Source organism: Dermochelys coriacea, chromosome 2 (assembly GCF_009764565.3).
Source record: "Dermochelys coriacea isolate rDerCor1 chromosome 2, rDerCor1.pri.v4, whole genome shotgun sequence".
In the NCBI taxonomy this organism is placed as follows: Eukaryota; Metazoa; Chordata; order Testudines; family Dermochelyidae; genus Dermochelys; species Dermochelys coriacea.
Window position 1 is genome coordinate 176,917,377 of NC_050069.1, and position 576,716 is coordinate 177,494,092.

Genomic DNA, 576,716 nt, shown 5'->3' on the forward strand with positions numbered 1-576,716 from the left:
TGAGCCTATTAAGTTCATTAATTCACTTAAATCCATTATGACAGGTTTCAGAGTAGCAACCATGTTAGTCTGTATTCGCAAAAAGAAAAGAAGTACTTGTGGCACCTTAGAGACTAACAAATTTATTTGAGCATAAGCTTTTCGTGAGCTACAGTAACATTCCACCGAATGCATCCGATGAAGTGAGCTGTAGCTCACGAAGCTTATGCTCAAATAAATTTGTTAATAAATTGTTAGTCTCTAAGGTGCCACAAGTACTTCTTTCTTTTAATTAAAACATAATCATGTTACATACAAAATGTTCTCTTCCCTTCCCCTAATACCTTTCTTAGGCCCAGATCCTTACGCACAAGCTACTTCACACATGAGCATAGTCCCACTGAGTAGAACAAAACTATTTGCTAGAGCTAGTCGGGAATTTTTAAACAAACAAAGTTGTGTGTTATGTTGTGTTTTGGTTTGTTTGTAAAAAAAATGACAATTTGTCAAAACCAAAATGTAGGTCCATGGTGGAATTTCTGGTCAGACAGAGACCCCCACCTCAAAATAGCCAAGTGGTTAGGGCACTTAGCTGGGATGTGGGAGACTCAAATTGAAGTCCCAAATCAGGCAGAATATGTATTTCATCCTGGTTCTCCCACATCCCAGTTGAGTGTCCTAACCCACCAGTGTGTTAGCTGTTTTGGGGTGCGTGAGAAGGTGTCTTTCTCCCTCTCTCTGTCATTTACAAATTTCTTTGAAAGGTCTCAGTTTCATTCTGCATTGGAACAAAAACAAATCTTGAAACCTTGCATTTTTTTGTGAAATGGAAATGCTATTTCCTGGTCAACCCAACTACTCACATGCTGCATGATCCTGTGCCAGTTGACATCAGTGGAACATCCATTAACTTTGGTGGTGCAAGATTAAGCCCCTGGATCCTCATCCTACGAAGCATGTGTTTAACTTTACGTACCATGAGTGATCCCACTGAAGTCAACGGCACTACTTACAGTGCAAAAATTAAGCATGTGCTTAAGTCTTTGCAGGATTGGAGTCCTAGTAAATAAGGTTTGTCAGGTGCTTAAGTCTTTCCAGGATTGCCCAGATCAGTAATAACTATACACAACAAAGACAAAACTCCTCACTAAGTAGAAATGAGATGCCTAGTTTCATTTATTTATTGTAATTCTGTGAATATCCCAGCTACACTGACAAGACATGCAGCTAACAATAACTATCATCTGTCTTTCTGCTCAGAAATAACTAGTAGTCATGGGGCTTATGCTCTGTACAGTGAGAGTGAATGCTTCTTGGCTTTGTCCCCTTTTTCTGTGGCATAGGTCTCCAAACCTGCCATATGGAATTTGCATGAAGGGGCTAATATGAGCTCATGGGGAGCTTGATGTAAAGTTGCTGTTCCCTTGTCTGCAAATTCTGGGCTTTTTACCAGCCCTTTTTGTGTTCCTTTGAACTCTCTGGGATGTGTAAATAAACAGAGCACAGATCCCTTAATTTGGACAATTAACTAGTTTATATTAGAAGAACATTTTGTGGTTTAAAATTGGACAGCTTAAGTGAAGTTATTGTGGACAGTATAAGTGAAGTGCTCAGCTTCATTCGTTTTCTTAACTTTCTGATTGATAGCTGGGGGGAGTGACAAAGAAAGAAATCTGAGGACATTTTCAAAAAAGGGAAACATATTCCGTGATCCGTTGGGAAACCATGTAGATTTTGTCTGCTTGTTTTATTAGAGAGGCAATTACAAGGATGTCTCATGTTAGGAGAAAAAAACAACAATAGCAACAACAATAAACAGGCACATCAATTTATAGCTTTGGTTTCTGCATTAGAAATATCAGGTCCTCGCTTCCCTCTGTTTGAGCAGTGACATTTCATGAAACTTTAATCTGAGTTGCAGATCACCTCTCCTCCTCCCAAATGAATTAGCATTCTCCCTGCCCAACTGGGGGCATGGCGAGCTGGAGCTCAAGTTACAGCCTCCTTACTCCTGCTAGCCAGGTCCTCCAATGATCTTGCTAAGGTTTTCCAGTGAAGAGGGCAAAGAGAGAGGTCCTGAATGTAAAAATCAAGCGGGGTGGGGAGGAAAACATAGGAGATTGTCTATGTCATAAAGAAGAAGCAAAGGGAGATGTGTATTTAATATGGGTTTAGAGGCATGATTTTTGGCCCTCAAATCCTGTGACACCTCTTGTATAGAAACAGTCAAATATCAAAAAGCCACAGCTCAACATATGAACAAATGCCCACAAGGGACCAGACCAAAATCACTGATATGATTTGATTTCTGAGCAGATCCGGTTTTGACCCAAGAGGCCAGCGAGGATTACCCCACTTCACCAGGAGTTCTCAGCAACATTTTAATGCATAGAATGCTATTTAATTACAGATAATGCTATTGTCATAGTATACTTGGGAGAACTTTAGCTTTAGAGATCGGATAAATTTAATCATATAAATGCAATAGCAAAAGTGCATTAAAACTGTACTAAAAAGTGCTGTGAAATTGCCAATGAAATGTACTCACATCCAGTGCCAAGGTTAAATCCTGTCTCTGCTCTCCTCCAAAAACAAACAAACTTGCAAAGAAACCCAACTGTTCAAAACCCTATAAATGCATCTGAGCAATATATTGGACATCTACCAAATATAATCAAAAAGAAAAGAAGTACTTATGGCATCTTAGAGACTAACAAATTTATTTGAGCATAAATAAATAAATAAATTTGTTAGTCTCTAAGGTGCCACAAGTACTCCTTTTCCTTTTGCGAATACAGACTAACACGGCTGCTACTCTGAAACCAGTCAAATATAATCAATACATTTAAAAAACATTAGGTCAGAGGCCCATGAACAGTCTGAAGGCCACAAACTTTCCATGTATTTCATGTTTTAATTAAAAATGTAAAACAATGGAAAACAAATTTGTTTGCTGAAAAAACAACAATTAGTTGTCTCCTGGTGGAATTTCTGAACGCCATATTTCATCCAAGATGGAACATTCACAATTGTCAACTAAAAATAGAAATTCTGATGGTGGATCTTTTAATGCAATTGTACTAACTACCACTGTCTGGACAAAATTCTCCTCTCAGATCCTCATAGCGAATCTCAACTCTGACAGTGTGCTCTTCCTGCATGGGAAGATTTTCAACTGATGTCATTGAGAATTTGGCATATGTAGGGTAAAAATCTATTATAAAGAGTGCCAGAAAAAGGGCTATGACTTGTTTTGAGGACATAAGTGGAACTTAATGGCACATTGGCCTTATGCTAGTTCTCTGCACAGGGGTAAGTTTAACTTGTAGAGAGAGCTGAATATTGGAGATGAGATCTGCAGTGGAGTCTAACAGTACAATTCTGCCATAATACTATGTTGTACTTACTATATACAGTACCTTTTTTCCCTTCCCTCCTTATGAGAGGACTGCAACATCTGAACCTAAAAATGAAAGGAACAGATCCTCAGCTGATATAAATCAGAATCGGTCCATTGGAGATAATATAGCTATGGTGATTTACACCAGCTGAGACTCTGTTCTTAAATCTCTAGAGTATGTCTTCATTGCATATGGGAGGTGTGATTCCCAGCTCAGGTAGATGTACACTCACTCATTCTGACCATGCTAGCGCACTAAAAATAGCAATGTGGCTATGGCACCAGAAGCGGTGGCTTGGGCTAGCAGCCCAAGTACAATCCCATCCAAAGTCCTGCCTACATACTCAGGCATCCTAGCTGCCACCCAAGGTGCTGCAGCCACACTGGTATTTTTAGCACACCAGCTTGACCAGAGCTAACATGAATGTCTGCCCAAGGTGGGAATTCCACCTCTCAGCTGTAGTACAGACCTACCCTAAGAGGGATTAGTGAGTCTGCAAGACTACCGTCATTCTTGCAGAGAGAGATTCACTCTTTAATATACTTCCCCCCTAGTATGCACCATCCCCAGCAATTGCTGCAATAGTTAATCGAGTGAAAAAAGGCCCGAAAGCAAGGAAATTAGATCTGAACTGGGAGTCCAGCCAAATTCCCTTGAAAGGTGTGAGCAGCCCAGTATTGCCAATTTTCCTCACTAACTTTTCATTTCTTTTCAAATCTTATCCTTCCTTCTTTGCCTATATCTCTTTAATTTCTTCTTGTGCAGCTCTATAGCTGTTCTGTAAATAACTGCCCTGTATCAGGGCTCACACTTGTGAAGACTTGTACAAGTGAGTAAATTTACTCAGGCAAGTAGTTCTAGTGACTTCTCTTGCCCTACTCATCTATGTAAAGTTATTCACTTCTGCAAAGACTAGAACCTGCAACTGATTCTGCTCAAGGACACCCTTGTGCCCACGAAGTCAATCTAGCCCTAACTAAATCTGAGCAGGATCAGGCCTTAATTCTGGAATTATAAACTGGCTATGAAGGAGGGCGGGGGGTTAACATTTGTCAGGAAAAAATTGTCCTTTTATGGGTCAAAAATTTCCAAATTCTACATTTTTCAACCAGCTCTAGTGGTTATATTATTTATTCTATAAAGTGTTTTGTAATATATCTCTGTGAAAAATGATTAAATAGACATTATTTAATGTAGATTAAAATAACATTTATTATTAATTAAAAATAGATGTTAATCAGTGTAAGTTATTTTATTTCAATGGAGTTCTGCAGTAGCTGTAGTAAAGACTGTGTGTGTCAGTGTTCCCTGGATAAATCCTGTTTTTCAGGCATTTAGGACATGGCTGTAAAAATGTGCTCCAGGCTCAATCTTGTCATACAAGGATTAAGGGCCAATTTCTGCCTTTGGGTGTGCATATGCTTTTCCATTGACTGCACAAGTGCCACACACCTTCAGATGCATGGGATATTTTTCCAGTTACCCCAAAAATAGTTTAGCCAGTGTTGTGCATGTATGTATGTTGTATGTATATCTAACATAATGTTTTATTGCATATTATTATTATACATACTATAAATTGCTGAATTAATTTACAATACTTTCCTAGTTTAAAACCTTTGTTTTGCATTCGTGAAACTCAAAAATATATTCAAACCACTAAGTAATTGAGCACAAACATTTAATTTTTTTTTGTTACACACCAGCTAAGTCTTAAAATATAGTGGCACTAAACATATACTAGGCTGTATATTCAGGTGACGCCAACATATGTATTATTCTTTCATAAGAAACAGAAAACATAAAAAGAAAAGGAGTACTTGTGGCACCTTAGAGACTAACAAATTTATTAGAGCATAAGCTTTCGTGAGCTACAGCTCACTTCATCAGATGCATTTGGTGGAAAGCTTATGCTCTAATAAATTTGTTAGTCTCTAAGGTGCCACAAGTACTCCTTTTCTTTTTGTGAATACAGACTAACACGGCTGCTACTCTGAAACCTGTGAGAAAACATAAAGTGTACATATCAACATACTTAATTTGCAATGTCCTCTAGATAACAACAGTGCAACACTTTAAACATAAAACAAAACTTGAGGGCTAAATTGGGCTGTTTTGCAGTGGTTTTTTTAGCAGGTTTTCGTTATTTCTGGAGGCTACCATTTCGTGCTCTAGAATCTTTGCTTCCATTTAATAATAATAATAATTAATAATTCTAAAATAAGACGTAGAAGCCCTTATGGTTGTGAAGATAATTTAGTAAGTGTAAACCAATCAAAAGATATCTGCCTAAAAAGTTTTTCTGTCATAGTGATGTCGGTCAGGGGTGTGATTATTTCCCCCCCGCATCCTTAACCGATGTTATTCCAGCAAAAGCCCTACTGTAGTTGCAGTTATAACAGCAAAAAAGCCCTTTTGCCAGCATAATTTACTCAGTTCAGGGAATAGGTTTAAGCTATAGTGGCAAAAGAACTCTTTTGCAGGCATTAGCTGTGTCTCCATTAGGGGGATTTGCAGGTTTTCCTCTAATGGTATATCTTACCAGCAAACCCTTTCAAGTGTAGACAAGGCCTCAGTCTGCAGACAGCTTAAAACAATAGCTTTGAGAGAAGAGGTTGTTAATTTTGACCCATCTGATAACAATTTAAATATCATTATTGTTAACTATTTAACTGCTGATCAAAGCACCTAGAAAAAGAGAGAATCAGTCATATTATGAAGATTACTGTGAATGGAATTTCATTTTGGTGTTTTGGTTTTGACATCTCCAATGGGTAAAATTTAGTTTTGTGGGTGGAGTTAGGGAGAATCACAATTTTTCCCCCCTAAACCCAAAATAACCGCAACCTTTAACCTATATGTTATATTTTAAATAGCAAACAAAGGAAGGAAATGTGCTTTTTGTTTGAAATATCATATGGATATATATAAGAAAACATTACTAAAATAAATTTGACATTTCTTGGAAGAAGAAGTAGAAGAATGTAGGAACAGTCCCGATATTCAGGGCTTTATCTTAGATAGGCACCTATTACTTCCCATCCCCTACCCCGATTTTTCACACTTGCTTTCTGGTCACCCTATGCATGAGGTATAAATCACAAGATAGATTTGATAGATTAAATAGGCAGACAAAGAGGATGGTGGATAAGAGCTAATCTTCTAGAATAGAATGATAATCCTCATCATTAGGGGCACCATCATTCTCCCATTGAAGTCAACTGCAGGATCTCCATTGATTTCAAAGGAGTTGACTCAGGCCCCAGGGTTCCTTCCTAGGAACACTTAGGGAGATAAACATATTTGAAAATGGTTTTAAGGGACACTCTCAAGTAATTCAGGCCCCCAAATGTAGATTGTGGTTTTTCAAAATCCAATGAGGCCAAAATGTTTTCATAACATTAAAAATAAGTAAGAAAATAATTACATTTTAAAAAATGTAAACAGTCTTCAGTGGTGCTGGGAACTGAAACATAGCAAACAAAGGAATTTCAGAAAGTGAAACTGAACCTAGTAAGTCAAGTTGAACCTTACCAGTTAAGTGAAATGCAAAGAATTAAAAATAAATAGATAACATAAATTGTGGCAAATGATTTAGATTTGTGAAATTCTTATAATTTTAATTATCTAAGATATTCCACCATATGTGGACCTCCCCTTCTCATATTCACAGTAAAAATCATGAGTCAGCCCCCTTCTCCCCCATGATGAGACTAGTTTAAAAATTTTGAGATTAAAAAAGAAAAATTTTTGAATTCTTTTTATATGTCTACTGGTTTTTGAGCTTTTAGAACATGCTAGGTCACATTTTCAAGCTTTGATCTACAGCTATGAATGTTGGAAATTTACTTTTATTTAAATGAAAGCTGAGATTCTCACCTAATCAGAATTTCAGGAGCTGGGTCTTTAAGAAAAGCACCAAATACCATGCAACTCGCACTAAAACAGTGTGTAATACGTTATGGTCTACCCCAAAAGCTCAAAAATTACAAGTAAGAAAATCATGATGGAGACCAAAAAACAATTTTTTTTTAGTCTTCCGATTTTTGAGCTTCCCTTGCCAACTGCTAACATGCATGTAACGATTACTGTGATGTGGAATTGCTAGGGATTAGGTGGCTGATGGGGAGGAGTGTGCAGGGAACCCCTGGATGGTTAAGAGGTGCTTGGGTAGCAGGTTGGGGACTTCTGAAAGTTAGAGGGTCCCTCAGGCCAGGGTATTCCTGGTTTAGATATTTGCAGTGTTTGGAGTGGGATGTGGGTGGGAAGGAGAGTCTGGTGCAGTTGGATGTGTGGGGAAAAGGGAGCCTGAAGTTACAGTTGGGCCTCTTATCTTCAGCTGTTGCTGCTGCACTGCTTGCTTCTCTTGGCTGCTGTTTCCTGCCTTGATACAACAGGGGGAGCAGCAAGAAGGAAGGCATCTGTGATGCAGGAATGAATGTTTGAGTGTCATATGAAACACGATACTTGGCAACCCTGATTTCTAATGGAGTCATACTACCAAGGAGAGGTTGACATAGTGGATGGTAGAGAGGTGGAGGTTGGGGTTGATCCAGTGGCATATTCTGCAAGGGGCAACACCTGCTCCCAAAGGAATCATATAGGTGAATCTCCCAGTGTGAGTTTTATCAATGGGCCAATGCAACCCCACAGTAATGATTTCTTGTTAACATAATATTTTTACTTTGTCACTGTATGAAAGTATGAATTCTCTAAAACAGACATGACTAATCTTCAGGAAGGAACCTCCTTAAACAAATCTGCCCATTTTTATTTTGTTTAGCTGAAGGGCCTTGGAAGTTCTAAGCTTCTGTTATGTGTTTCATTGTCAAGGTATTGAAACATTTACAATACATTTCAAATGTCACCCCTTCTCCTTCATATATTTTTTTTCTTTTTTTGCTCACTCTGACCCATTCAGACTGGCAAAGGCAGAAAGCCTGGTTGTTGTTTCTTTATTTCTCCTCTTGCTTCAAGATTTTGAAGGCTCAAAGATGTATCAGAAGTCTCTTTTCCCATAAGCAGAAGTGAAAACACTCTGATTCCTTTTAAGTTTTTAAATTTCTTATCTGTCTTAATTTTGGGGGTATGAGGGAGCACTGGTGGAGATGCAAGATATGCTTTGAAAATACCCAGTGTGGGTGAGAATAGTAAAAGATGAAATATTATTTTGTGGCATGAAAAAATGTTCAAATGTACAGGACAGAGGAGTCCCACTAGTTCAAAGTCAACTATTGCTCACAAGAGGAGCTTTGATTTAAAGGGACACTCTCAGTGCTTAATTTGTGCCAGGGCTGATCCCCAATACTTCTAGGCTTGGCAGTTCAGAGCCTCAGCACCTCTGGACTTGCTCCATCAGTTATGAATGTAAAAAAAAATGGTTGAACCCTGGCACCTCTTTCAGTACAAATTAAGCACTGGACACCATCAGTTTAAAATCACACTTCTGTCTGAATATTTTTACTGCCTATTGTTACCACTAACATCTCAGATTACTAGACCTGAAGAGATTAGATAAACAGCATTTTTGTCATTAGTTTCTCTCTTTATTTGATAGTACTTTGTGTATAATCAGTCAGTTTCCCCTTTGGCTTCTGAGGATATTTCATGAAGCAAAAGGGGAGAGAAAAACATTTTTAAAGGAAAATGTGATTATAAGAACATGAAAAAATGGTACAGGAAGCTGAAAGATCAGTGTAGTACCTGAAAGGACTTTTAATTATTTTTAATTTACTGGAGGTTAAGTTGACTGTGGTCATTTTTAAACTATAAAAAAAAATCCAAATCATATAAGAAAGTAGAAAAGAGTGAATAAAATAGGCTTCTAACCACTTTTCCTACCCTTGTCATATTTCACATTATTACCATTGTACTGTCGTGGCAACTAACTTTCTCCCAAATCCCAACAAACAACTCATGACTAATAGCAACATGAATAAGATCAGACTCCTATATCCTTACTCCACCGATAGTCCTATGCAGGTCAGTGGAACTGCTTGTGAAATAAGAGGCTACTCACTGTGAGCAAGGGTATTATGGATCTCTAATTGCTGTGAAAAATTAATAGTTAACAATCCACAGATACACCATCTCCACCAAGTCAGTATGTTCATGAAAACAATACAAACTGTAGGGAAATACAGACAATACTGCCATCCCCAAGTGTTCAAAAATAATGAATCATGGATTCAAATCCAAATCATGGATTTTAAAAAAAAATGTTGGATTATTTTTGTTTTCTGGTTTTTTTAATCTTTAGGGTACATGTGCTTCACTTTTTCAAGCTTTTCTCTGTAGTCATGAAGATGTTAATGAACTTAATATTAAAAAAAGTTGAGATTCTCATGCAATCTCTTGATTCAGGCACCTGGGGCTTTAAGAAAAATACGAAATTTCACAAAACTTGCAATAGTGAGGGCCATAGCATTAAAGCCTGATCTTGCTCTCATTTAAATTCCCAATTCAGGAAGGTACATATGCCTAACTTTAACTTCAGTGGGAGTACATGCATCCTTAAAGTTTGGTATGTGCTTAAGCATCTTGCTGAATCGTGTTTTAAGTCAAGAGTCTGGCACCACTGGTAATTATATCATGGTGAAAGGTGCATATCAAAGGTTCGATATTGGGCTACACCATTGGGTATACGTCATGATTGACACAATTAGGTATATATTGGAATGTACTTTAATGCATATACCCACTCTTTTCTGAAGGGGCCATACCTTTGATCTGATTGGAGAATGATGTGCTGTGGATGGGTGTGACTGTGTTCATTTATATTTGCTCTTCTCAGGCTATTTTAATGCCAGAGAGACCCATGGATGGAACCAAAATAACACAAGAGCTGGTCTTGGCATGATATTTTGATTCTTGAATGGTTGAAACATGAGAAGGGACAATCTTGAATTCTTTTGGCATCATAACTGATACCCTCAGCTGAGTTCCAAGTACCTGTGGAACCTAAAAACAAAGCCTCAGGGTGAGTTGTTAATGCCTGTAGAACCCCATTTGGAACAATGGAGGCTAGAGATTAAAACAACCAGAATCTTGTTTTATACAAATATGCAGGTGACAGAATGCAGAAGTAATTCTTCATGTTAAAGGTTTACCATTGTATCATAGAATCATAGAATATCAGGGTTGGAAGGAACCTCAGGAGATCATCTAGTCCAGCCCCCTGCTCAAAGCAGGACCAATCCCTAACTAAATTGTAGTCCTAAATTGTAGGCAGGGGGAGAAAAGTTAAAGAAAAGAGGGACAAAAAATTCAAAGGCAGGTTTTTAAAGGGAGAAGAGGCACAATACTGGAGAAGGAAGGCAATATAATATTTCCATTTCTTCTGATCTTTGGTGTTTTTTCTTACAGCTCCGGGTCCTGGAGTCATGTGATTTCATGAGACACTGAGCTTTAATTGAAAAAGTTTCCAGCCCATGTGGGTGCAGAACTGAGCCTGAGAATGTGAACCCCGAGGGGGCAAAAACCAGAAGGTAAATAAATAGAACACCTCAAATATCTTGTTTTTTTTCTAAAACCTCTTATGCTTTTATGCGGCTTGACCCATGATTTTTGAGTGCTGGGGCTACTGAGAAGGTTTGAAGACAGTGGGAGAGAAACAGAGGGCAAAATGAACCAGAGTGCGAGGGCAGGATAAAAAAGGAGGAGCAGGAAAGGAGAACAAGTGGGACTTTCTGTCCCGGATTGAGAGCTGGGCAGAGATTGAGGATGGGAAGGGAAGCAGAGAGCAGGACAGAAGGAAGAGAGGAAGATGAAAAAGAGAGAGAAACTGATGCCAGAGGGAAGGAAGGGGGAGGTGGCTGGGTGAAGGCAACATATTCACCCCCCCCCACACCCCTCTCCGCTGTGGGCCTGGCCTCCTGGTGTCGGAGCTGAAGCGGGGGGAAGAGAGGAGATGGAGAAGTGTGGGGAAGAGGGGACATAAGATTGAGAGCCTGTGTTTCTGCTGGTCCCAGCTCCTCATTCTCCCTCACTCCCAGGCACTGAACAGCCCCCAGGGGCACACCCCCGCCCACACGCCTTCTCTCCTTCTGATTTCCCGCCTCCTCGCCGAAATATTCCTACATTCCCCAGTGTACAGGAGGAGGGGAGCGGGTGGCCCTCCCGTTTGTAGCACTTCGACCGGGCAAATCTAAAGAAGGGGGTCAGGCAACAGTAAGGGAGGGGGCGGCGGGAATCTTTCCCCACCCCAGAAAGTTGCGCGCCCCTCTCTACCCACGCTGCGGGGGGTTTGAACCAGAAATGTGCCCTGCCCTGCAGCTCTTTCCCCCTCCTCTGGTCTAAGAGTGGAGTATTGAAAGAGAGAAAGCGGGAGGAGGGGGTTGGTGGTGGAGAGGAGTCCTGCAACATCTGTAAAACTTGGACTAGGAGGAGGAGGAAAGAGAGAGAGGAAGGCAAAAGGGGCAACTTTTCCAACACGTGAGTATCGGAGCAGAGTGTCTTTATTTCCCTCCTTGGGTGGACTTGCAAAAAAAAAAAAAAAAAGGGGGGGGGCTACAATGCAATTTCTACGGGTTGGTTAGAGGGGAGGGCGAGGGGGGGGGGGGCTTTCCGATGCAAGTTTTTTGATATCGTCTGGTAGATTCCCCCCCCCCCCCTTTGTTGAACCAAATCAGAAATGTCAGTCAGTGCGGGTGAGTCAGAAGGGATCAGATTACGAGATCACTGCAACTGATGTCGGATCCGCGCGCACACAGACAGAGAGGGCTTCTCCCCTCTCTCTCTTTGCGGGAGGAGGGCAGGAATAAAACAACCACCAATACACACCCCGCCCGGCCTCTTCTCTCTCGATCCATCCCCCCCGCCCCCAAACAGAAGCAAAATGCCCGCTTTCATCCTTTGGGGTCGGTCCTGTTAAGCTTTGCAAGAGGGGAGAGAGCGAGACTGCCCATTGCATGCACTGTGCGTGTGAGACACAGCAGCCCAACCTTTCCTATGGGAAGTGTGGGGGGCTTGACAGAAGCAGCAGCAGCAGCAGCAGCAGGTACGTGGACTGAGTTTTGCAAGAAGTTCTTCTTTGTTTCATGGGCTCTGCAAAATGTTTGCAAGACGCCAGAGGTTTTGGGGCACTTTGTTTTCAGTTCCGATCTCCCTCTCTCTTTTTTTTAACTTGGAAGAGTGGGGAGCGGGAGGCTATCCGAGAGCTCATAAAAAAAATGGCTGTCAAACTGTCCTTAACTTAAAGCCCCCCCCCCCAAAGTATACAGTCATATGTAAGTATTCTCTCTCGCTGCCTGCCCTACTGCACTCCGAAAGGATTTTGAGGCTTAATGTCCCACAGTTGAACTGCAGATTTGCATGCAGCAGCTGCTTTTCCCCGCAAAGAAACTGCTTGTTATTTTCATGCCAGTTTCTTCGGCTGAAACTTTGTTGCTGTAGCAAACACCCTGTCCTGTCTGGAGAGGTGGAAGGACTCGGATGTGTGTGTTAGTTTTGGGGAGAGAAGAGGAGAGGGAGGTTCGTTTTCTAGGACTCAGTTTTCATTAATCTGTAGGAGTTTCAGGGGAACGCTTGGGAGTGGGATGGGGGAAGGCGTCTCGTTCATAACAGGAAAAGTGAAAGTTGTGCCTTCTCTTTATGATTTTGTTGTTGTGACTGCTGCCTTTGGAACTTGGGAAGCTGCATACACGAAACTGCTGGGATCTGTACACCCTCTACAACTCCCCCCTTCCTCCTTTCTTCCCCCCCCCCCGTAATGTATGGAGAAAAATATTGCAGCGGGGAGGGATTGAGTATGAATCACCCCCGACAGTTACTTTCTTGGCTTTTTTGGGGGGGTAGGGGAATGGAGAAGAAGGAGAGAAGAAGGAGAACGCATATATGATTTGCTGCAAACCAATCCCCCTACTAGGACCTCTGCATGTTCTTACATCAAATAACTTTAAAGCATTATAGGAAAGTGGATATGCAGTTGTGTTAATTAGCCTGTAAACTTAGGTTCTTTGCACAGTTGCTCTTCTTCCAACCCAGATGATATAAATAAACACATACACACACACACAACTAAATGTGCAGCTTTCAAGTCCTGGTACCACGTGAAAAGAAAAGGTAAAAGGAAATCCCCTCCATACCGCCCCTCCATTTTTTTAACCCTCTGGTGTATAGTTTTGAGCTGGTCCTTTGGGTACAGTGTTTGTGGCCTTCTGCCAGTTCATATGTAGTTATATTTATGTAAAACATTTTCTCTCAGCTCTTTGCCAGCTGTTCCACATTTTCCAGCTGCCACTTCTGTTTGACATGATGGACTGTAGGGATCTCAAAGTAAAAGAGCCTTTTTAGTCAAAGGTATGGATGGTTGTTCATTTGGTATATAATGTTTAAAGTCTAATTCACCAGAGGAGTGTTAGCTGGCAACGCATACCACTTTATTTTCAAGGGTTAATAAAGCATATTTTTATTTTGAAGTTTCATCATGCTTATTTAACTTCCTTTATGTGGGATCACAGAAGAACTCCAATATAAAAATGGTTCAAAGCCTTTGAAATATGTGGCTAATTAAATTAACAAACCTTTTTAAAAGGGCGCCAGAGTCTCTCACTGTGTGTCTCTACATGCCTGATATATGTATCTATGTGGCAACCATTTAATTCTATTTAATGCTTAGAAATCACTAAATTTCTTTGTGTTATACAACTCTTTATGGTTTCGTATTTTGGGAGATTATGAACTGAAATCCACAAGAATGGGCCTTAAGCATTTCGAATATTTGTGCAATTGCATTGTAATTTGGAAAGGTACCTCACTGATTGATTCCTATAATTATTTCATTTAGGTCCTTTATTAAAAATTAATAATGATCTGACAGTTTCTTAATTACATATGTCAAGATTATTTTGAAGGGAGAAAAATGCTATGTTTTCAAAGAAGAGTAACATTAAAATGTAAAAATAGTTCTGAATATACCACAGGATTTCAGTTGAGGGATTATATTAAAAGTAATGGTGAATTAATTTAACAATATAAACTGTATGAAGTATCCTCAGAATGGGTTTATGAAATGAAATTGGGGTTTAACAAGCTAGTACATAATGCATTTAGTTGGATAGTTGACACTCAAATTTAAAGCAAACATTAAATAACATTATCTGTGAGACAAGGTTACTTTTAGGTGGAAGATCATTTCTTTTACACTAAAGATCGTGTGGTTGAGAAATCTAATGTGTGGGGAAAAGGCACTGTTTTAGTGTATATAGTTCTTTAAAAAAAAAAAAGCAGTAAAGGAAGTAAAACTGTGCATTTCTTGCACATGGCTTTCAGTATGGCATTCTGTTTTCCAAAGCATTTTCCTGTCCAAGTAGCACAAAACAAAGAATTACCTGTATTTTCCTTAATGAGCTGACTCCTGTTTTGTGCTTAAAATGTATTCATTAGCCAACACAACATTTAGCAGTGCATGTAAAGTTCATATCTGAAGGTATATTTTGAAATGAAAATGAGGTATTTTGTAGCTGTGTTATAAACATTCCATGCTTAATTTCTTAATTATTTTTATTTTGGATTAGCTGGGACATAAACTAAAATATTAAGACTCCTCCATAAAATATTTTAGTAGAATTTATTTCCTTTTGTGAGTTACTTAATAAAAATGCTTTTCAGTTATCCATTGTATGCTAACTTTGGAAAGTTTGAATTACACTTTCGCTCTTATTTTTGGTAAAACTATTTCCCCCTGCACCCAGCAGCTGGTTTGATCCTGACTCTTTGAATACAAGTAAGAAGTGAAATCTGTTTGGTTACAAAGTGTTCGTGAAAAGTTAGTCATCTTTGCCTAGTAAATAAGGTATCTGATGCTTATTAAAGCAAGATCCATTGGGGGGTGGAGGAGGGAATTATGAAAGGAAGTAGTTTAATGATCAAGGTTGCATACACTTAACTATATGGAAACTGTAATGTACTAAGAAAAAGAAGACTTGAAGGAAAAGTGAATCAATGAGTCATGAAATCCTTAGGAAAACCTTAGTAATGGAATGTTAATGCTTTTAGACTATAGTAGATTATCTTAAAAGTCAGACTTTTCTTCTTTATGCAATTGTTGTAAATCCCTAGCTAAAGAATACTTTGAAGAAGGCTTTAGTTTTGCTAGCACTCATATTGTTTTGGAAGAGTCAAGAAATTTTCTGCCAACTTGCAACTAGGTAATTAAAATGCTAAAATGGCTATAGAGGAAGCTTTTTATTCAACAAAAGGTTCAGCTCTAATAATGACTTTAAGTTGCCTTTCAACTACAGGTTTTATAGACACCCTTCCCCCTCCCACTGCCTTAGATTTTGTCATTTTTATATGTGCATTGATTTGTTATAATTTTAAAATCAAATCAAATGAGACAAAATAAACAAAAATAGGGCATGGCTGCTGAAAACTTTTCAAGTACTTTCAGTGTGTTTTTCATCTTTACTTTTATTTGATAGATCTGTGAAATAGAGTTGTAGACTGGCACAGACTTTAAATTAAATTTCACACTTTGATGATTTTTTTTTAACTTTGATATATTGACAGCAAAAGGAGCTGGAAAGCTTTTATATAACTTGAGCAGTAACGCCAAGCAGCAGTCAAACGTCTCTATGCATTTGTGTTTAACTGCAGAAGAAAAACATGTCCATGGGCAGTAGAGGTTCTTATCAACTCCCTAATCCCAGATCCCAGCAAACCTTGAGGGCATGCCTCAGATCTTGCTGCAATCATTGTAGACTCTCACAGTTTGCAGATTAAATATGCTATGTGTTCCTGGCTCCAACAACAGTTTTATGAGCTCACTAAGCTTCCTGTTTAAAGATCCTTTTCTGAAGTTTTTAGGAGCTGCTAAAGGCAATGCTGTCTGGAGTAAGTGGTACTTGTTAAAATAGAGACACTTTAGATATTTCATTCTGTCTGTAAAAATAGCCAAAATTGTTGTTTTCAGATTGAAAGTCAAGTTACACTGAAAAAAAGCCCCTTTAAAGAGTGATACTGTTGTTTTTAATGTGTTTATGATTACCCAAGGCTGCAAAGAGTACATGGAGCTTGATTTGTTTTATGATGGTTTTGAGTAGTGTCTTTAAAATTAGACTTTCAGTTGTAATTCCAAGTGTATCTTTTACTACATCATTTTTGAACATCTTGTTATTGATTGATTGATAGGCTGCTATAATGCGTCTTTAAGGGGTGTTTCTTCACCTCATTCCAAATTTTAACAAAAAATAAGTATTTTCTGCAGAGGGTGAATTGCAGACATTTATATAGTTTGATATTGGAGACTACTGGGCCTCAGGAAAGTACTTTAATTCTGTGTCCTAACTTCTCCTCTAGCTGGTAAATAGTTAACGCCTATATTTCATTCATTATAATCATGTTTTTGTATTTGGTGTAATAGTCTTAATTAAAAAGGAAAATACTTATATCATTGTCCAACAACGTGTCATGTTATTCCCAAGAGAACTTGAGCCAATTTTGTGTTTAAAGGTTATTCAGTGAATGAAATTGTGAAAACCAATTTGTCAAGGTACTGCACAGTTTTTGTTGGTTTTCAACCCCCAAATTCATTGTCTGCGTGGCCCAGTCATTAGTCATCAGTGTATTAGTGCTGCCTTCAGGCAATGCTGCCCAGCACTTCTTCACACCATTATAGCTCTAAAAGTGTACTCTGCCGATTTGTAGAATTACAGCTCTGATTTCCGCTTGGCTAGGTTTGAGGTAAGTCCCCTCCCTACTTTCTAGCTCACTCTAATCCATGCTTTCTTTTAAGGCTGCTTTCTGCAGACATTTAGGGGAAAACTTTCTTAAAGACTGTGTTGGCATCATACTGTGGTTTTGTTGTGGCATGCAGTGTATAAATTGTACCTGCACTAAACTGAAAGTACATTAAATTGGTTTTGATTGAAGAGCTGGTGTTTCTCTATTTAAAAAAAAGCTAAAACCTAATCAATTGATTTTACTGTTGCCTAATAGTTGGTTTATACTTGAAAAAGAAACTAATTAATTGGGATAGAGTACACCTTGTTATTCTTGACTACACACTTCCTGAGTGTCAGCACAGATTATGTTCACATTATCAGATTTTGGTATTTTGGTATCATGAATATGGTATTTGAAATTTCCACTATAGTTGTAGTTATTTAGTTTTAGTTAACATAGATTGGTCCCCTTCCCCCCACCCCCAAGCCTGTTATCTTTACTGAGTCCAAAATACTTGTATCTTTTTTAGATTGAGTACCTGTTATTTGGATTAGGACCGAAGGATCAAATTGTGATGAATTAGAACAAAGTATATTTGGATGTTTTTGGTCTAGAACCATGTTTTTTATCTCATTTGTCCTCTTATGTACAAATCTGGTAATGTCAGGAAAATCAACTGGGGGTAAAAATATCTCATCCAGCTGCCTAAAGAATGAAGCCTTCATTAAATAAGATGTATGAATACCTGAAACTGAAGAGTCAGAAACACAGATTAAGCCAATGTCACTTCAGTACAACTGCTGTTCTGAACTGTGTATATTAAAATGAAATTCTAGCACTAAAGATCTTAACTAATAGGACATGTGGCTTGGTGTGGTGTGGCTTGGCACTTTGAACCATGAATCTCTATGGATGGTTTTTCTTGGAAAATAAGACAGCAGTAGAATTCTGTGATTATATTGTGTGTACAGCCTAAGTGGACTGGAAAGTAATTTATATTGTAGCAATGTAGAGTTGTCCTGTTGCAATTTTGTGAGGTTGCAGAAACTGCAAGGAATTCTGATACTGTTTTACTGCTACAATGAGACAGGTGTAAAACCTAAAATAAAGTTTAAAAGCTGAAGATAAAGTTTTATAAACTACATTTTACACTTTAAAGTCTTCTTGGATGCCTGTATCTTTCCTAGCTTTTTACTGGTAAGGTTAAAACATCTGTGTTGGGTAAGAATGTGAAATCCTGCTTTCTGGATCAAGTCATCCTTAACATTAATGTATGTTGAGTAGATAAACCGAACTGGAAATTGGTGATTAGAATATTGGACTTCCCAAATCATTTTGCTTGAGTTCTTTAATTTTGTTTAAAAATGCTAATGGTAAAATGTGGCATACAGGCTTTTTTCTTCTGTGATTCGTATATTCTTAAGTTGGAAACAGAAGATGCATCCTAAGCAATACTTGCATTATGTATGTGTCATCTGGGCTGATGTGTGTTAAATATATTCTTCATTGAGCTTATTTGCTGTATATATTGACATTGATATATAGATCTAGTTTGGATTCTAAGGAAACTTCATTTATTGGAATTGATGATCTAAAACAATAAGTCTGAAGAAAACAATCATGCTACTGAAAGTCACATGTAGTGCCAGTGCACTACACTACTCTAATAAGAATATCTCTGCGTTTTTCTGTGGTAGTTGTAGTTGCAGTGACCTTTTGTTTGATGAACTAAATATACCATGACACAAAGCACATCCATTACAGGTGTTTGTAATTTGTTTTACCATCCTGTTCTGGAGAAAGGGTAAGAGAAGAGGAGAAAACCACACCATATCCTCACCACAAGTGTTTTCAGTGCTAATAACAGTATCAGCAGAGGAAGTCATAGGGCTTGTTATCAACACAGCTAGAGTTGCTGATTGTCTTCCTCTGTGGCAGATTCTCATCCTTTTAAATCTACATTATGAGTGACCAAGATCAGATTACATAGAACCCCTATTTTACAGAAGGAAATTATATTGCTTCTATTTGTTTCTTATGATTTTAGATTTATTAGTTTGGTCCATAAAGGGTCTAGGCAAAAACTAACCATAGATTTAGAAGAGAAATTTAAAATGTAGCCAATTATTTTAATGAAATCAATTGTATAAACACCAAAATCTGAGATTTTTTTCTGTGCTAATTCTTTTAAGACTAAATCTACTTTGCCTTAGATTGTTTTTCTGTAGAAGAGTTTTAAACATAAGGACATAGGATTATAAAACATTAGGCAATAGCACAGATTATTCTGAACCTTCAGGCGAAATCACAGTTTTAAATGAACAAGTCTATACTGTTAATAGCTTGTGTGTCACCCTGTTAAAAAAAAAATCACTTACAAAAGTTGAGACTTGAAAAAAATTTATTTCTGTGTTTATAAATAACATTTATGGATTCATATTCCATATAAAGATAAATAGTGCTTCTGTTCGTCTATCCTGGATTTTATATAAGTAGGCCAGAAGTTAGAATAGGGCAAAAAGAGGAATCCAAAGCCTCTATAATTCAAATAGTGTTCTATTAGACATGGAGTTCATGGAGCTGCTTTTCCTTTTATAAGTTTAGTTGCATAACTTTAAGACAGCTGGATATTGAATGGGTTATGCATATATATACCCCAAAAGATGCATACTTCCCCACATTATTTAAAATTGCTATAATGTGATGGAAGGCCTGATTATGCAGTCCTTACTCATGTGAGTTGTCCTCTTTTAGCTTAGTGAGAGCTCCTTATGTGAGTAAGGGCCAGAAGATAGGGCTGTTAGTCCGACAATGGACAGTTAGAACCACATCCTGCAGTCCTTACTCAGGCAAAGCTCCTGCTCAGTAGAGTTCTGCCTGGGTAAGAAAACAAGAATCAGATCTTAAATCAATACATTTTTTTCCTGTGGAAAGCTATTTTATTTTGACAGAAAATTAAACTGTAGTAATAGGATAAATATTTAATTGGTATTTTACCTAACAGCTTCCTAAATGCCAGTAACAGAAGTACTAATAATGTACTAGTAATAATATATAAGTGAAATGGAAGAGAGAAAAACTAAGTCAGGTGTTTCTTCAGAATAAAGTGTTGCTGTTAACTTGTTTGGTTCTATAAAATCTGTATGTTTCAAAATATTTTAACAAACTTGCAGTAATTTTTTACATCTCTCTCTCTAATACTGATAGGTAAACAATTATAGCTATCTAGCTCCTGGGTGGTGTAAATATAAATAATTCCTCTAGAGGAAAGCATCAGTTACACTTGTTCAATAGTTCAGTGTGCTCCAGAATAATTTCTCACTTAGGGTCCTAATCATGGGGCTGATAATAGTGCTGCTTTGCCTAGCTGATTGCCTTTGTTGTTTGTGATCCTGTATTATTGTTGCCACTAGCTATTTAGCCTATCAGGAACAGATCAGATCATCATTAATCAGGCTTTAGGTTGAGTTGTTTTTAAATCTTCAGTTGTACATGGAGAAAGGGGGGTGGGGATCAAAGGGAAGTAATACGTAGGAACATACAGCAGGCACATGAATTTTGAAAGGTTGTATTATTACAGTCATCGTTGTGTAGCGCTTTTTTTTCTTTCAAATTCAAACAGCAAAACTTTCCTATTTGATTTTAGCATTAGTTTTATTTTTTTTTTTAAATTCAGCACTGGTTTATAAGGACTATGTAATTCTTAAGATAGGCAGTTTTAGAACATGCATGAAAATTAAGAAGAAAATGAAGAGTTGTGAAGAGTAAGATTTATCCAGTTACATATCACCAGCATTATATTGTATTTAATTAATCTGAGCCCAAATTTTGCCCCATCTTACACTAGAATCAGCCTTATACTAACCAGTGAGGTTGCATAGGATATAAATCAGATCAGAATTTGACCCCCAGGCCATTCATGGAAGTTGTAGCCAAACTAATGCGGCCTTAAAAAGATATAAAATGATCTAACTTTTTTGGAAATTCATAGTATCTGAAATAATTATTGCACCTATATGGAAGGTGAAGTATACCAAAAGCTTAATCTTACAATTGGAGTGTGTTTGATAAAATACATGAATCATTTATATTTTGGGGGAGGAATTATCAAGAGTAACTGTGTGAGTGTGACTTTGCATTCATGTTTGATGTGAAGCAATGCTAAAATTTAAGAGAGCTTTGAAAGTTAAACATACCTGAATCAAGCTTGTATAAATCAATGTAAAATAGCTCTCACATAACAGAATAAAATTCTCATGGAAATTTTGTATTTGAATGTAGCTGAACAAGACAGAATTTTCTTATTCTTGAATATTCCCAAGGAATAGTGTGACCAGTTCTGATAAAATTGATGAAGAGTCCTTTATGCTTGAAAGAGACTGTGTAATTTCCTGATTGTTCTCCATGGCTCCCCTTGTGTTTTTCACTTTCACACAGTTTCGCTGTTTGAGCTTTATTGTATCCCCAAAGACTGCTTCCAGTAGGGTGGATCAAAGTGGTACATATGAACACCCCAAATATGCAGAGTAATTTCTGAAAAACTAAAGATGTTGTGTTTGCTTGCACACTGATTGGGGCACTGTGGACACTGATAGCAATCAGTTTGAACTTCCCGACTGCTGATGTAATGATGATGAATGCTGTGACACTGCTATTTCAGACTGCTCTTCTCAGTGGACGCAAACCACTTGTTAATGAATTGAATACAACTACAGCAGCATCAAATAAAATCGGGAAAGGAATTAAAAAAGAGACAAACCAAATAAGAAAACAAAAGGAGGCAGCAAGTGGTTATAGTATAGAAGAAACATAAAACTAATACGCAAATCAATAAGCAATTTAGGGACTAGATGCTGCAATCCCTTACTTAGGCAAGTAGTCCCACTGAAGTCAGTGAGACTTCTTGTATGAGTAAAGGATACTTGAAGGAGAAAAAGCACAGCAGATCTGTCCCTTTATACCAGAAATTCAGAGAGGAGAAAGAGCAAAGAGGTTAAGATTTAAAAGAAAATGAAACTAAATATGCATATGAAGGGCCAAATTCTCCTCTCTTGCAGTGTTTCAACCCCGTTAATTTCAGTGAGGTTGCACTGGTGTAAGTGGGGAGATTCCCCCCACCCCGTATGCATATGATTGTTTTTACTACTATGGGTGAATACACACACATTGGTAATTATATTAGTTGAACTTACTTATTAGTTAATTTTATTGTAAGAAATAGGTATTATTACCATTTTGTTGACAGTCAGATTAAAAGTGATGGTATTCTTCCTTTAATTAGTTTATTATTGGCAACTGCCTGTTATAATCTCTTCAATTTAATATGAAATTGATGAAAGTTCCTATTTATGATTTAAAAAGTAGAAACACACCTGCAGACAGGTTGCTGGTATGAGAGGGATTAGGTTTAAAATGGGATTCTGGAATTAATTGTGCAATGGGTTCAGGCCTGCAGGAAAAATACAAAAGATTCAAGCATGATTGAATGGGAAAAAGCCATGAATGTTTGCTTTCAGGAAGGAATGTTTATCCCTCTGTTTACCTATGAAAGTTCAGGCTTTAGCCATATAACATTATAGCATTTTCTCTTTGTTGCAGTCATCATTCATATGCACATGCTGATAGAGGACAGCCATCAAAAAACAGCATTCCAATTTCTGAAAGCAGAGTTCAATTTTGTAAAATATATATGTGATGTCTCAAGGTTGGGAGCAGGGAAGTCACTGAGCCAAATGCATGGGGCGTTATAGATACTATAAATAAATAAATAGACCACATAATATTTTGAAAGTGCAAAGTGCTTTGCCTGGATGTTTTTCCAAACCTTTTTGTTAGTGATCAACTGCCAATGGAAATAAAACTTTTATTTTGTCCTGGACCTTTGATATATATTTTAATAGATTGTGATTTACATGTTTCATTACAGTTTCTGAGAATGGGAAAAATCACATCTGAGCTTGAGGATAGTGATTCTAAAAGTGTTGGGGAGCCTGTAGCTCCTACTGAAGTCAAGATTAGGCCCATAATATAACCTGTGGTCAGAAGAGTGAGTCTGTAAAAATGATATCTTGAGGTTCAATATTTATTATCCATTGAAGGCTTCCATGTCCGCAAACATGTCCAAACATGAATTTTCTAATGGTTAGCTTTGCACACTCAGTCTGCTATATGAGAATCGGACTATTGTTTCTGCCAAGTACATCACCCCATTGATAAAGAATTAGAACATAGTTTAAAACTGAGGGTCTGATGCTGCAATCTCTATGCTAATAGAATTCTTGTTAACTTCAGTGGAACGTGTGTGTGTGTGTGTGTGTGTGTGTGTGTGTGTGTCAGGAGCAGAGTAGAAGGGGAAATAGGGTGACAAGATGGGGAGGCCTAGAAAGTCAGGATATTGGTGGTTCAAGAGGCAGAGTTGGTTTCTCCGTAGCGAGATTGCCTCTGCATTGCAGATAGTAATAAAAATAGGCTTCAGTGTGTAAACTAAGGCTATGTCTACATGACGGACACAGCTGTACCGTCTCCTGCGTAGCCGGTCTATGTTGGCAGGAGCGAGCTCTCCCTCTGGCATAATTAAACCACCCGCAATGAGCGGCGGTAGCTATGTTGGAGGGAGAGTGTCTTCTGGTGACATAGCCCTGTCCCCACCAGCGCTTTTGTTGGTAAAACTTATGTCGATCAGGGTTGTTGTTGTTTTTTTTCACACCCCAACCGACAAAAGTTTTGCTGACAAAAGTGATAGTGTAGACAAAGTAGATAAGTAGATATGGTGGAGAGCATGTGTAACCCACACACGTCCTGGGTGTGGTGTTCTGACCCATCTAGTGGCACTGAGACCACTTAGAGCGAGAGAGAGCTAAGACTGTAGAGCAGATTCATTTTTAACAGCCTGTTAGCTTTTAGCTCATACTGTAGAGGCTCATGCCCTAAGCTCCAAAGGTCCCAGTTCGATCCCGCCAACGACCGGGGTCTGTCCGTGTTACACATGCATAACAAGCTGATATTTATATTAGCAAGTTGCAAGTTTTTTACAAATTTCTGACCATAAGTGCACTTTAAAATAGTAAGTTGCTAACTAGGGCCTCTGTAGCACCAATTATGGCATGGTATCGAGGGGAGCAAAATTGCAGAGAAAACTGTGGCAGAAAAAGTGGGATTCTAGACTTCTCTCCATATTTAAAAAAACCCAACTCACCAGTCTAATGGGCTGTGAAAAAAGTAACCAAAAGAAGGAGCAGGAGCCACTTTGAGCCACAAACTCTGCAGGAAAATATGTGGCAAGCTAATGCTGCATATAGCAAATTAATTGCGGCTCCCTCTCTCTCTTGCCCCTTTCCCCCACCTCCTTCTTGGGGTAGCTGTACAATTAGCACTCAGAAGCTAATGTTAATGCAGCTACTGTCCCAGCCATGCTGTGATAGCTAGAGAGGAGGAGACTGGAAACTAGTGAAGAAGAATAATCCCACCTCATAGCTGGCTGGGGATCTCCATTGTTGAGGGGGATGAAACCACTGCAGATATTTGGCCTCTGTGTTGTTTTCTGGCTCTGTCTGTGGCTGGTTCACTCGCCTTGTTGGTTCTGTGACAGTGGGGCAGAATGTGTGGCCTCCACAACTTTGACAGTGGTGAAGAGTTCTTGAATTAATTTGTTCCCTTTCACATGCATTAGCCACATGAGTGGCAGTGTGTGGCCCTAAGATGTCAGAAAGCAAGGGTCAGATTCTGTAGTCCCTACTTTGTCCTCACACAGGCAAACCCATTGAAGCTAGTGGAAATGTTGCTTGAGTAGAAGATTTGTCCCTTAAAAGTCCAAATAAAGAGACAACCAAATTTATAGCGTTCTAAATCCCTTGGAAAAACTGTGTGGAAGATTAGCCTTCATAGAGACCACTGCCTAATTTAACACACTGGTGGACAAAGCACTAAAAATATATGTAGTAGGATTGTTCCTTGTACTGGTTGGGGGCTGGACTAGATAAGATGATAGGTATGGTAATTAACTAAAGCCATGGACTGCCCTCCCACAGAGAAACACACAGGAGAAAAGGGAGGGAAAGTGTGTTGAGAGATTCTGAAAGTTTAAAATTTATGAAGTTCCTACCAGATTCTCCCGCAAAAAGTGGAAGGTTTCAGGGAGTAGCCTCTAAATCCTATGGATTCCTTTAGCCACTGTGCAGTTTGCTGCTGGATAGTCTTTTCCTCCAGGATAGCAAGACTCCTGCAGGAATTATGCTCTCATTGGCCCTCCCCTAAATGACACACAAACTGCCTTGGAAAGGAATGTGGTGTCAGTTAATACCGAGGACTTGTACGCTGCTGGAGTTGGAACGGAACTTACCAAGTTATGTGTTACTCCTTGGCTCATTCAGTCCCGTATTCAGACACACCTTCTGAAATTCTGCTCAGGGTGAGACAGGAAATCATTCTATGAATTACAGTAATATTTAGCCCTTTTATAGCCATAGGCACTAACTTTCCCCGGCACCGGTGGGTGCTCGTGCCCCCCCTCCCTGGCCTCATCCCGACTTCACCCTTTCTCTGCCCACTCCCTGCCCCTATTGGACTCCTTCCCCAAATCCCCTCCCCGGCCTCGCCTCTTCGCCCAGCGTGCCACGTTCCCCCTCTTCCCCCCTCCCTCCCAGCGCTTGCTGCGTGAAATAGTTGTTTCATGGCGCAAGCACTCTGGGAGCTGGGGGAAAAAGTGGGTTCATGACACACTCAGGGAAGGAGGTGGAGGCAGAGGTGAACTGGGGCAGGGAGCTGCTGGTGGGTCTAGAGCACCCAGCAATTTTTCCCAGTGGGTGCTCCAGCCCCAGAGCACCCACGGAGTCAGTGCCTATGTATATAGCACTTTCAGCCACCTATTTCAAAAGACTTTTCAAAAGTGGGTCAGTATCATTGTCCCCACTTTTACAGATGGAGAGCTGAGGTATAGAGAGGTGAAGTGGCTTGCCCAGGATCAGTGGCAGAGATGGGAACGGAATGCAGGCCTTCTGACTACCAGGCCAATTCCTTGTCCTCTGGGCCACTATACTTCCCTTAGTAGTGATTCACATCGTACCTTGGCCTTTCGTTGTTCCCCACTGTATAATGATGAGTTTTTGGATTATTTTATTGCACTGTTAAACTAAAGTGCCCCATTAAATGCAGGGAAAAGGTTAACTAAAGAGCTGCATTTATATGGTTCAACAATTTTGCTTTGTGCATATTTGTTAAATTTTTTACCAGGTCAGTCAAAATTGCAGAAATCAGTTAACCTGGGGTGTAGCAAAAAAGTGTCATTAAATATCTTTATAGTTACATTGTGATTTATTATAGAATTTGGTGTTTACTTATAACGTTGTTGACTTCATCTAAAAGTTGAGCTAGTCTAGTCCTAGAATAATGCAATTTATTTTCTTTTAATATCTATTTGGTGACATCTTGGTGGGTGTTAGACTAGATGACCCTTGTGGCCCCTTCTAACTCTGTTTCTATGATAATAGTAACACTGCTCACAAAAGGAAGCATCTAAAACTCCTTTTTTTAAAGTGAAGTTTGCTGATTTATATATATATTTTTTTAATGTGGAACCTAGTTTTAGTTCTTACAGCACTGCTAAACAGCGCTGTACTTCTTTGGGTCTCAGCACCGTATGTGCTGAATATTGATTACTTTACTTTAATAGACTGCCATGTGTCAAGCTAAGCTACAGCCAAGAGCTTGGAAATACCTATGTTCCTTGCAGACCAGGATCACTGTTGTCACGGTACCTTGAAGTGGAATGCGCATAGAATTGTACCCTCTTGGAAACCCCTGAGTTTCTTAGATTTATGTCACAAACATAAAAACTCTAGGAATACGGTGAAGTGATCCAATGGATATAAAATGACGGAATGATGAGTCAGTGCAGATGACAGTAAAAGTAACCAGTGAAAGGCAGAATAACTAAACATACTTTTTGCATGGCTTTCCATTTTCAGGGTTGTCATGCAAAGAAAGTGTTCCCGTTATCTGTCACTAGCAATCACATTTGCTTTTCTCTGGTTTTCAGAGCGTTTTTCCAATACACTTTTGTTTGAGTTACGTTTTTAAACAAACAAAATGAGAGATGTTTACATTAATAAGGCAAGATAGACTAGGAGAGGTAATTCGTTGCTGTCTATTAGGAGTAGTGAGAATGCTGAAGATTAAAATTTGGCTTCTACAGTAACATGATGGTTTATCTCAGTTCTGCTACATGGTTCCAAGCTGTTCAGGACAAAGGGAAAAAAATCCCACCTCCCCCCCCCCCCCCTACAAGTCCATTAAAATTCTTACAGGGTTTTAAAAAACGTGGACCTTCCTGTCAAAGCAGCAGACTAGACCATGATGCTGATTCTGTTTAAAAGCAAATGTGCTTGTCTCTGGTGTTAGCATTTCCTTAAATTCCTTAGGAACTCATGCATGCAAACCTGATTTGATGAGCTTCATGAAATGGCCTGTGGATTGCTAATGCTGCTCTGCTACAGGCTCTTCTTCAGGTGAGAAGTGTGGCAGGTTTCTGACTAAGCTTTTTATGGCATTTGAAGTTTATGACTCTATATTGTTTTATTCAGGTATTAGTGCGAGGAGAGCTGAAGTAATGAGAAGTCATCATGGAGGCCCAGTCCCATAGCTCTGCCACAACCGAGAAGAAAAAAGTTGAGAATTCCATAGTGAAATGCTCCACTAGAACAGATGTCAGTGAGAAAGCTGTTGCCTCCAGCACAACTTCCAATGGTGAGTAACAGCAGGGATTTACTAGCAGCAAAACCTACAGTAATTTTATGTTCACTGCATTCTTTGTGAATTGAGCATTTGCACCTGGATCTGTGTTTGTTCTAAGGAACGACTAAAGAAAGCAAACAGGAGAAAAAAGTGAATAGGATATAATAAACCCTGTTTTGGCTTCAGATATAGACTTTTTCTTCCAAATTTTCTAATTTGAGATGTAAATCTGCTAAGTTATTTATTATAGGAAGTTCCTGTTTTGGCATTTTGGAAATCCTCTTGATTAGCCTGGCAAACATTGCAAATGCTTTGCATTTTACCATGGAAATCTCTTCCACTAGTTAGATAATTAATTATTACAAAAGTAGCCTTGTCAAAATTAATGGCAGGGTTTTTTCTCTCTTGTTTTTCAAATAAACTTGTCTATTGTAAATTTTTTCCCCTGTCCCTGAAGTTCTTTAATGGCTGGTGACAAAATCTCAAGTGAACTTCCAATGAATTCATTTCAAAGTTGTGACTATAAAGGTTGCAGATTTACAAAAACTGAAGGGGTTTACTCAATTCTCCCCAGGGATCACCTCATTTTGCAACTTTGCATACTCTCTGCCATTCCACGCCCCCATATCTTTGTTTAATTTACAAGAGCTAAAATCATTGGTCCTTACTAAAGCAAAACTCCCATTGAAGTCCAGGGAAATTTTGTTCAAAGAAGGACAACAGAATTTGGCCCCATGGTTTCTGATTGCTGCAGATTAAGCTCTGCATTTAGCAAAGAAATTCAGGCAATCAATCTGGTAACTGTTACAGAAGAAAAAAATGGCTGGAATTGCCGTGCATCCCTGGGAGAACTCAGAGTGCCCCCTCCTCCACCTTGCATCGAGGCCACCATCTTTCAGTCAAAGGCAGGGTTCACTGTTCATTGAGTTGAACAAAAACGCAAACACCCAAAGAGAATAGGTGGAGACTTGAAGTGAAAAATGCACAAGTTCTGCAGCTGTACTGAGGGGCAGATCAGGAGAATAGTTAAACATTTGGGGGAACATATCCCATCATCCTTCCCAGTGGTTCTGTCACTAGATTTAAAGCATGCCCAGCCCCAGCTAAGGCAGGGATCAAGTGAACATAAAATCTCCCTGTTAACTACTAGAACAACCCTGCCAATTTTTAAAGTATGTTAGATCAGATCCTCAGCTTGTGTAAATCTGCACAGCTCCAGTGGTGTCATTAGACTTACGCTGATTTACACCCATTGAGGATCTGGTCCAATGTATTCTTTTCAATGACAGGATTTTACACATTGATCTAGTTTTTTTACACATATTCATGCTTAAATACCCTGATGCAAATCCCGTGTAGTGTGCACTCAACCACTATGTAGGCACACGTGGGCTACGATTGACAGTGTTGTCTGATGTTTGGATCAGAGGACCAGGAGTCAGGACTTCTGTTTTTTTGTTGTTTTTTTTTTAATCCCCAGTTCTGCCGCAGATTTGCTGAGGTCCTTGGTCAAGACACTTAATCTTTCTCTGTTTAGTTTCCATACCTGGTTAATGGGAATATCAGTAGTTAACTATCTTTAAAAGGGGGCTGTGAGGCTTAATTAATTAAAGCACTTTGTGAGATCCTCAGAGGAGACATATAAGGATAAGGAATTATTATTAACCGTGTTTTTTGTGAATGTTTTCTGCAGTGAGACATTAATGCAGTATACCCTTGGTACCCTTTTGCAAAACTCTCTGATTTTTTTTTCTTTCTGAAAAATGCAGATTCGGGTCAACAGAAACATTTTGTGTATTTGTGTTAATTTTGGCTACTTGTTATGGTTGAACCAAAAAAAGAAGAAAATTCAGAAATGTCAAAACAAATTTTTTTTTTCAGTCTAAAGGGGAGTTAGGTGGCTTTCACAGAACTGAGGAGGAGAAGATTGAGAGCGTGGTACCTCCCCTTATAACCAGTTGTCCAGTGGCTAGGGCACTCACTTTGGGGGTGGGAGACCTTGGATAGAATCCCCCACTCTGGAGCAGGGACTTGAAGCCAGGCCTTCCCCCTTCCAGGTGAGCATCCTAAGCATCATGCTACAGGCTTTTAGGTGTAAGGGGTCGGGAAAGGTCCATTACTGCTTCCTCCTCACAAAATTTTTTGTTTGACCCAAACCAAAATTTTTCTGACTTTTTCAATTTGTAGAAAATTCTGAAAAAATTCAGTTTTGATTCAACCTGAACCAAAATTTTATTTAGACTTTCTTCGGAACTGCCAGCAAACTGAAAAATCAGTTATTCGCACAGCTGTAGGGTACACCCTACATCTAGTCAAGTCAATGACAAGGCTCCTGTGACTTCAGGGGTTAAGGATTGAGCCGTTAGGTATGCTTTTTAATTGAGTCAGTCGTAACTAAATTCAGGACTGGAATGTCTGACCTACCCTAATATACAGCCAGCCCTAGAATTCTTCCACAAGAGCAGGGTTGGGCCTTGGATGGATATAAACTTTACTCTTCAAGCTTATTAAGATATTTCTCTTAAAGTAGTCTATATGATTCATGTATAACATACTGAAATAAGTAATGTTACCAAAACTTAGGAATTTAGAGATACTGAAGGTTATAATTCTGGTATGCTAAAGTTTTGTCTCTCTGCAAATGTGACTGCCATGCTAATGAATTTTGGTAACAGGACACAAATTTTATTAATGCAGCATGAAAGCTCTCTGTTGCATCTTTTGTTCTGTAATACTAGAATTGTGAAGTGTTAAATGAACTTCACCAACTGATATAACACACCATTTGCTGCACAAACATTCAGTTTCTGTTTATGAATTGCAGCTTTTTACAAAAAGGTCAAACAACATAGAATGGTTGTGATTTACAGTTGTCTGCTTTTTAAAAACAAGGTAAAGCTGCTTAAAAATATACTGAGTAATCATTGGTGTATTTACCAAACAAGACCCTGCATGTGGCCATTACAGATCAACATCTGCCAGTCATACTATCACCTCATAAATGTATCTAAAAACTGTGTTTTCCTTTCTGGGCAACACATTAATTAGCAAAGTTTGCTGAGTAACATATACTTGAGTGACAGCTGTCCAGGAGTTGCTATGTGAACTGGCATTTTAAGTGGCTCCACTGTCGTTTAAAAGATTTACAATTGAGTCATAAATAGGTTGAAAGCTCTTAGGGTTTTATGCAGAACTTACAATTGTGCAGGAGAAACAAGGAAGACTCTATTTTTAGTATTTCTTTTCAGTTCCTGAAAGAAAATAACTGTCCAATGCACCGGATAGCAGTACCTATGTTTAAATAAATATTATGTATGGAATCATTTAAAAAAAAAAGCACGCTTTATTGTCTGATACACAAACTCTGTTTTATTTAAGAGTCTCTTTGGTGCATGCGTGTTATTGAGAACTATTTGATGATAGATTTGGGGCCCGATCCTGTGGGTGATGATTCTAGGTGCGTATTATTTCACATAGTCTCAGACCCATTGACAGGCTTGGCTCATAGTTTGCACTTTGGCCATTTAAGCTGAACTAACATGATTACTGTACTTAAAACAACAACAGCAAATCCTGTTGCAGTCGCTTAACCACAATCTGTACTATAGTGCTAAACTGCCAGCACTGTGTTAGTTCAGGGGCTGCTATCAGTTCCATTATAGAACCCTAATTTCAAGGATTTATAACTCTGCCATTAAAATGTGCTCCAGGCTGAAACTTGCATGGAAGGTCTCAGTACTGGAGTAAATTAAAAAGTTTTTTAGGCATCTGTTCAAAAATAAAAATCATGTTTTTGTAATAATTTTAAAACATGTTTGCTACTATTAGGTGTCTTATGAGATTGCTGTATTTGTTTTGTTTTGAATGAATTTTTGAAGGCCTTTGGTCTCTTCTTTGGGTTTTGATTTTGTGTATATCAACTAAAACCACACACATCTTACTATGGTACACTTCTTTACAAATCTGTCCTTTTCCCCTTTCTTCGTATGAATGCTATATTTACTGCTAGGATAGTGTCCAGAATAAAACAAAACAAAACTCTTAAAAGAAATTTGCTAATGGAGATACAGTACTTTGTGAATGAATGAGAATCTATGACTCTAATGTCAAGGTATGAAAAAACTTACATTTATTTGTAATTTAATACCCTTAGAATGAATCCACTCTACGAATACAAAGTATTAATAATAAACATAACAAATGAATATCATTTTCACATAGTTGCCATGTTACTAACGTTTATGCTGGAATAATTGTGCCTATGCCTCAGACATAAACCCTGATACCATATTGATGTCATGAAGCTTCACTAACATGCTTCCACATCCCCCATCCACAAAATCGGGCCAGGGGCTGGGGGGCAATAGGTGCTGACATAAGGCAGAGCCCCTAATATAGGGACTGTCACTATAAAATCAGGACACCAGGTCACCTAATGTACCCCTACCACCGCCATTTGCTAACACAATAATACCTTTGTGACATTGGATGCACACAGGTGAGGGAGCTGTTCCCTGCAATGTTCATTTATCTGTGTATTAATTTAGACCCTGATCGTGCAAAGTGCTCCATGCACACAGTAGTCTCATTGAAGTCAAGTAGGGAGCAGCTGTTATGAGAGGGGTCCAAAGGTAATAAACTGGTTTGAGCACAGATCACTAGCATTTTCTGTGGCCTTTCTAGGGAGTTTGCTTGTTAGGACAGCTCACACTATTGTCCTGCTAGACCTTTCTTTCTCCTCTGTTGGTCAAGTGATGCCTACTATGGTAATAAATAATCACCCGATTTTAAAAAAAAATACATTTTCCCTCCTTGATGTGAAAGCTTTAAACATTAGGTGTTTCTAGAGCGTTTGAGATAGTACCCAAGCATCTGCCTTACTGAAGTGTAATAAATGCACACAGTTAGGTTCTGCTCCTTCAACTTGTTGCACTTGGATGAAACCCTGCACATATGTGAAGCCTCATTGACTGCAGTGGCTATCTGCATGGAGGAAGGGGGCTGAGTCAATGGTGTCTGATGCTTATGAAAAGTTTCAGTGTAGCTCAGAGCTGCAATTAAGCAAGTGCTGCAGCATGAGTTTAACTGAAATCATCTAAGTAGCTCCAGTGGGACTATTTGCATCCTTAAAGTTAAGCATCTGCTTTATCACTTTAATAGATTGGGCCCTTAGATATTAAGTCTGCTTTACAGATAAATGGAACTTAATGTTAAGAAAACAAAAGGAGTACTTGTGGCACCTTAGAGACTAACAAATTTATTTGAGCATAAGCTTTTGTGAGCTTATGCTCAAATAAATTTGTTAGTCTCTAAGGTGCCACAAGTACTCCTTTTCTTTTTGCGAATACAGACTAACACGGCTGCTACTCTGAAACCTGTCGTTAAGAAAACACTTCCTTTAAAAAAAAATGTTGACAACCAATCCCCCTCCCCTCACACTCATACTATTTGGAGTTTGAATTTTTTCATTGAATCTGTTGTCTGAATATGTTGGTGGGGTTTTTTATTTTTAGTTTATTTTTGGTGAACAAAATCTAGTGAATTCCCATTACCTGCGAACAATAATATAAAAAAGTAAACCTACATTTGACATTATTGCTTGCAATATATTTGAAAATGTTTGCATTCAGCCAGTATTTATTTGCGAATGATGTTTTTATGGGCTTTGTTGGTGATTGTAAATAAAATGTTTGTGTTCTGTCCACTTGTGGCAATAAATGATTTTTTTTATTTTATTTTTTTTAGTTTGCATTACAAACAATGCAGTTATTGTATAAAAGCTCCTTCAATTTCTGACAGGCAAGTACTTATTTTCAGTTTTGTCTACTTTTTGACCTATGAGCTCTTTTCAGTGTAATCTGATATATCTTATTAACCTATTACTCGGCTTAAAAAAAAAAGAAAAAAGAAAAAGCTAATTATAAACATATGTAGGTTGTAGACTTGAGTACCTTTATCAGAATCAGATAGTTATTGAGAACATACTTTAAAGTGATAACAGAAATTATTATATTAATGATGATGTAACTTGAAACCAAGCATGAGAGGAAGTTCACATGCCCACTTTGATTCTTGGAGCCAGCTTCAACTAGCTTCGATTTTTAAAAATTGTCCTTTAAGGATTGAATGAGAAAAGTATTCAGGAATCGGCAGCTCAATAAGAATCACATTTCCTGTTTTAACATTTGGGTAGTTACTGGCCCTGCTGCTCGCTTTCAAGCTCACCATAAAATAGGTGTTAATCATGATACCTATTCTTTGGCCCCTTAGTTGAAGTTATATGTCCAGAGTCCTGTTGAGAGGTTAGAGTTCAGAGGAGGTTGTTAGCTATCAAGAAATGTTTCCTGTACTACTTTAGTGCCCTGTGAATTGAGTCCCTCATTGATTAGATTTATATGAGACCCAGTTCTGCAAGGTGATGATGAGGACTTCTCCTCCCTCACTGAAATCAATGGGAGCTCAGGGGCACCCTTCACTTTGCAGTATCAGGCCCAGAAGGAAACAACATTCTATGGAATCAGCTATTGTAGGTGACAAAAATGTTCTTAAAACCTAAATGTGTGGGTGTGCATCATTTTTAGTGAGATGGCAAATATTCCAAGTTACCTCTAGTCATGATAATAATCAGGCACAGTAGCATACAAAATAAATGTAACATTCTGATCCTGAGAGGTGCTGAGCATCCATAATAACCACAGGCCCCAAGTGAATGAATTTAAAAGAGGTGGCTTTACTTTAGGATACCTCTCACTGACTCTTGAAAGGTGCAGGGCCAAATTGTTTTCTGAAACCAATGAGCGTTGTTGTATCCATGTAACTGAGAGCTTAAGTTGGTCCTCAGTATGTTGTAATGTGAGGTAGGCAGTCAGTTAAACATGGGGTCTATCCGAGTAATGGAAGCACGGTCCTTTCGGTATGTTTACTAATGGGATTTCAGTTATATTGTTATGGTCTATCATAATTTGAAACAAACTACTCACATCCAGTACTATATTTCAGTGTTGTGTTTCTTAGTTCTGGGAGCCAGCTTTTTTTCATGCTCTAAACTAAACAATCCAGCACAGACCATGGTCTGCAGAGATGATACAGTACTATAGCATTAATTCTGCAGGGTTTCCCTCCTCTCCTTTCTTCTCTTCCTTCCCTGCACATAACCCTATGTATGTTAATAGTATGAGGGATATTAAATGTCAATCTTGCTGTATTCCTCTGCAAGTTCCTGGGAGAGATGATTGAACAGCTTATACTTGCAATCACTGTAATCAGTAAGTAATGACCTAACATCCCAGTAGATGACATGAGCTGGAATCAGTAGAAAACACTAGTTAACATTGGTATCTTGCCACCCAAATAAGGTGGAAGGTTAGATTTAATGAGCCACACACTTGGAATTAGATGTGGAAGATTTACTAAAGCAGCCTACTTGCAGTGGCCAAAAAGGAAACCTGGAGTGTGAAACAAACAATGGTTTGAAGCAAGGTGCTTACAACATGGCAGCAGTAAATATACCATGTATCTTATGCACTACCAGAGTTCAGCAGCATAAATCAAGTCTTAAAAATTTAGGATTTACAACCTACAGTTTTCAAAAAACCAGAGTCTGATTTCTAACAGCACAGCGAAATGGATGCCAGCAACTGAAACTCCAATGATATCATTAATGTTCCGGGAAAGGGCTTTCTCGCATTAAGCCATGGTCCCTGGGGAAGATATCCCAAAAGAAAGAGGATTTCTTAATGACCTTGCACCACTGAGCCAGTGTGTGCCACCAGGATAGGAAGCTTTACAGCAGCACTGCTATAGTAAGTAATGTTGCAACTCTCATTGTCACTGGAAGTAGATGTCAGTACAAGCATCAATACTGAAGAGTGCACGTCAAAGACATAGAGGGAGGAAAGGAAAGGCATTAAGTGTTCTCCCCTCTCATGGGAGCGTCCACAGGTGGTTGGAACTTGACTGAACTTGGGAACCTACAAGTTATGAGTCCCCGTGGAACAAATTTTACACTGACTTAAAAAGCCTCTGACAACCCCACTAACAAGGCACAGAATTTGGCCCTGCAATTCTTAAAGCTAAAGCAGTTGAAATGTACTTGTTAAGTAGTTTAGCAGATCATGGAATGGTGTGCATTTTAATTGGTCTAGATATTTTCTATTTCATATTTCTGTGTCCAGTTAAATAGAGACAAGAGTCAGTCATTTGTTTGAATAGGTTCCTGCTCTGTATGTTATGTTTTTATTTTTCCAACTTTTTTAAAAAAAAGGAAGATATAAAAAGGCAGCTTTCACTATCATAGGAATTGTTATTAAATGCATATGCTAGTAAGTAAAGTGTGTTTAGGGTCTGTTAAGTGACTATATATAAGAAAGTTCCTTCTTAACCAAAAAATCTTATCTCTGTATTTATTCCAAATAATATCTGATTACTTCTTCAACAAAAATAAGATTTTGCTACTTTGCATTGCAGAGTCAACACACCTATGAGAGAGTGAGCTAGATTTTATTGTCTTATTATGTCTTGTTACCCTTTACAAAATATTCACCTTGAGGTGTACAGAAGTGATTCCAACTTGACTTTTAGATTGCAGGTTATGTCTGTAGCACTGGTGGTTAGAAAATATCAGTTTACTTATAAACTGAGCACATTTGATCTGTACCTGTTGAAAGACAGTAAATATAAAGCACAACAATTTATTCTATTCAATCACTTCAAAGTAGAACTATGCTGAAAAAAAAAGGAGTTGTTTAAATTATTTTAAAAACTGTCTTGTAATGCTTCTGGGCCAAATTTTCAGAAGAATTTTTAAAACTTTGTCCCTGTGGTTCTTTGGATTCTCAAAACCCTGGGGTCTGTGCATGCATATCCTTTGCACATACTAACCACATAGATATCTGCCAAATTTGCATGTGCACACATGCCAGTTTTTACACACAGAGAAAGTCATTTCCAACCTGCGCGCCCAGAAATTTGTGCCTAAAAAACACCAGGCCCACATTTAGACACTGGGTTGAGATCACTTTGAAAATTTACCTGGATATACTGGATATAAATGTTTTTTGTATTTTCTGTAAGATAGTGGATTCATATCAGAAGATCTAATGTAATTATAAACTGGTAAAACTTAGATATTCTAAAATGTTTCTCTTTCTCTCTCTTTGCAGCACAAGGGTGCATACATAATAACAAGAGGTTTTGTACAAAGTTCTTTCTGGGCCTGACTGGCTCATGCTGGTTTTCATTCCCCCTCCTTCCTCCCTCCCATTCTCCCTTTTTTTTTAGTTGTAGAAAATTGAGTTCCATCCCAATTATTAAATCTTCGGAGACTATTCCCACATGGTTCTGTAAATGGTAGCTTTAGCCTAAGTTCTTTCATCTCTTTTCCTGCTCTCCTGGCTTGACAGTTGAAAAGGTCTGACTGTGCCACACAATAGTTTGATTGGTTTCTCTAGGGGAGGCTTTTCCCTGCCTCATCATTCGCCAGGCAGGTGGACCAGAAAGTCTCTTGATTCTTTTGTTGCCTCTCAAAGTCCGAAGTCTTTGACTGAATAAATCCGCCGTCATGGGATAATTTGCTAAGAGGAGACTGAAAGATGTGAGAGAAAAGCTTCACTACTTGGGTGCTGAATTAATGAAATAACTGGGCCTTAGACTTTGCAATTGAAAAATCACCAGGAATGCAGTGGGTGGAGACAAACTTCAGAATGCAAGTCTGTTATTTCCCCATAATAAAGTAGGAGAGCTTTAAGTGATATTACTAAGTAAGTTGGCTTGTCTGGAGGCCTCTGGTAATTTGCATTTGTAACCACATTTGCAGAGGAAGCCTGGGCAAAATAAAAGTGTTTTTGGTGCAGTGTCTAGTTAGTCATTAGATTATTACGAGGGGATGGAAAGAATTCCATATGACAGAACTAGGGTTGAGTTAACACAGGACGAAAAGTAATTTACAGATAGGCTGTCCTTAGCCATCTTTGTAGACCCTGATAAGGTTTCATTTCAGAATGGATAGGCGACATTTCCACTTACGGGCCCATTCTGCGACACCTGTGATAACAGCTTCTGGATCCTAATTGAAATTGGTTTCAAAATGGATTTTCACTTTTCTCTGTCTGTGGAAAATATTGAATGGACTCAGAGCTGCCACAGAGAATCCCAGACCTTGGAAAATGGAGCAGGAAGCCAGGATCATCTTTCATAACAGTGTCGATGATATGACAGTTTTGTTATCTGTCTTATTAATGAAATCATTGATCACCTGATGAGGGAGATAATAAACTACATTCTGCTGCCATTCAGGAAGCACAATTAGAGTCTTTAAAAATATGGAAGAAAAAATGATGAAACTAAAATGTTTAAGGCCTCTTTAAAACTTTTTTGTTTAAGATTTTTAGACAGCAATCTCTTAGACTATAAAATACAAAATGCATCTTGATTGCCTTTAAAATAAAAGAAACCTATACTGTATTTAAAGATTTAACTGTTGTGTTTTTTTAAAAAATAAGTGCACTGACTAAATTAATAACATTAAGTTGTCATAGAAGAGTAAAATTGCAATGGAAACCCAAATGAACTCAGAAACAGTGAAACTCAGTTTTTGGTGAAGTAGAATTGCAGCCCTCAATAGTATCAGTACACTGAAATGTGCAAATTCTAGTTCCTCTTATAGTGAATTTCCACTTATGATGGAGCTTTTCATGAAAATAATTTTTTCAAATGGATTTCACTGTGAATCTTAAAGTGTAAAGCTACTTAGATGTTTTGAAAAAAAAGTTTAGTTTTTTATATGAACAGAATTGTAGCAATCAAAAAGCAAACAAATATAATAAATACATAATCTTTCCTAGAAGAAAAAAAGAAAGATGGGCACACAGACTTACAAAAAGTAAAACCTGATAGAAATTGGGTTTTTTTATTTATATATTCATTTTAGAAATTATTTGGGAAAGAATAGAATCTGTTGTTTGTATGGTTGTTCTGTATTCCTTTAGGAAGGGATAGTTTTTCTGGGGAGGGATGCTGGTGACTTCTCATATTTCACTGTGAATTGTATCCTAGGTGTTTCTTCATTCTCTCTGCTAGCGTGGGTCAATCAATCCCCCTTTCTAAGCTTGAAAGAGGAGCTCTGATCAAAGGCTTTAATGATGTCACTGATCTCTGATGATTGATTAGGAACAGAAGTTCTGGAGCATTTTGCATGTCCGTCTTTTCCTTATCACTTCAAATCCATTAGTGCCTACCATTAGGGTAGCTCTAAACCAGCAAATATATGTATATATATAAAAGAATGGTACAGCTGGCTGGGTTTTTTAACCTCCTGCATTATAAATGTCATTCTCTTTTATTTACTAGGTGAAATTATGTTTGGATTTCAACTTTATTGTAACCTGAGTGGATTTGAGAATATTGCAAAGTGAAACTCCCTGGGCCTAATATTCCTCTCACTTAACCTACTCTCACAGATTTAAATCAGTGTAACTCTACCTTGGTATAACTGAGAGTAAAATCATGTCCGATATTCTTATTTCTTTATAATGCCATCATTCCACTTTAAGACCCACCCACTTTCCTTGACAATTACTGAATGACATTTTAAAGTCATACATAAAGATTAAAAAAAAATTTAGATACATTTTCATGCAAGCTCAATTCTAGAAAGAATGCGTCTTGTTAAGCCAATTTCTTAAAAGGGGGAAAAAAAGCAAGGGTTGCAGGATCGGGTCTTAAGGTCCTGATTCTGAATTCATGGAAGTGTAAATCAAGAGTAGTACCACTGAAATGTGGTATGAAATTCCCGGAATTGGGCCCTAAATATATCACTCTGACAGAGTGTTGCCATTTGAATAATGGAATTAAAAAACAAAACAGAAAATCTATGAACGCTTTCAATGAATTACTTTGGTAAAATCAAGCTTTCATATGAGTGATAATTTAAGTGTTAATGTTATTTTAGTGCATTTCTTCCCCCTTGCCATTTAATAGAGTGGTTCATCTCTCCCTCTCTTTTTCTCTCTCTTCCTTTTTTTTTTTTTTTTTAAACTGTTGTGCATTTCACACCAGGAGGTGACAAGTTTTGTGATTGCAGCAGAGGCAATTGAAAGAAAATAAAAAGAGTTCTTATTTTTTCTGGTGCTGGCCCATGAACATACCATAAAAATTGAATTAGACACACCTAGAGTTGGGATTGATTGCATCTTGAATGGGAAATTAGAACATCTGAAAAAATTCCTTTTTGGATGGACAGAAGCATAAAAAGGAAAAGTTGGATGGAAACCAGAAAAGAACTGTAAATCACTATTAAAGTTACTTTGTAGGGGTTACCATTAGTTGTCAAAGAAAATTGCCTCCGGCTTGTTTATAGCTAATTCCCCTCTATAGAAAACTTCAATTTGTGGACTGGCCTCTGAACGGGATTGATAACTCTGTTTATAGACCCGGATGAGTATCTAAAGATAACAGATAATGCAAATGAGCCTTTTTTTTTTGATAAGTCCGTGAGGCAATTATGGATACAACTTGGTTGATGGATTCAGAGTGCCTTTTCACAGATTATAGATTTTCTTTGCGTTATCGTTTTTCTTTGCAGTGTTAGAAAAACAAAATCAAAGTCACTCATATAGAATAGAACTAAAAAGATGGCACAGCTGATATAACTAGCTTTCCTACCGCTTGTAAACATAGTGGATCAGATTAAAAAAAATACACAGGCAGCCCTCAACTTCCTCTGAAAGAAATATGATTTGATAAAATGTGGGCTCAATATTCAATTTACAGTTTCATCCAAAATGGGTAAAACTAGATGTCTCATGGGAATTCAAGCCCACTCTAAATTGAATTTAGATAAAATGTTCTTTGTAAACTGTTTCTCCTTTTATTTCAAATGCTGACTTATGTTATAGAAAAGAAAAGCTAAATTCTTATCCTGTGAGCTGCTTTGAGCCTCCTGTGTGATGCTGAGAGTGCTGAACATCTTTCTGGATTAGGCCCTTAATCATAGATCATGTCCATAGCTGACTGTGGGTTTTGAGATGGGGCATGGATGTAGCTTGGCAAAATCAGAAAGAAATTGTTCTGTGTGGCATGTTTCTCTCTCAACTCTGTGTACTTTCTACTGATGAACGTCTTGGAAGTTTCTGCTTCTCAGAGCACAACTAGTTCCTGTTCTGTGAGGCCCATTGGACGAGGTCTCAGAACACAGGTACAGCCTGAAGACCAGTGTCAGCCTGGCCACTGAACAAACATTCTGCCAGTGCAATTAGAGCTGCAGTAGCAGAGAGTCCATGCAGATGTCCTGAGATCTGTGGGATTGGACCCAAAGTCGGTAGGTCCTCAGGCTACGCATAACACCCTGTTCCCTCTGTAATCGGCATTACCTCCTTTCTCCTTTTCTTCTCCTTCCACAAGGACAAAATTAGACTCTGAGTTTGTGACTTAGCATTTATTCTCCTTGTGGAGAGGGAATAATTGGCCTTAATTCTTTATCAGATCTTGGGAAAAAAATGAGAGGCTCATTGATAGCTGGACTGAGTACACTAGCTAGAATTAGAAATGCATGACTCCAAGGGTGTTCAAGGACAGCACCGTGGTGAGAATTCCAGTATGGGGAATTCCAGTGACTGCTGGCAGGAGAGAGAATTTCCCTGTCTACCAGTCCTCCTGGTTGTGGGGTAGGGAACAGGAGTACTCTCATCTAGTTAATCTCCACTTTCCAGTCCCTTTCCAACCATATATTTTTGTTTGCTTTTGTCTGCTTTGTATGTGTTGTTTGTTCTTTCTCCACTTCAGACTTGTCTTTCTTTGCTCCTCATTGTCTTTCTGGGGTGTGTCTCCTTGCCATTCTGTGAAACCTCCCTTTCTTTGCCCTTATTCTACTCACTCACTTCTCACACTTTCAATCCTAGGATCATGCTGATTTACTGCTTGCTATAGACTGTAGTTACAATGGGTTTTAGAGTAGCAGCCATGTTAGTCTGTATTCGCAAAAAGAAAAGGAGTACTTGTGGCACCTTAGAGACTAACAAATTTATTTGAACATAAGCTTTCGTGAGCTACAGATCACTTCATTGGATGCATGTAGTTACAATGTGAACCTGACATTACTCTTGTAAGTTTCACTTTGCTGGACAAGCCAAACAGCAAGGGGGAAATGACAAAAATAGGTTTCTGGGTCTTACTCAACACACATTCTTTCCCGTTCCCTTGTGAATGGGAGACTACACTTTTAAAGACTTGTTTATTATAATTCCAAACAGGGAACACAATTCAGAGAACATATAATGCATATTGTTCCAATACACAACATACGGAATTTATATAGTGAGATTGAAAAACAATGATATAAAAGACAGTAGGATGCCACAATTGAAACAATTCACTTGAATTCATAAATTAAAATCATATTTTAATTTTTAAAATAGATCTGTGTTTCATGTTTGAATGCATATCTTGGTCTCCAAAGGCCTTATCTGGAGCCCACTGAAACCAATGAGAAGGATTGCCATTGATCTCAATATGCATTGAATCATGCCCTTAAATTCTAAATCTTGTTATGTAATCTTCGATCGCCTTACTCTAGTATTTTTCTCTTTTAGCTAGTTAGTGGTCAGAGGTGAAGAGCATCCCCAGCTCCCATTGACTTCTGTGGGAGTTGTGGGTAACAATTACCTTTGTTACTGGATTATAATTTTTATCCCTGTTGTATGGCTCAATCCTGCACACACAGTCCTTGCAGCTCTCTTGTTGAAGCCCATTTAATATGATGAGCTAACAAATATTAACGGTGTAAATTAATTACCATTAAATTATTATACTTCAAAATTATTCATTGTTGTTTGAACTACTCTGCACTCCAGAGAGTTAAAGGGTAGAGCTAGGAGGTCTGATTCTACCCCAGTGAAGTCAGTGGCAAAGCATCCATTCACTTCAATGTGAGCAGGACAAGATCCAAGAGATGTAATTGGGTGGCCAAGGGACACTCTGTTTTTTTGTTTTTTTTTTTAAATAAAGTTTAAATGCTTGTCACAAAGTGCTGATTTTGGACAAGCAGTTTCTAGTCTGTTGCCTTTTAACATTTTTGTACTCGCAAAATATTTAACAGAAAACAATATAATTTTGTTCATTTCAGAAGTTGGACACTTCTCAGTTAATTCAAAATGATTTTTTAAAAAAATCTGTGTCTGAGTTGTTTTTATGTGCTGAGTTACTTCTTATGGAGAGCTAGAGCAATTGGACACTTTTCTTTCAAATACCATGAAATGCATGGGGTCAGGAGTATATCTATCAAAAAACCCTCCCAAAATAATTGTGTATGGAACTGGAATCCTTCAGGATTGTTCCAAGTCCATATCATGTTCTCCAGGGCTACATTAGCAGATGAGGAATGGAAAATAAAGATGCAGTATCCAGCACCCTCCCTGGTAAATCCATACTTAAGGAAAATGAATTGTTCCATTGTACACCTGAATACGATTTCAGTTAAGTGATGATCATCAGGCATTATGGCTCACTAAATTGTGAGAGATGTGTTTGGCCAAACTTACCCTTTTAGATCTTCACCAATTGACCTTTCAAGAACGTAGATTTTGCGGGGGGATATGGCAGACCCTTGAGTCATTTAGAGCTTGAGCCTGTGAAGTGCTGTGCACCCTCATCTACAATTACTTTAATGGGGGTTGAAAGTGCTCAACATCTTGGAGGACTGAACCTCTTCAAGCGTACAACTTATATCTCTTAAAGGTGAGCAACGTTAAAAATTGGGTTTGTTCCTTCTTGATTCTTTATGACGTAAAAAGAATGCCTGAAATATTTTTAAGGATTTTTCTCTGCTTGTTTTTTACCTTAACAATATAAGGAATGTCCACTCTGGTTTGCTGGAGGACTTTCAGATTACGTATATTGTCAGCTGCCTTGCTTTAAGTGAAGTAAGGGGTGTTGAATCCTTAACAAAGGTTTCCTTTCTTCAAAACGTTAAATAGTCCTTGAAGTTAAATAGGTGATAGCAAAAAGAAAGACCCAAAAAATTTAAAGGCTCTGAGTGAAAATCTCTTCCCCTCTGAAGGTATGTCTGCACTGCAAATTAAGATGTAATCATAGTGCGGGTAGGTGTACCCATGATAGCTTTATCCTAGCTATCGTGGGTAATAGTAACAGTGAAAACATGGTGGCATAGACCCTGGCACAGTCTAGCAACCAAATTACATAACCACGGTCCTTGATTGGCTTGTAGTGGGGCAGCTAGCCTGTGCTGAAGTCCTTGTTGGCAGGTGCTCACTACTGTTGTTATCTGCTCTAGCTAGATTAAAGCTAGCCTTAATTTTCAGAGTTGGTCAATTTCCTCTCTCTTGACTCTTGTGATGTCATCTTTTCACTCCAAGCTAGATAGAACCTGAATTTACTAAAAAATAGGGTTAGAATGTGGTCCCGAGATATATTAATTTTTTCTTCAAAAATGTCCGAACTCTCTAAATTTACTTCTAAAACAAAACAGGCTAGGGAGAGTGGGTGATGGTGGAGATTTATAAACAGTCAGTAATCATGTGACTAGTGTCACATGCTCTAGATTATCAGCGTATCTACATATACATATAACTAGAGCAAGTAGGAAGAGAAGGAAAGAGTAAAGAGTTCAGGAGTTAGAGTTTGTAACAGACACTGTTTAACTCAATAAGAAGTGCACATTTTCTGTTGTATAAAGATATTCTCATAGGGCTCCAATTCATCAAAAAAGTAGCATTCATTCTGCATATGCCTACCCATGACCTTAACAAAAAAAAAGTGGGGTAGCACTTTAAATGTTAATGTCACAGGAAAGTATCCTGGAAATAAAATTTAGCAAGAGCTAACAGGTGTGTACTGGTTCCCACCATTCCCCGCTTTGCATTTCTTTGTTTACTAAAATGCTCCACCTTCTTTGTTCAGTACCTATTATTGTATCATCTGCCCTGAAATGGGAATGGCAGGCATAAGATAAATTCATTGGGAGGCATCCAGTTTCACAGCTGTTTATGTAATCTCGTTTATTTCTCTGGAGCAATACTCTGTGTTTAATATTTTCTAATTTCTTATACTGTGTGAAGTATCCTTGTCCCTGCTGTAGCACCAGGATCCTAGGAATAGAAGAGAGGTGGTGATGCTTCTTTGTTTCTTTCTTTCTAGAAGACCATCATTACAGAGCTTTGCCAGATCAGACCCTCTCTACACTGTTATAGACCTAAAATAACATAAAATATGCAGTAGTCATGATAAGCAGTTATGGTTGGATTATAAATTATTTTGAAATTACCACATTTTTGGGGTTGGCGAAATGATAATTAAAGCGCATCTTGTGGAGCCAGTATAAATAGGGGGTCTGTCAGTGTCTGTTTTATTAGACCCCTTTTTTGGTTTGGTTTACAGGGCTATGTGATGCAGTGTATTTATGTGGTAGTATTTTATTTCTGCAGACCTGTGTTCAACTATTGGCCAAGTCACAGTTTAAAATGAGTTTTGAGGTCTCATCTTTGTCTCTGTTGGACATTTGCAGATGTCAGAAAGCCATCTAGGAATTTCATTTCTTTGCTTAGAAGGCGCCCAGGATTGGAGAAACAGGAGATTTTGCAGTTCAGAATGGGGTATATTAACAGAGCAGTCTCTGGAAGCTTAATCACTGCAGATCATATTTTCAAAGGACTGTATTTTTTGTGAGTTCATCCAGTTAGGGATACAAAAACATGCATTTCAAATACATGTGCAAATACCTGGCATCTGCAAATGAATGCACAAATGATGTGCTTGTAGATATTTAGCAATGAATTTTATATCAGTTTTGTGTCAGTGTTATTCCATCCAAATTAAAATAGACTGTTGTAGTTCATATAGTAGTGGATTAGACTCATTCTCTATTGATTTAAATCAAGAATTGCTATCAGTTCAACATTGAAACCTTGCCACTGTGTAATAAATCTGGCTATAATGACTATTTGTGCTTCATAATACAGTATTTAGTAAAACTTGGAATGCTATATTAATTTCAGTTGGACTTTGTATAGTAAGGATAATGTGTAGTAACACTGTATACATTTCAGAGTAAGACTAATATGGTTGGTAAATCTTGGGGGGTGTTTGAGTGCAAGGGTTGTGGAAGGCCTACATCATGAACATTCTCTTGTATGGGGGAATGAGGATGCTGAATTGACATTTAGGGAACTCTACACCTCTTAAGGATGACCAAGTTGAGTCCATGTCAGATCTGATTGGGAAGTGAGGTGGATATTGGCAGAGGTCATTGAGTTTGTGATTATTTCACCAGCTGGTGACTAAAACAGCCCTGCCCCTTGCCCACCAAAGCAGGGTAGATTCCGTTTTCTTCCATGTAAGCCCCTTTTATTTCTTTACACAAAGTCTGTGTAATTGGGTGGAGTGAATTTCATCCTATAGTGTATTCTAAACTGTTCTTAATCTAGCTTTATATATTTTTATAAATCTAAGAAATCAACATTTAAAGAATGACTGCTTGATGGTAATGTGCATGATCTGGTTTTAAATTCCCCAAATCAACAAAATTTAGATTTTACTTTGACTACCTCCTTGTTATAGCTAGGTGGTGTAGATCATATATGGTGTAATTCGGGAATCATATATGTATATGCATAAGTGGTTGCAGGATTGGATGCATGTTATATTTTAAATCACCAGTTGAAGAATGGAGTTCTAGATTCATAGAATTTACAGATGGACTAGATCTGTTAGGTCATCTTGTGCACTTCTTTGCGTCAGTGCAGGTTTAAAATTGCTCTGTTCTGGTACAATATTTTAAATAAAGTAGGATGAAGTGGCACCTTTAATTCTAAATTTACATGCCTTTGTGATCAAAAGCCTCCTTTTTATATAGTTTTTGCACATTTCCTGGGAATTGCTATTAAGTCAATATTTACTCCAATATTTAGGAGTAAATATCAGAGGCACATGTAAGTAAATGTGAGAGGCATATATTTAGGAGCTAACACTTCTCATCAACAATGGACATTTTTAAAACATAATCAAGCATGCTACAATACAAATTCTCTTAGAGCTCTTAGAAGTATTTAGGAAAGTGACTTTGTGGTAAGTAGCTGGAACCACATTAGGCACTTTTAACCAATTTTATAATAGCTTTCAAACTGTTTACATTGTTAGACAATGCGTTTCTCGTACTTCACAAACATTGTGCTAAACATTTCTTGTTTAGTTTTCACCATAACGAAGGACTCCTTTGTTAATTGGCATCATTGAAATTTTGGTAAAATGTTAAATTATTTTGGGGAAAGCTGCGGTAAATGAGACCTTCTTCAGCCAGTTATTCTCATTTATAAATTGATTTCATTTGATAAGTACAGAGCTCAATCTATACAGAATAAAAGAAGTGAGCTACATTGTGCCTTTGATCCATGTATACCACTCCCAGACATGTCATTAGGAAGTGTGTGAAAAAATTAAGGTAGTCATATAATTCTTTTTGAATGCTTAACAATGCTTTATACACCTTCTGTGTATTAAGCCTCTATTGTCTTTGTTAGGGCCTGGCCCCAATCATACAGCACGTATGCAGGCAAAATTTCCACTGATTACAGGATCAGGCAGTCTGGAAGCAGAGGACTTGTTACAGCAAAGCAGCAGCTTAACAACTACTGGGGACACCTACTGAGGTTCAGTGCCTTTGCACAACTGCCCTTTTGGTCTCCTATCATGTGGCAATCTTCTCTGACCCAGCGGTTAAGCAGCATTTAACTTCCAATCGGATTTCCCAAAGGGAAGGTTCCGGAGCTGCTGGGGAGCAGGCTGTGGTGTATGATTGCTCCACAGCTGCATCTCCTGCCTTTGGTTTTGCCCATTAAACCAGGTGGAGCCCAAGCCCTTTGGGAGGGGCTTCCGTGGGGTTTGAGGCCTGATCCACGATACAATGAAGTCAGTGGGAATCTTTTCCAAGGGGCTTTAGATCAGCCCCCTTAGAAAACAGGAGCATCATCCCATGCATGTTGGCTTCTTCAGATTTGCCTCCTCTCCATGCTTGGAAGTAGAGGGGAAAATATGGCCCTTAATGACTGTTTGAAAATAAATAATTAGGAATAACTCAGCATGTAGGCTAACGTGTTTTGATTATGGTGTGTTTTGCATGTACTAAATATTTCTACTCTCCTGTGACCTGCCATCTTTGCTGAGTCTCTCTCACTACGTCCTTGTGTAAACACTGGGAATTAGAACAAGCAAATAGGCCTCCAGTTTGAATACTCTTGCATTCCACAGAAATGGACTACCATGTGAGTTCCTTTTGTGTCTTCGTAGTGATGAAGTCCCGGCTTAGAAAGTGTTGATTTTTATCTTTAGTGCTTCCCTTTATTGCTCGGATTATGCATAGGGTGAGAATTATTAGCCTATAGATGATGTATAGTGAAGTCATTTAGGTAATTCAAAAAACATGGTTTATGCAAACACTTAACACTGACATATAGCAAAACCAATGATTTTTGTTTGCATCATTGGATCCAGAAAAGATCAATCAACCCTTGTCATGGTAATGTGCCGTAATCATGCTCTTTTGTGTAACAGTGAGTACACTTTTTCTTCTCTATAGATCATGTACCAATAAGACAACAGACAAAACTAATAAATGCGCACGCTCTCACAGGTGATGTTTACTTAAGGAAAAAAAAAGTATAACACGCTAGTTTTTTTAAGGACTTGGTTAGAACAGTAAAGAACACCTCAAAGACTAGTTGTTAGCATTTATATCAAAGAGGGGTTTTAAAAGATTAAAAAAAAAATCTGGTTTTACTCTTCAGAAAAAGTGTTGTCTTCATCCAGTTTATAAATCTGAAGCTGAAGTGAAACTACACTGTTAAACTCTGATGTGACACAGGCAATGCATAACCTCTACAAATCAAACCTTTAACCTACTGCTTTTAAAAGTGAATGCCTAGAGGATGCTTTTGTGTAGCAATTTTTTTTATATTCTATTTAAATGTAGATTTTTTTTTTTTTAGGCCTTTAGTATAGTGGTGCATCGTTTGCAATGAAATGCTAATCAGGACTCTTTTGTAGCACCTTTATTCCTAGATAAAATATTTAGTACTGTTGTATATTGAACCCTGCATTTTTGACTCTTTTTCTATAAGAGCAGTGAGGATTTTTTTAGTTACTATTTGAAGAGCTGAAAGTGTGTTTTCCATCACAGATAACCTAACTTTGTTGCATTGCCAGCATTTTGCTAACAGAAAAGTGCAGTACATTGAATTTAGAAAACTGAATGCAATTAATTATTAGTTTTTTTCTTTTCTTTTAAGGTGAAAAGACCTTCAATTTTAACTATCTGAACTCAGTAAGTTTTTTCACTGAGCCAGATCATGACAACCTTGCAAGTCAGGATTTATATATTCATTGATTTGCTAATTCTGGCCACTGTGGACAGCTTCATAGTTGAGAATTAAATAGGTTCTTTTGGTTTTCTGTTCGGTGAATTCAAGTCCAAATCCTACAGCCTTAATTATGAGGGCTTATAAGGGCAGTGTGCATTCTATATGCAGTCATTGGCCGACCATTACATCCTTGGGCAAATGAGGCTCTTTAGCTCAGGTCGGTAGCTCATCTAGGAGAAGCACAACTCTGAATACAACTCCTGCACCCTTGTCAGCTGCCACGTTTGTGGCATCTGTTGCACCAGCGCAGAATAGCTGCATGGGCGAGAGAGTGGGAAGGCCTCTACACAAAACTTTTTAATTAAATCCATTCATAGTGCAGGCTCTTCAGTTAACTCATTTAAGCAATCAACTCACTGGAGTCTTGTGGCAATGGGGAAGTGGTGATGGAGACAGGTAGAGGACGCTGCTGGCAGTCCTTTGTCACAAGGCAGCACACAGGCAGCCATAGGGTGTTGGCTATTCTTAACAGATTGGGGAAGATATGGAGCTTGTATCCTCCTGTGGTGACAGGACAGGTGCTGCTCTCCCTGGTCGGGGAAAAGGGACTGAAAAGGAACCCTAAACATAGCCTGCCCTTTCTGTACCTATCAGGTTACTGCTCCTACCTGGTCAGCCAAGTCAGTGGTCGAAATAAAACGTAGATTCATGACTGACTTTGGGGTCATGGAATGTCAGAACCCTTCTTGACAATTACCAAAGAACAGCCCTTACAAAACACTGAAGAGGTAAAACATAAACATTGCTGCCCTCAGAGAAACCAAACTCAATAATGAGTCCCACCTTGAGAAGATGGGAGCAGGCTACACCTACTAGGTTGGCAAGACCAAGGATGAGCTGAGACAGATAGGGTTCGCCATACGGTCTGACATTGCCAGACTTACAGTGCTCTGTATAAACTTGTCCACCATTATCAGTGCTTGTGTGCCAACAGTGACACATACAGACAAGATCAAGGAGGTGTTTTAGGAAGATCTCAGCAAGGTCATCAGAAGTATGCCACTCCAGGACAAACTCATTGTTCTTGGAGACTTTAATGCTTGTGTGGGATCCGACTCTGACACATGGAGCAGGGTGCTAGTCCATCAGGGTATTGTAAGGTTAAACTCCAATGGCCAAATACTTCTCTCCAAGTGTGCCAAGTTCAATCTCACTATTATCAACACAGGCTTCCAACAGGCCAACAAATATAAGACCACATGGATGCATCCCAGGTCAAAACAGTGGCACATGCTGGACTATGTAATTGTACAGTCTAAAGACATTAAAGATGTGACATCAGCTCTTTGAGAGGTGCCAAATGCTGGTAAGACCATTGGCTTGTGAAAAGTATCATGTCACTAAACTTCTCAGAAAAGTGCCTCAGAAGATGCCTCAAACCCCCAAAGAAGATCAATGTGGCTGCCATCAAAGATCCTAGCAAACAATAGTCTACAGTGTCTGTTCCAACTTTAGCTGCAGTCCCAGAGAACTCCACAGACACTGAGGCAACTTGGCAGAATATCAGAGATGTCACATATAATATGGCATTTGAGGTACTTTGCTCTGTAAGATGGAAACACCAAAACAGGTTTAATGAGAAAGACCCTGAGATAGACTGGCTAGTGGAAACTATGCAAATCACACACAATTCCTACAACTAGGACAAGAAATCAGCAATAAACAAGGCCCAATACCATCAGCCCAAACATACTCTGCAAACCCAATTAAGACCAATGAAGAACCCCTGGTGGGAACAGAAGGCTGCAGAATGCAGGAAGTGGCTGACAAGCATGACGTGAAGGCCTTCTGTGGAAAGTCTCCATGCTGTGTGCGGCCAAAATTGAGTGGTACAGTCCTGTCCTCACAGCAGATGGTAACTGGCTGCTCACAGACAAAGGCAATATTCTCTCTCACTGTGCAGAGCACTTTGATTGTCTCCTGAGCTATCAGCATGCTATGTCCAAAGAAGCCATTGACTCACTCCCAGAGCATCGTGGAGGAGCTGACTATGGTGCCTTTTTAAGACGAGGTTACTAAGACTATCAAGCAGCTTTCCATGTGCAGGTCCACCTGAAGCATTTCCACCTGAAGTGTACAAATTGGAGATACCCACCTGGTTAGGAAACTCACCAATCTTTTCAAGACTATATGGGAACAGGATACTGTGCCCCAGGAGTATAAGAATGCTTTCATGATCCAGCTATACAAAAGGAAGGGAAGCATAACTAGCTGTGACAACCATTGTGGAATATCACTGCTGTCTTTAGTGGGGAAGATCCTTGCACGGGTTGTCCTCAACAAGTTCATCTCTCATCTAGTGGAGTCAGTGTATCTAGAATCAGAGTGTGGCTTTTGCGCTTGCTGTGGCACCATTGTCATTATTTTTCCAGCCTGACAAATACAAGAGAAGGCTCATGAACAGAACAAAAACCTATACATGAGGTTTTTTGATCAAGGCCTTTGACATGGTGGCCTATGGACCTGTGAGGGCCTATAGACACTTTCATAAAGTTGGTTGCCCAAAGGAGACTGCACTTATCCAGTTATTTCAGTGACATGATGGCCAAGGTGATGGAGTGTGGTGACTCATCAGGAGCCAGCGGAACTAAACAAAGATGTGTAATGGCTCCAGTCCTCTTTGCCATTGTCTTTTCAGCCATACTCTCGTGTGCATTCCGGGACTTTGACAGAGGCATCTACATCTGGTTCAGATTGGATGGGGATCTATTCAATCTACAGTGACTCGGAGTTTGTATCAAGGTAATTGAACAGCTATTAAGAGAGCTCCTGTTTGCTGACAACTGTGCTCTCATTTCACACACACTCAAGGACATTGAGCTTATTGTGGACCACTTTGCCTATGCTTCAGTTTCCACAATCAGCTGAAAAAGACAGAGGTCAGGTACCAGCCAACACCAGACTACCAACATCATCAGTACCAGGATCCCATCATCACAATTGACAACATGCTCCTCAGCTCAGTCAGGAAATTCTACTATTTGGATAACATATTTTCCAGCAATGTCCTGTTGGATGATGAGATCACTCAGTACTTGGCAAAGGCCAGCTTGGCATTCGGCACGTTCACCCACAGGCTCTGGAGGGAGTGTGGAGTCTGCTTTAGGAGACCAGCTATGGATGGTGAGAGCTGAAAAATAATTAACAGAACTGACACACAAAGGTATGTTCAGAGCCAATTTACAGGAGAAGAGTAAAGGTCATACTGTATGCAACGAGGCAGCTATTGGCACTAGCAGCATTGTTGACCTTGTTTTAGCGTCCAGTAATATGGTGACGGGTGCCCTAGAAATGCTTAGGTTGTAATATATAGATACGATTTCCTCCTAGTAACTTTGTGAACAGGATCTTTGCAGTCACTAGTCATCACCTAGAGCAAAATCAGTCACAAACCATGTTGGCAAGTATTGAACCAGCCGGGAAGAGGGGGAACTTTTCCCAGTATTATAACTTTAAAGACTTGATTCCTTCCTCATATCACTTCTACATCAATGTAGCTCAACTGGGTTATTCCTCCTGATCAGTTTAAGTGAGAAAAGAATCAAACTCTAATTGTTTGGATAATAAGCATTTGCCCAATTCTCCTTATGGCATTGCCTTCTGATAACTTTTATGAGGGTTATCTAAGCTTGAAGTGGAATCCTCAGAATCATCAAATGTTCTCTATTGGCTCCCCCAGTCCTTCATTTGCTGAGCATGATTTTAAAGAGCAATATTTGAGCAATTAAAGGAACTCTTACGCTAGCTAGTTGCTTTTAAAAATACTTGTTGAATACTGTGCTCTTTTTATAAACATTTAGTTTAAACGAGGCAGAATAATTTAGTAGTTAAGATACAGGAGTGGGGATCAGTATGCTTAGGTTCTACTCCTGGCTCTGACTAGCTTGTTGTGTGTCCCTACACAAGTTAGGTTTCAGAGTAGCAGCCGTGTTAGTCTGTATTCGCAAAAAGAAAAGGAGTACTTGTGGCACCTTAGAGACTAACAAATTTATTTGAGCATAAGCTTTCATGAGCTACAGCTCACTTCATCGGATGCCTACACAAGTTACTTAGTCTTTCTGAGCCTCAATTTCCCCATCAGTAAAATGAGAATAATAATATGTACCTGCCTTTTTTAAAGTACTTAGCACCCTTATTCTTGTGAAGAGTGTCATGGGACTTTTAATGACCTCAAGTAATCAGAGCCTTGGTATTATGACATATCCAAAAAATGGCATCTCCAACTGTGCCCTCTGTCTCGAGCAGGGATATCCGCTATGCTGACTCACAGAGAAGAGTGCCACCTACTGATTCACTGGTTCCACTTCCTACAGCATCTGAATTTCCTTTGGAGGGCTTCCCATCTAAGCACTTACTTTTCTGAATTTATCCAGGAAAATCAGCGATTTTCATGGATTTTCTGCTTTTCTTCTTCTTTTTTCTTTTTCTCTTTGCAGCTTCCAAGTCTCACAAAGAAATTTCCATTCACAGATTCCTTAGCTGTGTCTCAGGTTGCAGGGAAGGGTAAGGAAGTCTGCAGCTCTGGTGACAGAGGAAGCGGAGCAATGAGACAACTGAACAAACAGATTCCACCTGCTTCCTGCAAGAGGGAGAGTTGTGTTAGGACTTAGACCCTCACCTGCATGTGACATTAGTGGAAACCGCCTCAGTAATCATCAGTCTTGCAGGGTATGTCTCCTTGCCAGGCCAGTTTCAACTCCTGCTGCTTTCCCCGTCTTTGGTCTTCCCCTCTGGCATTTGTTGTCTCTATGGTAACAGACAGCAAGTGTTGGAGATTGAGTTCTGGGCAGAGGAGGCAGCATAGCATGGCAAAGCCTTGCTCAAGACTGACCTAATATTGAGTAGGGGTTCTCTTCCTCCTATCACGAAAGGGGAAACAGCAAGAGCAGGAGAGGAAGCCCTGGGAGGAGCAAAATAGAAGGGGCCTGATTCTGTTTTGTATCTCAGGCAGGGCACATCTCAGACCATGCAGCCAAGGAGGTGAGGGCCTACCAGATTCTGGGCTGCTCTGGGGAGGATAGTGTGGCTCCTGATGTGAATTAGAGCAGCTCTAACTTATGGCAACCTTACCCGCCCAGCTCTTTATGGGCTGCTCCAAAGCCCAGGATTTCAGAGGATGGAGTGTACTCCAGTCACCCAGGCCAGCATAAAGCCCTGTGCTAGGGGCTCTGAAGGGGGTGGTCAGTGTAGGGGGCTGCATATGCCAGCCCTTAATGGAGGAATTCCCCAAGAGGGCTATTTCACCTGCATCCCCTTTAAAACATTTGTACACTGCTGGAGCAAGGGTCTGAATCTGTCACAAAGCATGGTGAGGCTGTAGGGAGGAGGTGCATGGAGATTGGAAGATGGTAGGCAGGAGTAGGGCAGCTGGTGGACTAAGGAGTGGAAAAAGGGAAGCTGGGAGGGCAGGATAGGGGAAGCTGGGGCTACACAAAGAAGGGAAGGGGAAAGTTTTGAGTCAGGCGTTGAAGGGAGGAGACAGGGCAGAAAGTGAAAACTGGTGAAGGAAGGACAGGTTAAGGGACATATGAGGTACCCATATGGACAGAGAGCAGATGGGTGGGGAGTAGAGAGAGACTTTTGAGTCAGAAAAGTACATGAGGGAGAGGAAAAAAGTGTGTGGCAGGCGTAGAGGGTGTGTGTGTGAGAAAGAGAAGAACAGCAATAGTAAATCGCAGGCGAAAAACATAATAGAAGAGAGATGACAACGCCGAGGTTAAATAAAATAGAAAAAATAAAAAGCTCCAAAATGTTTTAAATATGCTAAAAAAACAAAACAAAACAAAACCTTGAGAAAAACCAGACATAAGCCTGAAGAGGAATAAGAAAAAACAAAAACAAAAAAACTCAGGAGAGGATGGAAATTTAATAAAAGAAAAATTGTTGTTTTACATATGAAATATAATAATGACTCCTACTTTGTGGTATTACTGTTCCACCAATTCCTGTGATTTTGTTTCCATGTGATTAATGAAGTAATTTAATCCTCTGGAAAAGAGAGATGCTATTTATACACGCTTTGAAACGGTGATGTCACATATTTTGGTAAGGATGTTGAGAATTATAAAAATACCCAGTACTTGTCTTGTGGCTTGTAAGAGGTGATGAAATCACAGCTGCAGCTGAAGTGCAGGCGTGTACTTATGTAGGAGCCTGCTGCACAAAAAGTGGCCTGTCTCTTTTTTTTTTTTCCCCCATTTTTAGAAAAACTCCACAAACTCTTTTTTACTGTTTAATACATTGGAGTAAGCATCTTCATTTAGGCCTATGCTGACGTCTCCAGAGGCAGGGTACTTCAGTGACTCTCAGAGTACCTAGAGTTCATGGGAAGTGAAGTTCTCAGTATCATAGTCCAGAAATGATGATTGGCAGGATATGTAGTGCTAAACGTGGAAGTGCAGCAGTTATACAGACAGTTGAAATCAACAGGCCTTAGCTTTTTTGCGAGTGAAGGCCTCAATGACATCAACTAGCAAAACCCTGTCAGAGGATTACTGGAGCTGCAGCTAATTTAGTTTTATGTCATGTTGTGGGGAGGGGAAATAAAGAGGAAAGAGAGGAAAAGATCCCATGAGATGCTGAATTTTGAACCCCCTATACAAGCAGGGTGAAAAATTGATTGAATGTTAAAAAAAATGTGGTGGCCTTCCCTCTCCTTTCCTAATGAGTTATATTTTGTTCTGTTTCCCTGTTTTATGTTAGGTCACATGATTTGTCCCTTCCTTATTCCTCCTGCATTTCCCAGTGCCTGAACTGGTTCTTCTCAAGACAACCTTCTTGTCTGATAAAGTTGAGATGCGTTGCATGTGGCAGGATTGCCTTTCTCCATTTTTCTTCTGCCTTCCCTCCTCTTCAGCTTTCTTTCATTTTCTCCTCTATTTTCTCATGTTATCCTTTTCTCTCCCGCCCCACTTGTTTGTTTTCTTTATTGTCTCTGTTCTCCTTTTCTTAACTCTGTTCCTTTCCAAATCCTTTGTTCTCTGTCGCCTTTATTTTTCATTCCTTTCTCTTTCCACCTCACTGTTCTCATCCTTTCCTCTCTCCCTCTCTCTCTCTCTCCCTATTTTCCTCTCCTTTCCCCTAGCACACTCTCTGTCTCTCATTTTTCCATTTCCTCTCCCTTTGTGTTACCAGTTCTGGTTTGCCCCACTGAACACCTGAACCTGCGGTCTTTATGAAGCCAAGGAGAGTTTTGCCTTCTTAGGACTATGGAATCTGGCTCTCAGATCAGATCAACTTGCCCTGATTTACCCTCCTCTTCCTGATTTCTCCCTTTCCCCCCGCCCACGCCCAGTTCTCCTGACTTTTTTGGTTTCTCTCTTGTTCCTATTTCCTTTTCCATGTGGACATCTGTGATTCTCCATTTCCCTGTGTCCTCACAGTATGGGAACTCTTCTCATACTGCTGCCATAACTCTGTACCATTCCTAAAGTGCCTTTATATGATTGACACTCCATCTCCTGCTACACCTAAAAATGGAACACTAATTAGAGCTGTGTAGGGAGTACTTCCAGACCATAGTGAGGAGAACCAAAACATGGCTTCACACTACTCCAGTTTCATCATCCTAATGGTAATGCTTAATGAATCTGTGTAGGATCAGCTAGACTTAATAATTCACTTATTCCACCTCACAGTGGAGGCCATGGAATGATATTTTAGCTTCCAAGGAGAATCTGGAATGTCCAGTTGACAGAGTGAGTGCTATCAGCATGCAGGATGGGGAGAATGAAATGGTTACATTGGGTGGTGATGGGAAGGAATAGAAGAAAGAATGGAGGAGTACAGTTTGGATCATCCTTTCCTTCAGTCACAGTCCCCAAATACTTTGCGCAGTTGGAGAAGTGAGGGGGGAGGGATAGCTTAGTGGTTTGAGCATTGGCCTGCTAAACCCCGGGTTGTGAGTTCAATCCTTGAGGGGGCCATTTAGGGATCTTGGGCAAAAATTAGGGATTGGTCCTGCTTTGAGCACAGGGTTGGGATAGATCAGTGGTTCTCAAAGCCAGTCCGCCACTTGTTCAGGGAAAGCCCCTGGCGGGCCAGACCAGTTTAAAAAAAAAATCTTGCCATTTAACAAGCACCATACTTGTTGATGCATGTCCTCAGGATATGCCAGCATACACAAGCGCGCACACACACTAAATTTGTTAATCGGAAAGGATAACAGGTTACAGATAGTGGTGCTGCAGTTTGTTGCAGAGCCAGTGTGGTGGTGATTACAAGCTGCTGTCTAAGCTTCAGATTCAGTTTATAAAAATAATGTGATATTAGGGGTTTGATTGTTGCTAGGTTTACTATAAGCAGACTTTATATTATTTTTTTTTTAAATATGTTTGCTGGCAGATTCTGTACTTAGATTAAACTGATTCCATTTTCTGTGGATTTTTACTTTTAAATGAGAAAGTTGTTATTAAATTTAGTGGAGTTGACAGTTTATGGCTTGCACAGTGTACTGCTTGTTGGAGACCAAATTCGCTATTGATAATCATAGATTTGATCTAATCAAATTATATCATTTTTATTTGTATTATCATAGTGTCTATGAGCCCCAGTAGTCTATTACATGGTGCTGAGGTAGGATATATATGTTTATATATATATCGTTTTACTGGGATATGTTTGAAATGGCTAAGACACAAGTGAGTTGTGCAGACCATCACAAATGAGTGCTGATAAACCTTTATATCACACCTTTACCATGTACCATATATTCTGTAAATACCACATATTTTACAAAATAAAAACAGAAGACCATGCTATTTTAGAAATATGATGGAGAATTTTAAAAAAAAACATCACTAAGAGATATCCTTGTGTTGAACTGCATTTTTATTCATATCACCTGTACTCCATCCACCAATACATTTCCACTGAGCCTTGTTTAAACAGCCACTAATTTTTTAATCAGCTTTACACAAATATTATTCATTCTTTCCCAAAAATATTGAATTCTCCCTTCTTCAAAAATTAAACTATTTGGAGCCCCAGGAAGAGCAACACTGGAGTTTTCACTAGTTTTAGGATCTGATATCTTGTAACCTGTAGAGCCAGAAATTGGGTCTTGACTTTGTCCAGCATTTGCTCATAGCCCTAGAATATAGGCTCCCGGATCTTATCATTATATTTAGAAGAACTGTATTAGATCATTTTAAAGGTGTTTGAAATTTGATTTTTTTTATTGTAATTATCCATTGTCAGATGTTCAAAAGCAATCTAGCCTGCTGCTGTTATTTCACATTCCAGTTAGAAAGTTTAAAACAGAATGCCAATATCAGCTGGTATATCATTCTGGAAAAAGACTCCACTTAAAAAAAAAAAAAGATGTAAAGTGTGGGCTGTATAATGGGTAAAGTCATCCAAAGAATGAAAATATTCTAGTGTGTGTTTCCCTCTGTCTTATTTGAAGGCAACATCAAGCTTCATAATTTATTAGCTGATTGTAGCAAAAGGAAACGTCAGTGCCGTGAAACCTTATAGGATGCAATAATATTTTACTCAGTTGGGCTCTGATCCTGCACCATTAGAGTCAGTGGGAATTTTGCAGTTAATTTCAGTGAGTATGGGATCAAAACCCATGACCCTGATTCAGCAAGGTACTTTAAACATATGACTTCAGTGGGACTACTCATGTGCTTAAAGTTTGATTCATGCTTTCGTAACTTTCTGCATCGAGGCCTGTGTGTTGTCTGTTGCATTTCAGATGCTAGAAATGCTGCTGAGAGAGAATCTCCTGCCTCAGTGAGAGTTTTAGGTCTCTTCTACTCTACAGCTGTAAGTGAGCCAAGAGACTGGTTACATCATGGCTATCCTGATTATAACACTCTGAATAGTTGTATTACAGGTGGGCACTTAGTCATTCCATAACTGGATAAAACCTGGGATAAACAATTTTGGAAAAAAATAGTATACTAGAAAAAAAAAGCTCTAGTATTGCTGAACCTCTCTTTGGCATTCGATACTGTTGATTGCTAAATACCTTACCTCTAATAGGCTGAAAGGGTTAACAAAAATGTCCCCTTAGAACAAATCCAGTTATGGAACAACAAATCCAGTTGTGATCCAGCTCCGCTCCAGCTCCAGGCAAAAACCTGCAGCTCCACTGCTCCAGAGCTGCTCCGCACTCCAGCTCTGGGCTCCACTCCAAAACCCTGTTTAGAAGAACTGGTTGGATAAACACCTCTCAGGTATGTCTACAGTACGAAATTATTTCGAAATTATTCTATTTGAAATTTCAGAAGCTATTTTATATATTCGGTCTTCTGTGTCCCCAATAAAGTGCTTGAATTTGGCGGAGTTCATCCACAGTACCAAGACTAGCATCGAATGTCAGAGGGGTGGACTGTGGGTAGCTATCCCACAGTTCCCGCAATCCCCGCTACCCACTGGAATTCTGGGTTAAGCTCCCAGTGCATGATGGGGCAAAAACATTCTTGCGGGTGTTTCTGGGTGTGTGTCGTCAGTCACTCTTCCCACTGTGAAAGCTACAGCAGACAATCATTGCACTCCTTTTTGGTGTGCAGACACCATACTGCTTTCAGCAGATGGTGCACCGCTGCTCTCCTGCTACTATGAATCCACCTCTTGTTTCCTCTCATCTTACTATGTAATATCTACTATCTACTCTCTCTCTTCCTCATTGAACGCTTCCGCTGCCAACTCTGCTTGGCCATCATGAACCGAGCAGCACAGCTTTTGCCGCCAACTCTGCTCTCCCACTATTGCCATGTTTCCGAGCTTCTCCATGTTGTCTGTCCTGGGCTCCCACCTCCGTGAAAGCTACAGAAGACAACCATTTTCCGCCTTTTGTTTTTGCTACCGTGAACCGAACAGCACAGCTTCCGATGCCATTCTGCTGTCCTACGTTTCGCTTCCTTTTTCCAGGATTACCCATGCAGGCGCCATAGCCATGGAGCCCGATCAGATCTCCGCTGCAGTTTTGACCATTGTAAATACCTTGCACAGTATCCATCAGTATGTGCAGTACCTGCAAAACCAGGCGAGGAAGTGACGACAGCGTGATTACTATACTGATGAGGACATGGACACAGATGTTCCTAGAAACACAGCATGTTGCGACTGGGAGATCATGTTGGTGTTGTGCCAGGTTCATGCCGTGGAACGCCGATTCTGGGCCTGGGAAACAAGCACAGACTGGTGGGACCACATAGTGTTGCAGGTATGGGATGATTCCCAGTGGCTGAGAAACTTCCGTATGCGTAGGGCCACTTTCATGGAACTTTTGTGACTTGCTGTCCCGTGCCCTGAAGCGCAAAGACACCAAAATAAGAGCAGCCCTCACAGTTGAGAAACGAGTGGCCATAGCCTGTGGAAGTTTGCAACGCCTGGCAGCTACCGGTCAGTCGGGAATCAGTTTGGAGTGGGGAAATTTACTGTGGGGGCTACTGTGCTGCAAGTAGCCAACGCAATCAGCTGCTGTCAAGGGTAGTGACTTTGGGAAATTTGACCAGCTGCTGTCAAGGGTAGTGACTTTGGGAAATTTGCAGACCATTGTGGATGGCTTTAATGCGCTGGGGTTCCCTAACTGCGGCAGGGCGATAGACGGAACGTATATCCCTATCATGGGCCCGGAACAGTACATAAACCGCAAGGGGTACTTTTCCATGGTGCTGCAAGCACTGCTGGATCAAAAGGGACATTTCTTCGACATCAACGTGGGATGGCCGGGAAAGGTGCATGACGCTCACATCTTCAGGAACTCTGGTCTGTTTGAACAGCTGCAGGAAGGAACTTACTTCCCAGACCAGAAAATTACTGTTGGGGATGTTGAAATGCCTATAGTTATCCTCAGGGACCCAGCCTACCCCTTAATGCCATGGCTCATGAAGCCATACACAGGCACCCTGGACAGTAGTAAGGAGCAGTTCAACTATAGGCTAAGCAAGTGCAGAATGGTGGTAGAATGTGCGTTTGAAAGCACACTGGCGCAGTTTACTGACTCAGATCTCAGCACATCCAATATTCCAATTGTAATTGCTGCTTGTTGTGTGCTACACAATATCTGTGAGAGTAAGGGGGAAACATTTATGGCAGGGTGGGAGGTTGTGGCAACTTGCTTGGCAGCCAGTTTTGCACAGCCAGACAGCGGGATGATTAGAATGTGCAGCAGGGCGCGCTGCACATCAGAGAAGCTTTGAAAGCCAGTTTCATGACTGGCCAGGGTACGGTGTGACAGTTGTGTTTGTTTCTCTTAAAGTTATCCGCCCCCTATATATATGAAAGGAAATAAAGTCACAATTGTTTAAAAACTGTTCTTTATTATTTGTTGCACAAAACATTGAGAGAAATCAGAAGCTAGACGGGACAGGGGGAATATTGGGTTGGGGGTGGAGGAGGAGGGAAGGGCAAGTCCAGAAACCAAATAAAAATTTATGATATGCCATTTTTCTGCTGCTTGTGCAATCCTCTGGGGTTGACTGTGTGGGTCCCCATAGCCTCCCCCCGCCCCGTGTTCTTGGGTGTCTGGGTGAGGAGGCTATGGAGCTTGGGGAGGAGGGAGGGTGGTTATTCAGGGGCTGCAGCAGCAGTCTGTGGCGGTCTTGCTGCCTTTCCCGCATTAGATCCACCATACAGTGGAGCATGTCAATTTGCTCCCCCATGAGCTTGACCATAGCATCCTGCCTGCTCTCATCGCGCACGTCCCTCCTCTCTTCATATTCATGTAATGCTTTACGTGATGCTTTCTAACTGCCGGGCCCCCTTTCCCATAACAGGCAATGCCTGGTGGGTTTGCCATATAAAAGGAGAGCCTGTGGGCTCTCTGGGATGATCGCTTCACACAACACCCTCTCCCTCTCCCACACACACACACACATCAGTGGGGCTCCGATGAGGCTCTGAGCTGGGATGAGCCCTTTAAACTAAACGCGAACAGCCCAGTGTGACTGGGTTCCCCCCCCCCGCGTGGCTCCGATCAAGCTCTCACTCACCAGAAGTGCCTTCTCCAGGGTCATGGACTGGGAGCATGCTTTGGGAGTGGGGGGAGGCTATTGGCTCCAGCGTTAAGAATAGTTCCTGGCTGGGGGGAAACAGATTCCCCACTTGCAGCCTGTGCACTGTCCTCCTCCTCCTCGTCCTCCAAAAACTCATCCTCCTCGCTCCGTGCTACTCCCCCCTTTCAGGTGTCCATGGACAGTGGTGGGGTAGTGGTGGTGTCACCCCCCATAATTGCATGTAGCTCACAGTTGAAGCGGCATGTATGGGGCTGTGACCCAGAGCGCCCGTTTGCCTCCCTGGCTTTTTGGTACGCTTGTCTGAACTCCTTGATTTTTGTACGACACTGCTCTGTGTCCCTGGAATAGCCTCTTTCCGTCATGGCCCTGGTGGACTCTGCATGGTCGCCTGTGTTGGTAGACTCTGCTGATGGTCACCTGTGCTGATGGCGACCAAGCAGGAAATTCCAAAGTTCCAGGGGCTTTTACTGCCTAACTGGCTAGTGCATCGGCGTTCAGAGTGTTGTCCAGAGCGGTCACAGGGGAGCATTCTGGGATAGCTCCCGGAGGCCAATATCGTCGAATTGCGTCCACAGTATCTGTAACCTGGAACTGCGATCTCAATATTAGCGCTACTCCACTTGCCGAGGTGGAGTACAGAAATCGGATTAAAGAGCCCTTTAAATCGAAAAAACTGGTTTGGTCGTGTGGACGGAATCAGTTTTTTATTTCGAAGTAACTCGGCTAATTCTGAAATAACCATGCACTGTAGACCAGGCCTCAGGGATAGTCTAGGTTTACTTGCTCCTTCCTCAGTACATGGGACTGGACAGGACTTCTCGAGGTCCCATCTGGCCCTACATTTCTATATTTCAGTATTTTATTCAGCTGCTCATCACCAGCGCATTGGAGCACCTTCCTAATACATTTAGTAATAAGAGAGAAATCCACACATTTCATAAACATAGATAATAACAATTAAGATAGATAGATGATTAACTAAAGAGGACAAATCCCTATAATAGTTTTCGATATGATATATGACTGCAAGAATAAGCCATGTATGATTTTCATGTCATCATATTGATGTGTTAGTTCTAGGAACAGTAGAGTGAATTTATATAGATAAAAAGCTAAGTCTTACCATGGCATACAAACCAAAATATCTCACCGTTTGCCTTTGTTTCTGAATAGACTTTGGGGTGAATTCTGTTCATAGTTACACTGAGTACCCCTTAGTGTAAGTTGGGTTGTATCAGTGTAGCGAAGAGCACAGCTTGGCCCTTAATGTGCAAAGGGGAGTAAATTATGTTTATAAACAGTATTAATAATCTCTCATTCAAAATTCACTATTTGGTTACTTGTATTTAGGAAACCTCTGAAGCCAGGTAAAGATCTCAGAATCATTTTCATTAATTTGGGATGGTAGATTAATATTTTGATTATTTTTTGTCTTACAAAGTGCCTGTAATACTGGTGAATACCAATGTTCTTGAACACTGATGAAGAAGTTTGTGCAGCTGCTAGTGACTTCCATATCGCTAAGTCCAGAGGGGATGTACAACTTGTATGCCCACCATGAATCTCTGAAGGTGTGTAGATAGAAAGATAGATCCCATTTCCTAGATGGCAGCTGGTTGAGTGGTCACACAAATTTGGAGGGTAGATATATGAATATTCAGTCATCATTTCATGACTCTCCACTAGAACTACTTCAATGGAGGTCTCTGGACCACAGATGATCTGAGAGTTGGCTGGTCACATAATACTGACTCCTCCTTGTTTCCAGCTGCATTAAAAGACAGCAAAAATACATTAAATACTTTTCCATGTAAGTAATTGTTGTGGTTGCTATACAGGTATTATACTCTTTTGAATAGAAGAAATGGTGGGTTTTTATTATTCATTGGTATTACTGTAGCACCTAAGGTTATGAACCAATCTTGATTAAGCTGTGGCCTAGCCTATGAAAAGTGTGAGGAACCTGCTCTTTATCCTTTGAAGTAAATTAATTTTTGAGGACATGAACTCTTCTATTTCATATACATGCATGAACACTGATATTTCTTATACACAAGATCCTTAGCTTGTGTAAATCAGTGTAGCTTCATTGGCTTGGTTCTGGCCTATAAAATGAATGATGGCCTATAAAATGAATGATGGTGAGACTACAAAACTTGCTCAAAACTTTTTGAAGATCTAGCCCAAAATCTTATCTTCATTCTCTCCAGCCAAGGAGGTTAGGAAGTTCTGGAAGCTAAGAAACAACAGCATAGATGTTAAATAAAAAGCTATAACTTTGTCAGATGGAAGATAAGTATTTTGGGTGTTTTTAAACATTTAAATTATTCTTTCAAATAGTGCTCTTGCTGCTGCTGCTGCTGCTGCTTCTTAGGATATGCACAACCTGCCTCAAGTGGCACATGACCAGGATTCATCACTGAATTTTGGTCTGCTGGTTGGATCATTAGCTTCCTCAGCTTGGGCCGGGTACTGATGGGGAATATGATGTGAACACAGACCCATGCCCCCCCAAGGGTGCTGGAACAATTTTTATAGTGAGGGTGCTGAGAGCCATTGAACCAAAATGTAAACCCTGTATATAATAGAAACCACTTCAAACCAGGGGTGCAGCAGCACCCAGTTCCAGCACCTATATGCCCGCCAGTGATCTTGCTGAATTGTGTTGTTTTACCTTGGCACATATGAGTAGCTGTCCTAACCCACTTCTGTTCTTGCAAAAGAAAAGATTTAATGGTAACGCTTTTGGCAGCTGCTTAACAATGCAAGCCTTTAACAGTTTATATGGAAAAGGTATAAAACAAAACATTTGGGTTTTGGATAGAAGAACTCTGAATTGATAAAAATGGAGATAAGTTGAAGAACAGTTTTGTAGTCTGCTTTGAACTAATATTGACCCAATACATCAAATTAGTGAGAATCAGGGAATCAAATGTACAGGGTCTCATAGAGAGAACACTGGTATTAAATATTGCATTTGGATCAAAGTTATTTTGCTAGATAGTTTAATGAGGGGTGTGCAAATAGACTAATATGAGATTATTTTTCTGTCACAGGAAAGAGGAAAATTTATCATTCCATGGATGCTACTAAGAAAAGGAGTACTTGTGGCACCTTAGAGACTAACAAATTTATTTGAGCATAAGCTTTCGTGAGCTACAGCTCACTTCGAGTGAGCTGTAGCTCACGAAAGCTTATGCTCAAATAAATTTGTTAGTCTCTAAGGTGCCACAAGTACTCTTTTTCTTTTTGCGAATACAGACTAACACGGCTGCTACTCTGAAACCTGTCATGGATGCTACTGTATTTGAAGGCAGCATCTAGTGGTTTGAGCAGAGTTCTGGCAGATAGGAATGCCCAAGTTCTAATTCTGGTTCTGCCAATGATAACTTAACCTCTGTGTCTGTTTCAACAACTGTAAAATGTGGAGCTCTGAAGACTAGTTAATGTTGGTGCAGCCCTTTAAAGCTATGAAATGCTCCTCTCGCCATGTGAGACTAGCAGTTGCAGTTTCCTAAATTACTTGACCTGATTCAAATGAAAAGATGCTTTGAGCATGGTGTTCTTGGTGAGAGGTCTTCAGCTCTGTGATTTTGCTGTGATTCATGAACCAGGGACAGGTTTAAGGGATATCATCACATGACCTATCAAAGTTAGAAACAAATGCTTCATTCCACTGGAAAGTTAGCTGTCGAAGCTTGTAAGATAGCTACATTTAAATCACATCACCGTCTTGCTCTCCCCCGTGTGTAATTCCAGTGTGTGTGTGTGTGTGTGTGTGTTTGTGTGTGTTGGGGAGCATAGGGGAAGTAGGGTGATGATCAGAAAGATGGGATTGAAGAGACCAATATCATGCAAACTGCCAGGGCTAGAAATGCTTTGGGTTGGTACAAACACTTTCTGTATCAGTAAACTTTTCCAGATCCTTGGTGCAGTGATCAGCAGAAAGAAATTTTGGTTCCTGATTAAAACTCCTTCTTCCAATCCATTTCTCTCCTTTGGACTGGGTCATACCATTGGTGATGAAGCCACCCCAGTTTTGGTTGCTGTTTCTTGCTTGTTGGCACCTTTGTGAATGATAAGAGAGCTTTTTTTCTTGCTGCCGACTCTGATCCACAAGAATTTCAATTTTTTCCAGTTACCAGTCAGACTTGAAAGAAGCAGCACCTCAAAATGATGGCCACATGGATATTATGACGCCAAACTTGCTCTTCTTTTACACTTGAATTTTGTCTTTTAGATTTTTGAGAAATGCTCATCTCTACTAATGAGGGATAGCTGTCATGGACTTTAAAAGAGTCCTCTTTCAATCTCTCTCCCTGCTCCTCCCTCCAGATAAGTTATAACTTTCAACTGAGTTTATAGCCAGTTAGTGATGTGGTTTGTATGATGGGAGCCAACAAAGTATTTTCTTTGCCAGCAGCTTAGGCAGGCACAGAATTGTCTTCCTGTAACTAAATGAAAAGGAGTACTTGTGGCACCTCAGAGACTAACAAAATGTTAGTCTCTGAGGTGCCACAAGTACTCCTTTTCTTTTTGCGAATACAGACTAACACGGCTGCTACTCTGAAACCTGTAACTAAATGGTAACTCATTGTGTAGGTGGGATTACTCTCAGACATGGGTGAGGTTTTTCATAGGAGTGGGTGGGTGACGTTCTGTGGCCTGCACTGTGCAGGAGGTCGGACTAGATGATCAGAATGGTCCCTTCTGACCTTAGTATCTATGAATCTATGAATCCTGTAACCATCTCTGTGCGACAGGTTTGGCTGGTCCTCCTTCCACTCAGCTCTGTGTCTAGTAAGACATTCCAGAGAGCATTGCCCCATGTCTTCATGGCATGCTGTCCCCTGCTGAAACATATGGGATAGCTATCCAGATTTTCACAGAATGAACTTGTACAAACACAGACAGCCTGGGTACAAAGAGTTTACACATGATTGTGTTGGGAGGAAACAGCTCAACTATTTCTGCTGTTACCAGATCAGATAAGCATGTCTAGACCTAATTTTAAATAAATGTACTTATCATGTGGATCTTAAAATTCACGCTTCTGAATTTCAAGAAGGATAAAAAATGTCTATGATAATAATTCTTGTGGCATGTAGTTATGTGCAAGATTGGTGAGTCAGTGGCCTAGATTCTATGGCTCTCATGGGAGGGAAATAGCACAATTTGGTGCATACGGTATCAAAAGATGTGCAACAGATATGAAAACAAGGGCACTATTGTGTTGCCTCTGTGTGCAGTGGTATTTGGGCGGCCTGTCTGAGGAGGAAGGAGATGTGCCCAGAAGATGGAAGTCTGTGCTTCATGCTCCTACGACCAGTACATGGACAGATAAAGAGCAAGGGAACACTAATGAGACAACTTAACGTCTGCCATTATTTATGTGCTCCACTTTTACTGGGTGGGGAAATTGGAGGCTGAAGAGAGGGCTGTTGTGATTGGTGTACTAACAGAGACAGAGATGCCAGAATGGGTGGCTTTAATGGGGCAGCGCAGTGTTGGTGCCAAGCTGTGATAACAAAAATCTATGCTGAAAGTAGATAAATCACCACTACCCAAAAGCACGTATACCCTCTTCTTGCCACACTTTAGGCAGAGTCTGTTGTATCAAACTATCTGTCAGAGCCATTTGGGATATGTGAGACCTCTGTGTTCTAAACGTATTAGCATGCTATTTGTTGTGTTTTTACGTCACTAAGTAGCTGTCTTCCTACTTATTTGTCACTACCTCCCCTGTGAAGTTGCTGTGGTTTAAACTCTATTGAACATTTAACTTTTGTGTGCATGATTTTGGAGCCTGTTCCTAAAACATTTCGATATTAATTCCTTCATGGATTGTCTTCTCCATCACCATGCTTTCTTTTTCTATTATTCATTTTTGGCTTTCAACTATGACAATGTCTGTAACTTGGCAGCCATGTGATAAACTGAGTTCTCCTTTCCACTTTTTGTGCTAGGCATCATGTTAGTTCCTGCTCTGGATACCCAGCAATCATTTTTTCTATCCAAAGGCTTTACTGTCTTGATACATGAGTGGTGCTGCATAAACTGTCTTCTGAGCCTATATATCCATGGCATGCTCAACAAGTCATATAATCACTCATTTGGGGATGGGGATGACGGGGGGAGGGCACATACAAATTTTTTAAGTCAGTTTCTGTACATTTTTCAGTGCACATTTTTCATTTATTTTAGCCTTTTTCTGTGATCAAAGAGATATTTGAGGCTTGTGACGTTAATATTCATATTGAATTTTTCAAAGCAGTTTCAAGACCTTTGTAATCAGATCTGCTGTTGTATTTGAAGCCAGAAAAATTTGAGACCAATAAAATCATTCAGAGCCATATGTGTAGGGTGGTGGATGGGGGAGGCGGAGGTTGTGTTCATTTTGGAAGTAAAAAGTATGAAGTGGGTGGGTGAGATTCTGTGGCCTGCACTGTGCAGGAGGTCAGACTAGATGATCAGAATGGTCCCTTCTGACCTTAGTATCTATGAATCTATAAGAACCATGGAATTTCATTTATTTCCCAAAGTTGCAACTAATTTTTCTTTCACAAGTGCAGTCCTGGGCTGTGGAATAGAGTAATTTTGTTATCAAAATAGTATGTTGTTTCAAATCTGGCCCCATATTTTATGTTCTGAATATTGATAGGGACAGGGAGGCAAGTAAGAGCAGTGGGGAGAGAAGAAGGTGAGGAGGAAAGGGAAAGCAGATGCTCTGCTGGCATTAAATAAATATTGTAAAAGCACCCACACATGCAAGGTACTGAACCCTTGAAATGTTAGTTGTAAATAAAACTGAAAATTGAGTCCACTCAGGTCAGACTGTAGAGCAAATCATCACAATTGCATGTAAAGATATTTTACATTTTGACAGCTTTTAATAACCACTCAATTTATTCAAGTGCTTGGAGAAATAACTCTTCATTTAAACTATGTAAGCGCGAGCCCTGATAAAGAATGTGGAAGTTTTGTAGCAGGTGAGTCCTAAGTGCATCCTTGCTATGTTTACTAATATAAAGAAAGCTAACTCTGTTTTAAAGAAAAAATAGATTGAAGCCATATGTACAGTGCACAGGAGGGAGCATCTAAAATCAGATTTAAGTAAAGAGTGGCTCTGTCATCTGAGTAGAACTGAAGGGAGTAGTCATTCTGTTATCATCTCCCTCTCTCCAGCTTTGATTTATGTTTGATTTCCCTCTCCAGATTCCTTGCCTGACGTGAGTTTTGAAGATCTGCTATAGTCACTTACCAGACATAGTAAATAACAGTCTTCACCAGGTTTAAGATGAAAGATATTGATAACACAGATTAAAAAACAAACCAAACATTTGAGAACAAATGCCTGAGCACTTTCAGTGAATTACCAGAGGAACCCTAATCCTTATTCACACACTATACTCACTCACTCATTCACATAATATTTGCTCTAATTCTAACATAGTTGCTGCTCCCAACAGTGTGCTGTTCTGAAGTTGTCTTGAAATCAAATGGCACATGTGAAAGAATCTAGAGTTTTTTCTCCAGGTCACTATTTCTCTCTATGTTTCTCTGACATGCAGAATCTCAAGAAATATTAAACATGGAAGGGAAGGGTGGGTATTTTGTATGTGACCGTAAAGTGTTACTTATTAAAATCTTATTATTATCATTAAAACTAAACATCACTACAAAGGATGCTAAGAGTCACCATGGTGTAAGGTGTAGGATGCTGGATTGGGACTCAAAAGGCCTGACTTCTGTTTCTGTTTCTGGCTCTGCTACTGCCCTGTTTTGTGAACCTGGGTGTCACATTACTTCTCTGCTTCTTGTTTCCACTCTCACCCTTCATCTGTCTTGTCTATTTAGACTGTAAGCTCTTTGAGGCAGGATCTGTCTCTTACTATGCCTATATATAACATTTGGCACAATGAGCCCCCAATCTTAGTTGAGCGTCCCAGGACAACAGCAGTGCAGGTATTTCTCAGATGTACTCCACAGTTTGATTTCAGTCTCCCAACAAGACAGTTCTGTGGTGTGAAATTCTGTCATCAAAAATAATGCAGCTACTTGGGTTCACTTACAGATGCTACAGCCCAAATTTTTAAAATGCCTTGGCTTTTAGGTGCCTGATTTAAGGACACACCTTGCCTAGTTTTCAGAGGTTCTGAACACCTCAGTGCCCATTAACTTAAACTGGAATTGAGGGTGTTTAATACCTCTGCCTATCAGGCATTTAGATGTCTAAAGTTGGGCATTCAAATCAGAGGAGACTTTTGAAGACGGGTCTAAACAGATATTCTATAACACATATCATAGTCTTATAGGTTACAGCATTGTAAATGTTGTCATGAGATTTTGTTACACTTCAAAAAAATTTCATGGCTATATTGACTTAGCCTTGGTATCTAGACCTTTGACATCATAGCTACTATGAGATATGGTATCCTTTCTCTCATTACAATCATGCTGATTCCTATCATTTTGAATGAAATAAGCAGTCAGTATCATAGCTCTCCCTCATGGGGTCGATACTGCAGTTTGTGTACAGTACCATGTGAGAAAGTACTTTTAATGTTTGAAATCACTTCCTTTGGTTCCTTCTTAATTATCATGGATTTTGTTTGAACTGCCTTTCGTCACAGTTTCTTTCACAACTTTAGCCTTCAGTAATAGTTGCATGGAGTCCTTCTATAGGTAGTGGTCAAATTATCCAATGATATCTGCTTAATGTAATAAAACTGATAAAAATAAATGGTGCAAGTTTTTACTTTAGTTCCTGAGGATCAGGTCAAAATAACCAGTGATAGAAGTAACTGGAAGGCCCTGTATGGCTACTTTTCCCCCACTTAGATGGCAAAGCAGTATTTGCTGGAAATAATTTTTAGAAAACACCCTTCATCCCAAAGTTTCCTAAAACTCTTCACAAACTACAGTTTTAATCTTGTGAGCTGCAGAGCCCCCTTCAGTTCCTGCTGACTTTACTTATTGCATCCAATTAAACTGGAGGGGAAGTTTAGAAAGAATGTAATTACCCATGTTGGTGTTTTGTAAGGACACTGCGATTAACACCTGTACACTTGAAAAAATGCCAGGGGATCTCAGGTCTAATTCTGATCTTATTTATATATGAACATGATCTCTCTATTTCTCTCTCTGTCTGTGTACTGCTGTCGGTGAGGGTGGTAGCACTGCCTCTTTTTAAGGTTGTTCAGCACTTCCCATTGTAAGACACTGTGTTCGATTGCTTATTCCTTTGCCAAACTTATCTGTTTGGGCTGAAGTTTTCCATGTCTGGTGTCTGTTTGAGTTTGAATTTATGTGGAAAATTTAAGCCAAAATGGGTCAGCTATTTCCAAGAACTGGGCTAGGGAACATACGTCGTTTTGCTCATGTTAAAAAAAATTCTGGGACTTAAAATTTGCTATCCCTGTGAAAATCTGCCCAAATTTGGCATAGTTATAAACCTCTGAAAAGTGATAGTTTGCATGTGCACAGTGACAGCTTTCAGAGTAGCAGCTGTGTTAGTCTGTATTCGCAAAAAGAAAAGGAGTACGTGTGGCACCTTAGAGACTAATAAATTTATTTGAACATAAGCTTTCATGAGCTACAGCTCACTTCATCAGATGCATTCGGTGGAAAATACTTCCACCGAATGCATCCAATGAAGTGAGCTGTAGCTCACAAAAGCTTATGCTCAAATACATTTGGTAGTCTCTAAGGTGCCACAAGTACTCCTTTTCTTCATGTGCACAGTAGAGTTCCTGCATTGAGAGCAGGGAGCTTGTCTCTCCTGTCGTCTCAGTGACTCCCATGCTGAGCCCAGACAGCTTGGAGGAGGAAGCTGCCTAATTCGAATGCAGAGGGGAGAAGAGCCGGATGTGTGAGGGAGATTAAATTGGGACAAGGACCTGGGGGGAAGGGAAACGGGGTGGGGGCTGGGGTGGGGGAAGACTGGAACTGGCTGGGCAAAGAGACTGTGACTGGGAGCTGAGGATGGGGACTAGAGTCTGCGGGAGAAGCTAGGATCAGTTGGATGAGGAGACTGGGACTGAGAACCAGCAGAGTGTGGGGAAGAGAGACCAATGTGATGAGGTGCAGGAACGTGGGAAGAGAATTGGGACTGGCTGGGCAAAAAGACTGGGACAAGGATTGGAGGATACACACTGAAATTGGAAGAGGAGGCTGAGGAGGAATATTGGGAGTGGGAGCTGGTGGGGAAGGGAAACGTGGATGGGGACAGAGGGTGTGACTGGAGGCTAGGGTGGAGAAGAGAGGCAGATTGGATGAGGAATCAAGGGTGGCAACCAGGAATGGCTGAGCAGAGATAGGACTGGTAGGTAGGAGGAGACTCAGTAGGATGGGGAGTCTGGAGAATGAGATTAAGACTTGGTGGGCAAGGAGACTGGTGTTGGTATGAGAAGCCTGACAAGTGGTGACTGGGGACTAGCTAGGTCAGAACAGAACTGGGACAAGGAGCGGGGAAGAGGCAGGACTGTAACAAGGACAGATTGGAGAAGATAGGGCAGAAAAGGGGGGTCACACTTGAGGGAAACAGGCAGAAGAATCTGTCTCCACTAGAGCATACTCCCCTCCTGGAATGGAACGCAAGATTCTTGAGTCTCATCATCCCTCAGCTGTTACCAAACAGCTCCGAAACCCACTGGAAAAGTGTGTCTCATCTCCTTCTAGTGCTGCTCCACACAGAGAATGACAGCGTGCTACAGCTATCTGTTATTCTATTCGCTCAAATGACAGAGAACTGTGAGGATGGGTCTAATTAAGAATTAAGGCTGCTTGTGTAATTTGACCCCTTTATGGATGTGTGTTATGATACAGTCTTCAGTTACATGATCACACACTGGTTTTTCTACAGAACCCATGCCTCATTCAGGGGACCTGTTCTGGGGATGCATCAGGGTTGTTGTGAAGTGAAAGGAGACATGTCTGTAGGACCTCTGCTTCATTTGTTGCAGAAGTTGGCAGGTGTGCAGCGAATGAGGCATGGGATTGCAGGAAGAGAAAGAAGGGTCTCATGGTTTACGCAGTTGAATTCTGGCCAAGAGAAGTGGATTCTGTCTCTGCCTTTGCCACAGTGCTCCTATGTGACTCTGGGCAAGTCACTTAAACCAGACTTTCAAAGGTGGTCACCAGTTGCATGTTTCCCTTTTTCTGGGTGTCCGATTTGAGACCGGGAGTCTGACTTGCAGAAGTGCTGAGCGCTCACAGCTGCAGCTGAAGTACATGGGAGCTGTGTTTTGAACATAAAAAGTACTATATAATGCTAAATACAGGTCCTAGACACCTCAAATTGGGCATCCAAAATGTGTGGATACTTTTGACCTTAATCTCAATGCTTCAGATCCCGATCTGCACAATGCAGATACTACCTTCTTTTCATGTCACTCTCATTTTCTGAATATAATAAATGTTTGTGAAGCAATCAGATGCTATAGTGATGAGAACCATAGAAAAGCCCATGAGGAAATTAATAATTCTTTCTTTATAGCTGTGTTTGAATAGTGTGCAGTAAATAAGGCCTCAGGCCATATATTGAACAATGAGAAAAAATAAAATATTGAATAGCTGCTCATTAATTGAGCACTATCCATCTTCTGCATTGAATGAGGCAGGACTGCTGTGGCCAAAATCATATGTGATCATGTGGTTAAAGAGTATATCATAAAGCATATGTGGAAAGGGGCTGAATTAAGGTTGTAGAGGCAACCTTAACTCTGACATTTCCTAACTTTTCTGTACTTGACTTTGTAACCTTAATGATGTTCTTTGAACATAATTTCTTTGTGTGTAATAAATATATATATATAATATATCATGTTCGTACATACACAAACACAAACTATATATACACTCAAATAATTTTCAGAAAGAAACTTTTGCAAAAAATGTTTTAATAAATTAAGGATCCAATCCTGTAAATACTTAAACACATGGGTAAATGTACATGTGCAAGTAGTCTCATTGACTTCCATGAACAAAGTTTCCTATGTGTATGTGTTTTAAGGATTGAACCACAAGTAACTAGGTAGTAGTGCATGTTGTTTTTCTCCCACTCCAAAATAAGTAATATACTCCCATTTAGTCCTGCTTACTGACAATCGATCTACATATCTGTTATCTAATCATTTAAAATCCAGTTCCCATTCCTTTAAAATTTTCGACTCCCTCTCAATAATGAGATAACTGCTTGACATAGAAATTTTATTGGTTAAAAAGTGTGATTTGTTCCCAACTTCCTGCGGGCCCACTCTTGCAGTTGTTACTTGTATGTAACTTTAAGTTAATGGTGATTTCGTCTTAAGGACTGTAGGATGAGGCTCTTTGCCAGTAAACTTAGCTAAGTGGTGTAACAAAGGTCTGATAATTAATTGATAACTGCCTGCCCTGTTCAAAAATTCTGTGAATTTTTTTATATTTCTTTTTCCTAGAGGAAATTTGTATTTTTTTTAAATTGGAGCCATATTTAACTTGTTTTCAATTTGTGACTGACTGTATGGCCATCCTTGTAAAACACCTGACCAAGTAAAACCTCTAACATCTTTAAAAATCTTCCAAGTCCTCCATTCTGTAAATGTGATGGTACCTGGCACTCACATTTTAGTTCACGTATATGATGTGTTGTTATTTAATCAATTTATTATTTAGCCTTTAGACACTACGGTGAGAGATGCTACAAAAAAACATTAGCTGGAACCGTTAGCTGTTGTTTAGTATACTCCTGTATCTCCAACCAGTAAGGCCTTTTATTGTTCAAGTATTGGTATGGTATGCAGCAGGGAGCAGAGATCTGTTGCACTCCCGTGCACATGGGTGCAAGTCTGCACTAGAGATTTGCGCCAGTTCTAGCTAGCTACCTGTGTAAACCCCCACCCTAGTGGAAACAAGCAAAGCAGCCGAGAATAAGAATAGGCTCCTCCAGTGAAAATTTCAGCTTGGCCTCTTTTACACTAGGGGTTTGTAATGGTGGTTGGAATTGAAGCATTTCCACAATGTGGACAAGATCTAGTCTTCTGTACTGAGTGGAAAGTATGATACCTCTAGCACAGTCCTCTCCCTTACTCTCAAGGGCACTGAGCGAAAAGGGGATGGGATGTGAGTGGAGAATGGGTATCTCTGTGGAGACGTATTGTCTTGAGTGTGATCTTGATCTTGAATAAGGCACCAAGCTGTATGCTCTGTTGTTTAATTCTATCTAACATCAGCACCAATGTTGTGTTTTGCAATGGAAATCTTATTAATTCAGCATCAGGTTCCTTTGCATCCCCTATCTTGCTCTTCACTTTTACGCTGTGTTTGTGCACACAACACTCTGTGCCTGAATTGTGCAGGATGAAGCCTATGGTTTTGCCTTGACTAAGATTTAAAGGTGTATTGTTAGCTAACACGTGAGCTAACATATTCTAAAAGTCCAGTGCAGACTTTGTAGACAGTGGACACTTCAACCTTTTGCTAATCTGGTGGATTAAAGTCTATGGGGGAGCCTCGGCTTTAATTCAGCCATTTTAGGGTGTTAAAGTCTACAGTAGACTTTTAGAAGGGGCTAGCTAACACATTCCAAGAACACATCTTTAAATCCAAATCTAGACAAATTCTGAATGAGAACCTTCATAGCTGAGTGAGTGATACAAGAACTGTCAGGGAGAGCAGCAGATTGGGAAGTCTGAGAATGTTGACACAAATCTCTAGTGGTCTTCAAGAAAAGAGCGTATATAATATTGATTCTCCTGGTTTAGGGTTGTTCTCTGCAGACTGTGACTATAGTGGATGGTTTCTGATGGATTTATAAATTTTGTTGGGGTGAGAGTGTCGATGTTTGTGTCACCAGGAATCTGTAGATAAAAGATAGTATAATTAGTAGCATTTACCTGCATTATTTCTCCACATACTGGTATGTTCTCCTCCACCTTGCGTTTTAGGCTTCAACAAACTTAATCTCAAAGAAAATTGAGTCAAAAATTCTGAGTTTCAGCTGATTTTGTGGCAAAATGGCAAAACCTTGTTTTGATACACAACCATAAATTATCTCAGGTTCACTTGAAAGTAGGCCCAGTTGGCTCATAAGTTTCACTAACTTCATCAAGGTTCTCCATGATCATGAGCTAAGTTCTGAATGTGAAACGAAGCCTGAAAGTTTCGTGGGGTTTCAGGTTTCATATTGAAAGTTCACACAATTCTAGTTTTTATTGACCCAATATTTCTGTAGTTCTGGTGTGTAATTCACTAATGTATCAATGGAAGTCTTCTAAAGGGATGAGGCTGAGTAAAGATCTAGCACAGTAGTAATAACAGTCATTTAATTTATAACTTATAAAGCACTCACCGCATCTGTTGGCAAAGTATTTGGAGTGCTATACAGTAATTTCCAAATAAATTGAAAAAAATTCAATATAATAAAAAATATTGTCCCATATTTAGTGATAGCTAAAACAGAGAAGGGGATCCTCTCTGGAGAGAAGAATTGTTCTCGCTTTGGAGGTAACAGGCTTATAAATTATTTTTAAAAATACAAAGATTATAGATATTTAGAAGCATGGAAAGAGGAGCTGAAGTGGCTGCCCAAGGGGGAATGAATTTCAACGTAAACGTCAATCTGCCACTTGAGAGTCAACCAGTTGTAGAAAATGTAGGGTCAAGTTGATGTTATGTTTTCACAAACTAGTGAGCAAATACATCACCATGTTCAGTTCAGCTACTTCTAAAACTTGCATATACACCACTGATTGGTGCCAATATGACTGCCAGTCCGAGTCTTTGGTAATTATCAAAAAGCAGTGCATGTACTTTGACGTTAACACTCTTTAATGCCCACATTACAGTTTTGTCTCCATGATTTTTGAAGATAAAGCCCAAAAGAGAAATATCTAGTTCAGTACAGTGAGTGGCGCTAACTTTACTACAATAGAAAGGGTCTTTTAGTCTTAGCTATGGAGTTACAAGAGACAACTCCATTATCCGTTCTATTTCTAATAACATATGCACTCTATGGAGTGTTGAAAAACCTTTCTGTCATGGAAGTACAAAATTTTCTGTTGGGAGTTTCCTCCATTGCAGGTGGTGATTTTTGAAAGATCACCCTTTATACATCTATGGTGGTTAGTTACATTTGATGTGACTAATACTATCAAATTTCACTTTCTCTGGAGATTGCCTGTCTTATTTCAGTATATGATGCTATGTGGCTGTGATGGCGCACCAGCCCTGCACTGGGCCCTAAAGGGTTAATAAGCCCTTGGGAGGCCGTGTAGGAGACAGCCAATCAGAGAGGGGCTGCGAGGAGCAGCCAGTCAGAGAGGGGCTGGCACATTTAAGAAGGGCTGCAAAGCAGTGCAGCTTCAGTCACTCCCTGAAGCTTGAGGAGAGAGGAAGACTGGCTGCCTTGCAGGCTGAGGGCAGCAAGCACCCTGGATAGAGCAGTGCTGCAGGCAGAGATCTGGGAATTTAAAGGCAGCTCCTGGTGGACTGTAGGGATCTGCCGGTTGAGGCCCTCAGGCAAGGGCAAAGAGCATGCTTGGGCCGTGGGGAAGTGGCTCAGGGAGCTCTACAGATGAGTTGGAGGGGACGGCGCAAGTGGCGGCCATCTACAGGGTCCCTGGGCCGGGACCTGGAGTAGTGGGTGGGCCCGGGTTTCCCCCCCACCCCCCCCCAGTCGCCACTGGGAAAGTTGCGGAACTCTGGACTGCAGTTGTCACTGAGGGAAGTGGCTGGACAGATATTGCAGAGCCCCCGAAACGCATAGCATCGCATGGCTGGAAAGCTGTGTCACTGAAGAGGATTCAGAGGTCCTGGGAGTGACGTGGGTCCCAAAGCAGACGTGACAGTGGCAAGGCACCTCCAGAAGAGCTAATCTCCATGACAGCCAGCAGGAGGTGCTGGAGTGGTGAGTTGGACCCCATCACAGTGGCACAATTGACAAAATTGTCAAGAAGCACAGTAAAAGCAACACAAGCTACATCTTAGGTTATGGTTTATCTTTTGCTATTCTTCACCACTTACAACACTTTTAGTAAAACTTGCCCAAACAATGAGATTAGGATAAAAGAATTCTTCTTATCTGAAAGGGCTGGCAGCTTGATGTGAAATATATCTGTATTATAGTACCAAAGGACTAAAGCTTTCCAGCGAAGAGAAAAAAGATGAATTTCCATTAGTGTCAGCCAGGTGTACCTTTTTTTTAAATCACCTTCAACTTCTACCAATGGCTAGATTTTCAAAGGGGCTTCTATTCACTTTCAGTATTTGTGCTTCCAAAACAGAATGTATGTAGTCTGACTGCATCTAGCTATTTGATTTGATCCTGCAAACATCATCTGCATGCACCATTTTTTGGTTTTATGGGAGAAAATAATTGTATTCCCCAAACTGTAGACACAAAATTTGAGACAATTTTTGAACACTTAACCTCATATATTTAATAAACTGGGAGTGACATTGGTACTTTGAGCTTACTACTGCCATGTAATGTTGATGTGATGATCAAAAATTATCATTATGAGAGATTTTAAAAATAGACATGAGAAGAAAGTGCTGCTGTTAAGAAAACAAGCTACAAACTGTTTTTAGGTTATTTATTTATTTTGCAGTTTTCCTGCAAGTGTATTAGGAAACTTCAGAGTCAGATTTTAAAGTAATATAGGTATGAGGAAAAAGAGGAGACATGAGAGCAGAGGTCCAGATCCTCAAACTATTTAGGCATGTAACTCCGCTTAATTTGAATGGGAAACGCAGTGGATCTAATTGACCTCGATTTCAGTAAGGCATTTGATACGGGTCCACATGGGGAATTATTAGCTAAATTGGAAAAGATGGGGATCAATATGAAAATTGAAAGGTGGATAAGGAACTGGTTAAAGGGGAGACTACAGCAGGTCACACTGAAAGGTGAATTGTCAGGCTGGAAGGAAGTTACTAGTGGAATTCCTCAGGGATCGATTTTGGGACCAATTTTATTTAATCTTTTTATTACTGACATAGGCACAAAAAGTGGGATTGTGCTAATAAAGTCTGCGGATGACACAAAGCTAGGAGGTATTGCCAATACAGAGAAGTACCGGTATATGATACAGGAAGATCTAGATGACCCTGTAAGCTGGACTAATAGTAATAGGATGAAATTTAATAGTGAAAAATGCAAAGTCATGCATAACAAGAATTTTTGTTTATAAACTGGGGACGCATCACTTGGAAGTAACAGAGGAGGAGAAGGACATCAGAGTATTGGTTGATCACAGGATGAGTATGAGCCGGCAATGTGATATGGCTGTGCAAAAAGCTAATGCGGTCTTGGGATGCATCAGGTGAGGTATTTCTAGTAGAGATAAGAAGGTGTTAGTACCATTATACAAGGCACTAGTGAGACCTCATCTGGATTACTGTGTGCAGTTCTGGTCTCCCATTTTAAGAAGGATGAATTCAAACTGTAACAGGTACAAAAAAGGGCTACTAGGGTGATCCTGTCTTATGAAAACCTGTCTTATGAAAGGAGACTCAAAGAGCTTGGCTTGTTTAGCCTAAGAAGGCTGAGGGGAGATATGATTGCTTTCTATAAATATATCAGAGGGATAAATACCAGGGAGGAAGAGGAATTATTTAAGCTCAGTACCAATGTGGACACAAGAACAAATGGATATAAACTGGTCATCAGGATGTTTAGACTTGAAATTAGACAAAGGTTTCTAACCATCAGAGGACTGAAGTTCTGGAATAGTATTCCAAGGGGAGCAGTGGGGGCCAAAGACATATCTGGCTTCAAGACTAAGCTTGATAAATTTATGGAGGGGATGATATGATGGGATAGCCTAACTTTGGCAATTAATTTATCTTGGACTATTAGCGGTAGATATGCCCAATGGCCTGTGATGGGATGTTAGATGGAGTGGGATCTGAGTTACTACAGAGAATTCTTTCCTGGGTGTCTGGCGGGTGAGTCTTGCCCACATGCTCAGGGTTTAGGTGATCGCCATATTTGGGGTCGGGAAGGAATTTTCCTCCAGGGCAGGTTGGCAGAGGCCCTGGAGCTTTTTCGCCTTCCTCTGCAGCGTGGGGCACGGGTCACTTGTTGGAAGATTCTCTGCACCTTGAAGTCTTTAAACCATGATTTGAGGACTTCAATAGCTCAGACATAAGTTAAGGGTTTGTTACAGGAGTGGGTGGGTGAGATTCTGTGGCCTGCGTTGTGCAGGAGGTCAGACTAGATGAGCATAATGGTCCCTTCTGACCTTAAAGTCTATGATTTCTGTGAGTCTATGATTCTATGAATTAGGCAGCTAAATGCCTTTGAGAATTTGGGCTTAATTTTGTGTGAGATTTCTCCATTACATAGTACATAGGCAAGATATTTATGACAACTCACCACGTGGCTTTGTGCAGTGTAATTTGTTGAGGGCAAGAGCTGCATGAAGGTTAGGTTGATTATTTTCTTTTTCTTTCCTATTGAGATTGATTTTTGTTACTTATGATTCAGTAATTAAATTCGTATATGATCCACTTCTGCTGTCTTTGACTGTCCTCAGCTGCCATTAAAGACAATGGGAGGTCAGGGTATTCATGATTGTAGAGAATTGGGACCTTGATGTGCAGGGGTTAGGTGGTATGCAGAATGGCTTTGGAGTAGGCTTACGTGCTCACCCAAATATGGTTTGGTTGTAAATCTGGAGAGAGATTTTTGTTTTTAAAATTTGATGCACTTCTCTGTTCCTATATGTTTATTTCTCACAGTAATACCAAGTTCTTACTAATACAAATGTTTTTATCTTGAGAGTGCTTTACAATAGTAATTCACTCAATCACAGATCAGTATACTACTAATTGTACAGTTGGGGAAACTGAGGCACTGAGAAATTTAAACTCTGTCTACTCAGCCCCACAAATCAGACTGCGTGGAAAGGAATTGCAGTGTGCACTGGTGTGCTGTGATGTAACTTCCCTGTGTGGATGCTGTGGGTGCAAACTAAACAGGTACCCAGGTTGCATTTCCTTTTTAAACAGGACTAAGTTAATACAAACGAGGTACCTTTTAGTTCATGCTACAGTGTGCACACACAGGAGTTTCTGCACAGCACGCTAGTGCACGCTCAGTTCAGACCTCAACAGTCCAAACTGCATGTAAACAAGCTCTAACTCAGTGGGTTTCAGCCTTTCCATATTACTGTACCCTTTCAGGAGTCTAATTTGTCTTGTGTAACCCCAAGTTCTACCTCACTTAAAAACTACTTGTTTACAAAATCAGACATAAAAATACAAAAGTATCAGAGCACACTATTATTGAAACATTGTTTACTTTCGAATTTTTACCATATAATTATAAAATTAATTGATTGGAATATAAATACTGTACTTACATTTCAGTGTATAGATATAGAGCGGTATAAACAAGTCATTGTATGAAATTTTAGTTTGTACTGATTTCGCTAGTGCTTTTTATGTAGCCTGTTGTAAAACTCGGCAAAGATCTAGATGAGTTGATATACCCTGGAAGACCTCTGCATACCAGGGTATATGTATCCCTGGTTGAGAACCACTGCTCTAAGCGACTTGCTGAAGGGAACAGAGGAATTCGGAGACGAGATTGGTGGTTAGTCTTTTTCTATGTAAAACTCCATTATGAGTCTACCAAAATAAGTTTTTCCTGTGTAAGAACTGTAGCCTCAAACTCATTATGATAGATTCCTGTGAAATGCTTGTACAGATGGTGTTTTAGTTCTAAAAATTTTCTATTTCAGTAGGAGGCCCCTTTTTTCATGAACTTTGTTTCTTTTTGCTTCAGTTCCTCTGAGTCAGTGCGGCACTACTGCACTTCATTACTGCACATACCTTATAATTAATAGAAATTTAAAAAATGCTTGTTAGTTTTAATATTGTCTGGATGGAAAAGTCTGTGACACACTTAGGAATGGTCACAATTCCTTGTAGTGCTTTTTAAGAAGCAAATCCTAGTTTTGTTTTGTTTTAAAAACAGGCTACTTAAATTTACTATAATTTGATAACCCTCTTTTGTTTTTGAGAACTTTCTTGGTTAGTATGAAACCTCTTTTATTGGCTACAGCCTCACATTCTTTCTCAATACGCAGGAGTGGATTATACTGCTTAGCAGCATTCAGTGAAATTTTTGTGTATGCTTGTTTCTAAATAATCCAAGTGAAGTTGCTTTCAAGTGTTCTCCCCCACACCTTCCATAAAGCATACGCTTATTTAACTGTTCTTTTTTGTGAAGCTGATTTGTTTAGTTTTACACAAAATAATTAGGGTATTACTAGCAAATCAAAACGCTGAAAAAAAAGAAAAATGTGAAATGTTCTTTTGTTCAAGTGTACATTTCTGGAACCACTGAAACATGATTAATAACTTTAAAATTCTGATTTGAACCTACCACAGCAAATAAATTCAGCGTGAAAGCCGAAAGTTTAATAAAATGTTTCTGAAACTTGCTCTGTGAAGTTACAAGTTTCATTCCTGATTATCTGTCTGTTCATCCATCCTCAGACATACATCACATAATGATAATTTAAAATATATGAAATCCCTAAAGATGGTTAGCAATTTGGGATTAATTTAATAGAATTAAAGTGTTAAAAAGACAGGCTTAAGGCATTAACAATATTCTGAAGTGTTGAAAAATATTGTAGCGCATTAAGACTAGAGGGGTGAAAGTAAGGATGGAAAGGGCAGAATTGTCTGAAAAAACTAATTCTCAAAGCGCTTTTGCTCATCCCTACACTCCAACTAAAAGTAAGCCTTCTTTTGAGCCCTGAAAATATTTGGTTAAGAACCAGCTCTATCTCCATGCTATTTTATAGTCCTTCTACTGCACAGTGGTGGGGAGAAGAAAACCGCCTTGCTCTCAACTCAGAAAATGCCAGAGTACCATGGATGTGTAGAGGGATGGGGTTGGGAAAAAGGACGCAGGGCTTCAGGCTGAACAGCCCCCTCTCCCAAAATAAAACAGGGAAGGGGTACTGAGCTAGCCCTTGAAGATCCAGAAGAACTAGTGGCCTTTTATCTGCCCCTCCAAGGCCTTAGTGGTGAATACAGGCTGTTCAGGCTTCTCCTCTGGTGAAAGCATGAGCCCTTCCAACAGCATCAGGCAGAGGGGAGAGAATGAGGATCACAGGGCTTGTTTATGAAGAGGGGTATTAGGCAAAGGGAGATGGCACATTTCTGGGGGTGGGGAGCTCTGAAGCTCTACAAACATTGGTTAACCATCTTAATTATTCAGTTTTTATCTGACCCAAACCTGCTCTGCAAAGCTTTGGTTATTCCTTCCCTGGGTGAGGGGATTGGTGGACTAGGATTTAAGCAGGCTAAAAATGAGAGCCAGGATAAGTGTATAAATTATAGCTGTATGTATAACTATCCTTCGAGGTCCCTAAACTTGTACCTTTGGGGAGTCCAACTACGATAGAAGAATCTTGTTCTTTGCATTTCTTCCAAAATCTCCATTTCTCTTTCATTTTTGCCCATCCCTATGCACCACTCCCTTGGAACCACCCTGGCATATACTTAAATCTGATGATAGAGTTTAGGAGAAACCTGTAGGCGAGCGAACAGAAGGGTATGTATTGCAGGAGATGATTTTTCAGAGTTTTCAGGAAATTGCTGCTTCTTCGAGTGCTTGCTCATGTCAATTCCATCTTAGGTGTGTGCGTGCCCACATACACAGTCATCAGAGATTTTTTGCCTTAGCGATATCCTTAGGGTTGGCTGTGGCACCCTCTTGAGTGCTGCACTCATGCACTGGTATATTAGGCGCTGCCAGCTCTACACTCTCTCAGTTCCTTCTTGCCACCCCTGACAGTTGTTTTGAGCACCTCGTCTTGCATTGCAAGAGTGTTAGCGGTTCTTTACAACCCATTGTTCATCTTCTTTGTATATAATTGTCCATCTTATTTGTATATAATTGGTAGGTACTTAGTCAACAAATTCAAGGAGGCCCTTCTGAAGGACTGAGCCCAGGAGTTCGCTGCTTTAGTGGAAGAAGACACAGCGATGGCAAGAGGGGCCCTCCAGATGCCCTGGGACGCTATGGACTCAGCAACCAGGTGATCACCTCTGCGGTGGTCATGAGGCGCAGCTCCTGGTTACAGTCCTCCGGGGTATCTGAGAAGATGAAGGACCTCCCATTTGAGGGGGCAAGGCTCTTCTCTGAGCTCATGGATGCAAGGCTCCATGGCCTTAAAGACTCCCGTGCCTCGCTCCATTCCTTGGGCCTTCATACCCCTCAGCAGGCCAGGAAGCCATTCCGTTCTCCGCCTCCTCCGCATCCCCCGTCTAGGTCCTGGGGAGTTCCCTGGCTGAGCACCTACAGGAAAAAAGGATAGAGACAAGGTGTCTAAGCGGTGACACCTGTCATCTTACCGTTCGTCTGCTCAGCCTGGGCCTTTCAGGAACCAAGGAGGCCAGAAGCAGGCATTATGATGGTGCGCTCGAGGACGGCACCCCAGTTACATCCCGGGATCCACCCTCCTACTCCTTTTCCTCAACTGCCTGTGCCCCTTCTGGTCAGCCTCGTCACGGCTGACCTCAGACCATTGGGTGATTGGACCTGGGGTGGGGAGCCCACTTGGGTGGTCTCAGCACGCAAAGTCATTGGTCGAGTCACGATCGCTCCCTACACATCAATGTCAGGAAGCTCAGGGCATTTTGCTTGGCCTGCCAAGCCTTCCTACCTCACATAAGAAACAGGGTGGTTCAGGTCCTGATGGACAATACAGTAGCTATGGTCTATATCAACAAGCAGAGCCAGATCTCTACCCTTTGCCAAGAAGCCCTTAGGCTCTGGGACCTCTGTGTACAACATGATATCCATGCTGCACACCTCCCCGGGGCCAGGGATACAACATATCGTAGCCGCACACCTCCCTGGGGCCAGGAACGCTTTGTCAGATCGCCTCAGCTGGACCTTCTCGTCTCGCCATGTGTGGTCGCTTCATCTGGAGATGGCCTGCCTCATCTTTCAGGTGTGAGGGACTCCCCGGGTGGACCTGTTCACATCCTGGCAGAACAGGAAATGCTACGTTTTCTGCTCGATTTGGGGGATGGACAGAGGCTCGCTGTCGGATGCTATTCTGCTCCCATGGTCGGGGGCTCTGATGTATGCCTTCTGTCCAGTGCCGTTAATTCACAGAATCCTCATGAAGATCAAGCAGGACAGGGCGAAGGTGATCCTTATAGCACCGGCTTGGCCGCACCAGCATTGGTTCAGCATGCTGCTGGACCTCTCTGTGGTTGCTCCATTACAGCTACTGCTCCGGCTGGAGCTGTTGTCCCAAAACCAAGGCAGGCTTCTGCATCCAAACCTGGCAGCGCTGTACCTGACGGCTTGGCTGCTGCATGGTTAAAAGTGGAAGAACAGGAGTGCTCGGCTGGTGTCCAATAGGTTCTGCTGGGCAGCAGAAAGCCCTCCACCAGAGAAACCTACCTGGCCAAATGAAAGCGGTTCACTTGTTGAACCTCAGATAAAGGCATTCAGCCCAAGTGGGCCTCATTGCAGTTAATCCTGGACTACTTTCTGCATCTCAAGCTTCAAGGCCTGTCCCTTTCATCTATTAAGGTCCACTTGGTTGCTATCTTGGCCTTCCATCTGCCCCTCGAGGGTAGGTTGGTAGGAGGGTCTCACAGTTTCATACAGGCTAAGATATTTACTTACCTGTCTTTTTTTTTCAAAGCCGCATAAATCGGAGGAGCATAGGTTGCATTCCCTAGACATCAGGAGGGTGCAAGCCTTTTACATTGAAAGGACCAAGCCATTTCGCAAGTCAACACAATTGTTTGTCATGGTGGCCGACAGGATGAAAGGTCGTCCAGTGTCTGCTCAAAGAATTTCTTCTTGGATCACTGCCTCCATTCGTTGCTGCTACGATCAGGCAAAGATGCCCCCTCCAGCGATCATAACCACCAGGGCACAAGCCTCTTCAGCAGCTTTCCTAGCCCAAGTACTTATCTGGGACATCTGTAGTGCGGCCACCTGGTCATTTGTCCACATGTTCACATCCCATTATGCACTTACCTGCAGGCCCAGGATGATGCTGGCTTCGCTAGAGCAGTGCTGCAAGCCGCAAGACTATGAACTCCAAGCCCACTTCTGTTTGTGAGTCACCTAGAATGGAATGAACATGAGCAAGCACTTGAAGAAGAAAAAAAAGGTTACCTACTTTTTAGTAACTGTTCTTCAAGATGTGTTCCTCATGTCCATTCCATTACCCATCTTCCTGCCCCTCTGTCAGAGTTGCTGGCAAGAAGGAACTGAGAGGGCTGGCGGCGCCTAATATATCGATGCATGAGCGCGGCACTCAAGGGGGTGCCATAGCCGACCCTACGGATACCGCTAAAGCAAAAATCTCTGACGACTGTGCACGTGGGCACGCACACACCTAGAATGGAATGGACATGAGCCACACATCTCAAAGAACAACAGTTATGAAATGGCAGGTAACCGTTTTTTCAGGTGGGAGGGGTTTTTATCGGGGTGTTTGTGTGTGTGTGTGAGAGAGAGACTTGAAGGGTATGGAGTGGGCAGGGTGGGTGGCCTCTGAACCCTTGTACTTGCTGTACCTGTTTGGCGGATAAACAGATGACTTCATGGTCCAGGACTATCAACTTAGCTCCTTCTAAATTCAAGGGGGAGAAAAATAAAAATACAGGACTGTTTGGTTGCCAGCTTCCACTTATTAATAACGGTCATTTTTAGAAGAGCTTAGTTTGCTCTGTGGCATAATGGCCAGCAATGTTTTATTTAAAAATCAAGTGTTTTGGCTTACAGGGCTTTTAACTGCTCTCCCCTATCCCAAACCTGATATGTTTTAAAATTTGTTTTGTAGTATTATAGTTTTTTTAAATGGTCAATAGACATTTTATGTGATATGTAGAAATACACATTTGTGTGTGTAAGTTTACATTTTATATATACCTCATGCAACCTCATTTGAAGCCATTACGTTTGGGCAGGGTGTACGCCAGAGTATAGTTTGTGTCTATATAATATAATTAATTAATATACACAACCACACAAACATATACAACATACAATTTCTGCTCTGACTTAGAACTTGCCCATTGACTTCCATTGAGATGGTGTCGGGTACAACTCAGAGCACAATTTGGCCCATAATATTTTTTTAAAAAGCAACCCGACTAGTATGTTTGTGCTGAAATATAGCATGCACATTGATTTTTTTGTTTAAAGATCATTTTTAAAGCCCTGAAGTATGGAGATATAATGGAGGCTCTGAAAGAATCTTAACCACAATGGCACTAGTGGATGCAACAGTACGTTCACACTGAAATGGGCACAGCCTACCATACTGAAAAGGTTTACATGGTTCTGTGTTATTATTAAACTGCTTAATGCATGACTACTTGTTATGCTTAACCACTTGAGTCTGTTTGAGAAAGAGGAAGGAAATCTTAATTCTGTTTGCATATAAGAAGAGCAGTTATATTAACTTTTTAGGATATTGAGGGCCAGATCATCGGTTGTGACTGACCTGCTCAAAATGCAATGGTGTGCAAATGTAAAATTCACCTTTGCATTCTCTTGGCCCTGGTGCAGCTTCTGTGCGAGGCTGATTTAATTTACTCTGGCTAATAACAGCCACAGGAGGCTGAGACCACAGCTGAGGATTGGTGTAGTGTAGGTGTATTCTAGCTACATACCCATTTTCCTGCTGTACCAGTAGTAGCAGGGAGTCACTCTTCTGGCTCTGTGCTTCTGGAGGATCACCCTTGGGCCTTTTAAACCAGCTTTGAGGACAGATAACCAACATGGTGTGGTACAAACTGACAGCACCATAGGTTGTGTCTCCCTATGTCAAAAAGTGAAATTAAACTGTTAGCACATTTATGCCTATCTGCGGGTATCAGATGATTGAGAAATACATTTAAAAAAACCCCTCTCCTGGGAGGTTATTGTAGCTTCTTTGATGTGACTAATTAGCTCACTCAAAGTAAACAGTGACTAACAGTCTAATAACTGGCTAACAGAAGGAACTTCATAACATTTTCAAATTCTTAATCAGAGGAGCCTTTCAGTGCTTTGCAAGAAGTTGAGAATGATTCTCCTTCCTGAGAAATAGTTGCCAGTGGTCAGATCATAAAGTACGTAGTCACTTTTCTCCAAGGTATATTTACGAATCTTGGCCTTTGAAGAGTTTAAATATTGGGGGAGAGCAGTAGGCCTGGAAATGTGTTTAAACTGCTAAGTTTGATCCTAGCTCTGTTCAACAGACTCAAAGCAAACATTTTAGTTTGCTGAGGCTGACTTACAGTAACTTGCTGTCTTTGCAGAGTTTCATAGAGAAGGAGATATTTCTTATAAATAGCGGTAAAAAAACCCAAGCTTTTATTTGTGACTGTGTTAATCCTTCTCATTTCTTAAGTAGTGGTACTAAAAACAATTTAAATGATTATAAAAATATAAATTAAAACTAAATCACACAAATTGAAAGGGAGATATTGTACAACTCAGGTTTCAGAGTAGCAGCCGTGTTAGTCTGTATTCGCAAAAAGAAAAGGAGTACTTGTGGCACCTTAGAGACCAAGGTGCCACAAGTACTCCTTTTTATTGTACAACTCAGTATCTGCAAATTTGGCAGTTAACTATGACTGTAGATGTCTACCCCTGCTGTATTTAGTTTTTTCTTTTTTTGCTGGAGCTATGTAGTGATTCTACAACTGCTATGAGATTCTTTCTCATCAAGCTAAGCAGTCACTATAACGTTTCCATATGTCAACAAGCATCTCAGAGATGGTTTGTATTCTATATACCATTCTTACCCAGCCACCTGAACATTTCTGATGCTGGACGTGAGGCTAAATCCCTCTTGCCTTACTTGCATGAGTAGTTCCACAGAACCCCTGGGATTACTTGTGCAAGGAAAGGAAGGAGGGTTTGGGCCTTCTAGTAGAAGGTAAATTTAAAAGCTCACCACCTGCTGATACCTGGGCTTCTGTGTTTCTCTTGCAGCAGTCAGTGACGTCACAAACACCTCAAATGGAGTGCAGGGGCTCTACTCGCTGAATGGCGTTAAGTGTCAGAGCAATAACCCACTGTCTGTAATGGGAGAAACACTTAGCTCGAAGTCAGCAAGGAAGAAAAATGATTTTCAGCTATTTGGATTTCAGTTGTATTTATTTGCTCTTTTAAAGATTTAGAACCCAATCCAGCTCTTTCAGAAGCAGGCACCTGCTTCTTTGGAGCCCCTGGATCTGCAAAGTGTTGAGGGCCCTCAACTCCCATTGACTTCAGCGGGTGCTGAGGATGCTAAGCATCTCTCAGGATCAGGCTTTTGCTGTGGCTGGGTAGATTACTCACTTGGGCAGCAGCAGTCAGATTGACTCGTAGGATTGTACAGGAATTCTGTACACTGCAAGCAGCTTCAGTGACCTGGTCCAAAGCCTGTAGAAGTCAATGGAAAGGCTCAAGGCCCCAGTGTTTAACTTCAGTAATATGCAGGTGTAGTTTCTTTTTCTGCCCCATGAATTCTCTGCACTGGATTAGTGCAAGGCAGCCTGGCCCTGCTCTCTGCCCACACTTTTTCCCTTTTGTGTGTGAGAACACAATCAGCAGGGGAGCCTGTACTCAACAAGATGGTTTCCACAGCTGCGGACTGATTTGCGGTGCCTCTGCGCACCTGCATGGGTGCAGATAGTCTCTTTGCATCCCTTTTCTGTGGCATACGGGGGAATATACTGGTTATGATTTGACAGCTTAAACTGGTCTTTTGTAGTTAATCAGGTTTATATAAGCACTTTTCATTTTAGCAATATGGGCCCAATGCTGCAGTCCTACAGAGAGAAACTCCCAATTAAAGCCAATGGGGTTTTGCTTGCAGCTGACCGAAAGCTGGGCTCTAAATTTCCTTCTACATTTAATTTTTCTCCGGGGTAGAAAAAATCTAGCTAGTTACTGACTTCAGCTAAAGAAAGTTCTTCTGTTGTTCAGACAATTTAGAAGAGTTCTGAACTTCCACATGCTACTCTCGGGGCACCCAATGATGTAGCTCAAGAAGAATTTGGGCCTGATCCTGCTGATGTTAGTGTGACTTTGGACTCTACCTGGACCTGATTCTGCACCACTGATGTCAGTAGGGGCTTTGACATTGATTTCAAAGAGTGCAGGATCAAGCCCTATACTCCATAAAATATAGGGATTGCATTGTTACAGAGTGTTCTGGGCTTGTGCTCAGTTTTGAAACAAAAGATTGAATGCAAATTTGAGCTGTACTGTGTGCACTATTATAATATTAAGATTACCTTCATGGTCATTATGATAGTGCTTTACTATCTTGTAAAATTTTCATATCACAAAGAAAGGCCCAGTTCTGCAAACTCTTGCTACCTGGCATTATGCTTATGGGACTATTTACAGTAGTAAGCGCTACTACACCTGACAGTGTTGACAGGCTCAAGTCCATAATTAGTACCTCTCACAGTAACTCTTCTCCAGTTAGTTCAATTTCTTTTATTTCTGCAGAAATTTAAAAAAGACAACAGAAAGGAACAGGATGATAAAAAGAAAAGCAGGGAAAGAACTGGTATCCGTATTCTAAAGGTCTCAATTAATGTTTGGAAATGCCACAGATATGATAGTGAAAAATAACTAAATCGAAAATCCATTTACAAACAGGAACATAACTGTCCATTTTAAGTTGTTAGTTTAAGTAAGGTATACTATTTGTAAGGCACAAAATGTTTGTAAAATGTATGTTCAAGCATGTGATTAAAGTAAGATAGTTCTTATCTATCAGTTTTTGTAGCCTGTGATACGGTTTGATAGTATTTTTTATAACTCATTAAGAATTTTGTAATACATATCTGAGTCATTCTCTCTAAATCACCTCATATGTGTGCAATTGTTCAGAATGTAAAAAAATAACACTTTTGGGACCAAGGTGTTGGATTTTAAACTTTCCTACAAATAGGAAGAAAATTTTTAGTTAATACACGTACTGTGGAATTTATAAAATAAATCAGCCATAATTCTACAGGTGTATTTTTCCAGCAAAATATATTTACCTGTTTTGTTTTTTGCTTGCTTTTTGCTTGAAGGTGGTCAAAAAGTGGTGATCAATGTATGTATGCAAGAAACTTAGGACACCCTTATCCTAATGAGGTTGGCAATGGCTCTATTACATCATTCCAAATAGCAAAATACTGGGTCTCAAAACACAGACCTTTTTAATACGAGGGAAATGGCTTCTTTATTAGATATATATTCCATTAAGATCTGATTATTCAATCTTTTTACACTCCCTCCCCCCCCACCATTTGGTTCACAGCAACCAAAAATGCTACTTTTCTGGGAAAAACTGATATTCTGACTACAGTTTTGTAATTTAATGATGGAGAGTTTCCTTAGTAAACCAATTTAGAGTACTAGAATGCCTTATCTTATATCCAGACCTTGAACATAAAAGGCATTTTATACCAGCAATTGTTCATTTAATGAGCAATTGCAGAGTGCAGGACGGTTAAGGGATTGAGCTATATGCACCATTATTGCAAGAAGTATTCCGAAATACCAGAAATAGGACGTAAGCTCTGATCAGGGAGACTGTGAGCACAATTACCTTCTTTTCAAATCCTTCTGTGACACTGCGGGAGGAAAAAGGACTTTGAAACTTGAAAGGAAAGAGCTTGCTTTCAACCTCAAAAGCTAGGAGGAAAGGGCTCTGAAATTTGCTCAGTATTCCCAATCACCATTAGCCTGTTTCTTCCTTTAGCCTCAAGGCATTCTCCGCTTTTGAAAAGATGTAAGAAATTCAGTCACAATAGAGAGCCTAGTTTTGAACATGTTTCACTCGGTCCATTGAGGTCTGGTCTTCAGCCTTTGTGTAGGGTGAATTGAGCTGAGCAGCTAGCTGGTTGGGGAGAGGGTGAAATGAGCAGTCTCTGTGCAGTCACAACTTATGGCAAAGAAAAGATTACCCTTTCCTTTATTTTACAATATGCAGTTCCGGTACAATCCTGCTAGTGGCAATATGCGGAGCAGGCTTGTGCTTAAGTCAATACGGAGCACTTGGTTATAGCAACTCTTGTAAGTTTGTCTTGTAATTGAAGCTGCTGTTGACCTTGCTTGGAGACCATTTGTTAAAACCGTTTATTTAGCATAAACTGAAATAATAAACCCTCCTTCTCTTAGGCCGATTGTGATAGGGTGACATTAGTTTGATTTAATGATAGCCGCCTGACCCCTCAGCTAGAGAGAGCTGCTTTGAATAGAGAGAGTTCACTAGGAAGCACACAGGAAGAATACTAATGAGCTTGTTAAATTTAGCATGGCACCAACCACTTTTAATCCTCTAATGGGAGAAGCACTGCCTCTGAGAGAGAGGGAGGGAGATAAAAGAGGGAGGGAGGGGAGAGAGAGAGAGAATGTCCACATACCCGTAGCTCGAGAATTTCGATCAAGAGAAGAGCTTGGAGAGAGTAAGCCAGGGTCTTTGGACTGAGTTGTAAGTATGTTGTCTGTTCTCTTACCAGATGACGTGTGTCCTCCTAATCAGTGAAAGACAATAATGATAGTTGCAAGTTGAGTATAGAAATATGATATGAAGGCTAACCTATGCAGCCTTTGCTACAAGATGACTGTTATTTAATGTGGGTATCTCAGAATTTGTTGAGGGGAGCTTCAGCATCTAAGCAATGGTTTGAAACTGATTTTATCACTGACTTAAAACGCTTGAACTAAAAAGTTTCCATTTGTGTCTGCAGAATGTTAATGAAAACAAACAAACAAAAGTTTAATGGAGACAAGAAGTTCAGTGGACTGACATGTTCATGTTTGTTTCCCTTATTTTTTTTCATTTTTATTAGGCACAAAAATAAATAATTAAAATGCATTTGCTTAGGCATGTAGATCGATTAAAAGCTTTTTTGAAAAGATTTGTTAATGAAACAAAGTATTCTTTGATGCTATATTTAAAAAAATGATTATGGCTAAATACCAAGAATAATATATTTCCCATTAGATGTGAGAATCTTGGATTAAGTTGATAGCTCTAGACCTGGGTACTTGTTACACGTGTTTGTGGCTACTAGCTAGTATCATTCAGTGGGGAAACGTGGAGAAGGAGAAAGCTACTACAAATTTATCATTTGGGCCTGATTCTCTTTTCTGTAACACCTCAGTAGTCAAGAGAAACTGTGCTAAAAACTGAGGGGTACAAAACAGGTGTGAGAGGAGAATCAGGCCCTTTGACTTTAAAACATTATCTCTCTGAAACTTTTTAGTAAATCGGATGTTTCTTTTGGCCCTAAAGCAGGCCGTTTTTAAACATAGGATAGCAGTAACCGTTGTCTTGTGTTTGGCTGTAAGAATCTATTGGCAGATGCTACTAGAGAAGTGAGTTGTTTGCTTACATTTTTGCTATGGACTCCCACTTGTTGCCATGGTGGACGGTATGTTTCTGTCAATAATTTGGCCTGGCGCAGCTTGTCTGCACTTACTCTTAAACTTTATTGAACAATTCAGCTGAAACAGAATGAGATTAGACAGCTTTCGCCTTTTTGCTTGCTGAAGTGGTTTTACTGCAGTTATAAGAGCAGGCAGAATTATTGCAAGAAAAGTTTCCCTTCAGTGTATGAGAATTCTTTCAAATAACTTGGCTATTTGTGATTCTGGAGTGCGTGTACTGTCAGTTTTCATCTGCTCCGTATCAAAAGCACCTCTGTGGTGCAGAGCATGAAGTAAACTCTAACAAAATGTTTATCCATTGGATTTCCTTATTATTGCAAAAATGCCATGGTGTTTACTTAAAAAATATTTCTGGGGGACTATTTAGAGGGGAAGCAGTGTTCAAAAATGATTGACTGGCTAAACAGTAAGCATTATTTTTATAAAAAGAAAAGGAGTACTTGTGGCACCTTAGAGACTAACACATTTATTAGAGCATAAGCTTTCGTGAGCTACAGCTCACTTCATCGGATGCATTTGGTGGAAAAAAACTGTTTTTTTCCACCAAATGCATCCGATGAAGTGAGCTGTAGCTCACGAAAGCTTATGCTCTAATAAATTTGTTAGTCTCTAAGGTGCCACAAGTACTCCTTTTCTTTTTGCGAATACAGACTAACACGGCTGCTACTCTGAAACCTGTCATTATTTTTATGATGAGGAAAAATAATTTGTTGGTTTTGGAAAATATTTTTTCTCTTTTTTCTCCTTTTTAAGAGCTATTTATTAAAATGAAACACATTTTGCTTTAATTTTCAAAGTTACTAAAAGTAGGTTTGAATTCCGTCAGCAATTTAAAAAAAATCATCTCATTTCATACCAGTAATTGGTGCCTTGATTCTTGACACATGCAGATTTTAAGAGGGACAGAATAAACTGAATTATTCAACAGACATGGACTTCTTGTTCTATTCTGGGATGGCAATTTAACAAATGTTAACTTTACACGAAGAGTAAAGAATGAAATCCTTATCTGATTTTCAAATTGATTATGTTGCTATACAAATCACTTCATCATAGTATAGTAGCATAGGTTAGCCCTGCTCTAGTTAAGGGTCTGTCAGCATTTCAAATAGAATATAATCCCCTGTTTTTAAGAGTTTGCATCTCATCTGCAAAAGTTCACTCTAAGGTGAAATTTAATATAAAAGGCTTGAGCCAGAGAGAAAGTGGTGGAAAAATTACTTGGACTTTTTTTAAAGTTTTATACAAGCAGTTTTATAAAACCTAATATAAGTTGTAAACTAAAACAGCTTCAGTGTAAAAATATGAAAACTTTAAACTCCATCAATCCAGAGGATAGAGTAGTGCTTATGCATATTAACACAAAGGAAAAAAAATCAGGCAAAGATTGTTAGGTTTACAATATTTTTGTCCCTGTTTATATTAACTACTTCACCCTGGGCCCAATCCTGCAAGTCTTCAGCGCACAGATGGGAGACCATGGAGGATCTGGGCTCAATGACTAGCTCCTCTTCAGAAGCTGGTTGATACGATAATTGCAAATATAAAAATAATCCATACATTTACACAAACTACATTGATGTTTTTCTTTGCTACTTTTGGGAAAAAATGCGCCCAAAACGCTACATTTAAAATAAAGTTATAGACTGATAAAAGCATTTAGATAGTGGCCAGAACTCAGCCTGATGCAATTAGATATTGCTGTATGCACAGGCCCCCTTTCTGAACTCACTTATAGCAGTTGAAAATAGGGGTAACTTGACTGAAGTCAGTAGAGTCAGACTGGTGCAGAATTTGTGAGAGATTGGAATTAGGTTTATGCCCTTTCTTATCCCTGTACTGAGTAGGCACAAGAGGGGGTTAAAGATGAAGTTTTAGCAGAACTTAAATGTTCTGGCCTTTGACAGTTAAAGCGGATTCTTCTTATCATTCTGAACTGTTCTTTTTTGGTGCGTCAATTATAAAATAGCGCCGCATAGTTTTTTTCCTTCCTAATTTGTTTTCGGTTAGTGTTCTTGTTGTTATCTGTTTTTGCACCAGAATTTTGATGAGCTCTTGAACAGTTTCTGCAGTTGTTTGTGAACATATTCTTATATTTATGTAGACAATATTATCAGTGCGTACTTATAAAGTGGGCCTTCTGGAAACAGGAACTGGAGACCAAATGTTCTGACTTTGTAGATATAGAGTCAGACTCCAGCCAGTGATGATAGAATTGTTAACCAGCTCTCTTCCCGCCCTTATATAAGCAATGATGTACTGTCAAACGGGTACTTTACGATGATATGTGTATAGATGATGGAACTTTGAAGTCATATGTCTCATGTGAAAGGTACCTGAAAGTGTGTAGCTAACAGTTGAACACCTGCACTTCTTGCATCTCTTTAAATGTATGTGTGTGTGTGTGTGTGTGTGTGTATAAAATACAAATAGGGTAGGGCTTTGTTTGGGAGCCATTGGTGGAGTAGCCAGGGATGGGTCCTTTGCACCCCCTTACATTAAGTTAAAGGCTGTCACAGGGTGGCTTGGAGACGTACTGGCCAAAAGGCCACGGAATGAGTGATGTCATGGATCCCGTGGCCATACCAACACACCCAGGTAGTGCAGAGTGGACTGCAACACCCATTTCAACCCATCCCCTGGAGACGCGAGCGCAAGGCATGTGCTTCAGGCCTAGGCACTGGCCCGAAGTTGGGGATTGGCATTCATCTTCCTAATTCCTTTGTATGTCAGCCACAGAAAATCAAGTTATTTGGGTTTCATGCCGGGCAGCTGAATTTCACCCATATTGGTCACATACAGATATGTGTAAACTGTAATTTTTATAAAAAGAAAAGCAGTACTTGTGGCACCAGTCTCTAAGGTGCCACAAGTACTGCTTTTCTTTTTGCGAATACAGACTAACACTCTGAAACCTGTAATTTTTATGTATTTGTGAGTGAAAGCTGTTTAACTCAATGCTGTAAAGTGTTAACCTTGAAGTCAGTACATCTCGACACATGTGGGTGACATTTTTATAGCAGGTGACTTCACTGCTCCTATCTTGTGCTTGCTTAGTAACTGGAACAGGATAAATGCATTATACTGTCGCCTAACTTAATTTTAATGAATAGGGCCTTTTCTATTACTCCAGGCTCTTGTCTTTTAACAGTGCATCTTTTTGTGGGTGGAGCGGCACAGAGGCAAATACAAAGCAGCAGTGGGTGGCTAGACTTGATTTAGTCTCAGCTAGCAGGGTTCATCTTCTACTGTTTGTGACAAATTGTCTTTTTCCTCCCAGTCAAGCGGCCAAAAATTTCAGCCTACTTGTCCCAGAGGCAAGAAAACAGCAAGTTTGTGTCCATTCGTGTAGGATTAATAGCCCTGCTGGTAAATGCATCAGTGAATGGGTGATGATGATCTACTGCTCAACTGCCACTTGGTCTGAGTGGGCTAGTTTTTTCAGCTTGTATCCCAGAACATCTTTCATAACCACACGTGTATGTACTGTCACAAACTTACATTGCAGCTTGGAAAGTGGTGAAAAGTGGAGGGAAAAGTACTTCTATTTTATTTGCTATAAGTGGTCTAAAAGTGTTCTCTCTCTCTCTTTCTCTTGTTGCCATTTTTTTTCCCCAGAGGATGAAAGTCCTGGACAAACCTATCACAGAGAGAGAAGAAACGCAATCACAATGCAGCCACAAGGTGGGCAAGGCCTCAGTAAAATCAGTGAAGAGCCTTCAACATCTAGTGAGGAAAGGGCCTCATTAATAAAGAAGGAGATCCATGGATCTATATCGCACCTTTCTGAACCTTCTGTACCTTATCGTGGGACGGTTTTTGCAATGGACCCCAGGAATGGTTACATGGATCCTCATTATCGTGAGTATTTAATGCAAGTTCATTTCAGAAAGCAAGATTGGAAGGATACTGAAGCTGTCATATTTAATTGCATTTTGCACTGGCACTTTTCATCTCTCTCAGGATGAATCATTTTGCCTGTATATGTCTAAGATAATATAAGAATAGTTATTCTTTTCGTTTATGTAAGAAAATGTTGTGAATAGTTGCATTGTATCCCTAAATTAGCATAGGCCTCTGCAGAAAAGACTTCAGAAGGGCATGTGTCATCTGTTGCTAATCTTCATGAACCATCAAACGTTATATTTGCTCCACCTACTTAGCAATACATGAAAAAAAAAGCCTAATTTAAAAAGAGCAGAGAGGAAAAGCAAATAGGCTTTAAAAATTATTTAAAAGCTATTTTAACTACAATTTAAAGAAAGGAGGAAACACATCTTTTGGAAAGAGAATTTTTTGTTTTGTTTTGTCATTTTCTCCCCAGCTACAGTCCCCCTGAGTTAGTGAAAAAAGTGAATGGTTTCAACTTCTGAAGTCCTGCTCAGGCATTAATAAAAAGTAAGAAAGTAACTGACACTTGAACACAGATGTGGAATGGATTTCTCCACAGGCAAAATATGAGGGAGTTAAGCAATTTTTTTTCATCTGCTTCTAGTTTAAAAAAAATCATTTAGTTGTGTAATAATGAACATCTTGAGGTGTCAAGGCTAGTGCCTTTTGATTATAGATTTATCACCTTGTCAGGATACAGATTTGCCATTTAACCTTCCAGTCTCCAGTTCCAGATGATAGGCTAAAGACCCACAAAGAGGGGCCAGTCTGTGGGGTTTTTTTCCACATAATTCAGAAACTTTAGTGTTTTAAGGCAAAAGGTCATTAGCCAGACCACTGATTAGTGAGGACAGCTGATTAGCGCATGTTTTCTTGCTAAAGAAAGTCCCAGGGATAAAAGCTAATTCTATCCCTTCATTAGTTGGGCTAGCAGCAAAGGGGAATGTTCACTCATCAGGGTGCAGATCAAAGTGTATCTCTCACAACCTTAAGTCTCACCGACTGCCTTTATTTAAACAGAGTTTGATTGTTAATAAAGATGGAGGCTAGATAAGAAAATGAACACTTGTCTTTATAATTGTTAAGTGAAAAGTTGATGGTGGGGGTTTTCAGCTCTCCTCTAACATGACTTTCAGTTGCTACATTGTCCCCCCCCCCATATTGTTCAAACCCTTTAAGGAAGTTAGTCACTCATCTTTTGAGTGTGCAGAGTATACAGCGTACTGCTGACAGACTTGCCTGCAGGAGAACACAGAACATGCAGAAAGAACTACTACTGTCAAGCAGTAGCCTATAGAAATATTAGTTTGCATGTCGTTGGAGATTTAACTCACACATTATAGCTTCTAACACATGTAAATGCAAAATATATGAATGAAGATACTTCTGGGAAGATATGGCAATCGTGTGAGTGCACTGTACTTCTGCAGAGCTGAGATGCAGAGAGTTCTGAGATGACTTCAGTGATGACAAATGCTACTTTGACCCCTGACTGGCTGCTGTGTCTCTTCCTAAACCAGTCACAGGTGCTAGTGATACTGTGTGGTGCATACTGGGTTCTCAGCCTGCGACTGAATTGTTGTTGTTTTTTTTTGTTACCTTTCCAGTCACCATTGTTTAATGTATCTAATGTGCCCACTTCTTGACCATTAGCACCTGGCTACCATTGTTGTGATGTGGCCTGCACAGAAGCGTTGGTTTGGGAGCAAGGTTCTTAGTAAGTTAATAGAAAATAAAAGATTGCATATAACTAGCATGCACAAAGGAGAGATTGGGGAATAGTTAGTCCTACAAAACCTGCAAAAGTGCCCAAAGTATGAAAACATCAGCTGGACAGACCTACTTCACTGCTGCTAAAGGAAATTTCTTTACAGTTTTTTCTTTTGGGTTTGTAAAATCCCTCAAGCAATTAATACCATATAAAACCCCTTCACATTTCTGCTTACCTGTAATAGATTTGATACAGGAGGACAACTAAATGAATGAGCATCTGGCTAAATTTATAGCAAAGAAGACAGACAGACTTAATTTTTCATATTAGTTGCATCATTTATATATAAAAGACGTGCTTTTATCAAATCAGTGATTGTATTCAGCTTGACATTTTTAGTAGTCCTTATGAAGAACACTGAATAATGTAATCGCATCCCAGTCCCACTGTAGCAACAGGTGAAGAAACAACCAGAAAGGCCATCCACTTTCTTCCGCAGTTTCTTGCCAGCTTTGCTGGGCAGATGGAGAGAACACTGCTTTAATCCAATGTAGCCGGGTATGTAAACATTCCCAGTAATTCCTTAGTTTTCCTGTGGTTGGAAAATACAGACTTTTCAAGATGGCTAATTGTGCTTCTATATACTCACTTTGTATTTAAAAGTGTGGTTAGGCTTCCTGTAACACAGGAAAAGGGAAAATAATTTTTTTGAAAGAGGACATCTGTATATTTTTATTGCAGCAAAAAAGAGCTCTTAAGTCAATTGTGTGTGGAATGCATGTCCGCTGCAGGAGCTGCAGTTATTAGAAAGGGCTCAAGTACTTTACATTTCTACATGTAAATGTGCATGTCTCTATATATGTGGGTTTGAGGGTGTTTTTTTTATATTTTAATTAAAAAGAGTGATGGTAACTATTACTTCCAATATTTACAACATATGTATGGAATAAATCCATCACTGAGGGAGTAATTGCTCTCTTACAGAGAATAGTGAGGAGATGAAGGTATGTTTTGAGTGGACTAGATTTTCAAAGAGCAGTGCTCAAACATATTCTGGGGCTGACAGTCCTTTTAATGTACCTCTCTAGAGAACCTCAACCATTTAACATTTGAGAATGAGGGAGTGGCCTCCTGTTTGGGCCAGCACCATTTGTCTTAGATGTGATAAGAGAGGGAAAAGATATCCAAGGCAGCACTCGAAGATTTTTGTTTTTCATTTTTATCTTTACAGTGAAAGATTTCTTGGAACCACAGTTCTCACATCCATTTAATCGATTGCATAAATCTGCTTTTTCTTTTAAAAAGATTTTAGGGCAGGTGACAAAATTGTCATAGTTTCCTCTCATATGCTATACCTTTTCTGTCCTTAGTAAGGCCAGGTCTGCCCTACCAACTGACATAACTATATTGTTCAGGGGTGAAGAATCCACACCCCAGAGCGACTCTGTTCTGCTGACCTAACCCATGGTGTAGACCACGCGATGTCACTGGGAGATCTTCTCCCGTTGGCATGGTGGCATGTTCACTAAAGCATTTCAGCGGTGCAGCTGCACCACTGCAGCTTTTCAAGTGTAAACCTGCACTAAGGAAATCTTGTTTTGGCGTGGTTACAGATCTCATTGCATTTCTGAAGTTTCATACAACATTGGTTATTTTGAGTCTTGTTAGTGTAAATTCTGTCTGTAGAGGTGGGGTTGGGGTAGGTAGTTCCTTTTATTGGTTCTCTCCCCAGTTTTAATTCCCATGCAATTTTATGGCTGTGCTAAGGCTGCCTGTCGTTCCTCATGGAAAAAATGAATCATTCCTATTATAAACACTTTGATTTAAAACATACTGCTGGTATTCTTCCTGGGTATCACAGCTCATCTGAAGGAACTGTTAGTTCCTAATTAGTAAAGCTCAAAGAATTAGCTTATGTAAAAGGCAGGGACACTTCAGTTGGCTTAGATTTAAAGGTCTCTGTGAAAGATTTTCACGAACAGCATAGACAGAATTCTGCTGTCTGTTACAACTCTCAGCCCCAGTGAAGTGAGTGAGGTTGCAGGAATACTTGCTCCACTTTTTCTATAGGGATCGGTTTCTGCTGGTCTTTGAAACTTACATTATTTTCTTGGGGGTGGGGGAATTTTACATTTTAAAGGGTTTACCTTGCAAGATACTGAGTGTCCTCAATTCCTATTCACTGCATTGGGTGGGGAGGATCAGGCCCTTAATAACTGCACTGGATCATATCTTGTAGTGTCAAGTGACATCTCAGAATCAATTTGCAAAGTGACCAAGAGGCAAAGAGGATCAGTTGAGACTTGACCAAAGTAACAACACAATGGCAGCTCATTGGATGCACCTGTTCATATACTGGAAAAAAAAAATTCAGCACGCATTTGCCAATTTTTTATCCTATTTCAGCAAATATGAATTTTTATTTAGAAATTCCAGTTTGGGGGCATTAATAAAAAAAACTTTTCTTTCTTTGTTACCTACTCTGGACAGGCAGTTTTCTTACTGTTATGACACTGACCCTATAACTGAGATGATAATAGTAGCCTAAGTCATTGCTGACTGATCAGTGCATGGAGGACCCTCCCGCCCGCCAAGAACAGAACTCTCTCACTTTCACATGGAATGGAGTTAGCTGCATCTTTTGCAGTGTTCCTGTCATCCTCCTCCAGATCCTGTGGGGGCACTCTCTGGGTCTGTTGTCTGTGCAGAGATATATGGCAGAAACTGAGTGGGTCCAGAGGAGACCTATATTATCTTTTCTGTTGAGTTCCCCCAAGGGTTCCCAGTGTTTGCAGCCGATACAGAGAATTCCTGTTGCCACAACTCTGGGCTCTGGAGGATTCCCAAGATTGGAGGGTGGCAGGTGGTATGGTCAGTCTTTGTGGGGCCAAACTTCACTTCTGTCATTGGACATTAGGAGGAGTGTATCTGTGAGGGATCCTTGCAGAGATTTACTCCCTAAGTCCCTCCTGCAGCATTTTCCGTGGGAGGGATTGATCCACGTCAATAATACTGTACATTTTCAACAGTTTCTGGAGTGGTTTCAAATTGACATCATGGAGGGGTTGTTTAAAAAAGTTAAATCTAAGCTTTTAATAAATTTCATAAAAGAAAGTGTTTAATACAAAACTGAATGTTAGTTTAGTGCTTAGTAGAGTTGGTGGGAAAATGGTAAAAAAAATAGCAAAAATGTTTTTGTCAAAATTCTGAATTTTGGAAGAATTTCAACCAGCTCTGGTGCTTTGCTGTCATGGTGACATGTGCCTTATAAAAGTTGCAAACAGACAGAGAAATCTGAGTGTTCTCAAAACCAAACCTGGCATCCGTGGCAGCTTTTGTTCAAAATTTTAGATGGGGCAGTGTATCCTCTTTAGCTGCACAACTGCTCAGAAACAAAGCTTATGACGTTTGAAAGTGCTGTTCAGTGTTCAGCCCACTGCTTTTGCTGTTGGGATGTTCAGCACAGTGCAACACTCTCCTTTGAAGTCCTGCCGCTGTTTTGGAGCCCCTCACTGGAATGTGCTGTAGTCAGTCTGGGGCATCAGAGTGGCTGCCTCTGCCTGGATCCCTGTGCTGATAGATTCACAGCTGGGAATAGCACATACAAGTAATATAAAATACATTTGTCTTTTGCTCCATTTTTGTTTCCTAAGTTTTTTCAATCAGACTGTGCTGTAGGCATCTCAATGGCAGAAGGGACCTAAGAGATCCAGGAATAGGAATTGAGATAATGTACGTTTTTTGTTTTTGTTTTTAATTTTTGGCTTAAATAAATTTTTGTTTGTAAATCTTGACCTTGGGTTTTATAGGGCTTTTACCAGTAATTTTATTTTTAAGTGGAAGCCACAATTACAATGCAGTCTGTAGGACCAGCTTTTCCAAAGTGCTCCTCATGTACGTCTGGGGGCAGATTTTCAATGAAGCTCTGCTTCCATTTATGCACCTAGATGCAGTGGGCCAAGTCCTTTTTAAAAATAATTTTTTAAAAAGGGGTGGGGGGGAGAAAGAAACCCTTCCCGGTTCCATAGACCCTTTCTCCCTCACCCTGAGAATGGAATGCAGTGCTGCTGCTCTCTTTTATGAGTCTCAGGCTATAGATATTAAAATATTTATCCGTTCCAGCGATTTGATTTGACAGGTACATTTTTAGATGCTTTATAGTTTCTGTTTGTTGTGTGTGTTTTGCTTTGCAGGAGGCAATGTCCGTGATTTAGAATTTAAGACTTCCTTTTTAAAGGTTTCTGCGCCCCTCAACATGTGGACCTTTGGGTCCCTGTGGGCATCTTGTCACTGCCTCTATACTCATGTTAGACAGACCCTGGTGGCCCTACATTACAAACGCTATACCTCCATATTTTCAGCAGCAGAACACCGGATTGGGCACCCTTCACATTCCATCAAATTCTGAGTTGGCTAGTGGGGTTGATAATGGCAAACAACTCTCCTCTCTAGTTGCTCAGTGTGCTGGTTTTGGGGTGCTTCTAGTCCTCTATACTCGAAACAAACCCAAGGTCTCTCCCGTGTGGCTATGCTGAATGCTATCAAAACGCTATAGTGCTTTCTGAAGCAATAATTTTGTCTTTAGATTGTGATATTGCTCATCACAAAAAAAAAAGTATGTGTATGTAGGGTCTTTTCACCTGAAACAGCATAAGTGTCTATGGCAAAGCACAAGCAACTTGGTCTCTGACCATCTTTGTGTTTGTACAGCACCTAGCACAATGGGGTCCTAGTCCATGACTGGAACTCCTTGAAGCTACCACAATACAAATAAATAATAACAACAACAATAATCAAGAGCTGCAGAGGACTAGTTTGCAGACTTGACTGGTAGCTTCACGTTTCTCAGGCTACTCTGCAATGCATGATCTTGCTGAAGAAGGCCATAGTACTGCAGTAGTCTTTCTACACTTGGTCACATGAGTGGGTGAAAAAGATTTCACTGGCTTGTATCAGGATCACTGAAAATTTATCCCAGTATGTTCAGCACAGACTGCAGAAAGCAAACTTTAAAGTTCAGCTTATTTTTAGTCCTGTCAGAGCAGCACCTTTCTGCTTTGTTAAGGTACTTAATGTGTTTTAGAAGTAGGCAGCATGGTTTCTATCTACACAGTTCAACTTTAAAACTGTGATACAACCCTTTCTCAGCACCATGTTTGACCTCCATTTGGGAAGATAGACTTAAACATGATTTTGCCTTAAGGCAATGTAAATGCTTCTGCTAGTGAACCATTTTCAGAATTGCTAGTGGACAAGCCTTCATTTCTTTTGAATGAGCTCAGTACTTAGGACAAGAGCCTCTTGACCATACTCTATGCTTCCTTTTATTCACACCTAGTTACCCAATTAGCTCTCTGTTAGCCACACCATTGCAATGTCCTTGCTCTTTGAAAGCTTGCTTTGTAGCTTTTAACCCCTTATTAACACACTGCTTGAATCACTTACAACTTGGGTTCTCAAGTTTTTTCATAGCGTGGACCACACTTCAATACAGAGATTAGTGAACTCCTCTCTCTGCATTCACAGTTGCATAACTTGTGGCAAAGACAGCAATTGCTAACATGGAAAAATAATATTAGAAAAATGTTTATGTATTTTCGGCTGTATTTTAATTCAGTTTCGCTGCTGGATGTAACAAAGAGGAGCCAACACCATTTGGCCACCAGCAGTGTTCTGTGGTCCACTGTCCATAGTTTAACGACCTCTAACTCTTTGTGGGTGGGTGGGTACTGTTCTCAGAAACTTAAATTTAAAAGGACAGCGATCCCTGTAAAAATAAATGAGCAAAAGGATATATTATATTGGTTTTTTTAGGCTTTATATTAATGGGGTTTGGGTGTTTCATGGCTATCTAAAGCACCATCCCAGCTAACAAAATTAAACTGCTTGTGTGTTGCTGTTTTGTACTAAAAGAGACAGGCTGTAAAGAAAGCGAGCAATCCACTTTCCTTGATTGTTTCCTCTTCCTCGTTTCAACACTGCCTTTTCCCAAACAGCATTAGCAGCCTGGTTCAAAACCCAGTGAGGTCAATGGACGAGCTTTGTAGCTCTACCTTCTAATCTCTTATCTTGCTGGCTCCCCGTGTCTAGTCATAACTTGTAATTACAATGCCTAGGGATCCATTTTACTGTTTATCAATTGGAGGGGAGTGTATCAATATTCCCCTAGCTCTCTGTAGCAGCCATTCAAGGCAACAGCCAAACAACACACAACGTATTGTGAAATAAATGGCTGAGTGTGGTAACAGCTGAGTGTAGCACTTTACCAAATGTTGAAGTAAATGGTTGATGAGGTAGAAAGTGTTGAAATAAATGCTATTCTAACACTTCATACTTGTAAAATATTGCTATGTTTCATCATGTGCTTTTCATCTACCCATCTATGGATATGTGTTTGGAGGCATGAAGTTGCAGCCCGTACTCATCTGAAGTCCTTGTTGGCATGACATTGGACTACTCCTGTGAGTAAAGGGTGTGGGGGTTTTTGGAGGGTTTTTTGTTTTGTTTTGTTTTTTGATTAAGGCCTGTATTTATGTCTAAGCACTTCACTGAGATTGTCCAAGTTTTCATAGGATAGATCTAGGATATAGCGTAGTAGTAGGATTCCTTTTAGCAACTGGAAAGGAGAAATGAGGCTTGGCAGTGGATATCCCAGCCGCCAGTAGTTGCATCACTCAGCCCTCAGGTTTGTTGGCTTGTGGAATCTTTGCTATACAGATTGGTCACTTTTACCTTCACTTGGCCTTCTACTTAATTTGGGATCTATAGTGGTGTACTGTTCTGTGATAATCATGGTTTTGTAAATTTTCATCTTTTACTTGCCTGTCAGCTATGACCTTTCATCTTGATCTCTAAGCATACAAATTCTAGAAGCTTATACACAAATAAACAAAGCTAACTGGAAGAGGCCTTTTGTGAATGAAACCCAAGAAGAGTTGTTGCACAGTGTTTTTTGTTGGCTGCCAAGCAAACAACTTCTGACCTGAAAGAGGTGCTTTTCATTTCTTGTGTGGAGTGGCACAGGGCATGTCATTTGAAAGAAAAGACCATTATTTTCCATCTAAGTCAGCAATGTTTGACAAATCACATGTTTAGTACAGTTCCCTCCAACTTCAAGTGTATTGTAAACTATGGGCTAGATTGTGGCCTAGGCTAAAATGTCCTAGCAGGGTGTGGTTGTGGAAGCACGCTGCCTCCGTGGGCGCTCCTGAGAACATTGTGTGTGAGGGCTTGTCTGCTCTCACTGCTCATGTACACTGTTTCTGAGGGAGTGTGATCCAATGGGGTCCCTACCACATTCTTTGAAGGGTGCTCTCTGCTGTCCAGTAAAGAGGTTTGTGTGGCTATAGCATTTCTTTCTCCCACTTTGGGGATGCTAGTGCTTCTGTCAGTGCTAGCCTTGCACTGTCCTTGTGCTCCAGAAGAACAAGAGCTACTATTGTGATGGTTGGTGTAGGAATTGGAAGAATCCTCTCTTCCCCTTCATATTTTTGAATAGTCTAGCCCCTGTGTGCTCACCACCAATTACATGTTAGAACCTCTGTGATGGAGGGTGGCTCCAGATGATGCTCTTTTCTCTCAACTTCTTCCTCCTAATGCATTTCTTAATTGGCATGCCCTGTATAACGGCTTGTTTAGGGTTGTTTATTTGTAGTCTTTGCTGGTCTGTGTGTGCCTAGAACAGAGATCTGATGCTCAGTTCATTGGCCTGATTCATAACATCCTCCTTCACCCCATTTGGATAATTCATTTAATTCCGCCCACCTGCAATTTCTCACATGGTTTGAAGTGGGAGAACATATTCTTCATTTGCAGCTCAAGTCTGTTTGTATAATATTGCTATGAGCTGGTGCTGCTGTGGGGAGGAAAGGAACTTTGCCCTTCCCTCTACTTTCTCCATGGACTGCCCAGTGCTCAGCTCTGGGGACCAGAAGCACCACTTCCCTGCGGGCTGTGAAGCCACCTCCAGAGCCCTGTGGCCTGCCGCTTTCCTTGCCTTATTTCTGATGCTGTGCAGGCAGGAGAAAGGGGGTGAGGAGCTGCTGTGGAATTGGGTGCTGGGCAAGAGCAGGGTGGTGGCAACAGCTACAGCAGCAGGAGCTGCTTCTTCCCTCCCTCACTGGTGCTCTTCAGGGTCCTACAGACCCATAAATTGTGCTGTGCTCTTAACCTGTGGGATGCAGCCCAGTGGGCAGCCTCTTAAACCCCACTTCCAGGTTTTGCCCCCAAGCTGAGACGTTCTAGGCTAGTGAGTGCCTGTGGTGGGGTGTTTTTATGAAACTGCCCCACTCTCCCCATAGAACAGGCTGAACCCCTGAGACATGGTAGTTTACAGTAGATGATCTATGCGTACATATGCACCATCATACACAATGGAACATACCCAATTTGCATGCATTTGTGCGTGTGTGTTGTTCATTCTTAACTATTGTGGGTGTAATGTATTTATATTCTATATGTGCACTACATGCATGCATCAGGTAGCAGAGCTCTTATTTTAACTGAAGTGACTAGGGCTTTTATTCCTTCAGATGAATTCAACATTATTGTAAGCTGGACACTAATATTATAGGATGTGTACATGCAATGCAGGGTGATTGTATAAATACAGTTTAATAATTTATTGTAGTCTCTGTGGCTTGTTGCTTCCTGGTTTTTGTTTTTTAAATGTGGTTGTTAATGTACTTCTGCATTCTAAAGCTTTTTGTTTTTAAGCTATCCCTGATATGCAGCTTTCGTATCTTGGCACCCAGCTATATTGAACCCCATTGTAAAGTCCCTTTGTGTAAAAGCCATCTAGTTATAACTCTCAAAAATAAGAGGCTTGTCTCCCAAAGACAGCTCCATATTGCGGGTGGAGTATAATCCTTAACATTGGTTTTTTTGCTTTCAAATAGCTGGGGACAGTGAGTCAAGGAGTGAGAACTCCCTTTGTTTCATGTAGTGTGCATTGCAGGGAAAGAATGTAACAGAGCAGAAAATGAAGAAAGACATAAAAGAATCTCAGCTCAAGGAGGTCAGATCCATCACAGGCTTAGCGTTGCCTTCAAAGATGCCTAGGACAGGTGGCAGTTCAAGACAATCAGAGGAGAAGCATCCGCTAGCGCTGAGATAAGGGATTCTTGCAGAATCCTGCTATCTGGTCCCAGTTCGCTTTGATGTAACTCTGCTAGAGAAGACTTCTGGGAGCCAGCTACTGCTTCCCTCAGAGATAGGTTGCTGTTGTTCAGCCTTTTGAGGTCTCATTATAGTGGTCCTTGAGGATTAATCCTTTTTAAGGTTTACATGGGAATGGTTTTGTCTGAAGGCCCAGCCAGAGACCTGGGTACCACCTGTACAAAGCATTATTGCATTCTTTTTTTTTTTCTGAGTGGTTCATATTTAACAGTATTTGACAGAAAGCTAAAACCAAACATCTAGCCTTTTTTGGCTTCCCTCTTTGGCTGTTACTGAGTTTTTGTTGAGCACAGCTTGAGCAGTTCTTTGCAGACACTGAACCATTAGCAGTAAATTGTCAGTTTCCGGTTACTCTGTTTAGCCTGCTGTTTTTGGCAGTTTTTCTTTTCTTTCCTTCCTTGCCTTTCCTACCCTCCCCCCTTTTCCCTTTTTTAAAGGAGGGAAGCTATGGTGCTGTTTGTCTGCAATATTGTAGATTGTCCCACTGATGAGGATTGTACTTTGTACTGTTTTGCTCAGGATTGAAAGCATCCAACATCGAAAGGCCACAAGTAACACTTATTTATGTTGATTTATGTTGAAAGCCTATTTGCAGTTACAGGTGCTTACACACTATTATGAAAAGCTTTTATGTTTCTCTTTAAGGAATAAGGTCCTGCTCCTGCTCCTGCTCCCAATGATAACAACAAACTGTCAGTGGCAATCATGGATGCAGAATCTGGCCCTGTATTTTGCTATGTGAAAGGAAACCTCTATTTTCATGTCTTGTTGACATATTTTGTTGGTGATGCTTGTACATTATTACATGACAAAATGTGGATTTTTTCAAGGATGGGAAAAGGACTGTAAACTTGATTCTGAAAAAAGTATTGTCCCCCCAACAGTTGGTGGGGAAAAAACAACAATGTTTACTGTTGTGCATTGTTTCCCAGATTAAACAAAGCATTGCAAAATCATTTTGATATGTTATGGCTTTAAGGTGGTGGTTGGGGTAAAAATAATGGGAATATTATATGATATTGGATAAATGAAAATAGTAAGTTGGTGATTTTGACACAGAAAATCGTATTAAACTTATTGTTTTGGGGATTCTGATTGGGGTTCAGATCTAGCCCAGTTTAGTAATGACTGATAGTCTTTAAGATCAGACAACTGTTTCCTCTGAGACCTACGTTAAAGAACTTGGTGATCTCAATTCAGTTCATTGTTGGTAAGTGGTCACATGATTTAAAAAAAAACTGTATCACCAGCTGACAATCTCAGGAACAGGCCCAGAACTGAATGGCCATGCCATCTCCGGTACTTTCTAATCCAGAGAGGTACTCCCACCGAAGAAGTTTGAGGCACAAGAGCAGGATAAAATAAGGAGGATTGCATTGCTGTTGCCTGTATCTGTTCAGTAGCTAAATAGTGACTTCAGCTTTTAGAGGTGTCAACTGATCCCTCAAGTACAAGTACAAGCACTGTACTTCAGTTTGTTTGGAAGTTATCAGCAAACTTCTGTTCTACAGTTTTGTAGCTTAATAGTGTTCTCTCTTAATATAGGAATGTTTAAATTTGCATTGAACGTATGTGTATATATAGCATGATAGCTTTATATATTTACATAAGCCTTATAGGGAGCCTTGCTTACGCTGTCTGTAGGGGCCTAACACTTTCCATTATTAACACACCTGGCTATAACCTTCATCCATTTCTGAATTTCCCAAATCGTGATAACAATTTAAAAGCAATACATATATTTACATTTTACTGTATTTGTGAATATTAATAAGCTCTGTCCATACAAATGACATAATTGTTTCCCTGCTAACTAATTCCAAGTGGTAGAAGCAGAAGGAAACTAAGAAAAGGAGAGAAAAGCCACATAAAATAAGTTTAAGAAACAAAATATGTCATGTGTGTTATAGAATCATTCAAGAAGTCTTGCCCTCCTAAGTAATGCAGTCATCCAAAATTCTTGGCAATCTAAGCTTTTATATATTAAAAAAAACCACACACCACCTATTTGATTTATACTCACATACACATATATATTAGGGTTGTCAAGCGATTAAAAAAATTAATTGCGATGAATCACGTGATTCAGAAAATTAATCACCGTTAATCGTGTAATTAATCACAGTGTTAATAGAATACCATTTATTTAAACATTTTTGCATGTTTTCTACATTTTCAAATATATTGACTTCAGTTACAACACAGGATGCAAAGATATCATGCTCACCTTATATTTATTTTTATTACAAATGTTTGCATTGGAAAAAACAAAAGAAATAGTATTTTTCAGTTCACCTAATACAAATACTGTAGTGCAATCTCTTTATCATGAAAGTTGAACTTACAAATGTAGAAATATGTACAAAAAGACCTGTATTCAAAAATAAAACAGTAAATTTTTAGCATCTACAAGTCTACTCAGTCCTATTTCTTGTTCAGCCAAGTTTGTTTACATTTGCAGGAGATAATGCTGCCTGCGTTTTGTTCACAATGTCATCTGAAAGTGAGAACAGGCATTCGCATGGTACTCCTGTAGCCGGCGTCACAAGATATTTATGTGCCAGATGCGCCAAAGATTCATTATGTCCCTTCATGCTTCAACCACCATTCCAGAGGACATGCATCCATGCTGATGACAGATTCTCCTCAATAACAGTCCAAAGCAGTGTGGACTGACACATGTTCATTTTCATCATCTGGATCAGATGCCACCTGCAGAAGGTTGATTTTCTTTTTTGGTGTTTCAGGTTCTGTAGTTTCCGCATCGGAGTGTTGCTCTTTTAAGACTTCTGAAAGTATGCTCCACACCTTGTCCCTCTCAGATTCTTAAACCTTGGGTCGAGTGCTTTAGAAATCTGACATTGGTATCTTCTTTGCGTTTTGTCAAATCTGCAGTGAAAGTGTTCTTAAAATGAACAACGTGTACTGAGTCATCATGCGAGACTACTATAACTTGAAATATATGGCAGAATACGGGTAAAACAGAGCCAGAGACCTACAATTCTCCTCCACGGAGTTCAGTCTAAAATTTAATTAACACCTTATTTATTTAATGAGCGTCATAAGCATGGACGTATGTCCTCTGGAACGGTGGCCAAAGCAAGAAGGGACATTCAAATGTTTAGCATATCTGGCATGTAAATACCTTGCAATGCTGACTACAGAAGCGCCGTTCAAATGCCTATTCTCACTTTCCGATGACATTGTAAATAAAAAGTGGGCAGCATTATCTCCCATACATATAAACAAACTTGATTCTCTTAGTGATTGGCTGAACAAGAAGTAGGTCTTCGTGGACTTCTAGGCTCTAAAGGTTTACATTGTTTTGTTTTTGAGTGCAGTTATGTAACCAAAAAACCTACATTTGTAAGTTACACTTTCATGAGAAAGAGATTTCACTACAGTACTTGTATGAGGTAAATTGAAAAATACTATTTCTTTTGTTTATCATTTTTACAGTGCAAATATTTTTAATGAAAAATAATATAAAGTGAGCAGTGTACACTTTGTATTCTGTGTTGTAATTGAAATCAATATATTTGAAAATGTAGAAAAACATCCAAACATATTTAATAAATTTCAGTTGGTATTCTATTGTTTAACAGCACAATTAAAACTGCGATTAATCACGATTAATTTTTTAATTGAGATCCATTTTTTTGCGTAAATCACGTGAGTTAACTGCGATTAATCAACAGCCCTTATATAAAGGATGCATGCTGGAGATGGGGAGGGAGAGTGGCCAGTGCTCCCAATGTTAGCATAAATTACTATTCTGTATTCATAGACCCGAGTTTTTAATTGAGGATAATTGTTTCTTTTAGTTATTTTCCAAATAATAAAAGTGCCTTATAATCGGTGAGAGCAGCCAACCTGGAAAAAATAAGACTGTAAAGTTCAGCCATTCTTCATCAAGAGAGGAAAACAGTGTCTTAAAATGAAATACTTGTATTTTCCCCACCTTTCCATAATCCTAACATAGCTAACAGTTTTTGTTCAAACTGAGAACAAAAGTGAAAAACTTCACTGTCCTCCACCCCCAAAGTGAAATTTGAAGGTTATCAGCTAAAAATAGGGTTTTAAAATGAAAATCTTGAAATCTATTTATAGCAGGTGCTTCTTGGTACTTGTTCTAATATATTACATACATTGAGAGTTTTTGCAGCTTTGGTGTCTCCATGCCTCTTGGTAGTTCTGAGGGTAGTAAATATTATGTATTTGCAGCAGTCACTTGTTACTCTTTTTTTCCTCTGGAAGAAATGAAAACTGAATTGAAACTGATCTCAGATTAGTCAGTATGAAACTGATTAGGAGTCAGTTTTAAGCATCTAGTTCAGGTCTAAATGATTAGGATGAATATTTCGAAACGAGACATCTTAAAAGTCCAATAGCAACCCAGCCATATGATTTTTCTGTTTGTGATATAGATTTTCTTCTGCGCTGCGCACAGAGCAAAGCAATTTTAAAGCCCAATCCACAGTATTTTGCATCAGAATGTATGTAAAATGTAATGAGATGTGTAAGAACTGTAGGATTTAGCCCTAATTTTATTGGTTCAGTGAAATTAACCTGTTTATTACAGAGTAGAGCACTTGGCACAAATACTAATGACATTAACCAAGGGTTTGATTAAAATGAAGCTGGATCCAGATATACCAAAATGCCTTTCCACAAAAAACTTGAAGGCCTCTTCACAGAAAGACCCTTCCTCTTTCTTTGGACTATTCTTCTTATCCAAACCTCCAAACCTTTCCCCCACTTTTTCCCTGGGATGTCTCCCCCAGACTCTTTTCTATGTTTTCTAGACTTCTTTCACCTACAACCCTTCCTTCTGCTGAGCTCTCCGTACACTTTCTACTCTCTCCCATAAAGAACCTCCAGACAGACGTTCAGCCTTGCAGAGATAACCACTATCCATGCAAGACTCCCTGTCTCTCCTCAGTCCATGCTGTGGAACCTCACTTTACATAGCATCTCTTGAGCAACCAGAGTAGGGGAACCTCCTGGAAACAGAACCAAGCTGTCCAGGAGCTAGCAGGAACCTGTGTGGCAGAGAGGAATCAAAAAGTTATTCATGCAGATTCAAAGGATGTGCAGGTTCATCGGGAGTTGGATCAAACTCTGTGTAGGCCGAAGCATTGACTGATTGCCGCATAGGAAGAACATAAAGGTCCTTCCTGTCTAACAGCTTACAGATATCCACTTTAGCTCAAGTGGTAGAGGCCTGTGTTTTTGAAGCTGTGGCACCAGTGTTCTAATCCTGGCTCTGCAGGTGGCCGTGGTTTATTATGGGGAGGTGATGGTCACTTCTTAGTTAAGGTTACAGTCCCATTATAAGACTGATTTAGACTCACTTGTAGTTCAAAAAGAGAAATCCTCCTCCGTTTTAGAGTTTTAGGGTTAAGTCTCATTAACATGCGCTAAAAATATTAATTCAGTTAAGGACTTTTTGAAATGAAAAGACTTTAAATGGTTCCTTTATAACATTTTTGCAAAGTCTCTGTTTCATTGTGTCCCTGAATTTACTCAGCAAAAGCCACGATATTTGGAGGGGGAAAAAAAGTAGACTTGACATTGGCTCATGCAAGAGGCTGTTTGCAAGAGCGAGAATAGGAAAGTATTTAAGGATTTGCCATTATATGAACATAGGCATGATGCTCTGTTAGTGAAGACAATAGAGAAAAAATGTGATGGAGAATATTTTTAACATTGACTTCTGAACTGATCTATTTTTCAAAAATGAAGCAAAACACCAGGATTATAACCACCAGATTAGAAAAAAAGACTCCTCCCCATCTACTCCCTAACAGATGTTGTAGGAATATGCACATGTCCAATTTCCAAGAGAGCTTGTGGCTTGCTAAAGATCTCATAGGAAGTTTGTGGCAGAGCTGTGAATAAAATCGTTATCTAATGAACTAGACTCGTGGTTTACTCATTAATCCATAAGGCCTTTCATGAAATCTGCTTTAAATCTCTGTTCTTAGCTATAAATTGGGGTAATCCCCCCACCCACTCGGCATCTTTGCCCAGACACTAACTGAAAAACATTATTATTACCCAGATTTTTTCAGATGAATTTACTAAGGAACAGAGAGGATAGTGAATTGGTTGATAATCACTAATAGTAGGATAAGCATTGGCTATGGAACCAAAAGAGTCCCAATGGCAGATTTTCAAAAAAGCAGACTGAAAACTGGACTCCTAGACCCTGATTATGCCTCAAAATAAGTTTGCTGTTTTTCAAATTACTGAGTACATAGCAGCTTCCATTGAAATCAATAGAAGCTGCTTGGTGCTCAGCACTTTTGAAAATCAGACCACGTATTTTGAAGCCTAAATCAAGTTTTAGATCAGCAGGACTTGTACTCCAAGCCCTTAGTCAATTAGGTACTTTTGAAAATCCCTTCCTTGGAGCCTAATTTTTGACTCCTATTTTTGAAAATCCTGGCCCTAGTTTTGAGTCTTGAAAATTAATTTGTCATTTCCTTTTCCTTTTTTTAAAGCAACTTTTGCCAGCATTCACTTTGAAGGCAGGCATGTATGGCTAATTTAGCTACATAATGAAAGTGCAAGAGTTGTCAGGTCTGCAGTGAATGAGGCAGATCTCCACAGGAGCGATTATCAACTTGACCAACTAAGCTCACTCCTTTTAGTTTAATAATATGGTGGCCCATTCATTGAAAATTTAAATAATGACAACCCTAATTCATAAAGACACTTAAGCACCTGCTTAAAAGCGGTCCTAAAAGTGCTTAAACTCCATTTGACTTCAGTTGGATTTAATCTATGCTTGAAGTTAAACACTTGCGCCACTGTTGCCCTGAACAGAGATGCTTTTATGAATCAGGGTAAGAAACTTCAGGTACCTGCACAAAGAAAGAAAAAATGAAACACGTGGTGAGGTAAAAACTCATGGGAAATTCCAGAAAGAAAAATGTTTGTTTCAGTAGACCGCTAATGTTTCTAAGTGACAAAGAGTGAGGTTACCGGTCTCGTGACTTACACAATCTGAGCTCTTATAAACAAGAACACTAATAGTTAAGAAGATCATAAATCTTACACTATCCAGATAATAAACAAGCACATTATTTATATCAGTTATAAACTCTTATCAAGTATTGAACTCCAGCTATGACATTTTAAGTGCTTTTTTATACACCATAAGTACTTGACAAAAAAATTCTACTGTCAGTTAATAAGTATATCAACTGGTAACATTTCCTCTTAAAAAGATTATGATAAAATGAATAAAAAATAATTTAAAAAACAAAACAAAAAGCCCAACAATTCAGGGGTCTGAGTTAAGGTTTTGTTTTGTGATGAAAGATGCATTCCTTTATATGTAATGAGAATACTGTGTGTATGTGTTATATGGACAGAGTAAGATTTATTGTGTTCATAACTATTAATTTATTTCCTTTAAAATTGCTTGGGTTTTGCAAATGATATGTTACATAAATAAACTTCTGGCACTTAACAACCATAACAGACTTCTGAAACAAATCTTACTTTTGGAATAAATAGTTTGGACCAATATCCAATTTAATAAACTCTTCCAGGTCCTCCCCAGCTATCATCAAACCCAGAATTTTCCCGTTCCACTCCATATCTCTAATTACCCCTCCCCACCAGCAAAAACTTTGGAGAACAATTGTCTTGCAGGATGACTCAAAGGTCAGTCAATTTGGGCTTTTGCAAACTATTGGGAAAAGTGAATTCCACAGTGAAGGATCCCTTCCTGAAAACCACCTGCCTACACTTGGCTCATGGTTAAACCAGGGCACTGCTAGCTCATGTGCCTGTCAATCTCAAATGCCATGGTATTACAAAGGGAAAAAAGGTGGTCGCTAAGATAAGTAACGCACAACCATTTTAAGGCTGTATCAGTTCAAGCCAACACTTTAAATTGCAACAGTAATTGAACTGGAAGCCAGTGTCTACAGAGCACATGCCTACAGTGTGTGTGGGTATTTATACAGTATCTGGGTATATGTGCATATAGCTTGATACACAATAAGTAATTAAAAGTCTGCATATCTTGTTGGGTTTTTTCCCCTCCAAAAATCTGATTGTTGGTGGAAACAATGCTGAGGGATTTTTATTCTTGATGACCAGGTCAGGTATGTGTCTTGTAATTTGTATCTATTCATCTGCTATATCTGCTATACTGTTATATTTAATCTCAGAAGTGGAATTTGTATATGTTACAGCAGCAGCAAACACTAGGCACTGAGCAACATTCAAAATTTTCTCCTCCTTTCTCTACTTTTGCTCTTATAGAATAAAGAACAAACAAAACCAAACCTTTATGACCCTGCATGAGGATTCTGGGAAAGGAATCATAAACAGTACCTTGCTGATGTGTTTTAATAAATACTAGTTTACTGCATCCCACAACAGAGAGCAAATACATGCAATTACTTGCAAATTTCTTCAGTGTTTGTACTTATAAATCTCTGCCTAAATCTTCCCAGCTGGGAGTTAGGCTAGTCTTTTTGCTGTGGAAGCAGGCCTTTGTTCTCATGTTCAGCTTCAGCTCAGTCTGGAGTAATTCAGAAACGTATTAGATAGATTGCTGCTCCCAAAAGGCATAATGAAATAACCTTCACTCCCAGCCTTAGGGAAATAAGCACACAATCAGGGTTTGGGCAGATTTCTCGATTAAACAAAGAACTAACTGTGCACAAATTGCTCCATAACAATTTGTAAAGAGTCCACTTTATAAATTTCTTGCAGATGCAAAGCTGATATTTTTTAATCAGAGCAGCAGGGTTGTTAAAGTCAAAATGTCTTCAACATTTTCCCTTTGCTCAATAATTAGTATAAAAAATATTTAGATTTAAAATTGAATTGGTAACCATTCTGGGGTGTTTTTTGTTTCATTTTTTGAAAATCAGTGAAATGTGATGTCAACCGCAAAATCCCCATTTAATATATATAATTAACTCGTCCAGCTGGAATAGATATAGGATAACTTTGTGCTGTCAATTTTTATTTTGGTAAATTTCATATTGGATACAACAAAGGAATGAAAAGTTATTGTGCTTAATGTTGTTGTGACTTAAGGTGTTCTCTGGTCAAATTATTCAATAAATCAAAATCAGTCTCTTGTTGTAACCACTAAACATTGTTTAGAATAGGATATTTAGGAGATGTTTAGTAGCTTTCCATTGATTGAACAAGACACTCATGTCAGGCAAAAAGCATGCATATTTTGATGAATTGCAGTATTTGTTTGCAAGTCTAGGGACCTGGTAAACTGTGGTTCATATTTTACTTGTCTTTGTTTGTTTTTAACTTGAAAGCTTACATTGCATGGAAAAATACCACTCTAAATATTAATACTGAAGCCTAACTGCTTATCTATAACCCATACTTTAATGCTATGAACCCCCCCTGCATTTAAGAACACATACATATTTGTGTACATTAGTTTGGAATAGATTACCTCATTCTTCAGCTAATTAGAGAGTCTGCTATTCTATGCTAACCTAAACAAACAGAGATATTGCTATATTTCATTCAGAATGGCTGCGAATTTCAGACTACTTTCCATGAAATGAAGTTACAGTTCTCTGGTCTGGTCCCCATCTGATTCTTAGGGGCTTACATCAGTGTAAATCAAAAGTAACTAAATTGAAGTCAATGGAATTATAGTGGTGCAAGAGAGGGAAGAATCTATTCCTTTCTGTTCCCCACATCAGATTCTGAAGTGTAGTTATTCTTTCAAAAGACACAGGTTTTTTGTTTTTTGGTGGTTTTTTTTGCTGTTTCTACCAATAAAAGTGTTGAATTAGTGATTAAAATTTTTTTCTCAAACAAATAGAACCTGCTTACTGTGAACGTAGATACAGTAAAACAGTGGCCACCTTGCAGTTCAGATTATAGTGATTCTTCACATATAGGCAATTAATTCCGTGTGTGGGTAAAAAAAGACATGACTAGATTAAAGGTTCTACCAAACAACATAGTATGCATATAACTGCATCCACACATAGGGATTGTACCACTTTAATCAGGTTGGTTTCTAATCTGATATAGTTAAAGTGGTACAAAACCACTTTGTATACCAGCCCTAAGAAATAGAAAGGTGAAAATATAACACATTCAGGGCCTGGTCCTGTAAGGTGTTGAGCACTCTCAACTGAACTCAGTACCACACAGGAAGTTATCTGTATGTCATGCAATTGACATCATGGTATTAAACAAAACAATACCTTCATATTTTGGCTCTAATACTCTCTGAGTCCAATATTTTACCTTTCATAGGTCACTGGTAGAGTTTCATCTGGTGTAAATCGGCATAGCTCCATTGATGCCTATCCCATTAAAATGAAAAGCAGCAAGTAGCATTTGTCATGCTGCGAAAGTCCAGATTTGTTAGGAACAAATGTATAATCCCCAGTGTTGTCTATCCCTTAGTAGTGTGCAATCCTAGGACTTGATCTTATTCCTACTGAAATCAATGGTAGAATGTGAGCAAAATTTGACTCCTACTTGTGCTAAGGTTAGTTGTGGTTTGTGTGTGTGAGAAATGAGAATATAAAAGGAAATATATAAATACTTATACAGAAAGATGATCAGACTATTTCTGTATAAGTGTGTATATGTGCATGTGCGCACCCATGTGGATCATGTTTTCTTCATGCATGTGAGTCTACTCAATTCATCTTGCATGTAAAATAATAATGGAATATTTCTAATACATTTTTTGGGAAAGGAGGGTAGTAGAGCTATGTTGTTAGAGTAACAAAATGGTAACTGGCATCTTGAGTTAAAGGGAAAAGAAACTCACTGAATTTACTGGGAAATTCATCTCATCCCTTATGCTGTTTCATGTTTGAGAGGATCTTCTGACAGCTTTTACCCATCAAGCAGATATGAAACACTGTTCAAACTTCTTCTATTCTGATAACTGAGCCCAGTGTTAGGAAATGAACTTTACAGTTACAGTGGACATTTAATTAACTACAGTACTGTCATTCCAATAGAGGCAGTAACAACTGCTTGAGGTACTTTATGCTAGAGAATCTGCAGTGGCATGTTGAACAGGAAGGCTCCAACTTGGTTTTCTTTTAAAGTTGCATTTAAATGTATACTAGATATGCATTCATCACTTTAATCTAAACTCTACTGTAAATTAACATGTATAGCCTCTGAGATCATACACTCTCACAGAAGTACTCTAATGAAACTTGGCAGCTTTTACCCAAAAACATCATTTGTTCCATTCACCAGCAAAAGCAGACCTGAAACAAGTCAAAACTGTTTTCAGTAATGACTTCCATTTTTTTCGAGTCTTAAATGTCTCCTGTCCTGTACGTATTTCATGTTAAGTCAAAAGCACTACAAGCCTGCATATGTATCAAAGGAAAGCTCACTTGTATAAGATCCTGAGATGTTTGTCATTTACCAATTAGGATATGAGTGACTTGTCAGTAAGTCAGCTTTCGTCTCAAAACTGTTACATTAGGTGCTTGATGCTCACAGTTGTTGGAACATGTAAAATTGCCTGTCAAGTGAATGATTTTGTCATAAAGTTCTTTGCGTACCAGTTGGTACCCATATAAGGCTGAGTTGAAAACCTTATTCTAAAGTATGAAATAGTGTAAAATATTGAAATATAAAGCTTTTACTTGTTTCAAACATTTTCATTGACTTGGTCAAAATCACGTGTGTTTTATCACAGCAGCACCACGGGGGTTGAGTTGGTGAACTTTTCTGTTATGACAACTTATTTTCAGAAGGATAGGAGATGGTCACAATTTGATGTAATTGGATTAAAATTGACATACAAGGTTTGTCCCTGAAGAAGTTATTTTTATCTTATTTGAAAAAAAAAGTTGGCCATTTTAAGGTGTAACAATGAAAATAAAAAAGGAAGTGGCTGTTTTTAGATAGTTTTGTGTGAGCTAAATAGAAAAAAAAATAGCTACTCCTCTCCTCTCTTTCTGAACCTGCATACCTCCACAGCTTCCTCTCCTGCTATCTATTCTTTACCCTCTGTGTTCTGCAATAAACCCATTCCATTGCTCACGCTTCTGTATTCCAGTGTGGCTGTTTCCTCCTCCTCTTCCTTGCTTTCTGGGTGCCAGAAAGGGGGTATACGACATTGAGACCACAGGAGAAACTGTGAGCCTACTCTCAGTTCCGGGGCCTGACACCACAGTAGCCTCTAGTGACTATCTGTTGGTACAACATGTTCTGTAGAAATTTTAAGTGTTTGCTGTTGTTTAATACTAAAAATATAAAATGACCAACACTCTTCCTCATGCTTTACATCTCCAAAGCACTTTACAAACATGAACTAAGTAGGGTAAAAGTTGCCTTAGCATAAAGGGCATGCTCAAGGTCTTCTGTGTCCATTCTGTAAGGGGCTGAGCTAGAGATTGGGTCCAGGTGGAGTATCTCTCTGCCCAGATTGATCTCCATGCTTTCTGCGTGCCACAGAGGTGGTCTCAAATAGGGTGGCTTATCAAGAGGGTTGTGGATTTAGCATAGGTTGAGTGTCCTTAAAACCCAGGATGTATGAAACCCACTTGCTCAGAAATCCCTTGGTGACGTTTCCAGTCAATGGGCTAGAACAGTGGTCCCCAATCTTTCTGTGGCCAAGAGCACATTCATGCCTTCAGAAGAGTGTGGCGGCATTTCGGTGACGACGCTTCTCCGGTGGCTGCACTCCTCGGCAGTATTTCGGCAGCAGCTTCTCCACTGGAAGCACTCATCGGCGGCATGTTCTCTGGTGGATTCACTCCACTCCTCTTCGTTCCTTGGCACCGGCCCTGACCACGGCACACATAAATGCCCCAGCGGGCGCCATGGTGCCTGTGGGCACCGCATTGGGGACCACTAGGCTAGAATAACAGTTGTGGAGGGCCTGCACTCCAGTCATGCCAGTCCATGCAGTCAGGATTTGAGGGTACATTTCATCCTTAGTGCTTACGTATGAGAAGATTGTTCTCCTTTTCTAGTTTCATTTTCTTTTACAGCTCTGTGCACAATTGAAGGTATGGGTCACAAATTTCAAAAATGGGTGCCCAAAGTTAGATGCAAGTGCTCAGTGCCCAGTAGCTGCCATTGGAAGCAATGGCTGGGTAATCAGCACACTTGACAATCTGGGTGAAATCCTGACCCCAGTGAAGTCTATGGCAAAACTCTTATTGACTTCAGTGTAGCCAGGATTTAGGTGCCAGAATAAGGATTTAGGAGCTTAATTTTAGACACTTTTAAAATCTTGGTCATAACGTACCCTGCTTTGTCTTAGATTCAGCTGCTAGCTTAAGTTCTATAAAGTATTGTAAATAGTTTTACTTGTTTTGTTTTGCAACTAACTTTAAAATTGTAATAATCTGTTTGCATGTTACATTATCATTTCATTTTAGAATATCTGCATCACAGTATTTACTTACTTTGTAATTTAGAAACATTTGTAATTAAAAGCTAGAATTAAAACAATGAAAGACAAGGACAAGACTTGATCATGCAGCTGGGTAAAAATCAATAGCAACAATGCAAAAACCTCAGCATATTAAAGCATGTATCTTATCCTTCTATTTAGTTTGTCCTTCTTTTTCATCATCAGATGCTTCTCTTTCTCTGCTCCCCAACCCATTTTGGAAGAAATAATACATTTACAGGTGTTTTAGAATAACTGTGCAATTTACACATCTTTGATATTAGTGAAGTTGTCTATTATACCTTTTGTAATACCACTTGTTGCACAATTATACTGCTGGAGAAGATGCAAGCTCTGTAAAAATCAGAATGAGAATTGAAGATAGTTAAGGTACATTAAAAGCCTTTCTGCTCCTAAATTTTCTCACTTAAAGGGCTTTCATTTTTTATGAACAGACACATAGTATAGTAAAATGGTGTACGTTCAGCACACTACGAAACAATACTTTCATTGGAAAGAAAAATCAGGCTGCTAGAAAATACCCATATTACTAGGGAAATGAATCAAATTATGACAGTAGTTGCGTGTATGTGAAACCTGACCGAGTAACCTATCACTGCAAAGCATTTTCCTATCTTAGTGTTGTCTCCCCGCCCTCTGCAACTCTGAGGAAGTGGATGCTACACACCAACTCATTCACAAAAATCCTGGCAGGGGGCAAGCTTCCCTCTCTGTCTTCCTCTGTGAGTCAAGCTCCAGTCTCTCTTCCCTGCTTCTCTTTCTCCCGCCTTAATGCCCCATGCATTTTTTGCCTGCCAGATTTGTACCTGCTTCAGCAACAAATGGAGATTTAAAAGACTCTACTTTCTTTCTTTGACTATTTCATTTGCTGCATACTGTTCTTCTGTAGCTGCTTTAGTTTGTATTAGCTTTGATTCTGCTATTCGGATGTTTGCTCTTACTTCCAAAGTGTTCATGTGCATACCAGTGGGCTGTTGGTTTTTGACCTGTTATGTTACTTTATTTCCTGATTTTTTTTTCTTAAAGCTATCTTACTGTTCTTGATCACTGCCTGACATTTCGAAGAGACATGTTGCTACATGCTGCTGCCAGCAGTGAAAAAGTACAGAAGACATCACAGACTTCTGTATGCCCGTCATTTGCCAATACTTCTTCCCCATCTGGTTTGGCACTATAACTGTTATGGCTGCGGCGACTGCTGCTGTAGCTATAGAAGCATGGCAGGATTTAGATGCATACTTCATCATAGACCTGTGCCAATGCCTGTGGATTTGAGTCTGAAGTTGTAAGCTGGAAAATAGTGTACACTGAATGGCTCCAACATTGATTCTCACCTGCTGTGAGAATGTGGATTTGGGTAGTGTCCAAGCTCTGAATTTTTCCACGCTGGGGTAGCACTGTATTAAGAGGCACCAGATATTGAATAGAAAATGTTGACTGCAAAAATCTTCCTAGCAGATACCTGACTGTTTTTTTGTCAATTAGAAGGGAACTCTGTGGCGATTGTACAACTCTTGTTCAGACTCTCAAGTTACAATGAGATACGTTACTGTTGGCCAGATTTTCAAAAAGACCTCAGCCCATTGGGTGCTGAGCTCTTTTGGAAAGCTGGCTGTGTATGTCTGTATATGCAGCGCCTCACACAATGGGGCCCTTGTCTTGTTGAGGCCTATAGGCACTAATGCAATATAAATGTTAAATGATTACTGCAAAAATGGAGAGCTAAAAATGTGCTCTCAATTACCCTCATGTAAATATAGTTATCTCTATTGTTAGCTATCTCTACCTCTATTATTTAGTGGAGCTACTCTAGATTTACGCTGATGTAAGTGAAAGCATAATTTGGCCCTGTAGAAATGCTTTGAATAAACACCCCTCCAAGCACAACTCCCCAAACAAGCAACGATCACACTCTCCAATTTTTTCCTCCCTGCCAAAAAAAAGAATCCTAAATCCTAGTCATTGGGTGAAAAATCGGGCATCTGTTTTAAGATCTGCTGGTTTTATGTAGGTGGCATTAGTTAATTCTTTGTTGAAGCTGACCTTCTCACTATGTGTGAAACTAGTACAAATTGGGAGCCAGGCGAGTACATTTAATGCAGATGTTCCTTATCCAACTGTTTTCAAATTCCTTGTTACAAACCACCAACCAGTTCAAAAAAGGGGAACAAGCCATTTGCTTCTGGAGCAAAATGCTGCAATTAATAAAGAACTTAATTACAGATTGTTAATAGAGGCCAATTCACTTCTCCCCCCCCACCCCCCAATGACCGCCACTATTTGTACCTCTCTTAGGCAGCTTCCACGGCAATTGTCAGGGCTCTGTTTCCTATTAGAGTCAACTCCTGAAAAAGGGACACTTCCCTGGGTGCTCTGAAATTTTCAGAAAGGTAATTCAAATTCAAGTTTGTAATCAGAGACAAATAGGAATGAAAGCCAAAATACAAAGTGTCAAAGGCAGCTTTTCATCTTGAAAACTGCTTTCCCACCTGACCAAAAAATCCAAAATAACAAAATACCCAGCATAGGCTGAGTATGATAGTCCAAGTCCCTTTCCTTTAATACCTCATGCCCAGATCCTCAAAGGGATTTAGGTGCCTAACTACCATTGAGGATTTGGGCCTTACCCCCCGGCACGGTTTTCATTGGGAGCCTTGTGTCATGCCCTATGTCTTATCCAGTGTTCAGAAGTTTGTTCTAACCTCCAATGTTTCCTGTTTACTGCTCCCTCACTCCTGTCCCCAACACATATCTTTCAGAGGAGAGTGGAGGACATCTAAAGATTTACATGCCATGTCTGCTCAGAAGGGAGCTTACTGCCTGGGAGTTGTTTGTAAATAGCTTCTCAGACAACTATCAGAGGCAGGACTAGCCTCCTGCGAAGCAGAGTTCACAGACAGCAGCCCAAAGAAAGGAGTACTTGATGGCAACCGTTAGAGACTAAAACCAATTTATTTGAGCATACAGCTTTTGTGAGCTACAGCCTCCACTTCAATCGTAGTGCATTCGGTGTCTCTAAGGTGCCACAAGTCCTCCTTTTCTTTTTGCGGAATACAGACTAACATGGCTGCTACTCTGAAACTAGGACAGCAAGCTATTCCCATTGAGACTTCTCAATGCCTAGGTTGCTGTGTACCCTACTCCCCCTGAAGTCCAAAGGGAATTTAAACAGAAGATGTTCATCCACCTCGCAAGTCTGGGTCATTTGCTTGTGTTTGGTCAATTGTTTATTTTCCAGAATCGTCACTATGGTATCCATACTAGACTCTCTATCTATAGAGCTATTCATCATATGATGGTCACAGTTTCCATTTTCCATCTACTTCAAAAGTCACAGGGTTTTCAACAAGTTCTTGACTTACAACTGAAAACGTTGGATGTATGCATGACTGTTTGCATGGTTATTGCACTGTGTACGCACAAGGAAGGGCAAACCCATCGTTACTTGTTCTTGATCTGCAGTGAAAGACGGCTTGTGCCATAGTTATTGTAAACATCAGTGTTCTGCTGCCATCCCATTTTGACTAATGAGAATATATCACTAAGAGAAATCCAAGAGCACATGCTATTGTTAACTCTGTGTGTTCACATTCTACTATCAAGAAGCACATTGCTGAACTCAAATGTGATTGAGAGTCTCTTGATGATGACCCTAGGTTTGGGCATCCAGTGAGAGGTCATTGTTACCAAAGAAATGTCACCCCAAGTTAAACCTTTAGAATTGCAGAATAGACCATCAGGAGTGATTCATATTAGTGCTTAACTGGATATTTGTGTTTGTTCAGTGGGCATTTTTCATGTTTATCCTTCTTCAAAGTGAATTCACAGGAATTTTACATACTTTTATTTTTACTTAATTACATTGACTTTTATTGTTGCCACAAACCAGATGGACAGAATGACGCTAATGTAAGAAGTTGAAAGAGAAAGAAGTAAAAGAAATAAGGCTCATTGAGCAAGAATCTTGGCTAGTGGTTAGAACAGGGAAGAAACATTTTTCTGAAGTTCAAATCCTGGCTCTGTCACTGACTGGCTATGTGACTTTGACCAAAGTCTCACTGCACCCAGGATTGTCGTCCTTGGGAGGCCTAGTGAGATGATTGCTTTGCTCTCCTTCTTTCAAAATTTAACTGATTAATTTTAAATAGAAAGGGGGATCGGCTGCAGAAGTAGATTCCAGCTACTGCTGGAGTATGTAGACACCTGTTGTGGTTATGTTATTAATGATTGCTCCATTATTCATTATATTACTAATCTTAACACAAAATCCCTCCCCATTCAAAGCCTTCCCCAAATTCCTCCCTACTTCTTGCACCATACGTACAAGGAAGGAATTTCACTTATTACAAATTGCTTGGTCAGCGGGGAGAAAGTCATTATATCCATTTCTGAGTTTTTTAGTGCATCCTGTCTTCAAGAATCTAAACTCTTTGGGCAGGATACTGTCTTAATTTTTGTGTATTGTACAGAGCTGAGCTCATCAGTAGTGAACAAATAATCTTTATGGTGCCATGTGAAAATGTTTTAAAGTTATACTTGTCCAAATAAACTGTGTTTCTTGGTGCTAATAGATCCCCGACTGCATCCACTTTTTGGGGGAATGGCTGGGGGGGGTGTCATTCTTGTGAAGTTTAGCTTTCTCTTTTCATTTTTTCCTCCAACTTTTTAACTGTAGAATTTAGAATATTTTTTAAAATATAAATGCTCCTAATGGCCATCCCATTAATTTGCCCCCCCACACATAGATCTTCCTTTTCTGTGAAGGAAATGCAGTAAATATAGGAACATCAATTCATTAAATTTCACCAACTCTAAGTGATGTCATTTTTTTTCCTTTTCCATTCTTTCCAGTTTAATTAACCCCTTTCTTTCCTTTTACCTCCAGCTCATTCTATCTCATTTGTATTTCTCATTTGTTAGTTTTCTTTTTTCTTTTCTTCTTTTTAGTGCCTTTTTAGAAACTTCTTTGGAAAGGAGTATCTTCTTTCCCCTCAATTCTCCATTTCGTATTCACCTCCCCTGCTATCAATTATCTATTTTTTGTGTTCCTTCCCAGAATACATTGTCTCTTCCTCCTTGTTCCCCTTTGGTTGATCTCTCTATCCTTTTACTCCTTCCATTCTCATTTCTCTGGCCACTCCTTTGGTTCCTCTTTATTTCATTTTCTCTTACTGATCCTACTCACCTCATTCATTCCTCTCCCCCAGTGTCTCCCTAACCCAGTGGTGGGCAACCTGCAGACCATCAGGGTAATCCACTGGCAGCCCGTGAGACAGTTTGTTTACGTTGACTGTCTGCAGGCATGTCTGCCCGCAGTTCCCAGTGGCCGCGGTTTGCCATTCCCGGCCAATGATAACTGCGGGAAGCGGTGGCCAGCATGTCCCTGTGGCCCGCGTTGCTTCTCGCAGCTCCCATTGGCTGGGAACGCTGTACAGCGGCCACTGGGAACTGTGGGCGGCCATGCCTACAGACAGTCAATGTAAACAAACTGTTTCATGGCCTTCCAGCAGATTATCCTGGTGGGCTGCAGGTTGTCCACCACTACCCTAACCCCTCTCTCTGTTTTACACTAGAAAATGAGATTGGCCTAGCTTCGTCACTCAGGAGCATGAAAAATCCACAACTCCAGAGTGATGTAGTTAACCCGACCTGAGTTCTTGGGTAGACAACACTAGGTTAATAGAAGAATTCTTCCTAGCTATGGCCTCCTGTCGCTGTAGTGTGTGTCTACACTGATATAGGTGTGCCACTGTAGCATTTTAAGTGTAAAAATAATCTAAGACCCCACCTTTACCCTCCTAAGGTAGACCTTATCTCTCCTCTTCTTCCATCATCTGCCACCCATTTGGTGCCTCTTCTCTCCTTTTCCCCTTCATTGATGTTCCCTCCTCTTTTCCCCTGCCCAAAATGCCACATTTCACCTCTCTCTACCATTGAGGTTGTGGGGGAGGCTGGGCCTCCCACTGTTTCTAAGTCCCCTATATTTACTCTTTTCTGCTGCTTCCACAGCTGTTGTGGATGGGAGGATACTGGATTTTCTTATTTTCTGTTTCCTCCTCCCATGTGTCAGCTCCCTGCCACTGAGTATCCTTTTTCACTGAGCTGCCTTTGCTTGGGTCAAGAAGATGATGCTCTAGAAGCTCAGAGAAGGAGCTGGTCCAGATGCAGGCAGCTGGCTAGTACCTGTGGGGAGAGCTTGTAGTATCCTTATCCCTGCAGTGGCAGGTTCCATTCTACCAACCTACCAAAACCATGCATCCTTTGCAGGGCGGATGATGGCTCCCTCAAAAGGCTGAGTGATTTATCATGGAGAAATAAAGCCCAATTCTACCGTCATATAAATACGCTCAACTCCCTTTGATTTTCATAGGTGTATCTGAGGGTGGAATCTGGCCTTATCAGTGCAAAGTAGTGTTATCATTAATAGTTGAAATAAAGATGCGGGTGGGGGAGGAAGGAATAGAAAATGTTAGTTGTCTGAGAGTCTGTAAGCTTCTTTGGGCCTGGTCCTCCACTGCCTTGTACTTTGTGTAGTCATTTACACCAAGGACACTTTAAAGATAAGAATTAAGCAGATTTAAGCTCATAGCTGAATATTCAGGTGAACTAAAGGCTGCAACAGAAGAATAGCTGGGGTATTATAAAGAAAAGTTCTACAGAAGTCATCTGTTTCAAGTTGGAGGTGGGGGAATGGCATAATAAAAAATAAATTGGTTTTCCCTTTTGAATTAGAAATGCCTCAGGCCATAAGCATCTTGAAAGAAATTTAATTTATTTTTCTTTTACCTTTCTGAACAGATCAACCAGAAAAATAATATTGTTAGTAAGTAACCCCTGAGAGTTGCAGGGTTTGGCATTCTCTTCATTAGTATTACTACGGCAGCCCCAAGGTGTTACATTGGACATCCCCAATTCCTGGCACCAAAGGGTTAATTTTATTAGCTCTCAGAGAAATATGTTTAGAAGATATTTTAGCTACAAAAACCCAGCTTGTGTTACCAGGTAATAGTGCATTTTCTATTTACCCGTGGTCTGATGGCCACTCAAACTGCTGAGTTAGTCTTTGTTATTGAAAGGCCCTAACCTCTCTCTCCAGTTAAAGCTACAACTTGTTTTCCATTTTAAGCCTGATAGCAACATCCTCAAAAAGAACCTTTCCATTTCATATCTTGCGATATACAAACCTCATAGGCCTAGATCATTAATGTGTTAAAAAACCTCAAAGTTTAATATGATGGCAAATATCATACTTTGTATTGGAGACAAGTCTGTCATCAAGTATAAAACCAATGATCTATGGTGCATAATTTTGATACTTCATCAAAAAGTTGTACAAATAGTGAGTTTCCCTATTTAAGGTGTTCTCAGTAATGGCACACAGACATCCTAAGGATCTTAAAAGAATATCTTGACGGGAAAATTTGCAAAGTAGATATGCTGTACTGCCCACCCTAAGTATTCAAAAATGATGAGATTGGCTTAAAAATTGTGGGTGTTTTTGAATACATTTTGAATCTTTTTTATTTGTCTGCTGGATTTGAAGCCTTTAAGGGTCACATTTCAACTTTTCTCCATAACCATAAGAGCTGGAAACTTAAGTTTTTTTTTTTTAAAAAAAGACCCTGAGATTCTTATATAATTACCCAACATTAGGCACTGAGACTTCAAAGAAAACAGAAAATATTGCAAGATTTGCAATAAAATTATGAGAGTTGACAGCATTGGGGTTGAAATTCTTTCTCCATTGAAATAAATGGTAAAATATCCATTGACTTTAGTGGGGTCAGGATTTTACCCTGCATATGGAAGGAACAAAAATGGATGATGGGAAGCAAGGGATGTTACAAGTGTACAGCTACAGTTGTTTGAGTGCCTTAACTCTTAATTTCCATACTTTCAAATGTTTTTTTTAAATAATAACCTTAACTCTTCGTTTCCTAGTTTTTGAATGGTCCTTTTTGATAATTGCAACATTCTTTATGTGCAGCTCTTTTTCTAGCAGTTTAATAACTTTGCAACTCATTTAAACTGTAATGTTTCTCTTGCCTACTTTGTTTCCTTTTATGTATGATCAAGTTTAACATTAAATAATGATGTGGATGTGGTAGCCACTCTGTAGCTAAAAATGAGACTCACTTTCTGTTACAGGGCCAATTTGCCACCACACATCACTGACACAATACTGATTATCCAGTTTAAGGGATTCAGGCTAAACTGTACTTCTGTATTGTCATTAATTTTATTGTTTCATAACTGGCCTTTAGCTGGAAATGGACAGTTAGCCTTTCTATTTTTGCCTGTACAGCAGCGCTGATAGGCATCAGAAGCTTCCAGCCCTGCAGATAATCTCTTTCTGGGGTTATCATTTACTTACAAATAGATGTGTGAAGTATTTGTGAAAAGGCTTTTGAAGTGAAGTTCCACATGGTTGCTGCTTAGAGCTGAAGACAAGGAAGTGTTTACACAGGGGCAGAGGGTTTCTCTGCCCAGTGTGATTCTTCTCAAGTGCTAGTATTCTATGGCTAAACTGTTTGCCTTTTTAATGAAGTGAACTGTTTGTTTGAAATATGTGGTAGAAGGTATTTAAACGGGGACTAAAGTAAACTTTAGAGCTGTTCAAATAAGCCACGCATATCTGCTTTGTGAAGTGAAGGAAAACAATTTGGCTGTAGCTTACCTCTGGGAAGAGTAGTTAGGGAACTATTTAAACTGGGCTGAAACGGATGTTGCTGAAACCTTCTATAGGTGTTTTGTAATAACTGCTGCTCATGTAGGGGATTCTTCAGGATGTTGCCATGAAGGGGAGGGGCTGCTAGGTGAATTCTACATGATTATTATGGTTTAAAAATAGGATTTATTCATTAGCTGTGAAAACTTATCTACATTTAAATTTGATTAAAATCATCCTAATTAGGACTGTCGAGAGCCATCATATGCTGTGGCCTTTATAACGTCATTGGAAACCCAAAGTCCTCTCTTTGAAATAAGATCATGTCAGAATATATGGACATCTGTTTCTGCCTAGCCAGATGGAGGCTAGGAGCATAACTTATACTGCGAAACCTTGTTGTAGAGAGGAGAACAGGAATCTGAGGAAGGTAGTAACAAGCAAACTTGGATCTTGTTTTTGGCAAACAGCTAGCTGATAATGGTTGGTACAAGGCATGGAACACATATTGCAATGAAGTTTTTGACCTAACCACAAACACAAGTTTTGAGAGGAAGGAAGGTCTGAGGGGAAAGATGGTCTTGTGGTTATGTCATTGGACTGGGTCTCAGTAGTCTCCAATTCTATTCCTGACTCTGCCACAGTTTTCCCTTGGGTGCATCAATTAATCTCTGCCTCAATGCGCCATCTGTAAAATGGGGATAATAATGCTTCCTTTCTTTCAGCCTTTGTCCTCTCTATTTAAATTAACCTCTTCAGCACCATCTCTTAATACAGTATTTTTCTCTACAGATCCTAGTAGAATGGGGCCTTGATCCTAGTTGGGGGCCTTTATACCCTACTGTAACATAAAATAACATATAATCAGTAAATACAAATGTGTGACTGTGTGCAGTTTAGGAGTAGAGGTTTCTAGCTCAAAACAATAAAGGCCACATATTCCCACCTTTTCTTTTTTTTTTTTGATTGGAGAAGAAATTCCAAATTTTGTTGAAACTGTTATACTAGATTCCCTTGTATCCTTCCTGTGGACATTAGTTGAGAATAAAGGTAGCCGAAACTCTAGATTCCTTAAGCTAGGGAAAGATGCATAGAAGCAGATGTTCAAATCACCAATAGAATGTGGTGCACATCTCTTTAAATGTATGATCTGTTATGTTCATTGGCACATTTGATGAAAGCAGCATGATGAAATAAGTTGGAAAGCTCAGATACTATAGAGATGGGGGGGGACCATAAGATCTAGATTGATAGCTGTCAGAGTGACCATAAACTTTGCAGTTAACAGTTAAAATAATACCTCATCTGTGCTTGGTGAGAAGCTGTAAAACAAACAAAAAGTCTTTTTATGCTCCCAGTGTACAATACATGTGCTAGAATTTCACTAGGTTCCAAAAGATCTTCAGTAGCAGTATAAGAACTGACAGTCCCTTTGATGTGATTGACCAGAAAGGGACTGCTGTCATCTCTATCATGACCATTTAAACTTTTGACCTCCAACCTTTGTGTTCAACAGCCTTTTCCATATTGGTGTTAGCATATCTCTCCAAGTGCCCCTGCATTCAGTGGAGCATCAAACAGTTCAGGGGTAGGAAACCTGTTGTTTCATGGCTTGGAAGTTTCCCAGACTTGCCAGGCAATGTGGATGACTACAACTGACTCTCCCTTCTAACCAGGGGAGAAAAATAAATTCCATGTGATGCCACCTGCTTATTTGCAGTCAGATTGTGTCTGACCCTTGTGCAGAAGTGCGAAAGGGACTAGCAAAGAGTCTGCCTCTTGTGTCTCCTTGGGCAGGGGACAGGCAGAATTATTTTTTTTTATTTGTATTGTGGCAGTGCCTACAAGCCCCAGTCATGGATCAGGACCCGGGTGTGCTAGATGCTGTACAAACACAGAACAAGAAGATGGCTGCTGCAGTCTGCACTCTGACAAGCTCACAGAGTGCTTCTGAGCACAGGGATGGCTTCCTGCTTGGGCCTCCTAGAGCACTATTGACCCACTAGACAGTGGAGGGAAAGGTGAAGTAATTATTATTGGTTATTATTTGTACTACTGTAGTGCCTAGAGTGAGGGACTGAGGACCTGTTCTGCTAGGTGCTGTATACACGTACAACAAAAAGACAGACCCCGTCCCAAAAATCTCTCACGTGCTTAAATTTCACACCGTCCCATGTAGAAAAGCTTGTCTAAGTCAGGGACTGGGAGTGGTTGTGTCATTACAAAACCTAAACCTAATTTCCCCAATACTAATTTCCCCCTACCGTTAGTCACACCTTCTTGTCAACTGTCTAAAATGGGCCACTCTCATTACCACTTCAAAAGTTATTTTTACTCCCGTGGTATCCTGCTGTCAACTGAATTGTCTCGTTAGACTGACCTCACACTTGGTAAGGCAACTCACATCTTTTCATGTATTATACCTACTCCTGTATTTTCCACTCCATGCATCTGATGAAGTGGGTTCTAGCCCATGAAACCTTATGCCCAAATAAATTTGTTAGTCTCTAAGGTGCCACAAGGATACCTCAATGTTTTTGCTGATATAGACTAACACAGCTACCACTCTGAAACCTGAATGCTATTGCTTATTCATGTACCTGTTTTTTCAGTTTCTGCATTAGGGTTTGAAGAAGTGTTTTCTTTCCCCTGCGGTGAAGAGCTCCTGAGGGTGGCTTTTCTTCACCTCACCTTACCTACCCAAGCTTTAGGCATAACATACCATGTGCAATAAACTCCCTCCCATTGACCTCAAGTCAATGAGTCCTGCAGGTGTATTTTGGAAAGTTGTCAGGGATGAGGACAGTTTTACTGTCAATAGCTAAGGATTGTCAGAGTTAGCTTCTCTGAGTTGAGATCTTGGGTTTTTTACTCACTGCCTCTTTCAGAGAACCATTTTTTTTGTTTTAAAGTAACACATACGTGCACAGAGCCCCATAAATCAGCAGGTACATCACTGAAATGGCCCTGCAGTTGAAGGGGTGACGTTCTCACCTTTGTCGGTAATGTGGCTCCTTGGTCTGCTTTGGGGGAACTGCAGTGGATGCTTGAAGCAACAGTATTGTAGGCAATTCTCCACCATCAGTTCATAAGCAAAAGAAGAATGTTAGGAGGAAGAAGCAGTCAAGGTGACTCTATGAGATACAGCCCAAACATTATGGAGTGAAAAGAACTTGTACAGCAAATGGAAAAGTGGAAGGGAATATAAAAAGAATATAAAGAGGAAATTAAAGATCATAGAGATGGGTAGCAATGGCACAAAAAGCAAGAATAACCAAGAGGTTAAGGAGAATAAGAAAGGCTTTTTATAAAGATATCAAGGTGGAAAGAAACACAATAGCAAAAGCAAGCTCTTTAATCAATTAGGAGAGGGATGAAATCAGTGGAATTACTAAATAAAAAGACAGAACTACTGAGCTGGTTTTAAGACTGACAAAATATAAAGAGGTTGAACAATTAGAAAGTCATGAAGATTTCTTAAATGTAGCTTTGGTTAAGAAGCAGATAAGGGAATATTTGGAAAGTATGCACATATACCAGACGTCAAGACCAGATGAAACTCATTCTAAGATATGGAGGGAATTACCTAGTGAACTTACTGAATCTCTGACATTTATTGTTCAGAAGTCACTGATAACTGGGTGAGACAACAGGTGATTTGGAAAAGTAAATGTGATGCTAAACTTCCAGAGAAAGGAAGGAAATTACTGGAAAATATTGTCTGGTAATAAATTCAGCCCCTATTAAAATAATGGAAAATGATTAAGAGAAATCATCAATAAAGTTTAAGAATACAGTAGATGTAATGTATTGGGTTTTGGAAAAGCATTTTATACAGTGTCTCATGAAATCTTATGTGAAAAAATAATTCAGACTGGTTTCCGGTCGGGTTCACGGAGGTTCGGAAGCTTGCTGTGAATGGGGGTATGAGGGGGAGCGAGGGGAACTACTGAGACTTGGCAGGGGACTGTGGCTGCCAGCTCCAGACTGGGAAGGGATGTCCCAGCAGTTCTTATTGCCATTCCTCACTGGCTGGTGCCCAGTGCCCTTTCCTTCCTCCTCACTCCCTTTGGTATCTGGCACCATGTACCAATGCAGCCCTGCTCCCAATCCCAGTGGTTGGTGCGTGTACTTCTGCCTGTCTACTGGGCAGGGAGTCTCCACTGGGACCTGAAGTGGGGAGAGCTGTCCCTACTTCTTCATGATGGCCAGCCCAATCTTGTGTGCCACTTCAGCCTCTCCTCCAGCTCCTGCTGTGGTCTCTGCTCCCTGCACTCTTAAAGTGGATTAAAATAAGTCACCCTTATTCCAGTATGAATGTGTCCACACATTAAATTATTCAGGAATAGCTCTTGTGCTTTAAATTCACGCCCTACCTTAATCCAAATTAACTTTCAAGCGTAGATAAAGCTCTAATAACAAAAGGTCAGTTTCTGAAGCCCTTACTCACATTGAGTAGCACCGTAGTCCCCTGGCAAATGTAGAATAGGTTGCTACTCATTGTAAGTGAGTGTGGAAGAATCTGGAGCAAAATGGGAAAATGCAAGTTCATAGGCACATTGGGGGGAAATAACTAGAAATGCAGATATTCAGCGGGAGAGAGAAATGTCAGTAATGCTGAAAAACCTATCAGTATGTACAGTGAAATTCCAGTTTAAAATATCATATATAAATCAGTGTGATTTTTTTAGCCTGCATACACAGGCTTAATGTCCTAGAGCAGAGAGGTGATAACTGTCTCTCTTTCCCAAATTGGAAGGAGTTCAGGGAACAATGAAAAGGAATAAATTGACTGAAGTGTCCAATTTAAAGTGTACAGATTGCAAGAATGCAATATATCTACATTCTGGGATAGACAAAGAGGGCAAGCGATAGCCATCTGCAAGTGTTTGAAGAATATAAATAACACATAGGGAGAGGAACTCTTTAGAATGGTACAAAGGGAGGTAAAATAATTAGGAGTAATGGGGTTAAGAACAAAATAGGTTAACTAACAGGAAAAAATCTTTGATAGTGAGATCCATCAGATTGTGGAAAAACAATGAGGAGTCTGGTGGCACCTTAAAGACTAACAGATTTATTTGGGCATAAGCTTTCGTGGGTAAAAAACCCCACTTCTTCAGATGCATCAGATGAAGAAGATGTGGGGTTTTTTACCCATGAAAGCGTATGCCCAAATAAATCTATTAGTCTTTAAGGTGGCACCGGATTCCTCGTTGTTTTTGTGGATAGAAACTAACACGGCTTTCCCTCTGATACTTGTCAGTTTGTGGAATATTCTTCTGTAGAAACTGAGTTTTTATATTCAAAAGTAAAAGCTCAATGACCTAATAAGTCTTTTCCATCTCTAATTTCTATCGTTATACAATTTACTTACCAAAGACTCTGAATGTAACTTATATAACTCTTCCAGCCTGTGTTGGCCAATGATATAAGGGACCTCCACCAGATCATCAGCTGCTGTAAATCGATGTAGACTCATTGACATCTCTGGTGCTATGCTGATTTACATCAGATTAGGATTTGGCCTCTGGACTTGCTTTCAAACTTAACTTTTCTACATGGGAGAGAAACACACTAGCAATGTGCATCATATGATTGACTAACTTTTTGTGGCCAGGCTTAATACTTTGTAACCCTTTTAAATTTGTTGAAGTTTATTAGTTGCTCCAAACTGACCTCCATAGGCAGATCCACACTATGTATAAGGACATCTGACATTTTTAAAATGTATTTATAATCTTTCCATGAGTACACTAATTTTTGGCTTCCAGACTGTTCTCTCTCCTTGTCTTTGTCTACACTTGCAGCATAGTTACATTTGCAAGCACCATGTTTATACATGCATCTTGTCAGCATAGTGCTCACACAGTCTTCCTGGCCATTGTAGATGGGAATGAACCAGACTATAAACTGTTTTACAAAATTGTTGTTTGGCAGTTCCCTGTCTGCCCTAGGCAGGGAAGTTGTGTTAGCACCCAGCTACGGAGAACTGTGTGTAAACATTTTGCTGCAGCAGCGTAGTCAGGGCCTTCCTGTATGATTTCACTCTTAATCATCTTCAGTTTGGGTCAGGATTGATTTATTTTTTTAATTGTTTTATTTATTTTCTTTTAACACACAGTTTGTAGGTCATCATTCACAGCTGCAGACTCCTATATGTTTGGGTTAACCTGCTTTTAATAACTTTCCGTGCATGTGTTTTTTTGTTTGTTTGTGCCAGATTCTCAGCAGGGAGGTTGAGAATACAGAAGATGTCATCAGGCACATACAGATGGAATCAAAAGACAAGCAGCATTCCAGAGCATCTGGATTAAAGCATTTGACTGGATTGTTGAAAGTTAAATATGGACACTTTTTAAAAAAATCCTTTTGGGTATGATTTTTAGCTGTGGTAGATGTATTGATGGCAGGGACACAAAAAGTTAGCGTGACAATGGCAGAATAGAAAGCACGTTGCAAGGGAAAAGATAAATTGGTTTTTCACTGAAGGGAGTACATTTGAGGTAACGGAGGCAGGGATTTCTTTTGTCAGTTCCCTGGCAGACCACAATTTGTCATTTTCTTGCGGAGACCACATTATTAAGTTTGTTAAGAAGCACTGCGTGGATCCAGAAGTTACGAAAAAAGATGAGCTGTGGCATACCAAGAGCCAGCTGTATTATAAGAGGTGATCTTCTTTCCAAATAACGTACTTTGTGGCCAAGATGTCTCATTGGGGTCTCTTCTCGTGTGTTTGGAGCACAGACACTGACTATATGCAACTGTTGTTACATTTAATGGCTTTTTAAACACCAATTTATATAAGAAAGGGAGGCAGTGTTGTCTAGTGGTCACAGTGTGACACTGAGATTTGGGACACAATAATTCTATTCCCAACTTTGCCCCCTGACTTGCTATGTGCCCCTGTGCAACTCTTATCTTTTCAGTGCTTCAGTCTTCCAACATGTAAAATGTACATAATAATGATATGCCCCTACACTGCACTGCTCTACCCATGCAAAACAGCCATAACCAATGGCCAACTAAGATGCTATTATGGCTATTTTATATGGCCAGTGCAGCACAAAGCAACCTTACTGTACTGACGCATCTGACCTCATACAATTAATAAATCATGATTCAATCACTGGATTATCATAGGGCCTAATTTGTGTTTGCAAAGTGTTCAGAGATTCTTGGATTAACAGTGTTTTAAATATGTAAATTATTTATTATCATATAAATCAATTATTTTGGATGTGCAGAGTGTTCTGAGCACCGGACAGATGCAATCAAATAGACTTAAAAAAATTTAGTATTCCAGAAGACAATCTTGCTGCAGTTTTTCTCTGATAGAAGTGTTGCAGTGATTAGGAAGAATGATAGTGTTCCAGCTGAAATCAATCCAATAGCTGTTTAGCCAATACCTGCAGCAAATCTGGCATGTTAAGGATCTTCCAGTGCCAGTTGATTAAATCATTTCCAGCCACTTTTCTTCTAGATCAGAGATAACAGCTCCTCTTCCAAATGTTTGGTGGGATGATGATTATTATTGTGGAACCACTAAAAACGATAAAGCATGTTCCCACAAGGTGTTTGGGTTTACAAACACAGAGGAGGTAAAATGAATGACAGGTGTGTAAGATGCCCTGGATTCTTATTTCTTTTCCAAGGTGGGAATCTTTTTCATCAGCAACAACAATCAAAAAGTGTAGTAATATTCCACTTTTTGAGGTCTGTGATGTTTTTAATATAGAGAAATGAGCTCTGAAAACTCAGGTTGAAGCTGGAGATAGAATTGTAATAATTGAAGTACATTAATGAACATAAAATATAAAAGTGTCATGATCAACCTGAAAGTCACATTTTTTTTCTGAGTTTTGTACCTACTGTAGTTACAAATAAAACGTAATATTACTGTAACTGAAAGAACTTAGTAAATAGAAGAGAAAAAACTCCACTTCTGCTTTTTCAGTTTATTTACTTTGTGCATTTGACAATATTTTGTGTACAGACAGTTTTCTTGGTTCTCCTCTTAATCAGTCAGTTAGATTCCAATCCTGAAAAGACTTAAACATGTGGTTAACTTAATTCACTTAAACATGTGGTTAACTTAATTCATGAGTGGTCCCATTTACAGTCAAGGCTGTGGGACTACTCTCAGTTCATGAAGTTAAGCATGAAGTTAACTTCATGAAGTTAAGTCTTTGCAGGATTGGGGGTCTTAGTTATATTTCTCTCTTGATGAGAAGACCCCTTGAAACAAAATGGGGAGCAGAAAAACTCATATACACATTTTGAAATGAAAATTAATGGGCCCTCTTGAAAACTAATTTTGTTTAAAAATTATCCAGTTGAAAAATATGAAGTTACCGGTGCAGCAGAACTTTCCATTCCAAAAAGTACCATGACTGTTACCATAAAACCAGAAAACACAATCAAAGGGAAGATAAATTGAAGCAAACGTATATGAAGAAATAGTAATGTCCTATAAGACTATGCGAATCAAACTATTAGAAAATTCCCATTGGACAATCAGCTATGCACCAAGGGAAATGTAGAAATCTGCTGGCAAAACTGTTCACAATGCAGTGTACTGAAAAAGACATTAAGAAATTGCTATATTTTGCATAGTGGTTGTTTTTAGTACATCTTGGGTAACCGTGTTTTATATATGTAAATTATTTATTATCATAGAAGTCAATTATTTTGGATGTGCAGAGTGTTCTGAGCATCTGGTTCCATTGAAGTAAAAAGCAAAACTCTAATTGACTTCAATGAGGCCAGGATTTCACCCCCAATATATTATAGTTAGGTTAGGCAGAATTAGATTTTTCTTTTTTTTTATAATTTCAATTAATAATATCAATGTTTAATTTTAAGCATTTTACATTTTTTATCTATTTAAATTTTCACAGTTCTACAAAATTATGGGGAGGTCAAACAACTAGGGATCAGTTAATAATTAGTTAATAACAATAGACATTGAGATTCAAAAGTTAAAGCATTATAATATGTAATATATTAAATGTCCCAACATCACACATAAAAATATTCAAAATAAATCGCCTTAAATCAAATTCTAATAATTTCTCAAGCAGCATTGGTCTTAGTTTGCCCGTCTGTAAATTTAGATTAATGATCGAAATATTTTTTGTCAGTTTGTTTGGGTGCAGTGAAATTGACATTTACCGATTTAAAAAAAAAATCTTATCCTTCCAAGCCTAATTGTATTTTGAGTAAAGTTCTAAACTTGACTTAGTGTTCTATTGCAGAATTTTGTGAACAGATTTATCTAATGATAAATCACTAAAATGTTACACATACTGAAAATGTGCACTGAATTGCATATTTTGTGTGCCACTATCTCAGAATGCAGCTGCGGAGAGTGGAGCTGCACTTAGCCACTTGAATTGATTCAAACCTTATACCATAACAAATAGTTTCTCAGCTCACTAAAAGTTGAAGTCTATCTTTTCAAAAGCCTAGAGAGTTTGGCAAGAATCTCACCGTGCTTGAGCAAAATGGGATAGTAAATGGCGTTGTCTGTGTGATCAGCCTTACTACCAAAAGTTTAACTTGCCAGATCCAAGTGATTTCTAACCGTAGAAGCCCTGTTACAAAAATCAAGAAATTGATGGAAAGATTCCCATTGACTTCAGAGTGTGTTGGATCTGGATAATGGTTTTTTCATTTTCTCTTGTTGTACTTTCTGTCACTGACTCAGTATTACATAATACTTCTTGGTCTTCTAGAGTCATCTAACCTTCTGCTGCATTTATTAGCAGATCATTGGTAACTCTTAGATCTCTTTAGACCTTAATTAATATTCTCTCTTTATCAAACATGCAAATTTTGATAATTTTCCCCAGTTTCCTTTATTCATTTCTCTTGTTCTTTCAGCGGAGGCATAGGTTACTGAGCTTTAGGGAACAGTGCAAGTCCCTTCTCCTTTCCTAGGTGTTTACCTGATGGAGTGTGAGATTGATTATTATTTTTGAGGGTTGGTCTTTTTCACTGTAACTGAAGATGTATTTGTAAGAAGGGAATACACAATTTATACATATCAAAATTTTAAAAAACGACATATTTTCTTGAAAAATCTCAGAGATGACATCTACAAAATTGTGTGGAGCTTAAAGTGTTTACCAGTGCTGCATTTCTACTCTTATACAACTTACTTGCCTGTACTCTAAATTTTGTTTGAAAGACCTCCTGATGCTCTCAAGCAGAGGTGGACCTTAAAGATATTTTTGCTTGTGGTATTGGAAAGGAAGACAGCTAAGGCCCCTATTCAACAAAACAAGCTGAAATGTGTGTAAGTCCATCCATTTCAGCACTTAGCCATATGTTTACATCTCATTGAAGTCAATGGGACTGAATCATGTGCTCAAGGGCTTTGATGAATTGGGCCTAAGGCCCTAATTAGGCAGTTGAATCCATACAGATGGATGCTTGTGCCCATATGGAGCCCATTGACTTTAGCTGGACTCTGCACAGATACAAGTCTCTGGCTGCACAGATCTGATTGCAGGATTTGGGCCTGAGTTAATGAAGAACATTTTAAAGCCTTGTGTGATTGTAAGAAGGATATGCCTGGCATGGGCTACCCTTGCCTTCATTTCAGCCAAATCTTCCAAGATATAGAATTTTTTTATGAATAATTTCTGAAATACAACATGAAGGGTAAAGTTTGTTAGAAGATGTTGTTGATTCGTTATAGCATAATTCCTGCTGATATTTTTGTTTTATGCATTTTAAATAAAAAACTCATAAATGTCATATTTTTAGAGCAGTGGTTCTTAACCTTTACTGCAGCCTGCACCCCTTTTGGTTCTCAAAATACGTTCTCGCACCCCTTATCAAAAATTGTTGAAGTAGGTCAGTTCTTTAAACCTAGATATATTTTTTGTTTGTATATTACAGTAATCGTTAAAAATGTATAATGTTAATAAATACAGAAGTTTGATTAAACAAAGTAGTTGTACTTACGTGCCTGTGCTTAATTTGTGTTTTTGATGATTTACTTTGTAAAAAAATCTGGCATGTCTTGCACCCCCAGAAAGGGCATCTCGCACCCCAGGTTAAGAACCACTGTTTTAGAGCAATTGCCAGATCTTTTTATTAAGGTCTTTGTGGCTACAGGGTTTGTAGGTAGCCAAGACCTCTGCTAGCAACAGCTACAGATAGGTTGTGACCAGATTCTACCACACACACAAAGAGCTGTACATTCCTGTACATTCCAATGGGACTACTCTTAGAATAACATACTAGTTAGCATAAATGAATGTGGCAGAATTTGTCCTCTGATGGTCTGGCAGTATCTCTGCTGAAACAGTTATTGTGTGAGGTCAGAATCACCAATAGGAATATAATATGTGTTACAACTATGCAAACTTTTTACTGTATATTTCAATTTAAAGACTTGTCAAACAATTACATATTTATAGGTTTGAAGTACATTCTAAGTGAAACCTTGGATGATAGGAGCTCTTTCAAATACCTGTTGGATGTGAGCATATTTTCATATAAATATTCAAAGCTGTTCAAAGTAGAACACTTTTGGACCCACAAACATGTAGAATTTACTACTTACCTCTGCGTCAAGAAATTATCCGCACACAGTAGATTTTGAATTCCCTCAGTAAAACTGATTCCACTAGTTCTGCACATTATTCTCCCTGTCTCCCATTTAGTATGTTAGTTTGCTGACAGTAGAGTACACAGCACTTAGCAGCTGGTTTGTGGAACCATCAGTCAGGAAATTGTATGATAAATAGGAGGTAGCCAGGTTTAGTGGCACTTTATTCTGCTTCAGCAGTTTTAGCCTGACTTTGGAAAAGTCATCATGAGGTATTTTTCCAAGGGTTGCAACAGGAGATGGCTACAGTGCAGTAACTTATTACACATACGCTTGAGTTATGATGCTCACCAGCTGTATTGCTCATGTGTAAATAATAAACTGTGAGATGGATAATTATGGCAGATGCTAGATATTCAGATCTGTTCTAGTCATGCGGGGTTGACTTAGACAGTTCTCTGTGCAGTGATGGAATACTTCTCTTTCCAAGACAAAAACCACAAACAAAATGCAGCCAGGACACAGAGAAACTTAATATTAAAGGACTCAGAAATGTATTCTTTGAGATTTCTGCCTCATTAAATGTCAGTACAAGATGACAGAGGTTAATGAAATGACTGTATAACACAAACACACATTAAATACTTCTTACTTCATCTGTACAGTTAAGATAGGTCTGGGCTATAGGTAATGTAATATTCAATATTCCAGTCCTGAGACCGAAAATTATAGAAGATCACATTTAACTTTAGGGCTAATCCTGTACATGGCTAAACTGCGTTTAAAGAGGTAAATAGGGGAACTGCGCTCCAGAGTGGAGTTTCAGCCTGGCTTGGCAGAGATGGAAAGTAAGCTGTGCATCTTGCACAGGCTTGTTCACCTTGTGTGAGGTGGGGTATGATGCTATTTGACATGCCTACGGGGATCAGAATCCAGCCCCTCAGGACAAACCTGCCCTGTCCCTTGTTTTCCTCAGAGTTGCTACTATGAGAGAGGCGGGGGGGGAGGAGATGTTTGTTGAGAGTGGCTAATATGTCTTGGAGGAAAATAATATACAGCAGGAGTAGGACCCCTACTCGGCTTACATTATTGCAATTAATATGCTACGGGGTGGGGAGCACAGCATACAACAGGATCCCACACTATGTAGACATCTCTCTGTGCTGCTCCTGCTCCTTCAGACATTTCCCCCTGGTTCCAGGCTGTGTTGTGGCTTCTGGGACTGGTGATCAATGCAAAATGCATTTCATGCACAGGAAGCAAGTATCTTCTGGTCCCCCCATAACCACATACTCCTATGGGGTAATATAAATTCCTGGGATTGACCGGGAGTACTGTAGAAGTCAGCAGGGCTCAGCACAGGTGTAGGAGGGGATCAAATTGCAAGAGTGTAGGTATTTATGTCCAGTTTGTAAAGTAGGGCTAGAATTAGGGCTATCATGACTAGGGTTTCCCTGCTCATGTTAGGAAGCCACAATCACTTTTCAAACAGGATCGGGCCCCAAGTCAGTAAATGGCAGAAATGCACTGTAACTAAGTGCATTGTAGTTAATACTTAACAAATAGCTGGCACTGGGGCTGGACAGGAAATTTCAAATGTTTCAAAATTGTCATGAAAAATTGGAAATATTTCCTCAGAACTTGTGTGAATTCCTCACCTCCCCCACCCCATTATCTCTTACACTCCTCCTTTTCTACCAACTGCAGCTGGTTGGAGATCTCAAACATTCAAATTTTTGAGAAAAAACAGAGGCAAAATCCGATTCCTCCCCCTTTTTTTGGAACCTCACCTGGCTTGATGCAATTGTTTTCAGAGATAATATAATCTAAGGCGGGGATTACATTTAGCTGAATACAGAAGGAAGAAAATACATATAGAATTTACCCTAAGAGTCATAGCAAGACTGGAAAAGGTGTCTCTAGCTTGGTTTTCCCGACTGATCATAAATAAGGATTTTCTCTTTTTAGAATCCTTTTTAGTAAAACCATGACATTACATAACATTTGTTCTCATCTGGTTTTAGGATCACATAAACATATGGATTTAGGACAACATAAAAATTAGTTAATAATTGGTCTGGATAGGTAGGTTTCACACCCGAGGAGACAATGGGTTTTTCAGCTGTTATGTTGCTGCTTGAACACTATCTTTCCTCCATTCAGCATTGTAATGATGCATTAAATATCTTCTATAAAATAACGTTATTTACCTTAGACAGTTGTAAAGGTATGAAAATGTTGATAGAGATCTATAGTATATTAAAACCATAGCATCCAAAATGGCAGAGAGCTTTAACTCGAGAATGATGTGGAAAAATGAGGGCTAGATTGTTCTGACCTGTAGGCAACCTATGTAGTGGCAGGTTGGGGACGAGACTGTGAGGAACTGTCCCCTCTTGTGTAATGGATATAAGGGGCTGTCTGGAAGTAATAGGAATGGCAGTGGCAGCTTCAAGAGTTGGTCCTCCCAGGAACAACTTGCCAGAAATAGGGTGGGGAGTAACCAAAGCCATTTCTCCCCTCTTCTTTACGTGCCTGCCAGCAGAGGTGACCAGCTGTATGCAAAGAATATGCTGCATCCTTTTCAAGGCTGAGGAAATGAATCCCCACGCCCTGAAGCACATACTTCCTGACGCTTCCCCTTGGTGCGCTGCAGCGCAGCGTCTCCTCCAATGCAGCCTTTCCCAGTCACGTTTTCCTTCTAATTTAATTGTAATTTACTCCAGATTGTACTTTGTATGCCTGCTGTTTTAGTTGTACATTCCCCTGTATCTTTTTTAGTGCAAGCTATTTGTATTCTATTTTTAGGTCTTTCTTTCAATAATATTTTTATTTGTTTTAATATGAAAAAAAATAGAACCAGGGATGCTTACAAAAGGTTCAATGATCCTTTTGATCTGACACTTCACAGGTGTGCACTGTAATTATTTATTAAAGGCTTTTTTATGTAATTTGCCATTTAAGCTAGAAAAAGAGTATATTAAAATTAATAAATGAATAGTCACACTCATCTATGCAAATTTTATGGGGCAAACTCTGTTCAGTTACACCGGCATTGTACTGAGAAAGAAGAATTTGACCATACATCATACAACAGTTGGCACATAATTTGAGATGTGTAATTAATATTAAAAAATAGCTGCATGATATATTCATATTTGGAAACCTTATATGTTTTTTCAGATCCACCTCACCTTTTTCCAGCATTCCACCCTCCTGTGCCAATTGATGCAAGACATCACGAGGGACGTTACCATTATGAACCATCTCCCATTCCTCCACTGCATGTGTAAGTATTATTTTCCACCTTGTTATATTATGGAGCCTAGAACAAGAGACAAATATTGGAATCCTTATGATACTTAAAACTCTGTGCCTGGAAAGCTTTGCTGCTTTCCTTTTCTAGCTGAAGAGCAATATTTACGTCTGGAATGCGTCGAGTTTATCTCTTCGTGGATTCACTGAAGCAGAACCAGGCTGGTGCCTTAGGTATATAATAGGTAGCTGGCAAGTGTCACTTATATATTTTGCTGATGTTTATTCTGTGTGCTGTCATTCTATAAATACTAAATTAAAAAACCCAGAGGCCTATGAAATACTGCTAAATAAAACGTGTACTTTCTCTGGATTAGGCTTGGGATTCTTCATAGTTAAAATTTCCTGTAACGTCAAAGCTTTTTTCTAGTGACTGCCATGAAGCATAATGAAATTTTGGGGGAATTTTCATAGCTCCTGTTGTGTGTGTGCACAAGCAGTCAGGTGATTGATGGGAATGTCACCCAAACAAAATGGCAAATTTAATAGAGCACATGGTTTACACAAAGATAAAAGAAAAGAATGCCAGTGATAACGTGCATTAGAAAAAACGGGGAGAGGAGGAACCCTGTGGAAATAACTATTATCTTATTCTATATAGAGAGAGGAGTATCAGATTTGCAAAATAAAGCAATGATCTTTAGTTGTAATGTTCAGAAAACTGCCATATACCATAAAAAAAAATGGAGCCATAAGGAAGGCTTACTCCTGCGCTAAAAGTCTTGATATATACATTTAATTATATCTAATAATCACCCCTCTTGTTGAGAAAATAAAAGAAGAAATGCACAAGTAATACTTTGAAGAATAATGCTAGTTGTTTAGATGGCAGATTGCATCTCCATGGCTATTAGTTAAAGCTGTGTAATTACATATATACAGAAGAAAAATGAAGTTGTTTTAAAACAAGTCCTCCTCTGTGAGCAGAATTAATTGATATTAACAATCCTAACTACACGCCCACGTACACACGCAATATTTTACCAACGGTTTTTTTGGATTAGTCTCCTTATTACTGAATTTTAATTTCAGAGCAAATTTGCCTGGAGGTAAGTAATAAATCTGTGTTGCAGTCTTCCTTAGGCATTAAAGGAAAAGTGGGTATTTACAGAATGAAAGAGAGAGTACAGAAACTTGTGATATATTCCTTAGAGTTCCACTGATGCATCAGTAAGTATTTACACCGTAATCAACCATGCAATAAAATACATTAAAATAAAGATTTTGATTTAAACCTACTGTTCAAAAACAGGGACATTTTGAGTTAAGGTGGAAGCAACATACAGATTCACCCCTTTCATTCTAGGTTTTGCAATGTATATGAAGCTAGATTCTGATGTAAGCTCTTTAGAGTCCTTCACATGGTTTCTAAAGTCAGCCTTTGGCTGGAGGCTTAGAGCATGATCCTGCTCTCTTCGAAGTCAAGGGAAATTATGCCCTTGGCTTCAACAAGAGCAAGATTGTCTCCGTTACTGTTATTTAATAATACCTGGTATTTAATAGCATCTCTCATTCCAAAGGATACCAAATTGCTCTGAAAACTAATAAACAGATTCTGGGCCTGTAGTTTGCCTAAGCAGAGATTTCAAGGATGAGCCCTATTAGGGATCACTTTCCTGTTGCTGAAATGCATTAGTCTCTTGGGTGTATCACAATAGTATTTTACCAGTGCTCAACAACAGAGCAGAGGCAAATTTTAGGTAAGCAGAATGTGGTTACTCAATTTAGAATATGAAGAGGAGTTGAGGTTAAAAATGTATTGTGACAAAAGCGTCACAAGTTCTTTAAGAACCATAAACGGACAGTTTAATGTCTCATCTGAAATACAACAATACACCCTCTTCATACCATGTTGGGTAAGTGGAATCAGAACTGACTCAGAAGAAAGAGTGCCACTTATTGAATAACCAACACCAAAACTTCTTGTAGAACCTTGGACATCTCCCATCACTGCATAGCTTATAAGAAATAATAGGATTTTAGCAAGAGATCATGGACTGCAGGCAGTTGTTTGAGATGCATGTCATAGTTTCAGCCTTTAACTTTAAAATTAAAATTTCTTTGTTTATTTTTTTTTACTTAAACTTAAGCAGATTCTTCTCTTCCATTTGTTTATGCCATTGCTGAAATGATAGGGTATAACATACCCAATATGTAATGGAGCCAATATGATCAGTGTAATTAAATGTAAATATGTCATTAGGCAATTGTACAAAGGAAACTTTCAGACTGTAACAGCTTTTCATAGGCATTTTCATAGGTTGTAGAGTTTTCAAAAATTCACAGTACTGCATAAACATGATAGACACCAACAGCTATAGTCTCTAGTGTAAATCCATCTTTAGAAACATTGGATTTTGGCTTAGAAAGGATTAATCATTCTTTTGGAGACATTATTTGGATAGTTGTCATGGCATCCTTTTAAAAAAAAACGGATTTAAAGTTATTTTTCAGTTTCTGGGAGACTGCGGATAGGGCATACAACAGGAGTCAGGAAACCAAGGGTTTGTTCACTTCTCTGCCACTGACTCTCTATGTGAGTCACTCAGCTTCTCTGCTCCATATTTTCTCCATATGTAAAACTGGGGTTAATGATGGTTTTTCAACTTTGCAAAGCTGGTTGAGATCTATACCTAAAGAATGCGGAGTCTTACTATAATTGGGTATCAATAAAACAAATAGAGGAAAAATACAGAACATTTCAAAAAGGTCTTGTGCACATGATGGCATCTGGGCCTAAAATATCTTTTTTGAGTGACAGACAAAACAAAAAAAATCAATATCAGTAAACTTTTAGGGTGTAAAAGATTCTTGCATAGTTCCACCATTAAAGATATGTACATGAGATATTAGGATTTTTTTTTAATTACTCATGGGCAGAAATCTTGTATCCCAAATTTCACCCTGGAGCAAAATTTTATAACTGAGTTATAAACACCTAAAATAGGGGTTTATGTTCATGGTGGAATTGCTGACAGATTCATATGTATAGTAGGACTAACAGGCACTGCTATAATTATGCTATCGTACCCTATCATGAAAGATTCCATTGAAAGAGGTTTATAAATTGCTCTCCTTCTTAGATAAACCACCCTACATTAAGGCATCAACAATATGGTACAGAATTAAATTAAAATCTCATAAAATGAAATATGTTCTGTATTAGCTGTTTGACACTTAATTTGCCTCTGAATGAGGAGAGGAAATCACAAATTAACCTGCCTTTGTTTTCCCAACTGTGGCTTATTAGATGTTAGAACAACTGCAATTACAGCCCAGTAATAACCCCCCAACCCTTATGAATATATACTGAAATGTGTCACTTTGTGTTACTGAAACCTGTTTGTTAGAACTGGTTCAGTTTTCCTAGAATTTCTTCAGTTTGTAGCTTAGCAGGAAGAAGCGTGACACACTTTCCTTCAACAGCAGCACATAAACAGCGCTATTAGAAACTACATGTGTCTCACTTTTCAAATTCAAAGCATGAATCTAGATGACTTCTATTAATGCAGTTGTATTATCTTCTGTTAAAGTAACAAGTTAAATTGTCTTGTAACTTAAGCACACGAAAATTAAAACAGACCAAAAGAAAACAGGGATTCTGTGATTTTTCTGTTTGTTTGGCTCAATTTCCTCAATTTATTAACTGGATTTCTACAGTGACAAATCACTCTTTGATTAACTGTGGTTTCTTGCCTTTTCCATTTACTGAAAAATCCTTCTATAATTCCACCTTCTCCCACCAGTCACCAGCCAATTAATGGATAGCCGTGACCTTAATACATTTGAAACCATGCTAGAAACCACAGTTATTTAAATATAATGTGTCACTATCAGCATGCTACCCTGGCCCTTGTGGAAGGGAATTATTTTTTCTGAGAACCAAATTGTAACCATGCAATAAAGTAGCTTTGGTGGTAGTCAGACTGGCTGGCATTGTTTTCAGTATAACAAACAAACAAACAAAAAAATTGCCAACACTGATCAGGGGAACTATGATAGAGTCTTGTTGTCAAAGACAAAGTAAGTGTAAAGTAGTGTAATTTTCAGCTGGGGAGCTCACCCTCATCCTGCACAGGAAGTGGAGTCTTTTATTTTACAAGGAAGCCAGTGTTGTTTAATGAAATTCACTGTGCAGTGTAGAAAATTCCCTAGAGGGCAGGTAGAATTTTAAGGCACTGGAACTGTACACTCTTTTATGTCTTCATATGTAATAAGCTACCAGTTTAGACTTCACCTCTTATCCGTGTATGATCTACATAGGCTCCTTACACATCAACCCTGGATTTGGGCCACTGGCTCTGTGTAAGGGAATGAGTCTAGGTTAGACTGAAGGAATATCTACAATGTTGTAACTTATGTGCTGAGGGGTCAGAGAGGAGTGTCACAAGACAAGCAACCAAAAGGAGGCAAGGTGCAAGTTAGTGTCATCATCTTCCAACTCCTCAACACATAAGTGACACCAAAACATAGACTCCTGACCCTTATTCTAAATTACACATTGGTAAGTGGGTGTAAATCTATTAGTCTGAGTTAACAAAGTCTAAGGCTGTGATCCTGCAAACATGGACGCACATGCTTAAATTTGCGCTGGTAAGTAGATTCCTTGACTTCTGTGGGACTACTCGTGTGCTCTAAGTTAAGCATTTGTGTGAATGTTTACAGGATGGGACCAAGTTCAGATCAGAGAGCCTGATTCTCTGGTGCCTTGCACCTTGCAAAGTCATTTACATCTGAACAAAGGGAGCATAAAATGCATGCAAATCAGCATGGTGTCATTTTAAGCCTAATTTTCACAGACACTAATGACTACACTAGACGGAAGGCAGAGGAAAGTTAAACCCAGATGCTCTAACAATTCAGAGCAGTTTCTCAGCCTTTTTGATACCAGGGACTGGCCTGCTGCCTTCCTAAACTGTGTTAGGGAGAGCTCAGGGACCGACACCAGTCCACAGACCGGTCATTGAGAAACATTTGAACTTATACAAGTCTTACACATTGTCTGTGAATTTGGTTCATTTAATTCAATGGCAGTTCTACATTTGCGGGGCTTGGAGAATTGGACTCTGTAAAGCAAGAATCTCTTGCAACACCAGGGTGAAAAGAAATCTGGGTTTTCTCTGTCTCTTTCTCTACTACTTTAATTTTTCCTTTATACTTGAATTCCCAAGCTCCTTTCCCCTGTAGTAATTGCAATGTCTAGTGTCTTACCTTTAGACCAGTGCCTTGGCAAGTGCAGTGCTTGGTGCACTTCTCAGCTTGGTGCAATGCTATTTGACCTTTCCACAGCAGGAATGGAAATCACACCAGTCTAGCCAATGTTGCTAGTGGGACAAGATTTAACAGCTCTATGGCTTGGAACAGATTTCCTGGGACAGCCAAGAGCCATTGAGGAATGAAGGCTGAGTGGCACATGGGCCTTTGAGGAAAGCTAATGGACGTCGGTATCGGAGCCATCCAGGAAAACATTTAGCTGTAAGCAGACACAATGCTTGTGTTATATAGGAGGCAGCTAAAGAAACCTGCTTCTGGAAGTGGGGAGGCACTGTGTTTGGTCATCATCAGAAGCCAGTAACCATGGACAGCTGTTAGAGGGAAACTTGAAGTTGGGCTTGGGGCTGCTGGGAGCAAAGGTGTAGGTCAGGTGGTGCCAAGAGAAGGCAGAGGAGATGGGAAATGGAAGCTTGGAGCAAGAACATCAGAACGGCCGTACTGGGTCCGACCCATGGTCCATCTAGCCCAGTATCCTCTCTTCTGACAATGGCCAGTGCTTGATGTTTCAGAGGGAATGAACAGAACAGAACAATTTTGAGTGATCCATTCCTTGATGTCCAGTCCTAGCCTCTAGCAATCAGTAGTTTAGGGACACCCAGAGCACGGGATTGTGTCCCTTTCTGTCTTGGCCAATAGCTATTGATGGACCTATCCTCCATGAAATTATCTATTTTTTGAATAGTTATACCTTTGGGCTTCACAACATCCCCTGGTAATGAATTCCACAGGTTGACTGTGTTGGGTGAAGAAGAACTCCCTTATGTTTGTTTTAAATCTGTTGTCTATTAATTTTTTCAGTTGACCTCTAGTTCTTGTGTTATGTGAAGAGGTAAATAACACTTCCCTATTCACTTTCTCCACAGCAGTCATGATTTTATAGAGCTCTATTATATGCCCCGCAAGTCATCTCTTTTCTAAGCCGTATAGTCCCAGTCTTTTAAAATGCTCTTCATATATTGGGATTAAGGGATTTTCATATCCTTAATTATTTTCCTTGCCCTTTTCTGAACCTTTTCAAATTCTAAGATATCTTTTTTGAGCTGGGGCAACCAGAGCTGCACACAGTATTCAAAGTGTGATCATACCACGGATTCATATAGTGGCATTGTGATATTTTCTGTTTTATTATCTATCCTTTCCTAATGGTTCCTAAGATTCCGTTAATTTTTTTGGCTGCCACTGCACACTGAGCAGATGTTTTGAGAGAACTATCCACAATGTCTCCAAGATCTCTTTCTTGAGTGATGACAGCTAATTTAGACCCCATATTTTGTGTGTATAGTTGGGAGTATGTTTTCCAGTGTACATTACTTTGTATTATCAACATTAAATGTCATCTTCCATTTTGTCATCTAGTCATCAGTTTAGAAAGATCCCTTTGTAACTCTTCACAATCATCTTTTGAATTAATTATCTTGAGTAATTTTGTGTTATCTGAAAATGTGCCACCTCACTCTTTCCTGCCTTTTCCAGATCATTTATGAATATATTGAACAGCATTGGTCCCAGTACAGATCCTTGTGGGACCCTGCTATCTACCTCTCTCCATTGTGAAAACTGACCAATTATTCCTATCCTTTTAGGAATCTTGTAACAAGTTACTGATGCATGAGAAGATCGTTCCTCTTATCCATGACAGCTTACTTTGCTTAAGAGCCGTTGACAAGGGACCTTGTCAAAGGCTTTCTGAAAGTCCAAGTACAATATATTGACTCCATCACCCTTGTCCACATGTTTGTTGACTCAAAGAATTATAGTAGATTGGTGAGGCATGATTTACCTTTACAAAAGCCATGTTGACTTTTCCCCGACATATGTATGAGTCTGATCATTTTGTTCTTTATTATAGTTTCAACCAATTTGCCTGGTACTAAAGTTAGGCTCACTAACTGTAATTTCCAGAATCATCTCTGGAGCCTTTTTTTAAAACCAGCTTTACATATCTCCAGTCATCTGGTACAGAGACAATTCTGCAATTTCATATTTGAGTTCCTTCAAAACTCTTGGGTCCATCTGATCCTGGTCACTTATTACTGTTTAATTTACCAGTTTGTTCTGAAACATCCTCTACCGACACCTCCAATCTTGGAGAGTTCCTCAGATTTGTCACCTAAAAAGAATAGCTTGGTTGTGGAAAGCTCCACCTTATCCTCTGGAATGCAGACCAAAGCAAAGAATTCATATAGCTTCTCCTCAACCACCTTGTCTTATTTGAGTGCTCCTTTAGCACCTCAGTCATCCAGTGGTCCCAGTGATAGTTTGGAAGGCTTCCTGCTGGTGATGTACTCGCAAAAACTAATAGCAATTTTTTTTTATCTTTAGTTGCTCTTCAAAAAATCAGTGTTGCATTAGCTACCCTCCAGTCATCTGGTACAGAGGTTGATTTAAGTCATAGGTTAGGAGATAAGGTTAGAAGAGAATGTGGGCTGCCTAGGAGAGAAAGGAAGCAGGAACCAGACAAAGTTTGTTGGATACAAAGGCTAATGTGTACGTACTGCTTGTACACCATTTTGTTGATTAACGAACAGCAAATCAGTGATCATTTGATGTCAGTTGCCTGGCAGCTGTGAGGTAGAGTAAAAAAGGTCTGTGTCCTACACCTGGGGCCTCAGTAGATAGTTTTCCAATGCCTGGACTTTTACAAACTAGGGGAGAGGAATCCTGAGTCTAGACTAGAGTTGTGGTCTCCTGTTTCAGTATGCAGTGTTGCATCATTTGGAATAGTGAATAATGTTTTGTTTAGCTAAAGTTACTTGTTTAGTAATATGGACCCTGAGAATTACAGATCATAAATCCTCATTTGCAAACACACCTGCAAAACAGGTTTAAAAGTAGACCATGTCTTTAAAGAGTAGCTGAGAATTTGGAAAAGCAAACTATTCTGTCTATGTATGGTAGCATGTATTTTATGGAGAAAAGATTTCTAGGAGTTTTGGCTTCCCGTTTGCTTTATTATGAGAGATAGTTGCAGAAGAAAAATATATTATTTTAGTGCCCACATTCATGATACTGCTCCCCCTGCCCTGAAGTAGGTAACTACTTTTAAATATCGCAATTTCTGCATACTTAATTCTGTAGTCAGCTTTTAACCCTCTCAAATATATGCCCTGGCTGAACTGGATAACATGTATATGGAAACCATTGAAAAAGGACAGTCTTATTTAAAAGTTTGATTATTTTAGGAAACAAATTTTAGATTAAGTGGGGTTTTGAGGCCAAATGCATTCCAATGTAAGTGGGTACAACTGCATTGAAGTCAAGTCAGTAGAGTTGTCCGTGATTGACCTAGACTAAATTTGGTTCTCAGTGTTCATTTGCTTATGCGGCTGATTCCTCATCCTTGCTTCTCCTGCTCCTGCTATCGATCAGCCTTTATTTGTGACATCATAATCTCCTCCACAGCAGTTGATTGTGATGTCAGAGGATTATGACTTTAGAAGGGAATAAACAACAGGAGCAGGTGAACTTAAAAAAACAAAGGATCGCTGATCCTCTGCTGCAACCACAATGACTGGGGGTGAGGGGAAGGGGATATACACCAGGAAAACCAAGAGAATTTGGCTCAAAGTTTCAATACATATGTAGTTTTTAAAAATAGAAATTACCCCACTAAAAAAAATAAATCTTGAAAATAAACATAAAGTGAAAATTTTTCAGTGTGGATTTTTTTTGTTTGTTTTATTTTCCCTCCTTAGTCTCCCTTATCTCCCTCCCACTTTTTCTTTTGCTCCCCTTTTCCAGTGGCATTTTTGTTTAAAAACAAAAAGGGTTATTTTGAAAAAGTGCCGTTTTCAGTCAAAAATGTTTTCAATATTAAAAATTCAACCAGCTGTAGTAAATACTTTCTAGGGGCTGTCTGTTGGCCTAATGGAAGACCTAAAATGCCATGTGGGTTTGGTTTTACTTCCTTTCTCCCACATGTTGGGCTGGAAATGCTAATGCTACAGCAATCACCGCCCTTGGAGGGCGGTGGGGTGCATTGAACAGTGACATATTTGCTGTGTAGAGGAGCAGCACTGATGGACTCTGCAGTGACAATGAGTTTGTAGCAGTGCTTTCAGGGAATGTAAAGTGGGGGGAAATAAGGAAAAATCCTTCCACATCAGTAAGGATATAGGATATGACCTTTCTCTGCAAAGCCTCTCTGGATTAAACCCAAAAGTTGCTGGGCATAGACCCTCACTTTGATTCATACATGGAATGGATTTAAGAACACAAGATGTCAATATGAATTAACTTTTACAATAGGAACTCTTTTTATGTTCATCAATATCTGTTATGAAGATGGCAACTTAGAATCTTACTATTGGACATCAATGTCACTTGGCTGCCTTATCCCAGCAGGGCAGTTAGTTACAATATTTACGTAAATTCTCAGGCTTCACTTGAGGTACAGTGGAAACAAAATAAGTGGCAATTGGAATAGTATCTCATATGTCCCGTACACAGCATTGTTCTGCAGAAATGAAGAAATAACTTTGGGTGCTTTCATATGCATGTGTGTGATTTATCTTTGAATAATAGGACAAAGATCTTTGTCTCTGCATAATATAGACTTGAATTTGAGTTACTCCAGATTTACATGAGTATAATGACATCATTTGGCCAGATTCTGACTATAACAAGCTGGAAATATGAAAAGAAAGCATAAGTAAGGAAAGTATTCACACAAAAGATAATGGGAAAATTTCCTATCAATGATTCATTACTTTTATGTAACATATTATAGCTTAAATATATAAATAGATTGGAATAACCACATTGCTATATTTATGCAGTTTAAAATATCTAAAATCTCATTCTGTTATCAGCTGAAAAGAATGCAGGCTTTAAATATAGTGCACATTCGGAGTCTCTGAGCCCATGGCTTCTTGGACAAAATTCCTGTGTTCTTTGTGCTGTAGTCAGCAGTATTAGTCAAGAGAGCAGATATTAACTTTGGTATTCACATTCAGTGAACCGGAAGCAAGCCAACTCTATAGAGGTTGCCGTCAAACCTGTTGCAGTGGCCTGTGAGGTACTGGACTGTGACAGACTTTTTTCTTTCTTTCTCTCTCTTTTTTTCAGCACAATGCTTCCACTCGTGTTAAGTTTTGCTTCAAAGAGAACTGAAATTTACAGTCTTAGCATAATTTTTTTAACAATAAAGTTACGTTATGAATTAAAAGTTCATCCCCAAATTAAGGTAGCATAAACTGTTGGAAACGAAAGCTATGCAAAACAAAGAACATCTTCCACTACCACATTCTAACACAATCCTACCCCTGCTTACTCCACTTCCACCTTCCTTCTCCTCCACCCCCAAAACAAAGACATGTCATTTCTTGTAGTCTTGGAGCACGAATTGAGTTCAATTCAGAACTTTCCTCAAGGAAGACAAAACAAAAATCTAAGCAAGGGCCTGTCTATTTCTTTCCCTGTGTGTGTGTGTGTGTCTGTCTGTCTGTCTTTCTGTCTTTGTAACTATTGAGAGCAGGCTTCTGGAGCCCTCTTCTCTAAATTTCTCAAGCCTAAGTGCTAACTAGCTATTTGTTGCACATTCTGTGGTCTAAGAAAACCTACTGTAATATGTCGAAGTAACAATACAAATTTAAGCCTCAATACTGCCCTCATATGTCCATTGAAGTCCAATAGGAGTTATACCCATGTACCTGAGGAGAGAACTGAGCTCTAAGTTGTTGCTTGGTGATATTGATTAAAAGATAAAATGGTTTAAAGAAAAATGTTGTGCTGTTTAAGTTTATGTCCTTAGGATACTTTATATGCCAAAAGGAGTTAGCATCTTATTTTGCAAGGTGCTGAGTTCATTCTTCAAGGGGCTGAGCACCCTTAACCTCCTGTTAAAGTCCACAGGAGGTTATGTTTCTCAACCCCCTGCCATATTGAGTCCTTAGAGACTTAACCTGCCATGAATTATGACTGCACTTATAATACTCGTGCATGGTATTTCATTGAAGTTAGTGACTTCACTGGGACTCCACAAGGAAATGACTATACACACCACTGAAATTCATTGCAGACCAAAGCCTCAGGAGTGTATCCTTCTCAAATCAGGGACCTCTATTCTTTGTGAATTTTTTTTTTTTTTAGTAAAGTGTTGTGTACACTTGTGACGCTGTAGAAAATAATTAGTGATCATTTCAAACTGGGAACGAAGTCTAAATATAGCTGATTTTAATGTCTACCATTTGAAATGTGTGCATCATAGAATCTTTCACCTTTACATCATCAGTTCAAATCCAGCCTACCTTACAATGTATGGTTACCATGGCTTTTTGTTGGCCTATATAAATGAATTTGATGTCTGAAATTCAGCCCATATTGTAGAGGCTACCAACACAAATAGCTCTATTTCACAACCTTCTAGACACTTTCAGCAGAGAAGGCATGGACTCAATGGCCCCTGAGAATCAACTACTCTCTATCTCTGGAGGCAATCCCTTCAGATTGTGATCTGCACACATCATCAGGACAACATGAGGAAGTTTGCACTGCTGATAGCCATTCTGTACTGTGGTACCTGTTCTGTGGAGATTTTGTTTGTATAATTTAGCTTCCAGTTTTAAAAAATGTAACCCATAAAATCCATTTACCTTGTACAAGAACTTGTTATTTATAGATTTTCTCCCTTGCTTGCATACATTTGTGTGCAAGAATCATTCCTAAGTCTGTAGATTTACTTTCCAAAAGGTATATATTACAGGCGTTATCCAAGAACAACTTGTTGTAGCTCCAGCTATGGAGGCACACTGGTTTGGAGTAGCACCAGAATTGTTTCTTCTTCTGGCTATGGCGTTTCAGTTGTCCACATATGTTCAGCACCTAGCCAGAAGTGACTTGCAGTGCTGATTCTGTAGCAACACAATGTTTCCGTATGCCTGCGAGGTAAAGTAGCAGGAAAAATTGAGAAAGTTCTGAAACAAACATAAGAACTTGGGATAGAGGCAAAGAGAATGGAGCAATGGCTATTTGTATAAGTGTTTTTTGTTTCAAGTTAACCTTAAGCTTTAACATAGGCTGTGTTTGACACAGTTGGTACTAGAAGCATCCTGGTGCTTGTCACACCTGCTTCTTTGTTTGCCTGAAACCAATGAGTGTTGTTGGAGGATGGAAGATATTAGCCTACAGCTCTCCCAAAAGGCTCTGCTCTTGGAGTAACAAAATCACCCAGCTCCAAAACCTGAAGCAGCTCCGATTCCACAAGGTCACTCCCAGCATTGGACATGTGGGTGTACAGATGCACCATAATACCCATATACTAGCCTCTGCTATACAGGCAACCTGCTTAAATGGAGTGGTTGGTAGAAGCACACCAACCCGTCCCTCTCCATCCCCAATGGCTCCTGCTCCCAGAACTTATTTTCCGGAATTGGCCCCTGCTTTGCGGCTTGTTAAGAGAATAGTTTATGTACATATACATACATATATTTAAAACTATATGGCATTTAGTGAGGTACTGTCAGAACACTTGGGTTCTTCTGATGTTTAACACAGTTTCCAATCCCAGCATTACAGTGAATATTAGTTTTGGACTGTCCACCAGTGCAGAGATGAAGAGCATCTCTCCAGTGGTGGACTAGCAACCACGATTAATGCTCAGAACTTGCATCATCATTCTTACCAGAACTATGGTCCTTTCAAATTAGAATTTTTGTAAAATGTTTTCTTTGCAACCACAGAATTTCAGTGGCAAATTTAAGATCAATGATATTCACATTTCCATAATTGAATTTGACTTTTGAAATTTAGTGACACTCGTTTTTTAATCTCTCAAACTCACCTTCTAGCATGTAAATTAGGAATGAAGCAAAAATCCCACAGGGCTGGTGTTTAATATTGTGAATGTGACTTATTTTAGGTGTTATAAATGAAAGGATTTTTTTTAATGTTCATTTAAGGGTAATGTGAGAGCTTTTCCAGGCAGCTAGCCAGAATAAAGAATGCCTTCTGTGCTACCTTCGTGGAAATAGGTAAGGGAAGAAGAGAAGCGCAAACTTGTTGAACTAGTAAAAATCATGGCATTCTCAAGTATTAAATGCAGCCGGTTTATAAAAATCAACAGTGATGTATGGAATGGGGAGGAGGATACTGTATTAAAAGGTTTTTAAAAAGGCCAAGTTCCATGGAAGTTTTGAAAAAGACATCCAAAAATGTGAAATTATTTACGGGGGGAGAGGTGATTCCCTATTAGTTTAAAATACTCATTTTTAAAAATATACATGTGGAATTGGTGTTTTAGAAAATTGATTTCAAAGTTTGATTCTCCTCTTACAGCTCAGTCCTGCTGTCCCTGTGCAGGGAAATCTTTCAGTACAGGCAGTGGCAGTTGTGCTTAGATTAAGGGCCAGATTCTGATACCCTTCTTCCAGCTGAGTAGTCAAATTGGTTGATATCAGAATCTGGTAATCAGACTGCAGGATTGGTTCCAAAATAGCCATGCACTTTTTCCTCAAATCTGTATAGAGACATATACATAGGAGTGGCTGTTCTCACGCATGCTGCCTCCTCTTTTACACATAAGGCTTCCTGTGATCTGTGAACAGCCAAAAGATAAATCAAAAGTAATTATAGTAATTACTCCAACTCTCTTCTTAGTATTGCAATTTCTGATGGTTATGGGTTCTCCTTCCCCCCCCCCCGTTCTCTTTTGTACACAAAAATTTCAAGGTTGTTTTTTAAATACCTTGAGGCATTTTGTGAGTGTTTTTGAACTGGTTCACCATTCACCAGTGTATTTGCTCATCAACCTTTGATGAGGTTTTTGTCATATGCACCCACTGAAGTTTCAGTGTACTCAAGCATTAGAAAAGCCACTATTTGAGAGTCTTTGTTTTCTTTGTTGAGCTGTTTATTTTGCTTTCTTCCCACGCGGTTCCCTGGCCTTGCTCTGACAACTGTTTTTCTGCATGAATTACATTCCTCGGGGCCACAAGTCTCCTAATTCTTCCAGTCGATTTGATTTCTGCCTGTGTGATTAGTCTTCAGCTCCAGCTCACAGTTGGTCTTTGCCAAGCAAACTGCTTGCTAAGTGCCTTTAACATGAAGACCTAACTACATTTTTTAACCTCATTAGTGTATAGGGCACTGCTTCGTTCTAGTTTAATAACATGGCTACTATTGAATCATCACTTGCTCTAAAACAGGTTATAAAAAGGTTACTTAGTTGTCTGATTTTCCTCTTCATATGATCATGCTTTTGCAGGAGAGCAGTTTGGTGTCTTAAGTACATGTCCCGTTTTTATCATGTAAATAGCCCTTTGAAAGAAAACCCATTAACACTGCATGAGGTACATTTTCATAGTAAGGAACTTCATAATAGTACTTCAAAAAGATCATTACAAGCTATTTGGAAATAGTGAATCTCAGTAATGAGAACTAGTGGAAAATATCTTACAGGATTCTTTCGAATGTTTTGGAGGTAGGGGGAGGGAAAGGACAAACATTTACTTCTCAGTCAAGCTTTCTAGTTATGCCAGTGTAAATCCAAAACCCACTGTAATTTGGATTTACACAACTGCAGCTGAGATCTGAATCTGTCCCAGCTCGCCTTTAACTAAGCATTAGAAGAATGCAATCTGATTGAATTTGCATGTAAAGTTCCATGGACAAGGTTATATTTTCAAATGTTATAAATACAGAAGAAAAATAAAAGTTTCCCTGAAAAGACAACTTCACCGGAGAACTGGAGGGAAGCAAGCAAGCACCAGGTTGCATGCCACTTGTGATGGTGTGTTTTTGTACAGATGCATAGCACGGCCACTCAGAGGGTGAGACTTCATGATTAATGGTGTTTATTCTTGACAGAAGCCTCCTTTATTTATCTGCAATACAGTTTAGCGATTTTATCAGTCACCTGAATGAAAAATATTCAGTCATACCAATATTGCAGTGTAAATTGAGTAGAGTCACTTTTTATTATATCTTTCAGCCTTATCATCTGCACAGTAATTTTCTAGCAGGGGTTTGATATAGAAAGGCTGGATTTAGCTGTACTTGACACAAAGCCTCTTCAATTTCCCATAAAAGTTCAGGCTGCTCTTAGAAATGTGTGTGTATATATATATATATATATATATATATATATATATATATATATATATATATATACACAACCCCTCTTATCCAAGCAATTTCAGGATTTGAAAGAATAAAGATAAAATGCACAAACCTGGATGTGAGAAATGTCGTTAATATGAAAACATCTAATAGCTGTGAAGCCACTGGTGACAGGTTCTTTAGTGTTTAAGCATGTGGTTTAGTGCAGAGCTTTTTGCATGGCTACGTAGTCTGACTTTCTTCTAATCAATCATCATCCAACTCCAATCAGCATACAGGCAGACCCTATCGTTCATCCTGGGTGTAATTTCAGAGTTGAAGACTATAATGGCCACATACAGCACATTAGTCACTGCGATAACAGCCAGTGGCACTGCTGAAGAATTGGGCGGGGGGACGAGGGGAAATAAAATTATTCTTATTCTCATGATGCGTTAGTGAAATAGGAGCCAATGTTAAACAAACGTTTATTCAATTAGCTGGTTTAGCAGCACTAAGTGTGAGAAGGCTGGTGACATTTCTTTGACCTGCTTTTTTGGGAGAAGATGCAGATGGTATTATATATCCACATATTAATGTTGTCCTTCTCACAAACATGCTAGTTAAACACATCAGGAGGTTTCAACCACTTTCTGTAAACCAGAGGAGAATATAATTTTAATACTGAATAAGAGCAGGTATGCACGAGTGCATTGCAAGAAAACTATTGCACACCTGAATTTGCCTGAGGAGCATGGTTGGTAATACTAACACTCAGTTAGTGTGGTGTATATTAAAAAAAAAATTAGACCTTTTCTGTAGCATATTGCACTGCAATACAGTGTGAAGGTGCAGTGGCATATGAAGTTTCATAATATTTTCCACCTCCTCTAGAATGGAGCTGTGTTTTCTCTGATCTTATATGAAAATGTACTTATAGTGTCAGTATGTTGTAGTGTATGGACCAAGACCTGCACATCACATATTGTTTGAAGTACTGTTAGCCTTGATGCAGTAATGACCACAAGCTAACCAAACTGGAACTGGAGTTGGCTGAAGAGCAGGAGGGAAAAAAATTCACAAACACTGGGTTGGGCTGGCTTGTGATGCCTGTACTCTCACTGATTCTGTATGAAGTTCCATTGACGTCAATGTCACCAGAGTAAAGTAAGTCAATTTGTACAGTAAGGTAATACTAAAAGGGGGTAAGGGTACCATTATCTGGCCCATTATCACTGTTATTTAATCTTTATAGTACCACAGCATCCAGAAGCTCCTATCAGGATCACAGCTCCATTGTGTTAAGTGCTGTACAAATATATACAAAAGACATGGTCCCTGCCCTGAAGAGCTCACAATCTGAGAAGACAAATGACATATGAAGGGAAGAGGCGAGAGAGAGAGAATTGTTTGTAATATATTTGCAAAAAAGAAAAGTATCATCTCTGTTTTACAGGTGGGGAAACTGAGGCACAGGGAGATGATGTGAAACACCCAAGGTCACACACCAGATCATTGACAGCCAGGAACAGAGCTGATATCTCTGTAGACCTGATCCATTTCCCTATTCACTGAGTCATTCATCCTGACCATTTATGTGTAAACAGTGTATGCCCTGGACTCATTAATGATGTATATGTACATGCATCTGCTGTATGATAACTCTCTTAACTGACATACTATTACTGAATTGTAGGCTCCAGAGTATCTTGTGGCTAATCATACTGTAATCTGATATTAATATTAATCTCTGCACAGATTTAATTGTTTCACTACGCTAGTTACAGTTTCGACATTTGTTTTGGAAGCATGGCAGGCACAGTGTTGATTAGTTGTTAATACAGGGATCTGAACATAGGAAATCAAGGTTCTGTTTTCCGTGCTGCTAATAAAGTATCATGTTATCTCAAGCAAATCACGACACTTCATGCTGAGATTTTAGATGAAAGGTATTACAAATGTATAAAGTGCTTTTTTATAATTCATTTTAATTTTTAAGTTTGCTTGGTATTTTGCTTAGTTGGCCTGACTCTCAAAATGCAATCCTTCAGATCTGAAGCACTGAGTGATGAAAACTAAAAAGTAGCAAAGCTTAATTTAGAGGAATGCATGACAGGTTTCAGAGTAGCAGCCGTGTTAGTCTGTATTCGCAAAAAGAAAAGGAGTACTTGTTGCACCTTAGAGACTAACAAATTTATTTGAGCATAAGCTTTCGTGAGCTACATTGGATGCATCCGATGAAGTGAGCTGTAGCTCACGAAAGCTTATGCTCAAATAAATTTGTTAGTCTCTAAGGTGCCACAAGTACTCCTTTTCTTTTAGGAATGCATGACTATCCTTTATTAAATGTGATTGATGAGGATCCAGAAATATGAAAAGTTGTTATTTTTATAAATCTTACCCCATCAGTTAAGTACATGTCTTTGTGTTTGTTTATTATTGTTTGCAAATTTAACTAGATGTTTAAAGAGGAAGGAGTGAGAGTTACGGGGTGGTATTTTTAAAAGCACTCAGTATTGGCCTAATTTTAGTTCCATTGAAGTCTATGGGAGTTCTACTATTGACTCTAGTGGGAGAAGAATTAGGCTCACATTAAGGGTTTGTCTTCACTACGGGGAGATCAATGCTGCTGCAATTGATGCTGCGTGTGTCAATTTAGTGGGTCTAGTGAAGACACACTAAATCGATGGCAGAGCACTCTCTGGTCGACCCCGGAACTCCAGCTCTCCAAGAAGAGTAAGGGCAGTTGACTGGAGAGCATCTCCCATTGACAAAGTGCACTGAAGACACCTGGGTAAGTCAATCTAGGCTACATTGACTGGAGTAGTGTACTACACATAGCTGGAGTAGTGTAACTTAGGTCAACTTACCCCGGTAGTGGAGACCAGCCCTAAGACTCATCTGCTCAAACTCCATTGAGAGTGTAGGTGTCTTAATATCTCTGAGCATCTGGCCCTAAGTGTAGTGCTGTTGACTCTCTCACCCATAATTACTTTACTTTGAAGACAGCAGAAGTTTTGCGGTCGAGTAGGCTTGGGCACTGCCATAGCAAATATAGTCCTTGAGAAACATGGTCAGTTAAAATTGGACCCACACACATGCACATAAAACGCTTACCAAAGTGCAAAACCTCTTTTTCCTAATCAGTGCTACTGTCTTAAATAATATATGAATTGTTGTGTAGTACACTCTATTGTCGTGTCCTAAATAGTTAGATGCAGTGTATGTGTAGGCGTGTGTATGCATGTTGGTAAAGTATTTAGTCTAATCTAATTGTTTTTTTCCCTTGGGTTTGTAAAACTGCCATATGGGATTATTTTAGCACTTTCTTCTATGAATTAATAAACAATGTTTTTTCTCGCAAATAGTTTATCTGGTGGATGATATTCATGTGTTTTCTGGGGACAAAATTAGTGCCCTGAGCCCAATATTGCAAGTACCTACTACTGAATGTGGGGCATATAACTTTGAATAGTAACATTGGGATCATTTAGACTACTTAGAATTGTTAGCACTGCGCTCACTAGTAAGTGTTTGCAGGATCAGGTCCCAGGTTTCCAGGGAACAGAAATTCTTGGTATAAAATACTTTTTCATTGGAAATAGGCATAACATTGACAACTGGTGCTAAGGGGTTAATCGGCTTATATGGATATTGTATTAAGCAAACTTAGTCATTTAACAAGGGATATATGACCAAACCTATTCATTCAGTCATGCGTCAGAATAGGGCTGCATTTGTCTGAAATATCAAGGACGATTTTTTGTTGTTCAAATTCGAAGATCAAATAGAAATAAAAACTTTATTGCTTTGCTGACAGTCTTCTAAAGATTACTCACAAAAAAATAAACAAACCCATAGGCATATTTATGTTTTTAATTCTCCAAACAATACGGAACTGAATGGATATCAGAGAAACAGCCTGGCATAGATATTAGCTCTTGCATTGAATGAGGTACTGGAAAATGATTAAATATCGAGGTTTGAACTTTGACATTTTAGTAATATAACAAGAAATATGAAAAGGCAATAATAAATTAGGCTATGTTATAATATTTCATTCCAGTTGGTTGACAAGCTTTGTTCTCTAAGATAGATTATTGTTCTATCTGAAGCCTTAGCACAGTGTCATGTTTGAGATGCTGTAGTTATAGATTGCTTACAGTTTTCAGTATTACCTTTTGTTTTTTCAATGCACTAATAAAAGGGCCATTTTGAAAACTTTGGATAAAACTTGGCATTAAATTTCTAGTCTAGAATCAGATTGTTTCCTCTAAAAATAAGGAAATGCTTAAATTGTCATACAGTTTTTAAAAAGATAAGCAGTACAAAAAATAAAAACAACCCTAAAGCCCACAGTTTTATATTGATTTTAAAACTGTTGTTAAGGCACGAATAAAAAAAACCCCACCACTTTTAGTCCAGATTTTCTTATGATACAGGTTCTTTATGCTGCTAGGCTCAAATAGCCCCTGGAGAATACCGCCATGCTAGGGGTGTTCTACGATTGGAGTGAGGCTGGCGGAACAACTGTATCCCAGCTCTGTTCCCAGCATAATGGGTGCAGACAGAGAGGTGTGCAGGGACATCTCTGCACAATTTAGTGTAGTCCCCGGACTCAGAATTAGGGAAGCACAAAACTGGCTTAAAGCCACCTTAGCTCCCCATTCTTCTGTTCCTGTGACAGCCACAGAAGTTTAAGAATACTCAGCCTAAATTTAATAATAGATTATTGGATGGCACTTGGGGGAGATTCCCTGCTTAGCTCCCATCCCCGGACACGTGGCTGAATGCTAAAACAGCATATGAAGGGGGGGGGGGGGGAGAAAGGATGGAGGGCATTAGTGGGTGAAAAAAAATGGCATTTTTTCTGTTTCCTTGTTGAATTCTAAAAATATTCTGACTTGCTCAACAGTAGGTTGAGAGAACAGCTAGAATACTTTGTCAAAAATTTTCCTTTTTTTTTTTTAATTTCAAACTTTGAAAAATTTGACTTTGTACGACTAAGGGAAAGAATGTTCCTCCTCCTTCACATCCTCTGACAGGAGAATAGATTTTGGGAGATAGCAGGATAGAGAAACACTCCATGTCTGTGTTGCCAACTTAAGGCCTGGTCTACACTTAAAAGTTGGTTGACAAAGCAGTGTCCCCTGAATCCCTGGTTCAGACACAACTAGGTCGATGGAAGAATGCTTCCGTTGACCTAGCTACTATTGCTTGGATGGGACGTGGGTGATGTTCCTACAGTGACAGAAAAACCTCTTCCATTGCTGAGGAAGCATCTACATTGTGGCGCTACTGCAGCCTAGCCACAGCCCCGTAGCTGTGCCAGTGTCACGCCTGTAGAGAGGGCCTAAATGTTGGAGCCATCTGTGCAGCTGTCATGCCTCACCCCACTCCACTCAATGGAGGGAAAAGACTGGGAAGCACTCCCCCAAGTCCCCACTACGTACTGTTAGGCAGGGGGCTACTGCAGAAGTGTGCCCCATGGGATGCAGGAGGTGCACCTCTGCTCACCCCTGTGCAGTCTCTCCAAATCCTGCCTACCTCTCACTCCAATTCATAGCAGAACTGCAGTAGTTCCAAGAGACCCTCCGTCCCTATGGAGGAAGGGACGGGATTTCCCCTCTGTCTGCAGCTGATCTGAGAGCGTTTTATTTTTCTTTAATTTTAAAGATGAGCACTTATTCAATGGTAGAATGTGGTTCCTCTGCAATCTGCTTTCTAACACCCCTCTCCCTTTCAAAAAATATAAGTGACTGCAGAGCTCCTGAGAAGTGCTGGGTAGGCAGCACTCTGAATGGGGTCCACCCAGGCCATTGAGCACAGGCCGTGGCAGGGCAAGGCTCCATCCATACAGTCCTTGGCCTGTCTGATCAGATTGCCAGTGACAGGGACTAATTTTAGTGATGAGGATACCTGTCCCTTAGAACTGGATGGGGAAAATCAACTTATGTTGCATCGTGTGCTGTCACTGCTCGGGTGGCCGTGATGATCATTGTCAACCTCTGCCATAGTCCTGCATGTTAGCTAGAGCAGTGGTTCTCAAACTCATTTAATCGGGCCTCCCTTCTTAGTGTCCATAGTCATTTATGTATGCTCCTCCCCCCCAAGTATATATACCACCACCCAGCTCTGAAGGCAGAGCGGAGAGCAGCAGCTGCTGACAGGACACCTAGCTCTGAGGGCAGCACCGCGCCAGCAGCAGCACAGAAGTAAGGGAGGCCAAGTGAAACTTGATATTTGTCTATCACGTTTCACAGCTGACTTAGCGCCCCATTGACACCCTTACTTCTGGGCTGCTGCTGCTGCCACCCCAGGGCTGACAGCCGGAGCTCCACTGCCTCCAGGTGAGGGAGAGGAGAGCTGAGGCTGGGTGGCAGGGCTCCGGTTGTCCCCTTTATCCCCACCTTCTGCACCAGCGCCATCCACCCATGACTGACAGTCAGAGCTCTTCATCCCACCCCCAAAAAGCACGCAGTTTGCGCCTCCCTTGGCACATTCCCACCCGTCCCCTGGGAGGCCTGCCCCACAGTTTGAGAATAGCTAATCTAGAGGCTTAAAGGCTCTCTAACACTGTCAGTCCCCTGACTTACAACCTTCCTATCAATGCTACAAATGAACTTCGTAACAATTTCCAATAAAACTGAAATTCTTTGGATAGCCCTGAAGGCGAAGCCACTATTTAGTGTCAATAGAAGAATCATGACAGCCCCACTGAGATTGTATCAGATACAACAACCTGTGAATAGGGTACCACATCTTGGAATAGGTATAAATAGTTCACTCTTGTTGTGCCAGATACAAAAGCCCCATAGTTGTTTCCCCAGTAAAGAGAAAAAAACAACTGCTGAAACAAAGTGAGGAAATGTTTCTTCAGAGCTACAAGGAAAGTGCAATAGAATTGCAACACTTATATTTATAATTTTGTTGTATTTTATTGTTTTTAGTTGACTATAAGAGTGTTACCTATATAGTTCAATGTTTGTTTTACTGGTTTCCTGGCTGCTCCCTCTCTACACAGTTTGGTCACATCTTTTTATAGCTCCTACCCATTGTAATGTGCTTGCTTTTAATTTTCGTTCTCTTCCAGAAAGAATTTGGAATGCACTTAGTTTTATTTTTGAAAAGCTAAACAGTAAGTTAGTAAGAGATGTCACCAGTCATTGGTTTGATGAGGATTTCTGTGGTTGCAGTTGTAAACAGCAAAGCAAAATGTCACTCCATCTCCCCTGATAGGTAACTGTCAAATCAAATGTCTTACCTACAGTACAGCACTGGTCATAAAAAGTGAACATTGAATGATAGTGAACATTAAACACTGTGGTATCTGCAGTGCTGTGTATCTTAATGACGAGTGCTAAACAAGTACTGCTATGTACGTTTTTTTAAAGAGGTCGATGTCTTTATTAAATCATCCAGAAAAAGTCATGACAAACAGGAAAGATATGTTTACCGGACCAGTTTCAAACCCCAAGCTCCCCACATGCTGATTGCACCCCTCCTGCACAGAAGATGGATCAGCTGCCTGTTTGACACCCTCCTCGCATCCTGTGCAGAGTTGTCTACAGAGCTGGGATCTGCACAAGGCGAGAGGGCACAGACTTGGTAGGCTGACAGTGGGTGGTTTACAGCCCTGCATTATTTGGGTGGGATGGCCTTGACTTGTGTATGCGTGTGTGCAACTTGTCCCCTTTCAGCTCTGAAGACATTGCCTGGAAAAGGGCAATTAGCTGTTCCCTTGAGCACTCCTGTGGTGGGCAATGGAAGTAAGAGGGCGTTCAGAAGGCAAGGCAGGAGGAAGGCCACTGGGTGGAGAGAGCCACTCTGGATGTTTTATCAGGGTGGTTATGTCTCCAGCAGTTCCCTACAGACCCTCCAGGTATTGGGGCTGCCCTACAAATCATCCCTGGAGAGGAGCAACCCTGCTCTCCCGTGTTTTCTTCTCCCATAGCCTCCACCTGTAGATGTTCCCTTGGGGAGGTGGGTTTTATCTGGCTTACAGAGTGATTTAATGAGAATCAGCTGAATATACCATTTTGAAAAATAGAAGCAGTAAAACACAGCCCCCTGGTCTCTTTTACTGAAAGGTGGAAAAATCTCTGTCTCCAAAGAACTATTCAGTGTACAGTAAGAGTTGTGTTGCCAGGGCCTCTGGGTGTAGATACAGCAACACTGAGGCCCCAATTCAGCAAAGCACTTGCATGTGCTTACCTCCTTTTGAAGTTACTTTAAGCACCTGTTTAACTACTTGCTGAAGAGGGATGGGGTTACTGAGGTGCTTAAAGTTAAGCACACACTTAAGAGCTTTCCTGGGCCAGGGGCTTAGCTACTATGGTGATGAATGCTACAGGAAAACATATGGGTAGATTAGATAGATTGTAACACTGGGTTTATGCAGATTTCCTTCAAAATGTCAGATCTCCGTGGAGGTGGAGAACCAGATGCCTGCTCCCTCTGCAAGCCTCTTATTATACAGCAGGTAACATAGAAAGAGCTCTACTCTCCCACAGGGCATAGAGATTTTTGCTGATGTGAGGGCAAGGATGATTATGATACAAAATTTACAAAACGAGGCATGACGTTCCAAGCTCTTATTGCTGAAGAAAGTGATCCTGCTCAGATTGAAATCAACAAAAATGTTGCAATTGCATTCAGTAGGAGAAGGCTCGGACCCAAAGTAGAACTAGCTACATCAATCCTTTATCTGTCATGCCATGCCAATGTCCAGTGGACTGCCACCATTTTTTGTAGTTGGATTGTCACTGAATGATGCCAAGAAGATCTCCCAAGTCCATGCTTCTTTATTGTTTGTCCATTATTTACACGGTGCTCAAAGTGTGCTAAGTGCTTTCTTGACCCATAAAACACGGTTCCTACCCAAAAAATGCTTACAGTCTAAAATTAGACCCAATATTAGGAAGAAGCAGCTAATAATAAAGGTATGAAAAAGGGAAGGACAAAAATTTGCTCTTGTTTGGCTATGTAACGTTTGATCTGTTGTTGTTTGGTTTTCGTTGTTTTGTTTTTATAAAAGAGAGGGGAGGAGAGTGAAACAAGGTAGCTGAGGTGATTGGAGGAGGGTGGTAGTATGTTACACTCAGGTGTTGGGGAGAAATCAGAAAACATTAATCTGGAGCTGAAAAGTTTAATATTGACCCCCCATATGCTGCCCTGTCCATGCTTCTGCTCCTGGCCTGCTGAAGATTAGTGTTTTCCAGGGACCTAAGGCCTTTCATAGCCTTCTCAGAAGCTTGCGGAGCCCTGTGAGGGAGGGCTTTCAGAATGAAGTGTCCTTGAGTGGCTCCCATTTGATCTGGAAGGGGAGAGGTGGGCTGGCTTGTCTGGCTCTTAACCCTGTTCTTGCTGCTGCCTTACTTTGCTGTTGACCAGTTGGAGAACGAATGATTGAAAATAACATAGATTTTCAGCCTGTTGACAAAATCCATTGAACAGTTTACTGTTCAATATGCACCAGATAACATCAAGGCTTTTCCTTTGTGACATTCAATGTGAATTTCTAATAGTTCTTGATTTGTAACCATAGCCAAAAACCAAGACTGCAGAATGACATTCTCAGGTTCCAAATTCACGCTCTCAGTGACTTTCAGATTACCTTTGCTCAATTTAACCCATCCCAGTACAATATTTTCTACCCTGCTGGGATGGGAAACTCATGCTGTGATGTGATGTCCAGCAGTGTTCTTTCTGCCCCTTACATCATTATCAGTGAAAAAGATTCTGAGACATAAACTTTACATGTCAATTTTTGTCAATGAACCACGAGGCCAGTTTCTTCTTCCATAAATTATGGGTTTTACTGTGCAAACAGCATTAAAATCTGGTTTTGATCTGTAAAGCAAAGATAACTCAAAAACACACAGAGAAAGGATGCTTTGAGTAATGGTTGCTTTTCTAACTATAACTACACTTTAAACACCTGTAAAGGTTTATTGGTCACTGCTTAGGTATTTGTGGATAATTTGTTTGGGTCCCAATGAAATTATTCCATTGCCAGAGTCTGCTTTTAACACAAAAATGTAGGGGCATAACATAAACATTACAATGAAGGGTCATTTTCAGGTGTGGAAAGCATAAAGGGGTTTACCTTGAAAATAGCGAAGGAAGGAAGAAAAGATGGAGAAATATAAAGAAAGAGGAAAAAATCTTTTTTCCCCAAATGTTATGACCCTCGTATATTTTCTTTCAGGGAGTTTGGTGTACAGTTAAGAACTAATAACTCTGATCTTTGTTCCATTCATACATTAGTGTTTCTGAGCTGATAGCTCAGCAAAATTGACTCGTATCTCACATTACATTTTGTTGCCTTATAAGTGACAACAATCCCCACTGACTGTGGTGTGTATGTTACAAAAATACATTTCTCTTTTTTATTATTTTGTGTAAGCCAGCAGCTTCAAAGGAATGAGCTGCCCCAACTGGTCTCACAGCTGCTGCTTCTCTCTGTTCTGTGTATACGCTAAACTAATTGGAAAAACAGGGACAAAAAGGCATTTAGTTCAGGTCAGCCTGTTCGACTACAGCAAATAAATGACAGGCTTAATCATTGTCTTTCGCGAAAGGACTGGTTGGCAGGGGTGAGCTCTCCAACACTTCCTTATGAATTTTTTTTTCCAGTGCCTTGGAGCCTAGATGCTGTGAGAGGAGGTACTCGGCTCAGAGCATGGGCATGATCCTATCAGGGTATGACATCAAGGGGTGTTTTCAGGACAGGTTATTTGTCCTCATCAACCATGAAGTGGCATTTCAGCCTTAGTTCGTTACAGCTTCATGGATGTAGCTTAAGAAAAAAATTCTGTTCCTCCTTAATAACAGAGATGTGGTTAATTACTGAATTCTTGTTGTCGGCATCAGGTCAGTTTGTGGCACCATGCTAAAAACAAACATATCGAGAACCTTTTTTCCGTTGCTGTCTGGTTTTTGGTATAGTACGTGTAAATGAGCATTGTCAAAAATAGTTGTAGAAAAGCCCAACCCTTGTAGTGGTTTACAAACTGTGTATCTTCTGAATTTGTTTATAAATAGAAATGTGCACTTTACAATAAGGATAAATTGGCAAATCAAGGAAATGGGCTCAGGTAGATCTTCTTAAACTTCTTCCAGTAGACTTTTTAGAATTTGTAAATTATTAGGTGTCTCAGCATGCATTCTGTATTATAGCAGAAATTAATATGTGGTGTACATATTTAATGCTAGTTAGATTGGTTTTCTTCTGAAATCCAAAGGAAAAAAATTATGGAGTGATGTAACATGGAAACTGAAAACCGGCTTACATTAAAAATGAGTCAGAGAAATATTACTAACAATTGGTACAGAGAAGAACTCGTTCCCGATTCTCTTCTCTCCAGACAGTGGAAATTAGTGTAAGTTATTGCATGTTCAATGCAAGTTGTTCTTTATAGAATGAATATTACCTTACAGTTATTTTTTCTGTCCACATTTGTGATCTTGACTATGTAGATAATCTTTCTTTTTTTCTTTCTCTCTCTCTCTTTATTCCAGGCCTTCTGCCTTATCTAGTAGCCCAACATATTCAGATCTTCCGTTCATTAGAATTTCCCCACACAGAAATCCGGCTGCAACATCAGAATCTCCCTTCAGCCCTCCTCACCCTTACATTAACCCTTACATGGACTACATCCGATCACTGCACAGTAGCCCGTCTCTGTCCATGATCTCGGCAGCCCGTGGACTCAGCCCTACAGACGGTGGGTTTAAGACTGGCTTCCTGTTTGCTGTCATTGTGGCAACTTAAGTTATATTAATCTTGTCAACATTTCTCTTTTTTTCCTTGTTCAAAGCAGCTTCAGCAGATTTGTCAGCCATATTCATTATGTCATAAATGTTTCAATACTTCATCAGCCTATTGCTGGTCATTTGTACATTTCACAAACGTTGAAACTTCAGCAAAAAAAAAAGGTCTCATTCAAAATTAAAAATATAACAATGTTTATGGCTTGTAATATCTTCTGTTTTGTGCGACAGACAGTGGGTATGATTCTGATTTACCTTAAAACAGCATAAATCAGGAATGCCTGCACTGAAATCAAATCACCTTGTATAAATCAGCATATCTCCAGTGAGTTCAAGAGATATATTGTGTTGAAAAGGTCTTTTCCTTTATTAAAATAGCAGTTTTATTATCTTTACAACACACTCACTTGCTAATGAGGGTCATTATAGCTCTATTTAACTTAAATTGATCTACACGAATTTATACTAGCTGAGGATAAGACGAATGAAATTTCACTTATATGAGATATGTGATTGGTGATCAGAATCAGGTGCAGCATATTTAAATGACTCACATTTAGGCAGCATAAAAGGAAAGTGATGTTCCCTACGGTCTGAGTACGATGTAGATATTACCTCCCTGTTTATTTGGATGTAAACTAAATTATAAAGGACCAAGATCTGAAATCTCTACTCAGTCCTTAGTAAAAGCTCCCATTGATTTAAATGTGAATTTTGCTTTAGTGAGCAATGAACAGAATCACACGTGGGCTGGATTCTGGGAAGTGTTATTTTTAACAGTACATTAATAGTTTGACGTTTCAAAATTGCTTTATTGTGCTGAGTGGAGTTATAATGGGCCAAATTAGCAAGTGAGTATGTAATGAAGATAATTAAACTACTATTTTAATTAAGGAAAAGCTCTTCCCAGTGCTCATACAAATTTACAAAACAGACATACTGCCTTTAGCAGAATTTGAAAAATGAGTAGTGTACTCCTTTCAAATGGATGACTAATTAATCCTCACTTGTAAGAGCCTATACCTTTACACTAACCCATTAGTTATGCGTGCATATTCTTCTTATGAGAATAAATTAAAATGATGTAATGTCAGTCAAAGTGTATGTGTGCACATATCCACTGGTGATATAGACAGCTTGGTTGTTGTTTAAATCATGGTTAATTCTACACATTTTATTTTAACAAACAGTGTTATATGATGACCAGCAAAATCATTTAAAAAGAACACTAGTGATTATTTGGAAATCCTTATCTTGACACAAAGAAGTTCTATATGTTTATTGTAGAATAAATATGATATAACTTTTTATAGCTTTTTGAAACCTCTCTCTGTTTCTCAATCTCTCACATGCCTTCCCCCCAAAACTATATTTATATTAATATACGTACATGTAAATTGGCATACACATGTACATATGCAGAGATATAGACATACGTTCACTGTATCTGCAGTAAAATCTGTCTTAAGTGATCTCTCATGAGACTACAAACTGGACTGGTTAGAACAGAATCAATTGTAATGTCTTATGGCAGTGATTGTATTTATTTTTGCAAACTGTATACAAAATTGAACATATTGTAGGCACAAGAAAATTTAATAAACTTTCCTAATAAATATGGATCAAGTTAGTACTCAGTTTATGTATTTGAGCAGAGTCACCTCTTAAGACCAGAGATTGGCTAATAAAGATAGATTCTTGTACATTTAAAACATTCTACTGCATACTCTGTGTTTGTTTATATATTTGATTTTCAGGCAATGTATAGGTATTTACATAGCACAGGGATAGGCACCATATAAGAGTGCATGCATGCATGTGAGTATCGTTGTATACATACAGCACGTAAACTATGCAGTATAAGTTGATTTATAGGGATACTGCCATGGGCCAAAAAAAGTCCTGAATTCTTAAATAGCCCTAATTATGAAAGTGGAAGCTTTCACATAGCAAAATCCTTGGGAAATATAAGTGGACAAAGAAAAATTACAAAGAATTGTGTAAGGATTTATAGCTTTTATTATCATTGTGTTTTAGTTGCATTGTAATTACACTTTGATGGCATATATTTATAAAATTGAAAGAGTTAAAGTGGTAATATAACTTATGAAGTAAATTTATGTATATAGGCTTTTTAAAAAATTGATATAAGAACAATTTAATAACCTCTATCAAATGAGATTCCTACATAATTTCACTTACACTTTAATTCCACCTCAGTTGCTCATGGAAATTAAAATATCAGCATACTGCCATCTCTGTTGTCCAGTATGAAGTTTCATAGGTATCCCAATAAAAAACCTATTTAATTAAAGGTTGTAAAATATGTTACATAGAATTCATAGTTAGCCAGTTAAGCCAGTCAAGTATGCAACTCTAAAGCCCTTATTCAGATCAGACCCTAATCTCCCTTGTTTGTTGACTGTACCTACCACATTTTGGACTCTACTGGAATGCAAATAATAAATAATAGTTGAAGTATATACCTGTACACACACAATGCTAAAGGTATAAGTAGCTTGATTATAAATTCTGTCACACACAGTTTGCATTTGAAGGCATGTAAAATTATGCTGTTTTTTCTAAAAGTCATGATGAGATGTCTATTGCCAGTTAAATTGCTTTAGGTCAATTAGATCATTCTTTTTGGGTTCAGTCCACAGTTGCACTGATCCAGGGGCCAAACAGCCCATCGCATAATGTAGAGCAGCTTTAGAGTTGCTCTGTTATGCAACTTGTAGACAGTGGCTACAGCAGCTGAGGATCTGGTTGAGTGCTTTGCATACTATGTCATCGCCTCACCCAGGAAAACAAGTGGTGTGGAGCCAGCTCTGCCGGTTGTGGTCCACCCGTGGATTTCCCACAGCAACACAAAGGAACTAGAGGTGGGGTCGAGGACTGAGCCAGTTGTTTTGTGTATTGCAGTAGTGCCCACTATACAGGGGGTGTGATTCTTTTCTGATTTACACAGGTGTAAAGCAGGAGTAATTCCACTGAGGTTACCCTGATGTAAAAGCTGGTGTAAATGGGAAGAGAATCAGGACAGCAGTCCTTGCCCCAAACAGCTCAAATTCTAAAGGTCCAGCAAAAGGGCAGAGCTAGACCTAGAATCCCACTTAGTGGGGTAATCCTGCAAATATGGCCAGGAGGAACTTTACATATGTGAGTAGCCACATTGAGCTTTGCTTTTATAAAATACTTACATATTTTAAAAAAATAAATTCCACATCCTAACTGAACTCAATTACCCTTCAACCAAGCCATTATTAATTGGCCAATTTCTTGTATTTAAAAAGAGGAAAGATTTCTTAAGGAAACCAAAAATTCTTTCAATTTATGGAACATTGGTAATATAGTTATATGTTCACTATATGCCTTTATAGATTCTGAAGCATTTCATTTTAAAGCTTGCAGCCAATGTTATTGTTAGTTAACCCAGACATTTATGTCAGAAAGCTCAGGAAGTGTTTTAAGTGTGTCTGGAAAGATGATATGGTCGTCTACTACTGTAAAACTTCAAAATCAATGACTCAGTGTAATGAGTGAGGGGTTTTTTTAATTTGTGGTCAAATATTTTTCTTGTCATTTTACAGAAAGTGACAGTGGCAAGGTGTGGATTATATTTATTTTAGAAATCAATTTGTAATTTGAAAACAAGAAGAATGCTTCTCAGCTCACTTCTCCTGTGGTTTCCTTTCCTGCACTGTCTAAAATCCTTTTATTTTTCTTTAACATTTCCTAAAGTTTGATTTAAAATAATGTTTATTCTTCATTTATGTCAGATCTCACGATATAACAGAGAACACTTTTTATTTTATAACATACTGAAATACTTTGTAAATCCTGTTCCTGTAGGAGCTCCCACCCCAACACTGCCATTTCATTTTTCCTTTTAGAATAAATCTGGTTCCTGTGTTTGTGGTGTTTCATTTAGGACCTGATCCTTCAAACACTAATGCAAATAAGCCACTTTACCCATGTTAGTAGTTGCATCTGAATAAAATTGTTCAGTTTTTCCAGGATTAGTGCTTAAAGTTGTATTTCCACTCAGAATATAGCCAATGAAATGGTGGAAGAATGGTGCTGAATAACAAGTATAAATATGAAAATACTCTGTTGCTGTAGAGCCCTTAAATCTGAAAATCTCAAAGTACTTTACAGATATTAATGAACCGTGCTGCACAGCATTCTTCTGAGCACAGATAGGGAAGTATGATTATCTCCACTTTACAAATGGAGCAGCTGAGGACCAGAGAGGTAGAGTGATTTGCCCAAGCTCACCCAGGAATTCTGTGGCAGAAACAAGAATAATGACTAATCTTCTGCTCAATCCACAAAACCATCTATTAATAATTGCAGCATCAGAGGGCCACTGAAATAAAATATTAGTCCAGTGTTACACTTCAGCTCATTGCATGGAGTTTAGTGATGCTTGAAAATTGTATGGAGGAAAAACAGATCATGAATAATTTTTGCAGAAATTGAGGGTTTTTTTATGAGTAAAGGAGTTATCTGCAGGGGATTGGATGATTCATGAACACAGTAATGGCATATACAGCCTCTCTCCTCTATGGCACTGAGCCGTACACACCTAAGTAGACCCATTGAGGTCATTGGGACCATTCTCATGAGTTCCATTACTCATGTATATGTAGGATTGGGGGGGAGGGGGTGCCTTACTCAGTAACATGAATCTAGCCTTGGCTAAAAATGCCTATAAATTGTTCCTGTCTGACAGCTAATTTGCTTGAAAGAAATTAGTTTGTCCTAGTCCAGTTTTGCATTTCACAAAATAGTCTCCCACTGATAACATCCTTTCGGTATTTTCAGCAGGGCGTTCGGAGATGTGAATGATCATGGAACTTGACCTGCTTTGCAAGAGGTGTTTCAGGTTAAAATTGAGACACATTGGCGCAGGAGAGAAGCTTTTGCTGCTTGTGGTTAGCTTTTCATGTGACTAAATAAAACGTATTAGTTTCCAGGCCTGTCAATCATTCTGTCACTTTTAAATTCGCTTAAAAAATAAATATAAAAAATGAGGTCACAGTGAATGGTAAATGTCACTGGTAAATGCATATTTTATGTCTTGCCATTTTCTGAATGATGTCTTTGCAGTATCCCTGGTTGAAGTATGTTGACTGCATGGGCATATTGCAGATGTTGTGTTGCTTTAAAAAAAATAAACAAGCCAGTTTAATAGCCAAAGGGAAGCAGTGGAGTAATAAAATTTTGCCTCTTGTTTGTCTTACGTCATTAATGGTGCTTTTTTATGTTGTGTTCTTAGCTCCACACGCTGGAGTCAGTCCAGCTGAATATTACCATCAGATGGCTCTATTGGCAGGTCAGCGCAGCCCATATGCAGACATTATTCCTTCAGCTGCTACTGCAGGAGCTGGCGCCCTTCATATGGAATACCTTCACGCCATGGATAGTAAGTGATCATGCTGAAAAAAGTGAGACAAATAAGGCCCTGATCCTGAAAAGAGAACCCCATGGGTGAATTCCCTATGCTCACATGAAGCCCCGCTGTCATCAGTAGAGCTCTGTGCAACTGCAGGAGTTTGTGCCCACATGATTCTCTTTGCAGGATCGGTGCCTAAAAGTAGTTTAAAAGAGAAGTGAGAAGTGCCAAAGTGAATCTGATAATAAACTTTGAAAGCGACTAAGGAAAGAAATGTGATTGCTTCTAAAAATAAAGGGCTGTGGGTAAAACTAACTTTCAAGTGGACTCAGATTCCTAAATTACTAACTGTTTTGGAAAAGGTTACCTTACATTAACAAACATTGTCGTGTTTATCTTTAATGTTGATATTTTTGTTGCTGTTGACACCAGTAGTCGTTATTCATAAATAAACATTTACGTCCATTTTCCTAACCTTAGTTAGTGTCCCTGTTCCTGCAAAAAAACCCAGCAACCAGTCAATGTGAACAACTCTTATTTTATAGCATTTGTCTAAAACATCTTCAGAGAGCAATAGATATGTTTAAAAATTATGTATCCTAGTACTGACTAAGCTTGGACATTGTTTCTGGCCAAATCCCCAAGGATGCTTCCTCAAATTTCTAAGCTATGTACCTCCTTCCACCTGCTGCACCATCTTCAAGACCTTTTATCGTGGCCTCCATTTCTCAGCAAAGTTGAGTGGAGACCACTCCATCTGAAGCCGCTCACTGCTATTTTTTCAGGTTTCAGAGTAGCAGCCGTGTTAGTCTGTATTCACAAAAAGAAAAGGAGTACTTGTGGCAAGGTGCCACAAGTACTCCTTTTCTTTTTGTGAATACAGACTAACACGGCTGCTACTCTGAAACCTGTGATTATGCAAGGCACTGAATTTAGCCGTATAGAGTGGAAATCTGTCAACTTCATGAAAAAACTCGCACAGATACAGACAGACATCATCTTCCTCTCCAAATGCAAACAGATGGACATCATACCGAAAGGACTGAAGGTAAAAAATCCATTACAATCTACATACCACACAGACTATGCTGACAGCTTGTGCCACACACTCTCAAAGAAACTGCAGAACCACCTGATCAACATCCTCTACAGCTAGTCTCTAAGGTGCCACAAGTACTCCTTTTCTTTTTGCTATTTTTTAGTCAACCAAAGGGAGTTACTGTTAGTTGAGTAACAGTTGTGTGAAGCACTTCACTCAGGAGCTGCTAATGCTGTCTGTGAAATCCTCATCCCCCCCATAACTTGGGAAGTAAGAGACTGGGGCTAGGAATAAAACCTTGTTGCCTCCCATGTGGCAGCACAGAGCCATACTATACTGTTAGAGAATTGGTTTAGCCTGTGACTCTTTTAATTCCTTGCCAGCATGTGGTTTCCTCCAGTCTATATCTCATTATTGACCATGTTCCGGGGCTGCTGATCCCAAAGAGTCTGCATAGAATGTGAGAATTATGAGGCTCACCTATAGAAAGCATGAGGACATAAGAAAGTCAATGTTGCAAGGACATTCATTTAAATATATTTAAATAAGTGATTGATAAGATATACTGTGCAGGAATTGAGTGTGCAAATTAAATGTTTTTATTTTATTAGTCGGAAAGAAGGTGAGCACATTTTTTAACAATTCCATTTCAATTACATATTCTATATTCAATTACTGTGCATGGTGCATTACAGTAGTTAAAATATTCCAAACATACTCATTTCCTACTTGGAGGTGCTTATAAAAAACAGAGAGAAGGGGGGGGATAAAGGGCTATTAATGTGTTTGGCACATATTAATAGCAACTTATTATAGCATTCATTTTCTGCTTTATGGATGGTTCAAGACATGTAAATATAACAATCACACTTGGACACATTCTCAACTCGTGTAACTGTCATAGCTCCACTGAAGTCAATGGAGCGATCCTTATTTACATTAGCTGAGGATCTGGTCCACTGTGTATAATCCCTTGAATCCCAAGGTGCTTGATACATAATGTGCCCAATCCAAACTGGCATTCTGACCTACTGTAATTTTCCTGGTCAGCACTTACCTACCACCATGATGGGCATTCTAGGAAAACCTAAAGAGATAGATAAAATTCTGTATGACTTGCACAAATAACGCCAGAGTCATCAAAAGACTTACTTGTGGAGTAAAGGCTGGAGGATTGAGCATGCTATAATATGCATAGAATTACAGCCTCAGCATCACAAATAATTACCTCTTTTTACTTAAAGGCAGGGGTGCTGGAACAATTTGTATAGTGGAAGTGCTGAAAGCCATTGAACAAAACTGTAAATGCTGTACATGATGGAAACCTCTTCAAGCCAGGGGATGCTGCCGCACCCTAGTTTCAGCACCTGTGCTTAAAGGAAAGGATATTCATCTTTGATGCATATGCTCTCCGTTCATTCATAAAAAAATGGTCCTAAACATAATCTCAAATAGGGACAGCTGTCCAGATATTTGATATATTCACTTTAATTTGTTTTGTGTTTGGTTTTAAAGTTGAGATCACACATTTGCGATTCATTATAGCAGCAACTTTTCAATTAGGGATTATTTCAGGACTAAAGTAAAAAAAATTGAAGCAGTATTATGCAAATGGGTTATTTTAAACAGTAAATAGAGAATTAAAATAAGAGCGAATCCTAAGAAGGTCACTTAGCCTCACCTTCTCTATTTGATGAGAATGTGTTTAGTCAGGCAATAGCTTCTTTTATCTAAAGAGAGGATGAAGTTACCCTTTTACTTTGTAAAAACTAATTAAAACTATCTTAACTTGCATGGATATACAGTAAATTAATTGTCATTAAGTAGGCATCTGAATGTCCTATCATTCATCATGCTAAAGAAAACCCCTTTCTTCTTTGTCAGAATTTTAGATTAGAAAAGAGAAACAAAACAATTAGCAGGAAGCCAATATTAAGATGCTTTTTTTTTGAACAATCAGAATGCCCATGTTTGCATTATGATGATTTTAAAAGTCCTCTTTCCACCCTGCCCCATCTTGTTAAAAAGAATGAAAAAGAAGTTGATAATTTCCCTCATTATTTGTGACAAAATTCTGAGAAAATAGCTGATTTGACCCACTGAAAGATCCCTGCTTACGTATTCTGTACAACAATGGGTCAGAAACAGAGAATGTTCTGAATTTACTATATGGAGAAGGTGACACAGAGACTGTCTCTTACTCTGTGTGTGTGTATGTGTGTCTGTGTGTGTGTGTACACAGCAGTGAGCACAATGATCAAATCTGGAGCCTTTAGACTCTAATGTAATACAAATAATAACCATATGCATTATGCAGAAGATGGACACAGAGCTTTATACTGGGTATGGGGAACACCCTTCCTTCTTCCTACTTTATGGTGCTGGAGAGCCATTTTTATTGGGGTGGGGGACAGGATGCTTGGCTCTTGTGCAGGGGGTTGAAACGTCCTACATCTCTGGAGCCTTGCTCTGTGGGAACTTTTTGGTGAACTCCCATTGCATTCAGTGAGAGCAGAGCTAGCTAGGTCCACACTGAGTGCTTTTGACAGTCCCACCCTGTAAGACTTTCTGAGGTGTGACCTTTTGACTGAATGTAGGCTGAGTTTCAAGAAAAGGTGGGACAAGTTTTAGCTAGTAGACTCATTCCTTCCCCTGTGTGTCATCAAGGGATTTATGGGTTTGGAAATCAAGACAAAATTCAGGATGTGTAAAGTAAAACCAAACTTCTACTGATGCTTGTGAACCAAAACCACCAAGTTTCAAACAGCCCTAGTTTATTTTCAAAAATTCAAACCTATCATGTTCACAGCCTTCAAAGAAGACCAGTTCCTTTGGCATGTTTGAAGAAATGTGATTTAAAGGAATAAAATTATACATCTGAAAATTCTTCCCTGATGATTGATGTTAAAAACTTGAATTCAGAAATCGAATTCGTGGACCAATTTGCAGCAAAGCATATTCCATTTTGGAAAGTAATGATTGAAATTTATTTCAGCTATTTTAGAAATGAGCTCCACCCTCAGAATAAGTCTTTACTTTTAACACTCACTGTGATTTTTGCCTACACATCCCTGTCTCAAAGCTTCACTAGCTGATATTACAATTTCCTTTAGTATAATATCTACTCCACAAGGACTATATTCTTAAACAAGTTTCAGAGTAGCAGCCGTGTTAGTCTAGTCTGTCTTCTGCTCTGTAAAATGTCACAGCCTACCTTCTATTTTCACCACCCTCCAAAGTTGATGGTTTTTCAGTGCTTGCTCAGAAGGTGAATGGAGTTTTTAGTGAATCACTGGCTCTGCATTTTTGGTCTCCAGGAATCTTATAAAAAATGGAATGTGATGCTTCATTGGAAGAATACTATGAGCAGATAAACATCTCAAATTAATAAACACTGAAGTGTTTGTGTTTAAAATATATGCCAGAGCAAAGCTGCAAAGTTTATTTTAGCAGTCAGAGATGCTTATAAGTTGTGATCTATTTCTTTTTAGAAATATATATAGTAATATACGAACTCAGAATATTGTTATACTAAATATTTTGCAACATAATGAATGATCATTTAATATTTAAAACCTTTTAGGAATGTAAAACCTCATTCAATGGTGAATGCAAGAAAAACAGTCGTTTAATTGGATTTTCCATTTTGAAAGTCACTGCCTCACTTGAAGCCAGTCCTATTCTTCCATTACCAAGTACTGCGGTGCTCTGATTTGGCTGTAACCATAATCTCATGTGACACAGGAATTCTCTGTTTACATATAGAACTGTTACCCCTTAGGAAACTGGCCAAGTCCCAGGTAGATGCAAGTTGGGGTCTGACTGATTTCTAGATCCAGGTGAGAGGACTACGGCATGCTGTTCCAAGGAGAAAAGAAAATCTGTGGCTACTGAATGATAAGGCTGAGTCAAGGCTCTCTGTTATAAATCCACTCTGCTCTGATCTGCTCTGCCATACCACATCTTTGTCTCTGGCCAGAACACTTATGCCCTACAACAGAGCCAGGGGACAGGGATGAGCTGGCCCAGAGCGGGTCTGTGCTGAAGAGAAGATTGGCTGCTGATAGCAGTTGGGAGAGACGAGGGAGGTTTAATGAGCGTTTGAGGGAAAAAGTCTTTTCAAACCACCATAGTGTGATTTAGGAATGGGTTGGCTCATTTTAGAGAGGGAAGGGAGAAGGAGGGAGTCGTGCATTTGTTGAACATCTGTGGGGCACCAGGATGAGGATAATCATACTTGGTAGCTCTGTGCCGTTTGTTAAGGATGAGTATGCTTCTCTTCAAACTCCTAGGGGTAGTACAGAGGTGCGTGATACTTATTTGGTACAAGTGTCCTCTCTTGGGAAATGTGGTATAGAACTGCCAAATGAGGTTCTAATGCTGAAATGAGACAATGCTCTGATCAGCAAAGAGGCAAAGTGCAACTATGTTTGTAGATCATTTATCAGGCTGTCTAAGCTTTCACTTCAGATGAGAAATGTAATCTAGCAGGGTTCATGTTATAGTATTTTTAATGATCGCTTCATTTTCCAATGAAATCATTGGAATACATCTCTCATTTGCAGCGGAAAACATAACTAGCTGATATTTGATTTATAAACATAGTTGTGGTTTGCCTTTTTCCCAGTCAGAGCATTGTCTCATTTCAGAATCAGAAACAAGTCAGTCTGTGTCTGGCAAGTCTCTAACAAATTCCCCAGGACACTTGCATCAAATAAATGGCAGTCACCTCTATCTATACACATTCAGATCTAGAATTCTGATCAGTCACAATAAATATTTTTAAACTTAAGTCCTAAAAATCAAGTTTAAAATCTTTCCTAAATTATCATTGGTAACATCCCTATGCAGAGGTCAGGATTCTCATGTTAAAAACAGAACTGTAACATGTAACAATGCCATGCTTATCCAAAGAAAGTGATCTATGCTTCCCTCATCATGAGCATGTCCAGTGTCTTGTGACCAATCCCATTCCTATCAGTCTGAGGAAAATAAATGACTGATGCTTTTATCCATGTGACTACAAGGGGGGGAGGAGTCAGCTGGTATAGAACATAGCAAGGTTTATAAATAATGACAATAACAATGCTGTGAATAACATACCATTTAGCTGTTCAGTTGTAGTCTAGTGGATTGTGCAAAGAGTCCTGTTTGCCCCACTCATTTGATGTTTCACTGTGGACGACTGAACTTCAGTTATCCACTTGGTCAAATGGAGATAATAATAAAAACTCACTTTTAAAGTGCTTTGAGCTAGCTCCTTAGCTAATGCAAATTGGCATAACTCCATTTACTTCAGTGTAGTGGTACCAATTTATATCAGCTGAGAATCTGGCCCATATGAGAGGTATAGATGAAAACTACTAAATAAATGCAAAATATTAATATGTAGTTATTCTTTTACTATCACATGAATCTTCTATATCCTTAGTAAATGCATAGCAATTTCTTATAGCCACTAATCAATGTTTGTACTTTCATGGAGATAAAACATATCAGGCTTTAGAAGTATCCAGGCACTGCACTTCATAAAGTAGCAGACGTACACACAGTACAATAGCATGCTCATAAAAAGAGAGATAAAACAGATTAAGTAAAATAGCTTGAAGTAGCTTGAGGAAAAAAATAAAATCTTCAAGTTTAAGTTTTAAATGATAATTCAGCAGCATGAATATCCAGTGAGAGACTGGAGGAATAAAGATGGGGAAAAAAACCCTGAACCCTGATCCCAAAAGCAACCCTTACTGGCAGTCTTAGCAGAGCAGCCAAGGTCAAAGAGTGTTCCAAATTAAGCACAGTTTATGAGGGGGAGTATAAGCAGAGATCAGATCACAGACTGATATCAACCATAAAACAATGGCTTTAATTACCAGATTTTGAATGTTGGCTGAACACATTCAAAAAGGGGCAACCAATACAGATGTCTAAGGAGAAGAGTCAAGTGAGAAAATTGCAAGGAATGAAAATTAAGGCAAGTCCTGTGATTCTGTGCCACTTGCACATCAGACAGAGTAGTGGTAGGAAGATTAGTTGGAAAACCATAGGAAGAGTTGAGACAGGAAAGAACCATGGCATGCACCATAGTTTTAGCTGCAAAATTTGTTAAGTAATCATGAATTCTGGAGATGTTTAGTAAGTGGAACCGAGAATTGAAATAATGTGTGAAGAAAACAACATATCATAGTCAAAAAATAAGTCTGGATTGCAAGCATAGAAATGGATGAACTATAAATTCAGCTTACCTCAAAATAAAAACTCCAGTAGGAGAAAAGCAAAGTAAGAGAGCCTAAAATGAAAATGTCAGTCTTACTATATTTAACAATAAAATTAGCAAGCTTTTAGTTGGACGTATCCATGAAATGTGTAAACAAAGAACATCAGGAAATTTGGGAAAAGAGCAGGTCTCTAAATCAGCTGTCTATAAACACTAATGAAGGCCCTGAATCAGCTATGTATTTGAGTATTTGTTTAACTTTAAGCACCTGGATAGGCCTGTTGGAGTCAATGGACTACTCACGTACTTAAAGTTACACACATGCTTAAGTACCTTGCTGAATTGAGGTCTAGAGCACCAAGTAGTGCGAAGTATAAAGAAAAGATCACAGAAACCTGTAACCTACTCTTAAATTGTTGAGAAGTTACACAGAGCTGCAAGCCATCCAATTAGAAAAATAGGAATTGAACCAAGAGTTTGTGGCCTCGGACATTAAAATTACATGGCACGCTCCAATATTACCAGTTTATTTGATTGAAATAAGAGGGGCAGGTGGTATTATTTTTAATATAAATAATTGGCTCTAGAACTTTGCTTACAATGAAATGGAGGATTACATGAATCAATATTACGATGAAGTGGAAGGTGATATATCTCCCATTAGCACGATAAAATTGTGGTTACAGGTCAGGAGGAGTACCGGCCCAATAGTGGAAGTTTTCAAAGCCACACAGAGAATTTAGCCATACATGTTCTGTTCATTTTAATGGAAGATGTGGGATCGAATCCACTGCACTGCTCTGAAAAGCTTAAACTATAGTTTTGAAAAAATGGATACATCCACCCCCACAAATCTTCTTAGTTACTTGAAAAAATTGAAATAAAATCCTAATGTCTCTTAGCCTAATGCTGTGACTGTCAAATTGATGACTTCTGTTGATAGAGCATTTTGTTTTATGGCATTATTTTATTCATCCTTTTTATTTTTGCAGCTAGCATTGGCCAGGTGGAATTATGATCAGCAAAGGGAAAGCTGCATCTTAGTCGTTATTTTGTATTTTAGAAGTTTATTTTTGGCTCTTTGCATTGAAGTGGCAGGGGTTTCAGGGAGCGCCGATGTGAGCCACTGTCTCATCGCTTGGGCTTGAATTAATGATGTGAATGTCTAAGCAGCCATCAGATTCATAAATCACCAGAAATGAGAGGGATAACATATAAAAGTCTTTTCCTTTTGTTTAGCAATTTATCATTTTGCTTGCACATTAATAAACAGAGCTCCCCTGAGGTAAGCCATAGGAAGATAAATTTTTCTTCCTAATTTTCCTCAATTGTAGCCAGTAGATCACAAATGGAAAGAGTGGGCTTGTCACAGCATGTTGTGACTCTTTATACCCGTCGCCAGGAGTCATAAATAAATGGGGTAGAGTACTTTGGTAGATAATTATTTTTGTTTACATAACAGGTGCCAGGTTTCCGAGTCCAAGGCTGTCAACTAGACCAAGCCGAAAGCGTACGCTGTCCATATCGCCCCTGTCTGATCATAGCTTTGACCTTCAGACCATGATACGGACATCTCCAAACTCCTTGGTCACAATTCTCAATAATTCTCGTAGCAGTTCTTCAGCTAGTGGTTCCTATGGCCACTTATCTGCAAGTGCAATAAGGTAAAAACTCTGCAAAGTATTGATTAATTTTTTTGTTACAGCATTTTTTCTGTATAATGCTGTATTATCGATCTTACACCATAAATCTGCATGGATGCAAATATACACACGTGTGTGTTTCTCTTTATATGTATATATATTTCTGTGTGTCTATACCATCTATCTTTTTTGACTGGAACAAAATTTATAGCGCCAAATATTTCTTTCTTGCTTGGAAAAGTAACTAATAGAGAACTTTGAGCCATTTTATTATCCACTAGAGGTAACTTTCAATCTAAAGGGCAATAATGGTATATAAATATACACACACACACACACACACACACACAGAGGTTAATATTCAGATATAAAGACATAGGATGGGAGGATGAAGGGGGACAAGGAAGCAAACGGGACAGAAGGAGAAAAAACAAGAGAGCAAAAGTGGAACAAAATAAAAGGAGATCAATGAACTAAAAAAAGGTGTCAGTAATGAGGGGGGAAGGCAGAACAAAGAAACAAATGCAGAGACCTTAAAGTGTTTGTGACATTACTGCATTTTAACTGAAAAAGTTCCTGCAGCATTCCAAAAAAATTTCAAAAGTCTCAGAAAATATTCATTTTGCATTTATGGCACTCGAACAAAGACTTGTTCTGATTCCTGGCTTAAAAGCAGCCTCCACCTTCAATTTGCAGCTGGGGAAAAGAGCAAGTCCCCATAGCAATTTCTTGAGAGTTAAAAGGTCAGTTTTTGGCAACGTGCAAACCTGGTTTTTCAACAAGAAAGACATACTTAAAACTTCAAAAACTGGCAATGAGGCTTTACGCTCCTGGAGAAGATGGGGAGTGCAAGTGGTGTTTAGAAAACATGACTCTGGCAGACATTTAAAGTGACACTACTGTAAATACTTAGTATAAACAAAAGTGCTGTTGTTTTTAACACCTCTTTTTAAATAGTCATATTTCAAAGCTCTTCTGTACTTGAATAGCTATATAGTGTTTTACAGGTATGATGTCATAATTCTGAAATACAGCTCTGCAATCCATCTAAGCATAGTTCCAATTTCCAAGTACTGTAGCTGTGGAATATGACTTTTATCAGTAGCTGGCAGTGATTTTGGGCCACATCTGTTAAATATATGTACTATAGAGCATACTATTCCCACTGTTAGGAGGGAATGACACTTCCAGTATGAACCAGAAGGTGGGACTGGACAACAGGGAATGAATCACCCAGTAACTTCCCTGTACTGTTCATTCCCTCTGAAGCACCTGGCATTGGCCATTGTCAGAAGACAGGATTCTGGGCTAGATGGCCCACTGGTCTGACACAGTGTGGCCATTCTTAGGTTCTTATGAACCTCCTTCTCCATTGCATATAACTTTGGGGAAGAAATTCTGAGGAGAAACTTGGCATAGTTCATCTCTTCCTTGGGGTAAACTTCTCCCCAAGTTTGAAAATATTTGGTCCAGCTGTTTTTGACATATAGGATCGCAAACACAAGGGGCACTCACACAAATGCTTATTCATATGAATAGTTTTTTTCAAGGCAGCTGAGGAATTTGAATAAGTGCTGATCAAAAACTGAGTAAAGCCCTAAGGATTAGGCCCAATAGGTCTATTCATGTAAGTTAGCATTACTGAAGAGAATAATGTTCGCAAGATTGAGCCTGTGCACTTTTAAGGTTTTCAGAATGTTGTGTTCATATTTTCTGAGCATGTGTAATGGAAAATTTCACACCAGGTAATCACTCTTTCTTTTTTGATAAGACTATAAATGTTTAATGTCAGAAGTGGGAAACATATTGTTTCAGCCTTTCCACTGGAATCGAGGAAGAAGAGAGGGAACAGAACTTGGGATCCTTTAAAGGGTTACCCAGCACATTTCAAGAATTTTTTCTGACATTGCATCTTAACTGTGTGTTTAGCACTTTCAAAACTATGTTTTAAACAATAGATAACACCCCTTACCTTTTCCCATGTGAATGTGTCTACAAAATTGTTAAACCTAAATACATAGTGTGACAGGGTCAGGCCAGATGGCTACAGGAGAGTAATAGAAGGCAGATATATTAGCCCCAGACTAAGTAGGTCCCTTTTCCCTGGGTAAGGTAACAGGGAAGGTTGCAGAACAATCAGGAACCTTCTGGAGACAATTAAGACTGGCTGATTAGAACACCTGCAGCCAATCAAGAAGCTGCTAGAATCAATTAAGGCAGGCTAATCAGGGCACTGGGTTTTAAAAAGGAGCTCACTTCAGTTTGTGGTGTGAGTGTGAGGAGCTGGGAGCAAGAGGCACTAGGAGTTGAGAGGGAGAATGCGGACTGTTGGAGGATGGAGGTGTATAAGCATTATCAGACACCCGGAGGAAGGTCCTATGGTGAGGCTAAAGAAGGTGTTGGGAGGAGGCCATGGGGAAGTAGCTCAGAGAGTTGTAGCTGTCACACAGATGTTCCAGGAGGCACTCTAGACAGCTGCATTCTACAGAGCCCTAGGCTGGAACCCGGAGTAGAGGATGGGCCCGGGTTCCCCCCAAATCCTCCCCAACTCCTGGTCAGACACAGGAGGAGTTGACTGGACTGTGAATTAAGAAAAACGGCCAAACTGAAGGCTGCCATGAAGATCCAAGGCGAGCAAATCCGCCAATAAGCGCAAGACTCACCAAGGTAGAGCAGGAACTTTGTCACAATAACAACGTGTCCAATTTGTGTTGAATAGATTATCTAAAGTCATAGTGTGTTGCATTAAGTACATTTCATAGTTCAGGATTGCAGTAGTTCAGTAGTCCTGTAGTTGTAGTTTAGAGTTGCAATAAGGGTTTTGTAGTTCAGGATTGAAGACACATTATTATTATAAGCAAAGGTGGTGGTGCCACCGTTAGTGAAGGCTGGCCAAAGGTTCTCATGATAAGACCCTGTTGTCAGTTGCTTATAACTTTGCCAATCTTAAACCTTTCAAGATGAAACTTTTCATGCTGGCTGTCTGCATCAGGCTACATTTTTCTGAAAAAGTGTCAGCAAAAATCCAGCCATTTCCAAGAGCTGAGCAGGTCTAGCACCTCCATGCTTAGAACAAATACTTGAAATTTGCCTGGGTGGTTGCCCCCATGCCAGGAATGTGCCTTTTGCTGTTCCTGAGACAATGTGACAAAATTTAGCCAAGTTATAAGCCTTTTAAAACTCTCAGTCCATATATGCTCAGTGGAGACTTGTTAGAGTTTAGCTGTTTAATTCTGCAGAGGTTCCATCTGTATTGAGTATGATGCAGTCTAGGGACATAGAGGTTTATCAGGACTTTCCCTGTAAATGCTTCTGTGGGCTGCTGTGGTGCTGGGTATCACTTGTAGCAAGAACCTTGTCTCTCCATTGCTCTCAGTATTCACTCTGTAGGTTCCCAGGCATCTTGGAGAATGAAACAGCCTGACTTGAATGCAAGAGGACAAGAGCCAGACTGGGAGGTGGGGAGCAGTATTGAAGGGAGCACATTGGGACAAAAAAGTAGTTTGCTCTTTAAAATACCTAAGAAATTACAGTTAAAAAATAGACATTAATAGAACATCCAGGTTGCAAAATAAAACACTCAAAATTAGCAAATGCCAGAATTAAGCCTCCCTTTGTGTTTACGATACAAGTCTTTAATTACAAGCTCACATACTGTTTTTTCCACAGGACCCCTGCCTCATTCAGTGCACAAAGAATGAGTCAGGGTTGTGAAGTGAAGGAGACTGTTGTCTGAACAGTCCCTGATTTGTTACAGAAGTTGGAAGGTATGCAGTGAATGAGGAAAGGGACTGCAGGAATAGAAATGATGGCTTCATGGTTAAGGCAGTTTAATTCTGCTCTGGATAGTTGGATTCTATCTGTGTCTATGCCACAGAGCTCCTGTGTGATGCTGGGCAGCTCACTTAAAGCAGACTTTTCACAGGTGGCCGTTAACTGCGTGGTCCTCATTTTCTGGGTGCCTGACTTGAGACCCTGGGGCCTGGTTTCCAGAAGTGCTGAGCACTCTCAGCTTCAGCAGAACTCAGTGGGAGCTGTGCTTTGAACAAAGAAACTGCTTGATAATGCTAAGTATTCTGAAATATCAGACACAAGGGTTTGAAATTGGGCACACAAAATCAGTGGACAGTTTTGACCTTAATCTCTCTGCCTCCATTTTACATATATAAAAGGAAGATAATATCACCTCCTCATCTCATAGGGTTGGGGGGTGGGGAGGATGTGAACATAATTTAATTAATATTTGTGAACAACTCAGATACTATAGTGATGAGCACCATAGAAAAAATGATGCGGAAATTAATAATTCTGTGTCCAGTGAACAAGGTGCACTAAATAAAGTTTGGGATCATACTCTGAACAAAATATTGACTAACTGGTCATTAACTGAGCGCTATCCATCCTGTGCATTGAATGAGGTAGGGGTCCTGTGGAAAAAACAGTACGTGTTCATGTTATTAATACAATGCCTATATATAAGGGGCTGAATGAAGGTTACGTAGACAACCTTAATTCTGTCATTTCCTAACTTTTGAGTGCTTGACTTTGCAGCCTTAACATTCTTTTGACACTGGTGTGTATGTGTGTGTTTGTGTGTGTGTGTGTGTGTGTGTGTGTGTATGTGTGTGCACGCATTCATGCATGATGTGAATTAAGATGGTGCCTCAGGGTTCCAATGCAGAACCAGGCCCCATTGTGCTTGACACTGCGCAAACATTTAAAAGTACACATGCTGCCCTAAAGTGCTTACATTGTAGATTACAACACGTAGATGAAAAAAACTGGGGGAAAGAAGGAATGGGAGGTTGAGGATGAAATAACAGTGAAAAAAGCCTCATCTTTTTGGTCTGTGTTTGTGCAGTGCCTAGCCCAATGAAGTCCGTATTATGGGGATACTAGATGCTACTGCAATACGAAAAATAAATAATATTTTAGCACAATAAGCATAGGTTGTAGCTTGGCTTGTCATTGTCAGCTGGCAATGAAATAATCTTTCCTGTCTACTAGCTGCACACTTGAAAGAAGATGTTACTATTGCTATTGTTGACCATGAAGATTCTCCGTTAGCTCACTAGCTAGAACTGCTACTTTGTAAATTTGAAAATACCTGTTTTACATTGCAGCTGGAAAGAATATGCATTCTGCATTTGGCCCAAAGGAGACAAATGAAACAACATCCAATGAGGATAATCCTTTATTTGGCATTTACTCATTTGGTTACCTTCCTCAGTCGTGCAATGCAGTACCCCTGCTATATATAAATCGTTTGTCGGGATGCACTTATATGTAGTATCTAATACTTGAACAATTATTAGACGTTGAACTGCTGTAACACTTCTTGCTGAGAGGCAGTGTGTCCTAGTAGGATGAGCTTGGAGGTGGTAGACACTTCCCATGACATGAATGTTGCCAACTCTACTCTTTTGCAAAAGGTTATGGGGTATTTAATAAATCTAAGAGGTTAGAACATTGCTTTTTTGGCATCCAGAAATCACTGTTATCACAGAGCCCATAGCATCCTTAAGGGTCATCAAATAAAATTCATAGGCAGTAGTTTTAAAACAAGTGTAAGCAAGTACTACTTCAGACAACACACAGTCAACCTGTTTAACTCATTGCCAAGGGATGTGTGAAGGCCAAAAATTAAAAAAAGAATTAGATAAGTTCATGGAGGATAGGTCCATCAATGATTATTAGTTAAGATGGTCAGGTATGCAACGCCATATTCTGGGTGTCCCTAAACCTCTGCTAGAAGCTAGGTCTGTGCTCCAGGGGATGGATCACTCAAAAAATTGCCCTGTTGTGTTCACTCCCTCTGAAGCATCTGGTACTGGCCACTCTCAGAAGAAAGAATACTGGGCTAGAGGGACCATTGGTCTGATCCAGTATGGCCAGTCTTATGGTACCATTTTTGCCAAGTCATTCTTCAGCATCTGGGCCAAACCCTGCTCTCAGTTGCACTTGCTTCAGTCAGGAGTAGCTCCACTGACCATGATGGAGTTACTCCGCATCTAGCAAATTTAACTGAGGGCGGAATTTGGCCACATAACCCACCTTAAAATTGATTTTTGTGTTTGCTCAGGAGTCCTCTGGGATCTTTTCCAAAGATTGCAAGGAGCTGAGAAAACACAGCAGCTCTTTTTTTCCCAGGATCTGCTCCTCTGCCCCTCAGTTTTATATGTGATTGGAGCAGAAAAGTGAAATTAACAAGATCTGGTTAATTATAGCCAGAGTTTGCATGATCTGGTTAATATCACTTTGCTGCTTGGCTGAAGTGAAGCTGAACATCCTTGGAGAAGATTTAAGTAGTGGGGGAAAGGCAAGCTGAACTGTAGCATAAGTTTGAGTAGTAAGAGAAGGGGTTGGAGGAGGAGGGAGCATGAGCTTTAGCAGTGGAGGGTAGGGCTTGTGCTTCTACAAGGCACAACTGAATAGATTCCGAATCGTTTTCCCTTTGCATTTAAGCTCCGTGTGTAAAGTACTAGAAGAGGGAAACTGACTAGAATTATATGTGTGTGTGTATATATATAGAGAGAGAGAGAGAGAGAGAGAAACAATTGCGATAGGAAATTGATTAAATTCATAGGATCACATATTAGTTTCCTTTTGGCCGGCACATGGGGAAAGACTTGGATGCCGAAGATCAATTTCCCTCTACACACATAAAGAGGGGCACAAATCAACTGGAAAGGGGAGACTGAGAGAGAGATGATGCAAATGAGAGTAAAGTGGACCGAAAGTGAGGCCATCTCAGAGGATAATCTGTCCTCAGTGAAGTTCCCAAATCCCTCACAGTTAGAGGTGGGTGAACATCATGAAGCATGAGATATTATAACCCTTTTAAAATTATTTTAGCATTAAATATTATAACACTTGATATTCATGTTATCCACATAAACATCCAATCTCTCTTTGAATCCTATTAAGTTCTTGGCCTCAACAACATCCTGTAGTGGTGAGATCCACAGGCTATTTATGTAGTGAGTGAAAAAAGTGTTTCCTCCTGTCAGTTTTCAGCCTTAAAATTTTACTCAATATCTCTTTGCTCCTGTGTTATGAGACATGGAGAACAGAGGTTCCCAGTCTACCTTCTCTATGTAATTATTTTATATTTTATCTCACTTCCTCTTATTTGTCTCTTTTCTAAAGTAAAGATTATTTTCAATCTCTTTTATGAGAGTTTTCCCAGGCCCTTGATCATTCTTGGATTTCTCTGAAACCCCTGTTGTTCTGCAATATCTGTTTGGAAATGGGGTGACCAGTATTTCACACAGAATTCCAGAGGAGGCCCTACTATTGATGGCATTATAATATTATCTATATTCTACGTCTCATTCCTTATGCATCATCATATCTGACAAAAATATGTTGCTTACTGGAGCTGGTAAAAGGCCGGACAGAATTCTAGAATATGTTTGGAAATGAGCAAGTAGAACACAGTATGTTTGGGGATACTTTACAGGAATCCTTTAACGCAGGATGTTGCACAGATCTTACTGTTTGCATAGGTAGAAAGACACACTCACGTACCAGGTAAGAGACTTTGTTAACTCTATGAGCTTTAAAGGTGTTTTGCCATATTATTATTCATCTTTGTTTTTAGATCTTTACAAGTCAGACATAAAAACTTACTTTGCGCTGAATTTTTTCACACAGTGTAAGGTCTCTGGCTAGTAGTGTGTAATTGTAAATAAATAAATAAATAACAATTGTAAATCAGTATAGTTATTTTCAAGATCTAGGAGCACAGAAAAGAAATAGATGTCTCATAGGTCCATGTGTATTTTTGTGATATTTTAAATAAGACTGTTACAGCCACTTGTAGTATTCATTTATGGATTTAAACTCCCTCAATATGCAGAGAAATACTTCGTGGACAATGGGTCCATTTTGACATTCACTTTTACCCAAGCAACTCCATTAAGCCAACTTCAGACCTGAGACAATTCCAGTGAAAAACACCCTGTTGAGAGTACATGTACATTACACACTTAAACATGAGGGGCCTTCTTCTCCACTGCTTTGTACCATGTAACCTGAGCAAAGTGGGTGTAAAGCACTACCTGATCCGTCTAGCTGCACTTTATACCCCCTTAGCACAATTATAAATGACAGTGGAGAATTACAATAGGAACAGAAATCAAATATTAATATAATGTTGGAAGTTGAGTCTAATCCTAAAGAGTCTAATCCTAAAGTGGATTTCTATCTGTAATCTCTTCTTAGAAATCTATATTTTACAGAATAATGAGATTCAGTTAGATTGTTTTGGGGATTATCCATGTTTTGCGTGGAAGGTGCTAGATGTTTTCCACACACACAAACAACATGGTCTCTGCCGCTAAATCAAGCAGCATACTAAGGGTGGGGAAAGAAGGATATAAAATGAGTGTGTTTGTGCATGCATGTGTGTTCATACATACATATCAGATCTCTTTGTAGTTATAGTCTCTGCAGAGCAAATCACTTCAGATTGGCTAATTTGGCAAATGTTATTGGCAGAGTTATAGCCTTGAAATTAGGTAGTAGAGCATAATATAATGTTTTTCCAAGAAAAATATATAATAGTGTAGTTTAAGGAATCTAATACAAAGCTTGTTTCATATTCAGAACATAAAATATGAGTGTTAAGGATAAATAACTATTAAAACATCTATTTAGTATCAAATAAGATTTCCTGTATATTTAATACATGTATGCCACCTGTTTTAGGACTAAAAACCTGCTTAGCCATGACTTTAGTTTAAAAGGTGTTTGCTATAAAAGTCACTGAACTACAGGTAGAGAACTAAGACAAAATACTAGAAAAACTTTCTGCTGTCTTACAAAGCCTAGTTGAACTTTCTATGGAATTCCTGGAACAAGAATACCACATTAAGAGAAACAAATTATGAAGAGTCAGTGTCATCTTATGTAAATCAGTGTAGTTCCATTGACCTCAGTGGAGCTATGTCAATGAGGACGTAGCTATACCACTCTAGTCTCCATAGTGTAGACATATCTTTACATTTATCCTGAATGAAGGGCAACTATTATGCATACCAGCTTCAGCAAGATTTTACCCAACACCCAGCAGAACAATGTAATGGCTGATGATTTAATTTGGGCTAGAGACCTTGAAGAACGCATTGAAATCCTTAAGAGGTTTTGCTGAGAGAAAGAAACATCTGGCGCTGAACTTTAAAAAGAAAAAGAAACTTATAAAAGTTGTCTCTATCAGACACAAGTTAAACGAAGATGGTTTAATTGTTGATTCAGATAAATAAAAGCCATAGTTGGATTGCCCAATCTAGAGAAATCTATGCAGATGGAAAAACTATTCGGTAAGATTAATTCCAAATCAGCCTGTGGTCAATAAACCCTAAAAGGAATTCCAGGGCATTCCCTGGCTTTAGGAAAAAAAGCATAAACAGGCATTTGAGAAGTTAAAAACATTGATCACCAGTTTTAAATTATTATGATTTAGCTAAGCCATTTGTTCAGCCTGTAGATGCATCTTCGGAATGACTAGGTCACCGATTCAGGAAAGCACTGAAGCACATACTTAAGTCCGGTTTCAGAGTAGCAGCCGTGTTAGTCTGTATTCGCAAAAAGAAAAGGAGTACTTGTGGCACCTTAGAGACTAACAAATTTATTAGAGCATAAGCTTTCGTGAGCTACAGCTCACTTCGTCGGATGCATTTGGTGGAAAAAACAGAGGAGAGATTTATATACACACACACAGAGAACATGAAACAATGGGTTTATCATACACACTGTAAGGAGAGTGATCACTTAAGATAAGCCATCACCAGCAGCGGGGCGGGGGGGGGGAAGGAGGAAAACCTTTCATGGTGACAAGCAAGGTAGGCTAATTCCAGCAGTTAACGAGAATATCAGAGGAACAGTGGGGGGTGGGGTGGGGGGAAGAAATACCATGGGAAATAGTTTTACTTTGTGTAATGACTCATCCATTCCCAGTCTCTATTCAAGCCCAAGTTAATTGTATCCAGTTTGCAAATTAATTCCAATTCAGCAGTCTCTCGTTGGAGTCTGTTTTTGAAGCTTTTTTGTTGAAGGATAGCCACTCTTAGGTCTGTGATCGAGTGACCAGAGAGATTGAAGTGTTCTCCAACTGGTTTTTGAATGTTATAATTCTTGACGTCTGATTTGTGTCCATTCATTCTTTTACGTAGAGACTGTCCATTTTGGCCAATGTACATGGCAGAGGGGCATTGCTGGCACATGATGGCATATATCACATTGGTAGATGCGCAGGTGAACGAGCCTCTGATAGTGTGGCTGATGTGATTAGGCCCTATGATTGTATCCCCTGAATAGATATGTGGACAGAGTTGGCAACGGGCTTTGTTGCAAGGATAGGTTCCTGGGTTAGTGGTTCTGTTGTGTGGTGTGTGGTTGCTGGAGAGTATTTGCTTCAGATTGGGGGGCTGTCTGTAAGCAAGGACTGGCCTGTCTCCCAAGATCTGTGAGAGTGATGGGTCATCCTTCAGGATAGGTTGTAGATCCTTGATGATGCGTTGGAGAGGTTTTAGTTGGGGACTGAAGGTGATGGCTAGTGGCGTTCTGTTATTTTCTTTGTTGGGCCTGTCCTGTAGTAGGTGACTTCTGGGTACTCTTCTGGCTCTGTCAATCTGTTTCTTCACTTCAGCAGGTGGGTATTGTAGTTGTAGGAATGCATGATAGAGATCTTGTAGGTGTTTGTCTCTGTCTGAGGGGTTGGAGCAAATGCGGTTATATCGTAGCGCTTGGCTGTAGACAATGGATCGAGTGGTATGATCTGAATGAAAGCTAGAGGCATGTAGGTAGGAATAGCCGTCAGTAGGTTTCCGATATAGGGTGGTGTTTATGTGACCATCGCTTATTAGCACCGTAGTGTCCAGGAAGTGGATCTCTTGTGTGGACTGGTCCAGGCTGAGGTTGATGGTGGGATGGAAATTGTTGAAATCATGGTGGAATTCCTCAAGAGCTTCTTTTCCATGGGTCCAGATGATGAAGATGTCATCAATGTAGCGCAAGTAGAGTAGGGGCATTAGGGGACGAGAGCTGAGGAAGCGTTGTTCTAAGTCAGCCATAAAAATGTTGGCATACTGTGGGGCCATGCGGGTACCCATCGCAGTGCCGCTGATACTTAAGTCCATCCCTGTTCACAACAGCACTAAAGCATGTGCTTCAGTGCTGTCAGAGGGATGCTTTTCTGAACGATTGCCTCAGTTCATTCCTAAAACAGGAAGAGTATTCAATTGCAATTGTATCAAGATCCCTTAACAATGTGTAAAAAGACGACACCCAGATTCAAAATAAGGGGGGAAGTCTGGGCTCCACTGAAGTTAATGGCAAAGTTTCCATTGACTGTAATGGAGCCAGGGTTTCACCCAAGATGCTGGCAGCTGTACTTTGTTGAGTCACTGAATCCTGCCTACCTCAGTTTCGTTGCCCTCGGGTCTTTATGCAACGGTAGAGGATAATGTGACAAAATATGTAGCTTTATCAGCACCACACCCATCCAGGGTATAATATTGCCAATCATAATGCGATGCAATTTATTATTTTTTAAATCACTAAAACTGCTGGATGGAAAATGTGCTGTACAAATTTAGGCATTCTACAGGAGTAGAACTTAGAGAGAGAAGCAGCCACCTTCCCCACAACTGACAAGCTCAGCAGAACATATATATGCACAGACTTATGGCTGTACTGCAAGCTTTTATGTAAATAAGTCCTGCTGAGATGGCTGACCTTGGAGAAGTCAACCAGCTGTCTGTTTAGGAAGGTTTTGGATGTCCCCCATGATCTTTGTCAAATTGCGGTCCAACTATAAGTATATGTATCTGTCTATCTATATGTACATAAACAACATATATAAAAAAGCAAAGAATTTTCCTAACTTTAAGTCACAGCTGTTTTGTGGTAAAATCCACAGCTGTGTCTAGAAACTGGATAACCTTGTTAATAGGACAGCCACAAAGTAGCCACAAAGTTTGGTTTTGATTATAATGTCTGTTTTTCTTCTTCTTGAAGTCAGTTCCTTAAAATTTGATGTGCTCGTGTAATTGCAATGTAGTTCATTGCCCTGTTTTACCTCCAGTGCAGGGTGTTTGAAACTTTTGATGGGTGGCGGGAGGGGGGAAGAAAGAAAGAAAGAAAGAAAGAAAGAAAGAAAGAAAGAAAGAAAGAAAGAAAGAAAGAAGCACATAATATTGAAAAATAAATGTCACTGAGATTTTTTTTTGTCATTAGATTTGAAATATCATTGCAAGTTAAAGTACAGTTACTACAGAGTTTTCTAACCCTTCCATCACCACTCCCTCCAACAAAGGTCAATAGGCAAAAGACAAACTACATAGTTTCCTCTTCATTTTACAGTACAGACATTCATCCTTTTCTTTTCTTTTCTTTTCTTTTCTTTTCTTTTCTTTTCTTTTCTCTCTCTCACAGAATTTTAGAAAAATGATATTAAATATGAATTCTACAACCAAAATAGGAATAATATTGCATCAAATGTTATATATTTTCTCTTCTTTACCATTTACTGGGAAGAAAGAAATGTGTGCTTTATTCATATTTATGTGACTGCTATTTATTATTGCCAAGATTTTTTCATTAACTAGTGATTTTTCGGTTGCCAGAGTTGGTACCCAACTTTGAAACACCTTAAAGGACCTTGATTTTCCAAAAGTGCTGAGCACCTGACCTCTGAAAATCTGGTCGGTTCAAGGTGTCTCAAGTTGGACACCTAAAAATCAAGGCATCCAAAATCACTAGTCACTTTTGAGTAGTTTTGGATTTCTAGCTCTCAGAAATAACTACTTTTAGGAGACTTTTTTACACCAGTACTTTTAGGTCTGCCACAATTGATAAATTTTAGAATTAAAATTGATTAAATCTGTGAAAAGATTAAAATGCTCTGCAGACTTAAATCATATTTTTTAACTTTTCCCTGGATGCCATGCAAGTGTTGGCTGACCCAACTGCTCTGCAGGGTCTATAGCAACAGGAGCCTTCTTTGTTCACATACGAGATTTTTATTTTATATTTTATTGTCTGTATAATCTGTGTTTAGCTACTTGTTCAACCTTGGAGAACAGGTAACGTAGCTCTTTGGCTGTAGGTGTTTAACACTCTCAGAGCTGGAAAAACTGGCTCAGATTTAGTGATCCTTTTCATTTTCCAACCGTCCTGTCCCTTTTTTCCTGTTTTAAACGGTCATAAAATAGCAACAACACGTCTCTTATACACCAGGCAGCAGTGAGTCATTTTACATGGAATCATACCTTGTACAATTAGTAATGTTAGCATGGAGTAATCCAACACGCCCCACGCACAGGAATTTTCACAACCGTTTTAGAGCACGCTCATAAAAAATGTGTCCATCATTTTCATTAGATTTTTCCTCACTTAGCTTGTTTCACAGCATTCTGCTAAAAGACACCAATTGCCTGTGTGTGTGTGTGTGTACAGTGTAATCCCATCACACATGGTCTATAGCAGTGGTGGGCAACCTGCAGCCTATCCAGGTAATCTGCTGGCGGGCCGCGAGGCAATTTACATTGACCGTCCGCGGGCACGGCCACCCGCAGCTCCCAGTGGCCGCAGCACGTCCCAGTGGCCTATGCTGCTTCCTGCAGCTCCCATGGGCCGGGAACAGAAAACCGCGGCCACTGGGAGCTGTAGGCGGCCATGCCTGCAAACTGTCAATGTAAACACTGTCTCGCGGCCTGCAAGCGAATTACCATAATGGGCCGCAGGTTGCCCAACACTGGTCTACAGGGAACCCAAAACACAGCATGTATAGTGTATGCAGGTAATCTGTGATATCAGCATTTGAACACACCAGTTGTGGCTGAATATTCAGGACCCACTAAAATACCTTCAGTTTCCAAGTACTCTAACCAGCTGTTAAAGGCATTCCCCATTTGATAGGGGGAATGGGTCACTTAACATTTACTAAAACTTCATTGAGGCCTGTTGCATGAGCGGTATCCATACTTCTTCATCCCTATCAGATCAGATTCTATTCTTGCCTTGGTTTCTATTTACAAGGTGACATTGGGTGCCTCATCTCTTCCTGAATCATGATGTAATAAAGTACACAGTATCAACATAGATATAAAAGGTTAAGTCACAGCCTGAGTCATTGAGGACGAGAAGGACTCTGCCCCAGAGACAGCTCACAGAGCCATTCTATCTGAGACAGCCAGATTGTTTTAGAGGGCACTGGGAAAGTACATGCAACAATGGCCTTGATTATATCTCTGAATGACTGTGAGCTCCCTTATATGCTGCCTTCAGTCTGCTGCCTGAAAGACTAAGCCATGGCCCCATCACTGCCCATCTACACTAGGGTGTATAGTGATATAGCTGGTATTAGGTCCTTAGGTAAGGGAGAACCTGGACTTGGGATTGTGGTTGTCCACTGAGCAGGAGTGAGAGTTCTTTGCACCCTCTCCTCTCTTGCACAACCCCATAGGACCAGCCACAATCTTGCCCCTGGAGTATATTCTTGAGATTTTTTTAAAAAAAGTTCCCTGTTGCTCCCGGCCTAGCTACACTAGGGTTATGCAGCTAGATGTAGTCAATATTTGTGCAATACTTTGTATGTGCTATGTAAGTGCAAAGTACTGTTGTTATTACCTCAAGCAGGACTTTTAGTTAGTGCAGTGGTGCCCAAACTTTTCCTGTCCCGTCCCCTTCCCCCCCACCAACCAGTAATGGAATCTGTCCACACCGCCCCCCCCCCCCGCATTACTGCACGGTTGGCTCAGCAGGGGAGCTTGGGCTGAAGGCAGGGCTGGGGGCTGAACTGGGGACGAGAGAGGAGGTGGGCCTAGAGGCAGAGCTGTCCTGGGGAAGAGGGAATGAGGGCAGAGCTTGGCTGGAGCTGTGCTGGGGACAGAGCGTGGCTCGTTGGCACTCCTCCTATCCCCCGCCGAGGCTGGCCGGTGCCCTGCTGCATGGCCCCCCGAACATTCCTCTGCACCCCCTAGGGGGGCACACCCCAGTGGTTTGGGACCACTGCTTTAGTGCCTTGTGGATTATTACCAACGGGAATGCTTTAAAAACACACACAGTATATTACATGGTGTGGAATTACAACAGAGAGAGGACAAACCTTAGGAAAAATCACAGCAGTCTTTAGGAGGTCAGACTAAGAGAAGACATTGCAGACACTAAGCAAGCAGGAAGAATAGGGGAGTAAAAGGGAAGGTGGAGGAGAACTCTAGTAATTAAGTGATTTTTTTTTTTAGGCAGGTGAATGAAGGGTTTCTGCATCAAAACATGCTACACACGGCCTTCAGTGAGAGAGTTCTTGAGAACAAAAGCACCATAATGAAGAAGTATGAGTTTGGTGTGAGGTCTTTCAACCATGCAAACATTTTGTCTTGGCCCCCGGTAGGGACAGATGAGATAAACCAGATGATTTGTGTGGGTGTTGTTTTGAAAGGACAACAGGAAAAAAGTCAGTAGCCTTGCCTTGCCTTGATCTCCCTGCAATAAGAGAAAGCAATGAGAGGCAGGATTACTGGACTTGTTAAACTTGTGACATGCTAATTAAGATTCAGGAAATCCATTCCAGATTCTTATTCAGTGTCAGAAATTTTCTGAATCCAGATTTTTTGGGACTTCACCATCAACTGTATTGTTCAGCAGTCTGAGTGATTTCTCAAGGGCAGCAAAAGAGCTGCTACTCTCTGTTTTCTAAGATCTCATCCTTTCTGTTTCCATCCCACCCTTTTCTAAATCATAAAGATCAGCCAAACCCTCCTGATGACAGCATCTTACGTAAAGGCAACCTTGAGCCCAGCCAGGTCATCTTGTCTAATAAGTGGTCTTCAGAAACAGTTGGAGAAAATTGTTCTGAGGCAGGAGTCTGAGCTGGCTAGGACGTCAACTTCATGGCTCTACAGAGCTTGCCATTTTTGAGTTGTTCCACTGAGATCTACTAGCTAATTGATACCCCTTCTTCCTATGCTGCCTCACTAACTACTTGGCCAAATTTGAGTGGTACTGTGACCCCATGTACTCGGGGGTGGGAGGGATGACCCCAGGCAACACCACTCCCAGAGATTTGGCCCAGCCCACCCACCCTCAGAGGGGCTGGGGCAAACCCAAGTGCCACTGCAACCTTGGAGGTTGTGACACCCTGAGTGGGAAGCTGAGCCCAGCCAGCCCCATGGGATAGGATCCAGGAGAGAGTGATTGGTGTCATGTTCTCTCATAAGCATCACCCCTTGATGTATCCCCACCCCACAGCCTGGCGACACTACATCTCCCATCCTTCCTGTGTGCCCCCTCCAGCTCCTCTCCAATTTAGCCTTCCCCACAGCTGTGTGATTCCAGTTTTCTCACGCCAGCCACTCATCCCCAGCCCCTTCTGTCCCCAACCCCTTCCTCCACTTTACCCTCTGCCCCTCATGGACTATCTGTCTGGGCTGTTTGTTTTTGGGGCCTTCAGATTTCTGCCCCTTCCCTCAGAGTCCGCCGTCCTTATATCATTCCTCCAGTCTCACACTGAACCCCTACAACCCTCTGCCCTCCGGTTCCTTCCCAGAACTCCCAACTCCTTCCTCACCAAACTCCCAGCCTCCCCAATCCCCACACTTCACCTCCAGGCCTCCAAATTGCACCCCCTCCATCTCTTTCCCATGAGCAGTGGGTATGTGTGTGTGTGTGTGTGTTTGGGGGGGGGGGTTGGTTCAACAACCCCTCCTCCCTGTTGCTGGTGGCGGGTCCCCAGTTGTTCATATATGGCTGGAGAGTCTGGAATCTTAGCTCTGATACCTCCACTCTTTTGCTGGACTCTTGTGGGGGGATCAAATATGTGAGTAGAAAACTTTAGTGTTTTATAGTCTTGTAGCTTATGTGAAACAGTTTAATATTTTGAGAATTAAATGTTATGAAGTCCTGAACAGTTGAATCGCCATGTTTGATGTGTATAATTCAAATTTCAGGGAGAAATTCCACAATAAAAACCTGCACTGGGGCCCATCTTTGTGTTCTTCTGCCACTGGGTGGAATATGTGTTGTCAGGCGGCACATGAAAATCATGATATCTTATTCTCACCTTATGCAGTAAGGTTCTGAATAAAAGGGAGAAAATACAGAGACAAGGATTCTTCCTCTTTCCAACCTCCCTCCCCTGCTGAGTTTTTTTTAGAGCTTCTTATGCTATTGCTACCTTCCAATGTACACCACTTCCTACGAAGATGGAAAAAGAGTCTGCTTTGTCTGCCATGCTGCTAGTTGTCTGTCCAACTTGTAATCTAGCGCACAACTTTGAAATGCCAAATATATTGCTGTGAAAGAGTTAAGTCAATAAGTCATGCCCTCTATTTGAAGAAAGTGGGGTGAATACAGAGGGCCTTATGGGACAACATGGTGACCATTATAAGTCATTGGCATTATTCATGCTGGATATTTTACAGTTGCATGGATGTAGGAATAAAGCCTTCTCTTTGATAACATGTATGGGTTAGTCAAAGCAGATGCGAAGAAAGAGAACATCTCTGTAGGCTAGGGTTTATCATTTTCATTCATCTTACTGGTGGGTGGCAGCTAGGGCCATCTTTGAATTGTACTTGGGAGAAAAAAGCATATAACACATCTACTGTTTCCTTTTTAAAGTGCCCATTTCCATAATGAGATCTACTGATGAAAAGCGCTACATAAGAGCTAGGTGGTATTATATTAATATTATTATATTGGGGAGCACCAATAGAAAATATAGTAGCACTGTCTGACTGCATGCAACAAACCATTGGGAGTCCATTAGTTTAAAAGGCATCTTAAAGTTGGAAGTAAGATACAATGTTTCTGTTGTTTTCATGTATGTGAAATGGGGAGTGGAACGTGGTAATAGTTGGCTAAGAGAAGGTCCTTCTTAAGTGTGTGTGCCTTTCTTTGGAGGGATTAAGTCGAGAATATTACAAATGTTATTCTCTGAGCTCCAATAAGTATAAGTGAACAAGTTGCTCAGGAGCACTGACTGCGAGTAGAGCTCGCTAGTGGTGGTCTTGCAGTTTCTTTACTATCCCACAAAGATCCAGATCCAAAAGTCCGTCCTTGACATTCCACTGCCAGTGTCTCAAGGCACAGATATTACAACAGCCATACTACCTCATCAAAGGAATCTCTGTTTGGATTGCAGGCTGTCCAAAAGAAATGATTGTAAGAGATCTTTTATGCACCATTCCTTTTAGGGCTAAATTTCACTCTAGGTCGGAGATGACCGTGTGTCAAAGGCAGTAACATATAAGTTTTTAAGAACAGATTTTAGCCATTAATATCTTGTAGATTAAAACTAAAATCACTTTTTTTAGTATGTAGGACCTAATGTATAGTGGCCAAAGTTTTCAAACCCAAGTGCCTAAAGTTAGATTCCTAAATTTATATTTATAAGTGGCTGGATTTTCAAATGTGCTGACCACCTGCAGCTCCCCATTGAAGTTAATTTTATTTAAACTGGTGCAGGTGAGAAGAGGATCAAGCCATTTGTGTCCCTACATGTTAAGTAAAAATTATAATTTATTCCCAGAACACACTAGGAATAAAATACCAAGCACTTAATTCACATTATTTGAGTATTGCATTTGTTGACCCAGAAGAACTGGGTAGCATTCTTGGGACTGTATCACCTAGTTTTTGGACTACATGTGACTTTGGACCTCCACCTGATTAATCTGTAGTATCTATAGAAACATAGATGCTTAGTAGGGCTACACAACTGTTGTTTCAGACTGGTGTGTGACATTGTAATTGTATGTTATTTTAATGAACAGAACAGTGTAGTTACACTTAGTAATGTGTGTTCACTAAAAGGGAAAAGGGGTGTTAAATCATTGTGTTCTTTGATGAATGGCTTGTACACTGAAGAATAAATTGAACAAACTGGCATAGAGCTCAGTGAACATGAAATCAGCTATTAGAAGAAAGCTTGTGAACAAATTCTGAGCCTGATATGCATCTTTTGATTAATGTCCTATCAATCATCCATAGTGGCTACCTTACCTAAGTCGTGCTGTAATCATTCATGGTTGCTTACAGGAACACTGGCAGGGACTGTAGGGCTGCAATAACTGAATATTATTACTGATTTCTCCCTAACTCTTGCTGTGAACAATTATTGTTTTCACTACATTCCTGCCTCCCTTTATTAAAAGAATACAATGCAAAATGAAAAGAGAGTTCCTCAAAGACTGGTAAAATTCTCCCAGGGTATTCTTAATGATATTCTGTCCTAAATGGGCAGACTATTGTAATGCGGAGTTCTCACCAGGAATAATAGTAATGTAATCACGTTGAAGCGGTCTCTTTATGGATTGTAGTCAAACAGACAAAATGTATAGTCAGATTAATGAACACAGGCTATCTTTAGAATTATTACTTAAAATAGTTGAAATGATTTGAATTATTTTTTATCTCAATGTTTTCGGTTAATGTGCTTAACAGTAACAGTATTAAGACTCCAGACTTTAAATTTGCATTAAAACCACCTTTGACATTACAAGAAACCTCGATTCTTGCAAGTTATTTTTTTTTTGTATACGCACTTGTCCAAATGTTTTTAATTTGCCAGGCTCTTTTAATTGATTCTTTTTAAGAGAAAGAAAAAAAAATAAAAAATACATTTTTTGTGAATACACTTTTTTTTTTTTTTTTTGGCCAGTGTGATTGTAAGCTATTGGCAAATGCTTGCAAGAATATCCCATGGCCTTGTCAGAGGATTTAGCTCCAAACAATTCATTTCTAAAGCATGGCACAAAAAAAATGATTTGGCACTACCTACTAGTAGAGAGGTCTTTAGACTGCCGTGTAATTTCCTCAGAACTCGCACTAGTCTGGGAAATACAGCGGGGTAATGAAGTGATGACAGGTATTAGCATGCATAATGGGCTTTAATAGACATTTAGTGTTGTTTAAATAGAAGAGGGAGAAGTGCTTTCCCATTGGAATATTTCTACATTGAAAAACATTGATCAGCAATTTCAGAGGGGAAAGGTTAATCCATCAATTTCTGTAACCAAACGGCACTGATGGAAATTCTTTAGGTGACATTCTGGATGAACTGACCTTTCCATCTTTACAAACAAATGAGTGATATGACAAGCATGTTGTTCAAAACACATTTAACCAATTGATTTTCTCTCCTCTTGTAATAAGATCTGGAGACATATGAACACGCATAGCATGAAAGGAATTGCTTCATACACGAGAACATACAGAACTACTTATCAATAAAAGTACTAGAAAACATGTAATCGCCCATTCTTTTTCTTTATATAAAGTTTGTTATTGTAATAAATAGCTGTTATTGAACTGCTTGCCTCTTATTTCAGATTTCCTGAATTTTATTTCAGGCAGCTTTGTGTGTATTGTTGGTAAATGGGAGTCTTTTTAATGGAAGGGTAGAAACATTATATTTTGCTACAATATCATTTTTGCTCTCCGTAATCAATTTAACCCAGATTTGGATTTAATAGCAATGTTTGTCATTTGTTGGGGGAGGGAGAAAGGGGGAGGAGAATGAGAGGGAAAGGGATAGCTTTTTGTCTATGCTACTTTAATAGCTGGAAATGTAAACTACCTGTACAACTCAACACAACAATGGTCCTTATCTCCTTTTTGTTTGTTTTTCCTCCTAAATTCAGTCCTGCTCTGAGTTTCACTTACCCTCATACGCCGGTATCCCTCCAGCAAATGCATCAGCAAATTATAAGTCGTCAGCAAACCCTAGGTTCGGCCTTTGGACACAGCCCTCCACTCATCCATCCTGCCCCAACTTTTCCTACCCAGAGACCTATCCCAGGCATCCCTAGTGTCCTGAACCCTGTCCAGGTCAGCTCTGGTCCTTCCGAGTCCACGCAGGTGAGAGCAAACAAAAAAAACCTTTGCACCTTGTTAATATAAAAAATAAAACCAATCACATTGTCATGTTAGCAATTAATCACTACAGTCACTGAGAACCTTGAATAACAACTTTCTTGCAGCTATGGCGTTTGCAATCCTTTATTATAAATCACAGGAGTGTATCTGTGATTTCTGATTGGTAGAATGCTTTCTGTCCTTCATAAATATTTCAGTGACTCCTCGTTCCCAACTGTCTCTCCTGAATCAGACAACTTAATCCAGGTGGGGAATGGGGGAGGAGGGAAAGCATGTAGGAACCCACAGCGTTTTAAAGATAGGGACTGCTCATTCCCAAATCAGGCTAAATATAATGACTATACAAATGTAGAGTGACATTCTACTCTGCTGCACAGTGTAAATCCAGAGAAACTCCACTGATTACTTAAGGATTTTACTGATTCGTGCAGAGTTTGATTCACTGGACCTGGATTCATCATTGTAGTTGCACTGACACATAACTGGAGTAGTGCAGTAGTGAATCAGGCTGATATTTTGGATTCATTTTGGTTTATGTTGTTGTTGTTAATCATTATTTGTTTTTAGCATGGCCTAGGATTGGTTCCTTGTTGTACTGGCTGCTGCAAAACTTGGAGCTAATTCCTGCAAGTGGATCTAGACAAATCCCTGCAGAGCCCCCGTTGATTTTAATGGGGCTTCAGGCAGGTTCAGAGATGCACCCAGCAGATCCACTTGCAGGTCCTAGCATTCAGAACAGCCAAGGCCGGCCTTATGGGTGGGCAACATAAGCCACTTCCCAGGGCATTGTGGTCAGGGAGGTGCCATGGTCAAGAGACAAGGCACAGGGAGGGCCTGGGATATGAGGCTGTGGAAAGGAGCTTGTGGCAATGGGAGAGTTGCAGTGGGGGCCCAGGGCCATTTTCTCTAAGGCCAGCCTTGAAAACAGCCTGAGATACAAGAGGTGAAATCCTGGCCCCACAAATATCAGTGGAAGTTTTGCTATTGACTACAGTGGAGCCAGGAGTTTCTCCCAAGATATTTTGGCCTATGGTTTTGTATTAGCTCTCAGATCTTCTCCTTATTCAACCACTGTAAGTCTCAGAAAAATGCTGAGATTCTATCTACAGATGTAAAATAAAATATATAGCCCTTCTTGTAAGTAAACTTTCCTTCTTCTCATGTTGATTGCAGCTAATGCACGGTGATCTCACATTTCAAAATGGTAATCACCTTTTAAAGTCCTAATTGCGTGGAATATTGACTCCGTATTACCCTTCCCCATCCTGACAAAAGCAACAATGGTTTATAATAATGAATTACACAGAGTGTATTCACTTATATTTTTCCCCTCTCCATTACACGTTCGAATGATGCAGCTCTTCTGCAAGTTAATGCTATGTAACTGAATACAGTATAATGGCAATAGCCAATATAATTAACAATGTAGCATCTCCAAATAAAGTTGTTTAGCAGATGCTGCATATTTCCGTTTGGAGCTCTGTGTATTTATCACAGTCTAATTTTGTCTTTTGGGGGAATAATATCTGCAGCAGAATAAACCCACAAGTGAATCGGCAGTGAGCAGCACAGGGGATCCAATGCACAACAAGCGTTCCAAGATGAAACCAGATGAGGACCTCCCCAGTCCAGGTGCAGGAAACATGCAGGTACAGCATGCACGTTTCATTAATCAGACTTTTATCTCACTGCCAGACTGCCGGCACATCTTATCTGTAGCACGTTTTAAGGCTTTGTGGCCCTTGGCCTAGCATACGTGGATGCATACACACACTGCATCAGTCCATAATACCAAGGGATGATTACAGAATCAAATGTAAACAGTTATGACCTGGTTTGTTTTATATTTTTTGCTTGGGGAGGGGGTGGGGTGAGACGTATGTCGTTAGAGGAGTTTTCAATCCTCTGTTTGCTGTGGTGTATTTGGTGATAAAAGGTGAACCTGAGGCACTTAGGCCCTGCTTCAGCAGAGTATTTAAGCACATGCTTAAAGTTACGCACATGCTTAAATCTCATTCACTTCACCTGGACTTTGCATGTGCTCAAGTGTTTTGCAGATTCAGGGCTTCAGCATATGATTCTGATCTCATTTGCAATGCTTTTTCACCAGCATAACTCACTGACTTTGATAGTTACTTCTGATTTACACTAAAGTAGGTGAGATCAGAATCAGGTCCTCAGTCTTTTCACTGAATCCATAAAACCAAAACCAAAGCCCATCTAAATCCTACTTAGGGGTCTGAAGTAGAAACCAGCATGTCTTCATAATCTGAAACAAATGTTTAGAAAAACTCCTAACATCTGACTCTTAGCCTGAGCAAAGAGCAAGCTGAGCAGAATGGGGCTCTGCTAGGAACTGAACCTATACATTAAAAAACAACCACACAAATACACACGTTGTGGGGAAAAAACCAAATGAATCCATCAAGTATCCTGAAAATTATCAGTCTAATTTTGGAAGAAGTTTCACATTCTGAGCCTATTACAGGATTCAGAATTGAAGTACATTTTAGATTGATGATCTTGCTTGCAAGTGCAGCCATAGTGTTTGATCCCAATTTTGATACCCTTATTCATACTGAATAATATCTCATTCAGTAATAATCTCACTGAAACAATTGGGACGACCAATTAATCCAAGTATTAGAAACAGGCCCTTTATGATTTTATTTTAATGTATTTCATTGTGACTCCCAGTTATTTTTATTAAGAAGTTTTGACCCTTCACCTCCCTTCTTCCCCTAACCCTCTTCCACCTCTCATTGATATCGAATGCCAGCAGGTTTAAATAATTCGGGACATGATCTGCCTTTTCTCTTTTCCTCTTCTATCAGTTCATGTAACAAGGCACCATGTGAGGAGGTTCCTGCAGATATGATCTCCACTGGATACTTCTGGAAAATATATTGTTAAAAAAGGGAACCAGCTCTTAGAGAAATAGCCACTCTCTGGTTTACAAGGCCCACTCAGGGCTTCTGTGTTTTACACGTATGTGGGTAATGAGCTGAATCAAGAGTAAATTAATCTAAATTGGGCTTTTCTTACTGTACCTTTCCTTTAATGTTGAAGTAATTCATCTTTCTTCCCCCTCTTTATCAGAGTTTCTTCTCGCCTCTCTTCATACCTGGATTGTTTTTTGTTATTTTTTCCCCCAGGAACAGCCAGAAGGAATGACCCTTGTAAAGGAGGAAGGGGACAAAGATGAAAGCAAGCAGGAGCCCGAAGTGGTCTATGAGACGAACTGCCATTGGGAAGGCTGTTCACGAGAGTTTGACACACAGGAACAGCTAGTGCATGTAAGTTAATGGTATTCAGGAACTGGGTTTTAAAACTATGTGACCTTTTTCATGGGGGTCAGGTTCTCTGACCCTGTGCTGAGTCAAGTTTCTTAGCTAACAGCGTTGCAAACTGGAGAAGGGTTTATGAGTTTCTGAGAATAAAGAAAACTGTGAGCCAGAGTGCTTGACCTGTTCAGTCAGCTAAAGCTTAGTGTAAAATTCAATAAAGTCTTCAATAGAGAGTGTAATGGCTCTGATCCTGTAAGCCAGCAAACACTATTTTGAGTTAGAGACTTTGATAGTTATTGAGTAATAGTAAGCTGGACATGAATTATTATTAACCTTTACCCAAGTTTGATTTTTTTCCTAAAGCGATTATAACTATAGAAAGAGGAGAAGGGGAAATTCTTCCCTCCCCCTAAGGATTTACAGTTTATTTTATGTATCAATTTACTGTAGTATGTGCACTGAGGTGGATTACTTGGCTGGATATATATGAACTGGGTTACTGCAGTCCCTTGAATTAAGGCAAATCTTGTAGCCTTATTCATTCCAGGTCAAATGTTAGTCACGCACACACCCCCCACCAACAATTTTTTTTTTGCATTGTTTACAACTGTGTAGTATACTTGGCTAAATGTTGCACCATTAAATTTAAGAATATCTCTTAGCAAACATACTCTTCCCCTATTTCTAGCCCATGGCAACTCTATTGACTGTACCTCTGTTAAATAATCAAATAGCCAAATAGTAGAACTATTTTAATGATGAACTTTTAAAAAATAATCTCCTGTGCCCTGACTGAGGATAGAGATGCAGACAATGTTATCAGTTGAAGAGAAAAGAGCATCAAAACCTTGATGTTTTGTGAAAAAACACCATAAACAGGGCTGTATATAATGCATAATTCATTCCTTTATCGGGCCTATAATATTAAAATAAACCTGTTGATAAATGTACATTTTTCCAGGTTTTTTTTATACATTCTAGAGCACTATAGGTCAGACCGTCCGCTGGTGCCCATTTACACTGGCTGACGATATTGCCCAGTAGGACTAAGGCTGCGTTAGCAATTTCCTGTCAAGACATATTTAACAGTAACAAATTTGTGATGCAGAAATTATTGCTGTATCACAGATTAGAATATGCCAAGTAGTTCAAAAGTAAATTTATTTCAGTGACATTAATTTTTCACATTTTTACACAGGTGTAATGGGATTTTTTTTTTTTTGGAGACCGTGTGAATTATTTTTGAGCAGAGGTGTAATATTTTTTTTAATGAAGAGCAACTATTTCAACAGAAGCCACAAAGACTTTGAATTTAGAAAATTAGGCCCCAATCCTGCGGGCCAGGCTGGTTTGTTTACCTGCAGTTTCCACTGGTTCGGCCGATAGCAGCTCCCACTGACCGCGGTTCACCGTTTCAGGCCAATGGGGACTGCAGGAAGCATATATTCCTGATATATGCTAATGATTGCAAGATTGGAGTATTAGGATGCTTGGAAAACATTTCTGAATATTCAGAAATGATCCAGTGTTGATGATGAATCATTTCCACCAAAATGTTAGAACTAAAAGAGAAAGGCAGACTAAAAATGCCTTTGGTAGTGAAAAAAGAGGAAAGTTGAAATTTTGAAATTGTAGACATACAATCTAATTGAACTCTGCTGTGCATGTTATATAGCTAACATTATTATAGTATTAAATGGCACTGCAATGTGAGATTTTAAAAGTAGAGATTGTTACTGACCTGATTTGCAGAGGGACCCATTACACTGGTAAGAGACAGCAGCAAGAATTACATGGAAATAGAATGTCTCTTATATTTGAAAGCGATGCTAGTATTTAATATAGGACCACACAGCATTACAAAAGAAAAAAGTTCTCTGTGGCAGGGACTGTGTCTTCATATGTGTTTGGACATGCTTAGTACAACAAGGCCCCAATTCTGATTGGGGCCTCTCAACACAAATGAAATAATAAGAGCAATAATAGTAAATAATAATGATAACTGCCACTTCAAAGTAGTTCAAATCAAACTACAAAAGTCGGCATGATCCAGTAGATAGAGCACTGACCTGGGAGCCTATTCCCGACTCTGGCATTGACCTGCTATCAGATTTTCAAAGGTTTTTAGGCGCCTAATACTTTAGAAAATCTGGCCCTTCACTTCCGTGAGCCTCTGTGTCCCACCTTTTGTTTCTCTTAGATTGTGAGCTCTTTGGAATTGAGACTGCCTCCTACTATGTGTACAGACAACACATAGCACAATGGGACCTAGATCTCTGCGGGTTCTAAGCACTTCAGAGATAATAACAGAGATAATAAATACTTACAACTGGGAATTTGGCCAACAGCATTTAATAAAAACAGGATATTAATGACAGGAGGAGATTTTCAAAGCTGCAAATTGCATTTATGTGTTTAATTCCCACTGAAGGAGTTAGGTACCTAATTAGCATTTGGACTAGGGCTGTCAATTAATCGCAGTTACCTCACGTGATTAACTCAAAAAAATGAATCGCGATTAAAAAAATTAACAATGATTAATCACACATTTAACAATAGAATACCAATTGAAATTTATTAAATATTTTGGGATGTTTTTCTACATTTTCAATATTGATTTCAATTACAACACAGAATACAAAGTGCACAGTGCTCACTTTATATTTTTATTATTTTATTATTACAAATATATGCACTGTAAAAATGATAAACAAAAGAAATAGTATTTTTCAGTTCATCTCATACAAGTACTGAAGTGCAATTTCTTTATCCTGAAAGTGTAACTTACAAATGCAGATTTTTTTTGGTTACATAACTGCACTCAAAAACAAAACAGTCTAAAACTTTAGAGCCTACAAGTCCATTCAGTCCTACTTCTTATTCTGCCAGTCGCTAAGACAAAGTTTGTTTACATTGACGGGAGATACTGCTGCCTGCTTCTTATTTACAATGCCACCTGCAAGTGAGAACAGGCATTTGCATGGCACTTTTGTAGCCAGTGTTGCAAGGTATTTACATGCCAGATACGCTAAACATTCGTATGCCCCTTCATGCTTCGGCTACCATTCCAGAGGACATGCTTCCATGCTGATGATGCTCGTTAAAAAAATAATGCATCAGTTACATTTGTGACTGTACTCCGTGCGGGGAAAACTGTATGTCTCCTGCTCTGTTTTATCTGCATTCTGCATATATTTCATGTTATAGCAATCTCAGATGATGACCCAGCACATGTTTGTTTTAAGAACACTTTCACAGCGGATTTGACAAAACGCAAAGAAGGTACCGATGTGAGATTTCTAAAAATATCTACAACAGTCGACCCAAGGTTTAAGAATCTGAAGTGCCTTCCAAAATCTGAGAGGGACAAGGTGTGGAGCATGGTTTCAGAAGTCTTAAAAGAGCAGATGCAGAACTACAGAACCCGAACCACCAAAAAAGAAAATCAGCCTTCTTCTGGTGGCATCTGACTCAGATAATGAAAATGACCATGCGTCGGTTCGCTCTGCTTTAGATAGTTATTGAGCAGAACCCATCATCAGCATGGACGCATGTCCTCTGTAATGGTGGTTGAAGCATGAAGGGACATATGAATCTTTAGCGCATCTGGCACATAAATATCTTGCAACGGCAGCTACAACAGTGCCATGCAAATGCCTGTTCTCGTTTTCAGGTGACATTGTAAACAAGAAGCGGGCAGGATTATCTCCTGCAAATTGTAACTAACCTTGTTTGTCTGAGTGATTGGCTGACCAAGAAGTAGGACTGAGTGGACATGTAGGCTCTAAAGTTTTACATTGTTTTATTTTTGAATAATATTTGTACATAATTTTACATCTGTAAGTTCAACTTTCATGATAAAGAAATTGCACTACTGTACTTGTATGAGGTGAATTGAAAAATAATTTTTTTGTTTTTTTACAGTGCAAATATTTATAATAAAATAAATATAAAGTGAGCACTGTACACTTTGTATTCTGTGTTGTAATTGAAATTAATATATTTGAAAATGTAGTAAACATCAAAAAATATTTAAAATAAATGGTATTCTACTGTTGTTTAACAGTGTGATTAATCGTGATTCATTTTTTAATTGCTTGACAGCCCTAATTTGGACCTTTGAATATCTCCTCCTTTGTCTTTAATGTTATATTGCTTTTATTAAAGACTGCTGGTCAAATGCAGATGTTCCCCCTCTGAGGTTCTGACATTGTGTGCAGTGTGTGTGCCCATGCAAATTAGGGTAAGATAGAATACATAGTTGTGTAGTGTGAGTATATTAATTCTTATTTAATATTTATCTTGAGGTAGCAGCTGGAGGCCCAATCAGGATTGGGATTCCATTGTACTAGACGCTGTTCAGACCCCTACAAAGCATGTCCTTTTATTGGCATGAGTTTGTAATAGCTGTGTGACTCATACGTGAGTGAGTTATGCAGGTTTTCACAAACAAGTACAAATAAAACCTTTGTGTCACACCATTCTATCATGTGCTCCATAAATTACACATATTTTACAGAAAGGAGAGAGCTTTAACATTTTTAAATTGGAATTGTAAACCTGCCACTGGGGCAGGACTGAATATTGGCCACTCTGCATGAGACCACTGTAGTTTTCGAGGAAACTCCATATTTAAGTAAAAGACAGAGATCTTTCTCTAGCAGATTTGTTTTGTTTTAAGCTGCTGAGAGGTTTGCTATGTTCAAATGAATTCCAGTGCAGAGGGATTAGTGGGCAGAGTGCAGGTGAAGTTGTGTGAAGGGCAGGCTAAATGCAATATATCACATAGATATCATCACTAGTTGGGGGGGAGGTACATATTTATTTGTATTTATCTGTGTGTATCTCCTGATTCTACTCTCTCACTGAAATAGCTCTGTTGACTTCAGAGAATTTGCTCTTGATTTACGCTGGTGTAATAATAGGAGAATCAAGTCATGTGTGTGTATGTGTACATAGGCACACATACTATGTCTATAGAGATTTTAACAGGAAACTTCTCAACTTTAACTATGGCAGAGCTGGTGCTCTGCTACAATATAGATCAGAGGTGGGCAAACTACAGCCCACGGGTCACATCCAGCATGCGGGACCATCCTGCCCGACCCCTGAGCTCCCGGTCAAGGAGGCTAGCCCCTGGCCTCTCCTCCACTGTCCTCCCTCCTTCGCAGTAACACCGCCACACAGGCAGCATGGTTTGCGCCCACCCACCTCCCAAGCTTTCCAATAAGCCTGTCCTGCCGCTCTGAGAGGCATGGTAAGGGGGCGGGGGGTGGGGTTGGATAAGGGGCAGGAGCTCCCGGAGGGGCAGACAGGGAACAGGAGGCGGTTGGATGGGGCAGAGGTTCGGAGAGGGGGTGGTCAGGGGACAAGGAGCGGGGGGGTTGGACAGGGGGTGGGGTCCTGGTTAGGGGCAGGGGGTCCCGGGAGGGGGCAGTCAGGGGACAAGGAGCGGGGGGGTTGGATGGGTCAGGGGTTCTGAGGGGGGCAGTCAGGGAGCAGGAAGTGGGAGGGGGCAGGTAGGGGGCAGGGCCCAGGCTGTCTGGGGAGGCACAGCCTTTCCTACCAGCCCTCCATACGGTTTCACAACCACAATGTGACCCTTGGGCCAAAAAGTTTGCCCACCCCTGATATAGATTATATAACATACACACAGATTATGTATGTGTGTATATGTACACACAGCATATATATTACAGCACAATTAAATCTAAATTTTAGGCATACTAATCACTATTTGATACAATTTTTCCTGCATTGCTTGTGTATCCTAATTTCCACTGCCATTAGTATGAATTGTCGGTCCTCAACAAAAGCAGGAGTGGACCCCAAGAGATGGTGTTTTCTTATTGAATTTATAAACAGAACTTTACATGCTCTGAATAAATAAATAAAAATATACACAAAAGAGGTGTTATGGACCCACCCCAGAGGATTTGACACTGTAACAATTTCAGTGGTAGTTCATATTTTCAAGTGGTGTGTGCCACTTAGAACTCAGCATGGTTAAATTTTTGCAATACATACACCAAGAGGCAAGGTGTTAAACCATTCAGATGCTGTGCTTTATTTATAGTACCTGTCCATCCTTCCTCCTGCCCCCCAACAGTTAATAGAAAGATTCATGATTCTTCATGGTTGTCTATCTTGTGTCTGACAGTACCGACTGCCCTGCTAAAGCAAGTCACTATCTATAATTGATATCCTTCTATGGAATAGGATGCCGGTTGCAATTGAAGGGTTTTGCTGAAAGCTCTTAAATCCTGACAAGTTCTGCCCTTGTTCTGGTTCAGTCGCTGAGCTACACTGCTGGAATTCCAGGGTTATTTGAACTTGGTGCAAAAGGGATGCATGTGTTTCACATTAGCAAATCACAAAGTTGGAGAGTAGTATTAGGGTCTGGGCTATGTTCGCCTGCCAGGTACATTGAACTCCTGAAAAGCTTGCTTAGTTCCATTACTGTTTGCACATGTGTGTTACATACTTCCTTCTGTACATCCCTCAAAAAAAATCTTATTTATTTTAGCACTTCAGTTTGCTGCTGGGGTCTTTATCATGCAGCTGTTTAATTAATTTCTCTGCCCAGCGAGATATTATAATTGAGCTTAGCTGAGTTCAAGTTTGTTTTAAATATTTGATAAATGTTCTCTAACGCCCAGAAGCTAATAAGATACTGTATATTTTTTTAAATCTGCTTTTTATTGCAGTTTGTCTTCCTCCCACCCTACTCCAGCCCCTAGAAATCAGTGAGACTAGAAAGAACAAAATATTGCAAAGGGGTTAGACATTAAAGATAAAAAATTGGTAAAGAAAATTATCCTTAAAGGAAACGACTGAAGTTATTGTTTAAATATTAACACGTTATTTTTCCCTTATTGGGTCCGGACTTTGCTCATTTTCAAAATGTGGACAATTAATACTACATATACGGGAAATCTTTCTCACAGTAGGGTGACCTGAGTTGAATCCAGATCCTGGACTTGATGATGGGGTTGGGGAGGGGCAGAGCTTTTTAGAGGTAAGAGAGAGCGATGGAAAGGTTTTTCAACATCTCCTGTGTGTGATTTGCAGCTGTCCTCAGATCTAGGATGATAGTAAGGGGAGGCACATGCATAAAGGGTCTTCGGTGAATTTTGAGTTCTTAGATTTTGAATCCTTGCCCCCCCCCCACCCTGAGTTTGTTTAAAAAAAATGATTATGGGAAATTATATCCCTCACCCTTCATGCATATGGCACAGGCTGCCAAGTGCACAGCTAGAGTGTACGGTGTGTGGAGTTGTTGTTTAGAGCACCAACATGCTTTCTAGAGAGTAAAAAGGCACATCTCTGCCCAACACACTTGTGCTCTCTCTCTCTGATGCACGTTCTCGGTTTAGGCATATAATGTAGAATGTTTTGTTGAAAAATATACTAGTAAATTACATCCCGGACCTCTGACCCCTATCAAAAGTAACTATGTAAGTGCTCTTGGTTTCAAGGCTAAGTAACTCCAGACTCACTTAATGGTTGCTACACAGCTGGTTTCCACGTGCAGCAAAGTCAGTAGCCTTGAGGGCCTGGCACATCCCCTGCCCACCTTCAAAATGTATCTTTTCTGTGATCTGCAGGCCGCCTGTGTATTGGATGTTCATGCTTTTTGCAACCAAGGGCTGTGTTTAGAGTAAGCCCTGCTATATTAGCTACACTTTCTTGCTCACCGGAGGCCTGATCCAAAGTCCAGTGGAGTCAGTGGAAATACTCATCATTGATGCCAGTGGGCTTTGATTCAGGTTCCCTAAGTGGTCTATTACATAGTGTGTATAAGCTGGTAGCCCTGAGTATCCCTATGCGGAATATGGCCTTCAGTGAACCAGCGAGGGAAAAAAAGGTTGGGTTGTTCTGGTTGCTTTTATTTTTTAAATAGAGAGAGGGTTACAAATAAACAAACCACCCTAATCTGTGAGGAATTAAAAGGGGATTTAGAGAGAGACATGTAATCATTTCAATTTTAATTGCTCTATAATTAACATTTCTCTTTCAGCATCAGTAAAACTTGTTAACCTACTACTGCTTTTCATTTGCACTGCTGGAGCCAGTTAAACTGAAAGGAAAGATGAGCTGCAAAACGCAGTTTAACTAGCACAAGTGGGCACACAGATGGGAAGGACCAGGTATGATAATGAGCAAGGGGATTGGCTGTGCTTTTTGAGTGCAAAAACGTATAGGGGAGTCTTGTGGAAATGAATATTATTTTGCATGTCCAGTGGCTGGTTTGGGTAGCTGTGCAATCACACTGGCAACTTCTTTCTTGTTTTAGTTACATGAGTCAGGTGATTTCCAACATTTATTCCATGTGTAAAATAGCGGTTGAGGCCCAAATCCTGACTATCCTGCCTGAATAAACAGTGTTTAGACAAATGTGTGGAAAAGGCACGGGACAGAGCAATGGACTATTCAGTACTCATGTATCATAGCTGGTGCATAACTGATTGTATCTGCTAGTCCAGAGTGTTGGGAAGAGCACAGTAGGTGCAACTTGCTGCCACCCCCACCATAGGGGACCTGGGCCAGCAGATTTACCCTTGTTGAAATTCACTCCTGTGCAGAAAATTGCTGTGGAGCTTGGCTCTGCCAAGTGCAAGTTCTCCACTGTCTGGCACCCCACATCCTTCAGAAGAAATGCAGTGTTTCTACTGTGCTTTGCCTCCCACATGGCTGCCTACAGGGTAGAAGGCTGGATTTGCTCCACAGTGCACACAAGAAAAGCTAGCTTCAAAATCTTTGATATGAGGGCCCCATTTTCCACATTGGCCACCCAAACTGTGCCTGAAAGGTTTGCGAGTGCAGTGATTGCTCCTTGGAATCTATGCGGGCCAGGTTATTATGTGTGGAAATGCTTGATCATGCATAGAAATGGCAGTTTTGCATGTGCCAATGTAGGCTTGTGGGTATGCAGTTACATTTAGCTGATGCATTTTAGACAGTTCTAAGAATTTGACACTAAACTTTCAGTTGCTCTGTTCCCTTTATTCTATCTTTTTTTCAGAATCTTTTGTTTGTGTAACTTCTCAATAGAAACAATCAGTGGATCCTTTTATTCTGATTGAATACATTCAGTGGTTTTGCTCTGAAGCTTTTATGCTCGTGTGACTTTACTCAAGGTGTTGGGTATCTAATCTATAAAATGAATGGGTGGTGTTTTTGTCAGGAGTGGGTAGGTTTGGTGGCTTGTACTGTAGGTATGAGGTCTGCATATACCATTCTTACATGTATCACTGGGTTGAGATGCTGCAGTTCTTAGAGTGAGATAAAGTAGTCAAGCTGAAAATGAAACAAAGCTCTAACTGTATTCCTCCTTGTGTTTAGCAGAGATAAACTTCAGTGGAGTCTCAATGCTGCTCCGTTTGGCTTCTGGCAGCAGCTTTAATTGGTAAAATGCAGATTTTTTTTTTGATCAAGAGAGGATTATTCTTGTTATCAGTCTGGAGCATCTTATTTCAAGATGAAAAGGCTTTGCTGAATTACAGATGCCAACATTTTTACAAAGCACTTTGGCGATTGACATCTCAAAGAGAAAGTATGATTTATTAGCCTATAATGGCTAACACTGAGCGCTGGTCTAGGTCCCACTGATTTGTGAAATTGCTTAATATGAATTGCCTTTTGGTATAATTCAAGCCCCAGGTTTCTCAAATAAACTTAGTATATAAAGTGTATGTAACATTTTGTATCTGCAAGGGGGGGAGGGGAAAGGATGAGGAACAAAAAACAAGAAAAAGAAAGAAAACCTGCTTTTAAATCCATCTTGGTGGTGCTTTTTACAGTAGTTTGGCTGATAAGCTAGCAGGGTAAAGATTAATAACGAGGCTTGTCGCTATCAGTACTTGCTTGTCGATTCTCTGTAACAGGGCTGTCTGTTCAGCATGGAAATTATTGATTAAGTAAAAATTGCTATTATATTGTGATGTGATCCATAATCACAAACAGTAGTGGACATTCCTCTTTCACATCCCAAGCCATGCATCAAGTTTTCCCTTGCAGTAATTTATATTGTGCTGACACTCCCGCTCATTAGGCTTATCCTCTCCTACATGTGTCAAGAAAGCACTAAAAGAATGAACAGCAGCAGCACGGCAGCCAGTGGAACATACTAAATTTTCAGGTGGAAGGAGGCAGTTAAACAGCTCAGCTAGTTCCAGCTATTCCTTTTCGTTAGCAGCTTACTCCCAACTGTGCTTTTCTCCAACTATGGGCCTGATCCAAGTTCCACTGAATTTAGTGAGTGTTTTGACATACGTTTCAATGAGAACAGGATCAGGCCCCACAAATATCAGATCTCTAAGTGCTCATTGTTCCATGTGATTCTATCATGCAGTTGTCACTTACGTTAATTACCGTACGTGACTGAAGTTCACCCAAGCCCGGAAGGGAACAAGATCCCATAGCAGGGTTGGATAGGAATAGGGCAATGCAGACAGCAGTGAAGTCGAATAAAGTCTGCACCCTCCTTTGCATCTTGGAGCATGGGGGACAGTGGGTGAGTTAAGACATAGTCTTCTATGTTGCCTTAGTTGACAGGCTTCCTGAGTTTAGGATTCCTGACTTAGGGTTGCTTCAGTTAAGGCTTTGTCTTTTTCTCTCATTTTATTTTTTCTTAAAATCAGAGAAATTAAATGCAGCAAACGAATGTTAAAATCATCATCATTAACATTTATTACTACTAATTCTCTTACTGCATTTATATAGCTACTATCGGTGTACCATTTACCTATGATTTTTGCACTTTAAAGCATTCCAATTTTGCCATAACTGGATAACAGTACCTCAGTATTTGTACTATTCCTTATACTTCTGTATGCTCAATTTAAGGAGTACTGCAAATTTTGAGTTTATTGAATTATCTAGGACTATTAGTAAGTTTTTAAGAATGACCACTTTGGTTCAAATTCAGAGAATACTACATTTTTTTTTCCTAACAGGGAGCATATGCCTTGCACACTTACCCATAGCTCTGTACAATAGAACCACTTTCTCTGAATGGATCAGAGCCAGGAGATTACCAGCCAGGAAATTAGTTGCCAAGGGGAGTCCAACCCTTAAGAGTCAGTAAAAAGCCTGAACAAATCACATACTAAAGGCACCAGGCTCAGGCTCTGATGGCTTTTGGATGAGAAAGCATTACAAAGCCACAGGCTGGTCACCAAGAATGCCCTTCCATTGGCTCCTGTGGATTTCTTCCTAGGCTAGGACATTCCTATCAAATTCCAGTGGCCACAACAGGGCATAGATCACTGAGATAACCCAGACCTACATTAGCTAGGGTTTTATATAATAGTAACTTCACCTGGAAGTGAATTAACAGAAATATATGCTCTTCAGTTCTTTCCTATATACGGCTGGCAATTGTGTTTTGTGCTACCTGACACTTATGAATAGCCTTCGTAGCCTTAGGCTGAGTGTGTTGCAGTAATCGGGCTTTGAGCTGGCAAGGCAAGGATTATGTTGTAGTCTGTATCTGAGAAGAAGGAATGCAATCTTCTCGCCAGCATCAGATGAAACAAAGAATTAGTGGTCACTGCTTATGTCTGATAGGAAAGGTGAAACCAGCAAGACCCCAAGATTGAATGCCACCTTGACAAACTGAAGACAAATGCTCTCACAGCAGATACAGTCCCCATCAATTCCTCAAAATGCTTCCCACTCCTAACAAATATCACACCCATACCATCTGGATTGATCCTGTGCCAGTTAGCCTTTATCTCAGTCCCTGTTTCCGCTATACATTGGGAAGCCAGGGAAACACTTCTGTCCAAATTTTCTGGAAAGGAGACTTAACAGGTGAAATCCTGGCCCTATTGAAGTCAATGGCAAAACTCTGATTAAGTTCAATGAGGCCAGGGTTGCATTGTATCTGAGTCTCATCGACATATTAATAACACTGTATTCAGAGTGCTTCACCGTTCTCCTCGTGGTTTTACATGCATAGTGAACAAGTCAGGTAACATGCCCACAGAGGGTTTTGCAGATTGAGTCATGGAAAGAAAAAATGGAAGGGTGCGCCATGGCTTGGGGGTGCAGCAGGGATGGTGAGAGGGTGCTGAGGGCTGATTGTAGAGCTGGCGGGGATGTTTGTTGGGAGGAATGGCTGGTGCCGGGTCAGAGATGTACCTATAGCCACAAGTCAGTGGATACCGATCTTATAAGGATTATAACCTTTTGTAGCCCTGACCCATGGTATATGACAAGCTTAAAAGAGAAACCTTACAAGCGCTTGAGAGATTAATTCTAAATAGATAGCTAGCCGAAAAAGCCCAGGTCCAAGCATAATGCCTTATGGGGTCTGTAGAAGTGATATTGCTGCATATGATGAGATTACACAAAGGATGCAGTTAACATGGGATCAGATATATCCATCTGTGGTTGAGAAGACCAGAGCCAGGGATGTCTCATTCTGGTTTAGGCATGGATGCTGTTATTGAAGATAACACAGTGTTTCTTTTATTACCTATGGGTATTACAGTAGGTTCTCTCCAGTTTGTCATCTCCTCTGTCATGAAACAAGTTTTAAATATATACATTATCTGCTAAAGATTTCCCTAATACTTTGTCACTTCCTTCATAGTTCTAGGATAGATCTGGTTCATTTTTTTTATGAGCAAAAAGTGGATCAGTGTCTGTCACCTCATTTAACCTGCAGTTTCCAAAAATTGTTTGTAAAGAAGGTCCAGATAGATTTAGAATTCCTGCTGTTTAGAGGTCTGAAATTGAAGATGAAGCACCAGCATTTTCACTCTGTAGATGATTTGGCTATGATCATATTGAATGACAGAAGTCTCTTTAAAAAGAAAAGTGTTCTTTGATTGATTTATACAGGAAAATCCCATTGAGGAGCACCCTCTCTCTTATTCTAAGAGGATAAGTGGTAGCAGTACAGTGATTAGTTACAACCTATTAAAAGCAATGGGAAAGATTCATGGCTTTGCAGAATCTGGTCCAAGCTGGACTAAAAGGATTACATATCATTCAGCAAGTACCATATGTATGTCAGTGTTTACATACACATGTTTGACATACTCTAAATAGCAGATCGCTTTAATTGTCCCTTGCTTTCCTTGCTGTCTATCTTTCCTCCACTATGTGCATAAGATTTTCAATAAAATAGCAGAGCAAAATTTTCTTAGGGCAGCATATACTTTGCTAACCTCTGCGTGAAGATAGATGACCCACTGTACTAGTGTGGGTGCTTGGAACTCTTCAAAATCTTATTAAAAATACTACTCTATAGCTTTGCCTTGTTTCATCATACCATAGCATTTCTTAGATTTATAAATTGGCTCATGGGTTTAAGAAGTTTGTCTCTGCCAATATCAAATGATATAAAGCTGCTGGAATATATGGTTACATTTTAACTCAAAGAGCCTGTTGGTCTGAACCTGCTTGAGGTCTCTTTTTCAGAACCTTGCCTTGAACTGCAATGTAATTTTAACAGATTTTTCTTATGAAAGCTGCACAATTTATGTAACGCAATTTATTGGTTTTCATGCCTGAAACTTTTTTCCTTTCTGCATCTTTACTATTCCGAGTTTATTTCTCGGCTGCGTTGGCTTGATCTGCACTATGAAATGTGAAAACGCGGAAGTTTTAAGAAAAATATTATTGCTTTTATTTTGGTTTGAAACCAAAGTACACTAACAGATACAATAATAGCTGCCTAACCCTCAACTTGCCCATGAGCTCCGTTCAGAATCTCCTAGTCTTTAATGGGCTGCGTGCTGACGTAAGAGTCCTCCCGAACGGAGCAGCTTGCAGGGTCAGGGTCTAAATGTCTTCAGTAGAAACGATGGCTAGAATTTCTTAAAGAGGAACAATATGGAAAAAGTAGTTAATTCACTTTTAATATATACAGTAGGTCTGATTTCCATTGAAATCACGTGAGCTATGGCCGCAGGAAGGAGACCTATAGATTTTTATCCTCTCTCTTGCAGTAGTGAGAGGAAAACATCCAAAGTATTAAGCTGTCCTGCCTAGAAGGTGATAGTATGTTTTTACAAAACCAGGGTGGTATTTTCATCTTCCATAGTATTTTCAAATAAATGAAATACTCTGTTGACATACTGTATATTATTACTTTACTGTCACCTGCAATAAGCAGAGTTCTCCAAAAAAGCTAGAAATGGCATATATACGGTTGAAAAAATTTACACTAAAATCTGCAGCTGTGTTAAGTGCGTGGAGCAGTTGGCATGCCTGTTTTTCATGTATGTTTTTGTTAACGGTTATATGCAGCTTTATAGTGGGTTCCTTACTGCAAAGAAAGAATTGAAATATTGTTCATATCTGATACTGCGTATGTGGATTTTTTTTAGTAGGTTAAAAACATGGTTTCCTGGAAATACTACAACGGTGGCACGTTACAACCATTTTATTCCCAATATACAAAGATCATAACAGATGTGAATCTTGGAATTGAGCCTAAGGTCATACTGTATCTTTCCATATTCAGTCACTCATAATATCAACTAAATTATGTATTTGCTGGGCAGCATTTTGAGATGAGCTCACTCATTCTGGTTGATCATTGTGTGGTTTAATTATACAGTCATTGGAGAATGCAGCCCCACAGCTTCTCCCCCACCATGCTATGGTCCCAATTCTGCCTTTACTTCCATGACTGCAGTTCCTATTGGTTTCCGTGAGAGTTGTGCCTGGGTGACTGAGGCCAGAACTGAGTTTTGTGTGTGGAGTAGAACTTACTTATATGGGAAAATCCTTCCCTACATGCACTTATACTATAGAACTGTTCCCCTGTGATAGCATTAAGACTGCGCTGGCTCTCCTGTGCTCCATTCTGTGAGGTGCATTGGCTGGTAGATCCATGTAGAATCCTTGCTTCACCCTCCAGGCACAGCATCACACAAGGTGCCCTCATGGAGTAATTAGAGCATGTGTGTGTGTTTGTGTGTGCACGCACACTTGAGAGGACTTCCCCAAATCCAGCTCACCAACCAGGGTTAGGATACAGGACTCCTTCAGTGGTTATAGCCAGGAATAGTGGCCTCTGCCAATCCACATAACTTGCACTAGGTGTTGGGGCACTGGATCAACCTAAGCCCAGAGCAAACAGTCCCTGCCCCTACCACTCTTCCCGGTGCTAGCCTGTTTGGGCCAGCCTGGAGTCATCCTTCACTGGCAGAGGGTTTAGAAACCACCTCCACATGGTCCCCTTTCTTTTCACCAGTATGTCTAGTGATTCTTGGGTTATGCTCAAGGCATTCTGAATTGATGACTTACCTGTTATTTATTATACGCACTCCACACCAAAGAGAGACCATCCAATGCTCGGGGCACCCTGACACACATCTAATAGACTGAAGAACAGAAGATTGTTAAAATTGACCAAAGATAAAATTTTCAATAATGCCTAAATGACTTAGGAGCCTAAACCCCATTTTCAAAAGCTATTTAGGCCCTTGGGAGCCTACATCTCAGTCCAGATCAAAGGAATATAGCCTTCTAAATGTCTAAGTCATGTCTGAAAATGGGAAAATTTTACGCCAAAGTAGCAGGACTTTTTCCCAACATACCCCCAGTCATGTGGTAGCCAAATGGAGCTTCAACAACCTCATCACACCTTCCCACTAGACAGAAAGCCCCATGTTCCACTCTCGGATTGTGCCCGTTCAAATAGATGGACTTTAGCCTCGTATCCAGAAGATCCCAAACTAGGCTATGGGGGACGGGGTGGGGGCAGAGCATTCTGTTCAGCTTCACAAAATATGGAAGCTCTGACCCTCTTCTTGGACTCATGCACATACAATATAAACTTCAGTACAAAAGGGATTGGCATGGCTTAGCTCTCCCAGGAGTTTCTAAGTATATTGTAAAATTCTTTCCAGAAATAAAAAGAAAATTAGAGTCTGAACGCCTTAAAATGTCAGCTGCCTCTATTAGCCTCCCAGTTAATAATGTAAGAACGTAACACTCTTCCCTGAGAGATGGCACTTCAGTTTTAGATTATGTCATGTGAGGGAACATCAGAGGAGAAACAAAACTGAGAACTCATTAAAGTAGCTTTTATATAGCCGTAAAATGATTAACATCCATACCAGTTGTTGCAGAGATTACGGCAGATGCTTGCTCAGTAAACCTTTGATATTAAGAAGTAAAAACACTGTTTTTGCCCATCGCTTTATGTCTGCCTGGACTTGCACAGGAAATCAAGGAAGAATTGTAAAACACCACCTTCACTGAGCAACATTTTGCTGTTAGCAGAGTTGGCATATTCTATATGTGCATGAAGGTATGTCACATGTAACAAGAACAAGATGTGATCTTATTGGGAAAGAATCCTTATAATATCATGTTACCCCCTCCCTAAAATCCCAACGCCTATATAAAAACACAGGAACCTCAAATGCAGTCTCAAGGAATCCCTCTTCAGCCTAAACAGCAAAATATGTATGCCTCATCCATGTTGTGTCCTATACATACTGTATAACTACAATATCAGAGATTAAAAGAACGGACATGCTGTATTATGAACTACTGTCTTTATTTTTAGGATTAGGTAACTTTTCTCTCTCTCTCCTTCCGGCCCACCCTACCCCTGCCCCCCGACTCTCTTTATATCCTAAGGGCAGATCCTTTCTCTTGGGTCAGGAATGTAATAAGGCAGGTTTTGCTCTCTCCAGGATATTGTGTCTGTCTCACTGTGCTTAAATTGCCACAGAGAGCTCTTCAGAGCAAAATACAGTATTTTCTTTGTACATGGGCCAACGATTGACGTATCCTTGGGGACTTTTCTGTCTTTAGCATTTAAACATACAAGCTGGATATGTTTAACCTATTGATGGGCAACAAAGACAACTGCAGAATTGACTGATAGAGAACAGAAGAAAATGCTTTAAATTTTGAAGCAGAATTACCCCCACACAGATTAGCAAATAGGAAACATTTTTAACTTACAAAATTGAGAATGCCTTTTGTTATTACAGGAAAGTGAAGAAAAATAATCAGATCTATGTTAACAGCAGAAACACAGGCAAGAAGAAAACAGCCCTGCTGGGATGTTTCTTTTACATTATTATATAACATGTTCCTGTTTAATAACAAGAGTTTGCATGTCAATAACAACACTACCCATTTCTGCTGTGGCAACAATTACAAATCCTCCAGTTCACGATGGCTCGGGAGAATGGGTGTTGGGAATAATTGACTCTTAGTTTGTCTGTTTAGAATGACCATCCCAAAATGCAAATGTATGTTAAAATGGCTTGTATTTGACAGCTTCCTCCTCCCCATCCAAGCCCTGTGTTCCTTGTTTCTTATGGAGCCCTGATCGACATTGTGGCCAGTGGACTCCATTGTACTACAGGTGTTAAACAATAATAAAAGGCTGTGGTTGTCTTGTGCCATGGTAGATGGCATTGAAGAGGGAAGCTGCCAAAGAAGAAGCTTGTGGAGGAATTCTGCCTTTCCGTCACTATGCCTCCTGAAGCATAAAGCAACCACTGAGACCCCCATACCTTGACAGATTGCTGCGTACTTTCCCATATGCACCTGGGATCAGCACTATTGTCTGATGGGATATGGGGAGCTGTGTCCCTTATCCCTGCCAATCCTTTTGGAGGGAGAATAGATTTGCATAGTATTTGTGCTTGGGGGGTGGAGGTGGGGCAAGAATTAGAACCATGCTTGCACCTGTGCAAAGGACAATGGGGGAAAATGGGAGGGAAGAAGAAGGCTTCTTTTACCCTGTTTCCTCCCTTGCACACCTTTGCCAGGCTGGGCACAATCTAGCTCATAGTGCATTTTACAAGCATAGGCACCACTGGAATGCAGCCACCACTGGGGACAGGATGGCAACAAACCAGTCCCCAGCATACTGCACAAGGGGGAAGGGGAACTTCACTGAGGTAAATCAGCTTTACTTAACACTTGTGTAAAAGCTTAGTTGTGTGACCAAAATCATCTTTTTTATCTCTTTTAGTGCTAGATTAAAGTATTGATAGTGCTTCTGTGGTTAAACTGGGACTGGAGCACTAACAGTGCCAGTGTATATTCTTCTCACATGACTGTGTCCACTTTCCTTCTCCCTCCTTCTTTGTTTCTCTTTGTTTAGTGGACTTTGCAGCACACACAGTCCCTTCCTGATCTCCAATCTGTTTCTTTCCACTGCTATTTTCTCCTCTGTTCCCTGTGAGTTCCCTGAGTCTTCCCCCCTACTACTTTAACTTCTAACTGTTGCATCATCTCATTCCCAGCCCTCTCGCTTCAGTTCCTGCTTTCCATTGCTTTTCCTATCATCCAGCATTTCCTATTTCTACCTTCTCTCCTCATCTCCTTACCATTCAACTGTTTGAAGTGCATGCCTTCTTGCTGTCCCTCCCACTCTCCATGTGCATCTGATCCCCTTCCATTTAATTCTGTTGGCCTTCTTGTTTGGTTATAACTCATCATTATTTCTCACTCCACTTGAGTTTCTAATTTTGATCTTTCTCTTCCCTCCACTCTTCACTGGCTGTTCTCTCCAATTTAACCAATCCTCAAGGAACTAAGGTGGGAATCAGGAAGACTAACATTAACGACAGAGACTAATAAAAAGTTGACATGGCACCCGACTTTAAATTAACCAGAATTCCAGTTGAGGTGACTCTTTTTGTCTTGCTGTAGAGGGTTGACAGCTATGGGTGGGATTCATCAAAGTACTTAGATGCCTGTCTCCCATTGATGTCAAATGCCTAAACACTTATGTGTACCCTACCCTATGTGAACTTACTGTATAAACATCTATGCTGTTTAGTGTATGTATTACAGTGGCATCACTTGTACAGATACCATATGGTATTCAAATCTATAGAGTGGTTTAAATTATACCTCCTGGTTTTCACATGCTGATAAGTTTCTGAAAGAGCCACCTTTTTGAATGAAACTTTGTTTCACTATGTTTATTTATATTTCACTTTATGTTTATTTGATTTTTTTAATTAAATGTACTGAGCAAATTGCTCCAGTAATTTTAAAATTCTGAGCACCTGGGAAATGTTTTTCACTATAAAAAGAAAAAAAAAATGCCATACTTTGGAACACTGCTAATCGGAACTTCTGGGCAGGCATGTATCTAAGATCACACTTTTCAATGTATGGCAATAGGCTGTATTTGGCTTTAAGAACTTAAAAGTGGCTTAAAAGCTTATGCCACCATAAGGACTTAAAGCAGCTTATGTGCTTCTTCCATCTTAATGACTAAAAATGGCTTAAGTGCTTATGCCATCTTAAGGACATGGGTCAAATACTTACTCATCTTTATGTAGTGAAGGAGATGTTGGCTTCTTGTTGCTGCTTATCTTGGCTGTTCAGGGCTTGACTGCTCCTAAGTCTTTCCAGTGTGATAGAAAAAGGACAGGGAGGATCCATACTTGCTTTCCAGGCAAGTGATGAAGAATTTCTACAATTGGTGGGAGATGGAGACCTCAATTTTAAGGAATGCAGTGTCCCCTGCAGAGCTGCTGCAAGGGTTGGAGAGGAAAGGGAGGGGCTAGATTTTACCGATTGGATCATTTATAAAAATTTTACCCTGAGTGCGGTTGTGGTAGCAAGGGCTGATCCCACATACACACAATTTTTGCCTCCCTCTGTGATTTCCATTGTGGGGGGATATCTGTGGTCTGGTAGGCCCATCTCTACATCCTGGCTCCTTTTTAGAGCTGCCTTCCATCTATGTGGTTCGTTCCATCTCTCACCAGTTGTCAGGGAGGAGGCCTGCCATCCTGTAATGAGATGTTGTGGAGGAGCAGCCACTCTGATGTCATCTCCTCATTGCTTGACTGCCTAATATGGCAGCGGGTAGTAGTGATGAGTCATGGACTCAACCTCTGAGGAGGAAACAAGAATGGGCACTTGCATAAGTGCTCCATGGTCACATCTCTAGAAGGGCAATGCCCTTTTTGAATCCACTTAGCTATCTGAGGAAGTTACTTACCCTCTCTGTGCCTCAGTTCCCCATCTGTGACACGGGGATACTAATACTTCCTTACCTCACAGGGGTGTTGTGAGGCTAAGCATATTAAAGATAGTGAGCCGCTCAGATATTTCGGTACTGGTAGCTAGTACCTTAGATAAACAGATTTGATAGCTAGATATCAGTGCAGGGGTTCATATCGCAGATGCCCCTTGTATATTTGATAGTTGAAGCAATTTAATTGCACATGGACTTAAGGCCAAGTCTTCATCCCTTGTGCAAAAACCTAAGTAAAGGGGCTTTACATGGAGCATCTACAAGTTGAGGACAATTCCTTTCCAACCCAGCCACACAGCTATTCTGCTCTATTAATTGGTGACTCCAGTTTGTATTGTTGGCCTCAAATCTGTGCTACAGTCGCCCCTTACGCTAAGACTTGGCAAGTTGTCTCTGTGCAATTTGTGAACTCTCAACCTGCCCCTCCATGCAGCTGCAGAGTATACCATGTTTAGAGGCTGTTCCACTGCACGGACTCACCGTGGCTTACCCTCCATCTCATGCAGAGTAACCGCAGCAGTTTTGTGTCTTTTCCAGCCTTGTGTACCTGTGCACTTGGCGTGGGGAGATTGCCCGATAAAGTGGCCTAACTGTCTGTATTGCTTTTAAATCCATGCATTTAGTGAGGACTGTTAGCTTTCACTTTTTCTTTCCAAGTGCTGGGAAAACAATTGGCAAAAGCTTAGTTAGTGCAAAATTTAAGTTACATAGTTTGGTTTTTTTTTAAAAAAATTACTGGAAATGCTAATGTTATGTTTTCCACAGCACCATTAACTTAGCCACATTGCATGCAAGTAATGCTTTTTATTTCTGGTTTTCTTGTTAAATATATTGCATAAGGTATTCAAGTGTATGAAATAAACTTAGATATTTTCTTCACACTGTTCTGTTTTATCCTCCAAACCATACTTTATTAGCCAATGCATCCTAAATTAGATCTATCTATTCCTTCTCTATTGTTCCTGAATCATCCTTCCAGTGTCACAGGATAGTCTCTCTTGCTACTCTTTGGCCTTTGTTCATATATGAATGACTAATAAGCACCAAGTAGTCAGTCAGGATATCCCTATGTGCTCCCTTTCTATAGAAAACACATAGAAGGGGGAAATTAAACAAAAAGATCTTTTGGAAGTTCCTACCTCAAATGTAGCCATGCATTTTCTGCTGTGGTGCAAAACAGCAAGTGTGGCTTATGAAAACTGCATTGCCTCCACATTTTAGGCTATCTTTTATGCTTTTATTTATTGCCGGTTGGACGTGATCATTGGCTACTTTGGCTTCTAGGGCAATTCCAAATTATGCCTGCGGTCTCTCATCCTTTTGAGCATTCCAGTAGAGAGTATGGGCCAGATTCAGCTGTGATTTTAGTGCAGTTGCAAATTGTTACCCTCCATTCTGTTTTGCCCTATATCTCTCCCTCTGTGTCACAGTATTTTTGCAGAAATGTTATAAGCTCAGCATATTAAACCAAACCTTTAAACCAAAGAAAATGGGCTAGAACTAATTTAACTCTGTTGATTAACATTCAGTTGGCATGAAGGTGAACAGCATTCTATTAATGGGCCTTATTTTTTGAAGGGAGGTTCTATCATGCTTGTGTGAGAGGGACATTGTGTGGAATGTTCTATTCTTAAGAGAGCTTCAGTTTTCAGATGAGAAGCTTTTAATAATATAGAGCCTGTTCCAGCAGAGCCTTATGTGAGTAATCCTTACTATGGGGAGTAGACTTATTGGCTTGCACGAGCCTGTTGGCCTTAGTAAAGATTAATAACATGAGTAAGACTTAAAGGATCAGGCCTATAACAGACAAAAATTAAAAGAACAGTCTTTTCACACCCATAAGACACTAGGACTACTGCATTAAAATTCAATTTCACCAGGAAAAAAAAAATCCTTCTGATCTAGTCCCTGGAATGTGACATTTCATGGGTGTAATAAGGTTACAAACAGATTATAAATTGAAACCCCATAAATCCTTATTGTACTGTACCAAAGCTTCTGCTTTGCATAATACTCTTATGCCAGAGCGTAAAGCTAAAAACTATTCATTTGTTCTCATAGTGGTGACCAAGGAATCAAAAACACCATGCAAAATCCAAAGGTAATTATCAGAGTGAAAGAACCTGAATAGTGAAGTTCACAAACTAACGAACATTTTACATAGCAGTTGTCTGCAAGATCATTAATTCTATTTGTAGCATGTTTTTCAATGTGTGAGTCACACACATACATGTATATATTGCTGAAATAATAATTAAAAACCCAATAAAAATGGATATACATTTTATTTAATTCTGCTTGTCTCTCGCTATATCAGTGAGCTGCTTCCAGAGTGAGGTACACCTCAGACCGAGCAGTAGTATCAGAATCTGACCCAAAGTGATGAAAGCCATCAATCTTATTGGCTAAGTGTTTTGTTGTATTCTGCAACTGTGTACATTTTAATATGGGGGCTTAGCACATTACATTCACTTTACCCAGTTCATCCATCTCCTCTTCCTCCTCCACCAACGCCCAGCTTCCATTCTAGTGTCTTTACACCTGTCCCTGGCAAATTTCCACCCCTTCCTCCCAGAAAAGCTCATTCAAGAGTAAAATAAATGAAGCAGATTAGTGCTTGACTTTGTCAGCCAGTTTCTTCTAGGCCTTCCCTGAAGATGAGGGATTTCAAAGAGAACAAGGGGCTTTGTAGACCGGCTTAGAGAGGACATTCAATTCATTGAGATAACATGGACGAAAGTAAAGATGACTGTGGGAAGAGTGGAGAGGATTGGCAAGGGGTGATAGGATAAGAGAGACTGGCAGATAAATAGGGAGGAGCAGAGTTATGCAATGCCCTGAAGGCAATCACAAGACACTCGATGTTGTGGAGAAGGGGGGAGCCAGTGGAGGGATGTTAAGAGGGGAATGACAGTCAAATCACTAGGAAGGTGGTTTTAGTGGCTGCATTTTGCATGGATTGGTGGGATGGAGTGAATTTTAGGGAGGCCAATGAGAATTGGTTACATTAATGAGGATGGGAGGTGACGAGGGCCCGGGTGAGAATCTTAGTTATATGGCCGAAGAGGAAAAAGTAAGATTTTATTATTTCTGGGTAGGCAAAACTAACAAGTTTTGCACACTGCCTGTCTGTGTAGGTAAAATTATGCTGTTGTAGTTGAAACAAGAACAAAATTAACTGCCGGTCCCTATTTAAATCAGATGGAATTCAATTTGTGTAACATTCACCAGTTGTAAGTTTGTATCCCATGTAGCTTTATCCAGCTCATGCACCATTTTATTTACTGGAAGATTTGGCCAATAGTTATGCGTTTCAGCCAGTGAGTTTTGTACAGTCACTTTTTTTTTCTTTAAGGAAATAAGAGTGCACATAAACCTCTCTGTACCGTTCTGATTCAGTTTCAAAACACTGACCATCTGTACTTTTTTGGTACAGGCTCATGTAATATGAATGGACGACAGAGCTATGTATTTGAAACATAAAAGTTTAAAGATTAAATGTTGTACATTGTCCAGCACATCTGTTCTGTTCAGATGCTGTATGCACTATCATAACTTTTAAGAAATGGTAATAAAGCTTAGAAAACAGAAAAAGAACAGTCATCTTTTATAGGAAACCCACATCTGTTTGCCATGGGGATACTGTATAATTGTGAACATAAGTGATTTTATTTGGTTTTCTGATAATTTTTCAGGACTTTAAAAAGATTAGGATTATCTTTTTGTGCTCCAGTATGAACTACTGACTTTCTCTATGTCTGACTCTTCTGTGAGCTACTTATGGAGCAGATACTGATTTCATCTCGATACTAAGATCAAGTTTAAACTCTGGAAACAGTTTATATTTTTACCTTAATAGAAAGAATTGCATTTTCTGAGGCAGGAGGCCACCTAGTGGTAAAGCTGGGAAACGATGACTGTTTAAGAAGCCTGCAAAAACAATTGAGAAACTGTAATGACAAAGTATATGAAGGCTGGGATTTTCAAAGAAAGTCCAGTAGAGTTAGGCCACCAAATCCCATTGAAATTCATTCCATTAGGCCTCTTGGAAACTCCCAGTCTAGGGTGCCTTTTCTTAAAGGTGAGCAAAGAATTTGAACAATTAATCTTTTTCTAAATTCAGTTTTATGTTGTGGATACTGATTCAGCAGTCCACGCACATAATGAAAACTTAAGCATATACTTAAATGTGTTAACTTACTGAGTGGAACAGCACAGGTTACCTTCTGGAAAGAGCAAAAGTCATAGAACCAAATTCTGCCTTTGGACACCTCACACATATCCCACTGATCATAATGACAGCTGCACAGGTGTTTTGGAGGGCCCTATTTAAGTCTTAGCCTTTGAGACAAGCTATTTAACGAGGGACAAACTATATTACAAAAAGACAAAAGAAGTCTGGGTTGGCATGAACTCCAGTTAGATTAGGGGGATTTTTTTGTTTGTTTTTTGTTTTCTGTTTTTTTTTTATCATTGCAGTGTGTAATATTTTCCAGGCATACATGAAATAAATACACCCACTTTTAAAAAATGCTGGAAATATGGAGTGAGTCAGAATGGGTGGCTTGAAATTCAATTCATCAGTTATATTGCCTTTTTTTATTTGGAGGACATATTCCCTGAAAAAAAATGTATTAAAAACTTACATTAACATAAATAAGGGCCTGATTTTGCAATCCTTACTCATGTAGAATAGCATGTAAATGAGACTTCATTGATGTGAGTAAGTATTACTCAACATGAGTAAGGTAAATTGAGTCCTGAGTAAAATTTCAATAAACCCATGATCAACTTAATATTTTTATATGCCGTGGGCCTGTTGATGTCAGTGGAAAGCCTCTCGTTGACTTTAATGGGCTTTGGATGGGGCCTTTAATTTACTTAGATTGTAAACTCTTTGCAGCAGGGACTGTCTTTTTGTTCTGTGTGTCTTTTTGTTCTGGGGTTCCTGGGCATTATCATAATATGAATATTTAATAAAAAAATAATGTCTTAAACAGGAGCCAGAGAGTCATACAGCTTAAGGCCAGAAGGAACCACCAGATCATCCAGGAGTTAAACTGTAATATTGTTTTGTACCTATGTAGCATATAAACAATGATCATATACACGGAGAGAAGAAGGAGTTTGTGTGCCGATGGCTGGATTGTTCCCGGGAGCAGAAGCCGTTCAAAGCCCAGTATATGTTGGTGGTACACATGAGGAGACACACAGGGGAAAAGCCACACAAATGCACTGTGAGTAAACAACTCTGAGTTCCAGGCTATCCCAGGGTGGATAGGATCACTTGGAGAGCACTATAGGACTGCTTCTCCACTGCCTTGCCTTTTGAATAGCTGTTTTAGACCTGTGCAGAATGTTTGTGCAAACAGCACCACATCAGAATGGTAACATGATCTCTCCACTTTGTATGGCTGAGACTACAGAAGGTACAAGATAGGGCAGAATTAAACGCAGTTCGTCCACTAAACCATCTGATGAATCTCTAAAATAGCACATTGTTAAATAATGCAGAGGCATTTGCATGTGTGCTTAAAATCACTTTCCCACACTGAGGAGTATCTGGATCCTAGTGCTGACCCAAAAATATTAGTGACTGTGTAATGGATTTTACTGTTAAAACAAACATGAGCATATTGTTACCATGCAGGTTTTCTTCTCTTATAATAGCTGTTTTACATGGTGCTGGAAATACTTTATTGTGGAATTGTGCTATATTTAAATGAAAGAAAAAAACCCTCTATCACATAGGATTTGGAAAGCTTCTAGTCTTTGAAATGTCTGGGTTTTTTTATTGGTTTAATTTTTCTGCAAGTCCAAGTGTGTAGAATAATCCCTATGTGCATGTTGTCTCCAGTTTGAAGGTTGTACAAAGGCCTACTCCAGACTAGAAAACTTGAAAACCCACTTGAGATCTCACACTGGAGAGAAACCATATGTGTGTGAGCATGAGGGCTGCAACAAAGCATTCTCTAATGCCTCCGATCGGGCCAAGCACCAAAACAGGACTCATTCCAATGAGGTAAGCAAGCACGCAGGCAGTGAAAGGGCCCTGGCTGCCCACAGACGTACTGCTGTCAAAAGAATGTATTGTGGAATGCAGACACAAAAATCCTCAAGAAACATGAAATAGGTAAGTTAACAACAGTAAATCATTTTAACAGCATGGTGATCTAAAGAGGCTCCTTGTCATTTTATCAAGAATCAAAGAGGGGGACTGGCTGGGTGATTTTATGGAGACTTTGTGTGGTAACCAGTGAAAGGGCTGTAATCCAGTAATAATTTTCTCGCTCCCTGAAGTGGAGGGGACACTCAGCTCCCAAGGAGAGTTTTAAGCCTCCTATTGTTGTTCTATAGTGCCATCTGCTGGCTAGTCAGGAACATCGTCATCTCTGCCAGGAGTTTATTTGGAGACTGATCCTATACAGTGCAGATTTCAGAGTAGCAGCCGTGTTAGTCTGAATTCGCAAAAAAGAAAAGGAGTACTTGTGGCGTTTTAGAGATTAACAAATTTATTTGAGCATAAGCTTTCGTGAGCTACAGCTCACTTCATCGGATGCATTCGGTGGAAAAATATACAGTGCAGAGCACCCTTGACTACCCACAAAGTGAATGGGAGCTAAGGGGGGTTCAGCATCTTGCTAGAGCTGCAGCAGGATTGGGATTTAACTTCTTCAGCTGCTGTTGGCAAATATTGGAAGAATCTCGAGGGGCATGGCTTGTCCAAACTTCTGAGTTCTTCTCCTTACCCGTCTGTTCCACGTTTTGTTCACTCTTTCCCTTTCAACTAGATTCTTCCCTAAACCTCATTCTTCCCTTCTCCTCAGTCCCCACTAGGCCTTGTAGAGAAATTAGCATCCTGGCTGATTGCATGGCCTGGAACCTGTGGTTCCTCTTCTCTCCCAATCTCCCTCCATTTCCAAAACAAGCTCATCTTTCTTTGGTGATTTCCATATCCATCACAGCAAGTTACTAGGGCTGGCATTCTCTTCAAATTTTGCAGTCTCTGTAACATCTGTGAGTCACAGATGACCCAGATAGCATTGCACAGCTCCATATTCAGGTTAAACCTGGATGCATGTATTCTGAAAACTTCTAGACTTGCTGATACATGATGGTGGATTTTGTAAATTATTACAAAAAGCAAAGGGTAGGAGATTTACCTAAACCTGTCCAATACCTGATCTAAACTTTGGGTTGGTTCATACTTTGTTGGAATCAATTTGTCCATCAATATAAGGCACACACCAGGTGGGGTTTTGATCTGGACGCTTTGCTCTGCTTTCTAAGCTCTAGGTTTCACATTCAACAGTGAATCACTAAATTTAGTTATCATCATTGATGGAACATCACTTTCTTGCATTGGTGACCATGCAACAACAAAAGCGAGCAAACAAATAAACCCCAAATCTTACCAGAAATGCATTTCACAATGAAGTGCACTGATGCTATAGAACCAGACTCTCAGCTGGATTTAAAGATTGACTTCACTGGATTTAAAGAAGAGCTGATAAATTTATGACCTCGAATAATAGTTATAGTTATGCTGGATCAGAATGATGATGGTCATCAAATCCCATGCTTAGGCATTTAAACTGATGGCCTGTAGGGGGTGATGTATGAATTCCCCCGTCAGTAATTGGTCCAGTGCATCATAGAAAGATTTTGCTTTCCTCTGAATTTCAAGCATTAGGTACTGGACCACCCAGAGGCAGGATGCAGAACTAGATAAACCAGTGATCTGATCCAATACGGTAAATCCCATGGAGTCGATCTTCAGCTGGAGTTGAAGCTACATTGTCATAGCTTCGTTGACTTCAATGGAGCTATGGCAATTTACTCCAGCTGAGGATCTGCCTATGTTCTTCCTTTGTTACATATGTAGCGTAATGTGCATTATGCTCCCTTCAAAACCAAGGAAGAGGAATAGATTTTATTAGGTGTGGTCAATGCTGAGACAGTTTCGCAATGTCATCACTTTGTTAATGAATTCACTGTGGAAGGGTATAATTGTTATACTTACTGCCCTCAAAGGAACTCTTAGGAATCCTACAAGGAAACCAAATCTAACCTCAGTCTTTCTTCCCACCTGATCTGGCAGAAACCATATGTTTGCAAGATACCAGGCTGCACAAAGCGCTACACAGACCCCAGTTCTCTCCGGAAACACGTGAAGACTGTGCATGGCCCCGAGGCACATGTTACCAAGAAGCAGCGTGGAGATATTCATCCCAGGCCTCCACCACCAAGAGACCCAGGCAGTCATTCTCAATCCAGATCACCAGGCCAGCAGACTCAGGGTGCAACTGGCGAGCAAAAGGACCTCAGCAACACTACCTCAAAGCGGGAAGAATGCCTCCAAGTGAAAGCTGTCAAGTCAGAAAAACCAGTGGTATGCAACATGCTGTGCTTCTTTGTTTCTTCCTCTCTATTATCATTATTTGTTAATAAACTCTAGTGCATTACTTGTTTTTTTCCAAAATCACATATATTTTAAATGGTTTTAAAAACAGTAACAAACAGCACTTTAAAGCCACCTGATTTTCAGAAAATGCTAAGCACTGAAAATCTGACTCCTTTAAGGTCTCTCAAGTTCAGCACCCTAAAATGGAGGCACCTAAAATCACTAGTCACTCTTGAAGATGTTGGCCATAGTCTTTAATTATGTGATTGCATATTCTATCTGAAAGCATAAAACATTTTTTCTCTACAATCTTAGGTACACATTTATCTAAGAAATTTGATTATGAATCCACAGGTAATACCAAATATATGCGTGCAACGGGGCAGAGCCAACGTTGTGTGTTCAAACTGAACTTTCACATTGCCTCGGGGTTTAATTGTGAATTCTTAATTTTGCTTTCATATAGGTGTGTGCGATTAATTTCCTGTAGTATTTTAATCCTTTAATAAAAAAGTCCCCAAGTCTATAAGAAGTAGGCACTGTTTCGCGAGACCAGTTGACACCTACCAACTAATAAACCAAAACACTTGGGCTCAGCATCTCAAAGCTATCCATGGGAATTAGGCATTTAAATACCTTTGAGGATCTGGTCCTTGAAGGCCAGTGTTTGTTATCATTGCAGGCTAAGTATAGTACACTTTTCCATGCTTGCATGTATATATACATCCTTAGAATTAAGAAGTCCTTAAGGCAGCATGAGCATCTCCTGCCCAGCCATCCAAATTTATGCCAATTTATGCTAGCAGAGATCTGGCCCAAAGACTACATTTAACCAGTTACACATGATGCAGGTAAATAACTACTATGTAAACAGTGGCCATGATTTTCAGTAATGTTGAGCACTCAAAAATCTACAGAAGTCAGTGGGAGCTTTGGAGATTCCTCACCCTTGAAAGTCAGGATTGAATGTGTAAAAGACTAGCCAGTACTACAGAAATACAACATGTGTTTATAGTTTAGGGGCCATTTCTGCTTCTTTTGAAGTCAACAGGAAGTTTGTGATTAACTTCAATGGAAGCAGGATCATTTTCTTAAGAACCTGTTGTGCAGGCTTTTAGGACCGAGCATACAGCTTACTGGCAGTCTCTGGGAATGGTGAGTAGTCCTAAGCACTACTCTCTATCACAGGGGTTTACAGGACCACTGCCTTAATTAATGTTTGTTCAATGCTTTGTAGGTTTAAAGTGACCTATGATGAATGCTAAGCATCATCTTCATGATGAATATATTTGTAAGTCTGTATGTGTGGAGAAAAACATTAACAGATTTAGATAGAAAATCATGATTCCTAATGTATAGTATTGGTGTCTTATTAACTGATACTCTACAGAATTCACTATAAAAGCCAATTGCCTATAGATGCAATATTATGGGCATACTTAAAATGTCTCGATAGTTAAGGTTCCACCAGGATTTTCCTTTAATGGGACCTTTGGAATATTATCTGATTTTTAACTTTCCTTCCCTTTACATGTTAACTAATGATGGGGAATTATTTTCTTGGCTTATGGGAGGAGAGATGAATCAATAATAAATGCCAATATTTATTTCCCAGACCTTCATTGTGATCTGCGCAGACTGACTGTTGCACAGAAAAATCAAGGGGCTCCACATGGATACAGCAGTTTGCTTGTGTAGATTACAATGCAGGATCCTGGTCTTACTAATAGGGCTTGTCTACATGAACAATGAGACTGTGGCAAGCCGGGGTGTGAATCGTCCCCTTACTAGTCTGACGTGGACTAGCTATCCATGAGCACTCTTCTGGATGCACATTGACAGTTCATTAATGTGCTTTGGGATAGTCCCATTTCAAAGAGGATTGGGTCAAAGTGCTTTAACAAACTGCTAGTGCATATCAGAGGGATGCACGTGGGCAGCATGTGGCAGTTACAGTGCAGCAGGCTAGTGTGGGGTAGATTCACATCCACAGCTTCCCATGGTCTAATTGTTTGTGTAGACAAGCTCTGTCGCTCTAGTTTTCAAACCAGATCTTCTTATCAGAAGAACAACATGGCCCCATAGTTATCTGCCACCACTATTTTGTGCCAATGGTTTATTCCTGCTTTCCCCTCACAATTCATTATCTATTGATGAAAAGCACAGTTTAAGAGCTAGGTATTTATTATTAATTATTATTATTATTGTTGTTCACTGCAATCACAGGATTGGATCAGCCAAAATGGAGGTGTGGTTTGATAGATGTAAGCCCTCCAAGTTCAGGAGCTATTAAATATTGATACACATTTTGCAAACAAAAAAATGGTTTCATCGAAAATTGCCTTTTTTCCAAACTGAAAATTTTCACAGATTTTTTTTTTATTTTCCATTTTTGAACTAAATAGAAAAACAAGAAATTTTGCTTTTTTTCTGAATTTATTGAATTTATTGCTTATCTGTTTCCCTGCCCCCTTCCAAAGGCAAAATAGAAAAAAGAAATAGTGGGAGGAAATGGGGAAACAAGATCAAAAGAGTGAGGAAGAAAACAGAAAAAAATGGAAAATAAAAATTGCAATAAAAATTATTGTGAAAAAATTCAAATAAAGGAAAAGGTGTTGGGGCAGGGGACGAGGGGTTGAGTTTTTTAAACCGGTGGAACAAAAATAACTTTGTAATTTTGAGTTAATGTTTTAGTGTTTTCATTTTTTACTAGATCTATTAAATAATGAAATATTTTCTCTAAGTAACTATCTCTAGTGCACCCTTCTCTCAAGGGGATAGAGGTAGATAAAGAAATTAACTCATTCTCTGCCATATCTGGATTCACAATATCTTCACGTCCATCCATTGGGGAATAAAAAGCTACTCACATAATCCTAACTCTGCTTAGTAGCTTCAATACCTACCAGGGTATGAGTTACTCCATGACTAAGGTTTACCACTTCAAACCCTAATTAGTTAATAGTTTTCAGTTAATAATAATCCAAGGGTCCCGTGTAACTCCCAATGTAGTCAAAAGGCAGTCGTCTGTTGACATTAGTAGATATTACTTTAGGCTCTGCGGGCCCAAGCCATTCCTGCCACTTTTACTTAGGTGAGAAGTCCATTGCTGTTAATTAAACTAGTTGAGTAAGAGGCACTAACATGAGTAAAGCTTTGCAGGATTGGGCCTTAAAACAAGTTAGTTTTTTATGAATGGTATTGAATATTTCCCATTGTAAATCAGCTCTACAAATCGGTTATTAAAATGTCATTTAGTTGGCCTTCTTTTCTTGGTTTTCATTGCTATATGAGTTAAGACATGTCCCTTGTTTTTCTACTAATCCAATGTTTCTTCTGTCTAATGCACTTAAATGTCTTGTTCTAACTTCCTAAGGACAGTGGGTAATAAGGTGAGGGGATTTAAACTTCTCTGGCTTTTTTCATTGCAACGTTTTTTCTTTTTTTTAGTCTTTTGCTTCTTGTCAAATCATTCTTTTATTTAGTAAGAAGCATTCCATCAGACACATTCCCAAAGATGTGTAATGTACATTTTCCAAAACACTTGGCATGTGAAATAGCTAGATCACATTGGTGAAATAGTTTCAGGTGTATTTGACTGTGTATATCATATTTCTGTATATACATATCTATAGAGATACATTCCCATGATCATTTTCTCTACTTCTGACTCATTTTGACCAATTTGTGTGGCTACAAGAACAGGCTTCTGACCATTAGCATTCTTTATTATTGTTATTATTATTATTATTATTATTAACTCTTGTACAATGGGTACAAGCTCACTGCTCCCAGATAACATTTATTCTTTAGTGCCCTCACCAAATCTGCAGTGACGGAGATTTGGAAGTGTACCACATTCCGAGTGGACTTATAAATTACAATCATTATCATTGACATTAGAAATAATTCAAATTATTATTACACTCAAGTATTCATCACTAAGCCGCCACTCTGGCACAGGCCTATCTCCTTATTCACTTTCTTGTTTGAATTCAAAGACATCACTGATAACTACAAAATTCTATTGAGCCAACCTAGACAAGAGTTTGCACAAAGATCACATGGTGACTGAAAATGCAAAAGCCTAAAAGTAAAATAATAAAATAGATACATGTTTATGAGACTGTTCTTGGAAGCAAAATGATTTTGCATGTCATACAGATCTGTGGTTGTAATAGCTAACTGGTGCATCCTATAATGAAGTATTACTCCTAAAGAATCCCTCTCTTGCTCTCTCCCTCTCCCTCCTCCCCCCCAATAATTTTCTCATTCTTGTAGGGAAGACGCTCTTGAGTACTTCAAAGACCTTGTATTTTATAGCTGCAAGAATACCACTACAATAAAATAAACATTTCGGAACATTTGTCTTACCTGTTTGTTTAAAAGAGAAAATGGAGTTGTGGCAGGTCAATGCCCCTTGTAGAATATCACCTTGGGCTGTGATTGTGCCACAAGTCTGGGAGATCACCAAGAAAGTGAAAAGTTTTGATTCAGTAGATGACTATCTTCCCAGTGAGGATACATATATATTGGATCTGAAGATGTATTTTCCAGCCCAGTTTGATGTACCTGTGAGAGCTCTTATCAAGTTAGCATGCTAAAAATAGCAGTGTGGTAGCTGCAACAGGCTAGCTGCCCCAAGGGCAATTCCGCGTGAAACGTGTGTACACACTTGAGGCGGTTAGCCTGTCCTGGTACATTCACCACTGCAATGGTGCTTCTATTTTTAGCATGCTGCCTCAATCAGAGCTAGCACAGGTATATCTACTGGAGCTGGAAATTAAACATCCAGCTCCAGTGCAGACATAGTACTGAAAAGGTGTTACACTTGAGTGTGCTGCTGGAGCCTTCCATATGATCTTTTGTTCTTTTCATTAATGCAAAGAGAACTTGTAATGAGCAAATATGTTGTTTTATTCTAACATCATGTCCATCCAACACCATTAAAACCAGAGTCTGCCTCCAGCTGAAGCATGCAGAACTCTGTCTGCTTTCAGAGTCCTGTACTGCAGTGTGACAGATGACTTGACTTTAGAACAACAGCATCCATTTTACACATATGAGACATAAAGCTGAGGTCCTTATTACCTGTCGCCAGTCAGAAATCGTGGTCCCAACAGTGCTGAGATAAAGCTGATGTTACGTTATATTTTTACATTGAAATATGTTCATTTCTCATTATTATATGCCAAAGTTTAAACCCTCAAAATGCTTGTAGCAGTGCTTCTGTACTTCTTGAATAGTATCACACACTTCAAATTCTTTGCCTGTATACTTTTTTTTAAAAGCCCAATGTTGTTGGGTTGTTGTGGTTTTTTGTAAACCTAGTACTATAAATTAGCCCGGTGTCTTGGTCAAATTCCAGTTTGGGTAATTACTTTCAAATTATCTAAATGTGGTCTTGGTCCTTGAATGGTGGGGGGTTCTAGGCACCACAATAATGCAAGTAATAGTAATAATAAAATTTATCCTGCAATTGGATACAGGATATATCTGAAACCTGTTAAGTGATTTAATTGATCTGGGATCTTTTCAGCTGAATAGTGTAATATAGATGTAATGGACTCTCTGTTAGTAAAATGCTGAGATGAATTTTAACACTGGGGGCGGGGAGGGTGTTCTCAATAGTTTTCAGTGTGGTTAAAAGTCAAGTAGTTGTGTAACAGAAAGCCTTTAATCAAAGATCATTGTCATCTATTTAAACTTAGCTGTTAGGTTCATTTGTTTTTCTTTGACTCAATATGAAATAATGTCCGTTTACGAGGTACATTTGAAATCAATTCATTAGCATTTTTTGCCTAATCGTAATTATCATTCATTTCTTATTTCACTCCAACAGACATCTCAGCCAAGCCCTGGTGGTCAGTCTACATGCAGCAGCGAACAGTCCCCCATCAGCAACTATTCCAACCATGGGATCGAGCTTAATCTGACCAGTGGAGGTAGTGTAGGAGACCTCAGTGTCATTGATGAAACCCCAATCATGGACTCTACCATTTCCACCGCAACCACAGCACTTGGCTTACAGGCCAGGAGGAACATGACAGGGACCAAATGGATGGAGCAAGTCAAATTAGAAAGGTTGAAACAAGTTAATGGAGTGCTTCCAAGACTGAATCCCATTCCACCTTCAAAAGCCACAACCTTGCCACCTCTCATAGGAAATGGTGAGATATGTATAACTGGATTAATCATACTTTCATTCTTTAAATTCATCCTCTTAGGGCTTGATGTTTCAGGACTGACACGGATTGTACAACTCATGAAATTCAGTGGAAGTTCTACTTACCTAGGAGCTGTAAGACACCTCTACATTTTTCAATACAGTATATATATTTTTCCATTTAAATTCGAAATTGTACTATACTCGTAGAAGTTGGTAATCCCACATTTTATATTCCTGGAAGTGAATATTGGTAGTCTGATTATCATGCTTGAAATAACTAGATTCCCTGGAACCAAACATTCCATTCACAGCATCATTTTAGCCCTGCATCCTTCCAAGGTAGAGAAATTAAATACCATGCAGTTTATTGTGTGGTATTCTTTCAAGTGAGGCCTTTAAACCTCAGATCCTATCTGCTTTGCATAGACATTATGGACTACATTTTTAAATGGGCTTTGACATGGTCTCTATTTGCAAATGCACGGATAGTTGCACATGGAAATGATAATGCTCGAAAAATGCATGTATAGTTTCTTACATGGATCACATGTAGGCATGCTAGACCCTAAAGATTCCATGGCATTTTCTACAAGAGATGGAGTTTGACTTGGTGCGCTTGGGCAATATTTCTCCTCCCAACACTTTGGGCAGCCTACTGTGCACCAGTTGGCTTCTGCTGTCCACCCTAGTAGTGACTGCACATCTGAGACATTATATGTACATAATTTGTGAAGTGCATTCGAGAAAAGGAATGACATAAACGTGACAATGATGCTTATATTATGTGTATTAAAAGGAGGAACTGGGACAGATGTTGTGCAGTTGTTTTAAATAACCCGCAAATATGTAAGAATTCTTTAAAAATTACTCTGTTTTTGAATTTGTATATTTTGCCATCTGGACTTATATTATCACATGAATGCCAGTTCAATTAGTTACTAAAATCTAAAAAGCTTTTTTGAAGATATGGGAAACCTGTTTCCCTAGTCTGTGTCAATCAGAATAGCTCCATTTTAGTCAATGGAACTACATCAATGGGTGACAACTGAAAATGTATTGAGACTCACATTGAAATGATGTTCTTGAATCTGTGAGCCCCTATACAAGAGTGCTATTTCGCTCTACTTGTGATTAGAAAACAGTCTTGACTTCCTAGAGTCGTATGGGTATTCCCTTGAAATGCCTGTTACTTGTCTCAGACTCTAAGCGTTTTCTACAGTTGGTCCTGATTAATATTCATTTATCTGTGAATTTTACCACCAGGTATCCAGTCAAGCAGCAGCTGCAGTTTAGGAGGATCCATGACTATTCTACCCAACAGAAATGAAATTTCAAGTATGGACATCACAGTGTTAAATATGCTGAACAGGAGGGACAGCAGCACCAGCACAATCAGTTCCGCCTACTTGAGTAGCCGTAGGTCCTCTGGAATTTCACCTTGCTTTTCCAGTCGGAGATCCAGTGATGCTTCCCAAGCTGAGGGAAGGCCTCAGAACATGAGTGTCGCCGACTCCTATGACCCCATCTCGACTGATGCCTCCAGGCGATCCAGTGAAGTGAGTCAGTGTGATGGCCTTCCAAGCCTACTTAGCCTCACCCCAGCCCAGCAATACAGGCTGAAAGCTAAATATGCAGCAGCTACTGGTGGACCCCCACCAACTCCACTGCCTAATATGGAGAGGATGAGCCTCAAAACAAGGATGGCGCTATTGGGTGATTGCAGGGAGTCTGGAGTATCTCCTCTGCCTCCAGTAAATGCTCCTCGTAGATGTAGTGATGGTGGCGCAAATAGTTATAACAGGAGGCATTTTCTGCCTCATGATGTACTGGGAAATGGGACAAGGAGAGCCAGTGATCCAGTAAGAATGGTCTCTGACAACCTTTCTCTGCCTAGAGTCCAGCGATTCAACAGTCTTAATAGCTTTAACCCTCCTGTTTTGCCTCCATCTATGGAAAAGCGAAACTTTATTCTTCAGAACTATACCCGCTCTGATGGCGGCCTGTTCCGTAACGTCTACTCCCCATGTCCTCCGAGTATCAGTGAAAATGTCACCATGGAGGCCGCTACAATGGAAGCGGATGGTAGTCTGAATGATGAGGATCTCCTGCCAGACGATGTGGTTCAGTATTTGAATTCCCAGAACCAGGGCATGTATGACCACTTGCCAAACGATGTCCTGGACAATAACAAAGTGCATCATGGGTCAGCGATAGGGAACAACAACTTTCACCAGGCCCCTTCACCAAACAGTCAACAGACCAGCTCTGAAGCAAACAAAAGTGATCTCCCAATCCAGTGGAATGAAGTAAGCTCAGGAAGTTCTGACTTGTCTCCTTCAAAAATGAAATGTGGTCCACGCTCGGCAGGCCAGCAAACTCGAGCTTTTGGATTATATAACAATATGATGGTCCAGCAGCAGAACCTGGAGAGAAATGGTATGGCCCTACAAAATGGCTATCAACATCTTGTGGAAAACAACAGCTCTTACAGTTTACATCAGAACATGATTATCAGCAACACCACCACCAGTAACTCTTTCAACATGCAGGCAAATAAGGCACAGCCATATGGTGAAAGCAGCACCAGACAACCAATGATTTCTGGGGCAATGGACAGTTCCTGTGGCATAGTAATTCAAGGGCAGAAGTTGAGAAACAACAGCATGCTAATAAACAAGAGTCAACAAAACTTTGGCCATCCCATGGTGCCAGCTGAGCAGTCTGTCAGTATAGCTAATGGGATGCAGAATAGAAATACAATAGAACAGGAATACCCACAAAATCAGCCAATAGGGGAAGGCATTCATTATCAGGGAGTCAATCAAGTCAATCAAATGATGTTAGGGCAGGTTAGTCCTACCTCACAAATCAGCCTTTGTCAAGGGCCACAGAGTTGTCCACCGATGTCTCACAACATTGGAAACCAGCAATCAGGTTTGGTGGTGACAAAGAGTTACCAGCCATGTGCCAACTATGGAGGCAACAGACGGCAAAACATGCTGAGAAACAACCTGGCACAACAGCAAGGATTTATAAGCGATGCAAACCAGACATACAGGGTAAATGGCATTAAGATGGAGATGCAAGGTCAATCACAACAGTTCTGCTCTAATATGCAGAATTACTCTGGTCAGTTATATGACCAATCCATGGGCTTTACTCAGCAAGCCATGAAAACAGGTTCTTTCTCTATTTTGGAAGCTAACTGCCTGCTGCAGGGGACTGGTACTGCAAACTCGTCTGAGCTTCTTTCCCCAGGGGCTAACCAAGTGACAAGCACAGTTGACAGCATTGACAGCAACAGCCTAGAAGGTGTGCAGATTGATTTTGATGCTATCATAGATGATGGGGACCATGCAAGCTTAATTTCAGGAGCCCTGAGTCCGAGTATCATTCAGAATCTCTCACACAATTCTTCACGCCTCACCACTCCCCGAGCGTCTCTTACATTCCCAGCTATGCCTGTGAGCACAACAAACATGGCTATTGGGGACATGAGTTCTTTGTTGACCTCACTTGCAGAAGAAAGCAAGTTTCTTGCTGTTATGCAATAGACATGGGAAAAAAAAACCTTACGAGATAACGGATAAAAAGTGACTCATTTTTTAGATGTGTATGTATTTTAGCAATCTCATCTCACCTAAATGGGATGTGTTTCAAGTATATTCCTTTTATGGAATAAGGACTCCGAAAACCCTAAAGTGTTCTAGGGAGAAACTGTCTTCCATTTCAATTTTGAATCAGTATTGTTAGACCCACTCCTCTCTCTCTTTTTTTAAATGTCTGTATACTTTTTTCTTTTTTTATTGTAAACCAATGTAAACGTGTGAAGTGCATGTTTTGTTTTGTTTTTTAAAGGAAGCTCTAATGAAATGACTTTGCAATTTTCTTTTACTCAAAGGAAACACAGTCCTGTATGATTGTTGCCAATGTTTTTATTTATGTAGGCACAAAACAACCAGGCATGATACAGAGTACATACTGTGAGTAAAGAGAGCATCTGTGAATGCGTTGCTGTAAGGTGGACAACTGGTCTATGAACAAATCTACTCATACTGTTCCCTGATCAAGTACCCATAACTGTGTGGCAAAAGGTATCTGGGGCTTTAGCAAATAAGAAATGCAAAATCATCAAACTATTTTGTCCCAAATAAGTATGTGTTTATGTACACAAGCCTACATACACAGACCTTGCACTGCAACTGGTGAGCCAAAACTCTACCATTTCTATGACAACCCCTTTTGGAGGGTTTAAAAATCCCTTTGTGAACACAATTCACATATTTAGCAGAATTTGGTCTACATTTTTTCCAGACATTATTCAACAAGAGGAGAAGAAAAATAAATGGATATCTGGTGATTTGGGTATTTTTTTATGCTCTTCATCAAATACAGCATTAATTTTTGTAATTGCAATAATTACACCTAGTTCTGCACTATTGAAACTAGGGGAAGTTTTGCCATTTGCTTTAGTGAGTGCAGAAACAGGCTCTAAGGTCCAGATGCTCAAAGGTATTTGGGTGCCTAATTCCCATTGATTACAATGAGAGTTAGGTGCCTGAATACCATTGAGGCTCTGGGCCTAAGTCCATAAGTCCAGTGTCATTTTAATTCAGTTGGAGGTTTTAAAAATCAGCTACTCTTTGTCCCCAGAACAATTGCTTTTTCACAGAGTTATTTAGTATAAATCTACACTATTCACTTGCGGCAGAATACATATTTTTATTAAATATGTAAACTCCTATTGACATACTGCACACTAACAACTTGAAAAGAACCATGAATCTATGAAAAAAAAAAATCTTTAAAGTCGCATTGACCCAATAGGCCCTATTGGTTCTTGGCGATCACAAGGGTGTTTAATATGTTCCCAGAACACTTTTTTTTTGTTTGTTTTTACTTTTAACATTTTAAAATCTAAACTGCCGATTTAAAAAATAGGCAAAGAAAGTGTCAATAAAGAAATTATATCCTGCTAAGAAGAGTCTTAGCTAAAGCTAACAACACAAGAGAATTCCTTGGCACCAGCTTCCCTCTCATTTGATTTGATTCACTGGCTCAAGTTCTGCTTTGTCACACCAGCACAAATCTAAACTAACACCATTGATTTCAGTGGCGTTATATGAGGTTTACACTGCTGTAACTGAGTACAGAATTTGGCACATTTTGTAATTTATGGCCTATGCTGCTCCCCCTAGCACAGCAAAGCTCTCATAGATGCAGGAGTGAGTCCTGAGCTCTTGAGGGTAAAATTAACCCCTGTGCTGAAGACCTAGACAAGGTCTATCCCCTACATAAGTCTCATTGAAGCCCTGTTTTAAATGCTTACTGGGATCTTAACGTTTCTGCCCCTCCCTCTGTACACAAGTGAATTGCACCCACAAGTAGTAGATTTGTTGAGGAAGCATGTAGTTAAATGTTAGTCAGCATTGGAGCCCACTTTAAAGTCTAGCATAACATCAGGGTGTGAGTTCCACAGACTTAAAGCCTGTGTTATTGTTGTTACTCAGCTGCATTCAGAGTAAAATAAAACCCAGCTGACTTAGATCTCTTGTGAATATGTGTGAACAGAAGCTCTGTCAGTCCAGTATAATGGGCCGCTCCACTAAAGTCCAAGGAAGAATTTCTAAATCAGTATGCAACGTAACAGGGAGCCAGCGTTGGAATAGTGTATAAGCTCATTACAGTGTGTGGTACTGTATTCTAAGTAACTTACATTTGAGATGTTTTGCAAGGGAGAGCAAGAAAACAAGAAATGTAAATTCTCCAGAAAGAATAAGGCCCCCTCAGCAGTAGCCCTACTCCTTCCTGGCTCAGATCCTACCTTCCTTAGCGTTCCTCACAGCTGTAACAAGCATTATAGAGCTGGTGCTGGGCTTAAGCAGACTGAGCAATTGCTTAGGGCCATGAGCAGTTCATGGTGGGGGCCCCTATATTCACTTTTTATCGTAAGAATGTGCCTGTTTTACTGTTGGGGGGAGGGACCCCAAAATATTCCTGCTTAGGGGATAAAACTGGCTCTGCCTTCCATGGTCCTGTTCATTGGCTCTTCCTCCCTCTGTTCCATGCTGGTTTCCTTCAAGCCATATTGCTTGCAATCCTCATGCAAACCATCACCCCCATTGCTTTCCTGCCATTGGTGGGAATCAGTAACAAGGGACGCAGGTTGCACTGGGCTTGGAGGCAATATGGCTAGGGAAGGGAGCCAGCATGTCAAATCGTTTTTCTGTAGTTGATACACAGTGTGAGTCAAGACTTGCTCCTCCATGGCTGGAGAACATCCCTCATTCTCAGAAGGATGGCCCTCTCTTTCCTAGTATTAAGCAGCTATAAACTGGCCAGTTCTTTAAGGGTTATCAGCAATCTTCTGTGACACCCAAACACAACAGAATTACACTGCGTACCATTAAATCGCAATATTTACTGCTCCAGGTGTTATCTTTTACTTAGGGGCTTAGATGGTATCATGGTACCCTAATTAGAGCCCAGCCATCTCCTTGTTTGACACCCCATCTCCCCATAGCAGGAGCAATCAACTGAGACACTGAAACTAACAGTCCACTGGGTTAAAAAGAGGGTGTTGCTCACAAAGCATTCTCCATGCTAGACCACAGTTTCCTCTGGCCCTTTGATGGTCTTCAGGGCATGTTGGGAGGCCTGTCTCCTTTCACTGGGAAGTGAGGAGTAGCTGTTTAGTGCTGCTGGTCATGCTTTATATTTACTGGGGAGGGGGTTCCACTTAGAAGGGGTTAGTAAATCATGAATAGCTGTTACATACCACTCATGTCTGCAACATGGTTTTATTATGGAAGCTCATAAGCAGAAGGTATTACTGCTGGTTACAATAATAACGATGCCTCATTTGTATATAGTGTTTTTCACAGTAGGTCTCAACGCACTTTACAAATTATGTCAGTTTCATTATCCCCATTTTACAGAGGGGTGAAACTGAGACACAAGGCGCTGAAGTGACTTGGCCAAGGTCATCCAGCAAGCCAGCGGCCAAAGTGGAAAACAGAACCAATGTCTACCAAGTCCAGCCCACACAGAGCAATGAGCAATGAGTCTGGTTGGTAGTAAACTATCAATCTAATGGAAGCTTCAGCTTCTCCAGATACAGCAGTTATAAGAAGACTCAGACCAGTGGATAGCAGCTGTGTGTATCCTAACCAGCCTCTGCCAGTAAAAACACTTTGTATTCCCTGTCGTCATAATAATTAAGAATTACCCCTCTATATTTCATAGACACCTTTCATCTCCTGTATCCAGCGAGTGGAGTAGTACCGAATGACTGGAGAATTGCTAATATAGTTCCTATTTTTAAGAAAGGAAAAACAAGTGATCCGGGTAACTACAGCCAGTTAGTTTGACATCTGTAGTATGCAAGGTCCTGGAAAAAATTTTGAAGGAGAAATTAGTTAAGGACATTGAAGTCAATGGTAAATGGGACAAAATACAACATGGTTTTACAAAAGGTAGATCGTGCCAAACCAACCTAATCTCCTTTTTTGAAAAGGTAACAGATTTTTTAGATAAAGGAAATGCAGTGGACCTAATTTACCTAGATTTCAGTAAGGCATTTGATACCGTGCCACATGGTGAATTATTAGTTAAATTGGAGAAGATGGGGATCAATATGAACATCAAAAGGTGGATAAGGAATTGGTTAAAGGGGAGACTGCAACGGGTCCTACTGAAAGGCGAACTGTCAGGTTGGAGGGAGGTTACCAGTGGAGTTCCTCAGGGATCGGTTTTGGGACCGATCTTATTTAATCTTTTTATTACTGACCTTGGCACAAAAAGTGGGAATGTGCTAATAAAGTTTGCAGATGATACAAAGCTGGGAGGTATTGCCAATTCAGAGAAGGATCGGGATATTATACAGGAGGATCTGGATGACCTTGTAAACTGGAGTAATAGTAATAGGATGAAATTTAATAGAGAGAAGTGTAAGGTTATGCATTTAGGGATTAATAACAAGAATTTTAGTTATAAGTTGGGAACGCATCAATTAGAAGTAACGGAGGAGGAGAAGGACCTTGGAGTATTGGTTGATCATAGGATGACTATGAGCTGCCAATGTGATATGGCTGTGAAAAAAGCTAATGCGGTTTTGGGATGCATCAGGAGAGGCATTTCCAGTAGGGATAAGGAGGTTTTAGTACCATTATACAAGGCACTGGTGAGACCTCACCTAGAATACTGTGTGCAGTTTTGGTCTCCCATGTTTAAAAAGGATGAATTCAAACTGGAGCAGGTACAGAGAAGGGCTACTAGGATGATCCGAGGAATGGAAAACTTGTCTTATGAAAGGAGACTTAAGGAGCTTGGCTTGTTTAGCCTAACTAAAAGAAGGTTGAGGGGAGATATGATTGCTCTCTATAAATACATCAGAGGGATAAATACAGGAGAGGGAGAGGAATTATTTAAGCTCAGCACCAATGTGGACACAAGAACAAATGGGTATAAACTGGCCACCAGGAAGTTTAGACTTGAAATTAGACGAAGGTTTCTAACCATCAGAGGAGTGAAGTTTTGGAATAACCTTCCAAGGGAAGCAGTGGGGGCAAAAGATCTATCTGGTTTTAAGATTCTACTCGACAAGTTTAGGGAGGAGATGGTATGATGGGATAATATGATTTTGGTAAGTAATTGATTTTTAAATATTCAGGGTAAATAGGACTAATCCCCTGAGATGGGATATTAGATGGATGGGATCTGAGTTACTACAGAAAATTCTTTCTGGCTATCTGGCTGGGGAATCTTGCCCATATGCTCAGGGTTTAGCTGATCGCCATATTTGGGGTCAGGAAGGAATTTTCCTCCAGGGCGATTGGAGAGGCCCTGGAGGTTTTTTGCCTTCCTCTGTAGCATGGGGCCATGGGTGACTTGAGGGAGGCTTCTCTGCTCCTTGAAGGTCTTTAACACTGATTTGAGGACTTCAATAGCTCAGACATAGGTGAGGTTTTTTGTAGGAGAGGGTGGGTGAGATTCTGTGGCCTGCGCTGTGCAGGAGGTCAGACTAGATGATCAGAATGGTCCCTTCTGACCTTAGTGTCTATGAATCTATGAATCTATAAGTCCAATGTCCTATCCAAGAGGCCATATTCATAAGCAACAAACAAGTGACTGATTATCCATTCATCATTTGTAGACTATTTATATATGGAACCTTAATATAAAGTGTGACTAGTGTTGGAGTCAATGGCTTGGGGAAATCTCTTTTGGAACCAGCCTTTAAAAATTCTTGTTTAATTTTTGGATATGAGATAATCCACTATTAATTAGCACATTTGACAACGAAGTAAAAATGGGTTTCATAGATTTTTCCAGGCGAAGGGCCAATTAGATAATGTAGTCTGATCTCCTGTATATCACAGGCTATTAATTTTCATCCAGTTACCCCTTCCTTGAGCCCAATAATGTGTGTTTGTGTTTGGCTAAAGCATAGTTGTCAGGCAGCACTGTTGATTTAACAACCTCAAGAGCTGGAGGAGCCACCATTTCCCTTGGTAGATTGTTCCACTGGTTAAGAACTCTCCTGTTAAAAAGTTGTGCCTAATTTGTCACCTTTTGGTCTCATTATGCCTTTCTCTGCTAGGTTAAAGTATCCAGTAGTTTCTCCCAATGCAGGTTCTTACACACTGTATGCAGGTACTTACATGTCTTCTTGTTAATATGCTGAATGTATTGAGCTCTTTAAATCTCTCACTGTGAGGCATTTTCCCAGCCCTCAAATAATATTGTGGCTCTTTTCTGAACCCTCACCAATTTTTCAACCTCCTTTTTAAACCATGGGCACCAGAACTATATACAATAGCTTAGTATTGATCGCATCAATGTCAAATACAGTGGGGAAAAAAAGCACACCTCCCCATTCCTACTCCTTTGCTTAAACAACCAAGAATCATATTAGTCCTTTTTGCCACACCAGTTAGTATTTCAAGAGAAGTTGACAGCCAGACTCTGTGCCCTCCCTCCCCAGTTACTGTAGAGGAGTAAATGTGTTTTTTAATGGCAGTCACTGTCATTAAGAGTAGCAGTGGAAGCACTGTCATGCTAAAAATCCGTGTGAGTGTGTGTATCTTCCCACCAGCCTGACTTTCAATAGAGCTTTTTGGTCCCTTCAGCTTCCACCCTTGTTTGTCCTTAACAGCACTGCTCTTGTTCGGCATGCATGATTCCCTTTGCAAAAATGAAAGACCTGCTTGTGCCCTCCTGTGTGTTCAATTGCATCCATCAGGTACAGTTGGATGTATGACAGGTACTTTTGGAGGTAGCGAAAGAGAAGTCCAGAATGGGTTTGATATCAAGCACTGTGGACTTGGCTATCCCAACAGCAATGTAGAATTTTAATCTCCTTCTAGGCAAGCTTCTAAAATGGTACTTGCATTTAAGGTTGGCTTGTTTCTTTCATTTTTAAGATGACATGGGCAGAATAATAGTTAGCCAGCCCATGTTAGACTACGGCTTGTCCTACTAAACAACAGTGTTTCAATGTATGTGCCTTATTTATGTTGATCCTGTAAAGAGAGGGACCAAGAACTATTGCCAAATTTTAGCTATAAGGCTGTGCTACCACTTCAGCTAATAGCACATACCACTGTTAATAGCGTCTGAAATGTCTTGTAAAACCTCTGGTATTCATGTGTTGTTGTTCTGAATTGATAGAATGTCCTCTATTAAAAATTTTACCATTGTCAATCCTGCAGATGTGGTAAAGTAAAAGTGTTCATTTTTTCATTTTTTTTTTAGATTTTTATAAAACTTGTAATCTTTTTTTTTTAATGTGTAAATACATTTACCTACAGTAGGAATAGATGTTCAGATGTAATAGGCCTTAGTGGTCTTCATTTGATAAACCTCCAGTTATGATCTGATGTTTCCCGAGCCTTAGATCGATCTGAAGGTCTGTAGCACTGTGTACATATAAACTGTACTGTCTGCTTTCAGAACACTTAGCTCTTTTGTAACAAAGAAAAATGTTTTCTTACAATGTCAATAAAACAAAACCTTTGTACTGAAGTTCTTAGCTTGCAGCTTTTTAAAAATATCTCTGTGGTGGATGACAGGGAGGGAGCCCTGTTTAAATACTTGCCATCTCTCTGCTTTCTGTTGATCTTCTTCCAGGTGTAATTTCTGATCATGTATCAGTTGGCAGGTTCTTCTGATGCATGTTTCCTTTTATGTTGGAATGATGGGCTGGGTTACTCCAAAGCACACCTCATGGCTAAAACTATTTCATCTACATTTTAAAATACTCACATAGGATAAAATGTAGCATTCTTAATCGCCCACTCTCACAATACAAGAAAAAGGGTAGTAGATGAAATTGAAAATGCAAAAAATGTAAAATGGCTAAAAGAAAATGCTTTTTGTGCATAGCACGTAAGTGATCTGTGGAACTCATCACCGCAAGACAGTATCAATAGCAGTCAAATAAGGATTAGCCATTTAGTAGCTACATTAGAGAGGATAATAAAAATATTAATTTATGTAATGATAGTTCTTAGACGTCTCAGTCCGATCAAAGTGCTATACAAACATATAGGGCTACATTCTGACACCTTTTTGTTGAGTAGTACTTTATTCCACAAGTAGTTTTTTATTCAAGGGGATAACCCAAGTATGGGAAGTGCGAGGTTAGGAAGGAGCGAGGTTCCATAAATGTCAACTATGGATTTTTTTTTTTGCACACCTTCTCTTAAGCACCTGGTACGGACCAACTACATGGCTCCATCTTGGCATTCCTATGGTCTTGGCTGTTTATTTTTAACCCATACAGACATTGCAGAGTTAATTTCACAATGGAATGCAAGGGTCTCCAGAAGAGTGGCCATCTCTTTGTTAGCTGTTTGTAAAGTCGCCAAGCACAATGGGGCCCTTGTCCTCTTGGCACTACGTTCCATACCAATAATAAATAACAAGCAACAGAGCTAATATCAATCTGCTACTAAACATGTTGGGCCTAATTTCTCCATATCACATTAATGAAGGCTACAGAATCATTCTTATGCCTGCTTCCTCTTTGACCCGCTGATTTTTCATTAATGTTAACCACAGTAGAACAGCTTCAACATTGGGCTAGAGAAAACGAATGATTCTGTAGCCCAGCGATTAGCGAACTTGAGGACCCAGTCCCCCAGCTCCAAAAATGATTTTTAACTATTAACTAGGGCTGTCGATGAATTGCAGTTAACTCACACGATTAACTCAAAAAATTAATCGTGATTAATTGTTGTTTTAATTGCACGGTTAAACAATAGAATCCCAATTGAAATTTATTAAATATTTTTGGATGTTTTTTTACATTTCCAAATATATTGACTTCAATTACAGTGCAAATATTTGTAATAAAAATAAATATAAAGTGAGCTCTGTACATTTTGTATTCTGTGTTGTAACTGAAATCAATATATTTGAAAATGTAGAAAACATCCAAAAATATTTAAATAAATGGTATTCTATTATTGTTTAACAGTGCAATTAATTTTTTTAATCGCTTGACAGCCCTACTATTAATCAAAGTGACTTCACGGCTCCATCAGGCGTGACTGATATTTCATAGCCCCGTGGGTAAGGCACTCTGACCTGAAAGGTGGAAAATCCCAGTTCAGTACCTTCATTCCCTCAGATGGAGAGGGGACTTGAGCTGGTGAGTACCTTAACTATTGGGCTGAAAGTTATAACAGACGTTCGACTCCTTCTGTGCCTGCTAAAACCGTGTAGGTGCCAAACACCAAGAGAGAATTTGCAGTTGATACTCCCAAATGGAGGGAGGCACTTCCCTGCAGTCTGGATTTAGGCAGCTATCTCCAAGAGAGAAATGGGGCTTAGTGCACAACCCTCAGCTCAGCATCTCCCATTGGCTACCTTGGGTGAGGAACCATCTAGCCTGCTGGCTTTTGTGAATCCCATTCTGGGGTCACCTCTCTCACAGGGAGCTTGAGATCCTAGTTCAGGCTTTGTTACTTTCTAGGTGCCCAAAAGTTAGGCAGTGTGGCACTCAGCATCATACCTAACTGCCTTTGTACATCTAGGCCTCTGCCTCTTTCTGGATTTTTTGTGCCAATCCAAATAAGATCACAGGCAACAGCCATTCCAAAAAGAGAAGCCAACTGTTTTCTACTGTAGTTGATTACCTCCTCCCACTCTTCCTCCTTGTGTGTCTCATTTGAACTAGTTCAGCAACAGCTGTCAGTGGATATCTGAAAAGCAAAGGGTGTGGAGGAGAAAGGGGCTGATAGTGGCATTTGGACAGCTGTATATGCTGGAGAGACTGCAGCAGCAGGTAGCTATGTGGTATGGGTTCCACAACTTCCAAAATGACCCCCAACGCAGCTGCATTCCAAGGCTGGTAGGTCTAAAAGCCGCACATTAAGAACTACAGCAGTAATGTCAAGCCTGCACCTCGTCCTTTTGAATAAACTTCGGGCTGCTGAAGTTCTCTGGAATTCACTTTGCAAAGGATTCAGGCTATTGGCAGCCAGGGAGAGCAGGAAATAACCATGTTCTAGAAACCCATTTAAAACGCTAGCAAGCCCTAAGCCAATTAGTGTCTTAAATGACATACATCGGCACTATTGCTGCTCCCTTCCCTCAGTTAAGTATCTGGCTTTTCTCTAAGCCAGGCATTAAGGGACCGAAGAAAGGACCCCAACACTGTGACCCCCCTACTCATGTAAATAGGCCCATTGAAACCAAGGTGACTACTCACAAAAGCAAGGGCTACACATGCGGATAAGAGTTGCAGGCCTAAAATTGGCAATTGCTACACTGCTCTGCTTAGCTGGCAGTGGAGTCCAATGCCACAGCTGAAGTGTGAATCAGCGAGGTGTTGAAACGAAGGGAGGTGGCCAGACTATTCAGTATCGCTTTACTTGCCAGCTGGCTGAGGAAAAGCATTAACATTTGCCAAGCCTGGGGAATGGTACCACAAAGTAGCCAAGTGAATGGGAAGCAAAGAAGAGAGCTGGCAGGTTTAAATATTAGGCTTAAAGGAAGTTTGGTGCTTTAAATTCTCAGGGAATGAGAGTGTGTTGTAGTAGCAGAAGTTAGATATAGCTGGCAAAGAAGCTAACAGCAAGGAGAAAAAGAAAAGGGTCTTGCCCTGTGTTGTTTTTAACTATTGCCAAAATACTGAGAGTGCTCTGAACACAGCAGAAAGGAAGTCAGTCACACTCCCTGTACTGGAGAATGTATATTTCAAGGGCTTGACTGAGCCTTTAGCTGAGAAAGGGCAATGCAAATCGGCACTTCCCTGGAAGGAACTGTGAAGGTCACATTGCTCCTGGGTGAGGGAGTAGTCTCCTACATCCCTGCTTCCTTCCTCCTGCACATTCACGTGTCTCCACTGGCTGCTACACGGTGAGATGAAACTTTAGCGCCACCCAGTCTCCGCTTCCTTGTGGGGTAGGGAAGCGTATCAAGCATTCAGAGGCCCAAAGGGACTTAGGCATTGCAAAGCCTAACTACCCCATGGAACCCACAAACTCTGAATTCGGTGCCTAAGTATGGGATCTGCAAAAACTACCAACTGCCTACACTAGCCAATAGCCACCAAACAAGGGGTGTGTGTCCTAAGCCCTACCCCTTGCAAGGAGTTAGGCTGGAGGGTGTTGCATAGCTCTACCTGGGAGAGACTGCAGGGAGCCCCCTCCTGATAGCTGCTCTGTTTCTTTCAAGAACAGCAGCAGCACACACCGCTACTTCCATACAACATGGCAACAGGAGAAAGGAAGCCTGCCTTATAACCTTTCTCCCAGGGGTTAAAGAATTCACCCCCCGGACTACAGGAGGCGCTGCTGATTAAATTCCCCTTTTTGTTTAATGTGGAGAAGAGATCTGAACTAGATTTTTCCACTTCTCAAGTGAGTGCCCTAACCACCAGCCGACAGTTACTCCACACTCCTGCTGGCTTAATATTTAATGCAGAGTGGAACAGCCCCACACCAGGCTAGCCCACAGTGGTTAGGGTACTCACTTGAGAAGTGGGGAAACCATATTCAAAGCCCTTTTTCTCAGGCACAGGATGGAATTGAACTATGGCCTCCCCCATCCTGTGTGAATTCCTGAACCATTGGGCAAATGTTATGAGAGAAGCTGCGTCCCTCAGCTGTTGGTTGTGGCATTAGTCATGCTCTGAGAGTGTTTCCCTGAGAAGGCCACATAGGCAATTGTTCCATTTTCACCAGCCTCACCTGATAATCATAGGGTGTGGCAGAACTTCAGATTCCATTATAAGAAGTTCACGATATGCATCTAAAGCTCTTGGATATCCTGTAGCCCACAGAACCCAGTCGGATAGCTCTCCCAGTGAATGAGGACATTATAGAACCAATCAAGTGGCCTGGCATACACAAGCAATGAGTATTCCTATCCCTAAAAGGGCTGCAAGACATTACTTTGTGCCCGCAGAAGGCGCAGATTGCTCATTCACCCATCCTGCCCACAACTGGAGAGCTATAACAACAAAGAATTGAGTACTAGATATCATCCACTTTGGCTACACCATTGCGTTTCTTTCACCACCTCCTCTTCCAAAACCCCTTTCCCAACCCCTCTTCAGGGACCACTTTCATGAGGGGAGATCCCCTGACAGGAGATTGACTCTATCCTCAAGTGAGGAGCTAAAGAACAAGTGCCAGCTCAGCATCAAGGCAAAGGGGGGGAAGGAAAATGGAGGCCCATTGGAGATCTACATCAGCTAAATATTTTTATTTTCAAATTAAAATTCCAAATCGTTACATTGGCATTCTTTCATTCATAATTCCTTTCTTGGAAAAAGACACGGGGTTCATAGATCTTGACATGAAAGATCATAGAATCATAGAATATCAGGGTTGGAAGAGACCTCAGGAGGTCATCTAGTCCAATCCCCTACTCAAAGCAGGACCAACACCAACTAAATCATCCCAGCCAGGGCTTTGTCATATGGACATTCACCCATCCCTCACGTTTCTGGTAGGACAGGATCACTATCAGTTCCAGATACTTCTGTTTTGTTTGGCAACAGCACTCAAAGTCTTCACAAAGGGCTTTTCAGTGGTGGCAACAAGGAGCTGAAATGGCTACACTGTCTTTCCGTACTTGAATGACTGGTTTCTAACAGGCAGCTCCCATCTGAAAGTTCAGTTGGCAACCTTGTCCTTGCTCAGACTCCTGGTATCCTTGGGAATCTGCCTAAACATGGAAAAGCCTATTTTGACTACTACACAGCTCATAGACATTATAGGGGCAATCCTTGACTCAACCTCAGACTACCTCCCTGTGGACAGATTCCAGGCCATGAACAGTTAAGTCATTCACAAATCCCAAACAATAGTTCAGGATGGTCTTTCTTTGCTAGGCCACATGGACTCATATACTGACATAATGCTGTTCACCAGACTATATCTCTGATGTCTGCAAGATTGGTACATACTCCAGACAGACACACAGTGTCACAGTAGTGACAATCCCCATCAATGTCAGGGCTTCATTCACGTGGTGGATGAACCAAAAATGTTTGTGTTGTTATCCTTTTACTGCCTCCATGACATAACGATAATCATGGACACATCCCTCATAGGCTGTGGAGCCCAGATGGGTGATAACATGAACACACTGGGAGGTGAAGATGTATATCAATCTCTTGGAACCAAGGGCAGCATTACAGTAGTTGAAGCATTACAGACATTTTATACCACCTGCATCCTGGCACCCGCCTCCTATTTGAGTCCTGCTTACCAGTTATCCAGGTGTGGCATACCCATAGGGACCAGCACTCAAGGAAGAACTAGAGGTTACATACCTGTATTTGAAGGTTCTTTGAAATATATGGTCCCTATCTGTATTCCACTACTCTGCTTTGGCTCATGACTGGATTCACAGTAGAGAAAGAACTGGAGAGTTGGTGGGTCTGCACCTCTCCTTATACTGTCAAGCATGAGGAAATCCAGGGCGCAGGCACAGATCACCAGACACTAGCAAGATTTTCCAGTCTCAGGTACATGGCACCCATGTGTATCCATGTGTGGAACACAGAGAGGGACCATACATCTTGAAGTACCTCCAGTTATAGGTAAGTAACCTCCATTTCTGATCAGATGACTTCCCTTCCCACCCATCCCCAGGTCCTTCAAACTGACATAAAACCGTTTAAATTCAGGAAAATGGGAGGGCTCCGCCATTTCCCCTCCCTCCACTTTTGTCCTTCAGCTGACCTAAGTCCCCGCATAGACAGCACTTAGTTACCACCTCTCGGGGAGCTGGATTAATTACAGCGACAGGAGAATCACTCCTGTCAGCATAAGTAGTGTCTACGCTGAAGTGCTACAGTGGTGCTGCTCTAGCATTTTAAGTGTAGACAAGCCTGATGTGTTGTGTTTCCAGGGAGGTCTGGCAATTCCATTCCCTGTTAATCCACTCGGGTTGTTTTCTGGGGCAATCTGGTTAATGGGGACAAAAGCTCTTTGTAATAAAACCTTCTTCCACTTTTGCCACTATGACCATATTTCTCTCACACACACCCAAACCCACAGACTATTCCCCCCGCCACACACACACACACCTTGAATCCTTCATCTAGTGGCTTCCTGTCTTTTAGTGCACCCCATTCAAGTGCCTCATCTTCCCCTTAAAGGCCTTTGAATAATGCTGCCCCTATTTCCTCCCACTCTTGCTCCCTATGCTCCTCTCCCACAATTGCTCCCTTCATTTGTGTAGACTCTTGGCTTTTCATTTAACAAACTGCCCTCTGCTTTGGTAAGTGTCTTGCTTCCTATGGACCCAGTGCCTCCCCACCTCAAATCCCCCCATAAACCAATTTCTCCCAGAAACCCTCCTTCCCCTGTTCTCCTCACCCATAATCTCTCTACCCCTCCTTTACCCCAAATCTTATCCCTTATCTGCACTGTCTTATATTTTAAACCCATCAAGTCAGAGACAGGTACAGCTGAGTCACAATAATTGAGGAGAAGCAAGGAGATTACCCAGCTAATGAGTTACACATGGGCCTTTTTTTTGGATTAGCTTCAGACTCTCTAATCACACTTGGTAATGTCCCCTCATGCGTAAAGTCATGTTCAGACTCAGCCTGAGTTCCTTGTGATGTTGAAGCTGTTTATAATTTAATTAAATGAGAAGAGGCAACTTGAAAATATAGATTTGAATGACATGAAACTAAAAATGATTCTGTACTGCCACCCAGTGGTCATATAGGTTTAATGTAGTGAGCAGTCCATACAGTTAACACTTTCTCTTCTTCTTAATATTATTTTATTTTTGGCTTCAAAATCAAATTCTCATGTAAAACGTTCTAGTGTAAAACAATGTCACCCACTACCTGTACGTGGCTGAATGGCTAGAGTAAAAAATCAGATAATTAATTAACTGACAGATTATAAAAGCATTTAGTCAAGTGCTTTTTTTGATTTCCAGTTTGAGTCAGTATAACACACAAAAACCACCCAATAAAAACGTTGCCTTGTTCTAATGATACACAAGATTCCCCCCCAGATTCCACTGGTATCTTTCTCATTATATGTTCAAAACCACATTGTATAAAAAACAAGGTCAAAAATTGAGGGATGAGATTGCTGAGGGGATTGGGCAACAGAGTATAAATAGTACTTTGTAAATCAATAGCACCTTTCATTCAAAGCATCTCGGATTAATGAATTAAGCTTCACAAACCTCCTATGATGCAGGTGAGGGAGCAATATGGATTATTTCACCTATAGCTGCTGCATTTCAGGTGTATAACAGCATGTAGCAGCACTACACAACAGTTGGGAGTAGAGAATGAAGAAAAATATCACTTCTAATTGAAACTGTAGGGGGATGTTAGGTAGGCTGAAATTAATTACCTGAATTAGAATTTCTTCTTCAAGTGATCGCTCATGTGTATTCCACAATAAATGTGTGTGCTCGCCACATGCACCAGTGCCGGAAGTTTTTCCCCTAGCAGTACTTGTGGGGGGGGGAGCGCCCCCCACAACCCCTGGACTGGCGTGGGTATAAGGGGAGCTGTGCACTTCCCCCACCCTCAGTTCCTTCTTGCCGCGAGTGAAGGTGCGTTGGAACTGCTCTGTTCCAGCTTTACTGTAGCTTGTCCCCAGAACTGTTCATTCGTTCAGTGTAACTACTAACTGTAGTTAGTAAGCTGGTCAGTTAGTTTAATTAGTCAGTGAGCCCGGGCTGGGGCATGCCCCACGCCCCGGGGTTTAAGTCGTGCGGCTCTTGTAGGCGTTCTATGCCACGAAGTGACCCACATGCAGACTGTTTGGGAGAAATCCATATCAGCGAAAGGTGCAAGATTTGCAAGTCGTTTAAGCCTCGACCAAAAGAGAAAGGGACATCAGACTCCAGGCCATCCTGATGGAGTTGGCGCAGACCCCCGACTCCGGCATGCTGCTCTGAACCAATACCCGGCACCGCGGCGTCGGTACGTGGTGACCTTCTGGTGCCATCGACCAGTTGGCACCCCTCCCCGTCCACAGGGCATGCGAAGAGGGCCAGAAAGACTCCCTCTTCGCAGCGGCACTGAGGGAAGTCTGCACAGAGGCTATGCCCACGTCGGGCAGTCCTCGAACCACACCGGGGCCCAGGCCACCAACTCACGTTGAGTAGAGTAGCCTGGCCACTTCGGAACAGGCCTCTCTGGATGTCCAAATGCCATCCATGCCTGAAGCCCTCCAGGCGGCCCGGGACATTATGTCAGCTTCATGCTCCAGAGGCAAGCCACCGCTGGAATCTCTGCAGTTGCCTCCAGCTCAGTACCAGTCTCAGTCGAGGGAACGTTCCTGAAGCTGTTCACCGCCCAGCAACTGCTCGGGGCAGTTGGATCATGTGGATTGCCCTCGACGCCGACCAGACTGTCTGGTTGGGTTCCGTCCAGCCAGGACTGTCAACGCTGCTCATCCTCAAGGAGCCAATATCGATGGGACCGCAGCGGGTGTTGCCAATGGTCCTCATCTCAGAGAGGGCACTGCAGTCGGTCACAGCATGGTTGTCGATGCCACTCCCGCTCCAAATCTCCCCCAAGACATCGCAGCCCCGGGCATCAATTGCCAGTCCGCCCTGCAGGACGACTTCAGGGCCCACCAAGAACTCATAAAGAGGGTGGCAGCAATCTTCCACAGGCAGAGGAGATGGAGGAGCCCTCAGACTCCCTGTTTAACGTGTTGTCCCCATTGGCACTGGGTAGGGTGGCCTTGCCTCTCCATGAAGGGGTGGCTAAGATTTCAAATGCCCTATGGCAAACACCAGCCTCGTTGGCCCCCACGCTAAGAAGACAGAACACAAGTACTTTGTACCCATTAAGGGGCATAAGTACTTGTATACCCACCCAGCACCCAGCTCCCTGGTGGTCGAGTTGGTCAACTACAGGGAATGGCAGGGTCAGCCAGCCCTGACCCCATAGAACAAAGACTCTCAGAGACTGGACTCTTTTGGAAGGAAAATGTATTCATCTTCGAGCTTCCAGTTAAGAGTGGCAAACCATCAGGCTCTCCCAGTACGAATTCAATCTGTGGGGCTCCCTGCCCAAGTTTGAGAACGCCCTCGGGGAGTGCAATAGAAAGGAGTTCAAAGCGCTCGTGGAGGAAGGGACAGCGGCCACCAAGGCATCCCTGTAGGCAGCCTTGGATGGTGAGGACATGGCCGCATGACCAGTGGCCTCCGCAGTGTCCATAAGACGGGCGTCCTGGCTCCTGCTCTCTGGGCTGTCCAGCGAGGTGCAGTCTTCCATGCAGGATCTCCCGTTTGATGGAAAAGCTCTGTTTGCAGGGGAAACTGATACAAGGCTGCATGGCATGAAAGACTCCCACACGACCCTACAGACTCTGGGCCTTTATGTCCCGGCTCCGGCAAAACCTAAGTTCAAGCCGCAGCAGACTCCCTCCCAAAGTATGAGGCCACCCATAAGAAGCAGTGGGACCATAAGAGATGCCCTCAGAGGCAGTCTTGGCCTGTCCCCCAGCCTGGGTCCTCCAAGGGCAAGCAGGTGGGGAAAAGGCATTTTTGATGGGACGCTCGGGGGCACCCCACCAGTCCTCACCAGGGATCCAATAAAACTACTCTTCTCCAACAAGTTGTGTGCTTTCCTCCCAGAATGGTCGAGGCTAACTTCAGACCGATGGGCCCTCAACACCATCTCCTGGGGTTACACCCTCCAGTTTACTTCCTCCCTGCCCAACCACCCCCCACCCCCGTCCCTCTTGGGGGACCCCTCACACGAAGCTCTGCTCGAGCAGGAGGTGGGGCGGCTTCTAGGACTAGGAGTGATAGAGGCGGTGCCCAAGGAATTCATGGGCAAGGGGTATTACTCCCATTATTTCCTTATCCCAGAGGCCAAAGGGGGGCTCAGGCCCATCCTGGACCTGCAAGGTCTGAACCAGTACATGGTGAAACTCAAGTTCCTCATGGTTTCCCTGGCCTCCATCATCCCCTCCCTGGATCCCGGGGACTGATACGCTGCCCTCGATCTACAGGACATATACTTCCACATCCACATATTCGAGGGGCACAGACACTTCCTCCATTTCATGGTGGGACAGAATCATTATTAATTCACGGTCCTCCCATTTGGTCTGTCCACTGCCCCCAATGTGTTTACAAAATGCATGTCGGTGGTAGCGGCCTACCTCAGATGGCAGAGGGTCCAGATATTTCCCTATCTGGATGATTGGCTTGTCAAGGGCACCTCCTGGTTGCAGGTGAGGGATCATGTGGCACTCCCTCCTGTCCACATGCCCCGCCCTGGGCCTGTTGGTAAACAACACCAAGTCCACATTAGTTCTGGTCCAATGCATAGAATTTATTGGGGCACTCTTGGACATGGTGTCGGCCAGGGCCTCTCTCCCGCCAGTCAGATCTAAGACCCTGAAAGGTCTCATCGACTCAGTTACAAGGTGACAACAGCCAGGGTTTGCCTGCACCTCTTGGGTCACATGTTGGCGTGCACATACGTGGTCCATCATGCCAGACTCAGGATGAGGCCCCTCCAGCTCTGGTTGGCCTCAAAGTTCTCCCAGGCCACGGACAGGATTGAAAGGTCCTCACCGTGCCAGATACTGTGATCACCTCCCTACGGTGGTGGTCAGCCCCAAACAACATGCTCCAAGGGGTCCCGTTCAGGGACAGGACCCCATCATTGGAGCTGGTGTCCGATGCATCGGACCTAGATTGGAGGGCCCATGTGGGGAACTTTCAGACCCAAGGCCTGTGGTTGGCTCAAGACCTGACCCTACATATAAATGTCAAGGAGCTCAGGGTGGTGCAGCTGGCATGCATGGCCTTCTGCTTGCACCTGGAAGGCAGGGTAGTCAGGGTCCTCACAGACAACATGGCCTTGATGTTCTATATCAACAGGCAAGGCGGGGCCTGATCCTCTGCCACGAAACCCTCAGGCTGTGGGACTTCTGCATAGCCCACAACATTCACCTGAAGGCTTTCCACATACCGGGCACCCGGAATGAGAGGGTGGATCGCTTGAGCAGGGACTTTTCCTTGCAACAAAAGTGGTCCCTCCACCCGGGTCCCACCAGCTCTTCCAAAGGTGGGGAACTCCCCAGGTGGACCTATTCATGACTCGCAGAACCGGCGATGCCCCTGGTTCTGCTCCAGGGGGGGCCTGGGGAGGGACGCTATCTCCAATGCCTTTATCCTGTCCTGGTCAGGCCGGCTTCTCTACGCCTTTGCCTCGTTCCCGCTAATCAGCAGGGTCCTGGAGAAGATAAAGACGGACAAGGCCCGGGTCCTCCTGATTGCCCCGGTGTGGCCCAGGCAGCATTGGCATGGGACCCACATGAGCCTGGTGGTAGCTCTGCTGTGGCTGTTGCTGCTGCACCCGGACCTGCTGTCTCAGTACCGGGGCCGCCTCCTCCATCCCAACCTAATGGCTCTTCACCTCACGGCGTGGCTGCTCAGTGGTTAGGCAGAGAGGAAAGGACGTGCTCAGAACAGGTTCAGCGTGTCCTCCTCAAAAGTAAACGGCCCTTCACTCGCCAGGCTTATTTGGCGAAATGGTCCCATTTCTCTAGGTGGGCGGTGGACCAGGTTGTCTCCCCTGTGGCTGCCCTGATCCAGCTTATCCTTGATTACCTCCTCCACCTGAGGGCCCAAGGCCTGGCACCCTCGTCAGTCAAGGTGTATCTGGCCACCATATCGGCCTTCCATCCGCCTGTGCAAGGGCACACGGTATTTTCCCATGCTGTGACTGGCCGGTTCCTTAAGGGAAAGTCCTAGCAACTGTTCATTGCCTCGGCTGAAGTGTGCAAGGGGCCAGCCAATTTCCACTCAGTGGCTTTTTCTGTCTTTTTCTGTATGCTAGACCCCCGGTCCCACAGTGGGACCTAAACCTGGTGTTGGCTCGTCTCACGGGTCCCACATTTGAACCACTGGTCTCACCTCTCATGGAAGGTGGCCTTCCTGGTTGCAATCATGTTGGCCAGGTGAGTCTCAGAGCTCAAGGCCCTAACCTCCGAGCCACCGTACACGGTTTTTCATAAAGACAAGGTCCAGCTCTGCCCACACCCCACGTTCCTCCCAAAGGTGGTCTCTGCCTACCACATGGGTCAGGACATTTTTCTACCGGTCCTGTGCCCCAAGCCTCATGCGTCCAGTGAGGAGCGCCATCTCCACACATTCGATGTGCGGTGGGCTCTGGCTTTCTACCTCGAGCGTACCAAGCCATTCAGAAAGTCCTTGCAACTGTTCATCGCCTCGGCTGAAGTGCACAAGGGGCCAGCCAATTTCCACTCAGCAGCTTTCTAATTGGATCACTTTGTGCATCCGTTCCTGTTATGAGCTGGCAGGTGTCCCCCCGCCACCCATTGTGAGGGCACACTCGACTTGGGCACAGGCCTTGTCAGCTGCCTTCGTGGCCCACATCCCCATCCAGGACATTTGTAGGGCTGCCACATGGTCTTTGGTTCACACGTTCACCTCTCACTATGCAATTGTTCCCCAAACCAGGGATGATTCCGGGTTTGGCAGAGCTGTGCTCTGTCCTGGGAACTTGTGAACTCCTACCCACCTCCAACAGATATAGCTTGGAATCACCTATTGTGGAATACACATGAGCAATCACTCGAAGAAGAAAAGACAGTTACCTTTTCCATAACTGGTGTTCTTCGAGATGTGTTACTCATGTCTATTCCACATCCCACCCTCCTTCCCCTCTGTCGGAGTTGTCTGACAAGAAGGAACTGAGGGTGGGAGGAGTGCACAGTTCCCCTTATGCCATGCCAGGCAGGTGCCAGTCCAGGGATCGCGGTATACTGATCCCATGCCATACTGATCAGCTTCCCCCCTACAGGTACTGCTAGGGGAAAAAACGTCCGGCACCGGTGTACATGGTGAGCATGCATACCTATTGTGGAATAGACATAAGCTAACACATCTTGAAGAACACCAGTTACGGAAAAGGTAACTGTCTTTTTGCTAACACATTAGGTAATTAATACTAATTGCTTTATGCAAAGTATCATGGGATCTTGCATTACAAGTGATCAGTTTTTCATTGCAATCTAAAAGATAGCACAACTGAGGTCAGCACTGAGTCAGAAAGAGAGCGTCCTTTGCTGAGGCGTCTTGTTGTGCTTTGTAGATTTTCCACTGAAAAAACCCAACATCCTGAACCTCTACAGCTTGTGAGAGCTGATGGGACCCCAGCACAAGGTGGTATGGAGTCTACCATTGCTGTGGTACTAGAAAATACTGCTGTGGTACCAAGGAAAGGTGAGGTGAAAGTTTATTGGTAGATGGCACTTATTCATATGAACTAAGTCCAGTCTATTCTCCCTTGGACATTTGTCCATATTATAAGAGCTATGGCTACAAACTAGTTAACGTTTGATTGGCAATGGAAACTGAACCAAATCTAGCACCTTTCAAGAACAATACATATTCTAAAGGGAGACTTACATTTAAACAAAGCCCTGCATAAGCCAGAACTACACAATTCACTGTTACACCAAACTGCCACAAATTCCAACCGAAGAGTTAAAAGAACATGGATTGTAGCTCTGATAAAGAAATTAAAACATCCAGGCAAGCCTCCCTTGTGCAGAGCGCTGGCATAAAGCAGTGCCCCATCTCAGTGCCACTTAAGACCTCAAGGAATTGAGGATGTGCATAAGCCTTGAGTTGGCCCTCTGCCCAGGGGATGGATTGCACCCATAGCAAATAGCTCCACCCTTCAACACAGCAGTTGGGCTTTACACACAAAAATATTTTTCTTCCAATGGTGCCCTGGTCCACCATAATACCAGCAATGACTGCCATAAATCATTGTATTCGTGTCCCCCATTACAGACTGTGCAGGCCCAGCGCTCATTCTCATCTTTCCAACCCATTGACTGTAATTAACACTGTTTTTAGTCCCAGTGTATAAAAAGAAAGAGACAGGTGGTTACTCTCTCCAATGCAAAGGCCAATCATAACCAACTCTTCCAGAAAGTAACACTAGCCCCAGGAAGAGCAGACCATTGGCTTAATAGACCAACGGGATATATTTTTCTCATTTTATATATATATATATATATATGTGTGTCCAACTACCTTTGAGGATCTGAGCCTTAGTGTTAATGGAAGCAGTCTGTATGCATAGTAAGGGAAATTCATTCCAGTCTTATTGGATGGGTAAACAACAAAGCCTTTCAGTTCTTGTTTTGGCCAGTAGAAGTCATGGAAGAAGTGACAAAACTGTTAAAAATAGGCACTTGGGGTCTGACTCCTCTCTCTCTCCCCTTGATTTATTTTATCCCAGTTTAACTCCATAGATGAAATGGGAGTTAATTCTTATTTACACTGATGTGAATGCGAGGAAAATCAGGTCCCTGTTTTTTTCCCCCAAGTCAGAAAGAGATTTCCTGGCAGGAAAACAGGTGTAAAATCAGAACCATGCCAGTCACCCTTTACTTCACACTGTGCTTCCCCTACTAAAATTAAAATGTTATAATTTCACAGGGCATGAAATATCATTTTATATGGATTGTAAAGTCACACTTAAGCACATTATGAAGAGCAGTAGCACATACACAGTTTCTTAGAGTTTAACAAAGGAACCTTTATTCAAAATTTTCTGTTACAGAGGAGTACATAGATTTTCTCCGTTAAGAGACTAGAAATTGTTTGCAAAAAGAAAAGGAGTACTTGTGGCACCGTAGAGACTAACAAAGTTATTAGAGCATAAGCTTTCGTGAACTACCGCTCACTTCATCGGATGCATTTGGTGGAAAATACAGAGGGGAGATTGATGTACACCCACAGAGAACATGAAACAATGGGTTTATCATACACACTGTAAGGAGAGTGATCACTTAAAATAAGCCATCACCAGCAGCGGGGCGGGGGGGGGTGGAATCTTTCATGGTGACAAGCAAGGTAGGCTATTTCCAGCAGTTAACAAGAATATCTGAGGAATAGTGGGGGGTGGGGTGGGGGGGGAGAAATAACATGGGGAAATAGTTTTACTTTGTGTAATGACCCATCCATTCCCAGTCTCTATTCAAGCCTAAATTAATTGTATCCAGTTTGCAAATTAATTCCAATTCAGCAGTCTCTCGTTGGAGTCTGTTTTTGAAGCTTTTTTGTTGAAGGATAGCCACTCTCAGGTCTGTAATCGAGTGACCAGAGAGATTGAAGTGTTCTCCAACTGGTTTTTGGATGTTATAATTCTTGACATCTGATTTATGTCCATTCATTCTTTTACGTAGAGACTCTCCAGTTTGGCCAATGTACATGGCAGAGGGGCATTGCTGGCACATGATGGCATATATCACATTGGTAGATGCACAGGTGAACGAGCCTCTGATAGTGTGGTTGCTGTGATTAGGCCCTATGATGGTGTCCCCTGAATAGATATGTGGACACAGTTGGCAACGGGCTTTGTTGCAAGGATAGGTTCCTGGGTTAGTGGTTCTGTTGCGTGGTGTGTGGTTGCTGGTGAGTATTTGCTTCAGGTTGAGCGGCTGTCTGTAAGCAAGGACTGGCCTGTCTCCCAAGATCTGTGAGAGTGATGGGTCATCCTTCAGGATAGGTTGCAGATCCTTGATGATGCGTTGGAGAGGTTTTAGTTGGGGGCTGAAGGTGATGGCTAGTGGCGTTCGGTTATTTTCTTTGTTGGGCCTGTCCTGTAGTAGGTGACTTCTGGGTACTCTTCTGGCTCTGTCAATCTGTTTCTTCACTTCAACAGGTGGGTATTGTAGTTGTAGGAATGCATGATAGAGATCTTGTAGGTGTTTGTCTCTGTCTGAGGGGTTGGAGCAAATGCGGTTATATCATAGAGCTTGGCTGTAGACAATGGATCGTGTGGTATGATCTGGATGAAAGCTAGAGGCATGTAGGTAGGAATAGCGGTCAGTAGGTTTCCGATATATATATATATATAGGGTGGTGTTTATGTGACCATCGCTTATTAGCACCGTAGTGTCCAGGAAGTGGATCTCTTGTGTGGACTGGTCCAGGCTGAGGTTGATGGTGGGATGGAAATTGTTGAAATCATGGTGGAATTCCTCAAAGGCTTCTTTTCCCTGGGTCCAGATGATGAAAATGTCATCAATGTAGCGCAAGTAGAGTAGGGGCATTAGGAGACGAGAACTGAGGAAGCATTGTTCTAAGTCAGCCATAAAAATGTTGGCATACTGTGGGGCCATGCGGGTACCCATCGCAGTGCCGCTGATTTGAAGGTGGCCCTAATCACATCAGCCACACTATCAGAGGCTCATTCACCTGCGCATCTACCAATGTGATATATGCCATCATGTGCCAGCAATGCCCCTCTGCCATGTACATTGGTCAAACTGGACAGTCTCTACGTAAAAGAATGAATGGACACAAATCAGACGTCAAGAATTATAACATTCAAAAATCAGTCGGAGAACACTTCAATCTCTCCGGTCACTCAATTACAGACCTGAGGGTGGCTATCCTTCAACAAAAAAGCTTCAAAAACAGACTCCAATGAGAGACTGCTGAATTGGAATTAATTTGCAAACTGGATACAATTAATTTAGGCTTGACTAGAGACTGGGAATGGATGAGTATTACACGAAGTAAAACTATTTCCCCATGTTATTTCTCCCCCCCACCCCACCCCCTACTGTTCCTCAGATATTCTTGTTAACTGCTGGAAATAGCCTACCTTGCTTGTCACCATGAAAGGTTTTCCTCCTTCCCCCCCTCCCCCCGCTGCTGGTGATGGTTTTTCTTAAGTGATCACTCTCCTTACAGTGTGTATGATAAACCCATTGTTTCATGTTCTCTGTGTGTGTATATCAATCTCCCTCTGTATTTCCACCAAATGCATCCGATGAAGTGAGCTGTAGCTCACGAAAGCTTATGCTCTAATAAATTTGTTAGTCTCTAAGGTGCCACAAGTACTGCTTTTCTTTTTGCGAATACAGACTAACACGGCTGCTACTCTGAAACCTAGAAATTGTTTGCAGATTTTTTCTAGCCATCAGGAAGTTGACAGTTCACTTAGGCTATCAAGTCTTAAAGAGAGAATATTAATATACCTTAATGGTTACCTAGAACACTACATGTGCAGAACTGAAGAGCATGTGTTCTTAAACTAACACTTTAAGAAAGGGTTATAGTGAAATAATTATGGATATTTATCAAGCAGCTCTCAAAAGCCATTGATCTATGTTTTTAGCTTTCACCTGTAGTCCCCTCCAGGGAATTTGCTAGCTTATAATCACCCCTTAGATAAACCGTTGAAAGAAAAATACAATAGACTCTACTTATAATGTATTCAGAGGGGAAATGCAGCCTTGTGCAGGTGGCCTGCACAAGGCATCTGCACCACTTAAGTCAAATTGAAATCTCTTTTGGGGACTTAACTGATGAATGGGATGAATTCCAATCCAATGACTGTCCCAGAGTGTGCCAATGCATTGCGAAGAGCCATCTTTATAGAGATAGGACCAAATCATTGAGTTGGACCCTGTCTTCCAACTGAACACCATAGATGCAATCATTGTTAGGGGGTGTGAGAGTACTGTGTTCCTCTTAGACACCCAATTATTTTTCTGAACATCGGTATCCCCATCATTACAGCAGCAGGACAAAGAAATTGTGCAGTAAAGTTGTTTTTTGAGATGTGTCCCCCTATGGGTGTGCCACTATAGGTATGCTTGCATCCCTGCCAGTACTGGCTCCAATGGCGCTATCACACTGGGCCCACACCCATTACAACTACGTATATATTTTTTTAAGTGTACACATCGCGACTTGCAATACATTTCAATAGAGAACGTGTGTATGTATTAAGAATTTGGTGCTACGTTTTCAAAAACAAACTATATGAAATGTGTGTATATATATTAAGTGCCACATAATCATGTTGTCATGCTGTTGTAGTTTACATTTTATTTCTGGTAAGACGCATGGCATCACACTATCAGCGGCATATGCGTACATGCACGCACTGCAGTCTTCAGTGATGTGGGTGACTTGCAGAGCAGGAGGCTATAAACACAGGAGAACAAATGAACAAGTCCAAGTGATAAAGAAAATAATGATGAAAAAACATTTAAGTGGCACTCAAAAGCAGAGGCATAAAGCAGAAGTTGAAGATCAGAATGCAAAACTGCGTCACATAAGCAGTTACTTCATTAATAACAGTACAGAGACTCCCGATGAGGATACTAATAATGATGATGAGGGTGTAATTGATGATACTAGTATTGCGGCAGGTCCAGCCTACATTGTCGCTTTTTGAAAATGGGACTTAGGTTCCTAAATTACTTAGGTGCTTTTGAAAATGGTTCCCTTATGGTGCCTTTAAAAGCAGAAAAACATTTTTTACTTTTTTTGTTGGGTTTCGGAATTGAAATCTCATCTATGTAGCTGAAAAAAAAATCCACACCACTGAAAGTGTAGGGTCCACTCCTGAGAATTGCATGTGCCACTTCCAGGAATGAAAGGACTGTGTGTGTCATGTGCTGAGGCAAAACAGCAAGATACTCACCAATTGGATGACCCCAAGTACACATGGCAAGCACTAGCTTTCCACATTTTTTTCAGGGGTGAGAAAGGAAGAGGAGAGGGAAGGATCTGAATTTCAACAAAGATGTCTCATCATGTATTTACTTCCCATGAATTCTCTATGCTCTTACTCACGAGCCACGGTCAAGGGTGCATGTAAGGTCTTCAACATCCTTAATAGTAAGCCCTGACAGAGGACTTGGCGTATTGCACAATCACAACGTTCTTGCTTCATTAGTTTCCCTTTTTCAGGAGATAACAAAATAATGTAACATAATTGATAACTCTGGCAATTATTCCACTTCCCCTATCCCGGCGTCACCGACAGACACACAATGAGAACTGCTGCTTTATATCACTATACTACTCACTGGCGGCCCCACAGCCCAGCGAGGGTGATAGGTACAGAGCTGCACAGAAGGGAGTGACAGTATGTAATGGAGGTGGCTAAAGTGCAAATGAAGTGTTTGTGTAGGATCTGCTCAATGCTGGGTGTCACTTTAAACATAAACACCAACTTTCACTCAAGGCTTCCAAAGCATTTTTAAGACATTGATTTATTCAGCCTCATATCAGCCCTATGAGATAGATAAGCATCATTAGCCCGACTTTATAGATGAGGAGACAGAGGTTCAGGGAAGATAAATGACTTGCCAGAGTCACATAGTGTGTCAGTCAGAAATCCAGTAATCCCCATAACTATAATGGCCAATGCTGGGAGAATGCAATCACTATTATGTGCTTGTTGAAAGGTATTGTAGTTTTTGCATCAGTGTATATCCGTCCTCACCTCTCAGTGACCCCAGAGGAATTCTGCTTCTGTCCACAGCCCCTCTGATATTATACCTCTGGCCCTCTGCCTCCATAATACAAATCTTGCTCTCAAAATCATAATGTATGGACACATTGAAATTAATGTTTTCTAGCAATGACATTTTAATCCTCTTTCTCTAATTATGGGATGCATCCTGGCAGTACCCTGACCTCAGTTTGGTATTTTGGTTACAGATTAAATTTGTCTGAGCTCATTTGTACCCTAGATGGGGTGTGAGTCCAGCTGCTCGTGGAACATGAGGATTTTTTACTAGCTTCACATCTCTAGTTTTGGGAGCAGGGAGAATTACTTGGGACAAGGCATTGAAATGATCGCTTGAGTAAATGAGCCCAGAGAAAGTTGTACTAATGTACTTCAAAGGCCTGCTTGATCCAGGGCTCAGTGTCTTGTCAAGACTCTATTCAACAGGACATCAGGTGCACAAAAACAAACAACTGTGTTATATTATTTGTTAAGCATCTGACTGGAGGGGAAATAAAGAGATATTCACTAGAAAGAGCATATAAAGAGTAGATAGCGCTACTAGCTACTACATCATATGAGAAAGCAACTTCTTCCCTTTTCCCCTAACTTCTATCCTTACCCCCTCCTTCTTTCACCCTACTTTCTGCTTACTTCTCAGCTGATTTCCTCCCGAATAGAAACTTTTTGGAGGCTTATTTCCTTTCACTTGTTTCAGATGTGACATAGCAACAGTACTAACTCAATCAAAGCAAATGTTGGATGGAATTTTACTATTATGTCTGAATTTCTTTTTTATTATGTTAAGGTCATAGTTATAGATGGGCCCAAACCAATATCCCTCTAAGATGAACACTCCCATGGTTTGGAGACGTTTGGATCACGATTCATACACCACTGTCTCAGCTGACACGTCTCTCTATAACTCACTGAACTGAAACCCAGGATCCAAACTTTGTGAAAGTCCAAGTGTAGATTCTGATCCAAATTGTGTAGTTGAGGCCAGTCTCCAGTTGCATTGGAACACAGAAATGTGCAAAGACAAACTTTGTTGCAGCATGAAATAGCTTTGTTCCAACTTCCTGTATGAGAAGAACAAAAATGAAGTAATTAAGAGAGAGGACTGGTAAAGCCATTAGCTGCCTTGCTCATTAACAGTAGAGATGGACTGCTTGCCACAGGGATCAAAGTGAACAGCTATGATACATTTCAGAGTAGTAGCCGTGTTAGTCTGTATCCGCAGAAAAAAAAGGAGTACTTGTGGCACCTTAGAGACTAACAGATGTATTTGAGCATAAGCTTTCGTGAGCTACTGCTCACTTCATCAGATGCATTCAGTCGAAAATACAGTGGGGAGATATATATACACATAGAACATGAAACAATGGATGTTACCATACACACTGTAACAAGAGTGATCAAATAAGGTGAGCTATTACCAGCAGGACAGCGGAAGGGAGGGGAAACCTTTCGTAGTGATAATCAAGGTGGGCCATTTCCAGCAGTTGACAAGAACGTCTAAGGAACAGTGGCAGGTTGTGTGTGGGGGGGGAGAATAAACATGGGGAAATAGTTTTACTTTGTGTAATGACCCATCCACTCCCAGTCTTTATTCAAGCCTAACTTAATTGTATCCAGTTTGCAAATTAATTCCAATTCAGCAGTCTCTCCTTGGAGTTTGTTTCTGAAGTTTTTTTGTTGAAGAATTGCCACTTTTAGGTCTGTAATCGAGTGACCAAAGAGATTGAAGTTTTCTCTGACTGGTTTTTGAATGTTATAATTCTTGACGTCTGATTTGTGTCCATTTATTCTTTTACATAGAGACTGTCCAGTTTGGCCAATGTACATGGCAGAGGGGCATTGCTGGCACATGATGGCATATATCACATTGGTACTCTTCACTATTTCACATTTGGGGACAATGTATACCTTCAAATCAGCGGCACTGCTATGGGTACCCACAGGACCCAACAGTATGCCAACATTTTTATGGCTGACTTAGAACAACACTTCCTCAGCTCTCGTCTTCTAATGCCCTTACTCTACTTGAGCTACATTGATCACATCTTCATCATCTGGACCCATGGAAAAGAAGCCCTTGAGGAATTCCACCATGATTTCAACAATTTCCATCCCACCATCAACCTCAGCCTGGACCAGTCCACACAAGAGATCCACTTCCTGGACACTACGGTGCTAATAAGCGATGGTCACGTAAACACCACCCTATACCGGAAACCTACTGACTGCTATGCCTACCTACATGCCTCCAGCTTTCATCCAGACCACACCATACGATCCATTGTCTACACCCAAGCTCTACGATACAACCACATTTGCTCCAACCCCTCAGACAGAGACAAACACCTACAAGATCTCTATCAAGCATTCTTACAACTACAATACCCACCTGTTGAAGTGAAGAAACAGATTGACAGAGCCAGAAGAGTACCCAGAAGTTACCCAGGACAGGCCCAACAAAGAAAATAACAGAACGCCACTAGCCATCACCTTCAGCCCCCAACTAAAACCTCTCCAACGCATCATCAAGGATCTACAACCTATCCTGAAGGACGAGCCATCACTCTCACAGATCTTGGGAGACAGGCCAGTCCTTGCTTACAGACAGCCCCCCCAACCTGAAGCAAATACTCTCCAGCAACCACACACCACACAACAGAACCACTAACCCAGGAACCTATCCTTGCAACAAAGCCCATTGCCAACTGTGTCCACATATCTATTCAGGGGACACCATCATAGGGCCTAATCACATCAGCCACACTATCAGATGCTAGTTCACCTGCGCATCTACCAATGTGATATATGCCATCATGTGCCAGCAATGCCCCTCTGTCATGTACATTGGCCAAACTGGACAGTCTCTATGTAAAAGAATAAATGGACACAAATCAGAGGTCAAGAATTATAACATTCAAAAACCAGTTGGAGAACACTTCAATCTCTTTGGTCACTCAATTACAGACCTAAAAGTGGCAATTCTTCAACAACAAAAACTTCAGAAACAGACTCCAAGGAGAGACTGCTGAATTGGAATTAATTTGCAAACTGAATACAATTAAGTTAGGCTTGAATAAAGACTGGGAGTGGATGGGTCATTACACAAAGTAAAACTATTTCCCCATGTTTATTTCACACACACATACACACAACCCTCACACAACTGTTCCTCAGATGTTCCTGTCAACTGCTGGAAATGGCCCACCTTGATTATCACTACAAAAGGTTCCCCCCGGCCCCCTTTCCTACTGGTAATAGCTCACCTTACTTGATCACTCTCATTACAATTGTTTCAGGTTCTCTGTGTATATAAATCTCCCCACTGTATTTTCCACTGAATGCATCCAATGAAGTGAGCTGTAGCTCACGAAAGCTTATGCTCAAATACATTTGTTAGTCTCTAAGGTGCCACAAGTACTCCTTTTCTTTTTGCTATGATACAGGATTTTTTTTCCTGGTCCCAATCCATTTCTGAAGAATTTAAGATTTCACTTCTTTAAAAAAAAAAAAAAAGAGAGTTTTCTGCCTCCTAAATGTGTCCTAGTGCCCTAGAATTCTGGATCTGAGATTTCAGGTGACCAGACTGAAACCATTGCTCTATGGGGAGCTGCATACTGCCCCTGTTCATCTCAACAGACTGCTGAAGCATAGTGATGACTATTTAAATGTAAAGAGTTTAGACAACTTCCTAGCTGATCATTTTAGCTGAACTATCCAGCTGTTTTGGGATTTGAGCAGAAAAAGAGCTTGAGTAGAGTACCATCACTTTCCCTCAAATTTGACCCCTGGGTAGGAGATACAAACATAGCCCCCCTCCCTACGTGGAAAATCACAGATCGTTCAGAAAGGAAAAGAGGCACAACTATTGTCAATCTGACACTGTGTGAAATGGAGAAACTGTGGAACAGCCAGCCCTGAAAAAGTCAAACCGCCAACCGGTAGTAGCCCAGACTTGACATGAGAACTCTTCAGAGTTGATACAGCTGCACTGCTGTCACCATATGCTGTGGTTTCTGTGGTTTCCTTGCAACCCTTACAACACCAACATACCAACTCCATATCACGTATGTAGTAGGGCTGTCGATTAATCGCAGTTAACTCACACAATTAACTCAAAAAATAAATCACACTGTTAAATAGAATACCAATTGAAATGTATTAAATATTTGTGAATGTTCTTCTACATTTTCATATATATTGATTTCAATTACAACACAGAATACAAAGTGTACAGTGCTCATTTTATATTATTATTCTTGTTTACAAGTATTTGCACTGTAAAAATGATAAACAAAAGAAACAGTATTTTTCAATCACCTCATACAAGTACTAGAGTGCAGTATCTTTATCATGAAAATAACGAGGAGTCTGATGGCCCCTTCAAGGCTAACAGATTTATTTGGGCATAAGCTTTCGTGAGCTTTCATGGATAAAAAAACAATTCTTCAGTTGCATGAAATTTTCACTCCATGCATCTGAAGAAGTGTTTTTTAACCCATGAAAGCTTATGCCCAAATAAACCTGTTAGTCTTTAAGGTGCCACCGGACTCCTAATTGTTTTTGTGGATACAAACTAACACGGCTACCCCTCTGATACTTGATATCATGAAAGTGTAATTTACAAACATAGATTTTTTGTTACATAACTGCACTCAAAAACAAAACAATGTAAAATGTTAGCGCCTACAAGTCCACTCAGTCCTACTTCTTGTTCAGCCCATCACTAAGACAAACAAGTTTGTTTACATTCACAGGAGATGATGCTGCCTGCTTTTTATTTACAATGTCAACTGAAACTGAGAACAGGTCAAACTGAGAACATGGCACTTTTGTAGCCGGCATTGCAAGGTATTTACGTGCCAGATATGATAAACATTCGTATGCCCCTTCATGATTTGGCCACCATTCCAGATGACATGCTTCCATGTTGATGATGCTCATTAAAAAAATAATGTGTTAATGAAATTTGCATTTGAACTCCTTGGGGGTTAATTATATGTCTCCTGTTCTGTTTTACCTGCATTCTACATATATTTCATGTTATAGGAGTCCCAGTACATGTTCGCTTTAAGAACACTTTCACAGCAGATTTGACAAAATGCAAAGAAGGTCTGTTACGTTCCCCTCTGGTGTTATCTGGACCGGTGGTCCATTGGGCCTCTCTAATCCTTGACTCTGGGAGCCAGTCTTACCCTGCTCTGATGTGAGAACCCCCACTCCTGGGCTGTTCACGCACAGCCTCTGGCATGTAAGCTGCTCCCAGCTACTTGCAAGTGAATGATGCTAGCCAATATCTCCAGTCCCAAAAACAACCGAAGGAACCTCCATCTTGCAGTGTCCAGTTATGCCCACTAGATGCTGCAAGCTTATACAAGTTCATCAATTTAACAAATCAATTGACATGTTCCAGGCTTGTTATCCCAAGGGGAGCCTGACACACTTCAAACCAAACACACTGCTTCAGGTAGAATAAGCAAATAGATTTATTACCTATAAAGATAGATTTTAAGTGATTATAAGTCAAAAAGCACAACAAGTCAGATTTGGTCAAATGAAATAAAAGCAAAATGCATTCTAAGCTGATCTTAATACTTTCAATGCCTTTATAAACTTAGATGCTTCTCACCACAGGCTGGCTGCTCTTCAGCCAGGCTCTCCCCTCTGATCAGCTCTTCAGTTGCTTGGTGGTGGTAGTGTCTGTAGATGTAGGTGGAAGAGAGAGAGCATGGCAAAATGTCTCTTTCTTTTATCATGTCCTTTCTTTCCTTTTGGCTTTGCCCCCCAACCTCCCACCCCCACTCTTCAGAGTCAGGTGTGCATTATCTCATTGCAGTTCCAAACTGACCAAAAGAAGGGACATATGAATCTTTACCACATGTGGCATGTAATATCTTGTGACGCCTGCTACAACGGTGCCACGTGAACGCCTGTTCTCACGTTCAGGTGACATTGTAAACAAAAAGCGGGCAGCATTATCTCCTGCAAATTGTAACCAAACTTGTTCATCTGAGCAATTGGCTGAACAAGAAGTAGGATTGAGTGGACTTGTAGGCTCTAAAGTTTTACATTGTTTTATTTTTGAATGCAGGTTTTTTTACATAATTCTACATTTGTAAGTTCAACTTTCATGATAAAGAGATTGCACTATAGTACTTATATTAGGTGAATTGAAAAATACTATTTCTTTGGTTTTTACAGTGCAAATATTTCTAATCAAAAATAAATATAAAGTAAGCACTATGCATTTTGTATTCTCTGTGGCAATTGAAATAAATACATTTGAAAATGTAGAAAACAGACAAAAAATTTTAAATAAATGGTATTTTATTATTAACAGCATATCAATGATTAATCACAATTCATGTTTTTAATCGCTTGACATCCCCAGTATGTAGGAAGTACAGGTTATATGTGCCTCAGCACACAGCTTTTCATTTCCTTAGCCAGCTGCAGACAGATTATATTTGGGGTTTTTTATGCTACTCTACTGGATAGCTCTATCTTGACAGCATTCATTGTGTAACAATCGGACAAATTTATCTGTGGTGTACCTTCGGTTACTTCAGTGGAATTACATTAGGAACGAATTTAGCCCATGTCATGGTGCATCTACTTTGCAAGATTATGAGTGCAATGCATTGGCCATAGTATGTATACATGACCAATAATTAACTCTACCCATTCCTCATGGCTTTAGCATGTTATAGCCTATTTACTAGACCATATGTACTCTCAGATCTTCTTCTGGCTCATTTATAGACAGATTGTTCCATACCTTTGGAAGCTGTGCAGATACCCACCCCCCAAAAAAAGAAAGAACGGAAGAAAGAAAAAAGAAATCCTAACTATGACCTTCAAAAGTGCCAAAGGTCATCACTCTTCTGCTACCAGGAAAGTATGTGCCAATTGTCAAAGAACTCACCCTAAGCTCATGACAAAACATTAAGCAATTTCCCAGCCAGATATCTCTGCTATGACCACATCTAAACCATAGAATATTAGGAAACATGTAGCACTTTGCATAACGGGCTTTGAAAAAGACCACACTGCAGTCAATAGGCTGCAGAGATGCATCATAAACTTGGTGTGTGTGGCTTACCACCTAGTTTCTGAACTCTCAGTTTATTGAATCAGACGGTGGTATCGTCATAGCACATGCTGTAAAGGCCAATGGGCCACACACACATACCTTTCTTGTGCACATTGCCTAAATCCCACTGATCAATGACTTCCTGCCTGGTTACTGAAATGCTGTGGGAAGAGGCACATAAAATTTTCTACACTCATTTAGCTGTTCTGTCAAAGCTTAAAGAAGTTTTGGCCCAGCTTCAGCTAGAAAACATATGAAATATATCAGCTGAAGCTGAATGGAATAGAAGCTGATGGCCAGTCCGGATATTGCTTCTATTTCTATGAGAAGGTTACTTCTGAAGCCAGTACTAAGGATTCATTTAAAAGCCCAGGCGTTCTAGCATTTGGCAGAACTTACTTTACTATATATTACTTTTATATAGTAAAAGGAGCAAATTCAGGTTACTCCCTCCCCCCCTTTTCTAAAAATACATTTATTATCTACGTTCCTAACAACGTAATCCCTTGGGGATGATAAGAAATAAGAGAATTTCAAAATGTAATGCACTTTCCATTGTTTTTCCTATTTGGCTTCTTTCTCATTCTTTCATTGCTCATACTGATAATAAACTAGTCCTAGAGCTGTGCAGAGGATGAAAGTTCCATTTGCCAAAGAATTTCGAGATCTTAATATTTGGCTTCATTACAAATTGGAATGAAAACCAAAAATTTGCAACTTCTTGGCAAAGGAAAATTCCAAAACAATTTCATTTCAGGTTGATTGAAAGGTTTCATTTTGACAACATTGAAATGCTTTGTTTTTATGTTCAGCTTTTTAAAATTTTGCATTATATTATGATATATAATAAAATACAAACTAAAACAACTGAAACAAAAAGTCATCTCAAAACAAAACCCCACTAAATGTTTCATTCCATACTTGTCGGAAAACTTCCAGTGGGACTTAGGCACTACTTGCTTTTGAAAATCCCAATAGATGCCTCTCTGCACCTTTGGCACCTAAATACCTTTACAATTTATCCCTTACAGTCTAAATAGAGAAGACACACAAAGGGTGAGAGACATTATTATGATCCCTATTTTAAAGTTGGGGAACTAAAGTACAGACAAAACTACTGGCTTGCGTAAAGTCAGAGAGGAAGTCTGTGCTCAAAGGGTGGGTGCAAAAATGCATATGGTATTATCATGAATGAGTGCATAAATTAGGTATTTGTGCCACTGCAATGCCTAGAAAAATATTCCCATACATAATACCTGATTTGCACATGCAGTCACAGTAATTGAATGCAGAAATATAAGTACCAAATCGTGTATGCCTTTTTACTCACATGTCTCAAGCATTCATTTTTTGAAAATGTAATAGAAACTTAAAACCATAGAAATCAGAAATAGTAAAGCTCTCTTTGAAGACCCAGTGCATCTAGCTCATGCAAGGGTTAATAGTTTCTGGCACTTTGTCTAGTCAATTTATAAAAGACCCAAGTTGGTGTGGCTTCTACCACTCTCTTGAGACAGCCTAATAAATCTCACTGTCAAAAAGCTTATTTTGATAGAGTACATTATTTTCATATTCATTACTCCTAGTTCTTCTCCTAGGCATCGCAATTGACAACTCCTGCCATTCTTACTGATTTTTCCTTTCAAATATATAAATTATCATATTCACACCCTGAACCTCCCACCCACTCTTTAGTACTAATTTAGCCAAGCAATACATATTTAGTTATTTAAATGGATCCTTTCAGCTCTCTGGTCATTAGTCATGACTCCCTTTCAATTCGGCAATGTGGTACCCAAGACATTATTCCATAAGATGTAGCATCCGAGCCATACAGTAATATGATTGCATCAGAGACTGCTTCATGATTTTGACTGGTCATGTCATGCTTTTGCATTTACAGCCCAATTTGAGATTTGTCTAATTTGCTTTCCACCATCACCCCTAAGTCTCTTCAGCATCGCTGCTTCGCAGGTTTCTCAACTCCATTCAATATTTGATGCATCTGGAGGAAAATAAGCTTGAATTTTTCTAGAATAAGTCTCATTTTTTTATATTCTCTCTATGGTTTTAATCTCTCCAGGACCCTCTTTGTATTATTTATCCATTCATCTGTTATGATGGATAAGGATGAACTACTCACTGACTGAAAGTGGTGGTTGCCTGATTATGTTCACTATGGCAGAGGACAGTACAAACCAATAATGTATATATTTGAGGCTTCAAAAGGGCCAATTTCACAAAAATGAGGAAAATTATGAGTGAAATAGATTGGAAGGAAAAATGTTAGACAGAAAAATGTGAATGAAAATTGGGAGGTCTTTAAGAAAAAATTAGTGGATGGCCAAAAATTCCACTAGCAAGAAAGAGGACAATGTTGGCTAAAAATCCATTCTGGTTCAGTGGTGAAGTGAAGGCAGCAATTGGAAATAAAAAAAGCTATACATAAAAAATGGAAAAAGGGAGAAATTGATAGCAATTGATATAAATGAGAAGTTATGCCATAGAGAAAATTGGTTAAGGAAGCTAAAGACATGAGGGAACAATCTATGGATGGCAGGGCTAAGGACAACAAGAAGGAACCTTTAAAGTATATTAGGCCTGTTCCTAGATGGAAATGATAGATATAGATAGATAGCAATGCCAAAAAAGGGCAGAAGTGTTCAATAAATATTTCTTTTCTGTATTTGAAAAGGAGCAGAATGATGTACTTGTATCATATGAGGTTAATGAAGTACTTTCCAGTCCATTAGTAACTGAAGAAGATGTTATACAACATCTGCTAAGAATAAACATTTCAAAATCAGCAGGCTCAGATAACTTGCACCCAAAATGCTAAAATAATTGTCTGAGGAAATCTCTGGTCAGCTCATAAATCTTGAAATAGTGGGGAAATTCAAGAATACTGGAAAAGTACGAATATTCTAAAAGGCCAAGTAGCATGAGACAGGCAACTATAGGTTGGTTTGCCTAACATCAATCCTGCACAAGATAATTGAAAAGAGTATATGGGATTCAACTGATAAAGAATTAAAGAAAAGGAACATAATTAATGGCAGTTAACATGGTGTGACTGAAAATAGGAGGTCAAACAAACCTAATTTTATTCTTCGAAGAAATTAAAAGTGTGGTTGATAAAGTTAAGTGCATAGATATAATATTCTTAGACTTTTGGAAGACGTTTGACTTAATAGTACATGATATTCTGATTTAAAATAGTTCTATGCCGTATCAATAGAGTATATGTTAAATGGCTTAAGAATTGGCTCAAAAAAGTAGCTGTCAATGAAGAATCACCATTGAAAGGAGGTTGTTTCCAATGGGATTCAGCAGAGGTCAGTACTAGGCCTGAGACTATTCAACATTTTCATCAGTGATCTGGACATAAATATAAAATCACTGCAGATAAAATTTTTGTGAATGACACACAGACTGGTGAAGTGGTAAGAATGATAAAGCCAGGACAGTCATTCAGAGTGTTCTAGATCAACTGGTAACCTGGGCCAATTCAAGCAAAATGAGTTTTACCACAGTCAAATGTAAAGTGACGCATCTAGGGCAAAGGAGTGCAGGCCATACCCACAGAACAGGGAACTGTGAGCTTGAAAGCCATGACTCTGAAAAGGATTTAGGGGCCACAGCAGACAAGCAACTGAACATGAAAATCCAGTGCCAGGCTGTGACAAAAAGGGCTAATGCAATCCTTAGTTGTATAAAACAGGGGAATAGGGTAATTTCACCTCTTTCTATGGCATTGATAGACCAACACAGGACTACTGTGTATAGTCCTGGTGTCCACAATTTAAAGTGGATGTTGAAAAGTTGGAGAGGATACAGAAAAGAAAAGATACAGAAATGATTTGAGGGCTAGAGAAAATGCCTTACAGTGAGAGACTTAAAGAGCTCAATCTGTTCATCTTATCAAAAAAAAGAGACTGAATGCCTTCATGGGGAGAAAATACTGAGTACTAAAGGAGTCTTCAATCTAGAGGAGAAAGGCATAACAAGAACAAATGGGCTGGAAGATGCAACTAGAAAATTCAAACTGGGCTCAAATTTCCTATCAGTGAGGATGATTCACCATTGGAACAAACAAGAAAAGTGATGGATTCTCCATCTCTTGATGTCTTCAAATCAAGACTGGATGCCTTTCTGGAGGATACGCTTTATCCAAACACAAGTCATGCTTCGGTCAAACACAGGTTATTTAATTCAGTAGATGGATGGGTGAAATGTAATGGTCTGTGATGAGCTGGTGGTATGTTCTGGCCTTAAACTCTGAATCTATGAAAGAATGCAACTGTGTATGAATCAGTGTATTATGAAATACTTGCTTTGTTCCTGCTTTGTTTTGCTTGGTGAATTGGATGGATTTGTGATTTTGAGGCATTCATTTCCCTCCTATTCCCTCTTTTTCATGGTCCTTTGCTCTTCAACCCCTGGACAGTAGGCTAAACACCCATATTCCTTAGCTTTTTTTCAAGATTTCCCAGCATCCTTTTTAGTTCACCTCAAATGAAATGTTTTAGTTTATAAAAGCAGCATTTATCAAGTGATTTGTTCAGGACTGCTTGTCAGTGCCAGGTTGTGATTTATCAGTGGAGTTCAGCGAATGTGCCACAAATGTGGGCTTTTCCAGGTACCAGTCACACAGACAAAAGCCTGCATATGTGGGAGAAAAGCTTATGGAACCCTGTGTGGCATATGAGCCTAACTCTGGAGAAGCCCAGCAGAGACTGGTGGTTTATTTGGATCCCACTGGGGGGGAGCTGAGCCCAACTATCCTAGAGAATATGCATAAAAATATTTTGAACTTCCGCACAACCTCAGATACAGCAGTTTATTTTGTGGGTGGAGCTTGGAAGAGTATAACAGTACCTTTTTTTCACCTCCAATCTAGCAACATGGCACATTGCACTTATATCAGCTTTTTCATACAGCTTAGTTTAATGTTAACGGTGGTGGTCTTTGGAGTGAGGAAGTCACCATTTGAAGATAAGGCCTTGTCTACATGACAAAGTCAAACCAGTTTAACTTAAACCTGTTTCTAAACAGAGTTGCTTTAACGGATGTAAACCCCTGTGTGAACACATATTTTGGTTTAAGGGCAGCTTATTTGGGGTTAATGCATTCCTAATAGACATAAGCTAAATTAAAAGAAGCCCAATTTAAACCACAAAAAGAGGATCCATACACAGATTTATTCTGGTTTAACTGAAACAGTTTAAAATCACACTTTAAGTTAAACCAATGTAACTCTCTCATGTAGATCACCCCAAAGTGTTTTTAGTTACACAAACACCAATGAGCCTTTCAAACTCACTTTTTGTTTGTCATTTGCATTCTTTCATTCATGGCCATTTTGATGTGTGTGATAATTTAGCAACAATGGCAACAAAAATCGCCTCCTCGGGCTGAGTTGGTGGTTGGCCAATTTTCAGGCCAGAGCCAATTTCAGTGCTACTGCAAGTCCCTGAAATACAGTTAGAATGGAAAAAATGTGGAGCCAACCTGAAACTATAGCTGTGTGAATGGCGCCACTCTAATTAAGTTATGAAAAACTGTCCCTCTGGAGAGGCATCTTCTGCATCTCACAAGGAAAAAAGTGGAGAACATGTGAATTTGGCTGCAAGCATCAACTGTTGACAACCTGACTTACAAAGCATCTGTATCCATGCCCTTTGGAAAGAATAATAAGTGGTCCTCATGGGAACCACATATTTGTTTAACTCTTTGTTTCTTCCTCAACCAGCCAAGGAGAAAATGTTTCATATTATTCTGAATACCATCTCAGATTCTGGCAGGATTACTCGTCAATATTATTGTAACCTCTTCAGTTACAGTACTTCAGAAATAAAGCGGTGAGACTGGCTTTAAAATGCAAAAATTCAGGCAATACAATCACGCTATTAAAGGGCCCTCATTAGTCCCTGCTGTCGTGTATTTGGTTGTTGTGGTAATAGCACCTTGTTGTTGCTATGGAAACTGAGTTAGATTATTAGGGGATAGCCCAGCCAGTTTTGGCTGGTTTGGTTAGTTCAGTGTGTGAAAATAAATGGCTGCTTTCATGGCTCACAGCTCTCTGTGTCTCAAGTGATTTCTTCCTAAAACTGCTGCCCCCAAGGATACAACAAAGTGTCAACGTGGATGGGATCCCTGTGCTGCCCCAGCAACAGAAGGAAGTAGAAGTCAAGGTACCAAAAAAAAAAAAAAAAAAAGAAAGAAAAAAAAACCTACCAAAAACTTTTAGCTGTTGGAAGGGGGTGAGAACTGATTTGTTGGCACTGACTGTGAAACCTGAAACTAAAACCATGGCTACACTTACAGGGCCACTGGAACCTTTTGAGGAGAATGTAGTGCAATGGCATGTGTATACTGAGTGTTTTGAGCTTTTTGTTATTGCAAATGACATAACAGAAGAGAAGAAGGTGCCAATATTCTTAACTGTTGTGGAGGCTAAAACCTACTTCCTGCTACGCAGCTTACTATGCCGTTAAGCCTGAGACCAAATCTCAGTGACATTGTGGAAATCCTGGGGTCCCACTTTTCCCCAAAACCACTGGTAATTGCTGAAAGATATAGGTTCCACAAAAGAGACCAAAAAGAAGATGAAACAGTTGTACAATTTGTAGCAACTTTAAAAAGGCAAGCAGAACACTATGAATTTAAGGAGATGTTAAATGATGCCCTGTGTGACAGGTTAGTGTGTGGCCTGCACAGTGAAGCTATACGGAAGCGCCTATTGACAGAGGCTCAGCTTACCTTACGGAATGCTGTTGATATTGCAGTCTCCATGGAACTGGCTACAAAGGAGGCGCAATACATAGGTGCATCCCTTAGGGTGCATCAAGTGTCACAAGAACCTATCCACAAAACTGTGCAGAGTCAGGAATGTTACCGCTGTGGTAAGCCAGGTCACCAGGCATCAGAATGCTGGTGTGTTGACACTGTGGCAAGAAGGGACACATTGAGTGTGCCTGTAAACAAAAGAAAAAGAGGTCTGTGGTTTGGCCAACCAAAAAGGGGAGCCTGCATACCCTAGAGCAGACCCAGGATGACCAAGGTGACACCTCATCGCAAGAAGACGTGCCACTCGACGTTTTGTCTTTGGCAGTGGGCTCACATGAATACTGGGTAATCCCACTGTTGTATGGCAAACCTATATGCATGGAACTGGACACCGGTGCAGCCGTCTTGCTCGCCTCCAAGACTGTGTATAAAGAAAAGTTACAGCTTAAGGCAACAAAAATTGTTCTGAAGACATATACGGGAGAAGCTGTATCCATGTTGGGCCCTATTGATGTTAAGGTGGAGCCCAATGGACAGGCTGCTAAATTGCCACTGTTTGTGGTGAGAGGTAATTACCCAGCCTTAATGGGAAGGTCTTGACTTGGGAAGATTCAGCTGAACTGGGAGAAGTGCACCAAATGACTAAAGAAGAAACCAGTCTGACCACTAAACTAAGGAAACATGCTGCTGTTTTTGGAAAGGATCTGGGAAGTATGAAGGGAATCACTGTGACATTGAACATTAAACCTGACAGTCAACCAAAATATCTGAAAGCTCGAACTGTGCCATATGCCATCAGGCTGAAAGTTGAAGCGGACCTGGAGCGCCTGGTCACCAGTGGAGTCCTAATACCAGTTACCCATAGTCCATGGGCCACTCCTATCATTCCAATAGTGAAGAAAGATGGCTTTCTCTGGATTTGTGGTGATTTTAAAGTCACTGTCAACCCGGTGTTGTGTGCAGAGCAATGCCCGCTTCCCCGCATTGATGACCTCTTTGCGGGCCTGGCTGGGGGACAAAAGTTCAGTAAGATTGATCTGAGTCAAGCGTATTTACAGATGCACATCGATGAAAAGTCCCAAGAGCTGTTGACTATTGTGACTCATAAGGGGCTTTATTGATACTGTCGCCTACCCTTCGGAATAATGTCTGCTCCCACCCTGTTCCAGAGGGGTATGGACCAGATCTTGTGTGGCTGGCCAGGAGTTCAGTGCTATCTGGATGACATCCTGGAAGGAATGAAGAGGATCACTTAAAGAATTTAGAGGCTACCCTACAAAGCCTGGAAGAGTATGGCCTATGAGTCTGCAAAGACAAGTGTGAATTCTTCCAGCCCTCTGTTGAATATTTGGGACACATCATTGATGCTGTGGGTCTTCATAAGGCCCCTGTGAAAGTTAAGGCTATTGTGGAGGCTCCCTCACCTCAAAATGTTAGCCAGCTGCACTCGTTTCTAGGACTATTGAACTATTATGGAAAGTTCATCTCACAGTTAGCCACACTGCTAAAACTACTTCATGAACTCCTTGGGCAAGACCTGGAAGTGGACTGAAGCCTGTAATGTTGCATTTAACAAAGCTAAGGATGGATTGCTAAATTCTGAAGTTCTAACACACTTTGATCCATCCTTACCCCTACAATTGGCCTGTGATGCCTCCCCTTATGGAGTGGGAGCAGTCATGTCACACATTATGCCTTAGGGAGAAGAGAGACCTATTGCTTTTGCTTAACACACTCTAAGCAAAGCAGAAACTAACTTTGCCCAAATTGACTGTGAGGCATTGGGAATCGTTTTTGGAATTCAGAAGTTTCATCAGTACCTGTTTGGGCAGAAGTTTACTCTTCTTACAGACCATTGACCTCTGATGTCAATTTTTGGATCCTACACCGGCATTCCCCCATTAGCTGCTAGTCGTATGCAATATTGGGCATTGTTACTTTCAGCACACACATATGAAATCAAATATCAGAAATCCACTCTGCACGGCAATGCAGATGGTCTCTCAAGGTTGCCTTTACCAGTCAAACATCAAGATACTGCCCAAAAGGAAATCTTCTACTTTGAACACGTAGAGAATACACTCATCACTGCTACTTAGATAAAGAAGGCAACTTGCGTTGATCCAGTATTGTCCCAAGTTATGGACCTGGTGATGCATCGAAAATCTCGATGAACCTCTCCAGTCTCACCCGACCTTGATACCTACATGTCCAGGAGGATGGCATTATTGATCCAATTTGGTTGTTTGTTGTGGGGGAGACGTGTCATTATCCCACCACCACTGAGATCACAGATGTTAGAACAGTTACATTGTGGTCACTGTGGAATAGTGCACATGAAGGAAATTGCATGAAGCATTTTTGGTGGCCTGAATTGGACAGTGCTATTGCAGAGAAGGCAAGAGCTTGTATGTCATGCCAGTCCTCAGGACACATCTTCAATTGAGTTTTCTGACTTCACCTCTTCCGGTGAGACACCAAATCAAGAATCATCTGCTCCTGACTGTTCTCCTCCATTACTACCGGTGGCTGAGATACCCCCTTGCCTGGAACAAGCTGATATCACCTCCTCACCCGTTAGTGCTATGAACCCTGAGCCTGTTGTCAGGCCTGCGCCCAAGGTATTTTCAGATGCAACAACACCAGAAGTTTGCCATAATCCACTTAGAGACAGAAGACCTCCTCAATGGCTGGATCTTTAGCTAGGACAAACCCACGGTTATGGGGCAAAATAATCCCTGGGGTTTAGCCGGGAATGGAGGCAGTCTACCCTCCTTCTCTAGTTTAGTGTTTGTTTTACTTAGGGAATGTTCTTATTAAGGGGGGGGGAGGAATAGTTGTGTATTTGGTTGTCGTGGTAATAACACCTTGTTGTTGCTATGGCAACTGAGTTAGATTATTAGGGGATAGCCCAGCCAGTTTTGGCTAGTTAGGATAGTTCAGTGTGTGAAAATAAATGGCTGCTTTCATGGCTCACAGCTCTCCGTGTCTCAAGTGATTTCTTCCTAAAACTGCTGTATACAACACCTGGCTGACTTTTAAAAAATGTGTTTCTGTTCAATTCTTCCACAAGCTGCCTTTACAGGGATCTTCTTAGGTCTATCAGATCACAAGGTCTGACTGTGTGACTCACATTTCTTTAGCTGCTCTCTCACGGTCGCAAGACATTCTTGTGTTTTACACATAGCCACAATTGCTAGGAGGAGGAGACATAAAACACACCAGTGGCCTTTTAAGAGTGGCATGTTTTTATTTGTTTTATTCTTTTTAACCTCAGCAATATTATAATAAGAGGGTTGGTCTTATTAAAAGTGTCACTCATCAATTTAAACTGTGTTGGCTAGGTTTTGGCAAGGGCTGGGTAATATTGTGACCAGCAAGATGAGGTTTGTAGTTACATAAACTAAGCTAAGCTAAGGGTAATCAGATAGGAATAAGGCCATAAGCTTATTGTCACAGGGATGCAGGCAATATTTTCCCTTGCATACAGCATAACACTGCTAGCTGGGTGTGCTTCATCTTCCCTTCAGTAATTGGCTAGTCCAAGAGACAGGACACCATGTGTGATGGACCAGTAGATTGATCCCTATCCTGTGTTCAAGTCTATATTAACAAAAGCACCTGCAAAGAAACCCTCATCAGAATGCTTGAAACTAGGTGAAGAGCAAACCACCCTCTGCCCTAATGAAACAAATACTCATCCACAGCCGAATAGTCAGATCTACTTGTTATCTTCAGAGCTTGGAACTGTTGTCCACCAGCTGGATTAACTACCTGCCCACGGGTGAGATTGGGTCAGACATTGTCTCATCATCATCCAGCGCCTTTGCTATAGCAAAAGAAAACTAGATACCTTATCAAAAGAAGAGCTAATAGATCAGCAAGAAGGAAAAAGATGACTGGGCTGTTAATTATCTCATAAGCGGCCTCGTCTCATCACCTACATTCAGCCCCCTAAAGGAGAAGAGGTGCTGCAGATGGCTCAAAAGGCACATGCACGCAGATGTAACGCATCTATGGTTGCCATACACAGCTTCCACAATTGCCAGCTAAACAATGGACTTCCAGAATGGGGAATCAAATTCCAGTCCTCCTGTTCCATTCATCACTTAACCACAGGAGTATCACTATTAGTGTCAATCAAGAAGAATTGTGTCTTTGTGGGCCAGCCATTGGAGTGTGATGGAAAAATAAACACATGAGCAGGTCTAACTCTCTGTATCAGAGGGCAGAAGTGCACATGCACAAAAGACAATATATACCAAGAGCTGTTTGATTTTACATTTGCCACCCAACAGCAGGGAACTCGCCACTGTTCTTGCAACAGAGAGAGCAGCCTATAAATCTCTCTCCTTTTTGTTAGCACTTGAGCCACAACTCTCACTTCCTCTCTATGACTCATTAGCTGATTCACCAGCACTTCCCCTGGAGTTCAGTGAAAGACTCACTTCGGGACAGGTATCCCAATACCGAGCACCCAATATTCAGCATCTGCATGTTACACCACCTATCAGTTCTTATTATTTCTTTAGCAGGAGTAGGCCTTTTGCTTTAGCGGTTTGTTGAGAGGAGGCAGGGGGAGTCACAGAGGGACCCTTCTGTGTTTCCCAGTATAATTTTATCACTGCTTTTCCCAGCGTGTCAACCAATGCTGACATGTTGTTGTTCTTCAGTACATGCTACTTAGTTGACCAGTAAGCTAACAACACTGGACACAGCAGCTGGGGTGTTAACAACAAAAACAGCAGCAGAGACTACTGACGCAAGTGGAGCTTCCTAACTCAGCTTTATTAAATGTTTCGGGAGCTGGGAGCTGGAACCAGAACAGAAGCAAACATTCCCTGTTCTAATGCTCTCGATGTCTGAGAATGAGCTGTGTTTCACTTGGCATAGCCTTTCATTGTGGGGTCAATTGAGGCAGTTTCAATGAGACATGGAACACACATGCACAGATGACAGGTTTCAGAGTAGCAGCCGTGTTAGTCTGTATTCGCAAAAAGAAAAGGAGTACCCGTGGCACCTTATAGACTAACAAATTTATTAGAGCATAAGCTTTCGTGAGCTACAGCTCACTTCATCGGATGCATTTGGTGGAAAAAGCAGAGGAGAGATGTGTGACTCATGATGAGAACAAGTGTCTAAGGTACCTTGGGCTGGAGGTGAAATAAAACCTTTAGCCAGACAAAATATATAATGTCATTTTATGGGCAACAGTCACATGCACATTCAGTATGGCATTCTGCCCCCTCTAGTGGTGGCTGGGTGGTTGATGAGCCTGCAACCACCTCAACTAACAAAGACTGGTCTTTTAGCTCAGGCAGGAGAGGCTCATACTTGAAGATGTGGATGTTTGAAGTTCAATCTCTGCTGTTGACCACCCACCCAGCAACAGTACAACCGTCACATCAAAGCCCACTGCTGGTGAGTCACCAAAGAACCAAAGCGCTGAATCGGACTCCTCCTGAACTTTGGACATTGAAACTTTGGAATCAGAGCATGCATTTGGATATGGATCTCATAGCTAACTGCAATGGTTGAAAAAAGCTCATACCTGAAACTTCCCAGAACTCTGGGACAAAGTGTAAATCTGGATACAATTTTTGTGGCTCCTGGTTCACTTTTAGTGGTTGCCAATCAGACAATCTGTTCATAAAAAGAAAGAAAACATACAGTTGCCCCTTCTTCTGACACCATACTACCGCTCTATTGACCAGCAGGAGATGTTCAGTGCCCTGCAAATTAGTTTCCTAGTGGAAGAGAAATGATTGGGGCAGAGTCTGGATATACTCTCAGTGTAACTTACTTTATTTTCACACGTACACTATTCCTGAAATGAGATAGTCAAACTACATGCAGCGCCTTTCTACCAGGAATCTGTCCAATTCTCCAGGGGCAACTCTGCCTGAAGAATTGATGCTAATCAGAGCCCAAGGCAGAAAGTAAACTCTCTTGCCTCTCACACGGCTTCCTCGCTCTTCCAAAGCTGACTCTACATGCAACTTTGCATGAGCTGAAAATTAACAACACAGTATATCTCCACAAGAGACAAAATTTGCTCACACACCAAGGATCAGGATTTAAAAGACTATGGACTTGTCCATACTACACAGTAGTGTGCACAGCTGTAACTCCTCCATGTGGCCACTGCAGGTGCAAATTAAAAGGGTCCTCATTTCCATTAACATAATCCTCTCCAAACAGGGTTTGATGCACTTTGGGGTGCTCTGCTATTGACACCCCTCTAGTCTGAACTGAGAGGCAGTGTAGACATAGCCTGTATAACAGCCCCACCTGATGACATTATAATACTCATGATAAGCCAGATTTCCAGGCAGACCTCAATGTGTCCTGTGCTTTTGTGAACGCAATTTTGTGCTCATAGATTCTTGCATCAGTATTGCACCACAGTGATTACGGGAATAAATATTAGATGTTTAGTTCTGTGATTTGTATGCACAGACAGTTAAATGTTAAACTACTAATACCTGTCCCACAGTTAATTACAAATGCAACAGTGCATCTGCAATTAATTGAAAAATATCCATGAGTATAGAACTGCACCCTCAAAAACAGAAAGCAGCGTTGAAAAGCTGTCTCTATTTTTCTAGCGAGATGGAGATCAATAACATTAATCTCCCTGTCAAGTGATGATGAAAAATACTAGCATTTGGGAAACTGGAAATGAAAAATTCTTTTCCAGTGAATAGTGACAATACCATGCCATGAAGAAATAGAGGGAATGCAGAATTGCCATACTCTGTGATTTGTACATTTGAAAAGAATGAATTAAGTCCTTGTGAAATGTATCATATATCCAGCCTACAAATGTCGGGCTCTTGGTTGCTCCAGTTTTACACTGATGCAACTCCATTCAGATCCATAGAGTTATTCTTCTGTAAAATCAGTATGACAGAGAGGAGAATCAGGCCCTGAATGCCAGAATCAGGATACATTTCACATAAGTACATACGAATGGCTGTACTAGGTCAGACCAAAGGTCCATCCAGCCCAGTATCCTGTCTGCTGACAGTGGTCAATGCCAGGTGTCCCAGAGGGAGTGAACCTAACAGGTAATGATCAAGTGATCTCTCTCCTGCCATCCATCGCCACCCTCTGACAAACAGAAGCTAGGGACACCATTCCTTACCCATCCTGGCTAATAGCCATTAATGGACTTAACCTCCATGAATTTATCTAGTTGTCTTTTAAACCCTTTTATAGTCCTAGCCTTCACAACCTCCTCAGGCAAGGAGTTCCACAGGTTGACTGTGCGCTGTGTGAAGAAGAACTTCCTTTTATTTGTTTTAAACCTGCTGCCCATTAATTTCATTTGATGGTCCCTATTTCTTATATTATGGGACCAAGTAAATAACTTTTCCTTATTCACTTTCTCCACACCACTCATGATTTTATATACCTCTCTCATATCCCTCCTTAGTCTCCTCTTTTCCAAGATGAAAAGTCCTAGTCTGTTTAATCTCTCCTCATACGGTACCCGTTCCAATCCTAATAATTTTAGTTGCCCTTCTCCGAACCTTTTCTAATGCCAGTATATCTTTTTTGAGATGAGACCACAAATGTATGCAGTATTGAAGATGTGGGCGTACCATGGATTTATATAAGAGCAATAAGATATTCTCTGTCTTATTCTCTATCCCTTTTTTAATGATTCCTAACATCCTGTTCGCTTTTTTGACTGTTTCTGCAGTCAAGGCCTTTATTCCTGGTGCTACCTTGCCAATGTGCCTTAACAGCAGTAGGAATGAGAGGGCAGAGGTGTTTCTACACCCATTCAGTATTTGGCCTCCCTGAAGTATTAAAGGAATGCCAGCAACTGTATTCTGCAATTTATACGTCATCACAAGTCTCAGGTTTAAAGGGTTTTCGCTGCACCATTTGGTACCCAGATTGCATTTTCTTTCCGTATTAAATTATTGTCATACAATCCAACCACTTTATACCTACCTAATATAGCATCCTTTCTGCTGAAAGGCTCCATTTCCTGTATTCTAATTACAATAAGTTCCATCACCATAAATATCACCCCCTGTTAAGATATTCCCTTTTCTACCACTCTCTGGGCCTTATCCTCCTTGCATACCAGTTCTACAATGGTGCTAACTCAGCTGACCTCATTGGAGCTTACTGCTCATTTATGCCAGTGTGAGAGAACATCTTGCTCAGTCAGGCTCCTCTGCAGGCTCCTCTGAATATTCAGGATCTGGCTACATTAAGGCCTTGATCCTACAAGTCCTTGTGCAGTGTGTAAGAGTGTTGCATGCAAGCTACTATTTGAGTGGCAAACTATATGTGGCAGGGTTGCTGGAGCAATGTGTATAGTAGAGGTGCTGAGAGCCATTGAACCGAACTATAAACCCTGCATATAAATGGAAACCACTTCAAGCCGAGGGTGTGGCAGCACCCCCAGCTCACCTACTTCCAGCACCTTTGATATGTGGGTGCAAAGAAGGTTAAGTGCTAGCCACAATTGTCTTCACTGAGCACTAGTCAGTCTCTAGCACCCTCTCTTTTGCTCTCAAATGAACAGGGTAAAATGGGACAGGATGTAAGTGGAGACTGGCTGGGTCAGAGGAGACTTGGGTTTGTCATGTTAATGAGATACTTAGCTACCTTTTAGGCCCTGATCCTGCAAGCGTGAACACATGCGCTTTGCATGATATGTATGAGTAGTCCCACTTACTTGAATGAAAGTACTCATGTGCATAAACTTACACACATGTGTAAAGTGCATGCAGGATCAGGGCCTTAGTCATTCCTCATGCTAGCCAGGAGCAATTTGGTAGCCATGCCGTAATGCAATCATGAAGCCATGCCTGCTAATGCTGGATTGCATTCCTCTGTATTCTCTATCCTGCCCAGTATTCTTTAACCTGCACTTCACAGTGTACAGAATCAAGTCATCAGGGCTGGCAGAAGGGACTCTTTCCCTCACTCCCATCCCCTAATTTTGAACCCTCTCAAACACTGTAAGCACAAAGTTCAATCTTGAACATCATTGGCTTTGGATCCTACTGAGGACAGAAAAATAATGGGAAATAGAGTAAAATGGAGCCGAAATCCAGCAGAGTGTATAGGTCAAGATTTTAAAGAGTTCAGTACCCACAAATGGGGGCCAAGTTTTCAACAATGCTCAGTTCCCATTTAGGCACCTAATACATGGCCAGATTTTAAGAAGAATTCAACAGTCTAGGAGCTGAGCTCTTTTGAAAATCACTTGCCATTTAGTGTCCCAGCGGGAACTCCTAGGTGCTTTGGAAAATCAGGGCTCTTGAATTAATGTGTGCTCAATGCTTAATTCATGCTGATAAAAGATGCTGGGTCAGAACAAATGGTTATGACATTATGATCATTTGATTGGACAATGAACATATTTAAGTGGGTTTTTTTAACCCTGCGCAACCTTATAAAGTGTCTGGGCTGCTGTCAAACAATACTGCATTGTTCCTGCCAGTCAAGTAGGGTCTTTTCAGTGACTAGAAGGATGGTGACAGTAACAGACCTTGCTGGTTGATGGATCACGAGAAGTGCAAGGGGGTTTTATTTGAAAGCCAGGCAATGAATAGCAAGAGAAGGCAGGTCAGATGTTTTGGCTTCCAGCTGTAAAAAAAATCAGTGAATGTTCTCTGATAAGCCCCTGGATTGAAACAAGAAAAGGAGTACTTGTGGCACCTTAGAGACTAACAAATTTATTTGAGCATAAGCTTTCGTGAGCTACAGCTCACTTCATTGGATGCATCCGATGAAGTGAGCTGTAGCTCATGAAAGCTTATGCTCTAATAAATTTGTTAGTCTCTAAGGTGCCACAAGTACTCCTTTTCTTTTTGCAAATACAGACTAACACGGCTGCTACTCTGGATTGAAACAGAGAGGCAAATTCTGCTCCCTGGGAGTTCCACCTAAGTAAGTGAGAACAGAATTTGGCCCCAGATCTTCACAGGCTTAAAATTTTTGGCACCAAATTCCAGGAAACAGCCATTTGTGGATGATACATCCCATTTAAGGGAAGAAGGAAGATATTGTGCAATTAGGAGCTGGAGTTGCTTTATAACTCCAGCTGGCACTGCTCTTCTCTGGGTGAACCATCCAATGAAGGACCTGTTCATGTCAGGCTTTTGCGCTGTGCCTGATCTTATCTCCATATTAAGCGATTGTAAAGTGAAAGGAACTCCTTTATGAACTCTTCAGACTGAATCAGATTTCACAGGAACTGAGGATTGGAACTGGGTGATATTCTGGTCTGTGACACCTATGCAAATGTGATGGAGTAACTTTGTTCAAGTCCATTGAGTTACTTCAGATGAGGGCAGAATTTGGGCCACTTCGCTAGCACAAATTCAGTGCAAGAGCAGATTCCTTTTCATTCTTTCCAAGAAAAAGGGAGTACAAGTACAATCGGTATATATGGCCTGATTCTCCTCTAACATACATGGCTGGATTTTGCAAAGTTCTAAGCAATCCCTTGTGGCGTTAAGCAGCCTCCACTCAAACTGAAGTCAATTAGAGTTGAGGATGCTCAATACCTCATGGGAATACTCAGTGCCTGGTAGCGCTGAACCTAAAAATCTGGATTAATTTATGGAGTTATGTCATTGCAGTGACTCTGGTGTAACCTGTTTAAATGAGAAGAGAATCAAGCCCATAGAAAGAAAAAATACTTTACAACTAAGAGAAAGAGAGTGTTAACTTAGAATGGATTTCCCATTTGCGGATCATTTCAGACCTGTTTTGCGGTGTTCACCTGGGGCTAACCTTTACTAACATTGGTGAGTACTTATTGCACAAGTAGCACCACTGGCATCGTGTGAATAAGGGTTACACACTCAAGCTCATTTACACCGTAACTTTACATGCTCTGCTCCAGAGCTCAGTCCCATGCTCCAACATAAAAAACACTGCCCAGGTTTCCCCCCTCCCACTAATCCTCTTTGAGCAGTGGGAGATTATACACTCTAGATAAAAAAAGTGCTTGTTTCTTTGACAAATGCAAGACCTGAAGACCACCCTCTGTTCTGGAGAAAAAATTAGTTTATCTCTGAAAAAAAAATGCTGTTACTAAATATTACCCATCATTTGTGGGTGGCCTGAATGAGATTCTCAATTCATCTTATTAAAGGTTATGCTTTGAGGAGCTTTAAAAGGAAATACATTGTTCTTAATTATTCTTATCTCAACAGCTGTATAATTCCTGTTCTTGATTTAAAAAACAATATCCTATGCAGGATTATATTTAAAAGCTAGAGATGGGCTTGAATAGCCATTCCCCCAGCAATGAACTTTGCAGACATTTTGAACTGGATCTAAACTTTAACGTTTATGCTCTTTTCAGATGAAAACTCTTTTATTTTTGGTGAAAAGTAAATAACTATAGTTAGTATATTTAAAGTTCTCTTCCTTTGGACCTTTCCTTTTGTGAAGATACACATCACACTGTTTCTTTAAATTTATAAAATGAAGCCAGATAGTACTGGGCTTGGGAAGAGGCAGAAGTTCTATAGAGAGTAGCACTTTTAAAAAAATTTATTCTGATGAAGTTCCCTGTACAGTATTAGAAGACCTAACTGGAGCCCCCCCCAAAAAGGAGACAAAACCTGATTTTGCATTTTTTTTGTATTTTTGTTAAAAAGCACAAAATGAAAACTGAAGAATACACAGTTTTGGGGTGTCTGTTTTTTCAAGAAAAACCTAAACATTTTGATGAAAGTGGAATTTTTGGTGAAAATTTCAGTTTAGTCAAAATGCCATTTTTCATTGGAAAAAAGTTTGCATGGAAATGTTTTCAATCATCTGTATAAGCGACACCTTCTGTGAGTCTTTACCATTGTCACATGACACCTTCCCCTTCAAAAAGGGGCTGCATATTATGGGACCTGATTTGAAAAAGAGCTCAGAGGCGGCGTTTTAAGTGCTTGGCTTCTGCACTTGAGCCCTGATTTTCCAAAGCACCTAGGAGATCCCGCTGGGACACTAAATGGCAAGTGATTTTCAAAAGAGCTCAGCTCCCAGACTGTTGAGTTCTTCTTAAAATCTGGCCATGTATTAGGTGCCTAAATGGGAACTGAGCATTGTTGAAAACTTGGCCCCCATTTGTGGGTACTGAACTCTTTAAAATCTTGACTTATACGTCTCATGTAGTGAGATGTGTGTGCGCACGTGTCATGGAAAGATTACTAGAAATACAGATTCTGTGGACACATGGGCCAAGATTAAAAAAAAAGAGCCTTAAATTGGCCTCTGATATCCACATTTAGGCAGCTACATAAATAGTATGATCCATTGGCTTCAGTGAGAGCTATTGGGTATTGAATACCTTTTAAAATCAGGCCACTTACTTAGGTAACCAAATATGCATTTAGGAGCCTTATTTTAGGCACCCGTTTTTGCAACTCTTGGTCACCTTCCTCTACATCCCATTTATTAATTTAAAGCTCAGTTTTGCAGATGCAGTTTAAGTTAAGCAGCTGCCAAAGTTTGCTGACCATACTGCTTACCTGTTCCTGATCCACCAGGTAGGACTGAACTATTCTGCTCAGTATCTGAACAGATGCATAGTTTATAGTGATGCTGTTTGACTGGCAAGACGTCCTACTCATGGGTGCCTTGCTTAGTGCACCCTCTGTGCTCATGCTCACTAGTAAGATTTACTCAGTTAGAAACACTGACCCCACCACAGCTATGCTTCCCAGAATGAGATGCCTCTTGCAGTGCATTTGAGAGGCTAATGTATTTCTACTGGTTTCAGAGTAGCAGCCGTGTTAGTCTGTATTCGCAAAAAGAAAAGGAGTACGTGTGGCACCTTAGAGACTAACAAATTTATTTGTGCATAAGCTTTTGTGAGCTACAGCTCACTTCATCGGATCCACCGAATGCATCCAATGAAGTGAACTGTAGCTCACGAAAGCTTATGCTCAAATAAATTTGTTAGTCTCTAAGATGCCACAGGTACTCCTTTTCTTTTTGTATTTCGACTGTGACTGGTAAGATATTTGTACAGGGAAAGAAGCTGTACCTTATTAGATGGGGCAATGAGGATGCCACATCAGACAATCTGGATGCCACATGTTACATCCTGAAAAACATCACAGTGGTGTGCTTTATCAGCATGCCTCGACTGCCTGTGCTGTGCTTTCCACATTGCCTGAGACTGTACTGAGCAGATGGTGAAGAACTACGGAGTTGCAGAGCCACTGAAGACTCAACAATTGCAGAGAGTATGCCCAACAGGGTGCACTGCTGGCTTCACCATTGCCAGATAGCACAAATAGGCTGTAATCCTGAACAAGCCACTAGAATGGGACACTGTACACATGTTGCCAGAGTGTCCTCTAAGCTTTTGGGGCAGGTACTTTCTCTTCATATTTGTTTTTAAAATACTTATGTGGCACCATATGACAACAACTACAGCCAAAACAATAATGATAATTTGCTGTTTTAAGCACCCATTAGTGTGTTAGCTGCATAATAATAACTGATAGTCAATAATAGTATAATAGAACAACTAGCAATGAAGTCACTGTAGATTTACAGCCATATAATTGAGATTAGAATCGGGTCCTTAGTGGGTCAGTCATACGTGATTATTTTGTAAATTGACTTTGTGAAATCCAGTTTATATTAACACACCATGAAGGTGGCCCTGCACAGCTTCTTTCTATCACAGAAACCACAGTATGCACAACAATCCTCTCAATGAATGTCAATATATTCAATGAATATCAATATAGTTAGTTGCACTTATGTAGAATATCAAGCCCCAGCTAGAGAACAAAATACTGATAATTTCTCAATAGTGTATATTGCGTTGTTCTTCCAACCTGAATAGCATCATCCCATTATGAAGTCACAAATAACTATGTTCTTGCTTTTCTCTTTCAAAAATAATAAGTGTTACAGTAGTTTGGAATACAAGACTAATGACACAACAGTGTAGCCTTGTTCAATAAATCCAGCAATGCCAGCATTCATTTCATGCAAAATGTTATTTCTCTTATGTTATACTCATCCCGTGGCATATACCCCACCAGTGAAGCTAAATGCATTTGCAGTTTCCTAAATCCAATTATCCTAAATCCCTTATCTTTATTTTCTGAGCGTGTCTAAAACTCTGCAGCTATAAGCACAGTGCAAAAACCCAATGTAATAGCATAAATGAAAATGTAGAGAAGTATTAAGGTTGTGGCATTAAGGCATGCACCAACTCTTTCAAAACAGTGTGGCTGCCTAATGTTCTGACTCCTTCCCAGATGATAGAATTGCCAAGCAAATTTTTATCACAAGGATATTATTTTTATAAACTTATTTATGATGATTTAATAATACATCTTCCAACAACTCAAGGGGACCTGGAAATTAGTTGACATTCAAATCCATACAGAGGTAGCCATCCCCAGCCTAGTAGCACTCACACACAACAAAAAATAATTTAACTCACCCAGCCAGTAATTTAAAGCAACAAAATATATCCTATTTTACCCAAAACACCATCAGGCACTTTCCATGTGGAAACTGGACTGCTCCCACCAGGAATGCCTTATTGTCCTTAATACAACTGAAGTTTCCATAGGCAATCTCTATTACACCAGTTTTTATGCAACATTAATGGTTGCAACTTACCATACATATGCATCATTTTGAACAGTGCATCATGTAGTTGCCTCAGTTAGGGCTTAGCCCTAAAACGTATTTGAGAAATTACAACATGTATTGACTTTAATTGCCATCGTGGGTGCTCAGTAGCTCTCCTAAGCAAGATCTTAATGTACAAAGCTGTAACACTCACATGATGCATAATATGCAAATTTCAGCTGTTTTATGCTGTTTGCTCACATGAGAGATGGATTTAGGTTAGGCTGATTCCTAATTTAGCTATTTGATCTCTGCTCCTCACAGCAATTTATGTTTCAGGATTTCATTGGGGGCAGCCTTAGAGTAGCCATTTAGGTCCCAGTGTCAGTAGGCTAGCCACTAGATTCACCAAAGGCACCTAAATGCCAGAATCAGGCCTCACTGGGCTTCACAAAGCCCCGGCTCAGCTGTTCACAAATGCTGTAGGCACCTAAACTTGCTTGACACCTACATTTTGGCAGTAAAAGTTCCCGAAGTGCCTATGTTTCTGCGTCTGAGCATGCACACTATAGCCCCATGCCAGATGTCTGGATGCTCAAACCCGGAAAAGATAGGAGTTCTTCTGCCAGACTCACCTGTGTGGCCCAATCCAGTAAGTGTGCCCAGACTTCACCACCCGATCAGGCCCCTATAGGCAAGCTTACACAAAATGCTGGGGGAAGGAGTACTCCCTCAGAACTTTTAGCTCAGTGGTTGGGGTACTCATCTTCAATGTAAGAGACTAATGGTTCTAGGGCCCACCCCCCATCTGAAAGAGAGAGAGAGAGAGAGAGAAGGGATGTGAACTGGCATATTTCAGGTGAGTGCTCTAAAAACACGAGCTATGGGATATTCTGATGTGGGACTCCCTCAGTCTGTCCTGTTGAATCTGTTCCCCTTTGGATGAATAATTTTAAAAAGTGATTGGAGAAGGAGAACAGGATTCTGGGTCTCCTATCTCCCAAGAGAGTGTGCTAGTCCATAGGCTACAGAGTTTTTCCCACATGTCCTCTCTCTTCTTGCCCAATGAGTATTTATTTTTCCAAAGAGCAACAGCTTCAACAAGAAGACTAACGGAACCCCACCTCATGCTCAGCAGTGGGCAGGGCTCGTAGCACAGATAAGAACAGGCTGATAGCTTTGCTCTAGTTGCCCCCATTGCCCAAGAGCCATTCCAGCAGCCAGGGATCACAGAGTCATAACCACACCCCCTTTCTCCTGATACACCCTTATACATCTCTGGTGCTTGTACTACCAAAGGATTCTCCTGCCCATGGAGAATCCTTCATTGGCTGGATCCATCAAGGTAGCATTGCATGGGGTGACTGGTATAACGCTGCCATAACTGACAAGACGATCGGCCTGATTCTCTGGTCTATACACCTTATTAAAAGCATTTGTATATTCTACAATAATCATCCACAGCTGACACTGACGGTTACTCATGTAGAATACTACAGTATATTTTTCTAGCAATGACTATTTTTATGCTTTTTATATTTTGGCATAAAAAATGCACCCCATGCCATGTGCAATGGAAGGAACTGTTCCTTTATCATCAATGAAGATAAGAGATTCTCACACGAAGAGCACAAAAATTGTTTTAATTCAAATTCCATATATTTGTTCATATCACAAGCTGATGTTTTAAAATTTGTGAATCAGGCTTACGTGAAGAACGAGTGGCACTGGCATGCTGTCTAAGCTCCCCACATAGTTCTGCCAATACAATGCGTCTCAGCCATGTACTGTAATAACCCTGATATTCCACTCCCTGGGAATAGACTTTTGTAATTTTCCCATGATTTAAACAATTTTTGAAACAGTATTTCTATGGCCTTCACCACCATGACACATGAATGCCTCAGAATCATTAAGTCATTTAACCCGACTGCATTCCCTGTGATGAAGGGAAGTATTATGATTTAAATTTTGCAGATACAAAGATTTAAATGACTGGCCCAAGATGACCCAGGCAGTCTGTGGCAAAGTGTGGAATTGAACCTGTGACACCCTGGCACTCCAATATTCACCACTGTCTTGTAATTGGGATATGTTTTGTACAAAGTATGCCTTGTGAGGTATCATTCAACTGATCTGCTAAACATTAATATCTCGTTAGATGGTATGTGCTATCGTCATATGTGGAGTTATGAAGTTTGGTTGTGTCTATGTTACTGAAACATGTTGTGAGGTTGAAAACACCCACAAGCAGCCTTTCAGGTACAACAGGAAAAAGGCCAAATAATGTTAATGGCTTATTGAGGAAATGCACTCAAGCACAAGGACTGCCCCAGGAACTGTGTACAATAGAAACCTCTCAGAGAGGGCACTACACATTGGGAACTGTTTGACCCAGGTCACAGCAAAAGAGCTTTCCAGCAAGTGGGAAGAATATACAAAAGGAAGACAATGACATCATAGGGGGACCTCACTCTCCCTACAACAACACACTTGGAAACACCTGAGGAATAAGGACCGAACAGGGGGAAGTCATGGTCCCAGGCTAACGGGATTTCTAGTCTGTGTATGAAAACCTAGGAAACAAAAGCTGCAAAGCCAAGGCAGCTTGTGCCTTAAAAATCTGTCAGTCTGTTTATCACTCAGGGTGAGAATTTGCTAATTCATCTCCTACCTATCTAGCGTGCTAAGCTCAGTTTGCGGTTTTGTTTATTTACTAGGTAATTTACTTTGATCTGTTTGCTATCACGTATCATCACTTAAAATCTATCCTTTTGTAGTTAATAAACTTATTTTATGTCTTAATCCAAACCAATGTGTGTTTGACTAAGGGGTCTGGGGAAAATCTCAGGTCACCACAAGTGAGCATGATCCTCTTCACATCGAGGGAGAGGCAGACCAGGAAATAAACCCATATACTGGCCAGATTTGACCAGTGCAGGATGGTACTGCTCTGGGGTCTTAGGCTGGGAGGCTGGCAGTAAGAAAGCCCACGTGCGACTGCAGCTGGGTGTGTCCCTACCAGTGTGAATGCTGGTGAAAGTGCAAGCTTGGTGGCTTTGCAACTTGCCACAGCAGCACAGTGTGAGAAGGAGCCCAGGCTGGTGGGTGAGAGGGCTCAGTGGTACCCCAATTCCAGGTGGCATCCTGGGGGAGAACCCATCACAGAACCCAAATCTTTTGAGTTCTTACCTCAATCAAGCATGATTTTATGATGACCCTAAATATTGGCTAAGGTTAGCAACTACCACACTAATATTAAAATCTCATCAGAGTCCAGTCTTCAGAGATGGCAAGCTAAGGTCTTGATATCTGCATCAGAATCTGCTAGAGGCACCCATCTGAAGCTCTATTGACATCAGTAGGACTCCATACAGGTGCAGGGGTGCATGCGAGCAGATCCCAGTGCAGAACTGGGGCCATGAGCACTAACCATTGGCTCCACTACTTGCTGTCTTAATTATAGCAACAAGCAAACCCTGAAAAATCTGGTGCTTGATTTTGCTTCCACTGAAGTCAACGGTAAATCTCTCATTGACTTCTGTGGGAGAAAGATCAGACCTCTGACATGTCCATTTTCAGGCCATGAAATGATAGGAGAGTCAGATACCATATAGCAGATAGCATGAAAGCATCAACTAAACTCCAGGGCAATGTAGCCTGACAAGACAAATCTAGCAATTCATTAACTATCCTTGTCCTAGAAGTGTGCACTAAATGTTTCAATTTCTGATCTTATTTTGGATTCATTAGGCATGGCTCAAAATTGACCGCAATTGCCAAGTTTCTGATCCCTTTGAATGATTTCAGTTTGAAAATGTGACTGCCTCATCCACAAATGTTCAGAAGAAAAGCTAAAAATAGAATTAAAAAAAACCCGTCACCATAGTGTGTGTGTGTGTGTGTCTGAAAAACCAAACCTCCAACCCTGATCTAAACCAGACTGTTTCTCTCTTCCCCCCAGCCCTTTCCCACTCTCTTATTTAAAGAGAATTGGAAAAGAAAAGGCACAATCCTCCAACTCTAATCTCTAGGACAGGACTTAAAGAGGAACCAGTCTGAAATAGAACATGAAAAACCTTCTGAAAAATGACTAGCGGCTTAATGCTGTCATTGTCCCTGTGTTTATTTTTCTTTCTTTGATGTCTGATGTCAAACAGAAAATAATGTCATCTGCTGGAAACTCAAACATGTTTGCATTTTGAGGTAATTAGAATTAATGTTGGAGGGCAAAACTAACACCAAACAATTCCAGCCTTTCCCATGTGAGGAAAACATTCTGCAATGACTTACATTTAATCTGGAAGTTGGCAGGCTGTCAGGAGCTGCCCGGATTCATGCGACAGGGTAATATTTCAAAACCATTTTCTTGAAAAAAAAAAAAAAGTATATGTGGTCAAGTTTATAAATGATGGTAAGGGCCAAGCGCTACACCAGTTTTACAGGGTGTAACACCATTAAAATCAAAGGAATTGCCATGGTGTAAAACTGAGAGTAACTCCATGGTGGTTCATGACCAAGGAGCCAGATTTTCAAGAACTCAGCATGCAAAACTGGGGTCAGATTTTCGGAAGAGCTTGGCTCCCATTTAGACATCTAACGAAGGGCCAAATTGTCAGAAACGCCTAGTATCTTGCAGCTCCAATTCAGACAGGAGGGGGAACATACTGAGCTCTTTTGAAAATCTGTCCCATATTTATTTTGGACCAGACCATGCCACCACTTACACATAGTGAGTAGTAGCTAACTCTGGGAATAGTCCCATTAAGTAATCCCGCCCTGCATGGCTGTTGCTGGAGAAAGGCTTCTTCCTCAGGGACTCCTTTTAAATGCCATGACCATGAAGCCCGGCTGGACTACAGAAATCCTGAAAAGTTCTATACCTGACATAATTTTCTTCTTGGAAAGAAAAAATGGTGGGGGAAGAAGAAAGAGAGAATTACAAGTGACAAATGCTAACCGTGGTGCTTAATGCACTTCTGGAAGGTGCTCAGATCCTACAGTGATTAGGGAACTATAAAAACCTGAATAGAACAGAATTGAAATGACCAGGATTTGGACCAGGAGAAATTTGGTTTGGTCTTCATAAAAAAAGACTCAAAGTTTGAGTTTGATCCATTCAGGCATCTTTTTGAGTTAACACAGAATGAAAGACTATAATTTGTCTTCGTAACCAAAATAAATCACAATTCTTTTCTCTGCATGGATAATTAAACTTTGCAAGTTGAAATTTTCCACACAGCTAGTCCTCTTTGAGGAAAAGACTCCTGGCTAAGTTTAACATATTAAAAAATGATGAAGTTATTACTGAGTGAATGAAAATTTCTTTCATGTATGTGCAATACAAAAAAAATCTACTAAGTTTAGAGTTATTGTTGATATAACTATGGAACAGCCTAAATATATAATATGTTTCCTGAAAAAGAAAGCTACTTCTTTTACCCCAATGTATCTCCACTTACATCAGTGTAGCTGAGAGCAGAATCAGGCCCACATTTTTTTGCTTCAGTTATCCAAACGTGTGTAACTCCAGCTCCTCAGTTTGTAAGAGTCCCTGGTTTATGAAAATTGAAACTATTGCAAGTATGTATAGAAATGTTACATGATGTACCTTGGGACTGCAGTTCCTGCTTTGGGACGTTCGTGTAGACTCCCCACCCCCACCCCGGGATTCCCCTGGGGAATCTGCATGTTTTCCATTTCATACACCAAAGGCAATACTTATTCCTGTAGCCATTAAGTTTCCCATTATCTGTCTTCCTCTGACAATGGCATGTGAAATAGAAACTAGACAGATTCATTTCCTTCAGTCAGTCTTTGTCTGGTTTACTGAGGTGAAGCAGCATGACTAAGAATGCAAAGAGGAAGCATGGGAGTAGCTCCATGGTGTCATTTACACAATGTGATTTTTAATCCGCATTTTGTTGGTCACCAAATGCCTACACAGAACTCCTGTTCCTGCAGCAAAAGCAATGATCTCACGTATACCAATTTACACTCGTGTAACTCAATGGAGTCACTCCTGATTTACACTGATGCGGGGGGGAATCGTGTTCTTGCCTGTAAAGGTGGTTACTCAGGATGTGAACAGTATTGAAATGAATCATCTGAAAGTAGTGTCAGTGCTATCCCAGCAGTGTGTCACAAAGGATCCAATATCAACATGAGATGAGTATTGAAGCAATCATATAGTGCAAGTAAGATTGGTGTTCGACTTCCCACACCTCCAAAAACAATCCTTTAGAGCTAATCCAGATTTATATTATTGATCCATATTTATAATACATATATTATCTCATACTGTCATTCTCCTGGATACCTAACTTGTTTTCCCATCTCACTGCAGGGGACTCATGATTCTGCAAGCTCTGACAGTCACATAAACATAATATCAGCTAGATCTCAAGTGGAGTGAACCAACAGCTTTCTGCATAAGTGACAAAATCTGGGACACTCTGGGAATTTTTCTTAATGTCTGCTTGAACCATCCTACAGTGAAGTGAAATCCCAAACTCTGATCATCATCCAGACCCAATGTTTCTTAAATCTACAAAAGTGGAAAGAGAACCTCTTGCTCTTTTTCACCCAAATTGATAACACCTGTCTTACTTATCCATGACAAAAAATAAAAAAAGTACATACCATCCATTTTAAATTTACATTGGCCTAGAAGACAACTCCAAAGAAAGTACATGGAACTACTCACTCATATTCCTTGTTAGTCATAAAACTGGATTAAGCAGCTATCTGGCTGCTCTGACTGAACATGCTGAATAGATGAAGCTTGCACTCTCTTCTCTAAAAATGTAAACATAAAGGAATTTTCTTGCAAATGGTGAGGCCATACAAGCTACTCCATATGCTGCCCACAGATCTACTGAGTTCCAGCCCAAGCTTAGGACTGGAGGGAAGTTAAAATTGTATTTATATGCTTCAATGCTGCTTTTGTCTCCCCCTCCCCAGTCGCCTCTCCCCACTCTTGTCCACTTTCCTCCTCGTTTCTATTGACCCTGCCTGTGGTGTGGCTCCCCACCAGTGGTATGATCTTTTTCCTCAGACACTAATTGCCAGCTCTCCTTGCTCTGCAGTGAGCTGAGCACTGATCAGTGTCTGAAGAAGTACTGTCATGTGTCAAGCAGAGCTAAAAGCTCTACTCTGATTAGGGTGACCAGTTGTCCCGATTTTATAGGGACAGTCCTGGTTTTTGGGTCTTTTTCTTATATAGGATCCTATCATGCCCCACCCCCATCCCGATTTTTCACACTTGCTGTCTGGTCACCCGAATTCTAATCAGCATTTGGCTATTCACTCTAGTCAGGCATTTCAGGAAGAGCTGATGGGTGGAGTGACTGATGGTGGAGAAGAGACAGATAGTATGTAGGGTTCTCACAAAGCAGCCAGCTTAGAGAAGGTAGCATGTGGCAAGGCTCTGATTTCTTGTCTTTTTTACTCCAGAAATAATGTAATATTTCTCTCTATTGGCGCTTCCTCTTTTTAGTCTGTTATCTGGTCCCCTTCACCTTTGATTCTTTTTCTTCTTTTTCCCCATGTGCTCCTTCCCATTGTTTTGCTTCCCCTCCAACCACTTCATTTACTTCAATCTGCACAGCAAGGTTCCTTCACAGTGAAGTTGACCAGCTTTCATGAATCTCCTTTTGCTCTGCACACACACTCTGCTCTATTCCCCGTACACTCACCAAAAAGAAAGGTATCCAAAGTGCTGTGAAGTCCTTGCTTAACAGCCAACACAATAGATGCCATACCTTTGTGTCTTGTAAAAGAACAAGCACATTGGTTATATCAAAAAGAACAGGGAGCATTAATAAGGAAAGAAAAGGAAGGTCTCCCAAATCAACACCCTGAACGTGCTTTCTTATTAAAAAATTCTCTCTCACCAGTCAAAAATAATCTGTTGCTCAGTGTGGACATATTGGACTTGACTCTCTTCTCCTTTATCTTGAAGTAAAGCAGTAGTGAGTCCATTAAAATCAATAGAGTTGTATGAGTATCAGGTCCATTCCATGTATGGTTGTAATGTTATTGGGGCCACCAATTCTTACGCAGAATTCCCGATTGACTCCTGCTTAAAAACTGACATCCCAATAAACCTCAGTCTTATGCTCTCTTCTAATGAAAAAATCCTCAATAAAAAGTAATTTATCTTTAATAAGATGTTATTATCCAGATAAATTTGAGGGTATTCACTGGGTCACCTTCATCTACCACAGTATGTAGTTACTTTATACAAATATTTCTAACAGGATAGACAGCATAGTTTTTCCCATATAGAACCTTTATGGGTTATGCCCATATTAAGCTATAAACTGCAAATGTCATACCAGTCTGTTGTTAATTAGAGTCTCAATCACTTTTTCCAGTACTGAGGGTGAAGTTTGCTGGTCTGAAGCAAAGGTCGCCTTGGCTCCTTTATTAGATATATTCACCTTGTTAGTGGAATTTCCAATCTTCAGGAATAACTACTATATTTAAAGCAATAGAATACATTTCTTTGTTGGTATACCAGCTACTTCACACTTAATTTCCCTTGGATGAGTACTTTCTGCCCATGATAATTTACTACACGCGAGTGTGTCAAGTCGCTCCATAACTTCCTCAGAGGCTTCAAGCCCAATCAAGTCTGCACTCTGAAGCTCTGTAAAGAGACTCTTGGAAAAAGGAATTTCTGAATCACCTTCAACAACAAAGTCTGACACAAAAATTAATTTAACCTCTTCTGCTACTCCAGCATTCTCTTGAACTACCTCTCACTCTGGAAGTTCTAGAACAGCTACAGACATGCAGGCTGCTCCTTGCTTCTAACATACCAGGAGATATTCTCATTAACAACCTTGACATTATTGGCTCTCTGGTCTCCCTATGCCCTACTTGTTCAATTTATTTCCAATTTAGGCTGTCGTCAATGCTACACTACAAACTTGGGTCAATGCATGTTAAGTCATGCACAAGCTGCCTGTGTTGGTGCTTCACATACTCTCTAGGGGTGCTTGTGTAGACTTTACCTCGTATTGCCTGAGTTCCAATCCAGTCTGGCATTGTTAACCCCAGTAAATTCATGCCCTTCTCCACTTAACCATGCAGGTTTTGCGCTCCCTCTTTACATTCCAATGTCATTCTCATAGGTATACAAATGCTTAGCATTTCTGATAAGGTCTTCTTAAATAGCCTTCAAGCCAATTCTTCGGTCTCAAGTTTTTGATTTTGTTGTTGTTTTGATTCCACATCAGCCCTTATTTCTCATTTGAATTTCCTCACCTTTACCCTAGGCGAGTCCCTGACTATTAAAATATCAAACTTAACTTTGCAGTGATCGATACTGCCCAGTGGAGCTCATATATTCATCTTCTTGTATAAACTCCTTTATATTTAAGATGAGTTTCCCCTGTACTGAGCTCTAAAAGAAGTGGCTTTACATAGCAGTCATTTATGGTATTAATCAAGTTCCTCTCAAAACCATTCCAGATGTGCCATTCAACCAGTCTATACTGATTTCATTCAGATCACCCACTGTTATTATTGTACCAACAGATTTTGCAACTTCTTTAATTTCTTTTAACACATGAAGATCTTGAGTCAAGATCTCATACAGTATTAAGGGCATGTCAACTCCTGAAAGTTGCATAACCATCTGTGTAAGGGACCAATTGACAGTGGGTTTAATGGGGAATAGGGTAGCATCCCTTTAAACAGTTTATGAGCCCTCTAGTGGGTCTCACTGTGTTCTATATTTTAGAAACTGCCAGAAACCAGCTGGAGCAGCAGCATGTACATAACTACGCATTGCGTGTTTGAGAATAGTTAGTAAACAAGGTTATTTGGGACCCAACTGCGCCCCTGTGGCTTCTTCATGTCATTTTTGTTGTGCAGAGTGCAAAAGACAACCGAGGGACCTCATGGACAGGGAAGGAAGGTGAGGACCTATGGCCAATCCATGGGTAAGGTGGTGCAGAGCTGCTTGAATGAAGATAGTTCTCATACAAATGAGCTTTCCTATTGTGGTAGTCCAGGCTGTGCCCTTAAGGGCTGCGCTTCCCAGCCAGAGTCTGGGCAGGGGTACTGAGAATGCCTGCACTGAGAAACATGATGCACAGCCAGTAGGAACCAGACATAGAATAAAGCAGATCTCTTGCAAGCACCTTATGCAATGAGTGATCTATTGACAGAGGAACAGCCAGTGCAGCCATTGCACACTCACAGGGCCCACACAACTTAGAGGGCCCCGGAAGGCTCAAAAGTTTGTATTATTATTAAGGCCAGAAGTTTATCATGGTGTGAAAAGAAGTCATGGAACCCCTTTGTCCATTTGTCTGTGACTTTCTTTGTGTCCGTGACTCACCCTACAATAGCAATTCCAGTGGCACCTTTGTCCCCCGGGGCTGGGGCTGGTGCCCTGTTCTGGACATTGCAACCTGGCCACTGAATGCATCCGATGAAGTGAGCTGTAGCTCATGAAAGCTTATGCTCAAATAAATTTGTTAGTCTCTAAGGTGCCACAAGTCCTCCTTTTCTTTTTGCGAATACAGACTAACACGGCTGCTACTCTGAAAAGAGTCATAGTGCAACTCAGTTTTGGCCCACCTAACTCTCCATTATGATGTAGGGACAGGTGGGCCAAACTTCAGTGAACGGCATTGCAATCTGGGGCACTGGGATGAAGGTTTGGATGGGCCAAGTCTGAACAGTGCTGCGACCCTCTGTGACAGATTGCAATGCCTGGTTCAGGGCACTGGGCCCAGCCCCCTGGGACACAGGAGCCACCATAGCCACCATTGTTGGGTGAGTGCAGGCGTGCTCAGTCTCCAACAGCTTTCCTGAAAGACTTTCATTCTGGATTAGGATTGTGGTGCCTGGGAGGAAGGAAGGTGTTTCTGGGATTGGTGCTGTTGTGAGTGGGGGCTTACAATTAAAACCTGCACTGGGGTCCATCTTTCTGTTGCTCTGTCACCGGAGTGACCACTGAACACAATGCAGTACCAGGTGTAAAAAGGAACTAAGAAATACCCTTAGTGGAAGAATGGAGCAGTTAAAAGTCCCACTGGACCCAAAACACTATGGAAATGTGGAAAACAACTAGAGAAGGTTTAAACAGTGCTTCCCTTTATAACTGCAAGCAATGGATGCCAGAAAAAAGGAAAACAGTCAGAAGGTTGCCTTATTTCTGACAATAGTTCATTCAGATACCCTTGATGTGTTCAATATTTTCAGTTAATTCAGGCAGAGGAGACTAACTATGAAACTGTTTTACACAAATTTGAGGAGTACTGCACTCCACATAAAAACGAAACATATGAGAGAGAGGTTTTTAAGAAGAGAATACAAGAAGAAGATGAAACCATACACCAGTCTATGACTGATATAAGACTGATGAGCCAATCTTGCAATTTTGAAGGGCTATAACTGAGTCCCTGATAAGAGACCAGATTGTGGTGGGGATATGGAACAAAAAACTCAGAGAGAGTCTAATGGAAGACAAAGAATTAACCCCGGTCAAAGCAATTAGAATTTGCCAGGGAAAGGAAGTCACCAAGTCCAAAAATGGAGCTTATGGAGGGTGGACACTCTAGACATGACAGATAATCCAAAATGCTACAAGAATTGAGACCTGAGGCAGAAAGGCATGTGAAGCTCAAAGTCAGAGTTCAGGCAAAAGAGCACATGGAGCTACACATGCTGGGTCAACCAACACAATGCCCAACATATGTGAAAAGACATACGTCCAGCTAAGACAAAGCCCCGCATATAGAAAAGATACAAGAAACATCATTGAAGGTCTGGAGCAACAGGTAACGACCCTGCGTTGTATACGAGAGACTGAGGATTTGAGGATTTTCTGGACCAAACTCAGGATAGCCTTCTAGGGGCACAAAGCTCTAAAGATGTAGAGCAGGTTGCACAGAGGGGCCAAGAGGCCAGTGAAGAAGCTTGGCAACATGTGACCTCCAGAAGAGGTAAGCGGAATGTCCGGGTTCCAGTAACACAGACACAGGTAACTAACCGCTTTCATGTTCTCTCCACAGGTACCAATGCGGAGAGTGGACCAGATGATATGTCTGGGGGGAGAAAGCGGAAGGAGACTCCGCTGGTTGGGAGGCATGAGATGCGATGTCCTGAGGTTGGGGGTTCCACGACCACCACTCCCAAGAGGAGAAGGCGGGTGGTGGTGGTCGGGGACTCTCTCCTCCGGGGGACTGAGTCATCTATCTGCCGCCCTGACCGGGAAAACCGAGAAGTCTGCTGCTTGCCAGGGGCTAAGATTCGTGATGTGACGGAGAGACTGCCGAGACTCATCAAGCCCTCGGATCGCTACCCCTTCCTGCTTCTCCACGTGGGCACCAATGATACTGCCAAGAATGACCTTGAGCGGATCACTGCGGACTACGTGGCTCTGGGAAGAAGGATAAAGGAGTTGGAGGCGCAAGTGGTGTTCTCGTCCATCCTCCCCGTGGAAGGAAAAGGCCTGGGTAGGGACCGTCGAATCGTGGAGGTCAACGAATGGCTACGCAGGTGGTGTCGGAGAGAAGGCTTTGGATTCTTTGACCATGGGATGGTGTTCCATGAAGGAGGAGTGCTGGGCAGAGACGGGCTCCATCTTACGAAGAGAGGGAAGAACATCTTTGCCAGCAGGCTGGCTAACCTAGTGAGGAGGGCTTTAAACTAGGTTCACCGGGGGAAGGAGACCAAAGCCCTGAGGTAAGTGGGAAAGCGGGATACCGGGAGGAAGCACAGGCAGGAAGGTCTGTGAGGGGAGGGCTCCTGCCTCATACTGGGAATGAGGGGCGATCAACAGGTTATCTCAAGTGCTTATATACAAATGCACAAAGCCTTGGAAACAAGCAGGGAGAACTGGAGGTCCTGGTGATGTCAAGGAATTATGACGTGATTGGAATAACAGAGACTTGGTGGGATAACTCACATGACTGGAGTACAGTCATGGATGGTTATAAACTGTTCAGGAAGGACAGGCAGGGCAGAAAAGGTGGGGGAGTAGCACTGTATGTAAGGGAGCAGTATGACTGCTCAGAGCTCCGGTACGAAACTGTGGAAAAACCTGAGTGTCTCTGGATTAAGTTTAGAAGTGTGTGCAACAAGAGTGATGTCATGGTGGGAGTCTGCTATAGACCACCGGACCAGGGGGATGAGGTGGATGAGGCTTTCTTCCGGCAACTCACGGAAGCTACTAGATCGCATGCCCTGATTCTCATGGGTGACTTTAATTTTCCTGATATCTGCTGGGAGAGCAATACAGCGGTGCATAGACAATCCAGGAAGTTTTTGGAAAGCGTAGGGGACAATTTCCTGGTGCAAGTGCTAGGGGAGCCAACTAGGGGGAGCGCTTTTCTCGACCTGCTGCTCACAAACCGGGTAGAATTAGTGGGGGAAGCAAAAGTGGATGGGAATCTGGGAGGCAGTGACCATGAGTTGGTTGAGTTCAGGATCCTGACGCAGGGAAGAAAGGTAAGCAGCAGGATACGGACCCTGGACTTCAGGAAAGCAGACTTTGACTCCCTCAGGGAACAGATGGCCAGGATCCCCTGGGGGACTAACATGAAAGGGAAGGGAGTCCAGGAGAGCTGGCTGTATTTCAAGGAATCCCTGTTGAGGTTACAGGGACAAACCATCCCGATGAGTCGAAAGAATAGTAAATATGGCAGGCGACCAGCTTGGCTTAATGGTGAAATCCTAGCGGATCTTAAACATAAAAAAGAAGCTTACAAGAAGTGGAAGGTTGGACATATGACCAGGGAAGAGTATAAAAATATTGCTCGGGCATGTAGGAAAGATATCAGGAGGGCCAAATCGCACCTGGAGCTGCAGCTAGCAAGAGATGTCAAGAGTAACAAGAAGGGTTTCTTCAGGTATGTTGGCAACAAGAAGAAAGCCAAGGAAAGTGTGGGCCCCTTACTGAATGAGGGAGGCAAGCTAGTGACAGAGGATGTGGAAAAAGCTAATGTACTCAATGCTTTTTTTGCCTCTGTTTTCACTAACAAGGTCAGCTCCCAGACTGCTGTGCTGGGCAACACAAAACGGGGAAGAGATGGCCAGCCCTCTGTAGAGATAGAGGTGGTTAGGGACTATTTAGAAAAGCTGGACGTGCACAAGTCCATGGGGCCGGACGAATTGCATCCGAGAGTGCTGAAGGAATTGGCGGCTGTGATTGCAGAGCCCTTGGCCATTATCTTTGAAAACTCGTGGCGAACGGGGGAAGTCCCGGATGACTGGAAAAAGGCTAATGTAGTGCCCATCTTTAAAAAGGGAAGAAGGAGGATCCTGGGAACTACAGGCCGGTCAGCCTCACCTCAGTCCCTGGAAAAATCATGGAGCAGGTCCTCAAAGAATCAATCCTGAAGCACTTAGAGGAGAGGAAAGTGATCAGGAACAGTCAGCATGGATTCACCAAGGGAAGGTCATGCCTGACTAATCTAATCGCCTTTTATGATGAGATTACTGGTTCTGTGGATGAAGGGAAAGCAGTGGATGTATTGTTTCTTGACTTTAGCAAAGCTTTTGACACGGTCTCCCACAGCATTCTTGTCAGCAAGTTAAGGAAGTATGGGCTGGATGAATGCACTATAAGGTGGGTAGAAAGCTGGCTAGATTGTCGGGCTCAACGGGTAGTGATCAATGGCTCCATGTCTAGTTGGCAGCCGGTGTCAAGTGGAGTGCCCCAGGGGTCGGTCCTGGGGCCCGTTTTGTTCAATATCTTCATAAATGATCTGGAGGATGGTGTGGATTGCACTCTCAGCAAATTTGCGGATGATACTAAACTGGGAGGAGTGGTAGATACGCTGGAGGGGAGGGATAGGATACAGAAGGACCTAGACAAATTGGAGGATTGGGCCAAAAGAAATCTAATGAGGTTCAATAAGGATAAATGCAGGGTCCTGCACTTAGGATGGAAGAATCCAATGCACCGCTACAGACTAGGGACCGAATGGCTCGGCAGCAGTTCTGCGGAAAAGGACCTAGGGGTGACAGTGGACGAGAAGCTGGATATGAGTCAGCAGTGTGCCCTTGTTGCCAAGAAGGCCAATGGCATTTTGGGATGTATAAGTAGGGGCATAGCGAGCAGATCGAGGGACGTGATCGTTCCCCTCTATTCGACACTGGTGAGGCCTCATCTGGAGTACTGTGTCCAGTTTTGGGCCCCACACTACAGGAAGGATGTGGATAAATTGGAAAGAGTACAGCGAAGGGCAACAAAAATGATTAGGGGTCTAGAGCACATGACTTATGAGGAGAGGCTGAGGGAGCTGGGATTGTTTAGTCTGCAGAAGAGAAGAATGAGGGGGGATTTGATAGCTGCTTTCAACTACCTGAAAGGGGGTTTCAAAGAGGATGGCTCTAGACTGTTCTCAATGGTAGCAGATGACAGAACGAGGAGTAATGGTCTCAAGTTGCAATGGGGGAGGTTTAGATTGGATATTAGGAAAAACTTTTTCACTAAGAGGGTGGTGAAACACTGGAATGCGTTACCTAGGGAGGTGGTAGAATCTCCTTCCTTAGAGGTTTTTAAGGTCAGGCTTGACAAAGCCCTGGCTAGGATGATTTAACTGGGACTTGGTCCTGCTATGAGCAGGGGGTTGGACTAGATGACCTTCTGGGGTCCCTTCCAACCCTGATATTCTATGATTCTATGATTCTATGATCACTTTGCAAGAGTTTGCAAGCACCAATAGCATGTACAACATGGAAAAGAGGGTGATGACAGCACTACTAACTCAGGTAAATTCTTTATAGGAGCCACGGACAATGTTGCAGGAAAAGGTGATTGGGCCGTCAATTAAAAGCAAATGGGTCCTTTATTAATTTTGAGTTGGACACTGGTGCACAAGCCAATGTATTGCCAGAAAAAGTGCTATTAGCACTAAAAGAGAAACCACAGAGATTGGAGGGTAACTGGTAAAACTCAGGACTTAAAGCAGAGAGCTTATCCCCACAAAAGGCACATGTGAACTAAATGTATGGATAAGTAACAAATTAGAAAAGATACAGTATGTAATAGTATCAGGATTAAAAGTTTGTCAAGCCCTTGATCTCATCAAGAAGGTGAAGGGAACCAAAACAATTGAAGAAGAGTTTGAGGCTGTCTTCCAGGAGGCAGGAAGCTCTCAACAGGACAGAGCTGAAAGATCCCGAACTGCACCACAATTCATGACTCCTATGAACGTTCCCTTTGCCCATAGGCAGAAGCTAAAAGAGGAGTTGGATAGGCTCATTGCATTAGGAATCATAGAGAAAGCAGAATAACCAGTATAGTAGGTACACTCATGGATTATTGTCAAAAAGGAAGGAGGAACCCTTCACTTATGCATAGACCCAAAAGAATTAAATGAATTTGTAAAAAGAGAACATTTTCCACTATGTACAAGGGGAAATATTTTTGGGGAATTGACCAATGTCAAATATTTTTCTACACTTGCTGCTTTCTAAGGGTTCAGGCAGGTGCCCTTAGAAAAACAAAACACACATTCATGCACTTTCAGCCTCTCTTTCACGAGACTCTAGACTGCCATTTGGATTATATTCAGCACCCAAGGTGTTTCACTGGTAAATACAACAAAGTTTTGATGGTATAGAGGTACTAAGGTTTACATTTCAATCTGGAAAAATACAGTAGAAGAGCATGAACAGAAGCTCCAAGCAAATTTGGAAAGAACCAGAGCTGCTGGGCTAAAGCTAATTAAGCAAATGTAAATGTAATGGAAATAGCATACCTATGGGAGAAATTAATACAGCCAGGGGTTGGTAAATCACATTTAAGTTAAGGCCATCACCAACATGCCTGTTCCAACAGACAAGGAGGAATACAAAGATTCTTTGGAATGGTCAACTACGTAGGGAAATTTTTGATTCATCTAGCTGGCCAAACCAGCAACTCAAAAGTGCTACTGAGCGAAGACGTCCAATAGATGTGGGATGGAAATCTTTTCAAGAGTTTGAGAAATTGAAGGAGTTAATTAAAGAGGCTCCAGTACTGAGGTACTATGACAATAAGCACAAAACTAAGTTGTTCATGGATGCCTGCTGGGAGGATATTGGCACTTATAGTAGTGTGATCAAAACTGGAGAGCATAGGCACTAACAAAAAATGAGCAACAATACACTCAAATGGGGGGGGGAGGGCTTTGACTTTAGTCCCTGAGTGTAAAAAGTGTAATATATATTTTTAATGTGAGGGCAATTTTAGCTGAAACGGACCATAAACCACCTACTGCTATTGCCAAAGGGGGCCTGCATTCACTCCACCCCACCCCACCCCACCCCAAGAACACAGAGATTTATTTTTTTCTGTTACAAATGAATGATCTGCAAATTGAGTACAAGCCTGGGAGAGACTTGGTGGTTGCAGATACTTTCTCTAAAGCGTTTGACAGAAGTGCAGTGGAGCAAAGTCCAGAGCTAGATTTTGTACATATCAGTCTGATCAAAAAACCTGTCCAGTCTCAGGTGAAACATGGACTGTGATTTCCAAAGCTACGGCTCATGATGAGACCCTGGAGAAAGTGATTAAGGCTATTAGCACAAAGGGGTCTGGACAGCATCTTCCCAGCCCACATTATTAATTTCAGTAGGAGCTCTCAGTACTAGATGGGATTTTGTTTAAAGGCACCAGAATGGTGATTCCGAAAGTGCAACAGAAAAACGTTAAAAAGAATACAAGAGGGTCATTCAGGGATTGAAAAATCGAAGAGAAGGGCCAGAGACATTTTATACTGGCCCCAAATGAACAGCCACATTGAAGAAGCTGTTAAGGTTTGTCACATGTGCCAAAAATATAGGCCAAGTGAAGTGAAGGAGCCCATGTTGGTGGCATAGGAAAAATGGTACCCCCCCGCGCCAGACTAGGGCATATATTTGTTTAAACTAGCCGGAAAAAACTATGGACATATAGACTATTATTCTCACCGCCCTAAGATAGCTTTACTAGAAGTTATGACAGCAAAACCGGTGATTATGCATATCAAATCTATGTTTGCTAGACCTGGTATCTCTGACATAGTGGTGTCTGACAATGGGTCACAGCAGTTTGCAATAAAGTACAGTTTTAGATATGTAATCACACCCCCAATTCAACTGATTGGTGGAAAACACTGTCAGCATAATAAGGCACCCACGAAAAAGTCAGAGTCAGACTCGATCCATGTTTAGTACTGTTAAATTACAGAGCAGCATCAGTGAAGCATGCATTGTCATCTGCTGGCATGTTGTTAAACTGAAAAACTGAAAACAAGAGTGCCTGCACTGTTAGAAATGGATGTCAGTCACTGGGGACTTGCAGATGCATTAAGAGACATGTATGACAAAACAAAAAAAATCAATATGATTTGGGATCCTGGGGGCCACCACCACTTTGTGAAAATGACACTGTGTGTCTCTATGATGGGAAACAATGGTCACACACAGCAGGGGTGTCCTGCAGTCATGTGAGATTGTCACCCCAAGTGGATACATACTATGGAAGAATAGGTGACACCTTTTCCAAATCTCAGAAGGGAAGGACAATGTGTCTGCCAGTTTCCACAAGAGGAGCTTGGACAGGCAATGGCCTCAGCAGGTTGAGTTAAGAGAGCCCCAGAACCAGTGGACTTGCCTCATCCTGACAGCAGTAGGGCTGATGTTCCAGGGAAGACCCACAGATCCAAGTGACAGTGAAGGACACCTTAAAGATTAATATAACACTGTGAGTACGTTTAGTTATGAGGTTGTTATAAGTATTTGTAATTGTGTGATATATTAATATTGGGTTTTTAAGTGTTCATGTTATTAAGTTTTGGCTTGGAAGGAAAGAAGTGGTATTAATTTGGGGGCTATGTCTTTGAGGGCTGAGCTTCCCAGACAGATAGTCTGGGCGGGGTGTGGTGAAGCTCTTGGTGTTACGCACAGCCAGTTGGAACTAGACTCTGAATAAAGCAGAGCTCTTGAAAGCATCTTAAGCGCTGAGTGATCATTGAACACGACACCTCACCATCTGAGCAGTGCTATAAACCCTGCAGCTATTTCTCTTCATACTGAGACAGTGGGGGTTATTCAAATACAATACTGTGGTTGAGAAGCGAGAGGGACTAGGTACCATCCCATTTTTTTTTGCAGGGTGTGTTTGTCACTTTCCCCAAATGGCACGGGGCAGGGGAACTTCAGTTTGAACAACAGGTTTTTGGATTGTGTTGTCAATTCCGTCTCTTCCCTAGATGTCCCACTGGGAATCAAGGAGGTATTTCCTCCTCTGAGGGAGTTTTTAATTTCCTTCTATTTGTGAAGTGGTTTCCCTTGATCTAATGTGTATAACAAGCTCCCAGCTTTCCTATGTATTGCAGTCCGTTTCTCCAGGGTCAATAATGTCCATCCCAATATAGTATATTGTATTCTAGGTCTGATTCTGGTCTAATGTACACCAGCTTAAAGCCCCGGACATCAACACGTGTAAAAGCAGAGGAAGAGAGATTATAACCAGGCCAACTGAAATGACAGCATATCTCTGAAAAGCACTTCTTGTACCGAGAGTCTTTTCAGTAGTACACTAATACAAACACCAAACTCAACCAAAGACAAAAGAGAAATTCAGTAATAATCCAGTCATGGTTTCCCATGCAAAGGAAGCATTTTCAAAATGATTTACACTTCATCTGGGCACTGGCAATCTGTTATGACTAGCAACTCAAATCCAAGCCATTGATTAATATTTCAAAAATAATTAAAGCAAAACAAATAATCACATGAATTATATTATTTTTCAAAATATGTGATCCTTGGTAATTTGTGGTTTTCACTCCCTGGTGCTAAAATTATGTGGTGCATTTAAAATTTTCAGGTTTAGGCTGTTTTATGAAGAAGTGGACAGTGATCACAGTATGTTGCACTGATTGATAGAAATGAAATATTAGTTTCTGTGGACAAATATACTTGAAGTTCAAGCCTCAGATGCAACTGCCTATAGCCTACAATTTGAATTCTTGACCTAACATACGGGCTAGTTTGCACATCACTCAAAACACATGTAAACTTTTCCCCTCCTTCTATAGCTGATACAGAAATGACCCTTCTCCTTCCATCACCATCTCCTCTAAAAACATTAGATTATACTTAAAACATTTATTTATTTTCAGCTTCAAACTGGAAAAAAAAATTCCTTTTCAAATGTACCCCTCCCTGTGAATTTGGATTACATTGTAATCGTTCTTAATCTACCTCAGGTCTGTTTGCCTTCTGGGGTGAAATGATGTTTTGGAAGGTCTATATGGCAAAGTGGAGTGGGCGACCACCAGGAGACTATGATATAGTACTTTTCTTTTTAATTTTACAGTCTCAGGGAAAAAAACCTATAAAGAGAGCTGGCTTTGTACATCTGCACAACACATGGTCACTCAGGTTGCCTCCTGTCATGAGGTAATTGTGTGGAACACTGTGAAACGATCGGTCATGCAGGGAAAACAGCAGAAACATTACCCCTCTCCAGGACAATTAAAACTTGACTGACAGACAGGGAACAGTGAGTAATTGAAAAGGCTGAGTTGAGGGAGGGGAGGAGGGGGGAATTAAGACCCACTATGCCCAATATTTTCATTAATGAGCTACTGTAGTTTCCACACTTGTGGGCCACACCAAAACTGAAGGGTTGGAAAGCACATGGGACAACAGATCCAACCAACAAAGCCAACTGTAGAGATTAGAACCTATGGATAAAATAGGCCAAAGTACAGTTTAAGCTGCTCCCAGTGCTTTGCAAACTGCAGAGGCTGGACTCTGGCTGTTAAATCTCCTGACTCTCCACCATTCTTGGCTCTGGCTTCAAGAAGCACTGCTCCTCTAGCACTCTGCCTCCTCAGTAAAGTCAGTGGAAAAGCTCCCATTGACTTCCCTGGGCTTTGGACCAGATGGTGAAACAGGTAGCTATTGTACCTCATAGCCTGCTGAGTGGTCTGATTTCCTGAGGTTCCTAGGTAGGATACCGGAGATATTCCAGCTGGGCTGGCAAGAGACAGACGTGGCCAGTGAGTCATTTCACTAGCTTCTAACATTTGTATTTGTAAAACAAAATTATTCAAACATTCACTCCTCTTGCCCGCATTAGGCACAATTATGTCTGACATTTCCACGGGTGTATGTGGCAGATGAAGGAGGCATGCAAAGGAAGCGCCATACCTTACTTATGTGGCCCATGACAGCATCTATCACAAATGCAGAGAATTGCTCTCTCGGGAAAACATCCTCAGTAGTGCACAACCCTGTAAAGAAGGCAGGGAAGCATTGAGGATATGGCTCCATCTCTTTTACAGCCTGAACATGTACCACAAAGCTCAGGGGACAATTATGCCTCAGGGACCCTGACCTGTCTTGAATGGTATGGCTCAGCACAAACCCCTATGCACATATGTACTTAAACGGTCCTTTTCTCTTTCTAGCTCAGCCTGTTCCTTTCTCTCCTGTCTGTGTTTTTTCCCCCTTATTTCATTATTTCTAACATTTGATATTGTCCTTCCCTTCTCCAACCCAGACAAACAATCTTCCTCTTCACTTCCCTTTTCTTCCTGAAGGAACTCTATGGTCATTCTCCTCCATTTGTTTCTGTGGCAGATTGTGAATTCATACAATTCTGAAACCCTGACTGCTGACACTCTCACTGTAATGCAGAGAGTAGGACATGACTCAACTCAAATTAAGGGTAACTTGTTGACAAACTGGATGGATTTCAGAGGAAAAAAGAAATGGGGATGGGGAATGAGGAAAAATGAAAGGAATGGAATATATATATAGCTTGGTTGAAAGATGACTAAGCAGGATATGATAAGTATTAGAAGGGTGTAAACACCAAAGAGGCAAATTATTTTTTAGGGAATGACGAGGGAGTACAAATAGCAGTTTGAGGATGAAAATGAGAAAAGGCTTTTGGAAAATATTTGCTAGTCGTGAGATCTATTATATTGTAGCGTAGGATTACAAGGAAAGTGGTGGAAATCTCACTGCTTGAATTTTTTAAAGTAGACTGGACAAAACCCTTAAGAATACACTGTAGGGAACAATCCTACACTGATAAGAGGATGGAAAAGATTATCTAATAGTAACTCTTTCTGTCTTTATGTGAAAAGGAGTACTTGTGACACCTTAGAGACTAACAAATTTATTAGAGCATAAGCTTTCGTGAGCTACAGCTCACTTCATCGGATGCATTTGGAAGTGAGCTGTAGCTCACAAAAGCTTATGCTCTAATAAATTTGTTAGTCTCTAAGGTGCCACAAGCACTCCTTTTCTTTTTGCGAATACAGATTAACACAGCTGCTACTCTGAAACCTGTCTTTATGTGTTTCAGAGTAGCAGCCGTGTTAGTCTGTATTCGCAAAAAGAAAAGGAGTACTTGTGGCACCTTAGAGACTAACAAATTTATTAGAGCATAAGCTTTCGTGAGCTACAGCTCACTTCATCGGATGCATTTGGTGGAAAAAACAGAGGAGAGATTTATATACACACACACAGAGAACATGAAACAATGGGTTTATCATACACACTGTAAGGAGAGTGATCACTTAAGATAAGCCATCACCAACAGCAGGGGGGGGGAAGGAGGAAAACCTTTCATGGTGACAAGCAGGTAGGCTAATTCCAGCAGTTAACAAGAATATCAGAGGAACAGTGGGGGGTGGGGTGGGAAGGAGAAATACCATGGGGAAATAGTTTTACTTTGTGTAATGACTCATCCATTCCCAGTCTCTATTCAAGCCTAGGTTAATTGTATCCAGTTTGCAAATTAATTCCAATTCAGCAGTCTCTCGTTGGAGTCTGTTTTTGAAGCTTTTTTGTTGAAGGATAGCCACTCTTAGGTCTGTGATCGAGTGACCAGAGAGATTGAAGTGTTCTCCAACTGGTTTTTGAATGTTATAATTCTTGACGTCTGATTTGTGTCCATTCATTCTTTTACGTAGAGACTGTCCAGTTTGGCCAATGTACATGGCAGAGGGGCATTGCTGGCACATGATGGCATATATCACATTGGTAGATGCACAGGTGAACGAGCCTCTGATGGTGTGGCTGATGTGATTAGGCCCTATGATGGTATCCCCTGAATAGATATGTGGACAGAGTTGGCAACGGGCTTTGTTGCAAGGATAGGTTCCTGGGTTAGTGGTTCTGTTGTGTGGTGTGTGGTTGCTGGTGAGTATTTGCTTCAGATTGGGGGGCTGTCTGTAAGCAAGGACTGGTCTGTCTCCCAAGATCTGAGAGAGCGATGGCTCGTCCTTCAGGATAGGTTGTAGATCCTTGATGATGCGTTGGAGGGGTTTTAGTTGGGGGCTGAAGGTGATGGCTAGTGGCGTTCTGTTGTTTTCTTTGTTGGGCCTGTCCTGTAGTAGGTGACTTCTGGGTACTCTTCTGGCTCTGTCAATCTGTTTCTTCACTTCAGCAGGTGGGTACTGTAGTTGTAGGAATGCATGATAGAGCCATTACCCTCTGATCCCACTGAGAGTTACCAAAAGAAACTACAGCATTTGCTCAAGAAACTCCCTGAAAAAGCACAAGAACAAATCCGCACAGACACACCCCTGGAGCCAGGACCTGGGGTATTCTATCTGCTACCCAAGATCCATAAACCTGGAAATCCTGGACGCCCCATCATCTCAGGCATTGGCACCCTGACAGCAGGATTGTCTGGCTATGTAGACTCCCTCCTCAGGCCCTTCGTTACCAGCACTCCCAGCTATCTTCGAGACACCACCGATTTCCTGAGGAAACTACAGTCCATTGGTGATCTTCCTAAAAACACCATCCTAGCCACTATGGATGTAGAAGCCCTCTACACCAACATTCCACACAAAGATGGACTACAAGCCGTCAGGAACAGTATCCCCGATACTGTCACGGCTAACCTGGTGGCAGAACTTTGTGACATTGTCCTGACCCATAACTATTTCACATTTGGTGACAATGTATACCTTCAAATCAGCGGCACTGCGATGGGTACCCGCATGGCCCCACAGTATGCCAACATTTTTATGGCTGACTTAGAACAACGCTTCCTCAGCTCTCGTTCCCTAATGCCCCTACTCTACTTGCGCTACATTGATGACATCTTCATCATCTGGACCCATGGAAAAGAAGCTCTTGAGGAATTCCACCATGATTTCAACAATTTCCATCCCACCATCAACCTCAGCCTGGACCAGTCCACACAAGAGATCCACTTCCTGGACACTACGGTGCTAATAAGCGATGGTCACATAAACACCACCCTATATCGGAAACCTACTGACCGCTATTCCTACCTACATGCCTCTAGCTTTCATCCAGATCATACCACTCGATCCATTGTCTACAGCCAAGCGCTACGATATAACCGCATTTGCTCCAACCCCTCAGACAGAGACAAACACCTACAAGATCTCTATCATGCATTCCTACAACTACAGTACCCACCTGCTGAAGTGAAGAAACAGATTGACAGAGCCAGAAGAGTACCCAGAAGTCACCTACTACAGGACAGGCCCAACAAAGAAAACAACAGAACGCCACTAGCCATCACCTTCAGCCCCCAACTAAAACCCCTCCAACGCATCATCAAGGATCTACAACCTATCCTGAAGGACGAGCCATCGCTCTCTCAGATCTTGGGAGACAGACCAGTCCTTGCTTACAGACAGCCCCCCAATCTGAAGCAAATACTCACCAGCAACCACACACCACACAACAGAACCACTAACCCAGGAACCTATCCTTGCAACAAAGCCCGTTGCCAACTCTGTCCACATATCTATTCAGGGGATACCATCATAGGGCCTAATCACATCAGCCACACCATCAGAGGCTCGTTCACCTGTGCATCTACCAATGTGATATATGCCATCATGTGCCAGCAATGCCCCTCTGCCATGTACATTGGCCAAACTGGACAGTCTCTACGTAAAAGAATGAATGGACACAAATCAGACGTCAAGAATTATAACATTCAAAAACCAGTTGGAGAACACTTCAATCTCTCTGGTCACTCGATCACAGACCTAAGAGTGGCTATCCTTCAACAAAAAAGCTTCAAAAACAGACTCCAACGAGAGACTGCTGAATTGGAATTAATTTGCAAACTGGATACAATTAACTTAGGCTTGAATAGAGACTGGGAATGGATGAGTCATTACACAAAGTAAAACTATTTCCCCATGGTATTTCTCCCTCCCACCCCACCCCCCACTGTTCCTCTGATATTCTTGTTAACTGCTGGAATTAGCCTACCTGCTTGTCACCATGAAAGGTTTTCCTCCTTCCCCCCCCTGCTGTTGGTGATGGCTTATCTTAAGTGATCACTCTCCTTACAGTGTGTATGATAAACCCATTGTTTCATGTTCTCTGTGTGTGTGTATATAAATCTCTCCTCTGTTTTTTCCACCAAATGCATCCGATGAAGTGAGCTGTAGCTCACGAAAGCTTATGCTCTAATAAATTTGTTAGTCTCTAAGGTGCCACAAGTACTCCTTTTCTTTTTGTCTTTATGTGATGACCCTAAACTAAGGTTTACTGAGCTGCCAGCCAGTCATCAGTAAAAGAAATTGTATCTATCTAGATCTATATCTCCATCCTTATGGTATGCCACACAGCCCCGTACCGCCTTAGAGCTCTGTCTAGTATATATATACACAATAGACATTTTGTTTATAGCAGAAATGTCATTCTCAATTCATGGACTACAATTAATGGCCACAACAACATGGCAATCCTTAATTCACCATGTTTTGCTGAGTTACTGAAGGATTCCCTAAACAGTGAGTATCTTAAATGCCTCAGCACTGCACAGTGGAGTGAATTCATTCTGATGTTTTGGCATGAACTCTGAATTTCCTGGTTTGGGAGAGTTTAAATAAGACCTTCAATGCTATTTGAAGATCACTTATTTTTCTATTTCCTTCTTATCCCAATACTAGTCCAATTATACAAAGAGCAAAACACAGTCTTTGTAAATAGAAAAAATTACGAAAACCAACCATTTTTAAAATATTTAATGCAAAGAGCTTACTTAATGTCATGCTAAAAAAAGTACCATGTGATTAACAAGGAATACAGTTACAGAAATATTTATCTATGAAACACTACATTTCTAAAATATGACCTTCCAAATTGCTTATGTTATATAATTAAGACTAGAGCTGGATGAAGAACTGACTTTGCAGTTTGCTGGCAGTTTCAAAAATTTTCAGAATCCAAAAGTTGTGACATTTTTCAGTAAATTGAAAAAAAAATCCATTTGGAGTTGAACAAAACATGTTTTGCTCAACTGGAAACAGATTCTTCCAGGAGGCAATGGCAGAGGCCTCCCTTATAACCTTAATGCCAGTGGTTACAGCACTCACATGTGATGTGGGACACTCCAAATCAATGCCAGATAGGGAGAAGGGATTTAAACATGAGTCTCCCATACTGTAGGAGTGTGCCTGAGCCACTTAGCTGTGGGATGTTTAGGGACAGGTCTCTCTCAATAGATCCTGTTGAAGCTGTCCCATTTTGTACGAATAGTTACAGCAACATTCGAGCAGAGACTTGAACTTGGGTCTTCAGTGTCATAGGTGAATGCCCTACACTCACCAGGCAATAGAGTCATTTATTCTCTTTGCCTGGCCCAATGACTATTCACTGCCATGATGAATGACTAAGATATTGGAGGGAGGGCAATTCAAAGTCCCCCAAAATTATTTTGACCATGTCAAATTCACAAATAGTTTCAGATTGACTGAAATTGCATTTTCAATTAATAAATTGTCCATAAAATTTCACCCAGTTCTGATTCAGACATATTATATAAATAAATAAAAGATACACATGAATGGCCACATTTTCAGCTGGTCTCCATCAATGCATCAGCAATTTTTTCAGACATATCTATCTGCATATGTCAACTCCTATTGTTACAATATGACTTCCTCCTAACCATAAAGAAAGGGATGTTCTTGCAGTCCCCCTGGATCTGTTCTGGTCCCAGGTTGAGAACACATGATCTAGCCTGACCTGCATAACACGTCATAGAATTTCATCCAGTAATTCCTAGGATAAGGTGGGAACACAACTACCAGATTTGCACGTGCTAATGCCAATTTGCACACACAGACAGGGTTTTGTGCATGCAAATACAAGCACCTGAGACATGCCGAATATCAGGGACCTAAACTCACTCAGTGGACTTCCACTGAGTCTGGCAAATTCATACCAGCCTATTGGTGGTATTGCTGATTTCAACAGTCTTCTGATCAATGAACCAATTATGTGTTGTCTGTGGTCAAGCTGGAAGACAGGAAAGTATTGATTCAATACTAGTTAAGCCACTGACTCATGGTGTTACCCACCAAGTAAGTCATTTGACCTTTCTGTAGTTCAGTTAATCCAGCTGGAAAATTGCAGGGGAAGAGGGGAAAAGCAGGATTCTCACTGAAAACCACAGACTGAATCTGAGCTGAGTTAAAACACAAAAGGCAATATCAGAATGTGAGTCATAATCGGAACCTCCTTGGCCTTTTCCATCCAGAATGTCTGGTAGTATCATCATTATCATAACAGCAAAGCATTTACTTTAAGTCTCGCTTCAGGCTCCATGACCAAAAAGGAAATACTGAACACTTGTGCCAGACACACTCAGCTCCTGAATAGATTGAAGGACTATCTGAATGGATTTAATAATTTTGGACTTCTCTATGTGGCTTGAATTTAACGTGCATAAATAACCAAAGTGAAAACTGGAGCAGAGAAGGATTTATAGTACTAATATTTTTTTAAAAAATTTCTGATGGGAAAATGGAAAAAGTAGAAGCTTAAAATACCTTTTTTTCCTTGTGTTATGCTTTCTGTCAAATTTTGCACTATAGAGACCTAAAGAACATTGTTTGGCAAATCACCAAACTAAATACAACTTGGTGTAAGTTCCTAATAATGGAAATAAAGTTGTGGTGAGAAAGTGTCTTGAGCAGTTTTTGTTGACAGAAGGTCCCTGAATCAGCTGCAAAAACAATTTCTTTTTCAGAATGTCTTCCTTATTCTGAAAATATAAATAGCTCTAATTAAAGCCTCTCTTACTATATGGATAGTAAGTAGAGTTAAAAAGGGTTGATTTTGGCCCATACTACCAAAAAGTTGCAAAACAATATATCTCTGTCTTTATCCATAAGGGAACCTGATATTCAAAGGGGTTTGGCTTTTTAGGGCTTGGATATGTCTAATGTACCTATATTTAGGTGTGATATCTACAGTGCAAGCATGAATTACAATCCCTTTGAATTTTGGAAGGGTTTGGATTGAAACCTATTTCTAAGGGCCAGATTCAGGCATATTTACTTGCATTGAATAGTACTCCATGAATGGTACCATGAATGTGAATGGGACCATACACGGGCTAAGGTGTTGTTCAATATAATAGTACTTTTCTATATCTCAGGGATGTTGTCATGACCAATACATTAAAAATTGTGAGGTGCTCAGATACTATGGTGATGAGGGCCAGATAAGTATCTAAGATAGATTGAATGTGAGTAAGGTTGTTAAAATCTGGCCTTATATCATTTAGATTCTGAGTTGGATCCAAAATTGGAATGGAATCAGGTTCTGGTCCTACTTTGGATGCAGCTGAAATCTTGTGAGATAAGTCAGTCTTGTGAGATTTTGACTCCAAATGGCAAAATTTCCTGAAAACAGTTGATCAATATTGTAACTATTGTAGTGATGCCCTGCCAATAGTTTATCAAGGGGACTGCATAAAAACCCCCCTCTTTAGCTTATCACAAATGAGTGTGCATGACCACACAAAGAAATTCACCCCTATGCAAAGGGACAAAATAGGGACTTATGCAAATTCACCCATGGGCAGGCTCTATATATAGGGCTGCAGTTTGCCCACAGAGAAGCATGAATAAGGACTCTATTTTCTCATATAAGTAACATTGCTTTCTTGTAAGCATAACAAAGGTGGATGGGGTCAGCACCACTTGGCAAAACAAGCACAGGAAGTGCACTTGGTAAGGTTTATACCTTGTCTTGAGGAGAGAGTCTCAGCACCAGTGGTGCAAGTTACTGATACGCTGCACATAGATGAGTCATGGGAGGGACACAAAGGGGGGGCACCAGCTAAGGGGGGGCACATGACCTCCCCATGTGACCCCCCATGTGACTCCACCCCACCTCCAGCCTGGGCCCTCACACTCTCCCCATCACCTCTCCATCCCACATTACCTGGAGGGGGGAGCTTTGTCCTCCTGCTGAGCTGGAGATTTCTGAACCGCAGGGCTCTCCGGAACCACAGTGGCAAAAGGAGCAGAATGTGAGGCCACTGGGAGGCCCCACACTGGCAGCTCCTCCAGCATGGCTGTACCACCCCCAGCCCTTCCAGGCAGCTCTGTCTCCACTCTCTTGTCTGCGATCTGTACAGTCCTGCTGGAGGACAGGGCTGGGGGTGGTACTAGTACAGTCCCACGCCAACAGCTCCTCTGGCACGGCTGTCCCATCCCCAGCCCTGTCCTCCGGAGGAGCTGTACAGACCCCAGACAGGAGACACAGCTGCATGTAAAGTGGAATGGTGTAAGAACCTCAAGTGAGGTTCCACAGAGTTCTGGGTCCAATGTTGTTTAACATCTTTATTAATGACCTGGATGTAGGAATAGAGAGCTTGCTGATCAGATATGTTGATGATACCAAGCTAAGGGGGGCAATAGGGGTTGCCAACACTTTGAAGAATAGAGCTACAATTCAGAGGGATCTTGATAAATTGGAGAACTGGACTATAAACAACAAAATGAAACTCAAAAAAGACAAATGTAAGGTGCTACACTTAAAAAGGAAGAAAACCAAATGCACAAATACAGAATGGGGGATAACTGGCTTGTCAAGGGCATGGCTGAGAAGGATCTGGGAGTTGTGGTGGATCACAACCTCAACATGACTCAGCAATGTGATGCTGTTGCAAAAAAACGAAAGGCAATTTTCGGCTGCTTTAACAGAGACATGACATGTAAATCATGGGAGGGGAGAAGTACCGTTCTACTGAGGGCTGGTTAGGTCTCAGCTGGAGTAGTGTGTCCAGTTTTGGTCACCAATGTATAGAAAGGCTGTCGAGAAACTGGAAACAGTCCAGAAGCAAGTAACAAAGATGATCAAAGGGATGAAGTGTAAGTCATATGAGCAAAGGCTGAAGGAACTGGGTATGTTTAGTTTGGAAAAGAGGAGATTACGGGAGGACATGATAGCGGTCTTCAAATACTTGAAAAGCTGCCATAAAAAAGATGATGAAAAGTTGGTCTCTTGCCACAGAGGGCAGGGCAAGAGACAATGGGTTCATACTGCAAAATAGCAGATTTAGATTAAATATCAGGAAAAATGTCCTAACTGTAAAAACTGTAGGACAATGGAAGAGACTGCCTAAGGTGGTTGTGGAAGCTCCTTCACTGGAGGTTTTCAAAAAGAGGCTGGATAGCCATCTGTCTTGGATGGTTTAGACACAACAAATCCTGCCTCATGATTCTATCCTGCAGGCTTCCATGAATCAACCAAAATCAATTAATTTTGTCAGAAAAATGTCACAATAAGAATGGCAAAAATATGGTGAGATCATGCTTGAGATTTCAGCGCAATCAAATCTGAATCCAAACATTAGCCTGATTTGGGTTCAGATCTAAACTTAATCAAGGCTCTGGAGTAAACATCAACTCCTTGGTCCTTATGTGAATCAGAACAAGAATGCTAGATATGAAATACCTTGAACTTTGGAGATCTTAACTGAATCACTGGATTTGAACCCCTTTAACTTTGAGACAGTTTGGATGTAGATTTGAGGCTTGTCTACATAGTGTATAGTCCACACTCAAAGGTGTAAATTCTAGTGTGCACTAGAATGTTGCACATTAACTGGTCAGTGTGGACACTGCTCTTATGCACTAAAAGTTCCCTACTGGACACTAATTTAGACCCTTTGCACACCGGACCACATTAACATGCACAAGAGAACTTTTAGTGCTTAACAGCAGTGTCCACATTGACCACTTTATGTGCAACATTCTAGTGCACACTAGAATTTATACCCCTTGAATGTGGACTATACACAAGGGTCAGTTAGTGTGTAACATTCTAGTGCACACTAGAATTAGTCCTCTAGTGTGGATTAATGCACTGTGTAGACAAGCCCTTGAATATGATGTGTGAGCTTCACAGCTGGGCTCCATCACCGATATAACATGATTATTTGACTACAATTTGAAATGTTTTGTTTTCAGTCTCTGTAAAGACTGAGTGTTTTTAAACTTCCCTTTACATTTTTTTTTCTGTACAGAAAAAAAATCCAAAATGATTGTGTATCGTTTCTGCACAGGCTCCTGTATGAAGGGGAATATTACTTCTTCATTACATGGTTCTCCTTTCACTTGTCTCCCATGCCCTACACTCCTGAGACTCATAAGAGCCATTCTGGTCATAATGAGGTCATCCTTTTGAGTAATGAAGGATTTTTATGGTAAAGTACGACTGAAGCATTACCATGCTGCATGAATAATATGAATGATACATCACTAAGGTTTTGGCGCATCTTCTATTTCCCCCTAACAGTAATGCCATGAATTTACACTAAGTTAGGATGTTGCAAGTGTTACATGAAGTAGCAAAAATAACTAACCCTTGTACATGAGAATTCCAGGCCAGAAATTTTAAAAAGTGATTTGGGTGCCAAAGTTGAGACACCTTAAAAGGGGTTGATTTTTAAGAAGCAGTGAGCGCTGTCTCTGACAGACTCTGCTGCTGTCCCAGTTTCCCTTCTTCAACAGGAAAATAAAACCACCACTACAGATGAAGTATAATTACTCTTCTTCATCTGGTTTAGTAACATAAAAACAGTTTAACTCAAAGCTAGAAATTCCCAGCCGTTTTGTACAGGCTCACCAGTTCATTATATCCTCCCTGGGCTCATTATTTCCTAGAGGTTTTGCTCACTACAGGTGGCTTCACCCAGACATTTTTGCTAGGGAAACCTTCTTCCCCAGGTCTCCCTGACCTTGGGTCCCCTTTGGAACCTCTGCAGAAGCCTCCCATCTGTATCCTTGTACCAAGACATCATGCCATAGCTCTCTAGTTCTCTCTACTGGGTCCACTCTGAACCTCTCCTGAGCAATCTTCCACCACTGGAGCAGACTCTCTTTTACAGGAAGACCTCCCCCGGGCCACACACATGATGCCTAGTGACTTGACCCAACCACTGGCCCACCCCCATGACCTGGTAGGCAGATAATTAGGCACAGGTGTGACTGAGCCCCACTCCCCTTAGGGCATCTCTACACTGCAGCTGGGAGCAAGCCTCATAGCCCAGATACACAGACTTACGCTAGTGAGGCCAGTGTACTAAAAAGAGCAGAGTGGACGTTGGGGAAACAGGCTGGATCTTGGGATCTCAAGCCTAGGGAGTCAGATGGGCTTAAGAGCCTGACCTCCAGCCTGAGCCACCAAAATCCATACTGCTATTTTTAATGAGCTAGCTTGAGCCCCAGTAGCATGAGTCTGTATACTCGGGCTGTGAGGCCCACTCCCAGAGGTAGTGTAGATGTACTCTTAAAAGGCAGCCTATTCTGTGACTGGCACAAAAAATCACTCAACCACTTTTGAAATTCTCAGCTCTCAGTTTCTACTGTAGTGACCTCAAATGCAACATATATTATGTGGTTCGTTTACATATATAAGAGAAAGCTTTCCTTTAAACACTCTTTGCCCTCCTCTCAAGAATAGAATGGGTCAGGATGAGGGGGAAGGTGAAAGCGGATGGAAGGTAAAAATGGATAGAATCAAGTTTACATCATGGTCTATGTCTTAGACTTAGATCCAGATTCTGAGCTGCTGTAAATCAGTAAAGCTCCATTGAAGTATGCTGATGTACACCAGTGGAGAATCTAGCCCCTAGTATTTGAAGCACTCGTCTCACACAAATATATTGGTGCATTCAGAAATAGGCTGATCTTCCATATCAAACTAAGGAGTTCATTTCCTGTACAGATATGCAGTGGATGAAGAGCAGTTTCACAGCTGAGAAGACCTAGGTGCTCAAGAAAATAGCATTCAAATAGGATTGCACTTTTAGTCTACCAGTACAAGAATGAAGTGTTGTATTCCACTTGGAAATTGCAGTGGTGAGGTTGCCAGCTACTCTTCAGTGGCATAACGCACACATTTCATGCCATGATTGTTCATGAAATATTGGACCTTAAATAACGTTGGCTTGCAGGTTTGCAATGTTAGAAGTAGTCTCACATGTGGCATGATAAATCACAGGACTAAGCAATGCATTATGGAGCCAAGAAATGAGCTACATTTCTTTGCACCTCTGACAGCCTCACCTGTGCTTTGTTCTTTAATTTGTTATTGCCGGGACAACTTCTAACGTTCCAAACCTCTGAGCATTTTCCAACCTGCCGCCATTTTAAAATACAAACCGAAAAGTTGCTACAGGAATGTTTCCTTCTTTCCTCCCAAATTTGGAACAGTTCTTTCCCTTCCCCAGAATTACACTGGTCTGTACTGCACATCACTGAGGATGATATCCGTGGGATCAGTTGGGGAGACCTGTGATAAAATGCAGTTAGCAGGAACCTTTGTTTGCCTTACTTGCACTTTTCCCATTAATCCATCTTCCCAAGACTCATTCTAACAAGCTAAATCTCTGAGCAACTTCAATCAGCCTTTGTCTTTTAACAACATATATAAATATATTTCCCCCTCATTTTTACTCTTTATCAATATGAAATTACCCTCCCCTAAAAAAAATCCTAAACCAAACCTATAGCTTCGTTAAGGACTCGGGATGGGACATATTCAATTCTGAACCAGTGACAGATCTCAAGACCCTGAAGGGCTAGAAGTAAGAGTAATGGAAAGGGGAGATTCCTAGCTTCCCACACATTTGTGTCTAGCCTTGAAAGGTCCCAGAAAACCAGACTGAAAAGTTGTAGCACTTTTATTCATAGAAAAGCTTATTCATCTTATGAGGTGTTTTTTAAAATGACTTTATTTATTCTTTGAAGTTTTTTTTCCCCCTCAAGGATGGGTAGTTATGGCAAGATAGCCTGCTGTAGCTTTTCAGAGAAAAGGGTAACAGAAAAATTTGCAATAATGTTTTTTAAACATTTATAAAACAACTGTACATGTGGCATATATAGAATATGCGATGGTATGAGGGAGTATAAAAGCTACTCTTTATACTCATTTGGGTTTACCATTCACAGGGATAACACAGTCATCCCAAGCCCATGCCAATAAAAGCTTTATAGCACAATACTGCTTATTCCTTATTTACAGGGAAGCCTCTCCCTTCCACTCAGACCAAACAAAGTGAAACCAAAATCCATCAGCAAATTACATTAACCTCTGAATGGCATTTTGCCTTAATCCATGGCTTTTAATTTTCCACAACCCCGTCCTTACACAAATCTTCCACTTCTACAGACCGTATTGTTTACATGATAAACATTTTCTCCACATTCCCCCTCTGGACTTGTATTGCACAAGCACAAGGGCTGCAGCAGATCCCACTTCCTTACTGGCCCCTTGAAACCTCCTTGATGACAGCATTTGGTGACCACAACAGGCAATGAGTACTAATATTGCAGTACAGAGGATTTCCCCCCGTCAATGAGGCATGATGCTCAGTTTCTCCATCTGTTCTTCTCATTCCTGGAAACCTGCTGAAAAAAAAGCCATCCTGGAGGTATGAAATATCGGCGCCAGAGGCAGCATCCTTTCCTCTAAAGAAGTGGCTGAAGAGGATAGGGCCCCAATCCTAAACTGGGCTGTAGCTGCTCCTTTTTTTGGACTGGTGGAGCAAAGTGGCCTTAAAGCTTTTGTAACAGATCACTGGAAGCTCACTGCAGTGTGGGAGATTCCTGTGGAAGCATCGAGCCAACTCAATGGCTCCCACACTACCTCCTTCCTGGCTAGAAAAAGGGGTATGGTCAGAGTTTCCTTGTGCCACAGCTATCCTTGGCTCCCTTAGTAGCCTTTTGTGGACATTGTCAGCTGGTGAAAGCTTCAGGCTGCTCTAACTTACATTGGCCATTGGTCTGACACACAGCCTCTTTTTCTGAATTGCACTGTGCATTTCTTGGCACAGCAAAGAATCAGGACTCAGGTTGAGCAATTTTTCTCATTTGACCTGGGATGTCTCCCACTGAGAGGTATTTCTTGCTTTATAAAACATTTGAGTCAGCAGCCTCAGGAATCAGACATTCAACCTATCTAAGGTAGGATACAGCACTTTAGTGATTCAGTTTGGTGTGGAAAAATAATTACCAGCAAGTCAGTTTTACGCTGGAGTATTATTAGAGTTCGGCCAGCAAGCGCTCTCCCTAGCCCATCTTCCCAGCCCAGCCCAGGCTGCATGAACCTCATCAGCTTTATTATGGGACTTTAACCAATGTGTTTCTGGCATTACTTATGTGCAACAATTGAAAAGGAGCAAGGAACCATTAAATCCTACCCGTATCTTAAATTTTGTTAGCGTGATTCCAATGCTGAAATAAAGTGTTTATCTAAAAGAGAGTGAGCTATATACTTTATTCAGAGTTTACCAAATTAATCTGAACATTCTTCACAATTAACTAACTAATCTCAAATTCAGGGATATCATCTTCCACAACCTGGCCCGATACCTTTCTATATGATCATGAGCCTTTTGTTACTGGGCTCAATCTATGGGATCCTGTGTGCTTGCAAGCCAGCTGGATCTGGACAACATGACAGGAAATCAAGGGACACAGGCTTAGCAAAGGAATCACAGAAACTTTACTCTTAAAAGGGCTTGAAAGTTACAGATCTCTGAAAAATAACAAAAGTCCTGAGACACCCGCTCCTCTAGTCTGATCTTACCCCTTCTGTGAGTCCAAGGTTTGTCAGCATTTTAGGTTGGGCAGTCACTCCTGCCCTTCTTCTCTCTTGGATGCCCTGCTTACATCTGGTGATGATCAGCCACCTGCACAAGGCAGTGCCCCCTCATAAATAAAGTCTCTATCTGCTTGCTGTGCACTCCACTGGAAAACTCCAGCCCCCTCCTATTCTTGTCCCACCTGTGACACACTGTGTAGAAAAAAACATTGTTCTATGGGGATGGGTTGGTAGTTGTAAGACAATCAGAGTCTATGGCCTTTGACTGACAGCTCAGTAATAATCCTTTAATAAAATGTCAAGCACATTCCTCCGGGGCAGGGCTCTATCTGCACTGCAATACAATTAGCTGCCACAGGCAAGTCTGGACTCATGTTAGCACTACTACAAGTATGTTTTTAGACACTGTTTAGCACATAATATAAAATGGAATTGCTAATACACAAAAGGGAGTTCACAGTTTGCTACAGACATCTGTAGCACTCCCACTCTGTCGCACCACCTATATTGAAATGCATGCCTCATAGCATATAAGACTACTTGCAAGGTAATTAAAAACTCTTATTTTTTTAAGGGCATTACTGCATAAATTCGACATGAATTAGCAATCTGAACAGTGCAATTGTGTCAGTGCAATTTTGGGAATTTCATATTTGGGGAGTGCATGTAATGACATCATGTCACAAGGCAAGAAGGTATTGTTGATAGGGGTCAATTGTGCAAGGCGTGGAGCAATCTGGCCACAAGGCAGCAAGGCACTTAAGCATGTGCATAACTTTAAGCATGTGAGTAGTCCCATGGGGTGAAATCCTGAGCCTACTGAAGTCAATGGGACTTTTGACATGGATTATTACTCAAGCCAGGATTTTGCCCAGGCACTTTAACTGGATTTAATTTAATTTATGGGTTTAAAGTGAAGAATATACTTATGTGTTTTGCTGGATCAAGGACCAGAATGGATAGCACTTTGCAGGGTCATGTCCAAAATCCCTTTCTTCATGGCTTTGGTGTGACAGCATCTGGATTATTATATTCATTTCTGGACACCTCATTTCCATTTAGTAAATTGAAGGAAGTTTAGAGAAGAGCAATGAAAATGACCAGGAGGCTAGAGGAAAGATTAAAGAGGAAACGACACACATAACGTAAAATTATTTGTCCTTTCTCAAAATTCAGGAAATTCTTAAGAGAAATAGGTACATTTGCAAAACTCAGAATCAATTCACAAATGATTTGTTAACTCCTAGAACACACTTCCTCACAGTCAAGTCACTTGCCTTCTCTTTGCGTTAGTTTCCTCATCTACATCATACCTAAATGGTGTTTATAAACTGGCATATACATGCATTTTGTTATTAAGAAAAAATAGTGATGGCTAGATTGTGGCAGCCTTCATGGAACTCTGGAGGGAGGAATTTGGAGGAGGCACCAGGAGGTCAGTCTGTGTGCACATACCTTGAATGCTAGCTGCAGTTGCAGCATCTCTGTAAATATTCTCTTAATAAAGAGCCAGTTTAATTTTAGAAATATGGAGTCATGTCACGTCATTACCCAGCACATGGTATGCGAAACATGGAGGGTAACAGAAATCAGAAGTGCTTAGTTCACTGTGCTTAGTTCACTGGACAATGTTGATTTTATGGTGCTCTTTATCTTGACTCCATGCTGAAGATCAGCAATCATCTTTGAAAGTTTACATTATTTCTTGCCACAATTTGCATGCTAAAGTTACCTTCTGAGTTTTTGTACTTACCCACTCTGCCATGTAATAAATACATTTAATAGTAAAGCACAGTAAAAACTCTGTTATATTAGCAATATAATAGGTTGTCATAGCTGACATTCCCAAAATTATTAACACTATCATTAAAAAATCATGCTGGAAATGGACTGTATCACATTTCTACTTAAAAGTAATTCAATAAAATGTGAAAAGGGTAGTTACATGTGGGAACTGCTTTTTCAAATCATTGGAAATTCCTAAATGGATTTCAGAAATTACTTGCATTTTCTATTCTATATTCTTCTATGCTATATAGGTTTTTATACCAACCTCGTCACCACAGTTTCTGAGCACCTTCCAATCGTGCATTAAGTAATGGGGCAAACATCTGTCATGGCTGATTCAGTCTCTCTCATCCACTCCTGGGAGGACAACTGTTTGCACACTGTCACGGTTTGTTGCTGTTGTTTGAATATATACGTGAAGATGGATTTAGGAGGCAGTATTTGAATGTGGATCCTGATTAGGCTTAGGCAAGCATTTGCGTTCAAGGCCAAATTAAAATTTAGACCCAAGAATTTGACTCTTCCCTCACCCTCACACTCCAAGTTTAATGGGATCCCTGCGTTGGTTTATCTCTGCTGACGTAAATCAAAAAGGATTACAGAGGTCTATTTCCCCTATGCTTAGGGCAGTGACTTTTTCATTGTTTCTAAGGTGGTGAGAAATAAATGTAACTGAAGAAAAAACTAAGGACTGCACTGTGAAATAATGCAGAAGCTGTATGCTGGCTACCAATGCAAGTATGCAGGAGTGGCCTGAAGCCCAAGCCATATAGACTATTATGGGGGAATCTCGTAATTTGGAAAAGATATATAGACTTACAGCTCATTAGCGCACCAATCTCTCTACTTTGGTAATAGAGCCAGCGGGAGATGCAACTTACTGCCTAATCGCCACCACCCTGGAAGGCCAAGTCAACTCAGTGCCCAATATCAACTCCAACAGATTATAATCTACAAAACCAGTTGGATTTACTTGGGTGCAAAATAACAGTGCTAAAAATGAAGAATGGTAAACTTGAATTATTTCTTTGCAGGTAGAAGTCTATCAGAAAAAAAAATAGAAGCAGCCTGAGCCTATGTTTTTCTCTTGATCAATTGCTACTGATATTTACCAATTTCCAAAATGCCTTGTAAATTTTAGTTATTAACACACGAATCATAGTTGGACAGGATAAGAAAAGGGAAATCAAGACAAATGAGGAGAGGAGATGTGTGAGGGAGCTTAGAGCAAGGATGTTTATTATGTTACAATTAATATTATGGCTACGCACACTTCTAAAGTGCCCATCACTAAATCCTTTTGATAGAATCATAGAATATCGGGGTTGGAAGGGACCTCAGGAGGTCATCTAGTCCAACCCCTTGCTCAAAGCAGGACCAACACCAACTAAATCATCCCAGCTAGGGCTTTGTCAAGCCTGACCTTAAAAACCTCTAAGGAAGAAGATTCCACCACCTCCCAAGGTAACGCATTCCAGTGCTTCACCTCCTTCCTAGTGAAAAAGTTTTTCCTAATATCCAACCTAAACCTTCCCCACTGCAATTTGAGACCATTACTCCTTGTTCTGTCATCTGCCATCACTGAGAACAACCTAGGTCCATCCTCTTTGAAACCTCCTTTCGGGTAGTTGAACGCAGCTATCAAATCCCCCCTCATTCTTCTCTTCTGCAGACTAAACAATCCCAGTTCCCTCATCCTCTACTCACAAGTCATGTGTTCCAGTTCCCAATCATTTTTCTTGTCCTCTGCAGGATGTTTTCCAATTTTTCCACAACCTTCTTGTAGTGTGAGGCCCAAAACTGGACACAGTACTTCAGATGAGGCCTGTCCACCAATGTCGAATAGAGGGGAATGATCACATCCCTCGATCTGCTGGCAATGCTCCTACTTATACACCCCAAAATGCCGTTAGCCTTCTTGGCAACAAGGGCACACTGTTGACACATATCCAGCTTCTCGTCCACTGTAACCTCTAGGTCCTTTTCTGCAGAACTGCTGCCGAGCCATTCGGTCCCTAGTCTGTAGTGGTGCATGGGATTCTTCCGTCCTAAGTGCAGGACTCTGCACTTGTGCTTGTTGAACCTCATCAGATTTCTTCTGGCCCAATCCTCTAATTTGTCTAGGTCCCGCTGTATCCTATCCCTATCCTCCAGCATATCTAACAGTCCTCCCAGTTTAGTGTCATCTGCAAACTTGCTGAGAGTGCAGTCCACGACATCCTCCAGATCATTAATGAAGATATTGAACAAAACCGGCCCCAGGACCGACCCTTGGGGCACTCCGCTTGATACCGGCTGTCAGCTAGACATTGAGCACTACCTGTTGAGCCCAATGATCTAGCCAGCTTTCTATCCACCTTATAGTCCATTCATCCAGCCCATACTTCTTTAACTTGCTGACAAGAATACTGTGGGAGACTGTATCAAAAGCTTTGCTAAAGTCAAGGAATAACACATCCACCACTTTCTCCTCATCCACAGAGCCAGTTATCTCATCATAGAAGGCAATTAGATTAGTCAGGCATGACTTGCCCTTGGTGAATTCATGCTGACAGTTCCTGATCACTTTCCCCTCTTCTAAGTGCTTCAGAATTGATTCCTTGAGGACCTGCTTCATGATTTTTCCAGGGACTGAGGTGAGGCTGACTGGCCTGTAGTTTCCCGGATCCTCCTTCTTCCCTTTTTTAAATTAGCCTTTTTCCAGGCATCCGGGACTTCCCCCTATCACCCTGAGTTTTCAAAGATAATGGCCAATGGCTCTGCAATCACATCCGCCAACTCCTTTAGCGCTCTCAGATGCAGCACATCCAGCCCCATGGACTTTTGCTCGTCCAGCTTTTCTAAATAGTCCCGAACCACTTCTTTCTCCACAGAGGGCTGCTCACCTTCTCCCCATGCTGTGCTGCCCAGTGCAGTAGTCTGGGAGGTGACCTTGTTCATGAAGACAGAAGCAAAAAAAACATTGAGTACATTAGCTTTTTCCACATCCTCTGTCACTAGGTTGCCTCCCTCATTCAGTAAGGGGCCCACACTTTCCTTGACTTTCTTCTTGTTCCTAACATACCTGAAGAAACCCTTCTTGTTACTCTTAACATCTCTTGCTAGCTGCAACTCCAAGTGTGATTTGGCCTTTCTGATTTCACTCCTGCATGCCTGAGCAATATTTTTATACTCCTCCCTGGTCATTTGTCCAATCTTCCACTTCTTGTAAGCTTCTTTTTTGTGTTTAAGATCAGCAAGGATTTCACTGTTAAAGCTGGTCGCCTGCCATATTTACTATTCTTTCTACACATCGGGATGGTTTGTTCCTGTAACCTCAATAAAGATTCTTTAAAATACAGCCAGCTCTCCTGGACTCCTTTTCCCCTTATGTTATTCTCCCAGGGGATCCTGCCCACCAGTTGCCTGAGGGAGTCAAAGTCTACTTTTCTGAAGTCCAGGGTCTGTATCCTGCTGCTCTCCTTTCTTCCTTGTGTCAGGATCCTGAACTCGACCGTCTCATGGTCACTGGCTCCCAGGTTGCCATGCACTTTTGCTTCCCCTATTAATTCTTTCGGGTTTGTGAGCAGCAGGTCAAGAAGAGAGCTGCCCCTAGTTGGTTCCTCCAGCACTTGCACCAGGAAATTGTCCCCTACTCTTTCCAAAAATATCTTTAAACCATACATATATATTTATCTAATACATATGATGTATCCTATTTGTATAGGAAATGGAATGGAATCTAGACTAGGATCCTACTTAACCTACTCTAATTTAGAAGTGATCCAATCTATGTTTTTTGGATATGTGTTGCAACAACAAATATTTGATCCTTACTTTTTGGAAGATAAATCATAAACTGGATTTCATACAGTCCTCAAAATTCTCAGCATCTAAAATTTGGGCATCTAAAATTAGACTTCGGAATCCGTATTTAGATACTAAAAAAGACATGGCATGGTTTTCAGAAACACTAAGTACCTATATAAACCGTTGAAGTCAGTGAGATTGGTTGAGTGCTCAGAATCTTTGGAAAGTGGGCCACTTTTATTTAAGTGCCTAAGTATGGCCCTAGGAGAAGCCTAGCTCTATACACTCAACTTCGAAACTTTTGAAGTAAAAAAAAACCCAAAAACAAACAAACAAAAAAAAACCCACCAACCTCCCACCCATACTGATTCTTGGCATCAGCCCCCTTTTGTTCTTTTGCCATTAAAAAGCTCATTTAGCTTTGAGGGGCCCATTATGCATTGTGAAATATTACCACAAGAATAACGCTGGGAGTGCTACAATATGTTTCCTTTTGGGTTTTGTACAAATAAATCAACCATATATCATAAAACACAACCTGTAATAACAATCACCAATATTTATCAAATTTCTGACTAGTTTGAAAACCTGCTCAAATACTTTGTACCACCCACAAAAACATGTGTAATAAACCACACAGCAACAAAAATCATATAGCACATAATTACTGGCATTATCATCTACTCCCTTTTTTTAAAGAGAAGTTTGTTGGTTTAGGAGAAAAAAGGAACTTCGCAGTGGCACTTCCTAAGCTAATTTGTCAGTTGATTTTTAAATGAAAAAATGCTATACATAGCTAAAAATCAAATGGGATTTTTTTAAATAGATCATATGGTCTAATTCTAAATGAGTCATTGCTAATTAGTAGGATACATTTTACAGGGGATTTACAGAAATATGGACCTAATCCTGTTCCCACTGAAGTCAATAGAGAAACTCCCATTGACTTGAATAGGACCAGGATTCAACCCTACGTACATATGGGAGCCAAGGATGGAAAAACTTAGAGAGGTGTTAGTTGTTGAACAGATGTGTAAGAACTCTCCCAATTCCAATTTTCACAAAATTTGGCACTTTTTATTTTTCTCCTGGTTTTCACAAAGACCACAACGTGTAAATTTGTAAATAGTTTGAACATACAAACACTACATCCTATGTTTGTGTTTGCACTGTTGTAAACTCCTGCCTTCATATCTGTGGTGAACTCAGGGTCATTGCCTGTGAGCTCATGTGAGTGTGCAAGAGATTGCTGTATCCAGGAGTGGGCCTAGTAGATACTGTGTGGGTGTTCTGTTGTAGATAGGATTTGGACACATCACTCCCATTCAAATTCACAGGAGCTGTATTTCTAGATTACTTGATTGGCTTTGAAAATTGGAAGCCTGTGTTCTAACCCTGTCTCTATGATAGTGTGACCAGAGATGCTCAATACTTCTGAAAAACTAGGCCCTTAATCTCTCTGTGCCTGTTTCCCCTTCTGCAGAACTGAGACAATTATACCATACAGAGATATCATGAGGCCAAATCCATTCTTGTTTGTAAGGTGTTCAAGTACTATGGTTTTGGGTGCAACAGAAAAGACTTATTGGAATGCAATATAAAATATATATGTACAGTCTAGAGGTGAATACACAGAGCTACAGGAACACTGTGCCATCCAAGAGGGAGCTCCTATAGACATTGTGCATGGGGCAGGCACAGTGCTGCTGGCAGTGCGAGGAAAATGCAACCCCTGCTACCACCAACCTTTGAAGCCTGTTATGCCCATGGATTCCTTTGATTTAGGGGAAAGAGAGAAGATCAGGTTTCATGGGAAAAAAAAGTTTCTCCATTTTCCTTACAAAATTGCCCTTGAGCGTGTAAACAGAAATAAACTCATTATAGTTGAAAAGACTAGGCAGCTGAGTTCCCTTCTGCAGCAAAAACAATGAGGAGTCCAGTGGTACCTTAAAGACTAACAGATTTATTTGCAGTAGGTCTTTTGCCGCAGGAGACTGGAGGAATCTAAATATTCCCCTCCTCCCCCTTCCACAGGGCAGACATACACATATAAAATGGGTTAAGTGTGAATTAGGTTTGGGATGTATCCAAAGAATCATCTCGCTAGGCCTTCTCAAGGTCTCGTATATAATGGTGTGATAACAGTGGACAAGAATTTGTTGTATTTGGAAGGATGGCAAAAAATTGTTTTGTAGGGCAGGGTCTAATATGTATACATTCCAGAAACATATATCAAGCCAGTTCATGCTCCCATGGGGAAGAGAGGAGCCCTCTGCCTGGATGTCCCTGCCCCACTGTGGTATCCTGAGAGCTGGAAGGATCACAGAACATCTGCTTTTAAAAGGATAAATGCACTGCCCATTCTGAGGGAGGCACACCCTCTACTTTCCCCCAAACAAAAGGATTGACATGTGGAATCTTGCACTTTTCTCACCTGTTCTTATATGTGGGTTTTTCTCCAAGGGGGTAAGACTTCATCTTTAAAAAATAATTATTGGTAAAAAGTGCAATTGTTGAAACATTTATACTTCCAGTGATGAAAGACTGTCATTTATCTTTAAAAGTCCTTCAAGGTGAAAATTTCAAAACACATTTTTGTGCACTGCACACAGGCAGTCACAAGATTAAGTAAAAGCAAATCACAAAGCAAGAAAGGAAAGAGCTCTGCCAACAGCAGCAGCTGAATTAAAAAGTTACATTCCCCCACCGGGAACTTTTCCCACCATTAACATGTGTACAAAGCATTTGTGAATGATATCCAAGCATTGCACACTAACAGTAACAGGATTAAATAGGAATAACTCCAGAATAAATTAGTAGCAGTGATAATTTCCCAGACCTACCAGTCCTGCCCTCAAACAAGTATCTCATCCCATACATTACAGGGAGTAAATTATAGTATACAAAGAAATTAATAAGTGTTAAGCTCATCAGCAAAGTTACACATATCAGCAGGGTGGTTTCCCCCATTGCTGTTAATGATGAATAACATTAAAACAGGATGCTATTCAGAGGCCATCTCCGGCTCATATATGAACGGAACTCCCTGTCTGGTCCAGGAAGAAAGAATCTTTCCCACGGCTGTTAATATTAACATGTACATCAGAGCTTTGGTAGACAAAAGACAAGTTCACTAAACCCGAGTAGATGTAAAATGAACTCAAACCAAAAATGTCAAACTTGGATGCCTAGATAGTAAATGCATGTTTAGACACCTAAGAAAAATTTGGAGACCACTCAGCACCTGCAGTTCCCAGTGACTTCAGTGGATTTAGCAGCCTAGCTTTGGGCACCAAATTTTGAAATTTGTGACTTTAGTGTATGCAATCTAATAAGAAATTCTGCAAGCAAGAACACCAGCAGATAAGCTGCCCTTTTCCACAGAACTGTCCCACAGATGTTACAGAGACTAAAACAATTTTGCATGATAGACGATATGTTCAATATATACAATTAAAGTAATGGCAAACAAAATGAGAAATGGGGTCATGCCCACTCACACTTATGAAGTGGATTTTTCCATGTAAAGGAGCAGCTGAATGCAACTGTCCTTCAGCTACATAAGAACAACATAACGCGCGTGAGAGAGAATCCTGGCATGTTAATTAGCAATGTAGCTGTCTGTTGAAAATTGATGCTTCTCATGGCTTCTCTCACAGTGGCTCCCCTCTGAATAACAAAAGGAAAGTCAAAAGAAAGTCCGCAGGAACACAAATAGGCATTGTTTACTAGATGGTTGTTACATGTGATGCACACAACAGATTTTCATATATTAATGTTCAGAGAGACCTGTGACATTGTCTAGGCATTCACTCAGGCAGCAGTTCTGTGATGATAGGTGCTTGTTCCTTTTAACAACGTTTAGCATCCCCATGTTCCCTTTGGACAGGCATGTTGGTCTGTTGGTCACTAAAGCATCTGCTGAGCTTGATACCTATTCAGAATACATATTGGATGGCAGGCAGTTTAGATAGCACAGAGATATAATTACAAGTGCAGCTTGCAAATCCTACAGAAGTGATCATGTGTTTGAAGACACAGTAAAGGTGTCTTAAAGATAAATTTTCATCATCAGTGTAACTTTTGCCTTAGAAGAATTTTCAAGCTCTTGGACACCGAGTCCAAAGTCCTCCAAGCAATCCCAGATAGTCTTTGCACCATGTCCATGACCATCATCCACATGCCATCTCCTGGTGCTACTACTGATACCTCCAATAATTGCCCTCACAGGTGATGTGTGGTGTCAACCAGGCTAGATCCACCCAGCCATTATGTTAATCAACTTCGAATTCCACTGATTAAGATCAAATTCTCTGCTGGCAAACATGTAATGCCACTGGCTTTTAAATCATGGATTGAAGCATGTAGATAGAGCGAACTGGTCTTCTACCTGAGTATCACTGTTATGATGGTTAAGCGGCTGCAGGGTCTGCTGCATGCTAATGATAGCACCACCTTGTCATCACCTGCCTGATCACATAGATGGATCATGTAGAAAGTATTTTCTGCAAGTAGGCAGATGAGTTATATTACTTTATTGAACTAATTCCTGTTGGTCAAGCTTTTGAGCTTCAGACCCAAAGAAGAACTCCAAAGATTGTCTCTTTCACCAACAGAAGCTGGTGGATAGAAAGTAAACAGCCCTAGTTAGCCCCTGCCCCTGATTCCATGTATGTCCAGCTACAGCTCTTTAACAATGCTGCATCTTGTTCTTTTGTGCATGTGATACTCCTGTTGCTCCTCCTGAGCCCAGCCCTCTTCCTATTACAGAGAATGTTTGATGGCCCAACAGACACATGAAATGAGGCTATTATACAAAAAGTAAAACAGTTCTCAGTAAGGACAGAGGGAATTCTAGTAGGCTGTATGACAAGCCTAGGGGAGTGTGTAGGCCTTTCTCCAGAAATAATAATCTATAAGTATCAGTTTGATGGCTCCAGAGAACTCAGAAGTCTGTGAAACAAATAAATGTCACCTTATAAATATAGTATTTTTTCCTCCTATAATGACTTACATCTGAGCATCCTGTATTACTGTCAGAGGAATATGCTATAATATTGGTATATATTATTATTTTATAATCAACACTCATTTCTTAGTTCATATTTTGTAGCTTTGCTAAAGAAATCAACAAATCAAGATTAATTTCTTCCTAAATATGCAAATTCTATGATCTAAAATAAGACCTCAAAAAATACAAAGAAGTTACAAAAAATAAAATAAAGCAGGAAAGTTAATGAAGGTAATAAATACATGAAATGTGCAAAGTTAACATTTAGGGTTTGGTTCTCCTCTCACTTATACTAATGCAAAATAGAATCAAGACTGTAATGTTGTAAGTTTACCAAGAAATAATAATGAACATAGAGTAAACGCAATACACAGTAATAAAACCCTAATAATAGTGCTGTACTCTCCCCTAATTCTATTCTGGAAGAAGATTTTGTTAACAATATTAAAACTAAAAGTGGAGTTGTTTAAATACCAATCAAGCCTCTTTATGACAACCAGTGTGACAGTTCAACCAAAATAAATTCTTCATTGTGAAATGTAAATTATTTGTACATTTAAATTAACCATTAATCAGTTTAAAATAATCTCAATTAATGATATGCATAATAATTCTTTTCTGACACGAGTGTGCATGTACCTGCACACATGTAAAATATATATTATCAACCCATTCACACTTACTACAAAAATTAAGAGCAGTTTTCTATTGTTGTTAATCACACAGTGTTACCACAAGTAATTTGTTAATTAGCATTAATGTTTTAGTTAACTATGTCCTTAACTAACCAAAGAATTAGAAACAACCTTAAATATCTATCTGAACATCGTAACTCTTAAATCATTGACTCAAGTCACTGTTTCAATATGTGAGATGCTAAAAATTTCATGCCACATTACAAGTCCTACATGATTTAAATGATCGCAGATCTTGTGGGGCCTTAAAAATATATATGCTTTCCCTTTGCTAATATTTTTGCACTGCATGTCGGAAACGGCATACTTATTAACAGTGATGATCTATGTTCATCTACAGTAGTGTAGAGAGTTTAATGTCTTAATATTCTTAACAACCACTTAATTCCAAGTACAGAGAGTGGAACTTGTTAGTAATATGCATCAAGTTGAGTGGCTGGGAGTAATGTTCAAGTAATTTATGCCTTAATCTTGCCACTGGCTCCACTGCACCCAGGCAGAGTTCCATTGAGTTCAATGGGAGTAGAGGTCTGTCCCTATAGATGTGACTGCAAGATCAAGACCTTATGCTCTTATTGTTCAGAAGATTGCATTAATTGTATTAAATAACCAGGCACAGAGGTCTCCTGATTCACAGCCTGTGCTTTGTCATATAACCATTCTTGCCCTATCTTTTCTGAAACTGGAAGACCACATCTGACAAAATATTTAATAATAATATTAAAACATTTCCCACTGACTGGGGGAATTACAGAAGTAGTGCGTAGGTTGTGTAGGCCTCTGTCCAGAAATAATAAACATTAGGTTTCAGTTTTATCATGCAAAAGAGCTCCAATAGCAGAGAAACAAATTAATTTATCCTTATAAGACTGGAAGATAGTTGTGCCAGGCCAAATATAAAGTGATAATTACTAGGGATAAGCAAACCCTGTGGAGCTGGAAGCTTTTCAGGAAGCTCAAACTTTTAAAAATGTTTTGGCATTTCACAAAATAAGCTAGGGCTTGTGAAACCCTAGACTTAAAAAAAAAAAGAAGATGAAGAAGAGAGAGCTGGAAAACCTATAACTCACTCCTTTCTGGTCCTTTTACACAGCTCCTGTTGGAAGATGAGTGGTTTTGATGAAGATCCTAGGGGAAGAGGTGTGAAGACATTTGTGTTGCTCCCCAGAACTGCCAGCGCACTTGACACTCATGCATACTATGTGCAGTGTTATTGTAGTTGTGCTGGTCCTAGGATATTAGAAGGACAAGGTGAGGGACAAAATATCTTTTATTGTTCGTGAGAGAATCAAGCTTTTGAGCTTAAACAGAGCTCTTCTTCTCCTGTCTGGACTAATGGAAATTGGTCCAGTAAAAGATATGACCTCCTCCACCTTCTCACTCATGCATACTGCCTGGCCTTCACTCATTCATGCAGCCCAGACTGAACGTGTCATCCATTCAGCTGGGCTGCAGGAACACCTTGCAGTTGTGCAGTGTTGCCAACTCGTGCAATTTTATTGCATGTTTCATGATACTTATACTTTACTCAAAACCTCAGCTGCTAGACTCAGCATGTTACCTGGGAATCTCAGCTTTAATTTGTTTTAAAAAGTAAGTTGCTAGCCCTCATGGTTGCAGAGAAGAGCTGGCCTGACTCATGATTTTGGAATGCTTTAGGTTGACTACAGTGATTGTGCTCCAGCCACCACAGGCTGCTGTGCCACCTACAAAGCAGCCTGTTGGACCTGAGCAGGGAAAGAGTAATGGGAGAGCAGGCAAACAGCAGTGAAAGTTGCAGTAGCAGCAAGTAGAGGCAGTGGGGACAGAAGGTAGCTTCCTGCTAAGTTATGCAGCTACCTCATTGGATACCTTAGCAATACAGCTTCTCTAGGCAATCCCTCCCCCCAATTTCTCCAGCTCCTCCACTCACCCAGCCCCACTCCAATAGGCCCCAGCCATGACCACAAACCCAGCTATCCTGGCTCCATTGGCTACCCTGACCACTGCTTAGGGCAGAGTGTAATGACAAATTGATAACTATGGTCATTTAAAATTTTTTGCAAATATGCAAATTTTATGAGCTAAATTGCATCATTGCAAATAATGTGCATAAAATTCCACACATGGAGCTGCACAAAATAGGTAGCTATGTCTCCCTCCCTCCAAGATTACTTTTCTTTAATTATATCCTGGGGAGGAACAAGTGGCTACCTCCTATCAGCTGTTGAAGGTAGAGGCTGATGCTTCCTCCATTATCTATTGAAAGAGGAGGAATAGAAAGGATATCTAGCCCTGTCTCCCTCTTAAACCAGTACCAGAAAGGTTCTCCGAGAACAGGCAGCCTGCCACCAACCTGCAAATCCAGTAGTGGCAGGGATGCAGAAACATCCTTCTAGACTTGCTGTACTGACAGAGATGCCCTAGACGGCACTTAACTCGGGGTAAACTCTACCATAGCCCTGCCCAGACTTGGGTCGTTTTGGCATAGCCTTTTAGGCAGTCCAGTGAGTTTTAGGGACATCTTTTCCCTAGAGACCGTAAAAGAATTGTGGACGAGGACTGGGTGAATATTTTTCACTGCTGGATGGATGAAGGCATTAAGTCCAATCCAAAAAGCCCCTTCTGAGTTTGGAATGGCATCAGTGATTCCTGCTGGTAGATCCCTCATAGGGAGGAGTAGTGACTGCCCCCAGGAGAGAGAGTGAGCACTGGTCATCACCTTTCCCCTACAGAGATGACTAAAGGCAAGAGTTTGGGAGCTCAGGGTCTGTTGTAAGGGACAGATAGAGAAGGAAATAGAAAATTCTTCTTCCCTCTGAGGATAGGACAGGAGGGCTGTTTCCTTCCATGGGGACCAGGGGAGGGTGTGTTCAGTGCTAAATAGTGAGATCCCAGGTGACATGTTCCTTTCTTCTCCTTCCCCCAGCTCAGTCAGGAAGAGTTGGTGTGTCAGGCCACAAATAAGAGCTCATGCACTTTTAACATCCAGTCTCAATAGCAGCACAGAACTGGCATTTTGCCCACTCTAAATAAAAAAACAATTTCAATAAGTTTGGATTTCTGTTCCTAATTATGAACCCACAATGTGAGAATGGGTTTGAAATGAAGCAAAATATATTCTCCCCTTCCCAATAATACTAAAGCACTTCTGACTGACTGGAGGAATGTATGCCTTTGCCCAGGAGTCATACACTATAGGCCTCAGTCTGCACAACAAAGCAATTCTGGTACTACTAAAATAAATAGAACACCCGTTCTAAAACTGGGAAACACATCACACCAACTACACAATTAAAATAAGGCATTTCTCAAAGGAACTGTAAAGAGTAATCAACATACTTGGACACTGTCTGACAGAGTAGACAGATATAAGGGTCTCAATTTGTATTCCACTTGCACTGGTGTAAATCAGGAGTAACTCCACTCATGTAAATGGAGTTACATCAGTATATGTGAGGTCAGAATCAGGGACAGGAATAAATAATTCCCCTTTTTTTCCAGCTGGATCATAGAGTTCAACTGAATTGCAGCCTCTCACTGAGAAACTAACTGAAAATGGCTTCTCTTGAGCTGGGTTAACCATGGAAACATAGTGTTGTGGGCCTAGCAACAAAAAGGCACATTCCTGGAATTTGTAAACAAAATTACTTTCCCTGGGTTCTTTATTTCAACCTGTTCAAAAAGGCAGCAAAATGTATCAGCAATTTTACAGATTGTTTCAGACACTTTTTGGAGGTAAAGCAACCCTCATGGAACTTGGAGGGAGGAACATGAGTTATGGGTGGGAAGAGTCTGGAGGAGGCATGAAGATGGAAGTCAATCTGTGTGTACATGGCCTGAATGCTAGCGGCAGTTGTAGCATCTCTCTAAACAGTTTTCCTAATAGAGTCAGTTTAGTTTTACAACCAGGGAGTCTGTTTATGTTATTTCCCAACACATGATACATGAAACAGGAGGTGTCTGGGGGGTCCACAGACTACATCTAAGCGGTCTGCAAAAGGTGGTTGTTACCACAGAACAATGGTCTGCGGAACCCTGGGTGTCTGCAGACTATGTCAAAGATTTCCAAAGGGAACCTCCATGTGATTTTTTTGTAGGCATCTACAAATGAAAAAAGGTTGAAAACCACTGGTTTACACCATCATTATTAATCAAAGAATTACAACTTTTAAAAGTGGGCTAAGTTTTCTTCATCTTCCATGTGAGGCCATCAGAACAGCCTAGCACCATTGTAACCTCTCCCATCTTGTGGGAAAGGCACTATTTAAATATCCCCCTTAGTTCCCATTATGCCTTGCTAGAAGCAAATGACAACTAGTATGTCTACCAGTGTGGACTACATTTCCCAGGCTGCCCTGCTTTCTCAGTTCTCAGAGGAAGACTGGCTTGAACCACCAAGAGCCAGCCTGTTGCCTTGCCACTGGGGAGAGAAGAGAGTCCTCCAGCCTATCCTACTTGTAGGCTAAAGCTGGGATCAGCAGCACACATATGATTATAAAACCCAAACTGCTTCCCTGAGTCATGTCCTCCCTCTTAGTGGTAATGTCATCTTTCCTATGGGGATTTGTATAAGGTAAACCTGAAATCTTTCCTATGGGGATTTATATAAGGCGTGGTGGTAATGGCTCCCCTCAATACCCTCAAAGAGCACATATACACAACTATCCCTGAAATTAACATATTGGATCAGATCATTAGTGTATCTACTTTGCATCACATTTCTCACATGTCCCTAAAAATAAGGCACACAGATGGTCATCTCTTCATAAACTAATCAGTTTCTGCTTGGTTTATGCAATAAATCATATTCTTCACAAATGTAAATCCTAGCTAACATAACACTGGATGTTCTCATATGCTATGTTACACACAAAAAATATGTTGGAAGAACATTATTAAAGTTGCAAGTTACCCTCATGCATTAAGGGTATGTCTACACTACGAAATTAGGTCGAATTTATAGAAGTCGGTTTTGTTGAAAGCGTTTTTATACAGTCGAGTGTGTGTGTCCCCACACAAATACTCTAAGTGCATGTAGTCGGTGGACTGTGTCCACAGTACCTAGGCAACAGTCGACTTCCGGAGCTTTGCACTGTGGGTAGCTATCCCACAGTTCCCACAGTCTCCACCACCCATTTGAATTCTGGGTAAAAATCCTAGTGCCTGATGGGGCTAAAACATTGTCGCGGGTGGTTCTGGGTACATATCGTCAGGCCCCCGTTCCCTCCCTCCCTCCCTCCGTAAAAACAAGAGCAGACAATCGTTTTGCGCCTTTTTTCTTGAGTTACCTATACAGACGCCATACCATGGCAAGCATGGAGCCTGTTCAGCTAACTGTCACCGTATGTCTCCTGGGTGCTGGCGGACATGGTACTGCATTGCTACACAGCAGCAGTTTATTGCCTTTTGGCTGCAGACAGTGCAGTATGACTGGTAGTCATCATCGACATAGTCCTGGTGCTCTTTTAACCGGGCACCTGGGCAAACATGGGAGTGACTCAGCCAGGTCATTTCCCTTGTTTCGTCTCATGGCGATTGAGTCCTACTGGCAGTGCACTGTCTTTTAATCTGCAGCTAGCAGAAGACGATGGCCAGTAGTCATACTGCACTGTCTGCCTGCCAGGAGGTGACAATGGCTACCGGTCATACTGCACAGTCTGCTGCCAGCATGATGTATAAAGATAGATGAAGTGGCTCAAAACAAGAAATAGACCAGATTTGTTTTGTATTCATTTTCTCCTCCCTCCCTCTGTGAAATCAACAGCCTGCTAAACCCAGTTTTGAGTTCTATCCTTGAGGTTTTGAGTTCTATCCTTGAGGCAGCCATTCAGTTTCTTGCAAAGCCACCCCCTTTGTTGATTTTAATTCCCTGTAAGCCAACCCTCTAAGCCATGTCGTCAGTCGCCCTTCCCTCCATCAGGGCAACAGCAGACAATCGTTCTGCACCTTTTTTCTGTGCAGATGCCATACCACAGCAAGCATGGAGCCCACTCAGATCACTTTGGCAATTAGGAGCATATTAAACACCACATGCATTATCCAGTATATGCAGCACCAGAACCTGGCAAAGCGAAACTGGGCTAGTAGGCGACGTCAGCGCGATGACAAGAGTGATGAGGACATGGACACAGACTTCTTTCAAAGCACGGGCCCTGCCAGTGTGGACATCCTGGTGCTAATGGGGCAGGTTCATGCAGTGGAACGCTGATTCTGGGCCCATGAAACAAGCACAGACTGGTGGGACCGCATAGCGTTGCAGGTCTGGGACGATTCCCAGTGGCTGCAAAACTTTTGCATGTGTAAGGGCATTTTCATGGAACTTTGTGACTTGCTTTCCACTGTCCTGAGGTGCAAGAATACCAAGATGAGAGCAGCCCTCACAGTTGAGAAGCAAGTGGCAATAGCCCTGTGGAAGCTTGCAACGCCAGACAGCTATCGGTCAGTCGGGAATCAATTTGGAGTGGGCAAATCTACTATGGGGGCTGCTGTGATGCAAGTAGCTAACTCAATCAAAGATCTGCTGATATCAAGGGTAGTGACCCTGGGAAATGTGCAGGTAATAGTGGATGGCTTTGCTGCAATGGGATTCCCTAACTGTGGTCAGGCCATAGACGGAACCCATATCCCTATCTTGGCACTGGAGCACCAAGCCAACGAGTACATAAACCACAAGAGGCACTTTTCAATAGTGCTGCAAGCACTGGTGGATCACAAGGGACATTTCACCAACATCAATGTGGGTTGGCCGGGAAAGGTACATGACACTCGCATCTTCAGGAACTCTGGTCTGTTTCAAAAGCTGCAGAAAAGGACTTTCTTCCCAGACCAGAAAATAACCATTGGGGATGTTGAAATGCCTATAGTTATCCTTGGAGACCCAGCCTACCCCTTAATGCCATGGCTCATGAAGCCATACATAGGCAGCCTGGAGAGTAGTCAGGAGCTGTTCAACTACAGGCTGAGCAAGTGCAGAATGGTGGTAGAATGTGCATTTGGATGTTTAAAAGTGCGCTGGTGCAGTTTACTGACTCGGTTAGACCTCAGCGAAACCAATATTCCCACTGTTATTACTGCTTGCTGTGCACTACACAATATCTGTGAGAGTAAGGGGGAGACGTTTATGGCGGGGTGGGAGGTTGAGGCAAATTGCCTGGCTGCTGGTTACGCACAGCCAGACACCAGGGCGGTTAGAAGAGCACAGGAGGGTGCGGTGCGCATCAGAGAAGCTTTGAAAACCAGTTTCATGACTGGCCAGGCTACGGTGTGAAAGTTCTATTTGTTTCTCCTTGATGAAACCCCCCACCCCTTGGTTCACTCTACTTCCCTGTAAGCTAACCACCCTCCCCACCTCCCTTCGATCACCACTTGCAGAGGCAATAAAGTCATTGTTGCTTCACATTCATGCATTCTTTATTAATTCATCACACAAACAGGGGGATAATTACCAAGGTAGCCCAGGAGGGGTGGTAGAGGAGGGAAGGACAAGGCCACACAGCACTTTAAAAGTTTTAAACTTATTGAATGCCAGCCTTCTGTTACTTGGGCAATCCTCTGGGGTGGAATGGCTGGGTGGCCGGAGGCCCCTCCACCGCGTTCTTGGGCGTCTGGGTGAGGAGGCTATGGAACTTGGGGAGGAAGGCAGTTGATTACACAGGGACTGTAGCGGCGGTCTGTGCTCCTGCTGCCTTTCCTGCAGCTCATCCATACGCTGAAGCATATTAGTTTGATCCTCCAGCAGCCTCAGCATTGAATCCTGCCTCCTCTCATCACGCTGCTGCCACCTTTCAGCTTCAGCCCTCTCTTCAGCCTGCCATTTACTCTCTTCAGCCTGCCACCTCTCCTCCCGGTCATTTTGTGCTTTCCTGCACTCTGACATTGTCTGCCTCCATGCATTCATCTGTGCTCTGTCAGTGTGGGAGGACAGCATGAGCTCAAAGAACATTTCATCGCGAGTGCATTTTTTTCACCTTCTAATCTTCGCTAGCCTCTGGGAAGGAGAAGATCATGTGATCCTTGAAACACATGCAGCTGGTGGAGAAAAAAAAAGGGACAGTGGTATTTGAAAAGACACATTTTATAGAACAATGGGTACACCCTTTCACAGTAAACCTTGCTGTTAACATTACATACATAGCACGTGTGCTTTCGTTACAAAGTTGCATTTTGCCTCCCCCCACCACATGGCTAACAGCAAGGAACATTTCTGTTCAGCCATAGGCAAACAGCCCAGCAGGAATGGGCACCTCTGAATGTCCCCTTAAGAAAAGCACCCTATTTCAACCAGGTGATCATGAATGATATCACTCTCCTGAGGATAATACAGAGAGATAAAGAACGGATGTTGTTTGAATGCCAGCAAACATACACTGCAATGCTTTGTTCTACAATGATTCCCGAGTATGTGCTACTGGCCTGAAGTGGTAAAGTGTCCTACCATGGTGGATGGAATAAGGCTGCCCTCCCCAGAAACCTTTTGCAAAGGCTTTGGGAGTATATCCAGGAGACCCACGAATGCCAGGGCAAATTAATCATTAAACATGCTGGCTTTTAAACCTTGTATAGTATTTTAAAAGGTACACTCACCAGAGGTCCCTTCTCCACCTGGTGGGTCTGGGAGGCAGCCTTGGGTGGGTTCGGGGGGTACTGGCTCCAGGTCCAGGGTGAGAAACAGTTCCTGGCTGTCGGAAAAACCGGTTTCTCCGCTTGTTTGCTGTGAGCTATCTACAACCTCCTCATCATCGTCTTCCTCGTCCCCAAAACCTGCTTTCATGTTGCCTCCATCTCCATTGAAGGAGTCAAACAATAGGGCTGGGATAGTGGTGGCTGAACCCCCTAAAATGGCATGCAGCTCATCATAGAAGTGGCATGTTTAGGGCTCTGACCCGGAGCGGCCATTCACCTCTCTGGTTTTCTGGTACCTCCCATTCAGTCCATGCTGGAGCTCTTTTGCAATTCTGGGACTCCATCATGGTCACCTCTGCTGATGAGCTCTGCATGGTCACCTGCAGTTTGCCACACTGGCCAAACAGGAAATTGAAATTCAAAAGTTCACGGGCCTTTTCCTGTCTACCTGGTCAGTGCATCTGAGTTGAGAGTGCTGTCCAGAGCGGTCACAATGGAGCACTCTGGGATAGCTCCTGGAGGCCAATACCATCTAATTGCATCCACAGTACCCCAAATTCGACCCAGAAAAACCAATTTCAGCGCTAATCCCCTTGTCAGGGGTGGAGTAAGGAAATCAATTTTAAGAGCCCTTTAAGTCGAAAAAAAGGGCTTTGTCTTGTGGACGAGTGCAGGGTTACATCGATTTAACGCTGCTAAATTTGACCTCAAGTGTAGAGCAGGGCTCAGAAGTTGGGAAATGCCAGAATTAAGGCTGCCTGTGCACTTCCTATCTTTTGATTGTTTGACTCTTGCACTGTAAACACCGTCTTTTAATGTATTTTTTTGCACATAACTTCCTTTGTTCTTAAAAAAACAGACTGGCAAAACAGAAATTAAAACATGTGGCATAATATTGACTCCCACATGGGTCACCTGCACCGTTGGAACCTTTAGATCCACCTAACAAGTCCCCTGTCACTTGAGCTAATGGGGTAACTGATAGCAATAGTAGGTTATCATCCTCTATGCGGACTGGCACTAAATTGGAAGGGGAAATTTTGTGAGTTGGTTTCACAGCTGTTTGCTGACTGCAGAGGAAGAGAGACACAGGAATCTTAGGTTCCATTATAGGCTCTGGAAGGAAGTATGATCTAGTGGGCTCAGACTCTTCTACCTATGTCATCCAAGTGTGATCCCTTCTGCCCTATCCCCTCCAACCTATCCTTGTCCCAGTCCTGTTTCTTCCCCACTGACTCCTTGTCCCAATCCCGTTTTCCTCACTTAGCCAATCCAATCTCTCAATCTTCTCAGCCCAGTCTCAGTCTTCCCCACTCCCACTCCTAGTCTCCTGGTCCAGCTGTTCCCATTTCCCTCCACCATTCCCAGACCTTTGTCCCAGACCAGTTTTCTTGGCTAAACAATCCCAGCTCACCCTTTCTGGGTCCTCATCGGATCAGACTCTCTCTCCTACCTCTGGCATCCACTAGTCACCACCTTCCCCACTCATGTTCTTTGTTCCAATCTCTCCCACTCCCAAACTCTCACCCTGGCTCCTTTCCAATCTCCCCTCCATCCCCACCTTCAGCTCCTTGTCCCAGTCTCTTTGCCCAGACAGATCCAGTTCCCAACCTCTACACCATGGCTCCTCTTTAGAGCTGGCTCCCCTTCCCTCTTACCTCCTTTCCCACACTCCACTCATCCTCAGTCCCGTTCTTCTTGCACAGTCAGTCTCAATCCCCCCATCCCATTTCTGATCCAATCTCAGTTTCCTCCTTCCGCCTACTTGTTCCCAGTACAACCCATTTTCCCTCCCTAGTGACTTGCCCTAAGGGACTCATCACCATGAAATCAACTTGAAATACACCAAAAACAGCAACTTAGACAAGTGCAAAATATACAAATATCAGGTATCCAGAGAGAAAGAGACAGAGAGAGAGAGAAACATGAATAATCAGTATTTTCTAGGCACTAAGAAGCCACTGCTGGTTCATGGATATAGTTTGAACTGAAATACGGCTTGTTCTTTGGATAATTTTGTGTTTCAAATTGAACAAGTCTCCTAGCACTAGTTTTGAACAAATATCCTGTAATATTTTATTTTTATATAAAATTACTTGGAATTTCTACAAAGTGTGTGTGAGTGGTTTCATATTAACAGAGGGAGACATGAGTCCACCATCCCTCATTCTCCTTCCTGCTTGCTGGATGGTATAAGCTCTCATAGTGCCCAAGCAATACTAGATCATAGTGCCTCTTATGCAGGCAGGCTTGATTGAGTTGCCACTTCCATGTGGTTCTGCCCCTTTGGTATCTCATACCCAGGCACTTGATTTGAGTATACCCAACTTTGGCTTGAACTTGCTTTTAAAATATGACATTGTTTTCGACGTGATTGTGCTGCTAGGTACATAAACTGAAGTGAACCTTGGTGCTGCCCCAGAAGTCATGTATATGTTCAATGAAATGACAATATTTCACCCGATTGCTGCTTCTTAAAAGAATGCTGCCATGTTCTGCTGCAGAGAATCTGCCACGGATGCCAAGAGCAAAGAGATTAACAGTGTCAAACTTCAAAAGGTTTAGTCCAGTCAGACAAATTCAAACACATGTTGGGTGGGTAATATGTATCTATAAAATTCTTCCTGCTATTCCTAATGTAAGCCACACAGTAATATTCAGCTGCCAAAGTTTTCATCTGGCAATAAATGAGTGGCTCAGGAGCATAATACGGGAAAGCAAACAACAAAAAAGCAAAAGTACTGTACATATATAAAAGCATTGTAAGCATGAGGGTTATTTTATAAAGCTTACACATTGGGGTTCTCTTTTCATCAGTTTGTTTGTAAGGTTAAATATCTGACTTTCTACAACAGACATGTCACTTAAAACCCCAAGCTCAGTACCCTTGGATGTAGACCAGGAAGGTTAAATACCATGAGATACAGCACTGATTATCCTGCCTATATTAAGAAGGAAGCCATGTTTCAAAACTATTCTGTACTAATACAGATTGGCTGCCTGAGGTGTACTGGGCCAAACTGTTCTACAAATTGTGCTCAGAGACCATGGGTGAATCTAGGTTTTGCCTTGTCTGTATCAGCCAGCCAAAGTGCTGGCTTGCACGTCCATAGGAGCCACCTCCATAGTTTTCAAACATGTCTCCTTTCTCAATAGAGATGGGTTTACTAAAAACTGGGCTGAACTCTGTTGAATCTTAATGAACCATTCTGTAAACCTGGTCTGAGTTTTGAGTTTATAATGAAAACTGAAATCAGGCCAATGTCTGGTGGTTTGGGGTTTCATCAACACTATTTCACATAGCTCTAGTTACTGGCTAGGGAATTCATAGATTCATAGATACTAAGGTCAGAAGGGACCATTCTGATCATCTAGTCCGACTTCCTGCACAGCGCAGGCCACAGAATCTCACCCACCCACTCCTATGAAAAATCTCACCCATCTCTGAGCTATTGAAGTCCTTAAATCATGGTTTAAAGACTTCAAGGAGCAGAGAAGCCTCCCTCAAGTCAACCATGCCCCATGCTACAGAGGAAGGCGAAAAACCTCCAGGGCCTCTCCAATCTGCCCTGGAGGAAAATTCCTTCCTGACCCCAAATATGGCATTGCTAATACAGAAAATGTGGCTGCATCAACACTAGAGAATTGGACCACTGATTGGTGGGATAGCACTGGTGTTAGTACAAAAACTGCAATGGGTCTATAGCAGCCTTACTATTTGGTTTTCATTTTTGTAACATGTCCGCATTTACTACATTCTAAACCTTTTCAGCTGAAATGCCCTTTAGGTGTCCAGTCCACAGTCCCCACTACAACTACCTGAAGACATAGAGTTTGGAAAATTTTGAAAGGTCTTCCTGGAGTCCCTGGGAATTGTGGGGGAAGAGTTCACATTCCCATATGGATGACACTCATTTTCTCCTTGCTTGCAAAAAAAAAAAAAGACTTTTGCACAAAAATAATAGGTAGCTCTAATGTAGCACTTTTCATCAGTAGATGTCAAAGCACCTTACAAAGGAGGGCAGTATCATTGTCCCCATTTCACAGATGGAGAAACTGAGGCACATAGGGGTGAGGTGACTTGCTCAGTGTCATCAAGCAGGCCAGTGCCAGGAATAGAGCTCAAGCTTCTGAATCTTGATCCAGGGCGCTATCCTCCAGGCCACACTGACTTTCTGAAGCAGTCATGAGGTATTTGATGCAGTTGCAGAGAAGCAGTGGAATTTTGCTGCAATAGTCCCCATCCCTCTGGAACAGCCGCTCCATGATAATGTCCACCAAGTGAAACACTGCTTTTGGATTGTTGTTCTTTACCTGGGATGAGAATGGAGATTGTCCTGTGCAAGCAGACTATTGCTATCTCTGGGCCTGGTATCTTTCTGCTATTGCTTTATTCACCACTTCACATAAAGTGTGAGTCCACTGTGTACTCTTAGACTAAATAAGGTTGGATTCAGGCAAATTCTTCTGGTGGAGAAAAGCATAAAATAGGTCATTTTAGACCTTGTTGTAAATCTTAAATTGACACTGCCCCGTTTTAATTACCCTTTTATTTTGTACACAAAAGGTACAACTTATGATGGTCCCCAATTTTCAATGTTTGAAATATACTGAAATTATACGATACTGGAGAAAACAGCAGCAATTAAAAAAAATCCAGCTACTGCCACTAAAAATGGTTGTTCACAGTGGGCCAAATCCCCAGGTCCTCTAAATGAGCATAGTTTTATTGACTATGCCCCCATATACTAGCTGAGGATCTGGCCCTATTTTCGCATGTCAGTGTATGCCACAAATTAGATGTCTACCTCTCCCAGGCAGCAGTGGGATTTATGTGCATAAATCCTTATGCATAATGATGAAATATATCCCATGAAAAAACCCCTCTATTTTGTGTGTGTGTCATAAAACTTAAAAGAAGCACAAATTTTAGCTGGGAGGGAGCTTTTATGGCCTAGCTATAAATCTCTGCAAGGAATGGTTTGCAATTGAAACACTGACAAACCCTCAAGCAGAGCAGTGCCAATGGGCGCAACAAAAATGTGTGCTTCAAATTCTACTCCAGTGCGATCAGCATGTGTGATGCCAGTATTCTCAGAGTCCACAATGGAGTAACCACTATAAATAGTGGAAAATGGTTATTTTTGATTTATTGTACTCTTCAGAAAATAACCACAAAGACAGGATAATTTTGTTGCTAGAATATTTTGGCTCATATGTGTTAACAAGATGCTATCAAAACAACATATTTTTTCATATAAATGCAAACAGGAGAAGAAAAAAACCAAGAAATTTGTTCTGACACGTCTAACAAAGCGAGCGCTTTTTGTGTTACACTTTCAGACAATCATACTTCTTTTTCAATTTCTTCACAAATATTAGTGTATTAGTGTTTCTTCATTTTAGCTCCAACTCTACTGAAGTGTTGTAGCTCACATTTTCATTTGTTTTCTTCCTTTTTTCTAGTTATAGAATATAAAAAAATTGAGCACACTTTTAACTCTTAGAGTTAAATTTGGTATCATAACAAGTTGCCTTGATCAGTTAATCAACCTCCCTTCAGTTTGTTTCCTTGCCCCTTTCAGGCCAAACTGTTCATGAGACAGAACAATATTTCTATCCCATAGTTCCTCTGATGGAGTTAATGACTATGCCTATTAATTATTATTATTAGTCATATTTGAATTTCCCTTCTTTACATTTCGGGGTAGCATGCCACCTCCGCTTGCCAATCAAATTATAACTACTGACTCTATCACATTTTGCTTTTTTAAATGAAATATAATGTTTGGCTTGGTCCCATGCCAAGAATGGGATCATTCCCAAATTTGTAACAACATATCCTTGGCTGATGTTTCTTAGTAACATGTGTAAATAGGAAAAAACAGTTACACTGCAGCAGCTTGATTTGGCCACATGTGATTACAGTTAAAGAACATGGGAAGAAAATCAGTGGCCTTTCCATGACAGGAGGCCAGTTCACCAATGAGCACATTGCACACACACACGGAAGTGCAGAGATATGAAAAGTTAACCACTTTCTTTGCCTGGCATCAAGCTAGTGCACCATAACAATGTATTCACTAAGTACAGCAGCTGGACATAAGTCATCAGCTAAAAGATGAATACAAACACACACACACACACACACAGTCTAACCTCCTTTAGAATATTCCATCTGATGAATAATAATTATTTACCTCTGGCAATATTAACACCCTGTTATAAGTAATTAACTTTGTTATAACAGCACCTCTTTCCATTTAATGATGCTCCAAGTATTTGGCTCACATAGGTAGGACTGTATTGATAATAGAGTGTAAGTGTAACAGTTAGAGATGGGCTCAAGCTCGTAAAATTTGGATCTGGATTGTGGACCAGCCAAACTTACATGGTGTTTGTTTCTGGGTTTGTGGTTCAGGCCATTGTAAAGACAAGGGGTCATCCTCAAACTTTGATCAGATTTCAAATTATCCCCAATGTTCAGGAGTCTTTGCATCCAAGGTATCTGGATCCACAGAAGAATGACTGCTCAGAGCTCCGGTACGAAACTGTGGAAAAACCTGAGTGTCTCTGGATTAAGTTTAGAAGTGTGTGCAACAAGAGTGATGTCATGGTGGGAGTCTGCTATAGACCACCGGACCAGGGGGATGAGGTGGATGAGGCTTTCTTCCGGCAACTCACGGAAGCTACTAGATCGCATGCCCTGATTCTCATGGGTGACTTTAATTTTCCTGATATCTGCTGGGAGAGCAATACAGCGGTGCATAGACAATCCAGGAAGTTTTTGGAAAGCGTAGGGGACAATTTCCTGGTGCAAGTGCTAGGGGAGCCAACTAGGGGGAGCGCTTTTCTTGACCTGCTGCTCACAAACCGGGTAGAATTAGTGGGGGAAGCAAAAGTGGATGGGAATCTGGGAGGCAGTGACCATGAGTTGGTTGAGTTCAGGATCCTGACGCAGGGAAGAAAGGTAAGCAGCAGGATACGGACCCTGGACTTCAGGAAAGCAGACTTTGACTCCCTCAGGGAACAGATGGCCAGGATCCCCTGGGGGACTAACATGAAAGGGAAGGGAGTCCAGGAGAGCTGGCTGTATTTCAAGGAATCCCTGTTGAGGTTACAGGGACAAACCATCCCGATGAGTCGAAAGAATAGTAAATATGGCAGGCGACCAGCTTGGCTTAATGGTGAAATCCTAGCGGATCTTAAACATAAAAAAGAAGCTTACAAGAAGTGGAAGGTTGGACATATGACCAGGGAAGAGTATAAAAATATTGCTCGGGCATGTAGGAAAGATATCAGGAGGGCCAAATCGCACCTGGAGCTGCAGCTAGCAAGAGATGTCAAGAGTAACAAGAAGGGTTTCTTCAGGTATGTTGGCAACAAGAAGAAAGCCAAGGAAAGTGTGGGCCCCTTACTGAATGAGGGAGGCAAGCTAGTGACAGAGGATGTGGAAAAAGCTAATGTACTCAATGCTTTTTTTGCCTCTGTTTTCACTAACAAGGTCAGCTCCCAGACTGCTGTGCTGGGCATCACAAAATGGGGAAGAGATGGCCAGCCCTCTGTAGAGATAGAGGTGGTTAGGGACTATTTAGAAAAGCTGGACGTGCACAAGTCCATGGGGCCGGACGAATTGCATCCGAGAGTGCTGAAGGAATTGGCGGCTGTGATTGCAGAGCCCTTGGCCATTATCTTTGAAAACTCATGGCGAACGGGGGAAGTCCCGGATGACTGGAAAAAGGCTAATGTAGTGCCCATCTTTAAAAAAGGGAAGAAGGAGGATCCTGGGAACTACAGGCCAGTCAGCCTCACCTCAGTCCCTGGAAAAATCATGGAGCAGGTCCTCAAAGAATCAATCCTGAAGCACTTAGAGGAGAGGAAAGTGATCAGGAACAGTCAGCATGGATTCACCAAGGGAAGGTCATGCCTGACTAATCTAATCGCCTTTTATGATGAGATTACTGGTTCTGTGGATGAAGGGAAAGCAGTGGATGTATTGTTTCTTGACTTTAGCAAAGCTTTTGACACGGTCTCCCACAGCATTCTTGTCAGCAAGTTAAGGAAGTATGGGCCGGATGAATGCACTATAAGGTGGGTAGAAAGCTGGCTAGATTGTCGGGCTCAACGGGTAGTGATCAATGGCTCCATGTCTAGTTGGCAGCTGGTGTCAAGTGGAGTGCCCCAGGGGTCGGTCCTGGGGCCCGTTTTGTTCAATATCTTCATAAATGATCTGGAGGATGGTGTGGATTGCACTCTCAGCAAATTTGCGGATGATACTAAACTGGGAGGAGTGGTAGATACGCTGGAGGGGAGGGATAGGATACAGAAGGACCTAGACAAATTGGAGGATTGGGCCAAAAGAAATCTAATGAGGTTCAATAAGGATAAGTGCAGGGTCCTGCACTTAGGATGGAAGAATCCAATGCACCGCTACAGACTAGGGACCGAATGGCTCGGCAGCAGTTCTGCGGAAAAGGACCTAGGGGTGACAGTGGACGAGAAGCTGGATATGAGTCAGCAGTGTGCCCTTGTTGCCAAGAAGGCCAATGGCATTTTGGGATGTATAAGTAGGGGCATAGCGAGCAGATCGAGGGACGTGATCGTTCCCCTCTATTCGACACTGGTGAGGCCTCATCTGGAGTACTGTGTCCAGTTTTGGGCCCCACACTACAAGAAGGATGTGGATAAATTGGAAAGAGTACAGCGAAGGGCAACAAAAATGATTAGGGGTCTAGAGCACATGACTTATGAGGAGAGGCTGAGGGAGCTGGGATTGTTTAGTCTGCAGAAGAGAAGAATGAGGGGGGATTTGATAGCTGCTTTCAACTACCTGAAAGGGGGTTTCAAAGAGGATGGCTCTAGACTGTTCTCAATGGTAGCAGATGACAGAACGAGGAGTAATGGTCTCAAGTTGCAATGGGGGAGGTTTAGATTGGATATTAGGAAAAACTTTTTCACTAAGAGGGTGGTGAAACACTGGAATGCGTTACCTAGGGAGGTGGTAGAATCTCCTTCCTTAGAGGTTTTTAAGGTCAGGCTTGACAAAGCCCTGGCTGGGATGATTTAACTGGGACTTGGTCCTGCTTTGAGCAGGGGGTTGGACTAGATGACCTTCTGGGGTCCCTTCCAACCCTGATATTCTATGATTCTATGATTCTATGAATGACCCTATGCCCAGTAACAATATTAAACAGTATGGGGGGGGGGAGAGAGTCAATAAGAAAAATCACAATTCTTTTGATTACTTGTGAAATCATCATAGAATTTTTTTCTCAGACTCCAAAATGCTATTTCTGGGGGGGAAGAGTGATTTGTGTGTTATATTTTTCTCTTTCTTTGCCTTGGTTATTTTCATTTCTTTATAAATTAAGCATCATATATTTACCTTAGAAAGAAATGCATTAAATCCATAATAGCATGCGTACTTGTAGCAATGTACCACCTTCCCCCTGTTCAGAGATCCATTGTCTATTGTGGGTTACATGGTTTTTATATATTTATTTGATAATGTAACCATTTTTAAGCTTAAAAATATCATTCATATAAAAAAAGGAAAAAGCTGCTTTCAATGCAGTGAACTTCACCTCATGGTTCCGTCCCATATCCTGCACAGTGAACAGTTCCGTCTATGCTACAGTCTACCCCACAAGACTCAGGCATTTTTATCACCATGTGGTCAGGGATTAATGAAGTCAATCTTTTCTTCACATTAGGGACCATTTAGAAGGCCTGCACACTGCCACAACCCAAAGCTGTGTCTACTTTTGGAAGACTAAGACCCATGATTCTGCACCTGTGAGCACCTACCCCTGTCAATACTATAGCCTCCACCACTGTCTGGTGGAAGTACACTACTGATGAAAGCTGGGGTCCTATGCTCAAGTATGAGAGTAAGATTTCTCAGTACGTTGGCACTTCTGCTGTCAGAACCTGATAATGCAGCGACGTATGGAAAAATAATGGGTATAAAAATTAAATAGACTATTTTAAATTTCAAAAGAAGTTCAGTTGAAGTCAGATTCATGTTTGCATGAAACTTGGAGGGAATCTTCTTTTATTCAAACTGTTATGTCTACTACTATGGACTAGTGAATTCTCCATTTACAACGGAGTTTGAAAATAACCAGTGTTTCCCCACTGTGTAGGGATGCATCCAACCTGTTCCATGAAATTTTAAAGACAAGAACACTGCACTTTTCTAGGCTCTATTTGACCTCTCTCTTTTGCCTACCATTTCTTGAGTGTAAAGTTGTTTTTCAAAGTCAAATTAACACACCACGTATGAACATAAACATTTCAATGTGTGGTTTGGTGGTTACAGCAGGAAGCTGGGAGTCAGGACTCCTGGTAGCTGGTCATTCCCTGAGGTGTTGGTGTGCAGCAGAGCAGACATGCTTATATTAATTCAGTCAGGTGCAAAATGGAAGAAAGGAAATTGAAAAGGCTGTGGCTGGATTGTCCCCCTACTACACCATATGGCACTTCAGATATTGTGTGCTCAGGAACAGGTGAAGGCAAGTGAAATGGGGCAGGATGACAGAAGTATAGCCCCATTTGTATGCACAGAGGAGCAGCATGAGTGTAGGGTTCATAGAAATACAGACCAAGGCAGCTCTAATTTACACTTTCTGCTATAGGTGGAATGTGTAGCCCAGGAATAAAATGGCTATATTATGTGTTCAAACAGAACCCACCAGTGCCAGCACTGAAAGTCGGGCATAGATGACCACTATTAAAGTGTAGGAAGATGGGTCAAGAAAATCCTGAAGTTCATTAGGAGCATGCATACAGAACACAACTGCACGTTACATTGGTAGTAGAAAAGCTTTACATCTCACAGTCTCTCTTTCTCATGCTACATATTCAGGGAATCTTAAATACACTAAGAACATTCATTACTGTTCAGCACCTCCTTCCCATGGGACAACTTTGGGGGGGTTTTGCTATTGTTGTTTTTTAAAGATAATAATGCTGGTTTATATTTGGCATTTACAGATTTCAGAAACTGCTACTTATAACTTTTCTATTAAAAATTAACACTCCTGACTAGTCCTGGGTGCTCTTTTGAAACTTCTGTTTCTAACGTAAGCACAGAAGTATTATGTGCATTGTGATAAGTAGGTGTTCATTCGGTCTCTTGGATACTACAGAGATGGGACTATATGGGAACCTAGTTAGATATATAGGGTGTGACCAACTCAGACTGGATGGGTGTAAGAGGTGCTCTTTTTTTTTGAACAAGAAATTAACCTTTATATGAAGAAAACGGAGCAGTAATACAAAGAAGAATTTAAATGCAACCCAGCTATAATGTAGCCCAATGATTTCAGAGGGACTGTGGGTTGCAAGATGCAGCTGCATTTTCAGCCACAGACCAACACTAATAAACTCTGTGGTGTCCTGCCCCGGTAGAACTGCTGACGTCATAGACTTTCCTGTCCATCACCAGCCTCCACTCCTGCTGTGGGTGCCCCTGGACAATGCGGATCGCAATCTCCTCCCAGGTGAAGTGCCACTATAATCTTAGAGTTTGCTTTATGTTATAAATGTGGTAAAGTGTACCTCCTATAAGTACATGAACCATGCTACCAGAATGGGAATGATTATGCCATTAAAAGACATTCTGGGAACGACTATTCCAGTGTTAAACCTATGACCATGTCCAGTGTGCACCAGATGTTCCCAGAGAGCCAAGCAGCCTCTGTCTGAGGTGAGTATGCATTAAATACAAGTGCTGGAATGTTTATCGTAATGCCAGAACATTATAACACCAAAGATGGAGCTATTAATTTCAGTTCAAGCCCAATGTATTGGCAAAGAAACCCTGAAGAAGAAAAATGGTGAGTCTTTACAGCAACAGTTTAAATATTTTCCATTGCAGAGATAGCTCCTACAGTGAAGGTGATGACACTTCTCCACATGGCGGCTCAACACCATTGCAGGTATATAATACTTTTGCATGGAAGAAGGAAGAAAAAAGGGCATTTGGCAGAAACTTCGAATGAATCTGAAAGATACTGTAACCCCTGAAAATATGTTACTTATGAGAGACATTTGTTTTTTATTCACAATCAAGGTCAATGTGAAATAGTTGATTCATATGTTACTCACTTAAAACTTGGAGTTCAAATATGAATTTGAGGGAGTCATGTGACTCGGCTACACAAAAGTCTTGACACTTTATAAATTCCTAAAACACACAGATTAGTAAAATAAAGGCTCATATGTGGCATATAGAATTACTCAGTGATGTTCAGAGTGTTATGGGAGGCTGATTTAGCCCTGCCCATAGCCATTTGGAGAGTGTGTGAAATACAGATCTGGTGAAAATTGGCACAGCTCCACTGAAAGCAATGGGGCTAAAATGATTTACACCAGCTGAGGATCTGGCCCCATGGATCCAAATGACCCAGTACAGAATGGGCTAATCCACGTGACATCATTCCAAAAACTAGAAATCAAGGAAACCAAAAAAGCAACCAAAATAGGAGTGCTGTCAGGCCAAAGTTTCTGTGCAAAAAAGATGGAGCCGAGACTATGAAACTTAGTAATTGCCCAACATTTGGTCAAATGTGCCATAAAGTCAAAAGAAAAAATATCTTCCCAAAGGTATATCTCACAATTAAAACCACAAGAGTCTCTACATGCTTGGATAACAGCACAGCAGTAAGCTAGATCTCTTTGGAGGTACAGTGAATGCAGAGCACAGTGTTTTGGACCGGGAAACAGATACAAATAAACAGTAATAGCAGAGCTGTATCCTTTGAATTGGATACAATTTAATAATAGCAAATGCATTGCTATTCCAAAGGATAAAATATAATACTGCGTCTATGGGAAGTTTACAGAAAGCTAAAGCAAAGTGGGATTTTTCATATTCATATGTAAAATACTGTTATAAAGGTAAGTAGCTACTGTATCACAACTGCTTTAAAAACAATGGGCCAAACTCTGATCCCTGAAGTCAACAGAAGTTTTGCCTTTGACATTAATAGGCAATGAGTTGGTCCAGTGGGTTTAATTCACCATATAACTCAAACTGTCCATTGATATAACTCCACACTGGGGTAAAAATGGAATAGTGCAGTGGTGAATTAACCCAGTAACACTTAATGACTTTCTAAGTTGTATGTACAGTTGTACCACTGGTATTAGGACAAAAAACTTGTCCAGTTATGAAATTAGTTACAAAGGTGTTTGCTATAATTCTCATAGGCTCATTTACAGAGAAGACAAGCCAGAATAATTCTCAGATGTCTCCAAACCTAATGTATCCGAACAGAGAATGCCACATCAAAGGGGAGAAATCTATTACTCTGATGATGCATCCACCAAGAAAAATTCCATTTGCTCTAACAGCTAAAGTAAAATTTAAACTTGAGGATGCAGATAGAGGCTAGTTCCAAAGACAGTAGCAGATTCCTAAACCTCTTTATGTGGTCCAGCCACTAAAGGAACACACTCACACATTTGGCCAGAATATGTACAGAAAAGTTAGGAGTTACTGAAGGGGCAGAACAACATACAAACATGTTTATACTATGGTTGTTACTGAAAAGCCAAACACAGCACAGATATGTACTGATTCACGTGATTTAGATATAGCTATAAAACATAAACATCAGATGAAACCTGTTGAATATGTGGCCTTTGAGCTCTTAGAAACAAACATGTTTTGCAAATCAAGTCTGATGACTTCAGCAAATATTGCTCCTGCTCCCAAGGCATTTTAAAGAATAATTCCACAGATCTTTAAGGAATTAAACAGTGCTAAATTTATAATGGCTGATGATTTCATTTAGATGAGGGACCTAAGGAACACAATGAAAGAAACAGACAAGTTTTACCGCAAGCAGGAGAAAGACACCTAATTTAAACTTAAAGAAGTAAACAATTTGGTCTGATAGAAGTTATCTATATGGGATGGGAAATCAGGCAAAAACAGATTAATCACTGATTCAAACAAATTGAAAGCAGCAGTTGGACTGTTCACTCCAGAACATAGCCTAAATCTACAGATATATGGGGATTATGTGACAAAATTCATTTCAAATCAGTCTATGGCTAACAAGGGCTTGAAATCCTGAGCAGTCTGGCTGTATCCAGCAAAGCACTTAAGCATGTGCCCAGCTTTATAACCATGAGTAATTCAATTGACTTTAATGGATTATTCAACTACTTAAAGTTGGATCAGACCAAGTGTTGGATTAGATCAGAGTGCTCAGTACTTTGTACAGTCAAATCCTGTGCCCTAATGAAATTAGTGGAAAGTGTAAGTGACATTGTGTAGCATTAGGAATAATAATTATTATCAATAATAATAAATAAACAAACATTTGAGCCACTACAAATGCTGATCACCATTTTCAACTATTCTGGTTTAATTAAGCCAGTTGCATTGTCTGTATATCAATTTCAAGGCCTAGGTGCATGCTTAATGCAGGAAGGGCAGTCAGTTTCTTCTATACCAAGATCTCCATACAAGACTGAAACCACTTTTCCAATCCCTAAGCAAGAGAGAGACGATACCCATATTTAAAAGGAGAACAATACTTGGTTGTTTGAAGTTTCACTCATTTATACGTACACTTTTAATTTATATAAATACATCACATATCACTTGAAAGTTTGTTTAAAAATCCTTTTATCTATAGCATCACTTAGAACGGAATGTGTGATCTCAGTGTGGAATGTAATTTGGGTTAGGAACTAGTCATACTCTTAACAGGTAATAAACAGACCAACACTAACTGAAAGTGAAACACTTTCCTATTCCTACTTCAAAATCAGAACCCACCCCACCCTCTACCCCCGATATGTCCTCCCCCTAATTTTATATAAACTGAAATCAACAGTTTACAATGGATTAAACTAGAGAGCAGTCACATCCCCAAAGGAGGCCATCTGAGGAAGGAATTAGCTAAAATACAACATATTGCTAGACGGAGAAAGACTGCTTGCTTCAGAAGCACTGAGTAGAAATGTTCAACAAAACCCAGTCCTCATCTATGTACTGAAAAATGTTAGTAAAGGGCAAGAAAGATTTTGTTTTGACCTGCAGTACATACTTAGATAACAGACACAATAGCTTCCAAAGAACTCAAGTAAAAGTGCTGATCAGGCTCATGAAATCCCAGAGAGATTATGGGAAAGGCAAGAAAGATTTTGACCTAGAAATCTATTTGTTGTTACTTGATTCCTACTCAAAAATCCACGAAAAGGTCAAAACTCATAAACAAGTTGTAAAATGTTGATGGTTATCAATACTGAATCACAGTGTGTGCATGGCATAGAATACCAGGGGTTCAGATTACTGACAATAGCCCCCAGTTCACCAATATATTCACAGAGTAATGGAAAGACTGAGAAAACCATTCAGAAATAAAAAAAATAACCCCTCTAAATATTCTAATGAGGATCTGCAGCTAGTCCTGCTGGATCTTAAAAATACACCAATAAACACCCTTTTTTGTAAAGCCAATAAAGAAATTGGTATACCTGGCATTGATGCTAATGGGCAAACAATCAAGGTCTTTACTATCCGCACAACCTCAGTTATTCAAACCTAAGCCAACAGCAGACTTACCAATACATCTGTGAGAAAGGCAACCCCCCCAAAGAATGTTAGTATGAGAAACATATGGAACCATTGCCTGCATTGATAGCCACAACCATGTTGTTATAGCAAACCATCCATCTGTGAACTGACAAAAAACAGCATGAAGTCAGGAAGCATTTGCAGCCCAGAATACAATACTCATGATTGTATATTGTGGAAATGGACACACTGCATATCAAAGATATAGGTGGACTACCTGTGGCATCCCAGATACCTGTCAATGCAGAACTAAGTGATGAAAACTGGGCTCTTAAAGGAACAGGGTGGAACATCTGTGGTTAAGGCATTGGACTGGGATTCACGGTGCCTGTCACAGACTTCTGGTGTGACATTCAGCAGGTTGTGTAATCTCTCTGAGTCTCAGTTCTCCATCTGTAAAATACAGTTAATAATACTTCCTTTCTCTCAGCCCTCATTTTTCTTGTCTATGTAGACTGTAAGCTCCCAAGGACAGAGACTGTCTCTTGCTATATGTGTGTACAGTGCCAAGAAAACACAGCTTTGATGTCAGTTGAGGCCTATATGCACTGTTATAAAATATTAAGTAATAACAACAACAGATAAGGGACTGAGAGACTCTACATCAATGCCAGCAAAGTCACTCCAGACACATGCATATTCCATTCATGAGTATCATCCAGAACAAACCTTGTCTCACACACAGAGATGCACATCTGTGGAGAAGAAGATGACCACTGGAAATGATCAAGAAACCCCTATTAGTCACTAGAGTTGACTAGAAATGGAGGAAACAGTTCAGATAAATAAGACCGTTTTTCAAATCTTCATCCAAAACTCAAGATGAGACTTGCAATCTAAAAAGTGGAATTAACTTTTTTCTTTATTTTCAGTGTTGATTGTAATTCTGGTACTGTCTGTGGAAGAGGTAAAATGCTAGGAGGAGTATGGTTTTGTCAATTGTGAGGTGAACATCACCAGTATAACCTGATCTCTCTGCCAAAGTCTTTCTTTGATTAAATATCAATCTCAGGTGCAGCTGCTACCTATAGATTATATGCATGCCGGTCAAACAGAAAACAATACCTGGTGTTAAAATATTACACCAGGAACTGGAACTTTGTGACACCTGTGATCTGTTTACTGGCTTGTGTTAAATGAGGGTAGTGATTGCAGTCCTGTTGCCTCTGGACAGAAATCTACATAAAACAACACCATCACAAGTGGCATCACTATCACTACTCTTAGCAGAGAGATCAGGATTTAATGGACAATGAACTATTCTCACCTTTGTATCTCTCCAAAGCATGTTTTGAGAAATACTGCTGGGATGACATGGGGGGAGCTTGTGCTGCCACTATGTGTTCTGTGAATAAATAGAGCACTTCACTGTCCAGCAATGTCAATCTGGCACTTTTCATGAGCACTCACACCAACAATTGCTCTTTACAAAACAGGACATACATCCTTGTTTATTTTCCATAGCAGACAAAATCTTGTGAGGTGCTGCAGGTCTTAGGAGATGCTGAGCACCCTCAGTTTTCGATGAAGCTCATGACATGAGCTGAGGACATAGGTCCTTCCAAGATCAGACCCTAAGCTAGTTTGTTTTACTCCTTCAGGAATGCCTGAGGGTAATTTTGTTGCATTCCTGAAGGCATTGGAGTTCCTGCCTATGCGGAGAACATTTTCCTGTTTGTATCATTTCCTGAGGAAGTCCAAAAAAGGCACCCCAATTTTTTTTTAAGTTTTTCCATTTATTTCTGTTTGACACACACATTTTTCCATGGACATATTAACAGCCAGCTGTATATTCCAATTCCAAAAGGATGAAGGTTTTTCAGACATCCAATTTAAAGTTAGTTACTTTTTGGCCAACATTAATTCTGTTTTCACAAAAAGAACAGGAGGATTTGTGGCACCTTAGAGACTAACAAATTTATTAGAGCATAAGTTTTTGTGAGCTACAGCCCACTTCATCGGATGCATAGAATGGAACATATAGTAAGAAGATATATAAAGAAGGTAGAAGTTGCCATACAAACTGTAAGAGACTAATTAATTAAGATGAGCTATTATCAGCAGAAGAAAAAACTTTTGTAGTGATAATCAAGATGGCCCATTTAGACAGTTGAAAAGAAGGTGTGAGGATACTTAATTTAAGGAAATAGATTCAATATGTGTAATGAATACAGCCACTCCCAGTCTCTATTCAAACCCAAGTTAATGGTATCCAGTTTGCATATTAATTCAAGCTCAGCAGTTTCTCGCTGGAGTCTGTTTTTGAAGCTTTTCTGTTGCAAAATTGCCACCCTTAAATCTTTTACTGAGTGGCCAGAGAGGTTGAAGTGTTCTCCTACTGGTTTTTGAATGTTATGATTCCTGATGTCAGATTTGTGTCCATTTATTCTTTTGCGTAGAGACTGTCCGGTTTGGCCAATGTACATGGTAGAGGGGCATTGCTGGCACATGATGGCTTATATCCTATTGGTAGATGTGCAGGTGAACGAGCCCCTGACGGCATGGCTAATGTGATTAGGTCCTATGATGGTATCACTTGAATAAATATGTGGACAGAGTTGGCATTGGGTTTTGTTGCAAGGATAGGTTCCTGGATTAGTGTTTTTGTTGTGTAGTGTGTGGTTGCTGGAGAGTATTTGCTTCAGGTTGGGGGGCTGTCTGTAAGTGAGGACTGGTCTGTCTCCCAAGATCTGTGAGAATGAGGGATCATTTTTCAGGATAGGTTGTAAATCTTTAATGATGCGCTGGAGAGGTTTTCTAAATGGGCCATCTAGATTATCACTACAAAAGTTTTTTTCTCCTGCTGATAATAGCTCATCTTAATTAATTAGGCTCTTACAGTTTGTATGGCAACTTCCACCTTCTCTGTATGTGTGTGTGTGTATATATATATATATATATATCTTCTTACTATATGTTCCATTCTATGCATCCGATGAAGTGGGCTATAGCCCACAAAAGCTTATGCTCTAATAAATTTGTTAGTCTCAAAGGTGCCACAAGTCCTCCTGTTCTTTTTGCGGATACAGACTAACACGGCTGCTACTCTGAAATCTGTTTTCACAGAGATTTCATTGAAAAGGGCAAAATCAACTTTAATTTATATTTACCATCTTTTATTGGGTGGGAGGGCAACACCCACTGTGTAGCTAAACAACATCTGCATGCAGCATTGCAGCAGACCTAGCATAGCCTAGACACTGCAGAAAGGTTTCATGTGGTCCTCTTAACAGCCTTTAGATATTATAGGTATTTATAAAGCACTTAAGGTAGATAGATAGATAGATAGATAGATAGATAGATAGATAGATAGATGAATGCACCAAGTGTTCTAGAGTGAGAAGCTCAGTACACAACCATACACCACTGTAGTAGCTGAGAACACAATTATATCTATTTTCTCCAGTTCCTGAGGATAGCTGCAACAAAAAACTGAAATGGAGAAGTTTTCCACAGGGCAAAGGAATGGCAGTAGAAGAACTGCAACAGACAAGCAAGCACAGAGTCAGCAGATAGCTCTGGGAAGCAAAAGACAACAGCTGTCCCAGGACAGCTGTGGCTGGCTTACAACCTCAATTTGTAAGCAGTGTATGCCCCGTATGCCAGAAGGGTTGCCTTCTTTCCGCTCTCTTTAATAACACAAGGCCTCTCCAGTCTTACACAACTACTGACTCTCCTTTCATGGGGAGACTCTCCTGGGCTGGTGAAACAGTCAGGAACCAGACTCCAGAGTCTAGCAGCCAGTGTCTGAGACTTTTAAACTCAGCGCCATGACAGTCTGACTCTGCCTTCACACTGAGAAACACTTTTCCCTTATGGGACCCAACATCCTTCAACCTCCTCTGCATTGGCCTACAGCACGGCAGCAACCGTTAGCCAAGAACAGTTGACTTTAGGTGAACTGTTGCCCACTCAGGTGCTTCGGTCATAGCCATGTAAAAACCTAACTGTTCCCTTCTTCCTTCACGGTTCTCCCAGTCTCTGCTGGTCTCAGAAGCAAATGACTGTACTCCTGCTTTTCCTATCTTCATGAGTCTCATCCCCATCTCTGGATCCTGCTGAAGCATCTCTGAGAAGAATGTCTTCTATAATGGTTCATAGAGACACTTTAGAAGAGCCAATTATTTTCCCATTGGAATGCAACACTTTGCACCAACTGTAAGACATTAAAAGTTTTTTTTAAAAACTCACACCTATCCCTGAGACCTGTCTGCAAAAGCATTATTCTGGTTACTTTCTCTTTGGAAGGTGCAAAGATATTATAGCGATGGGCACAGCATTGAAATTTAGAGATATGCCAGAGATTATTTCCCCTCTGAATAAAAAACAAAGTTTAACACCACTCCTGAACGATTCCCACTTCCCAATATGTAATCACTGGCACAGACTGAGATTAATTATTTGGGGCCTTTTCGAAGCAGTCAGACTCTTAGAACCAGAGGCTTGGAAAACATGAGAATCACAGCTCAAAATAATGCCTCATTAACAGGGGAGACAGATTCAATAGGTCCAACAGGCAAACCTAGGAGAATGCATCTCTTTGAAAGTGATGATAATAAAACCAATGATGGAAAAAATATCTCCTAATCCGGCCTATCCCCCTTCCAATGAATGATATAACACACAAAAGCAAAGAATTTCAGCTACAAGGAGGATAGGAACTCATCTTTAATAGGCCATGCTTTAGGGGTTGATAACTCTGTCATCTCATGTGTAAGATAAGATGTTTATCTTTCATGCAACAAACAATATAACACACACCTTTATTGTTTTCCAACATCAAATTATCATTATTCTATTTTATCTAAAATGTATTTTCTTATGAAAAATTCTGTTTAAATTGCATTCATTTATCTAAAATATAGAACAAACACAGAATTTGATACAAAATAAAATATTCCCCGGTTTGTCTGGTGCTTGTGTTAAACTCCAGTTTGAATTTGCTCCAGTAGAGGGCGCTCAAACTCTAAATAAATACATACAGTACAGTTCTATTAATCTTCATTTCTACTTAATTAGAGCTACTATTAAAAGTCTTCACTTCATGGGAATTAGCTTGCGCTCCATCCCACAAACAGAAACATAGAAATGATGTAGACTGAGCAAGATTTCACAAATGACAGAATGAGGAAGCTTCAGTCTTCTAGGAAAGCGTTATTCCATTCTTTTTTTTCTGGACAGATTAAGTTTTGTGCCAAAGGGAAGTCTCTCCCTTCCCCAAGGCAGGACTGTAAGATAATAACTCAAGGAGGAGAGCAATAAGGATATTTTATACCTTCCCATTTCATCTGGGGCAACGGTTTCTCCTTTAAATCTACTTCTGTCCTGTCTCCCCATATATGGTAGCTACAACATCAGATGCCTTCATGCAGACAGAATTTCTTTGGTCAGGCTATATGTTAGGCTAGCGGCTGCTTGAGGGAGAGAAGCAATGTGTACCCTTCCTATCCCATAAACACTCTGTGATGGCCCAGCACTCTGCAAGAGCAACATATGAGAGCTGGAAGCAAGAATAGCCTAGAACCTATGTTGTGAACAGATTGTCAATAATACCCCCCCAATATTTTGCCTCTCATTCAGCACCATAGACTTCAAAGTGCTTCATGAAGATGGGTAAGCATCATTATCCCCATTTTACAGCTAGGAAAATAAGACACAGAGAGATTAATTGACTTGCCCAAGGTCACAGCGCAAGATAATGGAGGAGTTGGGTGAAAATAGAGCTCAGGTCTCCTAACTCAGCCTCGTATCCGATCCCCTGGAATGTACTGCCTTTCTTCTACGCTATGCTGTCAAGAACTAGTACCTTTAACAACTTTGTAATGGGGGAAAAAAAAGACAGAAATGGACAAAATCCCTTAATCACTACTTTACTGTGCATATCCCATAGTACAATGTGACTTACACACAGATGTGTCAGTTAGAAAAATGTCTCCTTTAAAATACTCAAGAGTTTTCATAAAAGCTAACAAGGCAAAGAACTGGCATTATCTGACACTGGGCCTGCACACTGCAGTGTATTTGCCAGCTTGGCAGAATCACTCGAAAGAACTGGTGATGCTGCTGCCAAGCTCTGTCACAAAGTGTGCACCACTGCAGATAGTGCAGCGGAACTCCTGCAGGGTCACAGAACCCCATGCACCAAGGCTCCACCACCTTCCTTTGCTTGCTTTGGTTTTGCAATTGTTCAAATAACATGGTGATTAGAGTCATAAAAGTAGGATGTTCTAGTGGCCAAGGCACTATACTAGGACCCAGGTTATGCAGGTTTAATTCCTGGCTCAGCCACAGCCTTTCAGTAAGACTGTGGGCAAATCACTTAATCCGTGCCTCAGTTTCCCAACTGTAAAATCCACATAATACTTTTCTACCTCACAGGGATATTGTGAGGATAAAATCCAGTAATGATTGTGAATCATTCATAGATTATAGTAATAAAGGCCATATAAGTACTCAGATAGATAGGAATCTAGATAGCCAGACCGATACAAGCTTATTGTGACTCTATCATGTTTAAACATTTTAAGATAAAAGCTGCTATTGTAAGCCTCTTAGGGTCAAGGAAATCCATAATAAAAACAAACCACCAGCATTGAAATAACTGGGATTATTCACATTCAGAACAAGCAAAGGAAGTGAGAGAAATCATTTGCCAAGGTTACTTTTGAGACTTTAACCATCTAGACATCTGAGACTAAAAAGTTATGTCAGGCAATTGAATATGTGAAGCCACGTACCAAGAAAAGCTGCACCAATTTAATTTCTTCCCCCACAACCATTCAAATGGAAAGAAACAAACACAGTGTTTTATCCTTGACTGAAAGTTTTGCAAGTCCAAATTCTGTAAATGAAAGGAAAATGGGCTTATGCATAACTGGCCAAATTCTGCCCTAGTGATGCTCCGTCGGCTTTAACTGGAGTTTGGCCCAGTACATTTACCATTAAGAGCAAACTCAGTTAATCTTGATAGCACAACAGCTTTGAAGCGCAGTGTTAAAATGTCAGAAGGCAACTGTCTCACCATTTAACCTCTTTTTCCTCAGCTCTCAGACACCGGCCTGATTTGTAGTTGCAGCTGATAAATAACAAGGTTGACTCTAGCTCCTAATCCACTGGCTAGAGATTTTCCTTCTTCTAAATTTGGCAGGCAGAAAATTTTGTTTTAAAATGCACCAAAGTGGCATTTGCAGAGCCTTTAAATTGAAAGGAAACTCTGATTTGGCAAAAAATATAAGATTGGCCCTGTTGTCTCCTGACTTCCCTCCTTCACATTTCTAAATACACACACAATTGCATGTGCCAGCACAAATAAACACAATCATTAACACACAATCACAAAAACACATTAAGCAGAGATGAGCCTGAACCACAAAATTCTGATCCAAATTCTACCCACCCCCCAAGTTTATATTGAGGGTTTTGTTTCAGCCCCGTCTCTAATACAAAGAGAGCCATAATCACAGAAACATAGTGACAGAAATACACACATATTTACTTCCCTAAGAGGGAGCTTCCAAATCTACATGGACTTAATTGTATCCTGATCCCCATAACCAATGACTAAAAAAAAGCATGAAACTCAGTGTTATACACTATGTGGAAAATGAGCTCTTCAGTCTTGTTAAACTGGGATACAATTTGTGTGTGTGTGTCCAACTCAGACAAGCTGACATTCAATCTAATCAATTATTGCTGTAATTGTGCATGAGTTATTTGTTGTAAAGGATGTTTGGGATCTTTCCTCTAGTGCATCTATTGCTCTCCCGTTTCTGCATTTCAGGGAGCCTCTTTAGCCGGAGGATTCCCATTGCCAGTACCCAAACAAGCAGGGCTGTTTTCATTCTTGTGAGTCTGTGTGTGTTTGTGTGTGTGTGTCTTGGTAATATGCATGTTCAGAAATGTAACTGTGTATTTATGCACAAGAGATGTCCCATATGTGTGTCCTATTATGATGTGCAGTGTTGCACAGTGTGTGAATTATTGTGATTCTTATATATACAAGTTTGAAATGGGCAACTGGGCACATGTAATTTAAATGTATTAATACCAAAGACAGAAGGGCTGATGCATCATTAGTGGCTGTTGTTTAATGGATGAAAAAGGTTGGCAAACCCTAAGACACCAGCGTAGGATATAAGAAAGCTAAGCACTCCAGGTTAAGGCAAGGTGCTAAAGTACAGGAGTGAGAACCCTTGAACCAAGTGACAAACTGATGTACTTGTTTCTCATGTTATTTCCTTTAACCTTGTATTTCACCTTTTTACTCTCTGCATCTAACTTCAGTGAACTAATAATGCATCCCTTCCTTCAAAAGATTGGCAACCATGGAGACTAAAGTCCCTTGTTTATTCATAGAAAAGATACAATACAGTTATCGGCAGTACATATCACTACAACGCTAGATGTCAGAAACCATGCTGAGGAGGGTCATATCGAGTGGTCAGAGCCAGGGGTCAGAGCCAGAATGAGGTGTTTAGAGTGGGGTTGCACTGAGGCCAGAATGAGAGAAAGGCTGGAAAAGGACTAGGAACAGGATTGAAGCAAGAGGAAGCTGGAGCAGCCTAAGGCTTGGGGAGTCTGTTGCCACTATCAAGCAGGGAAGAGTTCTAAGCTCTTGAGTGACCTTGAGCAGACTGACCTGCTGTTCCTTCTGAGAGGCTCCTGAAAGACACTAGACCAGTTTGTGGCTTGTGGATTGGCTGGAGCCCAGCACAGGAATGACCTTACAATAGATCTCTAGTAGTTCTAGATCTTAGTATCCTTTGCCATTCAATCTTTGACTTCTCTGCTGAGAATGCCAACAAGGATGCCAATTAGTCCTAATTGTATAGGTCACTTTGCCATTGTGCATCACTTCTCCAGCTGTAAGATGGAGATACTACTTCTTACCTACTTCATGAAGGTGATTCACATTTGTATAGTGCTTTGAAGTGATAAGGTGCTTTATATGTGCTAAGTATTATTATGAATAACAGTAGCAATCACATTGACAACCACAGTCAAGTGATGGATGTACAAAGCAGGAAGGGTCCCTGTGTCCATATATTTTTACTCATTGTATCATCTGTGCAATCCCTTTGGAGTCCGGGAGGCCACATGATGGTAATCAAGGACAGAATCTGGTCTCTTGACTTGGCCTCCAGATACCCAGAGATTCAAGTTGGTACCTCCTGTTTCATAACAACTGGCTTAGATTAGGGCAGTAGTTAAGAAGAAGAGTTAGTACCTGCAACTAGTCAATACAAAATTTGGATTATACACTTCTTAACTATGATGTCAGCCAAGTAATGAATAATTTACTCAGTAAAAATTGTCAAGACTCCATCGCTTGGAGGATATGCAGGAGAAAATGAAGAGGAAAATATAATGGAATAACTTCTGTACTTGTGTGGGAATTAATTAGATGACCCCAAAATCTCTATTAGCCCTGAGACATGTAAGTCAATAACATGCTATCCAAGTAAGTATTTATTCATATAGGTACTTATAAGAGACCCCTCAGTCACTATAGTACATTTTAGACTGTAAATTGTAAGCTCTTGGAGACAGGTATTGTCATTCACTATATGTATGTATGCATGCACAGAAGGTCTCCAGTACTCGTTCATATCTGGTTAGTGCACCACATCAGAAAAGTAAAAAGTAAAATGGTCTGAAAATTGTAGGGGCTTTCATCACAGAAACATAATTGAACTGTGTGAAACCAGGCTGATTTCACAATCCTTGGATTTAACTTTCCAAGAAATTCAATTAAATTTAAACATTTTTGTTTAAAATATGCACAAGTTTAAAATTTAAATTCCACTTTCAATTTGGAATTGAGCCATTTTGATTCAGAAATTGTCTAACTTTTTACATAAAAATGGTTGCATATCTAAGTGACACATTTATAAATATGGCAGATTTGGGCATCCATAACTCTCTGAAGTCTGTGATCGCTATGGATATGGAAAGGCTGCAGGATCAGGTTCCCAAAGGCTATTCTTTCCAGCAAGAGCAACAGCCATGCAGTTTGATAGCTTTGTCAAGGAAGAAAAAAAAAGGGGAAGGGAATAGATGAAAACTGGTTCAGCTTTAGCACGGCCCAAGTTAGAGCCCTTCCTGAACAGCTGCAGATGACTTTCATGTACCAGAACCGGTGTTTTTTGGTTGTGCTGGGGCTTGGAAAGATTAGTCTATGTAGGAGGTGAGCATCCTTTCTGCATAGTACAGCATGTTGCTGCACAGTGGGAATTTGGGAGTACGGTGGCAGCTTGTCAGTGCTGCTGCATGTATCTGCTGACCATTCGCCACCCACATAGGGAAGGTGCAAGCAGCATAGAGACTACCCTCAGATGTGAGGCTGGAGAAGAAGCTGCAGAGCAACTGCTGCTGCTCTGCAGCCTGGGGAGTGGGAAGGATTTCTTCCCTCTGAGCCCTAGAAGAACTCTCCAGTACACAGAGCAGCTGCCAGGTCTGTGAGCAGAGCAGGGGATTTCAGTCTAAGAGCAAAAGTAACTGTTAATGGAAAACGTATGAGATGTCTCCACTGCAGCTTTCAGTGCCACTGCCAGACAGAAATCCTAACAATTTTAAGTTGCCATATTCACTGAATACAAACTAAAACAACTGTGTATGAGTGAACATGAAGAGGAATCTATAGCCTCTTGTTCTTTCCTGTGATCCTGACAGGCTGATAAAAAAATGTGGTTGGAGGATATGGAAGGTATTCCATAAATACACTGAATGGAACTTTCAGCATCTCCAGGGAGCCATTCATCAATTCGGACAGGGATATACACATGAAGGCCTTCACTGAATTAAAAAAATGCTATCCACTTATCTCAACATTCGGTTATCTCTAATTTCAACAAGCACTCAGAGAAATGTTAAGCTCTCACTAGGCCTTAAAAAATAAAAAGGGTTCCTTAAAAAAAAAAGAAGAAGAAGAAGAAGATATTGTGCTTAAGTACAAGAGACATTCTATGATTCCTGGTGGACATATTGCCTTGCATTAAAAATGTATTTACTCACTAGTATTTAAATCTCTCATTTTCACTGATTTAGAGAAAGATATTAAAATCTTGACGGAACAATTCAGCACTCCATAGACAAGCCAGCTTTAAATTCCATTGGCATGTACTATTTTGTCCATTTTATGTTATTTTTAGGGGAGTTTTCATTATTAAATCTGAAACTCTTTAGGGATCAGAAAGCTAAAAATAAATAGGAAGTGTCTATATTATTCAGGTAGGGCTCAATGCTGTATATTACTGACTACATCCAAGAGCAACTCAACTCCTGATACTCTTAATGGGAGTTGATGGTGCTCAGCATCTCTGAGAGGTGTTCTGAACTTTACAGGATGGATCCCTTCAATGACAAGCACAGGGCACATTTCTAATACTGGCAAACTTCAAAAAAAAACTCCAGCAATGATCTCAACCGTGACCTGGAGAGGCGATCTCTCCAGGGGCCAGAGATAATTCAGTTTCCATGTTAGCTCACGCCTAAATCTTTCCTGACCAGAGATGGTCAACTGGTGCAAATTATGAATAGCTGTCTTAGGTTTCAAGATACAAATTACCATCTGACAAGAAGTGAGGGCTATACATGGATTTTATTTAGAAGCTAAAACAAACAAACGTAAAATACTGGTGCTGAATCTACTACGTCTACTACTACTACTCAGTCCCACGAGATATCTAGGTTCCATTTGGAGGTTATGGGGATGGTAATTTGACATATTGACCTGTGTAACCAATACATAATCCGTGACTTTAAGCACACTGAATACTTACTGTACTGAACTCCTGTACTATGTTAATCAACTGCTCCTAGGTACCTGCAGCAAAATGGGCACATTTTGAATTTCACGAGTTTGGTCTCTACTTTGGTCTGGAAAGGTGAAACTAAACAGACAAATGCTAGAAATTTGGCACTAAATCAGACTAAGTATCCAGAATCATCCAAATTACTAAGGCAGTCTCAAACTGATCCTTCCTAAAATGCCCATTTGTGAATGACAATCTTACATTTGTACAGTATTTTTAATCTAAGAGCTTTACCAAACTTCACTGACTGTACAAACTATATGTCTAGTAATCACTTCCTCCACTAGTCAAGTGCAGCTAGCTCTAAGGAGGAACATGGAAACTTTTTAACTTCACACAGAAGCGCTGCATAATGATTAAGATGAGGATACTGTATCCAACTGAAGTGAGATTGGAAATTAAGATAGGCAGAATTTAACAACTTTTTGGAATTAGTCCAATACATTGGAGATAATAGCAACATCTTTGTGGAGCATGCCATATATATTGGATCCTTTAATGACCGCAAGTGGTCAGTAACATGGTCAACCAGAACAGTGGCTTTCAACCTTTCCAGACTACTGTACCCCTTTCAGGAATCTGATTTGTCTTGCATATCCCAAGTTTCACTTCACTTAAAAACTACTTGCTTACAAAATCAGACAAAAATACAAAAGTGATACAGCACACCATTGCTGAAAAATTGCTTACATTCTTATTTTTACCATATGATTATAAATCAATTGGAATATAAATATTTTATTTACATTTCAGTGTATAGTATATAGAACAGTATAGACAAGTCATTGTCTGCATGACATTTTAGTTTGTACTGACTTTGCTAGTGCTTCTTATGTAGCCTGTTGTAAAACTAGGCAAATATTTAGATGAGTTGATGTACCTCCTGGAAGACCACTGCATGCCCTCAGGGGTACACGTACCCCTGGTTGAGAACCACTGATCCAGAAGACAGTACCTCTATCAGAACATGTGCCCCCTAACATCTGGGGTATTGTTCCAGTACTGACTAGGGAGGAAAAATGCAACTTGTTGAATCATTAGTCCCAAAGTCTTCCAGCAGCACTGGAGTATTTCCCCAGAACCTTCCCATCTAAAACTGACCCATTTAGCTGGCGATATATTACATGATGAACTATCGCAGCCGAATTGTCAGAACCCAAATACGTTGAATTTATATAGTCAAGGATCCCAAACATTATAATAAATATATTTTTAATGACTTACCTGCTCTTGCCTCTTACGATCTCATCTCTGCCCCTCCACGCCCACAAAGATGCCACCCCAAATGCCCATTTGTCTACATCTCACACAAATGCCTCTGCATTTACTTCCCTGCTGCTTCCTATTCATAGAATGCCTTCTGTGAATATAATTGGAAGGCCACAAAACTCTCCCCCAAATCCCTCCTCAAGATCCGTCTTTGCTCTGGTGCCTACAAAACATCATCCAACTAATGGTGGCAAGGCAGAGAAGCAGCTGGGGGATAGCAAATTTTATTTATTTGTTTAAATAGGCAATAATAATATTTTTAAATTAGTCTAAACCATCACATTGTGCCTGTAGCTAGCCCATGTTAGCATGTGATCTTATCACCATTACTCTCATCTTCCTTCCCATTTTCTTCTCACGGTTGGTTAAACTCACTCAGTGCATCCATCTTCTTTTAAATATGACTGTAAGATCCTTCCGGCAGGGGCCATGTTGTCCTATACATTTGCACAGCACCTAGAACAACAGTGCCTGATGCAGGCCTTTGGGCTCTGCCACAGTTTAAATAAATAATAACCTAATAACAACCTGGGAAGCGGGTACCAGTACTTGTAATCCCATTTTATATATGGATAAACTGAAGCACAGAGAGCTTATGTCAATGGTTCAAGTATTATGTCACATGGTACAGTATTACAATAAAAGTTTAAATGATTCTACTATAAGGCATATCCACAAAGGGGACAATTTGGCATTTCCCAACTTTTGCGTACTCAACCTCTCTACCGCACGTCAGCTAGATCACAACCTACTGCTATCAGGTATTTTCTTTAGCTCAAGGGGCAGAAGTCTGTGCAGTGAATCTAAAGTTTTCAACCCTGCTAATGACCCATGTGGGTGTCAATTTGATGCCACCTGGAATTCCTGGGGGTTTTCCCCCCAGTTTGCTTTTTCAAAAGCCAAGGAAATTAAACACAAACATCTATGTTAAAAGAACATCATACAGGTTGCAAAGTCAAGCATTCAAATGTTAGAAAATACCAGAATTAAACTTGGCTGTGCAACCCTAGTTCATGTCGTTTGCATTTAAATATTGTGATGGAATCTTACTATATAATCACATACTATTTTTTCCACAGGATTCTTGCCTCAGTCAGGCACAAGATGGACCTTCCCTGAGTATGAATCAGGATTTTGTAGTAAAAGAGGCTGTTGTCTGTAGGACTCATGGCCTCATTTGTTGCAGAAGTTGGAAGGTGAGTGGTGAATAAGGCAGAGGATTGCAGAAAAGAAAGGGTGGTTTCATGGTTATGGAAGTTATAGTGTATGGAGGGCTACCCATTGAGACCTGTATTTTGTTCAATATATAAGCTGAAGTAACAGACATCAAAAACGCTCTCTTAATGGATATGTGATATAATGAACATGACAGAAACACTGGTATTCAAGCCTCAGATCGGAAAAAGTCTGAAGCAAGCCCTTTAGAAATCTTAATAGAGTGGAATGGGAAAAAACTGAATGACCATCAACGGGCAAAAGATATGCAGAGATAGCAGCTAAGTGCACTCTAATAAAAAAACTGACTGTTAGACTGGAGTATTTTAAAGACAGGAGATAGTCCAAGATATCAGGAATAGAAGACTCCTTGGGTTGAAGATAACTTTGAATGGCCAACAATGCAAATGCTTTTATTTAGCTCTGAATGTCATTCCTGTAGAAGTCTTTTTGCTCTGAATCAAAATATTCCATACTGCTGCAGAAGAGCTCTTGCCAGTAGAACTCAGCCAGCTAGTCTCCATGACATAGAGATGCTGGATCTGGATGTAATGCAAGACCTTCATTCTGAGAAATGATCTCTGGAAGGTTTGAAAGAGAAGAGATGGAAAATGTCCTCTGTGACCTTCTGTGGTGAGGGGTCCCAAAAGAATTAGTTGTTGAGAAGGCTTTGTCTCTGAAGGTGAGCCACTGCCACCAAAAGACATTTAGTAAAAACTCTTGGAGCAGTTGGCAGGCTGAAGGGTAGGACTCTGAACTAGCAATAAATGTAGTTGACCATAAAATGCAGATACTTCCTGTGGGCAGGGTGGATCGACACAAACAAGCAAATATCCTGAAAGGCAAGAGTCACAAGCCAGTTGATGGGATCTAGAGAGGGGACTATAGAAGAAAGGGTGACCATCCAGTGCTAGAAGTGACGGATGAATTCAATGAGACATCTGAAGAAGAAGGGTCTCTTCTTTCCTGGAAATGAGGTCTTGTCTTAGAGTCTGGAGTCCTCTGATGATAGGAATAAGATGAAGGATGGTTCTGTCTCAAGAAAGCCTGAGGCCTTCTTTACTTCCTCCACTGAGCCACAGTATAGAGACCCAGAGACCAGAGGGTAACCCATAAGCCTTTTAAAGAATCAAGCACCTTGTCCACTTTCAAATTTAAAAGGTTGTGGTCCTCAAAAGGCAAATCCTCCATTATGGTCTGGACCTCTTCTGGAATGCCTAGTGACTGAAGCTTAGATGCTCTGTGCATAGTGACTGCAGTGGCCATGGATCTTGATGCCATGTCAGAAGCATCCAAAGAGGCCCAAAACAAAGACTTCACCATCAGTTGACCTTGTGCCGCAATGGCCCTGAATTAATCTCTGGATCCTTGGAGTAGTTTTTTAACAAACTGAAGAATCTGATACCACTGTAACAAATAATATTTAGTCAACAAAGCCTGGTAATTGGCTATGTGGATCTGCAGGCCTGCTGAGGAGCATACTTTTCTCCCCAATATATCAAGCTTATTGGGCTCCTTATCCCTAGGAATGGATTTAACAGCACCAGGTTGCAAAGATTTTCCATGACCTGCTGCTACGACCAAAGCCCTAGAAAAAGGCAGCTGAACAAAAGATCCTTTTGGGGGACTCCAGTCTACTTTTCTTAGGAGATGCTGAGATGGAGGCTGGAGGCTAGGATCTGCCATAGATCCTTGGTCAGCTCCAGAATACCCTCATAAATAGGCATTGCTAGGTGGTCTTGGAAGACTGGATGTAATACATCAAATAACTTGTGGCAACTTTCCTGGACTATTTCTAACGGACTCTAAGATCCTGAAATGCTTTGAAGTCATCAGTTGTGGAAGACACAGATAGAGTAACAACTTCATATAACCAGGGCAGCAGGATGATCCTCCTCCTCCTCCCTGAGATTCCTCCTCCTCACTGTGAAAGTCCTGACTCAGCTCCTGAAGGATCCCATGTTGTGATAGCTGAATCACTTTAGATAGCTCTGCAAAAGACAACAACTTGTCCCTAGATCTGGGCCCTGTAGAATAAGGAACAGAATAAGAATGATGAGGTCTGATGGCAGTCCATAATGTCACAGAGATGGAATCCATGAAACTTGTAATCTTTCAGAAGCATTTTCTATGACAAAAAGAACTTCTCCTAATGTCCCTTTCATGAACAGAGCTTGGAGAATGAGAAGACACTGTAGGGGAAGGACTTCTAGAAGAAGATGTTGACAGCAAAAATTTCTCTAGCTCTCTGAGGAGTTGAGACAAGCTGAAAAAATCCAGACATAAGCTCTCAGAGGTGGAGACTGGTGAAGAAGAAAATGGGTGCCATGGTATTTTTATAATTGGTACTCTGGGTTCCATGATAGGGGGAGACTTGGACATCATAGACAATGGAAAAAATATCCAAGAATGGAGATTCTGGTTCCAGAGTAATCATCAGACAAGCAGGTTTTGTAAATGAAGCCAGAGTTGAGGAATTCTGCACCAAGGAAGATGGTACTGACTAAGTCAGCACCGTGAAGTAGACGCTCCAGCAAGTGGAAGATTTCTATCACAATATGGTACTAAAGATGTCAAGATGATACCGATGACATTGGTACCAACATGGAGGCAACCGGATTGCCAAAGACTGATGTTCTGTACCGAAGCCAAGGGACAGGAGTCAATGGGTATCAGAGATTCACAGTGCTGGTCAGGCTTAGAAAGAGCAGGCTGGGAAAAGACAGAAGAGTTGCTCTTAGATCTCTTCTTGGCTGGGCCCAGGGATTGGTTACTGGTGCTGAAGATCGCTGCTCCTTCTTACTTCAGGCAGCAGGAGTCACTGACTGACCCAAACAGGACAAGTGTGAGGGGCCTGAGTGCTTCACAGAAGCATGAGGTTTCCTAATACCTAAAGAACCCTTTGGTGCTAGGGTAGCCAGGGCACTAACGGGGTCTGTTTTAGGAAGAGCAACAGACTGTTTTAAAGGTGGGACCTCAGAGTCAAATGCACTCCTCATGGATTTTTTCACCAAAAATAACTTGAGATGAGCATCACAGGCTTTGTGTGAGTGCTTGGAGAAAGAGCTAGAATGTGTCAGGGATATGAATTTCCCCTAGATAGAAGAGTCATTTCATTTGCCCATCATTAAAAGTCATAGTTGCCTCACAGACAGGGCAGATTTTAAAACCTGGAGACCAGTCTCTGCCATCAGACCAGACTAGGTACTGAGGAGAGATGTAAAAAAACCTGTCCTTTTGGTTTTGGGGGTGATTGTTGTTCTTGATTTACACCAAATGGCCAAATGATACTTAATAATGAAACTACAACCAACTAACACTAAATCTCTAAGCTGTGCTATAAAGCAGAGGGGAAAGAGTACTCTTGTAGTGCAGGAGGGGGCCAAGGATATTCAGGGCACAGGTGCAGCTCCCACGTACACTACTGGTCAAAGAGTCCAAGTTTGCGTTCACAGGGCTCACTTGCCTACAGTAGGATCCATGTGGAAAAACACACAAAGAACCTTAATTCTGGCATTTCTTCCCTTGTAAGTGCTTGACATTGCAACCTTGATAATGTCTTTTGAATGTAGTTTGTGTGTGTGTGTATACCCACACACATATGTGTGTATATCTATACAGTGTCTACACAATTAAACATCTGATATGTACATAAAATACTGCAGTCATACTAATTCTTGTGGTGATTTGTAATGGAATATTGTTTCATAGTCCAGCTATGTGATATTGCCTGCTGGTGAATTATATTTTACGAGTACAATTTGATTGTATGCCTTATCGTGTGAGTGCGTATAATACAGCAAGTATTCCTTCTGTGAACATATTGGGCTGATTTAAGAGTAAAGAACCTCAGTATATTCAGTCTATTACACAGAAGGTTAAGAGGTGACTCAATCATGGCCTCTAAGTACCTATATGGGGGGAAGTTATGTGATACTAAAGGACTCTTTAACTAGCATACAAAGGTGTAACAAGATCCAGTGGCTAGAAGTTGAAGCTAGATATATTCAAACTGGAAATAAGGTGTAAATTGCTAAGAATAAGGGCAATCAACCATTGAAATATTTTATCAAGGGATATGGTGGATTTTCCATCACTTAAAGCCTTTAAATCAAGACTGGATTTTCTTCTAAAAGGTATACTCTAATAGAAATAAAAGGCTTGATGCAGGAATTAGTGAAATTCTATACCTTGTGTTACATAGGAGATCAAGCTAGATTATCATATGACCCTCTTCTGGTCTGAAAATCTATAATTACGGACCTATAATTACGGACTATTGTGGTGTTTTATTGGACTGAGACCACCAAACTCATTTCACATAAATGCAGACAACTGATGGAAACAACTTTTAGTCATTACTAGGGTAGGCTGTATTTGATGATTTAGGGCTTGCTCCTGTCCAATTGAAGTAAATTGGAGTTTTGGGAACAGGATCAAACCCTTAGATAGAAGGGTTCCGAATACAGTATTTCAAATCCAATCCCACAAGCCATTCCCTCTCCCTAAAGTGAAAAATAGCATTCTTCTAATATTCCTCCAATGCGGTAAACACCGTCAACTACAAAAAAAGAATATTATATATATCTGTCTACTCCTGGCTACTAATTCAGTCACAGACATTTTTTGCGGTCTCCTTCCCATGACTCTTGATAATCAAGGTGCTGTCTCACTTCTGATGCCTGTCCATCTGGAAGTATCGCCCCCTCTCCCTCTCTCAAAAGATGAATCATTTGCTCTTTTTGTATCTCATCTTAAAGCCTTCCCTTTCTTTCTAGCTCATCTCTCCTAACTACTCCCTCCCTGCCTCCCTCACATAAAGGGAATCTCTTTTGGGTCCCAAACTACTGAAATATGGAGTTATATTTGCAGGAGGTGACTATATAGACCCCCTGAAACCTAGGATGACATCCAGTGATATAGGTTTGCAATACTAGAAAAATACTGGCTACCTAGTAAATCAATAATGAATATCTGTTTGAAAATGTAAGTTAAAAAAGAATTCCTGAAACCTCAAGAAATTTGGCATACCTTTCTATTAAAGATAGATAAGATAAGATAGATAGTTTAAGTGACCCTAAATAGAGACTTAGCAGAAAATACACTTAGGATACAATAATTAAGTAATTATTATTTGTACAGTAGAAACCACCTATAGGGAAATCACATATCGGATATAGTGATAATCCATTCTGCATTATTTACTTATATTAAATATAGAAGCTGCAATTTTCATTACAGTGAAGCTTCACTGATGTTTTACGAAGAAAGTGTCTTTCTCCCATGAGGATGCCATTTCACTTCATTAGTGTTGATTAAAGGTCATCTTTCTGAAAATACCAGATTTCAACAGGAGTTTGAAACAGGGGAAGGACTGTCCGACAGGGGAGAAAGAGATGATTGGTGAGACATGGAAAGAGAGCTGGTAATTATTTTCGTATGACACATGAGAAATGTTATAATAAAGCTGACTAAAGCTGAGCATGAGTTAGCCAGTCCTCTTGAATAATGATGTCACCCACTTTCTGCTTTCTCCAAAATTATGATTAATAAAAGTGGGGGAGGGGAATTATTACAGTAACTTACTCTTAGTGGGCAAGAGTGACATCAGCAGCAGCTGAGCAAACTGACTGAACTTAGTTATGTGTTGTTTTTTCTTCTTTAGCAATAACTAACAAGGGGGCTAACAGCATCTGACGAAACAAAGGACCCTTGAAGGATGCTTCTGGTGGAACTTTTGAATAGGAACCACCATTTTAATTCTGCTTAATTTTACAGTTGAATGATGTTTTGGTTGGCCCACAGCATACTCTTGCCTTTTTTCTATTCATAAAATTGGTCAAAAATGACCCCACAACCAGTTCTGACACAAGATTGCTTGAGCCCCATTTTCGGTCTCATCTGCTGATATTATAATGACTTTTTTCTTCATTGCTAATTCCAGGCTGTCTTTACAAGAGGAACTAAATGTATCTTTGGAGCATGGATTATAACAACAACAACCCTAAAAAGTTAAACGTGGTGTGTAGAATGCAGAGCCTCCAGTTAATCTCTGGAAGAATGTTGTGTTTAATTACATTTTCCTTTTCCAACTGATAGAGACTTATAGAAATCCTGCCTGCTATTTAACCTTTGCAAACTTGACCTCCCTAAATTAGATCTGGCCACCTGGAAATATTTACCAACTGAACTGAAATGCACTCGTGAAAGCACTGCCAGTGTAAATTGAATTCTTACCCCTGTCGAGTAACTGTGGAGACCTAAACGGAACTCTGAGGTGCCTGGACAGAAGGTCAGATACTTTGGACTCTTTCTATTGGGTTAAGTCTTGCACGTGAGGCAGGCAACATTTGTATTGATAAAAGGGGCACTACCTCCAACTCCACCTCTCTCCCATTCCCTTGTGAGGCAGTGATAGAATAACTAACTGGAGGCTGTGGAGCTATGATAATATTAAAAGGTTCCCCAAGCCTGGCATTATTAAACAGTTATTCTTTCTGATGACAACAAATCAACATGGAGTTTACATTCTAATCATTTATATTTCCAAACACTATGAGACTTCTCATTGTCACTAAGACATCAGATGTATCTTGTGGGGAAAAGACATAGGGGCTACTAAAATGAACTAGTAGATAATCCCAATGGTAACATTTGGAAACTTGAGTGTTAACATTTGGAAAGTTGAGTGAGGAATACTACTGATAATTACTTGTAAATACTTAATCATATATCAGCTGAATGTGTCCTAAAAATGTTCTTGACTGGACATTGGTCCTGCTTTGAGCAGGGGGTTGGACTAGATGACCTCCTGAGGTCTCTTCCAACCCTAATCTTCTATGATTCTATGACCTTGCTGTCATTACACCATTCATGACTAGGTGACAACACCGTCTTCTGAGAATGGGGCGGGGGCCTAGGGACTATTGCTGTGTTCTTATCTCCATTCTGCCAGAGATTTGCTTTGTGGTCTTGGACAAGTTACGTGACCTCTGTGTGCCTAAACTTCCCCCACAGATAAACGGGAATAATAATAATTACATACTTCACACAGGATCTGTGAAAATTAATTAGTTAATTTTTGTGCAGCACTTTAAATATGCAAAGCACTATATAAATGCCAAGTATTATTACCTGACACTAGTTATTTTATCTTTTATACTAACTTATCGGTGTTGCTGAATCCAATAAGGTTATATAAGCTCTTTGCTATTCTTAGTGTATTCTCACCTAATCTTGGACCTGAAATGTCCTTGTGAACAATGTACTTTTCTTATAAGAGCCACATTTAGAGCAGACCTCTAAAAATGCCCCACAATATTTGTAAATGCATCCATTTGTGCCCACCAAACTCTGTATTTGCAAGTGTAAATAGCGTGTTGCATGGCAGATGAGGTAACTGCACATGTAAGTGCCCATTTAGTCATGCAATAATTTTGTCTGCAAAAACTGGAATGGAAATCAGGTAATTGCACATAGAAATGGGAAGACAGATGAGTAACAACCTAATTATATGTTCAAATGCAGGGGTTTTTGATGCACAAGCAGATGTGTCCAAAAGTAGTTCAGATTTATATTTAGAGATCTGCTGATAACTTATCCCTAGATATCAACTCAGTAAAGTACTGCTTGTCTGGAAGAAAACAATGCATTTGGTCCCACTTTGGGGTGTTAACAAGATGGACTTTTTGCTGCCAACAAGATTTCTATCGTGCAATATGTGCTGCCATTTTTTTGGCATCAATCTCATAGGTATGTCCTCCAATAAGAAATACTTCTGAGGAAAATATCACCTGATTTGGTACAGCAAGGAATCTGTTAGGGAGCCAGTCACAGTTCCGATTCTTGGCCCCTGTGTAGGTTAGAACAGCCCAGGAGTTGCATTGATTTGTACCAGCTGGCTTTGGCTCTATACCAGCTGGGAACCAGCAGAGGATTTTGTGGGTAGTTTCTGCTCCCTTTGCATCATCTGTATAGTACAAAGGTAGAGAATCAGGGCAGAGAATCTGTCCTATTATATTACTCATCCACCTATGAAGCACTGTCATCTCTAGAGGACTATATGGCGGCTCTTTTGCACCAGTAATACTACAGAAGATAAATGGTATCATTAGGTCAGAAATGTTGATTGGCCTAAGCACTCCGTCTGAAATCAAAACTCATCCCGTGACTTTCTCACAGTTTCCAAATTTAATGGTCATTTGGAAATTCTGACCTTGAGGCCCATTTCTGTTTCCAGAATGAGATACTCACTGTGCTTCCCAGAACTGGATGATGATTCAGCTCTCAAAGGTTATGAAAAAAAAAGCAGTCTAATACAGAAGAAAAGCATTTGCCTAATTTTTCAACTTAACTATATATACTTTTTGTACTTGTACTTTTTAAAAAAACTTTACTGATAGAAGAAAATTTTCAATTGTCTGTGATCAAAGTGAATGAATCATAATACTAAACACTTATAAAGTGCTTTTCATCTTCAAAGCCTTGCCCAAGAATGACTGGATGGCTCAAGGGATTAGCCATAAACTATCTGGATATGATACTGTCCACAGCTATAGTACAAGTTCAAATCCAACCCACATCAGTGGTCACTGAGTATCATTTCCAGGATGGCTATTTGGTGGCTTATGTGAAATGAATCAATAGTCTCAGTTCTGCTCCAAGTGAGCAGGTGTCCAAATCATGAAACCAAAACTGGCAGCTTTTTTTTTTTGAGTCCCAAGAACTGAACAAGTAGAGAGAATGAACTAACCTCTTAATCACACAAGAAAAAGGGTGAGCAAGCTCGTATTGCTTCTGCCTGTGCTATACCTCTCCTGTGAATAAGCAGAGAATAATAGTATTCAAAGCTGCCAATTTGGCACTGAGCAGAGGATCTAAATTCAGTTTAAGAAAAACCAAAAAGTTAGAACTAACCAAGAAAAATCTGCTTCATAAGAAACATCTCAGTATAGTACTTCATTGATTTTTATCACATGCAAGAGATACTGTACTTCTAGATTCTTGGTTACTTTTCCTGCATGGGCAATTTCAAAGGATCAATTAAAAGATGTGTGCATGGAAACACTGATGAGCCCAGCTTACACACAAAAATTTATTCTGAGCTGCCTTATGTCACCCCTTTTAGCAGGCCACCCTCAGGAGTCATCATGAGGGCATGATACAAATAAGCAGACAATGAATAAAGAAAATAGCTGTTTCTAAGTTCATAGCTGGAGCGCGAAAGATATTGAAGAGGAACCGATATACTAAGCAATTGGCTATGGTTTCCAGACCTGTTTCCCTAACCATTAAAAAGAATTTCAAAGGCCTGATTTTGAAAGGGACTCAACTAGGCCTCCAGTTTGGCAGGTGTAATTTTGCAAGCACTTTCCACTACCGGGACTCCGTGAAGGATGCCTGCTAGCATCACCCTGGACTGAACTCAGTTGAAGGTCTGTGAAAGTGGCAGCGCTTATGAGCTCCATTTCTATCCATCTTACATATCAACAGATTTAGCACTGTTCAAATTGTAGGCAAAATTCACCCCAGCCGTCAGTGAAGTTAAACCAGGGATTAATTTAGACCATGTTTTAAATCAGTTGAAAACTGAGACCTAGTTTTTTAAAAAAATATCAGATAGTTAATAATAAGCAGTAATGCTTTAGAAATAAAAAGAAGATTCAGGTCAGATCCTCATTTAATGTAAATTGGCATATGAAGTCAATGGAGCTACCCTCACATTTACATCAGCTATGGATCTGGCCCTTCATTTGTGAGCAAACACTCATCAGACTTTCTAAAATCACGAAGCTTTACTATACTGGAATGGGCATCAGTTACAGGTGAAACACAAAGCCCTTTACCTAACACCTGAGTTCTGGGTGCTCTTTTTATCCTGTAATGGCTGGTATCATCCCTACAGGTGAAATCTGGGTCCAGTTGAAGTCTGGTCCCACACAGGTCATTGACTTCAATGGGACTGAGATTTGGCTCTAAAAACTAAAACAGAACACGTGGTGGAATTGACACCGCTATAGATGCTTTGATGCCATTAATTGCAGTAAGAGGAACTCAGAACATGGATCCCTGGATCTATCAGGCAAGAAAGGAAGGAACTGATTACCAAATATTTTGTTTTAAAAGTTGCCCTTGGGCCAAATTTATCCCTGATGGTACTCCATTGATTTCTTTGGAATCACACAAGTAACGATTCTGGTCCCTCAGACCAATGCATGTTTCCTGGAATAGGTCTTGAGTATTAAATGATATGTTAATTAATAACCTTTAAAACACCTTTCAATGTTAAATGCTGCTCAGTCTCTAGCCATAAACTTTTCACGTAACTTGCAACCAAATAGGATCTACAGGCTCAGGCTCTCTCCAGGAAACTGGCAATGTTTGCCAATCTCCATGTTTAATTAAAGCCATTTGATGTGACCCTTAATCATGGTCTCTCAAAATATCTTTGAAGCAAATATCTCGACATACTCCAAATAACAGAACTGTTTCTCAGCAAAAATAACTAGCCTAGCACTGTACCGGAGATCTGCCTGCTATAAGAACTAGATGGCATGCTATCTAATGCAAACACCTTGATTACTCTCCACAGTCGTCATTAAACTATACACTTCATAAATCACAAATAATTTCCTTTTGTAAATAGATCTTTTTCCACCCCTTGGGATGTTTTAAACAGACACTGACTGTACACCACGTTTGTGTCATTCAATTTGAATCTGATAATATCTTCTGTGTCACCTGCTTTATGCATTTGTATCTTCTGGCTTTTAGTTTAGAGAGGAAAACAGCAACGTACATGCTCCATGAACGTGAACATAAAAATATTTCTTTTAAAGGCGTAGCTCTTTGTTCAATGAGTTGTAAGAAAAGAGATCAATTAATAGCATGAGTGGAAGACGTAAGATATAGTTCAAGAAACAAAATGAACATACTTGCTTTTCTTGTTCTAGTGACTTCATACAAGGACAGACCCTGATCAAATAGCACATAGTTAACTTGGTCCCTGAGATGTATGTCAATAACCATTATGAAACAAAGGGGAGAACATGAAAGCTATTCTTTACTTCACGCTCCAAACTTGAGCCTTTATCCTCAGATGAACTTTATTTTTTGACCAGCTCACTAATTATGATTGAAAACACCGGCCCCTCTAAAGCAGCACATAAGCCTTAGAATTAGCAGCAGCAAAACTGGCCCTAATTGGTCATTTTACATAAAAGTGGAAACACAAAATGTCTAAATATAAGTTTCTGGCACATTATTTTTTCACAATTACAGTAAAATAAGGTACAACAGAGTGACATTCCAGCTGATTTGCACAGCAATCTGTGCCAATGTGTTTTCTAAGCAAGAATGGAGACATGCAAATACTTTTGTGTGCAATTCAGGGTTCTAAAATAGCCACTAAATCATGCAACCTCCAGTAGGTGAATAATGAAATGGCAGTTGACCATTTTGCTAGTGGCTGGTAGGATTAAAACAGACAATTGGAAAACAAGGTGCGTTATTGGTATATGAACATTTCTCTCTCTCTCTCTCTTTTTGATTCACCAGGGAAATGGAGCATGCTTGTAAGTCAACTTGTAGGTCCGCCTCATGCAGATTTTATGTGGTTTCAACCGCTGACACCAGAGCCCTTTACCAGAGTCAGAAATCCCAACTGCACTAAATGAACAATCATTTTCTGGATTCTTGATCTAACAAAACAAAAGGAAAAGAAAAGAAAAAAATCAAGAGTCTCTCTGAGGTGCAGTTGTCCTTTCTGGCGGGAAGGGGTAAAAATAGAGGCAGCTCATTAATATGACTTGTCGCTGCTTAATGGTAGCCAGTGTGAAGGGTCGGATCAGCGGGTTTTTCCAGCAGTGCTCCCGGAACACTGCCAGCAGGTGTTGCTGTAGGTACAGTAAAAGACAACAATGAAATGAACAGAGCTGGATGGGGTGGAGAAAAAAAACAGAGAAAGGAATGAGCGTGGAAAAAAAATAGTGATCAAATGGAGCATTCATAAGGCTTTTGGTAAAGCTGTGTACCTAAGGAAACGAAGAACATGCACTGAAACAAATAATGTGGTCCTTAATCTCCCTCTAGAATTCCTTGTCATATATCATATGTATGTTAGTGTGATTTACTTAGTGGCAGTCTTGCTCATTGTATACCTCAGGAACGTAGCATCTTACATTGTATGGCTGTTCACTATAGTGCAGTAGTTGGGGGAGAAGTCGCTCCACTGGGTCAGGTATTGTACTTGGATGAGAAGTTTAACAAGGAGGAGGAAGTTAATAATCTCACAATATGTTGGTCCTGAGTACAAGATAAACCTACTATGCTCCTGGTCAACCTTTTCGCTATCCATAAAGTCAATGCTCTGTGAGCTCTTACTGAATGCATGATAGCTGCCAAGTTTACAGACATTCACTGCACTACTGATATCAGACTTGTTATTACAAAGAACTTTTAGTGTGGATACCTTAGGGTGTGAGAGGTGCTAGTTAAAACCAAATCAGTTCTGTTCTAAAAAAACAAAATTCCAAGCTGGAAAAGTTCCTTTCCCTGGCTTTATTTTAGTGTTCCAGGGTTCAAGATCTTATCCTGAGAGTACATGTGTGTGTGCTCATCTGTAATGAAATTATGTGCTCCTTCAAGTATCTCCCTCACTATCTCTAAAAAGGAAAATGCTCTTCCTAACAACTATGATTCTGAATGCCTCAGATTGCAGGGAACCTTCTGAAACCTGTTTCAAGAGACAAGAGCCTACAATCAGCAGCTTGTGGCAGTCTGAAAGGTTTATTATTAGCATATTCCTACAAACAACACAACCTATCTGGTCATATGGTTCCCATTAAGTCCTAATTTTGCTCATTTTACCAAACTTATCATGTGAACATGGCTCATTCTTCAACCATTCTCCGTTCAGACTGGAGTCTATGCTGCACGAGCATTCCCTTGTACCAATGCAAGTTTAATATTTCTACTTGTTTTCCTGATCATCTTAGTCATATTCCAAAAAATGTTCATACCCATGTTACAAACAAGACTATATAAATACAATTGGAAAATATATTCTGAAGGATGGGGAGTCAATGGGTGTTTTGATGAGTCAGAACTGCAGAATCAGGCCCAGGATCATAATCTGAATGACAAAAGAACCAGCAACAATGTGTGAGTACAAAAAAAAAAAAGATTTTGGGCCCACTTTTGACCCTGCACTGATTTTACTTTGGTATTACTCAATTGACTTCAATGCAGTTACTTTTGATTTTCACTAATGTGAGATCAAATTCTGGACAATTTTTTTACACGTGCCAAGTCAAACAGTATTTACAAGACAGACAGTATGTGTTGTTAATTATAAAAATTGTAGATGTCCTATTTTTAAAATATGTGATGTGATCTGCATGCAGAGAAACAAGAAGAATCAGACATGAGCAACATGATCAAAACAAACCAAATTATAAATAGCTTTAGAAGCATCCCTAAGTTAATAAAGAAGCAAAACTTAGCTAGTAAAGAATTATACCCACCACAAACTGATTCTGAATAAAAGCATTCATTTTCCTGACTTTTCTTAAAACCAGAACTTGCAAGTAGAATCTTCAATGTTTTCTTACTATCAAAGCAGGCTAAGACAATTATCTAATTAGTAATTAAATGGCTGACAGATCCTGTGATTGAACTAACAAAAGCTTATCTGTATATATTTATCTAATAAAAAGTTGAATTTTGCCTCTTTGACTCAGCATGTTTACTTTCCGTCTGATTTTTTTTAAGCTGTACACTTTAACATGGAAGAGGGTTTAATACTGATACTTGAATCTATGACACTCATACTAGACAAAGTTTTCATCAGCTAATTACCAAGAAGTATGTCTCACACAGGAAAACAGTCAGTCAATCGATGATGTCAGTTGGATAAACCAATCCAAAACAATATTCCAACCCACCTAATTTTGATTGAATAGTCCACAGTATTCCAACCCATTTAAATATGTGTGAGTGAGTATACACATGAGAACTACAGTATACAGCTTCACATTGTTCCACAAAGAGGAATTTGAGCAGTTCTTAATGCATAATACACAGTCTCCTGGAAAGAGTGAAGACAGAGAGGTAAAAACTTTAAAGTCTGACTTTTTTTCTTTTTTTTTTTAAATTAAGACATTTTATCTGCATGTTGTCATGGATATATTTAGTGAATGTATGCACAAAAAATTACAGCTTATTTAAATTTAGATACCAATATGAATGGTATTCTCTGTAGTTATCAGATTAATATGGACTTTAAAACTTAAACATATTTAAGTGTGCACAGTACAGAATATATGTACATATGTACATCCAGTTTATATATTTGATTCAAAACTTTGTTAATGTAGAGTTCTGCTTAAACTTTAAATCAATAAACACCAAGATATGCTAGTACTATATAATATATATATAAATAATAGCACACATATATAATAAGTGTGGCTAAACAACCACACTAGATGAGAAATTAATTATATATACCTATGCCTCTATAGCAATATATACCCATACTGTGATGGGTGCTACATAAGAATTTATATGGCTATGTTAATACCTCTTATCTATATACATACCTATCTACTTTACCTGTCAGTACCTGAAACTCTAAACAAATATTGTCATCTCAAATTATATTTTCAGTCAATTAAACTTTTAGTCCTATTTCAGACTCACTTTCAAACTTACTGTAATTACAACAGACTTTGGGCTGTTCATGAGACCCAAGATATTTATATATAGCAGGGGTTGTGTTACAAAGATGTGTTTATAAGAATGGCTGCAGGGTTTATAAAGGAAATGCTGACAGACCCTTAAGTATAACAGTATAGTAACTGAGGTCAGTAGAGCTCAGATTAGGGTGTACTGTAGATGCTTTTAATAGAGAAAAACTCTTATAAAAGAGCCCAATTGAAAAAAGAATTGCACTATGTAATATTTGCAAAAGTCTTGTTGATTACTCAAATACTTCTGTATATTTAATTCATTTTCACTGTATTATTCCCTGCCCTTCCTCTCAGATCTCATGCCTGTAATTGTTTTATGGGAATTACTGATCTCACAATGCTTATATTTATAATTTACTTCTTCCCACTACAAATACCTTTGATGATAATATACGGAACTGTACTAGTTGTAAGATATAAGATGACCATATATAAAAATACAAATTTTATGTGTGCATGTGTGTATAAAAGAAAGAAAACACGTAAGAAAAAAAGAACAAAAGTGATCTTAAAGATATCTCTAAAAGGCAGTTAGAAACAATCTTGAAAGTTTGAGGTGATAAAATCCAGTTTTCTAGTTTTTCATTATAACATCAAAACATAAGGAAGTTTTCTCACTTAAGTGTTTCTTCTTAGTTTGCTAAGGTGAATAGAGTAGAAGATTATAAAGCATGTCAGGACAACGTGAGGTAACTGACAAAGAATGATTTTTTAATATGGGGCCAGATCTACAGCTGGTGTTAATTGGCGTATGGTTACTAATAGAGAATCTGGCTTTTAATAGTATTTTAGATTTACTCTTCTTATGTAATCACCTCTTCTGATGTCATCATTGTACTATGTGGTTTAAATGAATGAAACAAAAGAAAAGTGCTTTCTAAAAACAATGGGCCAAATCTAGAAGACTTTACTCAGACAATTTTTATTTGCATCAGTGAGTGTTTTGCCTGATTAAGAATTGAATAAAAACTGAATCAGGGTTTTAAGATTTGGTCAGTTATATATAACACATTTCACTGTCAAGCACTTTTCAGTCATTACTTGATTAACCCCAAACCTAAACAGATCTGTTTGAAAAGTTCTGGGCGAATACTGGGATAGAATGAAGCATATATTTGGATAGGAAGGCAGTATCTTAATATGACACAGATATGTGCTGTACTGTCTCCTGCTTGTGTCTTTCTATGCTTTGCTGCACTGTGTAGTTGGAAAAAGTGTAATGTACTATATGGCTCCCCTCGTCTGTCCCCCCAACAAAAAAGGTTTATTTTGCTCCCTTCAGATTTCTTGCCAGTGTTGACAACTTTGAGCATTAAAAAGTAAATGGAAAAGTAGCATCTTTTCTCTTTTTTCATTCAGGACAGAACAATGTTAAGCTCCAAACATTCAGATCCCGTCTTCATATACACCCCCCCACACACACACACACACTTTTTAACATCTAATATTGGACAGCAGCAACAGCAAGGTGCTTATCCAAAGGGTGAACTCTTTTCTTTCATTCATGCTTCTCCTGTTCCGTTAAGCCTGTGATGTTGTTGAAGAAATAGAAAAAGATGGGGAATTATAGCAAGGAAACTCAAACAGAAAAATTAAGAGAGAGAAAGAGTAAAGTGAAAAGAAGTGAAAGAGATTAAAAAAACCAAAGAGGGGTGGGGGAGGGCAGAAAACCTGAGTGGTGATATTTGAAGAGAGGTGTGGGTTAGGGAGCAATGAGCATAAGGAAGGCAGCTTGACTGTTCCTCCCCCTTTCCTAATCATAGCCCTTACTCACAGACAAAACTCCCTCCCTCTCTCATTCACTCACTCACTTTAGGCCAATCCGTCCTCTTTCTCTCTCTCTGTGTCTCTCTCCTACTCTGAGACAGAGTCAGAACTCTTCTCCCTGACAGCCACAAACATCTACAGCACTTACTGCATTCAGAGAGGGAACCTGCAAACAAAACTTCACAGAAAACTTTCTATTCTTGTTCCAGAGAATTTGCTGAAGAGGCGAGGAGAAAAAACCAAACATACAAACAAACAACAAAAAACCTGTGAGTGAAGAGAGAGGCAAAGCAGGGCCTTTTAAAAAGGGAATCACAACAACTTTTGCTGCCAGGATGCCTTTGCTTTTGAAGAGAGGATTTTTGTTGGTGCTTTGCTGGATTATAGTGAGGAGTTCTCCAACCCCAGGATCTGAGGGGCACAGTTCAGTCACCGGCTGCCCATCGTGTGCCCTTGCCACGCTCTCAAAGGATGTGCCAAGCTCACAGCCTGAGATGGTGGAAGCAGTAAAGAAGCACATACTGAACATGTTGCACTTGAGGGACAGACCTAACATCACTCAGCCGGTGCCCAAGGCAGCACTTTTAAACGCCATAAAGAAACTCCACGTAGGAAAGGTGGGAGAGGATGGCTATGTGGAAATAGAGGATGACATTGGAAGAAGAGCAGAAATGAATGAACTTGTAGAGCAAACTTCAGAAATCATCACATTTGCAGAATCAGGTGAGTGCTAGAAAAAACTACTGTAAAATAGCTTTCTATGCCAGAATTGCAATTAACTTGTTTCTTCTCCTCAGCAATAATATTTTCTGTAAGATTATAGGGAAAAGGGGGGGGGGCAAGGGAAAAGGACTGTAAAAGAATTTGATTCTACCTGCTTTAGTCTTGGCTACAGCTTACTTGCTTACACTTGCTAAACTCACACAGCCAAACAGTAAGGAAGCTATCTAACCAATCTTGAGCAGAAAGTCAGACTGCAAAGGAATCTTCCAAACTGCTTGTGAAACCAGAGCAGTTGCATTGAAGTACTGGATCCTCAGTCTGATGGTGAAAGGGAAAGAGCTGCAACCTCTTAGAAAGTTTCTGACAAAAGAAAGGGATCTAAATACTATTTTTTCAAATAAACCTTCCTTGTTTAAAAAAAAATACCAGTAGGTGTAACACCACATGGAGCATATTTAACTTAATACAAATGAGGGCATTTTGGTTGTTTAATTAGCACAGCATCCTAGAAAATACATTGTTTCAGCGACTGTCAGATAAACTTCAGTAGAACCAGGACAAATACTTGTAGATGATCCAATTTGTAAGGCTGACTTTTAAGCATGCTGGAGAAAAAAAAAAGGAAAGATTCTGTTCCTGAGTGCTCCCTGCCAAAGACTGCAACCTTGACAGTGTTCACTCTGAACTACTCTGCTCTCTTTAATTGGTAAGACTAAAATGTTCCGTGTATGGAATTTACTAACTAGTTGCTCAAAACCTCATCATGCACCTATAGAAAGCGCTGTAATGTTCTCCCCGAAATGAACAGAACCAGAACTCAGGACAATGGAATATATGTCTATGCATATACATAAGGTCGTCTACATCTTGCTATAGCTGTATCACCAATCTGGAGAGGTATGAAATTGCTAATAGCAACTCTTTTTATGATGCTGTCTAGCCAAAGAATTTTTCTTGTTGCCAAGACAGTTTTAAAAGAATGTCACTGGTTTGTTTGATATCGCATATGGTAGGCAAAGCACGCACAGGAACTCCAAGCATTTTTGTTTCAAAGTTTGCTGCGGCAGTATAAACAATTAAGACAACACTCAGAGTTTCCAGTCCTGAAAACCTGTTGACTCAGATGTTCTGTTTGCAGGCAAGCCACACACAGAAGTGAGCATGCTTTTAAGAGCAGACATTCCTGCCGGCTGTATGGCTTCCAACTGTACAAGAAGCCCTTGCCTTTGGCGTCCTTGTCAATGCAGCCGTTATCAGTTCTTTCCCTGGGAAGAGTCATGCTTTCCTTCCCTTGTGTGCTCGCCATTTCAAAGATTGGATAGAAGATCTCAGTGCAAGTGAACACTTGAAGCAGCTGTGGTTTTCTACCTGTTTAAGGAATGGACTTATAGAAGCAAAGAAATCATGAGGCTAATGAGCAGACTTCCCACCTGGTTTTCAGCACCTCTCTCAAAGCAGAGCACATATGGAATGAATAGTGGTTTCTGTTCATCCTGCGAGTCCCGATTATTTGTAAACTCGTTATTGTCTTTCCTGAGCCCTGACTCAAAGGAATTCTGAATTTGATATATGACTATTAAACATGACAGCCTTAAATTGCAACTCCAAATCTAATTGGCTTAGAGTCACATGACCAAAAATAATTGTGCCATTGCCCACAGACTGGCCAATAGTCCAGCTGCCCATTTCTCTGTTAATAACTACTGAATGCTCACACAACACCAGTTTGATTTACATCCATATACTGATCAATATTAACAACAAAATTAATTTAACAAGATTTGTGGTATCTAGTTCTTTAGCAGAATGCAGGATGCAGAATTTTATTCTTTTGCCTTTTTGGTTCCATTGATGCACTCCACCTTCTTGGAGCCATGGCAGGTATCTTCTAAGAGATGTCTGGGGCCTTTTTTTCCATATCAACTGGAAGGAAGATTTAGTTGGAAGGAGAGTAAGGGAATTTTTTAAAAGTGTTTAATAAAGTAGACATGTACAAGAGTCTAGGTTTATAATGAAAAAAATTGACTTCCAGTAGGGAATAATATCTGTAGGATGGGGTCATTACTGCTAGTCAGTTCTTTAACCTGCTGAACAAATAATTTTCCTTTATAAATTCAAGATCTATTAATAATATTTCACAGCTGAATAACCCTTTCCATCCATGGAGCTCACCATGCTATCCAAACACTAATGATTTAATTCAGCTTGACATCAGCTCGCTGACACATACTCACTTGTAAAGATGGAGGTTAAATGCTAAAGCAGTCTTATTTTCCCTACTGTGCACACGTGGAAACTGAGGCAAAGAGAAGTCAAGCAACTTCTCTTAGATTGTAAAAAGAAGTGTGTGGAAGAGCCAGGAACAGAACACAGATCCATGGGCAATCTAAAAACCACCATCATCTAAAAAGGAAGTAGTAGAGAGTGCATGAAAATGAATGGAAACTTGACACAAGTTATATCAACTAAATGCTGGTGAAAATAAGAGTAAGAATTTAGATTTTTGTTTGTGTGGGTATGACCACACACAATCCTATCATACGTCACCCTTTCAGGAACTGTGGTTATTCTATACTCACAGGCATAAAAAGAGATATATCACTTTTCATTGTGAAATCGCCTCCAGCTATTGCACACAAATATACAATGAAAATGAAGTGTGCACACACTACTCTGTACATCTATTCTGTTTTTCAAAATCTATATTCAAGCTGATGTTTTATAAAACAGAGAGACTAAAATGAAAAATAGTAGCGGATATAGATAATTGGGGGGTGGGCGGGGAGAGGCTAGAGTAAATGTATTGAATTCATCTAAAGTACAGGTGTCCTCATATCCTTGAGATCAGCAGAAGTCTTGGCAGGTACTTTCCACTGCTACAATTCCAGGCACATCTTTGTAAAACTAATGACCAAGAGTACTGGGCAAAAGTTTATAAGAGAACCCTATTGTACCCTGGCATTCTAACAAATAAAACATGAAAATGATTTTCTACTTACATATCCAGCTAAGATTACTAACTGAGATTAGTTCTGCTAGGAGCATCCTTTTGCCAAAACTCTGCGGTTTACTTCAAGGTCTTAAAAGTTGTGTTAGAGAAAAGGGGGGAGGGGCAGACATATATGTTCTTGACAGGCATAGCCAACAAGTTTCCATTGCTTAGATAGCCAATGCTTATAAAATCTGGCTGGCTACTAACCCCTTTATTTTTTTTTAAGTAGATAGCTTATTAGCCAGTCAACTACTAAGCCCTGGGATAGTTCCAAGTGCATATTCTGATCCTGGCAACTAAATCAGCACTGAACAGGTGACATCAGCCACTGGGTAAGAGAGGAGAGTTATAAGCACTGAAATCCCAAAGGTTGTTGTTAGAGATATCAAGAATAAATGAGATTTGTGATAGCTATTCACATCAGTTTTACCTTTTTCGTCATTTCATGTCAAATTTAGACGCGAATTGACTTGACAGTAAAGACTCAGACGTCTCTTTTCTAGACAGAAAGCCAGCCCTGGCATTAACAGCAAAGTGTTTGGTGGGGATGAGGGGGGAAGAAGGAGGATAGGTCATTTATCCCTCTTAAATTGTTTAATCAATGGCCTTTTTAAAAGACGCTTATTTAAGTGCATATCCTTCTATGCTTAGTAAAGCACTCAATGGCCACAAGAGGGCACAACTCTTCCAAAGGCTTTTCAGTTCATGCAAGTTAACCTTCCTGCAAGCTGCTATTTTACCTAATTGGATCCTGAATCCCAAAGATCTTTGTGCTTATCTGTAGCCTCTGAGTGGAGATCTTGTTTCTCCCATCTAGTTTACAAGGCAGAAATTCACTGGGGTGGAAGATTACCAGAAAAATAATGCGATGTAAGAAAACAGGCAAAGGAAGGGAAAAGATAAATCTGATAAATTGGTGGATGCTTACATTCTTGAAATCTAGAAATCAAAAATGATTTTTTTTTTTAAACAGACACTGAGAAATGTGACCGTGAATCATCATCTGAGCTGATTTTATCACATTTTTTCTAGTGCAGTCTCCTTGGCTTTTAGAAAACAAATCTCTTTCCCCTTGGTTTTTTTCCCCCACTTTGGCATACTTTATCAAAGATTCCAAGTCTAACAAATGAAAGCAAATTACTTCCAAGAGAGGAAAACCCCTCTTAATTAAATGCATTTTACTGAAACAAAATGAGAAGCTTCTCTAGGGGTTGTGGTGGTTGCAAACAATTTAAGAAAGTGCAGGTGAATCCAAGAAGCAGAGAACTAGTCTAGAAAAGGTATCTCAGAGAGCATTACTGTGCATGCGGACATGTATGCACTTATGTCTACAAATACAGCTGGGTACATGTGGGCACACATTTTGCTTGTATATATGCATAAGTGTGCCTATGTATTTTTATGTACATGTATGTGCCAGGGCATGCGAGCCTGGGCATGTGTGTGCATGAATTTGTGTGTGTAGTATTTCTGTGTAAATGGACATGGTGCCTGGATAAATGTATGTGCATGCACGTCCACAGGCATGCCTATGTACAAATGGATGCTGATCAGTGTACATGTGTATATAAACTGGTCTGTAGGCATAAATGTGTGCATAGATCTGTATCCGGGTGCCCTTAAATGTGACATGTGTATTTGTAAGTGTGAAGTCAATATTGTTTGTGGTAACAGAGCTTTAACAATGTAATTTAAGGTCAAATGCTAATTCATTTGAAGCCAGTGGAAATTTTGCTATTCACCTCAATAAGCTCAGGGTTTGGCCCTTACTGCACTAAAGTGCAATATTTGCATGGAAAGAGTGGCAGCTTAGAATTCAAATCTGTGGTATTATTAACAACACACAAATTGTTATTTTGTCTTCTACAGTACAATGAACCATTTTAACTTAACATTGCAAAAACCTTACTGGTGAAAGCACCCCTACAACTCCCTTGAAAACACACAAACACACACAAAACCTCATTAAGGAAGATTTTTAACTCTAGTGAAGGAACTCTATGTTGTAAGTGCAGAATGTCTCCTTTTTGGATAATAAGTAACATGTTAATTTCTGATAGAATAAAATATGAGTCAGTAGAGCTGAATTTACTCAAATTTCAGATGAGATGACCTTGCTGGTACCTTTTCTGTTGGCCATTTCATGAACATTTATGGGAATGGGGTTTTGTTCGCATGAACATTTCGGGAATGACTGTTCTTCCTGAAAATACCTGTATTCGCCTGTAGACGAGAGTATGTGAACATGAATACAAGGTATTTGTTATTTGCACTAGACTTGCTCTTCCCTTGTTTAAAGAGTTACAGTTATCCAGTCCGGGAGCAGAAACACAATCCTGTGACTTAGGTGACCAATCACACGTGAAGAATAATGAATAATTGGAGAGAATCACTGTGAGCGATCCATAGACTGAAATACATCCACATAAATTGCCACTGAATAATCATGAATAATGAAAAAATTGTAATAATCAGTCTGCTTAGGGATAGTTGCCAGACAGATAACAGGGCTAAATTCACTGGATAAACTGTGAACAATTCCTCTAGCTCTAGTGAAAAGAAAAGGAGTACTTGTGGTACCTTAGAAACTAACAAATTAGTGGTCACTCATTAGTAAACCTTTCAAGCAATTATCTCTCAACCACACTCTTCTCTTCATTCGCTCCAGAAGAATCTTTCTACTAACTTATTTCTTTTTCTCTGTCTCCCGGGGAACGAAAATGAGGAGTAAAGAGAAGGATGCTTTTGAATGTAATTACAGATTGGCACACTGTACAAATCGCCCCCTCCCCCCAAAATCTAAACATAGGCAGTAGTAAAGTTAGCAACTTTAAAAAAAAAAAAAAGCTTGCTTTATAGGGAAAAATAGTTCACTTACAGTATAACATAAAAATGACTCAAAATGAAACAGTAACGATGAATGGAAATTTAAAGTCACAAAGCTCTCTTACACAGTGAACATTTTTCCATGGCCAATTTCAATACTGTGTATTAAGAGTAAGCTCCACTATAATGGTAGGAAATATAATTGCTTCCATGGGTGGTGGTTGGGGCTGGGAGGGGGGAAACAAAGACTTAACCATTTAATAACATTTGGTTAAGGAAAAACCTGCTTTAAATGTACTATCATTTTTTTTCAAAAAGATCTTCTGAGTTGTACAATTTAGGCCCTACCTATGTAGGTGCACACAGCTCAAACTCAAACTCAGGGCCCTATCCTGAGGCACAGTGTAAATCCTAAGTCAGAAGGCTGGAACTGCATACTATGGGACTGCAACTTGGCAGAAGTGAGGAAAGGAATCATGAGCCTCAGAGTGCACTTTAACACCAACAATCCTGTGGCTTCTATTGAGAGACCTAAGAGGGAGTAGTAAATGCAGCCCCATGCAGAGATTTGCTGCGTGGGTCCACAAACTGCCTGGACCCACTGACAAAGCCATGCTTTCCTTCTGCCTGCTTTCCTTCTGCATTCTCCTGGGGGACACCAAGCCCACAGAAGCCAATTTTGAAGAATGAAGAGGTTTCAAAGTCCCCCACCTCCCAGCTCTGGCATGGGTTTTTCTAGTGATTTGCCACCTTCCCTGTCCACTCACCCCCATTCCATGCAGTCAAAAAAAATAATTCTTCCATTTTAGGTCATTATACACAGACATAAGCAGCCTTATGATTTCCCTTACAGTTTTTGCAGGAGGATTTAAATGCATCCTTCGTTCCCATCACATGTTCAGGCTCCTGTCCTTAAAGGTATGCGAGCAATATTGAAGGGCAAAAGATGATAGCAAACTCTCATTAAAATATCAAATAGTGTTGCTCTATTTCCCTCCCACTGAATAATTCCTTCCTTATAAAAACTTTTACCACATAACATAGGCAATTAATGTTTTATTTTTCACTTTTCTCCACAACTTTTGCCAACATATTTAGCTTTGCTAGAAGATTCCTGTTTGTTCTTTAGAATCAGGACCTTCTTTGTGGCAGAGACCGGCCACAGCTGGAAAGTAGAGATGTGGAATCAGATACAAACAACCCCAATGTTTTGTTAAGTAAGGGGTGAGATGCACTCAGACCTGGGGTTCTAGAATAAGCACACTTCTCCCATCTCTAGCACTTTCTGCTGTGATAACACAATCTAATATTTTGTCAGTATAACTCAGAAGCACTGAAGGGATGAAGTGGTCAGCAGTGTTGGATTGTGGGGTTTTCCACATGAATCAGGCAGGAGGAGCAGGATGATTAGAAATGAAAAAAGTCGCTTGAAAATCAGCCACAGCAGACAAGGAAATACAAAAAGAGGACAACGAAAGTATTGCTGTGAGCTTGTGATGAAATGATACCACCCAAAACATTTAGTGAGATCTCTTTTGCACTTTCAGTTATCAGACAGACTACAGCATGCTTTTTCATTAGAAGGCAGTGTACATTTCCAAAGCATTACGCAAGGTTTTTAACTGAAGCTAAATCCCTGAGCAACGTTTGGAGGAAAACAGGACAGCAGAATTTCTAACCTAAAACACTTGAGATGTGATTCCTCTTCAGATATTTATGGGGCTTTTTTTTTTAAAAAAAAGACACTAATATGGTGAACGTTCATTCACATTGGGCCAACTCTTGAGGTCTTAACTCAACTTTTACTCAGGCAAAACTATCACTGACTACAATGAGAGTTTGCCCGAAAGAGGGACTTTGTACAAACCAAGTTAGGACTTCAGTATTGTACTAAAAAGAAAAGGAGTACTTGTGGCACCTTAGAGACTAACAAATTTATTAGAGCATAAGCTTTCGTGAGCTACAGCTCACTTCATCGGATGCATTGTACTGTTAGTTCTTTCTCAGAAGCAGATTACAAAAGATCATAGTTAGCTGATTCGGGATTTGGGATGAATTCAAGAGAGTTTTGATTTTTCCCCACCACTATGTTAATTTTCCCTCCAGCTTTCTTCCATACTGGCCTCCTGAAAAGGGACCTGAAAAAGGTTTCTTTAACATTATAGAATTTTCTACTAAATAATGCGGGCTTGAGGACTGCATAGAAATTTTTTTTTCATACAAAAGCATTAGGACAGTTTGACTTTTTTGTATCTCCTTCTTTCCTTGGAATTTAAATCCATAGTTCTTAATGTTGGTATGCTGTTATGGCATTAGACTTCAACTTATGTTACTTTGCAGCAGCAGTTCAGAAGTGAGATAAGGTAAAAGCACTGAAAGTCTATTCAAATACTTCATGCTGTATTATTCAATTTTTTTATTACTGCTAGGGATTTAATTCAACTTTTATAAATATGGGGACTTATGAAAAACTTATTTTAAAAGATCCAGAGATTTTATGTCTTTCATGCAACATCTGTCCAAACTGAGTAACTAAATTGTTACACATACTACTCATCAGCCTACAATCTACTTATGGAAGTATGTCACTTTATAATTATTCTCAGCTCCCATTATAATGCTCAGAACAGAAATGTTAAATATTGCATCTTGACACCTAAGAGTATTAAGTAACCCTTTAATAAGTACTTTCTTTATAAAGCCTCTTTCTCATTATACATTTGAACCAAAAGCCTAGATTTGAATTCCCTTAAATTTAGAGGTGTTTCATATCTAGATCCAGATCCAAATCCAAACCTGGAGCATAGTTACACTACTCTAAATGCTTTGCTCAGAAGTGCAGGCACATAATGAAGGGGGTACGTGCATCACATATCTTGAGAGATAGACCATATAAACCACAAAATTCAATTCCTAATCCAGAAATCTTGCACATTTTGGGGTGCTCTGATTTAGGTTTTGGTTTGGCCCATTACAAAGACATGGGCAAGCTATAAAGTTGGAGTCCAGATCTGAACTTTTCCAAATTTCTGGCATATATGGAGTTTTGGTTAATGCCCATCTGTATCAAAAAACCTTCTGCACTTATAAAGCAGACAGCTTTGCCATAGTTTGTTTACTGCCCAAATGGAAACATGACACCAGACAATAGCAATAGCAAAAAGGGCTAACTCATCTCCTTTTAATCACTATCAAGTGACTGTCATTCTTAGAAAACCTCACATCTCAAAGCTTTTGTCAGCTTGGATTGGCACGCTAGAACTCTCTGGTCTCTTTTCCCAAAACTTCTTACAAATTTTAAGTGAGAAAAGATATACCTCTGAAAGCAGTACCTTACCCCACAGTCCTGTTTAATTCCGTGAGAACCACATTTAACCCCCTTTGGAGACAGGTATCAGCAAAGTCGATGGGAAACAATTAATACAATCCATATGTTTTTCTGTCCCAAGGACAGTCCAAATCCAAATTTTATACTCTCACTGGGAAGGAAAACAAAAACAAAACACTGTGCCCTCTGGCACACAGTAATTTAGAAATTACTGTCTCTTTGACCTGGGAATTCCATCTGGAGTAGCTGAAGATCTCTGTATCAGAAAAAAGAAAGAAACAGGTAGCTAAGAAGGAAGTGTGGGCTGCTCACAGGGTTTTAGGAGCCAGGAACTCTTGATTTCTTACATTCACACAGGGCATCCTCTGTGGCCTTAGGCAACTCACTTAAACACTGTCTCTCAGATTCCCCATCTGGGAAATGGGAATACCTCTGAGGGGTGTTGTGAGAACTAATGAGAACAATTAATGATTGTTTATGGAATTCTCTGATGAAGAAGAGCCAGGATCAACAGCCTTGCTGATGCAATAGCCCTTTTCAAGTGACCTTTTTGATGCTTTGGTCCTACCATTTCAGTCTTGATAAGTGGTTGCCCTTGATACCTAACTCACATTGAAAAGTACCTCATTCCACACTTGTGGAGCAAGGTGTTATGCAGTTTGAATAAGGGTTCAGAATCTGTCCCTATCCATTTTAAAGTTTTACAACTATAAATTCCAAACATCTGCTGCCTGTCCATCCTGCCCCATAGAGAAAACACTTAGCCCCCAGAGTGCTGGTCTTCTCTTTCTCTAGGAAAAAATAAAATCCAGCTTTCCTACAAATCATAATGCCATAGTCTTGGACACAAACAAACCATCTCAGATGTTTTAAAAAAAACAGCCAATTCATTCTCTCTTAACTACTTCATGCTTTAGCGATCAAATCATAAAACAGTCCTCACCATTCACTTTAACTTCTGCCAGGGATATGAGGTCTGTATCAAAGAAACTCCCCCTCCCCAGCATAATCATCATCACTGGCATCCCAGCAAGTTCATATAGTTATGCCAGAGAACCTTCCCCAGAAGGTTATTATTTATCTTATTTCTTGGTGGATTTTCTATTACTATAATCACAATGGGCACACTGTGTTAAATTAAGAACAGAATCTATAGCTAGTAGTCCACAGAATTAAGCATCTGTCTGCAGAACACTAAGCCATGTCTGAAATGTATAGATCTGTGAATCTCTCAATGCTAAGAGAGATATTTAAGTATTGCTAGGTTTCTGAAACTATTGGCATATACTTCCTTGGTGTAAGAACTTAATGAAGAACGATGATGATGTATAGGGGCCAGATCCTGCTTCCTTTGGCAAATCCCCCATTGACTTCTGTGGCCATGGATCTAGCCCCCCCCACAATTTTTATCACTACACACAGATTTTTATGTGTATTATATATTTTCATGGGCTTTTTTTTTTAAAAAAAAAACAGTGGTTACTTGCCCTGTCAGTTAATAGCAATCACAAGAGAAAGCTGAGCAAAACTAACCCCTACACACCAAGTAATGTCCATTTGTCATTAAATGCACTGCATGAATTCACATGTATGATTAATGCTCCCAAAAGAAAATGTTATATGATAAACAATAGGAAAACCAATACTTCAGTAAATAGAGAATTTCCAGTGCAGGAAAAGGTAACATCAAAGAGATGTGGGAGACAGAGGGGGTTAGCAAGGCACAGTAGGGAACACTCAGAATATTAAATAGAAACATAACTTAGGGAATTTTATTCTTCTGGTGACAATAAAATCTTATCAAAGGAATGAAAAATACATACTAACCGGTTCTTCCCATCTGTTTTTATTTATCAACTTCAGGCACCGCAAAGAAAATGCTGCACTTTGAGATTTCCAAGGAAGGCAGTGACCTATCGGTAGTGGAGCATGCTGAAGTGTGGCTCTTCCTGAAAGTCTCCAAGGCCAACCGAAGCAGAACAAAAGTGACCATCCGACTGTACCAACAGCAGAGACAGCCCAAAGGCAGCTCTGAAGGGGCAGAAGAAATGGAGGATGGAGGGCTGAAGGGTGATAAAAGTGAGACTCTCATCTCTGAAAAGACAGTGGACACCCGTAAAAGTACCTGGCACATCTTTCCTGTCTCCAGTAGTGTGCAATACCTGTTGGACCAGGGCAAGAGCTCCCTTGATGTGCGGATTGCCTGTGACCAATGCCAGGAGACTGGAGCCAGCCTGGTACTGCTGGGCAAAAAGAAGAAAAAGGAAGATGATGGGGAAGGGAAAGAGAAAGAAGTTGGAGAATCCACAGTAGAAGAGGAGAAAGAGCAGTCACACAGACCTTTCCTGATGATGCTTGCCCGGCATTCAGATGACCGCCAGCACAGACGACGGAGACGGGGTCTGGAGTGCGACGGCAAGGTCAACATCTGCTGCAAGAAGCAGTTCTTCGTCAGCTTCAAGGACATTGGATGGAGTGACTGGATCATTGCTCCCACAGGTTATCATGCCAACTACTGTGAAGGTGAGTGCCCCAGCCACATAGCAGGCACATCTGGTTCATCATTATCCTTCCACTCCACGGTCATCAACCATTATCGCATGCGGGGCCACAGCCCCTTCTCCAACCTCAAGTCATGTTGTGTGCCCACCAAGCTACGGCCAATGTCCATGCTATACTATGATGATGGGCAGAACATCATCAAGAAGGACATTCAGAATATGATTGTGGAGGAGTGTGGCTGCTCATAGACACACACCCACACCAACGGCCTCCTGTTTGTGTGGAGAATTGAAAAGAAGCTGCAGCAGAGGAAAGACCCGGCTATGGTTTAATCTTTCCAAATGAAACAAATTTAAAACAAACAAACAATCAAACAAAAGATGGAGTTCAAAAAAGATTACAGACAGACAAAGGAAGAAAAAGAGTGCATAAACAAACAGGGCTTGAATGAGAAATTTTTTGAATAGCAGTGTGGCGAGGGAGATTCCCCTTCCTTTCAATATGTTCCATATTTTATTATATAGTATGTTAAACATTATTTGTTACAAGGGGAATTGTGTTCCCTCTCCTAGTTACCCATCAGTTCAAGCCCTGGTAGCAGCTTGCCTAACCTGCAGCAATTTGGATTCTGAGTCCAAAACGGCATTGAAAGTCCTAGAAAAGCCATGTGTATGAACACTACATTCACTGGCACTTTTCCCTCTCCCCTCCCCAAAATTTACCAAGGACATAATGAGAGTGTATGTACTGTATGTATGTGTGTGTGTGTGTGTGTGTGTGTATGTGTGTGCATGTGTGTGTTTAGACAAGCACACACACACAAATACACACATACATATGTGAACACACACACACAAATACACACATACATATACTTACTTATGTTGGTAAAGGGACAATATTGCGCAGGTGTTCACACCTTCATCTTCTGCACTACATTTGCAAAAAAAAAACCCACAAAAAAACAAAAAAACAACAAAAAAGAAGAAAAAAATGAAAAAGAATGAAAGAAAGAATACAAAGTTACATTTCGTTAAGGTGCTTACAACATTAGAACTATGCAACGTAGTTGGTTTGAAACTGTTTACCTGAGAGAGAAAGGAAAAAAAAAACAAAACCCAGAAAGACTTTATTTAATGGAAGTAACTTTTTTTTTGTTTCAATGAGAGATACTTGAAAGGAACATGTTTGTCCAGTTACTGGAGCCGAACATTTCTATATTTTGTAAAAAAAAAAAAAATAATAATTTTAATCGTTTACTATTTGCACTACAATGGTGTTTGACCTGTCTAATCTTTATTTAACAAGTATATTCGAGGGAGGTTGATTGGGAGTAGGAGGGGTTGAGAGCTGCACTTATTGTGGGCTATACAAGAACTGCTACAGCACACAAAATAGTTATTTATATTATAATAATTATTATTATTTTGTACCTTTAAAAGAATAGAGACATACACCAAAGACATTTATGTGAGCCTCTAAACAGTCTGTTTGTGGTTGGTACCGGTCATAAGTAATAAGTCAGGGTTTAGATTAATGGGACAATGGGGTTGATTACATTCAGGCTGATATACAACCATTAACTAGTTTAATTGAAATATTGCCCAAAACATAATAGTGGGATCTGAGTTTAGCTGCGGATTTCAAACTGCTAGAAGATCCTGGGTGCTTGAGTCCAGGATTCTATTTCAGGCCCATCTATGGTATAATTGTTACTCCTTTCACATTCATGACACTAAGACTTTTCCCTGATGTACAGCAGCTGTACATTGTAGGAAGACAACTTCATACAAAGGATATATGTACACACACACACGCACACGGTATAAGCACTTCAGGCTTCACCCTAATGTTCTTAAAGCAATGAATGTTTGTGTGCAAAGCACAGTGTATTAAAGGATTATTTTTTTAATGAGTGGAAAGGAACACATTTAAAACAATCCCTCGTAACAAGAAATCTAAAGCTCCAGTGTACCACTTAGCAAGATCTGATGTCACACTGCATGCAGCTTTGGGCCCTCTCCACCTTCACACCTGTAGAACACAGAGCAAAATTAAAGCTATGGTATTATTTCTATTTCAAATGCAGTCTTTAATAACAGACTGGCTGTCTCAACCATCGCTCTCTAGACTGGCGACTCTTGATGAGTTTGCACACTATAAGACCTAATTTTCAGTGTCAACACCTAACCTGAAGGGTCCAACCCATAGGGCATAGGTAGATAGGTTTTTAAAATTCTATCACTGTCATATTTAAAAGAATGCTGAAGTAAAAACATTTGTTGTTGGTTGGGGAAAAGGTTAGAGGGAATGGGAGAAACCTTAAGGCCTTGTCTACACTAAGTTTGGAAACCATGAGGCCTGATGCTGCAAGTTCTTACCCATGTGAGTAAAGGTTTGCAGGACCAAGCCCCCATGTTAGCAACATCCTAGTGAGCTGTGCTTAAAAAAACACTTTTTGCTAGAAAAACACAAATATGGTTCCCCATCTTGGCGACAGCACAGTTTGTAAAAAAAACAGTTTTATAGCACAATTAAGCCCTATCGACATTGGACAGGGATACAGTGTGTTAGCACCTTTATGGCAAGAACCATGTTTAAGAAGTGTAATCAGGGCCTTCATTTTTGTCAGCCAAAACTCTGTGTGTGGGTGTGGGTGTGGGTGTACCCATGTTTGTATGAATCGATTGAGATTTAAAAAAAAAAAGGAAAAAAAAATTCCTCTGTTGAATAAATATCAATGTATGTGCTTATAGCTAAGTTTTCTATCTAATTTATTCCATAGTATTTAGATTGCATAGTACAGCTAATGGGTTATACATTTATGTACTTTTTATACAATGCATTTTTTACAGACTTGTTTGCAGTTTGCAAAAAAAAAAAACTTTGTAAAAATTGTAACAATTAGGTAAACACTAAATTTGTCACTAAAGTATTCTATAAGATATCAAGGCTTTCTGATTTAAATTTTTCACAGGAGTTTGTATTTTTCTTTAAGGGGTTACTAACTGCCAATGGAAAAAAGAATACATAAATAATTTCTCTTTACAAATTAAACAAACCAAGTGCCTGATCTTGCATCCATTGAAGTGAGTGGCAAAATTACTACTTATTTCAATAGGAGGCAACTCGGATTCTGGAACACTGGAGGCTTGATCCAAAGTTTATTGAAGTTAGTGAAAAGATTCCCATTGACTTCAATGGGCTTCAGATCAGGCTCTAAAATTGTACATCTAGCCCTCCTGGAAATCTTGCTCATGTCAGTAGTCCCATTGACTTCTCAGACTGGGGCTTAGCTTTGGTCTATTGCAAACAGCGTGTGGGGAGAGAAACTGTATTTGCATGAATGATGCCACATCCAACACCAACTAGCTCCCACTTACATGAGACTATAGAAATGTTTTGTGAACCAGTTTACAGCATGGTTAATATCTGTGTACACTGGTAAAGGGAGCCATGTTAGCAACTTTGTGCTATTTTTAAGTTTAGTTAGATAGCAACTGCTGGCATGAACTCCAATCCTTCTGCCATTAAAGACAATGGCAAAACTCCCATAAACTTCAATTGGAGTAGGATAGGGCTCATGATTTTCCTGGCCAGAGCAGACAGAGTCTAATTTAAAAAAAAATTAATATAGTATAGCTCAAAAAGCCAACTCCCTCCACAAGTTTATATGTGGTGAAAGGGGACTGGTTCTGGAAAACATGAAACTAGCATGAGAAAATTCTCAAGTGAGGAAAGAAAAGAGGTGTTTAGATGTGTTGGGTGGGTTACATGATATACATATTGGAAAGAGTGGGAGGTTTTCAAGTCAATAAGTAACTATTCCCAAGCCCTACTCAGTAGCTTGAATTCGTACGTACGCCCTATTTCCAAACTTTAAAAAGTTCTCTCCCTTCAATCTCTAGACTCAATCATGGGGTTTTGATTTGTGGTCAGAGTTATTTAAAGAAGAGGGAAATGAAAACCTATATGATAAAATAAAATCAGAAATTGGGATATTAATCAAGACTGACTGATCAACCCTCTCCCCCCCAACAATTTGGTTTAATTAAATCTACATGTCCTCAAAAAAACATTATAAATTGCTACCACATTTTACAAGTTCTTTGAGGGGATGTGATCTTGAAAATAACCTCTCTTTTTAGGTAGCAGCATAGTAAAAGAAAAGAAAAAGAAAAGGTTTTTAAATGTTAATGTATTCCCCTCCATATAAGCCACTCCTTGTGAAACTGAAAATTAAAAATATATTTCTTCAATATCTCTCCAGCCCTCGTGCTGTAAAATTCCTCAGTCCTTCCAAAATGCTTCCCTCTGCCTTGTTTAAAAACAAAATCTACAAATGTCAGATATTAACAGTACATCCAACTTGGAGAACCTGTTTTAAGTACAACATTGAGATATGAATTAGTGAGGATGAATGTATTTATCTGTGATTGTCTGGGGCTTTAGTAAAAGGAAAGGCTTGCAGATAGTTATGATTCCTTTTGGGATTTTTCTGCACTTACATTTCTCAGCAGAATGCTGATCTAGGGCCGCAACTTGTGCCCATTGAAGGGAATGGGAGTTTTGCCATTGACTTCAACAGGAGCAGTCCTTTAACAATCACTGTAAACTAGTACTGAATCATAAATACCCCATTATTTGTATTCAGGTCATCAAGTTAATTTATGTGTAACACTACAAACTTGAGGTGAGATTAGCAGCATCCTCTGAGTTGGAGAAGCTTAATCACCCGTAGAAGTTTATATGCTAAATAAAAAAATGAAGGGCTACTCTTACTCCAAATAGTCCTATTGAGCTCAGTGGGGGTACACATTTAGTAATTACTACTCAACATGAGGAACTGTGGCAGAATCTGTTCCTAAAATGTAGATAAAAAGGCATGTGTTGGAGTTATTAAAACCTTTAAATTAAACCTCACGTTAATCACAATCAATAATATGGGTCAATGTAAGAACCAGTTTCTGATCCACTTGCTAATATTTATAAGAGCCTTATTCCACAACTGGTGTCATTGCCTTTAAAGGGACTACTTATGGAGTAATGTGCTATGCAGTCTGAATAAGAGAAATAGGATTTTGGTCTTATTTGAACACTTACAATTCATATTTCCCTGGGCAGAAACAAACAACTTCTGGGTTATATATCAATTTATTTTTGAGATACAATGAATTTGTGTTAATTCACAATGGGGGTTAATGGGGGTTTGTATTTAAACACTTTGAAAACCATATATTGATGATGGGTTAAAGATATATATGTATATGTATATATGTGTATTATATATATCTACTATATATATATGTACACACACACACACACACACCAGTATAGATATACATATATATAAATTATGAAAGCCAAGATATTATGAAGCCTATTTTGTTTTTATCATTTCGTGTTTTGTTGTTGATATTATTATTATTATTTTTATTATTATTATTATTTTGCATATTACATGCAGTGCTTTAACCAATGTCTGTTTGGCTAATGTAATTAAAGTTGTTAATTTATATGAGTACATTTCAACTATGTCAATGGTTTCTTAATATTTATTGTGTAGCAGGACTGTTTTTTAAATTGACAATATGTTTAAAGAGGTAACAGTTTGATATGTTCTCATTTGTTTATATTAGAAGTTATTTATTTTCATGGCATTCCATCTGATATTTTGATATTTGACGGCATGCTACCTATACTTTGTACAGTTAGTGGGCAGTATTCATCAGCTCCCAGTAGATTCTTAGGCCTTACATTCAATAAAAGACCCTGTTTGGGGATTTTGATTTTAAATCTTTCTTATTGGTTTGCCAGGAATAACTCAGCGCACTAATTGTCAGATACGTTGCCTGCGTGACCAATTTATTCCGACTGTAATTGCCTGAGACAGAGGACCAAAGTTGTCCCTGGCGTAAGTCCAATGACTTCAGTGAAGTTACAGGCACAGATGAATTTGGCTTACAGAGAGAAAATGCCTTTGCTGCAGGAGAATGCAAGGAAAAGGCAGAGCGAGAGAAGAGGAAGAGGCTTTGCATTGGGAAGGAATTTTCATGGGGTAAAAATGTTCGGGTCCGGTACAATTTTATTTTACATCATTCCTTTTTGTTATCTTGCTCTTTCCCTACATAACAGCAGCAACAGCACCAAGTGAAATAAATAAAGGGAGTTTCACTGAGCTTTGTGTACTCGTCCCTTACTGTGTACTCCTGGTCGGGAGAGTGGGGAGCTGGGAAAATAACAGAAAAAGGGAGACAAAAAAGTGAAACGTGCAGATGCCTTCTAGTGTAAAACAGATCTTAAAGTTGGGTTTCAGAGTAGCAGCCATGTTAGTCTGTATTCGCAAAAAGAAAAGGAGTACTTGTGACACCTTAGAGACTAACAAATTTCCACTCTAAGGTGCCACAAGTACTCCTTTTCTTTTTGCGAATACAGACTAACACGGCTGCTACTCTGAAACCTGTCATTATGCAAGGCACTGAATTTAGCCGTATAGAGTGGAAAATTTGTTAGTCTCTAAGGTGCCACAAGTACTCCTTATCTTAAAGTTGGTAATTCTACCATCATGACCTATCAATTCAAGTACATGATCCCAGGGGCGATGGGATTTTTTCATTCATTCATTTTTTAGCTAGTGGAAGATACCCAAGTATGAAAAAGAAAGCAAAGCACATCTGCTCATTTTGAGACTGTTAATTCTTCCATGACATATTTCTCTACAACTACAAAAGGATTGAAGACATACAAAAACAAAGAATTAGGAGTTTTAGCAAGATAAAACTACAAGGGCTACTAGTCCATATGAATCAAGGTATAAACTGATCAACAGTTCCATGATTTCCTCAAATAGGCATAAACAATCAACTAATCAGCTGGGCTAAAGAAGAAATTCCCCTGGTGGTATAGTACTTCGCAGTTCAGTACTATAAACTCTGAGTGTTTTTTCTTTTTTGTTTAGCAGTCCTGATTGCCTATGAATACAGCTAGTCCGGGCTAGATGGAGCATTGGAATGTTCCAATATAGCAAACTGCAGGGAGCAGGAATATTGAGGTTTATCTTTATGACAGATTGCCTGCCTGGTGTTCAAGTGCACTCCATGGCTGCTGCCAGGTGGCCTTTCAATAATCAGAACTTTTTCTGCAGAGCCAGGAGAATTGACTTCCTTTCTTCTAGGTTATTAACTTGAATGCCACTTTTCAGCAAATCAGCAGTCACTGCCAGAGCAATTCATTGGCACTAACAATGCTGCAGGAATTCAATAAGGATTGAATACTTTTATTAACATGTATGTATTATTTGCAGCTGTGCCAGCAAAAGAAATCTAAATGGTACCAGTAGTTGCACTAGCAAGATAAGGCTATGAAGGCGATCAGTCCTTATGCTTCAAGGTGCAAAATGACTAACAGTGATAAAAGTGAAATCAAACTCACATTGTTCACTCAAGGGGGTCAGGAAAGAAATGTATCCCCACATCTTTCCCCTACTATTGAATAACTGAGTAGGTGCATTATGGCATGTTCTCCTCTCTCTGAGGCGTCAGGCCATTGACTACTGGTGGAAGCATATAATAGATGGGAGCATGGTGTCATCCAGCATTCTTACATTACTATTAAGGGCCATGTACATCACTTTGTCCTTTACATTGGTATTAAGTGTGGTTGCTATTATTTTAACTCTTGCTGAAATGCTTCATATAATGAACAATGGAGACCAAAGAGGTGCGTTCCACACTGATGGAACAATCCCTGGCAAAATTGAGTATGCTCAGTACAATATCATAAGAACAAATTGCCAAACATTAATAAGAGATTAAACAATTAATAAATAGATATGACTAGATTAACGGAGAGGTGCTGAAGAATGGTTCCACAGATCCAGGCACTTCTGGCATTTGCATCATTGCAGAGCACAACAGAAGGTAAACATTGTGATGTAAATGTCACAGTCTCTCCAGTCCCTCATAGGGTTAGTTGTCTTGTGGGAGTTGTTTCACATACTATATACTGGGTAATAATGTGAGAGGATTTAATGTTGCTAAAACTAAACCAGCTCTTTATCATGAGAACTATTTACAGAGTTGCTGCAATTGTAGTTAGCACTCAAGCCATGTGCACACAGACTAACTTGCTGGTGCCTCCTCCAAACTCTTTCCTCCTGCAACCTATGCTCCACCCTCCAAGTTCCACACAGGTCGCTACAGGAGTGACCTAAAAGTGGCTCACGTGCTGTCTGCATCTCTTCTTGGTCCTACATGTGGCACTGAAAGATTCCATGGGCCTCATCACTGCCCTGTTCTTTCTGCTGGAGATTCAAGGTAGAGCAAATGGAATGCTATAGCATTATAGCTGTACTATAGCTCTGTATACAAAACAGAATAGGGAGTGACAAAGAAGATAGCATGCAAGACGCCAGCAGCTAGACTCTGTGGAGAGTGAGGAATCTAAATTAACTGTAAGGTTCCACTCATCCTTCCCACAACCAGAGGAAAAGAGAATGAACACCCCTTATCTCCATCACAGTAATCATGGTGCCAAGAAGGGCACCTTTGCTTACAGCATCTACAATGGGGAATTGAAATAGATGAGATGCCTCCAAGCCTCTCCCGCACCCTCCCAGAAACTGAGGGGCTCAACAGTTACTTTATCATTGAATAGAGCTACCACAATTTATTGATGCAATGTCAAAAATTCAAACCAACCACTGCAACTTAATGTCAGGGAGCTATGGCACAATTCTTTGGTGCGTCTTATCCATTTTGCATCATTTGATGATGAAGCTGTTCTTATCTCTTACAAGACAAATATCTGTCACCTTAATTATTACTGGCTGTGCTTTCACAAAACAAGAGACCAAAACAGGTTCTAAAATGTTGTAACAGCTTTATTCAGACTAGAACAGTATTGAGAGGAACTTTGGCCTCAGGAACCAACACAGCTCCCCAAGAAAAGCTCATGCGCAGGTTGCTTCTCCAAAACATACAGAAAAGCAAGAATGTCTTTCTTTTACTTTGTTAAGCTACAGATTATGGCCCAGTCCTGTTGCAACTGGTGTATTCCTGATTTACACTGGTTATCTGAAAGCAGAATTTACTCCCATATTTCAATAAGGTAACTGAATACAAAGAAACCCAAAAGAACTGAAAATATAAAAGAAGACAACATACATACAAGTATAAACCAAGCAAGTGGCTATTCAAAGTTGAGTGCCATTTGCCTAAGCCCTTGAAAACCATAAAGATCACCAAGAGTTATGTTATTTGTGGAAGAGCTTCCGTTTTATCTCCAAGCTCCCTTCTACTGTTTGCCTCTAACCTTTACTCCTGGGTTAAGCTAGCGGAAGATACCCAAGTCTGAATTCTGAGCCAAAAAGTCAAAAGTTCTGCAAAATTCTTTATATTTGTCAAAATAATGCAATATAATCAAACCAATTTATTTTGGTAATTTGTTTAAACTATAATACAGAAAAAAGTCACTATAACTATTCAGCATTACCTAAACACATAAGAGTTAAGTTATAAATACTTGGTAACCCTGCATTCCAGTTATAATCCTGGCTGGATACTTTGGAAAGTACTTGGTTCTGATCGCCCTGACATTTTATCGACTGTTCGATAAACATTTTATTTGCCCTCAAAGTCTTTTTTTTCTTTAAATGTGTAAGTAAAATAGATCCTAAACTGTAATCTAACCCCATTGTACCTCTCTGGCACAGGAATAAAAAAAGCCAGAAAGCACACAGATCTTCCTGTCTGAGGCTTCCCTTACTGTCATTTACAATAAGGCTCCTTTACACCACTCTGGGAATGTAAAGGAGCCTTAAAACTTTTACAGTGTGTTTTATGCTCCTGGGGGAATTGACTAAGAATGGGACCTATTAACTAACAATAGGAACCAATTAACTAACAAACAACTATGCAGGCTGGCTGCTACATTTCTGCTCTACCTCAGGGGACAGAGCCTGCCTCACGCCTTTCTCCAAACAACCTCCAGGCTGGGTGCTCTGCAATAGAGAGCAAGAGGGATACAGTCTCTCTTGCTCGTTTGCACACACGCCCACCCAGCCCTGCCCCTTGGCCGTGATTAACATCTCCCCACATATGCACATCCAGCCCCTCCACCCCTGTGGTGATTTACATCTCTGCCAGCTGCTCCAGGCACCCGAAAAGAAGCACTCGGGCTATCGGGGGAGGGGCACGTATCCCCTGAACATTTTTTTGCTTCCCCATTTTTCTGCAGGGGAGCAAAGAAATCTGCAGATGATATGAATTCTGTGCCTGTGTAGTAGTCCAGAATTCCCCCAGGAGTAAAACTTATTGAGCACTGTCTATTCCCTCTCCAATTGGTGGTCTAGACTAGAGGCTCTAGCCGTCTGGCTGGGGCTGAGCCACATAGTCTAGGCCTGGCCATCTGGGCAGGACAGAGCAAGGAGCAGTCTTTAGCTCAAAGCCTCCTGTCTAGGGCAGACAATAAGTAACAGTCTGGGGCTCTTGCCCTCTAGATAGGGTCAAGCAACAAGCAGTCCTTAGCTTCAGCCTTTGGACTGGAACACACAGCAATCACAGTCTAGGGGCCCACAGTCTCCTGGCTGGGGCAGGTCACAAATAAGACACAGGACTTCCAGCCTAGGGTGAGTAGGTTGGGGGACCTGGGTCCACCCAAGGGTTGGGGAACCTGGGTCCACCCTACTCCACCAGGTCCCTGCCCAGTGCCCTAATAGTGGCAGGTGGTCCTGCCACTGGGTCAGCAGTACACACTGACTCGCTTCCTGGCAACACAACTGGACTAATATGTGGTTCCCCAGGCTACTTCCTGCCTCTGAGATTGGCATGTTACTATGGTGCAGCAAAATCAGGCAGCTTGTCACCCATCTAATTATAGCCAAATATTATTCATTTTATTGATATTTTTATAAACTCTTTTCCTTCTGAATCACAAAATGACATAATCCCCAAGTCCAGGCAGCTTCAATCTCTAATGGTGATCTTTTGAGCATCTCTCACTCAAAGGCTAGTCATTGTTTCTTCCAGCAAGTTCAAATTCAACTCCTGCAAGCTGTTATAGTCACACAGGCTGTAGGCACCCGTTGGAAGCCAGCTCTGTGAGTAAATCAACTTGTGAATGACCAGATCTGGCCTGCTGCATTCATACAACAGCAGCAGAGATTATGCTGTTTAGTTTATTATTCCTGGCCTACACTGTCTAAGAAGTAAGAAGGGGAGAACAAAAACAACCCAAAACAAAACAAAGATGAGTGATGTGGGAAGATGTAGATAAAAGAAAAAAAAATTAAGAATGGCCTTTAAGGCATTCTTGTATAAACATAAATGTTATACAAGGTTTTCTTTTTTTCCCATAGGGAAAAGAAGGGAGTGTAGAGTGAAAAGGAGACATGGGTGTAACTTCAAAGATATGAACACACCAGTGGGCAATAAATATTTATAAAACAAGACATGGGCAATAGACCATTAGCCTGCCACACAGTCCTTCCACAAAATGATATATGGAAGACTAAACCATGATAAAGAAATGCAGAGTAAAGTCACAGTGGGCCTAAATTTAGATTCATGTAGATTTCCAAACACAGCATTTTCAAGTATATTAAATGAGAAGAGGGGAAAAGATGAAGGATTTTTCAAACTAAACACAACTGTTTCACATCTTCATTTTTTCTTTGTTTCTTTCCTTTTTTTTATTTCCCTCAACTTCCAGCCTTTGTTCCTTTGTCTCCTAACACATTATTATTCTCAATATGACAAAAGCTGTACTTTTTATGCCACATTTTTGATACATTTCTAAAGGAAAATCAAAGACAGACCTTTGACTGCAAGGAGATGTGCAAGTTTGCTTCATGCTATAATGTACTCCATCCCCCATTTCCACTTAATGCCTTCACTGACAGACTGCCACCTTGGCATATCCCTGATTGACAGGGTAGTTTGACAAACTACCGCTTCCCCAAACCAGGTACTTCTGCTTTAAATTCATCGACATTCTATTGACAGCAATGGATAATGAAGACCTGCCTGGTACATTTAGCAGCACAGAAGAGATGAATAGTCAGATTTGCATGTTAAAGACCTTGAGGGACTGGGACATCCTTCATGGTAATTTAGACTGCTACGCATTACTATATGGAACTAGCATCTCACCTAGGCCTCAAATGGCAGTGAAAAGTGAAGGTACATCCCTAAGGAGCGATTTGTTCTCAACAGAACTATTTCTTCTGTGTATTCAGAGTTATATCTGATAACAAAAATGTTCTTTACCATTTTTTTACTTCCTGCCAGCCTTGAGTGAGAACCATAAATGAGTTGTATTCTGTTATATCTTTGGCATAGTCTCTAGAAATGTTTACTGAGCTCCAATCAGTTACACCTACGCAAATTCACTGAAGGCAATGGGGTTGACAGGTTTGTATTTAAACACTTTGGGGTTACAATTTCGGAAGGCCTAAACTGGCCTGCAGTATATGATGACAATGTGCCAGAAAAAAGAAGCTAGCTTCACCCTCAAACCCTAGTGCATTTGCAGAGCTAGTATTTAGAAAAGACTGCTTTTTATGTATAAAATGATCACTTTTGATGCAGAAACTATTTACAGACTATGCCATTTTTACAGTTACTTTTTTCAGAGTTAAGCCATACTTCAATGCACAGTAGAACATTATGGCACTCTTAAGCTAAAGAGAAAAGGAAGATTTTTAAGTCTAGACTTAAGAGAAGTGAATCTGAGGCCTAAATTCTGATTTGAGTTACACAGGAGTAAATCCAGAATAATTTCATGAGATTCATTCCTGATTTTCACTAGTATCAGTGAGATGAGAATGTAGCCAGGTGAGAAAAGGGGGAGAGTAAACAAAAGCACAGCAACCTTACATTATGAAGAACTGTAGGAGGAAGACACAGGGCAGCCAGATGGGGCCCCTCTGTGGTACCCAGGGAACTGAAAATTGTCCAGGGTGGGAGTTGAGGATTCCCTCTGAATACTGGCTTTAGACACAGCCATCTACCCACCCATATGGGAGTGCGTTTTTCTGGGAGGGGGAAGGACTCAAATGTGCTGCCCTCTGGCAATCTCCAGCTGATGTAAGGTACCCAGAGACTTCTGTACAAGCCTGCCTAATTTAAAGCTTAAAGCTACCCTTGCAAGCTCCGCTTCTCAGCTGTGCCAAGTGGAGCTTGGCAGCAGTATAGTTATATTCAGCATGCAAGAAGGTAAGTAAGCATGGGGTCAGAGAGGTAATGCAGAGCAAGTCCCTGAGGAGTTTTGAAAACCGGTATACTAATTTTGAATTGGAATTGGAGCTGGAGAGAAAGCCCATGTATTTTTACCTATCTATTTATTTAGATTTAAAATCATAACAATTCCTATCCAAGGCTGTAGGAAGGCCAACAGAATTACGTATACAATAAATATAATTCAATTAAATCTCAGCAGCATTCAGATCAGTTCTACAGGAACTCAGCTATCATATCCTCAGCCCTCTCCAGAGCCCCTATCAAACAGATGTATTTTGGGCAATTTTGGACGAGTGGAGGAACAAGTTCCAGAGTCTTGAAGCTCTCACAGAGAATACCCTGCCAGCAAGAAGCTCTACTCAATAAGCAAGGCACTGTGTCCTGCACAGCTTCAGTGAGGTGACAAAAGTATAGATAATAGTGGCAAGGTCCTTTTCCAAAAGGAAAGGTTGCAGCCTCCTAGCCAGAAGCAGATGATAAAAAGTTGACTGGATAATTGCTATAATATGGTTGTCAGCAGCAGCTGGGGATCTAAAACCAGTCGAAGTTGTGAACCTTAGTAACTAATGGCAGATGTATTCCTTCAATCAAAGGCACTCATATTACCTTTGTTTTCCCCTCTCGATGCTTCCTCCAAACCACCATCATCACCTCACTCTTGCCTGGGTTGAGTTTCAGTTGGCTCGCTCTCATCTATGTTCCAATCTTGACTAGACAGTGTCTGAGGCACTGATGTGCATCATCCGAATCAGACAAGATAGAGACATACAGCTGGGTGTTGTCAGCATACAGAAAACACTGAACTCCATGCGTCCTTACTCATCCTCCTAATGGCTTCATATACATATAGAGCAGGAGGATGACAGAAAGGCCCCTGCAGCACTTCACATTTGAGAGCTCTTCGGGAAGAGAAGCAGTTGTCCACAACTACCTGTTGAAATCTCTCAGAGAAAAAAATGAAGCCACTGAAGAGCAATCCCACAGGTGAGTCAGAAGCATCTTGTGATCAGCTAGATATAAGGTAGTGGAGAGATCTAATAATCCTACCACGGACACCTGGACTTCATCCATTGCCAGGAGGAGATCCTTGGCCAATGCAGTCCCTGTGCCATAGCTAAGTCTTTGCCCCAATTGACAAGGGTCAAGAAAATCAAAGGCATCTCGATATTGTGAGAGCTGTCTCACCATAATCTTCTTCACAGTCTTATCCAAAAAAAGGGAAGATATCATCCTGGCAAACAAATAGAAAGGTTGTCAGTGTCTAGCAATGACTTCTTTAGCAAAGGCCACACCAGTGCTTCCTTCAAAGCAATAAGTAGACTGCCTTCTCTAAGAGAGATCTTGACAAGTAAGGGATGTAGTACTTCCCTACGGGCCATCACCAGCCAGAAAGGACATGGACTCTTAAATCACAGCTAGTCAACATAAGATAGTGAATGGATCAATACATTCCCTCTTCTGGAAGCAGTCGTGGCCATTCCATTACCTTATACAATTACTGAATAGAGATGAAGGGACAGAAAGTCTGCACTATTGAACAGAAAACTGATTGCATCTCTTCACAATACAAAGAGTGCCTTCTATCTGGCCCAGTCTTTTGGTTTATGAAACGTTCTCCTGTAACTTGGCATAACAGGAAAAACATGTGGCCTGGAACACACAGCCATCTAATTTGATCTGTACATTTTACACAGCCATTCAAAATAAAAAGGAATAACAAACAAAAAAGAAACGTTTCCTGCTTCAATCTACATGAACAACTCCTAATCTGATACCACACTGTCCTTTCTAATGATCTTAAGTGTCATTTCTGTAGTGGGCAAGTATAATTATTTTTGTTGCAGGAATTACTGGGAGAAATTCTGTTGGTCCGTGTTATGCAGGAGGTCGCACTAAGATAATCAGAACAGTTACTTCCAGCCTTAAAATCTATGAATATATATTCCTACAACAAAAAGACCACATCACAGTAACCAAGATGAAGAAGAGAGAAATTAAAGTTCCTTCAGCTTTTCACTGTATATATAATCATTGCACACCTCACCCCCAAATATATTCAAAACTACAACACAGTATGTTCTTCATTAGTCAGCATTTTCTCTCAACAGTCTTTGGTTTTGGCAGCACAACTAACATTTTGCTTTAATTCAGATGCAACACACTGTCAGGTTTAAAAGGTCTCTGGAATGATGACAGCTATACTGTGAGCTCATTGTATTTTACACATTGTTTGGGTATCTTTCCTTTTGTTCTAACCTCAGGCAACAGGGAATATTCTGCTGATACATTAGTAGTATACGGAAAATGCAGTTACAAACAATTGCAGTACAATACATTTAGAATTCTCATACATAGGATTTTAGCTATATACCATGGTTCTACATGCAGCCACATCTCATTATGTTGTGTTCCTGTCAGCTCTTACAATCTAGGAAGGGTGGGTAAGTTCTTGGATGAGAGCTCTCTAAGTAACCCACAAACATTTCAGGGAGTGGTATTGACTTCTTTTGCTTCTGAGTCAGTATTGAATTGATGCGCTAGTATGGTGTAAAGTGGCACTATGCTGCTGGAGGTACTGACTTTGTCATGAAGCATAAAAATGAAGTCCCAGTCACCTGTGGTCATTTAAAAGCTCTTGGCTCTTTTTGTCCAAATAGGGGTGTAAACACTTGTAGTAATTAAAAAGCACATAGCACTTGCCTACATTTGCGACATGCTACCTACCTAAAATGTCAATTGCGTGAAGTATTCTTACTTTCTGACAAATTATTGTGTAATATTATTCTGTACTATTAAATAGTTGCTGCATTTTACTCTAAGGACTGCTGCACTTCAGCATCATGCATATGATTTGTATTTCAGTTTCTAAAACCTTTTCAGATGACAGATGCTATGTGAATATAAGATCTTATTATACTGGTAAGTATTTATGTCCCTGGACATGATGTATATAGTTGGGACTTGAATTGAACACTCTTTTCAAGAGGAGATAATTGTGGTTGGACACAGTGTGAAACAAATGTAGCAATACTATTTTGCCATCATCTCAAGGAATGTGATTAGCTAAAACCTAAAGGGTTTTTTGGGATCCTAACTATTATGTAGGATTTCTGGTACAAATATATAAAATTGGATGAAATGTTTTACAGACAGTAATACAATACCCTAATTACAGTATGCAGTCCATCCATAAATCATTAAAAAGTAGGAGTGGTAGGAACAGTGTTTTGGGGCATTTGAATCCTACCTAAGCATGGTGGGCCAAATCCTGAGGTCCTTAATCTTTATTCAAGTAAACTCACATTGAGGTGAAGTAAAGACCCCAGCATCTGTCCCAGTGCATTAGATATTCCCCACATTCTTGTACAGTATTTAGATACTATGATGCTTGGCACATTACAGAGACCCAGGACAGACAGACAGAGGGATTGGATAGCTTGGGGATTGCCTGAGACAGAGAGAGACGTTTTCAGAGGTGATGTAAGTGGTAGTAACTTTCAAGTTGGTAAGCAAGCGTAAACTACTGTAAGATGATATAAAGCCAAGGAGAAGAAAAGAAAGAGTTGTGGCATGAAAACAACAGGAGAGTAAATGTAAGATTAAGTCACCATTCTCCACTACCCTGTGACTTGTGCACAAATTAGGTAATTGTATGCATAAATGGTTTATTACACCCCTAACTAACCATTTATTTGTACATGCAAGTACTGTACCTGACTGCTCATGCAAACGTAATAATCTATATCCAGTCACAGGTATGCCTTTGCATGTGGCCCCAGAGCTTCTACCTTCTGTAAGTGGCTCTATGTTTCCTCAGTTGTCATTTGGTGTACATTCTTTGTACACCAGATATTTAGGCAGGCTACACTGGTTATCATTTAAAAATTTCTAATATGACCTTTGAAAATAGATAAAGTTAATCATGGTATTCTCTATTCTTAATAAATATTACAAGGAATATTGTGATAAATTTTTAAAGGCAACTGCTGTATGCAAAATTAATACAATCCAATCTAGATGAGAATGTGGCATGAGATGCATTTGTGCGCATATGTCTATCAGACTGCAGTTCCTTCAGCATAGTTACTCAAATCAAAAAGTAAAATAGATGCTTTGGTTCCTCTCTAGCTATACCCCCTCATACTATTATTTCATCAACGCCCATCAACTGAGGCTCACTCAGTCTAATAAGTATATGGAAGGGAGACTCAAGGCTTGTCTAGCCTAACACTCAGTGAGCGGCAAAATGGGATGTAAATATACAGCTCACTAGCCTGCATTCTGTCTGTTTGGACCCTGTCACCATTCACTAAAAATCCCTAGTGTGCTTTGATACAGAACTATGCCAATGTGCACTAGAGAATTTTTTGTGCATGCTTGGAGTGTCCACGTGGGCAGTTAATGTGTTGCATACTAGCATGCTGTAGATTTGACATCCCAGTTTACTGCACTCTAACTGTTTGTCTAGAAAAGCTTTAATACCTGGCACATTTCCCTCTGTCTCAGTACTATACCTATACCCAAAGTCCATGAGTCAGTGTGCTTTTTTTCAGATGAGATTGAAACCTGAGGTGCTGACCACTTATGATGAAAGATCCCATGACACTTTTCACAAGAGATGGGCTATTAACCTCCTTGACCTGACCAAATTCCATTAGGCAACATGGGGTGGAGTATTGATTTAGTACTGACTCAGAGGAAAGAAAATCAAAACCGTCACATTTAGTCGACACCTGAGTATGTGTGTATATATTTATGTGTGTGTTTAGAGTGTATGTACATAGTATATGTTGAACAGAAACCAAGGAACGATCTGACCATGGAGGCTCTAAATCTACTTCTGTGTCCCAGATTGATGTTTTACATCATTTATTGGCAAGAATGCCAAAGATGTTACTAGACCATGTTTATTTGCAAAAGATATATTGTAAACTCATAGACTTCCCCAGCTCTCACAGTTTCAACATCCAAGGAGGAGTTACAGCACACAAACACTAGTGCAACTCAGTGGGTTTACATCAACATTTAATGGGGTGATGAAGCAGAGAATCTGGACCATTGTAGTTAGCTCATCTTCTCTATGCTGTGGCTGCTATTCAGCCTCTGAGTAGTGGAAGGTTAACATTAACTTTCCTGCTTGGTGCATTTTTCTCTTTCTGCCAGCTGCCACCCTGAATTAGGTTTTTTTTAAATAGTTTGATGGGAAGGATCTTTACATTCCTATTAGGAGATTAATTTAATACACTTCTGATATTCCAGTGAAAGCAGCTGTGACATTTAGGAAATTCTGAACACCCACAACTATCACCACCAATTACTCCCTTTATTAGTCCAACCTTGCGGTGGAGACCTAGGGAGAATTTCACTGTCAGTTTGAGCATTTCACAGCTTCCCATGTTTCATGAATATATATGGTGTACTTCACATTTCACTTGTTTGCTGCCCCACCCTGTTAAATGTAGCCGCTTTGGTAATACAGTGTAAATCACTTTTTATGGCTACTGCACCATTTTTCTGCTAACAGCTGTCAAGGTGCAATAAGCTATATCATACACTAAGAAGAAAGAGGGAGGTGTGGCATGTGACATACACAGTCCAACAGATTTATTATGCTGCTTGGTTGATAGGCCTATTCATCTTTCAACACTGGGGGTACAATAAGTCCTTTGTAACCCAAACAAACAGCACCAGGAAAATGCTAACAATGTAGATAATATGCATATCAAGAAACACTAATACTGGGTATTCAGCAGGGACAACCTACTCCTTTGATAAGAGAGCTGATGTATTTTAGGCATCCATTACCTTCAGGATATTTTTTTAAAAGGCATTTATAATTTAGATTGCAAGCGTAGTGCAAATCTGTATTGAACAGTGGATTGTATCTGTTTTAAGTGTGTATGTGGGTGTTTATAGACCTCAAACACGCTTAGAAGTCTAATCCTAAATTTTCAAAAGGGGCTATACTTTGGTGCCTCAATTTCTAGATGCAGATCTTGAATAAGCTTGGAGGGCTCTATTTTTTCATAAAATGCTGAGCCCTCATGTCTTAAAAATTAAGCCTGTTTAAGGTATCTTAAGTTGGGCCCCCAAATCACTAGTCATTTTTGAAAATGTAGATCTAGATAGCTCTTCTGCTACATTAATAATATACAGGGACAGATTAGACAGTCATTTTTAACAAACTGAGTGAGCAGCCAGGACAGGTTGCTGCTTTGGGGAGCCGCCCAAGGTGAGCGGAGCCTGGATCTGGCACCCCAAGTCCCCTCCTGCACCAAGACTCCCTTCAGAGACCACACTCCGCACCCCCTCCTGCACCCCAAACCCTTACCGGTACTATGCCAACCGGACTATAAACTGGACTTTCTATAAAGATCAGAAATTCTGGTTTATAGAGCTTGCTGGTTGGTGAAGTGCTGGATAAAACAGCTTTTACTGTATATAAATTACAATGTGAGGGAGAAGTTTTATCCAAACAAATTTGAATAAATTCACAAGTCAAATCAGCCTGAAAATAAAATCAAGTGAACAGGTAATTTTTTACATGTGTAATTGTCTCACCGTGTTGTCATTCCTATTCCACATTTAAAACAATAAGACACCAATGTGGATAAAATCATGTTACCCTTCTGACTCAAAATGAGCTATTTTTTCCCAAGGTCTTACGCTGAAAAAATGTGGTGTCTAGAAATTAATGATTTAAACTATGTATAAGAAGCATTTTAGTGTTCTGGTTAAAGAAAAACAAACAAACAAACAGTATTAGCTAACCTTTGTTGAAATAAACAGATGCATTCAATGGGCTAGCATAAAGCAATGCAGAATGGAACAAAGACCATTAGTATTCAGCATACTACCTAAGGTTCAACAGTGGTTAAACAACCAGGTTCAGCTGTAGTTCACGAAGGTTTATGCTCATATAAATTTGTTAGTCTCTAAGGTGCCACAAGTCCTCGTTTTCTTTTTGCGGATACAGACTAACGCGGCTGCTACTCTGAAACCGGTCATTTCAGACCAGAATGGGTGCACATTATGGAGAAATATACAAGTAGCCTTCCTCCCCTGTCGCCTGCACAGAGATCAGATATAATTACAGCTCTTTGAAGCACAAGGGCCGCTCTGAGTTAGAGCTATCTTGAGTACTCGCTTATTTGTAGGAGGTGGGAAGGGGAAAAACTGTAGCCCTGCCTGTTCTCCACTACAGCCAGCAGAACGGACCAGATGTAGAGAGTTGTGCTCACAGCATCTTGCTAAGCGATGCAACATCATGTTCCCCCCCCCGTCCTTTACCTCAGGGCTGTGATTTAATGGCCCAAATTAAACCCAAATGTTACAGAAGTATCAAGATTATTTGCAGAGATTGATAATAAAGTGAAGGAACCCGGAACCCATGGTTTAGACTAGCCAGGGTTTTGGCCCGGAGCTGTGCAAACCATCTGAGATTAGTTTCAAGAAGAATTTGTGAATGTATAGTGTCCAAATCAGTTCTGGTGGGTCCTGAAGCATTGAAAAGTTTCAAATATTTTTATAAAATCACCTTTGCATTGTGAACCCCTATACAAATTTGGAAATTGAGAGATTCATGTACATTTGCAGAATTTTCCCTGAGTCATATGTGGGACTAGGCCCTACCTGTACAACAGCAGATCTTTGAGAAACAAATTTCCTGCAGAAGGACAGGGATCTGATATTTTATGTAAGCCAAATATAGAACGATGAGTCAATTCACAATAAAAGATGGAATTACAGGAGGAGGTAAGGATAGTAGGCCTAAGGGAAACTACAATTATGCAAGATGACTGCTGCCAAAGTGATAGAGGCTAACAGAATTTTTTTCTGTTTTTCCTCTCATCTAAAATATTGCTTCCTTTCCTGAGAAAGGAAAAGAAAATGACTTCTTAGCTGAATGTGCCTCCCTGAGCACATCAAATGGGCTCAACCAATAATGGATGCAAGTGAAATACCATGCGACATCTGACACATGATTTATCCCACTAACCCTGTGTTGGGCTCAAGTTACACCATAAAGACAACATGCAGACCTAAAAGGTTTGCCGATGTCCAAAAAGCTTGGCAAGGGCTTCATTGGATGGCTCACATAATAATAAGAATAAATAATAATAATAAATAAAATGCTCTAATGAATTATCACTGGTTTGCAAATATATTAAACTCAAACCAAGATACATTTTGAGTATATCTGCAGTTCAAATCAATCTTTTTACACTCCTCTATTCGAGAATTCCAAATATTTCAAAAAAAACTTTTAAAGTTTGCACTTTATAATAGTAAAGGGAAGAGCAACCTATACTCTAATTTTAAGAAATTATTATCCTAACACCAATCAAAGAAGAGACTTTCCCCAAATAATCCACCCTCTGTTTTACAGAGTTTAATATGTGCTGGGATAGGACTTTGGGAGTTTTGTCAGCACAGTGTAAATACATACATAATACAGACATGATCAATAAGGCTTATGCTTACAGGAGTTGCTATTCAAATCTTTATAATTGCCATTTGCTCATACTTAACATTACCAGAGAGTTTATGATATTCCCCACTCCATGAATAATGCAGTAAAGGTAATTAGGCAAAAGGCAGAATTGTAAAGATTTTAATTTGTGTAATGCTTCTTTTAGAATATCAGTGCCTGGATTTAAGGAGCTGCCAGTAGCTGGGAAAATAGCAGGGGAGTTTGAGTCAGGAAGGAAGGAAGAATAAACCTGATTTTTTTAAAGAAATTCATAACTGTTTTGTAAAATCTCTGGAAATTCTCAACCTACTATTCTATACTACATTTCCCAATTTATGAAATTTGTTATGAAGAAAACCTTATCTGTTTTCCATCTGAACACACATTTCTATTGTGTGTTTCTCAGGGTATTTCAGATCCAAAATTGGTCAAAAATAGCCAACAGAACCCCTGGCTTTTATTATGGGCTCTGTGTGCTGCCTCTGCCAGCAGGTGCTGCCCCCGCAGCTCCCATTGGCTGTGGTTCCTGGCCAGTGGGAGCTGTGGAGCCAGCATTCAGGGCGGGACAGTGCACAAAGCCACCTGCTGTGCCTTCGCCTAGAAGCAGCAGGGACGTGTCACCATTTGCAGTGTGCCCCCTGGATCTGGAATCCTGAACCCCATCCTGTACCCAAATTCCCTCCCAGAACCTATGCCCCACATCTCCTCCCATGCCCCAAACCCCAGCCCCGCATGCCCTTCCACGCTGAAACTCTCTCCCTCTTAGTTAACCAGCATTTTTCATTTATTGGCAGCCCCCAGGCCTCAACATGCTGGATAAAACAACTTTTTACTGTATTTTGATTTGGTTTAGTGCATAGATTCCTTGAACAAAACCAAGAATTAAAGTTACACTCCCCAGTGACCAACAAGCTATTTCTAGAAAGATGGCTAGCTCTTCCTCTCAAACCTTTAACCCTAAATGAAATAATTACATATTAAATGTCCTCATCCACTTTAAAGCAGCACCTACAGTACTGTATAGATAACCCTAGAAAATAATCTTTATATAATGTGGATTAAGCTGATGGATCATTCCACCCATATAAATCCAAAATAATTACATTTATTTTGGATTTACACAAATTGAACTCTGGTTCATTGTTTCCAAGGCTATGTCTGCATTTATGGTGGTGTGTGGAGTACATACTGGGGGAGCATGCAGTGTATGTGTATAAATAGGAGTGTAAACAGGGAGGCACTGCTTAGGGGAGTAAAGACACACCAGAACGTTAGGTATTTACCTTACACAGCTCTACATGTCCAAGTAGTGCCTCCCAAGTCTGCACTGATATTTTTAGCAGTGTAGCGTCCCACATCTGGAGCTTCTCTCCATTGTGGGGAAAGGTTTCAGCAGTGGGAAAAGACCCCTGCCATAGCCTTTCACTACCATGTATTGGTATACACTGCAGTGAGGATGCAGACTGCTGTTTACTGAAGTATGTGGCTACAGATGCCCTACACGCCGCTGTCAGCGTAGACAAGGCAAAAAATGCTCAAAAGAACAATGCAAGCCAAGAGATGTGCTCCCCCATTGTTCCAAACCACAGATGAGAAAAATAAGTGGATAGCTAGAGCTGTTGAATAACTAATATTTTGATGTATTGGCAGCCTGGACAAAATGGTTCTGGGTCAACCTGAAACAATGTTTTTTAAAATTTTTCAGTGAATGGAAAAAAAAGTTGGAAAAAGTGGTTTTGGGTTTCACCAAACATTTTGTTTGACTCCAAATGGAATGTTTCATTTTGTTTTCAATTTTTTTAAACTTTTCTAATCATAAAATTGAAGGAAAATTTGAAATGAAAAATCAAAACATTTCATTTTCAAAATGTCAAAACAAAACACTCTGTTTTAAAAAATTGTTTTTCCCCATCTGAAATAATTAGGCAATTCAACACAAATTCATAGAATCTTTAGAAAAAAGAAAAGGAGTACTTGTGGCACCTTAGAGACTAACAAATTTATTAGAGCATAAGCTTTCGTGAGCTACAGCTCACTTCATCGGAAATGCATCCGATGAAGTGAGCTGTAGCTCACGAAAGCTTATGCTCTAATAAATTTGTTAGTCTCTAAGGTGCCACAAGTACTCCTTTTCTTTTTGCGAATACAGACTAACACGGCTGCTACTCTGAATAGAATCTTTAGGTAAACCCAAATCTGCATATTTTGGCCAAAAAAAGCTTTGAACTAAAATTTTGCCGAACTCTACAGATGACACAAGCTAATATTGTGTATTCCCCATTTGTTCTCAGTTGGAGTTTCCAAATTCTCTGAAAGAGTAATCCACAATTGCACAGCCAGTAGAAGGGTTTAAATAGCAACTCTAACCTGCTACTAACAGCAAAAACAATGAAGTAAAGAATCAATTTAACTTCTAAATAGGAAATAGCCTGACAGAGAAAGTGTCTCAATTTTAAAAATTCAAATAAATAAAATGAATTATATGGGGGGGGAGGGTGCGAAAACCTGGTTTAATTGAAGTCAATGGCAAAAGCCAGGTTTTCATGCATATACATATCTCCCCATATATTATATATAACACACACAAGTTCTGTCCATTTAAAAGAAAATCACTTGCCCTATAGAGGGAGTAATTTTTTGTTTAAACAGGAACCCAATGAAATTTATTGGGCAGGAAATCTCCAACATGCAAGGAAGACTTAAACAGATTTAGATGTAGATATAGCAATATTACACTACAGTAATATAGACACACCTCCTTTGCATACCTACATTGTAAACTCGCTGTCTCTAGATCATATTTACTATCTGCCCAAAGGGGGATTCATCTCTGTGCTGTCCCACATCATTCAGGAAATGATTATGAGTATGAGAGTCAGATTTTCCTCTCTGGCTTCCTGTTTATTCCAGGTGTGGATGGACAGTAATCTGCAGCCCTATACTAATAGCGGAGTATGGCCCCAGCTATGTCAGCTCAGCTGCATTTGCAATGCATTGTGGGAAGCAGAACAAGACTCCACCCATTCTTTTGTGTGCCCATCCTTTCTCCACCTACATGCAAGCAGAGGAAGACAGAGGAAGAGAGAAGAAAAGAGGGGAGCAGCCTGCAGTGGCTGATCTCTCCTCCCTTGAACTGTGACCCACAATGTAGGTAGCTAACACACAAGTAACATATTTCCTGCACAGCCCTATATGGGCATGCAGGATGTGAACTTAATTAGTTTTATTTTACAGCTACAGCTATACCACTTCCCTAAAAATAATTCACAGTACATAGAAAGTAGTGAATATGGAATTCTTGATGAAGATACTAGAGTGTAGAAGGGGAAAAAAAAAAGTAGAAAACTGGCATCCTGGGAAGGATGTCATCTGCCAATGAGCACAGGTTTTGAGATGACCAATGAATCAATTAATTGTCTGAAAAAACAGCAAAGTTATGAGAAAGAGCAGTATCTCAAAATATCCGATCTTGGTGGCTACAGCCATTCATTGTTATGTGAATGAGGTCTTGCTCAATCAGTAGCCTGATGGGAAGTGGGAGAAGGGAAGACCTCAGTTCTAATTTTGATCTTGAAACCGACCTTTGTCGAGGTGCAAGATGTTTTTTACTTAGAACATTTCTCCCAGCACCTGTTGCCCTTTTCCCAGCCTCCCTAAGAGCGGAAATGGACAGAGCACAGTACTTGTTTACAGTCTTGTCTGGCTCCTGGGTCACTGCTGGATTAGACTGCGGTTCATAAAGGCAGCTGTGACAGGTCTGCTATAGGAGTGGTGCTCCAAGAATAGCATTAGATATCTGAACAGGAGAATGAGTTGGGCAGTTCCCAAAGTGATCTGCCCCCCCACCCCCCAGTGGTAGTCAGGCTAATATTATAAAAGTGAATGTTTTTCTTTTTTATTTATATATGAGATTAAAGTTCATTGCTGAGATTGTATTCAGAAAGGCTACTCCAGTAAGGCCTTCTGGTTTAAACCCATAGCAACACAGAAACCTGCTGATTAATTGCTATGTGCTGTTAGAAACTTGGGGATGCTTCAGGTGGCTGCAAGTAACACTGGAGTTTGAAGCAACAAATGCTTGAATGAGCTCAAACATTCTGGGTTTTCCTGTGCTTAATATGTTACATTGCTATGTTGATATGTAATGTCACAGATGGTAATATTAGTCATGAAAGAAAAAAGAAGCCAAGTCCATAGCCAAATTAAGGTTAAAAGGAGAGGGGAAACAAATTTATACAGAAGACAAGAAGCTTTAAAGTAAACCCTTAGCACCACTGAACACCTTCTCAAGATCCACATGTTGGCAAAAGTGCCTTTAGAAGACTGTAAATCTTTAACCTGGCTGATATCCATCAAAAAAGCCGAAGAAAGAAACGTGGTGAAAATGTTCGGAAATGAATGGATGATCTTAATTTAGCAATGGGCAGCCACCCACAAGTTCTCATGGAAACCAGCGGTAGCTTCCTCTGTTTTTTTAATTAACTGTGCAGCCCTTTCCAAAAGGGGGCTTATAAAATTTGTGTCTATCTTCCTTGCACCATTTAAACTTCCCTTTAACCATTTGTGTGCAGTTCAGTCCCCCTTTCAGTAAGAAGTTCAAAGAGGAGAATTTAGATAGGTAAGCTTCAATGAGAAAAGAAAGTACAGGATACAAACTGAAGATGTCCCTTTGCAGATTGGCCATGCATCTGGATTGCTAGAGGAGATTAACTAGGCCATACAGAGAATATAGTGTTCCTGGGAAAACTTCATCCAATAATAAAACTGCGATACTGGTGCAAACACTGGTGCTTTGTCCCACTGCCTTCCTTTTAATTCCACAAATTTAGGAAATGGAGCTGATAAATACTGTGGCTCCATGAAAGAGATACAGTAGTAAGTCCTGTCATTTCTTGAGTAATGTCAGGAGGGGACTAAGCAACATATAAATTGTTCTGTTTAGGTTTTATATGGAGAAAAAGGACCTCGTATCTGACTCATCTGAAGATTGGGGAAGGGGAGGAGAGAAAAAAAAACTGGGCCAAATTCAGACCTGGTATAAGCTGATGCAATTCAATGTAACAGATTTCAGGAAAGGGACAAGCATCCTGTACAAATACAGAACTTTCTTCCTTCAACTCTAGTTCAAATGAGAGGCAAGAAGAAAAGATAGATATTTCACCCTCAGTATATAAAATTCTGTATTATGGATGTTCAGTTTGGAAACAAATGTCCCACTTTTCCTCCGCACTTAGCTGTGTCTGCAGAGGCTGGGGTCGATATGATGCCAGTCTACAAAAATTGTGTAAATACCACAGAGGAAAGACATCTGAGGGTGCTTCAAAGGGGTGTGATGTGGAGCAATGCAAAGAAACTGAAAAAAGAAAACGTTAGGCTGAGTAGCAGGGAAAATTCCTAACACTGATTTTTATTAGACTGTGGAGTAGGATCCCCAGTGAAGAGTTAGAAGGCCATTAGCCTGAGATGGAAAATACTGTATACTGTAGAGAATAATTTTGCCCTGGCAGGAAATACATAACTTAATAGGTCTTTTCCATCTCCATGATTCCATAACCTGGGGCCATTCCAATGTGTAAGGTAAAGGAAAGATATATTAAACTACTGTGAGTATTTTATAAAGCATTTGAGATACGTTGACATAAGTAAGCATATACAGTAAAGCTGTTTTGTTTAAAAGATTTTAGTGCTTGGAAAGAGATTTGATTGTTCTCCACGGACTGGACAAATACAGTGAAGGCAACAATACCGGCAAGCTTTGCCCTCTCCCTTCAGTGCTATTCATTCTGAACTCCAGTTAGTCTTCACTGTCCTGACTTCCCTGAAGAAAGAAATGCCAAACTAAGTTGCATTACATATGATGGTTTTGTAATTTCCTTGATTATGGCATGTATCAATCCCCAAATTCACTATATCCATTATTTCAGTTTTCACTTAAGCCATAAAGCAGGCATGCTGACTTCAAGTTATAAAATGGTAAGTTTGTTTTATATGATGCATGACTAATTGATGGTGAGTTACTAGTGAAAACCTGAAGTCACCACCCAAGATGTTGCAAGAACCTGAGAGTACACAAAGAGTTGGTTGCATTCAAGCTTTGAATGTAAAATCTGGAGTGAAGATGCATTTTTTCAAGGTCTGGAATTTTAACGTATTTGGCACCCACTTACTTCCCAAAGATAACCAGAAACAGTTAAGAGGATTATCATGTAAAGAATCATAGTAGATGCCCTGGTAGATTAGTAGATACACTGAGGTGGAAACACTGAGGCATGGCACCTAAGCCATTTTGAGTTAGAAAAACCAGAAGAGAGAGACTTTAAACTTTGCAGAAGATGAAGGTAATAAAAAAATGTAACTGAGCTTATCTGAAAATCTCCTTTCTTCAAGTAAGTTCCACAGATCCCCTACAATGGGTACTTCAAGCTGCTTGCAGCTTGGAGGCAGAAGCAAACTTCTCAGTCACTGGCAGCAGGGGATAACCCAGCTGCTGAAATTCCCTCCAGTCAAGACAATTTGCACTGTTAGAATAATTCACATCTACTTTCCTAAACTAAACTATATTTGGAGGAAAAAGCATAATAGTTTTTCCTCCTACAGAGCATGAAAAATTCCAGCTACTGATAACAAAGCCAAGTCCTTGATCTCTATTCTGGATGACCCATTTGTCTCCAGGATGGCCAAGTCTGTGGACCTTATCACTAAAAGAACAGACATTTTCATGTAGGCTCAGTGTGATCCTCTGAACCTTGGAGGGACACCCTGCAGCCCCATGTTCATCTTTATAAAATGATTGTATGGTATCCAATGCAAAGTTTGTCTTGTTGGGTGTCTTTGGAAGGCTCGTATGCACTGAGCATGGTTGTTATAGTGATGTTATAGTAATTGTTACAGTAATGTTATAGTAAGGTTATGTATCCTCATGGCTTAAAGCAAGCCCATGCAAAAAACTCTCCAAGAACAGAGAGGCAGTTCACACCTCGTCAGGGCATGGATAGGACAAACCCAGCCCAGCCTCACAGGAACAATGGACATTGGTTTACGCAGCAACAAAAGAATCTGTTAGACCCTTGAGGGAGTCACCCCCTTCCTTTGGGCAGTTTGGTACTGCAATGTGGTAATGCTCACCTGACGCGGAAGGGGGCGGGGGCAAAGCCAGGAGGAAAGAAAGGACATGATAAAAGGGAGACACATTTTGCCATGCTCTCTCTCCCACCTATATCAACAGACACCACCACCATCACCTCCTAGCTACTGAAATGCTGATCAAAGGGGAGACCCTGACTGAAAAGCCAGCCTGTGGTGAGAAGCATCTAAGTTTAAGGACATTGAAAGCGTTAAGATCAGCTTAGAATGCATTTTGCTTTTATTTCATTTGACCAAATCTGACTCGTTATGCTTTGACTTATAATCACTTAAATCTACCTTTATAGTTAATAAATCTGTTTGTTTATTTGGTTTGTAGTGTATCAGAGACTCCCCTTGGGAGAACAAGCCTGGTACATATCAATTTCTTTGTTAAATTGACGAACTTATATAAGTTTGCCGGGTCCAGCGGATATAACTGGACACTGCAAGATGGAGGTTCCCAGAGTTGTGTCTGGGACCGGAGATATTGGCCAGTATCATTCTCCTGCAAGTAGTTGGGAGCAACTTACATGCGAGAGGCTGTGCGTGAACAGCCCACAAGTGGGGGTTCTCACAGCACAGCAGGGTAAGGCTGGCTCCCAGAGTCAAGGATTGGAGAGGCCTAGCAGATCACTGGTCCAGATAACACCAGATACATCACACTCAGATACGTTTTTCTATTCTTGTTTGTGCTAAGGCCCATAGATGCATTCTAATGAGATTTTCGTAGCAGTGTGCCAGCAGGGTGGGAAGCAGGATCATCCTTTAAAGGTAGACATCCAAAACAAGGTAGATTATAGATAAATATCTTTTCTGTTGTCCCCTGGGCACTAAGGGGTGGAGAAGACTGCACTGTAGCAGTCTATCACCTCCTAAAACAAGAAACATGGCTGTTATGCCCTGAGATTGTCAGTGCTCCTAAGGGCTGGACTGTGATGCATAACAGAAGGGGGAATACTTCTTGAATTTACTTAGGGAATGAATGCTATGACAGCAGTGAGGACTACCCGTCTGCATTAAAAGTACAAAACTAGGTCTCATTAGAGAAGGCTTCCAACTTCAAACAAAATGCTCATCTGATTGGAGATAGTAGCCATTAGGAAACCTACTCTCATGGGTAGGAATTATGACAACACCTCCTTCATGGGCTCAATCTGGATAGTACTCTGTGGAGTAGAGTTGGGTTCCAAGGTCATGCTCTATGACCTTGCAGGGCTGGAATACAATTGATGACCTAAGGAAGTATTTAATGTTGAGATTTGTATAAAACTTCCTTTTCTTGAAAATACTGAGAACATTAAATGTTAACATGGTAGTTTAATTGGCTGGTGCAAAGTCCCTAGTTTAATACATTTTACTTGCTGGCTTCACTTTTGGGGTCTAGGAAAGCAACAATCAGATCATCTAAGGGCTTATCTTTATTTACATCACTGCAATGGTGCAGCTGTGCCTCTGTAGTTCTTAATGAAGACAATACCTATGCCAACAGAACTTCTCCCATTGGCATAGGTACTCCACCTCCCTGGGAAGCGGTAACTATGTCAACAGGAGAAGCCCTCCCATTGACATAGCATTGTCTACACCTGGGTGTTCAGATGGTATAACTGCACCACTCAGGGGTATGAGTTTTCCATACCTCTGAACAACAGTTATACTGACATAAATTCATGGTGTAGATTAAGTATTTATTATAAACCTGTCTAGTTCCAGGTGGTGGATTAGTCTTCCAGTAGCAAACCTCCTTTGGGCTATGAAGACATCCAAAGATCCAATGCAAGGCTAATCTACCTGGAGAGCCATAGCTTCCACAGCCAGAAAGGCATAAATAGTATGACTACTGTTCTAGTTTCTATCTTTTGTACTGTCGTGGGGAGCAGTGGAAAAAATAGGAAGACATAGGACAGGAATTTTTGCACAGCTTTGCCAGCAGTCATTCCCCACAGCACATCCTGGGTCATGACATACAGAGAAACTGCAGGGCAGTTTATATACTGTTTCTAAATGCAAAGAGGTTGATAACCAGCTTACCAATTAATTTATGATGAGAGAGATTTCTGGGTATAGGAACCACTCTGCTAATCTGACTTCTGCCATGTATGTCTTAATGTTCATCTCCTTCTTGCTGTGAAGTCCATGTAAGGACAGGAAATTTTGTTCTGCCCATGACAGAAGAATTAATATGAAAACTGTCAGATATGTTAACTATCATGACTATAACAGATCTGTTATCCATGGAAGGAGGTTCTGAGACCTCAATAAACACGATATTCCAGATGGTGGATGCTGTGTTCTCGGTTTCTGGTACCCATTCTCTGTATTGAACTGGGAAGATCCCTTCAAAAATAAACTGTTGTATAATAATCCCACTTGTGGGAGTGGAGAATACACAATTTGAGCTCGATCATCTGCTGACAGATGAGACAGTGAGATGCAGATGAGACTGGAATTACTGGATAGGTACCAGATGAACTCTGGAACCTTGAAGAATGCCTGTCTATGAAAGCAAAATTCCCAATAGGCTCCAATAAGAATTGGATTTTTATTTCTGCAACACCACTTGTTTTCCATAACGGCAATCTTCAGATTCTCTTAACATTCTTCTGAGATGAGACCTTGTGCCCAATACTGTTCATCTCACCTCAGGCCTATCGCTGACTTTTCTGGCACCCTGTGTGTTTCCTGAACCCAGGATACTCCAGGAACCATATCACTCTGTGTGATTACTTCAGCTTTCTCTCTATAAAAAAAAATCCTCATTAGAAAGATTGTCCAGAAGATAAGTGAATTTCATTCTTTCAGAAAGCTGGTATTGTTGCTACCATATTCCTAGAGAGAGATTCTGAGAATTAGATGCAAGATCAAAAGGTAGTGATTGAAACTGGGAAAAGGAAAAAGGCCCATCTATAAAACATAAGAATTGTCTGAAATAAAGTGGAAATGCTTTGAAGCCAAGCCTCTTTTAGGAGCTTATTTAAGTGTTTTAGACACAGCCCTGCTCTGCTTGTCCCAGATACTCTGAGGCTAGAAACAGGGTGGGGAGCGGATTGTAATGCTCTGATCTGAAGCAGATGATGGATGATTTCATTTATGTTGTAACCTTGCTATGGGTTTCTGAGACTGGGAATGGGACAAAGCTGTTCCTGTAATTCTTGCACAGTTCCATAGGATACCCCCTCTGGACAGTGTACAATGACCTCATTAGATCAAAGCTGCAGGTAGGCCTTTTGATAACAAATTTTAAAAGCCTGGCACCAGTCATCTATCTCCGGATAAGACTGATAGGGATACTGCAGATAGCTCTGAGGTAAGAGAGGACACTTGGCCCTGCACTTGTTCTAGCTGCCACTTACAAAGAGGTATTTTGAACAGTGGGATGGAAAAATTCAGACTTTTGTTGAAATTTGCCTATTTGTAAAAATCTAAACATTCTGTGAAAATAGCTGAATTTCAGCAAAGTTCTGATGGGACCCTGGTGGAGTTCCAACAAAACCCTGCCTGTCTATTTTCCAGCCAACTTTCCCACCTGGCTTCATGGCAGCCCACCAACTGGACTGCATTGGAATCGAGGGCCTCAGACCCCCCAGGGTCCATGACTCCTGATAAGACCACCACACTGCCTGCCTCTGAGTTAGGGACCCCAGAGCTTCCAGTGTCCGCAGTTCCAGGGCAGGCCACCATGCAGACTGCCACTGAGTCGGGGACCACAGGGCTTCCAGGGTTCACTGCTCCAGGGCAGTCCACCTGGCAGACTGCCCCAGAGCCAGGACTCCATTCCCTTTCACAGAGAGTTTTGAAGTGTATGGTTTTGGTTCCAAATTGAAACAAAACCAAATTTCAATATATCAAAATCCTCCACTAAATCTTCTGACACAAGGCCTGCTTTGCATTGATCTACCCTGTTGCACTCTGTAAAGTTTAGAAGGGGAAACAGTATTGATTTTATTTTTCATTCCCCCTGCCCCAACCCCGCTATGGGAGTTTGTCCCCATAATTCTGCTTCAGAGGGGATAGTAAAACTGCTCAGAAATTGCACCAAAATATTTCAATAGAGTGGCTAGTGAGCTCCTTGTCCTCAGAGAGGCAGAGCTTATTTGTCTCCATTCTCCCACATTGGCTCCTTCTGGGTCTCTCAAAGAAGGCACTGGTCTAGGGCTCAAGGATGGGCTCCCCAGAAACTCTACTCTGCTCTTCCATTCAGGATCCACATGGGTCAGGTAGGTCTAGCATTGGCAGCATCCATGCTCTGTCTGGTGTCCTCTGTTGGTGGCCTACAGAGAAACAGAGGGTGAGGAGGCAGCTGAGCATGGCTGCTGGTGCAGACTCTAGGGACTCAGGCCTTGACTTCCATCTGACACACTGCCCTTTTAGTGTCATTCCCCTTGTGGAGATGGGGGCAAGGGATGGGTTGCTTGCTGTGGAACCAATTTTTTCCATTCTCCCTGGCTCTTTACCTGCTAGTGGCAACCCCACCTTGGCTGGGCTGGGCTGAGTGCATGTATTGGTGGGAACTGCACTCTGCCCACAGAACTGGCCAAGCTCCCTGTCAAGACACTCAATAAATCTGGGGAGCAAGAGACAGACCCTTCTTTTACCTTCTGGGATTTTCTCAGTCTAACTCACTTCCTAAAGACTGCAAGGGAAACAGCCGCTGCAAACACCTCAGAAGAGCAAGGGGAAGTGGAGCTGAAGGGACAATCTCCCACAAAATAAAAGGCAGTCCTAGGACACAGAATTAGAGGGACACATTAGTGAGCCAGGTTGCGAGTCAGAGATTAGAAAATAAATTTGGAATTTCCCTCAGAAAAAACTCTGCCATAGGTGGGTCAGATTGAACTTCTGGCCACTGAGGGGATAGATTCAATGGAGGAAATTTCAGACAGGGGATGACAGGCATCTTCTGCCGCTAAGTTCTGCCCCTAAGCAGCCAGCAAACTGAAGTAATGGTTCATGGACCTTAGAACAACGAAAAAATTGCTTTACACCACTTTACACTCCTGCACCTACTGGTGGTTAGCTAGGAGCAGCCTTAGGATCTCACTGGCAGCAGAGATGCACACAGTAAACAAAGCTGAAAAACAGCTGTGTAATGTATAGCATTAAAGCTTTCACACTAGAGCAATTGTAGGTCATAAACAAATCCCCCACTAATTGGAGGATATCCAACAAGGCACGAGCACTGAAACTCTTTGATTGTAGTCTTCATGAGATGAAATGCACACTGCAGGAAAGTCCCACAGAAATCTAAACAGTGTCATTGAAACTGCCAGGCCATCAATAAAAGTAACAAATGGGAAGGGTTATAATAATATATACTTAGCACTTTAGGTTTTCAAAGTGCTGACAGGACATTAATCCTCACAACAGCCTCATGAGGGCAAAGGCAGCTTTAGCATTTTGAGGTGGGCCCATGAAACAATTTTTGGTCTCAGCCCCAAACTGACCATTCGCCATGATCACACCACTATGAACTAGAGTGGCCTTATAATTTTTCAGACCATGAACATGATGATTCTTTGTTTTCTCCACTCCAAGTCTAGAAAGCGGTGCCAAGCTGGTTTTGCTAGAGGTCGTGCACAATTACCTACACTAGCCAAACATTTTCTAAGAACAATTCTCCCAATAAGCCTGGGCCCGAGCACCACTAGACTCCCAGACACTGAAGGGCATTTGATAAATTTTATAAATGTTTGGTTATTTTCTCAATATTTTTCTTTAATTGTTTAATTCTGTAATGCAGAGTGGTCAGCAACAGACATATCTTAGATACACACAGTAGCCATCCCTAACATACAGAGGAAATCTCTGTCAAAGTCTGCCAGAAAAAGCAGTGCACATCTTTTCTTTCACAAAATTAGTAGTTACAAATTATTCATTCCCCCCCAGGTTAAGAGACAGTGCTGGTTCCCCTGCACTAAAATCCCTGTTTTTTGGTTTCTATCACCTGTCTAGCAATTATTATTATTATTATTTAGTATTTGTATTATTTTAGTACCTAGGAGCCCAAATCATAGATTAGGACCCTGTTGGGCTAAACACTGTACAAACACAGAACAAAGACAGTCTATTTAGGGCTATGGTTGTTGTGCCACCTTGTGTCACTGTCTCTGGTCTCAATAAGTCAATACTCATACATAACCCTCATCCAACCATTAGAAATGCTGGATACGCCTTTATGGGAATTAGGAATAATTTAAGAACACCTCAGGCAACTTTTGAGCAATGATGAATGACCAAGTACATATGTCCCTGAAAGGCCTCACCAAATCCACATCATAGTGCTGCCATAGATTTTCAGCTTATGACTATAATTACACAGTTTCCAATTCCAGTGAGTGACATGAGAAGAATTTCATAGTCTGACATTAGAAGCAACCTTCTAGGTGACTATAAAGACCAACTGTATTTGCAAAAATCAGATCTGAGAATGAGAGTTAAGGGGCTAGCCTGAAACCTCTTTCTTCCTAATACATACAAAAAGTTTTAAAATGCACACATGTTTTTGGTATATTACATACAGAACACTTAAAACTGAAGACATTAATGAGCCAGTCTCTTTGAATCTCAGAATCTGTTCCATTTTCTTCTTGATCTAAAATCTTATATTTCAAAAGAACTGTTAGCAGTTCAGACATGCCAGAAGAGAGCATCTTTCATTTTAGATTACTCACATTTCAGCTGGAAAAAGCAAGGCCATTTCCACTGCATCACCTCCTGGAATTCTTTTCTTTTCACCTGTCACCCAGATAAGTTTGGATAAGATAAAACTCTTTCCCTTCTTCCCCCTCAAAAGACTCAATTTCCTCTTGCTTCCTACTGCCAGTACCTGTTTCACAGTCATAAATATCCACAATGACAACAAGATCATTTGTTCATCTGGTTATCCTTGCAGAAATGCTACAGCTCTTCCTGCCCCCTCCCCTGAGGGTCATTTTTCAAGTTTACATTTAATATTTTAGGATGGCCTTAGTCTTAACTAGCATTTTAGTTTTTGAGGCCACCGCTTAAATTATATTTTTAAACCACAATATCAATTTGCTGGTATAATTCAATGCCTTCCATGCTTTTGTCCATATTGATCAGCAGGCAGACACAATTTCTCTCCTGCTGACTTCATTGGCTTGCCTGGCTAAAGTATATTTGAACACACAGCAAACAGTCTATTCATTCTCCCCAAAAGTCCTAGTCAGAAATCAAGTATGCCTGAGATAGGAAGGGTCCTAAATATATATATATATATTTGGTTCTGTTTCTAGGTATTTTTTTAAGATTTCTTTTCCCTGCAGAAATGTTGCACAGGCACATGGGGATTAACAATTGGGGCTAGTCTACTGTCAATTTTTTGCACAGGGTTGACTACATTGAAAAACGTATGATTTAGTTACATAGGTGCAACCCCCTAGAATGATTGCAGTAAATGATAAGAAACTTTACATTGGTATCTGAACAAGCAATATTGATACAAACTTCCTGGTACCAGTATAACTGCTTCCACACTTAGTGTGTTCACAGTTATCCATTTCCCCCGTCGATTTAGTTAATTTGATGTAAAAATTAAATGTAGACCAGTACTCAGCCACATAAACCTGCTTTAGCACAGCAATCGTAGGCAATAAGAGTTCCATTTGGTTCAGAAAGCGGAATACCAGAATGGAGAAGACTCTTAAGCCCCCTCTGCACCACCTCATCTATGCAATGGCAGATCATGAGCTGGTTCTATATTTACAAAAACAAATACCAACTATAGAAATGTGGCAGACAAGATTAAAAGAATTAAGAGAAAAAGGCAGTAGGTTATGCTATCAAATTAACAACTCTGAGGTAATGTGGATCAAGTGATATGAATGGGTTAAAAATTATTGATATAATTTTTAATAGTACGTATATAACATACTGCCTCAATCTACTGTATGCTCTTCCATTGCATAACTTACACATTTTCTTTTAATATTTTTATGTGTCAACTAATTGTAGTGTCAACAATTCTGTTTATTTTTCATAAAGATTTAGTAACAAATATACTATTTGCATTAAGGACACTAATGTACTAGACAAAACTGAGTATCGTTGTTGGAGGTTGTTCTTGAAAATGATCTTGAAAACTAAAACAAAGCTGGTCAAGTTGTGCAAGTGATTGAAGGAGAATTTTGTGAATAAATTTGCTGAGTTTGCTCCACTATTATTTAGGGGGTTATGTTATTTCTTGATGAAAATCTTCAGGTGACAAACAGTTTATATGTAAAAATGTTATGGAGCATGAAAGTTTCACAAAGTTTAGCACAAGTGATGATTTGTCCAAAAATTTGTACTGAATTGCATTATTTAATAAAGGCTATTTATTATGTCCTATCAATAATTGGTTATCTTCCCATTTAAAAAAGAGAGTGTCAGTCATCCACTCAGGGAGCTGAAACAATTTTACATGACTCAGGTGATCATACACACCACGAAAACTGAAGAGCCATTTATTGAAAACAAAGTCAAAGCCAACAGATGCCGAACAACTCACAGGGTATTTATGTACATAAACTCTTCAACAAATAGTTGTGAAATACAAGTGCATCAGTAGATATCAGGATCAATTTGTGAATGATTCACAAAAAAAGAAAATAACTAAATTCACGGATAACGATGCGGAATCAATAATTCAAATACTTCTAACGAAAAATGTGTATAACCTTAAAACTGGAGAGAACAAGAATCAGTACTACATTTGGGATTTTTACAATAATCACAATTGACATATTTGCAGCATTTACTGTTGAAATCCAGACTAAGTATGTATGGTAACGGAGTAAGAATGTTAACCACAAGTAATAGGTACACATAAAGCAAAACAAGCCTCATGCCATGACAGTTTAGGATTTCATGACTGAAATAAGGAATTATTTGTGATTGCCTAAGTGCAGACTTTATTGAAAATGCCCAGACAAAAAAAAATAAAATAAAATAAAAATCAAGCGCTAATGTTCGGCTACACAATTGTACAATCATTTCTATAAAAATGGGAAACCAATGAAGCCAAAGTTAGAAATGTGTGCTGCTAGTGGAAATCATAGAATGAATATTCAAGGTCATATTCTCTGTTGTGCCTAGGAGCTGGGTACATTTTCAAGTCCTTAAAAAAAAAAAAGTAAGAGAAACTTCCTGTCTTTGCATCTCCATTAATTTATCTCAAAAAATAGTTAAAGAATCTGTTCTATCTTCTTATTTTGAGAAATATTAGACCACAGCAAAAAAATCAAAGCCAAACCAAAACAGGCCCAAATTACAGCTAACCATGTCATCTTTTAGCTAGGTCTGTGTAGGGAAATGCAGAAGCATTTCTTTGGGGGAGATGGGAACTATTTTGTGCCAAAACCTTATATATAAACTCATGCTTTCAACTCAATAAACCCTAATCACACTACATGTTACATATTCACATTAGTTGTGTGGATGGAAAACATGACCAGCCAAAAACAGATATTCATAGCTCCAAAGGAGGAGCTACCTATTTACTTCCCCTAAAGGGAACAATAAAAGAAGTTCTCTTTCCTTGGTCCCTTCCCCACAAAAACAAACAGTACAGCCAAACTGAATAAGCCTTAAATAAAACAAAAACATTCCATAGGGCCAGTTCAAGCATATCATGGTTAAAGTAAAATAGACAAGAAAGCATTGACAAGAAGAAAATAATTGCACAGAAGCAAGTGAAAATACTCCCATTGATTTCAGGCCATAGGTCGGACTCAGCAAGGTACTTAAAGATGTCTAACTTTAAGCATTGAGTATTTCCATTGACTTCAGTGGGAACTGAAGACAAGTTTAGAATTAGACACATACTTAAGTACCTTCCTGAATGGGGCCTTAGTGTCGAGTTGCTTTCCATATTCATAAATAATAATGGCTAAATGACACAAGTGAAGGGATTGCCCTATTTTTTCTACATAATTAGATAATGTAACCTTATTGTTTGCTGTATTTCCTATACTTGCTGCCAGTTATACATACCTAGGGAACAGTGTAAATTCTGATGATGACATTATTTAGCAATCTTGGCAAGAATATAAATTATATAAGGCAACTGTACAGCTCACACAATAAAGGTGATAACTGTATTATATGATATAGTATAGCTGTCGGATGGAAGCATGGTATAATATTTTAAGCATATTTAATATGACATTGAGGTCAAATCCAAGATATTATTGCAAATCAATGGAATCATTCAAATATACTAAAAGTGTTAACTTCCAACCATATTGGAGGAAATCAAGGTTGCCTGCTCAAGTTCATTGGTCTTACAGCAAGATCACTGGTCAGATCTGAACAGTTATTACAAAGCTAGGGCAAAATACCATTTCAGTTATGGCAGTGAATTCTTAATAATATGGGAGAAACTCACATCTAATGATTCATACAGTCATACTTTCAGAATCAAAATTATAAGATACTATTGTTTTATGTAAACTATTCAAATGTTGAAGTTAAAAAAAATCAGAATTATAGAAATGTAGGGCTGGAAGGAACCTTGAGAAGTCATCAATTCCAGCCCTCTGCACTGGGGTAAGAGAAATAAAACCTAGACCACCCCCGACTGATGTTTGTCTAACCTGTGCTTAAAAACCTCCAATGATGGGGATTCCACAATCTCCCCTGGAAGTTTATGTGATGGGTTGGACCCCTTAGGATACAACCTGATGTGCTCAGATACCTCTGAGCCCAACTGTTATGCCAGTTTGGACACCCTTTTTACCTGTCTTGCTGAGTCAGGCTATTAAGCCTGCTCCAACACACACACAGGCAGGGCTACCCCCAATTGCAGAACGAAACAGACACAGAGATCAGTTCTGGGAAGGCTCAGTTTAAGGGACTTGCCTCAGAAAACAGATGTCTACCTCCTAAAGATATATTATGAAATCCACCTCCACCCTGGGTTTAATAATTAAAAAAGACAAATTTTATTAACTATAAAAGTCAGATTTTAAGTGGTAAAAGAGGTAAACAGAACAACACAGATATTAAGCAAATGAAATAAAACAGGCAAACTAAACTAGTTTCACTAAAGAAATTGGTTACAAATAGTATTTCTCACCCTAGATATTGTTGCAGGCAGGTTGCAAAGTTTCTGTGGTTCAGAGTTCCAGTTATATTCCTTTTCAGATTGCACCCCTGTCTCAGTCTGGACTCCCCCCTTGCCTTCCCTTCAGGTGCGTTTGCAGATTTTTCTTCTTGGGCAGACAGCCATGGAGAGGAGGAGTGTGGTTTACCTTCCTCCCCACCCTTAAATAGGATTTACATAAGGCAGGAATCCTTTGTTTCCCAAACTTGACCCCCCTTCCCTTACAGTGGAAAGTTACTAGAAGTTCTGCGTTACATTTAGTATCAGGTGACAAGACCACCTGACTCTGTAGTATCACAGCATCCATGAGTCAGTGGCAGTATGGAGAGTCCACAGGAAGGCCAAGCTTTTCACAGTCCATGGTCCTCGCTGATGAGCCATCTGCCCTGTCTGGCTTTTCCATTGTTGTACCTTAAGTGTTAGCAGTGGGCGTCAAAGTAACATAGCTGACATACAGATACATAGTGAATATTCCTAACTTCAGATACAGAAATGATACAGGCCTACAAATTGGATAACTGCATTCAGTAAATCATAACCTTTCCAATGATCTGATATGAGCCATCCTGCATAAAGTCTATTTCAGTTATGTCATTCATTTCATAGGCATATTTTCATGAAGAATATGGAATCACACCACAGTTTATTCCAATGTTTAACTACCCCTATAATGAGAAAGGGTTTCCTAATATCTAATCTTCCTTGCTGCAGATTAAGCCCATTACTTTTGTCCTACCTTTAGTGGACATGGAGAACAATTGATCAGAGTCCTCTTTATAACTGGCCTCAACAAATTCAAAGTCTGTTATCAGGTCCTCCATCAAGACTAAACATGCCCTTTTTTAAAACCTTTCCTCATAGGTCAGGTTTTCTAAATCTTTTATCATTTTTGTCACTCTCCTCTGGACTCTCTAATTTATCCACATCTTTCCTTAAGTATGGCACCCAGAATTGGACACAGAACTCCTGCTGAAGCCTGATAGTTACCTCCCTTGTCTTACTTACAAGATCCCTGTTAATACATCCCAGAATGAAATTAGTCTTTTTTGCAATTGTGTCACATTGATAGTAGATCAGAAACACCCCCAGATCCTTTTTACCAGTACTAACACCTAGCCAGTTATTCCCCATTTTGTAGTTGTGCATTTGATTTTTCCTTCCTAAGTACTTGTACTTGTCTTTATTAAATTTAGGCCAATTTTCCAATTAGTCAAGGTCATATTGAATTCTAATCCTGTCCTCCGAAATTTTTGTAACCCCTCCCAGCCTGGTGTCATCTGCAACTTTTATAAGCATACTCTCCATTCCATTATCAATTAACTAAAATATTGAATAGTAGCGGACCCAAGACTGAACTCTGCGGGATCCAGTTTTGACAGTGTACCACTGGTCTTTACACCAGTTGTGCATCTACTTTATAGTAATTTCATCTAGACCACATTTCCCTAGTTTATGAGAATGTCATGTGGGATTGTGTCAAAAGCCTTAATTAAATCAGTACGTATCACATCTACTGCTTCCCCCCTCCCAATCCACTAGGCCAGTAACACTATCAAATAAGGAAATTAGGTTAAAGAAAATACATGCATATGATACTATACTATAGTGACATAACACAAGTCCAATGACAGCAAATTAGCTCCAGATTAATTCTCCAGGATACATTCATTGCTGTACTATAATTTTACATTTCTGCTTTGGGAAAGTTCAACATAATTATACAGGATATCTCCAACTTTCCTAGGTTATGACTGATTGCACACTTATGCCAAGGCAGGTGGCTAGCAGCATTGAAGGCTGACATGCTTTCTTTTGGAATATGTGGGCTCCCGACGCGTCCCAATATCTTGGCACAAACAAAGGGAAGGAGGACAGAAAGCTCCTGTTTCTAATATCTATTCACACACATTGGAAGAAAGAGTCAAAACAAAGACAACATTCTTTGTGCAATTGTAACCCACACAGCTTCTGGGTGTGGTGTTCTGTCCCATCTAGTGGCACCAAGACCACTTAGAGAGAGTTAAATGAGCCTACTCGACAGGCGGTTGGCTTTTAGCTCATGCAGTAGAGACTCATGCACTAAGCTCCGGAGATCCCAGGTTTGATCCTACCCGCTGACGACCTGGGTCTGTTGGCGTTACACAATTAGGCAGTTCTGAAAAGAAAATTATTTTAAACCGTGAGATTTCAACAGCAAATTCCATTTTGTGAAGATGGGTGCTTTTGCAGCTTGTTGTGAAATGTATTTTAAATGGAGTGTAACCAAACGCATGCTGTAGTGCTTCAGAAACATACACTTCCCCTGCCCCCCAACAGATGGGTACACATTCCTTGTTGACCTATTCCCACACTGTATGCAGCACAATAATCAGCAAACCATTCAACACCACCATATGAAGAGCAAATACTACAGTTTGGAATACTGGGCTTTAAAGAGCTAACCAACTCCTGAATGCAGTCATCAGGCCTTCTGCACTGAAAAGCTAAGATCTTTTATAATTATGAATGATCGAAAGGGAAACTTTAAAGGACTCCAGACACATTCCCCTAGATAGCATAATCTTGGGGCTGATGTAACTTTTTTTGCTCTACAAGGAATAGTAATGCTTTAAACAGAAGCATAATGGCAGTCAATTGATTTTTTGTAGCAATGTTGAAGACTGGCACAACAGTTTCAGTAAGAGATTTGCCAGATGGCACAAACAAGAAGGAAAGCACCTCCAAAAGCAGCATATAAAGAAATCTCAAAAAGATTAAGAAATTGCAGCAGTCGGCATTAGTTTACACTTTTTTTTCCTTTCACTGGTGGAATTACCAGTGATAGTCTGTATGCACAGGATAAGATTTTGATTTCACTTTTGCTGGTTAAATACAAAATAACTCAACTGAAGTCAATGTAATTGTTCCACATTTACATGAGTAACAGCAAGAAGGGAACCTGACCCAGAATATGAACAGGAAATAAATCATTTTCCTGATTCATGAGCTCATAACTTAAATCAGTTACCAACAGCAAAGCACCCCTCTCCTTTCCGCTCCCCCTCCTCCCCATCTCTGTGTGATTGCTCCCACTCTGATACAACCTCAAGGCAGCCCTGGAAAACATTCTGGAAGCATTTGAGGTTGCAGTAGTACAGCAAAGTGTGGCATGGATCTGGTTAATTTCAGAAAATTGGAGTGCTGGAATTACAATGTGGTGACATGACTCATCAGAAAGATTTACTTCCATGCTTTGGGCCGGTGGCCTAACAAATTGAAAAATATTTGCCTATGTCCTCTGCTTAAGCTCCAAATTAAAGTGACATATTTTATTAAAATTGCTAGTTTTATGTACTGAAAGCTAGAACATACACAATCTTACTATCAAACACGCAATAGTATGTACAACTTTAATGTTAAATATCACACTGAATTTTTAAAAAACACAAGGACAGAATTTCGTCATAGAAAAATATCTAATTCTTTAATTGTATATGCAATACAGTCTATATAAATTTTTTGTACACGCTATATGTATGCTGTTTAATACAGTCAATATTACTTGGTTGTTTGCAGTGTTGCTGTAGCCATGTTGGTCCCAGGATGTTAGCGAGACAAGGTAGGTGAGGTAATATCTTTTATTGGGCCAACTTCTGCGGGTGAAAGATACAAGCTTTTGATTTTACACAGAGCTCTTCTTCAGATCTGGGAAAGGTACTCTGAGTGTCACTGCTAAATACAAGTTTGTACAGATAACTTAAATCTTTACACTAAACAATCTGTTCAAACTTGTATTTAGCAGTGACTTTGAGGGCAAGGAAAACCGACAATCCATATCTGAGAGTGTATGCTAAGACGAATGGAAATAATGTTCTACAAGGGATATGTGGACAATAGAATGGTGTGTTGTCTTCCTAGAGACAAGACATGAGACATCACCTAAGATTGGATATGCTTCTGAAGTCTACAGGCAAGAATCCATTTGTAATGGTCCATACCAGCATTAATGATTCAGTTTCATGTGATATTTCACATATTATAGATGACTTCACGGATTTTTAAAAGGGTGCTACAGGAGAGGAATATCCAAGTAATATCTCTTCTTTGAGATCTGTTCTGTCATGAAAGTGAAGGAGGACAAAAGTCATAAGATTCTGGAAGTGAACCTCTGATTAGGTAAGTGGTGTAAGGTTGAGGATTTTGGTTTCGTCGAACATGGTCCACCTTCTTTAGAGAGACGCGGCTGCACAGTTTGGATGGCTTCTATCTTAGTAGAGGAGGAAGCAATCTTCCAAGGGACAGGCTGGATATAGTGTGTCAGGAGGGTGAGAAACAATAAAATGGAAGGGCGAACAATAGGGCACTCATTTAGCACAAATTCAAGATGTCAAGAATAAAACTAATTAAAGTACCAAGGGACCTAAAGAGAAGAAATTCTTTAATTGCCTATATTCCAATGCTAGGAGCCTGGGTAACAAAACAAAAGGAATTGGAACTGATCATTAATGAGCATAGATTTGACTTCTTGGAATTACTGAAACCTGGTGGGACCAGAATGTTTAAAAACAAACAAAAAATGAACAAAAAAAACCCCACTGGTTGTAACCTGTCTAGGAAGGATCAAATGGATAGAAGTGGAGGGAGAGTGGCACTCTATGTGAAAAATGGCATTACCTGTTTAAAAGTTACTGCTAGTTCTGAAGCAAATAATCTTGAATGCTTATGGATTGACGTAACAGATAAAGCACAAGATGGGACACTACTTGGTGTCTCCTACAAACCACCATATCATACTAGAGAACAGGATGACTGTCTCCTTAAACACACATATATAATGTGTAGGAGGAAAAAAGCTGCATTATTATGGGGGACTTCTATCTGAGCGGCATATGCTGGAGGACTGCTGCATCCAACACGGGTAAATTCTACATGAGACCTCAACTCAACAAACAAAGAGGAATTGATCTCAGAACTAAAAACAAAAAAAATTGTTGGTTTCAGAGTAGCAGCCGTGTTAGTCTGTATCCATAAAAAGAAAAGGAGGACTTGTGGCACCTTAGAGACTAATAAATTTGTTAGTCTCTAAGGCGCCACAAGTACTCCTTTTCTTTTTAAAAAAAATTGTGGTTGCTTAGGTGCAACTGATCATAATTTGGTTACATTGGTGTGTGCAAACAGAATGCAGTCCAAACCAGTAATATGTACTTGGCGTTTTAAAAGGACCAATTTCACAAAGCTGAAAACAATTATGAGCCCCATCAGCTAGAGAAAGAATTTAAACAGAAAAATGTGAATGATAATTGGAAACTGCTTAAGAACATTTTACTAGATGTCCAAAAAGCCACAATCCCATGGTAGAGAGAGAAAAAATTAATATAAATGAGAAGCTAAGATGTGTAGAAAAATTGATAAGAGAAGCAAAGGGATATAAGAAGAAATCTATGGCCGGAAGAGACAATTAGAAAAAAAGAGGGTTTTTTGAACAAAATGAACCCTAACATTGGTATTAATCCATTACTAGATGAACATGGTAGAATTGTCAACAATAAGGCAGAAGTGTTCAACAAATATTTCTGTTACATCTTTTGGGGGAAAACAGCTAACATTCATATCATATCATATGATAAAATATTTTCTACTCCAGTTGTAGCAAAAGCTTATGTTAAACAGCAGCTACTAAACTTAGACATTTTTAAATCAACAGGTCCAAATAACTTGCTTCCAAGACTTTTAAAAGAACTGGCTGAGGAGCTTTCTAGACCATTAATGTTAATTTGCAATAAGTCTTGAACTACCAGGGAAATTCCAGAAGACAGAAAGTTAAGGTTTTGACAATTGCTAAAAAGGATAAATGGGATGCCGTGGATAAGCATAGTCCTGTCAGTCTGACATCAATCTCGACCAAACAATGGAGTGGCTGATATGGAACTCAGTTAATACAGAATTAAAGGAGGTCATAATTAATGCAAGTCATCATTGATTTATGGAATAAAGGTCAAGCCACACTAACTTTATATATTTTTATGAGATTGTAAGTTTGGTTGAGAAAGGTAATAAATGTTGATGTAATACATTTAGAGTTCTGTAAGGCATTTGACTTGTACCACACAACAATCCTAATTAATGAGAATGAGAAATGGTACACTTTTAATTACGTTAAAAACTAGTTAAATTATAAGTCTCAAAATATAATTGTAAATAGAGATTCATCATTGAGCATCTATGTTTCCATTTTTCATAATGAACAAAATAACTTTATACTCACTATATCTGCAAATATCATTGCAACTAACTCTGAAGTGGCTGCCAACACTTCCATTACAACATGCAACTCGGAGCAGAGAATATAATTTAGGATATGTGAGTTTGGTGCGCATATAGTTTACTGTGCAAATAATGTAGTAATGAAATAAAACAATTGTCTGCCTGGGAATACAGACAATGCTTTGTTGTGTCACTTGCCATGTTCTATAGACAAAAAAACCAGTGTTGTGCCCTCAAAGATATAGTGAGAAAAGGCCACTGCACACCGAAGTGTCTCAACACCACATCCACTACCTGTGAGCTACATCATTTTTTTAAATCATTTATATTTTTGTTTCATTCCCTTTATCCTTTCCACAATGCTCACAGACAGCTTTACAGAAAAAGCTTTGCTCTGTGGACTACTTTACAGACACAGGGCCCAATTCTCCATTCATGCTGGTGTAAGTCAGGAGTAACTTCACTGAAGTCACTGGAGTTACACTATTGTAAAGCTAGTGTGAAATGACAATTTGGCTCCATATAATCTTCAGCTATTCAAGAACACACTGAGTTCCAAATAAGTTAGAAGCTCCTGCTTCAGCTGATGTTTTGATAGAAATGGTAGTTGAGTCATTGCAGCTCAATGTGGATTTTATTACACTTAAGAAAGCATAAAGAGGCAATAAATGTTACATACACTTTCCTAGTATGTTTTGAATGTTGGCCACAACACACAAGTGGGTGGAATGACAAATAGTTGCGCTTTCAGAATGGGTTGTCACGGATTTTCAGTAGAAAGAGTTTGACAGCATATACTGCTGTGTCTCATTGTTTATTGGGATTTTTACCCCACTGATATACCAGGGTTCTTAAGACCATTCTGTTTTATGCCATTATTACACATAGGCCCAACTCAAACCCCATATTCATCACCTAAAATCTTTCCATGTGTGTGATCTCTGGACAGGCAACTGGATTAGGAGTCAGGAGGCCTGGATTCCATCAAGAGCTGGCCAAACCTCCCATTTCTGGATTGTGAAAAATTTCACCATTTCAAAATTTGGTTTTACTCTAAATTAGAATGAAACCAAATTTTTCTAAAATGTCTCAAGAACTGGATATCCTGAAAAAAATTCATTTCAGAAAACACCAAAACATGGTGTTTCTAAAACAAAATATGACCCCCAGAGCAGCAGCTGCTGAGCGAAACTGACATTTTTGTTATGTTCCTCACTGTTATTAGCATTGAAACTGACAAGAATGTCAGTGCTGGTCAGCCGCCGCCAGGGCTCCAGGGTCTTTTGCTCCAGAGCAGCCCTTTCACGAGGACTGCTCTGAGACAGGGAACTCAGTCCAGTCTCTGGGCTAGATGACTCACCAGGTTGCCCAATTCCTGAGGGGGCAGCCTGGGGAGCCAGCTGGCCCAAAAGTCTGGAAGCCCAGTGGGCCCTGTCTCTGGGACAGCCTGCATGGTGGGGCTGCCCCAGAGCCTAGGACTTGGAAGCCTGTCCCAGAGGCTCCCAGCTCCATGGCATATACTGAGGGTACATGTACACTGCTGCTTGGAGTGAGTCTCCCAGCCCTGATAGACTCATGCTAGCAGGTCTCAAGCTAGTGCTCTAAAAATAGTGCACAGGGGATGGAGCTTAGACTCTCAAGCCTATGGTGTTGGTTAGACTTGACAGCCTGAGCCCCAATGTCCACACTGCTATATTTATTTAGCGCACTAGCTCAAGCCTCTAGGACTTCCAGGCTTACTGCTCTGTGGCAGGAAATGAGAAGCCAAACCCCAGTTAGAGTCAGGAATCCCACAGCTTCCAGCTCTGTGGCAGGGAACCTGGAAACTTTGGAAGTCCTGGCATGGCATGGACCTGGGCAGTCTGCATAGCGGGGCCGCCCTAAAGTTGTAGGCACTAGGAGCCAAGGTCCCTAGTTCTGGGGAAAGCCACAGAGCACAGCTGCCCTAGAGCCACAGATTTTGGAAGCCTGGCATTGCTGGCCTCAGGCAGTCCACATTGCTTGGCTCCCCAGCAGCCCACCCAGCTTGTGATTTGGGGAAAGTTCATCAAACCCAGCCCACTATCACAAAAAATTTCAGTTACAACAAAGTGGCATTTTCCAGCTAAACTGTTTCACTGGAAGATTTCCAGTTCTGTCCTTAACTCTGTTGCTGATGTGGGTAAGTGTGACAGGGTTTGACCCACTGCTGTAGCACCTCCTGCTGGCTGGCCTGGGAATTAGCTTAGTCCATCCATGCACCCTCATCTGGTGACATCTCACCACCATCACTTCTGCTCCCAGATGTGAGTTGTCCCAACAAACAGCACCCTCTTCAGGTCGCAGCCCTCTGGCTTTGTCACACTGTTCTCCACACTTCCAGGAGAAGCATAACCCACTGTCCAGCCACTTCCTCAGTGGCAAGTGGGCAGGAGTGGGGCCCCAGGACCACCCACTACTCCAGGCCCCCACCCAGGGACCCTGTCAATGGCAGTCACATGCTGCATCCCCTCCAACCCTGCACTCTAGTTCCCTGGGCCACTTCCCCAGCACCTTCTCCACCTTTGTCTCAGGGCCTCAGCATGCCAGGAGCTCACTCCCCAGATCTTGCCCAGCAACATTATGTTCAAGGTACTAGCTGCCCTCTGCTTGCAAGGCAGGCAGGCAGCACCTCCCTCCCCAAGCTCCAAGGAGTAACTGACCTGCTCTGCCCTGTGGCTCTTCTTATATGGGGCTGTTCAACCCTGAATGGCTGCTCCTCATAGCCCTCTCCAATTGGCTGTCTCCTAGGGTCCTCTCCAATTGGCTGCCGGTTACACAGCCTCCCTAGGGTTCTTTTAACCCTTTATGGACTAGTGTGGGGCAGATGTCCCATCACAGTAAGTCACTTCACCCATTGCCTCTCCCATCCTTTGTCTTGTCTATTTAGATTGTAAACTCTTCTGGGAATTGACTGTCTCTCACTGTGTGTTTTGTACAGTGCTTAGCACAATGGTGTTTCAGTCTTGGTTAAGGTATCTAGGCATGACTATAATACAAATAAATACATGAATAATACTACTACTAATAATAATAATGGTGTGTATGAGGATTCAGTATCTGGATGAGAATTTTCTTGATGTTCCTTATCTTTGTATCAGTTGAACCAAACCCTTCAGATCTCATCTCTCTCAAATTTGGGGCACTATAGGGTATAGTTTGAAATCAAGATCAGGATCTGAATTTTGCAGTTCAGGCTCATCTCTAAATATCAATTATGGTGACTAAATTGGCAGTTAGACTGTACAGCACTGAATTCCCCTCTCCTACACTGGTTTATACTAGACCAGTGTTACTCCACTGAAGTCATTAAGTTATTCACTGATGAGAGGAGAATCAGGGCCTATCTAATCACTATTTAGGTGACTAAAATTAGCACTTCACCACATAGGTGCCTAATAAGTCTGTTTAATAAGTATGTTTGTGCAATCACCACTAGGTTTAAATAAGAAGGGGTGGGTGCGGTCCTTCTCTGTGAAGGCTTCTCTACTTTGGAACTTGTTTTCCCCTTGCTTCAACAGATGGATTAACCTTCTGGATATGCTGCAAAGTCCACCTTTTTTGGTAGGCCTTTAGTGAGGGGAGGTAAATTGGTCAACTCACAGATTGAGTATTTTACAAAGATAGTTAATTTAATGTTACTGGTTAGATTTTTTTTTTTTAAACAAAAGAAGCCAGATATTTCACTTGAATATTGGATAGCAAAAAGAGTGTGAGATGCCAACTAAATACATTTTTTAGAAAAGGAAATATGCAGCTTGAGACTAGTCAATGGAAAATTTCACACACAAATGGGCCTCTGGAAATTATAAAGCTTGTTCCCCTGGACTTAGTTACGTTCATGAAGAAATTCAAGTTGTTTCTGTTAATAGCTAGAGCACAATGAGGATTGCTAACTGAATCATCTGAAAGACTATTTTAAAAAGTGACTATAATAGCAAGCATCACAAGCTTCCTGCTCAAGCTAAAAAGAATCTTTCTTTAAGTGCAATTACTTCAATGGGTTTGGTTGGGTTTTTTTCTGTCCTCTACCCCCCTTTTTCTTTATTCCCTCAATTTTCAGAGATCTACTGTAACAATTAGTTATGACTCAGATCAGGAGGATTAAAGTCGTACTATTATTAAAACCTAACTGGGGGATTATAAGCTACTTTTGAATTCATAGGGTATCTAGGTAGCAATATTTATCCATGTATTATTCATCAGCAGATGATGAGCTGAATAGGGATGGTTGAAACAGTTTGGATAAAATAAGAACAGACCAAACTTTCACTTAAAATTCTAACTGTGCCTTGGGTTTTTTTTGAATTTTGAAAAAAAAATGGTTAATTTTTCCTCTCCCTGTGACACCTCTGCACTTTCTGGTTTTGTCCAGTAATAAAATAGTCTGAGAGAGAATGAAAGTGCAAGAAGAGTCCACCCAAAAGCCTGCTAGAATGAGCTTTTCAGAACAAGAAGGATAACATAAGTTCACAATCATTTTTGCACTAGCAATATTATTTGTTCTCCCATCATTTATCTTAATGGACAAGTGGGGCCAGTTAATTACACAGTGTTTCAACGTAAAAACATAACAGGAAACTTGTTACAAACAGCATTTTAAGGAAGTTATCCTAAAAATAATGGATTACTTGTGGCACCTTAGTGACTAACAAATTTAGTTAGTTAGTTTAGTTACAGACTAACAAATAAAAATAATGGTATCTTATATGCGATAATGCATGTACATATAAGCTTTGGCTCTACAAGAAACCAGAGTGCATTGCAAATATAATTGGGAAATTTTACTCAGCACTAAAATGTAGCCTTCTTTGTAATGACACACAGAAATTGCATAATTCTGCACAGGAACACTATACAACAACTATACTCCCAGTTGTGGGAGAATTTATTTAGGGACAATGTAGAATCCTGGTCCCATTCAAATCAATCCTTGAGTTGAATGGGGCCAGGATTCCATCCAGTAAAATGCTGTTTTATTGGAATCTGGCCTGGGCATGGGTTCTGCATGTCTTTGGTAAAAAAAAGTACCATCAGATAGATCTTTAACAGCCTCAAGTGGGCAGGACTTTGCTTTTACATCACACCTTAGATTAGATGGCATTTGTGATGGTGCCCCCCATAAGGCTTTATGGAAATGCTTATGAATGTGTGTGTGTATATATATATGACATAACTGGAATATGTTTTATGCTACATAAGCCATGTAATGTATCTCTGGAGAGGTTATGATCTACTGAATCTATTAATCCTATTTGTATGCATGTATCATTTTTGTATTTGGAGTTATGAATATTGGCTCTATACTAGTCTGATTTTAAGTAGGTTTTAGTGAAGCAGTTGGTCAGCTTCCTGAGAAAAGTCTGTTCTCAGTACGTGCCCAATCAAGAAGTCCTTAAGCCAACAATGAACTTAGAGACTCCAATCCACATCTGAGCTTTCCCAGGAATGCGGCTTGGCTGGTAAGGAACTCAGTCATGCATGGACATGTGACTTGCCCAAGTGACTCCAATACTCCATTTTGTAGCTGGACTTTGCATAGGAGAGAGGAGGGGGGTCTCCACCCACAAGAGAAAGTCTATTTAAGCCCTTGGGAGATTCCTCCATTTTGTCTTCAGCTGGTGAAAGAGAGAGCCTCTTCACCCCCCAAAGACACCTGAAAGAAACTGGAATAAAGGACAGTAACTACAGGGGGTGTGAGTGATCACTGGACCCAGGCTAGAAGGAGATTAGTCTGTGAAAGAAAGCTTACTGGAACTGGTGAGGTTTTATCTGTATTCAGTTTGATTAGACATAGACATGTGTGTTTTATTTTATTTTGCTTGGTAATTCACTTTGTTCTATCTATTACTACTTGGAACCATTTAAATACTACTTTCTGTATTTAATAAAATCACTTTTTACTTATTAATTAACCCAGCGTATATATTAATACCTGGGGGGGGGGCAAACAGCTGTGCATATCACATATGATATGTGCATATCATATAAGCTTTACACGGGGTAAACTGGATTTATTCAGGGTTTGGACCCCATTGGGAGTTGGGCATCTGAGTGTCAAGAACAGGAACACTTCTGTAAGCTGCTTTCAGTTAAGCCTACAGCTGTTAGGGGATGTGGTTCAGACCTGGGTCTGGCTTTGCAGCAGGCTAGTGGGTCTGGCTCAAACCAGGCAGGGCACTGAAGTCCTAAGCTGGCTGGGCAGGAAAACAAGAGCAGAAGTAGTCTTGGCACATCACCTGGCAGCCTCCAAGAGGGTTTCTGTGATCCAACCTGTCACAGCATTCGACCTGGTGAGAAAAGTTTCAAAACTCAATTCAAATTTCAATGGAAAAAGGGACAAAATTTTCAAAAAAAATTCACCCCATTTTCAAGCAGCTGGTTAAAAAAAGAAATTTCAATTACATTTTTGTTGCTGAAATTTGAAGTTCAATGAAAAAAATGGAATAAGATTTTCAAGAAAATTGTCATGTTGGTCTTGACCAGCTCTGGTTGGCACTTTATAAAGACCAATGTGATCACTTTGTGATTTATACATAAGTAAACCTTCTCAGAAGTCAGTTACTTTTTTTAAAAGACAGATTCCATTCTTCTGGTGTTGTCATATTACCAGTTATTGAGAAAGAGAAAGGAACACCACCTGATTTTCATTCCTCCTTCAATTCCTTGTAATTCTCACACAAAGATTCAGCTGAAGTAGCTGTATGTCTCCTTGCAGCATCCAAGTCAGATGTTCTTCAGGAAACTGTACAACATTTCCCACTTACTTCTTTCTTCTTTCCAGCTTTCACTAAAACATGTGAAGTGACTTTGTTTAAGGATTCTGGTTTACTTCAGACCAAAAGTTTCTAGCAAATTTTTGATGGGAAAAGTATAATTTACTGACAAATACTGGCTTAAATATTTTAAAAACCTTCTGTGGGTTGGGAATGACAGAGGACACAGGGACTGGGAGGTGTGCCACAAGCCTCAAATAGCACATGACTTTACTCCTTCATGCAACAAGGCCAAAATATCTCAGTGATGTTTTTAAAGCGATGAAATGCCAGAAACCAGTAGCCACAAGTAAAGTACTTAGATACTTCCAACATTTTTGCAGGACAGGCTTATAGCACAAAGCTAAAACCTGTCCACAGAAAACCATGGTAAAACTGAAGACCATGCCTCAGTGTACCTTGCCGCTACATTTTTTATATATCTGGTGACCATACTGAGATTTGGACTTGCACAGGAGTATGTTGCATGCCTCCATTTATTGTTTGCCACGTTTAGTGAAACAGTGTTACACCACCTCTGTCATCGGGCATTTTACAATAAATTTACCCAACACCGTTTGCAACTAAATTGTAATGATCTCAGGATGTGACACACTAGCCATTTAGAAGGGGGAATCTACTCTAGGTGGGACAAAATATTATAAATTTTGTGGGACCATTGTGTGCACACAAAATAAGGGCTTAATCATGTCAGTTAAGAGGCAGGGCTGTACTGAGGATAGGGATGAGGCGAGTTGCCTGAGCTACAGTCCCTAGGAACAGTATACCTCTCTAACTCATCTACTATACCTCTCTAACTCATTATTCTTTCAGAGACACTGTACTATTCGACATCAATATTTTGCATTTCTATATTGTCTTTTAATCTGAGAATCTCAAAGAACTTCACAGCATTCCAAAGGCTCACAACACCCTTGTCATGTAGGTAAGTATTATGATGGCTATGTTACAGAGCAGTAATTTGAAGCACAGCATGGTTAAGTGACATGCCCACATTCATACAGCAGGCCTGACTTACACACAATATTGCACTGGCGTAACTAAATGTGGGATGTTGGATTGGTTTAATTAAACCAGTGCAACTTTGTGTGGTTTAAGTTGCTTCCATTAGTTTAAACATTGGTTTAACTTGCTTCCATTATTTAAACTGATGTTAGAGTTTTGAGGATGGAATATGGGTTACTGGTTCCAATCCAGCACCCAAGGCTGCAGGACTGGATATCTCCTGTGGGCTAGAGAATAGGATACAAGGGCTTTCCCCTCTAGCGTACTGGCTGCAATCCAGCCCTAGAACAGGGAGACACAACATTTGTATGTAGACAAGGTCTTCATGGAAAAGCCCATGGGAATACAACCCAGGTGTCTGGCTCCCCAGTTTTCTTCTCTCTGCATCCAAATTTTGTTATTTCAGTATCAGCCAGATCTTACAGGAGGGAATACCAAAGGTTGGATGATTTGGATCATTTGCATAAATTACACTATGCTTGTCAAAATTATCCATTATTCATTGTAAAAGAATTACCCAATGTCACTCAATATATGCCAACAGTTAGAAAAATAATACCAGTTTTAGAATTTCCCTCAATCCAGATCACTATTTAACTTCATTATGTTCTGTCAAATCTTCTGCAAACACACATTTATTTGTATAAGCAGTTTCTGTCTTCTAATCAAGGAATTTTAGTTTTAGCATAATTCCTGTCCTCCTAAGCTAAATGTTAGGAAATTACATTAAAATTATATTAGCATATAAAGGACTATATTCTCCAGCCTCTTCTTCCAAAGGTCATTGGTGTATACTTTGAAAATACATGTCTGTCCACAGGGTTGGCATTAGACTCGCTGGGGCCCAGGGAAGAAAACCAAAGCCCCAGTCCCGCTGCCCAGGGATGAAGCCAAAGCCTGAGCAACTTAGCTTTGCGGGGCCCCCTGCGCTGTGGGGCCCCAGGCAATTGCCTGGCTTGCCACCCCCTAATGCCGGCCCTGTCTGGTCACACTGGTGGTACTATGTCTGTTGTTGAAAGGCCACCTTGAAAAGGTGGGTCTTCTATCTTGTGTTGAACATAGTGACTCTGTGGTCATGAAGCACAATTTCTAGGTTCCTAAACATTCTGGCCATAGACCCCAGTTAGCCAAACCACTGTTCTGATTTGCCAATTGGGACTTTTGGAGATGTCAAAGCTGTACAAGGCTATTTGGCCCTATCTGGGATCAGAAGCATTTTACCCTGCACACACTATTTAAAATTGGCAGCTTTTTTTAAAGGAATGGGGGAGAAAAATATTATAATTTATTATCTCTCTCCTACTAATTTCCTCCCCAGTCCAATTAACAGAGTGGCTGCAAGGATTCAGAGGTTTTTGGCTGCTACAGTGTCCAATAACTGCCAAGTCCCATTAGGCCTGTATCCTCTGGTTGTCTTCATCCCCTCCCCTCACTTTTGCCCTATCCTCTTCTCCAACTTTCCCCCGTGCTTCATCCTCGTCCCTACTGCCTTCTTTCTCTTTTCCCCCTCCCTCCACCCTCCTGATGTTTCCCTATAATCCTCAATTTCCCCAGTAACGACTGACTGAAAAGCAGCCCAGGCACTTCTTTGCTGCTGAGCGATGCAGCCAAGGTGTAGGTGGGGGGGAAGTCCTACAGAAGTGTTGTGTGAATGTTACAATAGTTATCTAATGAACACCTTGTTGTAGTCAATTGCTGAACTGGAAGCTCACTGGCAGTAGCCATACTTTTTAGAAATGATAGAAAATCCAGTCTTTCCCGTTGCAAGTACAGAGAATTCTTCCAGCGTGCTGGGGATCAGTTCCAGTTCTGTTGACTGACATACACTGTGCAGAATGTAACAACTGATAGGCAGAAGCCATTCTCCAGTGGCCATAAGGGTTTGTGTTCTAATTGCATCAGTTCATTCTGATAACACTGAAAATAATACAGCACGATCACAAGAGTGTTCAGGATACAAGGCATTTGTGATATGTGACATCTATGCTATAAAAAGGGGCTTATTCACTCCCATGGAGATGGAATCCAGAGTATCAGAAGTAACTTCATGCCATAAATCATTGAAGGTGACAGTGAAGAAGCCCTATAATTACCAGTGGGGAACATTTTTAAATGAAAAAAGGCTAGTAGTAGATGCTAGGCCTGACGCTTTCTGTTGGTTCTAAAGTATCAGATCACCTTACTAACTGATTGCCTTGGGATTAGAGAGAACCAGAATGAGAAAAAACAGTTTGAAAAAACCCAGCAACCTAAGATCTGGATCAAACTGATGTAAATGTTCAGTTAGGGAATGAGTTCACCTTTGCTGAAATGCATTATAGGGTCCAGCAGCTCTAAGCACTTTCTGCTGAGTAACATATTGACTTCAAATCTCATAAATTATGGAACTTCCCTAAGGTCAGAAATGCAGTAAGGATGGGGAAACCTACTTGATGAAAGACAAGCCACACAGCCCTTCACCAAAGTAGAAACCCAAACCATTTTTTAGGTTCAAGAACATCTAAAAGTCACACCAAACATGCTTTTTGGGTCAAATGGCCCTGTGACCTCCTCGAAAAAATATAAATATAAATCCTAGGAAATTGATTCTTCACTCCAGTCAGAGAGAATTTATTAATTTTAAAACAAGCCAGTACTAGTCAGTGTTGTCAGTATTTTTTGTCTCCTCCTACTGAACTGAAATAGGCCACCTGCCTGCTTTTCTTTTGAGAACAGAAGAAAATAAAAGCTACCAGAGCTCACGCACACTGACAAAATCGTGAATAGCGTTTACGTAAAAACAGCCACACATTTCTACAAGTCAGCTGCTAAAAGCTAGAATTATTACACCTAGGGACTTTGGAATACAACTTTGAAGCCTAATAAAGAACCAGTATGAAATGGTCGGGATAGAACTTTTACAAGGTAACTGGGTGCATCAGGTTTATGTGGTGACAAAAAAGGAGGAGAATGGACGTTAGATGGAGTAGATTAAAAAGCACTGCATTCAAATGTGCAAGTGTTGTGCCCACATTGCAGGGAGACAGCAGGAGGCAATGAATCATCCAACATTTAATTTAACACCCCCTAAACCAAGATGTATTCGGCATCAACGTGGGATCTCCAAAGGGCTCTCAAAGTTCTGACAATGAGTGGCATGGGTTACTCACACCTTTCTTTTCCTGTAATGCAGCCAGCAGTTAGTAAGCAATTTGATTCAGAGGGAGAGTTTCTGATGTGTCATACAGAACTCAGAATATCAATTTAAGGGCTCTTTGTCACTGTTGTAGATTTCTTACTGCTAATTTTACGTAGAAAAGGGCTTTTGGGGACATCATGATGCTCTCCCTTTAGGGAAAAAAAATGTAGAGAAGGAAAGAGTGAATTCAGGGAGTCATGGAAACAGGTGCAAGTGTACCAGAGACATAGTGTGTGAAATTTGTTAGCATATTGTGGACTCTTCTGGTGGTTGATTTTTTTTTTTAAAGAAGGGAATATTGGGGAGAAATTAATCAGATTGTTAAAAAAAACTGGCAGAATAAACTTGTCAACAAACCCTCTTATTACCCATATTCTATTAAAACACTGTGAAAGATTTCTATGGAAACATTAGGCTATGAGAAAGGGGAATACCCAGCTCTGCGGAGGCTCCAGTCCTCTTTCAAAAACAGATGGGCAACAAGTGTCAAAACTCATACCTCCTTTAATCAAATCCTAGGAAGCAGGAGCATGGCAACATTGGAAGATTCAAACCCCAAGAGGCCTGGTTGCCTGTGGTGAATAGCTGGAATGCTGTGCTAATGCTGAGACATTAAAGTACAGGAGAAAAAAAATGCCTAAACTGATTTGAATCTGGATGAATAAAGCTGCTACTTGAAATTTTTCAGCATTTGAAAATGTTTCTAAGTGTAAAAAGAAAAGGAGTACTTGTGGCACCTTAGAGACTAACAAATTTATTAGAGCATAAGCTTTCGTGAGCTACAGCTCACTTCATCGGATGCATTTGGTGCATTTTAGTTCAATGGCTCTCAGCACCCCCACTATACAAATTGTTCCAGCACACCTGACTGAAATGTAAAAGGTGAAATGTTGCCTAGAAAGCTTTGTATTGGAACATATACCTATGCCTTCCTTTTTTCCTTTGATCTTCTAGAAGGAGGAGACTTGTCATGATCTCTAAATATTGTGTCTCAGTGAGTTCTACTGGGAATTTTACTTCTATTTCATGCTTTGGGAAGCAATGTTATTCCAGTAAGGGGGTTCTCTCAGAAGCTAGGGGAGGAGGACCTATTTATTAGTTCAGAGTTCTAGAAAAAAGTCATTAATATGCATTTATTTTTCTGAATAATTTATGAGCTTTTGTTTTAGGGGTGGGAGAAAAGCATGTAAAAATGTTAAATATTCCATTGACCCTGATGTGGTGTAAAAGAAAGGAGGTGTGAATAATAATCGAGCATCACAATTATCTCAGCCCCAGGTGGTGGGAATATTGTGCATTTGCTCTTGCTTAAGAGCAAAGCAGAAAGGCAGAGGCTGAGCTGCTGTTCATTTGCAAAGGGAGGTGTCATCAGTTCTAAAAAATGTCGGCATTCTCCGGATGTTCGTACTATTACACACTTAGAAACGTTTCAGAGTAGCAGCCCTGTTAGTCTGTATCCATAAAAAGAAGAGGAGGACTTGTGGAACCTTAGAGACTAACAAAGCCCTCTCCCCACCCCAGCAAGCAGGAGGCTCTAGAGAGCAGCTCCAAGGCAGAGGGCAGGGACAGCACATGGCAGTGGGGGTGGAGACAGCTGAACTGCCAGCAATTGATAGCCTGCTGGGCGGCTGCCGCACAGGGAACTTAGGGGAGTGGGGAGCTCATAGGTGGGGGGGAGGGGCTGCCAGTCCACCCTGGTTCCAAGCCCCCACCAGCTAGCTGCAACAGGCTGATCTTCCTGCAAGCAGTGGACAAAGCAGGCAGCTGCCAAACTACGTTATATGGGAGCATTGCACAACTTTAAATGGGCATGTTCCCTAATTGATCAGCAACGTAACAATGAAACAACATTCATCAGGACAACATTAAGTGAGGAGTTACTGTACACTGGAATGCATTTACCTTGATCAGCAGTGGACAAGGAAACTAGAAATAATGTGATAAATTGTTTACTTCAAAACCAATAATTTAGAAACTTTAACCCTCCACCCCATGATTTTATGTTTTTAAAATTTCATTTTTACCACAGTCCCATGCATGTTAAACTTTCATACTTCCTTTATGTCACTCCTTACAGCTCTGTATTACTGGTGTTTTCCTCCTTCTCATATTGACAAGAATACACAGTGATTTCTACAGATCATCATATAAATCTTTTTTAACACCACCACCAAGATATGGCAGTGGTGTGGCTTCTTCATCACTGGTCTTGGATACACATAGGAGAATTCAAAGAATGAATGGATAGCTAAAGAACTTTCTAGAAGAAGGTAATACAAAAAACTAACCAGAGATCTTAATATGTACTATTTCACAAACTTTTCTCTCTTTCTCCTTTTTTCCTCTCCTTCCTCAAGTGGATTGGTATTTATTATTATTATTATTATAGTAAATATGGCAGGCGACCAGCTTGGCTTAATGGTGAAATCCTAGCGGATCTTAAACATAAAAAAGAAGCTTACAAGAAGTGGAAGGTTGGACATATGACCAGGGAAGAGTATAAAAATATTGCTCGGGCATGTAGGAAAGATATCAGGAGGGCCAAATCGCACCTGGAGCTGCAGCTAGCAAGAGATGTCAAGAGTAACAAGAAGGGTTTCTTCAGGTATGTTGGCAACAAGAAGAAAGCCAAGGAAAGTGTGGGCCCCTTACTGAATGAGGGAGGCAAGCTAGTGACAGAGGATGTGGAAAAAGCTAATGTACTCAATGCTTTTTTTGCCTCTGTTTTCACTAACAAGGTCAGCTCCCAGACTGCTGTGCTGGGCATCACAAAATGGGGAAGAGATGGCCAGCCCTCTGTAGAGATAGAGGTGGTTAGGGACTATTTAGAAAAGCTGGACGTGCACAAGTCCATGGGGCCGGACGAATTGCATCCGAGAGTGCTGAGGGAATTGGCGGCTGTGATTGCAGAGCCCTTGGCCATTATCTTTGAAAACTCGTGGCGAACGGGGGAAGTCCCGGATGACTGGAAAAAGGCTAATGTAGTGCCCATCTTTAAAAAAGGGAAGAAGGAGGATCCTGGGAACTACAGGCCGGTCAGCCTCACCTCAGTCCCTGGAAAAATCATGGAGCAGGTCCTCAAAGAATCAATCCTGAAGCACTTAGAGGAGAGGAAAGTGATCAGGAACAGTCAGCATGGATTCACCAAGGGAAGGTCATGCCTGACTAATCTAATCGCCTTTTATGATGAGATTACTGGTTCTGTGGATGAAGGGAAAGCAGTGGATGTATTGTTTCTTGACTTTAGCAAAGCTTTTGACACGGTCTCCCACAGCATTCTTGTCAGCAAGTTAAGGAAGTATGGGCTGGATGAATGCACTATAAGGTGGGTAGAAAGCTGGCTAGATTGTCGGGCTCAACGGGTAGTGATCAATGGCTCCATGTCTAGTTGGCAGCCGGTGTCAAGTGGAGTGCCCCAGGGGTCGGTCCTGGGGCCCGTTTTGTTCAATATCTTCATAAATGATCTGGAGGATGGTGTGGATTGCACTCTCAGCAAATTCGCGGATGATACTAAACTGGGAGGAGTGGTAGATACGCTGGAGGGGAGGGATAGGATACAGAAGGACCTAGACAAATTGGAAGATTGGGCCAAAAGAAATCTAATGAGGTTCAATAAGGATAAGTGCAGGGTCCTGCACTTAGGATGGAAGAATCCAATGCACCGCTACAGACTAGGGACCGAATGGCTCGGCAGCAGTTCTGCGGAAAAGGACCTAGGGGTGACAGTGGACGAGAAGCTGGATATGAGTCAGCAGTGTGCCCTTGTTGCCAAGAAGGCCAATGGCATTTTGGGATGTATAAGTAGGGGCATAGCGAGCAGATCGAGGGACGTGATCGTTCCCCTCTATTCGACACTGGTGAGGCCTCATCTGGAGTACTGTGTCCAGTTTTGGGCCCCACACTACAAGAAGGATGTGGATAAATTGGAAAGAGTACAGCGAAGGGCAACAAAAATGATTAGGGGTCTAGAGCACATGACTTATGAGGAGAGGCTGAGGGAGCTGGGATTGTTTAGTCTGCAGAAGAGAAGAATGAGGGGGGATTTGATAGCTGCTTTCAACTACCTGAAAGGGGGTTTCAAAGAGGATGGCTCTAGACTGTTCTCAATGGTAGCAGATGACAGAACGAGGAGTAATGGTCTCAAGTTGCAATGGGGGAGGTTTAGATTGGATATTAGGAAAAACTTTTTCACTAAGAGGGTGGTGAAACACTGGAATGCGTTACCTAGGGAGGTGGTAGAATCTCCTTCCTTAGAGGTTTTTAAGGTCAGGCTTGACAAAGCCCTGGCTAGGATGATTTAACTGGGACTTGGTCCTGCTTTGAGCAGGGGGTTGGACTAGATGACCTTCTGGGGTCCCTTCCAACCCTGATATTCTATGATTCTATGATCTATGAAATTTATTAGAGCATAAGCTTTTGTGAGCTACAGCTTACTTCATTGGATGCATATAGTGGAAAATATAGTGGGGAGATTTTATATACACAGAGAACAGGAGAGCGGGGGTCAGTGGGGAGTCTTTTGTAGTGATAATCAAGGTGGGCCATTTCCAGCACTTTATAAGAACAGTAGGAGGGGAAATAAACAAGGGGAAATAGTTTTACTTTGTGTAATGACCCATCCACTCCCAGTCTTTATTCAAGCCTAAGTTAATTGTATCCAGTTTGCAAATTAATTCTAATTCAGCAGTCTCTCGTTGGAGTCTGTTTCTGAAGTTTTTTTGTTGAAAAATTGCCACTTTTAGGTCTGTAATCGTGTGACCAAAGAGATTGAAGTGTTCTCCAACTGGTTTTTGAATGTTTTAATTCTTGACCTCCGATTTATGTCCATTTATTCTTTTACGTAGAGACTGTCAAGTTTGGCCAATGTACATGGCAGAGGGGCATTGCTGGCACATGATGGCATATATCACATTGGTAGATGTGCAGGTGAACGAGCCTCTGATAGTGTGGCTGATGTGATTAGGCCCTGTGATAGTGTCCCCTGAATAGACATGTGGACACAGTTGGCAACGGACTTTGTTGCAAGGATAGGTTCCTGGGTTAGTGGTTCTGTTGTGTGGTGTGTGGTTGCTGGTGAGTATTTGCTTCAGGTTGGGCGGCTGTCTGTAAGCACGGACTGGCCTGTCTCCCAAGATCTGTGAGAGTGATGGGTCGTCCTTCAGGATAGGTTGTAGATCCTTGATGATGCGTTGGAGAGGTTTTAGTTGGGGGCTGAAGGTGATGGCTAGTGGCGTTCTGTTATTTTCTTTGTTGGGCCTGTCCTCCCCCCCGCCCCCCTGCTCTCCTGCTGGTAATAGCTCACCTTTCCTGATCACTCTTGTTACAGTCTGTATGGTAACACCCATTGTTTCATGTTCTCTGTGTACATAAAATCTCCTCACTATATTTTCCACTGTATGCATCCGATGAAGTGTGAATACAGACTAACATGGCTGCTACTCTGAAACCTGAACTAAACTGTGAACCCTGTATATGAAGGAAACCACTTCAAGCCAGGGGGTACGGCAGCATCCCTAGTTCTAGCACCTATGATTTCAGCTGCCTCCACCAAATAAGGAGAATTCATCTGAATGACTTTTTCTATTCCAGGGATCTCAAACTCAAATCACCACGAGGGCCACATGACGACTAGCACGTTGGCCCGAGAACCACATCACTGACACTCCTCCCCTGCTGCCCCGGCTCTGCCCTAACCCCACTCTTTTCATGAGGCCCTGCCCCGCCCCACCTCTTCCCACCCCTTCCTCGCCCCCATTCCAAACCCTTCCCCAAAGTCCCCACCCCAACTCCGCCCCGCCCTGCCCCTATTCCAACCCCTTCCCCAAATCCCCGCCCCTGCCCCGCCTCTTCTCCACCTCCTCCCCTGAGCGTGTGGCTCTTTGCTCCTCCCCCCTCCCTCCCAGAAAGTGCTAAGCACCGCCAAATAGCTGTTTGGCAGCAGGAAGTGTCTGGAGGTAGGCAGAGGAGCGGGGACATGGCGTGCTGGGGGAGGGTGAGAGGGAGTGGGGAGGAGGGGGGCTTGGCAGCCCACAGGAAATAACTCCAGGGAAGCAGCGGAGGGCACAGGGAGTTTGGCAGGCCTCATGAAATAACCCCGCAGGTCGCATGTTTGAGACCCCTGCTCTATTCTATGATATATTCAAAGATCATGCTGACGCTCATTAAATATGTACTGAAAATCTTGTCCTTTAATAACCCTTTCGACTGATATAGCTACTTTCATCCAAAGATACCAAATCAGTTGCAGGCAACCTGCGGCCCATGGGCCACATGCAGCCCATCAGAGTAATCTGTTGGCAGGTTGCGAGACAGTTTGTTTACATTGACCATCCGCAGCCATGGCCGCCCGCAGCTCCCAGTGGCCATGGTTCACCGTTCCCGGCCAATGAGAGCTGCAGAAAGTGGTGTCCAGCGTGTCACTGTGACCTGCGCTGCTTCCTGCAGCTCCCATTGGCCAGGAACAGTGAACTGTGGCCACTGGGTGCTGCAGGCGGCCGTGGCTGCGGACGGTCAATGTTAACGAAGTGTCTCATTACCCTGACTGGCGGCATGTGGCCTGCGGGCTGCAGGTTGCCCACCAAATACTTTACAAATGCAAGTACTATCCTTCCAATTTTACAGATGGACAAACTGAGGCACAGAGACCTCAAAGCCAAAATTTTCAGGAGTGTTCCTTTATTTTGTGTATCTCAAGGCTTGGATACCTATCTGGTGCCAATTTTTGCAGAAGTGATGAGGAGTCATGATTCTTATTAGTGGTAAATTACTTGCACAAAGTCATGCACTGAGTCATTGGTACAAAAGATTCTTCTTTGAGTAAAGGCAGATGTGTATTCCACTTAGGTGTGTGTACGCCCAGCGTGCCAGAGCTGAATATTTTGCCTAGCAGTACCAATAATGGCAAGGTCAGAAACAGTGTACCGTCAACTTGGCTTCCAGCCTCCAGGCATCCATTGAGCCTGATACCAATGAGGGAGCTGCTGGTACTGGCTGTGTCCACATCGTCAGCATACCAGACAGCCACAGACCTCCTCTGCCTTTCAGTCCTGACCTCACCATTGGTCCAGGACTTTTCCAGGATTGCGCCATTTACAGCCCCTCTAGTGGGAAAGCTACTGAACCCTCATACTTGTCGGCATCGCATCCCCTTCTAGTAGTGGGGGGAAGAGTCAGTATTAGGGACTGAGGTCAGAGCTGCAAGCCTCACTCCATATGAATGTGCTGGAGCTTCAGGCCATCCACAATGCATGCCAGGTCTTCTAGGACTGCAACAGGACACTCACTGGTTCACATACTCACTGACAATAGTACCACAATGTACTATGTGAACAAACAAGGGGGAGCACACTCTAGGTTGCTCTGCCTAGAAGTGATCTATCTGTGGCAGTTTTGCTTTGAGGAGGACACTACTCTGATAGCTGTCCATTTACCTAAGATGCAAAATCATCTCATGGACCACCTCAGCAGATAGTTTTGTCTGAATGATGAGTGGTCCCTGAAGATGAGTGTCCTCTGAGTCGTCTTGACAGTGTGTGGCATTCCTGCAATTGACCTGTTTTCCACAAAGGAAAAAAGAGGAAATGTCACCTTTTCTGCTCTAAGGGGACACTCAGTCCAGGCTCCCTCTTCAAGATCTTTCACAGCAGCTGGCAATTGACTCTCCTGTATGCCTTTCTCCCAATCCCAGTCATTCTTCAGGTCATCCTCAAGCTCAAGGCGGTTTGAGACAAGCTTATCCTCATAGCCCCAGCATGGCCAAGACAGTGCTAGTTCTCCAACCTTCTACCGCTAACAATGCAGCCTCCCCTCTCACTTCCTCCCCATCCTGACCTGCTCACTCAGAACCACAGCTGCATTCACCATCCCATGCTCAGCTCCCTGCACCTCAGGGCCTGGCTGATGCATGGTTGAATGAAGAAGAAAAGCTATGTTCAGCAGCTGTCCAACAAGTCCTACTCAACAGTAGGAAGTCCTCTATTAGAATGGCGTATTTAGTGAAATGGAAGAGCTTTTCACTATGGCCCAAGGGATCAAACTGACACAGACTGCTATTCAGGATATCTTGGAGTACCTGCTACACGTTCAGAAATCTGGACTTGTGCTCAGTTCACTAAGATTGCATCTGGCCACAATATCAGCGTTTCATCCTCCTATTCAGGTAAAAATCAGTCTTTGCCAATGCTATGGTGATGAGATTTCTAAAAGGGCTCCTCTATTTATACCTTCCAGTTTAAGAACTGGTCCCCTTGAGGGACCTAAACTCTGTTTTGTCGGACCTCAATTCGAGCCCCAAGTGTCCTGTCCACTGCCCTTATTGGGTCAGAAAACCACTTTCCTCATTGCCATTACGTCTGCAAGGAGGGTGAGGACTTGTCTTCACTACTGGGGAGATCGATGCTGCTACAAACGATGCAGCAGGACTTGATTTAGAAGTCTAGTGAAGACCCGCTAAATCAACAGCAGAGCGCTCTCCAATCAACTCCAGTATGCTACCTCTCTGAGAAGAGTAAGAGAAGTCAACCAGAGGGCATTTCCCATCGACGCAGCACAGTGAATACACTGCGGTAAATCGATCTAAGCTGCATCGACTCCAGCTACGTTATTCATGTAGCTGGAGTAACATAACTTAGGTCGACTTACCCTGGTAGTGAAGACAAGGCCTTATTTGCAGGCTGTGATGGTGAGGCCTCCTTACACACAGTTCTCCAAAGACAAGGTAACTTTACTACCACATCCAAAAAGGTCTCTCAATTTACCTATGTTATTCCCTAAGTCACATTCATCCCCAGAGGAACAGTGCCTCCATATTTTGGATGTCAAGCGATGTCTAGCCTTTTATCTGGACTGAACTGTTTCGTGCTTCACCTCACCTGTTTATGTCACATGCAGACCGCATGAAGGGGCAAGCACTGGGCAAGTCTCTGCACAGACCATCTCTGGATGGATAACAGCCTGTATCAAGACTGCATATGAGATAGCTTTGGCTACGTCTCCTCCAGATACAAGATCATTCGAAAAGAGTGCAAGAAATGCCAATAGTGTTCTTCAGTGACATTTCCACATTAGAAATTTGCAGGGTGGCCTCGTGGTCATCCATCCATCCATTTACAGACCATTACACTAGTGCCACATCTTCCAGAGTGGATGCAGGTCTCAGAATGGGGAGTCCTGTGATCCCTATTTTGATAGATAGACTGCAAGTCCCCCCACGTTGCTCCTGCATGGGGTACTGCTTGTGAGTCACCTAAGTGGGATACATGTCTGCATCTATTTGAAGAAGAAAAAACAGTTACTTACTGTAAATGTAGTTCTTTGAAATGTGATGCAGATGTGTATTCCACAATCCACCCTCTGTCCCTGAGTCTGCCCCATGGATGTTAGTTGCAAAGGATCGGAGGGGGGTTGGGACAGCACCACCTCATATAGCCGGTGGAGGGGCCACAGCCACCCCTCTACAGGTACTGCTAGGCAAAATCTCCATGTCCGGCACACTGGGTGTGCACACATTTAAGTGGAATACACATCTGCATCACATCTTGAAGAACCACACTTGCAGTAATTAACTGTTTCATCCAGGTCTCCCAACTGCCAGAACCTTGCTCTAACCATTAGACATTAGACCTCTCCTTTATAGATTGAAAACAGAAAATTATTGCTATAAAAAGTAACAAAAAGTATACTTTTTCACATATGGAGGATAAAATTTGGAGTACAATGACATAACTTGAATGAAACATTGCCTGTTGGATTCTGGTTGTTATTTGTTGACAAATCCATTTATGTAAATGTGCCAATGTAATAGCGAGATGGAATTTAAGATAAGCATTCCAGAACATCATAGATGGCGGGTATAATAGGCCAGTGGAGACTAAGCCTCCCCAGCGCAGCCACTGCAGACCCACTGCTGGACACCTGAGCCTCTTGAATCCCTCCTCTCCTCCACTTCACTCCACCTCTCCAGCAGTCCCCGCTGATTGCCACATCTCTTCTCTCCTCCCCTCCCCCACAAGGCCCCCACCGCTCTGCGTCCCTCCTCTCTTCCACTCCCCTCCCCCACAAGGCCCTCTCTGCCCGCCACTCATCGTGTTCCTGTGGGCGGAGCTCACAGGAGAGGGAGGAAGAGAGGAGGAACATGGTGTGTAGCAGGAGGGGGCCACTCAGGGACGAGGCCTGGGGTGGAGGGCTGTGGGCAGAAGAGGTGGAACAGGAAGCTAGCTGCCCCCAGGGGAAGCTTCACCCACTGCCTATGCAGAAGATATTATTTAGGAATGGCATGGGCAGCATGGTGTTTTATGCACTGTATTGCCTTTGTATCAGTAATGATCTGTATAAGGAGTGATCTGTAATTATGCAATTACGACTGTCAAACTCATGTGAACACACAAGGTTTGAATAAACATCATACAATCATGCTCTACACAACAAAACAGAACATAACTGCAGGGTTGAGGGTGACATATATACTCTATAGGAAATGGTCCCAGAAATGACACTGCTTTTTCTCCCTTCAAATTGCAATCCAATGTCCTACTCATTTCACATAAGGATTAGTGATAAGTGAACGTCAAAGGGCTTGGAATTCAAATTTAATCTAGGAAAAAAATCCCCCAAATTTGTATACTTATCAGGAGTTAATTTGCACATCCTGATTCTGCAACATTTAGCAAAAATCTCACAGGTATCAGTTCTTTTAGGAGGTTTCTGGTGATTCTGCTTCTAACTGTGATTGGATATACCTGTCTACATTTTCAAAAGTGACTAGTAATTTTGAGTGCCTAATGTGAGACACCTTGGAGGATTTGCAGAGGGTAAAATACTCAGAACTTTCTGAAAATCAGCCCCCTCCAGGATATTTTGAATTGGGCACCTGAACACTGAACCCCCAAAAATCAAAAGTGCCACTTTCTCATAGTATTTTGGAACTTTAAGGTTTTTGTCTTAGACTAAAAGTGGAATTTAAAAAAAAAATACACATACAACACAGCATCTTAAAAAAAGATTTGGTTCAAGTAATGAATAAAGGTTCAGTTGGGGTAGGAAGTTTCTTATTTTCTCCAAACTTGGTCACTCATCCCTAATAAAGATGGATTTGGAAGTGCAACAGGAGATAATTTCAAATGTTTTTTAAAAAAATTAATAATTTTCATGTTGTGAAACACCAAGTGATGTGCAAACCTAAAAAACAATTAATTTTAAATGGCATTTATTCTGCAAGACAACGAGATAGGAAAGAATAAGATATCTATCTCACAGCTACTAGTAAAAGAGGGAAAGTTCTGAAAAATCCTCATCTATCACAACGAACTGAGGAGCATATTGTAAACCCCTTGCTCACACTGGTGACAAGTTTCTCACCCAGGTTGTGTCATTCAGTCCAATAGGATTAGTCAGATGAGTAACTGCTCACCAGTATAAGTGAGGTATTCACAGACTGGTAAATAATTTTTTCAGGATCAGACCTCCAGGGGGGTGTAAAATAGGCATAACATCATTGACTTCATGGGAACACCAGTTTATAGCAGCTGAGGATCTGGACCAAAGCTGTTCCCCATATTGTAGGGAGGGTTCATTAGCCATTGCTAGGTGCCAATACAAAAAGTGAATGAACTTTTTGTTCAGCCAAGACTGAAGCATTACAAGTTAACAAATAAGGAACTAGACAGATTAAGGAACTGATCAATCAGATACAGAGCCTTCCATCCACAAAACACCAGTCTGAATCTGGTTTAAAACACGAAGTGACTGAAGTTGTGACAATCTGACAATTATTTACTGGCCTTTGCCTAGCAAGGTGGTCTTAGTCCTTTTCTCAGTGGGCTGCTGTCCAGGCCACAAAGATCACCCACTGAAACTGGCATCTTTATTGATAGTTTCCACAGAAAGACTAAGGATAATAAGTCAAGGTGCATGATCTACCTTCTTGCCACACAGAACTGATTAAAGCAGGCACAGCAGCATGGGGAAAATTGCACTGCTGCTGTCTGTGCTCTAGTTGTTCTGTCAGTAGACAAGGAACATGTCCCTGCATTGTCAATCTGACACATGTCACAAGCATGGCATTATCTGTTTTCAAAAAGAGGGGGCTCAGTCTAAAAGTTCTGCTTTTAAACTCAAAAGCGGTCAAATCTTGTTTCTGTGGTAAAGTTGAAAAACTTGGTCTGTTTTGAACTATACTTTTTTCTGATGACAGCAAGATGACAAAACCACTTTACCCAGTCTGGGAAACCCTCCATAGAGGTACTTGTTTAAGTCAATAACCTTCATGCAGCAAGGGAAAAAGAGAGAAAAGAAAAAATTGTGTGAAAATAAGTCTGATACAACAATTTAATGGCTTGATTGGTGAGAAAACAATTCTCTGAAAAGGTTAGGGTTGATGTCCACTTGAAATTTACTTTTAAAAAATCAGAATTCAAGAATAATGAAGGCATGAATCAGACACCAGTAATACCAGTTACTCTGACCACAGTCTTTATGATATCCAGACACAACCAAGGAAAGATTAAACATAATTATTGAGATTTTTTTGGTCTTTCTGCTGAGAATCTTTTTAGGCACAAACACAGGAGAACTTTGTGGTCCCCACTTCAAAAAGGAAGACTACCATTCAAATCTAAAATGCTAGCTTCCTGCTGATTTAATTTTGACATCAGAATAATGTATTTCAATATTACTTTGAGAAAGAAGGCTGGATTTTTCCCCCACTTATTACTGAGAAACCACTACAGATACAGTTTTAGGGAAGGAATATTAATCAGGGCGTAATCAACTGATGTCATGATTATCATGAGAAATGGGGTCTGGTAAAATAGTTAATTGGAGCTCATTGTGGAACTGAGGCAGGATCTGGAGTCTCACTGCAATCATTTCAAGTCCATTTGTGCATATGCCGTGAAACTTCTGATGACTGAGTTTCTTTGGGACGCATCCCTTTCATCAGTATAAGACACTGTGCAGGAATCAATTAAAGCGCATTGTGTAGGTCACCAGAGATGAAATTCTGGCATATAAACTCCTCAAGGCTCTCTTAAAAAATCTGGGGCCAGTCCTCCATTTGCCTATTAGGTTCATGTCAGGCTTTCCTTCCGACGTAAACATCCTCTGTGGTGTGCTTACTAAGCCAATAAAAAAAAAATCCAGCTTGCTTGCATGATCATTGGGAGCATTGAGCATGGGGCTGTTGGAAAGGAGGGGGAAAAAAACTGATGGTATGAAGAGAGTGTGAGGGAGGTGTGGCCAAACAAGAACAACATCAAATTTACCAGATGGTGGCAGAAGCAGAGTGACGAGGGAGGAGAATAGGAAAAAATATTCCCCAAAGCGGCTCTCCTGAAGATCTCATATTGTTGCTAAAAAGAGAACTGCAAAGTTCCAGGAGACGTTTACTCCAGTACTCATGCTGTTCCTGCCAGCAGAAATGTGCGTGTGTTAGTACACACATACGGTGCACATCTTTTTGTATTGCTGCAGGTGTTATGCAAATAACGGTAACCATGTAAGAGATTTTAAAAAAACACTGTTACATCTGCAATACTGTCTTCCCTTCCAAAGAAATGTTAAAATGTGAAAGCAAAAAACATTATCTTACTGACAAGAATACTAAAGATGCTTCTAAAACCAACAATTTATTTATACTGTATTCTGTTTGTACACAGCAGCTGGGTTACAGGACTGTCATGTGGCAGTGACTGCTAACTTCAGAATTTTACAATTTTTCTAAAAAAACAAAAATTCAAACTTTTTAATTTAAAATCCAAGGAGAAAGACTTTTTTTTATTGGCCCCTGTACAACTTAGCCGCTGCTCACTGTTCTTAAAATCACTGGCTCCATTGTCAGTGATAATAAGGCCGGGGGAGAGACCCCAGGAGGTAAACCACACATTTATTTGGTCTTTAAGCTTTATTAGTCTGTTGGCTGCTATGTGATCTTTGTGAAACTCAGAGATGCAAAGTGTAGTTTGTTTATGAAAGCTACTGCCAGTGGCTGAGATTAGGCTTTTCCCAATGGCACCCCAGGGAGCTGGGACACTTCATGTAGTCAAGTGTCCGTCCACTTGTCCTGCAATTCTCTGACTATGTTTATGCTCAGCCTCAAGGCTTGTTTTCTTAATCTGGATTCAATGTAGCACAGCTGTGGTACTGAGTGGGTTGCCAGATATGTTTAAGACAGCATGTTGAACCCCAGCGCAGAATGGCCACAAGTTGATCGAACCTCGAAGAGTATGGCAGGTAACCACAAGGCAAACTTTTGGCTATTGCAGGGATAATCCTCTGAGGAAAAGGTGCTTGTTGTGGGACTGTCCTGTCCGCTCTATGGTCTTAAGTTAATTACTTACTTGATTTAGTCAGTGAGACTGCAGAACTTTGAACAGAGTCCTGTTGACGTAGTAATGCATCTATAACTTTTCCTTCCTTCCCAGTGTTGTTATCTCAGCCAGACTGCAATGAATGCACTGCTTGTAGCTAAACAGCACAAGAGTGATCAGATGGATTTCAGAGCTGCCAGCATTCACCCTTGGCTTGCAAACACTGACACAGCCTATGGGATATTGCGTATATCTCGGGGAGAAAAAATTACACATATGAGATGCTCCTGGCTGTGCCACAGATATTCTGTGTAACCTTGGGCAAGTCATTTAATTCCTGAGTGATCGTGGACAAGTCACTCAATTTCTCTGTGCCCCAGTTTCCTCCTCAGTAAAATAGGGATGTTATTACTTACCAACTTCACTGGGATATCATGAGGCTTAATTCAGTAATGTTTGTAAGATCTGAGATCCTCAAATACTAAGCATTAGAGAGAAGGAAAGTCCTGCAGTTAAAGTCACAGAAGTCACCTCTTGCTTTTAATCACTAACAGCTTTCTGAAACTGCTACCCCTTTTCTACATTTTGTAGGCCTCGTCTCTGCCTGAAGGAGACTTTTTTTTAAAAGTTTGATCCAATACAGATAATACATTGTGAAGTACAAGGAAAGTGAGAGGGAAAATTCCACGTGATAAAATTCTTGCAATGTCTTGTGACAGCCCTAGTTCCAGGGACACTATAGAAAGAGAGTAGAAATTTGGCATGGAGTAGACACAGCCTTATACAAAAAGTGCTGTGGTCAGTGACATTTCATTTTGATATCACCTAATTATGCAGTGCAATTGGTATGATTTTAAGCCCTTTTCATCAATATTTTGAGTCCAGGTAATCTGTGATTCATGCATGGGCAACTTAGCAGCACTGTGAAAAATATAGTCAAGAGACAGGGTAAAGGAGGCAGGAGTTAGGAATTATTTTATGTACCAATATGGTGCCTTGAGAGCATCTCTTTTTCACTAGTCAGCGTCTCAATTCCAACTCCATGCTGCAGAAACATACCCGCCTCCTGAGAAGAACAATTGTTGAGATGTCAAGTGTGTTTGTTTGGGGTCATCCCTAATTAAAACTGATTTCTTCTAACCTTTGTAAAAATGCACTAAAGAATGAAACAACAAAAATGGCCAAATAATTATATATAAAAGTGTTCTCACACGCATGTAATCTGAAAATAGAACAGTTCAACAGATACAGCAAAAATGTTTAAGGTCAGTTTTGAATAAATAACAAAATTGCAAAGTTGAGACTGCTCAGCGACTGGTTTGGTTTCATGATTGCTTCAACATCCGACAGTATTTTATAATCAATGTGTTGTAACGTACATTTCAAATATCTATATAGTGCACTTTTAACAAAGGCTAAGCCTGCCAAATTTTGGGTAATGATCCACATTCCAAACACTCCGTAGTTTAGAAGCTCTGAGACTGAGCCTTTTTTACTTCTTGAGAAAGACAAGAGCCAATCAGAAAACTACAGTAGTTCAAAATCCTGATCTGGTTACTGAAAATGCTACAAAGTTATTTGGTACTCTCATGTGGTAACTCTTCTGTATGAGAGCATACTTATGGATATTGCATTAAGGCAAAACAGAAAGCTCTCAATTCCACAGACGTTAATAATCATACAAAATAATAGACTGTCGTGTGTATACTATTCACATGATATAGTATTTTCCATTGGGACCTCCATCACAGGAAGAACAAGTGCAAATGAAATATTGTAGGAAAGAACACATGGAAACTGAAGAACAATAATTTCTAAAGCCAGAAAGATGAAAGCCAGTGATATTAACCAACATTGCTAGTTATTTCCCTTTTCCCCATATAAAATACTAATTGGTAAACCAATGAAATGTCAATATGGGAAAAACTTATTTGAATCCCATCACCTAAAAAGATATAAGGTTAGATTCAGAAGGAAGTCTAAGATAGCTTAAGTAAGCCTAAAGATTGTTCCAGCTCTTTCACATGTTGAACTTCACCAACGTACATTCCCTTGGAAATTTACTGAGATATATCTTACACCCTCCCACACACCATCTCTGAATGCAGCCCATAGTCCCTACATATGTGATACAGGAGAGCCAGGGAGCAGTGGTACTGTGTTAGAGGGGAAATATATAAGCCCTTGGCTAATTAAGGAGTGGTTTCCTGTAGACTAGGGAGGGTTGCTACAGGTGAATTGGAGCACCTGTTGTCAATTAAGGCCTGTCAGGAACCTAATAAACCCACCTGCTTCAGGCAGTCAGAGGAGGAGGAGGAAGGAGAAAGGACTGGAATTTGGAGGTGTGTTTTGAAAAAACAGAGGGAGACCCTGCCCCAGCAGGGGAGGGAGACTCCCTTCCCCAATGTCTAAGGACCAAAGGTACCCCACCCAAGGGGGAAGAGGGTAAGAACTCACAGCGATTGCGAGGGGCTGGGGCTCAGAGTGAGGAGCAAACCCAGACCTCTCCCCTGCTTTCCTCCTCTACCACCTTCCCGGGCCACTAGAGGGGCCCTTAATGCCCCAAGAGCAAGGGTAAGGGGTGGCATCATAGCCCCTCACCAAGAAAAGTGCAGGACCCACCATACTAATATCAGCCATCTTGTCACACATGGTGTCAGAAGTGGGATTTCTGCACAGTGAACATAATCCAGGGTGGGTCATGACCACCCTGCCCCAAGATGGAGGACATGTCAAAGCACTGGTGCAAGCCACTGCTGCCCAGCAGCAGGTGACCCGGGTCCAGCAGCTGCCCAACAGGAGACCATGTGGCTGCAGCAAGAGACCAATCACCTGCTGATGACCCAGGCCACCCAAGATTGGTCCATGCTGCAGGAACTAGTGAACCAGGCGAAGGCCCTTACAGAGTTGAGCTGCGGGTATGGCAGGATGTGGACCATATGGGCCAGCTACTCTGTACAGAAAATGACCCAGGAGGATGATGTGGAGGCGTACCTCCTGGCCTTTGAGAGAACAGCCCTGCGGGAGGCCTGGTCAGGCATCCTCACCCCATTTTTGTGAGGGGGGGGGGCCCAGAAGGCCTACTATGATATGACTGCAGAGGAGGCAGCAGATTACCCCCGACTGAAGGTGGAGATCCTGGCCAAGGCAGGGGTAATGGTGGCCTTGCAAGCCCAGACATTCCATGAATGGCAGTCAAATTGCAAACCCAGAAGGTGGGCAGGCACAAGCCCACCCACTTCTAAAGGCCCCTCCCCCAGCCTAGCGGTAGGGACCGCTGGACCCATGAATGGCAGTACTGTGAGGACAAGACACTGCGGTCACAAATGTTTGACCTAATCCACCTAGCCCGGAAGTGGTTATGACCAGAGGCTCTGAGCTTGGAGAAAATGATAGAACTCTTGGTGCTGCACTGCTATATGAGTGGACTACCCTCGGGCCTCTGAGCTTGGGTAGGCCAGAATGACCCCTCCACCTATGATGAACTGGTCACCCTTGTAGAGAGACAACTGGCAGCCTGTGAACTGTTTGAAACCGTGGGAGGTGAAACACAGCATTCCAGGAAACCAGTCCCGACCCCAAGGCCCTGGAAAATCGAGAACTCCAGGAAAGCCATAGCTGGAAGAACAGGCACCAAGGAGAGGCCTGAGGCCCAAAGGGACTGGAGGTCTGGGGGAGCAGGTCAGAGGACCCAAGACAGAGGGCAACCTTTGGGATAAGATATCGCTGTTATGAGTGTGGGAAGTTGGGGCATATGACAGCCCAGTGCCCCAACAGGGAGGAGCCCATGAAATATAATCTGGGGGATCCCAGGGACCAATGTGGCCTTATCAGCCTGGTGGGGGTTGCAACGATCCCACATGAGTACACCAGGCTGGTGAAGATGAACAGCATCCAGACCATAGCTTTGGTGGACTCTGGGAGTGCTGTCACATTGGTCTCAGGGAAGTTAATGGGGCAAGACCAGCTGAGCCAGGCCAAGAGCACCAGAGTGACATGTGTCCATGGCACAGTAAATGTTTATCCCACAATTCCAATACAGATAGAGATCCAGGGAAACTCTACCAAGATGACTGCAGAGGTTGTCCCCAAGCTCCCCTACCTGGTCTTAATTGGCAGGGACTTTCCTGGATTCAAGAGCCTACTCCCCCCTCCATCGAATTAGGGGTGGGAAATAAACCCAGAGCAGAGTTCAAGGTGTCCATGGATAGCCCTACCACAATTTTTACTGGGTTTTCTCCAGAGTTATTTTCACCCCCTGGGAAGTCCTGGAAACCTAGATGGGAAAGGAGGGCAGATAAAAAATTAGGAACCAGAATTTTGGTGGCAAACCAGAGAGCTGCCCTGGTTGGGAGGAGGCCCCGTCAGGGAAACCGCAAAGTAATATGGACCACTGGAGACTCAAAGACGGCTCTCAGCACAGGCAGAAGCACCCCAAGAGAAGGAGGGGAGCCCAATCCAATGGAATCAGGTCAGATCGGTCCCACGCATGAGTGTTTTGGGCAGGACCAAGCCGATGACTCACTGTATGCAAACGTGAGGGAGGAGGTAGTAGAGGTAAATGGCATGCCAGTAGAAGGGAAAACCAAAGGCCCAGGGTCATACTATGTAATCAAACAGGATCTTTTGTACCAGGTATTGCCAATATGAGGGGAAGTAGTAGAACAGCTCTTGGTGCCACAGAAACACACAAGGGCCATATTAGAGTTAGCTCACAGTCATCTGTTTGGGGGACATTTAGGAGCAGACAGGACCCTGGATAGAGTCCTAAGGAGATTCTACTGACTGGGGGTACATGCAGAAGTCCAGCGCTATTGCACTTCCTGCCCAGAGTGCCACCTGCATAGCCCCTGACCTCAGTTAAGGGCCCCATTGGTACCTATAATTGAAGTTCCTTTTGAAAGGGTAGCAATGGATCTAGCGGGCCCATTAGAAAGAATGGCCCAGGGACACTGAAGCATTCTCGTCATCCTGGACTATACTACACGGTACCCCAAAGTCATTCCTTTAAGAAACCCCATGTCCAAGCCGATCGCAAAAGAACTCGTGCAGGTTTTTGCTAGGGTAGGCATCCCTAAGGAGAGCCTGAGAGAACAAGGGACTCCCTTTATGTCGAGAGTAATGAAAGACGTATGTACCCTGCTCCGCATCCAAGCCTTGCGGACCTCGGTCTATCATCCCCAAACAGGTGGTCTAGTTGAGCGATTTAACTGCACTCTCAAGAGCATGATCCAAAAGGTGGTGGCCTAAGATAGAAAAGACTGGTATACCCTCCTACCATACCTGATGTTTGCAATACGAGAAGTTCCCCAAGCAGCTACTGGATTCTCCCCGTTTGAGCTACTGTATGGACGCCACCCATGTGGCATATTAGACATCGTGAAGGAGGAATGGAAGGAACAACTCAACCTGGGGACGAAAGTCATTGCACACGTGGCCCAGATGAAAGAACAAATAGCCCAAGTGACCCCCATAGTACAAAAGCATTTGGAGAAAGCACAAGAGGCCCAACAAACCTACTACAATCGTTGGGCAAAAACACGGAAATTTCAACCAGGAGAACTGGTGCTGGTACCAACAGAAAGCAAGATCCTGGCCAGTTGGTATGGACCCTATGAGATTGTAGAAGCCACTGGGGAGGTGAATTATAAGGTGAAGCAGCCAGACCACCAAAGGCCAGAGCAGAAATACCACATCAACTTGCTGAAACCCTGGCTCGATCGGGAGACGTGCCTGACTGTCCTGCCGGCTCCATCCCAGCCAGATGGCCCACAAGGGCAGGTAAAGATATCCCCCAAATTAGCCGCAGAACAGTGACCAGAGGTTGTTGAAATGATCCAGCAGAACCAAGATGTGTTCTCCACACAACCAGGCCGTTCAATGCTGATCCAACACCACATCATCACTTGTCTTGGAGCAAGGGTGATGATAAAACCATATCACATACCAGAGGCAAAAAGAGAAGAAATTAGGGCAGAAGTGAGGAAGATGCTGGATCTTGAGGTGATTGAGGAATCACACAGCCAGTGGTCCAGCCCTATTGTCTTGGTCCCCAAGCCGTAGCCTAAGGTTTTGTAATGACTTCTGGAAGTTAAACGAGGTATCCCCATTCGATGCCTAACCTATACCACGTATTGATGAGCTGGTGGATCAGTTAGGCAAGGCCCGGTACTTGACCATCTTGGACTTGACAAAAAGCTACTGGCAGATCCCCCCCGGCTGAGGATGCCAAGGAAAAAACCGCTTTCTCTACACCTGATGGCCTCTTCCAATATACCGTCCTCCCTTTTGGGCTCCATGGGGCCCCCGCATCTTTCCAATGATTGATGGACAGATTACTTTGACCCCATGCAAAGTATGCTGCCACCTATTTAGATGATGTGGTAATCCATAGCCCTGACTGGGAGATGCACCTGGGGAAAGTGGAAGCAGTACTAGATGCTCTTAGACAGGCTGGCCTCACTGCTAACCCATCCAAATGTGCAATAGGGTTAGCCGAAGCCAGATACCTCGGGTATATAGTTGGAAGGGGCCTGGTGAAGCCCCAGTGGAACAAAGTGAAGGCAATATAGGAATGGCCTCACCCAATCCGCAAGAAGCAAGTCAGAGCATTCTTAGGGATAATAGGGTACTATCGCCGGTTCATCCCTCACTTCGCCACAAGGGCAGTGCCTCTGACAGACCTGATAAAAACTCGGGGCCCAGAGATAGTAAAGTGGACCGAGGCGGCAGAAAAAGCTTTCACAGACCTAAGGATGGCCCTTTACAGCCATCCAGTGCTCAGAGCCCCAGATTTAAAAAAGGAATTCATCCTACAGACAGACACCTTGGAGGTAGGACTTGGAGCCATGCTTTCACAGATGGTGGGGGAAGAGTAGCACCCGATCCTTTACCTTAGCCGAAAGCTCCTGCCCAGGGTAAGTAAGTACCAGTAAGTACTGCATGCACTTAGTGCTAATGTCATGACATTAAGATCTACTCACTGCCATTGGAGCAGCCTGGAGAGGGACAAAATGAAAAGAGAATTTCATCTCTCTCTTATGACAGACATAACACAAGCAATAAAAATTAGCAGATGATTTTGAGCCTTGTTTACATTAGTATTTATGATTCTTTTGGTGATATTTTTCCACCTAATACCGTGCATTAACCTTTAGTTCCTCATTGCTCTCTAATGTTCATCAACCTTCATTTAACAAACCAGAGAGATCTAAGTTTCAGCTGTATTTTTTTTTTTTTTAGGATGGGTTTGCCTTTTTTTTTTTTTTTTTTGGATCATTTCTCTTTGAACTGGTTTTAAGTGTGGTTATAATCTGAAAATATCATTCTGTAAAAATGACAGTGTCAGTTTTCATGTTTATTGTCTCAATGATTTCCAGATCAAATTTGCTCAGTTTACAAGCAAAATTTTGTTGTTGTTGTTTTAATATTTACAAGGGCTATATACTCAGCCTGGGTACTGAAAGCCAAACTGGCTCATACCTCATACTCATCTCCAATAAAAAGATTCTGCAACTGGAATTTAGTTAACAATTCTGTTTATGATGTGTGAGATAGTATAGATTGCTTTCCCATAACTACATTGGCTGTCTAGCGCTAAAAGGAGAAAAAAATGAAAGTCTTGTTTTTGTGAGTAAGATACACATATAAAATTGGTCATACACACAGAACAAAGATGTTGACTAAGAACATGCCATTTTCACACAGTCACTTTTCTGACCATAACCACACTTTAAACTCTGGGAATGGTTTTATTTTTCTCTCCTGTGGCACACCAGATGTGATACATGTTAATTTTTTTTAACAGGACCCAATTTAAGGCCACATGACAAAAATCTGACACCATAATCCTTAAATTTATATGCCTGATATTTTGAAAGTCCTGCATCAGAGTCAAAATCCTAGTAAATCAAACTCCTCACACTAAAAATCTCTGTTCATCTGAGATTAAATGGGACAAAATGTCTCTATGAAGTACTTTTATGAATAACAGAAGGTTCTAAGATGTAATTTTGAAAAGTCTTAGGTCTCCAGCTGTAGTTGCCCACCACAACATACTAGGGATGGCTGATATAGTGATTTGCTTCTATGAACTCTCAGCTGCCTCATTGCTGGGTCTGCATGTGTCACACATTTCACTGCAGTCTTTGGTTTAAAGGCTGGTGGCTACCTCCCTTTGAAGGTGCTGTGCAATATGGGATGTCCTAGAAGGAGGCAGTGAATTATGGGATACTTCAAACGGGAGGATACCACCTGCCTATAGCAAAGAATCCAAGAAAGTGGGAGGAAGAAACCAGTAAGCGGGAGGAACTGCAGAAGACCTCTGTATCTGTTACATTAAAAGACAGACTCCTTTAAAGAGTCCATTTCTTTTTTACCTAGCCAGGAGATGACAGGCAGGCATCACAAGCATCCTTGGTCAATTGCATATGACAGTTCCTATTTTTCAAAGGTAATAATCCAGGAATCAAATTTTATAATACACCTTTGAGGCACGAAATGGAAGTCAAACCATCCAGATTTTGCAATTGTTACTTAGCATGTTGCATATGTGTAATTGAAAATCTTGTAATGGAAATCTCTGCAATAATGTGCAAGCTTTCTTTAATCCAGCTATAGTATATGCAGCACCTGCAGGCACCTCTTCTGTTCTCATAATACAACATGTCTGAAGATGATGGGAATTTAGAAAGGAATGCCAGCTTGAAAACTTGGCTGGTGCTTGGCTCTTTCGTTTACATATCTAGACATCCCCTGACCAAGAAATATCCCGTGGACCAATGAGTTTTCTTTTGGAACAGAGTCCTGGCCAAGTGGCACTAAAGTATTTTATCACAAAAATAAATTTAAACAAAAACAATTTAATTATTTGCATGGCCTTTAGCTACGTATATACTGAGTTGCAACAACAGCAATATAATGAAGTAGCATGAGATTTATTAATGAATTTAAAAACCTACTTTTTGCCAAAGCAAGTGTAAAACTTCCTTAAATATTTTGAAACTGCAGACTTGAAATGATCGATTATTAACAGACAGCTGCAAGTTTTCTTGTGAAATTCATCCTAAAGCTGTTGTGTTTGGACTGAGCTCATTGCTGTTTGTCGGGTTCCAACTGTGAGGACCGAAAATGTTACTTTCTAGTTTTCATGTTCCCAATCACATTCCCTTGGCCCAATTTTTCTTCTCCCTATTACTCGGGCAGCTTCCCTAGAAGAGGAAAGCAGACACTGTCCCTCAAAAGTAATTGTGTTCTTCAACTTTCCAAAGTGGGAGAAATCGACAGAGCAATGTCTCTCTGAACAGGAGAGACAGTGCGTTCCCTGTGCATTGAAAACAGAGACTCTTTAACCCATTCCAGAGGAGAAAGTATATTGCCAGTAAGTATGATTCCTGAATTTGCTGTACTGACCATAAAGCATTTTAATAACTTGTCATTTCATTGGGGGGAAAAAAATTACCAGTTGCTTATAGAAAGGAACACGCACATATAAGTTCATGTTTTTCATCGTGTTTGTTGATTTTCAACACGTAGTGAAATACTCAGTGAGGGATGAATCAGAACTAGCTAAAGTCAATGGGAGCCCTTCAATTGACTTCAATGGGCATTGAATCAGATGCCTAATTACTCTAGTTTTTTTGTTTTTTGTTTTTTACTTTTTTGAGAAGGGCAATAACACACATGTTGTACTTTGCAGAGCACCTTTCATTGTAGAATTTCAGATGCTTTACAACTCACTACTGGAGCTGAGTTAACAATTGATTTTGGGGTTTGGTGGCCAAACCAAAAAATCCCCTCCTCTCCCCACCCATTCAGTTTGTTTTGAACTAAAACCAATTTGTTTTCAGTTTTTATTTCTGGAATGAAAAACCAAAAAAAAAAATCCATTGGATTCGATTACAATTGACATTTTTCAAATGGAGTGTTGATTCAAAATGACATTTAAAAACAAAGTAGTTTGTCCAGAAACAAAATGCCAACTTTCAAAAAAAAAGTTTCCTCATTTTTTATTTGTCCAAAACTATGTGATGAATTCTACCCCAATTCACTAAAGGTTTTGCTTGCCCTCAAACTGCATTTTTCCGTGAATTTAAAATTTGCCACAAAAAAAATAAAAAAAATTGGCAGATCTATTAACTGCTAATTCTGTTAATCCCCAGGAATGTGTCAAATGTTATTTTTAACTTCATTTTTCAGGTTGGTAAACTGACGTACATGGTAAAGTGATTTGACAATATTTAAACAACGAAAGGCAGGACCAGAATCGGAACTCTCATGTTAGGCCCCTATTCAAGAAAAAAAAATCACTTATCTCCTACTGCAGCCCCTTTACTTCTGCAGTGATGCCAGCTTCACTACCTTATTTGGTCCCATCTCCAACTCTTATTTCAGTAGGGTTTTCTCCATGCTGCCTCAGGGATGGAACAATTTCTCAACCTTAATGTGTTAGGACTGTTTTGAATTAGAATACGGTAGGGCCTAAAATTCACTTCTTCAATAAGACTTACAAACAGCTAACCGAGTCATTCAATGACAGTCAACCTTGTTCACCTCCACATTTTATAGGAGTGGGTCAATGGAAAATTAAGCATACTGTAAAGTTTACACCTTCTTTGAATCTCCTGTGTTTTAGGAGATATCTATCTTTTTTACTGCACCATACACATCACTAGCACTTAAGCAATACTGGTAGCAAACTTGATATTAATAGCTTCAGAGGTTACATACAATCTTTAATCTCCCATTTCAGGAAAGGTAACTTTGAAAGTGGTATTGGTTCAGCTTCTATTTTATATGTATTATCTGGATTTAATTCCTATCATTCTGACTTAAAATGTGGGTAAAGCATGAAAACAATACTGTTTTCTATGTTTGTCAGTCCCCTCATGGTAATGTTTATGGGTAAACATAGAATCATAGAACCGTAGGGTTAGAAGGGACCACAAGGGTGGTCTAATCTAACCCCCTGCCAAGATGCAGGATTTGTTGTGTCTAAACCATCCAAGACAAATGGCTACCTAGCTTCTTTTTGAAAACCTCCAGTGAAGGAGCTTCCATGACTTCCATAGGCAGTTTGTTCCATTGTACTACTGTTCTTACAGTTAGGAAGTTTCTCCTGAGATTTAATCTAAATCTGCTATGATGCAATTTGTACCCATTGATTCGTCCTGCCCTCTGTGGCAGGAGAGAACAACTTTTCTCCATCTTTTTTTATGGAAACCTTTCCAGTATTTGAAGACCACTATCATGTCCTCCATTAATCTCCTCTTTTCCAAACTAATCATATCCAGTACCTTTCACCTTTGCTCATATGGCTTGCATTCCATCCCTTAGATCATCTTTGTTGCTTGCTTTTGGATCCTTTCCAGTTTCTCTTCATCCTTTCTATACCGCGGTCACCAAAATTGGACACAGTATTTCAGCTGAGGCCTAACCGTTGTAAGTAGAGCATTACTATCACCTCCCATTACTTGCATGTTATGCCTCTGTTAATGCAAACTAAAATTGCATTTGGTTCATTTGCAACAGCATCACATTGTTGACTCATGTTCAGGTTCTGATCCACCACAGCTGTCCCTGGGGACTAAGTTGGATCTATCTTCATCACTTTTGAACCCCACATTTAGTTGGCTCACCTTCAAGACTATGCATAAATTGGTGGGACAGCCTTACCAGTGGCATGGGTCCTGCCTCTCAGAGATGATCCAGAAGGTTGTAATGAATAACTCTTCTCCATGGGTTCAAACATGCAGAATCCTGCAGAGCTTCATTCTGCACCAATACTGAACGAAGAGCATTTAAACATACTAAGGGACATTTTAAGACATTAAGGGCTGTTACTGAGACCCAGTTCTCATCCTCATCAGACCTGAAATATGAAGAATTCCTGATTTACTCATTCCTGGCTGAGGTGGGAATATGAATAAAACCAAACTATCTGAAGCTCAATCCACAGGATTACTAGTTGACTAGGGACTCATTGCCAATTAGAGGGTAAGGTTATGCTTGCACCATCTAATGGACAACCATGCCTGTCTTCTGACAATATGGGCTGAAGCCTAGGGACTTATCTCGATCTGTCTGGATTCCCAGAGAGCTATAGTAGCTCATAGTTCACTTGCCTCTTGCTTCTCATGCTGTTCATGAGACTGTAGCCTCTTCACTCAGATTTGGACCTTGCCACTGTCACCCAGACCTTTGCCCCGCCAGCTATATTGCTTCAGGTTTTGGTTATCCTTGAAGGAGTGTCTCAAGGTTTGAGCAGGCTGAGAAAGCAGCAGCTCACCTCCTGAGTGAGTTGGGTGGCTATGAGCACCCCTTATTTTTCTGATCTATTTTGACAGTTATGCTTTTGCTTCTATACTCAAGGTTTTGGTTGCAATTTCTGAAACCCTGAATTGTCTGGGATCCTGTTACATGAGAGATTACCTTTCTCCTCATGTCTCACTTTGCCAGCTCAGATCTGCTGGGTTGCTCTTGCTGATGTTCCCTTGAGTTTCATCATCTTGGACTCGAACCAGGGTATTCTCAGATGAGGACTTGTGCCCTAGTTGCCTGTGAAACTGGCTATAGCTGGCTATGCACCAAAGCTCAAATTTGATTAGCACCAGAGCACAAGACAAGGTGTTTATACAGGCCTTTAAGTAAGCAGCATGGAAGTCCAACAGTTAAATAATTAAAATTGATAGCCTCTAATTGAGACTGTTTTATGTTTGTTTTAATTGTTGTAACTGTGCCCAGACCCTACTGCAATGTATACCACATGAAAATAAACTTCTGCCTCTCCATTCATCCACTCAAACTAGGAGACAACGCTCCCACCACATTTTAAGTGAAGGGTATGATGTGTAGCAGAATGGCTGGCAATTGTTACTCCCTATTGTAGAACATATTGTTTGTCTTATTGTTTAAATTATGTAAATACTCCCAGCAGATGTGGCAACGTGAGCCTAATAATGACAGGATAAATAAAACTTTAAAAAATATATACCAAGAAGTCAACTACTGTGAATGTTTCCCTAACTGAAAAATGGTTGGGGGAGGAGGGGCTTTCTTTAACCACCAGACTGTCAAAGTTTGAGGGCACTAATGGAGATTGTGTATTAAGTTATCATTGCATGTTTCTTCAACGGTAATTGGTATACCCTGAAGCGAGGTCTGCAATCCTCGCATTCTTCAATTATGATGCTTTACATCTCTTTGTTTGAACTAGGGGCATGTGAATTCATCATGCTTGTTTTTGAAAATGCTCAGACATTGCTGGCTGAAATAAAATATTATTAGTTTCTTGTCCTGATCAGGAGAATGTATAAAAAATAGGACCATGTAGACAGGCCACAGAGAGAGAGAAAGGCAAACAGAATGGCAAATGAAGCAGAGTGGGTAGCACGTAAAAGAAATACAGAGAGACTGTAAAATCAGAGCAGAGAAGGAAAGAGGGAACAATTATTTTGAGATATTAAAAGCAAAGAGTCTCTGCTATTCTCTTTTAAATGAAACATAATGGAACTAATTATTCATTTGTTTCACAATTTATATCTTCATGTAATTACACTGACAGTAGTGCATGCTGCCCATGTATGTTCTTTCCACAGCCATTATTATGGGCCCTTCTGGCCTTAACTGTGTGAAGCCTCATACTAACACAAGTTTAAAAGAAATTGCTGTACCTGACTGATGTTCATTTGGGGCAAATCTATACTCTCCATCGTATTTACAAAGAAGGGGACCTGTGAACATGTGGCTTTATCCTAAGGGCCACCTCCCTCTCACTCTAACATGGGAGGAGTTGAGTGAGTTTCTCATGTTTCTTCCTCATGCATCACAGTTAGCATAAACAGAAGACACCACATAGGTCAAGTCGTGACACCCACAAAACAGCAGTAAGGGGAAAGAAGACAACTAGCAAGAAGAGCCTGTAGGGTGGATCTTCAGGTCAGGTGGAGCTGAAGCAGCATGGAAGGACCGGATTGATAGATTCAGGGCTGGCTCCAGGCACCAGCTTTTCAAGCAGGTGCTTGGGGAGGCATTCAGAATGGGGCAGTCTGTGTCCTGTAGCGGCAGCTCTGCCGCTCTTCTGGGCGTGGCAGCAATTCGGCGGTGACTGCTTGGGGTGGCAAAATTGGTAGAGCCGCCTCTGGATAGATTACAAGAATTCAGCTTTAAAGTGAATGTGAAGTAATAGAACAAGGTACGATGATGTATGAAAGCTTCTCTTGCATTCATGTTATCTGTAATTATCTTCTCCATGAATTTGGAAATTCAGTAATTAAACAGATCTAACAACACTGGAAGTGGCCTAGATGCTATCATTTTTATGTGATCCAGCCATAAGGGAAACTGTGACCATAAACTCATTTCACATATGAATCAGCAAAGATTTTTAAAAAAAATCTGATGCTTGTAACTAAAAGTTTGAAAGAAAAAGTGAAAAATTGCCCTATTTTCTAGATTGAATGCTGACTAAAAAGGTATATTTTATTAAACCTCTGGACGTAGAAGTCCAAGATTTCATCTACTGGGGTTTTTCTTTGTGTTTGTGTGTGTGTTTCATATACAGTTTACTGTGTTTTGTTCATTGTTGCAGACTTTACCCGTGTGTAATTAGAAAAAAATTCAATACACAGACTACGTACAAAACTCCACAGTCCATGCTCCCTTTCCTCTCCCTATCTCCCCCATCATTTTATCCAACAATTAGTTTTAACTTACAAAGGGCCATTATATGGTTAAGTTTTCGTATGAATCAACACAGATGAATGCAATAGAGTACATTGACATAACCATGTAAAAAAGACTGTATGGACCAACATTTGAAATGAAAAAGCAATATTTTCTTGTCCTGGGTAAAGACTAAAATTTGTAACTGACATAAAAGGTGATTTTTTTAAAAAGACTTATTTTCTTTGCCCTGGTCCCAGTTATTACTGCTGTATTTGAGACTCCACAGACACTGCATTTCTTCTACAGGCTGGACATTTCTGAAATAGTACCACTATCAGGTAGATCAGATTGTTGGCAAAAGCTTTGGCACCACAGAGACTCAACAAATAAATTTCATCACACTGACCCTGTACGAAACAGCAACTTTATGTGGATAACCTCATGGGAATGGAAGTTGAGAAAGAGCTATTTCAAGGCCTCCAATAACTTAATCTCTGGCCAGTTCACAATGCAAAGCCATTTTTGCTGCCTTTGCTCTCAGTGCTAGAATGTTTCTGGAATACTGTAATCCTGAGAAGGTGGGGAGGGTGACATGGGGGGGGATAAGAGTTTGAGAGAGGAGGAGGAGATCCCACTCTAATTATGCACGTCTTAAAAAAAAAAAAAGCAGGAGCCAACTTTTTTTTCTTCTTGGAAATTCTCACAGCCTCAGTTACGTGAGTGCAAAAAGTAACTTTTATTTGAAGAACCAACACTCACTTCTTTGTTAAGAAAACGTAAGGCACCACCCAGCAGACTTGAAGGCTCCTATATTATCAGCTAACTATTTCCTGGGTATATGTTCACCCTTTCCATACAGCTCGCCTACTTTTTCCAATCAAAGAAGAATATAAAATGTGGGGCAAACAAATTCTGTAGAGCAGCTGAAGTATCTGTGATTTGCTACAATTACTTTTTTTAAGTAATGGAAATTTCAGAAGTGTCCAGCTTTGCAGAAACAAAACTGGAAAGAATCCAAGGGGAGCCCTGTACAACACTATATGTTCTTTCCAAGGTAAAGGGATTCTGCTTAGCATTCCTTGCCATCATTTCAGAATGAGCTATAAGAGACAGGAACAGTGTGTGTGGTTGAAAGAAATTGCCAGGGCGGGAAAGGGTTCGTATTAGTGAGAGTGTTAATTAATCACTAATGAACTATTTATGCATGGAATATTTAACCAGTTTCTCAAGATTTTTTATAACTTCAAATCTATTTTTCCATTACTGGATTTTTTTCACCCAGCAATGTTACAGCATACTACTGCACTAGTCTACTACACTGCAGTTTAGAACAGTGTTTTCAACTGTGCTGAACTATTACTGTAGAAAACTGTAGGCATTTGTTAAAGGCTGTCTCTGAATTCACCATATATAACTCTCAATATGTATGTGTCATGGAATTCAGGCAATCCAGTTTCCAGTCCACTCGAGAGAAGTAGTTCATGTTGCTATCTCTGATCCCAAAGGGCTTGTTTTCTTGGTCACAAAAGTGCAGGCACCAGTTTCCTCAAAGCCTACTACGCAATAGAGATGGGATCAAATCAACCCCCAGAACTGAGCCACCCCTGAACTTCTGTGAAGTTCAAATCTGGATCAGATTATTGTGGGGGAAACCCGGGGCCTCCCTTCCGGAAGACCTTGGTCTGAACGCTCCAGACTTCTCAACATTTTAGATCCAAATCTGACTTTGGGGGTTGGTTTCATCTCTAAAACACACAGGGACAGACTGTGCTTGGGGGTGCAATGTGTTTTTCCCGTCCCTTACTTGTACTCCCTGTGCAATGGCTAGGCCTGACAGCAGACAGAAACTGCTCCTTACTGGAGTCCTGGGAGATGCTAGTCATTTCAAACAGTGCTGGGAGTTTGGGGCAGGAGGAGATAAGCAGGGCCAGGATTCTGATCACAGAGCTGGCTGACCATACAAGATGAAGCAGGTCGCATGGTCCAAAAGGCTGGTGCAACATGCCTGTTACCCTGCGCATCAAGGAGTTATAATGCCTCCTAGAGCACTACCCCCTGCCCCACCCCAGCAAACATGGGTCAATGCCTAAAGAGCACAATCTGTCCCATTCTGTATAATGCAGCAACTTCAGACAAGCTCATATGTGCCTTATTGTTCCTAGGCAGGCTAAGAATAAACAGACCATAAATTATCAATGAAACACTGAAATATTCTTCTTTGTTATCTTCAATTTTCCTTCTGTTTGCAGAGAACTCAGGCCTTATCCACCAACAAGAAGTTTTGCAAAGCTATTGTGGTTGACAGTTACAGAGCAACATTAATACTAATATAATAAACAGGAGGTGCTTTGGGTTTTTTTCAGTTATGCTGGTTGAGGGTTGTTTTTTTTAATAAAGGAAAAAGAAAAATGAAGACATCCCCCTTGCCTGCTTCTTTGACCATAAATCTTCAGCACAAACATTTTATTCCTTTTTAAATACAATGCATCTTTTCATGAGGCAGCTCTTGGAAGCTAGCCTTACTGCATGTTACTGTATATATCAAGGTAGAGTACAGTTTACAGGGTATGCTAGTTTCAATGGGATTGGGAGGGGAGATGAAGTAGTCTTATGAGAGGAAGCTTTATTAACTGGAGGTTTAGTCTATAGATTTCACAGATTTTACTGGCTTCAGCTACCCATGGCAATTCTATTTCATCGTGCCTGAATTTTAAACACGACTTTGCATTTCATTTCACCTTGTCCTTGAGAAAGACAGGTGTCCATGGATAGTGTATCCGGACACTAAACCAGATACTCAGTCCAAATTCAGGAACGACAAAAGGCTACTGTGGTGGAATAAATGCTTCCTTTTCAGGCCAAAATTTACAGTTTCACCTTCTTTGTCTCCCAGTTCATTGCCCTGGTAAGGTGTCTAGCAGCCGACAAACAGAGCCTAAAATTTAAGACATCTGCAAAGGTCAAGTTAGCTTTACTTGCACGTTTAGTGAAAGGAGAGCCTAGGCATCTTGCCTTGCTTGAGTAAAGTAACAAAGCAAAACAAAAGAGAAAGGTTAAGAATTTATCTTCTGGAAGTCTTTTGCATCCTTAACAATGCCTTTGTATTTCAGGGCTTTTCAGCTGGCCTTGTCACACTGGAAAGATCTCTGCACAGTCAAGAAAATCCTCCACATAGTTTGATCTCATAAGACCCTGAGATATGATAAGGTTGTAAATCCAAAGCTTTAAAGAAACAGTGACAATGAAAGGGCAAAAACCAAAACAAGTAAAAGGACAGGGAGTGGGGTTACAAAAGGAACAACGGGATAAGTTTCAGTGTATCGCTTTTTTAATATGGAGATAAATATTCATTTGCCAGCTTGATTTTCAAATTTACCTCTTTAGCACTAATACTTTCCCCCACTTCACCAAAGAAACTAAATTCAATTTTCTTTCTGCCTTTGGCTTCCCATGCTTGTGACTTCCCCCCTGCCCCAGTTGTTTACTCTTTTACTCTATTTTTCAGTAAACTGTCAGCAAACAATTGTCATTTGCTATCTGTAAAAGATAATTATAGGTGCAAAGGGGAATAGAGAAATCTAACACCTCCCTGCAAATACCTCTGTTCTATCTGCGACAGAAATGTATCTGTGGGTAACCTGACCTTCTAAATACACCCAACAGTATTCTGAAGAGTGAATGCCAGACCCAACATTGGGTAGGGTAGCAATGGGTCCATCTTTTAAAAGACACAGGTAGTCTGGAGAGTGAAAACCTGACCTGACTTTCTAATGTCATCCGAAGGGACTCTTTGCATTGATTTCAAAGGGAGCTGGATCAGATGCTAGGGAAGTTGTAATGGGTCCTACTTTTAAATGTCTGGTATGGTTTACTCCTTTCTAACCATGCACTTTTGCATTTTTCAGCTGGAACATCACGCAGTAAAATGATCAGTTTGAAGGAACTGAATCATACTAGGTCATTCCAAATTTGAAAAAACAACAGATTATCAACAAAACTGTAGTTAGAAATCTGTAGTTTTGAGATTAATGTGGTATTTAACACCACAAACAGGAAAGTAAAGAACTAATCCTACTCATTCAAAATCTGGGGAAAGAGCCAAAAATACTGGAAAGTTGTCAGTGTCATGTGCAAAATACCTAATTGCTGTAATTTTACAATGTGTGGTTTCAGAGTAGCAGCCGTATTAGTCTGTATTCGCAAAAATAAAAGGAGTACTTGTGGCACCTTAGAGACGAACAAAGTTATTTGAGCATAAGCTTGACTGAATGCATCCAATGAAGTGAGCTGTAGCTCACGAAAGCTTATGCTCAAATAAATTTGTTCGTCTCTAAGGTGCCACATGTACTCCTTTTCTTTTTACAGTGTGTGCTCACATTGTATATGACTGTTCTGGCAGATCACCTGATATTGGCTTTTTTCACTTAATGATCATACATTTTGATGAAAAATTGGGGGAGGGAGTCTTTACAATTACAGCTGGGCAAAATTTTCTGGAGGAAACATTTTTTCACTGAAAAATACATCTTCAGATTGATCAAAAAAATCCAAAAACCTCAAAACATTTCATTTCAACATTTTCAAAATGAACTGATTCAATATTTTTTGTTTCAAAATAACTTTTCACTTTGAATTTCGCTTCAAATTTATTTTTTCCAAAAAAGTAAAAACTCTCAAAAAATGAAACATTTTGTTTCAGGCAGGAACAAAACATTGATTAGATCCAAAATTAAATGCTGGTCTTTTATGTTTCATCAAAAATTTTAAAAATTTGCATTTGTTTATTTGTTTTGAGTTGACCCAAAACTATTTTTTTCCAAGTGTTTGGTTCAGCCACCAAACTGAAAACTAGTTCATACAGCTCTATTTACAATCCAACTGCAGAGTCTCCCCACTTTTACTCATGAAGAAAGTCCCAGCGGCACGTTAATTGAATCTTATAAAACCATAGAAATATAGGGTTGGTGGGACCTTCAGAGGCACTGAGGCAGGACCACATATACCTAGACCATTCCTGGCAGGTATTTGTCTAAGCTGTTCTTTAAGAACTCCAGTAGTGGTGATTCCACAACCTCCCTTGGTAACCTATTCCCTCATGAGGAAGGGTTGCAGGTGGACCCTAACAAAATTCGGTATTATCCAAAAATAACGGATATCTATCGAGGGCCACATCTTGCTCATCTTATTCACATGAATAGTCTCTCTGAAGTCAACTATTTGTCTGAGTAAAGCAAGCAGGATTTATCCCATGCAAGTTTATTTTTCACTATCATAAACCATTTTAATTTTGAATTAATTCATATAAACAACACCCCCAAACATAAAATACCGTGAAACAGAATTTCACCACGTTTCTCTGTACTTGTAAGCCATATGCTCAAAAGAACACTCACACACTGCCACACTATCTTCGCTGTCATTCTGTCAACCTCTCACAACTTAACCTGTACTTACATAAGATGACCACCAAGGAATCCTACAATACTACTGTGAGTATTCTTCCTTTGATTGGTTTCAGAGTAGTAGCCGTGTTAGTCTGTATTCGCAAAAAGAAAAGGAGTACTTGTGGCACCTTAGAGACTAACAAATTTATTTGAGCATAAGCTTTCGTGAGCTACAGCTCACTTCATCGGATGCATCTCAAAAGAAAAGTACTCCTTTTCTTTTTGCTTCCTTTGATTGTGTCCTAAAATATCTCTTGCATGAGATGTACAATTAAGCTCTTAACCTAAACAGTTGTAGATCTTTTTGCAAAAACAATGATGGTGGCCTAATGTCTTGGTTAAATTCCAATTTTGACATTTACATGCTTCCCACGTAAATTCTACACCCTCAGTTGAGTGCAGAACTTTCATTTTTGTCTGAAATTGTTGCGTGGTGTTGCTATGTATTGTTTAAAGGATGCTGTGTTCCACCTCAGATGTGACTGAATTCAGTGATTTTGAATGATTACTGTACAATATGTACATTTTGTAAGGTACTGTAGCAACTTTTGGGATGAAAGCTGCTGTACGAATTTAAGTTATGGTTACAGGGGTTAAATAGAGTGAAGGAATACTAATTTAGACACACAGATTTGAAAAGATTTCCAGTTAATCTTAGGCAATATATAATTTTTAACTTAAGACATGAACAACCATCATATTAAAGTTAGCACTGCCAACCCAAATGTTCAAAATATCATGAATCACAACATCCAAATTAATTTCTAAAGACAATGTTTTGCAGTATTGAATCGCTCCATCAATTACTCCTGGAACCTTAAACTATATAAATTGTGACAAAGTTCTGTCCTTGCCTCTGTGGGTCCTGGTGGATTTCACTAGCCTCAGAGGCTCACTGTGACACTGCACATAACCCTTCTTTCTCTAGAGACAAGGGTACAGTCTACTGAGCCATTTTCATCATAAGCCAGCAAGGGAGGTGAGGAGAAATTATCCTTCCTTGCACAGTCTCTGTTGTCTCCCAGTCTCAGTGATTAATCAGGGGGCAAAGGTGTGGGGGGGGGAGCCTGGGCCCACCCTCTACTGCAGGCTCCAGCCCAGGGACCCTAATAGTATCAGCTATGGTAGCTGACCTTTTAGAAACATGACATGAACAATTCCCTGGGCTATTTCCTCCACAGCAGCCCTCATTTCCTCAAGCTCCACTTCACCCTTACCTCAGGGCCTCCTTCCTTGTGCCTGATATGGTGTGTACTACTCAGCCTCTCCAACAGCACAACTTCCTCCCACAGCTCCTGACATGCACACCCACCTGACTAACTGGGAGGCTTTTAACTAGTTTCAGCCAGCCCCTGATTGGCTTTAGGTGTCCCAATCAACCTAGCCTTCTCCCTGCCTTCTGGAAAGTTCTTAATTGGCCCCAGGTGTCTTAATTGACCTGGAGCAGCTGCCATTTCACTTATCCTGGTACCAGGGATTTGTTTAGCCTGGAGCGAATCTCTCTCTCTCTCTCTCTCCCCCGCCCCCCCCCCCACTGCTCTCCCATAGCCTTCTAGCTTGGAGGGAGGTGGGAAGCTGCTACTCCTGCTGCTGCTAGGCCCTAAGCTCTCCCTGCTGCTCCAGCTGCTCCCCTGGCTGGGCCAGACACCCACCACCCCTGTTCTCTGCTACCTGGGTGCTGGACCCCGCCACTCTGGGGGCTGCCACTGCTGCAACTGCAGCCCTGGGGGGGGCTGCCAGCCCACTCCCCAGAGAGGAGGAGTGAGGGACCCCAGCCACTGCTGTTGTGGACACCACCACCACCTGAGAGGGGTCCTTTCTGCTTGCCTGGACTACCACCTGGAGTTCCTGGAGCAGCTGCTGCTGCTGTGGAGTCTGCTACCTGGAGCTGCTGAAGCCCGAGGAGGAGAAGAAGAGGACCATCTGCCAGTGGGGGAGCACCTAGAGACTTTACAGACCACCATGGAGGGGGCCAAAGACTGAGTAATTTTCAAACTGTGCTCTTGTGGTGGGGGTTTTGACTGTGTTTTTGTAGGGACACGGGGTGTGGTGTGGAGCTGCCCCCTGATCCATCTGTGTGTCCCCCCAAACCCCACCATTACTACCACCACCACTGCCCCCTCCACCACCCCCACTGGCTGTATACCATCTGCCTCAGCTCCTGCCTCTGGACTCAGCTGCTTGCTTGGCTTGCCACGCCCTATTTCCACCCTTTGGGCCAGAAGCAGCAGCCAGCTAAAAAAGACTTCTGCAAGTGCACATGGGCACATGTGCCCCGCCCCGGACTGCCTACCCCCCAGCTTTGCCCTTCACTACCTGCCCCATTTGCCACTTGCTTTGCCTCCTCTTTTGCTCCAGCCCCCCTTACTAGCTTCAGTTTGTTTGCCTGCCCCGCCCATTTCCTTCTGCAGCCTTTGTTTGTTTGCCCCGCCCCAGGCTCTGAAGCTAGCCCCTTGGTTTCCCTGTTCTACCCCCAGACCGCTTAGCCCATCGCTCCGTGTGTCCATGCCCCCTCCCATGCGCTTGTGCAATTCCCCATTTTAGTTGCAACCCTCTTCACTGCACCCTCAATGTTGTTGAATCCCCCCCCCCCGTAGTGCATCAAGAGGAGCCGGAATTCCACCTTGTGTCGGTGACTGACCCCTAACCCCTGATTGCCCCCCGTCCAGCCCACCCCTTTTGGCGCCCTCCTCCACTGCCTGCAGCCTAGCGGGGAGGAGTGGTCGACCTGCTTCCCCTCTCCCCTCCTCCTTTTGGTGTCCCCCTTTCCTCCTTGCTCATGATGGCGGGGGATGAGACGGGTGAGACCTCTCCAGTAGCCCGAGCTCCCCCTCCCCCGCCTGCCCCTCTGTCACCCCCCCAAGCTTCTACCTCCGCTGCCAAACCATCTGCCATCGCCCCCGCTGGGGCACCAGCAGCGACGGGCACCAGGGTGACCTCCACTGCTGCCACGTCTATCACCCCCTCAGATTTGGGGGGAGTCCTCCCAGCCGGCGGGAAGGGCCAGGGGAAGAAGAAGGGGAAGGGCCCCACTAAAAAGACCAGGCCCTCCAGGGCAGGGGCTGCCCCCAATGCCCCGGCCCCATCTCCAACTGGGGCGCCCCTCCCCGCTGTTCCCTCCACCAGCTCTGCAGGTGTCCCTCCCCCAGCCCCCAGAGCATACGCCCAGGTGGCGGCAGCCCCCCCCCTGCCGCTACATCATTTCTCCAGCCCACCGCCTCCTCTACCATCTATAGCGGCCGGGGCCCCTTTCCCACCATGACCAGGAAGCACGGCGTCCGTTGCCTCCTGGTGCCCGCTTCACCCCACGTGGAGACCTATATGCGGGCGTTGGCGAGGGTGGTGGGGCCCACGGCCATTGTGGCAACCTCCAAAATGTATGGCAAGGTCGTCTTCTTCTTAGCATCGGAGGCCGCCGCCCAGGAGGCGGTGGAGAAGGGCCTGGCGGTGGGGGGCGTGTTCGTCCCTTTAGAGCCGCTAGAGGACCTGTGCGTCCGCCTGGTCCTGACCTCCGTCCCTCCCTTTCTCCCCAATGCCGCCCTGTTACCCGCCCTTTCTACCTTGGGGAAGCCCATCTCTGTCATCAGCCCTCTCCCGTTGGGCTGCAAAGACCCCGCCCTCCGTCACGTCCTCTCGTTCCGCCGGCAAGTGCAGCTTCAACTGCCGCCGGCGGCGCACGACGGAGAGGCACTCGAGGGGTCCTTCCTAGTCCCCTACCAGGGGACCCATTATAGGGTGCATTATTCCACGGGGGAGGCCCGGTGCTACCTCTGCCGGGCGATGGGGCACGTCCGGAGGGACTGCCCCCTGGCCCGGGAAGGAGGGGAATCCAGAACCCCCGAGCACCGGCAGGACACCGGCCCCGTCATCGCCGACGCCCGTGGCTGCCCGGCGCCCGAAACCGCCCCTTCTCCTTCCCAGTCCACCATTGCTCCCGCTCGGGCCCAAGGGGTACCTCCCTCACTATGCCCAAACGAGCGGGAGAACCCCGCCCCCGCTGTTTGCAATCTGGCGAGGCCTGTGGAGGAGGGTGCGGCAGGGACACCGCCAAGCATGGGTGAGGGCCCGCCCCAAGGGGAATCTTCCCTCCCTTGTGCTGCCCCACCGTTACCCCCTCGAGTCCCTGAGCCATCGTCTCTGCCCCCTGACACAACCCCTGCTAGCCATCCCCCGGATGATGCCATGGAGGGCTGGGCCCTAGTCCAGGGGAAGCGGGGCAAGCGGAAGGCTCGAGCTCCGCTCCTCCCATCTGAGGCGGAGGCACCCCGGAAGACCAGGAAGGGGGGCACCGATGCCGAGCCTTCCGCTCTACCCACGGGTGTGTTCCATCCACCAGAGCCGGCTGGGGAAGACGTGGCAGCACTGGAAGGCGGTATCTCCCCTCCACGGGAGTCCCTCCCCTCCAAGACCCCCGAGGCACCATCTGAAACCCCAGTGTGCCCCGAAGTAACCGTCGCGTCAGGTGCCGGCAGGGAGAATCCCGGGGTAGCGGAAAACAATTTCCCCTCTATATATGAGGAGATCGAGGCCCTGGGTCTGACCCCGGTCACCCAGTGGGAGGACGATCCTATGCCAGCGGGCCTTGATCTGGGCGACTTCATTCCAGCCCCCCTTTCCCCATACTCCCTCCCCCTAACCGTTGCTTCTGCTCCCACCTCCGAGGAGCCCCTGGACTCCTCCATCAACCCGGCTGCAGAGGGCACCCCGCTGAGAGCCGCCGAGCTAGTTGAGGCGACGGCCAGTGCCACGCGGCTGGAACCTGAGCCACCAGGGGCATCCCTCGCTGGTGAGGAGCATTCGACCTCCTTTCCGGGAGAGGACCCTACAGAAGAAAGTCCACCTCCTGATGCCGTGGCTGCCAAATCCACCAGAGAGCTTGCGCCCGGCATCAGTGAGAGTCCTCTCCCGACCCAGACTCTCACCTCTACCCCTGCCCCTGCCCTTATCCCGCCCACCTCCCGAGATATTATTTCCACCCCTGGGACTGTCTCCTTCCCCTTTCCAACAGATGACTCCCAGGGAATGGCCTTTGTGTTTGCCCGTCCCGACCCACCAGGGGCTGCTATCCTCCCTCCGCCGCCCCCTATCGCCCCAGCATTCAGGTCAACCCATCAGGAGCCCCGTCGGGGGTCCGCACCCTGTCTGCCCGTCTCGCTGGGCCAAGGGGCTGTACCAAGGGCCCCATCGGGGAGCAATCAGACCATAACCCCAGCCCCCCATGCGCTGCGAGAGGAGTTGCGGGAGTTCCTAGAAGACGTCCGTGGCTCCCGCAACAAAGTCCAGCTTGCCCTCCAGCGACGGGGGGACTTTAATCAAATCCTCCAGGCCGCAAGGGCCATCATGGGGGAGGGGAAAAGGACCGGGAGACAGGGCGCCGCGGCCTACCAGCGGGTCCGCCACTTCCGTGACTCCTTACTCACCTACGGGGTGGGTCACGGACTGCTGCGCGGCCCGCCGGGAGCCACGAGCATCCCTGCCGGCGAGGATCCCCCCCAGCCCTCCTCATGGCACCCTTTACCATCGCAACATTGAACACCCGTGGGTGTAGGATGGGTCTTCGCAGGTCCCAGGTGCTCTCCTTCCTTCGAGAGGGGAGGTACTCTGTGGTTTTCCTGCAGGAGACCCATACGGATCCGACCGCCGAAGACAGCTGGCGGCTGGACTGGGGGGACAGGGTCTACTTTAGCCACCTCACAGTTCATGCGGGTGGAGTGGCGACCCTGTTCTCCCCCGACCTACGGCCCGAGGTGCTGGGGGTCGCCGAGGCTGTGCCGGGTCGCCTGCTGCACCTCCGGGTCCGCATGGAGGGGCTCATAGTCAACCTCGTCAACATCTATGCCCCAGCAGCAAGCCCGGAGCGGCTGCAATTCTATCAGCAGGCATCCGCCTTCCTCGGCACCTTGGATCCTCAGGAGTGCCTGGTCCTGGGAGGGGACTTTAACATCACCCTTGAGGTACGGGACCGCTCGGGGACCGAGCAGAGCCCGGCCGCCGTCGCCGTCCTCCAGGAGATAGTCGAACACCACTCCCTGGTGGACGTCTGGCGCGACCACCACCCGGATGACACTTCCACGTTCACCTTTGTCCGGGTGGAGGCCCATCGGTCGCGCCACTCCCGGTTGGACCGCATTTATTTATCACGCTTTCATCTTTCACGAGCCCACTCCTCCAGCATCCGGCCGGCCCCATTTTCTGACCATCACATAGCCACCGTGACAGCCTCCCTCTGCGCGGAGAGGCCGGGGCCGGCCTATTGGCATTTTAACAACAGCTTGCTGGAGGATGCGGGCTTCGTGGCGTCCTTCCGGGAGTTCTGGCTGGCCTGGCGAGGGCAGCGGCGTGCCTTTCCCTCGGCACGGCGGTGGTGGGACGTAGGGAAGGTGCGCGCTCGGCTCTTCTGCCGTGACTACACCCGGGGCACCAGCCGACGGAGGGATGCAGCGATAGAGCAGTTGGAACGGGAGGTCTTAGAGCTGGAGAGGCGTCTGGCCGCCAGCCCCGAGGATCCACCCCTCTGCGGAGCATGCCGGGAGAAGCGGGAGGAGCTCCGGACCCTCGAGGACCATCGGGCCCGGGGTGCCTTTGTTCGATCCCGCATCCGTCTCCTTCGGGAGATGGATTGCGGCTCCCACTTCTCCTACGCCCTGGAAAAAAAGAGAGGGGCTAAGAAACATATCATCTGCCTACTGGCAGAAGATGGCACCCCCCTCACGGATCCGGTGGAGATGTGCGAGAGGGCGAGAGCCTTCTACGCAAGCCTATTCTCCCCGGAGCCGACCGATCCTAACGCTTGCAGAGTGCTGTGGGAGGAGCTCCCGACGTTCAGCGTGGGCGACCGAGACCGGCTAGAGCTGCCTCTCACTCTGGCCGAGTTCTCGGAAGCCCTCCGTCGCATGCCCACCAATAAATCTCCGGGCATGGACGGGCTGACCGTGGAGTTCTACCGCGTGTTCTGGGACATCCTGGGCCCAGACCTAGTCACCGTCTGGGCCGAGTCTTTGCAGAGCGGGGTCCTCCCTCTTTCGTGCAGGCGAGCCGTGCTGGCCTTATTGCCGAAGAAGGGGGACCTCCGCGATTGACGAAACTGGCGTCCCGTCTCGCTTCTCAGCACGGACTACAAAATCGTGGCAAAAGCCATCTCCGTGAGGCTAGGGTCCGTGCTGGCGGACGTGGTCCACCCAGACCAGACCTACACCGTCCCGGGCCGCAGCATCTTCGACAACCTATATCTGGTCCGGGACCTATTGGAACTTGGGTGTAGGGATGGTCTGTCGTTCGCCCTCCTGTCCTTAGATCAGGAGAAGGCGTTCGACAGGATGGATCACGGGTATCTCCTGAGCACTCTGCAGGCGTTTGGCTTCGGACCCAGGTTTGTGAACTTTCTCCGGGTGCTGTACGCTTCCGCAGAGTGTCTGGTAAGGCTCAACTGGACCCTGACCGAACCGGTCAACTTCGGGCGAGGAGTACGGCAGGGGTGCCCCCTCTCAGGCCAGCTATACGCTCTGGCGATCGAGCCCTTCCTCTGTCTCCTCCGAAGGAGGTTGACAGGGTTGGTGCTGAGGGAGCCGGAGCTGCGGCTGGTCCTGTCGGCGTACGCTGATGACGTGCTCCTCGTGGTCCAGGACCCGGGCGACTTGGCGCGGGTGGAGGCTTGCCAGGCCATCTATTCAGCAGCCTCCTCTGCGCGGGTCAACTGGGTCAAGTGTTCTGGCTTGGTGGTAGGGGACTGGCGGCAGGCGAGCTCCCTCCCACCCGCGCTTCAAGCCATCCGGTGGAGCACGGGTCCGCTGCTCTATCTGGGCGTTTACCTTTCTGCCACGCATCCCTCTCCGCCGGAGAACTGGCAGAATTTAGAGGGCGCGTGATAGAGCGTCTCCGGAAATGGACAGGACTACTCCGGTGCCTCTCCCTTCGAGGGAGAGCATTAGTGCTTAATCAACTAGTCCTGTCCATGCTCTGGTACCGGCTCAACACCCTGGTCCCGGCCCCGGCTTTCCTGACCAACCTGCGGACATCGATTCTGGAGTTCTTTTGGTCAGGACTGCACTGGGTCCCTGCAGGGGTTCTCCATCTACCTGTGGAGGAGGGAGGGCAGGGCCTCAAATGTCTGCTTACTCAGGTCCATGTCTTCCGCCTCCAGACCCTGCAGAGGTTCCTTTATGGTGCAGGTAGTCCGGCGTGGAGCATACTGGCGCACGCCTTCCTGCGCCGCTTCCGAGGGCTCCGATACAACCGGCAGCTCCTTTATCTCCATCTGAGAGGTCTTCTGCGAGACCTCTCCGGGCTGCCAGTCTTCTACCAGGACCTCCTCCGGACCTGGAAACTTTTTACAACGACCAGGTCCGTGGCGGCCACCGAGGGGGCAGATCTCCTCGCGGAGCCCCTGCTACACAACCCCCAGCTCCGTTTGTAGGTGGTGGAGTCCCGCTCGGTGCACCAGAGTTTGGTCCTGGCAGAGGTCACAAGAGTCGGAGACCTCCTGGACTATGACCGGGAAGACTGGCTGGATCCCCTAACCTTCACTCAGCGCATGGGGCTTTCCAGACCTTGTACTCCCCGACGCATACTTCAGGAGGTGAAGGCCGCTTTGCCGCCCGCTGCTCGGGTTTAACTCGACCGGGTCCTGCACGAGGGCATGCCCCGCCCACCCGCTACCCCAGGCCCGCCGAACCTTTTAATTGGACCCCTGCCCCGTGGACCCAACCGACCCCTTCACCCCTTCGCTAGCAGCCAGCTGCACGAGATGCAGCCGGTCTGCTTTCAAACCGCGCCAAGAAAACATCTCTACACGCTTGTGCTCCACACCCTTCACGCCCGCACCCTCGTGTCCCGCCCCGATACAAAATGGCGGGACCTCCTGCCACCTTTGGAGGGTGAGGAGTCCCGGTGGGCCAGCCTATATTCCACCTTAGTCCCAAGGCCCGCCGGGGATGTCAGTTGGCAGCTCCTTCATGGAGCCGTGAGCACGGGCGTGTACTTGGCACGGTTCACTTCAATCCCAGACACCTGCCCCTTTTGCGGCATGAGGGATACCCTGGCACATGTATACCTGGAGTGTGCCAGGCTGCAGCCCCTATTCCGGCTCCTCACCAATATTTTATTATGTTTTTGGTTGCACTTCTCCCCTCACCTTCTCATTTATGCACTCCCTATCCGTGGCCCCACAAAGTCACGGGATCTCCTGGTCAACCTCCTCCTGGCCCTAGCTAAAATGGCCATCTATAAAACCAGAGTGAGGAGGTTGGCCGATGGAGTCTCCTGTGACTGTAGGGCCTATTTCCGATCCTCGGTCCGTTCACGTATCCGGGCAGAGTTCCTCTGAGCGGCGTCCTCTGACTCCCTTGATGCCTTTGAGGAGCAGTGGGCGCTGTCCGGGGTTCTCTGCTCAGTGTCCCCATCCGGTTCCCTTCGTTTGACCCTTTGACCACACTCCTATCCCTGTTATTTTATTAGTTGTCCCCCAGAATTTTTTGGGCATCCAGGTCCTGTGGATCCCCCTTTTAGGCTGGGGGGGATCCTTTAGCAGTGGACGGGCTTCGCCTGCCCACTTCCCGGATCCCAATAAGACTACTTTTCTTTAGCCATCTGGCCTTGCCCTGTCACAAAATTTATATGTCTATTTTTTCACCACTACATAGGTCAGATTGATCTTACTTTAAAGATAATTCCAGACAATACCATGCAGTACATAGGAATAAGCCATACATGTGACAGGAAATTCTGAAAGGTCCCATCTGAAAGGAACTTCCTCTGCAGAGGTTCTCCCCCCTCAGAGAAAACAGAGTTCAACCCACAGATCCTTCAGCTATTCTCTGGACAGTGGCCTGGTATCTCTTCAGTTCCTCGGGGGACCATCTCACCTCCAATGGGGCCAAGCTGCCATGGACTTCCCCCTGATTGCTACAGTAGAGACTTCCCTCTGGGGTGGGGAATTTCACATCGAGGAGAGGGAAAATACTAACATTAATACTCTGTTATTGTCTTTGTTGGTTTTAATTTAAGTGGGGAATGACAATGGGATTAATGAAGGGTTGGGGGTAAGAGAAACAATACACAGAAAATGCCTACCCCTTAGATTCTCCTTTTCCACCCCATCTTATTCCCTCTCCACATATGGATCCCCAACATCGAGGAGTAGCTAGTGCAGGGAAAGGGATGGGAATGATGCTGCAAGGTTCCTGCATTCTCTCCCCTTTAACGTTCTTAGAGGGCATCTGACAAATTTTTAATCCTCTTTTGTCTGGAGAGTTGAAGAGATCATATGGAGCTAAATTGGTGTTTCAGTTTTTAATATTTTTATTTATGTTCTGTAACTAAAAAATAGCTTGTGGAAATCCCAGTTATGTGTTTCTTTCTTGACAGTTAAAGAAAAAATGTATTCAGGGAATCAGCAAATCCTCTGTCAACAAACACTCCACCCAAGCTGCACAAGTCAAAAGAAAAGTAATATGGAACCATGCTTACACAGGGTGACCAGATGCCCTGGATTACTCAAGGCAGTGCTGGAATTAGGCCCACCATCTGTCCCTATTTAGAAGGAAATATAGGGCCTGCTCCCATTTCCTTCAGGGTGAATGAGAAGCTTTCTATTGATTTCAATGGGAGATTCAGGATATTCAGTGTTCTTGAAAATCAGGCCTTTTTATTAGGTGCTTAAATATATGGACTTTGAAGCCTAACTTTGGCACCCATATTTCAAAAAAATCTTGGTCCTTTGTACGAAAATGTTAACTTCTGTCCTCTAGGACCTATAATATCTGCAGTACTACTGTGAACACTCTCTCACACACACATACACACACACAGACACACTGCAGAAATCCTTAAGGGCAGAATTCCTGAAAGTTTACCACCTTCAAATAGATTACTCGATCCCAGGGACAGAGGGGTCTTGAATAACAAGTAGCTACCACATTGCAATCAGGGAGAGATGATGGTTCTATACTGAAAGCCAGAAAGCTGGCCTAGCAAAGCAGCAGCAGTAATTTAGGACTTTGAAATACCAGATGATTTAGGGCTACAATCAGGTCTAAAAGTACGACAAGGGACATAAGCAACTCCTTAGTGCTTCCTTTCAAGCTCTTTTATTCGTCATCTGTGTGACTAGCATTGGACCCAAAAATATAATAGGTTAAATACTTATACTGTTTCCCAACTCCAACATTATTTTAGAAAGTATTCTTCTAAAAAAAGATTATTGCTGTTCATTTGCAAGTTAAAAAACACACAGTATGCTAGGATATTTGTTAATCTGGAACTCTGGCAATATTTCATATTATGCATATTGCCTTATCTATTTACACAAAATATAAAAATCTGATGTATGTATTTCAATGCTGTGATGAGGGTTCTGATGTAAAATCCATTGCAAACAATAGAAGTAAGTCCTTACTGGTAACAGTGTAAATATTTTATTGCAAGGGCTTGATAAGAGTGATCTCCTATAGCAATAGATCCAGCATGGGTTTGAGAGAACAGCGTCAACAACCTAGCAGTAACATTGTATTGTTATAGAAAGTTGTCATTGAGATATAATAATAATCATTTGTGGATGGAAGTGATGCTGTAATATATCTGTGGTATTTAGTGATTCACTTTATGAGCATTTTCCCAATTCTATTTTAGAAAAATGTGGAGATGGCTCAAAGAATGCCAGCTCTCCCTTACATCTAACCCCTATTTTTTCCTTCTGTCCCCCCAGTCCTCTCCTTCTATCCTCTCCCTATTCATGAATGTTTTCTCCTATTTTATTACTGTTACCCCCACCCTAACATGTTATGCCTATGGGGTACTGTCTGGTTTTGCAGTTTTGACCAGTTGCAAAATTGCGTAATTTCATAATTCTGTTGGAGATCCTGTAAAGCATGAGGTGTCTAGAAACATATACAAGCTGCAAGTAATTTACTTTTTGTACTTTTAATTGTCTATTTATTTAAGAAAATCAATAAAAATTAAAGGGTAAAAGTCTGTCAATGATGCAATAAGCCACAGTGGTTTCTGTCATATGAAAAAAATACTATTGTACCTCCATATCGCCCAGCCCTGTGATTTTGCCACATCTTACAAGCTCAAATCTGCTGGCTATTGCAAAGCAAATGTCCTCTAACTATCCATTAATCCACACAGGGTGACACAACATAATACTCCAATGTACCACCTGAAGATGGTGTTATCTCTGCAAATAGAATCTACAGAGTTACCCACCCCTTGCTTATGATGCCATCTAGTATCGCAAAAAGTAAAGACTTATTTGGTGGTACTTTGAGGAATGTCACAACAAATGCTGTTAAACTACGTTTTTTACATAGGTCTTTCCCATAGTTGCAAGACTGATGGGCAGGGAGTTGTGTTTGTCCTCGGAAGGAGTTAATTTTTTATATCAGTAACACAATACAGTATGATCTTCCTGTGACGTTGCAGCCCATAATGCTTCATGGGAATTTGCTTATGAATGTATATATGACATAACTGGAATATGTTTTATGCTACACATGCCCAGTAAAATATTTCTGTAAAGGTTATGATCTACTGAATACATTCCTCCTATTTGTATGCATGTATCATTTTTGTATTCAAAGTTATGAATATTGGCCATGTATTTGTTTAATTTTAAATAGCCTCAGTGAAGCAGTTGGCCAGCTTCCTGAGAAAAGACTATCCTCAATAAGTGCCCAATCAAGAAAACCTTAAGCCAACAATGAACTTGGAGACTCCAATCCACATCTGAGCTTTCCCAGGAATGTGGCTTGGCTGGTAAGGAACTCAGTCATGCATGGACATGTGACTTGCCCAGGTGACTCCAAAACTCCATCTTGTAGCTGGGATTCTACACAGTGGGAGGGAGGAGTGTCCACCAACATGAGAAAGTCTATTTAAACCCTGGGAGACCCCTCCATTTCGTCTTCAGCTGACTCAAGAGATAGCCTCTCCACCCCAAAGGATACCTGAAAGAAACTGTGTCATAACCATAAGGGTAGCCTAAAATTCCTCCTTACCTGTAAAGGGTTAAGAAACTCAAATAACCTGGTTGGCACCTGACCAAAGGAACCAATGGGGACAAAAGATACTTTCAAATCTGGGGGCGGGAGAGAAGGTTTGTTTTGGGTTCTTTGTTTCTGTGGCCGTTCTCTCCTGGGACTGAGAGGGTCCAGACAGAAATCCATCTTCTCCCACCCATCCTACTCTAAGTCTCTGATATTGCAACCAGTATAGGTACGCCAGGCAAGGCGGATTAGCTCATCTTTTGTTTTGCTTGTGAATTTTTCCTGTGCTAAGAGGGAGGTTTATTCCTGTTTTCTGTAATTTTAAGGTTTTGCCCAGAGGGGAATCCTTTGTGTTTTGAATCTGAATACCCTGTAAAGTATTTTCCATCCTGATTTTACAGAGATGATTTTTACCTTTCTTTTTTTTTTTAAATAAAAATCTTTCTTTTAAGAACCTGACTGATTTTTCCATTGTTCCAAGACCCAGGGGTTTGGGTCTTTGATCATTTTGTAACCAATTGGTTAGGATATTATTCTCAAGCCTCCCCAGGAAAGGGGGTGTAAGGGTTTGGGGGGATTGCTGGAGGAAGAGGAATTTCAAGTGGTCCTTTTCCCTGGTTCTTTGTTAAATCACTTGATGGTGGCAGCATACCTCAGTCCAAGGAGAAATAGAAATTTGTGCCTTGGGGAAGTTTTTAACCTAAACTGGTAGAAATAAGCTTATGGGGTCTTTCATGCAGATCCCCACGTCTGTACCCTAAAGTTCAGAGTGGGGAGGGAACCCTGACAAACTGGAACAAAGAATAGTAACCACAGGGGGTGTGAGTGATTGCTGGACCCAGGCTAGAAGGAGACTAGTCTGTAAAAGGAAGCTTACTGGAACCCTCTGAGGGTGAGGTTTTTATCTGTATTCAGTTTTATTACTGTTTTAGGCATAGACTTAGGCGTGTTCTATTTTATTTTGGTTGGTAATTCACTTTGTTCTGTCTGTTATTACTTGGAACCACTTAAATCCTACTCTTTGTATTTAATAAAATCACTTTTTACTTATTAATTAACCCAGAGTATGTATTAATACCTGGGATGGGGGGGGGCAAACAGCTGTGCATATCTCTCTATCAGTGCTATAGAAGGGCGAAAAATTTATGAGTTTACCCTACATAAGCTTTATACAGGGTAAAACAGATTTATTTGGGTTTGGACCATATTGTGAGTTGGGCATCTGAGTGTTAGAGATAGGAACACTTCTTAAGCTGTTTTCAGTTAAGCCTGCAGCTTTTGGGGGACGTGGTTCAGACCTGGGTCTATGTTTGCAGTGGGCAAACATGTCTGGCTCAAACAATGCAAGTTTCTGGAGTCCCAAGCTGGCAGGGAAAACGGGTTAGAAGTAGTCTCAGCACATCAGTTGGCAGTTCCCAAGGGGTTTTCTGTGATCCAACCCATCACACTTCCATCTCTGAAATCAATGGGGCTACTTGCAAAGAGTGAGGACTATTTGAATAAGTTAAGGTTGCAAGGTCAAGCCCTTAATTTGTACTCAATGGGACTATTCCAGAACACACTTACTTGTGTGAATATTCCTTACTCCTACGAGTTGTCATAGTATTCAGTGAGATTATTTTCATCAGTAAGAACAACTCATGTGAGCACAGGCTTCAGAATTAGGTCTAATATCTGCATTTCAATTCTGCATATATTCAGAGGCTTGAAATGAAAGCATTTTATAAATAAGTGAATAAATAATACATTAAATAAACATAGCAGTCCCAAAAGTGGATAGTTAGTGGTGAAACTAGTCAAATATCCACTCCCCCTTTTGGCAGCCTGATACTTCCCGGCATATCTACCTGTGTTACAAGAGGTATCCAGAATTTCTTGCCAATTTGCTCTAACCATCTCCACTTGTAAAAAGAATTTAAATAGTCCTGATTGCCCCCTGCCACTGCTGAAAATATTACATCAGAAAACGTCTACTCTGACTCTTTGTTTACATGGCTCTGCAGGCTGAAACATTGGAGAATTCAGTGCAGGGAACAATCCTGTGTTGGCAGAAAAATTGACAAGATGACCTAATATGACTTTTCCATCTCTAATTTCCATGATTCTACTATTCCTAGAGGGGAAAATAACTTGTCAGCAAAGTTATTATAGAAGAAAATATAACAGTAAAAATAGCTACAGAAAATAGCCTACCATTTCTTGCTCTAATATATGAATGTAGTTATTCATGTCACAGTTCCTTGTTCCTAACAAGTGAGAAAAGCATGATCCAAGATTCAATACAGTGGTCAACTGGAAAACCCTCTTGAACTGTTAAAGGCTCAGAAATCCTGAATGGCAGTGGAAAATGAACAAGGAAGTTAATAAGTAACTCGCAAATATATGAAAAATGTAAGTGGAGTCTCTCTATTCATTTATTGAACTTGCACATTAGAGTTTGGGAACCTGTCTAAAAACTGTTAATTTTTTAGAAATATGAATTTAAGAAAAAAGAAATATAAAACCCCCTGTTGCTATTTCTAGCCAACACCTTGTTAGAATGATATATCATCAAGTGCTGTCACCAATTCTTGCCTAAGCATAGGTTAGGGACTTCTAGCTGCCAGCACTGGTATCTCAATCACTTCCTCAGACACCAAATTCACAGGATAGAAAAAAAATATGAATGGTAGGAAGATCCTTCAAAAAATGGCCCAATTCAGGCAGGCATTTAAGCATATGAAGGGCCCCACTGAAGTGTGCTTTAAGTACCTTCCAGAATCAGTATCTAAGTTAAATGAGTGAATTTGAAGCTTGCATCCCACAAGAATCTCTCACCAAAAGACTGAGAGTTACACTCATCATTTGATCCTGTTCCTTAATTAATCTGGCAAACTACTGTGTGCTTTGTTTGCAAAAATGAAAACAGGGGAGACTCTGTTGATAATTAGTAAATGATCTTACCTAAATTTTAGTTATATTACTAGAGCATTGACAATTCCACAAATTCCTCATCAGGTTAATTCCTGTGTAACACTAACAATCAGCACTGTTCTTCTGATCTGACTGGCTCAAGATACTACTTTAACTTTAACATGTTCCATTCTTGGAACACAGTCCAACTTGGCTGAAAAAAGGCCATGTGACCTACAGCAGTTTTGGAACATGACCCTGTGACCACAATTAAAGAAGATTTTAGCCAACCAGAATATAACTGAAACCGCTGCCCACATTGGAAAAAGAGTTGTTTTAAAAGATTATAATGAAAATTTGGGGAACTGATTCTGTTCTCACTTACATGGCGTAAAGTACGGAATAACTCCACTGAAGTCCCCCACCAGTGAGAAAGCATTGTATGTGAAATCATAACTAGGCCTAGAAGATACCCTGCCTACATTTTAGAAAAATCTTAAACCAAACTAAGATCCAGATCTCTCCTGAGGTCTGACCTAAGCAGCTGAGGCCCACACTGAACAAATAAAAAAAAATCCTTGGAATTTAATTTACTGGGGAAATTACAACAATCCTTGGATTGAAAATGTGCCTTCAGTAAAATGCATTTTTAGACATTATATCCCACATTCTTAGTCAGTCTTCCAACTTGCAGTGGAGGAGAAAGTGAATATTATCTATTATAAATCTCAACTTCAGTCAATTAACGTTCTCTAAGCACATACAAAATACTATATAAAAGTATATGTATATTTAACTGTGGTGGAATCATGAGATCTTACATTGGTAGGCTTACAAAGGCCTGCCACACAAGTTGTAGTCTGAGGTGAAGTGAATATTCATAGTTATTTCTCAGCATTTAAAAAAACTTCCTTATGGTTTCTAGCATCCTGAATACATGTAAATGATAAAGAAATATGCCATTGTCAGCTAACAACAAGATTCATATTTCATGTGTTTTTATTGGAGGGCTATATTTCATGGCTACAATAGTCTATCTGTGTATATCCCATTACTGAGGAAATACCAGAAACAGTATATCAAAGATGAAACAACCACGGGTGACTTATAAAAATATATCCTTTATTACACAACAAAAATCTCATAGAGCTGTAATAAATTCCATACATACAACAGGCATGCGTTTTTAGTTAGATATGATTATAATAGTTAGGAAGTAAAATTATATATATTCAGACTAACACATAAATGCTCAGGATCATATCCGGCTTTCCAAACCATCAACACAATTCATATTTACTTCAGAATTGCAAGCATGTCCCCAAAGGACATATACTGTGTTATTTGTCCAATATTCTTTAAAGTTTCAGAGGAGCCATTATGGACTGTTGTATAAATTAATATTCTGGTACATATAAAAACATTCACATGGCTTGGGTATAGAGAAAATATCCTAATGATTGTAGATATAAAATGTGAATAAAATAATTACTACAAATGTAAGTGTCACTCTGAAAAGTCGATTATCTTGGCTATTCCATTTTAAAACAAAAATATGTTTCCAACACCTAATCAGTAATCAGACCAATCACTTCCTGAATCCCATTATTTAAATCAAAGTCATTTTTGTTGTATTGCATGCAAGATTCCAAGATTAAAACAAATACAAAACCCCACCAATAATGTGATCTGTAACGTCATGGATAAATAAGTTATTGTTTTTAACTTTAAAATATGTAAATGATTTTTACAGCTGAATTATAAACACCTGAAAATAGAATTTTGTAATGGATGTGTGTATACAAGTAGGGACCAATGTTCTAGTTCAGAAAAATAAGTACCAAGCCAAACTTCAGCTCAGATGTTGAACTGGATCAAATTTAACCCACTTCCCTGAAGATGGTTCATGGATCAATGGAAACAGACCAATCCCATGAACAGCGATCCCTGTGAGGAATCTTGTTGGGATGAAGAGAGTGGTCATCCCCTGAAGATCTGGAAGAGGGCTAGCCACACTTTTGAAGACATTGGGATGGGAGTAAAATTAAAGGCCCTATTGTGGCCTGAAGAAAGCATCCAATTAAGAGGAATGAAAAGCATGCATTCTGGAGGAAAATGGCTTACGGGAAACGTATTTTGCAGAGGAACATATTCCAAGTGGGAAACAATTGCACAGTCTATTGGGGAGAAAGGGGTTTGTGTGGAGGGAAGGGAATTTCCTGGACTAGTGGTAACCTAAGTCTTCTCTGATGTATGCCACACTACAGTGAGTTTATGGTTGATTTAGAAGTCCTAGTTATTAGTAAAAGAGTCAAGGAATGTTTTTAATCTGTGATATTTATCCTGACAGCTTTCCCACAACTTGTTCCTGCTCCCATTGAAGTCAATGGCAAAACTCCAATGGATTTTAATGATGCAGGATCAGCTCCACTAAGCTCTAGCCTCTCATGAAAAATGAGAGAATCATGGCATGAGGCAATGAAGGCCCTTTTCCTTCCCGTAACAATTTTTTTTATAAAAAACCTAGAACCATGGAGTAAAATAGTCCATCATAAGACATTGTCTCCCTACAGTACTTTCAATATCTGCCAATCAGGAAACACAAGATCATATAGAAAAAGGAAAAACATATTTAAATAGGTTTTTAAAGGAAGAAGTGGAGTCCAGTAATTTAGGGAAGCCCCTAATAAAGTACACTCCAGCTCAGATATGAGTAATGGGACTTTTGTAATTTACATTCACCACATGTGAATTATAGAATTTAGCTTCACCGAAAGGAATTAAGTATTAACCATTGCCCACCAGTGGGTATTCCAGATATATATTTAAAATATATTCACCTCAGCAGAACCGCAGTGTTGGTTATTTAGTTAGATCGGCTCATGGAGAGACCACTTCCACTGGCCACTGTTGATAAAAGCAAATCGTTAAGAATAGTTTTGCTGTTGCACTGGAGCAGGAATATTTTTCTGCTGGCGCAGAGGGTTGCTTTCCAGACAAAAATCAACCTAAATTGATTCCTGAACCTCTGGCCAAAGACCAAGGATTCAAGAACATTGTATGGAGGAATCTCCAGTGCATCTTCTTAAAGTGATACTTGAAGGACTAACAAAATAATGATTAAATATTTCTACAGGTTTCAGAGTAGCAGCTGTGTTAGTCTGTATTCGCAAAAAGAAAAGGAGTACTTGTGGCACCTTAGAGACTAACAAATTTATTAGAGCATAAGCTTTCGTGCATTAATGCATCCGATGAAGTGAGCTGTAGCTCACAAAAGCTTACGCTCTAATAAATTTGTTAGTCTCTAAGGTGCCACAAGTACTCCTTTTCTTTTTGCGAATATTTCTACACTGACTGAAAACAATGATCCTCTTTCCTATTAAAGAAAAATACAACAAGATCTTCCACATAGTTCTCCAGGTCCATGGCATGCCATGGCAACATGTGTGGCCTCCCAAGCTAATAGCTAACAAAGAATGCAGAGCCAGAATATTCCTCCTTAGCATGCATGTGGGTTGGAAGGAGGGAATAAATCAACACCACACCACCGTCTCGCCCATCTTGGTACTCACAGAAGGCTCTCCACATACCTGAGTATCTACACATATGAAGGGGAAGAATGGAGGCAAGTCCAGGGGCACACACGTTGTCCCCCCACAGCCACAAGCAGTAAATCTGCCATAAATGAATCATGCCTGAAACTGCATTTCACTTCAGTGCTGAGACCCCTTTGTGCTATGGAACTCCAGCCGCAGCAAGGCAGGCCCTAGCAACATAGCTATATTATTATTTCTTCACACAGGGAATATGAAATAGGTGCCCACCCTATGCTCTGGTGATTTCCAACTGGGACACCCTACAAAGATGTCAGGGTGCGTGTTTGGTAAATCCATCCCTTTAAAATGAACTCTGCTCTACATTGTCTTCTGGAAACACCCCCTTCTGTCTGCAGCCACACAACATTCCCAAACCACTGGCCTAGTTAGATCAGTGATTTTAATATATTAAAGATGGATTCCTAACAAATGTTCTTATTGTTTCCTAATTATTTGCAGTGGATTTCAAACCAGCAATGGCACAATTAAAAAGAAAATGAAAACTTCTGTAACCCTTAGAGAAAACGACTTCCATTCTATGTATCACGTCTCATGTTTATTTGAAACTCCAGCTGCATGAGACGGCTGTATATTTTTCCCTTCTTAGAATAATTTCGTTGAAAAAAGGAAGTTATGTTTGGAGGGGCCAGAATAAGTTATGAAAGAAGGTGTCAAAAAAAGAAAAGCACAGGAAAAAATTGTATATGAGAACCAGCAGGTAAATGCCACCTTAATCTGAGGAAGATGATTTATATTAGTATAACAAATGTTAATCACTGCATAATAAGGATTGATTAGTATCAATGCTGGTGAATCAGGGCATGCCCATCAGCTTATATGGAATGCTGTCCTTTCTAATGTAGTGCAAAGAGCCAGCAGGTCATATGACCTAAACCATGTACAAATTAAACCCATATAGTTTGCAACAATGAAAAAAATGAGAAAATAGTGCAAATTGGATGGAGGGGGAGAAGGTATTAAGGGAGGGTGAAAGAGGGGGAGAAGGAGGAAGAGAGTGTACCCATTGAGGAGGAAGAGATGAAGGAATGGCGTCTACCCATTGAGGAGCCAACAGTACATACACAAAATCAAACAACTATGAATTATGATGCTACCATTCAAATGGGGCCAGGTTTGCCATTCACCAATGAGAGGGAAGCTTGAGAGAGCCCCTGAGAGTCCCATCTTTAATTCCAGATGTAACTTAAAAAAAAATCATACATGCCTCTTGTTTCCGCTGTATGAGCTCAACTCCCTGTTGGGTTATTGGATTCACTCACGCCCTGTTATCACTGATGCCAACCTAAAACTTCCTTTTGTGTCCCCTGCTTCCTGCCCCTAGCATCCTTGATGATTTTCCTGTTCCATTTCCCTTGCTTTCTCCTCTCAAGTATCTTTCCATCTCCATTTTGGCCTCTCCTTTCCATGCTGCTGGACAGGTTTTCCCTTAGTGCTCCAGTGACCTTTTGGGTGCAGAGAAGGGTGCTGGCAGACTCTTGGCTAACCCACAGTTTAACAATGAAACCATCACCAGCACTTTGGACAAAGATGATGGATTTTCTTAATTCACAATTGGGAGTAATTCCCATGATCTACAAGCTTTGTTTTGCACTGATTGCAACATTCCATATATGACATCTAATACAGAAATAACATGGATAACTAAAAAATAACACGGATGTATTAAAACTAAAGGTTCAAACTTGAACCCAAAATTTAGCTGAAAGGAAAATTGGGGGGGGGGAGGTTTGACGGGAGGAAAGGCATCTGAGTTCTTAATAGGCCTGTTTTATTTGGAGGGAAATTTTGTTCTAAACCAACCAATTGACCTGGGGCTGCAGAGAAAACAGACTGAAGCATTAGCTAGAGTTAAAGTTCCTGGATGTGATTCTTAATTCACTTACACCAAAATAATACCACTGCAGTTGATATAGGTACTAGGCCTAATAGTCCAATAATGTAAGACTGAGGAACAAATCGCATGTGTGGGATTTTCAAAAAACACTCAGTAGTGGACTAACTGCTCCTTTTTAATTCAATGGACTTCAGTTACAGCAGAGACAGACCGGTGCTAAATGTTTTCAAATCCCACCCTGTTAGTACCGAATGTTCAGTGTGGCTGAGTTAACAACCTGCACTCTCCAAGGCACTAGTACAGGGAAGCTTACCTTGGTCAATCTCTTCTGTACAGATGTAGCAGCCAAAATGACCTGCAGGTTAGATTAAAATGCAAATGTTTGTTTATTGTTGTGCGATTGTATGTAACATGGCTAGGGGAGAGACATGCCTGAGTAAACCCTGAGAAGTTTCGTGAGTTTCAGAGGATGATTTGAAACAATGTGCCAGACAGAATTAACTTTAAAGTTAAGTGGGTGTCCCACAAAATCTCTAGAGCAGTGGTGGGGAACCTGCGGCTGGTGGGCCGCATGCAGCCCATCAGGGTAATCCACTGACAGGCCTCCAGACAGTTTGTTTACATTTGCACGGCTGCCCACAGCTCCCAGTGGCCACAGTTCACTGTTCCTGGCCAATGGGAGTTGCGGGAAGTGGCAACCAGCATATCTCCGTGGCCCACGCCACTTTGCACAGCTCCCATTGGCCGGGAACGGCAAACTGTGGCCACTGGGAGCTGCGGGTGGCTGTACAAATGTAAACAAACTGCCTGGCAGCTCACCAGTGGATTACCCTGATGGGTCGCATGCAGCCCACGGGCTGCAGGTTGCCCACCACTGCTCTATGGGGAGGTGTATGAAAGAACTTTGGTCATGCCAGATCTCAGCCTTTGGAATCTCTGCCCTGAGAAGGGGTCCTTTATCTGCTGATCATCTATTACATGAAGAAAAGATCAGAGGCTCAAATCAGATAAAGGACTAAGTCTCAGATTTATGGGTGTGCATGTTCTGAGCCAAGTGGTTAACAACTTGTAATCACAGAAAAACCCCTTTATGGGGTTTGAAGGACTGACTCCTAACAAAGCCCTTGTTGGAATTGGGCAGTGATCTCTGGTAAGCTTATTAGCATGTGTGTAGGTTCTTTTATTGTTTTAAGATGTTTTCTCCATAATGCTTTCCTCTGAAGAATAAATGTGCTTGATTAGGGAAAGCTGTGTGGTACCTTATAACTGTGGGAATTATGTTGTTCCTAGCCTCTGAGACAAAAAGCAAAGCAGGCCTGCATAGGCAGTTTGAATTGCTGGAGAATTCACAATGTAGGCAGGGAATGTGCAGCCTGGAAATATCCCAGTCAGGAGGAAGTGAGACGTGTCTCCACCCAAAAGAAGTGATGGCTGGGGAACCAGAAGCCTGAGAGCAGATGCCCTAGAGAGAGAATATAGGTGCAGTTGCCATGAACTGTGATGGTAGCCATAAAAGTCATTCAAATCAGCTAACTGAGCTCTGAATTTTAATAAGGTGAGGATCTTCAAACACTTCAAAGCCTTTGAACCTTGCCAGTTTTGTTCCAGACTTTAAGCCTGTCGAGTTTACAAACTTCAAGACCTGTTTAGAAAGTTATAAACTGCAAGGCAACACAGTCCTTAAGTTTGAAATGATCACAGTGAGTAGCCACCAGAGTTAACCAATAATCAGTGTTAAATCACCAACCTTCCAAAAATACCCAAAGATCTTCAGTGAGAATAAATAAAATACACAATGTTTGAAGATACTTTTTAAAAGTAGAAGTTGTCTTAAAAAGTTCAAAAATCAGTCTCTCTAAAACATCTTGTCTGATTGACCTTAAACTTTTCATAAACATTTTCCCCTTTCAGCTAATGAAACTTCTTGCAAATTTTCAGATGAAATGGATTTTTTTTTTAGGAAGTTAAATGGCAGGTTAGGAATGGCAAAAAATAGAGTTTCTGGAGCTGCAAACATTGCTCCACAATACATATAATGATAGCAACTTAAAAGGAATACAGAACTTATTCATGATAGTGCCAAGTTCTTGTCATGGAAGAAATAAAGTGTAAAGTTATTTTAATTGTCCTCTGTTGCACTTGCACTGAAATGTTTACTTTAGATATTATAGCATAGATAAGAATGCGAGAAACAAGCTGACCACTACTGCAGACTTCTCCTCAATCTTTGGGGACTGTACTCTTTGGCTTGCTGCTATTTCCTCTGCCAATTTTTATAGGCAGGTCAAGTGCCAGGTTGCATTCAGGAGCAGAAAGACTACGAGAGGCTGAAATTTGAAAAGAGGAGCTGGAACTGGATTTTATGCTGTTTTCAAGCCTGGAAGCAGATTTTTATGAATCCAGAATTGTGAATGTGATAGTTTGTGGCAGGCCTGTTTCAACTCCACAACAGGATCTCTTTTTAACAATAGTATATTTTATTCAATGCTATGCTGTATTAAAATAACTTCTTGAAATTTTATTTTGCCTTTTCTGATGATCGTTCTCTTTCAAACGTGATTTAAACCAGCCATAGTCTCCCCAGCGACAGTTCTATCCCCAGATGAGCAGTATTTATATGCACTGACTGTAAATAATAATTTATTTGATCATTTAGCCTCTTTTTCTGTTAATCAATAGTATTCAATAGGCTTATGAATCCATTCAAAACTATTCACTAGTAGTGAAATCATTCATATATTTTAGTGAGTCTCAAGTATTATATTGGCCCACTGGCACAGGAGTGAATTCCATTCTGAATATTTGATAAGCTGTAGATTGTTTGCAAGCAGTTTGTTGCCAGTGTTTCCTCGTACTGTCTGTCTGTTGCATCCACCTGTTGTCTCTTGTCTTAGACTGCAAGTTCTTTGGGGGCAGGGACCATCTTTTTTTATGTGTTTGTACCATGCCTAGCACAATGTGGTTTTGGTCTAGGATCTCCTAGGCCCTACCTCAATTAAAATAAAATAATTAGTATTCTAAATTTGAGTTGTGTTGGGTAGTTATGACTGAACATATAAGGAACATGGTATTCTGTTTCCCAATTGAACAAAGGTAACTTTTTGAAACAGATTTTTTATTATTAACAGTTCTGAAATTTGCTCCCTCCCTCCAAATATTCTGTGGGTAAACTCATTTGCTAGAACATATGTAGACAGTGAATTCAAAAGAGGTGAAGGTAGTGACATTTCTGAGTGAATGCTTGCAGAAAATGTATAGATATTTGTCCAACTGGCACTGTTGAAACACCCTTTTTCGTCAGCATCCTACAGTTCAATGCCATTAATAAACTAGAGCTGAGGTAAACCATTTATCCTCTGTAGAGAAAACTTAGCACCAAGCTTGCTTTGAGACAGGGAGATAAGATAAAAAGGGAGCTTTCATTAAGCACCGAAACAGAGCCTGTTCATACCCCACCCCCCACCGCCCATGCATTATGTAGATTAGTGGAGAATGACAGGTAGGGATGGCAGGAATTGAGAGACATGATCTTTACACAACAAATACCTGACAGCACTACACATGGGCAAATCTTTTGCCGTTAATGATTTATTTAACAAATGTACTCTCATCTGCTGTTAACTTTAACAAAGAAGTTGTGGAAGACACCGCTCTTATAAACACAACAGGTTAGGTTGCATGCTGCAAATCACACAGACGCAGCCCAGAGGTAACAGGGCAAACATGCTTTAAGCCACCTTTGCACATTCCCAATTCAAAGTGTAGGGAGTAGGGAGTCAAAGCGACCAAACAGCCAAACTTCCATTGACTCCAGTGAGGCCAGTATTTCAACCAGGAGTCTTATTTTTCCCCATGGAGGATATGAGTCTCTCTCACTGATTTATGCTCTCTATCAAGAAAAAAAAAGACCCCAGATCTTTTAAAATTCTCCTGTCCCAAAGGAGATTTCCCACCTTACAAGTTTAACTCCTTTGAATAACACTGAGATCCTGTCTTAAAAAAAAACAAAACAGAAAAACTCTGAAGAATTTCATGAACTAATTATATCTGGTCATTGGGATGGTACAAGCAGATGCAGTTCCACTGAAATTAACAAAGCTGCACCTGTTGACACTGGAATTTAATTTGGCTTATGGTATCTGGCTACCATTTGCTGGTTACAGCAATAGGCAATGAGGGCATGAATCGCCTCCCATATGAAGCCTTGACAATGGAAAGAAAATATTACACACTGTACAGTGCTGAATGTGAGTGTGATTTCCAGCTGAGAGACGCTCAGCACAACTCCTATTGAGTCAGCCAGTTGGAGATTTCCCTTCAGCCAGCTTGGCCGGGAGTTACAGGGCTTCCTGTTGAATTTTCTGCTACTGTAGCATACAAGCCACTGTCTCCAAGGGCTGTATCAGGGAGAGACTGTGGCCACCTCTGAGCCATTGTGACTTCTTTCCCAGACATATCAATATCGCCTCTAGTCCTTGCTCACACAAAACAGTTTAATATTCTAAGTAAGGGACAACTAACATTATAGCCCTGTGGTACAGTCTTTCTAGTTTGTTTTGGAATGAAAAATGGTTTCCCTAGGTCTGCAGTCTAAACATTCTCCTGTCTGTGAAGCAAATGGGTTCAACACTATAGTAACAGGGAACAGGTTCTCCGTTGGGTAATACAGCTCAGAGAGAACACCTGTAAATATTATGCATTCCGAGAACATTATAAGTACATCACATGAAATATAATGAAATGTACAGAAACCGCTGTTTTATTAAAAAGCCATCAAATGGATTAGCTCGTGCTACTAGAAAGCTTTGTTGCAAGTAAAAATGGATTTGATAGATGGAGCAGAACCTACACCAAAGCACCTGCCCTCAGACAGCAGAGCCCGACTTCTGTGTCAGCAGCAGATGTGCATTTTGACACAGTATTACAGAGAAGAATCATCTCCTTTGGGCTGACCTGCTTCCTCTGGAGGAATGGGGGGAGAAGGTTAATTGTATCACTGTCCAGCCATTCCAGTTGGTTCACCTCACCCTTTGTGCACATGCAAGTTTATATGAGAGAGCCCAATGGCTCAGACCAGGTAAGAACACAGGATGATGGTAGCTATTCAATCTCATTGAATACGATTGTTTCTCTCACTTTGTGCAACATCCTCTGCTTGTGAGGATGTTAATCATCACTACTTATTGTTTCACCTTTCTTGGGTGCTTCTGAGGCATCATATATAGAGCCATGATTAACAAGATTACCAAAAAAAAGCCCACTAAGCTTGGGCAATTAAGACTTAGGCCTGGTCTACATTACACAGATAGGTAGATGCAATGCAGGTTATGCTGACCTAAGGCTTGTCTACACTGCCAGCCAGATCGACGGGCAGCAATCGATCCAGCAGAGGTCGATTTATCATATCTAGTTTAGACACGATAAATCAACCGCCGATCGCTCTAGCATCGACTCCGGTATTCTACCTCCATGAGAAGCACAAGAGGAATTGACGGGAGTGTGTCTCATATTAACACAATGCAGTGAAGACACTGCTGTAAGTAGATCTAAGTATGTCGACTTCAGGTACGTTATTCACGTAGCTGAAGTTGTGTAACTTAGATCGATCCCCTCCCCCTGCCCCCCATAGTGTAGACCAGCCCCTAGTTGTGGATGTGTCTACATTTAAATTTTGCTCCCGCTGATGTAACTGCCCTGCCCTGCCGATTTAACACCACCACCTCCCTGAGCGGTGTAGAGTCAGGATCAATATAGTTAGGTCAATGCAGTGTCAGTGTAGACACTGTGTTACTTACATCAACTGTTACTGGTCTCCAGGAGCTGTCCCACAATGCTCCACCCTGACTGCTCTGGTCACCCTTGTGAACTCTGCTGTCCAGTGGACAAGAAGCTGTCCCTCCCCTTTAAAGTACTATGAATTTTTGAAATTCCCTTTCCTGGTTGCCTGGCTTGGCAAGCACACCTAGCAGTTCTCAATTGTTGAGTGCAACTGCCCAGCCTACCATTCCAACTACATGCTGCAGACGCTCTCCTGCCTGTAGTTATCAGGAGATGGTGGAGCTCCTGGGTCTGTGGGGAGAAGAGGCTGTGCAGATACAGGTCTAATCCAGCCATAGAAAGGTGGCCATCTGTGAGCAGATTACTCAGGTCCTGGAGGAGAAGGGTTACAGCAGGGACCAGCAACAGTGCTACGTGAAATTTAAGGAACTGCAGCAGGCATGCCAGAAGGTAAAAAATGCCAACAATCAATCTGGTGTGGAGCTGCAGACCTGCTACTTTTACAAAGAGCAGCATACCATTCTCGGAGGAGACACCATCACTCCCAAGAGTCCTGTGGATACCTCAGAGGAGCCTGAGTCACAGGCCTCAGTCATGAACAGTGAGGAGGAGGAGATATATGAGGAAGAGGAGGAGAAGTATGGGGGACAGATGACAGGGGGAATCCAGCTGTGCAGTGAGCCAGAACATGTTTTTGATTTTGCTGCAGTCCAGCCAGCCAAGAAGGGGTGAGCCTGATGCAGGGGAAGGTGTTGGATCATATTAAAGAAGTTCTATATTAAAATCACAAATGAGTTTGATTCCCCATAGTTTAAATTCCAGGGTATTACTAATTCAGAGGTCTCTTGGTTTTTGGTACTGTTTCTCTCTCTCTATGTGTGAAACTTGCAAGCTGCTAATTGTGTTAGTACATTCTAAGACAGAGTCTGTTCTCAAAGCAATTCTTTGTAACAACAACTACTCACACACAAAAAGAAAAGGAGTACTTGTGGCACCTTAGAGACTAACAAATTTATTAGAGCATAAGCTTTCGTGAGCTACAGCTCACTTCATCGGATGCATTCCGTAATGCAATACCGTAATGCATCCGATGAAGTGAGCTGTAGCTCACGAAAGCTTATGCTCTAATAAATTTGTTAGTCTCTAATGTGCCACAAGTACTCCTTTTCTTTTTGCGAATACAGACTAACACGGCTGCTACTCTGAAACTACTCACACACAGAGAGACTCAGAGCAATACTCTGTAACAACTGAAACAGCACCCAGAGACTCCCCCCCTTTTTGTTGTATTCATCTCGCTTTGTTAACAATTGTGATTAAAATAGAGATAGAGGATGTATGTGGATGGATGCTTGGTATGGATAATAACTGAATGATCAAGGAGGTGCCAGCCTAAGAATCCAGTGTCCATCGGCTGACGAAGGCGTCAAGTGGAAATAACCAGAGGACCCCCGGAGGGCAGACTGGAATCCACCCAACAGCCTCAAGAATGGGAGAACTAAAGAACAAGATAACATCTGGCAGCACGGAGCCATCAGGAATGTGCCACCTGCTGATTAATTCAGCAACAGCATGATGAAGCAATTCCCATAGATTGGCATAGGAAGAAATTCCTATAAAAATGGACTCTAGAAATTGAGAACTTTGGGGTCTACTTCTGCAAACCAATTTCCAGGAGCATCAGATGAGCATCTGACAAGGCCCTGCTCCCTCCTTATGTCCAGGCCACCTGGCCAGTGGCTTGGCATGAGCAACTCTAAGCCTGGTAACTATGATAACAACCTTGCAGAATCTGTGTGTGTGTGTGTGTGTATGAATGAATGTGTGAATAAATATGAAATTGAATGGAATGTTATAGCGATAACCAACTGCTTTCTGTGATTCTTTCTGTATTCACAATAAATGTGGCATTTTGCCTTTTCCCCTTTAATAAGATCCTGCTGGTTTTCATTTTATTGGTATAACATTTTGGTGGAGAACTGCGAAAGGGGGAATATTGATAAAAAACCTCAGTTATTGTAAATATTGGTGTGCATACCACCAGCTCTAATTTCTATTAGGTTTCTATTGGCCTCCGGGAAGGTAGTAGGGGAAATCAGGTTAACCAGACCGGCTGGCCTCTGGGAAGGTAGTAGGGGAAAGCAGGTTAACCAGACCTGCTGGCCTCCGGGAAGGTAACAGGGGAAAGCATATAGATTAAGCTACTATTACTAAACCTAAGTCCTATTGTTCACTGAGGTATCAGGGGCAGCAATAAGGCCTAAGGGCCAGGCTAAGCTACTCGCTGGAATAAAGAGTAGTAGGTTTAGAGAATCTAGGTTGTGTCACTCGCTGACCTGTGCCAGGTGTGACGAGGAAATTTGATAAGCAATGATTTCAGAATCTAGGCTGTGTCACTTGCTAAGTAATACTAGTGACAAAGAGATTGAAATATCCGTGTTAAGATCTTTAAAAGAAAATAGGGTAAGCCAGTACCAGAGGGATGAATGGAGTCAGAAGGAACTCCAACCTTACCTTTTGTTACAAACAAATCCTTCAAAAATTTGGGCACAGACCTTGGACTAAACAAGCCCTATTTGTCTGCACTATTTTGGACCTAGAGGATAGATTGGCTCAGTATATCCTCATATACAAACCTTCTAGTACTGCCAAAAGAAATGCAGCAGCAATTTGGTTGTTGTGGGAGGCATGTAAGGATTCTTACCTCCACTTTCTTCATGTAAAGAGGAAAAGGAACAAATGGAAAAGGGAGCAGACAATTGGAAGGTGCTGGCTACAAATACCCAAAGTCAGCTGAAAATAGTGAAAGAGGCACTCCAGGAATGCAAAAAGAGAGAAAGATTCCTGGCAGACCAAGCTAAAGCCTCTGAGAATATTGAAAGAGAGAATCATGTGCTCCAAGGTATGGTAAAGAAATTAACCTTGAAGCAGGGCAGAGCACCTGCAAATTATAGTCGTTGTGAATCACTATTTAAGAGTCTGAGACAAAAATTGGGCTTTGCCTCTAAACAGGTAGGAGCCATTACAGCAGGTGAAGGAGGAGAAGTCCTATGTACGGCACCCCCAGGCAAAATTACAAAGAGAAAAGAGAGTGAAAAAGTTAACTTTGCAGAGGCTGGAGGGAATTAAGCAGCTAAACTTTGTTAAAATGTTAAAAAGGAAAAGTGTTAGAGAAAGAGCATTCTTGGTTTCTTTGCAGCCATTCTGAAGGAAAAATGGGCCCTTTTCCAAAGGAATGTCTGTAAATTAGCCAGGCAAAAATAAACTATCTGATTAAAATCATTTGACTGGACAATTTAGTCAAATTTGCTAAAAGAACATAAGGGGGTTCTATTGGAACTTAACTGCCTCAAATGTATAAAGGGAATGTAAGATGTAAAAAACAGAGCAGTGTGGAAGGGATGTTAAGGAAAAGAAAATGTGTACGTATTATCTGTGTGTGTGTAAATATGTTAAGTTCTAAGGACCAATTGGTTTTGTTTTTATTTTAAATAATGCCACTAAAAATCCATTTGACTCTTTAATTCAAAGTTGCAAAACTGACAGACCTTTTTGCTAGACACAGGTAATTAGTGTTGTTTGGCTTTGGGATTTGGCATTTTACCCTTAAAAGGTAACTCAATGCTTTACAAAATTTAAAATGGTTTTAAGTTGTGGCTGCAGCAGAGCAGTCAAAATCAGGAGAATAGAAAAAAAAATTCTGGATTCTTTTTGTTTGGTTGGTTGATTTTTGTTTGTTTGTTTTTGTAACAAAATAGCAGATGAGAACTGTAATAAAAAATCATAAATAATAAATTAAAAAAGACAGTGCCCCTCTGAAGCAACAGCAGGGGTGAGGTGCACAAAACAAAAAGAAGCAATGTTAGAAACACTGAGTCTTAAAATGGCTCTGAGTAAGCAGACTGTCACTTTGATAAAGGTACATGAAAACTCTGTAAGCAAAAAAAAGAAATAGTTACACCTTATGTAAAAATTGATATGGATACTGTTATAGAAGTTAAACTATGGAAGGAATGTGCATTTGCCCCAGAACATGTGCAGAGTATATTGTAGAAGGGGCAAAAGAAATGCAAACATACCATGCTACTTAATTAAAATGCTATTAGGCTCTAAAGGGAGCCACAGTAGGTTGGGTTTTCTTTTTCAGATTGCTGTGTGTTTTGGAAGCAGAAGTTAAAAAAGTAATCAAAACTCTAGTGAAAGTTGATTGTGTCCCTTTTAAGATAGAGTCTCTGAGCCACTGATGGTTTTAAATTCAAGAGCAGGAAGCGTCTGTGAAAATGCAAATTACCTAAATGATAAAGGAAGGAAAGAACTAGCAGCACAAAGGAGCTGCAGATAAAGGACATACCTGGTCAGCAAAAAATTTGTCAAAATAAAAGGCATGGTATAACAAGATAATTTTAATAAAAATAATGATAATAAGTACCCCGTAACAATGTATAGCCTGTATCATTTTTGGAAAAATCTTTTGAGGTCATATGGTAATGATGCTTCTCAGTTATTACCCGTAAATAAACTTAAAGCTTAACACAGCAGGAAAACATTATAAACTTGGTCTGCTGTATAAGAAGGAAAACTGAGGTACCCCACCTCATGGATTTAATGACTAAACAGTGGGATAATTTCCCCATAACCATTTTAAAAGATAGAAGCCATTGAAACCTGGCCTGCCTATAGAAAAAAACAGGAAAATATGGGGAAAACAGAAAATTCCTCTGTTTTGCCTGCAATCAGCAAGGGTATTGTAAAAGAAATATTTTAAGCAATAATTTGCCATCCCAAAAAGGGATAGAAACATATTCTTTTGTCTTTCAGAAAATCAGGAAAAGCTTATGCCAGCTGAAGAGCAACCCAATATCATGAATCTACTGTCACAACAGAAATTGTGTTTTGTGTTCTATGTTTTGTCTTGTCGCTAGCACTGTTGTGTGTTTAAAATAAATAAATAAATAAATAAATAGAATACTGCAGACCTGCAGGTAAGTAAAAATAAATTAAGCTCTCTGTCCCAGCTACAGGACAGCCTGATACAAAAACAAGTATATGCCAATGTAGACTTGGTCCAAATTTTTCTGGGTAACCTAAAAGCTTGGTGGAATCTTTGGCAATGGCTTAATACTACCACATGGCTTATGCATAAGAAAAAAATTAGAAATAGGAAACTACACAGCCATAGCTATGGGATGCACTGAAATGCGGATACTTGCCCTAGCTACTTTGGAACACGAAATGTTCTGGGTCATATTGGGAAATATTAAGGGTTTGATGCATTTGTTAAAACAAAGAAAGAGATGATTGCTTGACACTTATCTATATGAATGGATGCAATACGTTTCCAGTATTGTAAAACCAGACTTGTTAATGGGAGAAATTGTTGTCAAAATTGCACACCAACAGTCCCTGGAGGCAAAGGTATTGAAGGTTAGCCCACTCTCCATATTACACATGGGATCCTTCTGGCTACCCTGGACCTCGAGCCAGTGGGCTGGGGAGGGAGGGAAGCTATTGGACACTAGAGGTTGTACTGAATGGACTCCTCAGAAGTGGATGTGCCTCACCTTGCCTGTTGCCCCAGAACCCTGTAGTAAAGATACATCACTAGGATCATGTATGTGGGATGAACTGGAATCACAAACTCAAATTGCCTCATAGTACCATCTCTTAAATAGGCTACATAGAAAGTGACAATAACGATTATAAATCTTAGTGTCAAAAGGGGGATTATGTTGGATCATATTAAAGAAGTTCTGTATTAAAATCACAAATGAGTTTGATTCCCCATAGTTTAAATTCCAGGGTATTACTAATTCAGAGGTCTCTTGGTTTTTGGTAGTGTTTCTCTCCCTCTATGTGTGAAACTTGCAAGCTGCTAATTGTGTTAGTACATTCTAAGACAGAGTCTGTTCTCAAAGCAATTCTTTGTAACAACAACTACTCACACACAGAGAGACTCAGAGCAATACTCTGTAACAACTGAAACAGCACCCAGAGACTCCCCACCCTTTTGTTGTATTCATCTCGCTTTGTTAACAATTGTGATTAAAATAGAGATAGAGGATGTATGTGGATGGATGCTTGGTATGGATAATAACTGAATGATCAAGGAGGTGCCAGCCTAAGAATCCAGTGTCCATCGGCTGACGAAGGCGTCAAGTGGAAATAACCAGAGGACCCCCGGAGGGCAGACTGGAATCCACCCAACAGCCTCAAGAATGGGAGAACTAAAGAACAAGATAACATCTGGCAGCATGGAGCTGTCAGGAATGTGCCATCTGCTGATTGATTCAGCAACAGCATGATGAAGCAATTCCCATAGATTGGCATAGGAAGAAATTCCCATAAAAATGGACTCTAGAAAGTGAGAACTTTGGGTCTGATTCTGCAAACCAACTTCCAGGAGCATCAGATGAGCATCTGACAAGGCCCTGCTCCCTCCTTATGTCCAGGCCACCTGGCCAGTGACTTGACATGAGCAACTCTAAGGCTGGTAACTATAATAACAACCTTACAGAACCTGTGTGTTTGTGTGTTTATGAATGAATGTGTGAATAAGTATGAAATTGAATGGAATGTTATAGCTATAACTAACTGCTTACTGTATTCTTTCTGTATTCACAATAAATGTGGCATTTTGCCTTTTCCCCTTTAATAAGATCCTGCTGGTTTTTATTTTATTGGTAAAACAAAGGAACCTCTGGTAAGTATTCAGTTTGCTTTGAAATTACAGGGATGGAACCCCCAAAGGGGGTAGAGTTGCTATCTGCTTTACATTCCCCTTTAGAGTTAGGCAGAGGGGACCATGAAGAGCAGTTTACGTGCACTAGGATGTCCCATGAATCCTCTGTAGAGATCTTGATGAAACTTTTATGGAGGTACTCTGCAATCCTCTGCTGAAAGTTTCTGGAGATGGTGTCTTATTTCTTCAGCCACAGTAGGACACTCTCCCATGCCATTCAGTGATAACTTCAGCAGTACACATTTCAGTACACAGGCTAGCCACATAGGGGCCCTCAGGAGTGACATATCAGCTAAAATCATCACTGCCTGTGGAAGATGTTGCCAGAATTCAGTTCCATTGCCCTGTACAAATATATTCATGCCTGTGATCTATTCCACCCTCATTCCCTCCCCATCCCACTGAGGGCCATACTCATCATGGCTGGTGCTGTGGCTGGTACCATACTGTATCCATCCCAAGGAGAAGTGAGAATATGTTGCTTACAACTTTGGGGGCTCACAGGGAGTGAATTCAGTATCCTATGGTTCAATTTCTGTTGTGAATACACTGACAACGATACCTGTTTGTCTTGTATCTGCAGCTGCTGCCATTGTGGCATTCTGGGTCTCCCCCTCCACACCTGCAGAACACCTGAGCCAGATAAGGAGGAGAAAGAAGAGGTCTCAGGAGGACACGTTCCAGGATATGCTGAAAACCTGTACTGCATCAGAGAACAAGACCAGGGCCTGGAAGATAACCTTTGCAGACAGCATAGAGAAGGAAAGAGCGGAGAGGAGAAAGGCCTGGGAGTACAAGCAGGAAAAGGAGAGGGAGATGCACCAAGACATAATGCAGCTTCTCAGGCAGCAAACACAGAAGCTGCAGACTCTGGTTGACCTGCAGGTTCAACAATCCCGTGCTTGCCTCCCTCTGCAGCCCATTGAGAACTCAATGTTAGGATCTCTACTCCCCCTCAACATCCCACATGGCAGCAGGGGTTACTGCACTACCCCTACCACCCCACCCCAGGGAACATTAAAGACAACTACAGCTGCACATACACTGAGCTGTGAAAGACAGAGTTAGTGTATGCGTAACTAAAATGGAAATGACTATTCTTTCCCCTTCATAAGTTCATAACTTATTAAGTTTTATTAAGTTTGAAATGTTTTTTATTTGCCTGGTTCATGTTATAGAACACAATTCTATTTTTTGGAACATAATTCATCTTTATTAGTTCACAACAGATGCTGGCTGTGATGAGCAGGTATTACAGAGATCAATTTCCTGTTGCTGCACTCTGTCAGAGAACCCATAACATCATTCACAAACAATATTAATAGTTGCATTGAAAATGTTAGATTCCTACATACACAGCATTCACTACAAGAATCATACTGGGTTGCAAAAGATCAAGGTCAGGCAGAGCACACAACAGCAAAACACACTACTCTGGCTCATTATTAAAATGGTCTTTCAAAGCCCCTCTGAGCCATATAGCTCCATGCTGAGCTCCTCTACTAGCTCTTGTATCTGACTGTTCAAATTCAGCAGCGAGTTGTTCCATCTCCACCCTCTGTCCCAGCAGAAATTTTTCCCCCCTTGCTTCACAGATGTTATGCAGGACACAGCAGGCAGCTATAGCCATTGGGATATTCTTTTCCCTGAATCTCAATCTCATAAACAAACAACACCAGTGTCCCTTCAAATTGCCAAAAGCACAGTCAACTGTCAATCTGCACCCACTGAAGCACTCCTTGGTGCTGTCAAGGTGGCAAGTGATACAGCTTCATGAGACCTGGAAGCAAGGGGTAGGCTGGGTCTTCCAGGATCACTACTGGTATTTCAACATTCCTCATGGAAATTTGCTGGTCTGGAAAGAAGGTCCCTGCTTGCCCCTTTCTGAATAGTCCTGTATTCTTAAAGATGCACACATCATGCACGTTCTCTAAGCAGCCTGCACTGATGTCTGTAAAGCCTCCCTGGTGAATCACCAGCACTTGCCTCACCATAGAAAAGTAGCCCTTACTGTTGATATACTCTGTGCTCAGGTCCGGAGCTAAAATAGGGATATATGTGCCAGCTATTATCCCTCCACAGTTCAGGAAGCCCATTGCTGCAAAACCATCCACTATGTCCTACACATTGCCCAGAGTCACAGTCCTGTGTAGCAGGAGGCGATTAATGGCCCTGCACACTTGCATGACACCCCTCCAGTGGATTTCCCAACTCCAAATTGATTCCCAACTAACTGGGAGCAATGTGACATTGCAAGTTTCCACAGTGCAATCATCACTCACTTCTCAACTGTCAGCGTGGCTCTCATTTTGGTGTCCCTACATAGGAGGGCTAGGACGAGTCAGCACACAGATCCAGGAATGTGGCCTTACATATCCAAAAGTTCCACAGTCACTGCTGCTCATCCTAAACCTGCACTATGATGTAATTATGGGATGGAGAATGCTCCCCTGCATGACCTGCTTCAGCCCCAGGAGGCATTGCAAAAACTTCCCAAAACACCTGCGCTGGATGGTGGCAAGTAGCACAGTGGGATATCTACTCATGGTGCACTGCACTCTGCATCGATACAAGTGCTCCTGGTGAGCACATGCACCACTGATGCAAGAAGGATAGTTAGTGTACACACACACACAAGGGATGTAATAACTGCGACAGCTGTATGCCAGCATAATTTAGGTCCACATAATTTGTAGTGTCAACATGGACTTACACACTTTCCCATCTCCCTGCATGAACAACAATATGAAGGCACAGACTGAACCCCACAGAACTACTTGAACCCTAATAATCAAGTGGAAACCATTTTTTGTGGGGCAGTTAATTCAAGATCTACCCTTTCTAGTCCCAGACTCCTGTGAATTTCAGTCTGCTTAGTTCTCAAACAAACATAAAAAATCAAAATACAAGATCTAGAACAATCCCATCACCTAAGTGAAAGTCTTGATAATATACTGGCACATGAAGGGTTACTCTACAAAATGTCATTTTTGCTTTGAACAAGTAACAGCCAGAAAGTGAAATCAAGATCTTGCACAGTAACTGTAAAATTATACTTAACTTGTTTTGAATGTGGGTAGTAATGTGTTCAGAAAAACTTGCTCTTTATCATATTTTATTGGGAGTATTTTCTCCATGGTGAACATATCAGAGCCCTGACATTGCTCAGAAGGACAGTTAAATAAATGACTCTACCAGTCAAGTCACTGAACAATTGTATCCCTGCCAGCTCACTTCTGGATCCCCTGCACCAATGGATTGTGGCGACAGCAGTTATGTCAACAGTAAAATCAAGAAGCTGAGAGTACTTATGCCAGCTCTCAAAACTGCTTATTTGTCCGTCCTATGGCTGTCACTTCTGTTTACTATGATCATTACCACGTTTGCCCAGAGTGAATTTGAGATAACACACACAGATGCTGTGAAAACATGAGAGAAGTTAAACTGTCCCTGAGAGATCATCTTCCTCCTTTGCTTCCAAGTATGTGCTTCTCAGATTGTTCTGGGACTAGATGAGGAGTCTTTTTTCATAGGATCACGCTTAAGCGATAAATAGTGAAAAATGAACCTACAAAACAATCCACCATGTGCAAATGCTTTAATCTCATCTGTAATGCTCTGCTGTCTGACAACAGCATAAAAACAACATAGGTTGATTTGTGCCCTTCATAGGGTGCCTGGGTGTATTCTTTTTCATGAGAATATTTGGATAATAAAAGCCATTTGGTGCATTCTGGGGCTTTTCCAAAGGCAAGGCATTGCTATCCAAACTGACCTTTATTTACCTGGGACAAAAGTAATCCCTGATGGGGACGCTTTTGCAGTATTCTCAAGATAAACTGTACTAGAGGCAAGGAACATCCAACCCACTCTTAAGCTTTGAACACTTCAGCACCACAAGATACCACACAAAAGAGCAACCACAATCTAGTTCATGGGCCATATCCTCAACGGATACAAACTGGGAGGGATCCACTGAACTCACTGGAGCTATGATGGTTCACACCAGCTGAGGAAGTGGCTCTATGTCTCTATGGTAAGTTTTTTGGGGCAGGGATAATCTTTTGTTCTGCGTTTGTATAATACCTAGCACAATGGGGCTCTTAGTCCAGGATTCCTCCTAGGCACTACAGCAGTACAAATTCATAATATTGACTCTGAATCACCACCTTGTAAGAAGAGAATTAGATCATTTTCCTGGTTTTATCACTCAGTGGACCTTTTGGAAGTTGAATTTTGTCAGGTGTGAATTTCTCTCCCATACTACAATAGCAGCTCAGCCTTCTTGCGATGTATTGAAAACTGTGTTAAAATTACAAGCTATCACTTTAAGTTCTAAGGGGTTTCCTGATCCTGCTTACAGGCTAGGGGGGTCTGAGGGAAGCATGTGATCTGGCTTCTCTTCTCAGCAGTCGGTCTGCAAAAGGGCCCATCTTGAGCTAGATGAGTTGTGCCACTCTGCCTTTGGTAGCAGTCTGCACAGGGCTGGATTACCCAATAGGCAAACTAAGCATGTGCTTAGGGCACCAGCAAAGCAGGGGGCACCAAAAAAAATTGATATTTGATATTTCAAAAAAAAAATCATCGCAGTAGTCATCATGGGAAAAATCAGAACTTTCTTAGACTTCCTTACACTCCACTACACACTCTTCCCCCATTTTTCTGTTCTTGTTATTACTTATCCCCACCTAAAGCAGAGGGGCGTCCTACTAATGAAGATTGAAAAAATACAAGGAAATCAGATCCTGTCACATATTGCAATAAATTTGTTTTATTATTGATATATTCTTCTGAGTTGTACATACTTGATTCATTTTCTCTCTTATATATATATATAATAGAAATAAAAATAGTGTACTTTGTGTAATTTCGCGTATCTATGTTATAATTGGTACACTTGAAGCTCGTATGAAGAGGAGAGGTGAAGTGTACAAAGAAGTATCAAGTAGATTTTCTTTTCTAAACAATATGGACTTATCTGACAAACAATATTCACAAGGTTCCCAAAAGCTAGATGACTCATACCCTATTGACTTGAACATGAATCTCTGTGGAGAAATATGGCAGTTCCACTGTTATATGCACGCAAAGTTTAATGAAACAGGAAAAATGAAATTCAGTCACATTGATCTTCATGATACAATATTGAAAGACGGAATACAATGTGTATTTCCAAATGTAGAGATCACACTATGTATTTTTCTAACATTGATGATTACTACCTGCTCCGCAGAATGCTCTTTTTCTTAGCTGAAAAGAATAAAAAACCCTCAGAGAACAACAATGTGTCGGGACAGACTTGATTCACTTTCCCTATTGTGTATGGAAACGGACATGCTTCGTCGAGTCAGCTTCGATGAACTTATCCAGAATTTTGCAATCAGAAAATCTAGAAAGAAGCTATTTTAATTTCAGCATACATGTAAGTTTTGTGTCATTTCGAAAAATAAAATTGTATTTTACGGTATAGTATAGTTTTTATTTTGAATTACATATAGGGGGGCACCATAATCTTTTCGGTGTTTAGGGCCTCTAAAGGTCTTAATCCAGCCCTGAGCCTGCATGCTATGTCCCTCTGGATTTGGTGGTTGTGCATTAGATTTTTGGAGTCTCAGACACAAAGTAGTGTTATGCTGCAACCTTTCAGGAAGAGTGCTTATGCTTTGTTTCTAACTCTTTGGCTATAGCTATACTGCGTACTTCTTTCAACTGAGTGTAGAGCATTTACTCAAGTAGCCCCTGTTGCACTGCTACGTAAAGCCATGCTAACAGGGAGCTACAGTTTAGGTGAGTACAGTACAGTTATGTCCGAAGGGTGTGGGTATGTCCCTGACCACACAGCTCTCTGCTTGCCCAAGCCATGCCTCCCCATCTACTCTACTATTTTAGCTGGGTAGCCTCTTGCTGCCTCCCAGCTGCTGGAGCCTTTCCCCATGCCAAGGAATGACTCCAGCATTGGGGAGGCACCAGGGAAAGGCTCCACCAGCTCCCCGCTGCTAGAGCTTTTTCCCTCCAGAGGGAAAGATTCTGGCAGCTCTCTGCTCCTGGAGCCTTTCCCCGCTGCTGGTAAGGTCCCTGGCAGCAGGGAAAAGGTTCCAGCAGCAGGGAAAGACTGAGCCTTTCTCTGCTGCCTCCCCCCTGCCAAAGCCTTTCACTCTCCACTCTCCTCTGTGGAGGCAGCCTGCTTTTCACTGTGGCGTTTAGCTACATTCCTCCGAAAGAGGTATGCAGTGTAGAAGTAGTCTGTGTGTGTATGCTGTGAAAACACCATCTTCCTACTGCCATGCCCAGCTCACCGCTGACTTCTAAAAGTGTTGGAACTGTGTTACCTTCATTACTGTGTTGCTCCAAAAGGGCTTATCAGGAGATATCATTAAAAAAAAAATCTACTGTGTTCATGTAACAAATTCATGGAGGAAACCGCTCCACAGCGAGATCCTAAAGGAGTTGGGAAAGAAAAGAGGGAGATTCAATACAATGCTGTGATGTCTTTCCAGTTGCACCCCGCATTATCATTTGAATAAATACCAGTCAGATCCGCCTTGAAACTACTGTAGTTCTGTTATCAGAGGTGTCATATCAAAATTGAAACATTCTACAGGAAACTGTCAACTCAGATAAATCTTCCAATGGGAACCAAAGAAGACAGCTCATTTTGCCTCCTTTACCTCAATGGCATAATCCTGTAGGTGTTGTCTGTGACACTTGCAGAAGGATTCAGAAAGTTCTTGGGCCCACTGGTGCTCTAACTTTCTGCCTTTGGGCTTCCAGTGCTAAAAGGCCAGACCCTGTAAGGTGCTGGGAAGGAGGAGGGGGGCTCTTGGACTCTGATATTAGGTCCTTAGAACCCTGCTAACTACTGCTTAGAGATAGTGTCAGGTCCAACTCCGTAACTCCAATCAGAAGTTAAAATGGTTGGAATGTGTTTCTTGGATGCAGAGAGAACTAAGAGTTAGGAAAGAGAAGGAAAACTCAAGGAACAGCTTTAGTTACAGAAAATGCTTAGGCTGAAGTTTATTTTATGTTATTTCAGCTACCAATAGAGCTATGAACAATTTGGCCGTGTCCTAGACTTCAACTGAGCAGCAAAGAGAACAGGTTACAGGGCAGGAGAGTGCAAATGGCGTAAAGCTCACCTCAGTGCACTACTGATCCAGGGCTGCTATGCACAGGGCTAGTTCCCAAGCTTAAGGTGGAGTAGGCAAGGTAGCTGCTAATAGTCCCGAAGATTGGCACAGGGGTTTCCCAAGACCCCTTCCCTCTAGCCACACCCTCAGGGAAAGTCACTTTCCATGTTGTCCACCATTCTGGAGGATCCTTGCACTGGAGTGATCCTGCCTGGGCCTAGTATATACACTGGCTTTACAGGCAGAATTTGTTAGCAGTGTGGCACAAAGCAGTCGGCCGCCCCACCAAAGGATCAGGTTCCTCTTTTAAAAAAATAAAATTAAAAAGAGCTCCAATTGTGCAGCTGATGAGGCTATTAGAGAAGTTCTGATACAATGTACTGATGTGTATTGGCTTAGCCTGATGTTTGCATACCACCAAAACAACGGAGCACAAGGACTGCTCATTTCAGTTAATTTCATACATTTTTCATGCAGTCTAGGTAGGCTGGAGTGAAATTGAGAAGAGAAGAGTGTCTATGCATGCATCAATGACTGTTAGATAGGAGGACAATTTGTTTTATGTTTGGAGTAAAGCAGAATTGTGTCTAGAACCTAATTAAAAATCTAAGCACCAGGTTTATTAAAAGATTAATTTAAGCTATCAAGATAAAGTGCAACCACTTCAAAACTGAAATATAAATAATTCTGAAGCCCGTTACATTATTCTCATAGAATTGCATAATAAATTGCAGTATCTATTTTGTCCCCTTATGCTATGCTATGTTGACAGCTGAGCTGCGGTAAATGTTCCAAAAAACCCAGTGGCAGTGGAAAAAAAGAGGGTGTCCAGAAGTCAGAGAGTAAGGATTTTGAAATCTAAAAGTTATTGAAAAGGTAGAAAGGAATGTGAAATTTTTAGGGATCCCAAAGTTTGGGGATGTTTGGATCTGGGGTTTTGGTTCAGCCTCATTAGTAGCTTTGGATAGAAAAAAAAACAAAATTTTCCTGTGAGAAAGTTTGAGCAAAAATCTTTGTTTGAAATGTGTCGATCCACAATTTTGGTTTTCCTGTTGCAAGTTTTGTACTGATTTCAAAGAAAAACCTTTTGTTCTTAATTGACATTTCAACTTAAGATGTAATTTGATTTCAGTTTCTTTAAACCAAAAAACTAAACAAAATGAAAAATGTTATTATGAAATTTCCTGCAGAAAACACACAATACATTGTCTAAATATACATTTTCTTAAAAAAAATGTTTGTGATAATGAAACCATATTTCTGATGGGACAACTTTCTGCAGAAATAATTTTGACCAGCTCTATGCATTACAGAGGTTGGGGCAATGCAGAGTTCTGATCTTGGTCCAAATTTTCCCGAAATTCATGGTTGCTGGACTTCAGGGCTTTGATGCAGACACATTGCTATTGGCAATTCTTATATATCTGTAGTTTGGCAAATCTTACTTAAATGCTAATAGAGTCTAAAGTTTAATTAAAGATGGTGGGGGGGAAGAATCCTGCCTATATCTAAATTGCTGTAGAAAAAATACCTTCAGATCTTGAAGGTCTACAAGAATTTTCTCAGAATATCATCAAAATGACTCAAAGGAGTTCTATATCAATGTGTACGGTCCTAGGCCTAGGGATTAGGTGTTGCACTGATCAGTGTTGCAAAACCTATGATTTAGACAGCTAAATCCCATTTTCAAAAGTGACGTGGGCACTCACGGCCTGGATCCATTGAAATCCATAGGAGTTAAGACTCCTAAGACTAGATCCTGAAAGGTATTTAGGCATCTAAATCCTACTGACTTTCAAAGAGACTTAGGTGCCTAAGTCTCTTTGAAAGTCAATAGGATTTAGACTCCTAAGGCTAGATCCTCAAAGATCCTTAGGCACCTAAGTCACTTCTAAAATGTGTCTTAGACCATCCAATGCTGAGGAGCAATGCCTAAATACCTTTAAAATCTGGGCCTTAGAGTTTTACACCCTGCTATAATCAGATATTTCTAAGGTGCCTATCATCATGATGCCTAAGTACCAGTAAATTTATTAGACCAAATTCATCCCTGTTTTAACTCTGTTAAAGTCTATGGAGTTATGCTAGAGATAAACTTTTATGTATCTGTGTAACAGATAAATATAAATTATATAATCAGGAGAGAAAACTGAATGAACAGGATTTATAAAGTCATTTGGATTATGTCAGTGATCTGACTGGCTGACGGGGATTCTACCCAGAGTAATTATCTCCTAATGAATGCACACTTAGGGACTGGAGTAGCAGCCGTGTTAGTCTGTATTCGCAAAAAGAAAAGGAGTACTTGTGGCACCTTAGAGACTAACAAATTTATTAGAGCATAAGCTTTCGTGAGCTACAGCTCACTTCATCGGATGCTGAGCTGTAGCTCACGAAAGCTTATGCTCTAATAAATTTGTTAGTCTCTAAGGTGCCACAAGTACTCCTTTTCTTTTTACACTTAGGGACTATATGTACTATGAGACAGAGGGAATGTGTTTTTCCCCAAAAGATCTTTGTTCCCAAACAAGAAATCCCTTAAGTATTCCCCAAAAGAGGACTTGAGGAATGATATGTGACCCACATGCTTTGGAGGTGAAAGGCAGCACACACCACTGTGTCACCTGGAATCCTGACACTCTTGCCATTTGCACTTAATCAGCATCGGTCCTGATAAATTATTTACCCTGGAGGAATGCAACAGGACGCCAGTTTGTCTGTGCATATGCTCTTATATTCTACTAGACTAAATAAGCAGTGCTGAGGGTTGAGAAAAGAGCCCTGATTACTGTCAATGGGACCCTTTTTACACTCAATTGGCTCTGCTGTATGCACTGCACCCTGCCTACTGTGACACAATACGTTTCGATGCACCCTTGACATGAGTTTCCTTAAAAGGGAAGTTCAGTGTAGTGTTCTGCATCAGAGTACGTTAGACACAATAGGGCTTAGAAACAACAAACTATTGTGTAGGAGGTTGATAGAGAAATGATATCTTAGGCATAAGATACTATTATTTATGCTATTTAGCATTAAGAGGAAAACAAGATCAGAGATACTATAGCTAATATAAACTTCGTTAACCATATTTTAAGGGCCTGGTTTAAAGCCACAAAAGGTGTTCATGGTAAAACTCCACAATATTATATAATACATTATCCTTAAATCACTGCTGTGTCTAAACTAGCTTCTGTGCTAAAAAGGTCTGAGAACAGTGCACAAGGTTCCATATCCTTCAGTACTTGCGAGGTAAAAGAGTGGGGAATCAATGCTGGAGTCTCTGAATGGAGCCTCAACCTAACTTTGAATTGCTTGCTTTTGTAGATAAGTGGGTGGGTCACACCTTTAAAAATAGGATTTCATTTCTGGAGACCTTCCAACCTGGAGGTACCTTGGAGTGTATCTGATTTGCATAGATTTGACAGGAGATCAGATACTACAGTAATGGAAATGGAAAAAATGAAAAAGTAAAGTACACTTAGATAGTGTCGCTCACTGAGCCATAAGGAAAGAGAGTGAGCAAATTCTAGGTTTTGTGATTCAAGGTTTTCTTTGTTTGTTTAAGGTTTTCATTGGCTTTATACAAGCCCCAGAGAACCATTTATAGGACAGAATAATCTTTCCTTCTTATGGCACTAGTGTTCCAGAAAGGTGGAAATACCATGAAAAGACCACATCTGACCCTGGTCATTGTTGCTAGAAGTGAAAATACTCACAAAAGCTACCCACAACTAAAAACACTGGTTATTTTGGTTTCCCTGGAATTCCAATGCTCAGCCTTTACCTCAGGCCTGTTAGGGGCAGAAGCCTACCAAAGATCTAATAGAGTGCAAGCTGGTTAGAGAAATGGAAATATCAGTGATGTGTTGGACAGAGGTCTTTGAGGGTACAAGAATCTTAAAATTTTGCAAACAAACTGAAGGGAGCATTAGAGTGCTCTGGTGAATTCAAGCCCACAACCAAGATACTGCTAACTAATCCATGGGGCTAATAAAAGCAGCATTTTTTTTTTGCCTTTAAAATATACCAGATTACAAAAAATGGATCGCAAATGCATTTAACATAGGGTTGTTTCCCTGGTACTTGGTTATTAGAGCACCTTTTTCTTTAAATGGACAAAGAAATCCAAAGGTTCCCCAGTTACTCATTCCTTTTCACTGTGAGCCAGCATACAGGCTTATCACAGGCTAACACCTGGTTTACACTTAAAATTTAGGTTGACATGGCTACAGTGTTCAAGGGTGTGAAAAATCCACCCTCTGACGTTAGGTAGGCCAACCTAAACCCTAGTGCAGACACAGCTGGGGTGGCTGAAGAGTGCTTCCATCATGTTAGCTATGATGCTATAGCACCCATAAAATAGACATGGCATGAAAGGACAATTTTTGTGGAAGCCCCTTGTTAAAATATTGGTAGCACATCACTGGAGTGGTTAAGGACAGGGATAGGGAGAGAAGGATCTGATTGCACTGTGGAAAGGAAATGAGATGAATGGGAGAAAAAACAGAGATGAGTTCAGCAAAGTCTCTGTACTTTCCAGGGCTCTGAATTTAGCAGGTTGGATCCCCTTGTTTAGCTGGGCTGGGCTCAGCGTAAGACTCGAGTGGGGAAGAAAAAGATGGTCTAAATCACCTCTCTGTTCCCCTGATTCTGGAACAGATTCGAGGCTAAACTGTGCCCAGCCTGCCCAGACATCCCTCCTACACTTGGGTGAAGGAAGCATAGAGTATGTATTTGGCTATACTGGATTTATGACATCTAGGGATCCCCTAACACTAGCAGAATTCCTGGCTGCCCTTGTAGTTCCCCAGAGTAATGCAAAGAAGGCAGAACAAGGGACCAGAATCTGTCCCCACATTTTTGAGCAGGCTTATGAAGCAATTTTGCTCTCCTCACTCTGCCTCGTGTGTACACAGACTCCTGTACACTGCTCTCACCACAATACACAAGGATATCCTCAGCATTAGGGTAGAATTGGTGAGCTGATTGTCTGGGACATTCCTCAAACTCATTACACTCATTTTATACAAATAATATTGAAGGGTGGTGACCAGGACCTCACCAGCCTCCTGCTGGAGAAATGGAGTTACTTGTGCAGGAGTCTGTGTAGAGTAAAACACAACTAATTTTTGGTTTTTAGTCAAACAGAAAATATTTAAAAATACTTAAAAGAAAACATTTTAGAGTAAAACATTTTCATAAACATTTTTGTTCTTAAAAAACTATGTTGGCAAAAAATTAATTCCATAAATTTCTGACAGTTTTAATCAAGTTGAAAAAGCATTTAACTCAAGGTAAAATAATAATAATAATTGGTGGCAGGTCTCCTACTAAAAGCACAGTTTTTAGCAGCCATTAGGTTTAGACTACCATGCCATTGACCCATAGGGGATCTCCTAAGAATCACAGATTTTGGGGGAAGAACCCTTTTCTTCATAGGAGTGAACCTTCCCCAACCCCAGCTCCAGCTCCCCAATGGAACGGAAACTCTAGAGTTTCCACTCCATTATGCAGATTATTTGTGTAAAGAGCGAGAATGATGCACCAAAGTTGAAGTGATATTTTTACTTCCTTTCATATTGTGGATTCTCTCGCTCTCTTTTTAGAGAGAGCAGAGAACACTAATATATAGCGTGATGATGCACATCTCATTCACTCTTGACTGGGGTATTTCCAGGTTGCACAGTTCCCTGCCTACAGTGTGCATTCACCAGCAAGTAAGATTGCTTACGCAGATCTGCTTTACTTTATTCCCCAGAGGCTTTCCCTAAGCAAGCAGATTTGTTCTTAAAGTGAAAGCATTATAGAAAAAAAACATTAAAAGAACCTCCATGCATGCTAATAAGCTTACCAGAGAACACCCCCAATTCCAACAAGGGCTAAGATAGGAGTTAGTCCTTCACACCCGAAGAAGAGGTTTTTCTGTGATTACAAGTTCTTAACTGCCTTGGTTCAGAACAAGCACACGCCTGAATCTGAGTTCAGTCCTTTATCCTGCTTGGGCCTCTCATCTTGTCTTCAAATAACGGGTGATCAATGGACAAAGGTCCCGTCTTTGGGATGGAACTTCAAAAGGTTGAGTTCTTGCATAACTAGAGGGAATTATTTGCATATGCCTCCCCCTAAAGGTTTTGTGGGAAACCCACTTAACTTGAAAGTTCATTCTGTCTGGTATATTTTTCATATATCCCTTTGAAGCTCATAACACTGGGCATGTCTCTCCCCTAGAGATGTTACATATAATCCCACAATAACACAAACATTTTCATTTTTAATACAATGAACTCTTAAAATATCTAAAGTTAATTCAATAAGGTTTATCCAGGTTTTTGTGTTATGTCATCTGTATTTCTTTGTACTTGTTAAGAAAAGTGTGTTTTGTAAACCACAAAACTTTCATCTTCCCCCACTTCTTTTTTACATTAAAAATATACTAAATTAAAACATTGGAATAAAGGTTTTTGTGTTACAGCGTAAAATCAGTTATGTGCTTAATTGTTGATTACTTTACTTTTAGGTGTTTGACCTTTGTAAATAATTATATGAAAGGTGAGTATATATATATAGTCATCACAGCAACCCTGTGTGGTATTGGTGTTGTTTTGAAACTAAGGCCATTTTTTCCTTTTGGAATATATTCAAATTTACACAGGAACCTGTTACCTATGAAGATGTGACAGCTTTTAGGGCCTCTAATCTGACCCCATGATATCCTTGGTAAGCTGCTGTGTCACTTAAAAGTAAGGTTGCATGTTGGTCCACAGAGAACTTACCACTGATCTGCAGGCTGGTCACATGATGCTGGCTCTCCTTGTTTCCAGCTATGAGAAATAGAACAGATGGGAGATAGAGAAACTGAAATGAAGAATAAAAAAACTATTGGACTAAAGACAGCTGTAAAACCCATTAAAATACTCTCCTAATGTGACTTTTCCATGTAAACAATTTCGGTAGTTGTCATAGGGATGTTATGTGATTGTGAATGGGTGGGGTGGGCCGCATGATCTCAAACAGGAAGGAAGCTGGTCCTTGACAAAATATCTCTGTTAGAAACCCTTGATCTGAAGTCTGGGATGTTATAAGTCTGCACCAAAATAGAAACACTAAAGTGATACAGAGACGGACAAACTACAGGCCACCAGATAGGAAAAAATACGATATCTTAATGTGAGGCCCCACATGCAGGAAAGAAGATCTGGACAATGTAACAAAGAGAGAGAGAGACTAGAAATATATACACAATGTTATGACCAAAAGCAATATTACCAACCAGAATACTGTAGTGTAAATTTACCTTTGTACCAAAGATAAACCCAGAAGAATGTTAATTACCTACAGCATACCACATATCTACCCATGTACCTGTCTATGTGCTTACACATATCAGTATAATGTTCTGTGAACCTACTCCAAAGTTCCACTGCCTGGAGTGGGCTTCACATAGCATTACCAGAATCAGACCCTCTCTCTTTTAACTGTTCCAATTACCTACCTGTCTACAAATTATATTAATAAAAACAGACTGTGTAAGAATGCATTCCCTATCCTTTAGTCCATTTTTGCACACCATCCCATACTCTTTGTTAATATCTTTTTTAAAAATTGCTATTAAATTAAATGCCCTCATCATTTAATTTATCAGTAACTGAACTGTATCATAAAATCTATTATTGTTGATAGAAAATAATGTTTTTCTGCTGTTGCTACTAAAATTTTCATGGTCAATATATAACAGAAGATGCTAATGTCATACTTCATCTGGGAGGCTGCCAATGTACAATCAAACACATACCTTATCTAGGTGCTTGCACATTGCTAATCACCATAATATTTGTGGGGGCCTCCCAAAATTCAAGCAGCATTAATAGGTGCCTCTCCACCATCTCTGCAGGAGGGTATGCTGTTGAAAGTAGCTTCTCCTCTCATCCCCTGCCCCATTCCTCCAAACCTAGTGTATCTCACTCCCCAAAGAGTTGCAAAGGAGGTCCATGGATGGGAAAGAATGATATTATGATATTCCTCCTCTGTGCCTTCCCAGCGAGACTGAGTCACCTTCAGTTACAGAAAGAGGACCAAATTTAAATATTCATATGAGGGGAAAGGGCCAGATTCTGGTATCTCACTGGTGTAAACTCCCTTGAAGTCAATGAAGTTATATCAGTGTATGTCCAGTAAGAGACTGTAACCTGGCCCAGTGTCTCAGTTGGATCTATCCTGTTTAGCCCTGCACATCCCTTTGTGAGAAAGTGTTTGGTCTCTGAGAAGTTCAGTAAAATTTACAACTTTCACCATGAAAGACAAGGTGGGTAAGGTAACATCTTTTTATTGGACCAACTTTTGTTGGTGAGAGACAAGCTTTCCAGCTTACACAGAGCTCTTCTTCAGAAGCTGTGTGAAAGCTCGTGTCTCTTACCCACAGAAATTGGTCCTGGGACCAACACAAATACAACAAACACTGCACACAGCTTTCACCATGACATGCAAACCAGGAGTGAATCTTTGAACTGATATTTTGCTCATTTTCTGGCAGCTGCCATCCATTATTGCTAATATAATTTCATTAGCAACGTTTCACAATGTCACCCTCATGAACAAATACAGAAAATCCAGATGCTCTGGATTTATTTTGCCTTAGAGATGGAGATTCTCAAAATTAATGCAGCAAGTTTTGAGATTCTAGAATATGCATTTTAAAAATCACAAAATTTGATCAACGGTAACTGTCATCCATCTAAATATTAGGGTTTCATGAACCATGCAGGGTTCTCAACTTTCCATTCACCCGAGCGGGCATTGTACCACCTCCGTAGATGCACAGGCAAGTTTGAGTTCATGCTGAACCTCCATTAATGCCACCCCTTCCTCCCGGGAGTGGTTCTTAGCACCAAATACAGCAGAGCCCCAATCCTGCAAAGCTTACATATATGCTTAACTTTGCTACTGTAAATAGTCCCATTGGATGTGCATAAGTATTTCAGGATCTGTTCCTAGAAAACTAGCCCTAGTACTGAGGGAACCAAAGCCTCCATAAGTATGCAGCGGTAGGGACTATGGAGAGCGAGAAACTCTTCAGAGTACGAGTTGCTGCAGCAACAGCAAGAGTGTTTCCCAATTGCTCTCAAGGTATGGAGTGGTACCTTCTGCCACTGATCCAGGAAACCAGCTAAAAATGGGAGATGTGTCATTCTCTGTGTTAAAGCAACACGTTTAACAATTAGATGATATTTATGCAAGCATCACATAATACAGAAACCTGTGAGCTTCAGTCTACTGTTCTCTGATCTATGTCAAGTCCAGAGCCTGCCCTTCCAAGATGGAGAATGAATTTTTAGTCTTTGCAGTCACATCCCTGAACCTTGCCCAAAATTGCTCTTCCACACAGGTGAGCCATACTTGGTGGTGATGGCCTCCCAGACACATGCAGAGCAAGACCAATGGCCATCTTGTTCCCACTGAAGAATGGGAGTGCAGGTGCCCAGCTCCTTTTGAAAGCATTTCATGGTAAGAAAGGATGAGTGAGGAGGTTGCCTTGGAGCTGTCTGCTATATTAACAGCCTCACCCTAGGTGTGCAGCACTTTCATGGAATTGGGCTGGTGTTCATGGGCTTGGGTAGAATCCAGATGATGGGTAAGGACTGGTTTCTACTTAAGCTATTCACTCAGTGCTGCTAAAGTTCCAATTTCTTTAAAACCAGTGACAAAATGCCACCTATATTCTGTGTAAAGTCCTCACCAATTCCGAAACAAAGTGCACTTCTACCCTGAAAGGCGATTCTGTAAAAATGGCATTTTGGGATTCCGTTATTTTCACATGAAAATAGAAGGTAAATAGAAGGTTCTCACCCCCTAACTGTTGATACCTACATTCTTAGAGTCAAGTTAGGTTATTTCTGTCTCATGAATTATCACCAGCACTAGTGACTTTGCATGACAAACTCTATCATCAGCTATTCTTGTGCAGACTTACTGTCTTGAAACCATCCTTCTGTTTAATAGGAAACCTCTGTCCATTGCACCCCTAGCTCCCTGCACAAACACACTTACCCTGGCTCTCTGGAACTACCCCTCCTCCCAGTTTTCTAAAATTGCATGGCACAGGAGTTTCAAATAGGTTGGGAGACATGGTCACACATAGAATCTTAACCCTTGTATTCAGAGGCCCATGTCAAATGGGAGCCCCATATCTGCTTGACACAACTCTGGGTCTGAACATAAGATTGGGATCCAGGAACTGCTGAGTTCTATTCCCTTCTCTGACACAGATTCTCATTCAGAAGTTGGTCAAATCACATAACCTCTCTGTCTGTTAGGACCAGATCCTAACTCAGAATCAAGCCAATGAAGTTACAATAGTTTATAAAAGCTGGGGAATCTGATCCTCTATGTGCAAAATGGAGACTAGGTGAGGTAAGAAAATAATTTGCAATGAATAATTTATCTGAGAAATTTGGCCTCCTATTTTGCTTGCAGAATTATTGAGCAAAATACAGTGCCCTTGAATTTTTTATTCAAATTTCTTCAACATATTTGCAATTTTTTTTAGCTCTGTGAATGAAGTAATAACCATTTTCTGCCATAGTTGATAACTATAATGTGAATTGTGTTTGTTAGTTGTGACTAGTTAAATTCATTACATTGTTGTCAGTTTGCTACCAGGAGGAACGCAAAGACATTTTCATCACTGGTACTCTCGCATGCTTCTTCAGATATTCATGACAGATAAACATGATTTTCCTAAAAATGGCAAGAAGCATACTCAAAGGATGGCAAAATAAAATTAATGAAAGCATTCAACCAAAAATTCACTGATTTTTTTCTCTAATATTCACACAACTCAATTGATTAGCTAATGCTCGTATACTGCTTAGAAGATGAAAAGTACTACACTGAGGTAGAGATGGACATAAACCAAAGCCTGGAAAAGAACAACCTAAAACTCTAGAAAGCCTACATTTTTCTGCCTAGGCCCATCTCTGATATAAACAACACATTTTGCCCACACAAACAGTTTAATGAACACAAGTCAGAATTCAGAATTTGGACGATAAAGTCCTGTTTTTCATGTAATGGAAACTGTAATTTGAGAATCTGCATTATCTGATAAGTAAAGCAGAAAGAAGGATGCTTCCAATCCTCTGAAATATGCTTTTATGATTTTTTTAAAAACAATGTAGCTTTTTGTTGTCTTCATTTCCATAAATCTTAAGCAAAACAAACCAATAATACACATTTCCAAGATACTTTCCACTTGTGAATTAATCTTGGATGGCTAGTTTTATTTTAAAGACAACTTTTACTTTTAGATAATGTTCATGTTTTACTTCGCTCACTGGCAATACATTTTATGCAAGCCTCAGAGGTGAACAACAGGCCACATTCAGAGGTGAGTCTAAAACAGTCTAAAAAAGTCTAGAGAGCTGAAATTGGTATAAGTTACACTTTCATCCTGTCTTCTCAAACACATATGTTATGCCAAACGCTTGCCTTAATGAGACACTCAGACTCACAAGGCCAAATGCAAAGATAATTTGCAAATCAGATCCCCTTACACTAGTTTTGACTCCTTTAAGGAAAGACTCCCATTGACTTGTGTCTCCTTGGCACACAAGCAACACCAACATGCTCTACCTTAAATGCTGGGAAACTAAATGAAAGTAACCCTAAGGGAATCTGAGTACAAAACCAATCTACTTTGCATAGGACTGTCCACGGGTGAAGCGGACCACTCAGACGCTACATGTTTCAGGATTGGAGCCACTGATATTATGGAAGTGGTTCTAATATAAAAAGTAAATACCATTTTTAGGCTGCCTAGAAAGAAGTATTATTTTCTATATTATATCCCTTGCCAAGAGATATTCAGTTTATTACATATATGCACTATGTGGTATTTGTGTTTTATTTAGAATGTGGCAGTTTTTCTTCCCTTTATTTCTCCGTTTGATGTTTCAGTGGGTGAAGGAATTTTTCTATATTTTAGGGTTTTTTAGTTTTTCCACTTCCTGGTTAGTTTTAGAGTTTAGTTGATTTATGGTTGTGTTTTTATTGTTTGTCTGTGTAGTTTGGTTGAGGTGAGGATGTCTTTTTTTTTATTGGTTCATTTAATTGGTTGTTCCTATAGTAACCTTTCCCCCGCTCCCAAGTCTGAAGGATGCTTTGGGGCTTTTCTCTGGTGGTCTGCTAATCTTCATCAGACTGCAATAATTCTTTATGCCTTTCTCCCCTCCCTAGATTTGCATGTCTTAGCTTCTTAACCCTTTGCTGCTCACATGGACCTAGTTGGACTTCTGGACTGTCATTCTTCAATGGACATTCAACTGAAAGAAATAGAACATCAGGATGTATAATGTGCATATAGAAAACAGACATGCAGAGGATGCTCTTAGTACAGACATGTTTGTTATATAGCATAACAATTACAAACTGACATTCACTTGAACAGGTTCTGACATTTTCTGCTGTACAGGAGGGCAATAGTACACATGTACATACTCTTGCCAACATTAAATTATGTAAAATGAATTAAGTAAATGATTATTTAGCCTCAGCTAAGCTTTTGAAGGGCAAACATTCTTCTCTTAATTATGCATGATGGATCTACTTCCTATATTCAGTTCTTGTTACATGTTAGAACTCCAGTTTATGAGTTTGCTGATATCACTGGGAGTTTTACTCACTTTGAAAGAGCAGAAAATTGGAGTTGAGATCGATAGATGTAGGAAGGAAGAAAATGTATAGTAAGTTTTAAGAGTCTTTTAGATACCTGCTGATCAGTGGACAAAGTACAAGCTTCATATGGCACAAAGACTCGAGTGTGCTTTGTCTCAGAAAGATATGTATCATATAAGTGAATTTTTTGTATGTGTACAGTTTGTATTTAATAATATTTTTTCTGGAAATCTGAAAATTTAGCTCCACACCAGCAATGGACAACCGACAATGTTGTGTGAGTGGCATAAGCCTATTTTCTTAACAGGTAACCTTTAACCCAAAGTGCAGTTCTAACTCCTCCTAGCACAGTTGTAATAATATTTACAAAGACACACTAAAATGTCAGGAGCTTGGTTGCTGGGTTTTGAGTTTCTGTTGTTTTGGGTTTTTTTAGGAGGAGGAGAAGACGGCAAGGGTGTGGACTAGGGAAGAGATGATTAGGGTGAACGTAAGTAGTTAATAAACTTGGACTTATTACTCTAATAACAGTTTGTTTCCTGATAGACAGAGCAGCTTTTGTTTGCCAACATGAGCTGCATCTGTATGTGACCATGGCTATCTGAAAGTTCAGAAGAGAAAATAAGTGAAAATCTTTCATTTTTGGCACAAAAAAATAGATTATGTGTCTAATCCTGAAGTAAAAATCCCTGAAACAGATGGTCTTTTTACTCAATATCCAATATAACTTGCAATACCTCATCAGAGTTCAAAGGAAGATAGCATTATTCAGTTCCCCCCCCCCCCCCCCCCCACACACACACCTTTTGGCACATCTATCTTGTTTTAATCTCATAATTATATTTGTACAATCACAAAATTAGCATCCTCCCCTTACTTTAGCTATGTGTATTTACCTAATGATGGGGAAAGGGGTTTTCTTCATGGTTGAGGAAGATTGCACAAAAAGCACAAATTCTGCTGACTTGTAGGAACTCTAATACATTACGTAGAATTGCAAGCTGACATCGTGGAAAGGACAAAAAATAAAATACAGGGGCACTGAAGGGAAAACAAAGAAGGAAATGTAGTACATGTTCTGTGCATTGAAAAGAGCCAAATTAAGTTCAGCCACTTTCACTTTTAGAGTTCATTTTCTAATAATGTCCTTATTATGCTGGTCTAATCATGAATTATATATTTCATAACAAGAAGAATCAAAGATGTACTAACAAGAATCTGGAGCTTCCCCATCTGATGGTAAAAAAGAAGTAAAGAAGCAAGTGTGTCAGTCAGTATGCATCTACTAAGGTCCAAGGTCACAGAGATCAAATTATCTCAGTGCTCAGTGTCTGCTGTAGAGTCCTTCCTGCATTGTCTGATTGGTGGACTGTACGCAGAGAGAGTGGGGAGTGACTTTCTTTTCTAGAACAAAACAAGCCATTCACCCCCACCCCAACTCTTCACTCATCCAAAGCAAACTGGGTTAACAATCTAACTTGTTAGCTCCTATAGAAACAATGTATGTGCATAAGATGGTATATGCAATGACGGAAATAGCTTATGGTGATGGGAACTTCTAAGTAAGGAGTTCTGCTAAGTCTATGTAGTGGATACCACACACACACACAGAAGAATGACACTTGTGTCATTTATTTCAATAAGAAAAATTCAGCCTTAATCAGAACATCTGATTTGTATGTAGGTTCTTGGTTAGCATTCTCTCATGGATAACATTACCATGAGCTGCATATATTGGTTCAATTTTGCCTTCCAGGTATCCCTGTGAAGCCCCATTGACTTCATAAGAGAAAGCAAGCCAAGGGAGAATGACTGTATGTTTGTATGTGCATTCATGTACTATGCTTAAACTAGACTAATTGAGATGCCAAAATGTAAAGCTCTGGCTGACAATAGTAGAGCACGATACAGAATGCAGCCAAATAGCTTTTCTCCTGACTACAGGATATGTCCCAGGTTGCAGGTAAAGAAGTTAAAAAAAAACAAAACAGGAATAATTAGAATGAGTGGGGAACACAGGATGGCTGTGCTCACAGAGAATGAAATTATCCCTTTCCACATTCAACACCATTCCAAAGGTATCCAAAATTCCAAAGGTACCCCTTCAGTGTCATCTTCATTTGTTCTCAAAAGTAAAATTGTCTGTTAATGGGTCAAATACTGCCAAAAAATTGTACCAAGATAACCTCACGGGCAATTTTGAGTCTTGCCAAGGAAAATCTATCAGAGTTGAGAGGAGGATAGCATTCTGATACCTTAGAAGGCTTCTGTAATTGACAATTATTTTTCTTCATATAATAATCACAGTGACACTCTTCCCATCCAATCTTATTTACCCTGCAGAGCTCTAAGATGGGGCCAATTCTTTAGTCAGGAGAGGCTCTACAAGATTAACCCTACAACTACTACCATTCATTTCCCCATAGTCAAAAAAGGGTATTGTTACATCTTGTATCTAACTGATGGTTGGACTAGAACTGGATATTTAGACATTTCAGAAAGAATTTAATACACTTCAGTTAAAGTATAACACACTGACCACACACACACACATGCAATTTCCTTCCCACTCCCTTACATTTCTTTCCCTCCCTCTTGCTGTCTAACTTTCTTTCTAGCTCTCATAGGAAACAAACTAAAATACATACCACACAGACACAAGATAAACAAAAGTCAAGTCCACAAGACTAAGCCACCAGGACACTGGTTAAAATATTTTCCCATGCAACAAAAGAAGAGCAGGCATTTGTCTATATATCTGCTTTCATCCCCCAAAGCTTTAAAAGTTAATTCATAGTTTCATAACTACAACAAAGTAACTATGTAGAGATTAAAATCGGGGCCTCTTTTTATTTGGATATCAATAGCATGAATCCCACCCAGTCTTTCTAAAAATGGCTTTGGCTGACTCTCTGAAATGCTTCCTCAAGTTCCTCTCCAGCCAAATAAGCAGCGGTCTGGAAAGGATTCATCCATTTAGCAGACACAGAAGAGCCTCATCTTGGATCTATAAAACGAGTCTTTAAATTCCACTGTAATGACTCCACAGACATAAATAGAACAGATACTATTTGTGGCATCCCAGCTGGCTTTTTAGACAAGGTGCACCCATCTTCAAACAACGGTTTCATGGAGTGAATAAGAACAATGGCAGATGCCTGGATAGGATAATATGTGGAGTCCAAAAAAGGACTCCATTTCAGAATGTTTTTAGTATGTGAAGATACCTACAAAGAACTTCCCTATATAGAGTACTTGTTCAGAAACTGCCTTTGTATCTTGAATGGTGCTATGTTTCCAATGAATACTTTCAATGAAGATGGACTTGGTGCTAAGTAAAGCTCTGCTGTACAGTATAACTCATTGAAGTTCTTGAATAAACAAAAAATTAATAATAGCTTTGCATCTTTAAATTGAACTCTTCACTACTAACTTTTTTTTAAAGTGTCATGCCTTCTCCTGATGAAGACTACCTTGAAAACCTAAGTTGTTTGCTAGGGGGCAACATTGCTTATTTTTTTACTTAAAATTACAAATGTTTGTGGTCTCTCCTACATCAAGGGCTGAGCATTGAGGATGCATTCTGTAAGCAAAATGGCCATAATTTTGCAGGTGGGTTGAGCAGTTCCATGCAGGGTGCAACAACGTATTGCATGAGGCCTGCTACAGGTTCCCTTCTATTTAACCTGCCTGTCTCTGAGTTGCCTATTCTGCTGAACAGCCAAAGATCTCTGGCCACCAGGAAGAGCATGAGAGGCAGCGTGGGCTAGTGGACTAAGGGTAGGATGGATATCAAAGGGCTCCTTCAGCATAACCTGACTCTCTGGGCCAGATTTGCAAAGATATTTAGACTCCTAGCAGGATTTTCAAAATAATCTAGGCACCTAACAACATTGTGATGTGAGGTTGTGATGATTAATTGGGAGAGACTGTGATATCTCTACTCATGAATTGTAGAAAACTCCATGTGAGGTTCTATTGAAGTCAGTGGAACTCTCTGTGGAAAGAGGAACTACCAAACGTAGTAAAGGTGCCACAATGCAGCATTAATCTTTGCCTGGTATTATGTAGACAATACGAAAACCCACAGAACCCTTCAGTTGCTTTTGGACAATTGTATCTAGCAAAACATTTTGTTATGTTGCCAACTATACACAAATCAAGGCACAAGCAGGTGAGCTGGGGAGAGAAGTGACTAATGACTCACACACACACAGAATGAGTCCCCAAAGTTTGGGTTGCACACCACGCAATCATCCTCACTAGCCCACCCTAGTCTCTCCTGACTCCCTGGCCTATGGTGTGCAGATAGACAAGAGTCACTTATATTTTGGGGATGAGTGGAGGGGTATGGCAAAAAACTGACTCTCAGGCCTGTGCATAAATATGCTAAGGCTTCTCTGGGAGGAAAATACAGCTGGTTTTACAATGCACAGGCATCTTTCAGCAACCTGCAAAACTGGCAATCCCCAGATGCGATCGAGAAATTTAATGAGGTTTCAGAATGTCATATTAATAGGGCTAAATCAGAGCTTCTAATATCTTTCAGTGACGTTATCTTACTAATTTCTCACCCTTGAAATATAAATGGGTTCTGAAGAATATGACTTATCTGAGCATTAAGCTGAACAGGGGTTTAAATAATGTAATCAAGGATAATATGAATCCAGTTGTGTTAAATATGCTGGAAAACTTCAGACGTGAATACATTCAGTGTTAATCTCTGGGGAAGGGAGTAGCATGATAAAGATGACAACAGCGCTGCAATTTAATTTTGTCCATGCAGATGCTCCCTGCAGACACTGCAGAGGAATATTTTTCTGAAGTAGCAAATCCCAGTTCTTTTGGAAGCATGTAACTCCAAAGCTTATTAAAATTAAAATTATATCCAGCTTTGTGAAAATAGAGGGATAAACCGGCTAAATGTAAAATGGTGTCAAATTGCATTCAGTCTCACACAAGTTAATAAGTTATGGATTCCTGACACCAATCCTAATGCCCTGGGTGCAAATGGACAGCCTGACTCAGTCTGATTGACTGACTCAGTCAATCACAAATCATATATACTATAATGCTCTCAATAACAGACAGATGAATATAACCTGTTGAACAATCGATAACAAACAATGGGGTAACACTACATTTTTGTTACATTGGTAAGCAAAATCTTATGTATTAAGAATGTCTCAAAACTCACTTAGGAAAAGTGGACTGAGGATAATAAAGTTTTCAGGACATATTAAGGCTTGAAGATATATTCAAAGCAGATAGTGTTTCCTTAATGGATCTGAAAAAAATGAAGCTTGTCTGTCAAATGCTTGGTAACACTTGCTATTAAGAGAAATCTTGCAAGAATTGTTGGGCCTTACCGTGAGAAAAATTACCTGCTGGAGAACCAGCAAGATTTTTAGAGAAAATCAAATACAACCAGCAGCAAGCATACTCACCTTAAATCAGTTTTATCACAAATTGATGGGTCTTTTCCTACTTCCACTAGGGATAGTAAGAGAATAGGCCCTGAGACAGACAACTCATATAAATCGCCAAAAGCAATTAAAGGTTAAGGATGCTGGGAAAATATACTGATAAGCAATAGACAAACTCTGGAAAGGGAATTATATAAATATGAAAGAGGACAGGCTAAAATTACAAAATAATTCCAACCACCAGAATGATTAACCCTTTGGTTATATAATTTGAGGATAACAGATTCTAATTTATGCAAAAAACTGAGTTGAACTGTAATACATATGTTTTTAAGTCATGATAATGTGACTTTGAGGAGAAAAGAATCTAAGCTATAAAATAGTGCCCTCGATTCAGGTATATAGACAGAAACCATAGGTCTGATCCTCCACCATTGAAGCCAATGGGAGCAGAATCAAGCCTGATGGGCATAAAAAAATACCATGATTGAATGAGGAATTTGCATGTTTGTTCATTTCTTAATTACACACAGTACTTAACTGTTTTTGCTGAAAGACTAAAAAAACCCAAATAACCATAAAATCTCTGGTCAAAGACCAAGACTGAAAGTTTTATTCCAAACAGAATTTGTTTGTGAAAATTATGAGTAATTCAACCTTAATTTTAAACTATGGTACCACTGCCATCATACTATTGTAGTTGTACTGTGCTAAGCTAGAGTAATTGGTTTATATGTAGAGCTGGGTGGGTAACTCATTTTTCAGTTCGCTGGCTGCTCTGAAAAAAATTTGAAAAGAATTCAGTTTGTGTTCAACCAAATCCAAAAATTGAAAAACCTTTTGGCAAAACAATCCATTTCAGGTCAAACAAAACAGGACTTGTTTGACCCAACATGGATTTTTTCAGGCACTGCTGGATTCCATTATAACTGTTAGGCCAGCGGTTAGAACACTCACCCAGGATGTGGGACACCAGTTCCCCTTTCTACCTGATGTGGAAAAGGGATTTGAACTTGTGTCTCCAACATTTCAGGAAATGCCCTAGCCACAGGGATGTTCTAGGGCAGGTCTCACTCAATTTCTCCTTTTGAAACTGTTCCACTCTGTAAAAATAATTCAATAGTCATTGGAGCAGGGAGCATGGAAGTTCCTTGTGAAAGGGGTAGGTGTGGGGTGAGGGATATAATGGGGAGCACTGGGGAGCTATTGAGACTCAGGGTTTGAGGAGGGCAGCTGGATAGGGTCATCCCAATAATTTCTACTGCCATTCTGATGGCAGCTGGTGCCTGGGGCCCTGTGCTTCCACTCTCTCCACCTTGGCAGCTCGCCCCCTTCCAGGTGCCAGTGTCCTGTCCTGTCTCCAATCCCAGAGTCTGAGGCACATGCTTTTGCCCATCCCCTGGGCTGGGTGTCTCTGCCACGACTTGCGGTGGCTGGAAGGCAGGACTGGGCTGGGCTAGGGATCTGCTCCCCAGCACCACTCCAATCTCCAGTCCCTCCTCTAGGTCCCACTCTCAGCTCCGAAGTATATGGTGAGGGCAGAAAACATTGGGAGGAAAGAAACATAGGTCCTGCCCCCTGATATTTCATTGAGGGGGCACTAGCTCCCCTCTGCTGGTTCCGCCATCCCTGACTGGAGCAAAGACAGGGGCTAGGTGTTGCCCTAACCATCAGGCTATAGAGTCACTCATTCTTTCCCTGACCCAATGACTATTCACTGTCATTCATAGTGCCAATTCATAGTCAAGTCCCTCAAAAAAATTGGCTGAAACTATTTGGTGAATTCTTGTCAAATTCATAAAAAGTATTGGGTGGACTGAAACTGCATTTTTCGTCACACAAAAATAATCCCAGTTCTATTTATATGTACTGTGATAAATCAGAAAATGAAAGATTTCCATCTCACTAAATTGTGCTAGATAAACATAGCTAAGTCAAAAGACATTATGGGGGGGGGGAAGTGAGGGGCGAGAAATAAGCAGACTAGTTTTGATAACACTAGAGTTAAAAAAATGAAAATATACCATTCCCTAAAAGAACTATTTAAATATAATTTACAAGGCCTTTGCATGATTTCCAGAAAATCTTTCACAACAAATATGTGGTTTTACATTGTAAAGGGCCCTTTGTTTTATGAAATAAAAGTTATTGATAGAAATCAGCTACACCATTAGTACAATTTACCTAGGATTATAATGTAGCTAACTAACACAGACATTATTCTTCACTATTAATGAGAGAGTAGCGGATTTCCTTTCATGTTATACTGACTTCATCTGGTATTTAAACTATAGTGTATATGCTGTACAGCATATCACAGTGCTAGGAAAGAAAAACATTCCCTAGCAATTTTTCTAGAGAACAATAGGAGATTGTAAAATTAATGTTGGTGTTGGGATTATTGGAAATTCTATCTTCCCCTTACTTCTGAGATGGAGTGGGAAAGTTTCAGTGTTGTCATGAGGTTACCAGAAATGGGTGCAATGGTGAATGTGAACTTGTCTTCAGTGGGTGATTGCTGCCTTGTGGTCATTACTTGGGAATGGCTCTGGATTACTTTCTTATTTTTATTGGCTCTAATTTAAAAGACACCTTCTTCAGTTGGTTGAAAATAATGCTGCTTCTTTAGTTCTAACAGCAGCAGCCTAGGGCTGGAATGTTCTAAAGAAACCCAAGCTTTTGTAAAATGATGTCATATGCCAACTGTGCCAGGCAAATGTGTAGTAATAGCTAAAGCATTCTATAATTAAAACAAGTCCTTGTTAAAGAGACTGAAAGTGATCAAAGCTCTTTTGTCTGTTGGTAGATGTGAAAGAGTTTTGCTTACATTGAAGGTGTTGTGGTTTCTTTCTGTCTCCATCTTAAGTGACAATAGAGTACATCCTAAAGAATCCCAATCTGCAAAGAAAGCAATAAAAAAGTGCAGCAAAACAAATACTGAAAAATGGCTTTTAATTGGAAGGAAGTGATATACTCAAATTCAGCCTACTGCAATGGTTTCACCCACCTTTGTAATGCACATAGCCCAGTATCTAATCATCTGTTGAATGTTTGGAAGCCATACTTCGGACTGGTTTTGTCAAATCATGCTAAGGGAAACAGCTTGGTCCTGGTCACTTAACTTATAATATGTGATCTTTAACTGTCCAGTTGTGTTCATTCAAAATATTGTTTTACCAGTAAGCCCGCACTTCTGAAACATTTCATATAGTAGCTGTGAACAAATCTTTGTCAGCAAAGTCTTTTATTCATTGAAATACTGGTAACATATAGCAGTGGTTCTCAACCAAGGGTATGCGTACCTCTGAGGGTATGCAAAGGTCTTCCAGGGGGTACATCAACTCATCTAGATATTTGCCTAGTTTTACAACAGGCTACATAAAAAGCACTAGCAAAGTCAGTACAAACTAAAATTTCCTATAGACAACTTGTTTATACTGCTCTATACGCTATACAGTGAAATGTAAGTAAAATATTTAAATTCCAATTGATGTATTTTATAATTGTATGGTAAAAATACAATGAGAAAGTAAGCAATTTTTCAGTAATAGTGTGCTGTGACACTTGTACTTTTACATCTGATTTTGTAAGCAAGTAGTTTTTAAGTGAGGTGAAACTTGGGGTACACAAGACAAATCAGACTCCTGAAAGGGGTACAGTAGTCTGGAAAGGTTGAGAGCCACTGACTTAAAGCACACTTTGGGCCTGGAGATGATCATTGCCCTGTGTACAGAATTGCCCTAGAGTGCCATAGCACAGATACAGAATTAGACCATTTCTAGTGGCTTCCTATGTAATTATGCAAAATTACCCTTCTCACCTGTCCTTACCTTTCTTGATTTCATCCTGTAGAAGCATTTAATTTTGTAGAAGGACAAAAATACCATAAGAAAGTCTGTTCTAACGATATTTCTAGCCCAACCTGAAAGAGAAAGTACTTTAAATCTTGAAAGAAAGCCTGCTCTCATGAGTTTTCCATTCTGACACGTAGGCCAAAGAGATGAGTTAATAATACAGGTGCTTCTCTGAGCCTAAATATTTAACTGAACTGAAACTCCAAACTTCAGGGGCACTGATTTCAAGCTTCTTGAAATTCATGCATTCTTGAGTCAAAGTGGCACAACAGTAACTGCAACTGGATGGTAGGGAGGCAGCTGACGCAGAGACAATGGCATATGATCATTGAAAAACTACAATAGAGGCCAAATACTTCTCAGCATAACAGCCAAATAAAAAGAAGACCACAGGCTGAAAATTCAGTGTGCCTAAACCAAATACTTGTCACCCTTGAAATGTGGTGCTCCAACAGAGAGACTTACATGACTAGAAGTCTATTTCTTAAATGGGGTTTATTGGTACTTCAAAAATACATATGTACTAAAATAGGCTTGAGCATGTAAGGGCACACATATGTGAGTACTGATGAATAAACTACAGAAATAAAGTTAACCGTAATACACAACACAATGCTGTTTCAGATCCAGGCTCCATAGATTGGGCTCCATCTCTAATACTTGTCTTTGATTTTACACTACACTTAGCACTATTATATCTGAGCCTCTTACAAGCTTTCACTTAATTTTTTAAAACAATATTACATATTGAGTTTTATTCCCTCTCCCTCCCATAGCATTTATTTTTTTGGTTTGGTTTGGGTTTTGCGTGAAAGCTAAATAAAATATTTACAGCATTTTCCACCATCATTTCAAATAATGTCCCCTCAAATTTCAATCCTGTCTCCTCAAGGACGAGCAAAAAAAAAAAAGATTCATGTAAAGAGAACAAGAATTTCCCTGTTGGGAACCTCTGATATTGAATTACTTGTGTGTCATCTACAGACTGTAAATCATTCAAGTTAAAAACCCCAAGACAGATTTTTAGGCTTCTCTCATTTTCCTCTTCCCTGACCTTTCTGCACTGTATATCCTTTCACATTACACTTGGCCCATGATCACTTAACCAATTCCTTCTCCATTCTAGATGATGTCTTCTTTTGATGGGCATGCTAATCTGACACATAAACCTAAGCTAAAGTATTGTGTCAATAACTCTGAAATGCAATCATAAGAGATGATGTTTATCCTTCACTCCTCTGGTCTGTGTGTTACTTTGAAAAAAAAAAACCAACCCAATTCATACAGACAAGATTTAGCCCTCATGAAAGAGGCTGTTTAAGTTTTTATTAGCACATACCATATTACTCCAGATGTTTCATGGTCTCTAATTTGATTTACACCAGGAATGAATTTGACCCAGTGTCTATAAGTAATTTCACCATAAATTTAGACTTAGTGGTCTCTAGTTTCCTGGCTCTTTTCTACATAGGTTTTCATAATATATCTACTCACTGTATCTATCTTAAGATGGGATTTATGTTTTTTTTTCTGAATAGCCCTTCAGAATTGCACGTCTATCCAAGAAATGTTTAACATTTCTGCTAATGGATTAACCAACTCATGCCTTCTCTTTCGAATTCAATAATGTAATTTATTCAGGTTTGGATTTTTGTTGGCAAGTTGTATATGCAACTTATTTTGAATGTCTCAATCATTGCCTTACACCAACCCTTCCAATATGGGACCTTACCCTTCCCTTTTATAAAGTTGGGAATGGAACAAAACCAGAATTAAATCAGAATATACTGGATGTGGGCACTTTACTAATGTGCAGGTCATGTCCCACAGCATATGTAATGGAGTTTGCAGAGTCTACCAATTAGCCCAGGTACACGACTTCTATTGACACTCCAGCATTTTTGACACCCTGCTGACCAAAACTGCTATGATGGTACAATGGCAAGTTGATGTAATAAAATATTTTAAAAATGTTTCTGGGAAATGACTTCAGTACTTATGAATATACTCCATAAATAAGAATTAACCTCATTTGCCAACACAATGAATTCCCAGCAAAGTGGCATTTGGTGCCTGACTAGAAAAACAATCCAAGTGTAAGTGGGGGAATAGTCCCGCTCTTGTGGGGAACTTTCCTGGCTTCTGCACTACCCCAGTGAAGTGGGCTAGCGAAAGGATCTGAGTCCTCGCGCTTACTTCCTTTACCCAGTGGCCTTCCTGCCCTTGAGGACTCCCTTTCCACTCTCCTGTCTGGCAGAATCCTCCTAACCCCAACAAGGCCATCTCTTCCCCATTTTGTGATGCCCAGCACAGCAGTCTGGGAGCTGACCTTGTTAGTGAAAACAGAGGCAAAAAAAGCATTGAGTACATTAGCTTTTTCCACATCCTCTGTCACTAGCTTGCCTCCCTCATTCAGTAAGGGGCCCACACTTTCCTTGGCTTTCTTCTTGTTGCCAACATACCTGAAGAAACCCTTCTTGTTACTCTTGACATCTCTTGCTAGCTGCAGCTCCAGGTGCGATTTGGGGTTTTGGGCCCCACACTACAAGAAGGATGTGGATAAATTGGAAAGAGTACAGCGAAGGGCAACAAAAATGATTAGGGGTCTAGAGCACATGACTTATGAGGAGAGGCTGAGGGAGCTGGGATTGTTTAGTCTGCAGAAGAGAAGAATGAGGGGGGATTTGATAGCTGCTTTCAAGTACCTGAAAGGGGGTTTCAAAGAGGATGGCTCTAGACTGTTCTCAATGGTAGCAGATGACAGAACGAGGAGTAATGGTCTCAAGTTGCAATGGGGGAGGTTTAGATTGGATATTAGGAAAAACTTTTTCACTAAGAGGGTGGTGAAACACTGGAATGCGTTACCTAGGGAGGTGGTAGAATCTCCTTCCTTAGAGGTTTTTAAGGTCAGGCTTGACAAAGCCCTGGCTAGGATGATTTAACTGGGACTTGGTCCTGCTTTGAGCAGGGGGTTTGGAC

The 576,716-nt window shown here is 40.8% G+C and overlaps 2 protein-coding genes across 7 annotated transcripts; both read left to right on the forward strand.

Moving 5' to 3' along the window:
- The first annotated feature begins 11,314 nt into the window (after positions 1-11,314).
- Positions 11,315-249,776, forward strand: GLI3 (GLI family zinc finger 3). 4 transcript variants are annotated; one of them, XM_043508698.1, is made up of 15 exons: positions 11,315-11,813; positions 27,623-27,785; positions 97,202-97,444; positions 145,197-145,302; positions 172,161-172,366; positions 177,697-177,843; positions 186,529-186,730; positions 207,358-207,574; positions 209,125-209,241; positions 210,748-210,888; positions 235,963-236,112; positions 236,733-236,897; positions 238,977-239,267; positions 245,122-245,449; positions 246,712-249,776. In XM_043508698.1, exons 2-15 carry the CDS (start codon positions 27,662-27,664, stop codon positions 249,000-249,002), a joined length of 4,728 nt encoding a protein of 1,575 aa, XP_043364633.1. In that variant the 5' UTR covers positions 11,315-11,813; positions 27,623-27,661; the 3' UTR covers positions 249,003-249,776. The 4 variants fall into 4 exon arrangements, with proteins under 4 accessions (XP_043364633.1, XP_038248828.1, XP_038248829.1 ...); XM_038392900.2 differs by lacking the exon at positions 11,315-11,813 and adding an exon at positions 12,059-12,378; XM_038392901.2 differs by lacking the exon at positions 11,315-11,813 and adding an exon at positions 12,116-12,378 and having other exon boundaries at positions 209,128-209,241.
- A 154,449-nt stretch (positions 249,777-404,225) lies between these two features.
- INHBA (inhibin subunit beta A) lies at positions 404,226-425,413 on the forward strand. Of its 3 annotated transcripts, none has more exons than XM_038388274.2 (3): positions 404,226-404,471; positions 407,089-407,602; positions 418,612-422,337. In XM_038388274.2, the coding sequence occupies exons 2-3, from the start codon at positions 407,215-407,217 to the stop codon at positions 419,496-419,498; spliced, it is 1,275 nt and encodes a 424-aa protein (XP_038244202.1). In that variant the 5' UTR covers positions 404,226-404,471; positions 407,089-407,214; the 3' UTR covers positions 419,499-422,337. The 3 variants fall into 3 exon arrangements, with proteins under 3 accessions (XP_038244202.1, XP_038244203.1, XP_043364642.1); XM_038388275.2 differs by lacking the exon at positions 404,226-404,471 and adding an exon at positions 425,068-425,413 and having other exon boundaries at positions 406,915-407,602; positions 418,612-419,271; XM_043508707.1 differs by lacking the exon at positions 404,226-404,471 and having other exon boundaries at positions 406,915-407,602.
- Positions 425,414-576,716: the final 151,303 nt, after the last annotated feature.

What these genes read in the sequence shown, in the direction of transcription:
- INHBA (XM_038388274.2), top strand. Translation starts at nt 407,215, where the DNA reads ATGCCTTTGCTTTTGAAGAGAGGATTTTTGTTGGTGCTTTGCTGGATT. An exon ending in CATCACATTTGCAGAATCAG is followed by an intron (nt 407,603 to 418,611) that starts GTGAGTGCTAGA and finishes TATCAACTTCAG; the next exon opens with GCACCGCAAAGAAAATGCTG.
- GLI3 (XM_043508698.1), top strand. Translation starts at nt 27,662, where the DNA reads ATGGAGGCCCAGTCCCATAGCTCTGCCACAACCGAGAAGAAAAAAGTT. An exon ending in GTCCTTCCGAGTCCACGCAG is followed by an intron (nt 207,575 to 209,124) that starts GTGAGAGCAAAC and finishes TAATATCTGCAG; the next exon opens with CAGAATAAACCCACAAGTGA. An exon ending in CAGGTGCAGGAAACATGCAG is followed by an intron (nt 209,242 to 210,747) that starts GTACAGCATGCA and finishes TTTTTCCCCCAG; the next exon opens with GAACAGCCAGAAGGAATGAC.